Raw genomic sequence first — 545,212 nt, 5'->3', positions numbered from 1 at the left:
AAGGACTGTGTGCTTGCTTTAATTTGCATTTAAGCAGTGAACAGAGTCATCAAACAGGAAGGGAAGATGAAGTTCAAACAGGTGAAAAGACCATCAGGGAATATTTTTCCTGGTAGACTCTTTATCTCCTGGGTCTTAGCTGGAAATGTTTAAGAGAGGAACTGAAACTATAAAAAGGAGGGTCAAACACCCGAAGGCACCCCTCTGTCTCTTTCCCTGCCCTTTGCATTCACTGCACCTGAGGAAACAAAGGCAGCAGCTATTGAATACTCTAGGGCAGGTGTCCTGACCTAAAGAGTTTAGTCAATGTAAGACTCCGGAACGCATGTGGTAAGAATACATTAGATTCAAAGCAAAAAGTTTTTTGTTACATTAGGCACTAGTAAGCATTTTACATTTATTTTTCTTGTAACCATTTTTTACTTTTATGGCTCATTTCTTGTACTCACTTAAAAGCTATCTCTTTGTTGTTGTTAAACTTTTTATATATAATCAAATGTGCTCAGGTTGAAATGTCTGGGTAACTCCATTTATGGTAACAAGTTTTATGCATATTATTCCCATAAAGTAATAATGGACTCAGGATAGTCTAAGTGGGGGATGGGACTGTGCAGTACAGGACATACGTTTCTGGGGAAAAATCTGGGACAGGGATATGTGGGGGTCAACCTGCAGCATAACTAAGGCTGATAAGAGCCAAAGTGTGGGTGGCTGTCTGCAGCACACATACAGACATAGCTGGGAGCGGCTTACATGCTGGTGACTGTTTGTGAGCAGTCCAGGTTGAGGCTACAGCAGCAAGGCATTGTAAAAGGCACCCCAGGTTACAGGGAGGGGGTGATATAGCTACTCATTAGCCTGGATTGTATCCTACTATGTCACACCCTCCTACCAAATGCTGACACACCCCAGCAAGCTTCCTCCCTTGCTCCACAGACACGCACCACCATCCATGAAGGAACAAACTGCTAAATTCCTCTCTGTCCTCCCAAGCTCGCAGAACAAAATCCACACATAATCATGTGGGGAGAGGCAATAAAACACAAGAATGTCCTTTGATACAGAAAATATTACACGTGTACCAAGCCCTCCTGACCCAAAAGCGCCAGCCAGCCAGAAAAGACTGTAAACATCAGCAAAAGTAGAAGTGAGGCCACACCACACAGAGCAAAGTCTCTCCCCAGTGTGAGAAAAGCAGAGATTTTGCTCACTTTGAGTAAAGTCGTATGTACACATCAACTAAAGAAAAAATTTAGAAAGGCTCGCACAATCTGAAGTTTATTTCTTCAGGGCTGAGCTCTTTAACAGAGTTATTATTCAACCACTACTGAAAGGAACCTCGCCCCCGCCTCTAACTGTGTAGCTCAGCAGGTCTGCTCAGGTGAATTCCCATTGGTAAAGTTCTTTGGGATCCAGCTGGATAACAGGCACATTAAACAGCAAATATATCATTGTCTTTGCAATCACAACAAAAAAAGATGACTGCAAAATTTAGTAATCTTTTGATTCTAAAGCAATCATCTTATGTATTTTCAAATAATGACATTATACTACTAAAGATTGAGCAATCATCTCTATATCAGTTTACACAGTTAATTTATTATTTATTGCACTGGATTAGATGGCACAACAGAAGGAAGTTGGAAAACAATACGCTGTAGAAGCTGGTTGATGATGACCTTACTGATTCTCTTCTCCAAGTAAAATGTAACTAGGTTTTAAACAAAGCAGCTAGACTTTAAGTTTTGCCGTGTGGGTATGAGAGTTGGAAGCTGCAGTTGATACAAGGTTTTTTATTACTATTAATGCCATACTATGTTTGCTGCTGCTACCAAAAACTTTGTTAAGCAGGTTGGTGACAGTGGGAGATTAGTCCCTGTTCCTAGCCTCAGTGAAGCTGACAAATACCAACCTCTGAGTCTTGTTATTAAGAAGAGAAAATGTTTTCTTTCAAAAAAATCTAAATTTGCTTCGACACCTTTCACCCTAAAAGACATTCTTCACGGAGAGAAAGAAATTTCAACTGGTAAGTTTTTCTGTTCTTCTTTGAGGCCTGAAATATTAAGGTTTTGCAGTAAACATAGACCTGGTGTTGCATTTCATTAGTATATGCAATATGATAATTATCTTCGTTAGTCATGGAATTAATGGGAAATGAAAAAATAAATTATAAAAATAGTCAAACTTCTATTTAAAAAACTGCACAAATATGTTTACTAACTGGCTAAAATTCTGAAATAATTTTCAGGAATCCATTTTATTGACAAATCTTGATTATTTTTGTGTATTAATAAATAGCAAGTATAATTCATCCATGTGTATTTAAAAAGTATTATTGTAAAAGATTCTTGGTAAATACGTTAGCCTATATTATTTACCAGTTATTTAAAGTTCCATTGTACTATATATACGTTTTCAAGGCGCATCTCCATGAAGCGTCACTGTTGAATAGAAATAATGGCTCCAGTCCTGATTCATGTGACTGAACTCTTGTATCAGCTAAATGGGGGTCTGTTCAAGCACAAGGGTCTGCCCATGCAGATCTGATTGAAGAATTGGGCCATAGTAATTTGTTTTTATAATTTAGTGAAATATTTCAGTAGTGAAACTACCTCTAGATATGTATAATTTGAATAAATCTTAAGGAGACTCTGTCTTAAGTAGGAGGTTCAAAATTTAAACTATAGGTCCAGATCCACAAAAGTGGTGTGATGCTGAATGTCACAATGTCTAGCTTATAGGTACTTAGAAAATTGGAACTACCTGGGATCTACATAGCCTGGGTTAGGTGCCTAAACTCTCTATACAAGAATGTCACAAGATAGGCACTTTAAGAATGTGATCCACTAGATGGGGAGCTGCCTAAGTTAGCCAGTAGGAAAGACTGACGAGCTGTGTAATTTAAGCTGTTTTTAAGACAGATGGCTAATTCCGGGCTGCAGGGAAGTGTCTATCTCTATGTGTGTTCCACAACTGAGAACCCCCTCTCCTAGCGTCAGGTGGCTTAACACCTAAGCTGTTTCTTGTAAGGGGGAGTTAGGTAATTACCTCACTCCACACAGAAAGAGGTGGTGCCCACCTGATAACTTTAGCTCCCTGGTTAGAGCACTCATTTGGCATGGAGGAGATCCAGACTCAGTTCCTCCTGGTGCCTGATGGGGAGAGAAGATTTGAACAGAGACTCTCCCTTGTGTCAGGAGAGCCCTCTAACTGCTGAACCCTGGGGCTCGATCTCTCACTCTCTTCAGTTGAAGCTGTTCAACTGTGTATAAATAATGAAAGGATCATTGGAGCATGGGGACTGGACCCTGGGTCTCCTGACCCAGATGGGTGCCCTAACCACCGTGCTACTAAGTCATTCCTTCTCGCTCTGGCCCAATGATTCTTTAATGCAGTGAGTGCACTTGAAAGCAGAAAAATCCACTGAAGAAAAAAATTTCTATTTCAAGACTACGCAGAGGCTTGACACACAAATAGGGTCAAATTCTTCTAGCCTTGCACCTATGAGAAATTCAATAAGATTACTTATGTAAGTAAAAGTTGCAAAAGATTTCTTGTAAAATCTAGTTTTAAAAAGGTCAAACAAACAAAACACCTTGACAGTGTCCTTTCAGTAGGGGTTACATCTCGTGAAGACAATGTGCTTTAATTTGTAACTGAATTTCTACTTTTGAATGACAAAGGTACCTGAAAATATGACAAGCCACTTAGCATTGTGAGAGAAATATATGAAACACTTATTAAAAATAAAATCACAACAGGAGTGGCACTCAAAAGCTTTAAAATTCACTTTAGGAAAAGTCTGTAACTTCCTTTGTTAATAAAAGACTTCAGTCGTGCTATATTGTCAACCAGTATCTTCTAATTTTTTCCGCAAGTAGAACAGAAATATATTGTGAGTCACAAGGAAAATATTAACTAAAAATGCTTATTAAGTTAGAATAGAGTTCAAACAAAAATGGATTCTTTAGTTCATACCAAGATCTGCGTACATGCAAAATTTCAAGAAAGTCAGACGACTTACTATGTGTTTTGCTACTTCTCCAGAAGAAGTTATAAAAGTAAACAATGAAATCAATGGATGCTGCATCGTATCATGTGACAGGTGTATTAACCTTTTCTAACTGACTCCTTTTAGGTGATGGGGGCCAGGAAATTAAGCGAGGTATGCTACTAGTACTCGTGTGTCACACATGTATTACAGAAATGAAAAACAAATTCAGCTAAATTGCCACTATAAATATAACTAGAAACTCAGCACTTATTAAAATGATTTTTATATGGGACTCTTCAGCAATGAGGACTGTGTTTTTAAAAATAAAAAAATCAGAGGGCATAAACCACCCTTGTACCAACCAAAGGCCCAATGTACCACCACAGCCACTCCTAATATCATGAGAATGGCAATGTGGTCTAGTATAGGGCATTAGACTGGGTGTTAAGAGTTTAAATTCTGTTCCTGGATTTGCCATTGACATACTATGTGAACTGGGACAGGTCACTTCATTTGTGCTTCAGTTTCTCCACTAATAAATTGGGGATAACACTTACTCACCTGTGTAAAGAGCTCTGATATCTATAGATGAAAGGGAACTTTATAAGAATTCCAATAAGTATGATTTTTGTCTGAGACCCTTCTGCTGCTCTGAATTTCACCCCAAAAGAATAAAGTTTGTGTTTGATATTTTCAGAGTGATACCCCCATTCTTTAGTTTGTTTGGTCCTGTAAAATTAGTAACAGTTTTGCACTATGCCAGACTTGGTTTGAATCACTACTATAATTCTTAGCCATTAATGTCTGTGTATTTAGGTATTATTCTGTTTCTAACCTAATGGACTTCTATTTTATTTTCTGTATATGGGCATGAGACTTTTTTCCCCTCCAAAATACAGCAAGTATCCTCTTTTCCTCAGGTGTTTCATCCTATCAGCTGTTGAATTATGAAGACAAATCAGATGTTTCACTCTATGGTAGACGAGGAAATCAGATAATGAGTGATGTTGGGGTCAATATTGCTGGATCAGATTCTGTTGCAGTAAAAGCTTCATTTGGTATAGTGACCAAACATGAGGTTGAAGTACCAACATTACTTAAAGAACTTACTACTAGGTCAGTACTGTATTTTTTATATACTTGGTCCTAGTGATTCGATGGTTAGATTATGTGAGATTACATTGAAATCCTGTGTGATTAGTTTTTTTTTTTTTAGTTAGGGTTTGAGAACTGTAAATCAACTAATAAGATTTGCTGTATGATCATTTAATAAGAACATAAGAATGGCAATACTGGTCAGACCAGTGATCCATCCAGCCCAGTATTCTGTCTTCCGACAGTGGCCAGTGCCAGATGCTTCAGAGGTAATGAACAGAACAGGGTAATTATCGACTGATCCCTCCCCTGTCGTCCAGTCCCAGCTACTGGCAGCCAGAGGTTTAGGGATTCTCAGAACATGGGGTTGTGTCCCTGAATATCTTGGTTAATAACCATAGATGAGCCTGTCCTCCATGAACTTACCTAATTATTTTTTGAATCCAGTTATACTTTTGACCTTCACAACATTGAGTTTCACAGGTTGACTGTGTGTTGTGTGAAGAAGTACTTCCTTTTGTTTGTTTTAAACCTGCTGCCTATTAATTTTATTGGGTGACCCCTTGTTCTTGTGTTATGTGAAGGGGTAAATAACATTTCCCTATTCACTTTTTTCCATAACGTTCATGATTTTATAGACCTCTATCATATTCCTCCACTTAGCTGTCTCTTTTCCAAGCTGAACAGTCTGTCTTTTTTTAATCTCTCCTGATATGAAAACTCTTCCATACCCCTAAGCATTTTTGTTGCTCTTCTCTGTACCTTTTCAAATGCTATTTGATGGTGACCAGAACTGCATGTAGTACTGAAGGCATGGGCATACATTGGATTTATATAGTAGCATCATGATATTTTCTGTCTTATCTTTTCTTTTTCCAATGGTTCCTATCATTCTGTTAGCTTTTTTTGACTGCTGCTGCACATTGAAAGGATGTGTTTAGAGAACTATCCATGATGACTCTAAAATCACTTTCTTGAATGGTAACAGGTAATTTAGACCCAATCACTTTTATGTATCCATTGCTTTGCACTTATCAACACTGAATTTAATCTGCCATTTTGTTGTTCAGTCACCCAGTTCAGTGAGATCCCTTTGTAATGTTTTGCAGTCAGCTTTGCATTTAACTATCTTGAGTAATTTTGTTATCATCTGCAAATTTTACTACCTCACAGTTCACCACCTTTTCCAGATCACTTATGAATATATTAAATAGATTTATAAGGCCAGAAGGGACCATTGGTGATCATGTACACTGACTTCCTGCATAATACAGGCCAGAAGACTTTCATGAATTATATCCTGTTTGAACTAGAGCATATATTTTTAGAAAAACATCCAATCTTAATTTCAAAGTTTCCAGTGATATAGAATTCACCATATCCCTTGGTGTAAGTGGTTCTAATGGTTAATTACCCCCACTGTTTTTTTTAAGTGCTTTGTTTTGAGCCTTAATTTGTATCTCTTCAGCTTCCAGATATTTGCTGTCTTTGTCTGTTAGATTGAAGAGTCCTCTTGCAAATTTCTGTTCCCCCATGTAAGTCCTTATGGATGACTTGCTCACAGTGGCTCTTCTCTTAACCCTCTCTAATTTTTCAACATCCTTCTTGAAGTGTAGATGCAGAACGGGACACAGTATTCCAACAGTGGTTGCACAAATGCCAAATACAGCAGTAATATAAACTCTGCACTCATATTCAAGAGTCCCCTTTTATTCTTCTGCGGTTCACATTAGCCCTTTTGGCCACAGTGTCACACTGCCGGGAGTTCATGTTCAGCTGATTATCCACCTTGACCCCCAAATCTTTTTCAGAGTCACTGTTTCCCAGAATGAAGTCCCTGGTCCTGCAAGTATGGCCCCACATTCTTTATTCATAGATGTATGACTTTATGTTTGGCTGTATTTAAAGGCCTATTGTTTGCTTGCATCTAGCTTACCATGTGATGCAGATCACTTTCTGTCAGTGACCTATCCTATTCAGTGTTTACCATTTCCCCCAATCTCTTCTGTCCTCTGCAAATATTTATCAGTAATGATTTTATGTTTTCTTCCAAGTCATTGATAAAAATGTTAAATAGCACAGGACCAGGAACCTCACTAGAAACACACTTGCTTGATGATGACCCTGTTTACAATTATATGTTGAGACTTATCACTGAACCAGTTTTAATCCATTTAATGTATGTTGTTATGAATTTGATTTGTTTTAGTTTTCTGAACAAAATGTCCATGGTACTAAGCAGAGGTGACGTTTGGGGAGGGCATGTGGAGTTCTATGCCTCCCCTTCTAGATTTTTGCCAGGGTTTGGTGGCCCTGCTTGGTCACATGGTGTGGCTGGGTCCCCTCCCTGCACAGCAGCTGCTGGAGCATGCAAGCTGGGATCTGCTGCAATGGGTGGAGAGGCAGCAGTAAACAGCTGGGAGCTGCAGGGAGGAGCTGCTGATGGTAAGAGGAGGGGCATGCCTGGGGGGCCATGACTCAAGATGTTTGGGGTGTGAACCTTTAAATTGTGCCCTCCCCCCCACTTTCAGCAGGTACTAGTCTCTCTGGTATCAAGTCAATTGCTTTACAGAAGTCAAAGTATATTACAGCAATGCTATTACCTTATCAGCCAAACTTGTAATCTCAAAAAAGATATCCAGTTAATTTGACAAGATGTGTTTTCCATAAATCCTTGTTAATTGGCACTAATTATATTACTCTCCTTTTTTAATCCTTTTTTAATCAAGTGCCATATCAGCTGTTCCTTTTAGTGCCCAGAATCATTGTCAGACTGACAGGCCTATAAATACCCAGGTCAGTCCATCTATAATAACCCAGGTCTTCCTGTTTACCTTTTTAAAATATTGTCACATTAGCTTTTTTCCAGTCCTTTGGAACTTCCCTATCTTCCAGGACTAACTGAAAATCAATTTTAATGGTCCTGATAGCTCTTCAGCCAACTCTTTTAAACTCTTGGATGCAAGTTAGCCAAGTCTGCTGATTTTAAAAATGTCTAGGTTTATTAGCTGCTGTTTAATTTGCTAATTATCTGTGGATTTTTTTTCTCTTTTAATTTTAGAAAAATTAACTTTGATCACTGCCTAGTCCGACAATCAAGAGAAAGTAGGAAAGCGGTTCTGTGTGTGGTCATGGAAAGTATTAGAACAACACGGCAATGCTCATTATCTGTGCATGCTGGTATGCGTGGGGAAACAATGAGGGTAAATATATTTAATAGATTTCTTTAACTAATAAAATGGATAGCAGGGACGCGTATTCTTATTGTAAGGACCTGTGACCAGGTTTTAATTGTGTTTACACTGGTGTAAATCCAGAGCAATTCCAATGTAAGTCAATGGAATTGTACTGATGTAAATTAAATTAGACTCTGACCCTCTGTCTGCTTTTCAGATCTAGAGAAAACTATGCTAGTATAGGATATTGGGGTAAAATTTTGGTTCCACTGATGTCAATGGCAAAACTCTATTATTTTAATATTGGAATAGACCATATACCATAATTACGCTATGTGTGTGAAGCTCTCCATACTGAAGTTTTTATTTTAATCAACTATAATTAAAAACATTATTAGGAGAACTTGGTTGTCAGACTGGTACACTTTTTCATATTTTAAAATCACCAGTCTTATGAGCAACAAGTACTGTTGTTTTGCTCACACAGGGCCTTATTTTTTTTTAAATACATGAAAAACTATTCATGTATATAAAGCTTTTGTGGTATTTTATATAGGGGAGCATCTTACATTGGTTATTTTATATAAATACAGATTCTACAGTTAGAAAACTTGGTTGCAAGCCAGATTCTGCATGAGGCAGAAGGGGACAGATCACTTAAAAAGAATGGAGAAAGAAGGAATTAGCTAGTTCTACTTTAATTCCCCCAGTTATGCAATTTACCATTTATTAATAGCGAATGGAAGTGAATACAGTGTTATTTATAGTTATAGGGGGGCATCTGTACTTCTTTAAATTTGATTTGAAGACATTTTGATGTCAGTCTTACCTACTCACTCTCAGCTGGCACCAACTGCACCCTTCTTCACTCCCATACAAAGAAAATCATAGCCTTGGTGAAAAATATGATCAAAATTTCCTCCTGATTCCAGAAAGGGAGAACAGGGAAAAGAAGAGGTGTGAAAAGAAAAACAAGATGGAAAATAGAAAGCAAGACTAGAAAAAATACACAGAGAAGAAAAGAGATGAGAAGTGAAAAACAAAATGAACAAAGACATAGGTCAGGGTGAAGATACAGAAAACACTTGAGATAAATCAAAGGTGAAATGGGATGTGGTGTGTATGTGTGTGTTGAAATAAGATTTTATGCGCTTTATGGCATATAGTCCCAGATCATATAATATTTGATGAATGGCAACACAAGATATTGGCCCTGTCATTGCTATTTCATCCCAACATGAGAGAGGCCCACTCTGACTCCTCCAAAAAGGAGCTGCTATTGGGAGCACAGAAGCAGGTCTCTTAGATCCTTATCCAAAATCCAGTGAAGTCTGTGGGACTCTTTCCATTAACTTCAGTGGGCTTTGGATTGGACTCTTAGCTTCTCCTCAAATAGAAACTGTGACTGACTTGTCAAAGTAGGAGATATGATGATTGGACCAGGTTTCAGGAAGTCAGAAAGCTAAGGCTTGTTGGGAGTCTGGTGCTGGAAGGATAAAGCTATGATATTTTCAGTGGTACACAGAGAGAAGGGATCTCAGAAAGTTTTGATGATTAGGTTTGCATAATCCTACAAGTCCTTTGAGTTATGCTTATCACTAATTTATGTATCGGATATACTGCCTAATTTTCTGTGGCCAGTTGATACTTTCTCTCTATCAAACATTACTGAAGTACAGAAAAGAAAGGATGACATTAATATACTGATGAGAACTGAGAAAATTTCTTTGGAGGTGGAGTTTGATCTTCAACCTCAAAAGAGTCTTTTCACACTATATTTTAAAACTATTACTCTTAATTTTCATTTCTGTTCAAAACATTTTCTGTAAATATTTTTCCTCAATACAATTAAATTTTCCTTTTTTAAATCATAGTTTCATATTATTGAGGACCAAAATCACAAGGGACGAGACAAAGCTATTGTTTTTCCAGCTCACACAACTATTGCATTTAGTGTATTTGAACTTTATATTCACTTGGATGGTAATTTTGGTAAGTAATTTTTTGTGTTGTTGTTATAATTGCTAATATAGACTCATAGACTTTAAGGTCAGAAGGGACCACTATGATCATCTGGTCTGACCTCCTGCACAATGCAGGGCACACAATCTCACCCATCTACTCCTGTAGCAAACCCTTAGCCTATGTCTCAGTTATTGAAGTCCTCAAATCGTGGTTTGAAGAACTCAAGCTGCAGAGAATCCTCCAGCAAGTGACCCATGCCCCATGCTGCAGAGGAAGGTGAAAAACCTCTAGGGCCTCTGCCAGTCTGCCCCTGGAGGAAAATTCCTTCCCGACCCCAAATATGGCTATCAGCTAAACCCTGAGCATGTGGAGAAGACTCACCAGTCAGCACCCAGGAAAGAATTCTCTGTAGTAACTCAGATCCCGTCCCATCACAGACCACTGGACATACTTACGTGCTGATAATCAAATATCAATTGCCAAATGAATTGCCAAAATTAGGCTATCCCGTCATACCATCCTCTCCATAAACTTATAAAGCTTAGTCTTAAAGCCAGATATGTCTTTTGCCCTCATTACTCCTCTTGGAAGGCTGTTCCAGAACTTCACTCCTCTAATGGTTAGAAACCTTCTTCTAATTTCAAGTCTAAACTTCCTAGTGTCCAGTTTATATCCATTTGTTCTTGTGTCCACATTGGTACTAAGCTTAAATAATTCCTCTCCCTCTCTAATATTTATCCCTCTGATATATTTATAAAGAACAATCATATCCCCCCTCAGCCTTCTTTTGGTTAGACTAAACAAGCCAAGCTCTTTGAGTCTCCTTTCATAAGATAGATTTTCCATTCCTCAGATCATCCTAGTAGCCCTTCTCTGTACCTGTTCCAGTTTGAATTCATCCTTCTTAAACATGGGAGACCAGAACTGCACACAGTATTCCGGATGAGGCCTCACCAGTGCCTTGTATAATGGTACTAACACCTCGTTATCTTTGCTGGAAATACCTCACCTGATGCATCCTAAAACTGCATTAGCTTTAACAGCCATATCACATTGGCGGCTCATAGTCATCCTATGATCAGCCAATACTCCGAGGTCCTTCTCCTCCTCTGTTACTTCCAACCGATGTGTCCCCAAATTATAACTAAAATTCTTGTTGTTTAATCCCTAAATGCATGACCTTGCACTTTTCACTATTAAATTTCATCCTATTACTACTACTCCAGTTTACAAGGTCATCCAGATCTTCCTGTATGATATCCCGGTCCTTCTCTGTGTTAGCAACACCTCCCAGCTTTATGTCATCTGCAAACTTTATTAGCACAATCCCACTTTTTGTGCCAAGGTCAGTAATAAAAAAGTTAAATAAGATTGGTCCCAAAACTGATCCCTGAGGATCTCCACAAGTAACCTCCTTCCAGCCTGACAGTTCACCTTTCAGTACTACCCGTTGTAGTCTCCCCTTTAACCAGTTCCTTATCCACCTTTCAGTTTTCATATTGATCCCCATCTTTTCCAATTTAACTAATAATTCCCCCTGTGGAACCATATCAAATGCCTTACTAAAATCAAGGTAAATTAGATCCACTGAGTTTCCTTTGTCTAAAAATTCTGTTACCTTCTCAAAGAAGGAGATCAGTTTGGTTTGGCACTATCTACCTTTTGTAAAACCATGTTGTATTTTGTCCCAATTACTATTGACCTCAATGTCCTTAACTACTTTCTCCTTCAAAATTTTTTCCAAGACCTTACATACTACAGATGTCAAACTAACAGGCCTATAGTTACTTGGATCGCTTTTTTCCCCTTTCTTAAAAATAAGAACTATGTTAGCTATTCTCCAGTCTTACGGTACAACCCCTGAGTTTACTGATTCATTAAAAATTCTTGCTAATAGGCTTGCAATTTCATGTGCCAGTTCCTTTAATATTCTTGGATGAAGATTATCTGGGCCCTCCAATTTTGTCCCATTAAGCTGTTCGAGTTTGGCTTCTACCTCGGATGTGGTAATATCTACCTCCATATCCTCATTCCCATCTGTCATCCTACCGTTATCCCTAAGCACCTCATTAAAGACTGAGGCAAAGTATTTGTTTAGATATTGGGCCGTGCCTAGATTATCCTTAACCTCCATTCCATCCTCAGTGTTTAGCGGTCCTACTTCTTCTTTCTTTTTTTTCTTCTTATTTATATGGCTATAGAACCTTTTACTATTGGTTATAATTCCCTTTGCAAGTTCCAACTCTACATGGCTTTTGGCCTTCCTCACTTTATCCTTAAATGTTCTGACCTCAATAAGGTAGCTTTCTTTGCTAATCCCTCCTACCTTCCATTCTTTGTAGGCTTTCTGCTTTTTCTTAATCACCTCTCTGAGATGCTTGCTCATCCAACTTGGTCTACAACTCCTGCCTATGATTTTTTCCCCCTTTCTTGGGATGCAGGCTTCTGATAGTTTCTGCAGCTTTGACTTGAAGTAATTCCAGGCCTCCTCCGCCTTTAGATCCACGAGTTCTTCAGTCCAATCCACTTCCCTAACTAATTTCCTTAATTCTTTAAAGTTAGCCCTTTTTAAATAAAAAAAAAAACCCTAGTCCCAGATCTATTTTTGTTTATCCTTCCATTTGGTTTGAACTGAATTACCTCATGATCACTTGAACCAAGGTTTTCCCCTACAACAATTTCTTCTATGAGGTCCTCACTACTCACCAAGACCAAATCCAAAATGGCATCCCCTCTTGTTGGTTCTTCAACTACTTGGTGAAGAAATCCATCAGCTATCACATCCAGAAAAATCTGAGCCCTATTATTACTACTAGCACTTGTCCTCCAGTCTATTTCTGGGAAGTTAAAGTCTCCCATAATCACACAATTCCCATTAGAGTTTACTTCATTAAAAACATTAAAGAGGTCTCTATCCTTATCCAAATCAGAATCCGGTGGTCTGTAGCATACCCCAAGCACTATCTCAGGGGAGGCTCTAGTAGCTTTCTTTCCCAATGTGATTTTTGCCCAGACATACTTTCTGTCTTATCTATTGCATCACTTCTTATTTCTTTACAGTTAACCTCATCATACAATGCTACTCCACCACATTTTGCATTTATTTCTGTCTTTCCTAAACAGCACATAGCCTTCAATACCTGTACTCCAGTCATGACTACTATTCCACCATGTTTCTGTTATCCCTATAATATCTGGTTTCACTTCCTGCACCAGTAGCTCTAGTTCCTCCATTTTGTTACCTAGGCTCCTCGCATTAGTGTACAGACATCTTAATTTTTGCTGTTTGGCTTCATTGACATTCTTTACCTGGTTAGGCACAGAGCTTCTACCACCAGTATCACCTATTAGACTGGCATCTGCACTGCCCTTCCTCCTCATGTCCATTCTTCTGCCCACGGTTGTATCTTCTCTTACTTTGTTTTCTTTAAATTCCAGCATGGAGATTACCTGGACATTTCCCAACCATCTCCCCAAAATTCCTAGTTTAAAGCTCTTTTAATCAGTTGTGCCAGCCTCCATCCTAGAAGTCTATTTCCCTCCTTACTCAGGTGAAGTCCATCCCGAGAGAACAGTCCTCTGTCTATGAATGCTTCCCAATGGCCGTACATCCCAAAGCCCTCCTTTATAGCACCACTGCCTGAGCCATTTGTTGATCGCCATAATCTTGTCACACCTTTGTTGACCTTCTCTAGGAACAGACAGAATCCCACTGAAGATCACCTGAGGCTCGATTTCCTTAAGCATCTTCCCTAGCCTGGCATAGTCTCCCTTGATATGTTCCAGCGAGAATCTAGCCGTATCGTTCGTTCCCACATGAAAGACAATCAGCGGATTCTTTCCCACTCCCGTTAGGATCTTTTTCAGCCTCCGGTCCACATCCTGTACCTTAGCACCTGGCAGACAGCACACCTTTCTGTTCTCCGAATCAGCTCTAGTTACAGGCCTGTCTATCCTTCTCAGTAAGGAGTCCCCAATCACGTAGACCTGCCTTTTCCTGGTGACAATGTGATTTTCCAGTCTATTCCCTGCTCCCATTGGCTGCAAGTCCTCTCGATTTCTATTGTCCCTTGCAATCCTCTGCAACCCATCCTGTATCCTCCTGGGGTTCATACTTGTTGTTGTCTCCATTGACTCTTTCCGTCTTCCTATAGGACTAGCTGCTCTTCTCTTCCTCCTTGCCCTCTCACCTTCAGCGACCACCTGCTGTGCCCCTTCATCATTTTCCAACTCTGCAAACCTGTTCCTGAGCAATATTTCTCCTTCACTGGCTCATCTTTTCCTCTGAAGGAGAGTATATCTCTTTACAGTTCTTTGTAAATTAATTAAGACAATATGGCATCAATTTGTTTCAAAACCTTTTATTTATAATTTTAGAGGCTAAAAAAATTAAGAATTTTATTTATTTTTAATTTAAAAGTTTTACAGGTGATCATGTGGTGAATAACATGGTTGGGAATCACAGAAAACCATACACAATTGCAGATTTTCCGTTTTTGGTTTCAAATGGGTGTGTGACTCTGCTTTTACTCCAAACGTGAGGCAGTCTGTTAATGGAATGCTGACTGCCTTAGACATTTAACCTGGCCAGGAAACCGTAAGGAAATGCCTAATGTAAAGGTCACTATAAACCATCTAAATTAATAAATGAAGTAGTTACTACTTAATCTCGTCTTGTTCTCTCTCTTGCTTCATCTCATTTTTTGTGCTAACACTGTGTGCATGCTGTTTTACACCATCTTTCCTAGGAATTAAAGACCAGTAGAATGACTAATAGGAAAGCTGTATTTAGTTTTAAGCATTCTCTTAGCTTTATAATACATGTTATATAACAGAAAACATTTTGTACTAAGCTGTGTTTTGAAATTGTGTAGCTTTTGAATTTCATGGTTCCGAAGGTTCTACTTTTTCCTTTAATACAGAGTTCTGTGTCACTCCAGTTTCAAAAGGAGGATTTGAAAAAGAGCAATCTGGATCATTTTCACTGAACAAATTAAGGAGGAATCTGTTCCACCGAAGTATGATGTTTGATATTTATGTCCAAATACATTAATCAAATGGATTAAGTGCAGGGTTTTTTTTCTTTGACTTAGTAGGAAAGGTCAGAAGTTCAAAGCATCTAATCAAGATAGAATTTCACTTTAAAATTTGCACCAAGATAATAGCTGTTTTGGCTATGATCAGATCTATTCAAAATAATTGTAAAGATTTTAAGATATTAATGGAGAGAGTCTGGTTTTAAATAATTATATTTTTAAGTAATGTGAATATATTATTTTGTTTATCATGAAAACTTCTAATTGTTTTCTTAAAATGAATGATATTGGTGATCATAAATACTAATTGTACAACTACAACATCTGAGTATGTAAATTTGTTCTATATTTTTACAATTTAGAAAGTATTGCATAGTCGATATCGAAGGATGATACATAAAGATAAGATAAAGTTGAGGTTGTAAATGTTATATATTTATTCATTTAAAATACTTAGTAAGGCATAATCTTCAATTAACAGGGAATTGGCCTGTATCTACTTATAGATTTTCTTTCTTATCTTCAAATAACATGAAAACATTTTAACAATGTTGTGTGTTGGGTACAATTAAAAATTGGATATTTGCCATCCCTGGTAGTTAAATTTACTGTAATATGAGCCTGATCCTGGACCACTGAAGTCAAGTGGAATTTTGCTACTTACTTCAGTGAATGAAGGATAAGGCCCCATTTTCGGTATTTCTTATTCTAAGAATGGGAAAAACCACAAATACAAGAATAAAGATAAATGTGGTGGTGCAGTAAACATCTGCTTCTAATGGTGCCCTTTGTGTAAAAGCCTTTACTCCACTTTTACCCCTCCTCAGTGGTGCAGGTACGGTGGTACAGTCTGATATGCCATACCACTTAAGAGAGTGGTCCCTGCCATGGTGCCTGCTGGAGCATCTATATGTGCCCACGTACTGTCTGGCGGACAAGCATCCGCCAAAATGCCGCCAAGAAGCAGCGTCATCCAGAGGCATCGCCACCGAAATGCCGCTGATTTTCGGCAGCATTTTGGTGGTGATGCCTCTGGATGACGCTGCTTCTCGGTGGCATTTCAGCGGCAACGCCTATTGACATTGCCGCTTCTTGGCGGCATTTCGGCGAATGCTCAACCCCTGGCCACGGTCCTCGGTGGCTCGTCGTACGGCGCCCATCAGACAAAAAAGGTTGGGGACCACTGACTTAAGATATTCATAGCTGGTACGGCATACCGGAAAGACAGAAGGGGAGCTCGCCCCCCCACCCTTCCACGCAGCTGCATTGCCTAGGGTCTGTACAGGAGCCCTGCCCGTGGTCAGGGGGCGGGGCTGGGAGTGGTACAGCAACCACATCAGAGAAGCTGCCAGCTTGAGGCTGACCAGCGGCCCCACATTCTGCTCAGTTCCTGGGAACTGCAGTGGAGAATGGAGTAGAACGTGGGGCGCCAGCAGCTCCTCTGGCAGGGCTGCTGTACTTCCCACCCTGTTCTCTGGCAGGGCTGCTGTACAGACCCCAAGCAGGAGGACTCAGTAGAAGTAGCTAAATGGAAGGGCTGGGGGTCAGGCTGCGGGTAGTACAGTAGTCGCGCCGGAGAAGCTGCTGGTGTGGGGCCGGTGGCCCCACGTTATTCTTCTGCTTTCACAGCTGTGGTTTTGGAGAGCCCTGATCTCCTGGGAACCGCAGCGGCGAAAGGAGCAGAACGTGGGGCTGCTGGGCGACCCCACATCAGCAGCTTATCTGATGCGGCTGTACCATGCCCAGCCTGGCTCCCAGCCCTTCTGCGCAGCTGTGTCTCCTGAGTCTCCTGCTTGGGGTTGTACAGCAGAAGTCTCCAGTGCAGCAGGAAGAGGACAGAGCCCCTCCCCCCACTAATGTGGGATGGATGTGGCTCATGGGGAAGGGATGGGGAGAGCGCAGGGCCCCAGGGTGGGGAGGGGAGTAGTCATGTGGGGAGATCACGTGCCACTCCGCTTTGTGTTCCTCCCATGAGGGCAGCATACCGGCAAGAAATGATTTCTACTTGCACTACTGACCCTCCCTGATCCTGGGGGCTGCTGGAAGCCAAACCAACCTGTAGTGCAAGTTTAAGTAGCCTCAGTGCTGCTCTAACCTGCACCAGTGGATAACAGTCTCCAAGGAATCACTCTGCTGGTCAAGTTGTTTGGAGTGCTTCATACTCTTGGCCTGGAACATCACCTCTGCATAGGGAGCCAGGAATAGCTGTGCCCTCCTTATGATAACATAGAATTTACCTACTCTAGGGGAGTCCTTTCCTGTTGTCTTAAGAAAGCTTTCAGTCCTGTTTGCCCCACGTTGGTGCAAAGGGGATTTAAGAGAGGCTGAAGATCTGGCTCACAGTATGAAAGTCAGGAAATTAGCATGTTAAACTCATATTTCAAAAAGTATAAACATCAGTCTGGAAACACTAAGTTCAGATTTCAGTACTCTGTGTTTCTTCATTGCTTATACACTGCTTTTTGGTGTAACAACTCCATTGGTTATAAAATGGAGAGTCCCATGTTGGGTATATGTATTCAAAGAGTATAGGCCAATACTTTCAACCTTAGGTGCCTAAAATTTAAGTTCAAAAAATCTTATTTATACATCTAAATAAAAATGGCTTGATTTCCAAAGATGCTGTGTACCTGCAGCTCCCATTCATAATGGAAATTACTTCACTTCTTTTTAGATACTGATGACAAATTTAGATTTGAGAATGTGGTAATGGTCTTTTTTTGTTGTACTATAATATAATCTGCATTCATGTTTCTGGCCTGTATCAGGTACAAGAGTTATCTCAAACATGTCTTGTTAGGGTGTTTAGAGTATTCAAGATCTGAGGCATGTATGCTCATGTTGGAAGTGGAAGAAAATGATCCCTGGTCTACTGGAGTGTGCTGACTGACCACTCTTGGGAGGATAGAGTGATTGCAGTCCGATTCCTAAAGAGATTCTAAATCCTGCAGATGTACACACACACTTTTTTTGCATGCTGGAATATTTATAAAAATACAAAGGCTACTGGGGTCTGATGAGAGGTTTCTGCTCCTGCAGAGCTTATCAATAAGCCCACATATCATTGTAAATAGTGTCCTGAATTCCATAAACAGCTCAGAAATATACTCACCAAATTTTCCAAAACTAATCAGGTGCTGGCCCTCCTGAAGGTAAGGACTCCAGAATTAAACTATATTTGGAGTTTATGATGTCCATTTCTTTCTCCTGCCCTCCTTTTCCCCCTCCCCCGAAAAAAGTTAGAGAAACATTTCAAATGTGAATTATCACCAACTTTTCAAATGCTCAAAATGTTCATGAGATGTAGGGTTGTTATTTCAACAGTAACAACATTGTCCTCTGGCAGAAGATATCTGTAAGAAATTTCTGTCCCACCTTTGAAGTAAAAGTGTCAAAATTAGGGTTTCAGTGGAAAACCTAGTTACAACCATAAAATGGTTTCTCTAATATGGCTTCATAATTCAGTACTTATTTCTGTCAGTGGATTAACAGTATGATGTGTCCTGGTGTGTTCATAGTGTGATGACAAATCATTGCTATTTTGTGTGCATTCTTTTTCAGATAAAAGGGTAATGGATATCATTGCTAATTCAGATGCTTACTTGGAGGACATTTTTACAGACTATTATGAAAAAGCTGCAAGCATGACTGATATCTTTTCAAGCTATCTCAGAGAAGGGTCTCATATCCGGGTTAATTTACTTAATAACAACATCCCAAAAGGTCCTTGTGCCCTTTGTGGAATGGGAAATTCTAAAAGAGAGACAGTCTATGGATGCCTAGAGTGTTCTTTTAATGGACAAAAGTATGTACGACTGCATGCTGTGCCGTGCTTTGATGTCTGGCACAGGAGAGTGAGATAAATGATCTATGAGTGTGACTATTGTTATAGACTTCAGTGTAACTGTGCCACAAAATTTCCAAAATTGTTGAATATTGAGTTAAGTTCAACAGACATTAAAAGTGCAAAATATTTGGTTATGCTATTTCCTTTTTTATTGTAAAGTGATACTTTTATTTTACAATAAAGGTAATTATATTATCTAGTTCAGAAATGCCCCAGATACAGTCTCTTCAAAAAAAATTGCTACTTTTCTTCTTTGTGGCACTTTCTCATTTTTATCATTCATGGTAAGTAATATATACATGTTGAAATTAAATTCCAGAGTAGCAATCAGAATATAGTTTGGAATTTACTATAAAAGCTGCTTATGACAGACCAAATGTGCAGGATGTTATCTATAGCCTTAACTACACCAGAGTATGATGGCAAAATGAGAAAAATGTGTTAATAATTTAGTGCTATCATGAATGTTTAATTGAAGTGTCAGATTAAAAGCACATTTAAAAACTAGCTCAGTTTAAGGTTTCATTTACAAGAGGGAAGAGTTAAAAGGATTGCAATTGGCGATTATGGATACCATTTTAGGCTGTGAATTCCCCATATGTCTATTCTGATTATATTTGTAGGGACTACAAAGAAGTCTACAGTTTGCACTTGGTTAACTCAAATCGTTTTTTTTTTTTTCGCCTTCAGATTTGCTGCTGACTTTAGTGGCTTTCATATTTGGAAAAAAACAAACAAAATTATATTGCATTGTGAAACTAGTGTACTGAATCCCACCAATTACATCTCAGGTCTAGTAGCAGTAAAGCCCAAAATCACCAATTAAGAAGTTGTATACAGTCAAATTGTAGCCGTTGCAATCCCAGGATATTGGATAGACAAGGTGGGTAAGGAAATATCTTTTATTGAACCAACTTCTGTGATCTGGGAGTTCATTTCCGAGACTTGAAGAAGAGCTCTATGTGGCTCAAAAGCTTGTTGCTCTCTCTCATCCACAGAAGTTGGTTCAATTAAAAAAAAAATAAAAAATAAAAAAATAAAGTTTACATAGTGGAATGCATGCAGCAGAGGGCACAGCAGTGTAGCATATTGAAATTGGCAGTGCTAGGCCCGTCTGCCGGACCTGCTTGGCTCTCTTTTGATGTTGTAATTTTAAAGTAAGAATTTTAATCTAACTCCCTCTATCTTAAGGTATGTATATGTGGCAACCTTTCTGCTTCATTCTGGTGCTGCTAGTTTCAGCATGCACATACTTTAATGAAAGCTTACAATTTATGTGTAGTCTAATGATTACACATTCAAATAAAACACAATGATGCTTGTCTCTTTAGACCTTAAATGCTGTCAATTTGACATTTTTGCATTTTTTGTGTATGTCTGGCTATAGATAAGATAGTAACTTTTGCATGCCACACCTACTCAGTTCCAGAATTTCAGGAATTGGTCTAGGCAGCAATGGTTGGAATCCTACAGATTTTGAGGAAAATCAGAAACCAAAACGGGGGGGAAAGTAGGGACCCAAGGAGCTAGTGCTGTCAATTTAGGATAGTTATAAGTTTTAGCACCTCTGCAATTGTCTACAGATCAAGCAACTGGTTGATGCCATCTACTAATGCTTTCCAGCATAACAGTACCGCCCCCCCCTCCTCTAGGGTGACCAGATGTCCCGATTTTATAGGGAGTTCTGATTTTGGGTCTTTTTCTTATATAGGCTCCTATTACCCCCCACCTCCTGTCTTGATTTTTCACATTTGCTGTCTGGTCATCCTGCCTACCTCCCCTCTACATAAAGAGTTTAACATGTTGACACATTGAGTGACTTATCTCCTAGACAAATAATAATAGGGGGAATGGGGTGTGTGCACATCACAGCTGGCATGAGGGCAGGGAGACACAATCCTTGGTATAGAGGAAAATTGGGGATGCTGGTTGGAGGAAAGGGGGCACCTACAACCCCTAGCATGTGGTAAGGAGAATAGGAGCAGAAAAGAATGCTCCCAGAGCCTCTGATATGTGGCACCTGCCATAGAGGGTGCACACACAACCCCAGCAGAGGAGAAACTGGGGAAAGCTGCAGGGAGTCCCTCAATTAGAGAAGGATGAGAGGGTGGCATGCAGCGGGTAGAACAGAGGAATACAGCGAGCCTCTTGGGTGCACAAGAAGCTTGTCCTACAGGAGCTATGAAGGGTGTGACCCCATCGTAATAAATTAATGCTACAAAGCATTAAGTTACATCCATGTGCTGGCTTGTCCAGAAGTGCTTGCACAATCCTGACACAGATTCCTCTTGCCAGCAGCGTAATTAAACATGACTGGACAATTTTCATTTAAACAACATTTTGACAACAAAAAGTGACGTCATTACAAAAATCTTAGCATAAGTATTTCAAGTAAGACAGGGAGTGTAAAGAAGGCATAGATTAGTTTGGCATGACTGAACCACATGTGGTTGACATCTGTGCATCTGGCATTACAGATATTTTTTAGTAGCATTTATATAGTTACAGCAAGTACATTTCAGCTCATAATTGGTAATTCTATCACCAACCTGTTGAATCTAACAGGCTTTTGGTGGGGGAGGGGTGGCTGAAGGGGCTAAGAACCATATTAAAATCATTTATAAGACCACGTACTAGTCTTGATACTTTTGTTGCAGAAGTCTCTAAAATACCTTTCCACACTACTTGAGGAAATTGAGCTAGAAGTCTGCAGAGAATAACATGTTTAAATACCACAGTCAGTCTCATCTTAGTGCGGTCAGAGCCTAGCTTCCCCAACAAACACTAGTCAACTCCCATGTCAACAGACCTCATAATTTTGTCTAATTTTCTTTATTGTATGTTTTCATGATCTTTCTCGACCTTGATGAGGGTTCTGTGTTCCATGGAATCCTGTTTTCCACTTCCTTCTGTTGCTCTTTTGTTTCAGCTGTGACATTGAAAGCACACCTTTATTCTGAGTGCGATAATATCAGGATTTTAATTGTATCCAACACAAGAAGAATCACCTGATTAGTGCTCTGCTTTAGTCAAGCAGAGATGCTAAATTTCAGCTAAATCACATCCAACAAAATCATAAAATTTTATACCTGAAATAAGGATTGTGCAAGACAGATTATGCCTTTTTATAATTTTATTTCTTTTGTAAAATATATCACAGTCTATTACTGAAATGTGACTGGAAAGATTTTTAACACTGATCTTACAAGGTATAAAAATTTACCATTACAAAAAAAAAATGTAAAACATCATGTGACAAAATTAAAGTTCGTTTTAGAGATTCTTTAAATCTGGGGTACAGAAAGCAGCCAGGAGATTTTAGAAATAATTTGCTATAGTTCATCATGCTGATAGACATTGTACTCCTTTGCAGATATGAAGCCATCTCCGTCATGATCATTCTTCTTAAATATATCAGCTAAAATAGAAGCGTGAACTGATGTATCACGTTTTTTACCATCTCTTTCAAATTCCTGCTTCAAATAATGGCTTAGCTGAAAGAAAACAATTAAAATATTATACTAGACATAGCTCAGAGTTCATTTTTGTAAGCTCATCGTGATAAACACTAGCATATAGGCATTCATATCACAAATATAAAATGACATCAGCTAAAAGCTCCGACACTTGAAACTCCAGAGCAAAAGTACACTAAAAGGAACAAAACATTAGGAACTCTATAACAAAAATAATGTACTGAAATGGTTATCTCCCTGACTATCTTCTCAATATAAAGTAACAATGCATAGTAAAAATCGTCAATGACTAGACACCTTTGAAGATATTTTCAATAGAAAACTGAGCATGAGTGAAATGAGTTGATGTCTGACTAGTTTGTAGTGGGCAAATATCTCTATCATGAAACCATAACTGATACTCTTTCTGGCTGTTGCAGCAGACAGGACAAGAATTTAGTGGGTGTACAGTCTGAATTAACCTCTTAAATGTACTAATGGACCCTACCCATTTCAATACACTCATTCCTCAAAAGGGGAGACTTTAGACACTGAGAGTGAAACAAATGTTGCATCCTTGTAAATCTGGGATGTAGCCCTCCACATAGCAAAGTGATAAGTAAAAGATGGAATCAGAGGCAGCTCATATAGGGATAATGTATGCTTTGGTTTACTGGCAGTGGTATATATATGTGATCTATTCCAAGTCAGTTGACTCACGTTACCTCATCTCGAGAGAGTTTCCTGTCACTGTCCATGTCTATTTGAGTAAATGCTTCAACACTACGTGGTCCTTTACTCACTGCATACAGTTCAATCTCAAAGATCAATGTTGCATTAGGTGGAATCTTGCCTTGTGCTAAGAATATTAAAAAAACATTGTAGGAGTCAAAGTTCATACTTCTGGTACATACATTCATACAGCAGTATTTCTATTATCTATTAGGAATAGGTTAATAGTGTAATTTTCCAACTTGTGTGATACCTAAATAATAATCTGACTCCTGTCTTTAAATATTACACTATTAAGCCCTTCTTTCGGACTCCTTCCTACCTCATTCTTGACTCAGCGCAATCCTCTCCCTCACTGAACCCAGGACAACTCTCCTTATCTTTGTCTTCAGGGAGATATTGCCTAATGGCCTGTTCTTTGGGTTTTGCAGCTACGTGGGTCCCTCCCTATTAATCAGGTATGCCCAAACTCAATAGTAAAGACCTCATACTGCAACCACAGCAAATTATCTTGGCCACTGCTGTGCAAGCTGTAGAAAGCTGAGGGAGAGTCACCTTAGGATTTTTTTAGCTCCCAAGCTCTCTAAGCTCATCTCACTATTAGAAGGTATAGGTGTTGGATAGGAGTGCTTCCTGCTTTTCCTCTTCCTACACAATTGGAGAGGCAGCCTCCAGCCCAAGACTTTAATGGGTTTAGGAGATGGCAGCAGGCAGACCCCCATAAACACTGAAATGCATGATGAGAGAGAAGGCCAGCTAGCCCACAGTAGAGTGCAGGAGAAACAGGGGGTCTTAGCCACCAGGAAGCCCACAGAAAATATCAAAGGTAATGGATTCAGGGGTCTTTTTCAGAAAAGGAGGTTGCTGGTAAAAGGGAAATGAGATGGGGTTCCATTGGCAATCCTGATACTCAGAGGCGAATATTTTCAGGCACTATTTACAACCATTCTATTTCTCTGAAACAATATGTTGAAAGATATTATTCACATTGTTCATCTCAAGTGTCCAGACATTTAAATAAAAATTTTAAAATATACCTCAAACTCTTAAAAATCCTCCTTAGGAAGCCTTGCATTAAGAGATGTTTTGAAACACAACAGCATATACAAATGTGCCTTACAACAATTCTTTTGAAATCCTGACAATTCCACATGCCAGGCTAAAGTAATGTGTTTTTAGTTTGTAATTTAAAAGTGACAGTTGTTTTTTGAAAGGATTGTAGTAATGATGCAATGCTTACACACACTCCTTCTTTGTTTGAAATGGAGACAAGAAGGCAATAAAAGCAGCCAAGTTCTGCTAAAACATTTTTGATATAATGCATCTACTATTAAGGGATTTACAAATAATAAAATATAATTTGAAATATGCAACTAATTAGGAGAGAGACTAGCGAGACAGGCTGAAGTATTCAGAATCCAAGCCATCTGATCAACACAGGAAAAATGGGCTATAGGAATGATCTGCTCAGTTCCAGAAGACAGAATGAAGGTAGGTTCTAATATTCCTGTGTCAAAGCATCTTCTGGTATCAAAGATGTAGAGGAAATATTAAATACAAAGATGGGTTACTGTAGCATGGTAGACAAATAACAAGAGTGAATCAATAAGGTCTAAAAAGTCAGCCCAAAACATGCATTTGACAAACCATGCAACATGCAGTTAATGTTTAAACACACAGCTGGATCCTAATTATATGCTGGCTCACCTAAAGCTAGTATGTAGGCTAGTCTATCATCAGAATTTATTTTTGAGTTCCTGCATATCCTATTAGATCTGAATATTAAAATGTAAACAGTGGCAGGCAAACAAACTGGTATTTCTTATTTGAGATAATGAATAAAATGGTATTGAGAGGTTTCAATTTTGACTACAAAACATGTTTTGTTAAACTGTTTCAGCTATGTGAATGTCTGAAATAGATACCATACATTTGTAACAAGTTTATCTAACATTTATTAATATAAGCTAACTAGACAGACTTTGGGGCAAGTAATTGTAAGAATTATACATACCAGAGACAAAGACATGTCAAGACCTAAAGAGCCACATGCAGCCTGACTAAGTCAAGATTAGACAGTCATCTTCCCCAGCATGCAGGAATACGCTAAGACAGAGAACAACCATGTTGCAGGAAAAAGTCTTTCTTCAAGCACTGCCTAGAACAAACAGTTAAATCTAAAGTTAGATTTTAACAGTGCACTTTTTATTTGATATCAATGACTTTTCTTGTTGCTACAAGGCAAGATTTGTTCATTTCTTGTTATGGTTAATGATACAAATTCATTCTTGGTGTAACTCTACTGCCTTCAATAGAATTACATCAAGGAAGAAGTTGGCTCATGGAATTTTGACATGAACAAATGATCAAACTGTGATCACAGAACAGCAGCAGCATGTTTGGTCAATGCCCCATGTTCCCAGACAAAGCTGGATTACAAAGAACTAAAATGTGATATTGTCAATTCAGCAGAAATGTTTCACAATAAGATTTTAAGTCTTGAATCAGCCCATTAGTCTCATATATTGCATACCTAAATGTCATGCATTCAGATTAGGTTTCCTGTGCTCCATTTAGTGGGGTAGTGGTGACTGCAACAATTATTATGCTGAGTTATGAAACTTCTCATTAAATTAGTCCGAAGATAGTTTTCAAACAAATAATGTTTCATCAAATTAATTCAGTGGTGTGTAGTGAATCTCATATTGTTTTGATTGGGTGAAAATAAAAACAGATTTTATTAAAAGGCCAATCTGGCAGTACCCTACTCTTGGAAATTAAACATGAATGTAATGCAACAAGAATAAGGATGTACATAAATAGGAGAAATAATAATAATACTATAATATTTAATAATATTTATTATTATTAAATAATAAAAGGCCTTTCTCGTAACCTCAAAAACAGATAACTAAATACCCCAAATTCCTATAAAACAATAGTTTTCTGAAAATCTTATTTTTTTCCCTCTGGCTGTCAGTGAACCATATTTATTTTCTCCCACAAAAGAAAGTTCTTCTCGTAAAGTTGTTTCTAAAGACCACTTAAGAATAACTATCAATTTACCCCTCCTGTTTATCTGCTCCAATCCTAAATGAACTTTTGCAAAAATTCTTATATTTGGCTCTTCTGACTGCAAAAAGAGATATTAGAGGCTCTGGAAATCAAACAAGGATATAATTATAAGCACAAGTTTTGACCTCTCCTTGCTCTCCAAGCGCTCTTTGCTGTTAGCAGAGAACTCCTCATTCATGTGAAATAAGCCACCCGTGAAAGCAGCACTGCAGTTGCTTGCAGAGTTAATATAAGTGCCATCACTGCACTTGCTGGAAATTAAAGAGCTGTAAGCATGTTGTGTATGGAGTGCTGGTTAGAAGATCTGATTCCTTTTGATAGCTTTTCAGTTGTGGTTTTTGTTTTCAAAAAGTAAGTCATGTATTATTTAGACTGTAAGCAAATTTGATCAGGGACTGGCAGCACAATGGAGCCTCAATCCTGAGAGGGTATTCTGGGTGCTACAATAATACAAATACTAGCAACGAAAGGATGATCTCTCTCTCTGTCACATAGTAGGTACTGTTAGTAGTTGTGGTGCTCCTATCAGAGAAGTTCCTTTCTAGCAAAAGAGAGCGCTTGTTAGCATGGACCTATAATGACAGGTCCAATTCTGCCAATACTTGAGTTGGCCTTATTCACATGAGCAACCCAATTACATTCCTTGGAACTATGTTTGTGGGTAAGAACTCGTATGAATAAGAGTTTGCAGGATCAGGCCCTGTAACTGCAGCTATCAAATAAACCCTCAATCAAAAAAGCTTGGATGATCAATACTCAAGTAAATTATTTACAACACTGTTTTCTGTCATTTATCTGAAAACATAAAGACAGAAGAAAAAGCAGATATGAATTTTATTTTTTTTACCATAGCCTTGCTGTCCATATGCTAATGATGGTGGAATTGTCACTTTCCGTTTTTCTCCAGGACACATATTCGTCATAGCAATATCTAATCCTTTTATGACTTGGCCAACACCCAGAACAAACCACTTTGGGTGACCTTCATTTTGTGTCCGACTACAAAAACAATAAAAAGCTTTTAGCGAGCAGACAGCAACAAAGTCAGTGTTCAAATATTTTTTTTAAAAATCACTTTAACATTTAAATACAGTACTATCTTTGGAAAGTGTAACATTACTTAGATACATTTTTTAAGAAGTCACAGTAAAGTGTACATTAAAAAGTAAACAACTGCCCCTTTTTATTTATATTGAAGTATTAACAGTTTTTCTAGTATAATTTGTTAAAAATCCGAAATTGCATACAAAGAAATGCTCCCGTTGACTTGTTAAAGAACAAGGAAAAATTGAGTGCTAAAATTGCACCTTTCTGCAGAAGGTACAAGAGGGGCACTGGGCGAGGAAAACTCTAGTAATTTCCCTTAGTGGAGTTTCTCCAAATCACGCAAGTGGGGGCAGAATGTCTTCTCTCCCCTCTTCTCCTACCCCTGAAAACAAATACCGTACACAGAATGAGCTGCAAAACAGTGGCTTACAGAGGATATGCAGGATGACAGGCCATCCATCTGGTGGCTTTATTCCTCAACACCAGAGCTGACCAATCCTTCAGCTCCTAGACAATATGTCTCCATTGGAGCCACACTGCCAAATGTTCCCCTAGTATGCAATGCCTCCACTCTCACCTATTAAATCAAAAATCCGATGTGAAAAGAACATTGTTAAAGCTGAAACACCAAGTACGCAAATAAGCACTGCCAATAACTTGCAGTTTCAAGAATTACCTAGATCTACACCAAAACCTATCAACACTACCCTATTTCAACCAGTAGTGGGCTTCCACGGGCATCATATTTTGTCCTAAACTGAGCATACTCCTTCCACACTGGTCTCAGGAAAAGAAAGGCCAAGATCAGGAAAACTTTAATATCCTTTACGTTTTGATTTTTGGATGAATTAATATATCTGTTGGATCCAAAACTGTAAAAGTTAATATTTTTAACATACTTCAAACTTATCTCACAGCAATAATGGTTAAGTAAAAGATCGTTCCTTTTATTTATTGAAAAAAACAAACAAACACATTGATCCAGCAAAGACTTATGCATGTGTGTACCTTGACACGCTGTGAGCAAAGCTGCTCATATGCACTGTGCCTAGTCTACACAGGAAAACTTCACTATTTATGGCACTCTTAAATTTAAATAAGAGTGTCTACATAAGAGGGTGCCACTGATTTAATTAAATCAATTTCTAACAAAATTTAGTTAAATGAATACAATTTTGTGCAAAACCTGAGTCTTTGCAGGACTGGGGCTTAATTCGGCCTAAATATTATATAATGATATTTACAGCATTTGTGGTTTGAAAGTATAGCTCTAGATATACATTGATATAATTCTAAACATCACTGTAATTTTGGGCACTGCATACAAGTTTTCCTTTTGAATAGATTCAGTATTGTCAAATCTGCTTTAATGCAGTTTTAAAAAGAAACAACAGGCTAAATGTTTGACTATTTTTTATTTGCAGAGGAGAGGCAAATCTGGTGAAGAAGAATGGTATAAACAGCACAGTTATTTACCTGCAATAAAACTTGGATCCATCACCTGCCAGGTAGCCATCATAATGTGCATTAAGCAGATCTCCTTTCTTGCTCTTTGGCGTGCATTCTCTGGGCACATGTAAAACTTCTATTTTAACTTCCTCTGCAGTGGCATCCTCTTTCTTTTGTCCGTGCGTGTGGATCGTAAGCAGACAAAAAGCCTGTAAGAAAATAACTAATTTGACTCCGAAAGTCATGCTGGCTAAACTCACAGGCTTGTTCTGACTCTGGTTCTTAGCGCATCCACCCGCCCCGCACCCTGGCTGCGTGGCATTGTTCGACGTCAGGCTGACACTGACTGGGGCGTGTACATCGTATCCTCCAAGATGCTGCGCTGCTGCGGTCTGTGGGCTCGGCCAGGGCGCTCCGCCCCGTCTACTTGCTCCTCCCCTAGTGACAATTTTTGATTGCCTGAGGTCTGCAAAGTCACCGCTCGGTGCGGGGGATTCTGTCCAGGACTGAGTCCTTCCCTTGAGACCGCTTCCCTCCCAGACTTGTCTCAAGTGTCCCCGGGGGAGCGGGATGCATTACCACCTGCCGGGGGGCGCGGACTTTACAGGGGGGCTGGTTACCGGTTCTCTGCTGGTGTTGGGGGTTTTTCGCGGGCTGGATCACAAAAGGTCCCGCAGTCCCTTGGGGCGCGGGGGGGGGTTTGCTCTGTGTGTGTGTGTGTGCGTGCGCGCCCCCCCCCCCGGAGTTGGCGGTGTCCGCACCGTCTCTCCCGCAGGGCGGGGGGGATTTGTGGGGTGCGCGTTTCCGCATCTCCTGTCTGCGGGCCGCGTGTCTGGCCACGGCAGGGTAGGTTCGCCCGCATCACGGCTCGGGTACGCGGGCAGGCTTAGCCGGCCCCCTTCCTGCAGGAAGTAAATGAAACGTCCGGGTCAATGGCAGCAAACACGACGACGGGGGCGGGACGGGGAGCCAGAGGCAGCAGAGGAGCGGGGCGGGCAGAGCCTGCGGGGAGCTGGACACCTGCGGTCCCCGACCTCCCCGGAGTGCCATGTGCATAGGACATGAGGCGCTCTGCCGCGCCTGCTGCCCCCGTGCATAGCCCGCTGCGGGCAGCATCTGCTGGGCCGGCCGGATCCTGGGGCTGCGGCTTCTCTCGGCCCCCGAGCTGCGCGGCTCAGCCGTAAAGTCTCTGCCACAGCTGCCGCCCGTTCCCAGGAGGAGCAGGATGCTGCACGGAGCCTGGCCCTAAGCTATGGAAGGAGTCCTGTACAAGTGGACCAATTACCTGACAGGTGTGGGCAGGGCGGGGCTGCTCCTGGCGCGCAGCATCGCTCTTCCGGGCGGGGCCTGGGAGTTAGCGGGCAGCGGGCCTTTGGCACAGCCGGGGGGATGGAGGTGCTGGTGTAGGGGTGAGGGTGCGGACTAGAGTCCGCTGAGTTTACGAAACCAGCTGGCGTGTGGCGCTGGTCGCCGCTGTTTGAATCTAGCCTGCTTGGGAAGAAAGGGGCAGGTTTAGCCTCTGATGGCTGTTGGGTGGCCTACCGGAGAGCAGCGAATTGCTGGTCTCCTTTCAGTAGCCTGTTGCTCCTAGGCTCGGAGAACCCAGTTGTGGTGCAGGCTGCAATGGGCGATGTCCGATTCTGTGAGTGAGTGGAAGACTTTACCCTCCAGAGCTGCTGATCTGCACCTTTCACAAGAACTAAATTCACCCCGCACCCACGTTTTAAACTCCTTCCTGGAGATTACCCAAGGTCTGGGAGGTGTTGGGGGTCTTTTTAAAATATAGTTATTACTAAATCACATGCTATTTTAATTGAAGATATGTTGCATTCATACTCAGTATTTTGGAATGTACTTATATGGCTCCCCTTGCTCAATATAGCCCACTGGTCAGCATATGTGCTACAGTTATCACCCTGTGTCTAATCTACAGAGGATATGGTTCTGTTACAGCTGTTAGCTTGAAAGCCTGGCTCTTAAATTGTAGAGCAGGGGTTGGCAACTTTCAGAAGTGGTGTGCGGAGTCTTCATTTATACACTCTAGTTTAAGATTTCGCGTACCAGTAATACATCCTAATGTTTTTAGAAGGTCTCTTTCTATAAATCTATAATATATAACTAAACTGTTGTTGTATGTAAAGTAAATAAGGTTTTAGAAATGTTTAAGAAGCTTCATTTAGAATTAAATTAAAATGCAGAGCCCCCCAAACTGGTGGCCAGGAACCAGGCAGTGTGAGTGCCATGCCTACCCCTGCTGTAGAGGCTCATGCTTAAAGCTCTGGGGGCCCCTGCTGGTTCAGTCAGTGGAGGATGATGGCCATCATATGACCACTTCACAATTCTGAAAGTATATATCCTCACAAGACCTCTGTTAGGTGAGAAGGTAATGTTATCCTCAGCTTACAGAGAGCCCAAGGTCATAAAGGAAATCTGGCAGAGTAGGGAATTGAAGTTCTAGTCTATCACCTTAACCACTAGAGCATCCTTCCTCCCATAAGAAATAGCTATGATAAATCATTAATGGCATGCAAACATATTGTAAAATATAGTCATTGCACTGCGTGCCCTTTCCTGGACACATCTTGTTCAACACAGGAGTCTCTGGGTAGCTAGTACAGCCCTCTTACCCCTCGAGCTTTCTCTTGGCACTTGCCTGTGAATATCGGCACATCTTAGGTAATTTTCTTGCCTCTATCTCAAGGGTCCTGCAGATCTCTTGAAAACCCTATAACTAACTAATACCTCTGAATTTTGGACTTGAAAAACCACGAAACATTTATTTAACCTGAATAAATGTAACATAAACATAACAATACTTCTAAGAGCCTGGCAGCGCTTCCCTTGATTGCAGTTTGGCCGACCCTCTTTGTCCTCAGGAGCCAGCGCTACCCTTCAAATTCAGCCTCCCCTCCCCAGTTCCAAACATGCAGTCTGGTGGAGCTTCTGTCCAGGAGTCCTAGCCTCTGTGTCCCCAGCTGCATCTGTTCTTCCAAAAGCATACCCTATCATACAGTTGTGCTTATCAGCAATTATCCTATAATGTCTCATATCATATAATTTCAAGTTAACAACATAGTCCTTTCTCTGTGACAGTTGAGAAGGAAGGGGCTTGGTATTGCCTCTTGAAAATTGTCCGTCTTCCTGTAGTGAATGGCTCTAACAGAAAGTAGGATTATCAATCTGTTCAAAAAGTGATTGAAAAGACACTAACTACAAAGGTGTCTATAATGGAATGGGTTCTGCAAATAACAATATTTCCTAACCTCCTCGTTATTACAAGCATTATTTTTGTGCCCATCACTGTGTTGTGTGGTATTTTTGGGAAATGGTGCTTTCGTGTTTAGCAGGTAAGACCCTTGCTGTATTGGCTAATTCTTCTTGCCTTGTAAGACTGAAGTTTGGAATAGTCTGGCCTCTGTGGCATAGCAGAGAAGAATTGAATGTGGACAGTGACCCAGAATGGAGACAATTAATGTGGTACATTATTTCAATAAACTGCAGAGTTGCTGGACACTCTCAGTTCTTGCTGATGTCAATGGAAGATGTGACTGCTCAGGCTCTCTGATCTCAGGCTGGATCTGGCCCTGTGGTAGGAAAGAGAATGTGAAGAAATACCGTAGAAAAGATCTTGCGGTGTCAGTATTGAAACAAGTACTGATGACTGGGAACCACTAATTTAGAGTACCAGAGGAAAGTACTTAATAGATGACTACAAGTTCCTGACCCAGAATGAAATATGACTGTTCTCTTAACTTAGGAATTTCTATTTTGTATGTCCAGTCACAATTAATAAATTGGATGATTGAGCACAGGATGAATTGTAACTGTATAAATGTCTTAGCTCTGTTAAGACCAGTCTAATTAGGGAATTCAGAATAGGACAAATGATAAGAAATTTGTTAAAAATCTTAAAAACTTGTTATGAAGTTAGATTTCACCTCTGGATATATTTAGATATATAAATTTTGAGCCAGATGTATCAGTAGCATACAATGAAAATGAGTAAGTGGTAATATATTTCTGATGGCTTTTCTAGGCACATAACAATTCTGTAAAAGCCATTTAATAAACAATAACTTTTATGTTATTCACATCATACAGGCTTGTTAGTTTAAAAAAAAAACCAACGAACGTCTTGTAGCATAGGTTGTGAAGATACACCTTTGGCTGTGGTCATTCTTCTACAGAATTAAAGAAAAGGCATTCTTAGTCCTGGTCTACCCTGGGAATGTACATCCTCATAGCTGCGTCTCTCAGGGGTGTGAAAAATCCACACCCCTGAAAGACATAACTATGCCAACCTATTCCCTGACGTAGACAGTATTAGGTTGATGGAAGCTTTCTTCTGTCAACCTAGCTACTGCCTCTTGGCGAGGTGGATTAACTATAGTGGTGGAAGAAGCTCCTCCCGCACCATTGCTGTAATGAGCGCCTATCCTGAAGTGCTACAGTGGTGCAGCTGTAGCATTTTAAGTGTAGACATACCCTCATTAACTAAAGAAGGCAATCTTTAGTCTGGCATTTCCTAACTTTTGTGGGCTTCACTTTACAGTGTTAATGTAGTGTTTTGGAGGTAATTATTTATTATTTGTATTGCAATAATGTCTAGCTGCCCCAACAGTGATTAGGACCTCAGCTTACAGTGGGTAGAATTTTCAGAAGTACTCATGGGACTTATAAGTACAAGTCCTTTCTAGTCTCTTTCAATGAGACTTTTCCCCCTAAGTTTCTTAGGCTCTATTCAAAATCCTTCCCTGAATTTACACCAGGGCCTCCCGGGGGTGGGGTGGAGGTGGAGATGGGAGCAAGTGGCCCTGATTTACACATAGGAAGAGACAGTCTCTCCTTAGAAGAACTTCCAGTGTAAGGCACTGATCCAGCTAGATCTGTGTTGGCCATCCACACAGATTAAGTTGCAGGACCTGGCTGTAAATAGACACAAGATGGACAAAAGGCAAGAGAAAGGAAATATTACCCCCATTTTACAGCTGGGGAACCAAGGCACAGAAGATTACGTGACTTGTTCAAAGTCAGAGGGGCTGAGTCAGAAATTGAGTTCAGTAGAAGTGTTACAGCAGGCACAGTGGCTATGCTGCTGTAGCACTGTGGTGTAGACACTTATTAGAAGGGGTTCTTCTGTCACTGTAGTAAATTCACCTCTCTGAGAGGCAGTAGCTAGTTTGACGGAAGAATTCTTTCATCAGCCAAGTGATGTCTGGAGCTTAGGTTGGTTTAATTACATCACACAAGGTGTGAAATTTTTCACAGCCCTGAGTGATGTAGTAAAGCTGACCTATCTTTGTAGTGTAGACCAGCCCTAAGATAGGGCGCATACTGTAATATCTTATTATAACACAGAGATCTATTCAGAAAGCTTCTGACATATCATTCCGAATGACTCGCAGTAGGCCTGTCTGTGTACACTTGCTTGCACCAAGCCTCAAGACTGCATTCTTCAATAGTCCAGTGCCAGCTCTCAGAGTTTTATCACAAATCTCTTGATATTTAGTATGTATCTTAAATCTCCGTCTCCTGGAGTAAAGTGTTTGCATGAGAATCTCAGCGCTTCCCCCTCCCCCCCAGCTTTTTTTTTAAAAGCATCTAATCCTCATGGTTGTAGAGAAAAGCTTGAAAGTGTGAAACCTAGATGCTCAAAAGTTTCATGATATTTTGGGACCTGACTTTTTGAACCCTTCAGGCTGGCAATACCATAGTTCTGAAAACAGTTCTGTCTCTGGCACTAGTGAGTTAATTGGTTTTTAATTAGCAGTGCAGGAAGATCTGTGGCTGACAGCTTTTTGTCAGCAGTGGGTCCATCCATGTGTGCAGTTGCGTTTTGTAGACCTCATCCTGTGGCCCTCACTTGTGTGAGTAGTTCCAGTGAAGTCAGTGGAACTAAGTAGCAGTTGGAGTACTGGTGAGTAACGCCCTGTATAAAATCACGGCAGTGTCCTGGTTAAATGTTTTAATTTCACGGGATGTGCATGACCACCAAGTCCCACCCGCAACCCCGAGCTGCTGCAACTTTCCCAACAGTGGGGACATAGAAGCGGGTATCCCTTCTTCCAGCTCCCTGCTGACCGAGGCCATGCCTGCTCCTAGGGGGCATTAGTGTACCAGTCCCATATGGGAGTGGAGTAGGGAGATGGTGGACCAATTCCATGTTGGGGAGTGGAGGCAAGGTGATGTGGGTCTTGCGATGTCTCCCTATTGATGACAGCCAGTCCAGCCTAGGCCATTGCCTCTGCTTTCTGCCCGTCTGGTAGGGTGAGGGGGCAACGCTGACAACATGCAGCAATTAGGAGCCCTGGCCTGCCCCAGTGGCCTCTGGCAGGCCTAGCAGAGATGCTGCTGGAGCTGTGACCAATATCTGTTGCTTGAAGCCCAAGCAGCTGTGTGAAGCCCAACAGATATTTGGCTAATTTCACAATTTGCCCACAGGCTGTGACACTGTAATTTATACAGGGTCTTACTGATGAGAGTAAAGGTTGTAGGTGTCAGGCCGTATCAGAGAGAGAGAGTCAGTCAGTCTGTGTGCCTGTCCCCAGGTAAAAAAAAAGATTAGTTTCCAGTGGAGACAGTTTTTGACTTCCAGGACCACAAGTATTTCCCAGCTCAAAAAAAAGCCTTAGCTTTGGCCAGAACTGGGTGTAAGGATTGAATGAGTGGGATAAAACTATATAAATGAAAATGCTGAACAGTACAGATTTTTTTAAAAAGCCTTTGATGTGCTGCAAAGCACTCACTAATGTTAGTGAAAACTTGTAACATAGCAAGAATGTCCGCACTGAATTATTTTCCCAAAAATATATTGCAGCTGTCAGTTTATTTCTAGGGAGAAATGGAATGAACCTCTGCATTCACCATTAGCAAACTCACAAAGTTTCTTTAATTTTGTTTCCTCTCTTCCTTTTCCCTTTGTAGGATTCCCCTTGGAGACAGTCATTAGTACTGCATCCTTTCATCATGAAAAAGATTTCTACCAATTCAGTGGAACTAATTGGCCCCCTAGAGTGAATCAGTATAGGATCATATAAAATGCTTATTCAGGCCTCTTGTTTAATTGTAGTGCCACTGGCTTTTTTCTGCTCTCTTGTTATTCTGTTCCTTTTCTGTGCTGCTCTGCTTCAGTGAGTTCAGATGTGTTTGGACAGCAAAGTTAAGCTATCAGAATCTGTGAAATGTTAGTGGGCTGGTTGCCTGGCTGCCTGCATACACGCTAATAGAGCATGATGGCAGAGTGCAAAGGAAAGAAAACACGGAACTAGTTCTTCAGATGTAGGAGGCTATCAGGATTGTCTAACCATTTTCTTTTAAAACAATCACACCCCAGATTACCTCTGTTTGCTGAATTGAACTGTCGTGTAAATTTGCGCCCTTCCCAAACCAAGTATCATTCTATTCTATTTTTATCTTTAAAGATATGTCAAGCGTGACCTCAGTGTTCAGCATGACTTGAATTTATCATGCTAACGTAAGCCTCTTTTGCATTCCCAGTACCATTAGTCCAGGAGTGGAGTTCTAAGATAGAGCCTGAATTTGAATCCTGTGCATAGTAGCAAACTATGCTACGCTGAGCTGGCACCACAAGCATGTTTTGCTTGGTTTTCTTTCAGACGTTTGTTAGTCTTTTTATGCTGTGTGCTTGACATCCTTCTCAAATATATGGGGGGGTGTACTTTGCTACATTGCTGGGGACCTTATGTGCACCTCTTCCTGTGAAAGACTAGTTAGGTTATTATCAAATGTTAGATAACTATTTACAAACTTTATTCTCCATGATTAATGTATTTGATAGAGATACTTTGTATTTTTAGTGAAATGTCAATGAATATAGTATGTGTGTTCTGTGGCCACTTTCTTTTTGAAGTAGTATTAGTCAGATTGTAGTTCTAACCCCTTTTTCATGCACAAAAATGAAAAATTACTCGGCAGGTTTCCTTAAGATGTAGTTCTTGTTTAATGGATACTGCCAACTTGAAATCTATTCTATTTTTTAAATATTACTTAATTGCAGACAGTACATAGAGTCATAGATCATTAGGTGAGAAGGGACCTCAGGAGATCATCTAGTCCAAACCCCTGCTCAAAGCAGGACCAATCCCCATCTGTCCACAGAGTCCCACTGTTAAATTTGGGGCCTCACAATTTTTTTATGGTTCTTTCTTCTTTTATTGCTATCTGAAAGATTGACATAAACAGAGGACAATTACTATTTCTCCTCTATTGTTTGTTAGTAAAACAGATTATACACAGTGCTGTCAAATGCACAAATTAAATCTTTCAGTTGCACTGTAGCTATCTTCGAGCCAGTACCTGCAAGCATTTATGCAAGCTCAACAAACTACATATGGAACATTCACTTTACTCCACATGATGTCTGCCTATGGCAGAGTCTCGGATAGGTTTTGAAAAACCTAGAACTCCAGGAATTCACAGTATTCTGAATGTAAAAGGGAAACAAATCTCTGTGAAAGCCTATGGAAAAATCAGTCATAGAGCTTTTTTGTGCCCATTTTTTGTTAGTAACCTGAATATTTTTGTAGTCCAAAAATATCAGCTTGTATATCTTGTTCTAAAGCTATTGAATTTCACTTTCTTATTTATAAGAGATACCAAAAATATTTTTATTGCATTATGCAACCATGAAAGAGCGTGTTTACCTGGCTCTTATAACATGAGCATTAGCACTTTGAGACAAAAGTGTATAAGCTGATTTAACTATCAGAAGTACAACACAGAATGAGAAAACAAATGTTTTTAAAATAAGTGAAAATATTTTCTTTACAAACATTAAGTGAACATTTTAATGTACACAAGTTATGCACATATGTTAATGTTCTATTTCGAGAAACTTTTGTATGCCATGGCATATTGAATCAACGTCTTGTGAGGTCCCTTATTAGAACACATATGCTGATTTGATAATACTGTCCTTAAGCACTAAGTGTCAGTACATTGACACAAACTTGTTCCGGTTCTCTACATTTGCATGCTCCTATACCAGGAGTAGGCAACCTATGGCACGGGTGCCGAAGGCGGCACGTGAGCTGATTATCAGTGGCACTCACACTGCCCGGGTCCTGGCCACAGGTCCGAGGGGCTCTGCATTTTAATTTAATTGTAAATGAAACTTCTTAAACATTTTAAAAACCTTATTTACTGTACATACAACAATAGTTAGTTATATATTATAGACTTCTAGAAAGAGACCTTCTAAAGACGTTAACATTTGTGACTGGCACGCGAAACCTTAAATCAGAGTGAATAAATGAAGACTCGGCACAGCACTTCTGAAAGGTTGCCGACCCCTGTCCTATACAAACAATTCATGCTATTCTGCATCTGCATCATGGACTTCTGCACCCTGTTGTGCAGCTACAGAATATTGCCTCCAGGCAGTCTCCTGGTATTGGTGGCAATGACATGAGCTCTGGCACCAGAATTCCATCCTCCTGTTTCCAACCCATTGTATTTGAAGGAGAAAGAATTGGATTTGGGCAATGGGCCTGTGTCCAAACTAGTGCCTGGTAATGAGCTCTCTGTATGTTATGTGAAAGAAAAGAGTATTGCTTGTTGAGTTAAGCTTTTGATCACCACAATCATGTGAACAAATTGGCATGTGCTTTTTGTCAGTGCTGTGAACTTCTGGCAATCCACACATCTTAAAACTAAATTTTTTTGCACTTTTCACCTTCTCTGAGTCCAGGTAACCCTGTTCTGGGTGTGTTGGAAGCTAATGGTGTTGCTGAAAAATTTTCCATGCGGTCTTCTTGCTGTGATCCAGCAATAACGCACAACCAGTCAGGGCATGAAATGAGAGTAGAGTTTTCAGAACATTGGATCCATAGTGTATTTTCTCACAAGTGGCATGAATAGGAAAGTACTTTGGTTCCTTTAATGTGCGAGCTTTCATCCAAAGGTGTCCACATGTCATTTAGCTATAGTGAGCCAGTGAAAGAATAAGCACACCAGAGTTCTTGGTTGCAACAACCACACTGATGGCATCACTGTGTATACACAGTAAAATTATTCTTGTGTCGGCTTCTTTCTGATGAGCTCATAGGTGTCAAGTGGTGTTGTTGAGCACCATTCATCAGCCTTATCATGAAACCTACCAGCCAGAATGATAATTTTATCATGTGGTGCTTGTGTTGCTCAGATAAAAATATTGCAAGAATCTCCTTATTTTCTGAAAGTGCAGTGAGATTCATCCAGTAACTTGGAAGAGACACAGATCTGCCTTCTGCCATTCTTCAGATGGGTCTTGTATCTCTTGAACATTTTTGCCTTGTACCACCTTAACAGATTCCTTACAGAAGTGGTTCTCAACCTTTCCAAACTACCATACCCCTTTCAGGAGTCTGATTTGTCTTGTATGCCCCAAGTTTCTCCTCACTTAAAAACTATTTGTTTACAAAATGAGACATAAAAATACAAAAGTGTCGCAGCACACTATTACTGAAATAGCGCTTATTTTCTTATGTTCACAATATAACTATACAATAAATCAATTGAAATATTAATATTGTACTTACATTTCAGTGTATAGTATATAGAGCAGTATAAATAAGTCATTGTATGAAATTGTAGTTTGTACTGACTTTGCTAGTGCTTTTTATGTAGCCTGTTGTAAAACTAGGCAAATAACTAGATGAGCTGATGTACCCCCTGAGAGACCTCTCTGTACCTCCAGGGGTCTGCATACCCCTGGTTGAGACCACTGTCTTACAGTACTTATCAACACAATGTTTATTCTGTGGAAGACGTAAATACTGTTTTTACAAATGTATCTGCAAGATCTCCAAATGTTTTGGCTCCAAATGGCTTCCCTGTGGTTTGTACCAGAGCTTGTGCACCTGGCACAAGACAGCTTGTCCCAACAAGGGTAACTGTTGGTGAATAGTGTATATGAGCTGTCAGCATATCATCCAGTATTGCTTTTGTCCCTGTTCTTAGACTGCCATTTGTCTATGCTAGTGCCAAAGGGATGGGCATTAACTTATGTATAAAAATCTATTGCAAATTCACAGTCCTGCTAACTTCATAAGATGTGACTAGTTGCTGAAGAATATTTCTGTCTGCCTTCATGGTTGAGGCCTTTTCTTTTACTTTTTTCCCCATCTCATATAGCATGGAAAAAGTATGCGTCGAGGCTCCCACTCTCGTGTCATAAGCCACTTCTTCACAAAACTGTCCAGTTGCACTTGTCCTAGGATCTTTGCATTCAGCAGTGCATCTTATGTGGCTTCAGTAGCCAGATCGTTTGTTGCAATATTTTGCAAGGAAGTGGGTGTTCCTCCCAGGAGAAAATCTTTAATCTTTGAATTGTTTGTAAGAGTGCATCCTCATCTTCATTGTCACATTGCTTCCTTGCCTTTCTTGGCTCATGGTGAATAAATTGGTATCCAAGCCAACATGGAACATGGCTCTAGTGTTCATTGTGTTATGGGCTTTCACGCTGTAAGACAAGGCCCATCTGCCGAGGTCTGAGCAAGTCTTGGTGAAGCCTACAGTTCCACCTTCTTTCTTTCCTACGCTATTGAACCACTCTTGGCTCTGATCAGGGTCCATGTGATTGAACTTCTGACATGATCACTTGACAATTATGATCCCTCACAGAAACCCCTTAAACATGCAGTATCTCCAGTCCATAGGTTTCGTAGAACTGGACTGTCTTGTATTATGGATGTTGCTTTCTTTATTGAGATCATTACAGTTTGCCACTCACGATACATTAGTTGCAGACGTTCTTGCTTTCTGTGACCTCTGGATTTTGGTTTGCCACATGACTGATACTGTCTATCCTGACTGAAAGAGGAACTCAGTTCTGTCAGTGGCCTCTCTGTTATGATATCTTGCCGTTTCTTTCTAATGGCTGTTGCCTCCCTTATTCTATGCAATCCTTGTTCACCTGCCTCACACATTTCTTTACTTAATTGTTGGCAAATAATATAGAAACTGTAGAAAACTGGTGTGAATTTTTGAAGACTTACTACCAGTTCCATGGTTTGCTCACAACCATAATCAAACCACCACCTCAGCTAACTACTGTTACTCTCTCTATTTGTAAAAAATACCATCATCTATGTTAATTCTAGTCTAACTATAAAGCATTATGCACTATTAAACAAATACAAAGCATACAAAAAACGATTTCACATATGACAGGAAAATACATTCTGTGTTATTAACATATTTCTAATTTTAAGATCTATGGATGACTAAATGCTATAAAAGGTTGATTATTCAAGTATAGTAGGTGTTAAAATAATGATTGTGTCTTCTCATTTCTGTTCTTAATAGACTGAAAAGAAATTATGCCTAAGTTTAATTTTGCTGATAAGTTCATGCACACACTACTGGTATGTCAAACATTTCTGGTGAATTTTTGTTGCCATATTTATTTGCAAGTTTGAGAGTCTAAACATCAGAATTTAACTTGGTAACAACCATTTTTGAAATCAGCAGGTTCAAATTATGTTAGAAAAAGTTGTTACCAATTTTAAACAAAAAATTGCATCTAGATCCCCCATGGAGGATTGATTCAGAGATTTCTGTCTAGTCTGTAATATTGCCAAACCATTGCAAACTATCTTTCAGTCTACTATGTATTATTATCCAATCCTCCTTTTTAAACCAAACCAAAAACAAAAACAGCTTGTTTTTCTAGTTTAAACATTGTATGTGCATCCAGCAATATATAAGGTGCTATCTGTCACATATTTTTTCACACACAGGGTACTCTCTATATCACCCAGTTTACTGTAAGATAAAACATTTTCTTGTTTTGCTTGTTACTGTCATAAACTTCTCTTGTTTACTTATATGCATTGCCAATGACATCAAGGATCAAATATAGCCAGAATTATCTTCTGTTAAAAGGTCCCTTCTTATCAACACAAGTCCATGCAGCAGATCATGGATTCGTCAGCTCTTCACATAGTTCAAAGATAAATACAATGTAGTCTCAAAAGCAGTTGCAGAAAATGTGTTATGGGGATAAACTAGAAAGAGATTTTTTTTAAACTGCATATTTCGATGTAAACTAAACTGAAAACTGTTGAATTGCAACTGATCTAGATAATCACGACTGTCATTTATTTATTTATTTATTTATTTATTATCTTTATTGTTTGACACAGGTAATTACTTAGTTCTTTTTGGATATTCTTACAGATTAAAAGGACCAATCAAACATTCACTAGAGTCAAATACTGTTATAATATGAAGAGACCATAGGAGTATGTGTTACCTGCTGCCTTTTCTCCTGTTTAAACATTTGAAGTTCAGGGGTGACAGGTTTCATTTGTGAATCATAAAATCATAATTCCTATTCTCTCTTTTATCTTATTTTACATAGAAGGAGTAGTGTGACTGAATATACCACTGCATTTGCACCTACGCATTATTGTAATAATCTTTGTACCAAATATGCCTTGTGAGGTATCATCTGAAAACTAATAATATCAATATCAATTGGTCAGTAATATCATGGTGAAATGTATGTAGTAACATTTTATGTAAAGTTATGAATTCCCCTTGTATGATGATGTTGGCACGTGTTCAAACCCACATAGCCCTGTCTAGGCAGAAGCTGTTAAACATGTCTATCCTAAACAAAGATTTATTTTTACCTCAATTTACATATATATAGTAAACAGGGTCCTTGGGACAGGAAGAGGGGGTAACCTCGTTTCTCAAAGACAAAGGACAAGCTGACACCTCTAACTAAATGTCATCAACAGAGCCGTCCCTTGGGTACAGCGAATTGGGGCCACCGTCCCGGGCCCTGTGCTTTGGGGGGCCCCACGGGCAGGGAGGTGAGATGGGATGTGGGAGGGCGAGTGGGGTGAGGTGGCAAACGGGGAGGTGAGCGGCAGGCAGGTGGGGGGTGAGTGGGGAGGTATTATTGCTAATGAAATATTGCAAAAAGTGGTAGTGTAAAATATCTTTATAATACATCACAGTAGTATTTGCATCTGTGTAAATTCTGTTTCTCTTAATGGTTTAACAAACAGCTTTACTTTTGATTGAACTTGGATTTGCAATTAAACAGTTAGTATAACACTTTTCTCTCATATTTATGGTCTTCCTAGGTTGGCAGCCTCGCTGGTTTGTTTTAGACAATGGAATATTGTCCTACTATGATTCACAGGATGATGTTTGCAAAGGCAGTAAAGGAAGTATAAAGATGGCAGTATGTGAAATTAAAGGTAAGATTTAAATAAAATTTTATTAGAGGAAATTTTAATTGGCAGGGGGATGAATAAGGTGACCTAATGCTTTTGCATCACTAATTTCTGTGATGCTTAAAAAAAGTAAGGGGAAAAATCACATCGAGACATGTTTAGTCAGATGCGCTTGCTACATCAACCCCAATTAGTTACTGAACATGAACTCTGAAGAAAAATAATAATGAAAAAGGTTATGATATTTACTGCTCCTTTATGAGGTTTAAAAACAGCCATATAAACCTTAGGGTATTAAGAACTTTTCTGTTTATGTCTTACATTGGAAATATCATAAATGAAGGCATCTGAAGCTGTCACCATAGCTACAGCTGTTCTCCCTCGCAAACTCAGAGGGAGGTAATGCTGAATGTTAGGAATTGGGGGAGGGATAGCTTAGTAGTTTAAGCATTGGCCTGCTAAACACAGGGTTGTGAGTTCAGTCCATGAGGGGGCCACTTAGGGATCTGGGGCACAAAATCAGTACTTGGTCCTGCTAGTGAAGGCAAGGGGCTGGACTCAGTGACATTCCAAGGTCCCTTCCAGTTCTAGGAGATAGGTATATCTCCAATTATAAAAAAATGGAATTGTTTGCTGGGAGAGCCACCACAGGAGTGATCTGGTGGGTGCCATTACTTTCTGCCTTTTGGCCTTTTTTTCTGATGTACCTTTGTGGAGGTATTTGTGATGTGGATACCTGACCACTAGAAAATGGACTGAGTCCATCTACTTCTCTTACGTAGGCCAGCAAGCAGTTATCATATGGCAACAACTTCTGGTTACTACTGCCAGTGCCTAGATTGAAACCAGTGACCTAGGAGCGAAAGGCTTATGTCTCCTTACTAATCTCTTGAAATATTCAGTCCCTCTTTCTTGTCTGCTTGTTCATTTTCTATAGTATGGAGGAACAGTAGATGCCAGTAATTTGGGATTAATTCCATCTGTCATGTACCCAGGGCTGTCCAGTCCTAGACCTGGGAGTACTGTGGTTGAGAAATATGCCTGGTACCTGTGACATCTGTGGCTGATTAAAGTTGTAGTATTGAATATGATGGCTGTAAGTGGAGTACTGTTCTGTCCTCATGCTTAGGAGGATGGTGACTTTTGACACAGAGCCCAGAAGGTTGCATCAGAAAGGAAAGTGAGACTGATTTTAGTCTAGTCCTTCATAGATATTTGCCCACATCACAGAAATCTTCAGGTTGGCATGATTGAATCAGGACTAGACTAACTGGTGTTTCAGGCGAGGAATGTTTTGGCAGTGTTTTGAGGGAATTTTGCACAGTATCTGTCTGGCTGTAGCCATTACTTAGTCAATTACGTTCATGAATATCAAATTCATACAATGTTTAAAATTGTTTTGAATAGCTTCCGTTTCTTACCAAATGCAATCTGTAATTTGTAAATAACTTGAAATAATATGGTCTGTATTTGATAACTAAACCAGTAAGGATACTAATTATCTTTTGCAAAATTAGTCTTTTTTCTCTTTTTATCATTAGTTCATCCAACAGACAACACAAGAATGGAGTTAATCATCCCAGGGGAACAGCATTTTTATATGAAAGCAGTTAATGCAGCTGAGAGGCAAAGATGGCTGGTAGCACTGGGTAGTTCTAAAGCCTGTTTGACAGACACCAGAACAAAAAAAGAAAAAGGTATTTATACCATTAAAGTGTATGAAATCTAATAAAATTGTTTTTGATTAAGATGGTTCTTAATTTGTCCCATTCTAGTGGTTGAATTTAATATTATTTATGTAAGATATAAATCTAATTTATATATTGATAAATATATTGATGCATCTTAATTGTGGATGTAATCCCTGTTGTGTGCATATCATAACTTCCGGCTTATATTTAAATTGCAATTTCCAAGGGGAACAAGAAAAGAACTGATCAGCCTTTGCTAAAATTAGCAGAAAGGAAGAATTATTGTTACTGTATTTCTCTGAGTAGTCCAATTCTCTTTACGTACGTGTGTGTGTGTGTGTGTGTGTGTGTGTATAAATATGAGCTAATTTTAATTAAATATAGTACTTTGATCGAAAGGTATCACTAGACTTGGTAAAATGGATGAGTTTAAAAATCTCCCAGCTGGCACTGATCCTCAGAATTATGAATGTTGCCAGTCTAATTAGCCCAGTGAGTGTCTCTGAAGTACACTGGCAGCTTCTGACTGAAAGATGTCTGACTGGCTATGCAAAGATATACCTGAGCAAGGAAAAATATTTAAAATATTGTTAATGTATGGCATCAGGTAGGTCATATCACTTCTTATATTGCTCATGTGCAACTTGCTTCTGACTTCACTTTACTGCTCCTGAGTTTTATTACACTGCTGGTTGTCAGAGTTTCTCCCTATTTTGGGTTTCTATGTTATGTTCAGATTTGTCTTGTTCCAGATATTGGCCCTACCAGAATCATAGAACTGTTGCTAGTAAAAACTAAGAGTCAGAGAACTGTCACAGCATTTATTAACACTATTTACAGTGCTAGGTTATACAGCATAGGAAATATGAAATTAACACAAAACCTGCAGCAAACATGATGGGAAAATAGTATTTTGTTCCTGCTTCTGGAGAGCTCTTATTTACATAAAAAGCTAAAACTTAAACAATCTAGAGCTGTCATTCTCAAAACACTTGTTGTAGCTGTTAGGGAGTCATTTGGTTGCCATTGTTCTGATTTCTCTCCATAATCCCCATTTCTGCCTCCCTAGTTTTTCTCGGTAAAGACTGGTAATCCTCTGTAGCCAGTCTGAAGGTTTATCATTTGCAAGGTTCCCTGAGTGAGTAACCGCTCTCCTCAGGTGCTTGTGGATATAGGGGAACAGACCTCCTTCACCTGTTGAGGCCACAGACTTTGTCCATTGTGTGCTCCCTGGGATGACATGGTAAATGCGAAAATATTTTACCTCTTGTTTCCTGGTTATATACCTTTCTCCATGGTCCCTTCCAAATTTACATATACTTTGTGAAACTATTCCCAACTCAGTTAAGAATCCCTTCCTAGTCTTGAAAGGAATTTCAATTTTTGTTTGTAAAAACTGTGCAGATAAGTCATGCTGTGATTGGTGGGTTTTTTAATTATTTTATTTTTCTTGTAGAAATTAGTGAAACCAATGAATCTCTAAAGACCAAAATGTCCGAACTTCGCCTCTACTGTGATCTCTTAATGCAGCAAGTTCATACAATACAAGAATTTGTTCACCATGATGAGAGTCGCTCATCTCCCAGCATTGAGGTATCAGATTTCTAAAATTATACTGGAGAACCTGATTATTTAAATCATGTTAAATTCTTGTTGTCACCTTATGCACCTTATTAGCAACCTAATGTTGGAAAATATTTATGTAATGTCAGTTTATTAGATGTTTAAAATTGCCTATATTCAGATGCTCATACACTGGGTTCAGGAGTATGGTAGTACAGTCCACACTAGAAGATATTATATTGTTGTTTTTTCAGTAAGGTTGATTCTAGCTGCCATTAAAAAGTATAGTCACCAAACTTGTTTTTTTTGAGAATTTTGGGCAGTTAACTGGGAAATCAGTTGATTGTAAGGTAACATTTTCAGTCTCTTTTTACATTCTTGCTGATGTTTGTGCTATCATTTGTTTTCAGAACATGAATGAAGCCTCCTCCTTGCTCAGTGCCACATGTAACACATTTATTACAACACTTGAAGAATGTGTGAAGATAGCTAATGCCAAGTTTAAGCCAGAGATGTTTCAGCTGCCTCATCCAGATCCCTTAGTTTCTCCTGTGTCACCTTCACCTATTCAAATGGTCTGGATGTTTTATAAGAGTAACATTTTAAAGTGTTATGCTATTGATTGGGAGGGTAGAAGAATATACGCTATATAGTCACGTGTAATCCTGACTCCACTGAAGTCAACCGTTTTAGCCTTAAGTGTAAATCACTACTGACATGTTCCTGAGTCTGTTTGCTTGCCAGCCTTCCCATAAACTGTTCATCATAGGAGTAATTCTCCCATGGATGATGACAATGCTAATCGGACCCCAGTACTGGATCAACGCTCAGTACTTTGCAGCATTCATACGAAAATTGAATTATCCTGTTACCTATACTGCAGGGTTATTTTTTAAAAACATTAAATATTAATTGTTCTCTTTTAATACTGTAACCTGGCTGCTCATCGAAACAGATAACTTTTTTGTGGCTTAACTCTCAGGAAGTGCCTTTCAGATTCCCAGTCTTAATATGTCTCTTTTTAAACAATATCCTGGTTGATCAAATATGTGTTAGCTGATAAGTTTGTTTGTTTTTGTTAAATAATGTACAAGATTAAAATACTTTATAGTATTCTTATTTATTTACTTATTTATTTTTCCTGTTGAGGGGTTGGAATAAGTGAGACTCTGTCAAACTGTATTTCATATATGTGGATTCTCAGATCTACTCTGTTCTAGGGTCCCCCCCCCCAAATCTTTCTCTTTAATTTATCTGTATCTGATGATCTTCTCTCTTTCCTCCCATCCACCCAAGCAACTCTTATTGATCAATCTTTAGATCAAATTATTCTCTTGGGCACATTTAGAGAGTTCCCATTGAAATCAGAGGGCTCCCTGTGTGCACACCAAATGGCAAAATTTAGCTCTTGGATTAATCCTTTTGTATAATGTAGACTTCAACCTGGCATTAATTTAAAATGTTTTGAGGTATCCGTGCATTCTGCCAATGATCCAGTAGAAATCTGAGTAATTTTTGAGGCAAGAGAGAATGAGATGTAATATTTTTGGACAGTAAACTAGTTCTCTTTTATTAGTGCTTTAAAAATTCCTGCGTTACTAGCAATCTAGCCTCTTTCAAATAGCTAAATAAGATTCCTTAACTGGTTCATTTTTGTTTTAAATAATAAGTATATGGCTGTGTATAAGCATTTGCTAAATCGTGATAAAGAGTTTTAAACTTATTTCTTTCATTTTCTAGATGAAACGCTCCATTAGCCATCCTGGTACATACAGTTCAGGGAGGTAAGATTAAAAATTGCTGTTAAGTAGGCTAATTTACTTTCTGAAAGCACCTCATTGGACCAATCCAGCAAGCCCCCCAGTAGGGAAATATCAGCTGAAGTCACTATGCAGAGGATTTGCAGGGTCAGAAAATGGTTTAAAATTTAGAAAGTAACAATCTATTATCAGTAGTTTTGCAAATCTAAAATTAAGACACAGATGTTGCAACTTGCATACAAGTAAAAAATATGCTAGTAAAGTTTTGTTTCCATTTTTATTCTGAGTAATATTCCAAATCTGATATATTTTTAGTTTAGTTTTAAAAATAAATATAAAAATATCATCAAGGAGAGACGTCAACACTGGCAAAATAAATAAGTAAATCCAACTGTTGTTTGTTATAAACATTATAATAAAAATTCGTACAAAGTCTTTCTATGGTTTTTGGTAGAATTGTATAATTTAAAATGACCATTTATCAGAGAGAATTGCTATTATAACTTATCCAAGTTGTTTAATCCAGTGGTTTCCCAAACGGAGAACCCCTGGCGGGCCAGGCTGGTTTGTTTACCTGGCCCGTCTGCAAGTCTGGCCGATCACGGCTCCCACTGACCGTGGTTCGCTACTCCAGGCCAATGGGAGCTGCTGGAAGCGGCATGGGCCGAGGGACTTACTGGCTGCCGCTTCCAGCAGCCCCCATTGGCCTGCAGCAGCGAACTGCGGCCAGTGGGAGCTGCGATCGGCTGGACCTGCGGATGGGCCAGGTAAACAAACTGGCCCGGCCTGCCAGGGACTTTCCCTACACAAGCAGTGATCCCAGTTTGAGAAACACTGGTTTAATCAAATCTTATGGCAAATAATGGAAGTATTCTCTAAGGCCTTCATCCTGCAAATACTTATTCTTGTGAGTACCTTTATGCAAATAAGTAGCTTCAGTGGGATAACTGTGCTTGCGTAAAATTACTCATACACATTAGAGTTTGCAGGATTGAGGCCTGAAACACTAAGATTTTTGATGATTCATTCTTGCACATTTTGAATTTGTTTCTTTTTGCAAGAATTATATTCTGATCACATTTTTCAGATTTCAAAATCTGTGCAGGCTACCCGTGTTCTGTTCACATGGAGTTCCCTTCAGCTTACTCCTCAGTATTGCTCTTTACTATCTTTAAGATAGATCTAATAAGAGCACTATAAATACCAAAAGATATATCTTAAATTAAAAGCTAATAGACTGGCTAGTTGTTTGTTATAAGTTTGTAAAACTAATAAATCCTATTTAATTTGCAGTAGTAATGCCACAAAAGAACCAATTTCTTCATTCCACCGGTTATCCCAACGACGCAGAAGAACATACTCTGATACAGAATCCTGTAATGATATTCCTCTTGAAGATACAGAGAGTAAGTTGGAAGAGAGAGAGTTTTACTGTGTGTACTTCTGTTGAATTTGTTACTGTACTTAGCACAATTGTTGTACTGCTAACACCAGTGCAAGGAGAATACCTAAAATTACAATCTTTGTATGTAATCGGAGCCATTGCATTAAACAATAAAGTTGCTTGTAGGATTCCTATGTAGTGAATTAAAACTGCTGATGTATTCACTACAGGACTGACTTTGCCACCCTTTACTCACCTCGACTGGTATCTCAGATCTTGTGTAGTCCCACTGAAATCCGTGGTGCTATTTGTAAAGTAAGGTACTACCTAAGGGGAGTAAATCTGGCAGAACTGGGCTCTACATAAGGACTACATGAACAACAAACATTTAAATTATACATTTTCATATATAAACTAACATTTTGGAATCCTGTGCAGAATGTTGATCAGTTCTTTCCAGTCTAACCATTATAGTGAGTCAGATTCTTGTTTTAGTTACATCAGGGCAGTCCCATCGAGTGGAGCTAATTTCCATTGAATGGAGTTACACTGTAGAACTGAGAGGAGAATGTGACAACCCAGTGTATTAGTAAAGAACAGTTTATACCCCTGCCTACCCGCCCCATACACAGAGCAACACTCTTCTGAAACAACTCAGCATGGTCAATAAATCAAAACAACAATCTAGGACTATTATACTCTATGTCAATGATCCCATGATAACTAGATCCTGTTGCATAAATATGCCAAGGTAAGGTCTCTTTATGGTATTCCCATGAAACTCCCAATTGTTTTTACCCCATTCTAACTTTATCAGGAAGGCTGTGGCCTGTCACTTTCAAGAGTGACCCAGTTTTGGGCCAGCCTCTCCTCTCTCAGAGGGTAACTTATCCTTTGTACAGAAGGTCAACACAAGGCCTATGCACTGCTCAAGTCCCACTTAAGCCCTAATTGGTGCTTATACCTTGTGTTGTCCTTTTGAACAAAGTTGAATTCAACCCTATGTGACCATGGTCTGGTTCCTCTTCCCATGGATGATCCAGTCTGTCTTCTCTCATAACAGCTGTGGTCAGATCAGTCATGTTATTTTGTGTAATCCCAGTCTGTTCTTGTTCCTTGTAGAATTGCTCCAATTTCTAGCTTTTTCACGAATGTAGTTTTTGTCTTTTGCCATGTTACAGAGAAGAGTCTCTTTTCTGTCTTCCACTTTAAGGGCTCCATCTTCCTAGAGTTGATTCAGTTCCTTCTTTTCCTCAGTAGGTGGCGCTGAAAATAACAAACTTTCAGTAGAGGATTCTGTATCCCTTCCATTTTATTAATGAAAAACTGTTTACACACTTTCAAGAGCAGTTCTTGTTTGAAAAATAACTGGAAAAGGGCATTGTTGAGTTCCATGTTTATTCCGGCTCACTGATTCTGTATCAAATTTGCGCAGTTTCAAAGATAAAATGTACTTTCTTACTGCTAACTACTGGGTAAGATTTAAGCATGGGGCCGGGGAAGACCAAGCAAAGAGTGCTCCTGACTTGCTTTCCAGTGCATTTATATACAGAAATAAAAAGACCTGTTAGCAGCCCACTTCTCTGTGATAGACCACCTCTGACACCTCTCCAGGTGCTAGATAAATGCCAAAGTGGAATAGCTGTTTCATTTGAAATGGAGAACTTACCAGAGGCTCTATGATGTCTTCCAGTAACGTTAATATGCATTAGTCACCTGGCATAATCTTGTTAAGAAGAGTGACATTTGAATAGTGTACCATTATTACCCTGTATTCTGACTGACATGGAGAACAGCACTCTTTTTGCTCATCAGCTGCTTAAATATCTGATGAAAAAGTATCATTTTTCAAATGCAGAAACTAGTCTCTGGTTGATTTACCATGTGTTTAAATCTATCATTAATGAGCCATCTACTGATCAAGTAGACAAACATCCTTTCTGGTATAATGTGCAGTAGGCTGGGTTCTTTTAACAAAGCAAACACCTTTTTTTAATGGCTGAAGTGTCCCAGTGGAGTTTTTCAGTGAAAGGATTATTGCTGCACTAATTCTTAACACACACTCTTTGTTGTGCCCCTTTAACTGAATTTCCCTGTGCACCCCAGAGATTCTTCTCTTACAGTATTTGTGTATTGCATAGTATGATTATTTGTAGTTTTCAGTAGCTTTTAACATTACTCATCCATTACCCCAGGCATTGATATAGACTAGAATAATTCAATGCAGACCATAGAGAGCATGTAAATATTGCATCCAATATTTTTAAAAAATGTTGTCTATGTGAAATATTTGCAAGCAGAATGATTAACAGATTGAATTGGCGCACAGTTTAAATACTAATCAATATCGTAACAGGACCTGCTCACTGTTCCAGAAGTGCTCTCAATGGACACTTGGCACCATCAACCATTCCTGAAGAAAACAGATCAGTTTCAAAGAAAAGACCTGAATTGGAAGAGACTCTTCCATCCTCTTCTTCCTGAAGAAACTGCAGTATTTCTATAAGTAATGCTATGCAAAAGCTGCTGTAATTATATTATTGTTATAGGGAGTAGTTATTTCCCTTTTAGAAGGATTTTTCTGCACTTTATAGAATAATGTAAAAACTAACTTTGAAGTGTATTTTATCTTTATATAGTTTTATTTGCAAGAGTATTTTCCTAATGACTTCACAGTTTGAATGTGCATTTTTTTGGAACAAATGATGGCTTAACAGATAGGCATCTGCATTTGTAAGTGTAGCTCTTTTCTAAACAGTGTGTTAGTCTGAGAGTTTAACAAACCTGCAGATTTTAAATCTTGAAGAAGGTTTCCGATGGGGTGGGGGGGTATGATGTCACTTGTGCCATGGACCAGCTGGTCATTTGTACAAAGTTAGGATCTGGTCTTGCAGTCCTTGTGCACTCACTGTTCTCCTTGAATGGGAATTTTGCTTGTGTAAGAAGTAGGGGATTGAGTCCCTAATAGGTTACTGTAGCAGCTTGATGGTAATTTTAATATTGCCTTCCTTTAAAAACACAAGGATATACATAATCTGGTCCTTATTTTTAGCCAGTTGAAAGTAGAAATATCTCATGTATTTTTCTAAAGAAATGTATAAAAAGTAACTTATCTGCATATGAAGCATTTGTACCAAACATTGGGTATTTAACAATTTTTATTTATTTATTTTTTTGCATAAACAATTTCTACTTACTTCATTACTAAAGGTCTACAGGCTTCAAGATGTACACAAATTGTTGCTGAGGTGTGTAGCATCACTGAATAGCTAATGCAGTACTGTTTACATTTACTCTGCTCATTTCAAGTAAGACACATTTTTAACAAAGTATTATTTTAGTGTTTGCTTCTAAAATAGACTGTTAAACTACTGTTGTAAGTATAAATATTTGTATCTCTACATACTTTATTTATAATGTATTTATACAAAAGGGGACTTCTGTTTATTATGACTCCTATATATCACTTCACTATGGCATAAATGTAGAGCTAGAATCTGATCTCAGTTATACTTGTGAAAACTATCAGAGGGTTAGCAGTGGTAGTCTGGATCTGTAAAAAGCAACAGAGAGTCCTGTGGCACCTTATAGACTAACAGACGTATTGGAACATAAGCTTTTGTAGATGAATACTCACTTCATCAGATGAATGTAGTGGAAATTTCCAGAGGCGGGTATAAATATGCAGGCAAGAATCAGTCTAGAAATAACGCGGTTGGTTCAATCAGGGAGGATGAGGCCCTCTTCTAGCAGTTGAAGTGCGAACACCAAGGGAGGAGAAACTGCTTTTGTAGTTGGCTAGCCATTCACAGTCTTTGTTTAATCAAATTTGGTGTCAATTTGGTGTCAACACCTCAAGTGCTAGAAGAGGGCCTCATCCTCCCTGATTGAACCAACCGTGTTATCTCTAGACTGATTCTTTCCTGCATATTTATACCTGCCTCTGGAAATTTCCACTACATTCATCTGATGAAGTGGGTATTCACCCACGAAAGCTTATGCTCCAATGCGTCTGTTAGTCTATAAGGTGCCACAGGACTCTTTGTCACTTTTTACTTGTGTAAATGTGCATTAGCTGTAAATTAGATCAGAATCTGGCCCTCTAATTACTGAATTAATAATATAGGATAGCAGTGCCTGCTATTACCTCTCTCTCATATAAGGTTGTTAGTGTTTGCTTTGTAAACTCTTGTTTTTTGTGTTCACTTTGAGACAAACTTGGTCTATAAGTCTTAGCCATAGAGTACTTTTAAAAAAAGTTGCTGTTTTTAATTTACACAATTGGTTAATAAATGTACAGTTTTTTGCATTCAATCATACATCAAATTGTCGTATAATTGAACCTCCTTTTAATTTGACATATATTGGCTAACTAATCTGGTACATGTTAATAACATCTTGAACTTGTATAGGCACAAGAAGGTGAATTAACAATGAAATGGAAGCTCTCCTTTTAAATTTCCTTGATTTTTGTTTGTTTAAATGTTCACAGATATGATGAGTAATTACATACTTAGGTCCTCAATCTTGTGAATGCTTAGGCACAACCCATTGAATTAAACTACCCACATGTGTAAAGTTATGTGTGGGTATAAGGGTTTGCAGGATTAGAGCCTTATTTTGTGCTCAAATTACCAATTAAATGTAACTAGTCATTTGCACACACAAATTAGGTACATAAATGATAGTGCATTTTTCTGAAAATTTGGGCTTTAATGGATGCTGTTACACCTCCACACTCTTGTAAATTGTGAAAATAAATATTAAAAAATATGAATGAAGTTACTCAGTAATCCGCGTATTGTTGCCACAGTCTATCATGTTGATGAGAGCTAATATATTTAACTTCAAATGCAGAGTTTTTTTAAACATTCATGCAAATCCACTGTTTCCTTATCCTTAATATTTGAGCATTTTTCTTCTATTTTGTTGTTTTTTTTTTAAATTGTACCCCAAATTGTCCACATTATAGGCCTAAAAATGAAATCTGAAGTCCAAATTGTCTTTGAGTTAAGATTGCAATAGAGAAAAAAAGTCTGATACTACACTACTTCTATAGCTCTGTCATTTCTTAAACTTTTAAATGAGTGCCAAAAATTAAAGTAGAGTTTGCTGTAATTTATGTTGCTCTGAATCTGAGACCATGCAGTATTTTGGTTGTTATCTTCTCCCATTAATACTTTGGTGTTGGTTTAGTGTGTTTTTGTTTCCAAGAGTGGATGTCAAATCAGGGTAATCACGTTTCTGGGATTATATATTTTTTAAATGCCTATTCTCAAACCTCATTGAATTATTAGCCTAGCTTTCATTTTACCAGTACATGTGGACACATTAAACACATAATCTGTTCGTTTCTGACCATCACGTAGTGCATAAAAACAAAAACAATGATTTGGATTCCAGCATTGTACAAGCGGTGCAGCAAACATAGGCTGACCTACAAGACCTATAACATTAACTGACTCCACTGGGACTTCTGCCACAGATGAGAGGGCACTTTAATTGTAGAACTCCATAGCTCCTAAATGACTGGACATGTACCTAAATTTAATCACGCTGGTACTGACCATCCTATGGGACTTCTCAAGTCATTAAAACTGGAGGGACAGTTCAGTATAGATCCAATCCAACTCCCATTAAAAGTGAGAGTTTTTTATCATTAAGTATGTGAACAGGTCTCTCGACATTACTGAAAATGCCCATGTACTTAAACTTAAGTACAGGTTTATGTGCTTTGCTGGATTGGGTTTAACATATATTAGGTGCATAATGTTTTGGAGTATTGCATGTGGATGTCTCGGAATTGCATTAAAAACCCTGCTGTAGGCCTCCATAGCTGCCAAACCTTAGGTACTTGAGCCAGGATTGTTAGAAGTTTTTAGGCATTGCTCCACTCAGCCCTAAACTCTGCAAAGGTTTTCGGAAACACCAACCAGCGGATAATCACAGAAAGTGCTTTTTTAATGGGAAAAATGATGGTCTGTACCCGCATTGTAACGTGAAAGTAACATTTCTAATTTTGGGCTCTCTGGTTTCTGAACCCTGAGGGAATTGGTCTCCAGAACTAAACTGCATTGTTGTGGTAATATCCATCCTTAAAACATTTTGTAAGTAAAGCTCCAATTATGTCACAGAATCCGTGACATCCAGAGACCTCAGTGACATTGGGGCACTGTAGCAGCCCAGCTGGTGGTGGCAGCGGAGGACCCTCCCACAGCAGACCAGCCTCTGCAGGTGGCGGGGTGGGGCTTTCATGCTCCAGCGCCTGGAGCTCTCCAGCCACCATGGGAGGGAGAGTGTAGCGCCCGCCCCCCCCGGCCATCCTTCCTGAGGCGAAGATAGCCGAGCCCCTCTCCCTTCCCTCCCACCCCACTGGTAGGCAGTTTTCTGTGCCTGCCCCTCCACATGCACCTCCCCCCGCCCGACCACACCACATAGAGCTGTCCCAAAGCTCACAAATCCCTTCCAACTGCGCTGAGCTGGCCTAAGCCCTTCCCACTCCAACTCCCATGCAGAGCTGTCCGGAGCACCCCCCAGGCCCTGTCTGCCAAATCCGAGCATATGTCCCATTTGCTCTTGCCACCTGGACAACAAATGCCCAGTTTTGTCAAAAAATAGGACGGCTGGGGCCAAAATAGGGTGGTCAGCCTAGGCAAGGGATCCCAAGTCATGCCCCCCCCATGCCTGGCTGCCCAGTCTGTGCCCCCCTGGGGCCAAGGCTAGGCATGGGGGGGCCAAAGATGGGAGTAGAAGGTGGGGCCAGTGGTCAGGGTGAGTGGTGCAGCTGGGGTTATGGCCAGGAGCACAGCTGCAGCCCAGTGCAGAGCCAAGGCTATGGTGGGGCCAGAGCAGAGCTGGGGGCATAGCAGAGCGGGGTGGCGCTCCCTGACCACCCTCATGGAGGCCAACCCTGGCTCCACTGCATTCCCCCAGGCCGTCACTAGGGTGGTATGCACTACAGTTTGGGGACCACTGCCCTCGCCTGTGGTTGATAAGAGCTTCCCGGGGCCCTTCAGCTGCTCTGTGTGTGGGGGGGGAGGAGAGTGCCCAAATACAGCTCCAGGCCCCCATGTCTCCCCTCCCCCGGTGAACTACCTGGGGCAGGTGGAGGGTCCCGGGCACCCCAAAGCAGCCCCAGCACCCTGGGCAGATCTTACCACTGCCTGGCTTCTGACCAGGCCAAGGGCCATGGGCCTTGGGGGTGGGGAGGGCTTGTGGGGGGGATGTTCTTTGTGCCCAGGGTCCCAACAAATCTTAAGACACTTCTGTTTGCCTCTCCCCCAAATGTAGACATCAAACTATGCCTAGACAGCATCTCCTGAGTCTTCTGCCGCTCTAGGCCTAAACAGGGCAGGATTAACTTTTTTTGTAGGCCCGGTGCCAAACATATTTGTGGTCCCCCATTGGGGAAATAGGGCATGTTATTGGGGGGGGGTGGTAGTCCACAGAGTGAAGGGCTGATTGGGGGGCAATGAGACGCAGAGCAGCAGGAGTGGCCCCACTCAGCTCAGCACAAGGGCACTATTTACAAACCCCAAACTGGTAGACGCACACTGGCCCGCTCAGCCCTGCACTGCCAGTGTGCCCCTTCCACACTGCCTCCCTGCCCATATGCCAGCACCCCTTCAGACAGAGACTTCCCCCACAGATCCCTATGCCCAGCACCCCCCTGCCTAGAGACCCTCTCCGGCTGCCATTCCCACCACAATTGCACAGCACCTGGCTCACCATACCACCCTGCCCATCTCCTCCACCCAGAGATCCCCTACTGTCCAGCACCCCCTTCACAGGCCCACCATCATAGCTGTACAGCTCCCCCATATTCCTGAGGGAATTCTGCAGCAAATTCTGTGTATAGTTTAAAATTCTGATTTTTTTTTTTATAATAAATAAATGTGGAAGCTCTACCATGGCAGCGGGGAGCACAGGCCACTGGCTGCATGGAGGTGGGAGAATACCCTGCAGCCTTTCCCCTCCCCTGGGACAGGGACGTGGCAGTGAGACTGAACAGGACCTTGACACAGCACAAGGGCCAGGCCTGCCCCAGAAACACCCTGGGGTCCTGCCCCTTTTGTGCCACGCACACCAGATATGGACAGGGAGGCTAAGCCCGGCAGCAGGCTCCAAGTGCAACGGGACTTGGAGGTAGCCAGATGGCGGTAAGAGAGGGTTCTGTAGGGCAGGGTAAGAGCATTCTATGGGGGGGCAGTCTGGGTGCAGGCAGCTCAGTGGGGGATCTGGCTGCACAGGGAGGTGCCAGATGCAGGGGCAATGTGAGTCTGCATTGGGGGTGGGGAGAGACCATCTGAAAGTGGTTGGAGCTCAGCAGCAGGGTGAGGAGGGGAAGAGTTGGTGCAGGGGAGGTGGGGTGGTTGTACTTAAAGTACTGCACAGGATCTTTTCATTTTTTATTTTTTTTTGGAGTCGGGCGGGGGGAATACAGCAAATGCCACATTCATTGGTAATAAGTGTATTAATCAAGACTGTAGCATATGATCTATAGTACACTTATGTACGTGTACGTACACACACACACACACACACACACACTCCGTGTTGTTGTTACCAACTAGTTGCACCCCTTAACTTCACTGGCCAGGTGAGTTAGATGGTGGAGCCGGGTTTCTGCCGATCTGGATCAATGCTCCGATGTTGACAAGCCCCAGGGTCCTCTGCAAGACATCTCACCTTTATAGCCGCTTCCCTATCATGCAATGCTATACCAGATTCAAAATCTGTGTCCGTTGGTCCTTTGTGCTGCTTCCTTCTGGGTGTTGTCCCAATACTGTTCAAAGAGTGTTTCCAAAAGAAGGTGCTTGATTCTAAACCACTTCCCAAGGCCATCAATATGTCTGCTCTTCTTTAGCGAGCCCACTTGATTGTCCTTGGGGCTGGCTTCCATCCCCTCTTCAACTAGCTGGCTGGAGGTGCTTGTCTTCCATGGCTTGCTCATTCACACCTCATTCATTCGACATGATTAAGGGAGTGTGGGGAGGGGATCTTAGCCTACTCCTAGGCCATGGCTACACTCACACTTTTACAGCGCTGCAACTTTCGCGCTCAGGGGTGTGAAAAAACACCCCCCTGAGCACTGCAAGATACAGCACTGTAAAGCGTGAGTGTAATCAGGGCGGCATCGCTGGGAGCGCGGCTCCCAGCGCTGCACGCTACACCCGTAATGGATGTGGTTTACGTGCAGCGCTGGGAGAGCTCTCTCCCAGCGCTGCCGCTCTGACTACACTCAGACTTCAAAGCGCTGCCGCGGCAGCGCTGCCGGGGCAGTGCTTTGAAATTCCAAATGTAGCCATACCCCTAGCAAAAAATTTTTTTTCTTCTACTTTAACTAGCCTTAGGGGCTATAACATTATACCAAGGCTTAACACAATGTTTTCTATAAGTTTTCCTACATAGGGCTCTGATACAACATTCCTATATCAAAGGACTTGATACACAGTCATATGAAAGTTAGAGGTTATATATGGCTAGGCGCAATACAAGGTTATGCAGCAAGGCATAATATAAAGTTATATGAAAGTTATGTGAAGATGCTTAATACAGAGAGTTATCTACACTTATCATTGGGGGGGGGTCTAGGTTAGGTGACGGGGGGGATCAGTGGGGAGGGTGTCTGGGGTGGGGCTTATTAGAGTGAGGGTTTGATGGGCTTGCTTAACAGGGGAGCCCCAGCTGCTGCCAAGGGAAGCCGCATGCTGGGCCCCCATAATTTCCCCTATCCCATGGATCAGTAACCTTCAGCACGTTTGTTTACATGCCTCATCTTTAGGTTTGGCCAATTGCGGCTCCCACTGGCCATGGTTTGCCGCTCCCCTGGTGGGCCGGGCCAGTTTGTTTACTTGCCTCATCCTTAGGTTTGGCTGATTGCGGCTTCCACTGGCCAATGGGGGCGGAGGGGGGGGGACGACTGCGAGAAGCTGCAGCCAGCACATCCCTCGTCCTGCAGTTCCTGCCCCCCCCCCCGCCATTTGCCTCGCGTCGCGATCGGCCGAACCTGTGGACATGGCCGGTAAACAACTGGCCCGGCCCACCAGGGGGGGCTTACCCTGGCAGCTGCATGCCAAAAGTTGCCAATACCTCCCATATCCCCGTCTCTTTATGCCCCTTCCTTCCCCACTGCCTCTGTCCCCCTGCCCCACCATGGGCACTCACTGTTGTACAAGATGGCTCCCAGCACACAGAAGGGAGCTCAACCAGCGCTGGGACCCAGAAGGTGGTGTCTAGCTGCAAAGTGCGCAGGGAGCTGAGCCGCACCTTCTTTTTTCAGCCTGGCTGTAGAGCACTGCAGTCAGAGTAGGTGTGGTCGTTCCACACCCTGCGCGCCCCCCCCCCCCCCAAGGCCTGATGCCCACCTCTTCTCCCCAGGTGAGCATGCTGCAGCTGTGCTCAGCCCCCACCCTCCTGCTGGCAAACAGCGGGAGCTTGGCTGCCCTACTGCAGGAGGAGCCTCAGTGCCAGGAGCACCAAGCTTCTGCCTCCCGCAGGAGAAAGTAGGAGGTGGAGAACAGTGGGCCTGATTGGGGCCCCCTCGGAGTGTGGGCCCGGCTCCATGGAAAATCCATCACTGGGCCTAAAGGGTGAGTGCTAGGCCTGCTGACAGTGAGTAGCAAATACCCAGGACAAATTTGGTGCCTAGCGCTGGGTTTTCTGAGTTAGGTTTAAGCGGTGGGAGAAGAACCAGCCCTACAGAGGGTGGGCCTGAGCTGTGGCGTGGTTAGGGAGACAAAATAGTGGTGTATAAAAGGCTTTACCTGGAAGACACTGAGGTGGTCAGGGAAGCTGTGACCTGTGATGTGGCAGAGTTGTGTGCCGGGAGGCTGGCCTGTGATTGGATGAGTGAAACCAGTAGGGCAAACCAAGACGCTAAAAAAAACCACAACTTCTGTAATGCTCCTTGTCCCATCATTAAAGTTTCTCCCACCCTTAGGTTTACTGTATTGTTTTTCAGTTTGACAGTTTCTCACCTCACCCAGCAAAACACTTCCTTGTGACCTCCTTCTGTCCAAGTCTTGCCACCCTGCAAAATCGCGTGGGAGGTGGCCATAGTATGTCAGCACATCCCCGATGTGATGGAAGCTCTCTAAGAGGCCTAATTTTCAATTGATGCCAGGTCTTTAACAAGCAGTGGGCTCGGCTAAACTAATGGCCCCAGAGCCAACTGGCACAGTGATTCAGTGCACCTCCTGGAAAGCAAGGTGGGGTTCCTATGGAGCCCTAGCTGTAACATGAGTGGCTATCCACGAGGGGGATGCAGGGGACATGTGAGGGCTTTTACCCGCATGGTAGCAATCTGTCTGGTAGCACCCATGAAGCGCTTTAAATGTCAAGACAGAGATCTGGCAACCTAGCACTGTGGGGGTTAGGGTGGCCTTAACTGTGTCAACCAGTGATGTGGCTTTTTCACACCCTAGCTGGGTTGCCTTAGTATGGGCAGCTTATAATTAGGGATGACAGTGTAAACGAACATGCTAGATTATGCTGCGAGCCACCAGGTGGCATTGTTGCCCAGTTTTTACTTAGTTTGTGAGCAATGTACAGTCTTTCTTTGACAGCATGTGGCATTGTGACACACTTTGGGAGCATATTGCAAACAAAAGAAGCATTTGCTCTTATGTGGCTAACTAGAGTCAATTCTTAAGGCTCAGGTGTTCCCCACGAACCAGGCATTGGTGTTGTGGCTAAGAGTCCTGAAAGATGGGAATGCATGTGTGCTACTTGTGAGTACCGCTGTTCAAGACTATTGTACATGAACCAAGGTACATTAAGGAATCCCTCCATCCCCATACCTGCATCCGTAGTCTTTTTCCTCCCCAAAATAAGGCAGCTGCAAGGCCCTGAAATCTGCTACTGTACAGCAAAAGGGTGACAGTATAAAATGGTAAGATGCGGCTTCTTCACTGTCACCGATAGTATAATAATCATATAATTGGCTAAATAAATTTGGAGACCAAACTCACTGAAGAAAGCCTTTCCCAGCTCCCACCTATGGTGGTTTATCTCCTCCTACCTTAGCAGATATATTGACCAAACAAGGTGTGTTTTAATATAGCTAACTGTAAAGCTATATAGGGTGGAACACAGCAGGCCGGCCACACTTACAACATGGGGGACTCTATCTTGGGAAGCAATGACTGAAAAAGATTTGGGGGGCATGGTGGATAATCAGCTGAACATGAGCGCCCACTGCGGCCAAAAGCACTAATGCGATCCTGGAGATGCATAAACAGAGGAATCTGGACTAAAAGGAGAGCAGTTATTTTACCTCTGAGTGTCGTAAGGGCCTATAAAGCATGTTTTCTAATCCTGTAATTATTCCCTAGATCTTCTCTGAACCACATTTATCAACATCCCTCTTGAATTGTGGACACCAGCAGAGGACACATTAGTCCAGCAGTTGTACCAGTAGCAAATATCTATTTATCTTAATAAAAAGAAGGGTGATTTGAGCATCTGCAGAAGGAAAAAATATTGAATAAGGGTCTCTTCAATTTAGCAGAGAAACGTATAACATGATCCAGTGGTTGGAAGCTGAAGCTGGACAAATTCAGTCTGGAAATAAGGTGTAAATTTCTAGCAGTGAGAGTAATTAACCACTGGAATAATATACCAAAGGTCATGGTGGATTTTTTTTATGAAGATATGCTCTAGGAATTATAATCTGTGGAAATATACTTATCTCATAGAACTGGAAGGGACTGTGAAGGTCATTGAGTTGAGTCCAGTCCCCTGCCTTCACTAGCAGGACCAAGTACTGATTTTGGCCCAGATCCCTAAATGGCCCCCTCAAGGACTGAACTCACAACCCTGGGTTTAGCAGGCCAATGCTCAAACCACTGAGCTATCCCTCTCCCGAATTATTTTGGGGAAGCTCTATGGCCTGTGTAATACAGGAGGTCAGATTAGTTGATCACAGCAGTCCCTTCTGACCTTGGAATCTATGATCTTGCAGCCTTGATCCAACCAATCTTCCCTACTCCATCTTTGTTGAAAGCTTTGTATGTGTTGGGAGGGGATAGGTATGACTAATGAAGGAAAGGGGCTCTGATCAGAAAAAGAGAAGAATCTGAATTATTTGTTTCCTCTCCTTTAAATCTATTTCTGGAGTTTAAATCGAAGTGTCAGAAAAATATAATGTAAAGACCAAATGACAAGAAATCACACATTGTAAAGTGCAGGTAGCATGCTTTATTTCAAATGAACAATACTATCTCAAGGAGGTTCAACAAATACAGCTAACAATAAAATTGACTACTATGTTAAGAGAACTAAATCAAATTGAAGGTGAGGGCACTATTGTGGTCTTAGCACAGTTTTTTGGATTTTTTTTAAAAACTGTGGTTCATTGCTTAGTTGCTTGGAAATTACAATACTTAATAGATTTCTAATACTACCACTCAAACTCATAATCACTGCACCCTGGGAACCTCCGAGAGTCAGTACTGCTGCTGCACTTGAGTACCTAAACAACTTTGTTGAATGAGGGAATGGCCAGGTGACGTTACTTCTTAAAAGCTATTCAGGTAGTCAATATGTCAGAAACAGTACTCAAACAGTGAGCGAACAAAGTGCTGGCCGCTTGCACTTTGCTCAAAATATTGTAAGTCAGTCCGGAAATAAAAATTAGTGTGACAATCAGAGTCAATGTAAAACATTAAAGTGCTGATTACAGGAGGGTAAATGCAAACATCACCAATGCCTTACACTTCTGATTCAACAGATATATTCGTGCACGTATAAGTACGATGCACAGTATCATTTCTTAGGTGTATGCAGTCTTCAACAGGGAGCCTCTCTACCTGTTGAGGCATTCTTAGACATCAACACTGTGTTGAGGCACAACAATTAGTTAAATGTTGAGCAGGGTATTCGTTTCCTTAGAAACTTTCTCCTATCAATCGTTAGTTCCAAAAATTACATTTTAAAAGTCATAAAATTAATGGTACAAAACTCCATAACCGTTAACTTCGGCTATATACAGTATGTACATGTCATTGAAAAATGTTTAAAATTCATAGGTCAAATAATAACTCTAAGTCATAATGTATATCTTTGAACTGTGTCTCATTCAGGTAGGTACAAAAATATTTTTTTCCTATTTACAGATTTGATATTTCAGTCTATATGACACTTGTAAAAAGTCAAGTGTGAATAAAACAGATCAAGCCCTCTAAATTGATCGAATATTAATATTCACAGTGGCAGAGTCAGTACCGAATTCATTTCCTAAATTCAGTGTATAAAGCCCGCCATCATTCTTCTGGACATCCATGATGATAAGAGTGGTTAGATCTTCACTAGTTTCAATATGGAATCTGCCTTGCTGTTCCTGACTAGTAATTTTTTTCCCTTTGCAGTACCATGTTACTTCAGGAGCAGGTTCACCCGAAAAGGCACAGGATACTGTGAGAACCTTTCCTTCATCAATGCTGATATCAGATGGAAGAGCTTCAATTTTGGGTGGTACTCCTTTGCAAAATGGGAAAGTAAGTTTCAAGTTAGTTATTTTCATTAAGAACTGTCTCCCTGCAGCAGAGATATTCTAAGTACTACTCCCGGGTATTTGATATTCTAATTCTACCAGTAATTTTATTGCTCACCTCTCAAACCGGATGTAATCATTCTGCTAGTTGAACTCTCCAGTTGTTTCAGACTAGATTTTTCCATAATACTGCTGGAGCTCATCTCTACAAAGGATTCTTTCATGGAAGAGGCCATGCTTTGGGCAGACATGCTTGCAAATTTCATTTCAGTCATGCCACTACTGCTGAATGAAGTCTCTTGTTTAGAAGCAGACATCTGAAATGACTTAGAAGAGAAACTTTCCTGCATGCTTGCATCACCGCTTGTCCTCAATACTACCTCTTTTGGAGGTTCTTCAATTAGAGCTGTGGAGCATAGCAAACATAAAAGGAAAAAGCTATGTCATATCATTAACTGGTGAAGTAATGTCATCCTATGTTGACTTCATAGAAGGGAGAAAAGAGTATGCTTACTTTTTAAAGGAAAACTTCAATGGATCATAAAATGCTTCCACTTACTTGATCCAACATGGCTAAATCGCTAATAATAATTTATATATGAAATAATGAAGCAGGAAGCAGACATTTTATTAGCCTATGACATGTATGAACAAAGGAAAATTACAGCTGCAGCCAGAGATATAATTCTGCTGCTTTTTAACGAAGTTTAGCATTTTTTTCTGGCAATGGGTATTTTGATTTGGTTTTTTATTCCTTTTCAGACTAATCAGAAAATACCACCCAAAATATACCTAAAAAGAGCCATGGGAACTCCTTGCTATTCCTTCAATCTCTAGCTGCATCTCTTATTTGCCAATTTTAAGACATATCATCAGATAGCATTTCCTGTCAGATTTATCACTAGAATCATAGAGCAAAAGATTATGCATTTGCCTAGTTCATATCAGTAGAAATTCTAAAACATTTTCAGGTACTTTTAAATACTGTTTTATAATTTCTCTTTGTTTGACCTACATATTCTGGTTAAGTGAATTGTTCTGTAGTCATCTAACAAGTAGTAAATGTCACAGCTGCTTTCTCTTTAAGGTAGGTACAAACATACAGCAACATCAAAAATACGGTAACTCCTTGATTCCAGGAATCAAGATATTCTTGAACTGCTAGCAAAACAATGTAATTCAGTGGTAGAGTAGTACACTTTTTTTTTTAATGAACTACTTTGGTGTTTGATGAAACAGTGATCACCAGCACCCAGGGGTTAATGGTAAGGTCACAGTTAAGAATGTTCAATGCTTGCTATTAACACTCATCTGGTAGGAAACTGAACACTCTTAAATAGGTGTTAAAATAACATAAAAGATCCCCCATATTTGTAAAATATAAATTATTTTGTACTTTGTATAACAAAAATGGAAATGTGTTAAAACACTTAAGTCAACACCACTCTACAGATTTTTTTGCATCTAATTCTACCAGGTGAGAGTTCTAGTCATTCAAAACAAGAATTAAACAACAAACTTACGGAGTACAGTCAGGGATGCTGTAGCAGAGCATTGTCCATGGTAATTTTTGGCTTTGACTGTGTATTTTCCACTGTCACTCACTGCAGCATTTAGAATATTAAGAGAATATATAGTATTGGAGCGATTTACATTGATTTTGGATGACATAGCAATCTGAGGGGGAAAAATATTTTTGATTATGATCAATTTTAAGAAGAATTTTGAATGCAATTTTTAAAGCTAATATGTAAGTGATTACTTACTGGTTGGTTATTCTTAAACCACTCAATTTCAGGAGAAGGATCCCCAGAGATTTCGCAAGTCAACAACACATCTTGTCCTTCATCAATGTTTTGAGATTTGGGTTGCGTGATGAAGGCTGGTGCATTTGAGCGCTCAGTAGAAAAGGTTATATCAAACTGGCATCTGACAATGCCTTGGTCAGTTTTACCTTCACAGGTAAGTATTCCTTCATCTTTATGGCTAGCTTTTTTGATGGTTAGAGTGTGATCATTTCCAGATACACCATATCTGTAATCTTCTGAGTTAGGTAGCTCCACTCCATTCAGCACCCACTTCACTTCAGATGCATCATCAATGTTAGCTTTCACAGTAACTTTCTGACCATCAGACACAGTCATTTTAGTGGAAGAAGCTTTAATTTCTGCATGTGATCTTTTGGCTTCTTCAGAAACTACTGACTTTTTAACAATTTCTTCTTGGACCACTTCTTTTTCTTGAGTTGTCACTGCTGATTTCTTCTGGGTAGAAATTTTAAGTGCCTCAGCCTCTTTCTCAACTGATTTAGACTTTTCAATCAAGCTTGACACTTGGGAATGGATACTTTTAAAAACTTGGCCAACAAATTGGAAGTTAGTTTTAGATACACCACCTTCCCCAGTGATTTCACAGGTATATTCACCTTGATCAGACTCTGTAAGGTTATGGACTTTGAGTTCATAGGTGCCATCTGCTGAATAATGAAACATGAAATGGCTGTCTTCTTTCAGTTTGTTGCCATCTTTATACCAGGATACTTCTCTGACACTTAAGATACTGCTTTCAGCTGCACAGAAAAACCTTATCTTATCTCCACAAGCTTCCACTTTCAGCTGCTGAGTGATCTTGGGAGGAGCAGCCGTTGGTAATTGCACTTTCTCCGCTGGAGTTGTCCTGCCTTCTGCTGCTGATTTAGCTTTTGCATGAGCAGTAGGTGGTTCAGGGGATTTTACACGTTTAGGTGATTTAACTAGCTCTGGAGACTTCATACGAGGCTCAGGAGATTTGACTTTTGGGGGTGATGTAACTGCTTTTTCAGGAACCCTTGCTCTTTGTACAGTCAAAGTAAAGTGTGCTTCCTGTCTTCCTTCAGAGTTTTCTACCACCAAAGTGTAACTTCCATCATCTGATGTCTGGACAGAAGAAATCTCAAAAGTAGATTTGTATTGTGTTCGTGTGACTTGGAAGCGCCTGGAAGAAACAATGGCTTGACCTGCACGTAACCACGTTACTGTTGGTGTTGGTTCACCATCAATGTCACAAGAAAATCTTGCAGTCTCCCCTTCAGAGACAGTGATTGATCGTGGTTTTGTTAATATTGTTGCTGGAAGAGTGGTCTTAAACTTCTTAAGTGAAGCCCTTTCCTCCAATGATTTTTCTTCGGCTGCAGTAATTTTCTTTTCAGCAGAAGCATAGTGTTCGTATGACGAGAGTGATTCTCTTGTCTCTGTCATTTCTGATTTGACCTCTCTTACTGAAGAACTAGCCTCTATTGCAGATGTTTTCTTAAAAGAGGAAACAGCATAAGCCTCTGTCTTTGTCAAGTCAGGAAAAATGGATCTTGGTACTTCCTCATCTTTGCGCTGGGAAGAGTAGGTAGTATAATCTCCTCCCGTAACATCTAATGTCGCATAATCAGAACATTCTCCTTTGTAGTTTGTGCATACAACACGATATGTTCCACTGTCATCAATATGGCAGTCAAGAATCTCCAAGGTTAACACACCACTGGTATTAGTGAAATGTATCTTACTGCTCTCTTGGATTTCAATACCATTATGGTACCATTTCACTTCAGCTGTTGGTTTTGACTGGACGTTCAGAATGAACCTGGTATTATGATTGCACGGCACACGATGAGAGCGCATTCTCAGAGTGATGCGAGGGGCGTGATCCAAGGTGAAAGGCTGCTGAGTCAGAACTTCGTATTTCCTTTCCATTGTTTTCTGAGTTTTCAAAGCAGCTTTCATGGAGTCATACCTGGAGAAGATATCAAATCTGGCCATCCTTTCAAATCGAGAGAGTGACCTTTCACTAGTTACCGGGCTTGGTGAACGTGGCCGAGTTCTCTCTGGCGTAGGGGATCTCCTTTCAGGTTCTTCTGCAGGCCGTGAACGGGGCCGAATTAATTCAGATACTGGGCGCATTAATTCAATGTAAGTTGGAGAAAGAGATCTCCTCCTCCTTAATAGCCTTGAGGGTGGTGAAAATTCCCTGTGAACATGTTCCACCATTTTTATTTCTTCTTCTTCTTCTGATGTAATCTCAGTTATTTCTCTCTGTCTCCTCCTCACTCTGCTCTCTTCCTCCTGTGCCATACGCTCAAGCTCGCTCTTGTATTCAGAGAGTCGCTGAGTTGTGATAACTGGACGAAGCAATTCTTCATCCTCTCTCTCATCCATTATTCTCTGTCTTTGCTTTGGTGGTCTATAGACAGCCCTGTCATGGCGTTGACGAAGTTCTGCATAACTTGCTCCAGTTTCAGCTTTAGATGGGATGTGATAGGTTGAGTACCTCAGCTCTCTTCTTCTGGCTTCCTCTGTACTGACCTGCTCCCCTGCTGAAGAATAACGAAGGGCAGACAGCTCAAAACGTGGAGGACTTCTGCTTGGTGGTGAAGCAGAAAAGCCCAACTCAAGTTCTTCTTCAAGACGCAGTCTTTCCTCTTCAATTCTCTTCATGGCTAAATAGTCATCAGTAGGTAGGAGTAATTCCTCATCTGACAGGTCACTAAGTGATCGCCTTCTTGGTCTGTAATAAAGTTCATAATCAGGAGATGGTGTTCGGCGGCGTGCTGGTCTCACAGTTTCAAGGTCATCTTGTGACAGCTTTGGTATGCGCCATTTAGGTTTATACTGATCAGAAATGCGTGGGAGTGGCATCACATAGAACTGTTCCCATCTAGAAAGGCGAATGCGCTTTGGCCTTTTCTGAACAATTCTGTCCAGTTTTCCTGGCATTTCATACTGGTCTCTCAGCTTCTTGTACCACTTCATATCTGACATAGGCACAAACTGTTTAATGGTCTGATCTTCCTCAAGAGCAGTGCGTACATGCCTGCGAGGCTCTGGTATCTCATATGGCATGCGAAGTCTCCTTTCTTCCTTTATTTCTTCCTTCTGAATTTCATATACACCTTTAACTGTCTTAGTACTCACCGCTGGCTTATACAGGATGGCAGCTTCTCTTAGAGCGTCCTGTGCAGCTTGTGTTAGTGGAACAGTTTCAGTCCCAGAAAGGATTTCTGCCATTCTTAGTGTCTTGTCAATTTGTTTTTGTACATGCTTTTCCCGCTCTTCTTCTGTCTTGTATTCATGCTTGACATACGTCAAGCGTTCTACTTTCAGATAAGCCTGACAACTTGAAGATCCAGCACTGTTTGTAGCAGTAACTCTGTAATAACCACTGTCTTCTGGTAAAGTATCTCTGATGTGCAAAGCATAATAGTCCAAGCCTTCATAAACAATTTCAATGTTGGGACCACATGACAGAGGTTGACCATCTTTCTCCCATTTCAATGTTGGTTTTGGTACACCAGATACCCTTATCTCAAAGCACACACTTTGGCCTTCTTGGCACTCTGCATTTGCTAATAGTCTTTTGAACATTGGTCTTAATGTGGTGTCTGCTGGAGGTGGGTGTGGAATTACAGTGAGCTTAGCTTTGCAACTGTCTTCACCATATTTGTTGCGTGCCAAAACACTATATTCAGCATCATCATCCTCAGTAAGATTATGGATGGTAAGTTGATAAAGACCTTTGTCAGATTCAAAAGCATACTTCCTATCATCATCACCTGGTTTAATTTTCTGACCTGATTTGAACCATGTTACTCGAGGTTCTGGGTGGACGGTTATAGTTACTCCAAACCTGACATGTTCACCAACATAGGCAGTGTGGTTATACAGGGGCAAAGTAAATTCTGGTGGCCTCTCTAGAAGTCTCATAGTGTCCACTCGACGTTTCACTTTCTTAACTGTTCTGTATCTATAATACTCAGAAACTTCTCTAACACCTTTAACAAATAGCTCTGCATAGGAACTATCTTCACCATAGTCATTTACTACCTTGCACCTGTAGGTACCATCATCTGATTTAGTAATGTCTTTAACATACATGGTTGCCACTCCTTCCTGGTAGCTGATTTCATACTTCCCATTGTTCTCCAGTTGCCTGATACCAAAGTACCAAGTCACTTGTGTGGACTGATCGTAATTTTCAATCTTACATGTGTATTTCGCATGCCCTCCTTCTTCTACAACCGCATGCATTATCTGCCCAGAAATGGGGCCAATGTCAATTGATGCAACTTTCACTTTGGCAACTGTAACCCCTTTCTGAGATCTAATTGCACCACCACAGGAAATGCGAGCTACCGACACAACCGTATTCCATTCTTTTTTCACCAGAGTCTGGTAGTACCGCCTATGTCTTAATGTTTTGATTACTTTAGTGCTGATCTTTTCCATCCTCTGTTTCAGCCATGGATGACTAAGTGCTTCTGCAGCAGTCATGCGACCCTTCCTTTCTTTTACTAGTAGGCGATCAATGAAGTCCATGGCCTCAATACTTATATCTTTGAATGCTTCATCATCAAAGTTGTATTCAGCACTGATGATATTTTCAATAGTCTGTTGGTTTGTTTCAGCAATGAAAGGATTAATACCACTTAGAAGTATATACACTAGGGCACCAAGTGACCACATGTCAGTAGCTGTGCTGACCACATCATGTTGCTGTACTTCAGGTCCATAATATTCAGGAGAAGTAAACTGAAGTCTAAAGTTGTCACCAGGCTTCAACTGTCTAGCCTGACCAAACTCAATAATTTTAATTATGGAGCTTCTTCTTGTTAAGTAAATGATATTCTCTGGCCTGATATCAAAATGTCCAATGTTATGACTGTGCAAGAATTCAAGTGCTTCACAGACCTGGTGTACGTAGTTTACTATTTCTCTTTCACTCAGTTCAAATGAGGTTGTACTAATTCGTTCAAAGATGTCAACTCCAGATATGAACTCAAAGATCATGACTAATTCTTCTAGGCTTTCAAATGATTCATGAAGATACAAGATATTTCTATGCCTAGCAATGTTTAGGATGGAAATCTCTTTCTTTACTAAAACTTGGTCAGCTCCCTTTACTTTAACAAATTTAGCTAGGAAGGTCTTCTTGGAAACTGTTTCAACACAGCGGTGGACAATTCCAAAATGCCCACGCCCAAGCTCTTCAGCAATCATATATTTGTCATAGAGTTCCTTTGTGGAAGAGTGAGATGCTTTAACTGTGGTGACTTCTCTGGTCTCATCAACTTCTTCATCATAGTTCAGCATTCTTGTCTTATCTTCCTGTGTTATAATTGGCTCTGTAGGTTCAGAAGGTTGACTTTGCCCAAATTTATTTTCTGCAATTACACGGAACTGGTAGCTTGTCTTGCCAAATAGGTTTACCACAGTGTATCGGGTATCACGAGCTTGTGCAACACGAATCCATCTCTCTGCTGTAGTAGCACGTTTCTCAATGATGTAGTTTGTGACTCTGCTTCCACCATCAGTTGCTGGAGCAATCCAGATCAAGTTGACTGAATCCCTTGAAATGTCACTTACTTTCAAACCCCTTGGTGGATCAGGTACATCAGCCACATCTAATTCAACTGTTTTTTGATCAATGCCAAATCTATTTTTAGCACAAACAATGTAGAAACCTGCATCTTTTCTGTCCACACCATTTGGAAAAACTAGAGAGGTGAATGATCTTGTAACAATAACTTGATAGTGTCCATTGTTATCAATGAGATCTTGTCCTTTCTGCCATGTAATCACTGGATCCGGCTTGCCACTGAATGGAATCTTGATGCTGACCACTTCACCTCGGAGAGCATGAACAGCTCCCATGCCTTCAAGATTTTTGGGCAAGTGAATCTTAGCAGGAACTGTAGCAGAAAGAAAGAAAGATCCCATCAGTACAAACAATATTTTAACTAAAACACAGCAGGAGTATTCTAAACTTTGGAAAGTTAAATAAGAATTTGACTAAAGCATCAAAACACTTTATTCACCTTCAACATCCAAAGAGGCAGTGCCAGACACAGATCCTCCCTGATTGGTAGCTCTAACTTGGTAGACAGTGGCATCATCGTCTGTTGCATTTGTAATGACCAGCTGGTGATATCCACCTTTAAATTCTTGTATCTTAACCTTTTCACCATCTGGCAAGATCTCTTTACCCTGTCTAAACCATTTAACAATAGGCTTAGGATGACCAGTGACTTTGCAAACAAATGTGGCAGTGGCTCTGAATTTCACATTCAAGTTTCTTAGTTCTTCCTTGAAATGTGGTGCTTGAATTAGTACATCAGATTTTGGAATGACTGATTGTGATACTTCACTCCATTCACTTTCACCACCTAGATTTTCACATTTTACACGGAATTCATATTCAAGGCCTTCAACTAGACTTTTCACAGAGTAGACTGTTTCATGAATTTCTTCTGTTGTTACTGCAATCCATTTGTTTTGTTTCTTTTCACGTTTCTCGAGGTAGTAATTTCTGATCTTTGCACCTCCATCACTGGCCGGTGGTTTCCAGGACACAACACAAGAGTCCTTTGTAACAGCAGTTACTACGGGTTGACTAGGTTGCCCTGGTTTTTCTGTAAAGAATAAAAAGTTTCAAAACATTAAATGAAGTTAGCTTAGTAATTTGCAGGTATATGTAAACTCATGTTTTGGTGCACGCTTACCAAATGGGCTTTTGATAACAACAATTGATGAAACCTCTAGTGCTTTGCTAATGCCATACGTATTCTGAGCAGACACACGGAAATAATAGCCTGCATTTTCAGTTAGGTTAACAATTCTGCATGTTGTGCCTGAAATGCTTGAAGATACCAGTTGCCACTCTGTGCCTTCCTTAGCTTCACGTTTCTCTACCACATAGTTTGTTATCAAAGCACCTCCATCATCCTCAGGTGGCTTCCAGCTGATTACCACAGAATTTTTCAGTAGGGCTTCCACAACAATTGGCCCTGTTGGTTTATCTGGTTTATCTATAAAAGGAAAACATAGTATTTTAGTTATCTGCCAGTAAATATTTTAGATAATATTATTCAACAGAATTATTGGAAATAGATTTAATACCTTGTATTTCCACATTAAGTACAGTGTCAACTGTTCCAAATATGTTGCTTAGTTGCACTTTATACTTCCCAGCATGGGTCTTATGCTGGACATTCTTAATGACAAGATGAGTATAATGCTCAGTGTTCTCAATAGTAACGTTTTCTGAGTCTCTCAAAGGTTTCTTGTCATGGAACCAAGTGATAGCTGGTACTGGGCGACCAATGTACATAATATGGAGGCGAAGGGTGCCACCCACACCTGCATAATATTTCTCTTTCAGTGGGAAGCCAGAGTGGAACTGAGGGGGAGCCTGCAAGAGTAGCTTGCCACTAGTTTCAATCTCCCCAACATCATTAGTAGCCATGCAAGTGTAGACACCTTCATCTTCTTGTTCTTCTGTTATTACAGTTAGTGTATGGGTGCGTCCATCTGATGACATTCTGTATTTTCGGCTTTGTACCAGTTCTTTGCCAAAACGATACCATTTAATGTCAGGAAGAGGTCTCCCAACAATCTGGCATGTCATCTGAGCTGCTTCACCCAGTTTAGTTGTAACATCCTTCATTGCTTGTCTTATGCCTGGTGCTTCTCCAGCTGTAACATTGAAAGGTTAAAGATAAGAAAATTATTAAATGGTCCTCCACTATTACTTTATCTATACACATCCTTCACTTATACCTGTCACCAGTTTACATTTAAACTTGCAGGCTTATTCTTTAAGACCATATAGCCAATATATAATGTTCATGAGCACATCATTATAGTTTACCAGGACATAAAATATCTTTTAATCTGTCACATAAATCATAGTGACTAGGATAGTACATTTAAACTTACATGTTAGTTTAGTCTTTACTGTCGTAGCTGTTCTTCGAGGTCTGCTGACTCCAGTCTCATTTTCTGCAAAAACCTTGAATTCATATTCTGTAGCCTCCAGTAAACCTCCCACTGTGAATTGTCTGTCTTTAATACGCTCTTTATTGCACTTTTTCCATGCGCTCTCTCCAGACTGACGATATTCAATCCAGTATCCCAGGATATCTTTTCCACCATCACATTCAGGCCGTTCCCATTCTAAAGTAACGCTATCCTTAGATATAGAAGTGATCTCAATTTCTCCAGGTTGACTTGGTTTGTCTATAAATTACAGAATTAACAAAAGTTAAATTTCACTTCTCTAAGAACTTCACTAAATTGCGCTCCAAAATGTCAACTAATTTGAACAGTTTCTTACCAAATGGATCTTTGCACACCACTGGTTCAGAAGCAGGGCTTGGTTCACTTTCACCAATGTCATTTTGGGCAATGATGCGGAACTGATATTCAGCATCTGGAACAAGTCCTGTGACTGTGAACATTGTAGTTGTGATTTGAGTCTTGTTATGTCTGACCCATTTCTCTGTAGATATCTCTTTACGCTCAACGTAGTAGCCAGTGACACGAGAGCCACCATCATCTTTAGGTCTGGACCAGAATAAGCTAACAGAGCTCTTTGTGACATCAAGTACTTCTGGTGGATTGTTTGGAGGCTCTGGAGGATCTGTTAAAAATAACCATGTATTTTTAAAGCTCTTTTGTGTGTGTGTGTGAGATTGTACTTTTACAAACATAAGACATGATAATTAAAACAGGAATTTTATTGTACAAAAATCTACTCACTCAAAGGTGTCTTTGGTACAACTGGTTCTTCAGATTTCAGGGATTTGCTAATACCAAACTGGTTTTCTGCAGAAACACGGAAGTGATACTCCACATTTTCTTTGAGCCCTTTCACGACTAATGATGTTCCCCTCACTCTGGAATCAACTGTGTACCAAGCAGTCTTAGGTACTTCTCGCCTCTCAATGATGTATCCAATAATATCTGCACCACCATCGTCGGTAGGAGGTCTCCAGCTTACTCTGACTGAGCGAGTCTGTATGTCATCATACTCAAGTGGCCCTTCAGGTGGATTTGGAATGCCAATCACTCTGACCTGTATATAAACAGCCTTCTTTGCACATTTGTTTTCAAGTGCCAAATCATAGGTACCAGAATCTTCTCTTTCTGCATCTTTGATCACAAGTTCAGTGTGTGTCTCAGAAGTTGCTATCATTGCTCTCTTGCTGATGTCATGGCCTTCTTTAGTCCATTTGCATATCGGTATAGGCTTGCCCTTAATTGGTACTGTAAGCCTGATAACTCCACCTTGTCTCACAAACAGGCCTTCCTGGTATTTTTCAAGTTCACAATCAGGATATTCTGAAAATAAACCCAACATGTTATGTTATATCTATTTTACAGATATTCTGCTATGTCTGTTTACGCAAAACAATTGCTTATGTCTATTTTCAGCAAAAACTAAGACCTAAAACATCTTACCAAGCATTTCTGTTACTTTGACTGTTCCTGGCACATCAGCCGGTTCTCCAGGCCCACCAGCATTACAGGCCATCACACGGAATCTATACTCTGCACCTTGTGGTAGATGTGTCAAGGTGTACTCATGTATTTTGGTTGGAGTGGTATTACATTTGGTCCATTCAAACTGATCAACCTTTTGCATTTCAATCAAGTAGCCAGTAACTTTAGACCCGCCTTCCTCTTCTGGTGGACTCCAGGCCAGGGACACTGATGTTCGTGTAGTATCAGTAACTCTTGGGTTCTGAGGTTTACCTGGGGGTGCTGCAATAGAAGATCAGATAGCAGATAAATATATTTTAAGATAGTTCTATGTTTAGTTTGAATATTTAAAAGGCAAAACAAAATGTTATCATACACCATTTGATAAGTATTCAGTAATGGCGATGTTTAAACAGGAAAGTAATGAATAAAACAGATTTTTAAAAGATTCTTTGTGTATTTAATTAAAATATCTGCTGCAGTACGTTAAGCTGTCCAGATGAAAAAATTTATTTTGTTTAAACATTACAGCAGGTCTTATCAGTGACATTCCCCTCTGCCTCAAATGTTCTCTTCTCCATGTAGGAAATTATTTACCAATTGGGTCCATAGCAACAGCAGGTTTGGATGGACGGCTTGGTTTGCCCGTGCCTCTGGCATTGATGGCTGTGACACGGTGTTCATATTCTAATCCTTCAATCAGCCCAGTGGAGCGATAACGTGTCATAGTCACTGGAATTTTATTTACACGGACCCATCTATCTGCTCTGACTTCTTTGCGTTCCACAATATAACCAGAGATCTGTGAGCCACCATCATCTTCTGGTGGATGCCAAATAAGTGTCATGCCTTCACGAGAAACATCAGACACTTGTAGAGTGTCAGGAGGACCAGGAAGACCTGTAACAAAAAGACACATAGTTAAGAAAGAAAATATGAGAATGCATTTACAAATGTAGCTTTCTGGGGACAAATCCATAATACATACTACCTATCTCCTGAAGTGCTTTTCATCACCAGATCACAAATCACTTCACAAAGGAGAAAGCTGAGGCTGAGAGAGATGAAGCGATTTCCCTAAGCTGACCCAGCAGGCCAGTGCGTTGACCTGGGAGTAGAACCTAGATCTCCAGAATCATAGTCCAATACTCTATCCAGAGCATGTATATTATGCATATACAGGGCAACATATTAGTTTTAGATGTGGCACTTTTTCTTCACAAGTATAACATCATTAGTACACGTGAAAGTATAGCGTGTTGTTTGGGCAAAGGAAATAATAGGATTTATTCTAGGGGATCTAGCCCTGTTTGTATTAATACATAGGCCCATGTAAATTGTTCTCCATTTTTAAATGTAGAGAACTGGAGAAAATGTAGACTTACTGATTCTACTCTTGCATTCTATGATGTCAGACTGAAGGTATGATCCAATTCCAAAGCGGTTTGTAGCAGCCACACGGAACACATATTCAGAACTTTCAATGAGTCTAGTGAACTTAAAGGTTGTCCTTGTTACAGATTCGGAAACTGGTAGCCATCCAGGACGGTGTGCATCACGCTGCTCCACCACATAACCACTCAGTGCAGCTCCACCATCCAGCTCAGGTTGTTCCCAAGAGATGGTAACAGAAGTTGAATCAATGTCATCAATTCTGATAGGTCCAGTGGGTGGTCCAGGTTTATCTAGGAAAAATGTAAAAGAACATAAGTTACTGTTTAAAAAAGAAGCTAGGTTGCCATTGTGACAAATTTCATGATGAAGGAAGGGGGATTGTGGACAATCATATCTTAATAATAAATCCTTACCAAGAATGATAACTTTTATAGTATCAACAGCAGTTCCAGTCGTGTTCTTCAGTTCAAGTGTGTACTCCCCAGTGTCATGTATTGTGGTCTCACGTACACTTAATTTAGCTACTTTGGCTTCAGTTTCAATCTTGGTGCGTTCTGATTCTCTTAGCTTAGAACCAGCGAAGAACCAAGATACAGCTGGAGGTGGTCGGCCACCAATTGGAATAGCTAACTCTATGGGTCTGCCAGCCGGCACATGAACTGTCTTTTGAGTTATTCCAGCAAGGTCAATTGTGGGTAACACTATTAAAAAACAAAACAAAACCTTTTTAATATCCATTTTGTAAATAAAATCACACATTTTGAGTAGTCCTCAACCTGTTCTTTTAACTATTATACCTACCTTTTTGGTCTTGTACAGTTACTGCTGTGACAATCTCTCTTGGTTCCGACACACCCTTCTGATTTTGTGCTCTGACTCTGAACAAATACTGTTCACCTTCATTTAGTGAGATGATTGTGTGCTCAAAGACTGTAGGCTTCAGTGTCACAACCTTCATCCACTTTTCTGTTCCAGCTTTGCTGGCCTCAATAACATAGCCAGTCAGTCTGCTGCCACCATCATGCTGTGGTTTTTCCCATGCAAGAGTTACAGTTGATTTACTGATGTCAACTACCTCCAGTTTCTGAGGCACCATAGGAACATCCGACACCAGTACTGCATCAGATGTTTCACAAGGTTCACCAATACCATAAATATTTTCTGGAAGCACTCTGAAATAGTACATAGCTCCTTCTATAAGTCCAGTAAGTCTATAAAATGTTTTGCTGCATTTGGTAGCTACTGTCTTGTATGCTCTCATGGTAGCCTCGCGTTTCTCAATTATATAATTGTTAACTGGTGCTCCACCATCAATAGTAGGAATTTCCCAAGTAATTGTCACGGAATCTTTCGACACTTCCTTAACTCTCACTGTGGCAGATGGGCCAGGTGTATCTAAATGCAAAATCAAAAGGGATTATTTCCTATTAGCTCTTTTCCTGATTTGGGTAATTACTGAATTTTGGCTAAGTAAAGACATCAGGATTTGGACTTCATAGATAAACTGATCCTTTAGAAACACATTTCCCTTAATTTCTACTGTATCTTTTCTTTCCCTCTCCTCCTCTCCCACCTCACCCCCCATGGTCTTTTATCATTATTTTCTGGGTTCTACTTAAATTGCAAACTCCTTTCAGCAAACACCTTTTTCCTTCTGTCTAAAACAACATGTGTAAGCACAGAGCAATATCAATATGTAATAGTAACAATACTCACCATATACTTTAACAACAATTGTTGCTGATTTCTTGCCTGATTGATTTTCAGCCTCAACCACATATTTGCCAGCATCATACCGATTAACTTTATCCACAGTAAGCAGGGTGTAGCTCTCTGTAGTGTCTATAATAGACCGATTTGCAAGGTCAACACCCTCTTTGCTCCATGTAATTACCGGAGGTGGTCTGCCAGATACAAACACCATTAGGCGCAAAGAACCACCAGCTCTGACAGTGACAGTCTTCTTTAGGTCATCAGCAAGTTCAAGGTCTGGTACTTCTGATGGGGAAAGGGAAGAAATACAAAATGAATTAATCTTTGAATAGTTTTAAAGAAAAATATAATCTTTCCATAAAAAAACTTGGGTTTTCAAATTACCTATTCTTTCCACAGGTTCGATTTCAGCTGATGATTCACTGAATTCACTCATACCATTCACGTTTGTGGCAGCAACTCTGAAACGGTATTTCTGGCTTGTTTTAAGAGCAGTCACTGTGAATTCAGCATTCCTTAGGGTGGCGGTAGTGTGTGGTCTGTACCACTGTTCAGTACCTTCTTCTTTCATTTCAAGAACGTAGCCTAAGAGGTCAGCACCACCATCATACATGGGCTTTGTCCATGCCAAGCTTATGCTGTGCCTAGTAGTATCCACAACTCTTGGAGCTGAAGGAGGTGCGGGAGTGTCTTTGGAATAGAGGAACACACATTTCACATTATTGCAGGGAAAATTTTACAATTTAAAAGACTTTATTTAGTAACAATATTCTAAACAATTAGTGGTTAGAAATTTATCTGAAATTAACTATAATAACTTTTATTTTAAAGTCATTGCAATGCTAGTGATCATAATGAATTCACATATTCTTTTGGATCTCTTATTTGGAATGTCATTGTAGTTAATTATCAGGCAATATGTTTAATAAATATTAAAAATATATTTTGAATTTGACTACTTACATGATGGCTCCTTGCACAAGATAGATTGAGAAGCGTCACTAGGCTCACTGTTCCCAGCAGCATTCACTGCAGTGACACGGAATTGATATTCACTATGTTCCATTAGACCTGTAACTTTCAGTCTGGTATCATACACAGTGTAATCTCTGTTGATTCGTGTCCAGCGTAGACTTCTCTTTTCACGTTTGTCTACAAGATAGTTGCTAATCTCACTGCCACCATCTGATTCTGGTTGCAGCCAATGAATAATGATATGTTCCTTGCCAATACCCACTGCTTCAGGTGCACCAGGTTGTGATGGAATAGCTGTTGGTGTTCAAAAATATGAAAAAAAATCAGATTTTTTTTCCAAATATTTCACCAATGAAGAAAACTCTATAAATGCTGGAGCTAAAAGATGAAAGCACTTACTGAAAGAGTTTCTAGCAACAATGGCTTCTGTTTCAAGTGGAACACCTGACCCATACTTATTGACAGCTCTCACACGGAAGATGTATTCATTATTTTTAATAAGTCTTGTCACCACGCATGATAATGTTTGGCATTCAGCCTCAACAATAACCCAGTTGAGCCTGCTGGTTTCACGTCTTTCTACAATGTAGTGCGTGATTTCTGCACCTCCATCTTCATGTGGAACATTCCATGCCAGAGTGCACTTCTCTTCGGTTACTCTGCTAATAGTGATTTTGCCAGCACATGGACCAGGTGAATCTGAATAGGAGTGAACAAAGGTGTAATTATGGTAGTCAATGAAAAGCTTCTCTCTCTTTTTTTGTAACTATAATTGTGAATTCCAATGAATGTTCACAACAAACCATTATCTATGAAATACATACCAAGCACTTTGACAAGGACTGAAACTTGCTTTGTTCCACTTGCATTTTTAACTGTGAGTGTGTATTTTCCACTATCACTTCTGTCACAATACTTGATAACTGCAATGGCCCGTTTGCTGGTGTACTGCAGAGAGATCTTTTCACACAGGTCCAATTCTTTGTCACCTTTGGACCAGAAGACCTTTGGTTCTGGTTTCCCACCAATGGCTGCGTCAAGAACAAGATCAGATCCAGCCCTTATGGTCACAATTTCTCCTTGCAATCTGGCATCCAGCTCAGCCTTTGGTGGTGCTATCATAAAGAGATAAAAACATTAACATTATAGTATTAAAACAGCAAGCTACACAATATTTTAAATGACCCGAGGGAATGTTTCTTACAATATTCATCTTTGCAAGTGACAGCACCAGTAGATTCAGATCCTTTGCTGATTACACCAGCTGCATTCTTAGCTAATATACGGAATTCATATTCTTCTCCTTCACTAAGAGCTGTCACAGTAAAGCAGTTTTCTGAGACAATGGTATAGTTGCATTTCAACCAGCGTCCATCTCCAGCTTCATTGTATGGTTTGCGTTCTATAATATACCCAATAATTTTGCTGCCGCCATCATAAAGTGGAGGAGACCAGGTCAATGACACTGTAGATCTTGTGACATCTGTTACCTCTGGTCTGCCTGGTGGATCTGAAAGAGGACAATGTAAAATGAAAAATCTAATTCCGTTGCTTAAATAATAAAGAACAAATATACTCTTAAAAGATACACTTACCAACTGGGTTTTGAGCCACTATAGGTCTGGAGGCTTCACTAGCTTTGCTCACACCAGCAGCATTTAGGGCATAAACTCTGAATTGATATTCCAGACCTTCCACTAGTCCTGTGACTTTGTAGTTGCATTCAAAGGATGGCACGTTGTTTTCCTTCACCCAAAGAATGGTATTGCGCTCTTTCTTTTCAATCCAGTATCCAGTGATTTTGCTGCCACCATCATGATATGGTTCTTCCCAGCGAATGGCCATGGCATTGGCAGACACAGAATAGACCTCTGGCCTGGTAGGTGGACTTGGTGGGACTGATTGTAAAAAGTAAGAGAGAAAAAAAGTTAGAATTGCCACTAATTACATAAACCAGAAAAAACAATTTCTTAAAATATATGTGTGTGTGTGTATGTTTGTTTTTACCAAATGGATGCTCAGCAACTATTGGTGCTGATTCCACGGGCTTGCTGACACCAAATCTGTTTTCTGAGCTGACCCGGAAAGCATACTCCATGTATTTGGTGAGATGAGTGACTTTGATCTGTGTACGTTTGACACTGGAATTTATCAGCTGCCATGCTGTTGTACCAGATTCTCGTTTCTCAACTATGTAGTTTGTAATATCAGTGCCACCATCATCTTCAGGTTCTTTCCATGACAACACACAGGATTCAGCAGAAATGGATGATATTTCAATAGGTCCAGTAACTGCACCTGGTCTTCCGATGACAACCACTGTGACAGCAAATGTTTTCACACCGGCTGTGTTCTCAAGTGTCAAATAATATTTGCCAGAGTCACCTCTCATGCTGTCCTTCACAATCAATGTAGTTCTATCCTTTGTTGTCTTGATGGTCACTCTATCAGTTTCCTTGAGTCTCATTTCTTCAAGTTTCCATGTTACTTTTGGAGCTGGTCGCCCACTAATTGGTATATCAATAGTAAAGGTGCTTCCAGCTTTGCAAGTTATAAGTTGTCTAGTTATTCCACTAAGATCTGCTGTTGGTTCAATCTGTGGCTCTTTAATAATAACAGAAGAGAAAGCTTCTCTTGGCTCACTGTAGCCTGCATCATTCTTTGCCTTGACCCGGAATTCATATTCATTGTTCTCTAGAAGACCTTCAACTGTGAAAGTAAGTTGTTTAGTTTGACCAGCTTCAGCCCAATAGTCAGATCCCTTTTGTTTCATCTCAAGAAGATATCCAGTGACACGGCTTCCACCGTCATGGTCAGGTTTCAGCCAAGCTAATACTGCAGAAGATTTGGTAGTATCAATAATATCTAGTCTCTTAGGTGGAGCAGGCTCCTCGGTGGCTACAACTGGCTCTGTTAATTCACATGGTTCACCTACACCATATTCATTTTCTGCTGAAACACGGTAGTAGAATGGCACACCTTCTGCAAGATCAGTGACCTTAAAGATTTGACGAGTACATTTTGAACTCACAACCTGCCAGCTACGACGGCTTGCTTCCCGCTTTTCCACAATGTAGTGATGGATGCGGGCACCTCCATCCAAAACAGGAGCATCCCACATTAAAGTAATAGAACCTCTGGTCACATCCTTAAAGGTAATAGGACCTGGTGGGCCAGGAGTGTCCAGTACCTTGACAGTAAATGTAATAGATTTGCTACCACTGACATTTTCTACAGTAAAGACGTATTTGCCAGCGTCATTTCTATTGCAGTTCTCCACAGTCAACGTACTGAATGAGTCAGTTATGTGAATGTCAGCACGCAGGCTAAGGTCTGAGTCTGCTTTAGACCATGTAGCAGTAGGAACCGGTTTGCCTAAAAAGGCAATAAACAGCCGAATAGTTGCACCTGCTCTGACAATGTGAGTCTGCTTGAAGTTTGCATCAATATCAATTTCAGGTGAAGACAGTCTGTCAGTTGCTTGGATTGTAGCAGGAACTTCACAGCTTTCTCCCTTGCCTGCACCATTGACAGCACTCACTCGGAATTTATAATGTTCACCTGCCTCTAAGTCGGTGACAGTATATTTGGTAGCTATACAAGTCTCTGCATTGACTTTATGCCACTCTCCTAAGTCAGCTTTGCACATTTCAATGATGTAGCCAATTATTTCCATGCCTCCGTCAAAAACTGGCTTGGTCCATTCCAAGCTTACACTTGTCTTTGATGTATCTGTCACTTTTACAACAGTAGGCGCACTTGGTGGGTTTACTGGCTCTCGACATTTAATCAGCCTGGAGACAGCACTTGGAGGTCCTACTCCTGCAGCATTTTCAGCCATAACTTGGAATTCATATTCATTGCCTTCAGTCAGGCCCGTTACTCTGTATCTTGTCTCAGCAATGGCTCTCTTACTGGATACTTTGACCCAGCGGACACTCTTTTTTTCTCTTCTTTCCAGGATATATTGGTTGATTTCATTTCCGCCATCAGATTTTGGCCTAGTCCATGTGAGTGTGATACTGTCTCCTGTTATATGGGTAGGCTCTGGTATACCCGGTGCATCAGGAACAGCTGCAAAATGGAAAACAGTTTAGAAAACATTCAACAAAAGTTGGTAACTGTGTAGTTATTTGTTCAAGACATAAAGGAAACTTACTGTATGGTATTTGTGCTATAATTGGATCAGATTCTAGTGGCCTGCCAACACCAAACTTGTTAACTGCAGAGACACGGAACTGGTATTCATTGCCCTTAATTAATTTAAGAGCGGTGTAACTGCAGGCTTCACAGTTATCTTCAACTAATGCCCAGGCAATCCTACTGGTTTCACGTTTTTCAATCACATAGTGTGTGATAGCAGCACAGCCATCATTAGCTGGAGGCTCCCACCATAATGTCATCTTCTCTCCAGTAACATTTGTGAATCGTATTGGTCCACCAACTTTTCCTGGAGTATCTGTGATAATAAAGCATCAGAGTTATAATTTACTTGTGCTGCCACTTACAATGTAAATACTATTTAAGAATAGCTTACTAAAAATATCGACAAAGTACCTTGTACTCTGACTGTAATGTCTTCTTCTTTGGTGCCTGATGCATTCTTGGCTTCTACCGTGTATATACCACGATGGTCCCGAGTGGCATCTCTAACAAAGATAGTGCTAGATCCAATAACATTCATTATTTCAATATTCATCTTCTTTTCAATCTCCTTTCCATCCTTAAACCAAGTCACTTGAGGTACTGGACGGCCTTTGATAAGAACTTTAAGTCTAATGCTCTCTCCAGCCTTAACAGTAAGGCCTTCAAAGTGCTCAGCACCGAATTCGATTGTTGGAGGAACTAAGAAGAAAGATAAAATAAAGTATATATATTCACTCATATTTATCAGGCTATTCATTCCCAATAAGCAAACAAGTAATAAAGGCATATACAGACTCTCTCTTCTGACTAGAAAATTCATATTTTTTAAAATATAGGGATTGATATTATATTGTAAACTGTCCTATCTGAAATTTTATATCTTAAGAATTATTTTTTCTATGTTAATCCACTCTCCATCATATTAAACTATAGGTTAAAATATTAATTGAAATGTGTTGGTGTAATGTGCTGAGTGAGCTATTCTAGCAATTTGCATTTCTAAATTCTGCATAGCAACAAAACCATTATCTAACCTAAGACAGACCTATCTTTGCAGCTGCCACTTGTAAACCACAGAACCACAAATTAAGGCCTTTGGCTTGGTTTTAAAGTTATCTGTACTCTTTAGTTCCTGTAGTCAGGCTTAATTATTGTGAACACTTTTAAGGCACCACAGCTGTTAGAAGCTCCTGCCTTACTCAAAAGGGAAGGGGAACTGCAAGCCCCTATCCACAGTAAAAGCAGCAGAGTCCTGTGGCACCTTATAGACTAACAGACATTTTGGAGTACGAGCTTTCGTGGGTGAATACCCACTTCGTCAGATGCACGCAGTGGAAATTTCCAGGGGCAGGTATATATATATGCAAGAAAGCTAGAGATAACGAGGTTAGTTCAATCAGAGAGGATGAGGCCCTGTTCTAGCAGTTGAGGTGTGAAAACCAAGGGAGGAGAAACTGGTTTTGTAGTTGGCAAGCCATTCACAGTTTTTGTTTAATCCTATCCACAGTGACACAGCCAAACCTCTCAGGTTGCTCAAGTTCACCTTGTGATGTGATCTAAATCCTAAGACTCAAGCCCCAACCCAGGGGTCAGCAACCTTTCAGAAGTGCTGTGCCGAGTCTTCATTTATTCACTCTAATTTAAAGTTTCGCATGCCAGTAATACATTTTAACATTTTTAGAAGGTCTCTTTCTACAAGTCTATAATATATAACCAAACTATTGTTGTATGTAAAGTAAATAAGGTTTTTAAAATGTTTAAGAAGCTTCATTTAAAATTAAATTAAAATGCAGAGCCCCCCAGACTGCCAGAACCCGGGCAGTGAGAGTGCCACTGAAAATCAGCTCATGTGCCACCTTTGGCACCCGTGCCATAGGTTGCCTACCCCTGCCCCAGCTTATTCCCATTTTCAAATGTGTCAAAATGTTTTGGAGCAATGGCTAAAACAACACAATGTCTCTACAATAGACTACTGCCAAAGTTGCAACAAAGAAAAGTAGCGAAACCATAACTAAATGTTAATACAGTAGCAACGACAGAGCAGAACCCCACTGCGAATTCCAAGATGCATTCAGTAGCAGATGAAGGCAAAAAACTCTTCATGATATGCTGAATTAAAAACTCCCTGTGTGGCCCCAAATGTAGCAACTGGTTAAATCCTATGGATCCCTGCTGGATGCTGGTCTTGCATCTAACTCTGCATGGAGTGGGGGAGGGAGAAGTGGCGAAAGCCTTCTGTTCCTGGAAGGAGTGGTATACACTCCCTCTCCAGTCAGCAGCTCATATACCCTATATAAGCTAAAAGGTGCCAGACAGGAGCTTAGCTGGATTTAGAATTTACCATATAAAAATGCAAGTGTAACATACTGAAGTATTAATAAATAATGCTTACCACATTCATCTCTGGTCATGATATAGCCTGAAGATTGTGATGGTGGGCTGACTGTTCCGACAGCATTTCTTGCAATCACTCTGAACTCATATCGTTCACCTGGGCTAAGTCCTGTAACCGTATATTGGCATTCACTGATATCAGTGAAATTGCATCTGAGCCAGCGGTCATCACTTCCTTGCCGTTTCTCAATGCTGTAGGCCACAATCTTACTTCCTCCATCATGCAGTGGTGCAGTCCATTTAAGGGTGACAGTTTCCCTGGTGAGATCAATATAATCAGGAGTGCCAGGTGGATCTGAAAGAAAATAATTGCATACAGGATTATTATTATTATTATTAATCTGCATGATGGCTAACACTATATTACAATATATACATTTTCTTAGTGAAATGCTTGTTTACTCACCTACTGGAGACACAGCCAAGGTAAATTTGCTTGGCTCGCTAACTGGGCTTACACCAGCAGAATTTTCAGCATATGCACGGTATTGGTAATCCAGGCCCTCAATCAATCCAGTAATTCTGTATTCTTTACCAGATATTGGTGAAACATTAACTTTCTGCCACAAGATGCTGTTTCTTTCTTTCTTTTCAACATGGTATCCAGTAATTTCTGAACCTCCATCATAAACTGGAGCATCCCAAGATATTGTCATTCCATCAGCCGTTACATTGTACACAATAGGTTTGCCAGGTGGGCCTGGTGGTCTGAACTGGTGTTTTGCTACAACATCTGCTGAGACAAGTGGTGGGCTTACGCCATATCTGTTTTCTGCACTAATTCTAAACTGATATTCGGTGTCTTTAACTAGGTTAGGAACTTTGAAAGTTGTCCTAGCAACACTAGAACACACCATTTTCCAATTGGTTTGTGAAGTTTCTCTCTTCTCAATGCTGTAGCAAGTGATTTCTCCTCCTCCGTTGTCTTCAGGAGCATCCCATGACATCACAACGCTGTCTGCTTTGATTTCATCTAGTCTTATGGGTCCTTTTGGTTTTGATGGAGGACCAAGAGTTATGACTGTGATTGTAAATGACTTTCTGCAAACTGAATTATCAAGAATTAAGGTGTATTTGCCACCATTCTCTTTTTTCACATTCTTGATGCTTAAACTTATTTTGTTTTCAGTTTTCTTGAAGCGAACTTGTTCACTTTCTTTAAGAGGAATGCTGTCCTTGAGCCAGCTCATAGTTGGTCTGGGTTTACCTTTATATGGCAATTCGATGTGCATATTATGGCCAATTCTTACAGTAATTTGTCCTCCAGAGATATCAGAAAGGTCAGCTTCAGGTGTTATTATAAAGTCTTTTACTGTAATGGGTCCAACAGTAACAGCATCACTCAATCCTTTTTCGTTTTTAGCAGATACTCTGAATTCCATGACAGAAAGCTCCTTAAGTTTTTCAACTTCAAATTCACATGTCTTACTTATGCCTGCATGTGACCATTCTTTTTCTTCAATCATTTTCTTTTCAATAACATAGTCTGATATAATGCTACCACCATCAAAGTCAGGTTTGCTCCACTGTAAGGTAACAGAAGTCTTTGTAGAATCTTTCATGGCCAGATCCTTTACAGGTCCAGGTACTTCCGCAGGTTTCACTGGTTCTGAAGTCTCACAAGGTTCTCCCAATCCATGTTCATTTTCTGCAAGAACTCGGAAGAAGAATGCAGTCTTCTCTGACAGGTTAGTTACCTTAAATGTTGTATGAGAACACTTTGTTGTAACAGTAGACCAGGCTCTTTTGGTGGCATCTCTTTTTTCAATGACATAGTTTGTTATTTCAGAACCACCATTAATGAGCGGTGGCTCCCATATAAGTGTAACAGTGCCACGAGAAACATGTTTAAGCTGCAGTTTCTGGCAGGCTGATGGTGTATCAAGTACTTTAACATTCACAAATGAAGATTTTGGTTCACCAACTCCATTCTCGATTGTGAGAATGTATTTTCCTGTGTCATTCCGAGTAACTTGAGGAATAGTAAGTAATGTGGATGATTCTGTGTTCTGAATGTTGTATCTTTCATCAATTCCAAGATTCTTTTCGCCCTTTCTCCATGTGACAGTTGGAGGAGGTCTCCCTTTGAATGGAATCATTATCTGTACATCTTCACCTGCTTTAGCTACAATGGAGGTTCTGAGAGCAACATCCAGGTCAATCTCTGGCTCCTCTGCAGAAATAAATAATAATAATAATATGAATAATTTGGGAAACAAAATATAAAATTATTTAAAATACAAAAACCCTAAAAAAGATAATTAAATCGATTTAAGGTACATACCAAGTATATCTTTAGCTTGTACATATTCTGTCATTTCAATAGGCTCTCCTTGCCCAGCACAATTTATAGCAGATACACGGAAATAATAATTGACTGCAGGTTGAAGATGGGACACAACATACTCAGTTGTTCTCACTTCTCCTCTAGCACTGACTACAGACCATTCTTCTTGTTCTCCTTCTCTCTTTTCCACTGCATAGCTGGTAATTGCACTTCCTCCATCATAGGCAGGCTTAGTCCAGCCAAGAGTGACAGATGTCTTAGTGGTATCCACAACCTTTAGCTTAACTGGTGGCCCTGGTTTGTCTGTAAAAGATATTAAAATTCAATCATAAAATTTGTCCTCAGTTATTCCCAGACACTTCCATGAAAGTCTGCCCATTATAACTTGGCCCTTAAACAGTGAGATGTGTGTGTGTAAATTATTTCTTACCAATAGGATCTGCAGCTTTGTAGAAGTCAGATGCTTCAGAGAATGGACCTTGTCCAGCTGCATTGACAGCACAAACTCGGAAATGATATTCACTGTTTTCAGTGAGTCCTGTTACTTTCTGTCTGGTGTCACGGATAGTTTCTTTAACAACCTTGAACCAACTTAGACTCTTCTTGTCACGTTTCTCAAGGTAATATCCACTTATTTCACTACCTCCATCTACAGTTGGCCTGTTCCAGACAACTGTCATTGAATGCTTGGTTATCATAGTGACTTCTGGTACACTAGGTGGTCCAGGTGTAACTGGAATAAAAAAGAAAGAAAAAAATGACAGTAGTTTAATACCACTTAAAACTAAAACATTCAGTACTATTCAGTTGTATTAGTTAATATACATTTCTCACCAAATGCATTTTTAGCTATAACTGGTTCAGATTCCAGTGGATCACCGACTCCAAACTTATTCACACCTCGGACACGGAACACATACTCATTTCCTTTGATGAGTTTTGTGATAGTGATGACACATTCCTCTAGTTTTTCAGAAATTAAAGACCACACTACCCGACTTGTCTCACGTTTTTCAACAATGTAGTGTGTTACAGTTGCACCACCATCATCTGCTGGAGGTTCCCACATTATGGTAATCTTTTCAGCAGTGACTGTCTTGAACTGTATAGGCCCACCTGGAGGTCCTGGCTTGTCTGTTGAGGACAGGAGAAATGAGACATATATATGTGTGTTATGGAACTACATTTTAGTTTAATACAATAATACTACTATTCTAATTCAATACATACCAAGTATTTGCACTCTAATGTGAGCTGATGCTGAACCCATGGCATTCTTTAATTTTAATTCATAGTTTCCACTGTTAAAACGAGTTGCATCTTTGATGAGTATAGATGCAAAGTCTGTTGTGTTTTCAATAGACACTTGTGCACTGGTTTGTATCTCTTTGCCATTTTTGAACCATTCAATTGTAGGTATAGGCTTTCCTGAGATGCCAAGTTTCAGCTTAACTGCAGTACCTGCTTTGTATTTCACCACATCTCTGTATTCTGGTTGTACATCAATTTCAGGTGCACCTTAAAAGAGGAACAAAAAAAAATGGTACAAAGATTTCAAACCACTCAGAGGATTCAAAACCATACCAATATTTTTATTAAGCAATAATAATAGTGGTAATTAATATAAGGCATTGCATAATATACACGATGCAATATTTGGCAGTGCCTCGATACTATGGTCATAGGTGTTTTAAATATGCAGATAGGGAAAAAAAAGATAAGTCTTAGCTATATGTCACATTTCAGTCCAAAAGTTCTCAAACTCTTTGCAAATTAAATAATACATTAATTACATCACTACTAAAAAGCATCCACATCTCTGGGGAAGGACTGCATATAGGAGGACAAATGGTGCAGTGCACACTGCACAACATTTTGGGGAAAGGACATTTTTAGCCAAGGACACTGGGGCAAACCTCTGCTCCTATGAAAAGTGTCACAAGAGCTTTAATGTCTACACACAGCAAAAATAATCTCAATTTCTCAGGTCTTGTCCAAGTGGCCCAAACACAGTCAACTGTATGGAACTCAAGTTATCTACATTGGGAAGATGAAGGGAAGCTTCATTGGGAAGCTCAATCAGCTCTGTTCAGATTGAATCTTTGTCCAGAGAGGCTAGATAATGCAAACCCAGTGTTACAACATTATGCTAGCCCTCCAGTTTTTAAACTCAGCTTCTTAGAATTGTTTTCTAAAGACTAGGATTCAAGCACTGGTTATATGAAACAATTCTGACTTTAAGCCCTGAAGAATCAGAAAATATTATGTAATTGCAAAACTCTTACCATATGTATCAACACACGTGATAGGACCTAAAACATCTGATGGATTGCTAATGGAACCAACAGCATTCTTAGAACAGACACGGAATTCATACTGAGAATTTTGCGTTAATCCAGATACAGTAAACTGAGTCTCAATGACATTGGTGAAACTGCCCTTTGTCCATCTGCCGTTTGGAAGATCACGTTTCTCCACAATATAACCAGTGATCTTGCTACCGCCATCATAGGATGGTTTTGTCCAAGAAAGACTGACAGACGTCTTGGAAATATCTGTGACATGAACATTTCTTGGGGGTTCTACAGTAAGAAAAAACAATAGCATTTATAATTAATAGCAGTACTAGCATTATCTGTTGGCTTACTGTATAGGAAAGAACATTACAGTGAAAACTGTGATTTTTTTTCCCTACAAAGTACACACCACAAGCATCAATTGCAAGAACTGGATCAGAAGGATGGCTTGCTTTTCCAATGCCAGCTGCATTTTCTGCATAAACCCTGAATTCATAGATAAGTCCAGCGCTGATGGTGGTGACTTTGAAGTGAGTTGTCCGAATAAGGGTCTTGTTAGCCTTTTGCCATAAAATACTGTTCCTATCTTTCATTTCCAAATGGTATCCAATGACTGCACTGCCTCCATTAGTGACTGGTTCATGCCATCCAACAGTGATGCTCTCTCGGGTGACATTAGTGACCCATGGTGTGGAAGGTTGTCCGGGTGTTGCTAGAGACATTAAAAGAAGCAGTTAATATATCATTTAAAAAAAAATTAAAAGCAACAACAAAATGTTATGTGAGAAACTGATGACTTACTGTATGGGAGCTTAACAGTTACACATTGTGAATCAATGTGATCACTGATTCCAAAGCGGTTTTCAGCTTTGATACGGAATTGGTATTCTTCTCCTGTTGTTAGCTTCATGACTTTAATAATGCTTCTAGCAACTGTTGCAGACACCTCAGACCAAACAGCAGTACTTGTTTCTCTTTTCAGTACAATATAGTTGGTAACTTGACTTCCACCATCATTATGCGGTGGCTGCCATTTGAGAGTTACACTGTCTTCAGTGATATCACTGACAACAACAGGACCAACTGGAGGACCTGGCCTGTCTAGCACTACAATGTTAATGAATGATTTAGTGGTTCCACTGGAGTTGGCAGCAGTGATGTCATATCTACCAGCATCACCAGCCATACTTTCTTTAAGGTTAATGATGACACTTTCTGCTGTGGTTTCTGTATTAAACCGCATGGTTGCTTTCAATGGAACACTGTCTCTGGATAATGTAATCTTTGGCAATGGTTTTCCAGAAATTGGAATTTCAACCTTTAGGTTTGATCCCACTCTAATGTACACAGTATTATGTGGGAAGCCCTTCATATCAATCTCAGGAGATTCTGAAAAACAAAATGTTTCCAAAACATTAAAAATGTGCGTTTTAAAAATTGGATATTTTTTTTTAATGTATGCAAACATTTCATCTTGTGTTTCAGTGTCAGCAAACATACCCAGTTGTTCTCTCACTGTAATAGGGAGCAGGAGTTCTTTAGGATCACTTAGACCAGCTTGATTTTCTGCACACACTCTGAAGAAATAGTCAACATTCTCTTTGAGACCGTGGACAACATGATGAGTTGTCTTTACAACTGCACATTTAACCCATTTTTGCTGTCCTTTCTCAAGAGCTTCAATGAGGTAGCTCACAATTCTGCTTCCACCATCATGTTCTGGTTTCAACCATGACAGAGAAATGCTGTCTTTCGTGACGCCAGTTATTCCAAGCTTTTCTGGTGGGCTTGGTTTTTCTAAGATAAAAAAGATTCAGCATGACAGGATAATCAATACAACATACATTTTCTTCTTACTTTGGCAAGAATGTCATTTGAATTGAGAAAAGTATATATTTTAATTGGCATCTATATGAATAGATTTTTTATACCTAGATAACTGCAATATTTAAAGTATCAATTCTTAATGGTTTTCTCTTATATTTGTAAAACCTTTATGCACATCTTTGGTGCTATATAAAAATTAACAATTTCTAAGTAATAATAATTATTACAACTAATAATTATTTTATGTTAAATATTTTAAGCATATATATAATTTATGCTCTAAGTATTTTTATTGTTGAAACAAACCTGTTATTTTAACTCCTTCTTTGGTCTCAGTGGGTACTCCAACACCAAATTCATTTTCTCCAGAGACTCTGAAGTAGTAAACAGCACCTTCCTGAAGGCTGGTAACTTTGTAGGAAAGGCGATGGCAATTGTTGGTTATAGTGACCCAAGCCTTCTTGCTAGCCTCTCGTTTTTCAATGTAATAGTTCTTCACAGGAGCACCGCCATCATTCTCAGGAACATCCCAGGATAACACTGCAGATTCTTTTGTTACATCTTTTACAGCAATATTAGATGGAGGTCCAGGGGAATCAAGAACTTTGACAACTAAGGTCAAGGTAGCTGTGTTCAGGACATTTTGTAATGTTAATGCATATTTTCCAGAATCATTTCTTGTTGCTTTCTCAATGGTAAGTGAGGTACAATAATCTGAAGAATCAATAGATGCTCGTGTACGGAGATCTGTCTCTGGTTTATTCCACATTACATTTGGGACTGGTTTTCCCCTGAAAGGTATGGTCATTGTAAAGGAGTCACCAGCCTTTACAATTAAAGTCTTTCGCATTTCACTATCAATATCAAAGGCAGGTTCTTCTTCTCTTTCCTTTGCTACCTGAGGTTCTGAGACATCACTTGGATCACTAGCACCAACTTTGTTGATAGATCTTACTCTGAAGACATATTCAGACCCTGATGTTAGCCCAATTACACTGTACTCTGTGCCCCTTAAATTTTGAATAGCTATTGACCAGTCAGTTTCATCAGTTTTCTTGTATTCAACTGTGTATCCAGTAACTGGGGCACCTCCATCAAATAATGGCTTTGTCCATCCAATTGTTATATTTGATCTTGTTGAGTCCAGAATCTTAGGTTTAGATGGAGGAGATGGTATGAAAACTGGATCTTCTGCCCGAATCAATGGTGAAGTGTCACTTGGAAGACTGAGACCAGCAGCATTTTCTGCATAAACCCGATATTCATATTCACATCCTTCTCGAAGACCTAATGACTTAACTCTTAGATCATAAACTGGTTTTTTGTTTACACGGATCCATCGTAGGCTATTTTTCTCACGTCTTTCAATTATGTATCCAGAGATCTCATTTCCTCCATCACTGTCGGGCCTTGCCCAGCACAGGGTCATGGAATCCTTTGTCACACTGGTTATCTCTAAAGATTTAGGTGGATTTGGAACTGTAAATGGATCTAGGGCCTTGACTGCATAACTCTCCAAAGCTTCACCAACACCATATTTGTTAACTCCCATCACTCTGAAGATGTATTCATTTCCTCTAAGTAGTTTTGTCACTTTACAGGATGTTGTTCTAAGCTCTCCTTCACAAAGTGTCCATGCAATTCTACTGGTCTCACGTTTTTCTACAATATAATAATCAATATCTGCACCTCCATTTTCTTGGGGTGGTCCCCATGACAGGTGACACTTTTCAGCATTAAGGCCAGTTATTTCTAATGGGCCTGCAGGTGGGCCGGGTCTATCAAGTACTTTGCAGTTAATAGCCAAAGATCTTGTTCCTGCAACATTCTGCAGTGTTAATACATACTGACCCGAATCCCGTCGAATGCAATCCTTAACAGTTATCGCAGTAGTGTGATCTGTTGAGACTATTTCAACTCTTGCTTTTTCCTCAATCTCTTTGCCATCCTTTGTCCATGAAATCACAGGTGAAGGTCGTCCTGCAATATCAGCATTGATTTTAAGGACCTCACCAGCTTTAACAACAACAATGTCCCTAAATTTGACATCCATCATGATTCTTGGAGCATCAACATCATCTTTTACAGTCACAGGTCCAGTTGTTTCAGATGGCGCACTAAAGAGTCCAGCAGCATTCTTTGCAATAACATGGAATTCATATCGCTGATCTTCTGTAAGTCCAGCCACATCAAAGAAAGTTTCTTGTATGTTAGTGAAATTGCACTTTAGCCAACGGCCATCCGGTAGCTCTCTGCACTCAATAATATATCCTGTAATCTTAGCTCCACCATCATATTCTGGTTTGGACCATGACAATGAGACACATGTTCTTGTAATATTAGTAACTTCTGGCTGACCAGGAGGATCACATGGGTCTCTTGCAGCAGCTGGTTCACATGATTTACTGCATTTGCCTATTCCTGCAATATTTTCAGCATACACACGATATTCATACATTAGTCCTTCTTCAAGGCCAGTGACCTTCATTTGTGTATCGTTTATGAGGCTTTTGTTTACTTTTGTCCAAAGAATGCTGCTTCTTTCTTTCCTTTCAAGATGATATCCAATTACTTTGCTACCTCCATCATTGACTGGTTCCTGCCAACTTACAGTCATGAAAGTTTTAGTTGCATGTACTACTTGAGGAGTTCCAGGTGGACCAGGTGGCTTAAATGGATACTCTGCAACAACAGAGGGAGACTCAATATAGGTGCTCCTACCATAGCGGTTTTCTGCATACACACGGAATTGATATTCAGATCCTGTGGTTAGACGTGCTACTTTAATTGATGTTCTTGCAACTGCTGCAGACACTACATCCCATATTGTTGTGGTAGTTTCTCGCTTCTCCACAATGTAATTGCTAATATGGCAGCCACCATCATACACTGGAGGTTTCCAAGATAAAGTTACATTATCTGCGCTAACACTGTCAATATGTACATCACATGGAGGTCCTGGTCTGTCAAGAACAATTATAGTGATAGAAAATGTTGTAGATCCAGCACTGTTGGAAATACATAATTCATAATTTCCAACATCTTCCTTTGAAGCTTCCTTGATGGTCAGCAATGTTGAAGTCTTTGATGTTTGAACATTTACCCTAGTTGTCTCTTTTAAGGTCTGTCCATCTTTCCTCCAGCTAGCTGTTGGTGGAGGCCTGCCTCTGATCGGCACATCAATCTTAAGATCATCTCCAGCTTTAACACTGAAAGTGTTGAAAAGAAGTTCAGCAGAAGGCTGGATTTCAATATCTTTTGCAACTACTGGAACTCCAAGTTGTCTTGGATCACTCTTCCCTTTTTCATTAATAGCAATCACTCTGAAAGTGTATTCTTCTCCCTTACTTAAGCCTGTTATTGTTGCTTCTAGTGTCTTAACTTGGGTACAAGTGCTCCATTTTTCACTTCCTTTAGTTTGCATTTCCACTATATAACCGGTAATTTTACTGCCACCGTCACTCTCTGGTTTCTCCCATGTAATCGTAGCAGTGTTGCGAGTCACATCAACAAGAGTTACTTTTCCAGGTGGATACGGTGGTTCAGAAACCTTAACTGGTTCAGCTGTTTCTGCTGGCAAACCAACCCCATATTCATTTGCTGCCAAGACACGGAAGTAGTAAATGCATCCTTCCTGTAGCTGATCAATTTTGAAGGTATTTTTAGTGCAGTTATTTGTAACAGTGGCATATGCCTTTCTAGTAGATTCTCGCTTTTCAATGATGTAGTTCGTAATTTTAGCTCCACCATCAATAAGTGGTGGTTCCCAGGCTAATGCTACTGAATCTCTCTTAACTTCTCTGATTGTCAAGTTAACCGGTGCACTGGGGGAATCAAGCACTCTGACATTAACAAAAGCTGATTTTTTGCCACTATTATTTTCTAAAGTCAGGTTGTATCTACCACTGTCAAATCTGTTTACATTATCAATGACGAGCATTGTATATGAACTGGTAACCTCAATCTGAGCTCGGTCACTAATGGTGCCTTCTGCTTTTTCCCATTTGACTTCAGGTTCTGGTCTTCCTTTGATAGTAACAAACAAACGTAATGTGCCACTTGCACGTACAGTGACTACTTTTCTGAGATCTGCATCTAGTTCAATTTCAGGAGGTTCTATTTTGTCAGCTGCAATGACTGTACCAGGTATAGTTGCAGATTCCCCAACTCCTTCAGAGTTAATGGCACAGATGCGGAAATTGTATTCATTGTTTTCTTTAAGTTTTGTTACAGTGAACTGTTTCCCTTGTAGTCCTGTTGGTGGTGTGCAAGTAATCCATTCATCAGCAGTAGCTTCTTTTACTTCCACAACATATCCTTTAATGGGCGCGCCACCATCATAAATAGGCTTGCTCCATGCAAGGGACACTGATGATCTGGAAGTGTCTGTCACCTTTGGATTACTTGGTGGGCCTGGTGGATACAGTGCATCACATGCACGATAGAAAATGGATGGCTCGCTAGACTCACCTATACCAGCTGCATTTTCAGCAGAAACTCTGAATTCATAGAAATGTCCATCTGTAAGTCCAGTTACTCTGAACCGCAAGTCTGTTAGCCTTTTCTTATGGCACTTGGTCCATCGAATACCATCTTTGTCGCGCTTTTCAAGTATGTAACCTTCAATTTCAGCTCCACCATTGTCTACTGGACGACCCCACGTTACAATCATAGAATCTTTTGTGATTGCTGAAACTTCTGGCACTGAAGGAGGACCTGGAGGTTTGTATGGATTACAAGCCACAACAGGCTCAGATTCCAGTGGTTCTCCAATTCCAAATTTGTTCACAGCCATTACACGGAAAATATATTCATTGCCTGGAAGGAGTTTGGTTACTTTGTGGTTAAGAGCTTGCACATCAGATGCCACTAGTGTCCAGGAAAGTCTGCTTGTCTCTCTCTTCTCAATGATGTAATGTGAGATACTAGAACCACCATCATGTAAAGGCGGGGCCCATGCCAAGTAACATTTTTCTGCAGTGACACCGGTAATCTTCAAAGGACCCTCTGGAGGTCCTGGCCTGTCAAGCACTTTTACTGTGATTGGTATAGATTTTGTACCCCCTACATTGCTGAGTTTAAGTGAGTAGTGACCTCCATCAATTCTTACGCAGTCTTTGACAGTCAGAGTTGTTCTCTGAAGTGTAGATTTAATTTCCATTCTTGCAGTTGTTTCTTCAAGCTCTTTTCCATCTTTTGACCATGTAATGTCAGGAATAGGTTTACCATGGATGTCAGCCTCAAGAACAAAGGTTTCTCCAGCATGAACAACAATGACATCTTTGTATTTTGGATCCAATGAAGCTCTTGGTGCTTCAATTTCGTCTCTAGCAGTAATTGGCCCTGTGCTTTCAGATGGTTCACTCAAGCTACCAGCTGCATTTCTTGCAATTACTCTAAATTCATATATTTGGTTTTCAGCAAGACCAGTTACTGTAAATTCTGTTTCTAGTACATTTGTAAAGCTGGCTTTCATCCAACGACCTTCAGGTAGTTCTTTCTTTTCTACAATATATCCAGTTATTTTGCTACCACCATCGTACTCGGGTTTTTTCCAGTTTATTGTAACATAATTTCTTGTAATAACAATGGGATCTGGGCGGCCAGGTGGATCACATGGATCACGGGCAACATACAGTTCAGATACTTTGCTAACTTTACCAATGCCAACAATGTTTTCAGCAGAAACTCTGAACTCATATTCAAGACCTTCTTCAAGGCCATCTGTTTTATATTTGGTGTCTGGAATGAGGGCCTTGTTCAATTTTGTCCAAAGAATGCTGTTTTTGTCTTTACGCTCAAGATGGTAGCCAAGAACCTTGCTTCCTCCATCATTAACTGGTTCATTCCACTGTACAATCATATGATCCTTGGAAGCTGATGTAACAAATGGAGTTCCTGGTGCCCCAGGTTCCTTATATGGGTATTGTACAACAACTGCTTTAGAATCCAGTGGAGGGCTCTTTCCATATCTGTTTTCAGCACAAATTCTAAATTGGTATTCAGAATTTGTTTTAAGATTTGCCACTTTGATTGCTGTTCTTGCAACTGTTGCTGATACCATCTGCCACGTGGTGGTGGTTGTGTCACGTTTCTCTACTATGTAGTTGGTTATCTGGCAGCCTCCAGTATAATCTGGTGTGTCCCATGATAAGACAACAAAGTTTGCGCTAACTTCATCAAAGCGGACAGGTCCTCGTGGAGGGCCTGGCTTTTCAAGTACAATTATGCTCAGGTGCTCTGTAGCTATGCCTGCTGTGTTTGATGCTGTTACTGTATACTTGCCAAAGTCATCCTTATTGCTTTCTTTAATATGTAAGATAGTGGATGTTGGTGTGTCATGAACATTTAACCTGGTTGTCTGTTTAAGTGGCTGCTCATCTTTTGTCCAAGTAATCTTAGGGGTGGGTCGGCCAATAAATGGTACTTCTATCTTAAGATCTTCTCCAGCCTGGACACTGTAAGTATTAAACATCAGCTTGAAACTTGGCTCAATTGTCAAATCTTTAGCTATCACAGGAATTGCAAGTGCTCTGGGATCACTTTTGCCTTTTTCATTGTAGGCTTTCACACGGAACTGATATTCTTGATTTGAACTCAAACCGGATACAACTGCCCAACACACTTTAGTCTCAGTGACAACACTCCATTTTTCTATTCCTTTAGGCTGCATTTCAACTATGTACCCCAAAATTCTGCTACCTCCATCATGTTCAGGTTTCTCCCATGTAAGTGATGCACTTGTGTGAGTCACATCAGTGAGACTGACTTTCCCAGGAGGCAAAGGTGGCTCTGAGGCTTTCACAGCATCTATAGTTTCAGCTGGAATACCAATTCCAAATTCATTTTCAGCCATAACTCTGAAATAATAAGTTGCTCCTTCTGTAAGGTTTTCAACTTTAAAGCTTGTTTTGCCACATTTAGCACTCACATTTGCATATGCCTTTCTGGTTGACTCACGTTTGTCAATCACATAATTCTTTACTTTTGCTCCACCATCATTAGCGGGTAGTTCCCAGGATAGTACTGCATAATTTTTCTTAACATCTTTTACTACTAAATTTTGTGGTGGTCCTGGTGTGTCAAGGACTTTTACTGTAACAAATGCAGACTTAGAGCCACTGCTGTTCTCTAACTTAAGAATGTACTTGCCAGTATCATTTCTATCACAGTTATCGATGGATAGTTGTGTGTAGTTTATGCCTTTTTCAACTTGAACCTTATCTGTAAATTCACCTTCTTCCCGAGACCATGTGATTTCAGGTGTTGGTCGTCCTCTGAATGGTATGTGAATCCTAGCAGATCCACCTGCTCTAACCAATATTCCTTTCCTTAGTTCTGAATCAATATCAAGTTCAGGAGCTTCAAGCTTGTCTTCTGGTTTAACAGTTCCAGGAACTGATGCAGCCTCTCCTACACCAATTTTATTGAGGGCACACACTCGTACTTTATATTCCTGATGTTCAATAAGTTTTCTAATCTCAAATCGAGTGACACACAGCCCAGTCTGTGGAGTAGCTACTGCCCATTCTTCTTCCTCTGCTTTACAGAGTTCCACAATATATCCTTGGATTTCACTACCACCATCATAAATAGGTTTACCCCAAGCAAGTGTAATTGAATTTTTGGTGGTATCTACAACATGAGCATTAGTGGGTGGACCAGGTTTAAACACAGGGTCACAAGCTTTAAAATAAGGAGAAGCTTGGCTTGGTTCACCAATTCCAGCAGCATTTTCAGCAGATACTCTGAATTCATACTCATGGTCTTCTGTTAGTCCAGTGACTCTTAATCGCAAATCTGTAATTCTGCGTTTATTACATTTTGTCCATCTGATACCAGCTCTGTCTCTCTTTTCTACAATGTAACCAATAATTTCACTGCCTCCATCACTATCTGGCCTGCTCCAGCAGACAGTCATGGAATCCTTTGTGATGTTGGTAATTTCTACTGCCTTTGGTGGACCAGGAACCACAAATGGATTTTTCATAAGTACTGGAACAGACTCCAGAGGCTCACCAACACCATATTTGTTAACTGCCATTATACGGAAAATATACTCATTACCTTCCAAAAGTTTTGTTACTTTCAGCATTGTTGCTACAACATCTGAAGCAACAACAGTCCAAGCAAGGCGGCTAGTTTCTCTCTTCTCAACAATGTAGTGAGAAATGTCACTACCACCGTCATATAGTGGTGGATTCCATGACAATGAACATTTTTCAGAAGTAATTCCAGTAACTTGAATTGGGCCTTCTGGTGGACCTGGTCTGTCCAATACTTTTACATTTACAGGTACTGATTTTGTTCCTGCAATGTTAGAGGCTTGTAAAATGTACTGTCCACCATCAACTCTAATGGCATCTTTTACAATAACTAATGCCTTGAAATCAGTGTTCTTTATCTCACATCTAGCAGTTTCTTCAAGTTCCTTATCTCCTTTGAACCACTTAATGGTAGGTAGTGGCTTTCCATGGACATCAGCCTCAAGTTTGAACATTTCTCCAGCATTTACAACAATGGTATCTTTGTATTTTGGATCCATTGAGATTCTTGGAAGCTCAACTTCATCCTTTGCTGTTATTGGTCCTGTACTATCAGAGGGTTTGCTTATTGCACCTGCAGCATTCTTTGCTATGACTCTAAATTCATATCTTTCATCTTCAGTAAGCCCTGTTACAGTGAACTGAGTTTCGATGACATTGGTAAAGCTAGCTTTCATCCAGCGGCCATCAGGTAAGTCACGTTTTTCTACAATATAACCAGTAATCTTGCTACCTCCATCATATTCTGGTTTGGTCCACTGTAGAGTAATAGAGCTTCTTTTCACAATTACGGCTTCTGGGCATCCTGGAGGATCACAGGGGTCTCGGGCTACATAGCACTCTGAAACTTTGCTTGCTTTTCCTACACCAACAATATTTTCTGCAGAAACCCTAAATTCATATTCAATGCTCTCTTCAAGGTTAGTTGTTTTATAATGCGTGTCTTGAATAATGGTCTTGTTTATTTTTGTCCATAAAATGCTGTTTCTTTCCTTTCTCTCAAGATGGTAACCTAAAACTTTACTTCCACCATCATTAATTGGTTCATGCCACTGTACAACCATAGAGTCTTTTGTTACTGTTGTTACAAATGGTGTGCCAGGAGGACCTGGTTCTCTATAGGGGTACTGAGCTACAACTGGTTCAGATTCCAAGGCAAAGCTCTGTCCATATCTGTTTTCAGCAAATATTCTAAACTGATATTCTGAGCCAGTTTTCAGTTTAGTCACCTTTAGGGTAGTTCTTGCAACAGCAGCTGAAACAGTTTCCCATACAGTGGTTGTTGTATCTCTCTTATGAACAATGTAGTTGGTGATTTGGCAGCCACCTGTATACAGTGGAGGATTCCATGATACTGCAATGCTTTCAGCACTAATATCGTCAAACTTTACAGGCCCTCTTGGAGGATCAGGCTTGTCTAGTGTTATAATTTCAACACATGCAGACTTTTGTCCAATAACATTAGCAACTGTGATTCCATACATGCCACTGTCCTCTTTGTGTGTTTCTTTAATGTTCAGTACAGTGAGATTAGGCAAATCATTAACATTAACTCTTGTTGTCTGCTTTAACGGTTGGCCATCTTTTGTCCAAGTAACAGTCGGCTTAGGTCGACCAGAAATTGGTATTTCTACTTTTAGATCTTGACCCACCTGGATACTGTAACTGTGGAATGCAGGTCTTACATCTGGTTCAATAACAAGGTCTTTGGCGACCACTGGAACTGCAAGAGATCGTGGATCACTCTTGCCCTTTTCATTTACAGCTATTACTCTAAATAGATATTCTTCTCCTTGAGTTAAGTTAGTAATCAGTGCTTCAAGTGCTTTTACACATGCACATTCTGACCATTTGTCACTGCCCTTAACTTGCATCTCAACAATATATTGTAAGATTTTGCTACCACCATCATGTTCTGGCTTTGACCAGTTTAGCAATACACTGTTTCTTGTGACATCATCCACTGTTATTTTCCCTGGAGGTTGAGGAACTTCAGAAACCTTAATTGGGTCAATGGTTTCTGCAGGAAGGCCAATTCCAAATTCATTCTCAGCAGTGACTCTGAAGTAGTAATTGCTGCCCTCCTGAAGTTGGTCTACTTTCCATGAGGTCTTGTGGCAATTTGTTGCAACAGCTGCATAGGCCTTTCTTGTTGCTTCACGTTTTTCAACAATATAATTTTTAATTTTAGCTCCACCATCCAGTAAAGGAGGTTCCCATGAAAGTGAAACAGAGTCTTTGGTGACCTCCTTAATTTTTAGGTTAACAGGTGGACTTGGGGTGTCCAGAACCCGTACACTGACAAAGGCAGACTTTATTCCACTACTGTTTTCTAAAGTAAGCGTGTATTTCCCAGTATCAAATCTGTTAACATTGTCAAGAACAAGGGAAGTGAAGCTGCTAGTAATGTCAATAATAGCCGCCTCTCTGATCTCACCATCCATTTTACCCCATTTTACTTCAGGGGTTGGACGCCCTCTAATAGGAACAAATAATCTTAAGGAACCACCTGCCCTTACATTTACAATTTTCCTTAAGTCTAGGTCAAGATCAAGGTCTGGAGCTTCCAATTTTTCTTCAACAATAACAGTACCAGGAACATCAGCATGCTCTCCAACTCCAGCTTTATTAACAGCACAGATACGGAATTTATATTCATGTTTTTCTAATAAATTTTCTACTTCCATATTTGTTTTCTTGATTCCAGTTGGTGGGGTACAAATTGTCCAGTCACCAACACTTACATCACATTTTTCAACAATGTATCCCTGAATTTCACTGCCACCATCATAGATTGGCTTGCCCCATGAAAGGAAAACTGAAGATCTTGTCACATCTATTGCTTTGGGATTATTAGGTGGACCTGGCTTGTAAATAGGATCACAAGCCTTATAGTAAGTGGAAGGTAGGCTTGGTTCACTAAGACCAGCAGCATTTTCAGCTGAGACTCTGTACTCATAGTCATGGTTTTCTATAAGTCCAGTCACCCTGTATCTCAGTTCACTAACCAAACGCTTGTTGCATCTTGTCCAGCGAATGCCTTCTTTATCTCGTTTTTCAAGAACATAGCCCAGAATTTCACTACCGCCATCTGAGGCTGGTCTTTCCCATACAACAATCATTGAATCTTTGGTAATGGCTGAGACTTCTGGGGCATTTGGTGGAAGAGGTACAACAAATGGGTTCTTTGCAATTACTGGTTCAGATTCAAGAGGTTCACCAACACCATATTTGTTTACAGCCATGATACGGAAGACATATTCATTTCCTTCCAAAAGTTTTGTAACTTTGCAACTAAGGGTTTGCACATTGGAGTCCACTACAGTCCAAACTAAGCGGCTAGTTTCTCTTCTTTCTACAATGTAGTGTGAAATATTACAGCCACCATCCTGTAGTGGGGGTTTCCAAGCCAACACACATTTTTCAGCAGTAACTCCTGTTATATCAACAGGCCCTTCAGGTGGCCCAGGTCTATCAAGAACTTTGACATGAACAGAAGTGGTTTTTTCACCTGCAACATTCTTTGCCAGCAGTACATAATGACCACTATCAACACGAATGGCTTCTTTTACACTGAGGCTTGTTGCAAAATCTGTGCTTTTTATTTCCAAACGAGCTGTGTTTGCTAATTCGTGATCACCTTTTAGCCAGTGAATGGAAGGTAATGGTTTGCCATAAACATCAGCATCAATCTTGAATGACTCACCAGCATTTACTATAATTGTTTCTTTATATTTTGGATCCATACTTATACGAGGTGGCTCTACTTCATCTTTGACTGTGATTGCCCCTGAGCTTTCAGATGGTTCACTGAAAACACCTGCAGCATTTCTTGCTATGACACGGAACTCATACCTCTGATTTTCCACTAGGCCAGTTACTGCAAACTGAGTCTCAATGACATTTGTAAAGCTTGCTTTCATCCAGCGACCATCTGGTAACTCCTTCTTTTCAACAACATAGCCTGTGATTTTGCTTCCACCGTCGTATTCTGGTTTCTTCCACTGAAGGGTTACTGAGTTCCTTGTGACAATTATAGGTTCTGGACGACCTGGAGGATCACATGGGTCATGTGCTATATAACATTCAGATACTTTACTTGCCTTTCCAATACCCACTATATTTTCTGCATAAACTCTGAACTCATATTCAAGTCCCTCTTCAAGGCCAGTTGTCTTAAATTTAGTATCAGGAATAGATGTTTTGTTTAGTTTAACCCAGAGGATGCTATTTCTTTCTTTGCGTTCCAAATGGTACCCAACGATCTTGCTACCTCCATCATTAACTGGTTCATGCCACTGTACCACCATGCTATCTTTTGAGCGAGCCGATACAAAAGGTGTTCCAGGTGGACCAGGAACTTTGAATGGATACTGGGCTACAACAGACTCTGATGTGAGATATGTACTCTTTCCATATCTGTTCTCAGCTGCAATTCTGAACTGATATTCACTTCCAGTCTTTAATCTGCATGCTTTTATTGTTGTTCTGGCAACAGTAGCTGACACAATGTGCCAGACAGTAGTAGAAGTGTCCCGTTTTTCGACAATATAATTGTTGATAGAGCTGCCACCATCATATTTTGGTGGTTCCCAGGAAATGGTGATACTATCTGCTGTTACTTCATCTATCTTTACTGGTCCAGTTGGAGGCCCTGGTTTATCAAGGACAACAATATTAAGAGTTTCAGTAGCTTCACCTGCAGAATTTGTAAGTTTGACTATATATGGTCCAACATCATCTTTGCAGGCTTCTTTTATTGTTAGCAATGTGCTGTTTTCTGAACTTTCTGCATTTACTCTAGTAGTCTGTTTCAGTGGCACATTGTCTTTATGCCATAATACAGCTGGTTTGGGTCGACCAACAAATGGGATGTCAACCTTTAAGTCCTCTCCTGCTAGGACACTGAAAGTGGTGAACAACAATTTGAAAGCTGGTGGAATCACAAGATCTTTTGCAACAACAGGTATGCCCAGTTGTCGAGGATCGCTGATACCTTTTTCATTCTGAGCTGAAACACGGAAGGAATATTCCTCCCCTTGTATCAGTCCAGTTATAGTGGCTTCAGTAACTTTTACTGTAGTACAAGTTGCCCATTTTTCACTGCCTTTGCTTTGCATTTCTACAATATAACCCAGAATTCTGCTACCTCCATCATGTTCAGGTTTTTCCCATGACAAGGATACACTATTTCTTGTCACATCCAACACAGTTATCTTTCCTGGGGGTAGTGGTCTTTCTGACACTTTCACCGATTCTGGAGTTTCAGCTGGAAGGCCTATTCCATACTCATTTTCAGCTAGGACTCTGAAATAATAGTTGCAACCTTCCTGCAGGTTGTCTACTTTCCAGCTGGTCTTGTGGCAATTGGCAATAACAGTTGAATAAGCTTTTCTTGTTGACTCACGCTTTTCAACAATATAATTTTTTATTTTTGAACCTCCATCTATGAGAGGAGGCTCCCATGTGAGTGTTACAGATGATTTTGTGACTTCTTTTATTTTCAAATCTTGTGGTGCTCCGGGTGTATCAAGAACCCTGACATTTACAAATGCTGATTTACTGCCTGAACTATTTTCTATTGTCAATATATACTTGCCACTGTCAAATCTATTTACATTTCCAACAGTAAGTAGAGTATAAGAGCTTGTTGATTCAATAGTAGCTTTATCTAAAGACTCTCCATGTTCTCTTGTCCATTTCACTTCAGGTGCTGGTCTTCCTTTGATTGGGACAAAGAGTCTTAAAGTACAGCAGGCTCTGATATTGACAACTTTACGTAGTTCTGCATCCAGTTCAATCTCTGGAGGTAGCATTCTTTCTTCAGCCTTTGGTGATCCGGGAACAAGGGCAGGTTCTCCAATGCCTTCAGAGTTCATGGCATATATTCGGATCTTATACTCCTGGTTTTCTTTGAGATCTATGATGGTAAAGGAAGTAGCCTTCAGTCCTGCTGATGGAGTTACAATTTTCCATTCATCTTCTTCAGGTAGTGCTATCTCAACCATATAACCTGTGATTTCTGAGCCACCATCATAAATTGGTTTATTCCAAGCTATTGTAATTGAGGACTTGCTAGTGTCCAAGACACGAGGATTACCTGGTGGACCAGGCTTAAACACAGTATCACAGGCTTTATAGAATTGACTGGTTGGACTTGGTTCACTAATTCCAGCAGCGTTTTCAGCCATTATTCTGTATTCATACTCATGACCTTCTGTTAATCCAGATACTTTATAACGTAAGTCCGTAACAACCCGTTTGTTACATTTCACCCAGCGTAGTCCAGCTCTGTCACGGCGTTCTACAATGTAATTGGTTATTGGGCTTCCACCATCAGAATCAGGACGTCCCCAACAGACAATCATAGAATCTTTTGTAATTGCTGTAACTTCTGGTGTTTTGGGTGGATCAGGTGGCACATATGGATTTACTGCAAGAATAGGCTCTGATTCCAGGACCTCGCCAACCCCATATTTGTTAACAGCCATAACACGGAACACATATTCATTGCCTTTTAATAGGTTAGTGACCTTCTGTTTAGTTACTGGAACTTCTGAGGCCACGTTTGTCCATGCTAGTCTGCTAGTTTCTCGTTTTTCAACTACATAGTGGTCAATCTTTGCTCCTCCATCATCCAGAGGTGGTAACCATGACAGTACGCATTTTTCACTTGTAACCTCAGACACAGCCAAAGGCCCTTCAGGTGGACCAGGTCTATCAAGAACTTTAACATTGAAGATATGCTTTGCAAAGCCACCAGGATTAGAAGCAGTAAGCGTATATGCACCGCCATCCCTTCTGGCAGAATCTTTGTTGATCACAACAGTAGAAAAATCTGCCTTCTTTATTTCTAATTTTCCTGTGTCTTCTAGCTCTTTTTCATCTTTTGTCCATGTCAGGGTTGGTGGAGGTCGACCTGCAACATCTGCCTCAAGTCTGAAAACTTCACCTCCTTTCAGTACTAAAGTGTCCTTGTATTTGGCATCCACCATTATCCTTGGTGCTTCAATGTCATCTCTGCATGTTACTGCATCTGATGGCTCAGATGGCTGGCTAACTGCCCCAGCAGCATTTCTGGCAATCACACGGAATTCATAGGCAGCATCTTCTGTCAGACCACTTACAGTGAAATCTGTCTCTAGTATATTGCTAAAGTTAGCCTTTAGCCAACGACCATTAGGAAGGTCTCTCTTTTCAACAGTGTAACCAGTTATCTTAAAACCTCCATTATATTCTGGTTTAGTCCACTTTAGTGTTACTGCGTGTCTTGTAATGTTGAGAGGTATTGGTTTACCAGGAGGATCTATAGGGTCCAGAGCAAACACTGGATCAGACGGTTTGCTTGGTTTACTTTTGCCAGCCATATTTTCTGCTATAACACGGAATTCATATGCAATGCCATCAGTAAGTCCACTTGATTTAAAGAGATTGCCTACCACCAATGCTTTACTTACAGTCTGCCAAAGAATGCTATTTCGTTCTTTTCTTTCAACATGATATCCCAAAATTGGACTTCCACCATCAGTAACAGGCTCATTCCAGCTAATGGTCATTGACTCTTTTGTGACTGCAATCACCTGAGGAGTACCTGGAGGCCCAGGAACCTTAAATGGATAGTTGGCAATTACAGGTTCTGAAGAAATGGCTGGACCTGTTCCATATCTGTTTTGAGCTTTAACACGGAACTGATACTCAACTCCAGTAGTAAGATGAGTAGCTTTAAACATGGTACGTATAACAGTGGTTGCTAACTCAGTCCATGTGGTACTGTCAGTCTGACGCATTTCTACAACATAATTACTTATTGGTACCCCTCCATCATTCTGAGGAGGTTCCCATGAGAAAATTACAAAGTCAGATGAAACTTCATCAAATTTGATGGGTCCCATAGGAGGGCCAGGAATATCATGAACCAGGACAGTAATCACATCACTAACTTCTCCGACAATATTTTTAGCTGACAGGGGATATCGGCCACTATCATTTCTTGTGCATTCGTTGATGGTTAGTATGGTCGCGGTTGCAGTGTTTTCAAAGTTTACCCTGTGTGTCTGTTTAAGCAGCTGGTCTTCTTTCTTCCATGTCACAGTTGGTCTTGGACGACCAAGCACAGGGATCTCAATTTTGATGTTGTCACCAGCTCTGGCAATGACCGATTTCTGGTAGATTTCACGGAGGTCAAATTCAGGAAGCATCATCTGCTCTTTAACAACAACTGGTCTGCTCTCTCTTGGATCACTTCTTCCAGCACTATTAACTGCCATAACCTGGAAAGTATATTCCTCATTTTCAGTTAGATTCTTCACTACGCAGTCTAATGTTTTCACAGTTGTGATGTGTGTCCATTGAGTGGAACCTTTTTTCTGTGCCTCAATTATATAACCAGTGATCTTGCTGCCACCATCATGTTCTGGCTTTGGCCAAGCAAGGCTAACTGTGCTCTTTGTTATATCCATAATATTGAGGCTCTCAGGTGGTGATGGTGCTTCAGAGGCTCTTACAGGTTCTGTAGTTTCACCTGGTTCACCAATACCGAACTCATTTTCAGCCAGCACTCTGAAGTAATATTCACATCCTTCAACCAAATTAGGAATCCTAAGGGAACATTTCTGGCAGTTGGTGGTGATTGTTGAATATGCCTTTCGTGTTGCTTCACGTTTTTCAACAATATAATTTGTTATACGTGAGCCACCATCTAATAGAGGCATATCCCAGTGCAGGACGATGCTGTCTTTAGTTATTTCCCTAGGCTTAAGATTTATTGGTGGTCCTGGTGTATCCAAGACTTTTACATTTACGAAGCCAGTTTTCTTACCAGCAGCATTTTCAAGGGTCATTATATATTTTCCGGCATCGTATCTATTACACTCTGTTATAATTAGAAGAGTAAAAGAGTCTGTATTTTCAATGTTGGCACGTGCTTTAAGTGGGATATCATCTTTCGTCCATGTAACTTCAGGAGTTGGGCGACCTTTAATTGGCACAAATATCCGAATACTCAGCCCAGCTCTAACAACAAGTGTTCTTCTCAGCTCAGCATCTAATTCAAAATCAGGAATCATTTCCCGATCTTTGATTTCAACACTTGGAATCTGTGCTGGTTCACCAGCACCCACAGCATTGATAGCAATGATTCTAAAATTGTATTTGGCTCTTGGCTGGAGATTAGCAACAACAAATTCAGTGATTCTTAAAGCAGTTCCTGTTGTGTCTTTTACCCATTCTTCTTCCCCTTCCTTTTGATGCTCTACTATGTAGCCAATGATGTCAAGTCCACCATCATAATGAGGCTTGCCCCATGTTAAAGAAGCACTGGTCTTTGTAGTATCAATCACTCGTGGGTTTGAAGGTGGACCTGGTGGATCTGCAGAAGTGAAAAAAAGACAAAATTCCCACATTATATTAGGCCTGAGTTTTTATAGGCAACCAAAATATTAATACTGTATGGTGAATTCTGCGGTAAAGACATGATACTAACATGCTGCGTCTTTAATTAGTACTGGGTTTGAAGCATCACTTGGTGGTCCAACCCCTGCTCTATTTTCTGCACTGACGCGGAATTCATATTCATTTCCTTCTAGGAGTCCAGTCACTTTGCATCTAAGGTCTGAAACCGGTTTTTTCGTTACTCTGACCCATCTCAAACCTTTCTTTTCTTTCCTTTCCACATAGTAGCCTGTGATCTCACTACCACCGTCATCAATTGGCCTTTTCCAGGTAACAGTTGCACTATTTTTAGTCACATTTGTTACTTCTGGTTTTCCAGGAGGACCTGGGGGACCTAATAGGAAAAAAATACAGAGTTTTTGAAACATATATGAGCTTTTAAATACTCTAATGAACACTTGGTTAAAGTGTTAACCTTTTCTACTTACCAAATCTATCCACCATTTTAACTGGTTCTGACTGTACCGGTTCACCCTTGCCATACTGGTTCACAGCTGAGACACGGAAGATGTATTCATTTCCTTGAATGAGCTTGCTAACAACATGCCTGCAAGTTTCAATATTTTCAGCAATTAAAGTCCATAGGAGTCGGCTAGTTTCTCTCTTTTCTAGTACATAAGATTTGATGGGTGATCCACCATCTTCTGCAGGAGGTGACCATGTAAGAGTAGCTTTTTCAGCTGAAACGTTGCTGACCTCAATAGGCCCAGGGGGTCCAGGTACATCTAAAACTTTCACATGCACATGCTCCTGCTTAGTTCCAAAAGGATTGCTTGCAGTGATTGTGTATTCACCAGAATCTTTCCTGGCTGCATATTTGACATTAAGCGTGGAGGAAGTTGGAGTTGTTTCAATGTGTACAATATCTGAAGGCTTAAAGTCTTTTCCTGCTTTGGACCATGCTGAAGTTGGAAGTGGTTTGCCACGGATGCTAATAGCAGACATTGTAATGGTATCTCCTGCTTTAACGGTCAAGCCTTCTTTCAATGTAGGATCAATAACAATAGTCGGTGCCTCTGTAAAAGAAAAGCACATGTTTGTCAGAAAAGAGAGCAAGAGAGTGTGTTTTAAACAATAATTTAACAAACCAACCACCTCCTCTATATTTTTGATACGGTCTACGCACCATACTCATCCTTGCATATTATGGTTCCTGTAGGTTCTGATGGTGGACTGATAGCACCAGCAGTGTTCTTTGCTCTAATTCTGAACTCATACTTCCCACCTTCAACAAGGTCAGTTACAGTAAATGCACAGTCTGGAACATTCACATGATTAGCTTTTGTCCAAGATTTTGAAGGCAAATCACGTTTTTCAACTATGTAGCCAATTAACTTATGTCCACCATCATACTTCGGTTCTGTCCAAATGAGAGTTACTGAGTTCCTAGTTATATTGATAACTTCAGGTTTCCCAGGAGGATCTTAAAAAAAATTAAAATAAAACAATAGTAAAACAAATGCCAATATTTTTCAACCCACAGAATTTTCTCTTTTTTCTTCTGATGACTTACCAATGGGATCAAGTGCCACGATTGGTTCAGATGGCAGGCTTGGTTTACCTACTCCTGCCAGGTTGATTGCCATCACTCTGAATTCATATTCCAGACCTTCAGTTAACCCTGTTACTCTGAAGTCTTTCATCCTTAATGGAGTCTTGTTAGCTCTCTTCCACAGAAGGCTATTTCTTTCTTTAAATTCAAGGTGATAACCTACAAAGATGAATAGTAAAATAGCAGTTGATATTATAAAAATTTTCATTTGCACAGTTAACTGCCCAGCATACTACTGCTGTATCTGTATCAGACTAAGGAATAGATATGAATGTAAATTACAGATATATGCAGTTACATGATTTGTGAATACAAATACTAACGTATGCTTGCAAATATTAATTTATATAGGTGCACCTATTGTCCCTTCCTTACAAGATTTGGCCATATGTGCATGCAACAGCTATAATATCACAATTCCTCTTTTTTTCTAACTTTGAATTTTAAATTTTTTATTATTATTTTAAAAACAGAATATATATTAAATGAATGAAAACGAAGTATAATTTTAAAGATATTTAAATAAAGAATACATTAAAACAAAAAATAATAGTTTTATTATACTTTTCATTAAGAAGAAAGAAGAACTAGAGGGAAAAATGGTGAGAAGGTTTTAAAGCAAATACCTGTGATTGGCGAGCCACCAGTTTTCTTTGGGTCAGTCCAAGTTAGAGAGGCAGAATCATGCCTAACATCGACAATTTTGGGCGGTGGAGGAGCATCTGGCACATCTAGAAAATATGTTAAAAATAAATTCGCATTAAAAGGAAATACCAAGATTACATCATTTTTAATGAAAAAGATTATTATTTATGATTACCAAATGGATGTCTTGCGACCACAGGGTCAGATTTAAGGCCTTCTCCTACTCCATATTTATTTTCAGCACTGATCCTGAAAGTATATTCATTTCCCTCATGAAGTCTTGAAACTCTAAATGTAGTTTTCTGGACAGCAGAAGCACATATCACCCATTTATTGTTTATATTATCTCTCTTTTCTATTATATAATTAGTGATTTCTGAACCACCATCGTCTTTTGGAGGTCCCCATTTTAAGGTTATAGCATCAGCTGTGACTTCTTCAAATTTCACAGGTCCTGTTGGGATGCCAGGTTTGCCAACAACTTTTATGGAAATAGTGCCTTCCTTACTGCCAGCACTGTTCTTCAGAGTGATTGTGTATTTTCCAGCATCATCTTTCTGGCAGTCTCGTACCAAAAGAGTGGTGTTAACTGCTGTAGACTCAAAGGCAACTCTTCCAGTCTCAGTGAGTACTTGGTCTTCACCTTTCTTCCATGTGACAGTTGGGGCAGGTTTTCCTTTAATTGGGATTTTAAGATGGAAACTACTACCTTCTTTGGCTAAATAGCACAAATCAGGTAGAGCTCTTAAATCAAGATCAGGTGCCACTGCAAAATAAAAAGGTATCAATTATTCATTTGAGCATAAAAACCTTTGTTTTAAAATATTAATTCAGTTCTAAACTAAACTGATATGTATCCGTGCATGATGGACACTATGTATAAAGCACCATATAATTTGGATAAATGAAAGAGAGTATTAACGAGTTTGGAGAAATACTTACCAACATCATCTCTTGCCACAACTGTAATCTCACTTGGAGTTCCATATCCAGCATCATTCTGTGCTCTTACTCTGAAAGTATACTCCTTCCCTTCCGTCAAATCTTTAGTTGAAAACTGGAGGTTCTTTGACCTCATAACTTCTTGCCATGAATCATCAGCAGTCATAATCTCAACAGTATATGCAATGATACGGCTTCCACCATCACTTATAGGCTTTTTCCAGGCTAGATTGCAGGATGATTTTGTTACAGCCAAAGCTTTTAGGTCGACAACTGGGCCGGGTGTTTCTAGAAGGAATAAAAACATTGGTAAGTCGCAATTACAAATTATAAACAAGGTCATTTTAAAAGTAAAGTAGGAAAACAATATTCAGTTTTCTCACCAGAAGCTTTAATAGCATCCCGAGTTTCACAGGGGTCACCAATGCCGTATTCATTTTCAGCGAGCACCCTGAAAAAATATGATTTCCCTTCCTCTAAATTAGTTATCCTGAAACTTGTCTTTGGGCATTCAGTTGAAACTGTGGACCATGATTTTCTCTCTGCATCCCGTTTTTCAACAATATAGTTTGTGACTGGACTGCCACCATCAATTAGAGGAGGCTCCCAGGAAATAAAGGCAGAATCCTTGGATGCTTCTTTTACAATCAGATTAATAGGAGGTCCAGGAGTATCTATATGAATGCAAAATAAATATTTGATTTAATCATCAAAATACAGAAAATATTAACTAGTATTACATTAATTTTAAAAATAACTAATACTTAAGATTAGTAGTAATTCTGGCACTTACCAAGTACTTTCACAACCATGGTGTATGATTTTTTACCACTGCTGTTCTCCAGAGTCAAGACATATTTTCCAGCATCATATTTGTTTACATTTTCACAGCGTAAGAAAGTGTCAAAATCAGTTGACTTGATATCTAGCCCTTTCCTGTCTCTTATGTTGGCATTCACTTTAGACCAACTAATCTTTGGAGGTGGACGTCCTCTTACTGGCACATAAATCCTCATTGTGACTCCAGCACGTAATACAAGTACTTTCCTCAGTTCTGCATCGAGATCTCCCTCAGGTGGAACTGTATTGGTAATAAAATATGTATACATTAGAAATTCAGTACTTGAATGTAGCATTAAAATTGCTGTAAGCGAAAGTCCCAGTTTACTGGCATTGTACTGGATAGGAAGGCTTGTTCCTGTGTCTCAGCTGGTGTTATTTAAACTGTGGTTTTGACCTAGTTTCAGGAAAATTGATAGGCTGAACTTCTTCCACAGTGCTTCCTCCTCCTCTCATCAACTACATCTCTTTTCCCCCCATACCCATCATATGAATGAGTCCGTCTTCCTCCTTATCTTAAAAGGAACTTGTAACTCATCTGCCTGTCCTGTACTTTTTTACCCTGCACAAGTGTAACTATTACTGGGTGGTGCTACACTTTTGCTCCATTTAGTTGCATATGATGAAGTAACCTGAATGTCAGCTGGGGACAAGAGCCCCATACAATTAAATCAGGCAGGATGCCCCAGAAAATCACAAGGGCTTAGTATAGGCAGCTGGGCTTCAAATTCCTTGACAGGTAGGAGAGAGACTGAAGGCCTGAGGAAGAGGAGAGAGAGCTCTGGATAGTCTGAATGAGGGCTGGGAGGAAAAGGGAAACATCTTGAAGACCCAAGAAGGTGGGAGAATTACTGCTGGGGAGACAGAAAGAGCAGGCACTATCTGCCCCAAAAATGACTCCAATCTCATTCCTCTTCAGTTGCCAGTTCTCCCACACTCTGTAAAACAAGCTCTCTCAGGCTCCCAGGTACTAGATCCTCCTGTGTTCTCCTGCTACAAGCTGTGACAAGCCCCTCCTTTAAGCTTCTAAATCTACCTCATAAATCTTTACTGAAAGCAGCAAGTTCATTTGTTTTCCAGAATACTTACTTAAAATGTCTTTGGCAAGGTGTTTGTCAGGTACATCACTTGGGTCACTGTATCCAATCTTATTGACAGCATAAATACGGAACTGATATTCTGTATTTTCTGACAGTCCAGTTACCACATAATGGGTATCCTGTAGGTTTTTTGGCAGATTGCATCTGACCCAGTTATCTGTGTCAGCTCTTTTTACTTCAACTAGATAACCAATAATGGGGCTTCCGCCATCATATGCTGGTTTGCTCCAAGACAGGCTTATAGAATTACGGGTTGTGTCAACTACTTTTGGGAAGGCAGGAGGGCCAGGAGGATCTGAGAAGGAAAGCAATAGGGAGTTACACAGAATATATTAAATAATGATACTGAGCAAAAGCATGTGGACATTTCAGAAGAAAATCAAAATAAATGCTTTTAACTTACACTGAGGATCATGAGCATATGCTGCCTTAGATGGTCCACTAGGTTTTCCTGGTCCAGCCTTATTCAGTGCTGTCACTCTGTACTCATATTCCGTTCCTTCTTGGAGTCCAGTGGCCTTTACGGTTCTTTCTATGACAGGCTTCCTGTTTACCTTTGTCCAGTTAGCAGTCTTAGTTTCACGTTTTTCAAGTATATATCCAGTCACAGGGGACCCACCATCATCAGCTGGTGGCTTCCAGCTAACAGTCATAAAATCCTTTGTTATATTACTAATTACAGGTGGATCGCAAGGCCCTGGTACATCTGTAAAGATTTATTGAAAATTATTTTCATATTCTTAAATGTGCATAAAAACAATCACAAAACCATGCTGAGCAACAAGCTTACCGTATGGATTTTTAGCAACTGTTGGCTCAGTGAAGATGGGATCTCCCACACCGTATTTGTTTTCAGCACAAATGCGGAACTGATATTCATGTCCTTCTATCAGTTTTTCTACACTGCAGCTCGTAATTGGTACATTGGCAGTGACTTGGGCCCAATTTGGTCTGCTTGTTTCACGTTTGTCAACAATATAGTTAGTAATTTCTGAACCTCCATCTTCAAGAGGAGGCTCCCAAGAAAGCATTGCACGATCTGCACACATATTGGTGATTTTAACTGAGGCCGGAGGACCAGGCTTATCTGAAAAGAATAATGATTAATAGTTATGTCTCTAGCTTTTGCAATATTATCCAAGTTACAAATATGGACTAATAAATTATCTTTAACCTACCAAGTACTTTAAGCTTAATGGTTGCTGATCTGGAACCACTTGCATTTTCAGCAGTAATAGTATAGTCTCCTGTCTGCTTCCTGTTAACACTGAACAACTCCACAGTGGACAGGTTTCTCTTTGTGGTGATCTTAATGCCTTCAGCTGGTTTTAAAACATCTCCTTCTTTCTTCCAAGTAATTGTTGGCATAGGTTTGCCATACACATTAGCTTCCAGACAAACATTAGTTCCAGCTTTTACTGTAAGCAGTGATTTCATAGATACATCTAGCTCTATTCTGGGAGGAACTGAAAAGAAACAAAAAGAAGAGTGCTAACCAACCTAAAAGAATGAAACATATCATATAAATACCAGGTACAAAAGCATGATTGAATGTTATCAGAGTTTGCAAATACTTCTCAAGTATACAATCTTACCATTTTCTGCCTGAATGGTCACTGGGTCAGAAGGTTCAGAAGGCCAGCTAATGTTAATTGCTGTCTTGGCAATTGCTCTAAATTGATACTGAGCATTTTCTTCCAAACCAGTAGCAGTGTATTCTTCTTGAGGAATTTGATGCGGAGTAGAATTGCATCGTACCCACTTATCACCAGGCAGTTTGCAAGCTTCAACAAAGTAGCCAATAATTTTGCTTCCACCATCATGCTTTGGTCTTGTCCATATAAGTGACACAGTACTCTTAGTGACATCAATAACTTCAGGTTTACCAGGAGGATCTAAAAACAAACAAGACCATCATAAGTTTATCTTCATCAAAACATTTGTACATTCTAGAAAAATCTTTTACAGTGGTGGATGGTCCTCTTAGCACAACTCTCTAAAAAACCCACAAAAATGCTAGATCGCACAATATATAGATACAGTGTATTCATTACATATAAAACATCTAAAGAAATAGGAAAAGTGATGGTTATAAAGTTACAAATATTAAGTATTAAGTACATTTATTACTACTAGAAGTAAGTAAAAGTAAATAACATAAATTGACCAAAAATATTAATGACATGTTACAAATCATTTAAATGTTTTGCTTACCAACTGGGGCTCTTGCCGTAACAAAATCAGTTGGCTTGCTAGGTTTGCTTGCTCCAGCTTTGTTCAGGGCATAAATTCTGAAAGTATACTCGAGACCTTCAATTAGACCTGCACAAGGATACTCTGTAGAACGCACAAGTGTATCGTTAGCCTTCACCCACAGCAGACTATTTCTTTCTTTACGCTCTATGAGGTAACCAGTAATTGGACTGCCTCCATCACTGTCTGGTTTGTCCCAAGCCACAAAAATACAGTCCTTGTTGACCTTGGTAACACGCGCATTTTTTGGTTCACTTGGAACATCTGTGGAAAAACAAAACGGATAAGATTATCTGTTCTTCTACTGTTAGAAGAATTAAAGTCAGAGAAATGCCATAATTTAAAACTGACATACCAAATGGGAACCTTGCAACCATCTTGTCAGATGTGAGTGGCTCAGAAATGCCAAAACGATTTTCAGCACGAACACGGAACATATACTCTTGTCCAGGGGTCAGTTTTCCAACTCTGCAGCTTGTCTTTGTAACAGAAGCTACAGCTGTTATCCAGTCTCCCCGGCTTACATCACACTTTTCAACCACATAGTTTGTAATGTTACTGCCACCATCTTCAAGAGGCATATGCCATGCAAGTGTGCAAGCATCAGCATCTATATCAGAAATGTCAAATGGAGGCTGTGGTGGACCTGGGGCATCTGCAAAAAGATGTAGGGAGAAAAATTTAAGAAAATAGTAGAGCATGAACTATCTTAAATCTAGCTGTGTAGAAAGTTATGGTTGAAAATGAAAGTTACCCATGACTACCACTCTGATTCTCTGAGTGGCAATACCCGAGCTGTTTTCTGCTGCAAGAGTGTAGTAATCACTGTCTTTCCTAGTCACATCCTTAATTATGAGAACAGAAGAGTTTTCTGCTTTATGCACAGCCAGACGACTGGATGTAAATACATCTTGTTCTCCTTTCATCCATTTACAGATTGGCTGAGGTTTCCCATAGACATATGCTTCAATTCTGAGTTTCTGCCCAGCTTTAATATTAACATGATCTGGCATCAGGATCTTAGGTGGCACTAAAAAGGACAAACGAATAAGCACAAATATTTGTAACTCCTGTGAGAAATTATTTTATTTTGTCATGCAAGTGTCCTCTGCATCTCTGCTGGAGCCCTGAGGATTTTATAGGTAGTATCCTTAGTCTCAATTCAGTGGGGATGTTTTAATAGTTTGAACCTCAGGTCTGAATTATGTAAACACCCTTGAAACCAGATGGTCCACAGCTGTCAGTGTAAACTCTGACTTCTATCTTTATGTTCTGATTTAGATTGTAAGTGAATGTTTCTGTGTTCAGATTGTCTTCTCATCTATTTGAACAGTGCCGAAGACACTAGCAGCACTTAAAAACCATTATCATCCTTTTAGCCAAGGGTAACTGGATGGTACTTAATCAAGAAGGGTTACTGTGAAGTGACATGACACAAACTCTCTGCCAGGGGGTTGAGGACACTGCTTTTCTGATGTCATCTTCAAATCATAGAAATGTAGAGCTGGAACAGACCTCATGAGAACACCTAGTCTATCCCTCCACGCTGAGGCAGGACCAAGTATTCCTAGTCCACCCCAACAGATGTTTGTGTAACTTGTTTTGAAAAACAGGTTAGACTTCCTGGGATGCAGGAGACTGGTGACTTAAAGTGTGATCTACAGAAGTGCAGAAGAGATAATTTAAAAACTGACTTCCTAGGACTCCATCAACCAAAAACCTTGTTCATTCCATCATTAAAATAGATTTAAAACAATATATATAGTAATAATTAGATACTCACTGAGTTGTTCTTTAATTTCAAATATTCCTTCAGTTTCTCTTGGCAAACTTACTCCTACAGCATTTCTAGCTGCCACTCTAAATTGGTATTTCTTTCCTTCTTTCAGGCCAACTACAACAATGTTCAGATCTTTGACAATGGAATATTGTGTCCAGCGATCCTCAGGTTGTTCTTCTTCTCTGTAGCTAATAATGTATCCATCAATTTTAGAGCCTCCATCACGCAGTGGTGGCAACCACCCTAAAGTTGCACTGTTCTTTGTAATTTCAGTAACTTCAAGTTTTCTTGGTGGATCAGGTTCACCTTTAGAAAAAACAAAGCAGATGTATTAAAAGATAACCACATTAAGTGGGCATACTTTGGTAGAATTACTAAGAATTCTGACTGGTTTCTACATTAATTCAAAAAGGACTTTGTTTAGCAAAGAAATTAATTTGATTTGAAAAACATGTCACATTAGAAACTATCAGAGTGATTAAATTAATATAGAGTTACGATAAGTATTCAGGGTTTTTAATTTTTTATTTAAGCAAACATATCTGCATAGGAATATTTATTCCACTGTCACTGAGTGGTTAGCAGCCATACAGAATTTAGACATGTCCACATTCATGAAAAATAAGAAGCTTACTGGAGATTAAAGCAAATAAAGATGCAGGAATAAAAGATGGACATTAAGAAATACTTACTCAGTGGATCTGATGCCAAGATTGGTTTTGGTGCTTCAGTTGGAACACCTGGACCATATTCATTGACAGCAGTTACTCTAAAGAAGTATTCATTTCCAGGTACAAGATTAACTACTTTGAAACTAGTTTTCTTTACATCTGCAATGACTGTTGACCAGGTCTTTCTGTCAGCCTCACGTTTCTCCAGGATGTAGTGAGTTACTGGACTACCACCATCATTCTCAGGAGGTACCCATGAAAGTTGACATGACATTTTTGTGACATCTGACACACTGAACTCGGCCACAGGTCCAGGAGTATCTATAAAGAAACATTAATTCATATATCAGTCCATTTACAATGAAAATTTGGTAATGACTTCCTATACATGGGGAATTAATATTAGCCATGTACAGGGATACTCAAATGATATTGTGATAGGAGCCATAAAAATCCCTGTAATAAATAAAGAATTATAAAATTAATGTGTTTACAAGTTGTTTATGGTGACTTACCAAGGACTCTGACATTCACAAATACAGCCTTTTCTCCAGCTGGGTTAACAACTGTCAAAGAATATTTTCCTGAATCATCACGTGTAGAATTGGGGATGACAAGGAAGGCCATAGTGTCAACCAGATCAACCTGTCCTTTTCTGACCACATTATCAATGCCCACTCTCCTCCAGGTGACTTTAGGTGCTGGTCGCCCCCTAACAATGCCAAAAAGTCTAATGGGGCATCCTGCTCTGACTGTGACTAATTTTCTTAGGCTTGCATCCAAATCAATCTCAGGAGGTTCTGAAACAAACATTAAAGAAAAACAACAAAAAACGTTCAGAATGTGAAATAAAATCTAAATATAGCAAATAAATAATGCATAAATTCATAGATAAGAGAGAAAAAAAATCACCAAGTATTTCTTTAGGAGACACAGCTTCCTTCAATTCAGCTGGTCGGCCAATGCCAACCTGGTTTTGGGCACAAACCCGGAACTCATATAGTTGTTTCTCATCCAGGCTGGTAACTGTAAATTCTGTATGAATAACTTGTGTAGCAACATTACATCGTTTCCATCCTACATCAGGAGCTACACTTTCACCTTTTGGTCTCATTTCCACAACATATCCAATAATTGGTGCACCACCATCATAGACTGGTTTTCCCCAGCCAAGAGTGATGGAACTTTTTGTGCTGTCAACCACCTTCAGATTAGTTGGAGGACCAGGAGGTTCTGAAAGACACGATAAAGGGCAGGAATAAGAATACACCTGAGCCCCCAAGCAACCTGTTAATTTAATGTTTTATTTTAATAACAGTAAAATATATCACTACAGTACCTATTGGGTCTTTTGCCACTACCGGTCTCGATGGCAAGCTTGGTTCTCCAAGACCAATTTCATTTTCAGCCTTGACACGGAATTGGTATTCATGTCCTGGAATGAGATCTGTAACCTTCTTGCGTCTCTCTGGGATTGCACTCTTAGTAACAGGAACCCATCTTAATGCTCGTTTCTCTTTCTTCTCTAATATATATCCTGTAATTGATTTGCCACCATCATATTCTGGTGGGTTCCAGACTACAGTCATCTCATTTTTACTGACTTTAGTGACTTCGGGGGGATCAGGACGGCCGGGTCTGTCATATTTTGTTTTTGCAATAATTGGTTTCGTTTCTGTTGGAGGGCCAGTGCCCATCTTATTCTCTGCACGAACCCTGAAGATATACTCATTGCCTTCTATGAGGCGTGTCACATTTGCATGCGTTGTTAGAACAGCAGCAGAGTATGTAGACCAAACCATACGCTTGCTCTCACATTTTTCTAAGATGTAATTTTGTATTTCACAACCACCATCATCTTCAGGTGGGTCCCAGTTGACAGTACACCTATCACTTGAAATGTCAGAGATCTTCAAATTTCTTACAGGACCAGGTTTATCCAAAACATTAACGGTAGCATAAGCTACAAAACTACCAGCTGCATTAGTTGCAGTAATCACATATTTACCACCATCACTACGCTTAGATTTTGTGAGAACAAATTTAGATGAATTAGAAGTTGTTTCAATTGTGACTCTTGGAGATTTGGTTAAATCTGTGGCATCTCTGTCCTTTGTCCATACCACTTCTGGTTGAGGCTTGCCTTTAAGTACTGCCTCAAGTCTAATAGAGTCACCTGCTTTTACAGTTAGCACACCACTTAACTTCAGATCAAGGACTGGTTTCTGCAGTTCTTCCTTCACAACAACTTCACTTGTATTCACCCAGTCACTTTCACCTCCCTCATTCTTGGTCTGAACTCTGAATTGATATATTTTATTTTCAATGCATTTATCAACCATGTAGTGTGTTTCCTTAATACTGCCCTTGTGCACCCTTTCCCATTCATCTGAATCCTTCAGTTTTCTTTCAACGTGGTAAGATAAATTGGGGCTTCCACCATCATAATCTGGTCTTCTCCATTTCAGATACACAAATGTCTTCCCTGTTTCTGCAATGTGAAGGTTTTCTGGTGGACCAGGCCTATCAACAGGATTAATGGCAAGGATAGGAGTCTTGGTCTCAATGACAGGGCCTGGTCCTACTTTGTTCTCCGCACAAACTCTGAAGAAGTATTCATGGTTTTCCATGAGATTTGCCTTTATTAATCGTTTGGTAACATCAGAAGAGACAATTGACCATCCTTTCTGGTTTGGCTGTCGATACTCTACTATGTAATTTGTAATTTCTGACCCGCCGTTATCTACTGGGTTTTCCCAAGTGATTATACAAGAATCTTTTGTAACATAACTTATCTTCAAGTTCTGGCATGGTCCGGGTCTGTCAAGTACATTAACAAGTGCAAATGCTTGAGCATGTCCACTGCTGTTCTTTGCTGAAATGATGTATTTGCCATGATCTTCTCTTGTGGATTCTTTCACCTGCAGTTCAATACGAGGGAATTCTTGAACCATCTCAACACGCTTGTCTTGGACTAATACTTTGCCATCCTTAGACCATGTTATGTCAGGGTCTGGTCTTCCCTTTACTCTACCAGTAATATGGATTGTTTGGCCTACTCTGACAGTGATTAAGTCACGACAGGTCACATCTAGATCAATTTCTGGAGGAGAAAGAATATCCTTTACAAGAACAGTTTCTGGCAGTTCTCTGGGCTCTCCTTCTCCAACGATGTTAGCAGCTTTTATACGGAATCTATATTCATTTCCTTCAATTAGCCCAGGTACCCTGAAGGCACACTGTGGAATGAGTTCATCTTTATTAATCCTATTCCACTGAGTAGTTCCAGTTTTCTGACATTCCACAACATATCCCAAAATAGGGCTGCCACCATCTTTGAGAGGCTTTGTCCACACCAGATCAGCTGTTTCTCTGGTCTTGTCTTTTAGTTTTGGATTAATGGGAGGTCCAGGTGGTCTGATAGGGCGTGAAACTTTTATTGGGTCAGAAACTGGGGATGGTGGGCTTATGCCTACCATGTTTTCTGCAAAAACTCGGAATTCATATGTGTTGCCCTCAAAGAGACCAGTGGCTCTGAACTTCAGTTGAAGCACTGGTGTCTTGTTGACACGTACCCATTTCCCAGATATTTCCCTACGTTCCAGAATGTATCCAGTTATTGGACTTCCACCATCAGATTTTGGTAGGGTCCAAGACACTGTTGCAGCATTTTCTGTAATATCTGAAACCACTGGTTTACCAGGTGGGGATGGTGGATCAAACATATGTTTAGCAACTGTTGGCGTTGAATCGAGAGGTGCACCAATGCCTATCTTATTCTCTGCACGGACACGGAAAATATATTCACAACCTTTCTGTAGACGTGGAACCTTAAGTTTTGTTTGACTGATTCCTGAACAGACCACTCCCCAAGATTCTTTCTTAGATTCTCGCTTCTCAACAATGTAGTTCAGCACAGGGCTTCCACCATCATCTTTAGGAGGACGCCAGGAAATAATCATGTGTTCTGGTGTGACTTCAAGAATATTAATGGGACCAGTGGGTGGACCAGGAACATCCAAAACAGTAAGATGAAGACCAACAGTTTTGCTGCCAGCTGCATTAGACACTGTGAGAAAATATTCTCCAGTATCTTTTCTTACACAGTCTTTAATGGTAAGTACTGTTGAATAACTGTCAGTATCAATTTTGTAGTTGCCTTCTGTTTTAATTTCATTTCCATCAGTTACCCATTTTGCAGTGGGCACAGGTACACCTCTCATGATTGCAGGAAGTCTGACTGTGCTACCAGCTTTAACAACAAGACCTTCAATTAACTTCACATCTAGTTCCACGTATGGAGGTACTGGAATTAGAAAAAATATAGAAATTACAATATGATTTTTTTCATGGGGAACACTAAAAGTAAGAAATGAAAAAAAATCATACAAATTAAAAAGGTACCTAGTTTTTCTTGACACTCTATTGGTATAGTTGTATCTGGAAGACTAAGACCCACGATATTCTGTGCTTTCACACGGAATTTGTAAGTCTTTCCTTGCTGTAGACCAGTAACAACACACTCTAGCATGGGTACAGTCTTGAACTTAATCCATTCCTCTGCACCTTCTTCTTGATACTCCACCAAATATCCACTGATTTCAGCACCACCATCACGATCTGGTCTATTCCAAACAAGGGAAACTTCTGTTTTGTCAACATCTACATGGTGCAGATTCTTTGGTGGCCCTGGAGGATCTTTTAAAAGCAAAAAACAAGAAGTTTAATAGGGTGAACAACCTACGCCCCACCAACACACATACTCTATATTGTATTTGTACTAACAAGATCAGTTAATCAAAGTTCAAAAAAGATTCAAAACAAAACAAAATTCATTAATGAAAAATACTTACATAGTGGGTCCATAGCCTTGATTGGTTTGAGACAGTCAACATATGGACCTCGCCCATACTGATTCTCAGCAGCAACACGGAAAAGATACTGAGTGCCTTCCATAAGATGTTTAGCCAGATGGCTCTGTTTCTTGGAGGATGATGAGATGGGTACCCACTGGGGAGCAGCTACATCTTTCTTTTCCACCACATAGTTGGTAATGACAGAACCACCATTGTCCTCTGGTTCCTTCCAAGTGAGATAGCAAGAATCTTTTCTAACTTCACTTACTTGCAGATTTCTAGGTGGGCCAGGTTTATCTATTTTTTTAAAAAGTACAGAATATTTATTTAATAAACAAAACTAATTTTACAAAATTTAGCACGTTTCAGTAGAATGAAGTTTTTACTAAAAGTACTGCTTGTCATTTACAGTCCTTTTCTCATACAGCTCTTATATTATGTTGCTTTATTACTCATAGACTCATAGACTCATAGGTCAGAAGGGACCAATATGATCATTTAGTCTGACCTCCTGCACAAGGCAGGCCACAGAACCCTACCCATCCACTTTTATAACAACCCCTAACCCAGGACTGAGTTATTGAAATCCTCAAAATTGGTTTGAAGACCTCAAGCTGCAGAGAATCCACCAGCAAGCGACCCATGCCCCACGCTGCAGGGGAAGGCGAAAAACCTCCAGGGTCCCTGCCAATCCGCCCTGGAGGAAAATTCCTTCCCGACCCCAAATATGGCGATCAGCTAAACCCTGAGCATGTGGGCAAGACTCACCAGCCAGCACCCAAGAAGGAATTCTCTGCAGTAACTCAGTTCCCACCCCATCCAACATCTCCCCACAGACCATTGAGCAGACCTATCTGGTGATAATCCAAGATCAATTGCCCAAATTAACTATCCTATCATAACATCCCCTCCATATATTTATCAAGCTTAGTCTTAAAGCCAGAAAAGTCTTTTGCCCCCACTACTTCCCTCGGAAGGCTGTTCCAGAACTTCACTCCCCTAATGGTAAGAAACCTTCGTCTAATTTCAAGTCTAAACTTCCTAATATCCAGTTTGTACCCATTCATCCTCGTGCCTACATTAGTACTAAACTTAAATAATTCCTCTCCCTCCCTAACGTTAACCCCCCTGATATATTTATATAGAGCAAGCATATCCCCCCGCAGCCTTCTTTTGGCCAGGCTAAACAAGCCAAGCTCTTTGAGTCTCCTTTCATAAGGCAGGTTTTCCATTCCTCGGATCATCCTAGTAGCCCGTCTCTGGACCTGTTCCAGTTTGAATTCATCCTTCTTGAACATGGGACACCAGAACTGCACACAATATTCCAGCTGGGGTCTCACCAGCGCCTTATATAACGGTACTAACACCTCCTTATCCTTGCTGGAAATACCTCGCCTGATGCATCCTAAAATCACATTTGCTTTTTTAACAGCCATATCACATTGGCGGCTCATAGTCATCCTGCTATCAACCAATACCCCAAGGTCCTTCTCCTCCTCTGTCGCTTCCAACTGATGCGTCCCCAACGTATCTCTAAAATTCTTATTATTAATCCCATGACCTTGCACTTTTCACTATTGTATTTCATCCTATTACTATTACTCCAGTTTACAAGGTGATCCAGATCTTCCTGAATAGTATCCCTGTCCTTCTCCATGTTAGCAATACCCCCCAGCTTTGTGTCATCCGCAAACTTTATTAGCACATTTCCGCTCTTTGTGCCAAGGTCAGTAATAAAAAGGTTAAATAAGATCGGTCCCAAAACCGATCCTTGAGGGACTCCACTAGTGACCTCCTTCCAGCCTGACAGTTCACCCTTCAATACGACCCGCTGGAGTCTCCCCTTTAACCAGTTCCTTATCCACCTTACAACTTTCATATTCATCCCCATCTTTTCCAATTTAACTAACAGTTCCCCATGTGGAACCGTGTCAAACGCCTTACTGAAATCTAGGTAAATTATATCTACCACATTTCCTTTATCTAAGTAATCCGTCACCTTCTCAAAGAAGGAGATCAGATTGGTTTGGCACGATCTACCTTTAGTAAATCCATGTTGCAATTCGTCCCAATTACCATTGACCTCTATGTCCTTAACTACTTTCTCCCTTAAAATTTTTTCCAAGACCTTACATACTACAGACGTCAAGCTAACAGGCTTATAATTACCCGGATCACTTTTATTCCCTTTCTTAAAAATAGGAACTACATTAGCAATCCTCCAGTCGTACGGCACAACCCCCGAGTTTATCGATTGCTTAAAAATTCTCGCTAACAGGCTCGCAATTTCACGCGCCAGTTCCTTTAATATCCTCGGATGGAGATTGTCTGGGCCCTCCGATTTTGTCCCATTAAGCTGTTCAAGTTTGGCCTCTACCTCAGTTGCGATAATATCCACTTCCATATCCACATTCCCGGTTATCATCCTTCCATCATCGCTAAACTCCTCACTAGTCTTATTAAAAACTGAGGCAAAGTACTTATTTAGATATTGGGCCATGCCTAGGTTATCCTTAACCTCCATTCCATCCTCAGTGTATAGCGGCCCCACTTCTTCTTTCTTTGTTTTCTTCTTATTTATGTGGCTGTAGAACCTTTTACTATTGGTTTTGATTCCCTTTGCAAGGTCCAGTTCAATGCGGCTTTTAGCCTCCCTCACTTTATCCCTACATGTTCTGACCTCACCAAGGTAGCTTCCCTTGCTAATCCTGCCTTTCTTCCACTCCCTGTAAGCTTTCTGCTTTTTTCTAATCCCCTCTCTGAGTTGCTTGCTCATCCAGCTTGGCCTACAACTCCTGCCCATGGTTTTTTCCCCCTTCCTTGGGATGCAGGCTTCCGACAATTTCCGCAGCTGCGACTTAAAGTAATTCCAGGCCTCCTCCGCATTTAAATCCACAAGTTCCTCCGTCCAATCCACTTCCCTAACTAATTTCCTTAACTCTTTAAAATTAGCCCTCGAGAAGTCGAAAACCCTAATCCCAGATCTACATTTGTTTATCCTTCCATCTAGTTTGAACTGAATCAGCTCATGATCACTCGAACCAAGGTTGTCCCCTACCACCATTTCTTCTACGAGATCCTCACTGCTCACCAAAACCAAATCTAAAATGGCATCCCCTCTCGTAGGTACTTCAACTACTTGATGAAGAAACCCATCCGCTATCACATCCAGAAAAATCTGACCCTATTATTCTTGCAAGCACTCGTCCTCCAGTCTATATCCGGGAAGTTGAAGTCTCCCATAATCACACATTTCCCCTTTGTGTTTACTTCATTAAAGACATTAAAGAGGTCTCTATCCATATCCATATCAGATCCCGGTGGTCTATAGCACACCCCAAGCACTATCTCAGGGGAAGCTCTAGTTGCTTTTTTACCCAGTGTGATTTTTGCCCAGACAGACTCTGTCTTATCCATTCCATCGCTTCTTATTTCATTACAGTTAATCTCATCATTGATGTACAAGGCTACTCCACCACCTTTGCCTTTCTTCCTGTCTTTTCTAAACAGCACATAGCCTTCAATACCTGTGCACCAGTCATGAGTACTATTCCACCAGGTTTCAGTTATCCCTATAATATCCGGTTTCACTTCCTGCACCAGTAGCTCCAGTTCCTCCATCTTGTTACCTAGGCTCCTCGCATTAGTGTACAGACATTTTAATTTTTGGTGTTTGGCATCAGTGACATTCTTTCCCCCCCTTGTGCACAGACCTTCTACCACCAGCATCACCCATTACTCTGGTTTCTACTCCACTATTCCTCCTTGGATCAATTCTTTGGTCCGCAAGGGTATCCCCTCTCACTTTGTTTACTTCCCTCTCCAGGTTATATTCCGGCGTGGAGATCTCCTGAACATCTCCCAACCATCTCCCTCAACTTCCTAGTTTAAAGCTCTCTTGATGAGGTCGGCGAGCCTCCATCCTAGAATTCTATTTCCCTCCTTACTTAGATGAAGTCCATCCTGAGCGAACAGTTGTCTATCCGTAAACGCTTCCCAATGACCGTACATCCCAAAGCCCTCCTTATAACACCAATGCCTGAGCCATCTGTTGATCGCCATAATCTTGTCACTCCTTCGTCGCCCTGCTCTAGGAACCGGCAGAATCCCACTGAAGATCACCTGAGCCTCGATTTCTTTGAGCGTCTTCCCCAGTCTGGCATAGTCCTCCTTGATACAGTCCAGCGAGTAACTAGCCGTATCATTCGTTCCCACAAGAAGGACAATCAACGGATTCTTTCCCGCTCCTGCTAGGATCCTATTCAGCCTCAGATCCACATCCTGTATCTTAGCCCCTGGCAGACAGCACACCCTTCTGTTCTCCCGATCAGGTCTAGTTACAGGCCTGTCTATTCTTCTCAGTAAAGAGTCTCCAATCACATAGACTTGCCTTTTCCTGGCGACAGTGTGATTCTCTGGTCTATCCCCCACACCAGCTGGCCGCAATTCCCCTCAATTTGTATTCGCCCTTACAGTCCTCCTAGGGCTCATACTTGGTGTCGCCTCCATTGACTCCTCCCCTCCTTCTGCAGGACTAGCTGCTCGTCTCTTTTTCCTTGCCCTCTCTCCTTCAGCAGCCTGTTGTGCTCCATCTTCATTTTCCAACTCAGCAAACCTGTTCCTGAGTTCTATTTCTCCATCGCTGGCCCGTCTTTTCCTCTGCCCTCTCTCCTTCAGCAGCCTGCTGTGCTCCATCTTCATTTTCCAACTCAGCAAACCTGTTCCTGAGTTCTATTTCTCCATCGCTGGCCCGTCTTTTCCTCTGCCTGGTTCTCCTAGTCACATGCTTCCACCGTCCACTTTCCTCACCCGGCAGCCCCTCCTCAGAGTTCTTTGGTCCTGCTTCTATCCGCTCGTCTGAGCTTATCCCCTGTGCCTCATCATGTCTGTGTTCCATCATCTGCTCAAACCCCCTTCTAAACTCAGCCAGAGTTTCCACCTGCATCTCCAGTCCCCTTACCTTTTCCTCCAGCAGCTCTATCAGGCGGCACTTCATGCAGATGAAACTCCTTTCAGGTGCCCCCTCCAGGACCATGTACATGCCACAGCTACCGCATCCGGTCATCCTCAGTGTGTCTGTACCTGCTGCCTCTGCCTCCATCATACCCTTCCAACTCTGTTCCTGGCAATCCACGCCTCACACCGCACCGCAGGCCACCAACAAGCGCTGGGCTGCTGGCAGACCCCTGCCCCTTCCCTTGTCTGACTTCCTGGTTACTCTGCCTTGGTCTCCCCTGTAACCTCCCCCTGGAAACTCCCACTGAAACTCCCCTGTTAGCAGCTCTGTTGGCTGGCTCCTGTGCCGCTGCCTGAGTGCCTGGCTCCTTATATAGGACCCCTAATCAGGTAAGCCCCACCCCCAACTCAGGGCTCAGCCTCGCTCCCAGCACACAGCCCCTAGCAGCCTGCACACACACTCACTCACACACAAACTCCACAATACAATCCACAAACTACAAAAACCTGCTCCTCCAACAGCACTCCCACTAAAACTCCCCTGTTAGCAGCTCTGTTGGCTGGCTCCTGTGCCGCTGCAGCTGTCTGTGATTTTACTGATTTTTCTGCACTGAAATTATTCATTTATTCTCTGCATATCCAATTTCTTTGATTTCCAATAAAATAATAAAAAGCATACAGTATAAACAAAGACCAAAAATAATTACCTAGTACAATGACTTTTACTGAAACTGTCTTTGAACCAACTGGATTCTCAACAGTCAAAGAGTAGATTCCACCATCTTCATGGACAGTGTTACGAATTTCCAGCTTACTGCCAACTCCTGTAACCTCAATATCTGCTTTGGGTGAAACCTCTTGTCCTTCTTTCTTCCATGACACTTTTGGGAATGGAATTCCTTTAATTACAGCACTAAGTCTTAGTGTATTTCCAGCTTTTACGTGTTGCTCCCGTGCCATATTAGCATCAAGTATCAGCTCTGGAGGTTCTGGGAGAAAGATTCCAGTTTTAGTAAATAAGCACATTTTGACAATATCTTTTATTCATAAACTTATCTGAGTTTATTTCACTTACCAAGCCTGTCCTTTACTTCTATTGGATCAGGAACATAAGCTGGTTCTGATTCACCTGCTGCATTGACTGCCATGACTCTGAACTTATAGGTCAAACCCTCAGTAAGACCAGTGACCTTGTATTTTGTTTCAGGGCAGGAGTCTGCTGTAAGATTGGCCTTCTTCCAATCTTCATCTCCAACTTTCTGATACTCAACAAGATAGCCAATGATCTTGCCTTTGCCATCATGACGTGGTGGTTGCCAAGACAAATCAACTGAGTTTTTAGTTTTATCCACTGCTTCAGGGTTAATAGGTGGACTTGGTTTGACTATTAAAAAAATTCAGAAACCATTAAAACCTATCTGAAAAAGATTTTCAGGAACACACAGAATATGAATGGATTTTGTTTGATACTTTACCAATTGGATCTTTAGCGAAGACTGGCTTTGATGGTGGGCTAGGATCACCAACACCAATTTCATTTGCTGCTGATACACGGAATTCATATTCACAGCCTTCAAGGAGATCAGGTACCCTGAACTGAGTTTCTGGGAAAATTGGATCTTTGGTGACTCTGGCCCATCGATTAGACATTGTTTCCTTCTTTTCCAAAATATAAGTAGTTATTGGCTTGCCTCCATCATGTGGTCTGTTCCAAATTACTAAGGCAGAATTTTTGGTAACATCTTTAATGATGGGTTGCTCTGGCGCAGCAGGAACACCTGAAGAAATAATATTTTTAAATGAATTTATAGTATAACAAGCATTTTGATGGTTAAATTATTAAAATAAAGTAGCAAATAAATAACATACTGAAACGATCCTTGGCCTTCATTTCATCAGATACTAGAGGATCACTTATGCCATAAAGATTTTCAGCATAAATTCGTACAACATACTCTTTTCCCTCAAGTAGTTTAGGAATTTTGCACGTTGTCTTGACATTGGCAGATGTTACTGGCATCCAGAGATCCCTGTGTGCATCTTTCTTCTCAATAATATAATTTGTAATTTCACTGCCACCATCATCTAGTGGAGGTTTCCAGGAGATGATCATATGATCTTTATGAACTTCATCAAAAATAACTGGGCCTACTGGAGGCTGAGGGCGATCTGTTAAAAGAAACAATGAACAGAAAAATCCAACAATACACAGATTGAACAGTGTCATTACTCTACTGTAAATATAACTTGGAATGAAAGGTATGGCCTAATGGTTATAACAAAGAACTGGGAATCAGGACACCAATGTTCTATTCTTGGCTCTGCTGTTCTCTCACTATGTGATATTGAGCAAATCACTTTCCTTTAGTTTACCCATCTGTAAAAGGAGACTAATACCTAACTTATTGGGCTTAATTAATTAATGCTTACAAAGTGCTTTATCATCTTGCATTGAAATTTGCTAAAATAGTGCAAAATATTATTATTAGAGCCTGTCAAATTATTCATGGTAAATAAACTTACGCTAGCAATTAACTGAATACTAAAAATCAACGAATAACATCACAAATAATAAAGGAGTGAATTCACAATATTCTATAAGACACTCAGTTTAATATTCAATCTTTCTTCTATTTGATCAGTTCTAATTATTATTAAAAGCACGACATTATTATAGCTCAGTTACACTTACCAACAACAGTGACTTGACAAAGGCCTTTTCTTGATCCGGAGCTGTTCTCTATGATCACACAATATTTGCCTGAATCTTCTCGGATGGATTTTAATATCCCCAAGCAAAGGGTTGTTGGAGTGGTCTGAATCTTTGTACGCTTATCTTCTTTAACTGTAATTTCATCCTTTAACCAAGTCACCTTTGGCACAGGCTTCCCTGAGTAACGTCCAGTCAGGCTGAAAGCTTCACCAACCCGAACAATTAGCTTGTCTCTACAGTCAAGTTCCAGTGTTGGAGGAGCTAAAAGATATCATTGGGAAAAAAAGGTAAGTAGCAATATTAATAAAAAAATTATATACCCCAAAACGTACTTGTTTGTTTTCAAACTGAATTATGGAAAATAGACCCATACCAATTTCATCCTTGCATGTGATTGGTTTTGTGCAGAAAGATGGTTTTCCTTGTCCCACAATATTGCAAGCACTCACACGATATTCATAAGTGTCACCTTCTTTCAGTCCTTCAACAGTGTATTTCCGATCAAGCATTTTCTCCTTTGTAACTCTGTGGAATTTCTCTTTTCCAATGAGACGGCTTTCCAGGACATACATGGTTATGTCGGAACCTCCATTATATTTAGGTGGGTTCCAAGTCAATGTAACAGAATCCTTGGTAACTGCTTTTACCTCCAGATCTTCTGGACGCTCAGGTACAGCTGTAAATAAATATAAACAATGTGGTGAATACATTTTTTTGCCGATCTCTCTTCTATTTCAATCATTCATAAAACAAAAATGTACTTACATATTGGTTCTCTGATGACAAGCTCTTTTGTTGTCTCAACGAATGGGCCCATGCCAATAATATTCTCAGCTGCAATTCGGAAAAAGTATGCCTTGCCTTCAATCAGTCCTTGAACAGTAGCATTCTGTCTCGTGACTGTATAGGTTACTGGGGTCCAAGCTTTACGGTCAGCTTCACGCTTTTCAATAATATAGTTGGTGATAGGAGAACCACCATCATCCTCTGGAGAAAACCATGTCAGTTTGCAAGAGTCATTGGTTAGGTTCTCAGTAAGGAATGGAACGCCAACTGGCCCTGGTACATCTAAGACGGAAAGAAAAAGTATATATTTAGTTTTATGTACTGGACTTTATGAAATCATATTTTTAGAACAAAATTGTATGCAAATTCTGAACTTCCGATTTACCTAACACATCAACAATAATAGTCTTCTTCCGTTCTCCACCTGCATTTTTGGCAAAAAGAGTGTAGAGGCCTTGGTGACTTCTCTTGCAGTTCTTAATAACCATAGAAGAGCTGATGGCTGTTTCTTCAATTTTAGCTTCTTCTGGTAAAGCTCTTTCATCCCTGCTCCAGGTGACTGTTGGAGGTGGCTTTCCTGAGACATAAGCTATGATCCGGATCACTCCCCCAGCATGAACAACAATTCTGTCCCTGACACTAGCATCCAAGTGAAGATCAGGGGGGACTGTAAGAAATAAACGAAATGATTCAATATATTTTCTGTTCGTTCACTTTGATTGATAAAAATGTTTAAAATAAAAATTATAAATACCAATTCTATCTTTCATTTCAATAACTTCTGTAACTTCTCCAGGCTCTCCGATGCCAGCAGCATTTATTGCTCTAACTCTAAATCTGTAGAAACTTCCTTCTTTTAATCCTGTCACAACAAACTTGGTTCCCCTTATTTCTCTATCTTTTACCTGGAAAAAGATTATAACATCAGTCAATATCAGAAAATCACAAAAATCACAAAGGAATTGGCTATTGGTGGCACTCATGTATATGAAACAACTATTATGGTATAACTGTCCGACATCCACAAGTACAGCAGGCTCTAAATGCAGCGACACCAGCACTATTCAAATACAGGGAATGGGCATTCCACAGAGAAGTCATTCATGACATCCCCGGTGCGTATGAGTGATATGCGGATTGAAGGGAACATTGTGAGAGGAATATAGGGAAATGGAAATGCAGGAGAGTGACTTGGAGATCTACTATTATGCAGATTCATCAGTTTGAACAATTCCTCCAAGTAGGGAGTCATAAAGGAGCCATAGCAGTTACAACAGAGTCCATGATCTGAGGCAGACAAATGGCTGCATAGGGTTGCTGTACATCAAAATGCCAGTTTGGAGGTGAAAGGAGGAAAGGTGGGAAAAATCCCTTTCTCTTGCTCCTTTCTGGATCTCTTGTGCATAGCCTGTTTTTATGGATTTTATGTGTAGGTTGGGGCAGCATTTGGCTTATATCAAATGTGTGAAGAGGTGCAAAAGTAGACAAACTGGACAAGTGTCATATATTTATGGCCAAATTACTGGTTTGGAAACATTAACTTCTGTTCTGTATGCACCAGTGAGATTTTCAGTAATGTATTATTGAAAAGCAGTAGAAAAATGTGGAGGCATTGTTTGCAAAATAATTAGGAAGAATTTGTCCTTCTATTGGCTACTTTACTTTTGTACCTAATATCCACTTTCACATGAACCTTCTGCTCCTTTATTGATAACTATAAACATACCTGTGTAGTTTAGAGAACCTGAGTTTAGGAAAAGACTGAGGTATCTTAGACACCACAGTGTGGCAAATATTAACTTTTATATTTGGCCATATATTTTAAAACTATGAAGATAATTATTGTACAAAGAAGACATGATAATGTATACCATATAGTTGGTGTAATGAGAATGTGTACAAATATACATTAGCAACAAATATTGTTTAAAGATAGAGGAAACTTAGATCCTATAATAGTATTTCACCTACCTTTTCCCATTCTTCCTTTCCTTCCTCTTTATATTCAACTATGTAACCAGTGATCTTAGAACCACCATCCTTTAATGGTGGAGCCCATTCCAGATCAACAGATGACTTTGTCCAGTCAGTAACTTTTGGAATAGGTGGACCAGGGGGGCCTGGAAAATAATATCATATCATTACATATATCTATATATCTATATATCTATATCTATATATCTATCTATATATATATATCTATATATATATAGATATATATAGATATATATTTTTTCTTCTCAATGGAACATTTTCAATTTGAAAAATATAAATTTAACATATTTACCAATAGGGTCTCTAGCAATTGCTGGGTCAGATGGCATGCTTGGTGGACCAACACCAGCTGCATTAATAGCCGATACACGGAACTGATATTCTGAATTTTCAATAAGACCAGTTACTTTGTAAGAAACACCTAGTGGCATAGGTTTGATGGGATCACGGTTAACCCTTGTCCATCTCTTTCCAGTGGTCTCTTTGCGCTCCAGCCAGTAACCTGTTACAGGAGAGCCTCCATCATATTCAGGTTCCTCCCAGTTGACAATCATTGAGTCATGTGTTATGCTGCTAACTGTTGGCTTGTCGCATGGTCCAGGAACACCTGGAAAAAAAGTTACACACATTTTGTAACCAAATGTTAAAATATAAAATGTCTGTGCCTCATTTAATTGTCAAGGTTAACATTCACTTGCCTTCTGTGTACTTTTCTGTGGCCAGTGTGTGTAGGAAAATGTTCGTAATATAGTCTTCTTTTCTCAGACCTAGCATTCCCTCTCTGTTAGACCAGCAACTAAGAAGCTAACTCCCTTATTCTTTATTGTCTTTTTCCATAACTCAAGTTAGGAAAATAACTCTTCCATAATGGTAAGGTCAATATTACCCCAAATATAACTGTATGAGCCAGTCCAGTTTCAATAAAACCAAAGCTAGTTGTATTTTAAGATACAGCAAAGAAAAGAGACAAAATATTAAAATTTTAACCATTAACTATCTAACAGGATATCTATGGTAAAAATCTTTCAGACTATTCTAGAAATTTCAGATATGCGGGAAAGATAAAAGCAATTGGAATTTACAGCTTTGCATAATAGATCAGTTGATTCTTTAGGCTCTGCTTTGTCAAAGTCACTATAAAGCATGAGAACAACTAATATTTGAACACAATATCATACTTACTGAAAAGGTTTCTTGCTGTTTGTGGTTCACTATCAAGAGGCTCCCCAACGCCAAATTTATTTTGTGCCATGATGCGGAACACATATTCATGGCCTTCCAGCAATTTGGGCACAGTGAAGATGCATTCTTTCGGTTCCTTGGTAACAGGTACCCATGTTCTTCTATTAGCTTCCCTTTTTTCAATAACATAGTTTGTAATCTTAGAACCACCATCATCTTTAGGAGGAAGCCAAGACAAGGTCATCTGATCAGATGAAATGGATTCAAACTTAATGGGTCCCTCTGGTGGTCCAGGACGTCCTGAAAGTTAAATTTTAAGAATTATGAATGCATTATTAAAATACATTTAAAATAAAGTATCACATTCACAGAATCAACACATGCAATTGTACAAAAGCCCTTGATATTTACCAAGAACATTCAGCCTCATCTCCTTTGAAGCAGTTCCCAGATTATTTACAGCAGTTAAAGTGTATAAGCCTGTATCTCTTCTGCGAGACTGTTGGATTAATAAGGTGCAAGTATCTTCGCTCACAACCTTATTGACATGTTGATCATATAGTACTGGTGTTTTGTCATCAGGTTTCTTTGGAGTAGCTTTAAACCATGTTAATTTGGGGAATGGTACACCCTTTATCTTGGCTACAATGTTAATATCTGTTCCCTCCTCAACCTCCATAAATTCTTTGAGTTCAATTGATGGTGGACCTAGTATGAAACACGAAAAACATAAATTACCATTAAAAGGGATATAAAAGCAGATATACTTTTAAAATTGTATAATGAAATGTTCTGTTTTCCAGCATTGTTCAGTACTTACATGTTTGGTCTTTGACAACAATTGGGCCAACTGTAGCAGATGGTCTGCTGGGACCGGCTTCATTTACAGCTTTGACTCTGAATTCATAATCTTCACCTTCTTTCAGGTCCTCAACAGTAAACTTTGTTTCCTCTACATCACGTCTATTGCACTGTTTCCAAGACTCTTTTCCTTCCCCAGTACGATCCCAGCGAAGACACTCAATATTATAATGTGTAACAGGGGCACCACCATCATTCTTTGGAGGTTTCCATGTCAAGCTAACAGTGTTTTTAGTTACAAGACCGATCTTGAGTTTGATAGGTGGATCAGGAGGATCTTTAAATATCAAATAAAAATTGGAATCAACCAACATTACAGTAGCATTTGGTTATCAAAGGAGATGTTCCACTTTGATTTAACTTACGGATTGGATCCCTGGCTGTGGTCCGTTGGATTGTGTCTGCAGGCGGCCCAATACCAAAACGGTTTTCTGCACGTACACGGAAGAAATATTGTTGCCCAGCTATGAGATCAGGTACAATGAAGGAAGTGCTTCCACAATCTGGATTAACTTTTGTCCAAGCCTTCCCTTCAACAGTCTTCTTCTCTATAACATAGCCTTTGATTCTGTCTCCACCATCATTGTCTGGCATCTTCCATGAAAGTTTGCAACTACATCTTGTTATATCACTCACTTTCAGGTCTTTTGGTGGCCCTGGCACATCTATTAGTATAAAAGCACAACAGAAGCAGTTTTAGATAAATACCTAGAAAACATGAAAAATGCTATATGAATACTCCAACATGTATACGACGTACCAAGCACGTTAACTCTAACATTTACAGTTTTCTGTCCTGCTTTATTCTTTGCTGTAATACTGTATCTTCCAGAATGGCCTCTGTTACATTCTGGGATAGTAATTACTGAAGTAGTATCAGTTACTTCCAGCTGCAAATAAAAAGAGATATATATTGATTATAAATAATTACAACATGAAGAATTTAGCAATATAGAAACAATTCATTTTTTTTACATTACCTGAGCATCTTCAGGTATATTATTGACTCCTTCCTATAAATAAAGAAGAAAAAGTAAACATAACAGAGATTTCTTTAAATAGTTAGCAACAGATTTAGAAAGTAATCAGATCTTTTATTAACCTTTATTGCCTTCTTGGCTTCTCCTTCAAATTCCCAAGATGTTTTTGGAACTGGACGCCCCTTTATAATGGCTGGTATTTTAATTGTTGTACCAGAACGAACAGAGAGAAAATCTTGTGCTCCAATATCAATAAAAACTTCTGGTTCCTCTGCAAAAAGATTTACAAACATAATTGTTAGATGAGTTATTGAAATTAAAATTCAGCCAGCTATGGACTAAAACCTCATGATACATTCCAAAGCATGCACAGTATACATCAGAAGGCCCCCAATACTCTGTGTGGCATTTGTTGCTGTTACTTCTTCATTAGGCACAACGTGCCCTTTATGTCTGGTTGTAACACTTCTCAGATTTCTGCTTGATCATATCCTGTTCATAGTCACCAGATCACTTTCTTAAATTTACAGCATCTTTGCTGATGTTCTTATATAATTCTGTGTACTGGGCTAGGTCTACCATGGTGGGTCCTGTTTGAACTTAGTCTTTACCCCTCTTTGTCTCCGAATGCACATGCACAGCAAAGTGTAGGATTTATCTCTAAATATCTAAATTAATTCCAAGACTCTTACCTAGAATTTCCTTGACAGGTATTTCTGATGTTGGAAGACTTGGTTCAGATTCCCCAGCAGCATTTACAGCTTTCACTCTAAATCTGTACTTTCTAAGTTCTCTCAAGCTGGGTACAACACATTTGCAAGTAGGAAATAGTTTGTCTGGTTCATTCACCTTCTTCCAGTCAGTACTACCTTCTTCTTGCATTTCAACAATGTATCCTTTTATAGGACTGCCACCATCTTTTTGTGGAGGTTTCCATTTAAGAGATATAGTGGATTTGGTTCTATCTGTGACCTCTGGGCATGATGGCGCACCAGGTACAACTTGTAAGAAAATGCAAAAAGTGTTGGCTGGGAGTTAGTGTCTATGTATTTTCAGATTTATATTTTAAAATGCTGTAATGTCAGCAAAAGTATTTTTCTATACATTTGTCAAAAAGAATGGCAGTAAAAATTGAGAATACTGCAAATATGTATATTTACAAACAGGTTATGTATATGACATATACCATATGTGAAATTGTTATGCATGTTTTGTAAATTTACAACACATATAACAATTCTACATACACAAAGAATATAAACATCATTCTATTGTAATAATATTTAACAACAAAGAAAAAGAAATAATTGATTCTGAACTCGCTTACACCAGCTTAAACAGGAGTATACCATTAAAGTCATTGGAGTTAAACTGATGTAAAAGTATGGCAAGTGAGATCAAAATTAATTATCTGAACTAAAATAAAAATAATTAATAGTTAATCAGAAAATCATTACACTGACAACAGAATAGCATTACAAATATTTCATCAGTCTAGTCTCATTGAATTCATCATCAAAAAGGGTTGCAGAATGTAGTTTTTATGTATTATAACTTTTAAAGCAACTCATAAAAACTGTATGCTTACATATAGGATCTGCTGCTAAAGCGGGATCTGATGGTTCACTGGGAGGGCCAATTCCAGCAATATTTACAGCCATGGCTCTAAACTGGTATTCAACGCCTTCAGTTAACCGCAAGACATTAAATTCTAGCCCTTTCATTACTGGCTTGGTTACCGGAGCTCTGTTAACACGTGACCAATAGACGCCTCCGACGTCTCTCTTCTCCAACCAATACCCAGTGATTGGGGCTCCACCATTGTCCAAAGGAGGCTCCCAAGTCACCAGCATTGATGACCTAGTGCGATCTAAAACTTTTGGTTTTCCAGGAGGTCCAGGAAGGCCATACGGATCCTTAATGACCACTTTCTCTGAGAGGCATTCATCACTTGTCCCATATTTGTTTACTGCCCTGACTCTAAACTGGTATTCACCATTTGTTGCAAGTTTCCACACCTGAAAAACAAGATTTAAATTAATAAATGACTGTTTCCAAAATAAGCATATGTTAAATTTTCCCGCTTTTGACGCTGTTTAATTAAACTCTTCCTTAGTTATCCCAATGAATGGCTACATGTAGCTCTATATGCTGCAACATAGAGACTCATATATCATGCACATAGAGCCAAGAGTGAATGAGAATGTCATAATGCCCTTGGTCTTTGGGGTAGGTGCAGACATCAACACACTTATTTGTTCCTACCATTTGGGCTGTTTGCCCTTTCAGCAAGACGGCAATATGCTGGTGGGAAGCTGGAGGGTAGTGCTACTAAGAGGTACAGCGGCAGGTCAGAACAGCAGGGTAAGCAAAAAACCTAACAAAATTGACCAAAATACCAAGTGGTCACATACTTTTGTCAGTGTCTTAAGTTAGTGAGAATTACTGTGACATGTGACTTATGATTAAGTTTTAATAGAGGGTGAGAATGAATCCTCACTAAGATGCCTATAACAATCCAAAAGCAAAACTGGAAAAACAATTAATAAAAAAACCACTGGACTTAAAATGTCTGTATAGTGATTTTTTTCAAAATGACGTAACTTGTCAGCTACTGTATCTTTACTGGGTGGTATAAAATTGTGATCACCTTTACTCTCTAAATACAAAATTATATTTCAGATATAAATTAACCTAAAAGACACAAAAGGGATATGTCATCTTAACTCATATATTAATTTCTTTATAAAATAAATGACATAACTGAATATATTATTTTCTTTTTGGGATTTAAGGAAAATACAGATATACACAATGTCAATAGTGATTATCTAGAAATTCTGGTCATGGGCAGTGTACCACCAGCTCAGATAACTATGTGTTCTGTAATTCGTTTTATTTTGGTATTGTACACATGTTGTTTTTATTATTTAAGCATGCTGAATTACATAATAAAGACACTTTGTAAAGTACAGAAAAGTTTTGAGATAACTTTACCCCAAATCGTCTGTCAACCACCGTGCTGGAAACCTCCTCCCATTCAGATTTCTTCCTACTGGCATCACGTTTTTCAATAATGTAATGAGTAATTTCACTGCCACCATTATCAAGGGGGGCATCCCAGGTCAAATAGCATGATTCTGCTTTAATGTCAGAAACTGCAAGGTTTCTTGGTGGAGAAGGACGATCTAAATAAAAGCAATACAATATCATATTATGTTATGGAAAAGGCAAAAACATATTTGCTTTTGTCATTTCATTAAAATAAATCAGATACTTACCATACACTTCAACATAAGCATTGCGATATGCTGTGCCGAGACGATTGGTAGCTGTGACTGTGTAAGTGCCTTTATCGTCCCTAAGTGCAGCAGGTATACTAAGTTCAGTTTTTGCTTCAGATCTAGATATTTCTTGTTTGGTTATCTTAAGTGCATCTGATGGTTTGTCAATTACAACTTCATTTTTGGCCCATTCAATCTTTGGCATTGGTAGACCTGTCACATCAGCGGGAATATTAACTGCCTCTCCTGCCCTCACTTTGATAGTATCTCCTCTGACGGCCAGACGTAATGTGACAGTTGGAGGTACTGTAAAACAAAACAAAAATAAAAGAATGAAAGCAGTAACAAAAAGCAAATAAACTAGTTAATAGAGTTTTGAAGGCAGTTGTACATGTTTCTAATAAACAGGTGTACCTTCATCATCTTGTATAACTACATTAAGTGGTAGTGATGGTTCACTTTCACCAATAGCATTGACTGCTTTGACACGGAATTCATACATATGAAGCTCATCAAGATTTTCTACAAGAAGAGATGTAGTTGGACAGAGTTGCTGGTTAACTCTTTCGAACACGTTTGAGTCATGTCTTCTCTTATCAACGATGTATCCTATGACAGGACTGCCACCATCATTACGGGGAGGCTTCCAGTCAAGTGTAATGGTTGATTTTGTCCTCTCTGTGTACATGAACCTTTCAGGTGCTGTTGGAGGACCTATTATCACAAGTAATTCACAATGAAGAATATAAGTCATATACTTAAAGTTTTGTTTCATTTCTTATCTCATTAAATAAAATAGAGTTCACATTTTTAAAGCAGCATCTTTCATATGCAAGGTATCCAAATTATTATAATGTAGTGTGAAGTTTCTCTGATAGTGAAGTGACTATGTAGGCAACAGGGCAACAATTAATGTCTCAACAATAGTTTAAACACAATCTTTGACAATGAAAGCTGCCTGATTGAAAGAAGGAGGGACAAAGTGATTATCTCCTACTCCTTTTCAGAAATGGTCATGATAATTATACATAAGTGAGAGGTCTAATTTCAACAATTACTCTGCCGAAGGTCTGAAGCCTTAGCTCTGTAGCAGAGAAGTATGGACATTAAAATAAAAACCCATTAATATGTCTATGTACATTGAACATACAGTGTGTCATCTTCTCAGCATTAATGAAATAACTGTGCAGTGATCTAGATCTCCCCATATTTAATAATTTACATAAGCACACAAATAGTTATTTTACCTAATGGGTCAACTGCAAGAATTGGTCCTATGTCAACAGGTGGACCACAGCCAAACTTATTCTTGGCAATAACACGAAACATATATTCCTGTCCTTCAACAAGACCTGTAATATCACACTTAGATCTCTCAGTGTCTATACACTGTCTCCAAGTATGCATTTTGGCATCTTTGCGTTCAATAAGAAAGCCAGTGATATCACTTCCTCCATCATCTTCAGGATCGGACCAGTTAAGCAGACACATCTTTCTGTTCACAACCACAGGTTTTAGGTCAAGCACTGGCCCAGGAACATCTGAAAAAGAAAACATGTTGCATAAGAAAAAAACAAAGATTTCTTGTATCTAGGTACACTTAACAATTGGTTTCATAGCATGTAATATTTCTTACCAAAAACTTCTACTCTGGTTGCTGCAAATTTGGAACCACACTCATTGGTTGCAGTAATCACATATCTTCCATGGTCTTTTCTCAATGCATTCTGAATAGTTAGCTCAGACTTGGTGCCAACATTTTCAATAACAACTCTTTCTTTGTCTAATTCACCTTCCTCCACAGTCCACACAATTGTAGGTGTAGGGCGCCCAGTTACAGTAGCAGGAATTTTAAGAGTTTTCCCCGCCATTATCTGAATGCCTGCTTTGACAGAAACATCCAATTCAACATGAGGTGGCTCTGCAGAAAAATAGGAATAGTGCATTAGTTTAAGGGAGATAAAAGAATCTAACATGCCATACTGGCTACTATATGTTAAATGACATTTGCACAACAGTACCTTGAGGTTCTGAAACTGTTATAGGTTCAGTTTCACCAGGTGGTCCTTCCCCAGCTGCATTAACAGCGGTAACCCGGAGTTTATAGTCAGCACCTTCCCTAATTTCTTTAACAGTGTATTTTCTAATCTTAATGGATTTCTCTGTGCAGCGTGACCATTCATTTATGCCCACCAATTGTTTGTAAATGAAATAACCAATGATATCACCACCACCGTTGAATGCTGGAGGTTCCCATTCTAGTTCAATAGCAGTTGAGCTTGTATCAACAACTCTTGGAATTGGTGGACCAGGTGGCACTAAAGACATAAAAAAAGTGTAAATCAAAATTCATGAATACTTAGCCTACTCTTGTCAGCCTCCAAGTATTATCTTGTATAAAAATGCTTACATATTGGGTCCTGAGCAGTTTTTGGATCTGATGGTGGACTAAATTTGCCAGGGCCAGCTGCATTTTCAGCACACACTCTAAAGATATAGGTAAGTCCTTCCAAAAGCCCATCAGCTCTTATTTCTAGGGTGTTCAGGAGGTTTCTGTTGACACGAGCCCAGTGAGTACTATTGATTTCACGTTTTTCAATCCAGTAACCCAAGATGGGACTACCGTTGTCTTTTGGTTCATTCCATTTAACCAACATACTATTACTGGTAACATCCTCCACTTCAGGCTTATCAGGTGCATCTGGTGGACCTAAAAAAATTAAAAAGAAAGAGAAAAATGCAATTTTGGCACCTATGATATCTTATCCAGACCTCAAATTTAATTTTATTTATGTAGTGAGGCATTATGGCCTAGTGGACTAAGCATGGAGACAAGAGTAAAGAAATGACCTGTTCTAAGTGCAGGTCTATCATTTTCTTACTGTGTGATTTTGGACAAGTCAGTTAAACTTACTGCGGTTTAGTTTACCAATCTGTAAAAGAGAGATAATAATGTAGATCTCCTTCACATGGGCCATGATTAATTTGTTAATATTTTACAATGAAAAGTACTATATAAAAGAGTGTATTGTAATACATTTGGCCTTTGTAATTATCTTCAAGGTACTCAATGGGTTGGGCGCAGGATATCTAAACACTGGGATAAAGACTATGGTCAACAACTCCTCTGGCACAATGGGACTTTCCAACATAAGGATAAAGCTTGTCTGTGCTGGAGACAGAGTCCTCTGAGGGACTCATTCCAGACTGTAGTATGAACCCCAACAGGAACTAAGGACCAATACAAGCCTCATGGAATCTGCTCCAAGCAAAAGGTGCAATTCTTAAATATTGTATTTTCTTACATAATCATACAGTAGCATGTACATTTAAATAAAGAACCCAAAACAACACCCTGCCAAAACAAAACACTATATTGCACATACAATTTCTCCCCTAACAGGGGGACAAGATAAAAAAATGAATCACGTGACAAATGCTAGTTACACTTCTGGAATACATTCAGATACTAGTGATACAGATGGTATAAAAAACTTATATAGAATAGAATTTCTTCAAAAGTATTGTGTTTAAATATCAACATACAACTTACTGAATGGATCTTTGGCTACTAGTGGTTTGGAAACACATGGTGGTCCAGGTCCTAACCTATTTTCAGCTGTTACACGGAAGAGGTATTCCTTTCCTTCAATCAGTTTTAGCACATGGTATTTGCAATGCCTGAGTGTTGAAGTGACAGTAACCCAGCCTATTTCAGCTTTTGAGTTGTCTTTCTTTTCCAGGACATAGTTCAGGATTTCACTTCCACCATCATCAAGAGGAGGCTCCCACTTGCAGACAACAGAATGTTTTCTAACATCTTCAAATGTAAAGTTGATAGGAGGTCCAGGTGTATCTATTTTTTAAAACATCAGCAAAAAATTATTCATATTCTCTGGTGAGCATCTGCTCTGACATTTTAAACAATGAGGTGTTTAAGCACATACCTAATACGTTTACTTCACATGAGGCTTTTGCAACACCATGATCATTTTCAACTCTAATAGTAAATGTGCCATGGTCAGTTCTCAGTGAGTCACGAACAGCTAACAAGGACTCTCCAGGTTTGTGGTTGTCAATATTCAAACGTTCTGGCAGTGAAAGATAGAATGGCTCCTCTTCTTCAACTTCACCCTTCCTTCTCCTAGTAAACTTTGTTACTCTCTTTTTTATTTCCTGTGGCCTAATAGTTTCATCATTCCTTAACCATGTAATAGATGGGTACGGTGCTCCGGAAATATGTGCTTCCAGTGCAATTTCATCACCTCGCCTCACCTCAAGGCCAGCCTGCAGATTAGCACTAAGGAAGACTTTTGGAGCCTCTGTAATAATAAGAAATGTATTTTAAGTTACACTTAGAAATGAAGTTAAAAGTAGTATTTTTCAGTAGGTTTAAGAATTCATGGTAGTAAGAAAAATAAGCAAATCATACCAATGGGATCAACAGCTTTCACTAATGGAGTGATACGAGAAGGTTCACTGACACCTGCAGCATTTTCTGCACGAGCACGGAACTGGTATTCCTTGCCTTCCTCAAGATCTTTTACTGTGTAGGTCAAAACCGGTACCAAAAATTCATTGCACCTTTCCCACTTGTCTTGACCCTTAGCAAGCTTTTCTAAGATATAGCCCATAATCTTGCATCCTCCATCATACAAAGGTGGCTTCCATGTAAGTGTTACTGACTTTGATGTTGGATTATAAGTCTCAAGATCAACAGGTGGATCTGGACGCTCTGTAGAATTATAATAAAAATAGAATTTAAACAAATAGAAGATATAGAGAAATTACTTTAAAATCAATCTAGTATATTATCCATTGATATAAAAGCTTACGCTTTGGATCTTCAGCAATGACTGGGTTCCTTAATTCAATGTATTCACCTCCTCCAATTTTATTGACAGCCTTAACACGGAAGTAATATTCACCATTTGGTATAAGATCCTTGACAATCCATGAGAGTTTGTTCTCACCAGACATCACTGGAATATATGTTCTCCGACCAGCTTCTCTACGTTCCAGGACATAATGTAAGATGGGAGTGCCACCATCATACTCTGGAGGTTCCCAGGCTATCTTGCATGAATTTTTAGTCACTTCACTTGCTTTAATGTTTTTGCACTGCCCAGGCAGACCTGTTTCAAATAATAATTTTTATATAATTACCCTAACAACAACAACAAGAAGAAACTAGGAAACTGCTTTAGTACAAATGTGAAATTACATTGTATGTTTTACTTCTGTTTTTCACAAAGCAGACCAAAAGAACAAATATTGGTTGCACAACATAGACATGAATTTACCTTATGGCAGTAGACATGAAAGATTCATTCATTCTCCATACTAATTGACTTATTAAGGGATTACAGATCTATTGAAGTGTCAAAATTGACCTTTCTTTGGGATTTTATGCCTAATTAATATTTTAAATATAAATAGCTGGCAATACTGTACAGTTATAGTACATAATTATATTATTTTAGAATGGATATAAAGGGTGAGTTTCTGTGCTAGGCCTCTGACAGACACAGCATGCAGCTTGTAGCCCAGGGGAATGGGGGCTATGATGGCTTTAAGTCACCTTTGTATCCTCCAGCTCCAGGGCTATTCTGAGGAGTGGAAGGCCACTGGTGCAAGTCAACAGCCTTGGGGGCATGATTAAGTTTTGGCAATGTCAGTGAGCTTCTTTAGGGGCCAAAGTGCCACCTAGAGTCTCTGTAGTGTTGTGTGCTAGGGGCCCCAACATACACTTCCCTTCACCAAATCCTTCCCCTGGGTTGCCTCTTATACCAGGACTCACGATGGGTTCTTGAGATGTAACCTCATATCTGTCTCCTGAGTGCCTGCACCAGGGGAATCCTCCTTGGCCAGATATGGGACTTTCATTGTGATTTTATGTCATCAATGGCCCAAAATGGGTGAGCAGCTCACCCAAAGAGTTTATCGTCAAAAAAAGTTTAGTTACCTATGACTTTGACGTTGACTGAGCCAGTTGTTGAGCCCAGTTTGTTCTCCAGGGTGATAGTGTAAACACCTGCATCAGCATGAACACTGTTTGTGATTTCAAGCAATGCAGATGTGTAATTGCTCTTCATTGTTGTTCTGTCCCCTGCTTTAACCTCCTTGCCACCTTTATGCCATGTAATGGTTGGTGATGGAACAGCTCGAAAGGGTACAGGGATACTTAATTTTTCTCCTTCAATAACAACAATGTCTTGAGTCTTTAGGTCAATAGTGGGATTGCCTGTAAAAGGAAGAGTATATTATTAAAAAGCTTCAAAATGCCCAAATCCTTTTGCATTTACAAATTACAATCCTTTTAAAAAGAAATATATTCTTACAGTCTGGATCTTTAACAACAACATTTTCTGAGATGTCTGATGGATCACTAGCTCCAATAGCATTGACAGCTCTGACTCTCAGCACATACTCCTTGTCAGGAACAATGCCCTCTTCCACTTTGTATTTCAAGTCTTTTACTGGACGAGAATTGATTCGCATCCATTTTTCTGTTCCTGCTTCACACAGCTCAACATTGTATCCAATAATAGGACTACCACCATTTTTCTCTGGTGGTTTCCATGCAATGGAAATGTGCTTTCTGCTTGCATCTGTCACATGTAAATCGAGAGGAGGTGATGGAGGGCCTGCAAAAGTGCAAAAGAATTACAGTACTTTTTGCAATATCAGTCCATCAATATAGTATTTTGACCCCATATTTCATACTTTAATTATTACATTATGACTTACTTGTTGGGTCTTCAATAGCAAGCAGGTCAGTTGGTTCACTTGGATGACCACAACCAGCTTCATTTTCTGCACGAACCTGGAACTGTACCTCTGTACCTTCAATAACATCAGTCACTCTGAAATGACAGTCAGGTCCAGCTGTCTTGCCAGCTTTCACCCAGCGTGTGCCTAATTTTTCTTTCTTTTCAATAACATATCTATGTAAATAAGAAAAGATACCGTTAGAAGTATGGAATCATAGGACAAGCACAATTTCATACTAATTGAAAATAGGTAAAGAGATATTAAAACAAAAACAAATAAAAAAAGCATATCTGTATATCTACACATCACCAAGCATACAGCTAGTGCTATACAAATCTGTAATCATCTTACCTTTGAATTGGTCTGCCACCGTCATTCTTAGGTGGTTCCCATTTTAGATCAACATGTCTCTTTGTCACTTCAACTACTGCAAGAGCATATGGTGGTCCAGGAGTAGCTAAAACCAAAATATCTGTATTAGGAGAAAAGGAGTCCAAAAACGATGTCTTTGTATATACTAACTTCTAAACATGCAAATGTGAAAACTTACTGAAGGTGTCTTTAGCAAGAACTGAATCTTCAATTTCACAATAGTCACTCTGTCCAACGGCATTTTCGGCAGCCACGCGGAACACATAGAGAGAGCCTTCAGTGAGTGGGGTCACTGTGTATTTGGTGTCTTTTACTGTCGTATCTACTGTTTGCCAGCCTTTCCGTCTCACATCTCTCTTTTCAACAATGTAGTTGGTAATTGGGGAGCCCCCATCTTTTTCTGGTACCGTCCATTTAAGATCCGCGGTGTTCTTAGTAATGTTAATAACCTCAAGCCATCGAGGTGGTGAAGGAGGGTCTGTAAAAATAGTAAAACAAAGGAAAATGGTTTTATCTGTTTATCCTATCAGATGCATAGAAGACAGAGAATAATGTGGGGCTTATTAAAAGATTACATTTTTACAGTGGATGCAGGATAGAGTTCAATATTTTATAAGTTTACAAAAGTTTACTTGTTGGCTAAACAAACAGGCACGGTTTAGACTGTTTTAGTGTATATTTTACAACTGTAAAATATGTATTTTTCATAATATATTTTAAATACTACTCACGCAGTCTCTCTTTGCATAGCACAGGGTCACTGGGCTCACTAGGTTCACTCTCCCCAGCCTTGTTCACAGCTCTTACACGGAATGAGTATTCTTGTTTCTCCATAAGCCCCTTGAGGAAATGTTCAGTCAAAGGAACGCCCTCAGCCACTCTTACCCACTCATCTGTTCCGGTTTTTAGTAACTCAATGACATAAGACTCAATCTTTGCACCTCCATCATGTTCTGGCTTTGTCCACTGCAGGAATAATGACGTTTTGGCAACATCTTTCACAGTTGGCTTGCCAGGGGGCCATGGAGGATCTAGACACAAATTAAATAATAATTTAGACTTTAGAACAAATTATTTCCTTGGTTTTATGTTAAATTAAATTGTGAAAGAAATGTATTCATAATACCAATAGGATCCTTCACTAGGATTGGCTCTGTCTCCTTGCTTGGTTTTCCAGGTCCTGCAAGATTCTCTGCCAAGACACGGAACTTGTACTTCTTCTTGTTGGTAAGACCTTTAACTCTGTTAATTGGGAATAAAATGTATATTTAGTAATAAAGCCAAACCCACACATTTATGCACGCTTAGCATTGTGTTTAAGTCATTATACTGCTACCTATGTTAAAAAACCTCAAATTCCCATCTACTGCTAAATATGTTATATTAAATGGTATTGATTAAAGATACTAAATGGTATACTGACAATAGAATCATAGACATGTAGGACTGAAAGGGACCTTGAGAGGCATCAAGTCTAGTCCCCTGTGCTGAGGCAGGACCAATAATGGGGATTCCACAACCTCCCTTGGAAGCCTATTCCAGAGTTTAACTATCCTTATAGTTAGAAAGTTTTTCCTAATATCTAACCTAAATCTCCCATGCTGCAGATTAAATTCATTACTACTTGTCTTACCTTCAATGGACACAGAGAAAAATTGATCCTGGTCATATTTATAATATCCCTGAACATATTTGAAGACTGTCTGTTTTCCCCCACCCTCCCAGTCTTCTTTTCTCAGGACTAAACATGCCCAGTTTTTTTAACCTTTCCTTACAGGTCAGGTTTTCTAAATCTTTTATCATTTTTGTTGCTCTCCTCTGGACTCTTTTCAATTCGTCTACATCTTTCCTAAAATGTGGCACCCAGAACTGGTCACAGTACTCTGGCTGAGGCCTCATTAGGGCCAAGTAGAGTGGGACAATTCCCTCCTGTGTCTTAGATATGACATTCCTTTTAATATCCCTGGAATTATATTAGCCTCTTTCGCAGCTGCATCACACTGCTGAGTCATATTCAATTTGTGATCCACTATAATCCCCAGATCCTTTTCAGCAGTGCTATCACCTAGCCAGTTATTCCCCAATTTGTAGTTGTGCATTTGATTTTTCCTTCCTAAGTGTGGTACTGTACACCGTCTTTATTAAACTTCATCTTGTTGAATTCAGATCAATTCTCCAATTTGTCAAGGTCATTTTGAATTCTAATCCTGTCCTTCAAAGTACTTGCAAGCCTCCCAGCTTTGTGTCATCTGTGAATTTTATAAGCATTCTTTCCCCTCCATTATACAAGTCACTAATGAACATATTGAATAATACCAGACCCAGGACTGACCCCTGCAGAACCCCACTAATTTTGTCCTTACATGCTTGTGCTATTCTTCTGTACTCCTCCTTAGCAACAGCAGAATGTTATACTGCCATACAGAAGACTAATGTTGGAGATCTGCCAAATGTTTTTTGGAACATTGGATTGGAAGAGTGTTAGCTACATACAAGTGTTGACAAAATGCCTGTGTGACTTAATGCATGGAACGGCAACGGCACCAACTTTGAGAATACTCTTTGGTGTCCGGGGATGCAGCAGAAAAAGTTGCTATTCCATTCAGGGGGAAAGAAAAAAGAATATAAGACTCTTAGTCTTCCATAAAGAAATTGTTGATTAAAATTAGGTATTGAAAGAGAAGGCATGCCATCTGCCATTAGCTTGTTCTACATTTAGAACAGCAATAAAGAGAATAAGAAAATGATATGATATATGTTGAAAAGGTCAGTGCTACATTTATCTGTATTTATAGCCCCATTTACAAGCTAAGTTGATAGTAGTCATACTTGAATGCTGTATCTGTCACTGGTATCTTATTGCATCTTATCCATTTATCGTGATCAGGATCATATCTCTCAACCCAATAACCAGTGATTGGACTGCCACCATCTTCATCTGGTTCAGACCATGTTAATGTCACAGAATCTTTAGTGACTTCAGAAGGTGTGACACCTGTCGGAGGCCCTGGTGGATCTGTACAAATTCATAAATATAAATGTAAATATACACACACATTTGTATATTTATACCTTTTTTGTAAAAGTACACAGTAAACTGAGCATCAAATTAATTAGCTTACCAAAGGAATATTTAGCAATGATGGGGCTGTGTTGAACTGGCTCCCCAACACCATACATGTTTTCAGCACTGACTCGGAAGATATATTCTTTATGAGGGATTAAGTTCATCGCTTTGAAGTTTGTTCCCTTAATAGTCGATGACATCTTGTGCCATACTTCACTGTCTGTGGCTCTTCTCTCAACAACATAGTTTGTGATTTTAGATCCACCATCATCTCGAGGAGGATTCCATGTCAGGAAGCAGGATTCATTTGTAATATCTGATATATCAAATGCAGCTGGGGGACCTGGCTTATCTATAGATGAGATAAATGAATATTAATTTCTGATGCTTATATGGTTGGTTACATTTATGTTGATTCAAAATAAATATAATATACCTAAAACATTAACTTCAACAACGGCAGTAGCACGCCCACTGGAATTTACAGCTTCAATAATATAGGTACCACTGTCACTTCTCTTGCTGTCTGTTATAGTGACGCTGGAATGGTTAGGTTTGGTTTCAATCGTAATTCTGTCGTCGGGTTTCAGGATTTTATCAGCCTTGGTCCAAGTAATCCGAGGTTCAGGCCTTCCTTTTATTGTAGCTGGTAGCTCAATTTTAGTTCCAGCTTTTACAGTCAGTCCAGCTAGAAGTTTCACATCTAGGAAAATTTCTGGGGCCTCTGATTTACGAGAAAATTAAAACACTGTTATGAAGAATGTTAGAAAGAATATAATGGATTTAATTCATTCATTTAAATAATTACCCTTTGTATCCACGGCCTGGATCTCATCTGTTGGCTTGCTTGGTTTGCTTGCTCCATGTTTATTCAAAGCCTTAACCCGGTATGAGTACCATTCGCCTTCTTTAAGTTTTGGTACTTCCATTCTGTTAATTATAACACAATTCAGATATTTAAAATGGCAAGAATCAAGTATTTTATTTAATTAAAATGACATTCCTTCTGATTTTAGTGCTTAAAATGCTTACTTTGTTTCAGCAACAGGTTCGCCACAGGGCTCCCACTTATCAGTACCACGTTGGCATTTTTCTACCAGATAACCCTTGATGCGTGAACCACCATCATACTTGGGTGGATCCCATGTTAAGAAGATGCTTTTAGATGTTGGATCTCTCCATTTAACATTCTCTGGTGGATCAGGCACCGCTATAAAAATGAGAGATATACAGGATCTTAGAAACCAACCTGAGACACAGATTTTTTCCAAAAGTTATATAAATGCAAAAGCAGTAACATAATAGAACCATAAAGATGAATACTTACTTGTTGGTGCTGACATATTTACAGGTTCATCAATATATGCAGGCTCTCCTGGTCCACATTTGTTGCGTGCTGAAACTCTAAACAAATATTCTTTTCCTTGGATGAGGTCAGGTACAGTGAACTCTTGGTCAACAACATAATCCAGAACCTGAGAAAAAGAAATGTTCTAATTTATTTCTAGAATTCCTTCCGAAAGCAGCAAATAACCAAACTTCTGTGGTACGAACGGAAACAATATAGGAAGTGACAACTAACTGTAATCACAAAAACAAAACAAAAAACTTACTTTGGTCCATGTTTTCCGGCTTATATCACGTTTTTCAATAAGATAGCCAGTCACCGGACTTCCTCCATCATTTTCTGGTGCTTCCCACGTCAATTGCACTGTGTTCCTGCTCATGTCTATCACTTTTAGTTCTCTTGGTGCACTTGGTCGAGCTGGAAGTGACACATATTGCATTAATTTGTCTTTCCATCAATAGTTTACCATATTTTCTATTCCACCTGTTTATTAAAAGACTTGGACTACTTAGACGCTCTCCCCTATATTATGAACTGTAGGATATTGAAAACTGAAAGACCACTGCAAATGGACTTCAGGGAAGTTATTTCTGTTAGAATTATTGTTAAATGTACCTCATTTGCTGAACGTTATATGGTTTCTCATAGTATAATGATCTGAAGATTTTTTGCAAGATATTGGTTAGAAGTTATTGCTATAATTTAAATACCTGAAAGGAGGTTTTTGCCTGCTTACCAATGACATTAACATCAATTTCTCCTGAAACAGATGACACAGGGTTTTCCAATTTCAAGGTATAAATGCCCTTGTCTGGACGTTCACTTGGAGTAATAACAAGTTCTGCAAAGGCTGCAGTAGTCGCTATTTTCACACGATCGCCCTTTTCTAAGATTTTGTCACCAACAGACCACGTTGCAGTTGGCACAGGGTAGCCCGTGATAGGAACACGGATCTTGAGCGGCTCTGGGACAATAACTTCCAGTCCATCTTTAAATGCACTTAAGTCCATTGTTGGTCCAACTGAAAAAGGGGAAAAATTGATTCCATAAAATACTTTCAGACTTTTGATTTTTATATTGTCGTTAATGATACTGCAGTTGGCAGGCTGCTACTTAACTCCACTTCCACCAGCAGCAACCAGTTGGGAGCCACCTGGGCCAGACTGCAGCAGCTCACTCCTGACCTCTCTCTAACAGTGTGCTCTTTAGAAACCCTTAAGATAGCTAGAGAGCTAAACGATAGCAGGTGGGAAGTTTAACTTCCATTGGTAGTAAATCTTTACATGTATTTTTAAATGTTTTGGGCCCCATTCTGTAGGTGATTAATGAAAAGACCATCCTCCTTCTTCAACATAGCTGCTTATGCTGTTGTTCAATGGGTCTCCCAACAGTAGAGCTAGCCCACCTGCAGAGATGGTTGTAGTAAAGAATTTCTCTGAGTCAGAGGCCCTTGCTGTTGGCATTCAGTGCTGGTATAATAGGTCTGATGAAGACCATGCACAATAGCATCCTGATTTTAGCACCAATAGCTAGTACTGTCATGATACCCTGAACAGACGCAGCGTTATGTCTTACCGATTAACTAAACTAAAAAGAAAACTGCTTACCATACGTGTCATCTGCAGTCAGTGGCCCAATAGCCTCAGCTGGATCTGATACACCAGCTGCATTTTCTGCATACACTCTGTAGTAGTAACTGGCTCCTGGTTTCAATCCAGTTACCTAAAGAGGAACAAATAATCATTTGCAAATTAAAAATCATGTTAAATATTGTGAATACTGTGACATTGCACTCCATATGTTTTATGGAAATATGCTAATGAGTGTGAATATAATGTAACTGGAATATGCTTCATGCAAAAGGTCTCTTGTAAGGTATCATTACAAAAGTTATAATCTACTGTATGTATGTATGTATCATTCTTATATTTAAAACTAGAAATATGAAGTATTATCCTGAAGTTCTATTGTAATTATGCAAAGTGTGGGCCATTAATGGTGGTTTAGAATCTTGATGGCTCCCGCTGAATAGGACAATTGGTTGTAAATGGCTCCATTTACTTGCAAGCCTTACTGCATTCCTGTGAGTCAGGCCAGGAAGAATGTGGAGGCTTGAGGTCTCACAGGACATGTGACCATGTCACCTGGTCCTGGAATCCATTTAAAACCTGGTGTTTTTCCATTTAGGAGGAGGAGTGGGGACCCAGAGAGACAAAAGATTCCCACCTTGCGCCAAAGCTATAACAGGGGGTGGAACAGAACAAAGCTGCCAGGCATGAGAAATCCCCTAGTTACCACCTGAGCTGGAACCAACAAGGACTGTACCAGGGGAAAGGATTGGGACCACACTAAGAAGGAGTCTAGTCTGTGAAAGAAGCTTATTGGAACATCTTTGAGGGTGAAATTTACTTGTATTCAATTTTTTAATGTATTAGGCTTAGACTTGTGTGTTTTGTTTTATTTTGCTTGGTAACTTACTTTGTTCTGTCTGTTATTACTTGAAACCACTTAAATCCTACTTTTTATACTTAACAAAATCACTTTTGTTTATTAATTAACCCAGAGTAAGTGATTAATACCTGTGGGAGCAAACAGCTGTGCATATCTCTCTATCAGTGTTGCAGAGGGCAGACAATTTATGAATTTACCCTGTATAAGCTTTATACAGAGTAAAACAGATGTATTTGGGGTTTGGATCCCATTGGGAGCTGGGTATCTGGGTTCTGGAGATAGGAGTACTTGCTGAGCTGTTTTCATTTAAGTCTGCAGCTTTGTGGAAGTGGGGGAGAGGAGAGGTGGTTCAGACCCTGGGTCTGTGTTGCAGCAAGCTAGCATGTTTGGCTCAACAAGACAGGGTTCTGGAGTCCCAGGCTGGCAAAGAAAACAGGCTCAGAGGTAGTTTCAGCACATCAAGTGGCAGTGCCAAGGGGGTCTCTGTGACTGGACCCGTCACAAACACATACTGAATATTTCATTTAAGAATGAACCACTTTACCTTATAAGTAAGATTAGGGACAAGTCTTGGATTACAACGGATCCAGTTGTCTGTTCCCTCTTCACGTCTTTCAATAATATAACCCATTATTGGACTTCCTCCATCTTTCAGAGGAGGCTCCCATGTAAGCTGCACAGATGACTTAGTTTGGTCTGAATGACTGAGGTTAATGGGAGGACTTGGTTTTTCTGAAAAGAATTTGAAGAAATTAGACATGAACTGGAAAAGGAGTTTTGGAATTATCAACTGGAAAAAGAGAGCAGAATTACTTGGAAGAAGATCTGTCATTGTTATTCTTAAGAGTGGCTAATTTACCAAATGATCGCAAAATATTTCTGATGAATTCAAAGAAGAAAAGTAGGACGAGCTAACTTGGCTTACACTACTTTTTCCCCACACATCTCACCCTCTCTGCTCCACTCCTGGCCTTTTCTGTACATATGCTGTACAAATGATCACAATTTTCTTGTATTATAAAACAATCAACACTGCTAAAACTTTCATACTCACCAATTGGGTCCATAATTTTAACAGCTCGAGTAGCAGCACTTGGTTTGCCAACTCCAATCTGGTTTTGTGCTCTGACTCTGAAGTAGTATTCTTTGTTTTCCACAACATCAGTCATGGTAGCAGCTAATTCATGTGCTGCGGTGGTCATGGCTGGCTCCCACCTGATTGAACCTTTGTCACGCAATTCAACAATGTAGCCAGTAATTGGAGAGCCTCCATCATACTCTGGTGGCTCCCAGGTAAGTGAAGCACCAAATCTGTTCACATCAATAACTTCTACGTTCAGAGGAGGACCAGGAACATCTGCAATTTATTTTTTGTGGGAGGAAGGGGAAAGAACAATAATGCATGTTGGGAGAAAAAATGCAAAAACATATCTCAAAATAATGTTTTTAGTTATTTTCAAAATTGTGGCTCACCAAATTTGCTCTTTGCTTCAACAGGTGTGTCTGTTTCCACTGGTTCCCCAGTGCCCACTCTGTTTTTAGCACTCACTCGGAAGAGGTACTCAACTCCTCCTCTCTGAAGTCCAGTAACAGTATATTCACAACTGTCAGCACGGTCAGTGGCCAAAATCCAGGTCTTACGTTTGATATCACGTCTTTCAACAACATAGCCAATGATTTTACTCCCACCATCACTTTCTGGTTCCTCCCAGGCAAGGCTAACTTCACCATCATAAGTTTCAGTGACTTCTAAGTTTCTAACTGGACCTGGAACATCTGAAATGTACGTGAAAAGCATTTTTAGTATAGCTCATCTTTGTTTTTACTTTGACCAACAAGCAAAGAGTAAGCTGCTATTGGTTACGAAGTGCACGGAGGTAGCTTATTCCTGCTTGAAATGAGGGTAAAACCCCACCATTGCAAATGATGGCATTTTCTTTCTACATGTCCCATAGAGCTAAACTACTATATTATGGCAACAGCTGTAAACAGAGCAAAACCCAGTGCAGACAAGACCTTAATAAATGAAGAGCTTACCAATGACATTTACATTGATGTGTGCTTCAGCTTTGCCATGTTTGTTTTGGAGTATAATCTTGTATCTTCCTTTATCGGATTTCTTTGCTTCTAAAATTTTGAAGGTGGTGCTGTCGGCTGTTGTATCAACTGTGTGTGTTGGCAGGCTTTCATCTTCTTTTAACCACTCGGCTTCTGCTTTTGGGTAGGCATCATATGGAACAACCATGGTCAAAGGCTTCCCAACATCAACCACAAGGTTTTGGTCAGCAGTCTTGATTCTTGGGGCAGCTAAAGAAGACCAGTGAGGCAAATGAGTGTTTAATGTTTTCAAAACTATTAAATATACTTCTTGCATATTCAACACAGATTCTAACTCAGAAAAAGTAATGGGAGTTGTATATGAATCTGAAACTATTAATGTATTCATGGGGTTGCCCCAAATGGCGAATTCATGCTAGCCAGTGTCCATTGAGCACCTGATCCTGCACTGAAGTCAATGGGAGATTTACCACTGATTTCACTGGGCCTGGGACCAAGACCTGGCTGAGTATAAGGGAGAAACTGTCCTGCATATATCTGGCTCACCCAAAACACAAAGAGGTCACTGCAGAGGCCTCCCCAGTAATAACCACAGAGGAATATTACAGAAGAGGCATAAAGGCCACAAGGCAAAATCCATGTATTTTTGCATGGTACCCTGAAATGCACGAAGTAATAATAATAGCTAGTTCTAATATAGACGTTTTCTTTAGTAGATCTCAGAACACTTTACAAAGGAGGTCAGTATTATTATTCCCATTTTATAGCTGGGGAAATTGAATTACAGCTGTCAAATGACTTGCTCAAAGTCACCCAGCAGGCCAGTAACAGAGCCTCAAATAGAACCAGGGCTCCTGAGTCCCAGTACAGTTCTCTATCCGTCTGGCCATACTGGTGTGTGTGTGTAGGGAGAAGAGGGCTGCTGTTGGGCATTAACTCAATGCACTTTCATGGTCTGAAGCTGCAAACTGGCACATGAGCAACTTTACTCAAGTGAGTAACCCCACTGAAATGACTTTAAAAAAAAAAAAGAGAGAACTGCAGTGGCACACTATGTATGTTCCAGATGGTCTTTACAGCATAATTCTTTCTTTTGGAAAAAAATATATATACATTTTCCATATACAAACAGAAACTTCAGTTTGGCAATTTTCTTTTTTGACTGAATTATAATGCCAGTGGTGATGGAAAAGTAGTTTAATGAGATTCCAGATTGTCTCCACTTTACTACACATTCTAATCCAACCTTCTGAAAAGGTATACGAAATGTTACATAACTAGTGACAATATCTTTATTAACTAATCTCAGATTTTATAAGATAAATACAATGAAGTAGATGACTTACCAGCCAATTCAAGTTTAGCTCTAGCTTCTTTATCTTTGGCAATAAATCTGTATTCACCTTGGTCACGAGGCTTTATCTCACACACCTGCAGCCTATGGACTTTTCCTTCACTCATCATCTGATGTTTGTCACCCTGGACTATAATCATGTTATTTCTTAACCACTTGACTTCCACTCCATCTTTATTTAACTCAGCCATGAAGATTACATCAGAGCCTGGAGCTTCATAAATATCTTGTGGCGGTCGGATGATCTCAACAGGGATTTCTGAAATAAACACCCATTAATTTGAAAAGTGTTTAATCTTTCTTCTGATTACTAAGAACTGGCAGAAACTCCATTTTAATTTTACATTTACCTTCAACAAAAAGTCTTGCCCTTGATTTCCTGTCATCAACTCCACAGGAATATTCACATTCATCTTCTAGTCTACAGTCTTTTATAATTAATCTGTGCAAATTTCCATCCTTCTCAAACAGATACCTTGATGGGGATAAGGGATGATGAGAGAAATAAGTGAATTAAAAGACAGAACAAACACCAAAATTCGACAACCACATTTTGAAGTTTAACAAGAGAAGTGTGATAAAATGCGCATACTTTTTGTCTTCTCTGATTTCTCGTCCATTTTTGTACCATTTTACACTTGCTTTCTCTTTGGAAAGCTGGCAGGTAAAGACAGCGTCATCAAATTCAGTGACAGTCTGGTCCCGTAGGTGCTCAATGAAGTCTGCAGGTGCCTCTGTGATAAGGAGCTCTGCAACAGATTTGTCTTGTCCAGCAGTGACAGTGTATTCGCCTTCATCTATAAACCCGCAGTCTTTAATGATAAGCGAGTGTTTGTATTTGTCAACTTTGTACAAAATGCGTCTGTCAAATGTAACTTCCTCGCCATTCTTTGTCCACTGAAGGGTTACATTGAGGCGATTGACTTTGCACCAGAATGTGACCGATTTCTTCTCCATTGTCTCAATATCTTCAAGAGGGACAACAATTCTGAGATCCTCCTCTGTTGAAATGAAAAATAAAATATGGCTCATTTACATCCTTATTTAAATCAGCATTTGACATATTTAAATGTCTGTAACTTTTAAAATGCAAGTTACTTACCCAGTACTGTTAAGGCAGCAGAGCTCTTGACGTGTTCCCCTCTGGCGTTTGATAGTGAGACAGTATAGGTGGCTTGATCTGCAAAGTGTGCATCTCTGATTCTGAGAGTGTAAACTAAATCCTTGTGGACCATGATGGATTTTGCACTATCGAATATTGGCTGCTCATTTTTGTACCATTTAGCTTTGGCACCTTCTGTATTGACCTCACAGTTAAAGACAAGTTCTTCTCCCTCTTTAACTACTTGATCTTTAAGTGGAGTTATAATCCTGAGTTTTTCTGAAATTGAGAAAAAATATTGCATCTTTCATATTATAAAAGAATAAAATAAAATGTGTGCACACAATTTACCAGAATAAACAAAAGCTTACCAATCACTTTTAAGTGTGCTGTTGCTTTGATTCCACCAACCATGATGGAATACTTTCCTTCGTCTCCCAAAATAGAGTCCTTAATGACGAGTAATCTCTTTTTGCCATCTGAAATGATGTCATACTTATCACCAGCCTCAAGTACTTTATTACCCCTCAGCCACTGTACTTCAAAGCCATCTTTGGATATTGAGCAGACAAATTCAGCTTTTTCTCCTTCTAGTACTTCAACATTTTGTGGTCTGGTAATAAATTCTGCTGCAAGTTCTGTAAAAATAAATGTTGAACATATGCTATTTTTTTCTGTATAAACAGAGCAAAAGAAAATTGCATACCCTTGTCTACCTGATTTTTCTATGAAAAAATATACCAAAGTAATTTTCTTACCATGTACTTTGAGTTTGCCGGTTGTGCGAGTACTTGGAAGCCTACAGCTGTATTCGCCAGCATCATCAAGGTGAGCATTATGAATGACAAGAATTCTCTTTCGGCCATCAGCAATTTGTTCATATCTACCACCTTCAGGTAATTCCTTATCTCCTTTAAACCAAGTAACTTCAGCACCAGGCTTAGAGACTTCACAAATGAATTTCACAGTGTCAGTTTCATTTACTTCAATATTGGGAAGATTTTTGGTGAAAACAGCTTCCTCCTCTATAATAAGAAATTTAGAAGCATTTGATTAAAACAAAATGATCAAGCTATTGTTCTTCTTTCACATGAAGTATATTTAAGAGTAGATTTAGTTTTACCTATAACTGTTAGGATGCCCGAGGTTCTAGCTGTTTTTGCTTCACATGCATATTCTGCTTCATCTTCAAATAGACATTTGTTGACCACAAGAATATGCTGGGCACCTTTGGAAATTATGTCATACTTTTTGCCCTTTCTGATTTCAACGCCATCCTTAAACCACCGTACCTGTTTTTAAAGCAAATTGAGATTGTAATACTGTTATTAATGTTAATGCATTGCATCATCAATTTTAGCGTTGTGTTACTTTGCAATAACATAAGATTGAGATTTAAAAAAAAAACAACAACTTCACACTGAAGTATTATTCAGGTAATAAGAACATTATATTACAGACCTTGACATTTGGGCGGGAAATTTCACATTCAAACCGAGCAATCTCTTTTTCTTTCACTTCCAGGTCAGTAAGGGGCTTTGTAAAGTCAACACGAAGAGCTATAAGAAAAAAAATTATATATATATATATATATATATCTCAAAGTTGAGAATAATCAGAGTTATGCAAGAATAAATAATTACAGATGATAGCATTATTAATAATCATATTACTAACAACAAAGAGGTTAAATTACGTGACTTACGTTCCACATTCAAGAAGCAAGAGGTCTTGAAATCCTTAGCATCACAGGTATATGTTCTAGCATCATCTAATGTGCAGCCGTGAATAATGAGTTTTCTGACCCTGCCCTCAGCAATGATATCGTGCTTCTTTGTTTTGTGAATTTCATGTCCATTCTTGAACCATTTCACCTCTGCATTTTCTCTGGATACTTCACACTCCAGTACTGCAGTGGCTTCCTCCTCTACTGTCTGGTCCTCAAGTGGTTTAGTAAATTCAACTGGGGGTTCTAAAAGAAGGATAGAAATTAGAGATGAAGAACACCATAATTTTAGCCATCCAGCAATTAATACAGGATTAGTCCCTACAATACATTCCTGAGAGCTATGTCTAATCTAGTTTTAAATTACTCTCAAGTGATGGGGCTCCTATAATTTCTACTGGGACAATAATCCACAAGACTAAAAGATTATACTGTTAGAAAATTCTTCACTATATTCAGTTTATTTTTTTTCATTTTTTCATTTTTAGCCCATTACAGTTGTAAAAACACAGATGAGGATAAACAATTTCCTTGTCTCCTTGGTGCTTACAGGTTTAGGTACTTGTAAATCATTATCACAAGCCCCTGTACCTTAATTTGTTTAGCCAAACTGTATACATGTATTGTAGTTTTCCCCATTTCTTATAAGTAATTCCCTGCAACCATTGCAATTGTTTTTGTGTCTCTTCTCTGAATTTGCTCCAGTTTATCAACTCCTTTCCAGTACTGAGATAACTAGAAGGGTATGTAGTGTTTTAGGTCTGATCTAACCAGTTTAATATAAAGAGTACCAATAGACTTCCTAATCCATGATGGATTAATAATCACCAGACAGATATAATTATGCTAAGCAGTTTACCTTTTACAAAAAGATTTGCTTGTGTTCTGAAATCCTTTGCAGTCAGTGAGACTTCTCCAGCATCTGTTAACTTGACATCTCTGAGAATAAGCGAGTGTACTCTTCCTTCAGCACGCGTGACAACCTAATTAAACAAAAAAGCTTTTTGTAAGTATCTACATTAACCATATGAGGACCCTTCAATTCAATGTCATTTACTCTTTATTATTTTTATTGTGTACATATTTTGGACAATTTCCTCCTACATATGCATGGTGGATGTAGGACACTTTCAAGATTTTTGATATATATATTCCTCAATGAGAGGAAGTATGTGTCAAAATCTAAAGAAATTACATGATATATATAATAATAACTTAAAAATATATGTTCATATTCGCAGTGTGTGTGTTTAAAATAGATTAATGACCTCATTGTGAATAAAACAAATAAATATATTTATTCCCCTTTGTAGGAATGCATTAATTGCAATCTTAGGTGCTTAATTGAGACCAAGTTTATTTTGAATTGGTGCCTATAAACACCAAAGTAAATGTGGGCAGTGACAATAGCTTTATGGTGAAAAGTGGGTATTCCTTGTGACTATGTCTGAAGTAAAAGCGATAGGAAAAATGTGCAAGAACTGAAACTCTCCTTATACACACAGTTTACTCACTGTGATAACATTATACCAATATATTTTAGTAGCTGAGGACCCCTAGTGAAGGGACTGCTCCATGATGGTCCAATGCTGCATCTACTCTTGAATCATCTGCTGTAGCTGCACAACTCTTAGCTCTACATGTACTCTAGGAGTGGACCCACCAGCATTACAATCACATAGAAGGCTCCCACTACCAAGAGAATGAGATTCATAAAGTATCTCCTAAAGAATTATTTTTAATTATTTGTAGGAAAGTATAAAATCAAGCAATAGAAGTAGTTCTGGTAAGGTGAAGGCAAATGGGAAGTCTAAATTGAGAAGGAAAACTGAGGAGATGGAGTTGTTGCTGAGAATACTCATTATGCCCAAAAGAAATATTTATATCTTTGAAACATTTAGCTGACAGAAGTCCAGATGAAGTAATAAATTTGCTTGACCAAGATAGTTTAATGTAAAGAACAGTCAAACCTCAAATCCATTTTCTTGTAGAGTCAGTTTGACTCTCGGAAACAATGGTGACAGTGTTTAAAGAGGTTAGAGGAAGTGATGCATCAAATAAACATGGAGTGCCTGAACTTGTATTCCTGTACAACCAAATCTTTTGCTGAAGCCACTATGAGCTGTGAATGTGTAGCGGAAATCAGAATTAAGGTATAAAATCTCATTAAGTAGTTGAAAGGAGTCAGAAAGTGGCCCAAATGGACAAGAATAAGATGATATCCCTTAATGTTTAACTGAAGTTTCAGTATCTCTTACTATACTTTGCAAGTCCGTAGTAATGATAAATCCACTTCATTGACTCAAATCCTTGCACCTTTTTATTTCAAAATATGAAAGTGAATTTTACCTTGGTTTATTAAACCTCTAATCGGCAGAGTTTCAATTCTGTTTACAGATCTTTAAGTATAGCAATATGGATGACAGTTCTGAGATTGGTTAAACTGAGTAAAACTCAGAAAGATCTCACTGAAAACAAGAGTCCCCTTATTAATATATGAAAAATCTACAGTAGAAATTAAACTACACTTCAATTTGCATTAAAGAAACACCTACCAGCATTATTACAAATTCTGAAATTTCATTAATTTGTGTAATTCCTTAGACATTTACTTGTGTTTCCCTACAAGTATTTAACTAGAGATCTGAAGGCATTACACCTAAAATGAGTACCTAATAAAGAATGCATCCGAATAACTGCATCTTAAAAATTGTAACATATATTTTATATTTTCATAATATATTCCCTACTGTTGGCAAACTTAAAATATTCAATTAACTACATTCCAGGCAGCTCAAATCTCAGAGCTAAGAGCCAGCACTTGAAGAAGGGTTAAAAATAGCTAGTGAGAAATGCTTGGCAAGCAAACCTGTCTAGAAAGTTATCTGGAAAGCCTGATCAAATGCCTGAAATGGAATTTCAATCTTCTTAATCCCCATATATGCAGAACTGGACTGCAGCTCTGCTTTCAGTGGAAAGAATCAGGAACTGTATTTATTCATAAAACTCACTCAAACTGCAACACACCTTAGCAGGAACCATTTCATACCCCTTGTTGCTGCGGTTGCCAACAATTCAGGCACAAAAAGCTTTTTATTCTTGTGCCAGTGTTTTGAGACCTTTTAACTTTTCTTTATCAGAGGGGTAGCCGTGTTAGTCTGGATCTGTAAAAGCAGCAAAGAATCCTGTGGCACCTTATAGACTACACATGCTATTTCAGCCCCATTTTATTTACAGAAAAATACAAATGTATGTTTAAGTGAGAACACTGTACATCTGAAAATAGAAGCAGCACATTCCTCTGTCTTAGAGTTCTGCTGCTGGAAGGAGTGAGGTAAGACATAAAGGAGAGTGGGGAGGAAAGGAAGAAAGGGGGAAATTAGGAGTGGAAGAAAGCAAGTGGCAGGAAGTCTCTTTACCTTGTCACTGGGTTCCAGTTTCTGTCCATGCAAGAACCACTCCACCACGATTCCCTCATAGGAGAGCTCACAGTCAAAGGTGGCTGATTCACCAGCTGTCACTGTTACATCCTTGAGCGGTCTGAGCAGGCCAATTACTCGTGCTTGGCGAGGGGGAGAAATCATCTTCACATTAGTCACTTGCTGCTGTCCTACCCACTAATCTGTATGGTGGCTTCTCCCAAGAGAGAGAGACATGGTAATGCAAAACTATTTAAATTCCCTAACTAGAAGGGGGCCACTTGAGGTTCTTAGGGGGAGGATTGGGCACTGGAGATTCCTTATTTGCAGAGCCTGTTTCTTTAAAATGAACAAGGTCAGCAGGAAAGTTGCATCTGTCTCCCTGCCAAGCCCTGCATGCCTCTTGCTAGATAAGGCATGTGCCTTTCAAAATAGTGAGAGCTAGGATTGGAGGGAGAGACAAGTGGTCTCCAACCATGTGATCTGTCCCGGTCCATCAAGCGCTTAGTTCTTTCCCCCAAATGTGGCAGCATCCCAGCACTTGAAACCAGAAATGTCAGCACAATAAAGCTTTTGGTTGTAATACTTCAGTTGCATAACAACTGATGATGCAAGACCACTCAGAAGCCTTAAAGTCAATGCCTTTTAAATCTTGCTCTAATAAAAAGAAACTATAAAAATTATATTTAAAAAAATTCTTAAACTAACAGGGATCAAGGTAATCAGTGACCGATACTTTAGAATCACTGTCCCTTCAAGGAGTGACCTGGGGCTCGGTGCAGTTTAGTGAGTTAGCCACCCATTCCCAACAACCAGCTGTGTGATGTAATGATTCGATTAGTTTCATTTTAATTGATTTCTTCTAGTTTTAAAGACCCAGCATTCACTGTATCTATTCATTCATATACTAATAAGACACTTACGTTTCACTCGAAGATGAGCACTGGATTTGGCATTTGCTGCTTGGAAGTCCACTCCACCAGCTTGGTCCAAATGTACATTGTACAATACGAGGAAGTGCTTTTTGCCTTCCTCCTTAATTTCACACTCCTTCAAGAAGGAAAACAACAAAATATAGAAGTAGTGAGTTGCATTTATAGAATTTCCGCAGACACACAAAGTATATACTGTATGTAAAACAATACTCCTATGCAGAATATTTTTTAGAGATACATGTAGCCTTGCTAACACCTTTCTCTCTCTATTATTTCTAAAATATCCATAATGTCTAGGCAATAGATACTTTTGAAATCTGAACTGCTACTAAATGCCTAGTACAGCCCACAATTCAAATGATGTGCTTGCTCATAATCCACTGAAGGGCTATTTCCATAAGTTCCACTGAAGATATAAACTTATTTATGAACAACGCACTGACAAAGTGGGATGTTGGGAAGAACTTAGATATATTGAAGACATTGGCTTGTAAGCACTAGCAGTAGCAGGTTTCTGGCAATGCTAATGAAGATATCAGAGGTCTCTCATTACAAAAGATAACCCTCATTTTAGAGCCACATTTCACTCTCTCTCTCACAGACACACAAAGTTACAACTATCTCACTTTTCCTATTGTTTATTTATATCAGGACTGCTGAATTCAGTGTTGCCAACTCCTAGGTTTTTATAGTTAGTCTCTCAATATTTGGTGTTTTTTTTTAAATCACCAAAAGTCATGCAAATATGTAAGACTTTCAGCCTCAGTTTTGTTTTTAAAAAGTAAGTTTCTTCCTGGTTGTGGAGAAAAACGAAAAAATCTGAATCAAGTGCACCTAAAATCTCAAAAGTTAGAAGGTAAATTAAAATAATCTAAAATGTATTTTTTTTATCTCATAGTTCTTATGAATCTCTATCCACACAGATGTCTGGGCTTGATCAGCATTATGCTTACAGGTGACTGGTTCAGGGTTTCTCCTTTTAGTTTCCAACTGGCGTGGACATCTTCCTCAGAGATTTCAGTATCAAAGCGGGCAGTCTCTGTCTCAATTACCTCCACACTGTTCAGGTGGCGCACAATCTTAATATCCCGCTCTGAGGAGTGAGAAAAACAAAGGAACATTTGATGCCATCAGCCTTCAACAGAAACTCACGAGAATAGCTTTACAACAGAGAGACACTGACAAAACCACCCCACCTTCAATGTTGAGTTTAGCAGAGGTTTGGTCAGTGCCACAATCACAGGTGTATGTTCCAATGTCTTTCTTCAAAGCTTTCTTGAGGATTAGGATTCTCTTTTTGCCATCAGCCTTGATAACAACATTTTTTGATGGAGTTATTTCTTTGCCATCTTTCATCCATTTCACAGGAGCATCTGCTTTGCTAATTTCACATTGTAAAATCACTTCATCTCTCTCTACAGCAGTATAATCTTGAAGCTTTGCAGTAAAGTAAGGATCTCCCTCTGCAAGTACAAGTTGAGATAAGCATATGACAATTTTAATTGTTTTAAAAGCACAATTAGTCCTTTTTATAAAGTTTGTAAGAATATAAAGTGCTTAATAGCTCCAAAGCACTGTACATATATTAATCAAATAATCCTCACAAAAGTTCTGAGAAGGTTTGAAATAATTAGTATTATCTTTGTAAACACAGAAATGGAGACACAAAGAGATTCAGGTGACTTGTCAAGAGCACACAGTGAGTTTGTGACAGAGCAGGGATTTGTAAACAAGACTTTTTGATTCCCAATAGTGTGTTCTTTTTTTAGGAATACATATAATATCCAACATGTGAATTCATACTGAATAAAAGTAGGATACACTTACCAATAACAGTGAGTTTAGCTTCAGAAGATTTGCTCATAGCTTCCACTCTAATCTGAGAAGTGTCATCAATAGAGAGATCTTTAAATGTGAGTGTATGGAATTTGCCATCATCTTTCATTGAAACCACCTTACTGGTATGCAGTCGTTGGTCATTCTTGAACCAGGCAACAGGGATATTGTCATGAGATAGTTCTACAGTAAATTCTGCAGTCTCACGCTCCTTTGCTGTTACATCTTTGAGAGGAGTAATGAATTCCAGACGAATGCCTAAACAAACAATGTGTCTCATTAATTATGATATTTATGTAAAAAACAATTGAAAGACAACTATGAAGTGTATTATCCACTGAAGCATTAAGTCAAACAAACCTTCTATGATCAGCTTGGCACTTGTTCTTTTATCTTCAGCTTCAAACATATATTTAGCTTCATCCTCAAATGCAACTGTCTTAATTACCAGGGCATGTCTTGTGCCCTCTGAGATAATTTCAAACTTCTCATCACCCGTGATCTCTTGTGTTCCTTTCAACCAACGGAAAGTCTTGGGTTCCCTAGACACCTCACATTCAAACTTGGCCTCATCCTTCTCAAAGACCTTGACATCACTGAGTGGAGTGATAAAGATGAGAGGTAGTTCTGAAATCAGAGAAGATCATTACAGATTCAGAGATGTATTTATGCTGGCTTTTTTATTGGTAGACTTAATAAGAAAGTTTTGTATGCACTGAGAATGTGACCACTATACCTTTCACTTTCAGATTAGCTGCACTTTTAGCATTTGCAGCCTGGAAGGACACTTCTCCAGTCATATCCAGTTTGCAATTATAAAGGATAAGAACATGCTTCTTCCCATCTTCGATTATTTCACAGTTCTGGTTTGAAGGAGAAAATAAATATAACTTTTCTAAGCCATCATCCATCACATGTTACTATGGGTAATTTTTATTTTTAAAACATACATTGTGATTTTTAAAATAATGTAAGAGCCTTACAGGTGAAGGTATTAAAGTTTCTCCCTTTAACTTCCATATAGGGTGGACATCAGGCTCAGAGATTTCAACTTCAAAACGAGCTGTTTCACCAACAAATACCTCCACTCCATACAGGGGGCGCTCCACTTTTATTATACGAGCTGGAAGCACAAAAACACAGGTCAACTTTACTGTATTAAGCTATATGTTACAAGGTTTTCTGCTGGGGTCCAGTCGGGAAGGCATCGGCACTTACGCTCAACGTTAACATTAGCTTTTGTCTTGTCAGTTCCACAGTCACACTCGTAGTTGCCCTTATCACCATCTTCAATCTTCTTGATTTTTAGGATACGGCGTGTGCCCTCAGTCTTTATGGAGATTCTCTTGGAAGCTGTAAGCTCTTGGCCATCTTTGTACCATTTCACCGGTACATCTTTGCTAAGTTCGCACTCCAGAACGACATCATCTTTCTCTACAGCAGAATAGTCTTGTAATTTCACGGTGAAATATGGATCGGCCTCTACAAATGGCACGTTGATTGTGAAACAGTTAGCAAACTCACAATCAATATATAATTGAAGGCATTTTGAAACATAAAAAGTTATTAAAACAAATGTTTTGTCACTATTCCTTTAAGAAATTGTTTATATTAAATGGTGGTAATACATTACCTAAGACTTGGAGCTTTGCACGAGTGTGCAAGCCCTTGACTTCAGCCTTTATCTCAGAGATATCATCAAGTGTCACTTCTCTCATTTCTAATTTGTGAGTCTTGCCTTCTGCATGAATCAGAACCATTCTGCTTGTGTGGAGTTTTTTGTCATTTTTGAACCAGGTCACTACCATATCTTCATGAGAAAGCTCGAACTCAAAGTGAGCCGTTTCCCCTTCTTTCACTGTTTGGTCTTTTAGAGGTGTGATGAACTTCAACCTGATACCTATAATTAAACATTGCTAGTTAGTATCTTAACATTAGGCTAGTGAAGTTCTAGAAGATGTGCTCTTTAATAATCTTCACATAGCCTCTGCTCATAATGAGATACTTGCCTTTCACAAACAATCTTGCTGTACTCTTCTTCCCTTCCACTTCAGCAGTGTATTCTCCTTCATCATCAAACTGTGAATCATTGATTACAAGGATATGTTTCTTTCCATCTGCAATGATATCGAATTTGTCTCCGACTTTGATGATATCAGTGCCCTTAGACCATATAACATTGGCTTCCCGGGTGAGGACACATTCAAATCGAGCCTGACGCTTCTCAGGAACAGTGACATCTTTCAGAGGCACAGCAAAGTCAAGTTCGATTTCTAGAAACAAAACAGAATTAATTTTTTTCAAGCCCTCAGTGTGAACTTGGACTAAGTGATACTATACTCTATTTGATAGTACAGTGTACCTTTCACTGTCAGGATGGCTGTAGTGAGCGCATTGAGTGCCTGGTAGAGGATTTCACCAGCCTGTTCCAACTTGACTTTGTGTAAGGTGAGGAAGCGTTTTCCTCCTTCAGCTTTGATTTCACAAGTCTGGAGAAATTACATGTTTTTAGTAAGGAAACTGGTATTCTAAATACACAATATTAGACTGTGTTCATAAAAAAGAAACACTCCAAATCTTGTTTTACACACAGGGAATAGTTGCCTGCTAGAGAACAGTATTGTTACCAAATAAAAATGACTTTACTCAAAAGGAAATCTTAAAAAGTAAAATAAAATACGTTTCTTTAAAGCTCAACTCCTATGTTTAACTTAGGCGCCCTCTAGCAATTTACATGGGCCTGGATATTTTTGTTGTGATGTGAAGCCTTGCAACTTATTTTATGTTATTTGTTGTGAAATGTAGTTCCTTGAGGAGGACCACATTTTCAGTCATCATAAAACTTAACCTCTCTAATTTCTATGCTGGAGCACTGGATGACTGCAGAGACACAACAGACTAGCAAAAATTTTACAATGTGACTAACAAAAGTTTGTGGAACTTGCTCATAGTATTCTCATTTTAAATGAACTGCTTTTTTAAATGAGAGGATGCTTACAGGTGAGGGCCTCAGGATTTCTCCTTTCAGTTTCCATTCTCCAGGAATATCTTCCTCAGAAATTTCTGTGTCGAAGTTTGCTGTTTCTTTCTCATAAACGGTCACATCCTCCAGTGGTTTAAGCAGCTCAACCTCACGCTCTGAGATGTACAAGCAAATGTGTGTAACATAGTCAATGAAAGTTTTGATACAACTTTACAGCAGTTCAAGTTTTGAATATTCTTGTTTTGAAAGGGTTGAAATACTGGCATATACAATAATTACACATAATATTCAGAAAAACTTCCTTACCACCAAGGGTCAGTTTAGCAGCATATCTGCGACCTTCAACTTCCACTGCATATTCACCAATATCTTCAGGTGTTGCAGCCTTAATTTTGAGGTAAATGAGATTTCCTTCTTTCAAGATTTCTGTCTTTTCTGTTGGTTCAGCTGGAATTTCCTCATCTCCCTTGTACCATTTAAAATTTGGTGTATCCTTGACAAGATTGCAAACAAAAGTAGCTGTACCCTTTGGTTTCACATGCTGGTCTCTTATAGGTTTCACCAACCAGTCTCTTATCATTTCTGCATGAGAAAAAGTTAATTAAAAATTAGAGTTCATAGGCTATTAATACATATAAGTGGGTTCATAAATGAGAGAAATAAGGGCTTCTGGAATTTATGTTATTCCAATAATAGAAGTTGTCATATGCAACCAGAATAGAACATTTCCCAAAAACTTGTTTGCAGTTTATGGAGGGCAGATGGCTAGGAGTGTCTATATCAGGACTGCCAAAAAACCAAAGACCCTCCAATAAATCATAGCAATTTCTCGGGGAGCTGAGAGCAATCCATATATATGCCAAAATTATCTACTAATATTCAGCAGATAAAACCACCAAATAGGAAGTCTGCTTCCAACAATATTGATGAAATCTGGTTAATTCTGGCACAGAATTCTGAGCACTACTTGTCACTGGTCCTGACTGGGAGTTCCACATGAGGATCAATATGACCCTAATCCTATAAGATGGTAATTCTGATTCATCTCTCTTTGAGTAGCAGTTTTTCTTATTGCTTCAGTGTGAGTTAGGCCCTAAAATACCAAGAGTGAATATTTCAAAATGTGTTAAACAAAGGTGAAGAATAATGAACCCATTACCTACGGAATAAAATACGGTGACCACCCTTTTGTGCTCCTTTTCAGGTACCAATCAAGTCAAACTTTCCTAATTTTAAAGCACCCCAAACATGAACATAAATTCAAAGGAGAGAAATTAAGAGTTTGACTCTGATTGCTTACCTATTACTTGAACAACAGAGTCACATTTGAGGTCAGTATCTTCCACTGTCACAGTATAAGTGCCAGCATCAGTGTCATCTGCATCCATGATGGTGAGGGCACGTTGCAAACCAATAATACTCAGAGCGTACTTTCCAGGCTTGTCTTTTATGATCTTTCCATCCTTCCTCCACACCACATCTCTCTCTCTGTTCAGCTCACAGCTCAGATAAAATGGCTGCCCTTTGACCACTGTGACTTGTTCCTCAAGAGTTTTCACAAAACGTACCGGTATTTCTGGGGGAAGAGGGAAACATATTTTGTTGCATTTTATTTTTTATACAGCATAGAGACGCACTGCATATAGGATGAAAATATGAAATGATCAATGGAAATGACGACAATTACTGAAAACTCACAATATACAAACATATTTAAAGCTGTAAATTATAGCTATCCTTTAAGTTGTTGAAGAATCTAAAGCATATTCAGGGTACAAGGAAATACCTTCAACAATGAGTTTAGCTGTGGAGGTCTTTTCTTTGTTTCCCAGACGTAGCACACAAGTGTACTCGCCAGAATCTGAAAGCTGGACATCAATAATATGCAGCTTCCTGTCTTTGCCATCTGCAATAAACCGGTGCTTTGGGCTCTCTCGGATGTTATTTCCGTCTTTCATCCAACTGGTAATTGCAGTAGAGGGAGAGATAAGAACCTCAAAGATTGCAGAAGAGCCAATAGATTCAGCTTCTTTCAGCACTATGTCCTTCATTTCTGTGACAAACTTGAGTGGCACAGCTTTAAGTTGGTAGGTGAATGGTGGCTCTTCAGGAGGCTTTTCACCTCCACTGCCTGGCCTTAGTTTCCTCCTCTCCAGTTCTGCAGGGGATGGTGTCTTCTTGGCTATAAGTCAGATGTAGAGATGAATAAACTTGTCCCAATTTAGAGTTTTGCTTGTATGCATGCTGTAGAAGCTGGGCTGAATGAGTTTCATGAGCGAGATGCTTAGTTGCCAGTTTGACAAAACTGACAGTGATGCAATTAGAGCACAAAAACTGCAAAATCAAGCCTAGAGTAAGCAATCCACAATTCTACTTGGACCATGTTAAAAGTTGGGGTGCCGTGCAGTTCTTCATGCTTAAAGTTTCAACTGGGTTAAAGCATCCATTCACTTTTGTTATGTCTAAAACACCCATACTGAGATTTGATATGCCCTCCTTTACAGTTTTCCTCTTTGATTACAGTGTAGTCCTAGTAAAGCTTAATTTGCTTTGAACAGAATGAGACAGAACATAATCAGAATCATAAGTCTATTTAATCTGAATGGCAACATTTTAGAGAGATTTTATTTAAAGTTTAATATTAATCTCTATTCTAAATTTCTCCATTGTTTGAGTCAAATATGACAATATAAGCAAGGTTAAGTTTCATATCCCGTGTTAGTGGCTGAATTACATGGATTTTTAAAGATGATTTCATTAAAAATGTAACTTCAGAAATAGGAACAAATATTGTCTTGGGAAAAAAAAAAGAGACACACAGTTTAGACAGGGCCGCCCAGAGGATTCCGGGGGCCAGGGGTCTTTGGCGGGGGGAAGCCCCCGTTTTGGTGGTAATTCGGCGGCAGGGGGTCATTCTGTTCCGGGACCCACTGCCGAAGGGCCCTGAAGACCCGCGGCGGGGACCCCCGCTGCCAAATTACCGCCGAAGTGCAGCCCAGTCTTCAGTGGTAATTTGGCAGCGGGCGGTCCCAGCCGCGGTCTTCGGCGCCCTTCAACGGTGGGTCCCAGAACGGAATGACCCCCCGCCGCCAAACTACTGCCGAAGACTGGGCTGCACTTCGGCGGTGGGTCCTGCTTCGGCAGTAATTCAGCGGCAGGGGGTCCTTCTGCCCCGGAGCGGAAGGACCCTCCACCGCCGAAGACCCGGAGCGGAAGAAGCTCTGGGGACCCAGGCCCCGTGAGAGTTTTCTGGGGCCTCTGGAGTGAAGGACCCCGCCCCAGGGGCCCAGAAAAACTGCCCCACCCCCGGGTGGCCCTGAGTTTAGATGAAACTTTATCAAATCCTTGTCATTCTAAGTCATATTTGGGAAGTCTGCTGTCCAATCATTTACACCACAGAAAGCTGAAAGCATTCATTATCATTAGGATTTTATACATGCAAACTTTGCACTGTTTGTACTTTATGATCATTTTTCTTACCTTTAATAGGAGTTTTAACCTTGCCAGGTTCCTCTTTTGGTGCTTTGGGTTCTGCAGTAAAATAGCAATAGTATTAGCAGCGTATTAAGTCTGGTTAAGTAGATGTATGCATTAACATTAAGATAAAAATCTTTTAAAAAGTGACATTTTCTCTTTCTTCTGTCTCCATACATACATATATTCATACAGCGAGGAGAAGGGTGTAAACATATACATTTTTATACAACATGTACTGTCAATAGTTAGACTGACATTGAATATTTTGAAGTATAGCATCTAAAACTGCATATCCTGTGATAGATATTAAAAATGGAGCTTAGGAACCCTCCTTATAACAATATTTTGTTCTGTCAAAAAACTCGGTCATTTTTTAAGACTCTGTGTGAAGCGGCTATTCACTAACCCTCAGCTCTCAGTTAGGGGCTTTTAAATCAAATGTAAACAAAAAAGCTGCAAACGATAAATAAAATGGTAATCATCAGTTATGGGCAAAACAATGAAACTTTGTAAAATAGATGGTTTCTCAAAGGACAGTAGTGGAAGAAACTGCCACTTAGCATGCTAGAACCTGTCTTTCCTGCTCTAGTGAGGTATTAAACAGAAGTACAAATCTAAATACCCTTAACAAGAGACATTCATAAGCTATTGCATGACTACCCAACCACCAATTGAAATGAAGGCCATTTCAAAAAATTGCTGCCCACATAAATGTCACTGCCTCCAAAGAACACCAATACCTTGACTATTGAGTACCAATAATAAAAAGCCATGTATGATCCACCCACCAGTAAATTGAGGTAGCTCAGATCTCTTTTTCAACCTGTTTTGACAGCTTTTAAAAGGTAAAATTGTAAAATTGTAAAATATTCTAAAACCAAGCCAAGAAATATACTCATCTATTCATGAAATACGTGTTCAAAGGCAGAGGGCTATGCTCAAGATATGGGATGATTTATCATAATTCATGTGTGTTTCTGCTTCACTCTGCCATTCATGAACTATTGTTTGCAGTGTTGTTGTCTCCATGCTGGTCCCAGCATATGAAAGAGACAAGGCTGCTGAGGTAATATCTTTTCTTAGACAGAAGTTGGTCTCCCCCATCTTGTCTCATTCATAAATTATGACAGGTCGCCCCTCACTTTTTAAAATATTTTCCACATCACACTTCCTATTATCCCGCATTCTGTATATGCATATACAATGATTGTTTTAAATGTTTGAGCGATATGAAATGCAGGACACAGAATGCAAGAAATGATAAAAAAAGAGGTGTGAATGTGAAAAAATTGTGTGAACCGCTCTGCAATTTTAGAGTAACAATATATAGATGATTTAAACTAACATTTAAAATAATGTACAAATAATACAACGAACACAAAAGATACAGATGTATGTTCAGATGATACACACTAGAAGACAAGCTAGTGACAGATGTTTGAATGCCTGTTCAGAGAACTGATGCATTAGATGGAGATACAAAAGGTACTGAAGGATACAAGCAGACTGACAAATAAACACAAGCAGATAATGATGAGAAATGGTATCTTCTTCCAAAGCTTATATGATGAGCTCTCTGTGGAGGAGTCTGGTAGCAGCCTTCTCACCTAGCTTTCCACAGCTTCTTTCAGCTCCTCAGAATAATCCAATTGCCAGTCATCTTCTGAAACTCTACCATGCTCGGTGAGATCCAGTCCCCAGTATTCTCTCTCTTCTTTAATGGAGTGATAACTTTATCTAGGCTTTTGAAGACTGGGACATCTTCTTTGTTGGGCATTCTATTACAAGACAGCTTTTGGTCCAAAGGCTTTGTTTTCTTCGCTGTTTTCTTGGTGACAGGAGACAGGACATTTTTTACTGCCACGTTATGCTGCTATTTTATCTGACATGACTTCTGCAACAGAGAATTCTCTTCCAGAAAGCTTGAGTTCCTCTATATTTAAAGGAGATTTGTGTCTTTCAGTTTAAGATTTGTTCACTGTTTTTAAGAGCTGGGGTCAGGGCTGCCCAGAGGATTCAGGGGGCCTGAGGCAAAGCAATTGTGGGGGCTCCTTCCATAAAAAAAAGTTGCAATACCATATTTTTTACATTTCCAAATACATGATACTAACCAGTGAAATACATTCAAAAATTATTTTTAATAATTTGAAAATACACGAAATACGTTATTTAAAAACGTTAAATGCTTTAATGATATGTATGCACTTGCAATTGCATAATGGACTGTCGCTGGGTGATGGTGATGGTTGGTGCCAATGGGCTGTCGCTGCCTGGGGGTGGCGCTGCTGTTTCCCAGGGCTGGGTGAGGAGCTGGGCTCTGGGTCGGGGGGTGCCTGGTTCACAGGGGCTGGGCTGAGAGCTGGAGATCAGGACTGGGGAAGGTTGGGGGCGGGGGTCCGGCTCAGAGGGGCTGGGCTTGGAGCTGGGGGTCAGGGCTGGGAGGGGTCAGGGGGGTGTCCATCTCAGAGGGGCTTACCATGCTGCTTACTCCCGCCTCCCCCCTCTCCCAGAGTCTCAGCGTGCCGTGTCCAGAAGCGGCCCTTGACAGAGCTAAAGTGGCATGGCTCCACAGGACTTGAGCTCCCACCACTTGGCCACAGCTCACAGCCCCGCCCCCTTACCACGTGGCTCTCAGAGGGAGGAGCTTAGGCCCCAGCGGAGCCATGCTGCTTTAGCTCTGTCCAGGGCTGCTCCTGGATGCGGTGCGCTGAGGCACCGGGGGATGGTGGAAGCAGAAGCGGAGGCAGGGGGGAGCCTCCGACATTCTTGTGGGAGCCCCTGGGGAGTTTGGGGCAAATTGCCCCACTTTCTCCCCCCCGGGTGGCCCTGGCTGGGGTTTCTCTTTTGGGAGATACTTTTTTAATATTGTTTTTTGCCCTCATCCTTTGACATCTAATAGGACTTTCCTTTACTGATTCAGTTCCATCACTTTTTTCAAATTGGTCTATTTTGTCAAGGTGGACGTCTACACTACTTGCCAGATCGGCGGGTAGTGATCAATCTATCGAGGATCGAGTTATCGCATGTAATGTAGATGCGATAAATCGATCCCCGATTGCTTTACCGTTGACTGCTGAACTCCAGCTCGGTGGGAGGCAGAAGCAAAGTCAATGGGGGAGCGGCAGCCGTCAATCCCGTGCTGCGAGGACACAAAGTAAGTGATTCTAAGTCGATCTAAGATACATCGACTTCAGCTACACTATTCTCGTAGCTGAAGTTGCGTATCTTAGATGGATCACCCCACCCCCCCAGTGTACACCAAGCCAAGGTCTCCTAAGGAAATCTCAATGTCTCTGCAATCTCCCAGAATCACCGTTTCAAATTCTTCTTTCCCTACAGACAGCTTTTCCAGGGTTTTAGACTGTGTATCTTTGTCCTTATCTAAAAAGGTCCTAGAAGGAGTTTTAACTTTCTTAACTGGCATAAACCTTTTTCCTGCTTGCCATGTAAAGCTACCTGTTCAGTTATTGATGCTTCTGAATCTCTCTCCTCATGTGGGTTTCAGTGGACTCTCTTTGCTCTGTGAACATTTTTCCTTCTGTTTTCATTTCTGCATCCTGTGGCTTGAGAACTGAATCTGTAAAGATTCTGCCAGCCTTTTTGCTGGGAATCACCTCATCTTCAATGAATTTCCCAATGCCCCCATCATTTCTCAGTACTACCCCAATATCCTCAGAGGATTCCAGGGAACTTTATTCTGCCATTTGATAGTCAAGATTTTTGTCAATCTCTTCCTTTTGAAAGGTATCTATTTTCTTTACTTGTTTGGTGGGAACCATGATTTCTTCAGCTGTAAAAACATCAGCGTTCTTGAAAATAAATTTCCCCACTTTCTGAGTTTTCTTGTTTATCTAATGCTCCTTCATGAATTTATCCAAAGGGACTTTTTTAAACCTCTTCAGAGTGACATCTTTCTTCTCTCTCTCACTTGTTACCAGAGGTATTTCAGGTACTACTTCTTCAGTGGCTTCTGTAGTATCCGTCACATAATCTTTTATGGCAATTTCTTCAGGTTGCAAACTTTTTATCTTTTTTCTCTCTTTTTGGAACATCTCTCTTCTTCTGAATCAAGATATCAGATATTCTGGGGGCATCTTCAGGGAAGGAAATTAATGCATTTCCCTTTTCTTTTTCATATGTAGGAATCTTTCCCCTTTCTTTGAATGGAATGCTAGACTCTTCAGGGAATCTCTCATTTTCATCCTTCCTATGAACCTGTAATTTAATTTTATTCCGCTTTTCTTCTCTGGCACTTCTTTCAATGTGTTCAGATGCTATATAAATGGGCTTTGATTCCTCATGGGGTGTTCTTATTTTAACCTTTTCAAAGGCAACCTGACCTATTGCAGGCTCTCTCGCCTCATCTTTAACCATAGGATTCTTCCTTGAAACTACAGTTATTACTGTATTACTTTTGATTCAGTTTCTTGGGCAACCATTACAAATTGATTAAGAACCTCTGTCTCGTGTTTATCTTCCTCTGGTTTTAATATTCTATCAGCTGTTTCATTTGAGATGTTCAGTTCAAATGCTTCTTCTGCTCAAATATCCCTGCAGCTGCCTTGTGGCTCATGCTATCTTTTATGTGAATATGTTTCTCATCAGTAGCAGACACTTTCAACACAGGGGATTTAATCTTGCCTTTTTCCAAAAGTGACATTTTACCTTTACAACACAGAAGCCTAGTTATCTCAAGAGTTGGTGATGAGCTATGGAGTCTTTCACCTTTAGGTTGCCAGTTCAAATCCAGATCACACTAGCAGTAGCTGAAAATTGTTATTCTGTGATGATGCCTGGCAACCTACATAGAGTTTTTGAATAGCTATCCACATCACCAAACCAATATCAAAATGGACACTAACTGCATACTTCACAAGTGGTTAAGGACCGAATAAAGAGAATTAACTGCACTCTCATTTTCGAATGGGTCCCCTCTGGTTCATGGTTGGGCCACATAGTGATGGGGAAGATTGTGCTGTTGTTGCTTGTGCTATAGCAGTTCCATGGATGAAGCTCCTAAACTGTCAGCATGTCAGAGAGGGACGGACTATTCAGATGTGGTTGTACACAATGGGTCCCTGACTCTGGCTGAAGCCGCTGGATGCCACCCTATATGAATACTAAACAACAATAGTAGTGCTAGAGAGCTTCAGTGCTGTTGGCACCTTTGCCAGCACTCAGGATATAGAAAACACCCCCCCAAAACAGCAAACAAGACAACACAGTCATCATTGCCCAATATGTACAACATAAAAGTATTTTTACAGTACACATAGGGTCGGCTCCAGGCCCCAGCGCGCCAAGCGCGTGCTTGGGGCGGCATGCCTTGGGGGGCGCTCTGCAGCAGGTTCACCGGAGCCGCGGGACCAGCTGACCGTCTGCAGAAATGCCTGTGGGAGGTCCACTGGAGCCTCGGGACAGGCAAGCGGCAGAGCGCCCTCTGCAGTGTACCGCCGTGCTTGGGGCGGCGAAATGGCTAGAGCCGGCCCTGAGTACACATAATATAACAGGCATTGAACACATACAGATGAATGCCTGAACATACAGAACAATTATCAAGAAATTAACAGAATAGATACATTTCATTAGACAAATTAAGTACATCTCATCACCCACACTGAAAAGCACAGACTAAACCCCAACTGTACAGCTTTGGGGCAAGAACTATCTTTGTTATTATGTGTGTGCATCAGTGCCTAGTACAATGGGAGCCTGATCCCCCACACGAGTGGGGGGGAGGCTTTAAGTATATTGGAAATAATAAATGATCAGATCCCACAGCCCTTAGGTGTCATGTTGTCTTCAGTGTGTATAGTCACATGAGAAATGGCTGCAGGATGGTACTGCAAATTAGCAAACACTCTACAAAATCCATGTTAATACCTGCTTTCTTTCCAACCACAGGAGTTGTCACTGGAGCAGCAACAGGGACTGGCTCAGCTGGTGGTTTGGGAGATTTTAGAGCTGTAGAAAGAATTAAAATGAATTAATTAATTGATTTTAATGTATATGTTTGTTAAAACGTATTATGCTGCACTTTCTCAAGTACCTATAAAGCATGCATTTACTAGATCCTCGCTCACAACAAATACTCCGGAAATATCCTTCACTCCTGGTAGCACGAACAGTTAGCTAAGATATTTGCTTAACACACTTTTAACTGGAACCAACTCAATGGTAAAAGGCAAGATGTACAGGGAAATGTGTGTACAATTATTCATGTTGAAAGGACTCTTACCTACTGCGGGTTTTGGTTCAGGAAGTGGGATAGCTGCTGGCTTAGGTTCTGGCACTTTAAACATACAATAACCAATAGGTTAGTATAAATATTTTATAACCTTATTTCAAAATACAGAAAAATCATAACAGAGAAGTGCAAAATGTTAGTGAAACTTTAAAACACAATTAATAGAAGACAGACTTTTTTATTTTATTTTTTTAACTTGCAAAAATCCACTGATGAAAGACAGAAGGACAAATACATATACAGCAAGATGCAGAGATCTCAATGGAAGATAATTGAATTCTTTCAGCACTGAAGAACTAAAGAGGAAATAAGACCCAGAAGAATGCAAAGAGGCTAAAAAGGACAATTTTAATGGCTGAATGATATTAATGATTAGTTTAGCTTATATAAAATGGTGTTCACTGATGGATGCAGTTTAGTTGCAGGAATAAGGAAAAGAGAACCACACATTTGCTACCTTTCTCTGGTTCAGGAGGTTTCTCCTCTTTTTTTGTGACAGGTGGCATCTCAATTTTCTTCTTGGGAACTTCTGGCTCTTTAAAATATTATTTTTATTTTGAAAGATATGTTTAAATTCCTTGACTACCCAGATACATTAACTGAAGTAATTTTAATATAACTAGAGTGGTTTAATATGACATTAGAAATTTAGTCAAGTTCTAAATATGAGATTAAGATGTACAGTTGACCTCAGGTTTAAGGTACGTATATATTAACAATCAGACTTAGATAAAACTAGAAACAGAAAACAGACAGTAGGACATGCAGTTAAAAGACCATAACTGAAAGGATAATTGGATCAACTGTGGTTTATGCTTTCTTATGTTTTAGTTTACATTATAAAACATATTTAAAGTTTTCTTTTACATAAAATGAAGACTCAGGAAGAGAAATAGCCACCAAGGTTCACAATTCCAATCCGGACCTAGGTTTTCTCAAAGTTTGGGTATATTTTTAGTAAAAACTTAAACTCAGCATATTACAGGCGTGGAGGACATTTGCACAATTCTGATCTGAATACAGGTTTAGACACTAAGCCCAATAAATTGCTAATCAGAAATAGGATTTTGGTTTGGGTCTCTCCATAATCAGAAGCATATGAATGTGATCTTGACTTGTACCTTCGGGTTTCTTTATCTTTTCTACTGGTTTAGGTTCTGGTTTAGTTTCTACTTTGGGTTCTTTCTCTGGTTTCGGTTTTTCCTCTTCAGGTGTTTTTCTAGGAACTTTGAAAGAGAAAGAATTTCAGTTTTTAAAGACCTATATGGATGAAGAAGGTGGTAATTAAGATAAAGATTTAAAAATTATCTGAACAGAGAAGAAATATGAAACAATCAGCATAGTGTCAGGAATACAGTTTTTATGTAATTATTATGGTTATTATCATAATGGCAATTTTACATTCAGTCACCTGGAGCAAGAAAATGTTTTAATTTAGAGTGGTCCATCTGCTGGAAAATGTATATTTTAACATTCAGACTTAAAATAAAGTTAGTTATTAGATCATCTGAATGAAACAGCCACTGAATTTACACAGAATTATAATCCCAGGATATTTTAGAACTCAATATAATATTGAAGACTTGTAAGATCTTCAATTTGAATATATCTATACATCAAGTAAAACATCTGTTAATAATGAAAGTACATATCAAGTTAATTTTAGTCTTGCCCATAACAATGACATATTTGATCACAAATGTTTTATCAGTAACAGATGAAACCAATAATACTGCTTAAAATTTGTTGAATTTATTTTTGGAGACATAAGAGAGAAGCTTTTAGGAATCCTTCATGACATTTCTGGTATTTTGAATAAATAATGGATTCACCAACCAAAAGGCACACTACCAGTTAATTTTCCAAATTTTTTGATGAAGTACCTAAATTACCCATAAATGCTTGTACTTGATCATTTGAATTACTGTATTAATGCCAACATTTCTCGAGAGCAAAAAAATAATGTATTATGAGTTATTTTTAAATGATGAATTAGAGTGGATAATTCTGCACTAACATCTGAAATTACAAATGAATTTCAGGGCCAAAATCATCGATTCTGGATTAAACTCCAATTAACTTCAAAAAGAGCAGGTTTAAGCCCTCTATTTTGTTGTTACCTTTTGCAAGGTAAATTGTATATCTTATAAATCTTTTTTTAGTCTACCATAAGTAAAAATATCTCTTATAATCATTATCTAAAGAACTAGAGACTTTTAAAAAAGAATTACACATCTGAAATTCACTTTGATTTCAGTTAATATGAAACAGCAGGAAAGATAATTCAGTGCAAAGAATGGAACTATTGGTTCCCCTCTGTATAGCATGCCAAAAAGCAAATGAGGATGAGTGCATTGGGAAAGCCCCAGTCTTTGCAGGAAAGGAGTGGCCAGTGCTATCTGCCCTACTGAGCCCATGGAATGACCCCAATATGAACTCTGCATGGTCAAATCTTCACAGGACTGGAGAAGAGTGCCGGATTAGAATAATCGATCAGGCCAGCTTCCCTCTAACACAGTGGATATCCAAGTAGAAGCCCCTTAGATAGGGTGACCAGACAGCAAGTGTGAAAAATTGGGACGGGGGATGGGGGGTAATAGAAGCCTATATAAGAAAAAGACCCCAGAATCAGGACTGTCCCTATAAAAGTGGGACATCTGGGCACTTACCCATAGGGGAAGAGGCAATCAATCATTGGTTGCGAGGTAGTCACTGATAACTTGGCTCCTGAATTAGTGCTACTGCCAGGGTAGAGGGAATGGTGTCTAGAGAACAGCATGAAAAGGAAGACTCTCCCAGGGGATGTCCTGATATTCTCAGTGTTCTGCTCTGCTTTCTTTTTAGATCCTTTGGATCTACTGGATTTTCAACCTTTTCCTCCTGCATGCAGCCACAAACTCCTTCAACAGGAAATGAGCTTCAGGCAGCATTTAGCTCATGTAATTTCCCACATAACTTTCTCTGGAAGGGCATAATGCAGTCCTAGCACAGTGTTACTTTGGAATACTTAGGGAACGGATTTCTGTGCTTTCACCTTTATATCATTGGCCAAATCACTATACCTCTTTTAAGAACAACTTCTTCTTTTGGTGGAGGGGTAACTTCAGGAAGTATTCTGCGGCCTTTCTTTTCAACTCCAGCCACTTAAAAGAACATCATTTCAAATTTCAAAATCAGTTCATAGCAGTAATAGCAGCCATCCAAATACACAAACCAAATGCTGATTTACAATAGAACATTGAAAACAGAAAATAAAACAACTGAAATGGATGCAGATTGTTTCACTTAATCTTTTCCCCCCTATAGTATCTGTATATGCTTGTTTTATGGATCTAGGACTAGTAAGAGATTTTCACAAAGATAACTAAATAAATATATGAGTTTGAGGAACCCACAAAAGCTAAAAAATTCAAAATTAAGGGTTAAAGATAAAATTCTTCTCTCTGTCAATATAATGGATCTCATCCCTGATGTTCTACTCTACCTACAGTTGCAGGCCCTACTTACCTTTCTACCTGGATTGTTGGTCTATAGTATTTATAAGATGCCTGCCACCTTAATTTCTAAGCTCTAAATAAACTTAGGAAGAAGAAAAAGATCCCAGAATTTTTTTTCTCTCACTCTCTTGCAGGGATTTCACTTTTGGCACTGTACCTTTTCATTTCTGTTTCACTAACTTCCTCATTTTTGTGTAGTCTCACTTCCTGAAATTAAATGCTACAGTGTTGGGCAGCTGTAGTGTTTTCCCTGCCATAAGGATGTTAAATTTAATTATATTATAGTCATTATTAACAAGTGGTCCAGCTATAGTCACATCGTGGACCAGATCCTGTGCTCCTCTTAGGACTAAGTCAAGAATTGCCTCTCCTCTTGTGGTTTCCAGGACTAGCTGCTCCAAGAAGCAGTCATTTAAGGTGTCAAGAAGCTTTATCTCTGCATCCCGTCCTGAGGTGACATGTATCCAGTCAATATGGGGATAGCTGAAATCCCACATTATTACTGAGTTTTTTATTTTTATAGCCTCTCTAATCTCCTTGAGCATTTCACAGTCATTATCACCATCTTGGTCAGGTGGTCAGTAATATATCACTACTGCTATATTCTTATTACTAGAGCATGGAATTACTATCCATAGAGATTCTAGGTACATTTTGGTTCATTTAAGATTTGTACTTCATTTGATTCTTTCTTTCCCATATAGTGCCACTCCCCCAACAGCACAATATGTTTGGTACTTCCGATATATTTGCATCCTGGTATTACTGTGTCCCATTGATTATCCTCATTTCACCAAGTTTGTGTGATGCCTGTTATATCAATATCCTCATTTAGTATGAGGCACTCTAGTTCACCCATCTTATTATTTAGACTTCTAGCATTTGTATATAAGCACTTTAAAAACTTGTCACTTTTTAGCTGTCTGCCATTACGTGATGTAATTGAATGAGACACTTTTTCATTTGACTGTTTCTCACCAGAGCCTATCGGTATTTTATCATCTGCCATCCTCTCCTCCTTACTAGGACATAGAGAATCTTTATTAACAGATCCTCCCCTAAGGGATGTGTCTGTCCAAAACACCAGCAATCTGGTTCCATTTTGGTTTAGGTGGAACCCATCCTTCCTATATAGACTCCCCCTTTCCCATAAGTTTCCGCAGTTCCTAATAAATCCAGACCCCTGCTCCCTACCTTTGTCTCATCTATGCATTGAGACTCTGCAGTTCTGCCTGTCTAACTGATCCTGCATGTGGAACTGGAAGTATTTCAGAGAATGCTACCATGGGGGTCCTGGACTTCAATCTCTTACATAGCAGCCTAAATTTGGCCTCCAGGACCTCTTTCCTACCTTTCCCTATGTTATTGTACCACGACCACCAGCTCCTCCCCAGAACTACACATAAGTCTTTCTAGAAATCTCGAGAGGTCTGCAATCTTCACACGAGGCAGGCAAGTCACCATGCAGTTCTCCTGGTCATCGCAAACCCAGCTATCTATGTTTCTTATTTATTTGAACTGCAGTAGGACTTTATACCCCAAATAGAGTAGTGTAGATCCCCATAATTGATCCCACTTTAATGTCCTTCCCTAACACAGCTCTCTAGCACATCCACCAGCTCCTGAATTACACAGTGAGAAAGGAAGGTGCGATTAAATCTAGAAAAATGAAAGATGTTAAACACAGAACAACAATGACAGATGACATCTGGACAACATCTTCCAAACATTTAAAAGAGAAGTACTTAAGAGCATACTGCAGAAGATGAATTTCAAGAACTACAATCTAGTGCCTATCAGAGACAGGAATGAGAAAATGTGATTCCCCTCCCCCTCTGACCCATATACTAGATACCTTTAGTAGGGGTAAGCTCCACTTTCTCTGGAACCTCAACAGGTTTTTCAGGCAGAACTTTCTTCCTTGGTGCAGGAGCTTTAAAGAAGACAATTTGATTTTTACTACCTACATCCTTAGAATGAAACTATTTTAAAATGAGAAAAAGAAAAAATCCTTGTGCTAAAACCCACCAAACACCCCATCAACAAATAACTGATTACACTAGCAACATAACAAAAGAAAACAATGGACACAAACTACAGAGTTCTTTCTAAGTAGCTGTTCCAAAGGTGTAATGGGATCTTTAATGACCACATTTGTGCAACAGCTCCAGCAACATTCTACCCTCGAGAATCATGCTGGGCATCAGAACATAAGAATGGCCATACTAGGTCAGACCAAAGATCCATCTAGCCCAGAATCCTGTCTTTTGACAGTGGCCAATGCCAGGTGCCCCAGAGGGAATGAACAGAACAGGGAATTATCAAGTGATCCATTCCCTTGTCACCCATTCCCAACTTCTGGCAAACAGAGACTAGGGACACCATCCCTGCCCATCCTGGATAATAGCCATGGATGGACCTATCCTCCGTGGATTTATCTAGTTCTTTTTTGAACCCTTAGCCTTCAGAACATCCTCTGGCAAAGAGTTCCATAGATTGACTGTGCGTTGTGTGAAGAAATATTTCCTTTTGTTTGTTTTAAACCTGCTGCCTATTAATTTCACTTGGTCACTCTTTTTTCAGTGTGAAAGTATGTACAAATATGTTATCATATTATGCTAAGATCTTTTTCAAAGATTAAAACAATTTAAAATATATCAACTTCTTCATAAATTTCTTCATTTTAATTGAAAACCACACAAACTGACTTCTCAGATATTTCTGAAAGCTCATAACAGATAAACAATTAGTAAGGAGCATCATTAGACTGAAAAAACCAGAAACAAGCTCTGAGTTAGGCTAAAAGTAGTATATTAAAAAGCCCACTTTTCAAGAGGAGCAAATTATAATTAAAATGTGTTATATTGAATTGTTCAGTAAAGCTGTTAATACTGATTTCAGTAGCTTCTTATACCTTTCAGCTGAACTTTTTCCATCTTAAATTCCTCTTTTGGTGGAATAGGTACCCGTGGCTTTGGTTTTTCAGGAATCTTCTTTTCAGGTTCTGGCTCTTTAAATAATATTGTGGCAGATTTAGAATATATCTACTATCAGAAAGTCAGATGAAGAACATCTAATGTACCAAAACCTTCATTCTGCTTCCAGTGAAGTCAATGGCAAAATTCTCATTGATTTAAATGGAAGCATAAAAAGCTCTAAATAAATGTTTTGTTGCTTGCACATAACATGAATGTCCAGTATGAGTTATGAAAGCACACTACTAACAGAAGAACAAAAATACATGAGGAAAACTGAATATTGGGAAGACTATTATAATTAAATTACAATGAATTGAGAATTTAGAACATATTTACACATACAATAACACAAGGAGAAAAAATGGGACTTAATACAAATACAGCACAGTTGTGGAGAACTACGAAGCAAGATGTGCACAATTTTGAAATGAAGGTGTGCATGTGACTATGGTTATTGTATATACCTTCTACTGGTAAAACCTCTTTTACTACAGAGATCTCTTCTGCTGCTGGAGAGATCTCTTCTTCTGATGGAGAAAGCTCTTCTTCTGATGGAGAGAGCTCTTCTTCTGATGGAGAGAGCTCTTCTATTTCTGAAGTAGGAGCAGGTTCTGGTTCTTCAGGCTCAATCTTCATGGTGACTTCAGGGACTTTAGAGAATATTGACAACTAGTATAAGACTGCTGTTTAAGACTGGGTCACATGAAGAATTATACAAATATCACATGAAGATACATATGGCAGGAAAACTACATCAACAAACACATTCACAGAGACACAGACAAACACACTTCAAGCTAAGTAAATGTAAAATATTTGTTTCCTGGTTATTTTGGCTGTTTACACATTTTTTAAAAAATTACTGGTGCATTCAGTTCTTAGTGAGTGATTTGTGTGGGAGGGTAGATTTTTTGATCTCTAAATAATCTTGAATTAGTTACAGCTCTCAGGAGAATTTTGGTGCACATTTCTGCTTCTGTATAGTGACAGTTTTATATAACATTACATTGGCAGGTGATTTGTTGTTGTCGTCATTAAAAAAATGAAGAATATTGAACTAGATAGGACTCTAGTGCAAGAAATAATTTAATGTTTGCAAGACAAAGCAATAACAAAAATGAGAATTGGAATGCTGCCAGCATACAATGTTGTTGTTAATAGCTTTTATGAATGGATAGATTGCACCTTTATTGGGGGACCTTCTTTTTTAGCCATCATTAAGAATGCTTTTTCTTCAATAACAACTTCCTTAGATATATTTGCCCCTTGAAAAATATTATGTAATTTTTAGTATGACTGATTTTCCACTGTGACAAATGCAACTATCACAGCTGATACAGAAAATTCACAGGACATGTTTCCTTCAAATTGCACAGAGTACAATTTACAAATCTCATAACATATTTTGTTCTATCCTTTTTCTGTTAAATGCAGTGCTCTAGAGAACAAGACAGATTCCTCTTTATGATGATGTCAATAATATCTGTAGATGGTGGAGGTTCTGGCATTTTAGGTACAGCAACAGATATTTTCTCTTCTGGGGCAGATTCCTTTAGCACCTCCGGCACTTTAAACTTATTAGTATCTTTTACTTGCATGAATATTAAGGATTTGAACAAAACATTAAAAAGAACAGTGAAACATAGGACACTGGGATAGCAAACATTCAGATATTATATAGTCTCTCTCTCTCTGTAACTAACAAACACACACACGAGTATAAGTTACATGACAAAGATTCTTCTTTATGATTATATCAGTGATGACATGTACCTTTAGCAGGTGCAAGTTCTGGTTTTTTAGGCACTTTCTCTTCTGGGACAACTTTCTTGGGCACTTCAGGCACGTTAAAGATATTAGTTCCATTTACTTTTATGATTGTTAAAGATGTGTGTGAAATATTAAGGAGAAACATTACACAAAAGTCATAGATATCAAAATGCATTTACGATGCAACATTCAAACACCGATTAGCCACTTACACAACAAACTGTTATACACAATACAGTTCACATGTTGAAGATACTTTACATAACAGACTGGAAAAAGTATGTTAAAATACTGTTCAAGAAGAAGAAGAAAAAGAAAAGGTTCTATTACTGATCTGTACCTTTTCCTGGTAGAGGTTCTGGTTTCTTAGGCACAGCAGTAGGTTCTGGTTTTTTAGGCACAGGTACTTTTTCTTCTGGGACAGTTTTCTTGGGCACCTCAGGCACTTTAAAGATATTGGTTCTATTTACTTACATGAATGTCAAGAATATGTACAAAACATTAAAGAGAATGATGAAACAGAGGACATTGAGACATTAATGATGGTTTCAATATTAAGATTTGTAGAACCCTTCTCTCTCTTTCCCCTCCCGTATCAATTAAACAATGATTACTAATTCCATAACTGAAAAAAGGACAGGACACAATATATTAAAGAATGTTCAAGAAAAGAGGACAAAGATTCTTCCTCATGATGTTGTAGATGACGACATATACCTTTAGCTGGTGGAGGTTCTGGTTTCTTAGGCACAGCAGTAGGTTCTGGTTTTTTAGGCATAGGCACTTTTTCTTCTGGGACAGTTTTCTTGGGCACTTCAGGCACTTTAAAGATATTGGTTCTATTTACTTACATGAATGTCAAGAATATGTACAAAACATTAAAGAGAATGATGAAACAGAGGACATTGAGACATTAATGATGGCTTCAATATTAAGATTTGTAGAACCCTTCTCTCTCTCTCCCCTTCCGTATCAATTACACAATGAGTACTAATTCCATAACTGAAAAAAGGACAGGACACAATATATTAAAGAATGTTCAAGAAAAGAGGACAAAGATTCTTCCTCATGATGTTGTAGATGACGACATATACCTTTAGCTGGTGGAGGTTCTGGTTTCTTAGGCACAGCAGTAGGTTCTGGTTTTTTAGGCATAGGCACTTTTTCTTCTGGGACAGTTTTCTTGGGCACTTCAGGCACTTTAAAGATATTGGTTCTATTTACTTACATGAATGTCAAGAATATGTACAAAACATTAAAGAGAATGATGAAACAGAGGACATTGAGACATTAATGATGGCTTCAATATTAAGATTTGTAGAACCCTTCTCTCTCTTTCCCCTCCCGTATCAATTACACAATGAGTACTAATTCCATAACTGAAAAAAGGACAGGACACAATATATTAAAGAATGTTCAAGAAAAGAGGACAAAGATTCTTCCTCATGATGTTGTAGATGACGACATATACCTTTAGCTGATGGAGGTTCTGGTTTCTTAGGCACAGCAGTAGGTTCTGGTTTTTTAGGCATAGGCACTTTTTCTTCTGGGACAGTTTTCTTGGGCACCTCAGGCACTTTAAAGATATTGGTTCTATTTACTTACATGAATATCAAGAATTGCACAAAACATTAAAGAGAATGATGAAACAGAAGATACTGGGATATTAAAACCATTAAAGATGCCATCCCTATTCAGGTATTATAGAGCCTCTCTCTCTCTCTCTCTCTCTCTCTCTCTCTCTCTCACACACACACACACACAGAGTATCAGTTACACAACAAGTACAAATTCCATAACTGAAAAAAGGATAGGACACGATATATTAAAGAATGTTCCAAAAAAGAGGATAAAGATTCTTCCTCATGATAATGTTCTTAATGACATATACCTTTAGCTGGTGGAGGTTTTGGTTTCTTAGCCACAGGAGTAGGTTCTGTTATTTTAGGCACAGGCACTTTTTCTTCTGGGACAGTTTTCCTGGGCACCTCAGGCACTTTAAAGACAATATTTCTGTTTACTTTTATGATTGTTTAAGATATGTACAAAACAGTAAGAACAAATAAACAAAAGTAATGAATATTAAAATGTATTTACGAAGCAACATTCAAATACTGATTAGTCACTTAACATAACATACACTCACACAGTCCAGTTCACATGATTAATAAACTTTACATATCTTAGATAGCTGATAACAGACAGGAAAAAGTATGTTAAAATACTGTTCAGGAAGAAAAAAGTAGTAATACTGATCTATCTGAATTTTTAGCTGGTGGACGTTCTGTTTTATTAGGCATAGTAATTTGTTCTCTCTCTTCTGACACAGCTCTTTCAGGTATCTCAGGTACTTTAAAGATATTAGTTTGTTTTATATTATAGTACTTAACAGATGTACAAAACATTAAGAACAATGAAACACAGAAGATGAAATATCAAAAACATTAGAGATTCAATATTCAAATTTTGATTAGTCACTCACACTGACAGTACAATCAACTCAATGAGTACAATTTACAAATCTGAGATAGGAAAAAATGGACAACAATAAAGATGTTAACATAATGCTCAAGAAAATAAGACAAAGATTTTCTTCATGATGACACTGAGGATGACATATACCTTTAGCTGGGGGAGGTTCTGGTTTTTTAGGCACAGCAATAGATATTTTCTCTTCTGGGAGAGCTTTCTTGGGCACCTCAGGCACTTTAACGATATTAGGATCTTTTACTTTTATGAATGTCAAAGTTGTGTATTTTGCAGAGAAGACAAACAATGAAACATAAAGCATGGACATATCCAAGACATTAATGAGGTCATGTTCAAACAAAGAGTCTCTCTGTCTCACACATGGAGTACAACAAGGGTGTCAAACGCATTTTGTGAAAAAGATGAACTGTACTTTTAATTATGATGCCTCTGTCTGGGTATGAATTAAGGTACATCTACCCAGTCTATGCACAGCAGTACTCACAATGGAAGGAACTGCTCAAATATTAATAGTGAAATCTGACCTTTATGTTGTAAATAAACTTTTAGTTGTTATCAGCATTCACTGTTTGCTCAGTAATCTGTCTACACATTCCATATGGGAGTGGGGGAGTAGAGGGGAACATTCAGCACTCCCTTATTTCTGTCCTTTCTTTCTATTCCTTCTATATCTACCTCTGTCTCACTCTTTTCTTGTCTTTGTGTCTCCTTTTTTCTTCCCACTGCATTTCCTTCCCTGTATAAACTTCCAGTTTCACTGCTATCCGCTAGGCTTCACTACCACCCTTTCCTCATTACATCCATTAAAATGAAAAATGCTACATTAATATGTCATCATTATGCTTTGGAAATAATGCCCAATGAATTGAAATGTGTAAGTGTGTGTGTAGAGGGAGCAGGAAAAGAGACGGAATTAATACCTCTCACATACATTGTTTCAGGCTACCAGCAGACTCAGGAAGAGGGAACTGCAGAAGTTAAGGGCATGTCTACATTTCCCTGCAGTTTGGACTAGGAGTGGGTAGCAATGACGACCAAAGTGCTGCACTGTAACTCCCCCATGTGGACACTGCGGACGTGAATTTAAAAGTCTTGACGGGTTTCAGAGTGGTAGCTGTGTTAGTCTGTATCAGCAAAAATAACGAGAAGTCCTTGTGGCATTTTAGAAACTTGAGTCTTGAGTTCACATAGTGCAAACTCAGGACCTTTAAGTTTGTGCCCACAGCTTCAATACAGGGGAGTTACAGCTCAGAACTTCGGTACATACTTCTACTCTCATCCCCTCGTTTGAACTGTGGGGCAGTGTAGACACATGCTTAAATTGAGTTCAGATTTGGCAAGTTTTTCTCATAATAGTTTCACTTTTTAAAAACAAAAAATCTTAGATTCTGAGCAATCTGAATACATGAAGCAGACCAGGAAAATACTTGTTGTGACCAGATACAATAAATGAATCAAGTATTTGACACCCCGGAAGTACAATTCAAACAACAAGTGGAATTTTTAAATTGCAGGTGACAGAAAATGGACAGGACAAAGTATGTGAAAAGTGATGATGGTCAAGAAAATGAGACAAAGATTTTTCAAGACATGCACCTTTTGCTGGTGGAAGTTCTGTTTTTTTAGGCACAGCCAGAGGGACTTCCTCTTCTGGGACAGTTGTCTCAGGTATCTCAGGTACTTTAAAGATATGAGTTTGTTTCATTTTACAGTTATCAAAATGTGTGCAAAGCATTAAGAAGAATAAAACATAGAAGACAGAGATATTAAAAACATTGATGATGCCATAGTTAGGCTTTGATTACTCATTCACACTCTTTTACTCAGCACTGTTTGCTCAGTGAATACACCTTACAGATCTCAGATAGGAAAAAGTGAAGTAGACAAAAATGTTAAGATGTTAAAAATGTTAAGATGACAAAAATGTTAAAAAAATAGGACAAAGATTCTTCTTTAAGATGATATCCATGATAACATGTACCTCTAACTGGTGGAGGTTCTGATATTTTTGGTACAGCAACAGGTTCTTTCTCTTCTGGGACAGCTTTCTTGGGCACCTCAGGCACTTTAAAGATATTAGTATCTTTTACTTTTATGAATGTCAAAGTTGTTTATAAAACAATAAGATGAACAATGAAACAAAATAAGGACATATTCTAGACATTAATGAGCTCATAGTTAAACAACAGTTAGTCTCTCTCTCTCTGTCTCTCTCGCATACACACACACGCACATAGAGTATAGCGAGGGTGTCAAACACATTGTGTGAGAAAGCTGAATTCCATTTTTATTTCTAATCCCTATGTCAGGATATAAATGTAAGAATTTATGTCTCTCTCTACACAATGGGTAACTCCCAAAGGGAGAATGCACACAGATCAGTCATGGAATCTGACCTTTATGTAGTAACTAAAATCTTAATTATAATTATTCAGATTTTTTTCACTACTCTGTATTTACATTCAGCATCACATGGGAGGAAATAAACTCCCTGTTAGGATTATCACTATTTCTACCCTTTGTTTCTATTCTGTTCATCTTCCAGCTCTAATTCCTTTTCTGCATTGCCTTCTCTACTCATTGGGCTTCCCTCTCACCCCATTCCTCATTTCATCGGCTACAATGACCCCGGATTAAATAATTAATTATTTTATTAAATAGCTACCATTGGGTTTTGGAGTTAATGCTCAAGTAAATGGGGGATGGGGAGGACAGAGTTGTTTACACCTCTCTGATCCATTACTTTAGACTGTGTGCAGACTCAGAAAGACAGCACTACATTCGCTTACACTGGGTTCACTTTGAGAAAGTTTTCTGCACAATCATAAGCTCCTTTAAAAATATCAGGCGTTGAGTGTTTTGAATATGTTAAACAACCACGACAAAAAATAACGAATGGCTAGATATATTCAGTGGACCAGATGTTTGACACCCCGGGATTACATCTCACACACTGAGTAGAATCAACAAATCTCAGATATCAGAAAACGGACTGGACAAATTCAGCTAAAAATTAGGTTTAAGAGGACAAGACTAAGGCTCTTCCTTATGATGATATCGCTGAGCACTTGTACCTTTAGCTGGTGGCGGTTCTGGTTTTTTAGGTACGTCAACTGGTACTTTCTTTTCTGGGACCACTTTCTTGGGCACCTCAGGCACTTCAAAGATATTAGTGTCTATTATTTGTATGAATTTTAAAGATATGTTTGAAATTTTAAGAACATTAAGGAAACATAAAACTTAGGGACATCAAAAACATTGATGATGTCAGATATAAACATCAATTCCTCTTTCATTCTCTCTCCATGAAATTTCCCCTGTGCATTGGTCTTCTTCTGGAGCTCTGTGTATGGCTGAATTTCATCATCTCTTTCTATTCCCACCCCCATACATGTACCACAGCGTACACAACAAAAACAATTTACAAATCTCACAGCAGAAAAAGAAGTGTATGTTCAAACAGTACTCCAGAAAATAAGACAAAGATTATTTATGATTTCATCAGTGATGACATGTACCTTTAGCTGGTGGAGGTTCTGGTTTCTCAGGCTCTTCAACTGGTACTTTTTCTTCAATAACAACCTTCTTTGGCACCTCAGGCACTTTAAAAATATTAATATTAATACCTTTCACTATGAGAAATTTCACAAATACGTTCAAAGTACTAAGAACAGAAAAATCAGCATAAAACACAGAGAGATCAACAATGTTAAAGAGCCTACCATATTCCACCATCAGTTTGTCTCACTTAATGTAATAAGTAGGTTTTACAAATCTCAGCCAACAGCAAGAGATCAGAGAAAGGTTTTTGCTGTTGTCTCTAAATAATGTTAAAAAAAAAAAGACTATGATTTCCTGCCATTGCTTTTTTTCCCCACAATAATGACATGTACCTTTAGCTGGCGGAGGTTCTGTTTTTTTAGGCACAGCAACTGGTATTTTCTCTTCTGGGACCACTTTCTTTGGCACCTCAGGCACTTTAAAAATATTAATTTATTTTTATGTTAAGAAGTATACATACAAAGAGTTAAGAACAGAAAAGCTGCAATAAGAACATGAAACAGCATCATTGATGTCTGGCTTAAAAGTCTGATCTTACACAGAGTACATATTACACTATTTTACTCCACCTGTTGAATGAGAATGATTTAAGTATAAAGAGGAGAAGAGAATCCCCCAAAACAAAATGTATAAAATTGCAGATTACAGTGGGGAAAAAGATAGCTCAAAATTAATATTAAAAAAGTTACAACAGAAGAAATAAGATAAATTACTGCCATGATTTTATCAATGGTAATGTGTACCTTTAGCTGGTGGAGCTTCTGGCTTTTTAGGCACAGCAGCTGGTACTTTTTTCTCTTCTGGGGCAGCTTTCTTGGGCACCTCAGGTACTTTAAAGAAAGAATATTTGTTTTGGTTATTATAAGGAATTTTACAGATTCGTATAAAATGTGAAGAATAAGAAGAAAACACAGATTATGGAGATCATCAATGAAGCCATCAGTTAGACACACATATATTGGTCTTATCCTCCCTTCCACTAATGTAAGCATATTTCACTGTTATACCCTGTACTCTTCAGTACTTGCTGGATTTTTTTCTCTTTCGTGGTTAAATTATTCTGTCATTTTAGATTGCCATTTGGCTATGGCTGACATTGTCCATTCCACATATCTGCCCTTTCCCCCTAACATTTCTCATCTCTACAACTTCTTTCCATCCACCTCGACTGAAGCCACTTGGGTCATTCAGTATGTGCCTTAAGACTCTTTAATTCTCTTTTGATCTGACCTTCTAATGTTTGCCTCAAGGACCACCCTCTTGCCTATTTTGTTAGGCAAATATCCTTAACAACCATTAACACTGATGAGAGTTATGGTTAAACAACAAAGAGATTAGAGCCATCAAATGAATAGATTTCTCACAATAAAAAATAAATAAGGCAGGGTGATGCTTACTTAACATACAACATTTGCAAGAACATGGCAAATATCATTTCTTCCCCATCCCCTGTTGTTTTAGCTGTGGTGAGATGTACCTTTGGCTGGTGGCACTTCTGGTTTTTTTGGCACAGCAATGGGTATTTTCTCCTCTGGGACTTCCTTGGGCACCTCAGGCACTTTAAAGAAACAGCATTACTTTCTGTTACATTTCAGAATTTCCAGGGTATGCAAAATATTAAGAATAAAAAGAACAATCATAAAAGCATATCAGGAACATTAGTAATGTCAAAGAGTACTTTGTTATACACATAACTCAGTGTGTTACTTCTATTTAAGAAATCTTTAAATGAGAATAAAAAACAAAACAAAACACAACCATTAATTTCCAAGAGGAAAAGATATTTTTTTCTTTATAATATCCTCACTGTTAGTATGTACCTTTAGCTGGTGGAGGTTCTGGCTTTTTAGCAACTGGTATTTTCTCTTCTGGGACAGCTTTCTTGGGCATCTCAGGCACTTAAAGATATTAGTGTCTTTTACTTTTATGAATTCCAAAGATACATATAAAATATTATGAACAGAAAAGTAACATAAAACAAGTGGACATGAAAAAACATTAAAGACTCTAAATATAAATACCAGTTGTTAACACAAACATTCTGTACAAATTACAAAGAGATGTTTTCATCACAAAATTTCCATTGGCCCATCATTCTTCTAGCCACGGCATGGTTGCCAGAGCTAGTCACAGGAACTTAAGTTGTTCTTATTTAGTCAATTGGTGGCACACCATCCAAATTGGCAACTCTAGAGACTCTCAATTGACTGAAGGAATCATAGCAACTGGCCCAAGGGTCTTCTGTTGCTCCCATGCAAATCAATAACCAAATATCCACTAATATCAAAGTGAGCTTTATCAAATGGGAACTTTGCAATATTATAATCTGCTGGTTGTGGATGGATTTGATGGCTCTTGTGAAGGTATTTACAATGACTGTTATTGGGGTACCATTTGAGGCACCCCTCGAAATACAACACAGGAAAATTTCTAATGAAGTTTTTTTTGTTATGAGTCACAAATAAAACTGGATTCTAAATGAAAAAGACTTTTGAAAACATGTTTAAAAAAGGATAAGAAATGCTAACATTAAAGAATCATTGTGTTTTCCATAACTCCCTCGACTTAATAGATTAAGTAGGGAATGGTAACATACATATTCTGATTTATGATATTGAAATATAAAAATGAAGAATTGTTAAATGGTAAGATTAAGATCTTTATTTGCTATATTTGAATGACTTGTAATTAAGGATAGTGAATGAGTATAGATAAGATGACGAACATTTAGCACAACACGTTGCTTGGCATAAATGTGGTTTTGCAAATTACTGTTTTGCATAGAATTTCTGATTTGTTTTAAATGATATTTTTGATGGCACACAATACGTAATATGTTTTGTTGGAAGATGTAAATCAGAGGTACATAAACATGTAATGATAAATAAAAACATCCTTTTTCTGGGAATGCTAGGAACAGGATGACACAGAACAATGTGACCTAGAAACTGCTAAACCAGCAGAAAAATGCAGAAGTTGGGTTATTGAAGCTTGGTCATGCATAATGTATGCACATAAAATGTACATTAAAAATAAAGGGTTTATGTGGTAAAAGCCAATTGGATAAAGGTTAAATAATCTGGAATATGGAAATGTATAAAAAAAACTCAAGGGAACAAGCCTCAAATAGGAGAAACACTGGACCAGAAACTGAAGAACAGGAATGCATGATGAGACCAGGAGATCAGAGGAGGTGACAACCATCGCGGAAGATGGAAGGACTTCCTAGTGCTCTGGAATGTGGTAACTTGGGCCCCTACTAATTCCATCTTGTCTGTTATTGTCTGTCATAAACATATGTTCAGACATTATAAGTGAAAATAATTCTGTCTAAAATTGTATAAATAAAGGAAAAAATTGATTAAGCCTAAATTGGGTTGACTTGTGACTCAGTTTCCCTATTTAAGCCCAGCAGCTGTGATATTCATATGGTGTGAGTAACGATTGCCTGTATGTGGGCTTAGAGATATTATTTTTATTGATTATAATACTTAATACAATTTCATTCCTTTCTCTTTCAGCCAGTTGTCTGACATCCTTTTACATGCCTTGAGAATGGGAGTTACGCTTGCATATCTCGGGGAGAAGAAACTGGCAAATGAAAAGACTTTACTAACTATTTGATGATGACTCTCCCCCCCAAAAAAAACAGAAAAGAAAGAAAAGAACAAGACAGGATAAACCTCAGAAATATAATGATTACCGGAGAAAAAGAAAGACTATTTTTCATCATGATTTCATTTATGATGCTTTATACCTTTAGCTGGTGGAGCTTCTGGCTTTTTAGGTACAGCAACAGGTACTTTCTCTTCTGGGACAGCTTTCTTGGGCACCTCAGGCACTTTAAAGATATTCATTTATGTTAATATAGGAATTTGGAAATTCCAAAGGCATATGCAAACAATTAAGAATAGTAAAGAAACATAAAGGACATACATAACATGAATGACGCCAAATCCTGATGACAGTTTGCACACAGAATTTACAAATTACCAAATGATTACAATTTATGAATAAAGTCCTAGACAAAGAAGATTTTTTTCTCTCAGCACCAGACTCTATTTTATCTGCAATTTTATCAATTAACATATACCTTTGGCTGGTGGAAGTTCCGTTTTTTTAGGCACAGCAAGGGGTTCTGGTTTTTTAGGTACAGCAGCAGGTTCTGGTTTTTTAGGCACAGCAATTTGCACTTTTTCTTCTGGGACAGCTTTCTTGGACACCTCAGGCACTTTAAAGATATTAGTTGGTTTTAAGAATTTATAACATATAAGAAACAGAGATGTAACATAAAACAAAGATAGACAAATTGGTAAAACAGGCAAGGAGCAATTAGAACCAACACACTGACAGAACATATTAAACATGAATTAAACCATGCATATGAATAACTGTATTTTTCTGGAATTCATTGCTTTGTAAATTCCTTGAAAAGGTTATGTACCTTTAGCTGGTGGAGATTCCTCTTTTCTAGGAATAGAAGCAGAAACTTTTTCTTCTGGGGGAATTTCCTCATAAACCTCAGGTACTTTAAAGATATTAGTTTTCTTTTAGAAATTTCATAATTACTTACAACGTCTTAGAACAAAAAGACAGCATGACAAACAACAAATGTAGGGCCCTATCTTGCAGTGGGATACACAAAGCTGCTCTTTACTACTTCTCAGAAGTAGGCCAATTGCCAGTAAACATGAAACAAACCCCAGGAAAACAAAGTCTATTGTCTGGCTATACCAAAAGAAGGACAGGAGACACTTGATATGAATTTAATCAGGCTGCAACTTTACTATACAGATTTCTGGGACTACCTGGCATATAAAGTGAACAGTGCAGGCAAATCCCTGTTTATTCAAATAACTATCTGGGCTTCCACCAGCCCCCCTTCATTTTCCATCCAGGTCCCCCAACCAACTCATGGCTTGCACCTTAGCATCTACCCTCCCTTGTAGGAGGGTTAAGGTGGGCTATAAGAAAGAGGGGTTGTCTCCCTACCGTACCAATCATAACAGTCTCCAACTTCCCTCCTCCGTTCTGTTCCTTTATCCAGCACCTCATTTTAAGTCCTTTACTAGGCCATTTATTTGGTTACTGGATGCCTTCTTTATGGAGTACCTGCACTGGACATCTGCCCCACACTTACAAAATAAGTGGCAACATATAGCTACCATCTTTTCTCCTCACCAGAAAATGTCCTCATTGACACTCACTGTGCGAAAGGTAAAAAAAACCTCCTTCCACCACAAGCAACATGGTGAGGGAAAAATTCCTTCCCCCATCCCCTAAAAAGGAGTGACTAACACAATGGCTCCATCAGGGTTTATATCAGACAGAACATTAATTACACATTAAAAGAGGTTAGAAAACAATAAATGAAGAGATTTTTCTGCCCTTGAAATTCCGGTCAAAGGTTCATGTACCTTTAAAAGGTGGAGCTTCTTCTTTGAGTGCATCAATAGGTACTTTCATTTTGGGGACAGTTTTCTTTGGCATCTCAGGCACTTTAAAGATATTAGTTTGTTTAGGAATTTTAAAAATATCAACACAGAGAATTAAGAAACAAAATACAAAGCTTTTATAAAATAACAAAACCCTAAATTAATGATATTAAACTATGAAGACTAGTGACTCAAATTTTCTGGAATTCACTGCTTTGTAATTTGAGTGAAGAGTTGATGTACCCTTAAGCTGGCAGAGCTTCCTCTTTCCTAGGGACAACTGTAGGTACTTTTTCTTGGGGGATAATTCTCTCAGGAACCTCAGGCACTTAAAGATATTAGTTTTTCTTTAGACAATTCAAAATTCTTACAAAAGCCTAAGATAAAAGCCAAACACAAACTATGGACAGAAACAAAGGATACTAACAACACACAATATTACCCAAGGTCCCTAGCATTCTGCAATACTGGATTTTTATTGTTGCAGAATTATAGAACAATAGGACAGGAGGGGACCTCAAGAGGTCATCTAGTCCAGTTCTCTGCACTCATGGCAGGACTAAGTATTACCTAGACCCAGGGCCGGCGCTACCATTTAGGCAGCCTAGGCAATTGCCTAGGGTGCCAGACTAATTGGTGGGCGCCGTTTTGCCAGAGGGGGTGGCAGGCGGCTCCAGTGGAGCTGCTGCAGTGGTGCCTGCGGAGGGTCTGCTCCTCGCGCGGTTCCAGTCAACCGCCCGCAGGCACGACTGCGGCAGCTCCACCGGAGCCGCGGAGCGCTGGACCCTCCGCAGGCACCACTGTGGCAGCTCCACCAGAGCCGCGGAGCGCCGGACCCTCCGCAGGCACCACTGTGGCAGCTCCACCAGAGCCGCGGAGCGCCGGACCCTCCGCAGGCACCACTGTGGCAGCTCCACCGGAGCCGCGGGACCAGCGCACGGGGCGGTGAAATTGCCATCTGCCTATGGTGCTCAAACCCCTAGCACCTGTCCTGCCTAGACCATCCCTGACAGATGTTTCTCTAACCTGATCTTAAAAATCTCCAATGATGGAGATTCCACAATCTCCCTAGGCAATTTATTCCAGTGCTTAATCACCATGACAGTTAGGAAGTTTTCCCTAATGTCCAACCTAAACCATCCTCGCTGCAATTTAAGCCCATTGCTTCTTGTCCCATCCTCTGACATTAAGTACAATTTTTCTCCCTCCTCCTTGTTACAACCTTTTCTGTACTTGAAAACTGTTACCATATCCCCTCTCAGTCTTCTCTTCTCCAGACTAAACAAACCCAATTTTTTCAATGTTTCCTCATAGGTCATGTTTTCTAGACCTTTAATCATTTTTATTGCTCTTCTCTGGACTTTCTCCAATTTGTCCACATCTTTCCTGAAATGTGGCACCCAGAACTGGACACAGTACTCTCACTGAGGTCTAATCAGCATAGCGTAGAGTGGAAGAATTACTTCTTGTGTTTTGCTTAGAACACTCCTATTAATACATTCCAGTATGATGTTCAGTTTTCTTTTTTTGCAGCAGTGTTACACTGTCGACTCATCTATGACCCCCAGATCCCTTTCTGCAGTACTCCTTCCTAGGCAGTCATTTCCTATTTTGTATGTGTGCAACTGATTGTTCCTTCCTAAGTGGAGTACTTTGCATTTGTCCTTATTGAATTTCATCTTTTTTTTTTCCAGACCATTTCTCCAGTTTGTCCATATCATTTTGAATTATCATAGAATCATTGAATATCAGGGTTGGAAGGGACCTCAGGAGGTCATCTAGTCCAACCCCCTGCTCAAAGCAGGACCAATTCCTAGAAAATTATAATCCTATTCTCCAAAGCACTTGCAACCCCACCCAGCTTGGTATCATCCGCAAACTTTAAAAGTGTACTTACACTCTCTGCCATTATTCAAGTCATTGATGAAGGTATTGAATAGAGTCAGACTCAGCACAGATCCCAGGATCCCACTTGTTATGCCCTTCCAGTTTGACTGTGACCTACTGATAATTACTTCTAGGAACAGTTTTCCAGCCAGTTATGCACCCATCTTAAAATATGTTTTTTAGGTCTGATCCTGTGTTAATTATTCATACAAAGTTAAGGATTTGTGGCAAAAATCAATTATACCACAGAATGAACTTGTTGCAGCAGCTTGTGCCTCAGAATTGTATTACTGTAGAGTCTACCTCTAAGCCAATGCAGTAAATTGAGGGCCTTGGATATCTCACACAGAACATTAAATCAACTTTAAAAGAGGCTAAAACAGAATATGGTGAAGATATCTTTTCTTTCATTAAAATTCCAGTCTGAGCTCATGTACCTGTAATTGGTGGAGCTTCTTTTTTAGGTATGGCAGCAGGTATTTTCTTTGGCTGAACAGCTTTCTTGGGCACTGCAGGCACTTTAAAGATATTAGTTTCTTTTAAGAATTTATAAAATACAAAATGTAAAGAACAGAAGGGCAATGGAAGACATAGATGGACAAGACTATCAAAGAGTAGTTAGAATGAACACATGAATTATTTGCATGGAACCGGATATGGATCATGAGGATGAATAACTGTAAGGTAGTGGAGCTCTTTGCTTTATGAATTGCTTGAACATGTGATATACCTTTAGTTGGTGGAACGTCCTGTTTTGTAGGAGCAACAGGAACTTTTTCTTCAGGGAGAATGTCTTCATAAACTTCAGGCTCTTTAAAGATATTAGCTCATTTTAGAGATTTCAAAAATATTTGCAAAACAAAGATTAGAAAGACAATGTATAATGCAAACATGCAGACACATAAAGCAACATAACTACCTGAACACATGCATAAATTAAGGAGACATCATCAATTTAAATACCACTTTTGCTTCTATCTGATTTTTTTTTACCTACTGTTGCTGCAATACCAATTAAGATTACTAAAAAAGATTGTGTGTGTGTGTGTGTATAGGGTTATAGGATATATATTTTTCCTCTGTTTTTCCAGTTAGTTTAATGTTTATATTGGACTGCACTTTTTTTATAGTAAATTTCACAGTTTCTCCTGAGTAGTCAGTTATGCCCAGGAAAGCACAAAGCTTAACTCAAGACAGCATTTAAGCTGCACCTACTCAAGTCCCATCAAAGTTAAACATTGCATAAATGCTTTCCTGAATCAGAACCCGAGCCTATTTATTTGTGAGTCTTTCCCAGAAAGTAACATAGGAAAGAAAAATATTTTAAAAATAGAAAAATATGATTGGAAACAAAAAGGCATAGAGACTCAAGAGTGGTGATGGGGATGTATCTGAAACTAACTGTAAATCATTTTTTTTTAAATTTAAATTTGACGGTGTCCCTCTAATTATGTTGAAAACAGACGGCACCATGAAGCTGATTGACTAATTCTCTGCAGTTTGTTGCTTTGTAACTCCAGTGAAGAGCTGATGTACCTTCATATGGAGGAGCTTCCTCTTTTCTAGGAATAATAGTAGATACTTTTTCTTCAGGGACAACTCTTTCAGGAACCTCAGGCACTTTAAAGATATTATTTATTTATTATTATTTATTAAAGATAAACACAACAAAGAATAACTAATAAAAAAGTACTGCCAAAGTCTCCAGTACTCTGCAGTTCTGTAGGAGCTGATATTATTCAATTACAGAGTTAATACCACAGATTTGAATGATTTGAAGTGTGGTCCCACATGGAATAGATTCCATTCACTCTTTTCCATTTGTATTTGCGCTCCTTTCTTTCCAAGATACAAGAGACTACCTTGAGTTATTTCAAGTTGATATCTGTGGCACAACCAGTTTTAAATACATATTTAAAAGCCTTCTTTACAAATAATGTGTATAAGTTATTCTCTAACATTTTCAATTTAAACAAATGTAAACAAAATTCACTTATATACTTCTAGCACTAAAAAGTTTGGGGCCTAATATACTTCTAGAACTAAAAAGTTGGGGACCCCTTTCCCCCAATTTCAAGAGAGTAAAGTGCAGTTACTTTCCAGTTCACTTGCATGATGCAAGTGAAGTGTTTGACTCAGAATTTCTTACTCCTCATTACAGAATTGAAGGTGCTGCAGGATACTAGGGACCTTGGCTATATCACAAAGAACATCAATTACACTTTAAGGGCTGTTAGTTAGGAGTGAGATAAAGATGAAGTCTTTCCATAAAATTCCAGTCAAAGGTTCCTCTACCTTTCAATGGTGGAACCTGTATTTCAGGAGTAGGAGTGGGTGGTTTTTCTTCAAGGACAGCTCTCTTGGGTATGGCAGGCACTTTAAAGACATTTTTTAACTTTTAGAACTTTTAAAGTTACTTAGAGGAAGTCAGAAAAAAGAAGAGCAAAGCCCAGAAAGACACACTTGTCAAACAAGTGAGAATTAAATGCTTCTTGCAGGACATTCATGCTGATGAAGATATGAGAGAAGAATAGGTCTAATTATAGTTTTCATGTACCTTTAGCTGGTGGAGGCTCCTTCCTTTTAAGGACAGCCAAAGTTACTTTCTCTTCCTGTACAGCTCTCTTATGTACTTCAGGCACTTTAAAGATATAGTATTTTTTTAGGAATCTTACATATACTACTTCATAAGTCATTACGAACAGAAAGGCAACGTGAGACATAGGATCATACTTAATTAGGACAAACAAAGAATCACTGAGACAGAGTATATTCCTGTTTTACGCAACAAACAATGAAGATCAAAGACTTAAGTAAGAGTTCATTGTTTCATAATGACAACAAAGAATAAAGGTACCTTTAGCTGGGGGAGCCACTTCTTTTTTAGGAACAGCGACAGGTACTTTTTCTTCTGGGACTGGTTTCTTACGCAGTGCAGGAACTTTAAAGACATTGCTTTCTTTTAGGAATTTTGCAATATTTATATTATTTAAGAATAAAAATGACACAAGAAACCAAACATAAAATTTTAATTCAACAGAAAATGTCACAGAAATTAAAAGAACATGAGCACACAGTGTCCTACGTCAACTTTATTAACTTGTTAGCTGGTGGCCATGCCTGTGCTTCCTGATTCTTGGTGTGTTCAATCTCCTTTCAATACACATGACTAACTCCTTATTGGATTAATTTCAGATTGGGATGGACTTTTAAATAGTCCTTTTATACAGATTATGAAATATTGCATGAACTAAAAAGTTGTATCCTGCTATTGATATGCAAGCAAAACTCCCATTCAACTTTAGGAGGTAAATCCTACACTCTAGTTTTGGCCTCAATTTGGCCCCATTAAAGTTAATTGATAGTTTCTCAGTGACTTCAATAAAAGCTGGATCAAGGCCTAAATCCTTATCCAAAAATGCCTCTCACTGACTTTCAGTAGGATAATTTGTATGAGTAAGGACTAGCAAATTTGGCACAAAGGGTGTTTTGTGCAAATATGGCCCTATAGTGAGAACAATATAGAGCTCTGGCCTACATCAGAAAGTATGCTACCTTGCCAATAGCAGTACTATCCATGGCCTTCTACTGTATTAGTAGAGCATGATATAGGGAACAGACCAGGAGTGAAATCCTGTTCCCATTGACTTCAGTGGGGCCAGGCTTCCCCCCTAGAATTATAGCTATAAGTGAGAAAGATCCTCACTGTTTTTGAAGATATGGGTAGAAACTGTTCATTCATTTGACATGAAGAGGGGAGGGTGAAAAAAAGGCTCAACAGATTTGAGGTTATTCATCAGCAAGGAATAGAGGGGAGGGCCCTTGTTTGAATAAATTTCCTACCTTTCCATTCCTTATATGTCATGCAAGGATCTAGAAGAAAATTACCTTCTGAGAAAGGATCTGCAGGGCTTTGTGTTTTAAAAGAAATATTGTTGATTTTGTATCTTAATCCTAATTTTGACTCAATTGGCAAATAAAAACTCCAGTCTTAATGGTCAAATAATAGGAGGGACCTTCATTATTGGAAGTTGGGATTCTGGGGAGACAGAGGGTTCAGTTTTAAATTTATCCAGTAGCTGATGTACCTTTAGCTGGCGGAGCTTCTTTTTTAGGAACAGCAACAGGTACTTTTTCTTCTGGCACAGCTTTCTTAGGCACTTCAGGCACTTTAAAGACATTTTATTAGGGATTTTTTAAAGTTACTTGCAAAGATATAGGATCAATGTAAGACATGAAGAGCAAAGATCACATATTTGTAGAACCACGTCCTTATCACACACACAAATATAGATGAGAACAATTACTGTGCTCAAAGTTATGTGAGCAACTGAAAGCTGAGGAAGATCCTTTTTCAGCAGGGTGGGGAATGATCATTGTCAAAGCACTATCTGGTTGGTATGGGGAATTTCAAATTATAATGATGGGAAGAAAGGTTCTAACTAAGTTTTAGCTGCTCTATGGTTGAAAATTATTGCGGGGCAAAATGTTTCTTAAAAGGAAATAGCGCTGCCACTCATAATTATACTGGACGTAGACCATAGTTGAATTGCATCATAAGACAGCCATTTATGCAATGTGTAAATTGCTCTAGTCACCGTGAAGCAAAATTGTCTTTGCTTTTGAAGGCTCAGTGGGAGTCTTCTCATTCTACCCCCAAATAGGTTTTCTGAAGTGCAGGAGGGGAAATGGCCCTCAAGTTGAATATCACCACTGACTACAGACACAGAAAGGAGGACTGAAGACAAAAATCACAGACTTGAGTACTGAAAGGAGGACTGAGCATGAGGGGGAAACTTGACATACAGAGTTAACAATGAAAAATCATGATTTGGTGTACCTATAGCTGGTGTGACCTCATACGCCTCTTCAGCCTTCTTAACCTCCTCATGCTTCTCATAGACTTCTTCAATCACCTGAACCTCTTCGTATTTCTCATAGACCTCTTCAGGTTCAGGAACCTCCTCATACTCCTCAATCTCTTCTGGCTCCAGAACCTCCTCATAGATCTCTTCAGGCTCTGGTATCTCCTCATACTCAATCTCCTCATGCTCTGGAACCTCAAACTCTTCTATAGCCTCATAGGTCTCATATTTCTCATACTCCTCATACTCATATTTGTACTCCTTCCCTGCAGGAACAGGGGGAGCAGCAGGAACAGGCACTCTCTCTTCCTGGGTGGGTTTCTTAGGTATCGCAGGAACTTTGGAGATAGTATTATTACTGTTACTACTTTTAAAGTATTGGAAATGACTTATACAGAGTAAAACAAAAAGAGTCAACAGAAAACCACATCTTATAAATACAACAACAAGAAGTTTTTGTAAAAAGGAAGAGAGATTCTATGAAAAGTGATTACATTCCAAAATATTTTAGGAACAAGTAAAAGCAATAGATCTTTTGAAGAAATTCAGTAAGGTGTGTCTCTACCTTTAGCTGGAGGAACTTCCTTTGGTTTAGGAACAGCAGCTGGAACTTTTTCTTCAGGAACAGATCTCTTACGTACCTCAGGGACTTTAAAGATATGGGTTTTTTTTAGAAATTTTAAATGGTTTAACAAAGCAATACAAATAAGAAAGTAACACAAAACAGTTTCACGATTTTGTAGCACAACAATTAATCTTCTAGACAAGAATACACAGAAATTTGACAGAACATTCAGAAAACGCTGGTGTTAAAATAAGTTCAACAATTTTAACAAATATGATAGCTGTCAAGGGTGCATGTATCTTTCACAGCTGGAGGCTCCACTTTTTTAGGAGGAGCAACAGGTATCTTCTCTTCAGGAATAACTTTCTTAGACACCTTAGGCACTTTAAAGACATTATCTGGTTTTAGTATTCTTGTTACACAATATCAAAAACAATGTCCAAGCACAAAAATTTACAAACAATAGAAATATAAATCTACAAACAAATATCAAAACACAGAAGTAACACAAGGCACATATATTAAAATGCTTTGTATAAGAAGTTGAATAATTCATATTATTAGTGTCATGTTCATATTTTCATTTTTAAGCTACTGTACCTTTAACTGTTGGAGCCTCAACCTTTTTAGGAACAGGTACTTTCTCTTCAGGGACAGGTTTCTTAGGCACCTCTGGCACTTTAAAAGACATTTAATTTTTAAAATTTCATTCTCAAGCAACACCAGAAAAAGAAAGAGGACATAAAATTCCAGGACACAATGAAAGCAAGAACTGAGCTAAAGAACATACTGTAAGTGTTTTTAAGGTGGAATCAGGTTACAAACAACAGACCCTTTCTCTACAGGGACAGATTTTTCACCCAACTCAGACGCTTTGCAGATGTTTTCTTATGTTAGCAATCTGAGAAATTGTATACATCAGAAACAGAAGAACAACACAGACACAAGAATACAAATGCATGGGACAAAATTACAACTGTATCTTGTAAGGCCTAATCCCAGTGAAGTCAATTTCAAAACTTCAGTGGATGCAGGCTCAGCCTCAGATTGGATGTTAGTGCGGTTATGGAAAATGTAAGGGAATAATAATACTGCTTATTTGCCTTGCAATTAATTCATGTACCTTCTGCAGGTGGCGGCTCCATTTTTTTAGGAATGGCTACAGATATTTTTTCTTCTGGGACAGGTTTCTTTGGCACCTCGGGCACTTAAAGATATTATTTCATTTTAAGAATTTCATTTTTAAGTAACATCAGAAAGAAAAGCAACATAAAACACAAGGATACAAATTTGCACGATAATAATCACTGATACAAAGAATATTCTGTATGTGTTTTTCATAATAATGTTACAGTGGAATTGGGTTGTAAGGATCAGCTTGGGTAAGTTTCCTGCTGATGGTTATCTACGACACATCATTACCAATCAAACACTATTAGCAACACATATTCACATATTACAAAAAGGGAGGACATAGAAACCCTTTTGGCATCTTATTTTGCATACTAAGAGCTACCAGTGTGTTTGCTTTCTAGTTTAGCTGTAAACCACTCTGCTGAACGGGCATAAATTGTTCAACATCATTGGATGCTGTCTATATTCAGTTGTCTTCATTTCTGCTTTTGCACAGTTAGGATTTGAGTTCTTGTTACCCAGTCAGATGTGTTTATACCCTTTTTCTGGAGTAGATTTGGCTGTGCATGCTGTGAGATTTTAGAATGTACTGCAGATCTCTCAGGCTAACTATGGGAGATTCTTCAGGACACAGGGATCATATCACATCCTTGCCCAAGGGAAAATCAAAGAGAATTCTACCAGATATTTTGTTTAACAGACACATTATGCCACACAGACACTATGTGCAGGGCACTGCTGCTTTAATTAGCATACAACAAGGCTCTTAGTTTTGTTCTTGGCAGATCATTATCATTTGAAACCAGCTGATCATTAAAGGTCTGATTCTGAGCCAACTGAAGTCAGTGCCAAAGCTCCCATTGATTTCAATGCTGCAGGATCAAGCCCTGTGTGAGCCCTACTATTCCTTAACAATTAACACTGGGGTATGGAAATAAGGATCTAAATTGTGATCACAAAAACCAAATCCACTGAAATGTCAATGTTCAAATGACAGAACACTCACTTCCATATACCCCAAAATTATGTACCTTTAGCTGGTGGAGCTTTCTTTACTTTAGGAACAGCAACAGGTACTTTTTCTTCTGAGACATCTTTCTTGGGCACCTCAGACACTTTAAAGATATTTTGTTTTAACAAATGTAATTGTTAGTACAACATCAGAAACAGAAAACAGAAGACAGCAAACACTTAAAACAACATATAAGTAGGGAATTACACAAAGGTGCCTTAAATTTATTTGGATGTGAAAGATTCAATGGAACAAAAAATTTTATATTATACAAACACACAGATATATACACACATATACAGTAAGTGTATACACACACAAACTTTGAATATATATAAATAGTCTCCGTTAGAAGATGATTACCTTTAGGTGGCGGAGGTTCTGGTTTTTTAGGCTCAGGGATGGGTTCTGGTTTTTTCAGTGCAGGGATGGGTTCTGGTTTTTTAGGCACAGCAACAGGAACTTTCTCTTCGGGAACAGCTTTTTTTGGGACAGCAGGCACTTTAAGAAATATTATTTTGATTTATGAATCATTGTTATCCTTTCCACCACTCCGAAATAGAAAGACAACATAAAACACAGGGTACAAATGTGTAAAGAAAAAATCAGTTTTTTAAACGCTCCATTATAGAAACATTCACAGTGCGGACTTGATCCTGAACCCACTGAAATCAATGAGCAGTTTTGCTATTGAGTTCTTTTGGAACAGGATCAGACCCCTTACTTGTAATGTTCCATATGTGAGCAATCAATGGCAGAATTGCTTGGATGCATCACAAACTGATGTACCTTTCGCTGGTGGAGCCTCCACTTTTTTAGACACTGGAACAGGCACTTTCTCTTCTGGAACAGCTTTCTTTGGCACCTCAGGCACTTTAAAGATATTATTGTACTTTGAGAATTTCATTTTTGAGCCATAAGATACAGAACAGTGACATGAAACATAAGACCACAGAATAACAATTCTCAAGAACAGAAATATCTTTCTCATCATGATACATTGAATGATGAAAAGGTGAGTAAAGAATGAAAGATTGTGATGTACATTGAATCACACACTGTTGTACCTTTGGCTGGTGGAGCTTCCTTTCTTTTCGGCACAGGAACAGGCATTTTTTCTTCTGGCACAGGTTTCTGTGGCATCTCTGGCACTTTAAAACATTATTTTGATTGAGAACACCTCACACATGCCATTCCAAACAGAAAAGCAAAAAGACATGTTCACAAAGATTTCAAATGAAGATATGCCTCCCGAAGAACAAGGTAATAAATGTTTATATCAAACATACAACAAAAAAAAACTCTATCACCCTGGGTAAACACTTTTCAAATCACTTCATATCTGACTTCTCAGTCCTCATCCTCAAAGTAAACCTGTGCGACATCTTCAAGACATGAGCTTGGGAGATTAAATTCATAACTTTACTAGACACTAAAAATCATGGACTCAATAAAGACACTTGATTTATGGCTCATTACAACAATTTGTAACCTGCTAACCCTCCTTTGTCCTATGACTGCAGAGATGCTAACTGCCCATATCACTTTGAATGGTGTCTTGCAACATGTGTTAACTCCTTATGCTCAACTCCTTATGTTCTACCTTATATTTAGCTGTGACACACTGAGTACCTTTCCCAGACTTGAAGAAGAGCTCTGTGTAAGCAAAAAAGCTCGTCTCTTTCACCAACAGAAGTTGGTCGAATAAAAGATATTACCTCACCCACCTCATCTCTCTAATATCTTAGAACCAACATGGCTACAATTATGCAGCAAACATTCAAATAATAGTAAAGTTAATTAAACACTAAACAAAGTTTGATAACTTCAGAGAAGAGGTGATGTACCTTTCACTGGAGGAGCTTCTTTTCTCTTGGGAACAGGTACTTTTTCCTCTGGGATAGGTCTCTTGGGCACCTCAGGCACTTTAAAAATACCATTTTTGTTTTAGGAGTTTACTTACAAAACAACAGGAACATAAAGTACAAGAACTCAATTGCAGTGCAAGAAAGTTACTCCAGCACAAACAGGTACTACTCAACATCAATTTAATATTAAAAAGACAGGAAACAGTACAATAAAGAGATGTGTTTATTTGTAACGAGCCAAATCCTGCAGTTCTTACTTGGCCATTGATCTGGCAAGGCAAATTTATCTTAATGTCCCATTGGCCTGGAGCAATGATCCCCGGCCAGTGGAAGTCGCGATCGGCTGCGGATGGGGCAGGTAAACACACTGGCCCGGCCCACCAGAGGCTTTCCCTACACAAGTGGCGAACCCTGTTTGAGAAACCCTGTATTAGCTGATCAAAGTAAATCCTAAATTCACCTCTAGGATGGAGCCACTATGGGGAAAATATAAAACAAAAATTTTGATAAGTCCTTAACTTCCTTTTGAAATTTGGACTTCTCCTAAATCACACTGGCAGTTCTGGATTTTACTCTTTGACTTTGTGTTATGATGTGAGGTGTTGGACACAGAGCTGAATGGGGAAAGGTTTTTCTGTCCTATGAGGAACTTTGAGATTTTGAAAAATATCCCATCCACAAATTAGGGCAAAAAGTTGAAATCTCAAAAATGTTGATGAACCAACAATTTTAAATAGATGGATTAGGTTGATTACAATGCTTAGTGTCAATTTCAACATTTTTAAAACAAAGTGTTTAGTATAAATTAACTAACATCTTTTAAAAATTTGTTTCAAACCAAACATTGAATTTTTTTTGTTTTGAAAGCGTCAAAACAGGACAGTGAGAAACTTTTTTTTTTAATATTAGGATTGGGAGATTAGTTGAAGCCTAACATTTCCTGAGAACTGTTTCAGAATCAACAAATAGACATATTCTTACAATACAATGTTTTGTTGAAAAGTTCCCTCTCCTTTGAAGGTTGACCTGATTACCCTGTCAGTGGAGATTAATATGCAAGGGTGATGGAGACTTCCAAGCATACTCACCAACTGTTCTCCCTATGAAAATATTTAAAAACTCTGAGAGGTGGACTGGATAATCTAATCAGCCCTTTCTATTTCTGGCTTCTGCGATGTTAAAAAAAAATCCCACTGATGATTTAGGATTTTCCAAAGCACCAAAGTGAAAGTGAATGGGATTTGTGTTCCTAAATCACTTAGGCACTTTTGTCCACTTAGGCCACCCATCATTGGGATACAAATGTCTTTTCTTGTGATTATGGAACTTGAACTTAGTCAATGGGAATTTAAAATATGGACTGATAACAAGATAAGGTCTCAAACCAGCATGAGATAAAACTGACTGTAACATTCATTGCCTTATCTGATTGCACAGACTCCCTTATGCTACCAATTGCTTATTTACAACATGAAACGCTGATTATAGTTACAAAAATTGTAATGAACAGTAAGTATTCAAACATGCAACATACTTTGTAACACACACCAATAATTAATTATCATAACAAAGTTAAAATAATGTACTGGAGTAATTAAAAGAAAATCATATTTGCAAAACAGAAGAGTTCTGTATGATTATATCCCAAAATTTCATTATACCTTTCACTGGTGGAGGAGCCTCTTCTTCATACTGGGGAACTTCCTCTTCCTCCTCCTCCTCCTCCTCATATTGAGGAACTTCCTCTTCATATTGGGTAACATCCTCCTCCTCATAGTGGGTGACTTCCTCTTCATAGTGGGTAACTTCCACTTCCTCTTCATAGTGGGTAACTTCCTCTTCTTCCTCATAGTGGGTGACTTCTTCTTCATAGTGGGTGACCTCTTCTTCCTCTTCATACTGGGGAACTTCAACATATACTTTTTCTTTTTGGACAACTGTCTTACGTTCTTCAGACACTTTAAAAAGATATCAGATTAAAGAATTTTAAAAGTCATCACAAAAATGAACAGTATTATAAAGCTATGAAGCATTGTAATGTAAGATCTAAATCAAATCAAGAATGTTCAGTAAAAACAAGGCAGAATACACAGCACATTTACAGCACTGACATACAAAGAACATATGTTCTAATACTTTAGAACTATATTATAGAATCTAATGCTATATCCAATGTACCTTTAGCTGGTGGCTTCTTCACTTTTTTAGTAATAGAAATCGGTAATTTTTCTTCTATGACTACTTTCTCAGGAACGTCAGGCACTTTAAAGATACAGAATATTTACTTTTAAGAACTTTAAAAAACAACATACAGAAGCACAAACACTAGAGGCAGAAGAAAGATATATAAAGAAGGGTATCTAACATATATGTGCCTCACATATTGTCAAGGCAACTGTGCAGACTGACAAGGTACTATGGAAACATTAAACAATAGTTTTATACAACAACAAAAAGACATAACATATCTCAACATATACATATTAGCAGATGCTCTTTGCTGTACCAATTTCTGCCAACAGCGCATTTCTACACATTCCAATCAAATTCTGAGAAAATTCAGCCCCTCTGTGACCTCAATGGCTGCCCCTTTCCATATGAGGAGAGCAGAGTCCTTCACACAAATGTGGCTCTGTGGCTCTCTTTGAGATTCTCCAGTAAACACAGCAAGAGCCCTCTGACAGTCACTTGAGACAAGAATTTGTACAGAACAGATGAACATTCCAACCTCATCGCCCTAGCATAAGATGGGAGAGGGAGTACAAAGAAGCCACTTGCACAGATGGAAGTAGGCAGTGATCCTGTGCTTGAGTAAATTAGAAGCAACCCATGTCCACATCTGGAAAATGACATGATTTTAACTGTAAAGACTCCAAAAAGCTTATTATGTAGATTATGTTCAGTTTTGCAGATTCATCCAGGAGAGAGTAAACACTTTGTTGGTGGACCTTCTTCTCTTTTTGAAACAGTACTGGGTATTTTTTCTTCTGTCACTGAAATTGCTGGTTATTAGCATGTGAAGGTACCCTGGATAAACTACAGTGTGCCCTGGCATCTGGATGACCTTTTAGGATCTCTGCAATAGCCATTAAATTGGGGATTTTCTTCTTGGTAGATGGAATCTACTTGGCAGTAATACGTGTAAGTATTTCTACCTACATTCTGTAAGGAACAACCTAATCTTGGCTTGCAGCAGCAAGCTGCTGTCAGGGTCTAGTTCAAATAAGTGGCTGCTTTTTTAAGATGCCTGAAGCCACAAGCTGCAAATCTCCCACTTCTGGTAACAAGTGTTCTTTTTAGGGCTGTGTGAAATATGCCCAGTTTCTTCATAACTTTCTGGCAGGGCTGGTGCATAAATTTTCAGAGCCCCAAAGTTTAATCTTAAGTGTCATGTAAGTCTGAACTCATAAACTCAAGATGAAATTGATTGAGCCTGGCAACTTTCATGGTTTGGTTACAAAAGAAGACACATTCAGACCAAAATGTCCTGGCCAGGAGACTCTGCTGCCCAAGAAAGCTTAAGCCACTCGCTGCACTTCAACTTGCCTTCTGGGGGAGGCCTGCAGACCTTGACCTCCTCTCTCTCTGGGGACAGCTGGCTCACTCTCCCTTCACAGGCTCTTCTCCAGGCCGCTGGCTGGTCTTCTCCCCCATCCTGTTATTTGGGAGGCCAGCAAAGTGCCTTCTCCTGCAATTCTCCTCTTCTCGCAACTCCCAGTGCAGGTGTCCTGCCCATCCTACCACTTATACTGCTGCAGTGAGACCAAGTCTTACTGCTGTGGCTCTACAAACCTTTTAAATCACCCCAGGGCTGAAACATCCAGACTGCTCAACAATGGGGTTTCTCAATAGCTTGGAGCACTCTGGGTTGTCTCAGCCCCAGAGTGAGTTGAAGTGCTGACAGGGCAGCAGTGGAAGGGTCAAAGGAGCCTTTCTTTTATCACTACTTCAGGATGTGCTGCCTTTCCTTAGGAGAGAGGGAAGGGAGGACAGACTAGCCAGAAGAGGAGAGCGCCTGCATATTTAGTAGGGACTTGGCCAGGCAGCTTCCCCTCACAGGGCAGAGAGAGACAGGCAGCACGCTGGTTGCATCCAAGACAGGACCTAATTAAATTCTTAAGCTTCCCCCAGGAAAACAAAAAGAAGTCATGATGGAAGATTTAAGGCTCTTGAGAGCAGAGAAATTCAAAGAACTTCACTGTTAGGAAAAATATTGGCCTGCCCCAGGTATAATAAAAAACTTTAATCTACACTCAGCTTTAAATTCTGAGTTTTGCTTGCAAAACAAAATAGATTAAAAAAAAAGATGGCGGCAAAACTAAAAGATTCCATTTAGGCCTAAAACTCTTTTAGTTTAGTTCATACCTGTGTATGAAACCTCCTCCTCTGTGTGAAGAGAGATAGACGTTTCCTCTGACAAATCCCAACGCTTTTCCACTGTTGGTACATTAAAGATAAAGCTTAGTTTTAGTATTGTTTCTCTGAAACAATATTTGGGGTAGAGGATATATATTCCCTATCCACTCAATGTGGTTGTTACAGAAATATGACATTTTAATTGCTTTTCTGCCGCCTCTGACACCAGATAAATTGGAGGGAAATGCACCCTTATTGCTGCCCCTGTACCCCTGAAGGTTCCTGGGGTTTTGGTGGAATGTCAGAATTCAAGAGAATTTACTGTGGCAATGTGGCAGTCAGATTGGAGGACCATAGCCAGGCAGTGAGAATAGTTCTTTTATCATTTAATCCATGGATGTGGGTACCTTTTGCTCGTGGAGCTGCTTTTCTTTTTGGAACAGCAATGGAGACTCTTTCTTCTGTGACAACTGTCTCTGGAACTTCCGGTACTTTAAAAACAGCAATTGTAAGAATACTAAATTGCAAAATTCAGACGTTCTCTATTAATTTGATGCTCATGTTAAAGAATTATGGATGAACAAGTACAAAACAAATGCATATTTACAAAGTAAGCTTTTGTGTTTAAAAATAGACATGGACTTCAAACCAAACAACAAGGAAACATGAATTTACGTTAACAAAGACAACAAGGTAACTCAAATTTTAGTGCACAAATAGCTGGATGTGCATTTGGCTTGTGGAATTTATACTTTCTGAATCAGAGGGGTAGCCATGTTAGTCTGGATCTGTAAAAGCAGCAAAGAGTCCTGTGGCACCTTGTAGACTACCAGACGTATTGGAGCATGAGCTTTTGTGGGTGAATACCCAACGAAGTGGGTATTCACCCACGAAAGCTCATGCTCAAAAACTTCTGTTAGTCTATAAGGTGCCACAGGACTCTTTGCTGCTCATACTTTCTGAAGAATAATACCAGGTTTTTTTCTTCAGGGTAAGCTCCCTATGAATTTCAGACATTTTAAATTATTGTGCTGTTTGAGTAACAGCAATAATATTAATGAAAGCATGAAAAGAAAAACAGAAAAAGAGACATATGCACATAAAAAAGAATGACTAAAAGATATTATATGACACATTAAGGGCTCTAGAATTTAATTGAAAGATTTTTCAGTGTTGCTAGCACCTTCCAGCACATGTAATTTAACTACAAAACTTCACACACAGAAAAAAGATAAAAGAGAGGTTTTTAAGCCCATAAGAAAATGACAGAAGTTAAGGACACAAAGATATCTTTTAAATAAAAATGCTGGTGATGTGAAAAGTCATTGACACATTTTTTAAGAGAAGAGACAGTGAGCTTCTGCATGTGAATGGTGCTCAGTTTATCAAAATTAGCGTGTCCCCAAAACAACTACTACAATTAATAACAGTTTTGAATACACAAGAAATGCAGGGGAGAAACTGTTTTACATAATTTTCTACATTTTTTGAGGAGCAAAAACTAAAATTCCTTTTAATTTATAACCAAATCAGTATAAACTGCTTATTTTATTTTAATCAGACCATTCACCGCTGGTTCTCACTGATTTCTGATATGTAGAAGCCTCCTGTATCACCAGAAAAGAGCTGATTTACCTTTAGCAGGTGGAGCCACCACTTTTTTGTGGACTGGAACGGGTACTTTCTCTTCTGGCACAGCTTTCTTGGGAACTTCTGGCACTTTAAAGAGATTTTTTACTTTTTGGAGATTTGAATTACACACAAACAGTAAAAACAACCAGGCAACAAAAATACAAGTACGGAGACCTGACATTTTTGTAAGTTAAATAAGGAAACATGCACCAAAATCTACATTTTATGCAATGTAATTAAATGATTACAGATACAAGACATTAGTAATAGACAAACATCTGTTGCATAGTTTCAAAAGGCAATATACCTCTTTTTGGTGGAGCTTCCTCCTTTTCAGAGATAGCTACTTTTTCTTGGGTGATAATTTTCCGTTGCACTTCAGTCACTTTAAAAATATTAAATGTAGGAATTTTTAATTGTAATATTTGGAATGAACTTTAATAATAAGCAACTAGAAATAAATCTTTTTGATCTTAATCGATTTTTGTTGAAAGAAAATGTACATGAAATTTCACTGAATACAAAAATGAGAGAGTAAAAGAAGAAGGAACAATTTACAAAAACAGTACAAAGGACACAAGTGATAGTCTATACATAGTGAAGATCCAGACAGATGTTATTGTCACTAAAACACAAAATATCTACATGAAAAACATTTGAAATGAGCAAACAAAGAAACATAACATGTAAGATAAAGCAACAGATAAAGACATTTAGAGAATATTATTTTCATTAATTTACCTTTGGTGAATTGAGGTTCTTCTATTTCAATAGCAACAGGAGGTATCCATTCTTCTGGTGGTTTTTTCTTAAGTACTTTAAAAATATTGTGTAATTTTAGAAAATTGGAATGATTTCAGAATGAAACAGACTAAGAGAAAAAAGCAACATAGAAATCTCACTATGAATACAACTGGCAATGGACACAAACAGGCACATGTCCATGTGTAATGCTAAAAAATTTAAAGCATATAAACTACATTTTATTCAACAAGATAAGAAGTTAAAGACTGAAATTGAAAGAAAGACATTTTTCCAAGTTATAGAAAGCAAATAACTGATGTACCTCTGGGTGGTGGGGCCTCTGCCTTTTTAGGAACAGGGACAGGTACTTTCTCCTCAGGAACAGCTTTCTTATGAACTTCAGGCACTTTTGAAAGAAGAGTTTTAAAAATATTGGTCTCTAGTATTCTGAATATATTTTGTACGTAACACCACAGTATTTCCTTTGTTTAATAATAACCAAAGTGTTTACGTAAGGAAAAACAAATAATAGTATACAGAATACACAGTTGTAATGCAAACAATCAGACTATGATTTATAAGAAACTCATATCTTTATTAACAGACACTAAAACCAAGAACTTGAGAAAAGAAGACCCGTGTCATGTGTTTCAAGGTAAGGAAGTATCATTTTAATTAGTACGTGTTTTATACCTTTTGCTGGTGGAGCTTCCTCAGTTTTAGGAGCAGCAGGAACTTTTGGTGGTGGGACAACTTTCTTAGGCTTCTCAGGCACTTAAAAATATTACAGTGTGTAGTTTAAGAAATAGGAAAGGTATCAAAACAGTAAGAAAACACTTGGTTAATCAAAAGAGACGTGTGTAACACACATGTAATAGGGACACACATCAAAAACAATAAAATCAGAAACACTGAGGTGCAGAATAATTGACATTTGATATTTAAGAGTTGATGTACCTTTAGCAGGTGGGACTTCCACTTTTTTGGGAACAGGGACAGGCTCTTCTTCAGTCACTTTAAAGATATTAATAGAAAAGATACAGAACTGATGTATTTGGCACATTTGAACGTCCTTGGTTAGTGTATCTATGGAATGCTTGATTCAGGAAATCTAATTCACTCAGTTTCACCTGCACTAGGAGTACTGCCTATCCCCAAAAGAGTAGCAAGATCCAAACTGTGTAGCAATTTACTGATATCTGAGAACCAGGGCATACAATAAAGATGGGGGTGGGGGGGTGGCTGCTTGAGTGTCAAGTAGAGTCTTAGATGGAGAGACCGGTTGGTAGATTTGGGTTTGGGATATAGACATTTATGTCAAGCAGCAATCTTTGGTGGTGAGCCAAGTCCATTCTTATATTATAGTCTCTGTTGAATTTGTTTTAGAGAAACATTAGGTGGATGAAGGAAAAGTGGCTAATTTACTGGAAGGTTTGGTTCAGATTTAAAAACATGGTTTTCACTTGTCATATATTTTAAAATCAGTGCTGTCATTTTCTAGGAACTCTGAACAAAAAGATTGGGAAGAAAATCACATCAGGCTAACATTAGCTTCTTCTTTATGATGCCTCCTCCTTTTGGACACAATCCTGCAAAGTGCTGAGCTACTGTAGGTATGAAGTGCCCTCAAAGACTGATCCAACTCCCCCTGAAGTCAGTGGAGTCACTGTGAGTGACTGAAGTGGGAGATGGCTCAGGCCTGAACATGCAATACCGCTAGGAGATGCTCAGTGCTTTGCAGGGCTAGATTTAATGCTCACTCAAGCTAGTTGAAAGTCTCCCATTGAACTCAGTGAGACACTAGGAACACATAAACCTCACTGGAATTTGTCATCTTGAGAATTCACCTGGATACAGGCAGATTCAACATGTCATGTGCAGAGGGAATTCAGGCAATGGCTTTGTGCTCGCTGCTCTTTGCAGTGTTAAGTTACCTGTGTTACACATCCACTAGTATATTTTTAAAGGTTACAGGTGTCTCTGTAAGTTTGCTCATTCTCACAAAACAACAAGCAAACAAGAATTTAAGTTAACACAGACAACAGAGCAACTTAAACTGTAATGCACCAATAATAGGATGTATATTTGGCTTGCCGAATTTATGCTTTTGGAAAATAGTAGCATATTTTCTTTTCTTTTGGGTAAGCTCCCTAGGCTCTTCACTTTATATTATATTATATTAGTTTTAGTAACAGCAAAGATATGTATAAAAGCATGAAAAGAAAAACAGAAAGAGACATATGCCCACAAAAAAGAATGTCTAAAGCATATATACATGACACAGTAAGGACTCTAGAATTTGAATGTAAGATTTTCAGCATTGCTGGCATTTTCCATTACATGTAATTTAATTACAAAATTTCACACACAGAGATAACATAAAAGATAGCATTTTAAACACACAAGAAAATGACAAACGTTAAGGACACAAGGCCATCTTTGAAAAAAATGCTGATGATCTGAAAAGACATTGATACTTTTTTTAAAAGAAGAGACAATGAGCTTCTGCATATGATTGATGTTCAGTTTATGAAAATTGGTGTGCATCCAAACAACTATGCATTCATAGCAGTTTTGAAGACACAAGAAATGCCGGAGTCTGACCATTTTACATGATTTTCTGCATTTTTTCAGAGGGCAGAAACCAAAATTCTATTTAATTTAAGAAAGTCTAAGCTTTTTTTTTTAAATCAAACAATTCACACATTCAAGGCCTGCTGCTTCCCACTGATTTTTGATATGTAGAAGCCTCTTGTTTCACCAAAAAGAGCTGATGTACCTTTAGCTGGTGGAGCCACCACTTTTTTGTGGACTGGAACAGGCACTTTCTCTTCTGGCACAGTTTTCTTAGGAACTTCTGGCACTTTAAAGATATTGTTTATTTTTAGGAGTTTTGAATTGCTCACAAGTGGCAAAAATAACCAGGCAACAAAAATACAAGTATAGAAGCCTGACATGTGTAAGTCAAATAAGGAAATGAAAGCACACACCAGAATCTATATTTTATGCAACATAATTAGATAGTTCAGGACACAAGACATTAGTAACAGACAAACATCTGTTGCATGGCTTCAAAAGGCAATGTACCTCTTTTTGGTGGAGCTTCCTCCTTTTCAGTGAGAGCCACTTTTTCTTCGGTGATAATTTTCCGTTGCACTTCAGTTACTTTAAAAGTATTAAATGTAGGAATAGTTAATTGTAATATGTGGAATGAACTTGAATAATAAGCAGCTAGAAATAAATCTTTTTAATCTTAATCGAGTTTTGTTGAAAGAAAATATACATGAAATTTCATTGAATACAAAAATGAGAGAGTAAAAGAAGAAGGAACAATTTACAAAAACAGTACAAAGGACACAAGTGATAGTCTATACATAGTGAAGATCCAGATGGATGCTTCTGTCACTAAAACACAAAATATCTACAGGAAACAAATAAACAAACACAATGTGTAAGATAAAGAAAAAGATAAAGCTGTCTAGAGAATTTTATTTTCATTAGTTTACCTTTGGTGAATTGAAGTTCTTCTATTTCAATAGCAACCGGGGGTATCCATTCTTCTGGTGGTTTTTTCTTAAGCACTTTAAAAATATTGTGTAGTTTTAGAAAATTGGAATGATTTCAATACCAAAGAAACCAAAACAAAAAGCAACACACAAATCTCACTATAAATATACCGGCAATTGACACAAACAGGCACATGTACTTGTTTAATGCTAAAAAAATTAAAAGTATCTAGCTATATTTTACTGATCAAGATAAGAAGTTAAAGACTGAAATTGAAAGAAAGACATTTTCCATGTTATAGGAAGCAAACAAATGATATACCTTTAGCTGGTGGGGCTTCCACTTTTTTAGGAGCGGGGACAGGTACTTCCTCCTCTACGTAGAAAGGCTCTTCTTCACCCACTTTAAAGATATTAATGTTAAGAATACAGAACTGACCAATTTGGTATATTTGGTCTATTATTGCATATACTATCTTCACAAGTAATGAAATGATTAAAAAAGAATAACCAAACAATACTGACAACCACAACACATATATTTGCTGCTTCATTTCCAAATTGTTTCTTTGAGAACACTTGTAAAGTTTCAGAAAAACTATGACATGAAAAAGATAAATGGAGCCCTTGGTTAGTGTATCTATGGAATTCTTGATTTAGGAAACCTAATTCACCCAGTATTCACCTGCACTAGGAGTACTGCCTATCCCCAAAAGAGTACCAAGATCCAAACTGTATAGTAATTTACTGATATCTGAGAACCAGGACATACAATAAACTCTAAGGGTGTGGCTGCTTAAGTGTGAAATGGCATTTTAAGGTATATTTACAGTGCAAAACCCAAACAAACAAAACTCATAGGAAGGCGTTTCAGAGTCAGGGTCAATGTACGTGGGTTCTCACTACAGGGCTTTAAAATAGCAGTGTAGATGTTCCTGCTTGGGAGGGAGCCCAGGCTCAGAAACCAGCGATGGAAGTGAGTCTCAAAGCCTGGGTTCCAACCTGAGCAGAATGTCTACATTGGTATTTTTAGTGCTGTAACCTGACCCTCACAAATCTTAGTCAGTTGATCCAGACTTTGAAACTTACTGCTGCGGGGTATTGGGTTTTTTTGCAGTGTTGATGTATGGTGAGATAGTTTCTAGTTGCAACAGGGAAATGGGCAGACCACCTGGTAGAGTTAGGTTGGGGATGTATGCATTTACTTCAAGCAGAAACATTTGTGCTCAGCCAAGTCATTTCTTTGATTACAGCCTCTGCTGAATTTGTTTTAAGAGAAATAGTGGCCGGACAAAGAAAAGGTGGCTAATTTACTGGAATGTTTTAGTTCAGATTTCAAAATATAATTTTCATTTGCCATATAATTTAAAAATTAGTGCTACTACTTTCTGCGAACTCTTAACAAAAAGATTGGGAAGGAAATTACATCACAATAATGTTGGATACTTTTTTTAAGGTGTATCCTGCCTCTGGACATGATCTTGCAAGGTGCTGAGCTACTGTAGGTATGAAGGGCCCTCAGAAACGGATTTAACTTCCCCAATGTCAATCTCAATGACTTATTAGGGAGCTGGGTCAGTCCAGAACACTCAGCACATCCAGGAGTTGATCAGCACTTTGCAGGACTAGATCTAATGCCCACCCAAGTCAACTGAAAGTCTCCCATTGACCTCAGTGAGACCCTAGGAACATATAAATCTCACTGGAATTTGTCATCTTGAGAATTCATGTGGATACAGGCAGATTCAATATGTCACATTCAGAGGGAATTCAAGCAATGGCTTTGTGCTCACTGCCCTCTGCAGTGTTACGTTACATGTGTTATAGATCCACCAGTATATTTTTAAAGATTACAGGTGTCTCCGTAAGTTTGCTCATTCTCACAAAACAACAAGCAAACATGAATTTAAGTTAACAAAGACAACAGAGCAACTTAAACTTTAATGCACCAATAGCTGGTGCATATTTGTTTTGCAGAATTTATACTTTTGAAGAGTAGTAGCTCTTTTCTTTTCTTTTGGTAGTAGTAGTTTTCTTTTCTTTTGGGTAAGCTCCCAGGCACTTCAGACATTTTAAATTATTGTGTAGGTTTAGTAACAGCAACATGAAATCAAGAATGTTCAGTAAAAGCACAAGGCAGAATTCATGGCACATTTACAGCACATACATACAAAGAACATTATATGTTGTATCTGATGCTATATCCAATGTACCTTTAGCTGGTGGCTTCTTCACTTTTTTAGTAATAGAAACTGGTAATATTTCTTCTATGACTACTCTCTCGGGAACATCAGGCACTTTAAAGATACAGAATATTTACATTTAAGAACTTTAAAAAACTATGTACAGAAGTTTAAATACTAGAAGCAAGAAGTAGAACACGAATACACAATGGCATAATTCAACAATACAGAAGAGAGATATATTAAAAAGACTATCTAACTTATATGTGGCTCACAGATCACCAAGTCAACTGAAGATTGATGAGGTATTATGGAAGCATTAAATCATAATTTAATAACAACAACAAAAAGACATAACATATCTCAGCATATACATTTGATCAGAGGCTCTTTGCTATACCCACTTCTGCCAACAGTGCATTTCTACACATTCCAATCAAATTCTGAGAAAATTCAGCCCCTCTGTGACTTCAATGACTGCCCCTTTCCATATGAGGAGAGCAGAGTCCTTCACACAAATGTGGCTCTGTGGCTCTCTTTGAGATTCTCCAGTAAATACAGCAAGAACCCTCTGACAGCCACTTGAGACAAGAATTTGTACAGAACAGATGAACATTCCAACCTCATCGCCCTAGCATAAGATGGGAGAGGGAGTACAAAGAAGCCATTTGCACAGATGGAAGTAGGCAGTGATCCTGTGCTTGAGTAAATTAGAAGCAACCCATGTCCACATCTGGAAAATGACATGATTTTAACTGTAAAGACTCCAAAAAGCTTATTATGTAGATTATGTTCAGTTTTGCAGATTCATCCAGGAGAGAGTAGACACTTTGTTGGTGGACCTTCTTCTCTTTTTGAAACAGTACTGGGTATTTTTTCTTCTGTCACTGAAATTGCTGGTTATTAGCATGTGAAGGTACCCTGGATAAACTACAGTGTGCCCTGGCATCTGGATGACCTTTTAGGATCTCTGCAATAGCCATTAAATTGGGGATTTTCTTCTTGGTAGATGGAATCTACTTGGCAGTAATACGTGTAAGTATTTCTACCTACATTCTGTAAGGAACAACCTAATCTTGGCTTGCAGCAGCAAGCTGCTGTCAGGGTCTAGTTCAAATAAGTGGCTGCTTTTTTAAGATGCCTGAAGCCACAAGCTGCAAATCTCCCACTTCTGGTAACAAGTGTTCTTTTTAGGGCTGTGTGAAATATGCCCAGTTTCTTCATAACTTTCTGGCAGGGCTGGTGCATAAATTTTCAGAGCCCCAAAGTTTAATCTTAAGTGTCATGTAAGTCTGAACTCATAAACTCAAGATGAAATTGATTGAGCCTGGCAACTTTCATGGTTTGGTTACAAAAGAAGACACATTCAGACCAAAATGTCCTGGCCAGGAGACTCTGCTGCCCAAGAAAGCTTAAGCCACTCGCTGCACTTCAACTTGCCTTCTGGGGGAGGCCTGCAGACCTTGACCTCCTTTCTCTCTGGGGACAGCTGGCTCACTCTCCCTTCACAGGCTCTTCTCCAGGCCGCTGGCTGGTCTTCTCCCCCATCCTGTTATTTGGGAGGCCAGCAAAGTGCCTTCTCCTGCAATTCTCCTCTTCTCGCAACTCCCAGTGCAGGTGTCCTGCCCATCCTACCACTTATACTGCTGCAGTGAGACCAAGTCTTACTGCTGTGGCTCTACAAACCTTTTAAATCACCCCAGGGCTGAAACATCCAGACTGCTCAACAATGGGGTTTCTCAATAGCTTGGAGCACTCTGGGTTGTCTCAGCCCCAGAGTGAGTTGAAGTGCTGACAGGGCAGCAGTGGAAGGGTCAAAGGAGCCTTTCTTTTATCACTACTTCAGGATGTGCTGCCTTTCCTTAGGAGAGAGGGAAGGGAGGACAGACTAGCCAGAAGAGGAGAGCGCCTGCATATTTAGTAGGGACTTGGCCAGGCAGCTTCCCCTCACAGGGCAGAGAGAGACAGGCAGCACGCTGGTTGCATCCAAGACAGGACCTAATTAAATTCTTAAGCTTCCCCCAGGAAAACAAAAAGAAGTCATGATGGAAGATTTAAGGCTCTTGAGAGCAGAGAAATTCAAAGAACTTCACTGTTAGGAAAAATATTGGCCTGCCCCAGGTATAATAAAAAACTTTAATCTACACTCAGCTTTAAATCCTGAGTTTTGCTTGCAAAACAAAATAGATTAAAAAAAAAGATGGCGGCAAAACTAAAAGATTCCATTTAGGCCTAAAACTCTTTTAGTTTAGTTCATACCTGTGTATGAAACCTCCTCCTCTGTGTGAAGAGAGATAGACGTTTCCTCTGACAAATCCCAACGCTTTTCCACTGTTGGTACATTAAAGATAAAGCCTAGTTTTAGTATTGTTTCTCTGAAACAATATTTGGGGTAGAGGATATATATTCCCTATCCACTCAATGTGGTTGTTACAGAAATATGACATTTTAATTGCTTTTCTGCCGCCTCTGACACCAGATAAATTGGAGGGAAATGCACCCTTATTGCTGCCCCTGTACCCCTGAAGGTTCCTGGGGTTTTGGTGGAATGTCAGAATTCAAGAGAATTTACTGTGGCAATGTGGCAGTCAGATTGGAGGACCATAGCCAGGCAGTGAGAATAGTTCTTTTATCATTTAATCCATGGATGTGGGTACCTTTTGCTCGTGGAGCTGCTTTTCTTTTTGGAACAGCAATGGAGACTCTTTCTTCTGTGACAACTGTCTCTGGAACTTCCGGTACTTTAAAAATAGCAATTGTAAGAATAGAAAGAGACATATGTACATTAAAAAGAATGACTAAAGCATATATACATGACACAGTGCTAGAATTTGAACGTAAGATTCTTCAGCACTGCTGGCACTTTGCATTACATGCAATTTAACTACAAAACTTCACACAGAGAAATACATAAGAGATAGCATATTAAACACACAAGAAAATGACAGATGTTAAGGACAGAAAGGCATCTTTGAAAAAAATGCTTATGATCTGAAAAGACATTGATCCTTTTCATTTTTAAGAAGAGACAGTGAGCTTCTGCATATGACTGATACTCAGTTTATGAAAATTAGTGTGCACCCATAACTACTATGCAATTCATAGCAGTTTTCAAGGCACAAGAAATTCAGGAGTATGACAGTTTTACAAGATTTTCTGCATTTTTTACAGGACAGAAATAAAAATTCCTTTTAATTCATGACCAACTGAGTATAAACTGTTTTTTTTTAAATCATATAATTCACAGGTTCAAGGCCTGCTGTGTTCCACTGATTTCTCATATGCAGAAGCCTCCTGTATCCCAGAAAGAGCTGAAGTAATTTTAGCTGGTGGAATCACCACTTTTTTGTGGACTGGAACGGGGAATTTCTCTTCCGGCACAGCTTTTTGGGGCACTTCTGGCATTTTAAATATATTGTTTATTTTTAGGAATTTTGAATTACTCACAAACGGCAAAAATAACAGGCAACAAAAATACAAGTACAGAAGCCTGACATTTGTGTAAGTCAAATAAGACAATGAAAGCACACACCAGAATCTATATTTTATGGAACATAATTAGACAGTTAGAGATACAAGACAAAATTAAGAGATAAATATCTGTTGCATGGCTTCAAAAGGCAATGTACCTCTTTTTGGTGGAGCTTCCTCCTTTTCAGAGATAGCTACTTTTTCTTGGGTGATAATTTTCCGTTGCACTTCAGTCACTTTAAAAGTATTAAATGTAGGAATAGTTAATTGTAATATGTGAAATGAATTTTAATAATAAGCAGCTAGAAATAAATCTTTTTAATCTTAATCGAGTTTTGTTGAAAGAAAATATACATGAAATTTCACTGAATACAAAAATGAAAGAGTAAAAGAAGAAGGAACAATTTACAAAAACAGTACAAAGGACACAAGTGATAGTCTATACATAGTGAAGATCCAGACAGAGGTTACTGTCACTAAAACACAAAATATCTACATGAAAAACATTTGAAACAAACACAACAAACAAACAAAATGTGTGAGATAAAGGAACAGATAAAGACATCTAGAGAATATCATGTTCATTAGTTTACCTTTGGTGAATTGAGGTTCTTCTATTTCAAGAGCAACAGGAGGTATCCATTCTTCTGGTGGTTTTTTCTTAAGTACTTTAAAAATATTGTGTAATTTTAGAAAACTGGAAGGATTTCAATACCAGAGAAACCAAAAGAAAAAGCAACACACAAATCTCACTATGAATTCACTGACAATAGATAAGTGTTTCTGTGGGTTTGCTCATTCTCATACGTAATGGAATTGTCTAAGGAAGTCCACAGAATGTCATTATATATCTCTGAGTTGGTCAGTCAAACAAGAACAAGAAAGGAGGAATAATTCTCTCAGAGATAAAATCTTCATAAAGACTGAGGACAGAGGATTCTCTTGATATTTAAGATTAGATTGATGTTTTTCACCTATTTTCTGTGAGCAACCAACTATACTGTTTTGTAGTGGGTTGGGCTGAAGTCTGATCATAAGAAGTGGCAGAGCTGTTTAGTAGTGGCAAAATGTCATAATATATGAAACTTTACCAGCATTTAAACACATGGTGTAATGAAAAATGTTCACCTACAGCAGGGGTCATCAACCTTTCAGAAGTGGTGTACTGAGTCTTCATTTATTCATGCTAATTTAAAGTTTTGCATGCCAGTAATACATTTTAACTTTTGTAGAAGGTCTCTTTCTATAAGTCTATAATATATAACTAAACTATTGTTGTATGTAAAGTAAATAAGGTTTTAAAAATGTTTAAAAAGCTTCCTTTAAAATTGAATGAAAATGCAGAGCCCCCCCGGACTGGTGGCCAGGACCCAGGCAGTGTGAGTGCCACTGAAAATCAGCTCATGTGCCGCCTTCGGCACTTGTGCCATAGGTTGCCTACCCCTGACCTACACAGTGAGGGAAAATTTGTTTTTTTTTGTAAAAAACAAAAAAATATTTAAAAAATAGCAAGATTCTGAGATCGTTTTCATTTTAGCCTATACTCCTTGAATTGTGTTTGTACCTGTAACTGATGAAATCTCCTCTTCTCTGTGAAAAGAAATGATTGCTTCCTCTTCCTCTTCTTCTATCCATTCTTCCAATGTTGGTTCTTTAAAGACAGGTTCAGTTTTAATATTTTTTTGTGGATCAATGGTTGTGGCAGCGGTATAACAATTCTGATAAAATCAATGCGACAACTACAGCCATAGACAGGAAACATGAAATGCTTTGCTTTGCACTAAATTCTGTTCCTTGTCCATATGCTAGGACATACTACATCTCCAGTAACTCTCAGCATTCAACTGTGTTTTCAGTGGAGTGCCACAGCTTCCCAAACGTCCCATCACAGCAGCTACAATGAAGGACCAGCAGTAAAGTAGTTAAACAATTCTTCTTACTCTTTTTGTGGTGGTAAAGAAAGACGAGTACAAAATAAGAGGGCAAGTGATGTGCTGGACAAATAAATTGAGAAACCAGCATATTCTTTAGAACTGTATCAGGGAAAAACTCAACTTATGATGGGACAAGAAGCCAATTTGCCTAGATGCAAGCAGAAAGGAACATGTTTACATGAACAAATACCTTTCTGCATATTCATATTTCATAGGGGTATCTTGGGTGTTGACTTAAGGAATTTTGGCCCTTTTCTTGTTTTCTTAATAAAAATGTGTTAACTATCCCAATCTTAATTACTATTAATTAATGGATTATACAATTGGAGAATCTTGGCTTGGGACACTATGGGGGAGATCCTTAACTGGCGTAAATTGTCATAACTCCATTGAAGTCAGTCTCCATTCAAGCTGAGAATCTGTCCCAGAATGGTAATGAGTTACAGTGCAAAAACAGTCGGTATTTCTCATATGTAGCACAGTGAGTAGTGCTTCTGTATGGGGGCAAGGAAATGATGAATACAATCCTCATGTGTGTACCTATGTCTCATGGCCGGATCCCGCAAGGTGCCTACTATCCAATTATCCTTAACTTCCATTGTGTCTTCATTGAGTCTGATCCAAAGCCCACTGCAATCAATGAGAATCTTTCCATCCAATTCAATGGGTTTTGTATCAGGGACTAAAAGTATAAGGGCTGGACACCCCACAGGAAGCTCTGAGCAACTGGGAAGTTATGGGCTCCACATGTAAAACGTAGTGACAAAAACTCACATATAACAACCAAGTCATGTTTCTGTATTAGGAATCATGCCTTTAAATAACAAATCTGCACTCTAAGACAACAAGAACAATCTACAGAATTGATGTTTCTCACATGGATCACAGCTTGCAATATACCTTCAGGTGTTGGGACATCACTCCTTTAGAGATTATAACAGATACTCTTTCTTCTGTAATACATACTTTTTCTTCTAAAACTGTTTTCTGATGTACCTCAGGCACTTTGTAAGGTACTAATATTAAATTTATGAATTTCTAATTCTAATGACTAAATAATATCCCAGATTGCTATGACTAGGTTTTTGAAGATTTAAGAACACTGATACTACATAACAAGAACACAAATAGTATATGGCACAGTACTACACAATATACACAAAATAAACTCATGATCCTCTGTCAATAACACAGTACGCTAACGTATAACTTCCAACAGTATCGCAAATATAGTAAGAAGTCAATAACAAAACAGAAGATAAGAACAGATGCTATTTAAGAATCAACATGTTCTGTGACTCTATCGGGAAGCATACCTTTAGCTGCGGGAGCCTCCACTCTTTTAGGAACAGCAACAGGTAATTTTTCTTCAGGGACAACTCTCTTCGGCACTGCAGGCACTTTGAAGATATTATTTAGTTTTAGGACTTACAAAATGGAAAAAGCAACACACAACACAAATGAAGACTTTAAAGAGGAGATTACATCCAGACACACATTGCCACAACACTACCAAAACACTAAAGAACAGTCTTTAACACAGTAAACTACAAAGTAATGTACCTTTCACTGGCGGAGCCTCTTCTCTTTTAGGAACAGCAACTTTTTCTTCTGGGACAGGTCTCTTAGGCACCTCAGGCACTTCAAAAATATCAAATTTAGAATACTGAATGCTCATTTTAAAAAGGATTAAAGGGGGTACATTACTATAGAAGTGCATTCATCCATTCGTCTGAGGAAGATAAGCCATTTAACACACAAACTGTACACTGCAATGTACAGAGATGGGTTACCAAAAGAAAACATGTCTTTGAAGAAATCAGATCCAAACTCTGATATTTGGAATATGCACACAAGTATTTTAAGACTGCATTCTTTAAGTCAAGAAACTAGAATTGTTGATAGTTAGCCTTAAGTGGTGTTATATAAAACATACAGTTATGATGCACAATAATCATTGTCATTGAAACAAATCCATTTACTTATACACTGTATGAAAGACATTTAAAACAGCAACATTAAAGTGGTGCATATAGAATGCAATCTACTATTTGGTATACTTCTAGCAAGTGGAGTACCATTTTATTGGGAATGGGAACTTGAATAGGTTTTCTAGGCACTTTAAAGATATTAAAAACAGATTTAAATAATCTTTCTAAAAAGATTTTGAGAACTACATAGACAAAGAACAGACAAGCAATAGACTGCACATAAAAGTATATATAACATATGGTTAGATTTAGAAGTATTCAATAATTATTAAGACAAACATATTGCTAATGCTCACACTCAAAAGGTGACGTACCTTTAGCTGGAGGAGCTACTTCTTTCTTGGGAACAGCATCGGGTACTTTCTTCTCCGGCACAGGTTTCTTAGGCACTTCAGGCACTTTAAAGACATCATTGTCAAAATGGTGGTGTTTTAGTTTTTGGAACACTTATTAAGAGTACAGTGCTCAAAGAGTCCTTTATAGAACACATACAGTTATCCAGCTAAGGATGTGAGCACTGCAGCACGTGTCACAACATGTAGCTATATAATATTAAGATATGTAGACAGCTATTTATAAATTACTGAAAGATAGGCACAGTGCATTGTTATATTATTAATATAGCACTATACATTTCCATGGTGCTTCACAGAAGTTAAAAAAAAAAAAAAAAGGCCAGCCCCTTGGCCAAAGAGCATACAATTTAAATACAGATAACAGACAAAGGAAAGGCTGAGAAAAGGAAGGACAAAGTTTAAAACAAATGAAGTGATTATGGGCTGTGTTACAGCACAAATGATCCTTGAATAAACCAACATAGTATATAGCAGATAAAGATAACACAAAAACAAAGCTGTATAGTTAATCCACAAATGTATTTAAGACAACAACAAAAATAAGGTAACAAAAAAAAAAGATTTTGCTTTTCTCATGAGAGCTGGAGTACCTTTAGCTGGTGGAGCTTCTACTTTTTTAGGGACAGGAACAGGTTCCTTCTTTTCTGGGACAGTTTTCTTTGGCACCTCAGGCACTTTAAAGATACAGAGTTGTGAACATTTAGGAATTTACTAAATTATTTAGTAAAATACTGAAGATGACTTTCAACATGTATATATACAAATACTAAGAAATCAAAAAAGTTTACCTATGTTATTAAACATACATTATGTATTTTGTGCATACCAAAGAACATACTAACTGCTGATCATTTAAATAGTTAAGAATGTGGCTTAGCTTGAGAGATACTCATGTTTGTGTACTTGTATAAGAGCAGGTAACTTCTGAAGATGTAGCCATTAGTGGGAGAAATCTGAGCAAGTCTGACATTCTAACCTGTGGTTAGAGGATAGACACTTGAACGCAGATGCACAGATTTTATTTACCTTTAACTGGAGGAGCCTCCACCTTTTTGGGAACAGCAACAGGTATTTTCTCTTCTTTTTTCTTACGTGCCTCAGGAACTTTGAAGATATTAAATGTAAGGATATTAAAAGGTAATGTCCATAGTAGTTCTGAAGTTCTTTTAAGAATACTGTATGTGTATGCAAACTGTCTAAAATACATATGTAAGCACATTTAGAAATTTGGAGCATAATCTGAAGAGGTGAAGAGTACTTACAATTAATAGGATTATATTTTTAATAATTAAGAATTAAAGGTTAATAAATATATAAGATTTTAAAAATCTACCTTTAGCAGGGGGAGCCTCAGGAATTTCAACATGTACTTTTTCTTCTGTGACAGTTCTTTCATGTACTTTTGGCTCTTTAAATAAAATCATTTTAATAATGTTGAGATGTATTCAAAGTTTTTCTCTCAAAGAATATCAAAGCAATGGAACACAACAATGACAAAGAAGCGATGTAATATGAAACATAAATGTACAATGTGTTTAAAATATATAATTTGTCACAAAAAAAGTCTATAAAAAGAAACTAGTAAGATTGAAATGTTTTCATTTGGGTTTACAACTTTTTCATTTCGTACATACCTGAAACATAAGAATATTCTTCTTCTGCATGAACAGAAACAGACATCTTTTCTTCTGAAATAGTCCACATTTCTACTGTCGGTACTTTAAAAATAGGATTTCATTTTAGTAGTGTTTTTCTGAACCCACATTTATGGAAGACAATGTATCAGTCTTTATCAAATCAGTAAGTCTATTGTACATTTAAGTCTTAAAGCGCAGAATTAGAGACTTAGTATGTATGCGCTAAAATAGTAAACATGAAAGTAATAAACATGAATTTAGTATCTGTTTAGAGGTCAACGAGACTGATAGTACAAAAAGCTTCTTAAAAGAGCATGTAGCCTTTTGTAAATATTATACAAAACGAGCACATAGAAGTTGCTTTTCCAAAGAAATTGCAGGATGCTAAGATCATTCATCTTTAGATATAAGCCAGCAAGCAGAATACATGAAGGAAGAGCCACATCACACTGCAATACCATGTACAGAATTTAAACACTTGAAAGCTACCCACAGAAACCATTCAACACAAAAACAAATTCTATGCTACTATGTAACAGAACAAATTAAACATGAAAGTGTGCATGTTACATACTACTAATTAAACAATGAGAGTGGTCACTGCAGGGCAATGTGAAATTGACACAAATACTAATAGACACATATATAGCCACATGCAGCACAATGATACATATAATGCTGGAAAAAATGGAATAGGTAATTGAGAGGTCAAGATCTGTACCTTTCTTTCTCATAACTTCCTCCTCCTGGACTGGCACCCGGGTAGGTTTTGGTGGCGGAACCTTCTTGGGAACTGCTGGCACTTTAGAAATATGAATTGTTAGTCCCGTATGTAGTGAAGATACCAAATTAATATTACACTTAGTTAATGTTTGCAGCACACTTTGAAAATGTAACAAACAAGAAAAATGTAATCTGATCCAGCCCTGCAGCTATGCTAGGCTTGCATGGGACAGCACAAAATGATATAAGGATAGTGGTTGTTTCTTTTGATCCCCTACCATATCTTATTAGGGGGTTATAAAATTTGTGACCACTGCTGCATAGATGTTCATGACATCCTCATTCTGTTGAGTTTTGGGGGCCCAATCAGCAATGAGCTGGGATGCATATGTATCCATATGCCCAAACAATTGGTGAAGATACCCTGGTTGATTAACCAGGATGGAGAATTGGATGTCAGACATGGGTGGGTAAGGGTGAAGAAGATACTCCCTTCCAAATGTAGTTTATCAGCACTCCCTGCCCTCAAGTATTAGGAGTTTGCTCTACAGGCTCATATGTTTCTCATAAACTGCTGCATTTATCTTCCTTTCACTACAACTGGGCAAGGGTTGTTACCATCATTGTCTCAAAGATTGAAAATCGGTCAGATCTATGTTAAATGAAGAACATTTTTTTCTGCAAACACATAAAGTGGCAATATTCCAACTACTTTCATGTCACAGTGGCGTTAAAATCATGCAGTAGGTACCAGTACCTTTAGGCAGTCTGAGTTCTTCCTCCTCAAGCCTTTGAGTGGTTACCTCAACTTCTTCAGCTACAGGTTTCCTAACAACTGCAGGCGATTTAAAGACATATCACACAACATTTAGACAACCTGGCAAATGATCACTCAGATAAAAATCAGTCAGAGCTGGGATCTGAAGCATTTAATGCGACGTTGATATGTTTTAATCTTTGCCAGTATTCCCTCTTGCACATCCACTCACATGGTTCACTGGTGATGGTGACCTCTGTGCAATGGGCCATACAGCTTTCCCACAAACCTGGTGGATCTCCAGGGACCCAGTGAGGGCCAGGGGGATCCTTAGGAAGGACCTGGTGACTACCACTTCCTAGTAGTGCAGCTCCATTGCTCTGCCAAGGACTCCACCTGACCACAGCTACTTGAGGACTGGTGCATGGTGGGAAAGGAAGATAACAAAACCTTTGCCTGAATGATGTTTGCCCAAGAATCTCTACAGCATCCAGCAACCCTCCCAGTCTCTATTTTATTGCACAGGGAAGACCCAAGTCTTCCTGAGCACCGTGCCCTTACGCATTCTGCCAGAGGGGGGAGATAGGCATGCAGGGATCTGGGGGAGGATCCCACTGCCTAGATTTACATCAGCATAAGAAAGATCTGAAACTTGCTCAGAGTGACTATAACCCTAGTTAAACAGATATATCTCAATCCTGTACCTTTATGTATGGTCACTTCTTTCTTTTCTTTCTTTTCAGCTGTAATTGCTGGTGTTATATGCTCAGGCATGGGCTTCTGAGGAACTCCAATCACTTTAATAAAAACAGCATCACAGTTAATGAAGAGGAAGTACACACCCTGAAAAAGGTCACCTTACCTCAGGGTGGGACAGCCAACATTAGGTGCTGATATAATATTTTACAAATAAAACACACAGTCGTGAACATCCAACAGTTGTCATGGGGGATTCTGTTCATTTCTGGCTTTGTTGCTAACCCATTGACTTTAGGACCCAATTCTGTCTTAGCTAAATACACACTTCTCCCACTGGGATAATTGGGAGGCATGCTGTTGACATATATGGCTCTTAATGCTCCAGAAAAGATTTGTGGAACATTCCACCCAAATTGGCCTTGTCTGGGGGAAAATCTTCTCAAATAATTAAAAACATGGAAGTGTCAAAACTATGGTTAATTCATAGTGCATTTGAAAAGCTCCCAAACTTCAAAGTCCACAAATTAATATCACACTATAATGTGTCACCTTGAGCGGTGTTCATATCATCCTAGCCCTGCTCGACGATGGGCCATGATTTACCACTGATTTGCAATCATAACTCCCCTGTACTTTGGGAAGTTCTACATACAGATTGATAGCACAATATACCCCAAAGTACAGCAACAGAAAATCTCAAAATTTACCAATTGGGGAGAAAATACAGAGAGATCAGGGCTTACTTCTGAATACAGGGGAAAACTACATAAAGAAACAATATAGATTAAATAAGGAATAACTGCTACTGTCAAACTCAAAATCCTGGAAAACCACTCTAAACCTTACCCTACAAGACTGGGTGGGGTAGGCTTCACAGACTGCAGCTGTAATGCACCTGGATAAATGGAAATACATTACAGCTGGCTTTAGATCCCTGACAGAGATAAATGTGGATGTATAGTAGGTGGGCTTGAGCCTTCCTTCTCTATATGCTCATTTCTCCTTTTATACAGGCAGCCACAAGCTGCTTGGTGCTTGATCTTGTTTTCATTGAAGTTAATGGCAAAACTTCCATTAAATCAACCGTTCAGGTTCAGTTCCATGGAGAGTAGAGGAGGGGGTGAAGAAGACCTGCACCACCCCACTGCAGCATGTGAAGCTGTATACACTATATACACATGTATACACACTGGAAACCCCATGTATCCTTGTTATGAAAAGGTCCCAAAATGGAAAAAAAAAGTTCTGTTTGTCCTTTAAAAATCCTGGTAGCTGCTGAAATATTAGGTCTTGTAGGTCTCGGCCTCTTTAATAGGTAATTAGAAGATAACAGGTCAAGAAAATGGCACAAAATACTAATAGTAATTTCAATATTTATGTTCCATTGTATTCAGCAGTAACATTTTATACATCCCAAAACAAATGAATTATAGTGAGCAGGGCCAAGAGAATAGAGGGATGGGGAAAGTGAAGGGAAAAAAGATTAATAAAATTAAGAAATTCGAATATACCTTCTTCATGATAAACTTGTTTTTCTTCATAAGTTTCCCATTCCTCTTCCCCTTCTTCATAACCTTCTTCCCTTTCATAATATTCCTGTTCTCCATAATCTTCTTCCCATTCTTCATAAGGTTCTTTTTGTTCTTCATAAATTTCTTCTTTTTGTTCATAAACCTCTTCTCTTTCTTCATATATTTCCTCCTTTTCATGAACTTCTTCCCTTCTAGCTACAGAAGTCACTTCGATCTCTTGTGGCTTTCTTGGCACTTCGGGAACTTTAAAAGATTGCTCATATTAAAATATGGAGTTTGCAAGGCATAATGTGTGTATTTAATTTAAGAAATATACCTATTTATGGAATTCAAGTAGCATATTAAACATTTTTACGCAGTAGTCTAAGTATTATATTGCTGTTTTATTGTCTTTTGCTACTTCTGATATTGTCCAGACTTGCTTTGCCTCATGCAGACACAGTTGATCAATTTACTAATAGGTTGGCTAAGTTAGAGTTATCGCCTCAATACATAACTATGTTATCATTATTTGGGGTTATAGGACCCATATTTCAACGGCAATTTTCTCCTATTTGTTCACTGGAAGACTACCACACTGAGTTCATTATATATCAACTGCAAGAGAAAGTTGGAATAGGAATTTTTTTTTCAAATTAATATAATCAGCACATGCTAGTAGCAGGGTGAAATCTGTCTAAGGAAGTTAAGATGAATGAAAGAAAAATTCAAGAAAGAATCTGCATACTTCTGATGCAGATTATCACACGGTAGGAAAACTGAGTGGCCTATTTCTACACAATGGATTATTTTCTTAGTATACATGTTTTAAATACACTGCTTTTGTTGAAATAATAACCTGTTACTTTTGGGGTTGGGGCCAGGATGCTGGCTTCTTTACAACCTCTGAAACTGTAGAAACATGTTATGTTTAGTGGTCCAATCTCTCCTTAATATGCATACATAGCTCCCATTCACACTATAAAGGCAGATATAGATGCATATTGAGGTGGTATATATCCTTTAGCAACCTCTAGGTGACAGACACACTGTCCCAGATTTTCTCACCCATTGAAGTCAACTGTAAAACTCCCATTAATTTAAAACGTCAAAGGATCAGTTCTAATATTACTCACAGAAAAAATAGAAATGGAGCATGAAGAAATTAGCACCTTTCCTAAATTCTGCATTTATGGCCCAATCCAATCTCCACTGAAGTTGATGGAAAGGCTCCCATTGATTTTAATGGCACTGAATCAAGTCTCTAGGGCATTGTTGTAAGCCCACTGAAGCCAAAGGATGGAATCCCATTGGGAGTTTTTTTACAGGTTGTATACTGTCTACATACTCACTTTTTCTAGATAGAAATAAATAACTAGCATCTTGAGAATACATTATTTCACCCAAAATGTTTTTATTCCTGACAAAATTTAACTAAATAAAATAAAATAAAACAAAGTAATAATAATATTCACATAAATAAAAAAAATTTGGAGAGGTTTTTACATATGCCTAATCAAAGCTGCTGATAGCAATGTTTTGTAGATTTATGCTGGTATGATAAGAAAAACACTGAAAAGACTATTGATTCTAACTGATATAATCTACAAGATAGGGTACGTCTACACTACAGGATTAATTCGAATTAGCTTAAACCGATTTTATAAAACAGATATTATAAAGTCGATTGTGCGTGTCCATACTAGGCACATTAATTCGGTGGTGTGCATCCGTGGTCCGAGGCTAGCGTCGATTTCTGGAGCGGTGCACTGTGGGTAGCTACTGTAAAATAATGAGGCCAATAACGTCGATTTGCATCTACACTAACCCTAAATCAATATAGTAATATTGATTTTAGCGTTACTCCTCTTGTTTTGTAGGAGTACAGAAATCTATTTAAAGAGCCCTTTAAATCGATATAAAGAGCAGTGTAGTGTGGACGGGTGCAACGTTAAATCGATTTAACGCTGTTAAAATTGGTTTAACAGCGTAGTGTGGACCAGGCCATCAAGGCCTTTGGATTGACTAAGTGAGAAGCTACAGTTTTCTCTACATCTTTTTAAATAGGCAGCTGCATCCCTCAATTTCATAAAATGACACTATAAGAGAACAGTCACATATTTACAGAGTAGCTTTTGTCTTTGTTTTGCTAGTCTTTTTACTGAGTTTTTATTATTTTTATCTTCAGAGCTTAGGTTCTTGTATGCTAATTCATGCTCATTTTTTCAGTCTTTATCTTGTATCACCAGGTTACAACCTTTAACTAGGATCACGTGAGAAATTACTTCATAGATTCTAGGGTCAGAAGGGACCAATGTGATCATCTAGTCCGACCCCCTGCACAAAGCAGGCCACAGTACCCTACCCATCCACTTCTATAACAAACCCCTAACCTATGCCTGAGTTATTGAAGTCTTCAAATTGTGGTTTGAAGACCTCAAGTTGCAGAGAATCCACCAGCAAGTGACCAATGCCCCACACTGCAGGGTAAGGCAAAAAACCTCCAGGGCCTCTGCCAATCTGCCCTGGAGGAAAATTCCCTCCCGACCCCAAATATGGTGATCAGCTAAACCCTGAGCATGTGGGCAAGACTCACCAGCCAGCACTCAGAAAAGAATTCTCTGCAGTAACTCAGATCCCATTCCATCCAACATCCCATCACCAACCACTGGGCATACTTATCTGGCGATAATCAAAGATCAGTTGCCAAAATTAGGCTCTCCCATCATACCATCCCTTCCATAAACTTATCAAGCTTAATCTTAAAGCCAGATATGTCTTTTGCCCCCACTACTCCCCTTGGAAGGCTGTTCTACCTTGATAATCACTGTTCCAGAACATATTTTGAAATATTCTAATGAATGAGAATTTGGGTTTTAAAAATGCATCTTTATAACTTAAAAATAAAAAAGTCAAACACAAAAACCTTTCATTATTCCACATTAAATACAATTACTGTCTTTAAAATACCTTTTAAAAAAATAATGTAAAAATCCATTTTACCTTTAGGTGGAGCAATTTCTTCAGGAGCTTTTGAAACCACTTTTTTGGAGACTTTCTTTACAAGAACTTTCTTGGTTTCTAAAAGACAAATATATATATATATATATATATATTTGCATTTAACAGCTACAGGAAAAAGTTGGATTTAACATAGTACATTCTGTTTGACATTTCCAGTTTTAAATCTATAAGCTTTTACCTTTCTTCTCTTCTGGTGGTGGAACAGCAAAAGGCAGCAAAACAGGAATAGGGATATCTTAGGAAAATAAAGAAGATATTTTATATCAATGCTACATTCTTAATAATATGTGAAAAAAATCCCTAATATGCTTTGCATACAGACATACAGGATAACTGTATTACAATTAAAAAATCAAAAGTAACTTGTGGTGTGGGTTGGAACAGTCAAAGTACTTTCCATGGGTGGGACCCAGAGTGGCCCAGTGGGGGAGCAAGTGGGGCAATTTGTCCCAGGCCCCGGGCCCCATAGGGGCCCCATTAGCCCTGGCCTGGCGGCAGTCCAGGTCTTCAGCGGCATTTCAGCAGTGGGGGGCCCTTCAGTGCTGCCGAAGACACAGAGCGACTGAAGGGCCCCCTGCCGCCGAAATGCTGCCGAAGACCCGGACCACTGCCAGGTGAGTACAAGTGACGCAGCTCCCCCGCTTTTCCCCAGACCCCCTGAATCGTCTGGGTGGCCCTGGTGGGAACTGAAAATCTATCCTAATGAAAGGGGGCTGTTGGCCTCCTACTGAAACTTAATACAGGGTTTTTTGTTGGCCCTCTCCCCATACCAGGAAAAGGGGGAAGGGTCAAAGAGAAATCAGGATCCTGAGAGTGACAGTCCCCAGGGCCAGTGCTCCAAGTCTGTGGATTGACAGGGTAGGCAGATCAATGTGGGAGTCTAGAGCCTGGGGCCCATCTTCCATGTGAGCTGGAGCTGCCTGAGTGAAAGTAGGGCAATGGCAGAGCTAAGAGGAAAGCAGCAGCCAGAGTGGAGCTGGGGAAAGAGCAGGAGTACAGAGACAGAGAAGGCAGAGCTAAGTTGGAAGAGGAGCAGCAGCAGCCAGAGCTGGTCTGGGAGGTAGGCAGCAGCAGCACTGAGCCAGAGTAGGGGAACTGGAGCAGCCCAGAGCCAGGGAGCTGGAGCAGTGGAGACCAGCCACGCCGACGGTGAGCCAGGGCTGAGCTACTTCAGGGAGCTGCAGGGCCAGGGCCGGGCAGTGGATGCCTTCTGTGCCACAAGTAATACTGGAGCCAAGAGTGGTGAGCAGCCAGGGAGAGGAAGGTGGAGGCCCTAGGCAGCGAGGGCCCAGTGGAGGGAGACATCACCAGGCAAGAGGGCCTTGAAGGCTGGACTCAAGAGGGGTGGAAAACGGGGCCCTGAATCACAGCAGGGCTAATGCTGGGGAAAAGGGTCCTGCCACCTAGAGTCAGAAAGCGTGTAGCTTCCATCTGAGTAGGTGTTTTACCCACTGTATCACCATAGCACAGCCAGATCCTGGGAAGGAGGCCTGGGGCATGTGAAGAATAGGCTGTGAACTTTTATTCAGTAGCTGAAACTGTTTTTGTGTTATTCCCCATCCCCAGCCCCTTGTTCCTTTAACCTTTTCCATTTTCCCCTTATTTTATTTACAGTTGCTATTTAATAAGTTGTATTTGGTTTAAACTTATTGTAATGATCAGTGGGTCAGGAAAGTGGCCAGTGTAAGAGAGTACCCTGGAGAGGGGACACCATGACCCCTGTCCTAAGTGACCCTGCCTTATTGGGGTTACGAGGGTTGCCACACGGGAGAGTGGAAGAGGAGTCCTCAAGGTCAGGCAGGCATCTGGGCAAAGGGAGTTGGAGCAAGGACACATCTTTTTGCTGTATGGTTCCCCCAGGGTAGTACAGAAGCCAGGAAAGTTCCCCATGATAGTGGGACCATTCCCATGCTCATACTTACTTGACCAGTCTACTCTGACAATTATTTAAGTCAGTGGGTACTATTGCACACCCAGCACCAGAAGTAACAGTGCCACTGCCTCCCCCAGCAAACCCTGATCATTCAAGCTTTGTTCAGAGAGGGGTGAATTTGAACACTGCTCAATCCTAGATTTTCTCTGAGGTTCCTGAATCTCCAAACTGCGCACTGCACTTTTGCCTAGATTCTAAAGAGAAATCCCATTATAAAAATCTGGTTATTCATTTTACCTTCAGCTGGTGCTTCAATTGGAACTGCAACTCTGGCATCAGGAACATCTGGAAAGTCAAAATATATAGAAATGTATAAAGTAGAGATTCAGATGAACTTGTCCAATCCCGAGGACTGGGTTACAGTATTTTCTAAGGATTAATTTTAAACAACTCAAGAGATGGGACCTCCACCTCTTCCCATAGGAAACTGTTCTACAGGCTGTTACTCCTCCGCATTAGGAAACATTCAGACTATATCTCCTCTCTTCAGTTTCATCCATTAAACCTGTTTATATCCTCTTGGAGCACCTTGTGCAATTTTTCCTTCTCTTTTGATTTAACATCATAGAAATGCATATGGATCATTATCATGTCCTCTTCCTCAGTCATAGTTTAGCCAAGTTACACACTCCTAAATTTTATTATCATTTTAATTACATCACACCCTAAATCCTTATATTCTGGTTTGTTTGTTTTTAAATTAGATTCTAATATTTTAGACGGTTTTCTCTCTTTCTCATACACCCCCCCACACACACAGAAAGGAAGATTATTAAGTACAATTAGAATGATCACTTTCCTTGTCTATGATATATTGTTCGTCTATTTGGTTGCTTTTTTATTCCTTCCCTAACCTTCACTATATTGCATTGTAAGTCCACGCTCAATTAACTGTCCACTCTCAGCCTCAAGGAAAGGGGGGAAGTTGGCTTCCCATAATATGCAAGAGGACCCCAGGCCCATAAATTCCTCAATAATTGCGGAGTCATCACAACATTCACAATTGCTACCTATGGGAAAAATCCTCCTTTATAGATCTGGAAATTCCTTCTCAGTATATTAGCCTTGGTGAACTAAAACCAAATCCAGAAATAAGGGTTCCAAAAACAAAAATAAAGGAGGACACAAAATTAAATCAGTGCCAGATGATTCATAGACATGTTCTCAATTTTTTCTTTACCTGGTGGCTTCACTTCCAGTTTCATTTCTGCAAAAGAACAACAGATTTGTATTTAGAATGTTTTCGCTCTCCAGCACACAATTTCAGATCTTGTATGTAGCTACACTCTCAAACCTGTTTACTACATGCACTAACCTTTGGTTGTCAGATAGAGCTCTGCAGTGCTTCTTGCTTCACCCCTTGGTTCAAGACGAGCAATTACAGAATACACACCTGGAAAATGAAAGCATTTTGATATATACCTCACGTTGATTGTTAAAAAACACAAACAATGAGAAAAAACAGTGACAATGGAAACATCCCATTAAGGTTACCTTCATCTTGCGCAGTGACATTGTGGATAGTCATATAATGACAGCGACCTTCACTTCTAAAGCTGTATTTATGACTCTCCCGCAGTTCAATGGAGCCTTTGTACCATGTCACAACTGCATCATCAAAAGAGACCTCACACTCAAAGGTTGCAGACTGGTGTTCACTCACCACTATATTCTGTATGCTCTTTGTGAACTGAATGGGCTCAGCTGGTTTGGAAACAAAACAAAAATATATTTGTTATCCTTGTTGCAATAGACCTTTGTTGGTTTGTACAGTAACTCCTCACTTAACGTTGTAGTTACGTTCCTGAAAAACTAGACTTTAAGTGAAACAATGTTAAGCGAATCCAATTTCCCCATAAGAATTAATGTAAATAGGAGGGTTAGGTTCCAGGGAAATTTTTTTCACCAGAAAAAAAAATATATCTATATCTATACACACACACACACACACACACACACACACACACACACACACACACACACACACACACACACACACACACACACACACACACACACACACACACACACACACAGAGAGTATAAGTTTTAAACAAACAATTTAATACTGTACACAGCTATGATGATTGTGAAGCTTGGTTGAGGTGGTGAAGTCAGAGGGTGGAAGAGGGTGGGATATTTTCCAGGGAATGCCTTGCTGCTAAATGATGAACAAACTCTCAGCTAAGCCCTTAAGGGTTAAACATTGCTGTTAATGTAGCCTCACACTCTGCAAGGCAGCACAAATGGAGGGAGAGGAGACAGCATGGCAGACAGAGACAGAGACACACACCCTGTGTGTGAGAGAGAGTACACTGACCGCACTCTAAGTACACTGCCTTTTTGAGTAGATCAGCAAGTTGAGACAGCAGCTGCTGCTAGCAAGCTCCCTCTGTCCCGAGCCCTTTGTGTCTGTCCCCCCCACACCCTGCTCTGTGGAGATGGGGTAAACGAAGGACAGGAGCAGGTGGGAAGGAGACACTCTGATATTAATCCTCCCTTCTCTGCCCCCCCTGCACAGCAAGCAGGTGGCTCCTGGGAGCAGCTCCAAGGCAGAGGGCAGGAGCAGCACATGGCAGTGGGGGGAGGGACCGCTGAACTGCCCGGAAATTGATAGCCTGCTGGGTGGCTGCTGTACAGGTAACTTAGGGGAGCAGGGAGCTGATGGGGGGATACCAGTCCACCCTGGTTCCAAGCCCCCACCCGCTAGCTCCAATGGGTTGCTCTTTCTGTAAGCAGTGGACAAAGGAGGTAGCTGCCAAACAACCTTATAAGGGAGCACTGCACAACTTCAAATGAGCATGTTCTCTAATTGATGAGCAACGTAACAACGAAACAACATTAACCGGGATGACTTTAAGTGAGGATTTACTGTATATAATTTATTGTAATTCCATAAACGAACAACAGACATCTACTAGGATATTGAAAAAGGAAATTAAGAAAAAAGAAATACAAAGAAATCTGTATTCATCATTCTATTTCCTGTGAAGTGCTTCATTTAGGAGTGAAGTTAAGAAGACACAAGAGTATTGCCACAACAAGATTATTATAAGAAGTATTCAAGAGAAGTCATTAAAGCAATTAAGAAAAGATAAAGAATGCTTGGTGTATAGGCACTTCGGAAGTTTGAAACCTCAGGAAAATATAAACATCTCAGAAAGAGGAGACTAAACAGGATAAACATAACACAGATCAAAGTTTCAGAGTGGTATGGCAACACCCATTTTTTCATGTTCTCTGTGTATTTTTATATACATATATATATATATCTTCCTACTATATTTTTCCCCTGCATGCATCTGAAATTTGTTAGTCTCTAAGGTGCCACAAGTACTCCTCATTCTTTTTTCAGATCAAAGTGTTTCAGAGTAATGGGTCATATTAATTACACAAATAAAATATTATTAGGTTATTCTGGCAGTGGTATCTCCTTCAAAGGAATGGATCAGTAGAATTTCCCATCAGGTCCATCTTCTGTTAACTAAGCATCAAGAAACTCAAGAAACCATAACAAAGAGATTTCCATCTGTTTACAAACCTTCAATGGTTAGATCTGCAGTTGTTTCTAGATTCTGAAGCTTGCAGGTATACTGTCCCTGGTCTTCTGTTCTAACATCTTTGATGATTAGTTTGTGTATTTTCTCTGAGACTTGTGTTGAGTATCTTCCTCCTATCTTAATGGCTTTTCCATTTCTGTACCACTGAGATTTGGCATTTGGGATAGAGAACTGACAAATCAGGGTACAAGTGCGTCCTTCCTTGAAAGCAGTATCATGAAGATTCCGTTCAACTGCAGGTGCTGTTAGCATGTTAAAATACATATTTTAGTAGATATCTGAGTGTTAAATTAAAGAGTATAAAATACTTTCAAATAGAAACTTTAAACGTACACTTACCAATCACAGTTAGCTTTGCATTAGCAATATGTGGACCACAGACAACTCTGAAATTCCCCTGATCTGCAGGTTGGCAGTTCCTGATTCTGAGTATGTGCCGATCACCTTTAATTTTTATTTCATACTTGTTACTAGAATTCAATTTTTGAGTTCCTTTGTACCAGGAGAGTTTGATTTCTGGATAATTAATTTTAATTTCACATTCAAATATAGCGTCCTCATCTGCTAAAACAGTCTGGTTTTCAATATCGCTGATGAGAGTAATAGGCTGAAAAATATGATTTTAAAAGGTTCAGTCTTCATTCCAAGATCACACTTCCTATTATGTGATTAAATATTTTACTATCAAGTCAAAGCCATCATTTCACCTCTGTCTCTGTGACTCTTCGATGAATAAATGATACAAGTTCCTCAAATCCTTGTTCTCCTTTGCGAACTCTCTCTGTGATTTCAGTTTCCTGGAGAAATACATGACGTGGTTTAACATGAAGTAACACTACTGGGAAATAGCTAGGATCCATGTGTTTATATCTGCCCAAGAAGTCTGGAGAGTCGTGTATCTCTTTAAATGAACTTTCTGCAAACCCATAGCTCACTTTAACCTCCTTCCCAGCCCATCTTACTGGTTCCGTGTCACCAAGATCCTCTGGACAAAGACATGGAGACAGGACTTACTGGGACAGAAAGGTCACTGTTGGTAGTGGCACTGCCTCACCCAGTGCTTGAGCATGCCGGGAGTTCGCAGAGTGAGATAAGGATTGGAATCTGAATCTCTTATGCATACAGCGATGTCACAGCTAGGACATCAAGCCTGGTGCCAGAAACCATGTTACTCTTAACATTCCCAATGCTACAGTCTGACTAGGTCTTACCAATCTATGACTTTCTTCTTCTTGGCTTTGCTTTAGCAGCTCAAAGGCTTGGAGGAGGCCACGGAAATCTGTAATTCCATACATGCGAGCATACTTCTCATATTCTTTAGGATCAACATTTTTTAGAAGTTCCATGATATCAGTGGGCTTCTCTTCCTCTTCTTCCTTCTTTTTGGTTGGAGTACTGTTTAAGCAAGGGGATTAATTAGAAGACATGCACAATATTTCTCCTTTCTAAGAGAATCCTTTGGGAAACCAAGTCTGCTTAAAATTGTTTGGTATAGAGCAAGCCTACAGGTTAGTGCTAGAGGGGCCTTCTGTGCCTAATAGTTTGTAGGATAAGTGCTCGCTACTCATGACTTCAAGGGGATTCTTAGCTAATTGAAAGACTGTTGATATGAGTACGTCTTGATGGGATCAAGGCCAATATATAATTGGTGTCAACCTGTTCAATACAGTGTGAATACTAATAATTACATCTGGATCAGAGATACAATTAAAGTATCCCCCACTGTAGAGATTATAGACAAATCTAGACAAGATTCTTATGCCTACCTCTTCAGTTTTGCTCTCAGATCTCCTTCAATTACTTCTTCCTTTCTTCGTTCTTCAACTTGAAGTTCGACACTGGTCTCAATTTCACCATGTTCATTAAAAGCTACACATCTGTACGTTCCAGAATCAGTTTTTGTTGCATCCTTTATTTCTAGTTTGGCTTCGTCTCCTCTCTGCTGGATGAAAATGCGACCTCCCTGGTTGAGTTGTCTCCACTTTCCCTTAGTCCATTTAACATTTGGGATTGGATCACCTCCAACTTTAGCAAGAAATGTTGCAACACTCTCTATAGAAAAATACAAAATCAAGAAGCTTATCTTTCACACATCTAAGACAGCAGGAGATAATATCATATTGCAATACAACAAATAGAGAAAATGACATTTTTGGAGAATGAACTTACTTTCCACAATTTTGATACTCTGAGGCTCTGAGATAAAGTACAGCTTTCCATCCACTGGTGCTTTCTTAGCTGCTGGTGCAGCTGCTGGTTTTTCTGGAAAATAGGTTTAAGGAATTAAGATGGAGGGTTTAATAGAACAGCTCAGGCATAACAACTTTTTTTACTCCGCTGAATGGGAAGGGATGTACTATCGGGATATTTTTATTGTAGCTGAATCCATCTACTAAATCAGTATATGCAGTCCATGTGTGAAAGAAAAAAATGCCAATTACTTTCCAATGACTTTCAATAAGTTGTCATTTCATTCCTAAAATGGAAGCAGACACTCTGGCCTGATTCTGATCTCTGTTACAGCATGTAAATTTTAATTTACATTAATGTAAATGACATCAGACTTGGGTTCTGATTTTTTTAAAATGGATTACTTTAATTTAGACTCTTAAATGCATAGCTGGTCACTTAAATAAGTGGCCTGATTTTCAAAAGTGCTGATTAGTTGGTTACCCAGCAACTCCCAGGTCAGGACAGTAACAAAGGGCTTCTCTTTAGCACTCCTTTCTTAAAAGCCTGGCCCACAAGGTTTCTTAGAGTTATGATCAACCTACAGCTAGAAGTTTAAAGTGACTAAACTGCTGTAGGCCACTGCTGCCTCCATGCTTGGGTGGTGCTACCTTAATATGTTCATGACTGAAGAGCTCAGATGCTATAGAATGGGTAAAAAATAAAGTATCTTTGACAGAGAGAGAGAGAGACTCATCCCCAAACTGTATTAATTTCAATTGAGTGAGAGGGCCATGTGGGTTGAAGCTGAGATAGCCCAGCCCAATTAATTCCACTGCTGCCTCTGAGCTGGGCAAAGAATTCTTTCTTAATGTGCTCCTCAGCCTTCTTCCTTACTCTATATTTTTTTGGCTGGCTCACTCCAGACTGTGCTGTGTCTCATGGTGCCACATGGGCATGGAGCACTCTCCCTGACAATATACCAAATGCCCTTAGTAATGTCCTACAAGACATGCCTAAAACCCCATCTTCCCCCTGGAGCATGCATGCTCTGGAGACTGAAGCCCACTCTCTCGGCTTGGTCTTGCCTCAAACCCTTTGTTTTGTCTGCAAGGTTAAATTCTAAACCCTCAGGGTGAGGATCTAATGTTCATTTGACACAGACTTCTAATGTATACATTGTATATTTATGGTGTTATATTAATTATCATTAAATATAATGCTACAATAAGGCCAGTATTTCCGATTACATAATATTTTATGATCTAACAAAGACACTGGTTATTTTCTATTTGATTATGAACTACTTAATTCGCAGAAAACAAAGATGTGAGCATTGTCGTTTTGGTATAAACTGTCATCACAAGACATGGTTTTTCTCTTTTACTATACCTTTCACTGTCACTTTTGACTTGCAAGAGTCACTTCCAGCCACATTTATAGCTTTGCACACATATTCGCCTGCATCAGTTTTACTAACTGTGGTGAGTTCCAAAAGAGCTGTTCCATTAGCAAAGCTAAAGTTGCATTTATCTGAAGCTTTTATTTCTCTCCCAGCCTTCAGCCACTGAATCCTGATTGGCTGTGATCCCTGGACGTGGCAGCTGAGCTGCAAAATATCTCCTTCTGCTATTGTCACTGGTCTAAGAGGTTGGTCAAACACTGGTGGCTTTTTTGGTTCTGGAATTGGAAAATATTTTAGTAAATAATCAAGAAAGAAATGTGTGTTATGAACATGAGAGAGAAACACAGGAAATAAATGAAATCTTGACTCTAACAAGTCAGTTGTATCTACAAGTAAGAGAATGATAAGCAATGTGTGTTGATACATACAAGTCTGGTTTCTGAGAATACTAATGCTACATAGTATTAGAAAAAATAGTATGGAAAATGTACTTTTTCACAAGCATGCAAGAAGAGAGCTTTATGTATTCCATCTTCTTTCAGTGCAGTAGTATAAATTTGCACTCTTTCTTAAAGAATATTAAAACAACTAAAGCACCACTGCTATTCTTCATATATTGCTTAAGCACTTTTTATAAGACCAAACAATGCAATATATTACAAAAGCAATTATTGCTGAAGTCCATTTTACCACAGCAAACTGCCCTGGCTGTACAAATTTAGACATATATGCATTTGTTCTGAACCTTCCAACAATGAAAGAAAAGCTGCACATCTTGCATAGCAAAACTGCCATTACATGAAAAGAAAATGAGTAGAGATTTGATGCATATTATGGGACCTCAAGTTTTTAGATCACTAAACGTTCAAGCTGATCTGTTTTTACAATCTTAATTCATAGTTCACACCTGATATAATTGGTTACCTCATCATCATTGACATAAATTTTAAAGCAACATTAATCTGACTTTAAGCTAGAAAGTCAAATTAATTGCTTGCTTTTGTGGTTTAACTCAATCCCATCCTGGATGCCCTCAACAGCAAGAGTGAGGAACAGTGACAATGCAATTGGTGGGAAAGATACGCGAGCAAATTTACTGACATTAATGTAGGCAAAAAGAAACCAGTATTACAGGTTTCTAATTTCTACTGTGTTAAATGTATGTCTTTTGGGTGACATCACATAATGTCTCTCAATATTATTTGACATAATATAAAAGGCAATGTAATGGGAAGAGCAGAGGATCAATCCATCCTGATCTTATGCATTAGCAGATGAGTTTGGAAAAATCACGATTGCAAATAGAGGAAGATAAAATGGCCTGATGTATTTTTGGCACCACGTGAAGATCAGCCACATGTAACTTGGCTACTCCTCAGTTTGGTAGTCCTATTTGGCAGGGATAAAAGTTTTATCTTATGACTCTTGATGTGTGGAGGAGCTGAGCACTACTATTCCATATGAAATCACCTGGCAATGCAGGTGTTTGAAAACCAGTCCAGGGTGTTGGACCCACTAAAATATTTCTTTGCTTGGGGTAGGCAATCATGCATTTGCAGAGCAGGTATGTCACAACTCTACCGTCAGGTATGCATGACCAAACTAGTTAGTTTATGCGAGAGTTGCACAGGTGTAAATATAGGCCAAAATAAAACCATCTCATGCACATTTTACTTTGCTCATTCCATACAGTTCCCCTGCAAAACACTAATGGAGGTTCAAATGAAGTGTCAGCATAGGCTCATTTTTATGAGTAATCTTGACGTTACTGTTTAAAGTATGACATACATCATATTGCAGTAGGGAAAAGAGGAAAAAAACAAATGTACAAGAAAAAGACATGCAATGGAGTAGACAGTGTGTTTGCACTACACTTGTTAAGAGCTAGATAAATAATTCACAAAATACTTTCTAAACACATTATGTACTATGCTCAGAATGCATATTAAGGGTATGGACTTCCAAAGATATATGATAAATTGGGATTATGTATGCATGATAGGTCCCAAAGGACAGTATGCAAAAAGTAAAAAACAAAACCAAAAATAACAACAAAAAAACCCCAAAGACTCTGACTCTTGCATTAATAATTAGATGTTAAATGAGCTATTTTTGAGAAATGTTGACATTGTCCCACAAAAATCCATCACACTTTAGTGAACAAATATTCCAGGTGTGGTCTGGAATTTGTTTCATTACCAGGAATAATTATGGCATATTGCAAACCTCTAGCCATTCATAGCATGCACAGTGTTGGGTTATTATTTGCTACTAATATGTATTGATAGCAGCAAGATTTGTGTAATACCATTCTCTAAATAAAATATAGAAAGCTACAGGAACGCAGTCACTATTTTGTCGTATACTATTTCTATCATATTCTAAGGTGAAAGGAATAGAATTACTGTGCCCAAAGTCTATCCTGAAATACAGAGCTTGCATTGAAGTTCATGAGAGTTGTGCCTGTGTATCTAAAGCAGGAATTGGGGCCATTATTTCACTGTGTAAACTGTATTGAATTTCATATTGTTCGAACACTATTATATATGGCCCAAAGATAAGACTCCTAGAGAGAATTATTTGATTAGCTATGGAAGGCGTATATTGACAGCTAACATGTTGATAAAGAAAACTAACACCACAGTGAGGCAAAATATGAAATTAACTAACCTTTAATAACAACGGAAGAAGTACACAATACACTTCCTGCTTCATTGGACACTTTGCAGGTATATAAACCAGCATCAGCCTGCGCTGCACTCTTAATTTGCAGAAGTATGGTGTTTTTTAGGAATGATATTTCACAATTAGGACTCTGATAGATCTCTTGGTTGTTTTTATACCAAGCAACGGTCAGAGGCTGAGAACCAGAAACACGGCCCTCAAGTTTAAGGATGTTCCCTTCTGTTTCTTCTACTATTTCAGATAGTTTCTGTGTAAAACTAGGCGGAATTTTTCGTTCTGCAAGAAATGAACATAGTCCTTAAATTCTAAAAATAAATTTTAAGATCAAATATTCAGTAGAAGACTTTTCAAGAAATACCTCTAATTACTATATGTTAAAAAACAGTTTGTATACACATTTTTTTTAAACAAAAAGGTATGCAGAGAACACCATTCTTGGAACAGGAAAATACCACACTGTATAAATGGATGTGGAGTTTTGCTATTTAAAAAGTAATTAAAAAAATTACTTATACTGCTTTTAAGAAAAATGCCTTCTTTGAACAAAATCAAGACCCTATGTATAAGCTACAAGGAACAAACCAGATTTTGTACAAAGCACTTAAAATGAAAAAGCCTGTAAACTTTCAAAGAAAGTAGACTAAAGAAAACATTATCTCTTCCTCACAATTCTCCCCACACTTTCCTTCAAAGACCTTTCAGTTCCTCCTAATACATACTTCAATACACATTTTCTAATCCATATATTGAAAAGATGGTCTCAAACTTATCTAGCAACAAGATGACTTATTTATTTTAGCTATAAAGGAATTCATACACATGGATCAGTCAATACCTTTAATACTAAGTTGAGCTGCGCAAGAGTCCTTTCCAACTTCATTGCTAGCATGGCATGTATAGGTTCCAGAGTCTGCATTGTCAATATTCAGAACTGTCAAATAAGCAATGTTGTCTACATAACTAATCCGGTACTTTCGTCCAGTCCGTATCTCTTGGTTATTTTTTGCCCAAGTGACCTTAATTGGTTGTGTTCCTGATATGTGACATTCAAAGTCTGCACTATCCCCAGCAAAACCATCTACAGGTGCAATTGGGATGTCAAACAATGGAGGATTCTTCCCCTCTACAGGATGAAAGAAACAAAAAAGTGTATAGCTTTTAAAAGATCAATTTGCTTAAACCATATTGTTACACAAATGTTGCACTTATTGTTTTAAGTTAAGATGGAAATTTTAAAATGATCTGTTGATGTTGAAGGGAAATTATTTAATAACCAACCAACCTGTAAGCACGAGCCTGGCACTGGAAGAAACAGTTCCAATAGCATTGGAAGCTGTACAAGTGTACTGCCCAACAAGGCTCTTGTCAGTCTGCAAAAACTGGAGAGTTGCTACGTTATTCAAGAAGGAGGTTTGCACATTGTAGCTATCTCGGATATGTACGCCGTCTTTAGACCAGGATACTTCAATAGGTTCTGAGCCAGTTATGCCACAATCAAACGTAACTGGTAAGCCAATAGTTTCATGAATGTCTCTCAATGTTCGTGTGAATGAAGGAGGAAATTTACGCTCTGCAAGGAAAGAAGTATTGCACAATGAAACCTTTAGGAAGTTATCCAGCTTTGGTGAACTCTCCAGTAAGCACTGCCTACAAAGATACTCTATTGTGATCTAGATTGGGTAGATTTACAAGAAGATACTGGACGATCCAGTTATCGTTTTTAACCAACTTGCCTAATATAAAACAGTAAGAGGCCCACAAAAGATCAAAGAGATTATATGTTAGACCATTTAGTCTGGGGATTGATGTGAAGAGAGGGATCTGCCAGGGATGCTAGGAAGAGTACAACCAGTTGCATCCTTCCTGTCTCATTGAAGTCCATGTTCCAAAGTTGTAAATAAAGGCAGAACTTAGCCTTAACGTTTGATCAATGGTCTCATATTTTCTACAGTGGAAAGAGCAAGAAGAATAACTGGGGACATGCCCTAAACTGAAGGGGAAGACACAGAAGCCTCTATGTCTTAGAAAGAGCACAGGACAATTTCATGGGAATTTCTTCCCAGACAGTTCTTTGCTATTAAAAGGTAATGAATGCTGCAGGGCCTCTTGACATGGGTAGTTTCTAACTGGTCATGTAAAGACACTGGGTGTTTCTGAAAAAAGACTTTTCTTTCCTGAAACACCACACCCGAAGAAAGTAAATTTTTATTCCTGGTAACATGAAATATTCACCTTGAACAGAAAGCAAAGCTGATGAAGAAGCCTCTCCAACACTGTTTTCTGCTCTGCAGATATACTTCCCACTATCACCACTATCCACCTGGCTGAAAACCAAAGTGGCAACATTGTTCTTAAAGTACATCTTACAGGTAGGAGTTGCTCTTAGCTTTGTATCTCCTTTGTACCATGATACAATAATTTCTGGTGTGCCAGCAACTTGACATTGTAATGATGCAGAATCTCCAACTGTCACCTGAACAGGTTCCAAGCGTGTAACAAAATAAGGTGGTTCTAAAGAACAAAGACACATGATTAATTCCACAATTTAAATACCACAATGACCATTAGTATAAAAAAGATTCTTTGTGGAATGAGGACACACCTAATACTGAGACTGCAGAGTGACAATTATCTTGTCCAGAATCATTCTCAATGTGGCAAGTGTATTGTCCCTGATCTTCTATTTTACTGCTGGGAACTTCCAGTATGGCAGATGTTTCTGTGGTGGTGATGCTGCATTTGGCAGAATGAACTACTCTGTATCCATTTTTCTTCCATAAGACTGCAATAGGAGGGGTACCAGAGTATGTGCATTCCAGAATTAATGGTTTTCCTTTCTCCACATTGAGATTATTCATTTTTTTCACAAATTTGGCTGGTTCTATAGTGAACATTATGAAGATAAAAGTTAAAAGTTGACACCAAGAGATTTTTTTAAAGAAATGTGTGAAATGTCAAGCCTGACAAACCTTTTACAAAGAGCTGAGTTGTGCAAGAAATTTTGCCAGCCTCATTAGTGACCAAACAGGTGTAGTCTCCACTTTGAAGTGGCTGTACATCAAACAGCTCCAGTTCTGCAACCGAATTTTCCAAGGAGATGTTGCATCTGTGTCCTGGTACTAGTTCAATGCTACCTTTGAACCATTTAACATCCAGTGGAGGGGTGCCTTTTAGGATACTGGTAAAAGTTATATTTGCCCCAGATAAAACTTGCAGGGGATCTGGTTTCTTCACAAAAGAAGGAGGTTCTAAAGACACATAGAAAAGAGAAGTGCACTTTGATGAAGAGTAAAATATTCCCTTACAAAATACTGGTGGTTAGAATCATGTGACAGGGCCAAAAAGGTAAATTGCCAGCAAAAAAAAGTATTTTATATCTTAAAGCTCCACCTTGTCCTGGATACTAACCTCTAACAGTCAAATATGCACTGCATTCATCAGATCCAGCTACGTTAGTAGCTGTGCATGAGTAAGTTCCCATATCAGATTCCTTTAGTGTGTTCACTTTCAAAGAGCAAGTATTGTCTGTGAGAGTTATCTGATACTTGTCTCCACTAGTGATCTCATGTCCATCATGGAACCAGGAAACAGAAATAGGTGGTGACCCAGACACTTTGCAATCCAGCACAACAGAAGAACCAGAGAGACCATTAACTTCTTTCAGTTTTCTTGTGAAAGAAGGAGGTATAATGCGATCTGTGTAGGATAAAACACAGCTATAAATATTACAACAGTATAAATTAAAAGGGAGATGGTTTCCAGTCATCTAGCAGAAATATCACACTTTCCTTTGGCACATCTGAACTGGTGTCAGGGAATACTAAGAAGCATAATGTCCACCCCACGAGGCCTGAGGTAGTGAGGGAAGATGAGAAAGAGTTGTAGGATACTCTTGAAATCTGTCAACTCATCCCTTCTGAGGGTCACCTTTTTCCTTTTATTTTTTCAATAATTCCTTATAAGCAGAAGAACAGTATTGCATCATTTGGGACATGCAGACTCAATTGATGAGACTGACCCCAAGCAACACTCTCATCTTTGTGACAGGTGATGAAGGCTTCAACCTACTCCCTCCCTCCATGATCTCCACAACACTAGTGGACCAACATAGGGTGCCTTAAGTCACATTAGCAGTGAGTCTTCCCAAAGTGGCAGAAGCCTGATGTGACACTGAAGAAAGCAGCGTGTTGTGTAACGCCTTTTAAAGAAATTGTAAGAATCAAAGATAATTCACAAGTTAATCAACTAACCTGAAACACGCACTGAAGCTGTGCACCTGCTTTGGCCAACACTGTTTTTCACCTCAAAAGTATACTCCCCACTGTCTTCTACTTTTGCATTGAGGATCTTAAGTCCAGACACTTTGTTGAAGAAGCTAATTTTGTATTTCTGATTAGTAGACAGCTCTTTCCCATTCTTAAACCACCTAGTAGTGAGCTCCGGTGTGCCGTCCACTGTGCATTCTAGAGTACAAGAGTCTCCAGAGGTGACTTTCATTGGGCTGGGCTTCTCCACAATGACTGCAGGTTCTGAAATGAGATGCAAATCACAGCCATATTTGATAACAGGATGAGAGATGCAATCAGTTTGTTAAGTGAGGTTAAAATATCATTCCATATTTTTTTTATTTCCCTGTCACCAACCTAGAACTGACAGAGTGGCAAAGCACTCCTGAACTCCAGCATCATTTTTGATCTGACAGATGTATTTTCCAGCACTGGCTGGTTCTGCTTTTCCAATCCGTAGAGTTGCAACGTTTTCTGAATAGGAAATCCAAAGATTTTCGCTTTCTCTAACGATTTCCCCTTTGTCTTTCAGCCACAGAACAGAAATGGGCTCGGATCCTTCTATTGTGGCCTGCAGCTCAACTGTGTCCCCTACTACAGCAGTGAAATCACTGAGCTTCTTCACAAAAATTGGTGGTGCTGGTGAAGAGAAGATATGTCATGTTAAAACCTCAAGGAAAGTGCAGGAAGAGAGTGACGAGAATGACATGATGCTAGGAATATAACTGATGTGTAAATCATTATACAAACCTTTTAGAGTTATAAAGTCAGTGCAAGTGTCACTTCCTACATCATTTACGGCCTTACAATGATATTCGCCTACATCTGTGGCATCCACGCTAAGGATGTGAATACTAGCAAGGTAGTTCTCGGACATGATTTTGTACTTCTTGCTACTTTTAATTTCTCTTTTGTCCTTATACCATGAAATCTGGAAAGGAGGAGTGCCCTGAAGCTCACACTCAAGATGGACATCTGAACCTTTCAAAGTCTCAACCGGATGGGGTTTCTTGCTGAAAACAGGGGGTGCTATGAAAACAGACAGAAATTTGGTTTTCTGTTAATTCTGTTCAGGACATAACAGAGAAAAGAACATTTAAAGAGTAAATTGTATTGCTATGTTGGACTGATATGGAAGAGTAAAGATATGAGTCACAATAAGAGATGGCTTTCATGCCATGGCACACTGGTAAGATATGTATCCTGCATTCTGAGAAGTTTCTATTCACCTATCTGACTAAAGATAATATTTTTACTCTTTTACTGCAAGTAAAGTGGAGAAATCATAGACAGAGAGACACACAGACAGAAGTTCTGACCTTTCACTTTTAATGAGGTACTGGTGCTTGCACTACCCGCTGCATTGCGAGCTTCACAAATGTAGTCTCCACTGTCTTCCACACGGAGATTGTGCATTTCAATGACTGCCATGGAATCAATGAAGGACATTCTGTATTTTTCACTATCATGGATTTCAGTTTCATCTTTGTACCAGGTGACTTTGATTTCTGGAGAGCCGCCTATTTTGCATTCATATCTAGTAAAATCATGCTCTTTTACAACTCTAGAAGAGTCTAGCTTTGTTATAATCGTTGGCGGTTCTATAAAATCAAAGAAAAGGGGAAACGTGATGTTACACTAAATTGCACTGATCCATTAAATGCTTAAATTAATGAACTATCTAATCAAAAGCACAGACTTTCGAGTGTGGTGAGTGGTTGAAATATCTACAAAATGTGAATTTACACTAGCCAGTGATATACGTGGTGGCAGCATGACAAGAATGAACACATAGCTTGAAAAGAAGAGTATTTTAGAAAACAAGAAAGAAAATTGTGCTGTAAATGCAAACAAAGAAGACAAGAAATCTGAGACTTGTATTGAATATCTCCCTCCTGTATTATTGGCTTTTCCATTTCTATACCACTGAGATTTGGCATTTGGGATAGAGAACTGACAAATCAGGGCACAAGTGCGTCCTTCCTTGAAAGCAGAATCACAAAGATTCTGTTCAACTGCAGGGTCTATTAGCAGGTTAATATATATATGTATATATAATATATATGTATTAGTAGAAATCAGATAGTATTAAATTAAGAGTGTAAATTACCTTCAAATAGAAACTTTAAATGTACACTTACCAATCACAGTTAGCTTTGCACTAGCAATATGTGGACCACAGACAACTCTGAAATTCCCCTGATCTGCAGGTTGGCAGTTCCTGATTCTGAGTATGTGCCGATCACCTTTAATTTTTATTTCATACTTGTTACTAGAATTCAATTTTTGAGTTCCTTTGTACCAGGAGAGTTTGATTTCTGGATAATTAATCTTAATTTCACATTCAAATATAGCATCTTCATCTGCTAAAACGGTCTGGTTTTCAATATCCCTGATGAGAGTAATAGGCTGAAAAATATGATTTTAAAAGGTTCAGTCTTCATTCCAAGATCACACTTCCTATTATGTGGTTAAATATTTTACTATCAAGTCAAAACCATCATTTCACCTCTGTCTGTGTGAGTCTTTGCTGGATAAATGATACAAGTTCGTCAAATTCCTGTTCTTCTTTGCGAGCTCTCTCTGTTACCTCAATTTCCTGGAGAAATACATGACATGGTTTAACATGAAGTAACACTATTGGGAAATAGCTAGGATCCATATATTTACATCTGCTCCCCCCATAAGAAGTCTGGAGAGTTGTGTATCTCTCTAATTGAACTTTCTGCAAACCCATAGCTCACTTTAAGCTCCTTACCAGCCCATCTTACACGTTCCATGTCACCAAGATCCTCTGGACAAAGACATGGGGACAGGACTTACTTGGATAGAAGGGTCACTGTTGGTAGCAGCACTGCCTCACCCAGTGCTTGAGCATGCCAGGAGTTCGCAGAGTGAGACATGATAGGATTGGAATCTGAATCTCTTATGCATACAGCGATGTCACAGCTAGGACATCAAGCCTGATGCCAGAAACCATGTTACTTTTAACATTCCCAATGCCACAGTCTGACTCGGTCTTACCAATCTATGACTTTCTTCTTCTTGGCTTTGCTTTAGCAGCTCAAAGGCTTGGAGGAGGCCACGGAAATCTGTAATTCCATACATGCGAGCATACTTCTCATATTCTTTAGGATCAACATTTTTTAGAAGTTCCATGATATCAATGGGCTTCTCTTCCTCTTCTTCCTTCTTTTTGGTTGGAGTACTATTTAAGCAAGGGGATTAATTAGAAAACATGCACAATATTTCTCCTTTCTAAGAGAATCCTTTGGGAAACCAAGTCTGCTTAAAATTGTTTGGTATAGAGCAAGCCTACAGGTTAGTGCTGGAGAGGCCTTCTGTGCCTAATAGTTTGTAGGATAAGTGCTCGCTACTCATGACTTCAAGGGGATTCTTAGCTAACTGAAAGACTATTGATATGAGTACGTCTTGATGGGATCAAGGCCAATATATAATTGGTGTCAATCCGTTCAATACAGTGTGAATACTAATAATTACATCTGGATCAGAGATAAAATTAAAGTATCCCCCACTGTAGAGATTATAGACAAATCTAGACAAAATTCTTATGCCTACCTCTTCAGTTTTGCTCTCAGATCTCCTTCAATTACTTCTTGCCTTCGTTCTTCAACTTGTAGGTTGGCACTGCTCTCAATTTCACCATGTTCATTAAAAGCTACACATCTGTACATTCCAGAATCAGTTTTTGTTGCATCCTTTATTTCTAGTTTGGCTTCATCTTCTCTCTGCTGGATGATAATACGACCTCCCTGGTTGAGTTGTCTCCACTTTCCCTTAGTCCATTTAACATTTGGGATTGGATCACCTCCAACTTTAGCAATAAACGTTGCAACACTCTCTATAGAAAAATACAAAATCAAGAAGCTCATCTTTCACATGTCTAAGACAGCAGGAGATATCATTATACACCTAATACAACAAATAGAGAAGATGACATATTTTTGGAAAAACAAGCTTACTTTCCATAACTTTGAGATTCTGAGGCTCTGAGATAAAGTACAGCTTTCCATCCACTGGTGCTTTCTTAGCTGCTGGTGCTGCGGCTGGTTTTTCTAGAAAATAGGTTTTAGGAATTAAGATGGAGGGTTTTATAGAACAGCTCACTTTCAGGTGTAACAACTTTTTTCAATCCCCTGAATAGGAATATTTTTTATTGTAGCTGAATCCACTTACTAAAGCAGCATATGCAGTGCGTGTATGAAAGAAAAAATGCCAAATACTTTCCGATGACTTTCAATAAGTTGTCATCTGATTTCCTAAGATGCAAGCAGACACTGTAGGGCTTATTCTTATCTCTGTCACACCGTGTAAAATGTACATAGAAATAAACATCATCAGAATCAGATTTTAAGATTTTCAAAAATGGATGACTTTAATTTAGGCTCTTAAATCAACAGCTTGGCACATAAATAAATGGCCTGATTTTCAAAAGTTCTCATCAGCTATTACCCAGCAGCTTCCACACAGGACAGTACCAAGGGGCTTCTCCTTGCTGCTCATTTCTTAAAGACCTGGCCTACAAGGTGTCTTAGTTTTATCATCAGCCTACAGCTAGAAGATTAAAGTGTCTGAGCAACTTTTAGGCCCACTGCTGCCTCTGTTCTAGGGGTGGTGCTACCTTAATATGTTAATGACTGTGAAGAGCTCAGATGCAATAGTGACGGTGGGATAAATATTTGAGAGAGAGAGAGTCTCATCCCCAAACTGTATTAACTTCAATTTAGTGAGGGTGCTGTCTGGGTTGAAGCTGAGATAGCTCAGCCCAATTAATTGCACTACTGCCTCTGAGCTGGGCAAAGAATTCTTTCTTAATGTGCTCCCCAGCCTTCTTCCTTACTCTATATTTTTTTGGCTGGCTCACTCCAGACTGTGCTGTGTCTCATGGTGCCACATAGCCATGGAGCACTCTCCCTGACAATATACCAAATGCCCTTAGTAATGTCCTACAAGACATGCCTAAACCCCCATCTTCCCCCTGGAGTATGCATGCTCTGGAGACTGAAGCCCACTCTCTCGGCTTGGTCTTGCCTCAAACCCTTTGTTTTGTCTGCAAGGTTAAATTCTAAACCCTCAGGGTGGGGATCTAATGTTCATTTGACACAGACCTTCTAATTTATACACTGTATATTTATGGTGTTATATTAATTATCATTAAATATAATGCTACAATAAGGCCAGTATTTCCGATTACATAATATTTTATGATCTAACAAAGACACTGGTTATTTTCTATTTGATTATGAACCACTTAATTCGCAGAAAACAAAGATGTGAGCATTGTCGTTTTGGTATAAACTGTCATCACAAGACATGGTTTTTCTCTTTTACTATACCTTTCACTGTCACTTTTGACTTGCAAGAGTCACTTCCAGCCACATTTATAGCTTTGCACACATATTCGCCTGCATCAGTTTTACTAACTGTGGTGAGTTCCAAAAGAGCTGTTCCATTAGCAAAGCTAAAGTTGCATTTATCTGAAGCTTTTATTTCTCTCCCAGCCTTCAGCCACTGAATCCTGATTGGCTGTGATCCCTGGACGTGGCAGCTGAGCTGCAAAATATCTCCTTCTGCTATTGTCACTGGTCTAAGAGGTTGGTCAAACACTGGTGGCTTTTTTGGTTCTGGAATTGGAAAATATTTTAGTAAATAATCAAGAAAGAAATGTGTGTTATGAACATGAGAGAGAAACATAGGAAATAAATGAAATCTTGGCTCTAACAAGTCAGTCGTACCTACAAGTAAGAGAATGATAAGCAATGTCTGTTGATACATACAGGTCTGGTTTTCACAAGCATGCAAGAAGAGAGCTTTATGTAGTCCATCTTCTATCAATGCAGTAATTATTTGGCACTCATTCTTAAAGACTATTAAAATAACTAAAGCACAGGAGCTAAGACTTCAAAAAAAGCAGATTTCAATAAAACTTAAGAGTACTGGTCGGTATTGTCCTATGGGAAGAATAGCCAAGCGAAAAAAGAGTTGAGGAGAAATGGCAGTTTCTCAGGGAGACAACATTAAAGGCACCACTGCAAAGTATCCTGATGCGAAGGAAATATAGGAAGAATAGTAAGAGGCCAATATGGCTCCATTCTGAGCTGTTTAATGATCTAAAAATCAAAAAGGAATCATATAAAAAGTGGAAACCCAGACAAATTGCTAAAAGAATAGTACAAACGTGGAAACAAAATCAGAAATGTTAAGTCACAAAATGAGTTACAGCTAGGAAGAGATATCAGTTCAATAAGAGGAGGATCGTAAATAAATTAGGATTAAGAGAAAGATGAAGGAAAGTGTCAGTCTTTGTGAACTCCTGGGAGGACTAGTGAGGTCCTAGAAGACTAGAGAAAGGCAAACATACTACTTATCTTTAAAAAGGGAACAATGAGAACTTGGAGTATTATAGACCTGTCAGAGTAACTTTGATATGTGGAAAGATAATCGAACAATTATTAATCAATCAATTTGTAAGCACCTGGAAAATAATAGGGTTATAAGGAACAGCTGGCATCGACTTTTTCAAGAACAAATCATGCCAATACCAGTCTAATTTCCTTCTTTGACAGAGTTACTGGGCTAGAGGATAGGGAGAAGCAGTAGATGTGATACATCTTGATTTTAATAAGTCTTTTGATACAGTCACAGATGATTTTCTCTTAAGCAAACCAGGGAAATGTGGTCTAGATGCACTTAGTATAAGGTAGGAGCACACTTTACTCAAGACCACACTCAAGAAGTAGTTATGAATGGTTCACTGTCAAATGGGGAAGATGTATCTAGTGAGGCCGGCAGGGGTCAGTCTTGAGTCCAGTGCTATTAAATGTTTTCATTAATGACTTGGATAAAGGAGTGGACAGTATGTTTAGAAAATTTGCAGATGACACCAAGCTGGGGAGAAGTTGCAAACACTTTGAAGGACAGGATAAGAATACAAAACAACCTTGACAATTTGGAGAAATGGTCTGAATTCAACAAGATGACATTCAATAAAGACAAGTGCAACTACAAAATGAGAATTAACTGGATAGGTGATACTACTGCTAAAAGGGATCTGAGGATTATTGGGGAATCACAAATTAAATATGAGTCAACAATCTGATACAGCTGCAAAAAAGACTAATATTCTGGGGTTTATTAACAGGAGTGTCCTATGTAAAACCTGGGACCTAATAGTCCCATTCAATGGGGCACTAGTAAGGCCACAGCTAGAGTATTGGGTCCAGTTCTGGGCATCACACTTTATGAAAGATGTGGGCAAATTGGAGAGAGTGGGATGAGAGCAACAAAAATAAATAAATAAAAGGTTTAGAAAACTTGACCTATGAGGAAAAATTTTTCTTAAAATAGGCAAGTTTAGACTTGAAAAAAAAGATTGAGGAAGAATCTGATAGTAATCTTCAAATATGCTCAGAGCTGTTATAAAGAGGACAGTTCTCCATGTCCACTGAGGGTCCCTAGAACAAGAAGTAATGGGCTTAATCTGCAGCAATTAATATTTAGGGTAGATATTAGGAGAAACTTTCTAACTATAAGGGTAGGTAAGCTCTGGAATAGGCTTCTAAGGGAGGTTGTGGAATCTCCATCATTGGAGATTTTTAAGAACAGATTGAACAAATACCTGTCAGGGATGGTCAAGATTTACCTGTCCCTGCGACAGCACAGGGTGCTAGAATTGATGACTTCTCAAGGTCCCTTCCAGCCCTAAATTTCTATGATTCTATACTGCAACAATTACTGCTCAATCCCAAACTGCCACAGCAAACTTCTCTCACTGTACAAATTTAGATATAGATAGATTTGTTCTGATCCTTCCAACAATAAAAGGAAAAGCTGCACTCCTTGCATAGCAAAACTGACACTACATGAAAAGACGAGTAGATATTTGATGGATATAATGGACATTATATATTTATACCACTAAAGATTTGGCCAGAACTCTTTTTTGTTGTTAAAAACTTTAATTCTCATTTTCATGAGTAATCTAGTCATTATTATTACTTTAACATAGGACACACATCAAATTAAGTATGGAAAAGAGAAAAGAAAAACAAATGCTCAACACAGAGAAAGACGTGCAGTGGAGTAAGGGATGTATTTGCACTAGGTTAGCTAAAAGCTAAATAAATTATTAAAAAAAATACAGTCTAAGCATATGAAGTAAAATGCTAGGAATGCATATTAAGGATATGGACTTCCACAGACATATAATTTATCAGAATTAGGCATACAAGATAAGCAAGATTAGATCCCAAAGGACAGTATAGAGAAAAAAAAAGACTAACTCTTGCATAAATGTTTTCAGCTATTTTTTTAAAATGCTGACTTTGTCCTGGAAAAATCTGTCACACTTTAGTAAATAAATATTCTGAGTATAGTCTTGAATTTATATAATTGCCAGAAATATTATTGGCTTACTGTAAAGATCTAGCCATTCATAACATGCACAGCCTCAGGTTATTATTTGCTGTTAATATGTATTGATAGCAGCAAGTTTTGTGTAATACTGTTCAATAACGGAAATGAAGACGTCTGCAGGAAATCATCACTATTTTGTATTATATTATTAGTACCACATTTTAAGTCAAAAGAAATAGACAGACTGTGCTCAATTCTATCCTGAGATACAGAACTCACATTGAAGCTCATGAGAGTTCTGCCTGAGTATCTAAAGGAGAAGTAGCTGTCATTATCTCACTGTTACGCTGTACTGAATTTAATAGTGTTTAAAAACAATTACACATGGCCTAAATAGAAGACTCCTAGAAAGAATTATTCAATTAGCTCTGGAAGACATATCTTGACAGCTAACACATTGATAAAGAAAACTAACACCACAGAGAGGCAAAACATTAAATCAGCTAACCTTTAATAACAACGGAAGAAGTACACAATACACTTCCTGCTTCATTGGACACTTTGCAGGTATATAAGCCAGCATCAGCCTGCCCTGCTCTCTTAATTTGCAGAAGTATGTTGTTGTTTAGGAATGATATTTCACAATTAGGACTCTGATAGATCTCTTGATTGTTTTTATACCAAGCAATGGTCAGAGGCTGAGAACCAGAAACACGGCCTTCAAGTTTAAGGATGTTCCCTTCTGTTTCTTCTACCATTTCAGATAGTTTCTTTGTAAAACTAGGTGGAATTTTTCGTTCTGAAAGAAAAGAACATAGTCCTTAAATTCTAAAATTAAATTTTAAGATCATATATTCAGTGGAAGACTTTTCAAGAAATACCTTTTATGACTATATGTTGTTATAAAACTGCTTGCGTACCGTTAAACAAAATTCTATTTTTTACAGAAAGTACACAGAGAGTAGCACTCTTAGAACAGCAAAACATGACACTGTTTAAATGGATGTAGAGTTCTACTAGTTACGAAGTAATTAAAATATCACTTATTTTATACTGCTTTTAAGAAAAATTCCTTTAATAAATGAACAATTTATGTATAAACAAGGAACAAACTAGAATTTTCTATAAACTATTTAAGATGACAAAGTCTGTAAATATTTAAAGAAAAGAAGATTGAAGAAAACATTATCTCCACTCCTCAATTCAACACTCACATTCCTTCTAATACCTCTAGATCTCTTCTGACAGCAATTTCAATACACATTTTCTAATCCATAGATTGAAAAAATGGTCTCCAAATTATATAGCAACAAGACTTGTTTCTTTCAGATATAAAGGAATTCAACGTGGACATCATACAAGTGAATCAGGCAATACCTTTAATACTAAGCTGAGCTACGCAAGAGTCCTTTCCAACTTCATTGCTAGCATGGCATGCATACATTCCAGAGTCTGCATTGCCAGCATTCAGAATTGTCAAATGGGCTATGTTTTCTATATAACTGATCTGGTATTTTCCTCCAGTCCGTATCTCTTGGTTATTTTTTGCCCAAGTGACCTTAATTGGTTGAGTTCCTGATATGTGACATTCAAAGTCAGCACTATCACCAGCAAAAGCATCCACGGGTGCAATTGGGATGTCAAACAATGGAGGATTCTTCCCTTCTACAAGATGAAAGAAACAAAAAAACATGTATAGCTTTTAAAAGCTCAATTTCTTAAAACCATATTGTTAAACAAATGTTGCACTTATTGCTTTAATTTCAGATGGAAATTTTAAAATGACCTGGTGACATTAAAGGGAAATTATTTAATAATCAACCAACCTGTAAGCACGAGCCTGGCACTGGAAGAAGTAGTTCCAATAGCATTGGAAGCTGTACAAGTGTACTGCCCAGCAAGGCTCTTGTCAGTCTGCAAAAACTGGAGAGTTGCTACATTATTTAAGAAGGAAGTTTGCACTCTGTAGCTATCTCGGATATGTACGCCATCTTTAGACCAGGATACTTCAATAGGTTCTGAGCCAGTTATGCCGCAATCAAATGTAACTGGTAAGCCAACAGTTTCATGAATGTCTCTCAAAGTTCGTGTGAATGAAGGAGGAAGTTTACGCTCTGCAAAGAAAGTATCGAACAACAAAAATTTTGGGAAGCTATCTATCGTTGGTGGAATTCTCCAATAAACACTGCCTGAGAGGACATGTATTGTGGTATAGATTGGGCAGATTTACAAAAAGATACACTGGAAGATCCAATCATTATTTTCAACCAACTTACATAATAAAAAAACAGTAAGAAACCCACAAAGAATCAAGGAGATTATTTGTTATATCACATCTAGCTTGGGGGCTGGTGTAAAGGGAGAGCTTTGCCAGGATGTGGACTATCAGTCAATGTGGTTACAAAATTATACAAAAGGATAGAAATTGGCCATAACATTTCATTTATAATCTCACACTTTCTGCATTGGGAAGAGCTGGAAGAATAACTACATTCATGAATGCCCTATTCTGAAGGGGAAGAATCAGAAATCTGTATCCCTTAAAGAGAGCACTGGTTAACTAAAGATTAGCATTAGGAATGAATTTCCAGCCAGACTTTCACTGGTGAAAGGTAATCAATGCAGAGGGGAGTCTAAACGGGGTGGTCTCTAACAGGTCAGTTAGAGGAAGAGAATGTTCCTAAGAAGAGACTTTTCATTACTGAAAAAAACAAACCCTTTAGTTATGCAACTTTTTAAATGTGTTAACATGAAATATTCACCTTGAGCAGAAAGCAAAGCTGATGAAGAAGCCTCTCCAACACTGTTTTCCGCTTTGCAGATATACTCCCCACTATCACCACTATCCACCTGGCTGAAAACCAAAGTGGCAACACTGTTCTTAAAGTACATCTTACAGGTAGGAGTTGCTCTTAGTTTTGTATCTCCTTTGTACCATGATACAATAATTTCTGGTGTGCCAGCAACTTGGCATTGTAATGATGCAGAATCCCCAACTGTCACCTGAACAGGTTCCAAGCGTGTAACAAAATAAGGTGGTTCTAAAGAACAAAGACACATGATTAATTCCACAATTTAAATACCACAACGACCATTAGTATAAAAAAGATTCTTTGTAGAATGAGGACACACCTAATACTGAGACTGCAGAGTGACAATTATCTTGTCCAGAATCATTCTCAATGTGGCAAGTGTATTGTCCCTGATCTTCTATTTTACTACTGGGAACTTCCAGTATGGCAGAGGTTTCTGTGGTGGTGATGCTGCATTTGGCAGAATGAGCTACTTCAACTCCATTTTTCTTCCACAAGACTGCAATAGGAGGGGTACCAGAGTATGTGCATTCCAGAATTAATGGTTTTCCTTTCTCCACATTGAGATTATTCATTTTTTTCACAAATTTAGCTGGTTCTATAGTGAACAATACAAAGACAAAAGTTAAAAGTTGATACCAAGAGATTTTTTTTAGAAGAAGATGTGAAATTTCAAGCCTGACAAACCTTTTACAAAGAGCTGTGTTGTGCAAGAAACTTTGCCAGCCTCATTAGTGACCAAACAGGTGTAGTCTCCACTTTGGAGTGGCTGTACATCAAACAACTCCAGTTCTGCAACTGAATTTTCCAAGGAGATGTTGCATCTATGTCCTGGTACTAGTTCAACGCTACCTCTAAACCATTTAACATCCAGTGGAGGGGTGCCTTTTAGTATACTGGTAAAGGTTATGTTTTCCCCAGATAAAACTTGCAGGGGGTCAGGTTTCTTCATGAAAGAAGGAGATTCTAAAGACACACACAAAAGAGAAGAGCACTTTGATGAAGAGTAAAATATTCCCATACGAAACACAGGCAATTAGACTCATGTAAACAGACCCAAAAAAGTAATCAACCCACAAAGAAAATAGTTTATATCTGAAAGCTCTGCCTTATTCTAGATACTAACCTCTGACAGTCAAATATGCACTGCATTCATCAGATCCAGCTATATTAGTAGCTGTGCATGAGTAAGTTCCCATATCAGATTCCTTTAGTGCGTTCACTTTCAAAGAGCAAGTATTGTCTGTGAGAGTCATCTGATACTTGTCTCCACTAGTGATCTCATGTCCATCATGGAACCAGGAAACAGAAATAGGTGGTGACCCAGACACTTTGCAATCCAGCACAACATGCAAACCCAAGAGACCACTAGCTTCTTTCAGTTTTCTTGTGAAAGAAGGAGGCAAAATGCGATCTGTATAGGATAAAATACAGCTATAAATATTACAACAGTATAACTTAAAAGGTTGATGGTTTCCAGTCGTCTAGCGGAAATATCACACTTTCCCTTGGCACATCTGAATTGGTGTCAGGGAATACTAAGAAGCATAATGTCCACCCCACGAGGCCTGAGGGAAGATGAGAAAGAGTTGTAGGATACTCTTGAAATCTGTCAACTCATCCCTTCTGAGGGTCACCTTTCTCCTTTTATTTTTTCAATAATTCCTTATAAGCAGAAGAACAGTATTGCATCATTTGGGACATGCAGACTCAATTGATGAGACTGACCCCAAGCAACACTCTCATCTTTGTGACAGGTGAAAAATGTGATGAAGGCTTCAACCTACTCCCTCCCTCCATGATCTCCACAACACTAGTGGACCCACATAGGGTGCCTTATGTCACATTAGCAGTGGGTCCTCCCAAAGTGGCAGAAGCCTGACGTGACACTGAAGAAAGCAGCGTGTTGTGTAACGCCTTTTAAAGAAATTGTAAGAATCAAAGATAATTCACAAGTTAATCAACTAACCTGAAACACGCACTGAAGCTGTGCACCTGCTTTGGCCAACACTGTTTTTCACCTCAAAAGTATACTCCCCACTGTCCTCTACTTTTGCATTGAGGATCTTAAGTCCAGACACTTTGTTGAAGAAGCTAATTTTGTATTTCTGATTAGTAGACAGCTCTTTCCCATTCTTAAACCACCTAGTAGTGAGCTCCGGTGTGCCGTCCACTGTGCATTCTAGAGTACAAGAGTCTCCAGAGGTGACTTTCATTGGGCTGGGCTTCTCCACAATGACTGCAGGTTCTGAAATGAGATGCAAATCACAGCCATATTTGATAACAGGACGAGAGATGCAATCAGTTTGTTAAATGAGGTTAAAATATCATTCTATATTTTTTTGTTTCCTTGTTACCAACCTAGAACTGACAGAGTGGCAAAGCACTCCTGAACTCCTGCGTCATTTTTGATCTGACAGATGTATTTTCCAGCACTGACTGGTTCCGCATTTCCAATCTGTAGAGTTGCAACGTTTTCTGAATAGGAAATCCAAAGATTTTCGCTTTCTCTAACGATTTCCCCTTTGTCTTTCAGCCACAGAACAGAAATGGGCTGGGACCCGTCTATTGTGGCCTGCAGCTCAACTGGGTCCCCTACTACAGCAGTGAAATCACTGAGCTTCTTCACAAAAATTGGTGGTGCTGGTGAAGAGAAGATACTTCATGTTAAAACCACAAGGAGAGTTCAGGAAGAGAGTGACGAGAATGACACGATGCTAGGAATATAACTGATGTGTAAATCATTAAACAAACCTCTTAGCGTTATAGAGGAAATGCAAGTGTCACTTCCTACATCATTTACAGCCTTACAGTGATATTCACCGACGTCTGCGTCACCCAGGCTAAGGATGTGAATACTAGCAAGGCAGTTCTCGGACATGATTTTGTACTTCTTGCTACTTTTAATTTCTCTTTTGTCCTTATACCATGAAATTTGGAAAGGAGGAGTGCCCCAAAGCTCACACTCAAGATGGACATCTGAACCTTTCAAAGTCTCAACCGGATGGGGTTTCTTGCTGAAAACAGGGGGTTCTATGGAAAGAAGAAGTTTGAGTTTCTGTTAATTCAGTTGGGGACATAACAGAGAAAAGAACATTTAAACAGTAAATTGTATCACTATGTTGGACTGATATGGAAGAGGAAAGACACGAGTCACAATAAGAGATGGCTCCAATGTCATAGAACCCTGGTAAAATCCACACCCTGCATTCTCAGAAGGCAGCACTCACCTATCTGACTGAAGAGAAGATTTATTAACCTTTCACAGCAGATTAAAAGAAGGAACTGACAAAAAAGGGAGGAGTGGGGTTCTGACCTTTCACTTTCAATGAAGTACTGGTGTTTGCAGTGCCTGCTGCATTGCGAGCTTCACAAGTGTAGTCTCCACTGTCTTCCACACTGAGATTGTGCATTTCAATGACTGCCACGGTGTCAATGAAGGACATTCTGTATTTTTCGCTGTCATGGATTTCAGCTTCGTCTTTGTACCAGGTGACTTTGATTTCTGGAGAACCGCCTATTTTGCATTCATATGTAGTGGAATCATGCTGTTTCACAACTCTAGAGGAGTCTAGCTTCTTAATAAACCTTGGTGGTTCTATGAAACCAAAGGACAAGAGTAAACAAGATGATTCACTAAACTGCACTGATGCATTAAAATATTCCCTCAGTGAAATATCTAACCAAAAGCGCAAACTTATTTGGGTTGTGGGGGAAGAGTAGAAATAGCTACAAAATGTGAATTTACATTTGCCGGTGATATATCTGGTGGCAGCATGACAGAAACGAACACACAGCATACATAACAAACAAAAGCAGGGGAGTTTCTTTGTGCATATTTTCCAATGGTTTGTATATGTAGAATGATTTCCCAAGTTCCTTGCAAATATTTGGACATATCTATTTTGCAGAAAGGTTATTGTTAACTAAATTGCCACATATATAACTTACAAGAGCATTTAGATATAAGAATTACCCTCAGCTACAATTCAATAGTTTATATATCACGTGCCCAGATTTTCATATAGCTACTACACACAAAACTATATATATATATATTGACATGATTCACTGACATATTCAACTCTTACTGTGGGTGACAGCATCATAAAATGCCAAACTTACAGCTGAAATTTGCTCTTTGGATGTTCCATACTAGATTTCAGCTGATTTGTGACCTTGACCATGACAGAAATGTATATTGAATTCTGTCCATGTTATATGTATGGAAGAGAATTTTAGATATATATATTATTTAATATACTATTATTATTTAGTGTATAGATACCTGGTGCGTATGTGTATGCTGTGTAGCTTAGTCCTAGAGTATATGTATATGGCTAAAGTCTGTTTCCTGATCGACCTTTTGGGCAAAAGTACGTTTGTTATGTACAAAGTCTGTGTTTAAGCTTTTTACATTTCCCAATGTTTAGCACATGCAGCATGTAAATACCTTGCAACGCCGGCTACAACAGGGCCATGTGTACACCTGTTCTCACTTTCATGTGACAGGCAGCATTCTCTCTCTTAACTGTAAACAAACTTGTTTGTCTTAGTGACTGGCCAAATAAAACGTAGGACTGAGTGGACTTGTAGGCTCTGAAGTTTTACATTGTTTTGTTTTTGAGTGCAGTTATGTGAAAAAAATAATTCTACATTTGTAGAGGTGGACTTTCACAATAAAGAGATAGCACTACATCACTTCTAAGACAGCATTTCTCAAACTTTTGTATTGGTGACCCCTTTCACACAGCAAACCTATGAGTGTGACCCCCCCCCTTATAAATTAAAAACACTTTTTTTGTATTTAACAGTTATAAACGCTGGAGGCATTGGGGGGTTTAAGGGTGGAGGCTCACAAGTCGCGATCCCCCATGTAATAATCTCATGCCCCCTGAGGGGTCACAACCCCCAGTTTAGAACCCCTGTTCTAAGAGGTGAATTGAAAAATACAATTTCTTTTATCTTTTTTACAGTGCAAATATTTGTAATAAAATAATATAAAGTGAGCACTGCACACTTTGCATTCTGTGTTGTAATTGAACTCAATACATTTGAAAATGTAGAAAAACATCCAAAATATTTATAAAAATTTAAATTGGTATTTTATTATTGTTTAACAGTGCAGCTAAAACTGTGATTAATCAGGGCTATTTTTTAAAAACTGAGTTAATTTTTTATGTGTTATTCACTTAATTTAACTGCAATTAATTAACAACCCTACAAATAAGTACATGTTAATGCTATCTACAATTAACTTTCAGTAAAAAATGGCACACTTTTTTAAGAGACTTCGCCTACACTCATCCTGTTTAAGGATTAATGGGAATTACAGAGCCAGAACAACTGTTATAAACCCAAAGGCCCTGCCCACATGAAGGAAATTACAATGGTGAAAATCCCTAATATACCGGTGTAGTTTACACCACGGTAGATTAGTCCGATCATAATGGAGAGATACGTAGGTTGAAGAATCCACATACTATACTATGAGCAGCGTGCTGGTGGGAAAAAAATGTTTTTCCTGCAGACTACTGTCAGCTTCTTAAATGTTCATATTCTAATAGACCCTTGGTATGGGTGAGGAGAATTTGCATTTAGGAGGTTAAAGGGTTTTGCTCAACAATCGCATCAGCAATCAAGGTGCATTATGATTCAATCCTGAAATAACCAACAAGGTGAAAATTACTGCTGTCAAAATCCTGGCCAATGTGTTTGCTCTACCTCAGCACAATTGGAAAACAAAGGGTCTCGTTTTAAGTTGATTGAACGCTTTCGGATTTGCGTCATTTCAAAGATAAAAGAAGCTCAGCATTGTTTTGTCTCTCTAATAAGGTAAAACACTTTGCAAGAAGACGACAAAGCATTGCGTTCCTAAATACCTTTCACACTTAGCTGAGCAGTGCAAGAATCCTTTCCAGCATTGTTGCTCGCAGAACAAGTGTATAGTCCGGAGTCTCCTTTGCCTACTTTTATAACTGTCAGACTGGCTGTGTTTTCCACCAGGGTGATCTTGTAGTTGCCCCCAGGACGGATATCTCTGTTATCTTTTGCCCAAGTGACTTTTAGTGGTGCCGATCCAGTGATGTGGCATTTAAAGGAACCACTTGCTCCAAGAGCCACCTCAATGGGTTCTGGTTTCACATCAAAGACAGGAGGTCTCAGACGCTCTAAAATGGAAGAAATAACATAACTTTCACAACTGCTGCTTCACCGCCACACAAGTGGATCATTTGGCATTCCACAACAACACAGTGCCTTCTGTTTGTTTAAAGCCAATGGCCAGGACAAGATTTAGCAGCTACCAACCTGTGAGAAGGAGCTTGGCACTGGAAGAAGCAGTCCCAAGAGCATTGTGAGCTGAGCACGAGTATTGGCCACAGTGAGCCATGTCGGTCTGCAAGATCTGAAGAGTTGCTACGTTATTTAAGAATGTTGTTTGCATGTTATCATCATCATGTAATAGCACCCCATCCTTATGCCATGAGACCTGAATAGGTTCCGAGCCATTTATGCGACAATCAAAGGTAACGGGGGAACCAACAGTCTCCTGAATGTCTTTTAGTTTTCTTGCAAAGGTCGGTGGAAACTTACGGTCTGCAAGAAAATAAGTAGGAAATAAGGCATCCTGCCAACCTGCAGACAATTTGCATTTACGATAAGCCTGTTACTGAAATATTTGAAATGAAATGATCACCTTTAACAGTGAGCAGAGCTGTGGAAGAAGCAAAGCCAACACTGTTTTCTGCTTTGCAGATGTATTCTCCAAGGTCACTGTTCTCCACCCGGCTGAAAGTTAGCGTGGCCACATTATTTTTGAAGTACATTTTATAAGTAGGAGTCGATTTTAGTTTTGTATCTTCTTTGTACCAGGAGACTTTGATTTCCGGCGTCCCAGCAATTTGGCACTGAAAAGATGCAGACTTCCCAACTGTCACCTCTACACGTTCCAAGTGTGTCACAAAATAAGGCGGTTCTAAAGCACAAATGATCGCAATCAGTGTCACAGAAGAAAGAGCAAATCTTATACTGACCTTTATTAATACAAGAGCGGTTAAGGAATCTGAGATAGCAACACACCTAGGATTGATATTTGGCCTTGGCAAATATCTGCTCCGGCATCATTGGCAACCTCGCAAGTGTATTCCCCTTCATCATCTTTTGTACTGTTAAGAATTTCCAGTATGCCCGATTTTTCGGTAGTTGTTATTCTACATCTTGGGGACTGTGTTATGTGGAAGCCATTCTTCTTCCATGTTACTGAAATAGGAGGAGTTCCTTTGTATGTGCTTTCCAGAAGGATGGATTTCCCTTGCTCTACACTGGAATCACTTAATTTCTTCACAAATGTTGCTGGCTCTATAGCAACAAATAGGAAGGCCAAAAGTGAAATAGAAGAAGGAGGAAGTAACATGATGTTCACGAATGTGTGTGTGTACACACAAACACACAGACAAATAAATAAACACTGCTATCAACAACAACAAAAGTCAAAACACACCTTTTACAAAAAGATGAGTGGTACAAGACACACTGCCAGCGTCATTAGTGACTTGACAGGTGTAATCTCCACTGTGGAGTGGTTCTACTTCATACAATTCCAGTTCTGCAACTGTATCCTCCAAAGAAATGTTGCAGGTACTATCTGACACAAGTTCCCTGATGCCTCTAAACCAGTTAACTTTGAACGGAGCCGTTCCTCTTATGAGACTCGTGAATGTTACATTCATCCCAGGGAGAACTTCCACGGGATCGGGTGTCTTCGCAAATGAGGGTGGTTCTAGACATACATAAAGAAGTTAAGACACATACACAAATTAGTGTGATCGTTATGTTTGAAGATGAAAACCAAATCAGAGTTTGGCTGAAGATTTATAGGCACCCTGAAAATTGCCAAGGAAGAAATAGCAGCAAATCGAGGAAGCATTTTGCCTAGGGCACCTTGGTCCTCTTTTACTGACCTTGCACAATCAAAAAGGCACTGCATTCATCAGATCCAGCGGCATTTGTGGCGGCACAGGTGTAAGGTCCGGCATCTGATGAGTCCAGTGCATTCAGTTTCAAACCACACATGTTGTCTGAAAATGAGACTTCATATTTGTCTCCACTAACAATCTCATTTCCATCTTGGAACCAGGCAACTGAAATGGGTGGTGATCCAGAAACTCTGCACTCCAGCAGTGCTGAGGAACCCAGCACCCCACATGTTTCCTTTAACTTCCTTGTGAAAAAAGGAGGGACAATGCGATCTGCATAGAAAAAGGTGACAAAACCACATTTAAAAAAATAAAAAAGGAAAGATCTGTTAAAAGAAAAGACAACATTAAATGACAAAGGCAGTAGCCGGCTAACCTGAAACATCAACCGAGGATGTACAGCTACTTTCACCAACTTCGTTTTTCACTTCAAATGTATACAGTCCCCTGTCTCCTGTCTCCGCAGAAAGAACTTTCAGCGTAGCTACTTTGTTAGAAAAGGTGATTTGATATTTGCGACCACTCTGTAGTTCTCTCCCATCCTTAAACCACTTTGTAATAAGTTCTGGTGTTCCACCCACTGTGCACTCTAATGTAAAAGAATCCCCAGCCGTAACTGACATCGGTTCTGGCTTCTCTAAAATGACTGCTGGTTCTGAAAGAAAAGAAAAACCGTCTAATCGGTTAAATCTAATTGTAAAGTCGAGAGAACAGAACAGGCAAATATTTAGTAAAGAAACATGTATCATGATTATAAGGGAGAAAGGCAATAGATTAATGAATTCTTAACTCTAACAGTAATGTTAAATCTATAAGCAAACTGATCAGCAATGTATGTTGATACGTACAAGTTTGGTTTCCAGGAATACTAATTGTACGCAGTTTGGGAAAATAAAAATAGTACTAAAAGAGTACTTTTTCGCAAGCATGCACAAAGAAATCTATAAGTATACTATCTTCTTTCAATGCAGTAGTTATATTTGCACTCCTTCTTAAAGAGACTTAAAATTAAAAATTGTTTAAACAGCTTTTAAAAGATCTAATACGCAATATACTACCAAAGCAATTACCGCTAAACCCTATGTTACCACAGTACACTGCCCCAGCTGTGCAAATTTAGATAGAGATGGTTTTGTTCTGATCCTTCCAACAGTGAAGGAAAAGCTGCTCATCTTGCACAGCAAGACTGAGATTCATGAAAAGAAATTGAGTAGAGATTTGATGGATATTATAGGATGTCACATTTTTATATCTCTAAAGATTCAATCAGTTTTGTTTTTACAATCTTAATTCATAGTTTACACCAGATGCCACTGTTTACATCATCGGTCATCATCATCACAAATCTTAAAGCAACATTTAGTCTGACTTGAACCCACAATATTAAATTAATTTCTTGCTTTTGGGTTTCAACTCGAGTCTTGATTCCATCCTGGTTGCCAACGACAGCAAGAGTGAGGGACAGAGACAATGTGATTGGCAGAAAAGGCAAAAGAGCAAATGTATTGACATTAACGTAGGTAAAAAGAAACAAGTGTTAAATGCTAAATGTTAAATGCTTCAAATCTCTGCTGCATGTTAAATGCAAGTCTTGGGTCAAGAGGAGAACACTATAGGCATAATATAAAAGATAAAATAACGGGGAGCATAATGGCTCAATCCATTTTTACAAATAATGTAGTCTTTACTATTACTTTAACTTATGACACACCTCATATTACAGTAGGCGAAAGAAAGGAGAAAAACAAATGCTAAAGAAAGAGAAAGCTATGCAATGAAGTAGACAAATGTGTTTGCACTAGGCTTGCTAAGAGCTAGATTATGATAAATAATTAACAAAATACGTTCTAAGCATATTATGTAATATGCTAGGAATGCCTATGAAGGGTATCGATTTCCACAGACATATGGTTAATCAGAATAATGTATGCAATATAAGCAAGAATAGATCCCAAAGGATAGTATGCAAAAAGTAATAAAATAAAATAACATAAAATAAAAAATAGATTATGTGACTCTTGCATTAGTAGCTAAAGAGTTTTGAGCTGTTTTTGAAAAATGCTGACATTGTCCTGGAAAAATCTGTCACACTTTAGTGAGCAAATATTACTGGTACGGTCCTGAACTTGTGAAATTGCCAGGAAAATTAATGGCTTATTGTTGAGATCTAGCCACTTATAACATTCACCGCATCGGGTTATTTGCTATGAATACGTATTGAAAGCAGCAAGCTTTGTATAAAACCATTCGATAAACTAAATGTAGAAATCTGCAGGAAATATTAGTATGGCATTCTAATTAGTAGAAAGTAATAGACATATTGTGCTCAATTCTCTCCTGAGATACAGAGCTCACATTGAAGTTCATGAGTTCTTCCTCAGTATCTAAAGGAGAAATATCTGCCGTTATCTCATTGTGTATGCTGTACTGAATTTAATATTGTTCAGACACAATTATATATGGCCTAAAAATAAGACTCAGTAAGAAATATTTGATTAACTATGGAAGGTGTATGTTGACAGCTAACATGCTGATAAAAAAAAGAGAAGCAAAACGTGAAATTAACTAACCTTTAATAACAACGGAAGAAGTACACAATACACTTCCTGCCTCATTGGACACTTTGCAGGTATATAAGCCAGAATCAGCCTGCCTTGCACCTTTAATTTGCAGAAGTATGGTGTTGTTCAGGAAAGATATTTCACAGTTGGGACTCTGATAGATCTCTTGATTGTTTTTATACCAAGAAACGGTCAGAGGCTGAGAACCGGAAACACGGCCCTCAAGTTTAAGGGTGTTCCCTTCCGTTTCTTCTACCATTTCAGATAGTTTCTTTGTAAAACTAGGTGGAATTTTTCGTTCTGCAAGAATAAACATACTCTTTAAATTCTAAAAATAAATGTTAATATAAAAAAAAGAGTTTTCAAGAAATACATTTATGACACTATGTTGTTTAAAAAACTGCTTACATTTTAAAAGGGGATCTATTATTTACAAAAAGTACACAGAGGAAACCACTCTTAGAACAGCAAAACACCACATTGTGTAAATGGATGTGGAGTTTTATTAGTTATGAAAAAAATCTTTTTTTTAAAGAAATCTGGACTGTAGGTATAAGCAACAAGAAACAAACCAGAATTTTGTATTAATCATTTAGGATGGCAAAGTCTTCAACATTGCAAAGAAAATAAGATTGAAGGAAACATCATTTCCGCTGCTGAATTCTCCCTAAACCTTCCTTCAAAAATCTTTCGGTCCCTCCTGATAAATCCTTTAAAATACACATTCCTAATTCACAGATTGAGAAGAGGGTCTCCAAATTATATCATAGCAAGATGACTTCTTTCTTTCAGATATAAGAAATTCAATGTGCACATCATACACATGAATCGGGCAATACCTTTAATATTAAGCTGAGCTGCACAAGAGTCCTTTCCAACTTCATTGCTAGCATAGCATGTATACATTCCAGAGTCTGCATTGTCAGCATTCAGAATTGTCAAATGGACTATGTTTTCTACATAACTGATCTGGTATTTTCCTCCAGTCCGTATCTCTTGGTTATTTTTTGCCCAAGTGACCTTAATTGGTTGAGTTCCTGATATGTGACATTCAAAGTCTGCACTATCCCCAGCAAAAGCATCCATGGATGCAATTGGGATGTCAAACAATGGAGGATTCTTCCCTTCTACAGGGTGAAAGAAACAGAAAAACACATAAAAGCTCAATTAGTTTAAAGCATATTGTTAAATAAATGTTGCACTTATTGTTTTAAGTTGAGAATGGAAATTTTAAAATGACCTGTTGATGTTGAAAGGAAATTATTTAATAACCAACCAACCTGTAAGCACAAGGCTGGCACTGGAAGAAGCAGTTCCAATAGCATTGGAAGCTGTACAAGTGTATTGCCCAGTAAGGCTCTTGTCAGTCTGCAAAAACTGGAGAGTTGCTACGTTATTTAAGAAGGAGGTTTGTACGTTGTAGCCATCTTGGATATGTACGCCATCTTTAGACCAGAATACTTCAATAGGTTCTGAGCCGGTTATGCCACAATCAAATGTAACTGGTAAGCCAACAGTTTCATGAATGTCTCTCAAAGTTCGTGTGAATGAAGGAGGAAGTTTACGTTCTGCAAGCAAAGAAGCATAGCACAATAAAAGTTTTGGGAAGTTATCCAGCTTTGGTGAATTCTCCAGTAAACACTGTCTAAGAAGACTCTGAAATGTAGTATAGATTGGGCAGATTTACAGGAAGATAATGGAAGATCCAATCATTGTGTTCAACCAACTTGCCAATTATCAAACAGTAAAAGGCCCCAAAGAATCAAGGAGATTATTTGTTAGATCATTTAGCTTGTGGGTTGGTGTCAAGAGAGCGCTCTGGACAACCGGTCAATGTGGTTTTTAAGTTTTGATTAATAGTCTCACATTTTCTACATTGGAAAGAGCTGGAAGAATGCCCTATTCTGAAGGAGCAGAATCAGAAGTCAGTATCCATTAGTGAGAGCGCTGGTTAAAGCTGGTTAACTAAAGATTGACATTGAGAATGACTTTCCAGCCAGACTTTCACTAGTAAAAGGTAATCAATGCTCAGGGAGTTCTAGACAGGGGTGGTCTCTAGCTGGTCAGGTAGAGTTCACAGAGTGTTCCTATGAAACTTTTAAATGTGTTAACATGAATTATTCACCTTGAACAGAAAGCAAAGCTGATGAAGAAGCTTCTCCAACACTGTTTTCTGCTTTGCAGATATACTCCCCACTATCCCCACTATCCACCTGGCCGAAAACCAAAGTGGCAACGTTGTTCTTAAAGTGCATTTTAGAGGTAGGAGTTGCTCTTAGTTTCGTATCTCCTTTGTACCATGATACAACAATTTCTGGTGTGCCAGCAACTTGGCATTGTAATGACGCAGAATCCCCAACTGTCACCTGAGCAGGTTCCAAGCGTGTGACAAAGTAAGGTGGTTCTAAAAAACAAAGACACGTGATTAATTCCAAAATTTAAATATCACAATAACTATTACTATAAAAAAGATCCCTTGTGGAATGAGGACACACCTAATACTGAGATGTCAGCTTGACAAAGATCTCGTCCAGAATCATTCTCAATGTGGCAAGTGTATTGTCCCTGATCTTCTATTTTACTACTTGGAACTTCCAGTATGGCAGAGGTTTCTGTGGTAGTGATGCTGCATTTTTCAGAATGAGCTACTTCGAATCCATTTTTCTTCCACAAGACTGCAATCGGAGGAGTACCAGAGTATGTGCATTCCAGAATTAATGGTTTTCCTTTCTCTACACTGAGATTATTCAGTCTTTTCACAAATTTAGCTGGTTCTACAGTGAACATTATGAAGATAAAAGTTAAAAGTTGACACCAAGAGATGTTTTTTTAAAGAAATATATGTAATTGCAAGCCTGACAAACCTTTTACAAAGAGCTGTGTTGTGCAAGAAACTTTGCCAGCCTCATTAGTGACCAGACAGGTGTAGTCTCCACTTTGGAGTGGCTGTACGTCAAACAGCTCCAGTTGTGCAACTGAATTTTCCAAGGAGATGTTGCATCGATGTCCTGGTACTAGCTCGACACTTCCTTTGAACCATTTAACATTCAGTGGAGGGGTGCCTTTTAGGATACTAGTAAAAGTTATATTTGCCCCAGATAAAACTTGCAGGGGATCAGGTTTCTTCACAAAAGAAGGAGATTCTAAAGACACACAGATAAGAGAAATGAACTTTGATGAAGAGTAAAATATTCCCATATGAAACACAGGTGAATAGACTCATATAAACACACCCAAAAAAGTAAGCAACTCACAAAGAAAGGAGTTTATATCTGGAAGCTCTGCCTTGTTCTAGATACTAACCTCTAACAGTCAAATATGCACTGCATTCATCAGATCCAGCTACATTAGTAGCTGTGCATGAGTAAGTTCCCATATCAGATTCCTTTAGTGAGTTCACTTTCAAAGAGCAAGCATTGTCTGTAAGGGTCGTCTGATACTTGTCTCCACTAGTGACCTCATATCCTTCGTGGAACCAGGAAACAGAAATAGGTGGTGACCCATACACTTTGCACTCCAGAACAACAGAGGAACCCAACAGACCATTGGTTTCTTTCAGTTTTCTTGTGAAAGAAGGAGGTATAATGCGATCTGTATAGGATAAAACACAGCTATATTACAACAGTATAACTTAAAAGGTTGATGGTTTCCAGTCATCCAGCAGAAACACCACACTTTCCTTTGGCACACCTATGTTGGCTTGGGAGAATCCAAAGCAGGCCTACAATTCAACCCATTGAAGTCTGAGGTACTGAGAGAAGACAAGAACAGGTTGCAGTATACTCTCTTATGCTGTCACTCACCCCTTCTGAGGGTCACCTTTCTCCTTTTATTTTTCAATACTTTCTCATAAGGAGAAGAACAGTATTGCACCATTTGGGACATTCAGACTCAGTTGATGAGACTGACCCCAAGCAACAGCCTCATCTTTGTGTTGGGTGAAAAATGCTTCAACCTACTCCCTCCCTCCGTGATCTCCATAACACTAGGGGGCGCACATAGGGTGCCTAAGATCACATTAGTAGTGAGTCTTCCCAGAATGGCAGCAGCCTGACATGACACCAAAGGAAGCAGCATGTTGTGTAACGTTTTGTGATAAATGAAAGGGGGGGGAGTTCCCTTTTATGAACACCCACCCAGCCACTTAGCTATAAAATCCCTGTTAGTAGCTATTCGCTACTTGCTTTACCTGTAAAGGGTTAACAAGTCCACAAGTAAAAGGAAGAGAGTGGACACCATGACCAAAAGAGCGAATGAGAGAGCTAGACCTTTTTATAAAAAGAATCCCTTTGTCTATCTGTAGTTGTTCTCCAGAGAGAGGAGACACATAGATGCAATGCTATAAAAAACTTTAAGCCAGCTATGAAAAATCATCAGATCATACCTAGAACTACTTATTTGAAACCTCAGATATGTAAGTAGATCAGGAAATTTTAGGAAAACATGATTAGGCTTGTGGGCTCCTCTGTGCTAACCCCAGGTGCTTTTGTTTTGCTTGTATCCTTTAAGTTGGACCTCAATAAAGTTATTTTGATGGGTAATCTTTATAAGTGGTTCTTTTTAAATCTAGAAAAGAGTCTAAGTTCCAAATGCATTTTCTTCTTTTTTGTTTTTAACAAAATTTAACTTTTTAAAAACAGAATTGACTGTTTGTGTCCTAAGAGGTGTGCATAGATTGTTTAATTAGCTCATGGCAACAGCTGATTTCCTTTGCTTTCTTTCTCAGCTCTTCCTGGAGGAGGAGAGAAAGGGCTTGAGGATACCCACAGGGAGGAATTCCCAAGTGCGCCTTCCTGGGTCCCAAAGGGTTTTTTTGCACTTGGGTGGTGGCAGCATCTACCCATCCAAGGTCAGAGAGAAGCTGTAACCTTGGGAATTTAATACAAGCCTGGAGTGGCCGGTATTAATTTTCAAAATCCTTGCGGCCCCCCACCTTTCGCACTCAAAGTGCCAGAGTGGGGAATCAGCCTTGACACACCTTTTAAAGAAATTGTAAGAATCAAAGATAATTCACAAGTTAATCAACTAACCTGAAACACGCACTGAAGCTGTGCATCTGCTTTGACCAACACTGTTTTTCACCTCAAAAGTATACTCCCCACTATCTTCTACTACTGCATCGTGGATCTTAAGCCCAGACACTTTGTTGAAGAAGCTAATTTTGTATTTGTGATCAGTAGACAACTCATTCCCATCCTTAAACCACCTAGTAGTGAGCTCCGGTGTGCCGTCCACTGTGCATTCTAAAGTACAAGAGTCTCCAGAGGTGACTTTCATTGGGCTGGGCTTCTCTACAATGACTGCAGGTTCTGAAATGAGATACAAATCACAGCCATATTTGATGACAGGATGGGAGGTGCAATAAGTTTGTTAAGTGAGGTTAAAATATCATTCTATATTTTTTTGTTTCCTTGTTACCAACCTAGAACTGACAGAGTGGCAAAGCACTCCTGAACTCCTGCGTCATTTTTGATCTGACAGATGTATTTTCCAGCACTGGCTGGTTCCGCATTTCCAATCTGTAGAGTTGCAACGTTTTCTGAATAGGAAATCCAAAGATTTTCGCTTTCTCTAACGATTTCCCCTTTGTCTTTCAGCCACAGAACAGAAATGGGCTGGGACCCGTCTATTGTGGCCTGCAGCTCAACTGGGTCCCCTACTACAGCAGTGAAATCACTGAGCTTCTTCACAAAAATTGGTGGTGCTGGTGAAGAGAAGATACTTCATGTTAAAACCACAAGGAGAGTTCAGGAAGAGAGTGACGAGAATGACACGATGCTAGGAATATAACTGATGTGTAAATCATTAAACAAACCTCTTAGCGTTATAGAGGAAATGCAAGTGTCACTTCCTACATCATTTACGGCCTTACAGTGATATTCACCGACGTCTGCGTCACCCAGGCTAAGGATGTGAATACTAGCAAGGCAGTTCTCGGACATGATTTTGTACTTCTTGCTACTTTTAATTTCTCTTTTGTCCTTATACCATGAAATTTGGAAAGGAGGAGTGCCCCGAAGCTCACACTCAAGATGGACATCTGAACCTTTCAAAGTCTCAACCGGATGGGGTTTCTTGCTGAAAACAGGGGGTTCTATGGAAAGAAGAAGTTTGAGTTTCTGTTAATTCAGTTGGGGACATAACAGAGAAAAGAACATTTAAACAGTAAATTGTATCACTATGTTGGACTGATATGGAAGAGGAAAGACACGAGTCACAATAAGAGATGGCTCCAATGTCATAGAACCCTGGTAAAATCCATACCCTGCATTCTCAGAAGGCAGCACTCACTTATCTGACTGAAGAGAAGATTTATTAACCTTTCACAGCAGATTAAAAGAAGGAACTGACAAAAAAGGGAGGAGTGGGGTTCTGACCTTTCACTTTCAATGAAGTACTGGTGTTTGCAGTGCCTGCTGCATTGCGAGCTTCACAAGTGTAGTCTCCACTGTCTTCCACACTGAGATTGTGCATTTCAATGACTGCCATGGTGTTAACGAAGGACATTCTGTATTTTTTGCTGTCGTGGATTTCAGCTTCGTCTTTGTACCAGGTGACTTTGATTTCTGGAGAACCGCCTATTTTGCATTCATATGTAGTGGAATCATGCTGTTTCACAACTCTAGAGGAGTCTAGCTTCTTAATAAACCTTGGTGGTTCTATGAAACCAAAGGACAAGAGTAAACAAGATGATTCACTAAACTGCACTGATGCATTAAAATATTCCCTCAGTGAAATATCTAACCAAAAGCGCAAACTTATTTGGGTTGTGGGGGAAGAGTAGAAATAGCTACAAAATGTGAATTTACATTTGCCGGTGATATATCTGGTGGCAGCATGACAGAAATGAACACACAGCATACATAACAAACAAAAGCAGGGGAGTTTCTTTGTGCATATTTTCCAATGGTTTGTATATGTAGAATGATTTCCCAAGTTCCTTGCAAAGATTTGGACATATTTATTATACACAAAAATATTGTTTAATGAATTGCCATATATGTAACTTACAATAGGTTATATATCATATAACCAGACGTTCAAACAGCTACTGCATGAAAACTAGATATATGTTGACGTGATTCACTGAAATATTCAATTCTTACTGTGGGTGACAGCATCTTAAAATGCCAAATTTTCAGCTGACGTCTGCTCATTAGAAGTTCCATATTAGATTTCAGCTGATGGGTGATTTTGACCATTACAGAAATTTATATTGAATTCTGTCCATGTTATATGTATGGAAGGGAACTCTATATCAGTTTCTGCTATATCATTTAGTGTATAGATACCTGGTGTGTATGCATATGTACATGGCTAAAGTCTGTTTCTTGATCTGCCTTTTGGGCAAAAGTACATTAATTACGTATAAAGCCCTTATTTAAGCTTTTACATTTAGTTTATCTTATTTTACTTTTCTGCTATAGGTCTCTTTCTGCCGCTTTTGTACAGAACTGATTTTTAAGTAATGATTAGTGCTAGGAGGGTAAGAAAAAAAACGTGCAACAGAAGCAACATGTTCAAAAGAACTAAGCTAACACATATTATTAAGACAAGTGTTTGCACTAAATGGCAATTGACCAAGATATTTATATTTTATTAATTTTGATGCCATCACTATTTTGTGTAGGGAATTCAGTATATATATCAAAGACGTGTCTAATAATATAAATACACTTAAATAATACATGTATTTAACCAGTCTTTATTGCAAAAGTTAGAGGGTGGCAATGCTTCTGTTCATGGTAGCTGTCTCAGCGAATGGAAATAAATAATGTGTTTTATCTGCAGAGTATTTAACACTTGATGTAAAAGAAGAACATTATCAATATTAAGGCCTTGAGTCAACAAGGTAATTACACTCTAGCAAAGACCAAGAATGTGAGTGTCATTGAATGCACGTGTTTAAATTTAGACATTTCCTTGAGCCCATGGCTGAACTGGGGCCATATTTGCCACATAATAATACATTTTCCAGTATGATTGTTATTCATTCCTTGAAAATTATAAATAAAAATGATGTCATTTTGTACTAGTTTTGATCGCAGAGGAGTTTCGGTTACTCTTTTGGCAACCAGATGTAAATTCATTTAAGTGCCTTTCAGATGCACATTTTTAAGGCAGCAGATTAGAAATAAATACTTGTTAATAGTATTTAAAATTATCTTTAAGGAAAAAAATACAACATCGTTATGGAGACACACCTTTTAAAGAGTCCTACACTCATCCTGTCTAAGGATCAATGGGAATTACAGATCCAGAACATAAACTCACAGGCCCTGCCCACATGAAGGAAATCACAATGGTGAAAATCCCTAATATACTCTATTTCCCCACATTAAGTATCCTCACACCTTCTTGTCAACTGTCTAAAATGGGCCATCTTGATTATCACTACAAAAGTTTTTTTTTCTCCTGCTGATAATAGCTCATCTTAATTAATTAGCCACTTACAGTTGGTATGGCTACTTCCACTTTTTCATGTTCTGTGTGTGTGTGTGTGTGTGTGTGTGTGTGTGTGTGTGTATATTCTTACTATATGTTCCATTCTATGCATCTGATGAAGTGGGCTGTAGCCCATGAAAGCTTATGCTCAAATAAATGTGTTAGTTTCTAAGGTGCCACAACTATTCCTGTTCTTTTTCTTAACATACCAGTGTAGTTTACACCAGAGTAGATTAGTCGGAGCCCAAATGTAGAGATAAGTAGGTTTAAGAATCCATATACTATACAGGTGAGCAGAGTACTGGTGGAGAAAAAAATGTTTCTACCCCAGGATACTGTCAGCTGCTCAAATATTCATACTGAGACGCTTAGTGTGGGAGAGGAGAATTTGCCTTTAGGAGGTTAAAGTGTTTTGCTCAGCAATTGCGTCAACGATCAAGGTGCATTATGATTCAATCCTAAAATAACCAACAAGATGAAAATTACTGCTGTCAAAATCCTGGCCAATGTGATTGTTCTACCTCACCACAATGGGAAAACAAAGGGTCTCGTTTTAAGCTGACTGAACGCTTTCGGTTTTGCACCGTTTCAATATAAAGGAAGAAGCTCGGCATTGTTTTGTGTTTCTTAACAAGGTAAAACGCTTGGCAAGAAGACGAGAAAGCATTGCGTTCCTAAATACCTTTCACGCTTAGCTGAGCAGCGCAAGAATCCTTTCCAGCATTGTTGCTCGCAGAACAAGTGTATAGCCCGGAGTCTCCTTTGCCTACTTTTAGAACTGTCAAGCTGGCTGTGTTTTCCACCAGGGTGATCTTGTAGTTGCCCCCAGGACGGATATCTCTGTTATCTTTTGCCCAAGTGACTTTTAGTGGTGCCGATCCGGTGACGTGGCATTTAAAGGAACCACTTGCTCCAAGAGCCACCTCAATGGGTTCTGGTTTCACATCAAAGACAGGAGGTCTCAGATGCTCTAAAAATGGAAAGAAACAACAAAACTTTCAGAGCTGCTGCTTCACCATTTGGCATTCCACAACAACGCAGTGCCTTCTGTTTGTTTAAAGCCAATGGCCAGGACAAGATTTAGCAGCTACCAACCTGTGAGAAGGAGCTTGGCACTGGAAGAAGCAGTCCCAAGAGCATTGTGAGCTGAGCACGAGTATTGGCCACAGTGAGCCATGTCGGTCTGCAAGATCTGAAGAGTTGCTACGTTATTTAAGAATGTTGTTTGCATGTTATCATCATCGTGTAATAGCACCCCATTCTTATGCCATGAGACCTGAATAGGTTCCGAGCCATTTATGCGACAATCAAAGGTAACGGGGGAACCAACAGTCTCCTGAATGTCTTTTAGTTTTCTTGCAAAGGTCGGTGGAAACTTACGGTCTGCAAGAAAATAAGTAGGAAATAAGGCATCCTGCCAACCTGCAGACAATTTGCATTTACAATAAGCCTGTTATTATAAAGAGTCATTACTGGAATATTTGAAATGAAACTATCACCTTTAACAGTGAGCAGAGCCGTGGAAGAAGCAAAGCCAACACTGTTTTCAGCTTTGCAGATGTATTCTCCAAGGTCACTGCTCTCCACCTGGGTGAAAACTAGCGCGGCCACATTATTTTTGAAGTACATTTTATAAGCAGGTGTCGATCTTAATTTTGTATCTTCTTTGTACCAGGAGACTTTGATTTCCGGCGTCCCAGCAATTTGGCACTGAAAAGATGCGGACTCCCCGACTGTCACCTCTACACGTTCCAAGTGTGTCACAAAATAAGGCGGTTCTAAAGCACAAATGATCGCAATCAGCGTCACAGAAAAAAGAGCAAATCTTATACTGACCATTATTAATACAAGAGTGGTTAAGGAATCTGAGATAGCAACACACCTAGGATTGATATTTGGCCTTGGCAAATATCTGCTCCGGCATCATTGGCAACCTCGCAAGTGTATTCCCCTTCATCATCTTTTGTACTGATAGGAATTTCCAGTATGCCAGATTTTTCGGTAGTTGTAATACTACATCTCGGGGACTGTGTTATGTGGAAGCCATTCTTCTTCCATGTTACTGAAATAGGAGGAGTTCCTTTGTATGTGCTTTCCAGAAGGATGGATTTCCCTTGCTCTACACTGGAATCACTTAATTTCTTCACAAATGTTGCTGGCTCTATAGTAACAAAATGGAAGACAAAAAGTCAAACAGAAGAGGAGGGAGGGAAGACCAAGATATTCACAAAGCTTTACGGGAGCCTGCACACACATTAATAAATAATAAATAAGAATAAGAACAATAGCAGCAATCGAGACAAACCTTTTACAAAAAGATGAGTGGTACAAGACACACTGCCAGCGTCATTAGTGACTCGACAGGTGTAATCTCCACTGTGGAGTGGTTCTACTTCATACAATTCCAGTTCTGCAACTGTATCCTCCAAAGAAATGTTGCAGGTACTATCTGACACAAGTTCCCTGATGCCTCTAAACCAGTTAACTTTGAACGGAGCCGTTCCTCTTATGAGACCCGTGAATGTTACACTCATCCCAGGGAGAACTTCCACGGGATCGGGTGTCTTCGCAAATGAGGGTGGTTCTAGACATACATAAAGAAGTTAAGACACATACACAAATTAGTGTGATCGTAATATTTGAAGATGAAAACCAAATCAGAGTTTGGCTGAAGATTTGTAGGCGCCCTGAAAATTGCCAAGGAAGAAATAGCAGCAAATCGAGGAAGCATTTTGCCTAAGACACCTTGGTCCTCTTTTACTGACCTTGCACAATCAAAAAGGCACTGCATTCATCAGATCCAGCGGCATTTGTGGCGGCACAGGTGTAAGGTCCGGTATCTGATGAGTCCAGTGCATTCAGTTTCAAACCACACATGTTGTCTGAAAATGAGACTTCATATTTGTCTCCACTAACAATTTCATTTCCATCCTGGAACCAGGCAACTGAAATGGGTGGTGATCCAGAAACTTTGCACTCCAGCAGTGCTGAAGAACCCAGTACCCCGCATGTTTCCTTTAACTTCCTTGTGAAAAAAGGAGGGACAATGCGATCTGCATAGAAAAAGGAGACAAAACTACGTTTAAAAAAATAAAAAGGGAAAGATCTGTTAAAAGAAAAGACAACATTAAATGACAAAGGCAGTAGCCGGCTAACCTGAAACATCAACCGAGGACGTACAGCTACTTTCACCAACTTCGTTTTGCACTTCAAATGTATACAGTCCCCTGTCTCCGGCCTCCGCAGAGAGAACTTTCAGCGTAGCTACTTTGTTGAAAAAGGTGATTTGATATTTGCGGCCACTCTGTAGTTCTCTTCCATCCTTAAACCACTTTGTAATAAGTTCTGGTGTTCCACTCACTGTGCACTCTAATGTAAAAGAATTCCCGGCCGTAACTGACATCGGTTCTGGCTTCTCTAAAATGACTGCTGGTTCTGAAAGAAGAAAAACCGTCTAATCGGTAAAATCTTATTGTAAAGCCGAAAATTCATAACGAAATAGCAAATTATTGAAAGCTGCTTTTGTGCCTCGGAAGGATGATTACACGGAGCACACGATTTTATTTTTTATTGTGAGCTAGAAGCATTTACCAACCTAATACTTGTAAAAATGCCGAGCACTCCCTCATCCCCGCGTCATTTTTGATCTGGCAGATGTACTTTCCAACATCGGCTCCCTCTGCGGTTGCGAGCTCGAGAGTAGCAATATTATCCATAAAGGAAATCTGGACATTTTCGCTTTCTCTGATGATTTCGCCTTTATCCTTTAGCCACAGAACCGAAATAGGTTGAGAGCCTTCCACCACAGCCTGCAGAGCGGTGGGTTCCCCCACAAAGGCTACAGTGTCACTTAACTTCTGAACAAATCTCGGAGGTTCTAATGATGGGAAGAGTCATAGTAAAAATGTCAGTCAGCTTTAGAGAAATAGCCATAATGCCAAGAAAAGAAAACGTGAATGCTGCGTCTGCTCCTTTATACAAACCTTTGAATTTCACAGCACAAACACAAGTGTCACTTCCCACTTCATTCATGGCTTTGCATTGGTACTCCCCAGTGTCTGAAGCTTCAAGGTTAAGAATGTGAACGCTGGCTGTGAAGTCCTTAGATGTAACTTTGAACTTCTTACTGCTTCTGACTTGCCTCCTGTCTTTGAACCAGGCTACTTCAAATGGTGGGGTTCCCGAAATTTCACACTGAATGACAACATCCGAACCTTTAAGTGTGTCTACCGGAGTAGGTTTCTTGCTAAAAACGGGAGGTTCTATAAACAAGAATAACATCAGAGTCTATAAATGTGTTTGGATAGGTTTCTCGTTAACAACAGGGGCCAAGATACTCAGAAATAGAAGCCTAAAAAGCTATGCTCGTAAAGTCATATTTAGATTTCCAAATGTGACCTGGTTTTCGAAAGCGCTGAGCAGCTAACAGTTCACACTGAGGTCATACTTATTTCTACATCTATAAATTCCTAGTATAGAAATTTGATATCTCTGTAAATACTTTGAATTCAGAAATCCTATTCAGTTTCCCAAACAGAGGATGTTAATAAGGATGGGCTTCTCTTGGCTTGACCTTCAAGACACTTCACTTTAGCCCGCCCTACAATCGGATCTATTAACTTTGTCCACTGCAACTTCCTCTCTTCTAAAATTTCTAGGCTGTACTGCCAGTCCGCCTCTCCCAGCCACGCCTACGTTCTTTCCCATGCTGCCCTTGTGCATGACACAGCTCCCCAAAATTGATAAATCCGCTAGCTGTGAATGCCTTCTCACATTCCCCTTCTGCAACGATATGCACAGAGCTCTGACCTCTGATAGAGAGTGGTAGAGAGCTGGCTACAAGGAATACCCAACTACCTGACACCAAAACAAAGTGATGGTCCTACTCCTGTTTCTTTCTCCTCCCTTGTCCTAGCATCGATTCACCTGTTGCATCTTGTCATTAGCCAAGGATCGAAGGTCTTTATGGAAGGGACTGCCTCCTTACTGCGTGTTCATACAGCGCTTTGCACTATGGGTCCCCCGACTGGGTTCTCTAAATACTGCAGCTACTAATGCCACTAATGTGTGGGTTAGGATGGGATCTTGCTCCAAGTGTTTTGCTATTTACGTCGATGGAAGCAGGATGGCGCAATCTTTTGAAGCAGCTCTTTAGATTGATTTGGCTATTTTAAGAGTGCGCAGTCGCTTAGATAAAGACACTGCGTAAGAATGGAAGAAATGGAAGGAAAATAAATGTGACATTAAGGCTTCTGACCTTTTACTGTGACAACAGTGCTGCAGCTTGCAGTACCAGCAGAATTGTGGGCTTCACAAATGTAATCTCCACTGTCTTCAATGTTAGCATCAGTAACGGTGAGGACTGCCACAGAGTCACTGAATAAGAGCCTGTATTTTTCACTAGCATGGATCTCAGTGTCGTTCCTGTACCACACAACTTTGATTTCGGGGGAGCCACTTATTTTACATTCAAGTTGAACTGAATCTCCCTGTTTCACGAATCTTGACGCTTCTAGTTTCTTAACAAACTTTGGCGCTTCTATAAAGGAAATAAATAAATATAAAGAAACAACAACATTCAATTTTTCTTATTTGTCAAAATGATTGTGCAGAATAAGCGCCCTCGAGAGGATAAGAATTTTGTAACTTGCTAGAATACCACAGGGACAAAAGTAAATTAGGCTTGCCTTTGAATTACGATTAGAAGAGAGAAGAAGATGAAAACAATATCTGAAGCTAAATTATGTTCCTAGCTACACAGGTGGAAATGCAGAAACACTCCACTGAGCCCAAAGGAGTTGCTCCAAAGCATGAACGACATCTATGGTGAAAATTCAGGCCCCAATGAAGTCAATGGGAATTTTGTCATTGGCTTCATCGGGGCCAAAATTTTTGTACATATAAGCGGGCAGGTTCTCCCTCTGTATACACATCTACACAATTTTAAACCTAAAAAAAATTCCAGGCAGGTTTTGGGGTGAAGACCATGGATGGTTCATACTCCAGTGTAGTTCACCCATCCATAAAAGGTAAGTGAAATATGCATTAAAGCTGAAGGCTTAATTGACGACCGTTTACTACCCTAAAATATAGCATAAAAATACACTACCTTTTTTTCCAATTTCTAAGTGTTATCAGTTTGCCATTTTATCTACAAAAATCTTCCAAACCTCTCTACATAAAAGTGTCACCATATTCTAGCTTAAAACTTAAATCAATACTCAAAGAAGTCCATCAAACTTAGAAAAAGACATGGAAGATAATAGATAAAACTACATAAAACATGTATAATGCCAAGAGGAATTAAGGGAGCAATTAACGCGTTCGCATATACAGTACAGAAAATTTACGCTCTCAGACATTACAGCTTGAAAAACAAGATGAAGACTTAAAATCTATGATTGCCACAGTTTAACGTTTGTAGTTTGAAAAGGTCTTCTCAGTTTACCTCCAACATTTGAAGACACCGAGGTCATAAAAATAAAAAACCCTACTTTTCTCCCAAGAAAACCACACTAATAAGGCCTACTTAATACCAGTACCTTTAACATTAAGTTGGGCCGAGCAAAAGTTTTTTCCAACTTCGTTGCTAGCTTGGCAGGTATACTGGCCAGAGTCTCCTTTGCCTGCTCTCAGAATTCTCAGGTGAGCTGTGTTTGCTATAAAGGTAATATTATAGTTTCCTCCAGTTCGGATCTCTCTGCCATCTTTTGCCCAGGTGACATGTATTGGTTGGGCTCCAGTAACATGACATTCAAAATCAGCACTTTCTCCAGTAGGAACTTCCATGGATGCAGGTGTTATATCAAAGAAGGGAGGTTGCTTGGGTTCTAGAAATTAAAAGTAACAGCAGAATACTGATTGCTTTGTATTCTCATTGAAAGAGTCATCAAACATCGTGGAGAGCAGTTCACGTATACAGAACAAAACATTAGACCGTGCTTTCAATATAAAAAGATTCAAGAGCAAACGAACCTGAGACTGTGAGCCTAGCGCTAGAGGTAGCAGTTCCAACAGCGTTGGTAGCTGTGCAAGAGTATTGTGCAGTGTGACTCATCTCAGTTTGAGACAGCTGGAGAATCGCTACATTATCTAAGAATGAGGTTTGCACATTATGGTCATCTCTTAAAGGTACACCATTTTTATACCAAGTCACTCTAATAGGCTCTGAGCCATTTAGACGACAGGTAAATTTAACTGGTAAGCCAACAGTTTGTTCAACGTCCTTTAATTTTCTTGCAAATGAAGGCGGAAGTTTGCGCGCTGTAAAAAAAAACAATCAAGTATGTAATAAATGTTTTGTGTGGAATTTTTCTATACTGAAAGTTTTGCAAGAAAGAGCTAAAAAGAGTAGCTTTGAACAAGCAAACATAATAATCATCACCTTGCACTGTTAAGAGAGCCTTTGTAGTTGCAGTTCCTACACTGTTTTCTGCTTTGCAGATATATTCTCCGCTGTCATTGTTATCCACTTTGTTAAAAACTAGAGTAGCAACATTGTCTCTAAAGAACATTTTATACTCAGGACTAGATCTTAGTTTTGTATCTCCTTTGTACCAAGACACTGTAATTTCTGGTGTTCCAGCAACTTGGCAATGTAAAGTTGTATAATCTCCAACTGACACTTCCAGAGGTCCCAAGTGTGTAACAAAATAAGGAGGTTCTAAAAAAAACCAAATAGTCAGAATGAGTAAGGAATATTTATACATTAGGAGCGACGCTCTGATAAGAATGATGAAGAAAAATTAAACAACATGGTAACACACCTAATGTAGACACTAGTGCTTCACAAACATCCCCTCCCGCCTCGTTCTCAACATGGCAAGTGTATTCTCCTTCATCATCTTTTGTACTATTGAGAATTTCCAGAATGCAAGATTTTTCTGTTGTGATGATGCTGCATTTTTCAGACTGAGTTATAGTTTTGCCATTCTTCTTCCATACAACCGAGATTGGGAGGCTACCAGTGTATGTGCTTTCCAGAACTATGGATTTTCCTGGCTCAACACAGTGATCACTCAATTTCTTCACAAACACCGCTGGTTCTAATGAGCAATAAGAAGTCGAAGATATTGAGTGCAACTGTATGGAGATGTATATATTTTACAGAAAAAAAGAGAAATTTCAATCTGTACAAACCTTTTACAGAAAGATGTGCAGTACAGGATGCTTTTCCAGCATCATTAGTCACTAGGCAAGTATAATCTCCGCTCTGAAGCGGACCAACATCAAACAACTCCAGTTCTGCAACCGAATCCTCCACATAGACGTTACATTTATCCCCTGGCACCAGTTCATTGACCCCTCTAAACCAGTTCACCTTGAATGGAGGGGTTCCTCTGATAACGCTTGTGAAAGTTACACTTGTGCCTGGTAAAACATCTGAAGGTTCGGGCTTCTTCACAAACGAGGGTGGTTCTAAACAATTTTTTTTTAAAAGTAAAGTCAATATCAATGTCAATATCAATATCATGTACAATTTGAAGATGAAGAGCAAAACATTTTATGTTCGAATGAATAGTTACCCCCAAATATGCCCAGAAAATAAGAGACACTTCCAAGAAGACAGACTGTTATATACGGCAAAGAGCTAATTGGCCGTCAGATACTGACCTTGTACGTTTAATACAGCTCTGCATTCGTCAGACCCGGCTACATTAGTAGCTTTACAGGTGTAACTTCCCGTGTCTGCTGAGGTCAGTGAATTCAGTTGCAAAACACAGAGGTTATCTGAAAACGTGGTTTGATGTTTTACTCCACTAATTATCTTTTTTCCATCTTGAAACCAAGCGATTGAAATAGGTGGCGACCCAGATACTTTACACTCCAGAAGCGCCGAAGAACCCAGCACACCATTTGTTTCTTTTAATTTTCTTGTGAAAGAAGGCGGAATGATTCGATCTGTGTAAGAAAACGTAACAAATCCACAACGGTTTAAAAGGCAGGAACATTTCCCAAAGAAAAGCTTGGCGAAACGCGGAAGAAAAACTATCGAACCAACCTAAAACATCAACTGAGGCCGTGCAGCTGCTCTTTCCAACGTCGTTCTGCACGGCAAAGGTGTACAATCCGCTGTCTCCCTTTTCCGACTCGAGAATTTTAAGCGTAGATACTTTGTTGTGGAAGGTAATTTTGTACTTGTGGCTGCTTGTCAGTTCTTTCCCATCCTTAAACCAGCCAACTGAAAGTTCGGGTGTGCCCGCCACTTTGCACTCTAAAGTGCAAACATCTCCCACCGTCACTCTCATTGGTTCTGCCTTCTCTACAATGATTGCCGGCTCTGGAAGGAGATGTGAGCAAAGTCATTGTAATCAACTCATCTTACTCGCTAGCTTTCTATACTTTGTACCACGCATTAGTACAAATAACTGTTTTGACTGTATTTAATACAAACTGCATTGCAATCTGTCGAGTCAGGGAAGTTTATGAAACTTCCTTTTGCCCACCGTTTGTCTGTTTATCTTACACTGTAAGCAGTTTGGGGCCAAGGACTATTTCTTACTATGTATTTGTGCAGCGCCCAGCACAATGAGGATCTTAGTTGGGGACTTTAGGCACTGTCCTAATATAAATAAAATAAATAAATAAATACAGAGGAAAAGAATAATACGGACTCCACATCTGACCATGTGTGTAAGACAAAGAGGTGACATTTTCTCCACTCGGTTTCATCAGGCTCTTTCTCTCGGACCTCGACTGCGCAGAGGATAAAAGTTATGAATGGTGCCAAATTATGAATTGGTTTCCTGACCAATAATAGTTGGGGAGAAAGAGGCGGTCAGTTTCATTTCAGTTTTAAAATCACACTCAAAATGGTGTGTTGACCCCATGTGTGACCTAGCCTCCTGAACTTTATAAAGATGTGTAGGGAATGCATAACTTGGTGCTTACTTTACCTGATCATTCCCTCTGAAGCGTTTGGCATTGGCCATTATCTGGAGACAGGATACTGGGCTAGATGGACCTTCGGTCTGACCCAGTATGGCCATTCTTATGGTCTTTTGGATGCAGGTATTCCCCCAATCCTCCCGCGCCCCACCGTCACCTTTGTTACCAACCTAGAACTGTTAAGGTAGCCATACACTCCCGGGTTCCAGCATCATTGCTGATCTGACAGATATACTTTCCCGCGCTGCCTGGTTCTGTATTTGCCAGCTGTAGAGTTGCAACGTTGTCCACAAATGCAATCCTAGTGTTTTCACTTTCTCTAACGACATCTTCCTTGTCTTTAAGCCACTGGACAGAAATTGGCTGAGAGCCTTCCACTGTTGCTTGTAATTCTACTGGTTCACCAACCACAACTGAGATACTGTTTATTTTCGTCACGAATTTTGGTGGTTCTGAACAAGAAACATGTGATTGTAGTAAAGATCCCCAGCATTCGCGTAAGAAACTATCAATAAGCGTCTTCTGTGCGGGACCTGACACAGATTCTGTGCAAATAAACTCACCTTTCAGTAGTACTGCGCAAATGCAAGAGTCACTCCCGACCTCGTTCTGTGCTTTACATTGGTATTCGCCAATGTCTGAGGCGTCGACATTAAGAATGTGAATACTCGCATGGTAATTTTTGGATGTAACCTTGTACTTTTTACTGCTGCGGATTTGTCTCTTATCTTTATACCACATGACTTCGAATGGGGGCGTTCCAGAAATTTCACATTCAAGACTCACATCAGTACCTTTGAGCATGTCTACCGGGGAAGGCTTCCTGCTGAAAACAGGAGGTTCTACAAAAAGAAAAGCAGTTGCATTGTTATAACGTTATTTGGCTACACGTAACGAACGTTAAAAGGAGTCTTACAAAGTTACCACAGTAGCAGTAAGATTATGTTTTATGGGGAAAATCCGTGGAATGGATTTGTATTCTCCGGATTATCTGGGCATATACTGTAATAAGCTCTGTCTATTTTGGAGGCTGACAAGCAGACAGATACGTGCTTTTGTAGCAACTCTTTTAGCGAATGTATACAAAGAAAACAACAGTGTTACAGAATAGGAGCTACTCCCATATGGCTGAACGCAGTAATACCCAATACCGTTGTGTACAATTAAAATTAATTAGGTTCCTGTTTCTGATTCTGAAAATTTCAGCGCCATGAGGCAGCCAATTTTAGGATTCTGAGAGTCATGGCGCAACTGAAGGAGTAATTTCGGAATAGCCTCCACATCCGTGAAGGACGGAGTAAGGGTAACATCTTTAAAAAGTCTTGCCCATGCCCCGATGAAATATAGTAGAACGTGGCGAAAACTGGACAGGAAGAAAAAGGTCTCCCCAGAAAAAGAAATAAGCAACGTTCACTTGGGAATGTCTGAGTGGAGAATCACCGAAAATTAAGTACGAACTAATATGGGGAAGAATGATTTCTAACCTTTCACTATAACCTTAGTACTGCAGCTCGCCCTGCCAGCAGGATTGTGAGCTTCACATATGTAATCCCCACTGTCTTCAGTACTGAGATGGTTCATTTCAATCACTGCCACAGAATCACTGAAAGACATCCTGAATTTTTCACTGGCAATGATCTCATTGTCATTTCTGTACCATACCACTCGAATTTCCGGAGATCCACTTATTTTGCATTCAAATCGTGCGGAGTCACCGCGTTTTACTACTTTTGATGCTTCTAGCTTCTTAACGAACTTTGGAGGCTCTATGAAACCAAAAAAAAAAAAAAAAAAAAAAAAAAGAAAGTGGAATAAATAGGGGAGAAAAAAGAGTGATTTCAGAATTAATATTAAAAATAAAGAGAGAGAGAGAAAAGAATAAAAGAAATAAATCTGATACTAAACCTGAGTTAAGAGTTTCTAAATTCAAGAATGCACAAAAAGAATTAGCTTGGAACTATTTATAAGAACGATACAGGGTTCGACAAAAGACAGACAAGATGAGAGCAACACAAAACAAGTAAATGGGCACACCTGTTACCAGCAAGGTTGCAGTACAAGAATCGCTACCAACGTCATTGGAAACTTGGCAAGTGTAGTGTCCACTCTTTGAAACATCCACCGAATAGAGAGTTAAGAAACCTGTTGACCCTTCTATCCCAATAAAACAATTAGCTCCAGATACGAGTTCCAAATCTTCTTTAAACCACTTTATTGCAAACGGAGGCGTTCCTTTCAACACAGTCTTAAACTCCACCATAGAATTAGGGACGGCTTGTTGGTTTTCAGGTTTTACTAGGAAGCTTGCTGGCTCTACAGTTTTCAAGGGAAAGAAATGTTTGTTTAAATCCTCGGCAGAAGGAATGTTTGAAAACCAAACCAAGTGAACAATCAAGGATATTAAGAATTCTAAGTACTCCTTAAAGAAAATGAAGCATCACATAAAGATCAAAAATTATACGGTAACTTTTCGCAATATTATTCAAAGATGTAAGATAGCAATTATTTTTAAAAGGTGTATTTATCAGTATCTACTATAGTTAAGAGAAGACGTAAAGAGTTCCAAACCTTTCACTGTTAAGACGGCGCTGCAAGAGTCACTCCCAGCAATATTAGTCACGCTACACGTGTAATTTGCAGTATCTGCCAACTCTAGTTTAGAAACCTCCATTGATACGGTATTCTCATGGCATAGGCTCCTGTATTTTGCACTATCATGTATTTCTTTTCCATCCTTATACCATTTAGCAGTAATGGGGAGTGAGCCAGAAACCTTACACTCCATATGAATAGACGATCCCAGAACTTGATCTATTTTAGTTAACTTTTTGGTAAATGATGGAGGGATTGTTTGATCTGCCCAAGAAAATGGCAAAAACAACAGTTAACGTCCTGCACCTCAAATTACCTTCCGGTATTTGCGAAGCTATTATATTTTTTCCACATAGAAAGGAAAATGCAATGGAGCAAAATACAAACCTAAAACTGTCAAAACAGCTTCACAGGTGCTGCTTCCAAAATCATTTTCAACCTTAAAAGCGTATGTACCACTGTCCTCCTTCATTACCGATTCAATCCTGAAACTGGCCACGTTACTGTCATAGCTCATGGTATAATATCTACTGGGCAGAAGCTGTTTGCCATCTTTATACCATTTCAGTCTGAGTTCTGGTGTTCCAGCCACAGTACACTCCAAGGTCACTGGGTCTTTTTCAGTGACTTTAACTGATTTAGTCTTTTCTATGATCTGAGCGGGTTCTGCAGTAAGAATTAAAGTGTAGATTCGTTATAGTTCTATCTACTGGTGAGTACGTGTATTTTAAATTACTTCTACGGAATAGGTCTGAAAGTACATAGCTCACAAACCTTGTACTAAGAGCAAGGCAAAGCATTTTTCAACTCCTGACTCATTCTTTGCCTGGCAGGTGTATCTCCCCCTGTGACCAATATCAATATGTTTTATTTTCAGTGTAGCCACATTGTCCTCGAACGTAATATGGAAGTTCTCATCTTCCTCGATAATTTTTTCATCTTTTATCCATGACACTGATAAAGGATGAGCCCCCGCTACCGTGCATTGAAAAACAGCGGAACCCTTCAAGACTGTAGCGACGTTTTCTATCTTCTTTATGAAGGAAGGTGGTTCTGTGTTTTACAAAAAGAAGCCACGATAAAAGATATTGTTTAATCCTTGTTAAGATACTAAAAAGTAGGTAAGAAACTGAATGTTGGAGTTTTGCCCCTACCGTGGTAACTGAACTGACCTTTCAAACTGACTCTTGTGCTGCAAGAACAACTACCCCCATCATTGGATATAATGCACTGGTATTCCCCAGCATCTGAAAAATCGCAGTTGGTTACGGCAAGGGTGAATACCGATTCCTTGTCGCTCATGGCGTATTTTTTGCTGCTGCGAATCTCCTTGTTATTCTTCAGCCATGTCACTTCAAATGGAGGAGTACCGGAGACTTCACATTCCAGCATGGCATCAAAACCCTTCACTACCTCAGCAGGTTTCAACTCCCTTATGAATGTGGGAGGTTCTATTAAAAAAAATCAGGAGGAAAACACATAGCAGCTTAGGAAAACACGAAAAGAAAAAAACACGCGTGACTGACAAAAAAAGAGGTGGGTGGAAAGGCTAATAACTAACCTTTCACTTTCAGTTCAATGCTGCAGCTCTCACTACCCGCGTCGTTGTGAGCTTCACAAACATAAATCCCACTATCCTCTATTTTCGCACTGGCTACTTTGAAAGTGGCAAAACCGTCTACGAATGCAATGCAATACTTAGCAGGGTCTGTTACTTCATTCCCATCCATATACCAAGTAACGTGGATTGCGGGCGTGCCTGCTACTTGGCATTCGAAACTGGTGGATTGTCCTTTTCTCAAAACTACTACGGGACTAGGTTTCTGAATAAATCTGGGTGGTTCTAAATATGAACAAAAAGGCAAGACTTTATTTACTCAATTTGCATTCGAGAAATATTTCTTTTCTAATAAAAAAGAAACAGAACCCATGAGATTAAAAGGGCATAAAAATGCACACCTTTCACAAACAGGGCTGCTTTGCAAGTTGCTGTCCCAACATCATTGCTTATTTGACAGGTATAGTTCCCTGAATCAGAAGTCTTTGCTGAAAAGAGCTCTAGCACACTTGACGTGTCATCCTTCCAGACAGAGCGAGTGGCTCCTGAGAGAAGTTCTTTGCTATCTTTAAACCACTTTATCTGCATAGGAGTGGTACCTTTCACAAGAGCTTTGAACAGAACTCTAGCATTGGGTATAACATCTTGTGACTGTGGTTTTTCAACGAAATACGGGGGTTCTACAACAAATAAAAGAGAGGAGGATAGAGAAGAGTAGAAGAATCATTTTATGATCAAAAAGTCCAAAATAATAAATTGAAGGTCTTGTGCTTGCGAAAGAATAAGAAGCTCAAACCTTTGACTGTTAAATATCCACTGCATTGGTTACTTCCTGCTTTATTTGTTGCCTCACAAGTATAAGATCCACTGTCTGAACCTTCCAGCTGGTTGATTTCCAGGAATGCAGTGTTATCATGGAAAGAATATTTGTATTTTTCACTAGCCGTTATCTCTTGGTCATCCTTGTACCACTGGATACTTATAGGATGTGAACCAGACACTATACACTCTAAGTGAATGAAAGAACCCTTAATGCTGTCCATTTTCTTTAGCTTTTTTGTGAACTTGGGCGGTATGATAAGATCTATCGAACACAGTAAAAGCAAAGTGTTAGCTCATTTGGTCATAATGCTAGTTCTGTATCAAAAAAGTAAAGCACAATAATATATTTTACATCCCTCCTCCCCCCCGGAAGAGACACACGATACAAACCTAGCACATTAATGCTTGCGGTACAGCTGCTGCTTCCAACATCATTTTGAACCTCAAAAGTGTATTCTCCACTATCTTTCTTTTCCGTATGAACTATCTTTAAGGCGGACACTTGATCTGTAACACTGATTTTATATTTCGGGCCCAAAGTCAACTCTTTTCCATCTTTGAACCATTTGGCTGCAATGTCTTTAGTGCCTGAAAATCTACACTGCAAAGTTGCGGGGTCTCCCTCAGTGACGTCAATTGACACGGCCTTGTCAGTTATTGTTGCGGGTTCTATGATAAATAAAGGGATATATACGTATATGTTAATAGGATTTTTTAATATTCACCGTACACATTAATGTGCGATAGTTTTAATTCTTTGAAAACATTCAGTGCTGAACCAACCTTTCACTGTTAGTAAAGCAGAGCATCTTTGAATTCCCGCATCATTTTTAGCCTGACAGAAATATTTCCCGTCATGCTTCACTTCAATAGACCTGACAAGGAGAGTGGCCATGTTGTTCACAAACGTCATTTTGATATTGTTATCTTCAATGACGTCATCGTTATCTTTCAGCCACGACACTGTGATGGGCAAAGAGCCCTTCAAGGCGGCCTGAAACACAGCAGAGCCTCCTCTCAGAGAGCTGATGTTTTCAATCTTCTTCACGAATTGCGGGGGTTCTAGCGGGAGAAGAAACAGACTCTTGGTCAATGTCAGCTGGAGGGCAGAACGGTGTAAGGCAGACGAACATACTTCAGCTCTATTTCCCCGACTGATACCAACCTTTTAGGGTCACCCCAGCGCTGCAGACGCAGCTTCCTACCGCGTTAGTTACTCTGCACTGGTATTCACCAACAGCGGAGGCATCAAACCTGAAAACGTGGAGGCTAATCAATGAATCCTCAATGCTTATTCTGTGCCTCCTACTGCTTCTGACAGGCTTGTTGTCCTTCAACCAAAATACTTCAAAGGGAGGCGTACCCGACACCTCGCACTCCAAAGCAACATCAGAATCCTTCAATACTTCCATGGGCTCAAACTCCTTGCTAAAATAAGGTGACTCTATAGCGCAAGAGAGAGATTGTGGTTTGTATTAATTAAGCATTGGAACCTCTTAATGATGCAACGAACTTGGAGCGGGAATTGGGGCCGGGGAAATTTGACACAAACCTTGGACTGTGACAACACTACTGCAAATATCTTTGCCGGCATCATTTTTGGCCTCACAGACATATTCCCCACTGTCTTCAATCGCCACACCTATAAGTTTGAGAGTCGCCTTGGAGCCCACGAAGGACATCTTGTATTTGGCACTTTCCTGAATTTCTCGGTCACCTTTGAACCAGGTGATTTTTATCTGAGGGGTGCCAGTTACTTGACAATCTAATTGCGCGTAATCGCCTGTCTTTAACAGTTGTGATGGCTCTGGCTTCTCGACGAAGGTAGCAGGTTCTATGGATTTAAGATAGGCATTAAGAATACAGAAAGAGGTGAAGAGTGTAAAAGGCGACAATGGGCTAACTTCTCAGTTCACCGGCCCCTTGACGGCTGCGCCGGTGTGACTGAGAGCAGCCCAACAACTCAATAAGAAAGGGAATGCAAACCTTTCACAAACAAGTTTGCACTGCACGCAACTGAACCAGCGACGTTGCTGACTTTGCAGGTGTAGTCCCCTGAGTCAGACGGCTTTACAGCGTAGAGTTCCAAGTAACTCGCTAAAGCTTCAGTCATAATATAGCAGGCTCCGCCGGTTTCCAGCTCACGGGCACCCTTAAACCATTGTATTGTGAGTGGCGGTGTTCCTTTTAAGGAACTCTTCAAACGCACCGTCGATCCGGGTGCTACTTCTTGGGACTCTGGTTCTACAACGAAGCTGGGTAGCTCTAAACGGGCGTTTAAAAGAAATAATTGCAAAGAGTAAGAAGTGTAACCTGCATGGTGGGGAAGAATGAATCATTAAATGACACATCAAGAAGAAAATACAAAACGATCTGCCAAACCTTTTACAACCAAAGTGCTACTGCTGTCTTTACTGCCCGCGGAGTTTGTGGCCCTGCAAGTGTAAACGCCAGAATCGTTCGTGTCTAGATGTTTTATTTCCAAAGACGCAGAACCTTCCGCAAACACTACTGTGTATTTGGCGCTGGTAGTTAGCTCGTCGTCATGCTTAAACCACGAAACACTCATTGGAAGGGAGCCAGAGATTTTGCAGTCCATGCGGCAGGAGGCGCTGACTACGCTGTCAACATTCCTCAATGGTTTAACAAAGAACGGAGCAATGGCTCGGTCTGTTCAGTACACAACAAAGAAAAAACAATACGTACAATGAGCATTTCAAGATGTAACCTGATTTCTGCCCCATCTGGGCTTTAAATCTGAAAGGTGTTGTCCTTTGCAAAGAGCAAGATACCAACCTAACACAGTGAACGTGGTGGTGCACCAGCTGCGTCCAACATCGTTCGCAATCTCGAATGTGTACTCGCCACTGTCCTGCATTTCGGCGGTATAAAACTTAAGCTGGGCAACGTTATTTTTAAAACTGATTCTATACTTTTTGCTGGAAGCCAGCGGTTTGCCATCTTTGAACCATTTCGTTTTTAACTCTGGAGTGCCTGCCACAGTATATTCCAAAATTGCTGGGTCTCCTGCAGTCACCTCAATCAACTCAGGTTTCTCAGTAATTTGGGCAGGTTCTATAACAGAATTAAACAGTTGTTATTAGGGTCAAAATGGAATCGCTTTCCATTATATGTAGAATGCTGCGAAGTTAAAGTGTTCCTACACGGACCTTTCACTGCTAATTCTCCAAAACACGTTTGACTTCCTGCATCATTCTCCGCCACACATGTATACTTGCCACCAGAACTAATCTGGACACCCGTGATCTGCAGCGTTGCAAGACCATTTTCAAAGGTCACTTTGACTTTGTTATCTTCTTTAATAATGTCTTTCCCCTTCATCCACGTTATAGAAATAGGAGCGGACCCCTTCACAACGGACTGTAAAGTAACTGTGTCTCCAACAAGTGCAGTAACATTTTCGACTTTCTTAATAAAAGATGGTGGTTCTATTTCGAAAGAAAAAAAAACTTACTTATTACTACATCTTTCCCAAGCCCTAGATGCAGCATATTAATGGTTATTTTAAAAAAAATCAACTTGCTCATTATATAGCATCAATACACTGGTTAATTAGCTAGATCAGGAGGGAAATTTTGGGATGGGGGGGAATTGCATTTCCAAGCTGGATAAGCGAAGGGTTGAACACATCACTTGACATAACGTGTTCAGTCACCACGTGGGTGGGGGTGAATGGTAACTGCATTGCTGTCACTTCTTGCAGCCTAGCATAAGATTTTGCACTGATAGCAATTCTAGTAAAATTTGCCTTCTGCTTTCCCTTCCAAATTCAGAAGCATGATGGCAGATACACACAAGATATAATAGTATATTAAAAATAATAAGAAAATAGGGGGAAAACAATTAAGAAACAAGTTTTTAAGAGAGAAGTTTTTTTTCTACCTCTACAGTATGTTAAAAGAGCTTTCTTTTGCTCACTGACCTTTCAGTATGAACGTTGCACCGCAGAAGCATTTACCAACTTCGTTAGCTACAACGCACTCATATTCACCAACATCTGCACTATTAAAGGAAGAGATCTCCAGAAAAACAAGAGATTTCTGAGAAATCAATCTGTATTTTTTACTACTGCGAATCTGCTTCTTGTCTTTAAACCAGCTAATTTCGAATGGTCCAGTACCAGCAATCTCACACTGAAGTGTAGCGTTTGTTCCTTTCACTATCTCTGCCGGTTCAAGCGTTTTGATGAAAGAAGGGGGTTCTATAAAAGTATTAAAGCATCAATAAAGAATTAGTTACTGACACCAAAACAGAAAGTCATTTCTCAAACAAAATTGCCAGTGATTGTAAGAACAAACCTTTGACAACTATTTCAGTGCTGCAGCTATCACTGCCAGCATCATTAACTGCTTCACAAGAGTAACTTCCACTATCTTCAACTTTCACGTCGGAAATATCTAGGACAGCTACAGAGTTGACAAACGACATTCTGAACGTGTTACTCTCTCTAATTTCTTTGTTATTCTTGAACCACGTGACTTGGATTTCAAGAGACCCTTTGATTTTGCACTGAAGGTGTGCTGACTCGCCCGGTGTCAATAAATAAGATGGATCCACCTTCTTCAAAAATGATGGTGGCTCTAAAAGAAGATTTCAGAAAGAAAGAAACCTGAAATGTGAAGCTCTGAAAGACTGATTAAACACATTAACATTTAGAGGTGCTAACAGGAATCTCAACCAAGCCACAGTTCTAGTGATTCCTGTAAAAAAACAACACCGTAAACAAAGAGAGACCACATCCTCCTCACCCCGGAATAAACTAAATAACTTCTTGATGAAAATACATGTTTATTTAAACAAAGAAAGAAAGATTAAAAACCCAAGAATAAATTAACGAATTTCTTGGTAAAAAGAAATATTAGGCGACACGGAATACACTGAGAGCTTAAAAAGGAACATTCATTAATAACAGACAAAAGAGGTTCAATAAAGACAGGAACACGGAGTACATACAGTATCCTCTAAACACAGAATCCTGAGAGCAAGACTGACTAAGAACAGTTTACCTCTCAGTGGAATTAGACACTATCCTATGCATTCTATCGCCTGAATTTCTAGCCCGCTGATTTAATAGCTATTTCAAGAAATATAATGTTCAAAGTAGAGGAACAACTTTCTTACCTCTGATTGTGACAGTTGCAGAAGAGGAACTACTTCCAGCCTCATTCCAAGCCGTGCATACATAATTCCCTGAATCTTTAAGTTTAGCCAGGGGGATTTCAAGTGATGCTATTTTGTCTTCAAAATAAATTTTATAATCTTTGCCTGGGGGTATTTTGTTCCCATCTTTATTCCACGCTACTGTTACTTTCCTATCTTCATCTACTTGGCACTCCAGGCGTATCTTCTTATTGACAGCAGACTGCACCGACTGTAACTCCTTAATGAAATGTGGCTTATCAATAATTATCATTTCCCCCTGGCAGATGTCAGCTCCAAACTTGTTTGAGGCTTTGCAAGTGTAAACTCCTCTGTCGTTTACTGTAACATGTTTAATCTCTAAAATATGCTTATTATCAACGGTTGAAATCTTGTGATGTTCTGAAGAAGAGATGGCAGCGCCATCTCTCTGCCACACCGTGTCGATCACTGGAGTACCTGACACGGTACACAGGAACCTGGCATTTTTACCCACAAAAGTAGTGATAGATTCGGGTCTGGTAAGAAAGGTTGGAGGCAACGCTTCTGCAAAAAGAAATGGTTTCATGGTTATACCGGGCTGGCACCAAAGCCACTATTGTCTTTATGTACGTCAAGGGCAGAGAAAAGGAGGAGAATAGTTTGTCTTCGGACACACGTTTCAAATTAGTTTAAACTAAGGGTTGAACAATAAAGAAACTGATAAGAATGTAAAACATTTTGATCGTCTGGACCGATATATAGCAATGAGGAGTGTAGATCCAAAAGCCAATGTTTCATTTAGCAAAACTGGCCAAAATGCCAAATGCTTGTGATTCTGTTAATAATTTATGCTGCTTTCATAATTTAGCAAGTAATGACTGATCCAATAAGGAAAGGAAAGTGAAAACCAAACCCCCCGTACATTTAGATCGCATCAAAATATAGGGGGAAACCTAGAAGATATTATAAATGTGTGTTTTTGAGATGTTCATAAAATCCCGTAAATTGAGAATGCCCGTAAATATCTTTTATTCATTGCAAGATCACTCTACCCAACCATTCATAATTACTGCCCGAGCACGGCGCCGGAATATTAAATAAAGCAGAGTACAACTAGAAAAAGAATTAACGTAAGTATATACTGAGCACTACATCGAAGAAACTGGATTCGATACAAATCTTCAAGACGACTGATGTCAGATATTAAAAATAATTTGAAATTATTCTCCCAGAGCTGAAGACATTGAATTCTTGCTCGATAGCTCAGAGACCACAGTGACTAAACACATTAATTGGCACTTTTAAAAATGTATCTCCAGCTATATTTATCATCTGGAGGTTAAATTATGTCTTTATAAATAATCATATTCTCAGTTTAAAGTGGATTTTTCCCCCTTTCCCCACCACATGACGTCTCTAAATCCTTTGAATCGATTATCAACTGCGAGATGGTTTTTCCTTCTCTGGATGCAGAAAACAAGAAAAGAAAAAACAAAGAAACAAAAATCCCTGACACTTGGTGTTGACAAAATTCAATTCTTTTCTGTCTTCACGCCTACCAAATAAAAGGACAATATCTGGGCCTGTGTGCAATATAATAACTCATAATCCTAAACTAAGGGTTTTAAAATGATAAAGCAATGAAACAATCGGAGGATGTTAATGCAAAAATAAAATTAGCATTAAGATGCCGTACTTACCAGTCACCGTTAAAATAGCTGTAGAGCTTACACTGCCATACTGATTGGAAGCTTTGCAGCTGTATTCTCCACAGTCAACTACTTGAGGTCTTGGGATTTCCAGCGTGGACACGTATTTCGCGGTACGTATGGAATACTTGTCGCCGTCATATATTTCTCGGCCAGCTCTATACCACTGGAATCGGACATTAGGAGCAGTCTCAACCTCACAGCTAAACTTGGCCAGGTGGTTCACGGCTACTTCCTGCGACTCGAGTCTCCTCCTCAGTATGGGTGCAACTAAGAATTGGAAGTACAAATTAATTCGAATACCCGCTCATGGGTATTTGTACCCCAAATAACTGTTAATGAAGTGACCAGCTGAAATTAGATGGGTGATTTACTAGCAATCCAAGGAAAGTGACTGTAAAGAAAACAAAATGACTGTCAACGACGAAAGCAGACTATAAGCAGTGCTAAACCTAGTGAATGGGCTACATTGCAGTGCGTAATGAAATCAGAAAAAGGACTAAGAGGTGATACTACCAGACACATGCGTAACAATGTGATATAGAAATATACCACGTTGTACTGGAACAGTGGAAAACGAAGAAGTGTATGAAACTTTGCTAAAAATGGTGCAACGATTTAAGGACCTGTTGCAATGATGAGAAGGATAAAAACAAGAAAACCGATCGCCGCTTTGTGGATAATGGGATGAAAGAGTTGCTGCATGCGCTGTGGATAAATTCTGATGCTAGCAGAAGTATAGACGATACTATTACACGGGGTCGGGTTTTTATCATTTATGGGACGAAAGTGAAAAGGCAACTAACTGTATTACAGAAAAGTGAAAAAGTGCGAATTACTTTAGGAAAAAAAGTGGGAAGGAAAAACGAATAATTGACAGAATGTCAAAAAGGACACGGGAAGTGGAGAAAGAACAGGGAGAAACTATGGTTAGTTCTGTGATTACATTAATGAAGTCTAATTACTTTTCATATCCATATCGATATGGAGATACAGATATATATCTTCTATTTTATTAGAAAATTAGTGAATATTAGGAGGCAATATTTTATCCCCATAATCCAACCTCTTTTTACAACTGTGAGTTTCGCTGATGTTGTTGTTTTTCCGCCTTCATTCAGTGCCTCACAGGCATACTCTCCTTGATGCACTTCCGTGTGTACTTTGTTGATTACTAGTGTGTATGTATCATGATCTTGTAAACACTTGAACTGTTTGCCTGAAGACACTAGTTTACCCTCAAAATACCAATTTACCTTTTTGACGTTTGTTATAATTGATATAAGACTTAAGGTATCACCTTCCTCTACAACAGTGTCTACAAGATTTCGGTGAATGACGGGATAATCTTCTCTAAATAGCTTGTCCTCTGGCTTCCCTGCCTGAGTTATGAGAACCTCTCCACCATCTTCCTCGGATATTTCTTCTTTTTTCTGTTTCACTGCCAGTATCTGCACTGGTTTCTCCAATGGCACAGCTGCTAAAGCAACGTCGGCAGTGACTGCGGTTGAACCGATATCTCTGATCTGACTTTTGACAGCAACGGTGCTGACTGCTCGAGCAGACAAAAGCTGTTGCAGCTGCGCTTCAGATTCCGTGGTTATTTCAGCCTGCTGGGGCTCCAGCGCACCAGAAATAGGGCTCGCGGATTCCTGCTGCACTGGCTTATCAGCAACAGTAGCAGATGAGATTTCTGAGAAAGGTGCATGCGTGATAAACAACTTCTGAGGCCCAATCACTGACATAGCTCTGGGCTGTTCTGCGATCAAAATATGTTTTTCTTCGTAAATAATCGAATACAAAGCAGCCTTTAGTTCAGTTTTCAAGCCAACTATCTGAGGGTATGTTTCTTCTAGACAGACTGTTACTTCTATGGGACTGGAACTCTCTGTGGTTATAAGATAGGTGCACATTGTATATTTAGGTTCCTTGTTGACTTTCACTGTCTTTACCTCAATATTTTGTATATCACTCAACCATTCGGAAAACAAGAGATGTTGTTCACTAGTCATTGCAGCTTTCAGGGCACTTCTGATCTGAGTCTTTATGTCTAAGCTACAACCCTTGGGAACTTGAACAACAAAGTGGTTTTCTTTGGAAAGGACTTCTCTTTCTTGTATTTCATGTACGCTCAGTGTCTCCTTTGGTTGCTTCTCTACCTTTACAGTTCCAGTTTCTGACCTCGTTAGTTCGACTGCATGTTCTTCCTTGAGAGGCTGCTTTTCTTCTAGTATTAATGGTAGCCTCACTGACTGGCCTTCTTGAATTCTTGCAGCAAAATCGTGTTCTGCGGCTTCTAGCATATTTGCACTCTCTAGCGGAACACTTCCTTCCTCGGTGCAGGCAGATTCTGAAAGGAATCCGGGTTCAGATTTCACCTCACCGCTCACGGTCTGAATCTCCTCAAGTGTCTCAACATGACCCAGGTCCAAGGCCCTGCTCTCAGTCACGCTCGATAGCTGCATAACTGTTTGAAAGTCTTCTTTTCTCAGGGCAGCTTTCTGCTCCTTTTCTGCCGCGCTGATGATTTGTTCTTTTGGCAGAGGTATATCCTCAGCCACTGTGGTAAGGCAGGTCGGTAGCTGAGGTTCAACTGTAGCTGTGGGGTGTAATCCTCCGGCACTGCTCTGAAAAGCTTCCAGTTGTTCCGCAGATAACCCGCTCTTCTCTTCGGTTGTTGCTGCCCGATTAAACATTTTTTCTTCTCTCTGGAAAGCCACGTGGGATACAGGTTTTTGAAAAGCCAGCATGTCTTCCTTGGGCAACACGTGCTCTGACTGGGTTGTCTGGAGACGGAAGGCGGAAGGGGGCTCTTTGACAGGCTGAATGCTAACCGCCCGATCCGGGGCAGAAAACTGACTAGAGCTTTCATAAGGGAGCGGGTTTTGTTCTTCTGAGACTAACGCGTGCAGCAACATTGGGGTTTTCCTAGAGACTGCTCGATCCTCGGGCAGCGCCACAAAACTAAAATGCCCTTCTCTAGGGAGTGTTGTTTGCCCATGTACCACCGGCAAAGTCAATAGTTTTGCGCCTTCCTTTCGGGTTTCTACAGTTACTGTCCTGTCAAGTCCGGGGACTTGCTGCGCTTGCTCACCCGCGAGCTGCTGCTTCTCTTCTGTAACGAGAGCAGCTTTTACAACCCTCTCCTGGACCAATGCCCCCTTTTGCTGAGCTGCTGACGGGACAGCAAAGGCGCCCTCTTTTAGAAACATCCTTTGGGAATCAGTCATAGGCACGTGTAACTTCGCTGGCGACTCCTGTACTGGTTTCGCTTCCGCAGGTAAATCCAGGCCGCCGAGCTCCTGGGCGTGAGCTTCGCCTATTCGCTGCTGTTCCGCAGCTAAGGCCAGTTGAAATTCCTTCTTCTCGCCTTCTAGCACCAGGAGACCCTTCTGGCGCGTAGGCGTTTCTAGCGCGAAGGAAGTTTCTTTAGGCAGCTCCTGGATGTCTTCAACTCTGGCGGTGTGTAACAGCTGCTGGAGTTCGCGGGCGGACGTCCCGGCCTGCGCCCCTGGGCTCGGGAGAGGCACCGCGGTGCTCGCTGTCACTGCACGCTGCTCTTCAGCTACGGCAGAGAGAACGGTCGATTTTTCTTCTCGGGCTGCCTGCAGCGCAACCCTCTCCAGGGGGTGACTCTGCAGTTCCTTTTCTTTGTCCTGCTGGCCGCTTTCCTCTACTACTGGCAAACAAATAGCGGGGCCCACGTGGAGTTCAGAACCAGGCAACTCAGTTACTGGGGGGCTTTTAATTGGCTCCAGACATGGCTCCAGCACGCTCGGGTGCTCCAGAACCTCATTCGTAGTGAAAGCTGCTGGAGGAAGCTGCTTTGCTGTTGAAACCCCCGTTTCTGCCACTTGAGGCCATACATCGAGGCTCTCGGCAGTCTCAGGAGACTCCAGCACTGCAGCTTGCTGAGCAAGAACCGTCTCCTGCTGCATGCTAGCGGCGGAGTGAGAAACCTCAAGCAACGAGTCCACCTCTTCGCTATGTACCGAGGTCCTGCCCTCTGTCCCGATTGTATACAACACTTGCTGGTCCCGCTGCCCGCCCTCACCTGGCAATTTAACAGCATATAAACGAGACTCGGTAGTCAGCTCACTTACGGTTTCTTTGTACGATTTCGTAAGATGTTTCTGAACTACTTTCTGTTCCTTATACTGAAACTCAGCAGCGGTGTCCAGTACAAGCAGTTCTGCAGAGCAAGTGGCTTCCCCAAGGGGATTTATGGCTTTACAGGTGTATAACCCACCATCATCTCTCTGACACTGATGGACCGTTAATGAACCTGAGCCGTCAGGATTGTGAACCACAGTGTAGTATACATTAGAGAAAATCTGGTGGTTTCCCTTAAACCATTGCACCTCGGGTACAGGTTCTCCAAGCACTGTATACTCAAATACAACAGGGAGACTTTGAACACACTGAACAGGTTCCACTTCCTTCACAAAGCAAGGGGGGCAGGGATTTGGTTTCTTTTCTAAGGGTTTCTTCACCTCTAGTTCTACCACCGATTTTTTGTAGACTTCTCCAATCTCTTTTGGTTTCACCTTTAGATAGGCACTGCATGCAGTCTCTCCATACTTATTACTGGCAATGCAAGTGTACTCACCCTCATCTTCAGATTTTGTATAGAGAATGATAAGACTATAATCACTACCATCAAATACAAATTTGTGATCCGTGGAAGAGGTTAACTTCACTCCATTAAAGAACCATTGGATTTTAGGTTTTGGACTGCCAGTAACAGTAACTGAGAGTCTAGCTACATCTCCTAGACTTGTTTCAACATTAGAAACATGTTTGAGGAAAACCGGGACGCTGCCCTCTTCCGTTTTCATCTCTAATTTACTGGAGTAAACTGAATTTTCAGGCATAAATTCAAGTGTTTTATCTCTATCAGACAAGTGAAGGCCGCTGCTGTAACTTTCGATTCTTTCTTCCTCAGCAGACACAAGAACAGAACTAGAAAAGTCTGTATGGGAAAAAATTATTTAGTTTTACTAAAACGTTTTGCTGAAAACTTCTATTTAGTAATCACTAGAGAACATGAATGAAACAGGTCTGTTAGTGTAGTTATTTTTTTTGTTTACCTTGTAGCATTCTCAGTACCATGAAACAGCTTAACAATGAACCTGAACTCCTTTTTCTGTCATAACTCAAACTATAGGATTCCACTAAACTGAGAGCCATATCATTCTATCATTTTTTATAAACAACTCTCCGTTTGGATCAATGGGGAGAATTGTTAAAAAGCTGATTGAACCATATGGCCCAAATATTTTTGTACAATTCATTTAATTTAGAAAATATTAATATTTCAGTTATTTATTCATTTTAACAAGTACAATATTTTATATGTACAGATTAATAAACAATGATGTAAAATTTATGAAAAGGGTTTAATTAATCCACCACACTAAGAAACCTTCTACTCTGGTCTCAATTGCATTGGCTTAACTGGGAGCCATACGGGACACTGTCTTTGATTGTTTCCTGTTATATCTAGATACTTCCGGGGATATAATAAAGCTATGATGCTAAGTGTCACAATTCCTTCAATATCCAGAGAGAAGGCTAACTGTTTCCTGGGTTTTGTGGATTAAAGAAGATCCCTCGTTTTAATTTAATGTCTATGTTATGTTGTTGTACTTTGTTTTAGTGGTAGTTTAAAAGAGGAGAAGAAGAAGATCTTGAGAGACACCCCTGTTGCTCTTTGTAGATACAAAAGGCAGTAATGGAACCTTTGTTACAGCCACTTTGTTTGTCTGGAATATTCCCTTTTTTTTCCCTAGCAGAATTTTAAAGCTATTCAGAAGCAGTGCAACACCTATAGAGTTTGGAAACCAAATCCTGCAGTCCTTACCAGGCAAAACTTCCACTGAATTCCGAGTAAGATCTGCAGTATTTGGCCCTAGAAAAACTTGGGACGTTTCAACAAAATCAAAAGCAGTTAGCAGAAAAATATCTCCTGGTTGTCTAATAATTAATTACATGTTCACAGTTATATGAGTTAAGTAAAAAATCTGAGAAAATACTGCATTCCAACCACAAAGCAAAAAAGCAGCAATAAAATGCTCCTTCAGATTCATTCATGTCTCTAGAAGTTACTAATCTTCTCCCAAATCAAAAATGAAATAACATTTAGAAAATCGCAGAAATGGGTAGACTAAAAAAGTATTACAAGCATTAGAAAAACATTCATGCAGTTATTTAAATATTTTCATCTTTTAAAAAGGAGCTTATACCTACAATTTATGAGTTTTTCTGTAAGAAGGGTGCTATATTTCTGATGTACCGTAAACTGCTATGGCCAGTAACGTGAAGGGGGCCAATGTCGCCACCTTTACTGTTATTGAAAATTACCTTAAATCCCATAGAAATCAAAGGGACTGCTCCCCTAGTAAGGTACTAGTCAATGTGAGTAAAGGTGGCCCTTAGACTCTGTGAAGACTGTACAGCAGAATTTCAATCCACAGGATCAGCTACAGGGATAATGACAGGAAAGCTACAAACATATTTTGTCTGCTTACTTCCAAAGTGTATTCCTTTGGGAAAAAGGAAAAGTTACATTATAAATATCTGAAAAGGCTTTGCACCATGGCGTTCACATAATTTGTATATGTATGTGCGCTGAAAACCACTGAACAAAACAGTAAACCCTGTATATGATGGAAACGTCAAGCCAGGGGGTGCTGCCACACCCTTAGCACTCCTTGTTCCGGCACTCGTGGCTTTGCATAAAGGAAAACAGTAGAATTCATGAGGTTTTGTGTGTTTCAGGATGGTAAATTCACAAAAAGCGTGTTTTGACTACTTTACCAACACACAAATAAATTACTAGAAACAACAAATGTAAATATTTACATATTTATTTCACAAATATCATCTACATTAATATTTAAAACATAATATTGATTACAAATAAACATCAGCTACTCTCTTTTTAAAATACCCTGTCTTTAAGAATGAAAAAAGGCATTTCACTTGACAATGAAATTACTCTTTTTCTTAAATTTCTACTTAAGCACTACTTTTAAAAGATATAGGGTCAAATATTGATCATAGTTACACCAGTAATTCCTGAATAACTGTACTGAAATCAAGAATAGCTCTGGATTTATGTTAGTGTAACTTAAGTCAGACCCTGACACATCATATTTTTATTTTAGTGTCCCTGGCCAAAGTCATACAGTGCATGAAACTGACATTTTAAATAACACCTTTTATTTATTTATTTTACTGCTTATATATACAGTATAAGCAGTAAAAGTAGAGAGAGAGTCTGAGCTATTAAGTTCAGATCTGGATTTGAACTTTCCCAGATTTTGGATGTTTGGATCTAAGGTTTCAATTTGAGCCAATTTCTATCAAAAACATATGCCCGATTCACATATTTAACATTTAGGATAATTGTTTAGGTTCCTATACAAAGTTTATTAAAGTCAACGGGGCCCATTCCTTTCAATGGGCTTTGGATCAGGCCTTTAATATCCTATTTAATCAATACATTTCATGCAAACTCCTCTAGGGATCTCTGCTGTCAAATAAATCAGTAAATGCTATGCATCTGTACAGGGAATGAATATGGGCACAACACAAAACCATTCTTACCCAGCTCAGTGTTGGAACAAACACACTCATTTCTCTTATCCTCCAGCATTTTCAACATGAACTGGTTTAGTGATAATGACAATTGTAATAACCTTAGCTACTTAAGTACGTATGTACGTTAATGTGTACTAATATTTATTTTGTGGTCATCAGTGGTATTAAAATAATCTGTCTTCCATAGTATTTAGCAGGGTTTAGCTAAGAAGAGTGACACCGCAATGGACTTCACTCGGTTTCATTTCTGAAGGTGCCAGCTCATCACTACTTGGCACCTGCACTGTGTAATGGTAAGTAAGGCTTTCCAAACATTACAGCACAGTTAGGCAATATAATTTTTCAATAATAATGCCATATATTTTACTGAATATATTCCGAATTTATAATGTGTGACTCTCAAAAGGCTTGTACATTAGGTTCAGCCGAGCACCGAAAGGTTTGATTCCCTTATGGACACCATCTAAACAAACTGAGTCTACAAAATGAGTTTGGAAACATCACAAAAATAGTTTGACTTGTGAGATTTCCAATACTTCCGGTTTTGTGTTGGATAGGAAATACCACGAGAACAAGGAATCTCACTCTTCAAGTATTTTGGCACTTCTATTCCTGGTCTAAACAGAATAAGGAAGAGCAGTGGTTGATGCAATGGGGAATTAAAAAAAAAAAGTGAACCAAAATTTTCCAAACCGCAAAAAACATTGATTTTTTTCTTTAAATCCAAGTCCTTTGTCTTATCCCCATTTAAAATCTGCATTAATGGCAGTGCTCATGGGAGAACTTTCCAAGGATAATTTTCCTTGTCTCTCTGTGAGAGAAGAGCCACACAGAACCACTGCCACAAACAGGCAAGCTTTCAAAAAGGAAATATTTTATAAACACTTCAATAAATCCTCATGTGTGGCACTCTGTAGATTTTATTTATCATCTCTGAGGGCAACAACAAAATATTGAAGGATTTCAGTTGAAGCATCACCACCTATTAGGAGATGTGTCTACTGAAACATCCCTGTGTCTTCAATAACATTTGCAGAGCAAATACTGCTGACTGATTTAACGGAGATTTAATAAAAAATGATTTTTAAGTTCTCACATGTGTGCTATGGCTTTTTAAGACGAGTACCACTGGACCCAATTTTCTCGGGTACTTTAGGATTCTATGAGAATGCTGAGTTCAGAATGAATCCCTACTAATGCAGAATAACTTCTGCGGTGCCTACAACAACATTTTGAGACATACAGAACCCATATATGAATACATGTCAAACACAGAAATAAGAACATGCTTGAAAACAATTGACTACACAAAAGCATTATTTCTTTTAAGTTTAAAATCATCATGCCTCTTAAAACATTTTGAAAGTTGACTGACAAAAATTAATAAGTAGCCTTAGCATTGTGTAAAGTCGAAGAAAAATAATAATTACTCATATTTAAAGCAACAGTCCAGGGCTGCTGAATTTAGGGTTTCATCTAAATTCACATGTATATGTTTGTGTAACCAGAAAGCAGTCATATACATTGTAGGTTTTTCCCTCTTTTTCTATAAATGAATTATTAAATATTTTAAAATTTAAAAATAATTGTTTTATCAGTGTATACATTTCTGTGTAAGCTAGATAAGCTTAGGTCTGAACTGATTACTTCACCCTGAATTGACTCTTCCATCTCATTTTTTAAAATCTTTCTTAGTTCATACCCTAAAATATTTGATTGCATAAGAAACAATTAATCTAAAGGACAATAGCTGTGCTTATACTGAAAAAAAGAAAACCTTCATATAGAGTGTGAATCCATTTGGTTTCTGTCAGTCCAGTATTTAACATTATATGTTGCTGGTAGAACAATGACTGACAGAAGAAAAACAAATCCCTGGAGACTTAGTTCTAATCTTAAAATGAAAATGTTCAGTGAAAGTCTCCTGCTTTCTTACTGCTGTGTACTTTTTTATTCACAGCGCAGGAGTACAGGGAAAGAGAGATTTTATTCTTATCGTTTTATAATTACATTCTGTCTGTTGATTTATTAAATGCCTCATCTTTGCTTCTAACTCTTAAAGGTACAGTACACAATATATTTATATCCATGCTTATTACAAATCCTGAAGTCCCTACTCAGTCTTTACTGCAGGAAAACTTCAACTGGGTTTGATTCTGATCTCACTTGCATTGCTTTTGCAACAGAGTAACCCCATCGACATCAGTGAAGTTATTAGTTTACAATCAAGATCAGAATCAGGCACATTGTCTTCAATGGCCATATTGCCAGAATAAGGCCTGTATAAAATAGAGATAAGGTGAGTGAGGTAATAATCTTACTGGACCAACTTCTGTTGGTGAAAGAAACAAGCTTTCCATCTACACAGATCTCTTCTTCAGGTCTAGGAAAGGTGGAAAGGTTAAACATTTGTAAGCACTTCAGGATTTGACTGAAAGGTGTACTGTGTTTAGACTGAAACGTATGTCTAAAGTAGTACTCTATACACTTAAGTTACAAGAACACAGCGGATTTCATATTTCAAGTTGTTTGCTAGGCCCTTTTGACACAGAGATGATTGCACTTTTAAATAACACAAGTATATATACACGTATAGGAAACAGACAAAGAAGTTCTACATACGTGAATAACAATGATAAAAAGGGTACCTTTAGCAGAATGTGCAAGGAATTAAATTAATTCCTGTGCAGAATGCCTGCACAAGCCTTCTGCACCACTTAACTCTCTCACGTTCCTAAAATAGGGCATGTGGGACTTGAGGGGTGCCTATCAGTTGTGAATTTCACTTCTCAATGAGCATTAAAATATAGGAAGCACCTAAAGTGAATGCTACACATTTACAAACAGAATTTAGGGACAATGCAAACCTGTTGTGTGCTTAATCCAAACACATATTTTGAAATCAAACTTGGAAATTCAGCATATGTTTAACACAGCACTTGTATCAGCAGTTCCTGCCCTGTTTGCAGCTACACATCTGTATTCCCCTTCATCGTTTTGGATTACATTTCCAATAATTAGATTATGATAGCCCATCTGCCTTTCCTCCATACAGTACCTATTCCCTTCAAGCAGTATCCCATCTTTGTACCAACTGATACTTGGGTTTGGAGCACCAACTACAAGGCACTGGAAACACGCAGAGGATCCTACTGACGAAGTGCAGTCAACAATATGTTTGATAAACTTTGGAGGGGCTTCTGTGACTTGGAATTCAAAGGAACAACTACCTGAGCTCTCCGCTTTAAATTCTATCTTCTCTTCTTTGGATGGCTCAGCAAATACATCAAAATTAATATTGACACATTTCTCCCCTTCCTCTTCACACTCTTGTTCTGTGACAGCTACCAACTTGACAGCTTTCTGAGAATCATCAGTGTTGCGCTCAAATTCGAACTCCAGCTGTATTTCGGTCTGGTTGCTATTTGGAAGAGTACTGTCTACAAGCAAATCAAACGTCTGTGGCCTACCCATAGCGTTGCCTAAAACTATATCAGTCATTCCATCTCCACTCCGGCTAGCAAGGGCTCTCTGTGAATCTAGCACAACTAGAGAGCTTTTGCATATAGTTTCTCCTACACTATTCACTGCTTTGCACCGATATGTGCCACTATCAGAATGACCTACATTCTGTATTTTAAGACAATGACTTCCTTTCTCAGCAGTCACAAGGTAGCTCCCGCCGTCTGCGGTAATGCAGGTATTTTCTTTAAACCACTGTACTTGGGGAGTAGGGGAACCTGTCACTGTACATTCAAACACTGCCTCTGAATTTTCTAGAATTTCCAAATCAAAAAGGGGAGTGGTAAAGCACGGGGGCATTTCACTGACTTCAAAGTCAATTTTCACGTCTTCATCTCCTTTTGCAATCATGCCAGTGGTTTGCTTCACCAGAGCAAAAGGGAGGACATCAAGAAAAACAATCATACTTTTGTTGTCAGATGTAAATTCAGGAATTGTGACTATTTTGACCTGCTTCTCGAATTCCATAACCTCATTTTCGTCCAACTCTACTTCCAGAAGTATTTCCTGAGGAGAAGGTGACCTTGAAGTTTTATTTTGTTCCAAGTCAAACTCTATAACATGCTGATGTGTTACTGGAGGAGGTAAGGCCAAGGACCTTCCATCTTGAGGCAAAACTTCTACTTGGGTGATACTTTTAGCTTCTCCTATGATGTTTACTGCATGGCATATATATTCTCCTTCTTCCGATTTCTGAACATTATGGATTTCCAAAATACACGTATCACCCTCCTTTTCTATTCTGACTCTTTGATCTGGTTCAAGCAACGACTTATTTCGATACCATTTCACATCAGGAACGGGAAAGCCTATAACTTCAGCAATAAAACCCAATAAACTGTTTTCATAGACCTTCCTCTTGGGCAAGGGTTTGATAAATGCTGGAGGCATTTCATTTCCCTTTGGTTCCACTGCTTCACAAGGTGTGCCAAACATCTCTGAGTGCTGCTCTTCATAAGGCAACCTCCTTTCTTGGAAAGGAGAACGTAATGCTCTGTGTTCAGGATATTCACTGGTGGGGGTTGTGTAGCACTCTCGTGGTGTGCCATTCCTTACCAAATCTGAAGGGGACTTTCTGTTGAAGGATGGTTCCTCAGAAGGTGTTGAGTACCGTTCAGGTGTGCCAGCTGGAGTGTGGTAAGATTCAAAAGACATGGGAGATTCAAAATTCTCAACTGACGATGGTGGTGTATAGAATCGCTCAGATTCTGTCAGTTCATCCCCGCTTGTGCTAGCAATTTCTATTGACATTTCTGATTCAGGAGAGAGTGGACGGGTCAGCTCCTGCTGCTGATTATAATAGTTGTAAACGGTGCTGAAAGTGACGTCTTCAACTTCCAAAGAAGTGATACACTCCTTCTGGTCAAAGGCCTGGAAAATGGTATCTTTGAAATCTGGACTCTCCTGCTGTCCGGCTGAAAGTAAATAATTTGAGAGAGACACACGTGGCTCAGGTTCTGAAACCTGAGCAGCGTTCAGCTCTTGACATTGCAAAACATTTTGTGATAGGCCCCTTTCATCCAGATTTCCTTCAGCAGCATTTACAACGTCTTTAGTCTGAAATGAAATTTCATTTTCAAGCTGATCTTCTAAATTACACTCTTCTTTCTCTGAGGCAATTAATTCTTCTCTTGATTGCCTTTCCTGGACTATGGATTCTTCATTTCTTAACGAACGAAGGAACTGTGCAAAAGAAATGTCCCTGTCCTGTATATCTGATTCCTGCTGAATACCATGATGGTCTTCGGGAATAACTTTGGTATAACACCCAGTTTCAGTTTTACTTCCATTAAAAGTAGAGCTGCTTATTTCTTTCATTGTGGCTTGCTCTACCAGAAGAACATGTGTTTGTTCTTGCTCCACTTTACATGCAGTGGGTTCTTTCTCCTTTGCAGCTTTTTTCATGTCGGTTATGAAGTTGTCTGCTTTGGGGTCTATTCTCTCTAGTGATTCCACACTCTCAGAAACATCTGTTTCTTGCACTAAATTTTGGAAATATTGATTTACCGACATTTTGGATTCTGCTGAAGGCCTAGGCTCAGTCTGCTCCAATATCAAGTCTTTAATTTGTTCCTTAAATGATTCTTCCACACAAACATTTTCCTCAGATTCATCGATTCCTTTTGCAGGCGATCCCTGTTCAGTAGAAAGAGGAATGTCAGCTAGGTCACTTTTAAATATTTGCATTTCAGACAGTCCAGTTTCTGTTGAGAGAGTCCGTTCTTGGATGTAAACTCCCTCCAGTTGCATCTTGTAATTATGACGAAGTTGTTCAGTTAAAGACATTTCTTCTACAAGTGTGTCATTTATTTGTAGATGGTTTATGAAACTTTCGGTTTCTCTTTCCACAACCTCGGGAGATGACACTTGGTTTAAGGAACACATTTCTTCCGGTGATATGCTGCCAGTCTCTTTGGAAACGAATTCTTCTGAGAAAATCACTGCATGCTGTTTTAGATTAAATGCTAATCCCTGGATTTGGGGTTCTACTTTTTCTAGAGATAAGGAGTCTTCTTGAGAATTATCTTTTTTGCTTATAGCTTCGCTCTCTTTGGAAAACTCTTGACAGGAATCAATTCCTTGTCCTGTAGGTGATGTGGTTTTCTCTACATTTTCTTCCATGTGGTGTGTATCGGGTTCCATTTGTTCAGAAGCAGAATGTTGATCTTTGAAATATATTTCATTCTGCAGCAGCCTCTTTTGTTCTTGACCAAGATTTTCTATAGCAGAATAAACTTGTTTCAAATCAAATACAATATTGACTGTATCAGGTTGAGAGGCTGGGTACTGACCTTTTAAATGTGTTTCTTCTTGTTGCCTCCTAATTTGTTCTTGAAAATTCTGATCTATATTTTCTATAACTGAAGGAGCTTGTTTTAAATCAAATACAATGTTGCATGTTTCAGGTTCTATTTTTTCTAATGTTTGTTCCTTGTGATAGGTTTCCTTCTGTTCTGTCTCTCCAATGTCAGATAATTTTTTATCATGAAGACAGACATTTTCCTCTATGCCATGTGCAAAGCTTCTGTAATCTTGTTCTTTTCCTTCCACGGTTCTTTCTTCTTGCCTCATGTGTTCTTCGTGCTGAATTACTTTATTTGGGTCATAAAAACCAAGTTGTTCTAATTCGGGTGTACCTTTGAGTTCATCACTTATCGCATGCAAATAGGGCGCATCTTTCTCTTCTATGGTAGTTGAATCTTGAAATGTCCTATTTAAGTTGCTGTCACATGTGTCCTTTTCATACAGATCTCTATCTTCTTGTACCATCTTGGATATAGGACTGAAAAAACTATGATCCTCAAATTCATTCCTCTTTGCACTCAGCTCCTGCTCAAAGACATGGATTTGATCATTTGTAAATTGTGCATCTAAATTGTCACTGAAAGAACGTGCCACAAGAGGTGTACCAAGAGTTTGCTTATGAGCAGAACTCTCTTGCTCGGGCTCTAATTTCTCTGAAAAATGCCCTGCACCCTTGACTTCCATTTCATTACCGTTACTAAAAGATTCACTTGGCGTGTTTCCATTATAAAGATGGCGCAGATCAGTAACTCTATTGCTAAAGTTATGTTCTTCAGGAACTGTTTTTTTCAAGCACTGCTTCTTCTCAAAAGCAGCATCTTTACCCTTCACACTCTTTACTTCACCATCTGTATCCTGACTTGCAGGAATTTCTATATTATTATATGTAGCTTTCTCTGTATGGCTTTCAATGATCTTTTGAAGTTTGTTCTTAGATGTAAATTCTGTGGTTGTAATTTCCATTTTTATTTCGTCTGTTTTATCAGGCTGATCTCTTAGCTCTTCAGAGAGTGGAACCCGGTTGAGATATCCAAGAGAAGCGACTACTTCAGCTTCTTTTATCTTTGACTTCACTTGTTCACCCACGTTTATTTTCTCTTCTAGTTCACTCGGGAGCTGGAAATCTGGGCTTTCAATTATTGGCTCATCCTCAGTGTGTGGAACCTGGTTTAAACTGCCAACAAAAGCAAATATTTTGGCTTCTATATTTGACTCTACTTGTTCATTCACTTTTATCATCTCTTCTATCTCAATCTGGTGCTGAAAATCTGGGCTTTCTGATACTAACGGTTCTTCAGGTAGTGGAACCTGGCTTAAATCATCAGCAGAAGCAGGTACATTAGCTTCTTCTATCTTTGACTTCACTTGTTCACTCACATTTATTTTCTCTTCTTTTAGAATTGAGAGCTGGAAATCTGGGTTTTCAGATATTGATGGTTCTTCAGGGTGTGAAACCTGGCTTAAATCGCCAACAAAAGTGAATGTCTTGGCTTCTTCTATCTTCAACTCTACTTGTTCACTAACGTTTACTGTCTCTTCTTTTTCAATCTGCTGCTGGAAGTCTGGGGTTTCAGTTATTGGCTGATCCTCAGTAAGTATAGACTTTCTAATGTCACACACAAATCTTGGGAGTTCGGATTCTGTTTCTTTGGAGGATGTATTTTGTTCCTTTTCCATGAGCTCTACCTGCCTCGGTGTGCTGAGGTTATGAAAATATTGACTTATGGAATACTCTCTATCATTAAACTTGTCAGCAATATATCCAACTGAGGATTCATAAAGATTGTGCAAAAGTTCCTTTGCAACCTCTTCCTGGATTTGCACACTCTGATCTGGAACAGTTTCTTCTTCAACATCACTAATTTGTTCTACATGGCTATAAAAGCTCTGCACACCAGACTCTACTGTAAGATTGGAAACAGTTTCTATTACTCCTGCTGTGTTCTCAGCAACACATTTGTATGTGCCAGCATCTGACACAGAAACTTCACCAATACGTAACCTGTAATTACCATCCTCTTCCTCCTCAAACTGAAACTTCTCAGTAGGAGTTAATATTTTGCCATTTCGAAACCAAGTTACAATCGGTTGAGGTTCACCAGATACTGAGCACTCCAGTACGACAGAATTCCCTTCTCTACAATTAATATATTTTTGTGTTTCTTTCACAATTTTTGGTGGTTCATTTACAACATCAAAGGAAAATTTAAATTTATGTTTTATTATCTGAGAAACTTGGTCCTGAGGTGATGGTTCAGGTACAAATTCAACAGGATGAACTATTTCCTTCAGTTCTTCATCTTGTTCTGGAGTCGGAGTAGGAGCAATTATTTTGATTTCCACAGGAAATGAAAGCAAGTCTGAGTCAGAAACACAAGGTATGGGCAGGTTACCCTGAGGAACGTAAAGGGTGGCTTTACTTTCACTACTGAAAGCTCGTTGATTTTCTTTCATTTTGTTGAACAGAAAACTAAGTTCTTCTTCCTCTTCTGCGTAATCCTTTAATAGTTCATCTTCATTGGTGGTGAATGGTTCAGCCTCAATCCTCTCTTTAATCTTCACTTTGAGCATGCCTGATGTTGTGGCAGTTCCGTATTCATTAAATATCACGCAGGTGATGGATCCTTCATGCTGAGGGAGAACAGACTGGAAAGTCAAGGTAGACCGGCTCTCTGTCGTGTGAATGGCATAGTCCTGGTTACATGATATCGGTTTGTCATTGTTATACCAAGTAACAATAGGTTGCGGATGGCCACAGAAATGACAGCCAAATATGCAACTCTCTCCTTCTTTTGCTTCCTGAGATTCAATTTCATGAACAAAAAAAGGGGGGCCAGGTTTCAGAAGCTTTAGAATAGGGCTCTCTGACCTGGCAGACTTTTCTTTTATTTCACAGACTTCTACCAATGCAGACTCTCTGATTTCTGCTGAGTCTTCCAGTACTAACATTGCATTTTCTTCATTCTTTTCTGTTTGGATGCTTTCAAAAGTATCAACAGGCTCATTGATGTTTATTGTGATTGTCTCAGACATCACATTCTCCAGTTCCGTAGTTTCGCTTAGTCCATCACAGAGAAGCACATAGATTATGGATTCAGGGCTTTTCTTCTTGGCTGTCATTGCTTGGAACTCCTTCAGATGTTCTTTTGGCTTGGTATCTATTCTTGAGTCCTGTGGCTCCTTGTGTGTATAACTATAGTCGATGGAGGTAACTTGGGCAATTGGCTCTGGTTGCTCTAATGGTGGGTCTCCCCGAAATTGCTCTCTCTTTGGTTCTTTCAGTGTAATTAGTGATTTTGTTTGGAATGTTTCTGCCTTGATGCTTCCTTCAGGAAAGTCCCGAGGACTCTGGGAGGGTTTGGAAAGCCCCAGTATTTGTTCCATTCGCAGGTGAAAGTCCTCTGGCATCTTAGCAGAGTCTGGTTTAGGATGGTGCACGGCACCCTCCTCACCACTTGGCATTTTGGGTGAAGAGGTGCATGTATGGATTGGTTTTATTGTCTGGAAGTCAGAGCGTATCGCCTCACTCTCAATGGTCCAATGGACTGGAGGGGTCCCTCGGTCTTTACCATCTCTAAAGTCTGTGGTTCGCACTGATTCAAGGCGTGACTCTGTCTCGGTTTCTCTCTCTGACAGGCGCAGTTTCTTCTTTTCCAGCATGGTTCTTTTGGCCTCCCGCAGTTGTTGCAACTTACTTTTTATTTCGTCATCAAGCAGAGCATCACTTCCATGATCCCTGTGCCTTGCGGTGCGTTTGCTACTTACCTGTTCTTTATCGTACACAAACTCCTGTCCCCTTAACACGGGGAGTTTTGGAAAGCTTATGGTTCGCACCATTCCCTTTGCAGGAGGCAAGTCGCTTAATATCTTTTCAGTCTCCTGCCTTTTATCGAAAGGAGAGCCAATGCATCGCAGGTAAACCTTCAGTCTACCCTCTTTCTTCTTCTGAACCAGACATTCAATACTCTCATGGGTTCGTTTGGACTTTCTCAGGAAATCTAAATATTTTGCATTTTGCTCCTCTCTCTGTGCAACTAGCAGCGAAGCGGTTGACTCAGCTGAACCCTCACTGTTAATGGCAAACACTTTGTAGCTCCCAGAATCCCTCTCTCGAACTTCTCTAACCTCTAGGCTGGAGCTGTGAATATGCATATCACTCTCCATTGTTATTATTCTACGCAGATCTTTAGGGATAGGCCTATTATTATGAAACCATGTAATTGCGGGGGTTGGACAGGCAATGAGTTTACATTGGAAAACTGCGGGATCCCCCTCTAAAACAGATCTAAACTTCAGCTTTTGAGTGAAAGAAGGTTTAAAAGTCTCAGACCAAGAACTTATAGAAGAGGTTCTACTTGCACATCTCTGCACAGACATAAATCCATGGTCTAAGTAGTCTTCAGAATTGGAGAAAGCGTCTCGCATCTCACTTCGCTTTTCAGGACATCCAGGCTCTTCCCCGAAGAACAGTTCTGTAAGAGAACAACGTTACATTACAGCGTACTCTGTTGCTTCTCTCTTACATTTGAAAAATGAAAAGAAATGAAATGGCAAGATATTAAATTAAATTGGGGGCATGCTACAGATTTCATCACAAATCCAGAAAAAAAATTCACTCACCATATTTGTTCGAATAAACGCAATGGCTTGCTCTGTTTTAAAGATTCTGACACGAAAATCGTTCGTTGTCTGTTCTTTCTTCAAACTGTGGACATTTCTTCTTGAACAAGCAAAAATGAATTTCAAAATAACATGTTCCTAGGGGTGTATGGTTTTGCTGCCCGAAAAGCTTTGTGTCTTTTGTTGGCAAAGAAGAAAATCTTACCTGACTTGCAGACAGTAGAATAAACGCCCTTTCTGATCCCTTTGATTATGGTAAAATGTTCAAACAATTGAAAAAAAATATTTTGAAAGATATATAAAAATGTAGCTGTAAGTAATTAGCTAAAATGAATGAGAAGGCGTTTATTCGAACTAATACAGCCACTAACTTCACAACGTTATGCAAAAAAAGCAAGCAACATGGACCACATATGCTATCTGCAAGCCAGTGTAAGAAATGTATAGTGATGAATTAATGTATGTACATGAAGTGCGAGGATACAATGAGAATGTGTAGCTTTCACATGTCCTAAGTAACATTCATTTTCTATTATACTCTATCCTTTGAATGTTAGGTTGCTTACTTGTTTAAAAATCATTTCATTAAGATTTTTATACCTTTGTTTTGATTTAAACTGTCTCATGCACTAACAAGAGAGTTTAACAAATAAAAGCTTAAGCAGTAAACAGCTGCACAGCATGAAGTAGAAGTTAAAAGTACAGCTGCATAATTATAAATGTAAAGTTTTAAACTTATTTTAAAACTTAATCTTTTAATGTGGGTAACCCTTAAAACAAAAACATGCAGCATATTCAAATATGCTCCAAAGTGTATTTTACTTTTCCTGTCATACGCTGTATGTAAGCAAATAAAAGTTTCTAACGATTTACTAATTTTTTCACGCTAAATCAGTGCTTTAGCGTGACATCCATTTGTGACTGTACCTTTCACTTCCATTTCAATCTGTTTTTCTATCTTCTCTTGAAGAACTTTTTCTGGAGCTAGAATAAAATAGAGATCATTGTGATCAATTAACGCACCCATTAATGGGCTGTGAGGTTGAAACTATGAATATCTGTTGCAATGATACAAAAAATCCACACACACATACATGAGTACATGCCAAAACATCTCAAACACCTGATAAATTTGACAGAACAGTGATCAGATGCTTCAAAACATATTTGTATTGTATACTTGTCTACAACATTTTATGATTTTTGCCTGTAATTTACCATGCCTTTAACATGCCTTAAACACCAGGAGGCAAACATTCAACATCCACACATGTGTCATATTTTTCTTTCTTTACTGTTTCCCATGGGCTGAATGTACTTGAATGCAATGATGGTATGCAAGAGGAATTTATGTTTGGAAAGAACATGCAGTTGCCAACCTGTCACTCTCAGATGAGTGCTGCACTCAGCTTGTCCTGCAGAGTTAACTATTCTGCACTTGTATATACCCCTCTGATTCTGAACAACTTTCAGTAATTTTAAACTGCACAGTGGCCCATCGTGTTTTAAGGAACATAATGCAGACTCCTCAACTATTAGCTGATTGTACAGCCAAGTCACACAAGGAGTAGGCACACCCTTTATTACACAAAAGAGTGACATATCGTCTCCTTCTTTTACAACAGTTTCTGGGAGCAGAGTTTCAAGAAATACTGGTGCTTTGGCACCAGTTTCTATGATCTCTTCGCATGGTACGACATCAGGGTAGTAGTCTCCGTTCCTTTGTTTTTCAGTTCCTTGTGATCTTTGAGCTGAAGTGATTAACATGCTTGATGTTTCCTTTGAAGACTCTTCCTTAACTTCGGAGGTTGTTTGAATCTGAGACTCTTTGACTGTTTTAGTGCTTTTAGTATCTGAGTCAAGCGTAATTTTTGTTACTGCTTTGGCGTGTGCTTCTTTAGCTAGGTAAGAATAAAGTTAGGAAAAGCATTAGATTAGGTGGTTGGCAGGAATAAAACACCCTTATACTTAGAGAAATAAAAATAAAGGGTTTAGTATGGAAAAGAAATGTTCAGCATGTTAGTGCTCAAACTAAAAATAAACTATGAAATATATGAGTTAAGACACATGTAAGGGCTCTATTCATGCGAGGCTAAAAGAAGGTCCCAATTAAGTCAGTAGGATGTCTACCATTGACTTAAGAGGGACTACGACTTGGTCTGTAATGACTAACACAAGCAAGCACATCTTTAATTTTAACTAGGGCTGTCGAACTAATAAAATAATCACAATTAATCGCAAGATTAAAAAGTAGTTGTGATTAATCACAGTTTTAATTGCACTGCTAAACAATAGAATACCCATTTAAATTTATTGTAAATATTTTGGATGTTTTTCTACGTTTTCAAATATATTGATTTCAATTGCAACATAGAATACAAAGAGTACAGTGCTCACTTTATATTATGTTTGATTACAAATATTTGCCTTGTAAAAAGATAATCTACAAATCTAAGCATAAAAGGGTATATGAATGTTTAGCATATCTGGTACAAATACCTAGCAACATCATCTATAAATGTTGCCATGAAAACACCTATTCTCACTTTCAGGTGACATTGTAAATAAGAAGTGGGCAGCATTATCTCTCATAAATGTTAACCTTCTGTCTTAGCAATTGGCTGAACAAGAAGTAGGACTGAGTGGACTTGTAGACTCTAAAGTTTTACATTGTTTTGTTTTTGAGTGCGGTTATATGAAAAAATAATTCTACATTTGTAAGTTGCACTTTCACGATAAAGAGATTGCGCTACACTACTTGTATGAGGTGAATTGAAAAATACTATTAATTTTGTTTCTTTTTTACAGTGCAAATATTGGTAATAAAATAATAATATAAAGTGAACACTGTACACTTTGTATTCTGTGTTGTAATTGAAATCAATATATTTGAAAATGTAGAAAAACATCAAAAATATTTATAATAAATATAAATTGGTATTCTATTATTTAGCAGTGCCATTGAAACTGCGATTAATCGTGCCTTTTTTAATCTAGTTAATTTATTTTTGCATTAATTGCTTGTGATTGACAGCCCTAATTTAAATCAAAGGTATTTCCTTTGAATATTGAAGGTAACTACAAGTATCAGAGGGGTAGCCGTGTTAGTCTGGATCTGTAAAAGCAGCAAAAATCCTGTGGCACCTTATAGACTAACAGAAGATCATGTAGAGACAACACTTTATGTAGATTGACAGGAAAGAAAGGACTTAACTGGTGCGTAAGAGCCAGATGAATGGTGCATGGCAAATGACTTAATGGAAGAGCATGAGACAGTTTTATTCTCATGTTCATGCTGCAGTTGCTCCTGCAGCATCTGATTTCATAAAAGCAGCTATCACATTATCTATGGTGAGCAGTGCCACATTATCTAAGGGGAACAGTGCCAAAGGAACAAAAGGCCCATTTTGGGTCTACAGGAGTCAAGGAAATCAATGTCTATTCTCCAAAGATGTTATTACATGTGCAGAAACTGCTGATATTTTAATGCCCTGGAGTACAGGCAAGGGGGAAAGGAATCCTACAAATAAAAAACCCACAGGTGTGAGGGAAGACTGTGTAGGTCATTAATATAGTCTTGGGAAAGAGAGACTCCTAAATCCAGTAGACAAGCAAGGATTTTATAGCACTGAACACAATGAATAGTCACGTTCAGGAGGAAAAAACAGACCTGTATTTAGGGTGTTTGAAGAAAACATGCAAATAAACTGCTTTAAATATTAACCCTTGCAAATATGTAGCACCTTCTGTGCCACTCAAGATGTGCAAGTTGGAATGGCCTACAGTCTGGGTTAATTTGTTCATCTAATGTTCCCCCCTTTCCTTTATTTAAAAAGGAATTTCTCTCTCAAATTCCAACTTCAGAAATCTACATAAGTTGCAAAATTAAATTGGTTCCTTCTGTCCTGTTCTTCCAGGTGAACACTTCCCACCAAGTCAATGTCTCATTGCATATCAGTGGCTTAAATTGATAAATTGATGAGTAGAAATTCCATTTGGCTGTAATTTGCTGGGAACAGCCATGATGCACTTCTCAAGCAAGTTGTAAAACTCTCTGCCTGGTGCTGCAAAAGACATTTACAAATAGAGTCCTAAATGTGAAAAAGAACATAAAATATACCTTTCTAAATTAAATACTAGTGTTAGGAAATGTGAGTGAGCTATACGCAGAAATGATTAGGTAGAAATGAGGCAAGTCATAATGTTAAAAATCAAATATCCACCTTCTACTGTTAGTGCAGCAGTTGTTGTTGTCTCTCCATGATCATTATGCACAGTACATCTGTACAGTCCTTGATCTAACAGTTGGACACTTATAATTGTGAGTAATAGGACAGTTCCATTTTGTGATAGCTTCACTCGTTCGGACTCTTTTATCCTTTCACCTTCATGGGTCCACAGAACCTCTAAAAAGTGTTCGCTTTCTAAGGCACAAATGAACTGCGCGGTATCGCCAAATTTCACAGTTTGGTCATAGAGTTTCAGAAGAATATTTGGGGAAGCCTCTCTCATTTCCTGAACAGCAGCAGCAGATCCTTTCATTGTAGTTTGCGATGTTTGTGAAAGGACTGTTGTATGGAAGGTTTCTGTTTCTTTCACTGATGTAGCTTTCATGGTTAAACTTTCTGATAGAGTTTCCAAAACCTGCACACCCAGTTGGTACGATGGTTCTTGTATTGTTTTAATTTCTTTTTTATAAGCCTGGGTCTCCTTCTTTGTGAAAGGGGAAGCAACATGAACTTCTGATATTGCCTGTGACTGGACAGACTCTTTTACATCTTTCCCAGAACTTTGCCTATCTATGGCTTGCACTGTGTAATCAAGTAACAAAAAAATTACAATATTAACAACTAATGTACTTTAATGGGCCAACTTAAGAACAAAATAAAATGGTATGGATAATGAGAATGAAAGATATCTTCATGGGAAAAACTCAGCATGCCAGATGCATTATGCTCTTGACACAAAAGAAAATTCATTCACGTAGATGAATGGAAAATAACTTGTATTCATGCAGTTGATACACAGCTGATGTTCGTCTCTTCTTTTCACTGAAGCTGTCCATTCCAATATCAAATAATCTGTTATGATACTCTTTAAGGATGTATTTTCTGTTAGTTTTTACAGCCCAGTGTAGAGCATATGAGACAATGGTGTGACTATCACCAGCTCTCTGGTTTAAAGTGTGTACTTGCGTAGTTTAGTAAAAGATCTATATTTTCTATATATAGGACACAGTTTTGTGAGATTTTAAATTATATGACATTTTAAAGTTGAGGAAATGACAGTGGTTTATTGGTTACAGCTAATACTACCAACATTAGTGAACTAGCTGCTAACTAAAAGGTGTGAAAAGAGGAAAGGAGGTAATTAGTAACAGTGGTATACAACAAACTGAATCCCTTTGAACAAAAATGGGGCTTTACCTTCGGCAGTCACTGTAAGTGTAGCTGTGCAAGTTGCTTCTCCAGCACTATTTCCTGCTTTGCAAGAGTATTGGCCAGCGTGCTCTAAAAAAGCATCTACTATTATCAGCATAGCTGTGCCTGTAGACTCATCAAAATGGAAAACTATATCTTTTGTTGGCAACATTAGCTGTTGGTTATGAAACCATTGGATTTCTGGTTTTGGCATGCCAGAAACCCTGGCTTGAAATCTGACTGATTCCCCGCTGCATACCCTGCAGCTTGAAATAGGCTGGATAAAGGTGGGCTCCTTCTTAAGTGAAACTGATGAAGAAACATGCCATTGGGACTTTGATGTAACTTCTTCAACCTTTTTAAATCCTGAAAAGAAGCATGCCAACTTTTAATTTCTTACCCTACGCTACAATCAAAGTTCTCTCTCTCGTAATTTTTTTTTCTTTTTGGCCTGGCAATTTTACAATATGAATCACTAATTCCATAGTTTATAAATTATATTGCAAAAATAAAAATAAATATATTTCTGGTTAAATAACACTAAGAACCACAAGCTTAAAATAACAAACCCTCTAGATCATTTTCTGTTCTGAAATTTGCGATCAATATTTTCAGAATGCATAATAGTGCAAATTTATTTTCTCATTTGCACAAATCTGGTGCATGCCCTTGTTTAAGATTTTCTAACGTTTCTTACATGAAAACATTTTATCAATACCAAAACTCTTTAGAGATCTTCACAAGGCAAAGGCTTGTTAACGGAATAAAAATCTGTTTAACAGACTTAGGTTAGGGACAAGGATTCTACCTTGTTTGAGGCATGCTGGATGCTGCTAATGAAAAGAATTGAAAGGTGAAGTGCATGGAATGTTGCAAAACTGTGAAACAAACTACACTGTGCATGACCTATGTCTTGGAGATGCAAGTGAATGTTGTGGACATTGTAAGATGATATTGATTAATTGAATTAAAAGACATGACATGACATGACAATGACTCACATATATTTATTAATGAATATTAGTATAGGCACACAACTGATTTTAAAACATTATTTCTTTTTCAATTGCACATTGTACCTTCCAACTTCAAGTTAGCAGTACTTGTCACTTGGCCTATAGAATTACTAGCAACAAAGGTATAAATTCCTTCATCTTCTGGATAGGCTTCTGAAATCTCCAGCTGGCAAGTGTCTTCAAAATGAGTGATTCTAAAGAAGCGAGATGGCTTGATCTCCTTATCTTTGCAATACCAAGAGATTTTCAGATCTGATCAAGTAAAATAAAAAAAGAAATGCAAGATTAAGATACAGTGTCTGTAGGTAAATGCTTTAAAAATACACAAAGTAGAAATCACTTATATCACAGCTTTTTGAAGTTGAATATATAATGTACAATACGACTTGTTTAAAGACATGTAGCTTATTGGTTATTTTATATTTCCGGCTTGGTAGTATGTGGAAGGGAAAACTTATTTTGTTACTGCTACATTCAGTGATTAACTGGAAATCTGGCTCTCTCTTTCTTCTTCTGGATATCTTTGAAATAGCAGAGGCAGAGTAGGCTTTAAATGTTGCCAGTGAGCATGAAAAATGAAAGATCTCAGCGACTATATCTTGGCATCATATTTTAAGTAGAACTCTCCATTGAGAATTCATCTGTGAGGGTAGGTGAAGAAATATGGAAGGATCAGCTCAGATGCAGGAGCTCAGCTGATGGCTGTAGGAGCATAAGGGAGAGCAGAGGTTTGTACATGGGAAAAGGGTAGCATGGAGTCTGTGCCTTTGAGCCAGGCAAAGAGGTCTGGTGGCTGCTGGAAGTGACTGAGAAGGGGAGGAGTTGGATACTGGCATAGGAAAGGAGCAGAGGAAGTTGTAGGGAGTCCATTTTCCTTTCATTTCCAATCATGCTCCATTTTGCAGAATCTGATGCATGCTAAGACACATGAATATAGGTGGCTCTTTAGAGCTGCATCCACAGTATCTCGGACAATTTCCCTGTATTTTGTTTTTTTTTTTTTTAAGTGCTGCAGCTATTTATTATTATTATTACTGGAGAACTGATTTTATTTTATATTTATCTTAAATCTCAAATTCTCATTTAAAACTGATCATCTAGTAGGCTACAAAATGACTGAGCTGATCCAAACAATTCAAACAAATGACAATAGTCATCTGTTCTCTGAGGAGGGGAGTGCATGGCTTATTTTTCTATCTGAGTTCTGAGAAATCTCCAGTTTTTTATATCCCTAACCCTCTAGACCTTAGGGCCAGATCTTCAGCTGGTAGTAATCATTGTAGCTGAGGATCTGTTTTAGTTGTACTGGCCTGTGTGAAGCTTTTTAATGCCAGTCCATAACTGACAAGAAAGGTCACCATTGAGTCCAGTGAGATACCTTCTTGTCTCATGCATGAAGCCTGTTGTTTTTCCCAGATCTTATAGACCTTGCCAGCTTGGGGAAGAAGAGGATAGCACCAGTCATCAAACCTGGCAGTGAACTACATCACTAACCACACTGATCTGGCATATACAAAGTATTTTAATTCTTTTTACTGCTGTCATTGTAATAAAGATACAATGTTTGCAGGGAACAGTACTGTAGCGTACACAATTTGAAAATATGTTTTCATGCTAATATATTAGTTAAGCTAATATAAAATATTTTCAGGCTGTATTTGAGAAATATCCAAATTCATTCATATACAATACAAAAAGAGCAGGAACAACTCCCCATGTGCTGTGCTGCAAAGGTATCTCTCAGTCATCAACATGCACATAAAGATACACACACAATTGTGGCGTGCTTTACATAGCTGTAATTAAGATGTCAGTTCCAGTATAAACTCTCATGTGTATTTTCTGAGTCTTACCACAATTTTTATCATGGAAGCAGATTTGTTTTCTAATCTTTTTCCAACTCAAGAATTGCACTTTTAAGTGACAGGAATGCAAAAAGAGTAGATGCTACTCATTTCATGCACATTTTTATAACTAAAAAAATGATTTAAATCTGGGCTTTGGTCCAGGGGTTCTCAACCTTTTTCTTTCTGAGCCCCCAACATGCTATAAAAACTCCACGGCCCACCAGTGCTACAATAACTGGTGTTCTGCATATAAAAGCCAGGGCCGGCATTTGGGGGTAGCAAGCAGGGCAGTTGTATGGGGGCCTATGCCACAGGGATCCCTGCAAAGCTAAGTTGCTCAGGCTTCGGCTTCAGCCACAGGTGGCAGGGCTGGAAGCCCCGTGCTTGACCCCTACCCAATGGGGCTTCAGCTTTGTGCCCTGGGCCCCAGCAAGTCAAACACTTCCATGCTTGGAGGCTCCCCTGAAACCTGCTTATGGTCCCCTAAAAGGCCCTGGACCTCTGGTTGAGAACTCCTGCTATAATCTACTTTAAACTCTTTGGGACAGGGACTGAATCTTATACTGTTTTATGCTAGGCACCAGGTATCTCTACAGTAACATGTGAATGTTTTATTATTATTATTAATAGTTTCCAAGACTGTGTGGAGTAATAATAATAATAATAATAGTACTGCAGATTAATTTATCAAACTAGCTACTATGGCATCATGGGCAAAAATGTTAGTTATCAGATGCTATTTATTTAATTAAAACATGGTAAATTTATATAAGGAAAGTCTATTTTGAATAAGTGTAAATTAAAAAAAACAAATTCTGATGCTGGGATAAAACAAAAATGCTAATTTTCATATATTTTTAGTTTAATGTTTCCATGAATGGTACTGAAAATGGTACATCCAGGGGATATTAAGGGTTTCGGGGTGAAAGTCAAGGCAGATTTTTGACCTGTTTCTTTTTAAAATGTCAGTAGGTGGCACCAGAAGCTTTGCTCACTGTTCATGCTCATTTATAGGACAATGCTTTCCTTAGCATTGCAGTTAGGGCTTTAAAGCTCTGCCATATCACTGCACTGACCGTTTTAAATGTCATGTAGCAGACAGTACTCTGAAAAGCATTATGAAGGTTCACATCTGATTAAAAATGTCAGAACTACTGAGCCCATGACCACCTATTAAAACACTGCTTAGCTTCAGGGGACTCTTAAATTTCATGTCTGTTGGCAGCTAGTTGCCAGTCAATTATACAGCCAACACTACTTCGTACGTATATCTGATAGTTACACAATTCTCATAAAGGTTGATTTCAGCTCGTATGCTATTAGATTTGCTTTGAGATAAGCTGAACAATTCTGATATAACAAAAATTGTATACGATTTCATTAAACTAACCTGTCCCTGTAACTCTGCACTGAAAACAAGCAGATTGTCCCTCAGAAGTAACAACATCTTGAAGTGGTGTTAGAAGAGTAGGTGGATAAACTGGCACTTCTAGATCAGGAGAAACAACTTCTGGGACTAAAGGAAGAGACCAAAAGTTTAGACCGTATGGAAGAGCATACATCACAAAATATTGACAATACCATTTCAAATACACTCTAAGGAATATGGGAAACCTACCTTCCACTGAAAGTGAAGCTGAAGTAGTGGCAACTCCATAGTCATTCTTTGCTTCACACGTATAAACTGCTGCATCTTCAGGGAAAGTCTCAATCAACAATAGAGTGTATTCTTGTGCGTCATGAAGAAACTTGCATTTAAAGCCTGCAGATAGCTGCTGCTCATCTTTATACCAGGAAATTTTGGGCTGTGGTCTGCCTGATATTATAGCACAAAAGCGGGCAGGTTTACCAGATTCCACGGTGGTGGGCTGAAGCTCCTGAATAATATGGGGTGGCTCTGGAGCTGCAGATTAAAAAAAAGGGGGATCTAAACATGTGTTGCTTATTGAAATTATTAAAAATTTAGTAAGATCTTTTACTCTGCCAAACAAAAATACTATTGTCAAGTGGTCAGAATCCACAGTCCTTATTCATGCAAAGTTCCCAGTGACTGAGGATCCAGTTTAGTATTTCTCACACAACAAAGTCTTCCCTTCACTTGACTGGGGGATTTTCTTGGTCAAGGGATACTGAACTGGGGCTGGAATAAAGATGACTCAAGAAAAAATGTTTTAAAACAAATAGCTGTTTTAGTGTATAAGATTTTTTGAAAGATGAAATTGTAAAAAAAAAATCTCTGAAAACTTAGGTTGATCCCTCAAATACTACATATTTGAGATATCAAAGTTAAGGGACTACTGCTTTATTTACTTTACTTGGAAGTAAGAGGATTGACTGGCTTAGGTAGATGCAGAGATAAGAAGTGCTATAACATTTTAATCAGTTATCCATTTCAATGGAAAGAGTGGACAGGAAGCGGTGACGTAGCACAAGCAGCCCCAACTGTCCGGGGTTCTCTCTCTGAAGTTATCCCAATTTTACAGTATTATAACACCAACAAGTTTTCACAGAGATACAGAAAACACAGGATAGGAAATGCAATGATGAGCAAAATGAATGTCCATGCATACTATTAGAGACATAAAGTCGGTGAAGTAATATTTTTGTTTGTCTCACCAACAGAATTTAGTCCTACTGTCTCTCTCTAATATCTTGGGACCAAACATGGCTACAACAATATTGCAAACATACATACCATTAACATAAAGAATAATAGAGCTTCTGTTTCTTCCTGCTACAAAGGTGTATTCCCCAGCATCGCTGTATCTTGTTTCAGTGATGCTCATCTGGTGGATTCGTCTTTCCACAACATATCGATATCTTTCCTCAATCTGGAAATTGATCTCAATGCCATCCTTATACCAGCGAGCATCAACATCATCTTCATTGACTTCAAATTCAACTACAGCTCGTTGTCGTTCAGTGACCTTTTATCAAGTAGAATAAATATTACAAATAGCACCTGCTTTTACAGCTGCCCTCCTGCTTCACTAAACCTTATGGGGGAAAACTCAGGAGGCTCTGAATTCTGTCTCTGCAGCAGGACACAGGATGTCTACTACTTGGTGCACCAACTCAAAGTAGCTATATAGGCCTGAGAGCTGCAGATGTGCTCTCCTCCACCCACTTATTAATGTCCTATTTGGATCAATGAGAAGAAAGTTACCTGTCTGATGAGAAGTAGGTGTCTTTAGAATCCCTAAGGCCTTTATCGTGGTGATGAGGGTGGCCCATCAGAATATAGTGGGAGGCCCCGACTGCACGACTATTGCTGTTTTTTTTTGCCGGGGGGGGAGTGATTATCTCATATAGTTTAGGTACACTCTTACCCCTGGCTCAATATATCCCATTCATTAGTTGTTGCTCTTTCAATGGTAAAACAACAGAACTATCAAGATTGTATTCCCTTTGTATATACTGTACCTGAACATCTTTATGGATACTTCTGATACGAATATCACGACCTTCCACAACTAAGTTAGCACTGGACATGTTTCCTCCTGCTACTACAGTGTACTGTCCAGCATCAGACATCTTTGTGGAAGAAATGAGGAGGCGATGGACAAATCTCTCCCTCTGAACTTTCACTCTAAAGACAACAGAAAGACAAAGAACAGAGCTATTTTTCTGAAAAAAATATAAGGAATACTAGGGTCTTGTTCAGAAGAAAAAGATTACCTGTCACCAAGCTGGAGTTCCTGGCCATCCTTCATCCACTGCACTGAAATGTCAGGTTCTGATATTTCACATTCAAAAATGGCTCGTTTCTTCTCTACAACCTTAATGTCTTTAATGTGCTTCCTAAATTCAATGTGTCGAGCTAGGGAAATACCATGGATATACGATCAGCGCTGTAAACATATATCAGGAGGGCTATTACATTCCTTAAATATACAGACTATGAAAACAAATACCTTCCACATATAAAGTGGCTGATGAAACAGCTTTCCCAGCAACAAAACTGTATTCTGCAGCATCACCAAAGTGGACATTCCTTATGGCAAGAGAATGTGTAAGCTTTTTAGTTCTTATCTGGCATCTATCAGTTGATTTTATCTCCACCCCATTCTTTAACCACTTGTATGTGATGCCTTCATAGTTGACAGTTACTTCAAATGTTATTGTATCTTTCTCTTCAGCATTGATGTCTTTCAGCATGGATGTAATCAATATAGCTAAAATAAAAGAAATAGCCATATGGTTTAAGAATGTGTCTTAACAGGAACCTGAATTGCTTCATAATCCTTTAATCAGATTGTATTAAGACTAAGGTCCTTCCTTCATTGGTTTTGCAAAATATTATAAAATAAGCCATTAATTGAAAACTTGGCTTCTTGCATTTAGCACAAAAATTACCAAAAAGAGAGTGCATTTTATTTGGAAGTTACTAATTTTTAATAGGTGTATTTGTTTTTTTTATCACATATTGTTGTAAAATCAATAAGGAAAAATATAAAACCAATGGAAAGCTCATAGTGACTTGAATAATCTTATTTTCTGGAAAAAAAAAAGTTTTAAGCTCAAAACCCAAACAAATGCCAAAAACAAACCATATCACTCTGTAGTTGTATAGCGCCTTTCATTCAAGGACCTCAAAATAATTTAGAAAAGGGAATATTCTCATTTTATAGATGGTGAAACTGAGGCACAGTGCAGCTAAATGACTTGTGCAATATCAAAGAGACATTCTGTGTCAGAGTCAAGATTTGAGAATTGAATCTAGGAATAACATTTTCAAAAGTTTCTGAATGATTTAGGAGCCTAAGTCTCATTTTTAAAATGTGATCTAGCCACTTAGAAGCCTAATCCTTAATAAAAGTCAAAGGGACTTTGAGCTCATAAGTGCCTAAATCTCTTTTGAAAATGGGATTTAGGCTCCTTAGGTACTTCTTTTGAGAATTTTACCCCCGTCTCCTGATTCCCATATTCCCGCTTCAACCACTAGATGGAGTGTGTTTCAGTTTATATTGAACACAAAGAAGCTTTAATCATATATTAATATCATAACTATTTTGGTAATAGAAAACACTCTGGTTAATTTTTATTTTCACTTACGGTTCACTGTCAGAGTTGCACTGACTCTGTCATTCCCACAGACAAATGTATATTCTGCAGAATCTTCACTGCTTGTGTTAATGATATTGAGCTGGTGGAGTTTCCCCTGAACCACTATTTTAAACTTTTGACTCATTTCAATTTCCACACCGTTTTTTAGCCATACAGCAGGTACATTGAAATGAGATACTTCACACTGAAAGGAGGCAGTTTTGGTCTCAGGAACCTCAATACTTTTCATGGTCTTTGTAATATGTACAGCTATGAAAAAACAAGAGAATGAAAAAAAAACCAGATAGTATTGTCTTTTAAAATCTGTTTATAAAATTGGAAATGCAAGGAGTAACAGATTATCCTGTATAAGGACTAGTTATAATACATGAGCTAGTGTGGTGTGAAATACTTACTTTCCACAAACAGCTTTGCTTTGCACTCCAATTGCCCTACTACAGCTGTGTATTCTCCAGCATCAGAGGGAGATATATTCTGCAACATCAGCTTGTGAACTTTCCTTTGAGAGAGCATTCTGTACTTGTCACTTGACTTAATCTCAACATTTTTGTGGAACCATTTGATCGGTATGGTATCATGGGAAACACTCAATTCAAAGGAAACAGTGGCATTTTCCAAAGCAGTCACATCCTTTGGCTTTTTGATTATCTTAACAGCTTAAGGAAAAGAATCACAACAGTTTATTCATACTTGTGATTTCAATTTTAAATCAGTCATTAGATTAATTGCTGAAATGCTCACAAATTGACTTACTTTCAACGTGGAGTCTGGCACTGGCACCTAACCTTCCAAGCTTAAAATTGTAAATGGACTCATCAGTGATAACACAATTTTTCACTTGCAGTGTGTAAACAGTTCCTTTTACTGTAATCTCATATTTATCATCTGATTTAAGTTCAATGCCATTTTTGATCCACTGAACTCCTTTAACATCAGGATGGGTAAGTTCCACAGAAAAAACTGCATCTTGTGTTTCTGTTACAGTTAGGTTCTTTAGTGTCTTCTTTATTTTAACAGCTAGAAAAACAATTACCAATAAAGCTGAAAAAGCAAACTGAAACTCAAAGACAGTTAAATATTGTCATTTTACAAAACATGTTCTGATCCACTTTTATTTTAAGATCCAAAGACATACACTTCACACGCCTATCATGGTCACCAGCCCCCGCCATCCCCCCAAACCCCCTCCCAAAACAAAACAGCATTTCCCAGCAGCTATAGGCATCTAAGATTAACATAGCTTTTCTGTATTTAAAATGCTACTACATAATTGGCAAATGTTGACGTTTTAATGCCTTACAGCATACATTGAATATGTTTTTATCAAAATATTATGTTAAATTCTAATATGGAACATCCAAAAATTGTATCCGTTTATTGCCTCAAACATCATGCATTTTAAATACAGACAGTTTGTAATAATGATGATATATATCCAGGAGCACCAACAGCTTTTTTGGTGCCCTGGGCAGCGGAAGGTCCCGCCCCCGAAATACCGCTGATGACCGGGCAGCTGAAGATGCGGCCGTTGGGGTCACCGCCCCCCAAATATCAGTGGCCTAGGCAACTGCCTAGGTCACCTAATGGATTGTGCTGGCCCTGTGTATATCATACTTAGCTTTATTTTGTATTTTAGGTCCTGAGCCAAAGGACATTGACCTCAATGATTTTTGAATTAAGCCCTTAAAAGTATCAAATCAGGATAGAATTACTGACCTTCAACCTTCAATTTGGCAGATGTTTTTGAGGATGCCACTTTGTAGGTATATTCACCCATATCATCTAGCTTGGTAACTGGAATATTAAGTCTCCTCTTTAAGCCATCCGATTCGCTTCGGAGTTGATCGGTCATAGATAATGGTTTACCATCCTTCAACCACTGGCCATCAGAATCAGGATTTGCCACCTCACATTCAAAAACAGCTTCTTGGGATTCAGCCACTGTTAGATCGGTGAGAGGCTTTGCAATGGCACCACCTGTTGGGAAGCAGAAGCATGAGTTATTTGTTCAGTGTTTCAGCTGTCTCATTAGATTATTTCCCCCCCATACTGAAATGCAGCTTTGCTGAAATCCACTGGCTACATGGATTCTGAGGACAACATACTGCCTTCATTTGTGCATCATTCTACATTATGGTCCCGATTTAACAAAGCATTTAAACACCCCCTAAGAGCTGCTGAATCAAAGCTGAAAAGAGAATAGAAAAAATAAGAAAGAGAAAGAGAGACAAACCTCAGGAAAAAGAAGAGAAAAGAAAAAAGAGTAGAGAAAGGTATAGCAAGAGCAAAATTGCCAGGTGTTGTTTCAAAATATGTAAATTGCTTATTACATTGGGCACATTTTTTTAAAATCAAAGTATAACACTTTTTGCGATTTAAGCCTACTAACCTGCTACTATAAGCTTCCCAGACGTTTTCTTTGCTCCAGCGTAAAATGTGTATTCACCTTCATCGTCTTTCATCATGTTGATGACTGTCAATTTATATATTTTGCCACGTGCTTCAATTTTGTATTTAGGACTAGGCTTGAGCTCTTGGTCTTTGAAGTGCCATAAAACATCAATACTTGCATGAGATAGCTCAACCTCAAAGGATACATTCTGAGTTTCAGTGCATGTGATGTCATGAAGGCCTCTAATAATCTGAATTTCTGTAAAACAAGTTCATTAGAAATGTTAGTCACCACCACTTTGTTATATTAGCAAGCAATATTTTAAGAACTACTGTGCATCTTAACGAATACCTACTTTCTACTGTAAGATTGCAACTGGTTTCAACTTTGCCAACCATTAGTTTGTATTGTCCTTCATCTGATGCATAGGTCCTGGTAAGCACTAGCCTTTGTTTAGTGCCTTTGCAGACAGCTTGTAGACGGTCATCAGGCTTTATCTGTTGATCGTTTAGGTACCATTTGGATGAAGACACATCAGGAACTGAAACTTTGCATTCAAAGACAGCTTTTGTTCCTTCAATAGTGTGAACATCTTTTAGTGGCACCACTATGTCCACACCTGGCAAGTCACAAAAATATTAATGTAACCCCCCCTTAAATTAACAAGAAATAAAGCAAACAAATTACCACCCATGCCTTTGAAAAAACATTGGACTGGCTAACAATAATCACTTACTATAAACAGAGACTCGTCCAGTGGTTGAAAGAAGAAGACTGGGAATATTAAAGGAGTAATTTCCACTATCTTCCTTTGTTACATCTTCAACTAACAACATATGTGACTGCTTGTCCAGCACAACGTGCACACGGTCATTTGGCTGAATTTCAATACCGTCCTTCATCCAGACACCTTCAACATTTTCTAGGGAGACTTTAACTTCAAGTTGAACAATATCACCCTCACAGACTTTCTGATCAGTAAGTCCTTGAAAAATAGTTACAGGACGAGCTATGAAATATGAAAGAAAAAGAAATTAATCCTCACAACAGATAAGCAAAATAATTACTCTTAAATCTGTAGGAAAGAAGGGGTATGTGATTAGAAAGGCTTACGCTTCATTTTCAGTTTGCAACTGGTCTTTTTGCCATCTACAACAAAGCTGTACTCTCCTTGGTCTTCCTTACCAACATCTTTAACAGTGAGAATTTGGCGACCACGCCGGGATGTAATAACGTATTTACTATTGGATGTGAGCTCCACATCGCCACAATACCATTTCCCCTCCACATCTTCAGGGGAAATCTCGCATTCAAGCTCGCCTGAGAAGGACTCTGGGACTTCAATATCCTCAAGTTCTTTAACAAACTCAACAACGGCACCTGCATTAGAACATAAACATTCACAAATGATTTTTAAAGAGTTTTATGAAACATTTCTTATAAAAACATTTGGTTTTAAAGATGTAAACTTGGATTTAAATCAAATATTATTTTTAAACCCTGAACATAAAATAATATTCAGGCTTTCATGTTGCATTAAAAATATAAACATAGTGTAAATATTTCTTCAATGTTCTATGCAGTAAAATGCATGCTGCTATGTTCATTAGTGATAGCTAATTTCTTCCTGGAAGATTTCACTATAAAAACATTGAGTGATAATAAAACTTTCATTCCTACCTTCAACAATAAGTTTAGCAGTTGTTTTTACAGTTTCATCTTCTACCAATGCACAGCTGTAGTCCTCAGCATCTAACATGTCAATCATTAGTACAGAAAGAAAGTGACCTTTTCTGTCAGAGTGCATCCTGTATTTGTCTCCAGAAAAAATTTCTATTCCATTTTTATACCACTTCACTTTGATAAAGGGTTCTGAGGTTTCACATTCAAAGGTTGCCATGGAATCTCTCTCTTTAGCAACAACATCTTGTAAATTTTGTGTGAAACTTATCAACTGTTTGGCTGCAAAATAAAAAAATATTGAGAGTTGATAACCTGTGGACTACAAAGATAAACACATTTTGTTAATGAACAGAGTACATTAAAGGGATTTATATATTACCTTGTACTAGCAAGAAAGCATGGCTTGAAGTTTCACCAGCTATATTGATTGCTTTCACCATGATGCTGGCAGAGTCCTCAGCTGTTACATCTCTGATGACCAATTCACAAACATTATCTTCAGGCCAGTACCAATATATCCGATCAGACCGCTCAATCTGTACACCATTTCTGAACCACTGGCATTCAGGGTCTGGTTTCCCTACTACTCTAACACGGAAATGTGCATCACTACCTTGGGCTACTGTCTGACTCTGAATTCGTTCAAGTATCTTAGGAGCCTCCATACTTGGACTAAGCTCAAGCCTCTCTGGTTTGATAGCTGGAATGGTGAGTTCGCCTTCAGCAAGAAGTACCTTCTTCTCTTCCTCGGTTAAGTCTTTAGTCCAGTGAAGAAGTTCCTCTTTTGTCTTTTTAAGCATTTCTTCATATGATTCATCTTTTTTGCGAGACTTAAGCTCCACAGCAGTAATGGCTTCATAATAGCCCTCCTCTGTCCTACGCTTGAATTTACTGCGCAGCTCTTCAGTCTCTTCCGTTAGCTTCTCGTGAGTGATTCTCTCAGCCCTTTTTAGCTTCACCACCTCTTTGGTAGTTGCCTCAGCAGGCTTGTCTACCTTTTGCACTTCAAAGAGAAGTTTGCCAGGCTCTGTTGCTGCTGGCTCATGCCTGGGTTCAGGGGCCCGGCGAAGGACAGATCTGAAATCTTCCTTCTGTTGGATTTCAAGTTTCACTTTATGTTCCGTTACCCCCTCTGGATTTTCTGCTGTAATCTTCACTTCACCTGTATCGTATGATTTGCAGTCCACAATATCCAGGTAATAGATACCATCATAGCGGAGTCTAAACCTTTTGCTTTTACGAATGAGCTGCCCATTGAGATACCAATTGACTTTGGGTTGTGGATAGCCTGTGACACGGCAGCGAAATCGCGCAGTTTCACCCTCCAGAACTCTTGCAGGCTCAGGGACCAAAACTATTTCTGGCATTTGCTTCTCTTTTTGGTCCTCTGTCACTCCAGCAAGGGCCCCTTCATGGGCCATTCTTTCCATCTCTTCAATTCGCTGCAGTCCCTTCCTGCCTTCCGGCAACTGAGTTTCTTCCACAAGGCTTTTCTCATCTTTAACGATAAGAGTAGCCGATGTGTGGTCAGTACCATATTTGTTACTTGCCCTGCAAGTGATCACTCCACTGTCTCTAGGATAGGCTACTCCATAATCCAGACTGCAGTATCCAAATTCATTAATCATGCGGAGTCTGTTGGCTGCCTCCAGGGGCTTGCCATCATGTAGCCAATCGACCACCATAGTGGGGTCACCAATTGGTGTCAGTCTGCAGTCAAAATGAGCTGGTCCAAAGTGCTTGAGCCTCAGTGAAGTGAGTTTCTTCTTAAAGAACGGCTTTTGTTGTTTCTCTTTGTCATAAAGGTCTCCCTCCTCCCATTGTTCTTGACCATAACGCAAATGGAGAGGCTCAAGCTCAGGTGCTGCAATCTCCTTTGCTCTGTATGTTCCCCTTGGAATGATTAATTTCCTTTCTGGTTCAGGTTCTGCAAATTCCACTTCGACATTTACCTTGCACCGTGTAGTGTCGCGCCCCGCTTTATTGATAGCAGTTGCGGTATACCATGCAGCATCATGCTTGATAGTGGACTCAATTTTAAGTGCAGCTTCTCCTTTAGTTCCCTCAATTCTGAAATATTAAAAATATATACATGATTTTCTCACATATCTCCTTCACAATTAGGTTCCATCCCAAAACCCTTAAGCAGGCAAAATTCTAGTGGAAACAAAAATAATACTTAATCATGGTAGTGCCTAATGACCAGCCAAGAACGTGGCCTCATTATGCTAGGCACTGTATTAACATAAAGTAGTAATCTTTAGTGATTTTGAAATCAGTACAAGTTTCATCTATTAGAGGACTGTAGATAAAGAAAGCTAGTGGAGGGTCTTTTACTATTCGGTTTTAAGTTTTATTGAAACTTACATAATATAAATGTACAGAAACATGCAAAAGGCAGGCCTCAGCCTGTAAGTTATTGCACACATTTAGGCCAGATTCAATCTTCATTGCAGTCAATGGAAAGACTCCCATAGTCTTCAAAGGGATCAGGCCCTTAGTACTCACAATGGGAACTCTCAATTCCCATCTACTACATTCTTTGGGAGTTGGAGACACTCAGCCAAAGCTAGGAGGCACTTAGTACCTTGCAGGACCAGGCTTATTGATATCTTAACATGTCATCTTTTTAGGAAGCACTTACTTGATCTTTGGGTATTTATGAGGTACAATGATATCGCTGTTCTTCAACCATACAATGTCAGGATTAGGGTTACCAGTAGCTTTCACTGACATTTTCAGTTTAGTACCTTCTTTGACACTAACATTCTTCAGCCTTTCTACAAAATGTGGTTTCACAAGATGTTCTTGAGCTGAAAGAGCAATAAAGAAGTGATCCGACACAGAAATTGAAATAGAGGTTTCTATACATAATAATTATAGAGTTCTTTCCAAAATGTGCAGAGTAAATACCTTCCACTGTCAAGGTCATAGAGATCGTAGCTTTGCCTGCCCTGTTCTGAGCAATAACAGTCCATTCACCAGAATCATCAGGACTAGTATGGACAATGATCATTGACTGTGTGCCATCTTCTTTAACTACTATTTTATGAGTATAGTCATTAACAACTTGTTGACCTGCAGAAATAGACAATTTTTTTTTAAACCCAGTACTGTTTCCCAACATGGAAAATACTATATTTTTTCTAGATAATTATACTATGAAAATAAATTGAGATACCATTATGAAACCAGTATGTTTCTGGCATGGGTCTGCCAACTACTTTTAGGTCAAATCTCGCCGTCTGCCCCTCTGCACATTTAAAGGAACTAGGTTTCAACACAAAAACTGGCTTATACAATCTCTCCAGTTGTCCTTCATCAGTTTCATCTAGTCTGCGGGCGGGAGAACGAGATGGAGAACTACGGGCTGGAGAACGGCTCGGGGAACGGGGAGAAAGAGACCTGAGGAAGGAACAAAAAAGCTGTGCTATAGCAATGATGCCTAGAACCAAGCTAAAGCAATATATAATTCATCTCCTATGCCTAGCATTTTAAAACATGTTAAAATCAATTTACCTAGGGCAAAAGGTGAGGTAAAATGATTATTTGTAGTTTGTTTCCTTTTGTCTAATCAATATGAAGAATCTGTGCAATGTCAAATAATATTACAATTCTATACTTACAGCAATATTTATTTTTCACATACACAAACACACACACTGTGTGCAGTATACAGATACACAGAGTATTTATCTATAACTGGATGAGTTCTCTGACCACTGAAATGTAGCAATCTCTGTGGTGGAAAGCAAGAGCTGTTTAACAGTGTAGTGCACAATAAGTAAAATCCCAAGTGAGGAGCAATATATTATTTAAATTGAGAGGATTTAAGTAGACAGGGTGTGGTTACTAAGGTTATAAAACCAATACCTTGCTTAGACCTATTATCTAGAAGATGGTACCTCCAGAATCACATTGCCCTATAGCAATGGGGATTTGGTTCATATTGACCCACAGAACAAAGTACCACTTACTGAATCAACATCAGTACTTCCAACAGCATGGAGGGCTGACAGTCTAAACTTGTTTAGCTTGGACTACATGATGGGATCACTAGACACTGTTTATTTGTAGTGGGCTGGAATGAACATGAGACTTGTGTATTACCCTGTACTTACCGATATCTTTTCATAACATCTGGTGCTGGCATATAACCTGGAGCTCCAACTGGTGCAACAGGTTCAATGTACAGCTTTGCAGAGCAAATGGCATTTCCTTTAACATTGCTAGCAAAGACTGTATAAATGCCTTCATCTTCAGGCAACACAACAGGTAAATGTAGACTAGCGCTGCCATCTTGCAGAACTTCCATGTAGTAGCGCTCTCCATGCTTAATGCGTTTACCATCCTTGTACCACGCAATCTGCACAAATAGTAAAAATTGGAGTGAACCCTCATGGAGATTAGAATACAGTAATGTGTACCCATGTAGGTTACTTAAGACTCTGCTAGGTCTTTCCCACTACTTTTCAACTATTGCACAACCGTAATCAACATATAGTTGGCAAAAAATTTTACTTGAAATAAGTAAGAGTAAAGAACAGCTTGTTGCAGTGACCCATGATATGAAAATCAGTATCCAATATAAAATACAGCATTGTGATACAGAAACAGAAACAAGCCAGACTGACTACTAAGTGACCACTTCTCTGTGACACTCTGTGATGCCTGAGTAGCGCAATATGCCATAGCATACTGGTGAATCTAGCACATTTCCTTATCCAGAACCATTGCACAAATCTACAAAAGGGAAACTCAGCTTGATGGGAGAACAAAGGACTGAAAAATGTACATTGTTTTTGGAATTTGTGGTTTTCTAGCTGAGTAGGATAAAAGAGGGGTTCTCTGACAGTGAGCTACCACATTCAGTAAGTTTCTACATATAGAAGCAGGCCTGTTTCATAGGTAGATATAATTAAAAACAATGTCTGTGTGATTTATATTATACATTAATACACATTGGTATACCTTGGGTAATGGATATCCAGTCATCTTACAATGGAAAGTAACAGCCATTCCCTCAAATATTCTATAATTCTTTAATCTTAAATCAAATCCTGCTTCAACTGTTTCAGATTCAGGAATATCAACCACCATCTCTTCTCTGTCTTCCTCCAGGAGTTCTTCTAAGGTGGTCTTAATAATTCTGTATTCAATTTCTTTGATAAGTCTTTCTTCAAAGGAAGAAATGTGGAATTCCTATGCAAAAAGAAAACAGTTTTGTGATAGATTTTGTAGAACAAACTTTACAGAGTTTGTACAATAATTGACTTCTGACATTTGTGAAACTAAATAAAAAGACTTGAACTGCTCCAATCAGTCCAAATGACTGAAATACTTACCTGTTCATCTACAAAAGTCCGGATCTGCACAGTGTCCTTTGCCATTTTCTTCCTAATTAGAGCTTGTTCTTTTTCATATTCTTTTTCATAGTCAGCATACAAAATAGCTGGGGCTATCTCAGCCACTTTAGGTTCTTGTACATACGCAGTCACTTGAGTTTGGTACATCATTTCTTGTTGCGATTTTATGTAGACCTCATAATCAGCTAGGAGTTAATTACACATTAATTCTGGTAAGCCACTGTCCATTTTTACTGGCATAAATGTAGAAACAAGCTGCAGAAGTTATCAATTAGTATGTATTATTTTAAACAGTTTCAGGTGATGGTGGAACAAGTGCACATCCTGATGCTCTGTGAGAATCATTACAACAGATAGACGCTCTACCCAGTCTTGATTAAAACTTCATAATTTATATGTTTTAGGACAGGTGTTCTTAATTACGGACCACTTCTAAAGAGAGAGCTCATCAGCTCTCAGCCTCCTAACCATACCTTACACCTTCCCTCTGGGAACTACGGTACTTGATGAATATCTATGCAGATATCTAAATAGTCTAAATTAGTTTCTTTTTCTAAAGCACATCTCCCAGCTCCTTAGTTAGTTTCCTTTCCTCAGAACCCCAGTGCCAACCTTCAAAGCCCCATATACTGTGCAGAATATTAAGAGCTCTGCAAGAGGAGAGGCTCCTGTAGCTATGCTGAATAGGAGAGTTTAAAACTCTGCATGAGCCTAAGGTTAAATATTCTCTCCCTCCTGCAGAAATCCTCAGTGCCACAGAAAAGTAGCTGTAGGCACTCTTCCTCCTGCAGAGCTCCCAGTACCTTCTCTTTCTCTGGGGTAAGGAGAGGAGCGTGCAAGGGAGCTAGGCCCATGTGCCATTCCTTACCATCTGCTTCTACAGAAATGAACACTTTGGGTGAAATCCTGGCCCCACTGGAATCAAAGGGAAGCCAAGATTTCACCCTGTGCCCTGCAAGTGGTTCTGTACATCATTGTGGTTTGAAAACTGCTATGAAAGTGCCCATAGATTCAGGACCTCCTTTAGAAGACTCACTTAAAAGAAGAATGCCTCCATTTTGAAACTATTTAATGGCTCAGAAAGAAAAAGAAGCTACTGCAATACCTCAACGACCATTGTGACCAGTCTGTTTTTATTATATCAAACTGAATGGCACCAACTTGCTAATCTTAAAGCAAGCTTAAGAAAGTCCAGTCTTATTCTTCCATATTTTATCACTAATTTTTTTGTTAATCCTTCCTCCCCCACTATCCATGCACATACATATACCTTCTTCCAGTAAAGAGGCTGATGCAGAAGCTTCTCCATGCTTATTGCGAATAACAATAGTGTATTCTCCGGCATCATCAGCAAAGGTCATCGAAATTTCAAGTCTGCATTCCCCAGTCTCTTTTTTGTAACTCACTTTGTGTCTTCAGGAACATAGAAAACACAAATTCTCCATAATTCTGATTAGCAGAACTCTTAGCACATTTACTTTTTGAAAGATCTATGACTATCTACTCCTCGAAAAAGCCAATGTTTTAATAAATTTTTAGGCCAATATCAACTCAGTGGAATAGTAGAACAACATAAAAGAAATAACAATACTGTAACCAGAGCTCAATTATACCCTATACCTATAATAATAATTGAACTCAGAGACAAAAGGCAGTACTGAAGTCTTGAGGATTCCATTATCATATACAATATAGCCTTCCCAATATCAGAATTTTTATATACAGGGAGCTTTATTTTTGGCAACATCATTCCCTATAGGTGATTATATCATGATACATTTCAAGAGTGCCAGAAAATGTACTCAAATGGCTCCTTTACTAAATATTTCCTCAATTCTATAGAATACTGCAGAGAAAATTCAAACCAAAGTGTCTCTCTGTTTTCTATAAATTAATGTGCATGTTGATTTTTAGCTCAACCTTGTATTTATAATTGTTTTTCTAGCCTTTTAAAATATATGTTTTATAACCCACCAGAGGAAACATTGCATCCATAACAGAGAAGAATGGCCTGATGGGTTTCAAATACTTATATGTTCAGAAACTTAGGGCCATATTAATTCCTGATGACACCACATTGAAATCAGTGGGGTTACACTAGGGATAGAATTAGTCCACAGCGGATCACTGAATTCTAATATGTGTCAAATCTATGGAAGTATCTTTTGCATATCAGAGAAAGAACAATGTTTAAGTAGCTTATATACCTGTAACCAGTAGTAAGAGGTATCCCAGCTTTTTTCCAGTAGATGTGTGGCTTTGGGTTGCCGCCAATTTGGCACTCAAAAATGACACTTCCACCTTCAACTAATTTCTGAATTACAGGTTTGGTTATAAAATAAGGAGCCGCAGCTTCTCCAAACACTTCTTGTTCTGCAATAGTGACATCTTCCATTACCACATCTTTTGATTCCATATAGCTGGAAGAAGATTTCAAAGAAGGCAAATGAGCTGATGCAGAAGGAAATCATAAATAAATAAAATGGAAGTAACTAATAATTACAGTAGGAGCAGTCTGCTTAGAAAAGTAACTTTACCGTTTCTCTTCTGTGACAGCCTTCACAGAAACTGCTTCTCGGCTCTCAATATCCTCAGAAACTGTAAGAAAAATATGATAATGCTGATGCCAAAATATTTTAAAAGTGGACAAAACAGCTAGGAAGGAGGGTAGTTTTGCTGGCTGACTTTAAGGCTCAGGTACTTGCACTGGGACAGTGAATCAGGAATCTTAGCTTGCTCATAACTGGCACCCAGGTGACATGGGAAGCTTCCCTCCTGGCCTCTTCAACCCAGCCTGGCTGTAACAGTCATAATCAACATTCCTGAGCTATTTAGTACCCTTCACCCTTAATGTTTTTCTCTCTTGCATATTATTGGGCTGTGCCATTGTTGTTTCTGTGGTATTTTCCAATCTGATATGACCTATATGGCCAATATAGTGGGGCATGGGACGTGGGTGTGCCGTAATGTTCCTTTGGTATGTGGGTTTTGGATTGTCTTGAATATAGCTCAGTAACAAAGCAAACTCTCTCTCCTCCTCTCATATACTTGTGATGATCCTTGAGTATGCTTACAGGGGCCCTTACCATTTATTCCTTCCATGTAGGATTGCATTTTTAGGAACCTTACTAGTGCGAGATGGTCTTGACACTAGAGGCTGAAATATTTGTCACTGATGGTAGGGAGTAGGAGGACCCCAGAACAGCTGGGAGATGGGGAATATGTCTATCTCTTCCTCAAAATAGGTATCAACCCATCCATTATCTGTAGTGATGGGACTAATGTGAAGGGTGGCAGGCCCACGTATCTCTGAGTGAAAACAGGGATGGGGATGCTGCAGGTAGTGTACAATACTAATGGATAGTCCTTGATTTTTGCCCTAGGCAACACAAAATCTTTTATTAGGTGAAGAGACTAGGTGGGAGTTGCTGGCAGGTTTAGCAGCCCTGGATGCTGCCATGGGCAAATCAAGACATCTGCAGCTGCCAGAAATACTAGCTCCTGGGTATAGAGAAGTTGTAATGAAGCCATTTTGACTGAGCAAACTGTTTGTATTCTTGATGTGAGAAATCTACTTGCCCTGCACATGTAAGTGGCATGAACTGCTGACAGTTCCAGCTGCATTTGTAGCAGTGCAAGTAAATCTTCCACTGTCTTCTGCAAAGGCTTCACGAATCACAAGGCGAGCAACTCCTGCTTTGAAGGTAATCTGGAAGTCTATGGAACTCTCAATCTGATAGTCTTCTCTGTACCATGACACAGTCGGGGCTGGATGGCCAGAGATGTAGCACTCCAAAGTGACAGATTCGCCTTCAATAACAGTAATGTTTTTCAGACCCTGTATCACACAAAAGTATTTATATAATGAATATGACTCTTCACTAGTAAATAAATCATTTCAACTGTATCATAAAACAGTCCTGAAACTTACAATTCAGCATCTATATCAAAATGAGGCACTGATGTGCAGTGCCCCAAATAAATCAGAGAGAAGAGAGATTTTCAAACTACAGCTTTTGAAGCTGGAGTTGGGCTGTCTGAATATGTTACTCTTCACAGGGAAAATCTAAAGGGAACTTGATCTTTGTGAGATACTTGTGAGAATTTATTGTTCAGCAAAGATCATTCTGATAGGTCACATGGCTACAGAGACTGGCAACCGACTACAGACATGAGAGATAGTGTCAGAGCTCCACAGAGCAACTGAATATAATGAATAAATGACAAAAGGGAGGTGAAACAAAGTATATCTAAAAAGGAATGAAAGGCAAAACAAAGTAATTCTTATCTAAATTTCCACTACTTACTGAGACTAAGGTTGGTGGGGTAGCAGGGACTTCTGCTGGCTCAGGAACTCTAGCTATTTCAGTTACCTAGGACATTTAAAGCAGAGTTACTAAACATCCCACAAAGAGACGGAAATAAATGGTAGACACACCAGCATTGATGTAGGAAAAGGTTTCCTTGCAGAGGGTGTCTGCTGCTTGCTGTGACAAAGTGATGGTAGGATCTTAGAAATGCTTGTGCAAAACAAGTATCACAACTTACGATAGACAAAGCTCAGTAGGGATATTTTAAAAGAATAAGCTTGTAATGAGGGAAGCTCTAAACACACTGGATTACTCTATTGTTTCTAAGATGCAAGTCAGTCAAGATGATTTTGGAATTCACTTAATGACAAACCTTTGCTTCACCTTCTTGCATTAATTCAATGTGTTCTTCCCGTACCACACCACCTGCAATGCTCAAACTTATGTCTCTTTTGGTCTCAACATCATAACGACTCTTATAGGCGTCAGCTTCCTCTCCAAAGGGAAATTGTGGAGAGACAACCTTCTCTGCCATCATTCTGGTTTCAGGTGGTTTTACTTGTGGTGATTTCACAGGTCTGGTGATCTTTTGAACAGAAGTTGCTGATAACTCTTTTTCCAGAGTAGCCATAGCAGATCCTGCTATTGAAACCTAACCAGTCCAAGAGAAAGAAAGTTACAGTTGTGTTACTCTTATTTTCAAAAGATGCACTATGTATTTCCCAAGCAAGTCAGTATGAAAGATTACATGCAACTGTTACTTTCTTATTCACATATTTATTGACATTAGATAACCTACATAAAGACACTTTCAACCTTCCTATGCTGTAAAATAACATAACTTTAAAAATATATACGCTTGTATGCAGACTTAAAGTTGTATAGCATTTGAAAGTATTCTATTATATTGTGTTAGAGTTTTGTTCTTTAAACAGCAACATAGCTCTTAAATGGAATGCACTCTATTGCTTTCTAGGCTTGAACTCAGATTTTCACTAAGGCATCACAGTACTAATTATATGCCAGGAAGTGATTAAAATACCTCAAGAGATTTCAAAGTGCAACCTTTATGCATAACTAAGTTGGACTGTGTCCCTAAATTTTAAAAAAAGATGAAAAAACTCCTCAAACAGTAGAAAGGAAAAAGTAACATGAAATTAATGCAAAAGCACATGGTTCTTTATGGGGCCATAAAATATAGTTTGGATTAGGGATGTAGAGCATGTTAATTCCTAAACTGGTTTAGTATGCAGTAAAACAACTGCAAAATAAAAAAAAGTACTGCTATTTAAGTATTATTTCTTTAATGTGAGAAGTTGAGCATGAATCAGGATTTTTTACCTACCCTTTAAAAAGGGTGAAGGTTTATGCCAGGCATGTAGCATTTTATTGTAAATACCACATGTTCTAGCTGCATTCCGAATATATGAAATGGTTGGGGTTTTAATAAAATACTCAATAAAAACACTTTTTGGCAGGATTTCATTTATATGCACTATTATATTTTACTTACTAGGGAATAGGGCAACACAAATAAAAGATTGCACAACCTCTTCCCTCGCTTGGGAGTAACACAGTATTGTATGGGGAATATGGGGGAAATGAGGTATCAGTTATTTTAACTGAGCTTGCTGTTTGCCCAGCACCCTTCCTCCACTTCTTACCTCGTAAGTATGATCTGGTTTAGGAACAGTAATTTTTGAAACTCTAAAATGAGGACTTGCTGTCCGGGGACGTGTGTGTTCCACAAGGACTGCTTTTTCAGTTCTGGTTTCTTCTGTTCTTTTAATCTACATTAACCAATAAAATGTTTGGTCAGTATGTTGTGCTAGTCACCAAATTGCAAAATAAAAAGTTTCATTAAAAAAAAACAACGGCCAGCCATAGAAAGAGTGCAATATAAACCGACTCTAACCTGTGTTGATATAGGCATTCCCAGTTTTTCAGTGGTGGAAACTTTTGTTTCAGCAGGAACGTGTACTGGTTTGGTGACAACATGACGTTCGGTTGGCACCTCAACAACGTGACCTGTCATAGTACGCTCTTTATATCCATATTCCAAAGCTGTCTGCTCAGCATAGCCTTCTTCAGCACGCTCTAGCTCCCAGGGCTCTCTAACACGTGCATGATCAACTGCAGCAACAACTGTAGCTACAGCTTCAGCCTTTTTGTAAGCTCCAATCTAAAGGTAACATTTACAGAATTCATACAAGTACGCATGGTGATGACAAAGATTTGTCTATCTGGCAAATACACAGTACATACATGTTATAGACAGACAGAAAATGCACATATGTTATATAGTATTGAAAATATATAAGACTGTATTTATCCACATGTGCATTTCATAGTCACTAGTTGTAAACATATATTTATACTGAATAGAAATACATCCATACTGTGCACATGCATATTTCTATATACTGTACACAATATATATTAAATACTTTGCTGACACATTTATGACTATGTTACGGTATGTATTATATTTAAAAAGCTATAATTTCTGACAGCTGCACATAATTCTATATCAGACATTACTAAGAGAAATAGTCAAAGTATGTATATGATATTTGATGTGCAAACACTGCATGGTCCATTCATGCACAATGAGCCTTAGCAAATGTACAGCTGTAACTTCAATGCACGGAAAAGTTGTGCTAATGTATTTTACAAGTTCCTAATAGGGAAGGATAACTTTGAGTATTTTGGTAAAAGGGAAGTGGTGCTTTTGTGCCAGGATATAACTTGTTTTTAACTTCCTGATCCATAATTGGTTTCACACTTGATGTCAGTGTAATATCTCCATTATCAAGTTTTGGTCAGCAGCAGATATTTGAGTAGCAACTGCTGCTGTTTTTTCAGTATTATAATTAACCCGGATACAGTATATAGTAAATGAGCATGTGAAAAAATTAACTTTTAAATAATAAATTGCCTTCATTCACCCATTTTACATACAGCTTTAAAAACAGTTCACCAGGTGAAGTAATATCTCTAAGCTAGGTCAGACAGATTGCAAAATTTATTTTACTATTGATAAGGCTTTCTACTCTAAGGGCTGTAATATTCAACGTTAGTGCTAACTTCAAAGGACGTGCTTATGGCATTGTTGAATCTGGACATAAATTCACACACCAAAGAACAGTGAACTCTGTGTACACTGAACCCTTGGTGTGTATTTTATCTGATTTTCATTGAAAATTAATCAAAACATTTTGTAAACATACCAGTGATGTTTTCAATTAGTTAATTACATTAAGAAAAAAGTGGGCCATATCCTGTAGTTCACAATCATGCTACTCTCTCACTGATGACAGGACTCAGCCCTATTGCATTAGAATCCTCTTAACCGGCATAAACCCTCGTGGAAACAGAAACGAACAATGGTCCTCTTTATCAGAGGCTTATAAGAATACATTGGGTGGAACTGAATTGTTTTAAACATATGCACTGTACAAAGAACAAAAACAATACAAATCTCGATAAAGTGAGATCAAATGGTCGATTAACCATAAAATTAAAGGGGAATAGGCTATATACTAAAGGACTTCAGAGACAGAAAGTTACATAAGCAAACACCAGTTCAAAGTTATCTACTGAGACCAGGCTTTCAGAGACGATCATAGGTGGTGCTATTTAAAGTGATTTTTTAATAAATGGATAGGCAATTAGTTAATTTTCTAGAATTACTGAGATTCATTACACTGAATCTGTTCCCTGTCAAATTACCCCAATCAAGCAGGCACATTAAAGGGAATGCAATTGAATGGATTCTAGTGTACACAAGTAGCTCTTAATTGATGGTGAAGCATAAGGAGGCTTGCAGAGAAAATAAACTGGAACGGTGTATTTCACATCTGTAACAGCCGTATTCACCTGATCACGAATTAGATGCATTTGTTCTTGTTTGGTAGTAATTCCTTCTCTGGCTCTTGGTATTGTTACTGGTTCTTTGGATTTATCAGTGGCAATTACTGTTGGAACTACAGTAATTTTTTCAGCTTCCTTTTTTATCTGATTATTATGGTAGAAACAAAAAAGTTTCAATTACATATGGTCTCATAAAAAAAAAAGCATTGGAATCGGGAAAGGGTTAAGGTTTTAGATCCCTGTACACTGCAGCCTCCGAGTGACTCTATGTTAGCTAGATGTTGATGAGTATTGTTACATCCTAATGCCTATTTAAATAAAATATAGTATTTTAAAAAAGTTAAAATGGTCTTTAATGTAAAGAAATCAGTGTCAGTCAAAAGAGAGTTATGGATATCTTATTAATGCCAACTATTAGGAGTGAAGGACAAAGCGGGAAGAACTAGATTCTAATTCATAGTTGACATAAGTTTCTAGTTGGAGTAAGTTTTAGAAAAAAAACTGGAAATATTTAGTTAGTATTTGTAGGGGAAGTATTATGTGCAAAGGGAGTATCACGGGAGAATGAATATCACATTTATAACAGTTCTATTTACCTTTTCATCAGTTACTCGTACTTCTTCTTGTTTGGTAGCAACTTCATCTCTAGTTCTCGATACTCTGACTGGTGCTTTAGGTTTATCAGTGGTAATTACTACCTTAGGCACAGAAGGTTTCACAGCATCCTTTCTTATCTGGTTTTTATGATAAAAAAAGTTTCAGTTATATATACTCTCAAACAAAATTACATGGCTTTTCAGGAAAGTGGGACAAGCTGATGGAATATTATGTAGAAAAGGCAGTGGCACAGCTAGGAGTATAAGTTTGGGTGGGTCTCAACTTTCGGGTGGATGGGCAATGACAGACTATGCTTGCTCAGCTTCTCCCCTGACACCATGACCTCTTCCTAGACCTGGTGCCCCCGGACACAGAGCTTCCCCTGCTAAGCTGAGCATGTACATGGGGTGGCTCAGAAAATGGCGAGGTAGAGCTGCCGGAGCGTAGCTTTCTGAAGGGTGGTCACATAGCTCTGTGCTGGATTTCAGGTGTCCGAGTGATGGCCGGGCTGCTGTGGCAGCACTACACCCCTGCTTAGATTTGGGTGGGCCTGGATGCTAAGTGGGTGGGCCAAGGCCCACCCAGACCCACCCAGGGCTACACCTCTAAGACATGAGGAAAGGAAAGAAGATGAAATACCACTTGTAGAGTGGAATGACTATTGTGTGTAAGCCAACTTCCGTCCCATCTTACACACTTTGCAACCCAGTTAAATTCAGTAGAGTTACACTGTGTGAGAAAGAATCAGGGAAGAATTTGGCCCCCTACTGGTTACATTTAAGTGACCATCATTGTATCCTCCTGATATAAACTCCTTTTAGCAGCTGCATAGAAATGAGTATTACTATGACCTAACATTTACTCTCATTAGTCAGTGGGGCTACTCAGATACATAAGGGTTACTCAATGTGAGTAAGGGGTCCAAAATCATCTGGTATTAGCTGTGAGACTGATCAGACAGTTTGTGGTCAGGCAAAACTCCTAGCAAACTTCACTGGCTCAAACCTTTATGTAAGTGAATATTATTCTGTTCTGATGGCTAACTGAATAAAAACTCTTTAAAAGATTCTCTTAAAATCTACCTTCATACAAGTAAAGGTCACTAATAATCAAATGAGAATTATGAGCATGTTAGTAATGACAACCACAATACTTAAATAACTGATGTTAAGAGCTCCGTCTTGCAGCTCCTGGCTAGTCAGAACTCCTAAGTCAGTGGGAGTTTTGCCTGGAACTGTAATACTGGCCTCTTTATGGAACAGTTACTTTATAAATGTTTCTACAGTTGGAGCCTTCAGCTCATAAAAAAACAAAGGCAAAATACATAAGGAGCATTTGATAGAGATTGTTAATGAAAAAGGGTGTTTCGGCAAGTTACATCTGTAACAGCTGTATTCACCTTTTCATGAGTGATATGAATTTGCTCTCGTTTTGTAGAAATTTCTTCTCTAGCTCTTGATACTTTTTCTTGTTCTTTGGCTTTATCAGCAACAATTATTACCTTGGGTACAGGAGCTTTTTCTGGTTCCTTTCTTACCTGATTTTTACAGTAAAAAAGTCTCAATTATATATAATCTCAAATGCAAATTATATGACTTTTATATAACATTGAAGAAGAGGCTGGACTAGTGAAGGCAAAGGTTAAATTTCACTGGAGGTCCTTGTAGAAGGAAGTGATTATGAGTCACTCTGTTTGCACCCTGGAGTAACTGTATACAAGTGAATATCATTGTTACATGATGCCAACTCTTAGGAAAACTCAAGTGTTTTATATAGATTTTAAAAATTGATTAGACTGGCAACGATAACTGAACTTCTTTTATGAAATGTACAGTGAGAAGAAAAATAAAATAAAATAACTTGCTCTATACACTGCCATTTTCCTACTAAAAGGCAGTAAGTAAAAGAAATTGGGACAGGAAGAAACTTATCTGCATTACAATCAATGAGGGCAAAACCATGATTTTGAATGCATATTTTTTTGGTAAATTTCACTTTATCCAGGAGGTTTAGATGAAAATACAGAATACTCTCCTCCCTGTATAATGGTGGTTTTCTGATTTCCATCCCTCAGTACGTAAAGGTAAATTACTTCTCCTCCTGCCCAGAGTATTTCTCACCTTGAACCTTGATATTTCACTCTAGATTCCATCGTCAGGACTAGACTCAACCTTAACTCAGATTTAGACCCACCCACCCTCACAACTAGATTCCTTTTTACCCTTTCAATTTGAAGCCTGACCTCAGCACTTGACTGATCCCACCTACTTTCTGGAGGCGTAGTGTGGTCTGGAGAAGATGTAAAGGGTGGTGGACTTTAGAAATATACCATTTCTATGGGAGGGGGGCATAAGTTACTCTATCTTTGTACGAAACTCCTGGGGACTATCGAGAAATAGAATGAAGAAATACCGACAGGCCCTGATCCTGCAAACACTTGCACATTTGGTTAACTTTGCTCATTTGAATAACTCCACTGACTGTAATAGGGCTACTTTTGAGTAAGGTTAAGCATATGCATACTTGGTTGCAGAATCAGGGGCTTAAATTAAAATAAATGTATCTGAAAATTAAAAACAAAACATATACTGAAAGTCATCTGAAATTCAGTCACCAGTATTTTCTTTCACATTGTTTTCAGTGCAGAATGATTTTCTTCTTAATGTATCTTGCCTCCTATTTGCTAACAGGAGAATGCCATGTATGGAATAAACTCCGAAACAGCCACAGAAAAATGGAAAATCCAAGGTGTGTGGGCTTTTTATTTATTTATTTATTTTTTTAAAACACATATGTTTGGCGTATTATCTAGCTACACAACAAATGGTAGAAAAACAATGGCATTTTTCCTGGAAGTCATTTTTTCAAAAATTTCTATTTGAACCATCTATCTATAATATTCATAGAGTACTAAACACAGTAGTATATAAGTATCTTATACAAACAGTCAGTCATCAAGAGAGAATTATGAGAATGCTAGTACTGAAAACCCTAGTGAGCGAGTTATGTTAGTAATGAAAACTAAGGGAGAAGAGTTATATAGTGACACTTTGTATTGTTGAGCTTCTCAGTTCATAAGTTACAAAAAGAAAAGGAAAAAAAATACATAGTTTGTCTGTAAAGTAGGGTTTAACTATGAATATTACATCTGTAACAACTGTATTCACCTTTTCATGAGTGATCTGTACTTCTTGTTTGGTAGCAATTCCTTCTCTAGTTCTTGATATTATTTCCTGTTCTTTGGATTTATCAGTAGTAACTACTACCATAGCTTCCTTTCTTATCTGATTTTTACAGAAGGGGAAAAAAACAACCTTAAAATACATCTCAACACATAGTAAAGATCACTTATCAAAATAAAGTGATATAAATTAAGGGGAAAATGCTTGGGAATAGTTATTTTAAGATCAGCTGGAAAAATTCAAGTTAAATATTAGGAATTTTTTTTGTCAGTATAAGAACATTAGGTAATGGAATAAGCTGCCAAGGGACATTATGGGATCACTTTCACTGGAGTTATTAAAAACAAGACACGATACCCATTTATCAGGAATGGTGTAAGAATAATTAAGTCAATTCAGTCATGATTTGAGGTGATAGATGAGATGACCACTAGCAGTCCCTTACAGTCCAGATGCTTCTGCACCAATAATGCATGCTTACATGAAGCATTTAGTATCATGTTAATTTTGCACTATGAAATACATGCTTTGTTTGCATGTAGGATCGGGTGTAAGGAGAAAATTATATAAAAGCTGTGCTTTACTTTTACCTGTTCCTGAACAGGTTGAACGTGTACCGCAGTCATTGCTGTCCATTTAGAAACCTGCTCTACAGGGCTTGGAACTGGTTCTCTCACTCTAGCCAGGTCAACTGCAGCAACTACAGTAGCAACAGCTGCTGTTTTATCAGTGTCCTGTAGGACCAAAATTAGTCACATCAGAAGATATTATTTTATAGATTGCTTACATAGAATAAGCATATGACAATTACATGCACAGAATATTGCTGTCAAAGGTCTATTTAAACATTTCCAGGGGAAGTCCCTAAATAGTTGTTGTAAGCAAGTGTTTACATGCAGTCTCTCAAATTACATTTACCAGTTCTCTCAACATAGGCAATGTTCTTTCCAAATTTAAAGACTCTTTACCTCTTTAGCACCAGCAGCTATACCAGCAACAGAGACACCAGCAGCAGCACCACTAATGGTCATCTGGTCTTGGACACCATATCTCCCTTCCCATCTTTCTTCTGTCCTTATCTGGGTAGCGCTTGTAGTTACTCTAGTTTCCTGCATCCGTGCCTCAGCTGCAGAGGCATAACCTTCCAGCTTCCAAGGAGGAACAACCTCAGCAGCAGTGGCTACTGTTGCCTGTGCTTTACGGATCAGTGATGGAGATTTCACAGGCCTAATAGGTGAAGTGGAGAGTCTTCCAGCAGGAGATACTGACCTAATGAATAAACATAACATTACTGGTATTAAATTTAGCATCACATAATAAAATAAAATAAAATAAAATAACCACATAAGTAACACAGAATTGACATTCATTTCCCGTTTAGGATATCATCAGTACCTGGACACTGAGCTAAATGAAAAATCAACAAAAACCGAAACAAACCCAATGTCCCCTTTCATCTCCCTCTCCCCTCAGGTGGAAAATGTTTAAATTTGATTTTTTTGACCAAACTTTACTTATAAACTCCAGGGCTACAAGAAACCAACCTACTAATAGTGATAGGCTGCATACCAGTTGGGAACATTGGATTTATTTATTTAGAAAAAGAAAGCAAAACTTCCAGTTGATTTGTTACCTTCAAACTGTGTAAATTGTTAGATTGTGTGAGCTGCTTACCATTCCCCTACTCTCTTCCTTCCTTCCTTCCTTCCTATTCTTTGTTACACTCACTTGTTTGCTTATTTGAAATTATGCTCCTCAAACAGTCTTCCTATGCATTTGTACAGCTCCCAATACAGTGGGGCCCTGATCCTGACTGGGTCTTTTGGATGCTATCACAACGTAAATAATAAATAGGAGAGGAGATCTCATTGTTTTATTATTTATTTATGGAACGCCATCAATGTGCTTGACACTGCAAGAAGGAAAGGACACGAGGAGCTTTCTTGATCTTGTACGTTTGTCAGATCCTTAAATTACTGAAGGATTTTCAATAACTTAATTAGCTTTACAGTGAAGACATAAGAGAGAATACCACAATGTATTTCACTCAAGAATATGCATTTAATATAAAAGCATCAGAAACAATAAGTTCACATTGGGTCAGAGACTATATTTTTTACTCAGATAATGGGAGTTTTGAGAAAGGATATGGGGCATTATGGGGAATAGGATATGGGGCATTATGTACTAAATTAGGCCCCAATTCTGCAACGAGCCCCACTGAATTCAGTGAAGCATCATGTGGGGGCACAGAAGTCTGCCTTTGATCAGTGGATTTCAGGAGTGGGGCCTATCTTAATTGCAACATTTTCTTTCACCAATTACAGCAGCACTAATTGGTATCTGCTGTTACAGCGATAAACAGAGCTTTCAGAAAGACTGACACTTTAAAAATTAATTGTGAGTATTAATATGTAGTTATAAAGCACTTTCCAATTTGCTATAACATCACTACTACATACTGTACATCTTTTACCCAAGATGAGGTCCTGTATATCAAATTTCTAGCACCATGCAAATGTTTTAACACTGCCACACTCTGAACCATTGCAGTATTAGTGGTGGTCTCCAGCATTATACTTTAAATTTTTTATGTTTATTTTCACATATAATTTAGATGTAAATGTTATTTTTGAGTTAATAATGTATTTCACACAGGTCTACCTAGAGTATAAAAACAACAAGGAGTCCAGTGGCACCTTAAAGATTAACAGATTTATTTGGACATAAGCTTTCATGGGTAAAAAACTCATCGAAAGCTTATGCCCAAATAAATCTGTTAGTCTTTAAGGTGCCACAGGACTCCTTGTTGTTTTTGTGGATACAGACTATCACGGCTACCCCCTGGTACTTGATACCTAGAGTATAACATTTTTAGTGCATTATGCCCTCTAGATGGCACTATTGTATTATCCTTGTATTTAGACGGGTGCTCATGGATTAATTATGCTTGTAAATTATTAGGTTAGTACCAATCCATTGCTACTTCTTGTATATACAGCAATAACTGTTCTCACTGTGGTGAAATTCACCACAAAGCAGAGCTGGCGCAAAGGTTTAAATGGGTTCTTATTCAGCTCAGAGACATTACACTTTTCTGGCCCAGTGCTTGGTGCAATGGGGAACTGAGGCAGTGGAGCCAGTAGAGCCTAAGAGCTCTTCATCAGTGCCTCAGTGCAAATGAATTGGGCTCTGCCACACCACAGCTGTGGACCCTGCACTTCAGATCACTCCTTTTCCCTCCTGAGGCCCTCTACACATATCAGAGCTAAACCCTCATTTCCCTGTAACCATGTTAATTTTTCTTGCCTCCACAGCCTTAACTCGGGAATCATTTCCCACATGTCCATAATATACCTGTGTCCACAGATGTTTACAGTTATTTTTCTATTGATTCTTCCATTCTGCATGAAACTCACCAAATGCCTATGCGCTTTTCTTTTTCCATAAAGTAATTACCAAAGACCAGATTATGATTGAACTAACTTACCTACAGCTGGAGCAAAAAAAGTGTGGTGGAACACGGTGCAGAATCTGACCCTACACATTTTCTAAAGGATTTCCTAAACCTAACTCAGAGGATGGAATATTTGCAGACACCTGCCAAAACCCTCTTCCTGAAGCTTTGACAACTGTACAAAACCAGCAGTCAGAAGAAGCCCACATTCTTCCATTCTATGCCGTGCTTTCCGTTCGCATCATTGCCATTTCATTTTCTCATTTGACTGGAGGGGATGACTGAAAATTCAATCTTTCCTTGATGGTTAACATGATTTACCTGACTGGTGATGGTGTTGGAGCTCTAACATGTCTTACGGGTGACAGTGATTGTCTAATGGGAGATGGTGACTGCTGTCGTGCCATTTGTACTTTTGCTGCACTTATTTGTGGAGTTGGTGATTTTGATGTAGGTTTAGGAGGCATTCTTGGAGGTGCCTTGTGTGGGAGCTGTTGTCCTGTGGCACTCTCTATGGACATTTCAACAGTTGTAAGTGATCTAGCATCAAAGTGGGCTTCTATTTTCTATAATGAAAGAAAGAACAATGGTGAGACACTGCAAAATGCCAAGAATCAATTTCTAAAGCTTTTAACACCTTTAACTTTGAAAAAAACGTACCTTTTCAATTCTGGCTTGTCTTGTTTGCGAAATCTGAGCAGTCGAAACAATTGTCTTTGTCTTTTTAGCGGGTACTACTTCTTCCTCGCCTATTGGAAGGTAAAACATGAACAGTCAAGAGAATTATATGTGGTAATAAACAAGAATAGCTTTTTAGAAGGAACTAAACATGCAATGTCAATTGTATATCAGCATGTGTAAACACCAGAGAAAGAATTAATCAGCCATCTGTTTTTCTTGCAGTATCTATAGGCAAATAATTGTGGAACCAGCTGAAATAAGATTAGCCTTTTTGTGTAACTATGTAACTAGGCCAAAAAAATTAGAAGCATATTAATTATACTTCAGAATCATTCCAGTCTCCCAAATACATACATAGTTAGTCTAAAAGTGTATTTTAACTGGTGAGTCAAGAAAGGTTGGCATTATGAGTACGATTGAAAGGGCTCCATTCAACCCGAAACTTCCTCCATAGCTACTGGGCTCATTCTCAACTGCACTCTCACCATGAAGTCTACTCTCTTTTCTGAGGGGGGATATTGCTTCCAAGAAATGGCTGCATAATGCCAATTACAAACTTATACAGATGACCAAACTTCTATTAGCCCTTTCCCCATGATTAAAGTCTGTGACCTTACTTCAGCCATGTATGGCTTGCACACACTAGAAGGGCTCATATATTTTAGTCTGGTCAGAGCCCTGAGTATATAATGTTGTTGTAGCAGCAATAGTAAAAGCCCTTGTGTCTTTATTAGGTGAATTTTAAACTTTAATGTCTGGGTAGTTTTCAGTTTAAAAATATACAGTAGATGAAGTCCAGACTCCTCTACATATGTGTATGTGAGGAATGAGCTGATCAAAAACGGCAATTCTGCTGTGCCCATTCTGGGCTGCTCCCATATTCTTGGAGTTCACACTCTGCAGATGCATTGTGAGACCAGAGGCCTGAAGTTGTGAGCACTGACTTGCCAATATCAGCATGAACATTCTACCATTCATTTGCTATGTGTGTCTCACAAATTCCTCTAGTGAAAGAAAGTTCTGATGGGGCACAGGAATGGGGCCACATCAGTGTTGCTCTTGCAGCATTAGCATATACCCATCTTACCGCAAAGATCAAATTGTGCCTTAATCTGGTTTTGCAATAACAAATAATCATTTAGCAAATTAAAAACAGTCCTGTTCCTACTAATGTCAATAAGAGTTTTGCTCACTTAAGAACTGCAGAATGTGGCCCAACGGCAGCAGATAAAAGACGTTGGTTTTAAAATCTAATTTTTAAAAATTCTGCAAGAGCAAAACAAAACAAGCTCTTACAACCCCCCCTCAAACCCTTCTGTGAGGCCTATACTGTACTTATATAATTCAAAGAAATCCAGCTGAGGGAACTGTTTTATGTTGAAAATGTACTTTTTGTTACCAGCCTGGAGCCTTTTATGACATGTTTCAACTTGGAAATAATTTTTACACCCAAGTTACAAACTCTTGAGAAATGGGTTATTAATGAAATTGCTGATCAACATTAATTGCAGCAGTGCCCTTTATACCACAACAAGAATGTACATGTTCTTATTTTCATGGCTTACAACCTCAACTCCATTACCTTGAACCAGCAATTCGGCTGTTGAAGTAGCTCGTCCCACGCTATTTGTGGCATTTACTGAATAAGTTCCGGAGTCTTCAGGATAAGCTTCTGCAATTATTAAACTGTATAGGTCTCCTTCTTGTGAAATTTGAAAATCGAGGGAGCTTTGAATTTCTGCTCCATCCCGATAGAACTTCACCACAGGTGTAGGGATTCCAGTCACTCTAACATCAAGTCGAACTTGCTTTCCTTGCCTTATTGTCATGCTCTGTAGACGTTGTGTAAAGTTTGGTGGTGCTGTTTCAGCTATAATTTGATTAGAAAAATTAAAGTTCACTCTGTAAAGAACTTCATAAGGCCTAAACATTTCCAATTCTAGAAGCATTCACAGCCTTTAAATTCTTTACAAATAACCTTCATATATAAACTACAGTCTCCTTATCTATCTCCCAGTTGCTATTGATATAGAAGAGGGCCACCTTGTCTAACACTAAAATAAATTAAGGCCTCCTTCCTGCAAACACATATGCATGTCCTTAACTTTACTTACATGAGTAAAGCCCTGATCCAGCAAACACTTACACACGTACTTAACTTCATGTGAATATTTCCATTGCTGTCAATGGGACTACTCACATGAGCAAAGTTGAACATGTGCATAAGAGTTTGCAGAATCAGGGCCTATATTGGTACGAAAGTGCCAGATCCATTCTATATTCATGTGACTACAGCCCCACAGAAATTAAAAAGGGCCCTATCCTTCAAACCCTTATTCCTAGGAATAATCTTTACTTACATGACTAATTCCATTGAAGTTGGTGCTGCTACTTGTGTGAGTAAAGATTACTCTTGAATAAAGGCTTTTAGTGTTAGGACAGGCATTTCAAATGACTATACTCGTAAGTGTTTGTACAGTCTGGTTCATACTTTATACTGCTGAAGACTGTTGTAATAGTAATACTTGAAAATTGACCATGAAGTGATGAAGAATCCTATCTACATCTATAAGGAATCTAAGCATATACTGAAGTTTTTTTGGGGAAAAAAAATCTAGCTTGCTTTAGAGTAAGGAATTTGATTTGTTGTTACTATCTTGTATGGTCTTTCCTTCTCATATTTTTGTGTTATTTTTATCCAAGTTTCGAATATATACATAATTTTTATTTTAGCTCCCTCCTCTCTGGTGACAAGGGGAAGTGCCAATAGTTTGCTTTCCCTCCTTAACCATACTGTACCTGTGACAAGTAGCTCAACGGTACTAGTTGCTTGCCCAGCTCTATTGGTGGCTTGTATGCTGTATCTTCCACTGTTGTCTGCTGTCACGGCGGGGATCACGAGTTTAGCGCGGCCATCGCTAAAGGAGATCTGCACGCCGGGCAGAGTTGCAGCGGAGATAACCTGGCCATCCCGAAACCAGCTCACCTCAGGAACTGGGGAACCTACAGAAAGCAGTAGATAAAGAAAGCAATTTCAGCACCACTATAGACCAGGAGCCCCAAAATACCTCTGCTAATTACAAATATGTATGGCAGCTTTCAACCATCTGAGGGAATTGCTGCGTGTGCACAGATTTGCAATTACATCAGTAGCATAAAATCACAACATTCAAGGCATTTCCCTGATGTCTTGACAATACATAGGGTTTTAGTGTAATTCACAGGCTGATAGATTAAGAAATTCTTCATGTCCTGCACCATTTGAAAGCCCTGTTAAGGGAGTTGGCATTAGTCTCATTTAAGAATTATATGAAAGATTGAGAAATTCATGCCTTTGATTTGTTCACCAGTATAAAAAAAATAAAATACAGGTTCCTTGTAATGAAATTATATAATCCAAGCCTTAGGCAACAAGAAGTAAATTGAAAATGCAGGCTGAATTACAGTATTCCCCCTAATAATGAATTTATTAAATAAGCTACCACTGAAAGTGACTGTAGCAAAAGTAAAATTAAGAGTTATCTTTATATCTTTCTGGAGAGGATGATGGCAAAGCCTCATGGAAGTGAACGAATGAGGGATTCATAGAAACTAGCAGAGAGCAGCCACTTTGGGTCAGATATTTTACCATTCAAATATATTATTCTTAGGGGAAATCCCTCAGGCAAGACTCCCACTTTCAGTATAGACTCCATGTACAGTCATAATTGGCTTCCAGCTTCAAATGGTAACTTAAACATGACAGGGAATATCCTCTTCCAGCACTCAGATGGCCATGAGGAATCCTTGTGAAGGGAGAAGAATCCTACTACCCATGTCACACAGCAGGAGACAAGCAGCTCTGTGGGGGCTATTCCAGCTGAAAGGACTCTTTGTGGTCTCAGGAAACGCCTTTTCTAAGATGGAGGGACCCAAATATCAGTTAAGTGATGGAGCTCTATCCTCACTCATGTCTCTCCATCCACGCCTCCACTTCCCCAAAACCTTTTATGCACAGCCATGAAGAAATCCCCATAATGTTGGGTTCTGCGCACGGCAAGGTTGTGCAGTTATGCATGACCTCTTCCAATAATGCCCAACTGCAGAAGTGGACCAGTTCCATTGCAAAAAGGCCCTTTATAGCCTCAGGAGGCGGCCCTGAGGCTGCACTAGTTGAGTTGCCCTACAGCTGCTACTACAGTCTCAAGCGTCTCTACCTCTGTATGCTCCAAAGGCTCACAGGCTTCAGAATTCTGCCCCCTAGCACTTGCAAAGAACCCCTCTAAAGAACCCAGTTATTTATTTGAACTCTATATGAGGCCAAGAATATGACTGTATGAGAATACGGGCTGTGAGGGAGAAAGTTTTTGTTGGGAGTCTGCAATCATTCTAGACTTGTTTAGAAAATGTGCAGACTTTGCAGTTTCTCATGGCCAAAAAAATAAACCGGAGTTATTTTGTTTTATATTTATATATAAAAATCAAATAATTCAGACATTATATATAAAAGTATGTGACCAGTCTGGGAAAGAGAGAGACTTTTCAAACCAAAAATAGAAACACTACATTTAGGTGTTTATCGTTTCATAGCTGTAGCTAAGCAAAAACCAAGGATTAGGGGGTGGCTCAGTTTTCAAGGGACCAGTTTGAGACACTTTGGGACTGAGTTTCACAAGCATAGAGCATACCAAGAGTGAAGCTTGTAAATGCAGGCTCATTGTTGCTCAGTATTTGGAAGGGAATAACCCAAATAAACTAACAGAAGTCCAAATTAACTCTTAATTAATGCAAAATCCAAACAATACTGTGGAAACAGACACACACACAAGCAATTCACAGTATGGTTCACATGTATAATTTAGTTTATTTACTCCAGTGTTATAGGCTGCATCCTGTAGTGTTTATTAAGCACACTTTTAGTGCTCTCAGATTAATTGTGCTCTTCCTTTTAATCTAGAATTATACATAATATTTGACTTATATATAAAATAGCTTTATTCAAAGGTAAAGATAAGGATTTAATTTAATATTCACAATGATTGATAAAAGAGACCACAATCCAGGTGACAGAAATAAAGTTACAATGTCGATGATTTAGAAAGTCAGATTCCAGGAAATAAAATGTTCATAAGTTTTTGTACATTAGAAAAACGAAATACTGAATCACTGCCAGAACTGTCAGACCTGATGAGTGGCTTTGGGGAGGAAGGGATGTTCCAGTATCCCACAACATGAATAAGAGCTAAGAAAAGATTGGTTCACATAAGGTTTGGGCCTAAAATAAAAGAATGGTACATGCAGTTATAAAACTGATGTGTCTCTTATCAGTATTAAATTAAGTTTCACTCACAAATATTACAGGATATTATAAATGAAAAGAAAATAGCTGAAATCATTCATTCATCAAGAACTTCAGCATCATAACTGGTTTTAATGGTACATCTATCTATTTTACTTTTATGGTTAACGGATTTATTACAAGGGTGATTTTCCTCAGCATATCTATACAATTTCATATGAAACCTACGTCAAACAAAATGTCTGCCCTGTTACAGAAGGCTGGGATGGCTAACACTGGAGTAGTGGATCAAACCTCGAAAAGTGGGTACAAAATAATCCACAGATGTAAACGGGCATATGGTGGTGTTCAAATGTCCCATATGATCCTATGTTAATCAAGGGATCCAAAATGTTGGTATAGGTCTGGGTGCAAAAGCATGACTGGCAGCCACACTTTGGAGTAAGTACATCTTAGACACCCATAGGGCAATGATTATCAGCCACAGCACATGTCAAAGATGGCTATGGTGTTGGACAGACAATACATCTGCCAGGGGGTAATTGTACAACTGCAGATCTTGGATGCTTTGTTTTATAATATATGGTAGTCACAGTGCTAATACCAACACTCGAATACACTTCCTTAACCATGCCATTCTGTGTCCCTTCTCCTTAGTACTGAGCATGTGTCAAAGCCACACCTGGAACAAGGCATTGACTGCTCTGGCACTTATTTTGATTGGCTAATAGGATTTGAGTGGGGCTTTATACATTCTCTGTGTTCATGCTGACTCAACATATGATAAAAATAGTGAATAAGATTTGATAAAATGGAACTTCATTTAAAAATGAAGGTGCTTCTTTAAGTTGCTCCATGATCTTAGTTATGTTTGGACAATCTTACACTACCTCTAAACAGACTTTCCTACCATTTTGAGTGGGCACACATACCCAAATTCTGTGCTTATAACCCATACGACTCCACCAAAATCATAAAGTCAAGGGGGTTGAATGAGGCGTAAGTCAACAGAAAATGAGCCAGTGTGCCCAGCACAAAAAAATGGTCCCCTTTTGCTTTGGACCAGCAGTGAACCTTCTGCTGCTTGGTCCCTCACTCTGTCATGTCCCCATAGACTCTGTGCATACATCCCTAGATCTCTCACTAGCACACTTCTCACTTTTATCCCTATTTCTTCCTTTGCTTTGTTAACTGGGGCCCAAGTCTGCTCCTATTGAAGTCAGTGAGAATTTGGCCACAGACTTCAGTGGTAGCAGAATCGGGCCTTTCCTTTGATCCTTCATAATTCTGCACAGTGTGTCTGCTGGACTCTGATAGCATTCTCTGAAGTAGGCTAATCCATTGAATTACTTGACCTTTTCAGGACAGTCAGATTTGGATATATTTATGTACCAACAATCTTTACTCCATCACATTACATGACTATCTAAAGCATCAGCAATTGTATGTTTGCCTTACATTTCCACAACATAAATAATTCAGGACCAAGAAATGAAGGTAATCAGAAAGGAGTAAGTCTTACCACTAATATGAGCCTCAAAGGTTGCGGCACTACCCTCCAGTGCCACAACACTTTGTAACGGCTGCGTAAATGTTGGTGCTTTTGTAGTCATCTTTATAGGCACTCTGAAAGAAAGAAAACATAATTAGGTGTCAAATGCCAAGCTCTTTGAAGTTCTTACTGTACACATTTCCTCTCCTTTCTTACTGTACAGGCACTTTTTACTTGTACATGGCATAGAATGATTTATCCTTCTCAGCCTTAAACCATAATGGCCTGGCTGTGCTCTAATATTGGAATTTTTGGAATATAATAATGTCACTTGTAGGGCCTGCTCCTGCTCCCACTGAAGACAATAATACAACTCCTATTGACTTCACTGGAGCGAGCTGTGGTCTAGTGGATTAAGCATGGCACCAGGAGACTGGATCATACTGTTGATTCTGCCCATGACTCATTGTATGACCTTGTGTAGGTCACTTAGCCTCTGCACCTCAATTACCTCATCTGTCATAAAGGGAAAATAATCCTTATTCTTATAGGTCCAAAGTGTTTTGGGATGAATTGAAAGTGTTCTGTAAGTGCAAAACATCATTAGATTCACTGGGAACAGAATTAAGCCTTAAATAGCAGCTTAAAAGGAATGTGGATGTCTGCAATCTATTTGGCCTTTAATAATTAAAGGGGGGCTGGGAGGCTTCCCTTTTTTAAGGTATACTGTAAGTAGTGAATAATTTAATCTTATGCAGAAGCATATTGGCTTTAAAGATGCAGACAAAATTCAACTATTTCTCAGAAAGTAGCTCAGTGCAATCTGGAATACTGAGAAACAGCTACCTTTGAAACATGAGCTAGGGTATAAGGTAGCCACTGACATGGATGACTTGAACAACTGCAGGCAGGTGTGAAATCTGAAGGAAAAATAGTGTGTCCTGTCTTCCTACGCATAATAATTCTTTGTATAAAAGAAACACACTGAAAGCCATGGAAAAGAGTACATATTAGTGATATTTTGTACTTTATTTTAAAAGGGATTATTTTAATTGTATGTTGAATTTAAAGGAATTAAGTTTGAATATTTCTAATGCTTACATACCCGTCTCCTTAAAAATAAGGTCACACTGTTTTAAACTGAAGTTATAATTTCTTTCATTAAAAAACACTATGTGAATATAATGTTATCATCATGATTTACCAGATAAGAGATATCTTGATAATCTTGTTATAGGTGTCTGAACTTTGTAGTGATACATTTCTATATACTGTGAATTGTGCATTTACTTTTGATTCTATGTCTGACATTGCCACAGTATCAGACATAATTATAGATAAAGGAACAATAAACCTTTATTTAAGTCTCTCTAAGCATGGGACAGCTCCTTAACTGGGTTGAAAAATACCTTACAGTGAGAGCAGACCCATTGAAATCAGTGCCTGGCTCTTCAAAGGAGACCAGACTTGTTAGGAGCAAGCTCCATTCACTTTCAATGAGATAAGGGCACCTGACTCCTGTAGGCTCCTTTGAAAATCCCAAACAGTGTGACTACATATGCAGTAATGTACTAATCAAGGTGAATAAAAGGGGAAGCACCTGATGATCTATTGGGTTGTGTGAAACTTCACATAAAAGGTACTATGTGTATTGTCTTCATGGGTTGTACTGATACTTTTTGTAACTTGGTGTATGGGGTGATTTTTTTGTTTCCGAAGTTTTTCAGTGTGTGAAATAGTTTAAACAAATTAGGTATAACTGACATTTAATCTCCAGATGACACCAATTTCCAAAAATGTTCAAGAGCAAGACTGTACAAATTATTTTAACATATGCTCATTTTTCTCATATCTACTTCAATTATGAATTAATGATTTGACAGTCATTTGAGATAGAAATAATTTAGTATTTTAAATAAACAGTATAAAAATGATATAGATTATTTCCAAACTCCAGAATATGTTGGAAATTATTTAATTAAGTATAACTGATGATTCATTGAAAGTTTAAATCTCTCATTGGATAGGCAAATTTCAATTATAAAGATTTTGAGCTTATAAGGCTTTTTTATAATTATGATTAAAAAGGTATGCATCTGAAATATCAGGCTCCAAAAATAACTTCCCCAGCTATGACTGACAGCAGACAAGTGTTCCAGAGCTGCTGTGTAATTGATATCTTCGCAGCTGATTCCCTTAAAAAGTCATCAGTGCTTAGCTGATACCATATGCATTTTATCAGAGCTATTCTTAGAGCTTCTCGGTTTATCTGTGAGTAATATAACCTTGAACACTCCCAGCATACATAAAAAAGTTTGTAAGTTAACCAGACATTTCCATATACATTTCAAATCCTAATTTAAAATGTTCTTTAAGATCAAATGCACTTAAAGAACTATTAATTGAATTTTATCAAAACTCACATTCAGAAACATAAGACATCATTCTTAATAAAGAACTTTAATGTTCAATGTTTATAGACTACATTCTTATTACATACACGTACACTATATGCCCATAAATATACATTTATATTGATGTTTTCTATCAAAATGATTAAATGACTGACAAAGAAATGTAGTTATACTATAAAAAAAATGCTACTAACCTGCTTCCTCAAGAGTGCCTAAAAGGAGTGGGCTAAGCCCAACGAAAGTTTCGTAAACGACGTCCTTATCCAGAGTAAGATTTTAGACAATCCCAATATGAGAATCGTTGAGCCTCTAATCAGTAAAAACAAAACTACACAGTCTTGACAGTGTAGTTTTGCTTTTCTTTGCAATCCCTACACCCGAGGCGAGGCTGGGAATGCACGACTGCTCAGAAGTGCTCACATAGTTGTTTTACTTTATATACCCCGATATGCTGACAGTTCTGCATCATCATGTCAGTGCCACTTCTGATTGGTTTTCTAAAAAAAAGCATCATGGGAGATGCAATCATACACCACCTGTTGGTTTGATTGACAGTGCTAATTTTGGCAGCACAAAAGGGATTCACTGAAGAAATGAACCAGTATATTCAGAGTTTATTCTAATTTAAAGTCCAATTATTTTATTTGCAATTGCTAATTAGGTGCATCACAAACTTAAGAAAAAATTATGAGGAAGGATTTTTATTAAATAGCACAGAAAGCAGCCAAATCAATAGTGGTCCTGTCAGTCAGATCCAACCTTACAGTCTCTTCCCCTATAATGACTAAGTAGCTACCAAATGCATCTGTCAATCATCAAGTCACATAAGTAATCTGATCTCTTGCATGAGCCTTATTTTGGTAATATATATATCTGTATATTTTTAAGTATGAGTTGAAAGTTTGTGTTTGATACAACGTAGATACGACTTTTTTACTACTGTTAAAAATCTTTTTACTGCTAACTAGATATTTCTTTCAGTAGGACTTGTCAAAAGCAATATCTGAAATGCAGAAACATGAATGTTAAGAAGGCGCATACACAGCAGCAACTTTTGCAATGGTTTAAAACCCAGTCTTTAGCCCTCCCTTCTGACTGCCCTTATTAGGGGCTGATGTAGGACTCATGCAGCCCTTGCGCCAATGAGCTATGCCTTTCCCATATTGCTTGCTGAGAGGTCTTTGGCTGAGCTGGGCCCAGCTTTATCAGGCTGTGGGGCTAGCTGTATCACCAGCTGCATTTACCTCAAAACCAGAAGGCACCTTTGTGCTTTCTTCTGCAGCTGGGATAGTTTATCCTCCTAACCCCAGCCACTGTTCTAAGATAGCTGTGTGCACCTGTCTGTCAGGGTGTTAGTACCTCCTTATGCAACCTTCATTTTCCTTTCTGACAATATGGTGCCTAACTAAGACCCTATCCAGCAAACCACTTAAGCACATGCTTAACTGGCTCTCTCAGACTTCTCAGTCTTAAAGTTACATCTGCGTAAGTGTTTTGTTAGACAGGGGATGCAGGGCTGGCTTATGCCCCAAGGTACACAGTGAAAAGCGGTCATCTGTGCATAGATGCCTTTGCAAAAGGGCTGGGGAAAGGGGGCAGGCGGGAACCTCTTCTATGGTACCATCCCCACATCCTTAGACTATGCAGAAGAATTTCTGCAGGCACAGAAACTCAAATGTGAGGAAGAGAGGCCACGGGGGGGAGGGGGCGTGCAGAAAGAGAAGGTGAACAAAGTTCCCCATGAACCTCACAGGGAATACTTAGGAGAGCAAATACAAACTGAAGTTTTTCTATGCCAGCCCACTTTATGCTCAAGAACCCCTCCTCCTCCCATGGCAGCCCCATAACTGGGAGTGCATGGTCATATTGCTAGGGTGCTGAAGGAAAGGAAGCTCCTGAGGCACAAAGTCTCTCCATGGATGGAGCATGCTGCAATGTGCTGTTTTGAAAGGAGTGGGGGAGGGTACGTCACTTCCCCTTCATAGACTGACCTGAGGAAAACTCTGTGAGGGGAATCTCAGCGTTTTACACCCTCTCACCCATTCCTGGGTGGTTTCCATAGAAGGGATTGATCTAGCCTTTAATTTACCTGTAATTTAATTTAATTTGCCAGGTCATCTGTAAGGGCATTTTTTCTGCACAAGGGTAAGGGGAAAGGAGCAGCAGCAATTATTGTAATCTCTCATATTGATGCAGTGTCCACCTGAAGCGTTGGAAGAGCGGTATCATACCCTGTTCATTAGTTTATGGTCTGGATGGGGTTAGTCTGAGGGAAAGCTAGTCTATCCACATTGATTTACTGTCACAGCCTGAGGCAGGCCTTGACTGCAGCTAGGACTTACATGAAGGGAGACCCATTTGGCCTCCACTAAAACATGTATGGTATCCAAAAGAAACCTATGGGATTATGAGGGGCATAAATGAGTGCCAAATTTTTCGTAGTGGAAGGAATTTACTCTACAACAGCCACATTAGGAGGCAGTAAAATATTCTCCAAAGTTGTGCAAGTGGTAAAACTGGTGAAAAATTATGTCCGTGATAGCATATTGACTTCAAATTTCTCTCTTTTTAAAAAAAAAAAAAGTAAAAGTCACTGGTGTTATGGAGACATAAGTAAAATGAAGAGTGTAGCATGAAAATCATAGGGTAAAATTAATCATTTTTAAAATCTCAGAAAAGCTGACATTTTGCCTTTTCAATATGTGTATTTTGGTTAGGAGGTCAAATGTTACTATTTTTGCTGGGAAAGGGGGATTAAAATCCCACAAGTAACAACATTCCTTTAAACCAAGTCATGAAGTATCACAGAAAACTATGGTTTTGTATACAAACATGAAGCAAAAATGGAAAATGTTATGTAAGTGCAAAACATCATTACATGTTTAAAGGTGCATTCACCAACTCCAACCTTTTTTGCATATACACTGTAGTTTGTAACAGGCACGGGATTCCACCTGCACGAAGCTCATTGCAGGGTAAGGGGGTTGGGGCAGATCCTCAGCTAGTACAAATTGGCCTAGCTCCATTGTCCTTAGAGTTATGAGAATTTACATTTGCTGAAGAGGCCCACTGCCTCTTTAAAAAAAAAAACAACCCAAACCAAAACATGTTCATGTGCAGTTTCTTAGATAATGATCGATAGCTCTTATCTAGTGCTTTTCATCTTTAGATCACAAAGCGCTTTACAGAAGGTCAGTCTCTTCATCCTCATTTTCCCGATGAGGAAACTGAAGCACAGGGAGGGAAGTGACTTGTCCAAGATCACCCAGCAGGCCAGTGACAAAGCTGGGACTTGAACCCACGTTTCCCAAGTCCCAGTGCCTTGTCCACTAAGCTACATTGGCTCATAATATATCATACCATATATATACAAGTTTCCCCTCCCACAAAATCCTTAGACACACATTAGCCCTTGGAGAAATGCGTACTACAATGCACAACTATTTCTCAAAATATACAGTATGTCAGAAATAGAATGTGATCTTTAGTGTAATAAAATACTATGGGCCTGATACTGCAAATACTTTGGTATGTGAGTAACAAGTAGTCCTTTTGACTACAATGAGTGAAGGTGCATAAGGGAAACAATTACTTCAAGGGCCTGCATGTGGAAGTGTTACAGGATGAAACCTTTAGTCATAAGAGCGTGGAACCATAACTTCACTGTTTCCTGACTTTTGAATGCTTCACCATACATCATTAACAGGCTCTTAATGTACTTTTTAAATGGGGTTTCCCTAGTTTATTTAAAAAAATAAAAATTAATAATATGCAGCTATTTGCTTAATAGTGGTAGAGTTCACTGTACTGCAAAATATATGCAGTCGATAGGACAGGAGCACTGTGGTCTTTCCTTCTCCCCTTCCCATTCCTCTACACATCCATTCACTAAGGCTTTGTCTACAATATGGAGACTATACAGGCATATCTATGCCAGCAGAGCCATGGGGCATGGACACAGCTTACACTCGGCAGAGGGGCTTTTCTGTTGGTGTAGGACCACCACCTCCTTGAATCACATTAGTTACATCAATGGAAGGTGAATCTACACTCGGGTTTTTGTTGACATAGCTATGTCAGTTGGGGTATGTTTTTTTCATACCTCTGACAGATGTAGTTATCCCAGTATAACTTTTCAGTGTAGGTCAGCCTAAGTGTATGGAGAAAGGTAGAGCCCCACCTCCTCCCCATGTGCCTTTGTTTTCCTTACACATCTTCTATCAATGTGAAAGAGAAGGCTGCGTACACATCACTTGCAGAGCCAACAGAACCTTGACAAGCAAGCAGTTACTGGATCACATTAAACAAATCAAGGCACACGTACAAAGTGTTTTTTCTAAACTCTTATAAAACTGACAAGCCAAAAATCAGATTTCACCCACATGACCTAGAGAATAAATTCCTGTTGAGTTGCTAGTTTTCTAATCTCTACTACTGATCACTAGAGCTCTTCAAACCAAAACATTTTTGTAATTCCCCAGCTTCAGCCTTGAAAATGGCTGAACTGCTCCCTCCCCCCTCAAAAACTTTCCAAAAATATTTTATCCTGGACTGAAAACAAACATGCCAAATTTCAGCCTGAAAGACAAAAATTTTATAAGCAACAGAAAACATTTGCAATGACATCTGTATCCACATTAGACCTCTAATGAAACAGCAAGTATCTTTGGCCAGACTGATGGCTTGGGATGCTTGCACTACATTACACAACCATGTGAGAACTCCAGGTTCCACACTAACCAACCTCAGGGCCCTTAATGGAGCCTGGAAATATGACAAAGATGATAATAGGAACATGGACAGAACACACAGACTACGCTGATCTTCTCCACTCATAGCACTTCCTAGAGGTCAGCTATTCAGTGATAGGGTCTGTAGGAGGATGCCTACATTTATGGCTGAAAAGTTGATGCTGCTGTCAAGTGCTGATGCTATCTAAGATGGTGGGATAAGATAAACAAGAACTGAGGCTTTGAATGAAGACGATACCAACTAGGAATGAACCTCCCCATCTCTCCTCAACACAGTCCGAGTTGTAGTGCTCTCTCTGTATGTGTGTGCGTGTGAGAGATAAAATTGCAGGGAGATGGTCTCCATAATGTATTACGTCTTTTCCATTTTTTATTTCTAGGATTCTATGAATGATTTAGGTGTGCTTATTGTCAGAAAAGTGATTATGTAAACAAAAGACACCTTAACAGATTGATTCCCTGTATACATTCATGGTCATAGCTATTTGTCTTGCTGACAACAAATCTTAGCAGTGTCACAAAATTATGGGAGTATGTTGGATTCTGTTTCATATATTACCTATCACATTGTTAATAAAAAATCCACAGCTGGAACTTAATCAACAGTCATGATGTGTAAGCCAGATAAGGATTAGCAGGGAAAAAACAAAAAACAAAAACAAAACAAAACAAAACACCCCCTCACGCAAAAATGGATTCCCCCCACCACCAAAAAGGAAAAAAAAAGGGCAGCAAAAACAGAGCTTGACTTTCAAATTCCAAGCTGCGTCTGCAGGGCTGGGAGTTAAAAAACCAAAACCCCTCTGTTTTTTCAATGAGCAAATTGGCTATGGAATCAGGGACAATAGACATGAAATGCCACGTCATGTTCACAGAATCACTTTTTCAGAGATTTCATTATCCTGCAATTTCTAAAACCACTTCTATAAACAGTCCAGCTGATAAGAGATATTACAGAACTAAAGTGTTTTATCAATTTTAATTTTACAGTCTTTGTGTGAGACAATTAAATAGCCCATACTCCAATTCTCTGGGTTTGAAGGCTATTAAAAATGGAATATTTAACACTGGCCTTTACTCAATGTCAATACCTGTGTGAATAAGATGTACAAGTGAAGTATTTATTGACTGAAGATGATTATAGGGGACTCAGAGCATATAGGTTTTGTCTTTGTTGATTTTTATGTTCATGGTTTTAGATAGAGAGACAGCTGCTAATGTGTTATTTGGGTCCCTATTCTGCCAGGGTGAAGTTCACCCCCATGTGTAGAGGGCCAGAACAAAGTCTTAAGCTTCCAAAACAGGACTACAGTGGGATTTAAGTGGTGCATAATCCTAGTACTCACCTGGGTGCACAGGACATTCACTTAAAAGTATCAATTTTCCAAACCTTTGCACCACAGATGTGCTTTACAAAATGCACACGGAACCAGCTATGTTGGCCAAAGAACACACAGTAGTATAGGAATAGGAGGCTGTTTTGCACAAACTGTCTGCTGCATGGGGCTTTGAAAATTTGGATCAGAATGACCACTGAGGAACAGCTATTTTAGAGTCTGAAAGTTCTCCTGGTTCAACTGCTTCTCAAATTGCCAACCAAATTTTACTTTTGGCTTTTACTGGTCCTCTTCCTCCAATACTTCCGCTGCAGGTGTGAAGTGGCTTCCAGAACATCTGCTGCTGATTTGGTGGTAGTCTTGGAACTCTTTAAGGACAACTGTAGGAGTGTCTGCAACCCAGAGGAAACCCAGTTTTCCAATATAAGTGAAAGTGACTGTTGGCCTGTCTATCACCAGGCACTGTAATCCAAGTCTTGCAAACAATATGAATATATAAATAAAGTTCTTATTAAGCTGCCTTAAAAAGTTTCATCTGCCCCGAGACCATCATAGTAGCAATCCTGACTAGGTCCAGCCTTTCAGTTGCCAGAAATGATTGCTTGTCCATGCACAGCCTCCCTAGGAGCATTGCCAGAGACTTTGGGAACTATTCAACCCCCCACCTCAGGTTTTAAATACACAGGATTAGCCAGCCATAAGAGACAAAAATTATTTCGATCATTCCCTGATTAACCCTTGCCTGTGTAAATGAAAATTGAAGAGCTGAAGTCCTCCATTAGCTACTTAAGAGGAAAAATGGGGAAATCTGCTCTTCTCTCATTCAGTTGCTTGTATACCACACTTGATATTTGTTCTCAGTCTTGCTGACAGAATGGGTATAAGAAAACTGACCTACCAACAAGGACAACTGTGGTCTTCAAAGGCCTATGAATAGGTACTTAAAAAAGTAGAGGGGAATTTACTAATATCATGTAAAAATACACCTCAAAAGAAAGTGTGTTTTCTAATTTGTTTTATAAGCCAGGATAAAACAAGTAGTCGAAACCACAACATTTACATCAAGTAGATTCTGCTATGCACGTGACTTTATTAATGAAATATAGAGAAACAAATTACAAATTCTATTTACTAGCATGTTCTTAGGTATTAATTAAGCAATACTCAGAGAGTTCCTTCCCCATCTAACAATGTCAAACCTCCATGAAGATTCACAGCAAGCAATTAGTCCACTCATAAATTGGGCATCCTGAAGTTCAACCCATCTTCTTAATTAGATTTCCCCTATAATATCCTCTGGAGTAGCCAAGAGAAGTATGGGATCATGCTTCAAACTGATGTTAACCTCTTGCGACTCCACATGTGAAAAATAGGCACTCTGCAGCCAGTGTTTATGTTTTAACCTGTGCAAGCAAACACATTTAAATTAATATCAGCTACATTTTAATCTGGTGTAAATTACAGCACTCTTCATTCACCATTCTGTGGTGGTTGACAAAACTGCTCCTAAAATATCCAAGATCATGGACAGAAGTATGGAGTAATCCCATCCCTAACAGATTAGATCACTGGACTAAAACTTATTATATTACCGGAGAAGAGTAAGAAGTAGCAGTGTTACGTACAAGCAGAGGAGTCACAACAATGAAACAAAAGCCTTCAGGTTTTTGTTTTTTCTTTGGAACAGATGACATTTCACTATGGTACACAAACCATGGACCTTTGCCTACTCAGCTGGATTTGAATAGGAGCACCAACGGAGAAAGGATTTTTGAAGAAACAGAAGAGCAGTTTTTGCAAGCAATATGCTGCCCATGACATATGTTCTAGTTCTCTTTCCTGTGTTATGAGCTTTAATTCAGATCAACACATATCCTCACAGGAGATGGGAAGAGACTGAAGAACCAGCATTCTTGCACTCTCATCAACATAGCACAGCAGAACTTTTAGACGATGTGAAGATTACAGAGAAAACTCAGATATTTATTCCTGCAAGAGAGATCATCAGTCCAAATGAAGAAGCATGAATACAACAATAATGAAAATTCTGGCGGTAAATACACAATGACCTGACCAATATAAAGGTTAGATCTTCGGTAGAGTGTTGAAGGCTAATTAGTAGCATGTTGGCTGTCCTACAGACTCTCAACCACTTTCACAGGAAACAGGAACAGTCATTTGCTTCTTGCTAGCAAGATTCATGGAGATGTTTTTCTATTGAATAATCCTAAATGGAAATAATCCTAAATCCCTTAACCTCTCACTTTAGTTTCTCAGTGCATTTTAAGACAAAAAGATGGACAATCTACCTTTCACAGAGTTGTAAGGTGCTCCATTAGAAGAACTGTTCAGGAATTTTCAATTGTTTTTGGTTTTGACAGAAAATGTGGTTTGAGGAAAAAATAAAGATTTTCCACAGGTAAATTTTTATTTTGGAAAATTTAATAAAAACTTTTTGGCACCAGGAAATAAAATCAAAACAAAATATTTAATTTCAGGTCAAGTTGATCCAAATCAAATAATTTTGGTTTGCTGAACTGAGCCAAAATGTTGTTTTCTTTTGCATCATTTCATCAATCATCAGCGTCCACTTTAGCTTCCATTGTGCCTCATGTTTTTATTTTCCACTGTGGGCTTGATTCTACAGCCAAGTGATATCTCTCATAATGCACCATAATCTCACCTGAGACTGAACCCCAATGTTGCATTAAGAGAGTCCCACAGACCTCCAAAATGTTTCATTCTGATAAATTTCAAAAAATATTTTAATGTCATATTTTTTAGAATATGTTCCATTAAAGTTTTGATATTTTGACTTTTCATTCTAATTTGGGCTGAAACCAAACATCAAACTACCAAAGTTTCCCACTGGATGGAAATTCCAAGTTTCTCTCAGCTCTCCTTTTTAGATACATCATCTTGAAATCATAATATTCATTAGCATGAATGCTGCCTTCTAATTAGTGTAGTCATCCTTCAGCAGCCTATTCTACCCCTGCCTCCACCAGCTTCTAGGTTCAGTTTCCTGTGTCAAACCAGTCCCAGCCCTCTTCCAACCCCCATCTCCTTGTCTGATCTGTCATCGCGACTTCACCCCCAGGTTTTTCATCCAGTCTCAGTCCCCTCCCCTTGTTTATGTTTCTGAACAAAGTAACAATGAACTGATACTAGGGAGAAGTCAATTAACATAGACCTAGAATATAAAATGATTAGGGAGAAAAATACTTACCCAATAGCACTTTGCACAAGAAAGTAGAATGTAAATCAGAGGGTGAAATTTAGCCTTATGTAGGAAGACATTACAAGGATTATACACCACTTATGTCTCATGTACTTAAGCTCTCAAAATTGATCCTAAGTAGGAAAAAAGCTGTGCATAGGCCCTGCACTGGGCCATTGAACAGCTGTGAATTTAACCCAAATCAAACTGACTTCAGTGTCTGCAGAAGTTGATGACACCTCTTTTTCAATGTGCGTTAGTTCAATTAAAAAGTAGCGACTCTGCTACAGTTCGACTATGACGGATAGAGAGATGCTTTCCTAAGAAAAGGTGTAATCAAAGTTCTCTTATTGCAACAAGCTTCTCCTTCTAGTTGTGCTTTTCTTCACTCTCAAGTGAAGTTCACTCTCTTATTATGAGAATATTCCATTTGTTTTATGCAGCATTCAAAATACTGTAAAATACCTGCCAAATTCTCCTTGATGTGAGCCGTCAAGTAGCTCCTGTGCCTTGGAAACCTCTGTACCTTCCCTTGAAGATCCAAGTGTCGTTTCAGTTACTGATCTGTTTTAATGATGTTACTTTTGCTTTTTTGAGGATTGTAAAAAGAGGGTCAATGGAGCAAATTTACTGATGTAGCCACTATCAACTTTGGCTTAATGCTGCCTTCAGAAACACAACACAGACAAATAGCATTGACTTCACTGGGGATGGTGCACATATCCAAAAGTATGGTCTGATTCCCAACTGCAGCAGAAAATGCTATACAGCCAGTGAAAACGCATTGGATCACTATAATGTGGCATGAAGTCTTTTGTGAGAGCTTTCAGTTTTTTTTTACAGAACTTTTGGGATGAATTTGCTAAGCATTTCTTAAAGCCCACGTTCCAAACCCTGTAACTTGAACACGTTCATACTCCTAGCAGCAGTCACTGTGAACACAACATTATTTTTCAGGATAGCACTAAACTGATCTTGTGTGTCAGCCAGATATGATTAGGAAAGATTTCAACATATGCAGGTAATAGTCATCACTTATGGATCAAATATTTTGATAAAATACTAACCTTTCTGGGATAAGACATAGGCTTTTAAGTAGGAAATTATTTTTATCCATTTTAGTGTCAAAGTACTAATGCCACAGTGAGAATATGACCATTGTCTCCTGGGAATCTGGTGACATCATTGATGACTCTGGAGAATTCTATCACTCCTCTCTCCTGTCTTCATTTCACAGTTTCATTCTGGTGAAAACTTGGTAACCTAATGTATAGGCATAGGACTTAAAGAAGCTGAACAATGTACCAGGATGGTAAACGAGACCTCACATGGGGGCATCCTCTGCTATGCTAAAAAAATCCTTGTGCTCCTGCTAAATTAACTTGGAACTTTTTTCAGGACACACCACTGATTTTATTTTTCAGCTGTTGAGTAAAGAGATTATATATAGATAGTGCCTTCTCTCTCTTCAAATGAGAGTGTACTTCAAATGAATGTACTATTCACGTAACATGCCCAATTCATGAATGCAAGAATTTCCTCGGGAGACACTTTTAGAATGAGCAATGATAAAATGTATATAACAAATTGTCAAGCCTGTGGCCATTTCACTCACAAAATCCTATACCTGCTTGGCACCGATTAGTAGTGCATCCTTTTGCAGCAATAGTGTTGATATCTTGCTTCAGCTATACCAGCATGTAATAGAAGCTTTGTTCCAAAGTGCCTTTGAGTAATTCAGTCTTAGAGGTTGTTATACACAACATAAGAAGAGCCATACTGGGTGAGACCAATAGGTGTTCTAGTTCAGTATCCTGTCTTCCAACAGAGGCCAGTGCTAGATGCTTCAGAGGGAGCAATTTATCAAGTGATCCATACCCTATCACCCAGCCCCAGCTTCTAACAGTCAGAGGTTTAAGGACATCCAGAACATGGGGATGTGTGTGTGTTCCTGACCATCCTGGCTAATAGCTGTTGAAGGACCTACCCTCCATGAACTTATCTAAATCTTTTTTAAACCCATTTATACTTTTGGCCTTCACAACATCCCCTGGAAATGAGTTCCACAGGCTACATGTGCATTGTATTAAGAAGTATTTCTTTTTGTTTTAAACATGCTGCCTATTAATTTCATCGGGTGACCCCAAGTTCTTCTGTTATGTGAAGGGATAAATAACACTTCCTTATTTACTTTATCCACACCATTCACGATTTTATAGACCTCTATCAGATCCTTTCTCAGTCATCTCCTTTCTAAGATGAAATGTCCCAATCTTTCTAAGCTCTCCTCATATGGAAGCTGTTACAAACCTGTAATCATTTTTGTTGCCTTTCTCTGTCCCTTTCCCAATTCTAATATCTCTTTTTTGAGGTGGAATGACCAGAACTGCATGCAGAATTCAAGGTGTGGGCATACCAATGGATTCGTATAGTGGCATTACGTTTTTTTCTGTCATATTATTTATCCATTTCTTAATGGTTCATCGGCACCTTACAGACTAACAGACGTTTTGGAGCATGAGCTTTCGTGGGTGAATACCCACTTTGTCAGATGCATGTAGTGGAAATTTCCAGGAGCAGGTGTGTGTGTGTGTGTATATATATATATATATATATATATATATATATATATATATATATATATATATATATATATATATATATATATATATATATATATATGCAAGCAAGATAGAGATAACGAGGTTAGTTCAATCAGGGAGGATGAGGCCCTCTTCTAGCAGTTGAGGTGTGAAAACCAAGGGAGGAGAAACTGGTTTTGTAGTTGGCAAGCCATTCACGTCTTTGTTTAATCCTGAGCTGATGGTGTCAAATTTCCAGATGAACTAAGCTCAGCGGTTTATCTTTGAAGTCTGGTCCTGAAGTTTTTTTGCTGCAGGATGGCCACCTTAAGATCTGCTATAGTGTGGCCAGGGAGGTTGAAGTGTTGAATATCAGATATTAGGAATGGCAATATACAAAAACCTGTAGGAGAACACTTCAACCTCCCTGGCCACACTATAGCAGATCTTAATATTACATATTCATAAATGATAAGTTACCCACCTAGTCTCTGTAAACGTGAGGTAATAACCTTTACGGGATCAAGTGAGACATGCTTTCGAGCCACACAGACCTGAAAAAAAACTCTGTGTAGCTCAAAAGCTTGTTTATCTCACCAATAGAACTAAGTCCAATAAAAGATATCACCTCACCCACTTTGTCTCTCTAATGTCCTGGAACTGACAAGGCTAGAGTGACACTACATACAAGTTACATTTATGTAAATTACACTTAGTTCTACCGTATAGTTAGTTATAAGATTTTATAAATTGTATATGGATCTATGGTACCTTCTGATAGAAATCTAAATGCAGATGAGAGTCACGTTATGATTCACTTATTCACTTTTGTATAATGTAAGATAACAGGGTCTTGCGCATGAATGAAGCTCAGTACAGCCACTACAGTATATTACAAGATATAGTACTCAGAGTAAATCTGAAGTTACCTCACTGACAGATGGTTAGCCATTGGCCTTTGACCTTTCATACAATATGCATCCTGATCTTGTCCCACTTCAGTTGTAGGGACAGTCATTTTTTCTAAAAAATATCCTTGTTCCTGTTTTGATTTTATCTCAGCTTCAGTGGGAATTTCTGGTTTTTCATTTTTCTCTGAAACAAAACATGTCAGTGAGAGTGGTAACAACATTCTCTTTAATTATACTAATGTGCATTGGAGGAGGGGCATTCACCTGTAACTCTTATGAAAGCTGAACAGTATGCTTCCCCAACTTCATTGCTGGCAACACAAATATATTTCCCAGTATCAGCAAGGACTACATTTCTTTTTAAAAGGTAATAGGAGTCACCTAATTTTTCAGTCTGTAAAGCAACAAGATATGTGCAGACAACAATTAGTAGCACACAGCAAGATATACTATCTCCCTCCTCAAGGAACACTTTAAAAAAGCTTAAGACATACACTGATGTTTCCAGCTACCAGTCTGATATCATCTTTAGTCCAAACAACATTTGGTCTGGGTATTCCATGTATAGTGCAATGCAGGATTAAATCTTCTCCTTCTTGTAGAGTTGTATGTCCAAATTTCTGTATGAAGTTTGGTTGTTTTCCTTGTACTGAAAAAAAAAAGTGTATACTGTACTTGAAATGGCACAACTAAAGCAAAAAACAACAAAAAACAAACCCTTCTGCTTTCATATTTTTTTGATTATTGCATGGAGAAAAGAATCTATGATTAGGGTTGAGTTTCAAGAGTACTAGTTTACATAGCAGTAGAGGACATACATCTTTGAAATTATATTCCTTTCATTTAGCTTCTTGCCTGTGTGATATGGAGTGGAAATAGTGAAACTCTCCTTGGCACAAAGGGTGGTGAGCATCAAGACCTCCATGCATCAGGAGAGTGATATTAATTTCAAGGTAACATTAGATAATCACATTCTTTTCATGAGTAATAGATAAATATATGGTGCATTACCTTATTGCAGTGAATAGTAAAACACATTTCCTACAGAAGTTTAAGGAACAATGTCAAGACTGGCAAACTTTTGGGCTAGGCTTACTGTTGCACATCATGCTTTTCTTGGCTTTGCTTCTAGGTTAGCAATTTAGTGAAGCACACAAGAATCCTATTCTACAAAAGAGTCAAATTCACACTAATGCTGAAGGACAGAACAGGATTTATGCACTCTTAAATTACCACTTAAGCCCCACATGAAAAACTAAGGTAGATTGCTACAAAGTAAAGGATTTTTAGAGCAGTCCAGACACTTAAATCACATCTTGCGTCCCCTCCACAGAAGAAATATATATTCTCTTTTTCTCCTCCATTATTTCATAATATACCATATCATACAGATTTATTAAGAACAATACAAGGCAAACCCCATTGTATGCATTCTAGCTACCTTATTGTGAAGGTAAATTCTTTAGGCACATACAAGACTCTCAAATAAGTGTTTAGTAACCTTATTCAAAATATTCACTGATTCAAATTTAACCAACTCTAGGGCGTGATTCTGCTGTCACTTATACTGGGGTAATTCTGTTCAGCAGAATCATTTCTGCAACACACAAAAGTGAAAGCAAAATCAGTATGTCCCTCAAGAGTGTGCAACACCAACAGCAAATGATCATTAGTCCCCAATACAAAAGTCTCTGGCATAGGGGCATGTCAGGGGCCAGCAGGGAGTGAGAGCAAGCATGGCCGGGATAGTCCTGAGCCCTTGCTATCTCCCAGCTACCACGAAGTCTATAATTAAACAGTGCAAGAGGCCAAAACTATGTCAACAACTCAGGCCACCCACATCCCCGTCATAAACCGTGGGCCTGTGAGAGGCATATCTTTAGGTGCTCCCATTGAAGTGAAGCAACACCATACACACCCCTTATTGCAGGCCATGGCTTTAAGCTACAAATAAGAGGTATTTGATGTGGCTGGCATAGAAGCAGCAGCAGATCTGGGGAGAGGCAATTTATATCCTCAGATAGCGCTCTTATGTTAATGACTATGAAGTTAGATCCCATCCAATGTTGCTGTGTAGCTGGAAGCAGAGGTAGTTTTGGAATGAAAAGCTCTTTACAGTCCCCTACTAAATATATTCAGTGAGAATGCTATGTAGAGAGGGTTATTGGAAACTATTTAGACCCCAAACTGACATCCACCAGCAAAAAGGGCCAGTTAAACTATAGGCGACACAGGCAGCACAATTTATCTGGGATTAAATGAGCACTGGGGAAAAGGTAGGATTGGTCCAGGGAAAACGTTAAATATACTGAAGGTTTTGATTTCCAAATCAGGTCAGAGTCAATCTCCCTGGAAATGTAAAGAAAACTTATGCAAACTGGAAATATTTTAACTGAGAAAAAGACATTTTAAGTTTCAAAATATTCCATGTGGGCAACACCCCCAGATTTGTTTTTGTTTTTTAATGGAAACTTTTTGCTAATGCTTTTAGTTTCAGTAAGAAAGTTTTGAATGAAAAATTTCAGCCTGCTCCAGTACCAAATAAATTTAACTCTCCTCATTTATTCTCCATTTGTCTTTTAGTTTCATATTTCCTACTTTTCAGAAATCAACCCTGTGGCAGCAGCTCCTCTCCATGAAGCACAAGCAAGGTTTTTGGTAAAATAAATGAGTCACATTTCCCCTGCTCCCCATTTTCTTCTGTCTCTAAAATTTCTCTTTTCCACCTATTTGTCTCCCATTCCCTTTTTTGCCCATTGTCTCTCCCCAACTCCTATTTCCTCCCCTTTTGTTTTCCTCTTGAATTTACCTATTTGTTCTACATCCCCTCTCCTCTTGGAGCATCCATATTTACTTTTTTGTGACCAGTAGGTGATCCTGCAAGGTACCATGCCCCACAGAAAAAAAAAAAAGAATTAAAGGGTGTTCAGATTGGGCCATTAGTCCTTGAAGCTATGCTATTTCCTGATACTAATACATGGGGAAACCACTCGTGTTGCAAATAAGCTGATATACCAAAATATCAGAATGAATTTCTGATGCATTCATTGCAATACAGTTTCACAGACCCCCACAAATGACTATGAATTCCTAAGGAGCTGTTCATTTTCTCCATTTTTTCAGTGCTATTGTTTTTTCAATAAGGCAGAGCCAATGGCTGTGTTGAGGTGGAATGATTTATGTGGTACCAGTGTTGGAACAAAAAGTTTTCTGATGAAAACCTAGCATTCAAAGAAGCTGTTCATCTTTGCCACCATTGTGTATCTAAGTAATGGGAAGGGCCCACACCCTGTAGATGGGCACCTTTTAAATTATTTTAAATATAAAATTCAAAATATGGTTTAGGGCAAATTTCCAGTCAACCTGCTGTGAGCAGACATTGTGCCATCCTACAGACTGACATGACCGTAAGCAGCCAAGAGACCATATATGATATATGATTCAAGTGTATGAGTCAAAAGGCTTGCATCCCAGCTGAGAATACTAAAATTCGGTGTCAGCCTCTGGTTTCTGTGACTGTTGCTAAAAAGATGAATTTGCCCCATTAAGAACAAAACCCAGTCCCTTTCCTGGCTGTAGTAGAAGTGTTTGTGTAGCACTATGGAATTATGTTGGACAAAGATGGCGTATCACATGAAATTTCCTACATCTTTTTGACTCAAAGGGATACTGTGAAGCAGAGTCAATCTTTTGCCACCATAGAGACTTCTGTTCCGTACATCAGGAGAGTGTAGAATCAAATGCTACTTAGGGCTCGTCCAGACAAAGGGGGGGAAATCGATCTTAGATACGCAACTTCAGCTACGTGAATAACATAGCTGAAGTCAAATATCTAAGATCGAATAACTCACCCGTCCAGACGGCGCGGGATCGATGTCCGCGGCTCTCCGTGTCGATTCCGGAACTCCGTTGGGGTTGATGGAGTTCCTGAATCGATATAAGCGCGCTCGGGGATCGATATATCGTGTCTAGATTAGACGCGATAGATCGATCCCCGAGCAATCGATTTTAACCTGCCGATACGGCAGGGTAGTCTGGACGTACCCTTATTTTGGACAGAAAAGGTTCAAACATCTGTTCAAATACAGCCATAAGGTGGCAAGGATTCCAGCTTTGATCTGGCTTCTTGTTGAATGTTAGTATATACTACAAAATTTGTAGTGAAAATGGAGTTCATCTTCTAACAACAACAACAGTTTTAATGGACGTAGACTGCTATAGGCAATCAAGGCTTTCTGCCCCTCCTCCCCATTATATCATCTTGAAACTGCAAATGGATTTAAGATGGTTTTCTAATTTTATATTAATATTTCATCCCATGAGCCACCAAGGCTAAAAGTAAGTTTAGAACCCCTTTGAAAAGTGCTCTCCACCTCAGGTCTTCAGTTGTGAAACACTCCCATTTCTATGTCTAAAGGTCTAGAGGATAGTGGACCTGAAATCTGTCTCTGGTTCCAGGTTGTCTTTTGCCCATCTATCACCCCAGATTAATGTAATTCTTGGACTTGAAAGGGATTTCACATTTGGAGAAACAAGGTAATTATTTTGACAACAGGTTGCTTAAAGAAAAAAACAAAAACAGCACAGCAGCTCTTTCGGGGAAAAAAAGCATCAAGGTTTAGAATGTTTAGATATAGGCTCAGCAGAGAGGATCCATCACATGGCTCATCAGATACCCATCTTTCCCTACCACATTTATAGTGCTGAAAAAGTATATGAACTTGCATTTCACAATCCCTTTTGTCCATCCCACCTGGTACATCACTAATCTCTCCTGCCTGGGACTAATATTTCAGATCTGTGAACAGCAGCTCCAACTGCTATTTGAGAAACAAAAAGTTTCCTCAGTGCCCCACCCCATGGAAATTCCCTAAGAGATTATGTTGGGCTGAGATACTGCTCAGCCAATAGTCAGTCATGGGGGAGATTGCAACTCAGGATGCCTTTTTGGCTAGTAACTAGAGTGACCAGATGTCCTAATTTTATAGGGACAGTCCTGATTTTGGAGTCTTTTTCCTATATAGGCTCCTATTACCCCCCCAACCCCATCTTGATTTTTCACATTTGCTGTCTGCTCACCCTGCTAGTAACAGAAGCTTTATCCCAGGACCTATACAAGGGACTGCTAAAGCTGCTATGACCACCTGTTCTGGGACACTCTGAAAATCCAGACAGGGCTCTGGCTCTCAGGATAACAAGGGACAGCCCTGCAGGGCGGAACTTTTTAGTGCTAAACGACATATGACTAGACCTCCTGCCCCTGTAAAAGCAACCCGCCTTTCTTCAGCCAAACGCCAGAGTCAGGTTACAAGCAGAGCCCCGCAGATAAGCGCGGGATGAGCCATACCTCAGCCGCTTCCCCCACGAGAGGAAAACCACCGAGCTGCAGCCCTCTCTGTCTCTGCCCCCGCCCGAAAGAGACTCCCAAGCCTTCCCCAGCGCCTCGTCCATCGCTTACACCTGGGCCTTCTTCCGGAGACTTTAACCCCTTCCCGCCCTCCGAGCACGGGCTAACCGACCCGTTTCAGCCCACACCATGCCCCGCAGCCGGGCAGTCTCTCGCTCGCGCTTCTCACGAGCAGAGGGGTGGGGAGATCGCTCCCTTTCTATCACCTTGCTGGCTCAAACCCCCGTTTCCACTGCTGAGGGGGCAGGCCGGGAGCAGGTCTCGCGGGCACTGAATGGAGGCCAGCTTTCAAACAGTCACTCCCACAGTCAGGGCCGCTCAGAGGATTCAGGGGGCCTGGGACCTCGCTTCGGCGGTAATTCGAAAGCGAGGGGGGGTCCTTCCGCCCAGGGACCCGCCGCCGAAGTGCCTCCAAGACCCGCAGCGGGTACCCCGCTGCCGAATTACCGCCAAACGCCGGGCACTTCGGCTGTGGGGCCCGCTTCCGCGGTAATTCGGTAGCGGGGGGTCCCTCGGCCCCGACCTCCCCGCTGCCGAAGACGCTCCGGGGGTCCCGTAGCGAGTGAAGGACCCCGCTCCAGGGGCCCCGAAAAACTCTCGTGGGGACCTCTGCGGGGCCCGGGGCAAATTGCCCCACTTGTCCTCCCCTCTGGGCGGCCCTGCCCACCGTGTCTGATCCTTCTGCAGCCTTGTCAGTGGTCCCGGGGGCAGGGGACCATGCGGCCTGCACAAAGCCTAGTTCTCTAGGGAAAGGGCTGAAAGCAAAATGGTGGGTGTAAAATACCGGTGACTGGCCTGTTTGAAGCGCAAAGAGTAAATCCTTCTGCGGCTAGGAGAGGTAACGAGCAATCAGAGCATGGCGCTCTCACGCTGCTTGTGCTGGACAGACGCTAGCTGCAGTTCCGCGCAGGAAGTTTTGAGCGCTCATTAGGCTCAGTGACCAGAGAGCTTCCACGTGGGCCGTTTGGCATCAGGACATCTGGCAACAATCAGCGCGTATTATACTTTTGCTTGTGAATCCCGGTATTAACAGTGGGAAAAGGCCCTTCACTGTCCCGCAGTTTGGCAAAATAGCTCTGTTGTCTCTGTTTATTGCAAACAGCCACAGAGTGCCTGAGCACCAGGCAGCGATTAAAAGAATCCTATCTGTAAAATTGTGATTTAAATATTAAACTAAATACAATATTTGATTAAGGCAAGTGAAAAGCAAGTGCATACTAACCTAACAACACTCTCTGAAATGTAGTACTCAGAGATATTAGTATTACTGACCAATGGAACTGTATGCTTCTGCATTTGCTTTACTAACATCTACAAAAAGGGACTTAGCCTTACTCTCCTGTTTTATCTTTCATTTAATATCTCTATCCTCTCACTTTGCTAAGATAAAAGTATTTTCAAAATATTTCTTCATCTAAGTTACACTTTAGTCTGCCCCTCATGTAGCAATACTGTAAATACCATATCTCCCAGCCCATCTATTGTGTACTCCCAAAAATAATCATGTATTTCAGTTAGGAAAGCTGGCTTGTTTTCTCTCTGACTTTTCTTTTTCTGGGCCAAAGTTTGAAGTATTTATTTAGGCAAAAATCTCCTGGAAAGCAGTGTGAATTTTGGGTGAGAGATGACTAAATAAGGACTGCAAGATTTAGTTCCATATCTAGAATTATTTTTATTAAGGCTGTCAAGCTATTAAAAAAATTGCAATTAATCACATGCTTAATCACTTTTTAAATTGTGCTATTAAACAAGAATAAAATACTTAAATATTTTTGGATGTGTTCTACATTTTCAAATATATTGATTTCAATTACAACATAGAATACAAAGTGTACAGTGCTCACTATATTTTTGATTACAAATATTTGCACTCTAAAAACAAGGGAGATAATATTTTTCAATTCACCTAATGAAAGTACTGTAGTGCAATCTTTTTATCACAAAAGTTGAACTTGCAAATGTAGAATTATGTACAAAAAATAACCGCATTCAAAAATAAAAAAATGTAAAACTTTAGAGCCTACAAATCCACTCAGTCCTACTCCAGCCAATCACTCAGATAAACAAGTTAGGGTTACAATTTGCTGCAGATAATGCTGCCCGCTTCTTGTTTACAATGTCACCTGAAAGTGAGAACAGGTGTTTGCATGGCACTGCTGTAGCCAGCATCACAAGATATTTACTTGCCAGATTCGCTAAATATTCATATGTCCCTTCATGCTTCAACCACCATTCCAGAGGACATGCGTCCATGCTGATGACGGGTTCTGCTTGATAACCATCCAAAGCAGAGCGGACCGATGCATGTTCATTTTTATTATCTGAGTCAGATGCCATCAGCAAAAGGTTGATTTTCTTTTTCGGTGGTTCAAGTTCTGTAGTTTCTGCATTGGAGTGTTGCTCTTTTAAGACTTCTGAAAGCATGCTCCACACCCCATCCCTTTCAGATTTTGGATGACACTTCAGATTCTTAAACCTTGGGTCCAGTGCTGTAGCTATCTTTAGAAATCTCACATTGGTACCTTCTTTGCCTTTTGTCAAATCTGCTTTGAAAGTGTTCTTAAAATGAACATGTGCTGGGTCATCCACCAAGACTGCTATAACATGAAATATATGGCAGCACATGGGTAAAACAAAACAGGAGACATAGAATTCTCCCCCATGGAGTTCACTCACAAATTTAACTAACACATTTTTTTTTAACAAGCATCATCAGCATGGAAGCATGTCCTCTGGAATGGTGGCCAAAGCATGAAGGGGCATATGAAGGTTTAGTATATCTGGCATGTAAATACCTTGCAATGCTTGCTACAAAAGTGCCATGTGAGTGCCTGTTCTCACTTTCAGGTGACATTGTAAATAAGAAGCAGGCAGCAGTATCTCCCATAAATGTAAACAAACTTATTTGTCTTAGGTATTGGCTGAACAAGAAGTTGTACTGAATGGACTCGTAGACTCTAAAGTTTTAAATTGTTTTGGTTTTGAGCGCAGTCATGTAACAAAAAGAAATCTACATTTGTAAGTTACACTTTCATGATAAAGAGATTACACTACAGTACTTGTATGAGTTGAATAGAGAAATACTATTTCTTTTATAATTTTTACAGTGCAAATATTTGTAATCAAAAGTAATATAAAATGAGCACTGTACACTTTGTATTCTGTGTTGTAATAGAAATCAATATATTTAAAAATGTAGAAAAACATCCAAAATACTTAATAAATTTCAATTGGTATTCTATTAATAGTGTATTTAATCATGATTAATTTTTAATTGTGATTTTTTGAGTTAATCACATGAGTTAAATGCAATTAATCAACAACCCCAATTTTTACTTTATTTTTTGGTAGAAAGAAACATAAGGGCCATATTGGGTCAGACCAATGGTCCATCAAGCCCAGTATCCTGTCTTTGGACAGTGGCCAATGCCAGGTGCTTTAGAGGGAATGAACAGAACTGAGCAATTATAGAGTAATCCATCCCGTGTCATCAAGTCCCAGTTTCCAGCAGGTGGATGTTCAGGGACACACACAGCATGATATTGCATCATAGAAGATTAGGGTTGGAAGGGACCTCAGAAGGTCATCTAGTCCAACCCCCTGCTCAAAGCAGGACCAGTCCCCAGACAGATTTTTACCCCAGTTCCCTAAATGGCCCCTTCAAGGATTGAACTCTCAACCCTGGGTTTAGCAGGCCAATGCTCAAACCACTGAGCTATCCTTCCCCCCCCAATTTGCATGTGCTTGATTAAAAATGGAAAGATGATCGTTTGACAAGGAAAGCAAGCATCCTGGGCCCAATCTTGCTGCCTTTAAAGCCAACAGCAAGACTCCTGATGGCTTTACTTGGAACAGAGTTGGCTTCTCTGACTGCAATTTAGCTTAGTGCAAAGGGTCCTGATGAGGCCACTTAACCTCCATTTAAATCTTTAAGAGTGCCTAGTGCAAAGGGCACCGGGGTGAATTTTACTTTCTCATGTCTACATCTAAAATTTTGCAGCGCTGGTTGTTACAGCTGTATTAGTACAGCTGTATAGGGCCAGCGCTGCAGAGTGGCCACACTTACAGCAACCAGCGCTGCAAGTGGTGTTAGATGTGGCCACACTGCAGCGCTGTTGGGCGGCTTCAAGGGGGGTTCGGGGAACGCGAGAGCAAACCGGGAAAGGAGACCAGCTTCGCCGCGGTTTGCTCTCGCGTTCCCCGAACCACCCTGCAAACCGCAGGGAAGGAGACCTGCTTGCTCGGGGGTTCGGGGAACGAGAGAGCAAACCGGGAAAGGAGACCAGCTTCGCCGCGGTTTGCTCTCGCATTCCCCGAACCACCCTGCAAACCGCAGGGAAGGAGACCTGCTTGCTCGGGGGGTCGGGGAACGAGAGAGCAAATCGGGAAAGGAGACCAGCTTCACCGCGGTTTGCTCTCGCGTTCCCCGAACCACCCTGCAAACCGCAGGGAAGGAGACCTGCTTGCTCGGGGGTTCGGGGAACGAGAGAGCAAACCGGGAAAGGAGACCAGCTTCGCCGCGGTTTGCTCTCGCGTTCCCCGAACCACCCTGCAAACCGCAGGGAAGGAGACCTGCTTGCTCGGGGGTTCGGGGAACGAGAGAGCAAACCGGGAAAGGAGACCAGCTTCGCCGCGGTTTGCTCTCGCGTTCCCCAAACCACCCTGCAAACCGCAGGGAAGGAGACCTGCTTGCTCGGGGGTTCGGGGAACGAGAGAGCAAGCCGGGGAAGGAGACCAGCTGGATTACCAGAGGCTTCCTCAGGTATGCTGGGATACCTGCTTATTCCACGGAGGTCAAGAAAAGCGCTGGTAAGTGTCTATACTTGATTACCAGCGCTGGATCACCAGCGCTGGATCCTCTACACCCGAGACAAAACGGGAGTACGGCCAGCGCTGCAAACGGGGAGTTGCAGCGCTGGTGGTGCCCTGCAGATGTGTACACCTCCTAAGTTGCAGCGCTGTAACTCCCTCACCAGCGCTGCAACTTTCTGATGTAGACAAGCCCTGTGCTCACTTTAATTCATTTTGCTTTGGCACAGCACTTGATCACCTCTTAATCCTTCTCCAGTAAGGATCTGATAAGATATGAGCTACTTTATCATTTACAAGACAGCATTTATGAAGGGGAAGCTATTCTGGGCTCCATTCAGCCTGATTGGTGAATGGGGCATTAAACCATGGAATGCAGCTTTCCTGGTACAAGCAGCGTGGGGGCTGCCCCTTCTCCAGCCAGCAATACCCGGTTTTGTAATTGCATTGGCTAGGTGAATAGCTCAGCACAGCAGCACTTATGGGAGAGCTTTGTGCCACTGCAACCTCCCCGTCTGGAATAACTTCTCACAACCCATCACCTTGAATCAAGACTTGTACACCAGTCTTCAAAGCTCACACTCGGATAAACCATGTTCACAGGCTGTACAGTTCAACAGCACACATATGATAACGAGCAGAAAAATGAACATGCAATGTTTAGCAATAATATGCATTTCAGTTTAACCATTTAAGTTACAATTTAGCAAAGAAAAAAGTGCACTATTGATTTAAAATAGATTTATCCAGGAAAGGGTGGAAAATATGATCAGAGTGAGTAAATTCAGGTGGCTTGGGAGCTTGATGAGAGCTTAAACATGAGGGTCATGAGATGCCTATTCTGCTGTTTGTTTTATGAAACATTTTCATAGTTTTGGACACTGTAGGGTTTGCAAGTCAGTCCTTGCTATTTCTGAGTACAAGTATCCCCAAAGGAAAGATGATAGTTTTTCGTACTATGCTAGGAATTGAGAGTATAAACTAGAATCTAATGTAGGCTACATAGCCTACAAGAGCATGATCATCATCAGTAAAAGGATGGAAGTGATATTTCTCTGAGATAGACCTGAGTGTCACACACTTGGAGAGACTTGCAATCAATTTTCCCAACTGGCCCCCGATTGTGGTGCTGAGACTTGGCACACAAATCATTTGAACCTTCCTCACTCACACTGAGACCTGTGAAAGAAAAATCTGGAGATTTTATTTAAAAATAGTAAATTTGCATAGTTGACAAATATGTATCACTTTATTTAAATAAATGAGAGCAAGTGTCTAGATCCAAGTGCCTAAACATAAATCTACCTCCAATTCCTTTTCTATCTCATAGTAGTGACAGAAGAACTTAACTGCAAGCCCAGGTCTCCCATCTGCATGCACCTTCCTTTCCTCAAGGGTCTTGCACTTTGGTTGGGATCCCATCCCATCCAGGGCTGTTCTCCTAAAGCAGTGTTTCTCAACCTTTTTAATACCAGGGACCAGCTTGCTGCCTTCCTAAACTGTGTCAGGGAGATCTCAAGGACCGGTGCCGAACATACTTGGGCAGTTAACCTGCCTCCCTCCTCCCCCGCAGCCCATTGCAGGTATGCTGCTATTTTTAGCATGCTAGTTAGATCAAAACTAGCATGGGTACATCCACCTGAGCGGGAAATTACAGTTCCAGCTGCAGTGTAGACATGCTCTAGGAGACTCAACATGTTTGCCCATATCTGTACAGAAAATGGGGTGGTACAAAAAGAAACCCATGGGTTTCAGTCTGTGGGGAAAAGTCATGGTGAAAGGCAAATTACCCTCTTGGTGCGGGGGTTGACTTTGAATTCTTGCATTGCTGAGTGGATTCTAATCTAATCCAGTATTATGAAAAGTGCTAAAAGAACTGGCACTGAATTAGACACAGCACCTTTTCATGTAATGATTGCAAATCTGCTGGCTTTCTGATGGCCTCCATCGTTCTGTTTATTGTAAATGGAGATCAGGCAGTCAGGCACTGACATTTCAACAACAGGCAAAATACGAAACGCATTACATCACATTGGAGGGATACTTTGGTTTGTTTTATCTCAGTGCTTATTATAATACATATGCAAGTAGGATTCTCAACACAGTTGTTTTGTTGGTTGTTTTGTAGCAATGAACGTGGATATAATCACCTGGAAACAAATATAAAACTGATTTTTTCTTCTGTAAAAATTCAAACATTCAAGATGTTAGTAATTATTAAATTAGTTTATTGTAAAATGAGAACTACTTTTCCTGAAAAGTACTAAAGGTTATGGCTGGCTTACTTAGAAGAATCCTTATGAAACAACATTTACATGAGATGGCTGGATTTAGGGGTAATATAAATTCTATTCATAGTATGTTGTCTTTCCCCTCCTGCCAGCTCCCCCTTTCCCTAATGCTAGGCTATGTTGCCTTGAGGACATCTCCTGTTTCAAAGTTACAAGATTTTAATAGAATTGCAGCCACTGGGCCAAAAATCCAAATGTTTGTCTCCAGCCTCATTGGCCTCCTGGTATTTGAAATATAGATTCTGTTCAGATCATGTTGTGCAGTTAAGAATTCATTTTCTTGTTGTAAATTTTGCAAGAGATTGTAAGTCTCTCCCTGCCCCTTATAGATTTCCCACACAAGCAAATTCATTATGTGAAAGCAGTAAATTGAGAATAAAAGAAAAACATTATACAAATGTTCACTGACTGCTTTTAGTGTATGGATAGATGTTCCTAAGTTTCATAAGAAATAGTAGGAATTAATAAATTGAATCTCTCACCCATTAAGAAGGCTGATAATTTATGGGCAAAGTCTTCCAGTGGCATAATTATTTTTCTTGCCTTTGTCAAAAACCTTAAATAAATTATTCTTTGAATCAAAGATATTACACTGATACAACTATGTTTATAATAAAACAATATTTTGCTTGTCCTCGTCAGAAGTGAAATGTAACTAACATGTAAGCAAATTCCTCTTTTGAATGTTACAACTTTAAAGTTGCAGCTCATTTCTCATTGCAGTAGTTTAAGCGAAAACTCAGAAAAAAAATCCTTCCTTTTCATTTTATCATTTATCCTAATTCATCCACTAGCCAACTCTTTGAGTATATCCCTTGATCTCTTTGAAAACAATTTATTAAAAAGGAATTAAAAATGGGCTCAAGGTCCAATGCATAGAAGATTATCTGTCCCTTTTCATGTTAGCAGCTGGGAGTATAAAACATCTATATCTTTCATTTAACATTTTATAAGAAGAGAAAAAAAGGATCATAAAGAATTATGGCATATATAGAGGCAGTGGGTATATAGGGCAGCTAAGTATATTGAAAAAGTCTTACTTTGAAACGAACTGGTTGTCATGGGAATATTGTAAAACAGGGGCTACTTCTCTCACTTCACCACCACTGACAACAAGGGGGCAGAGCCTCAGCTGGGGAAGGTTAGCAAAGCTTCACTGACTGCAGTGGAACTATGAGAATTTACAGTAGCTGAGGCTCCATCCCTTGCTTTAAAGTCACTCAAACAAGATATTTTATTAAGCAGAGCCCTAGTATTTAAAACAGAAAGTAGTGATCTGGTATATGCCAGTGCACTATGAATATTACTATAATGTACTGTATGAGTTTGAGTAGCTACACCATACCAAGAGACATTTAAAGCGTACATGAGAAAAATGTCACCAGAAACAACACATTTGATGTAATAAGCATCATGCTATATACATTGATTTGAGCACCCTGTTCCCGGATGCACTTTGACATATTATGGTCTCTACAAACAGCACAATTTGTAAGATTTTTTATTAAGTCTAGGACATCTTGTTTTAGAGTGCAATACTGTGTCCATCATCCCAACGAAAATTTAAACTAAACATTAATATGCTAAAGGAAAATGAACATTTGATGTAGCAGTGGCATTAACAAAACATCCAGTGTGACACATAAGCAGATTGGTACACAGTTTGTGAAGGTGCAGTGGAATATAACTGATTTATTGTTGCATCAGTCTGTGAGAATTAAGTCCCGGTGCAGCCAGTATCACACTTACTACGTGAATAGCGAGTACATTAGTGATACGCTAATATAGATAACACACAGCATTATCCAGTCTATTCTTGTGATAGGTGGCCTGTTACCTTTCACATGGAGGATGGCACTTGATGAGATAGTGCCACTAGAATTTTTAGCCCGAACAACATAGAGGCCAGCATCTGCATCACACACCTTCTGAATGAACAAAGCATGCTTTGTCTCCTTTTGTAAAAGCTTTAAGTGCTCATCTGCGGTCAATTTCTGGCCCTTCTTGTACCTGAAGCAGAGAGTCAGTTTTCAAGTCAGGTTTACATCAGTGTTTGCTGAAGCAGAATTTGCTGATTTCACACAACCTCTACAATAATGTTAGCAGTAACAGTAATTGCCAGCAACCACTCCCCAGTTCCCTCCATTTAGGCCAGTTATATTTAAACAAGATATACAAAATAGCTACCATGTTGTGTAATGTTAGAAAAGATACAAATGGGAGCCCTGATCCTGTGACCTGCGCTTTACAGGCTCACACTCTGTGCCACCTCATTGGCAGCAATGGGGTTCTGCTGAGACCAGCTTTCAAGATTGGGTGCTAAGTTTCCTCTCTGAAAATTTTTGGTTTTATTTTTAAATAAAATCTTGCTAACAAAGGGTTAAATTCACATATGTCTAAGGGGCCTGCAGAAGACCCTATGCATCATGTAAGCCCTGTAGTAAAGGCTTAAGTGAATCTTAAATGATGCACAAACCATCATCCAAGACAAGTCCTTCAAGGAAGGTGGCTAAGGCACAGGCCAAGAACTTCGGACACCCAGGTTCAATTCCCTGCTCAGATTCCTGCGTGAACTTGGGCAAGTCACTTAGGCCCACATCCTCAGAAGTATTTAAGTACCTAGTCCAAAGAAACCACTGGAAGTCAGGCACCTTTGAGGATCTGGGCTTTAGTCTCTGTGTGTGTCAGTTCCCCTCCTGTAAAATGGGGATAAGAACATTAAAGACTGGGAGGCAGCCAGATAACTATGGTGAGGATGTGGCCATGTAAGTACCTTAGATAGATTAGACAGAGACACATACACAGGGATTTCAGCCAGAGAAAACAGAAAGAGAGCACATGAGCCTGGTGTTCCCCTCACTTATACCAATGTAAAGCTGGTGTAATTCAATTGGACCAGGTTCTGAGCTAATAACAACTAATGTAGCTTCACTGACTTCAGGGGACCTATGCCAATTGACCCACTGATTTCAATGGTGGTACTGCTGATTTACTTTCTGTTTGGTTCTGTAGTTTCTATATATAATACATTTAACATTGCTCACATGCAAAACTGCCATTCCTATTATATGATATGTCTGTTAAAATATATAACTCCGTGCAATCAAAATTAGATACAATGATTCTGGACTATTGTAAAAAAATCCACTTTCACTATTTTCATAAAACTGTGGCTTGAGAAATGTTCAACTTAAAGTTTATTTTGAAAAACAAGTACAAATCCCAGCAACATATTCTTTTGTGCTGAATCAATGTTTAATAGCACTTAAAAACAGAATTCTAAAGACCTCTTAATTCATCAGCAATATCTTCTCAAAGTGTAGGAGACAGGAATTAAAAACTGACGACTGTATTACTGATATAGACAGAAGGTACTGAGTGTTTCAGTATTTGATGTGTTTTGCAATTCTTCAGGGAAAAATTCAGATGATTAAAAGACTACCAAAAATAAATTGTACACTGTGTGATAGTTTATGGTATGTGGTAAACTCTCTCTCTCTCTCTCTGTAAATGGAGAGATGTTTCTCTGTCGGTCTCTGCTTTCCATTGTAGTACTAGGTATTGCAAAAACTTGGACTAAAATAGCTCCAGGGGCATGGACCTCCGTTAGCAAATTAAAGCAGAGGTTCTCTATGGGAATTTTGAGAAAATAAGTGGATGATATGGCTATGGGAAATTAGAGTTGGGTTTTATTAAAATAAACCAGCACATAAAGTTCTAAAGATGACTTTATTGTGAAATCTTCTGGACCCTCCATCACGCTCTTAAAATCTTTAGTAAAGGATTTATCAAAAGATTTTACTCTGAAGAGATATTTATATTTCTCACTGATAAAAGTTCCTACAAATGTAATAAAAACAACATACTTTTGATTGTTAAAAACTGTGCATGGGAAATGTGAAGCAGACAGAGTGAATATTCAGTGAAAAACTGGAGTTTCTCGTGTATATACTTATTTTCTTTGGGTTCAGTCTCTCCATTCTTTGGGAAGAGGGAATGCTTGCAAGTAGCAGGCACACTGATAAGGAATTCACCTACAGTAAGTTGGCTCTGAAGGGGGAATTTTCTTTCACAATCATTTTAAAAAGTGGAATGTTATACTGAAAAATAGTGTAACAGAAAAAAGTGTTTGATGTGTTTGCATTTGAAAATAAATGTTTGCTGCTCTGATTATTCATAAAGTTGGCAGCAGTGACATTATTTCAAGTGGGTTAATTAAAAAAAATGTTTTCTTTGTAAATGGAACCATGCAGAAGTGTGGAGTGATATGGATAACAAGCAATTCTCTCTAATTTTCAGATTAGTACACATAGTTATAAGTAGTGCAATGTGTATTTCTATAGGTATATTTAGTTTTTCTCATTGTAAGCTACCCACCATGTCAGTGAAGGCTCTGGAAATCCTGCTACTTCTACTTCCAAAGTCACCGGAGAACCTTCCATGACGGTTACATTGGACAGCAGTTTGGAGAACTTAGGTGCCTGTCCAGATAGGCTGGCCATGCTGTTCTTTTCTGATGCACTCTTAATCTCTTCTTGGGTGACCATCTGCCTCTGACAGCTTCTGGTGGCATCTGATTGAAACATGAGACCTGAGACTGCATCAGGCAAAGCATGCAGCCTATCCTGGGTTTTAGTAAAGTTATTAATGTCATGCAATTGTTCTTGTGTTTCTTTCATGCTTTGGTTAGCTTCATTGTGTTGTGTATGTGTCTCACACACTTCACTCATCATGCTATATGCAGGCTTTGCATGTATTGTGCAGGTAGCAGTGATGTTTTCAGGTACTTCTGGTGAACTACAAGTCAAAGGAGATTCCATTCTAAATTTTGGATAGTGATCTATGGTAGATGGGAAAAATCTCTCTAACACATCTGATGTGGTTTCCCTTCTATGATTTGAAGTGTCAGCATAAGCACCAGGTGTTAAGAGATCAGACTCATCAGTCATTCTTTTACTGCCAGAGTTTGTCTGCATTTGCAAGCTATAGGAGCTGACATGCAGACTATGAGAACTACAGCAGGGCTGCTCTTCCAGCTCAGCTTCAGAATGCAGGATGTCAGATTCAGGCATCTCGGAAAGCAAGGGCAAAGAGATATCATCAGGTAATATACATTTATATTCCTTCCTAGAGGACATTTCTTTTGCCAGCAGCTCAGCCTGTAAACTATCCTCTTTGGCAGAAGGAGACAGCGCCATATCCTGTGAAACGAAATCCTCACCAGCTGGGCAGACAACTGAAATATCAGCTAGTCTCGTCTCTTCCTTAAAAATAGAACAAAAAGAGAGAACAAGTAACTGTAGCGCACATCCATATTTTCATGCACAAGTTAGCAATAATATTTGGAATATTACTTCTGATTAAACTCAATCCACTCTGGGAAGCAGGAAGAAATTTGTGTGGCAGAGAATCACTAGCAGAAAATTTGCAGTTAGGTAACAGGAGCTTCAAACAGCTTGTATACAGCCTGAAAGGAAATACAATCTGAACACTTTATATTTTTATTGATATAGCACCTAATATCAATGTACAGGCTTTCATATGAACAGGTGTCAGCCAGTAGATTCCCCGTGCCCTGTGTTTACATGGGTGTTTGTTAATCTGCTACTGCTTTGTGAATGGTCACCATAGTAACATGGTATAGTATCTATTTCCTGCATGAGTTTGACTATACCATTCCTTCTTTATTATAGTAAAGTTACTGGGGTCTATGAGTCTCTTGGGAAGAAAGTGACTGGTTGCAGTTTGTGGGTTTAGGAGCTAGTCCAGCAGGTTTAAGGAATTTTTAGAACATTTTAAATCTTTTTGATGTGTTTGCATTTGAAAATAAATGTTTGCTGCTCTGATTATTCATAAAGCTGACAGCAGTGATATTATTTCAAGTGGGTTAATTGAAAAAAAAAGTTTTCTTTGTAAATGGAACCATGCAGAAGTGTGGACTTAGGGTTGACCTAGACCTTGCCTGAATCATTACTGGGAGCAAAAACATTACTATTATTTTATTATTATAAGATCAGGTCCTAATACACATTAATTTTCTCTAATCATATTCACAATAATTAGTTGCACGTGGCACGATTGCACAGTTGCAGCTTCAAAACAGCATGGATGTAGGCCAGGTCTACACTAGAAAATTAGGTCAGATTAGAAAATTCACACACTTGAGTGACATAGTTAAGCTAACCTTAGTCCCTGTGTAGACAGCACTAGGTTGACAGAAGAACTCTTCTGTTGACCAAGCTACTGCCTCTTGGGTAGGTGGATTACCTATGACAATGGGAGAACAGGTCCTGTTGGTGTAGGTAGGTGTTTACAATGAAGCACTACAGCACTGCAGCTGTGCCACTGTAGCGTTTCAAGTGTAGGCAAGCCCCTAGTCTGGTTTATTTAATTGCTTCTGTGCCTAGACTTTGGCCAGGGTTTTGTACAATGGTAATTGTGAAAGGTGCAATCACATACCCATCATCCCATTAAACTACATTTGAACCAAAGCTTCGGGAAGGTATTTTGAGAGCACAGTCCCTTTTTTGTGGTCCAGTGCTCCTGTTAAGCTCTGTATAAAATATTTCCTCAATCAGCCAAGTGCATTAATTGACTGTATAGGTCTCCAGTTTTCTGTCACTATCTCTATCCACCACACATATTGTCACTAACAAAGCAGCACATGAAGTGTGTGTACACATGCGCAGTCCTAGCTGGCAAGGGTGCAGCTGAATCTTCTTAGTGGCCTTCAAGATAAGTGTTCGGTGACCATTTCAACAGATCTTTCCTTCTGCATTGTTAGTCAAGTGTTGCTCTGCTTGTAACTACTTTTACCGGTCTTCGGCACACACAGTAAACAAGACATTCAGCAGTAAAAGAAAAAAATCTGTCAAAGATATATCCAGGCCCCTGGGCAGATATCAGTCCTAACATGGCACCAACAACATAGCTTCGTTGTTCAACCCTGGCACTTTGGCCACTTCAGTTGTGGTGATTCCTTACACATACACATCAGTCTCTTTTATTCTGCCTGAAATGATTAATTTGGTCATGAAATGAAGTGGGCTTGGAATTCATTTGCTATAAATATCCACCATTTGATGAACTCTGACCTCATAAATATTGAAAAGAGATCAGAAAATGGGTGTGAACATGGCAAATAAAAATTTCAGTTCTTAATTGACTGAAAAGCGTGTGAATGGATTTCCCCTGCTATTCACTCAGATCTAGTCAAGACTACTGCATCAAGCCAAGATGTTAGGGTTGGTGATATTGTCAATTGTTTATTAGAGTTGTGATTAATTGCTAACCAGACATATCAAACTCATTTGACCTTCCGATATTGTCACAGATATCTGCTTCAGCTTCAGTCCTGCCCAGACTTGCACATCATTGAGCTCTGAAGCTGTATCTGGAGTTCCAGAGACCAAGATCAGACTCTATGTAGTACTCTATGAAGTACTTCAATAATAAAGTTAGACTAAGGCTATTTATTAAAATATTACCAGAGTGAGAACCTCCTGGAAGAATATTAAAGCCTGAGCCCGCATATTTTGAAATGATAGAACTAAGTAATTTCTAAACAGCTAGTCTCTATGCTCTGAATGAAATCAATGGCCCAGGTCCTTCCCCTTAGTAACGCTGCTTTGTTCCACTCCATCTATATGAAGTGACCCCGAAGTAGATATAGCCTCCCATGGAAAGGCCACACCAACTAAGAGAATCTTTCAGTGTCATACAGCAGCTAGCCTAGAAGCCTGTGTAGCATGAGAAAAGAAGGTGTATATTGGGCTTTCCTACACCCCAGCAACCTTCAGCTGCTGTAATAGGTTGACTGGCAACCGGAATAAATTTGAGCATCCTTGAGACTGCTCTAATTTATAGCGGGGATTTGGGCCTGGTGTGCAACAGACCCAGGACTGAGGAAGTACGAAGGAGTGTATACCACAGCTAAGGACCAAGAGCATTATTTGGAAGGCTGAATACTAATACTGAAACAACTGAATGGAACTGAGTCCCAAAACTTTAGGTGAAATCCTGGCTCTATTGAAGTCTATAGCAAAACTCCCACTGATTTCAATCGAGTCCATATTTCACTCTGTAATTAAAAAAGGGAGCCCAGGCAAGACTTGGTATTGGAATGGGAGTAACACACAGTATGTTAATTAAGCTTACTTCCAGTTCATCAGCAGAAAGGAAGCCTTTTGTTTTTAAACAAACAGCTTATTGTTAGCTGTGTTGCACCAAGACTTCACACAAGTTAGCTTGTAGCATTCTTCATCCATATGGTCAGATTGTCAAATATTATCTTAAATATTATCCATCATCAGCTATCCCAGTTTTCTTTTTTTTTAAATTTTACTTGAATTTACCACCTCTCACCCTGAGGGATATTTCACATTTATTATGGTGCTTTATTTACATGTACTTAGATGAATCAGGATCCTGAGGTTCCAATCTGTTATTTATAATAAAGAAATTAATCCCAGTACTTTAAATATTTCTCTTGTATTGCTTGTCCCATAAGTCCCATATTTAGGCACTGACAATTTGGGAGTTTTTGTATGCATTTTTTCTGTATATCTGCTGAATAAAAACAATTTAGCCCATTAAGATTTTCATTCCTTTAAATACATGCGTGATCATGTATTGTAATTCTTTGAGTCAGCCTTACTTGGTTCCATCATGCATCATCATCAGCATGCACAGTATTATTTGGTTATTTATTTCTGATCTCTACTGCATGTAACTCAGGCAATAAGAAAGGTGACTGAACTGTTTTCAGGTGAGCATGAAGAAGATCATTTGCTGCTGATTTAGTGTTGCTGCCTATAGAGCCTGGAACCAATTGCACCACAGATTATATATGACATGTCACCACGCTAAACTGCTGACAGCTGTAATTGTGTTCCATCACGTTTTCATTAGAAGCCTGCTCTGCTATCATTTACACTGACACAAATTTGGAGTAACTCTACTGACTTACTGGAATTACTTTGGACTTACATCAGTGTAACAGAGCAGAAACTGATCCTAAAAATCAGTTTGTCAGAGTTTCAGCATTCTCTGTTAATTACTCAATTGTAGGGCAAAAGTTCCTTTGAGACTAGGGGAGAATTTGCTTAAGTTTTGATTTTTAAAAATTAAATGTCAGAATGAACCGTAGATACCTTTTTAAGATGGGTGGTGAAAAGCATATTATTGTTTTCCATTTTAATTCTGATTTCTGGCCTTTCAATGAGTGTATCTGACTCCACCTACAAGGAAAAAAAATTAAAGCAACATAAATCATTTAAGTCTCAAGTACCCAAACATTTTGATAGATAAAAGCACTAGTCTTTCAACTTTCAGTCTGGTTCAAATCCAGCCTGATCTGCAATAATTGATTACATTGTCTGTTAGGAGAAATAAGAATGTGAGGGTATTGGGGAATATTAAGAGTAAGGAACTAAAAGAGTACCTTAAGTATCATAATAAGAGTAACCCCCCAATAATATTCCCATGATCCTTACTGTATTGTAAATGGACAGGGCAGAGTTAGACTCTACTCATGAGAAGGTAGAATCCTGTGGATAGAATCCCACATTAAATAGGGAGAGGAGTAAGAAGCAGCTGCAGACAGAGATGGGAGTGGCAAGGAATAGAAATGGAGAAAAAGGATCAGCTGACTAAAACTGGATATTACAATTCCACTGAGGATGTGACAATCTCACCACTACACAGTGGTTGAGAAGAGAAGAGGAATAAAGGAAAGGAGGAAGGGAGCAGAGCAAGTTGGATAGGAGATAAGGGGAGGAAGAGGACAAAATGGAAAGTGAAGGGATGGGGAAGAACTACACTGGTCATGCCCATGTTGAGGGAGGCTTCCAGCCAGTTGAAGCGATAGAGTACAGCCCTTTTAGCAATGCACCAAAAATTTTAGTTTACACAAAGTTCCAGTGCAGAAAAATTTACTAACCTCTCGCTTTGCTTTGGTAACTTTCTTATATGTCTCCTGCCTGTTTCTTTCTTGTTCTCTTGGTATAGTGGCTGACTCCTCAACAAAACCACCTGTATCAGGTGTTTTTTCTTTTAACACATCTTCCTGTTATATAAAGAGAAACTTCAGGGACTGAGCACTACAAAGTAATAGTTGACTGTTTTTTACACTAACATCCTGTACATGGTGGCAAAGTAAAAATTTGAAATATATACTACAATCTGTTACCAATACAGTGTAAATTGGTTATGGCAGACCTATTAGGCAAAACCTGATTTGTCCATCTTATGCAATATCTAGGATATGCATGGACCAAAGGTGACAGAAGCTTTTCTAGGGTAGGGAAACAGAAGACAATACATGGAAATGTGTGGAGAGCTGACCTGTTTGGCAAGGAAGCTGGGAAACTTCAAGGAGACTGTTCCCAGAAACAGGGGCAGCAAAGGGAACGGAAAATATTATGGAATTGGAACCTTTAGAAAGAGCAGATAACTAAAATGTGGGTATAGATTTTGTGGAACTTGTTCTGGAAAGGGAAGGAGCCATTAGAGAATCTCCAAGAAATGCAATATGATTCTAAATGTCTAGAGGATGGAGAGGAGAAAGTGCTCTCTCTCTAAAGCAACAGCCACATAGATGATCTGTTTGGCTTGGGAAACAAACTCTTTCCCCACTGTTTGGGCCCAGATTACACAGAAATTTTACATCAATGATGTATCATTTTCTTTTGGCTGACTGACATGCATTTCTATAATATTTTGTCATCTGAATACCTCTCAAAAGACTGCACAATCTCTTATAAATAGGCATATGCATAGCATAAATTCAACCTACCATACTGTATTTTATTAAGGCAGCATAAATTCTTTAAGAACTGGTAAGACAGAAATCTAGATTTTAGCTGCAAAGGACACCAATGGGCTGCAAACCAAGGAAAGCCAGACACACTGTAGTTATAGTTTTATACTTATCACTTCAGCTGAGTGGAGTACAGTTACAGTCCTGAATGTGTGTCTGACGAACTGGGTATTGACCCACGAAAGCTTATGCTCCAATACATCTGTTAGTCTATAAGGTGTCACAGGACTCTTTGTTGCTAGTCCTGAATAAGTCTCTCTAGCAAAAATGCTACCTCACCATTTTTCCATTCAACTATGAGAATACCATTGCATGTAGAAAACTGCTCTAGAGCGCACTGCAGTGCTCTTCCTAGAAGCCAGTTTATTTTTCTGGAAATAAACTTTTGTATTTCCCTTGAAAGTAACCCAAAGTAATTTTACTTTTGATATTTGACAGCCATGTCAGATTAAGTATGACAGTGTAAGGTCACCTTGTTGAATGTGTGCGTGTGCGTAATTTTATTGCTTTTTAAAAAAAGATAAAAAAGGAATCAATCCTCTTGGCTGAGAACACTGTGTATATATTCAGACACTTTACTGAATGACTTATTCATTAAAAGATGCAGGTGAAAGCCAGTCAGACATATTGTGAATGGACTATACGAGTATTAGTTTAATCTCTGAGAACACAACACATCTCAGGAAAGGAATATCTTCCATTTGGTGAAGAGTACAGGTTGAGGAATAATCCTCTCTCCCCCACCCCCACTTCAAGCAAATTTCACCTGTGATACTATTCCTTTTGACTAGTTAGAACTTATTTCTCTGAACATTCTAAGAGTGTTATTGAAATAAAAGGTTACAATGATCAGTTAAGAGTGTTTGATGGTCCGGAGCTGAGCATCTGACTTGATTTGCACTTATTATTTCATTAATGTATTCGTTTTTAGAAAACAAAGTGTCTACAGGTAATGGGCTCTCGTTCTATGCACTGGGTACCTAATTTTTACATGAAAACACAAAAAACAAAAGGACTGCCCATCAAATAATCCCTCCAACTCTCAGTCCATGTCCTCCATAACAGTGTGAGAAAAGAGAAAATATAAATAATTTATAAATGCATAAAAAAGTTAGGACTGTATTTAAAAGCAATAGGCTAAGTTCACAAAGCAGTCAAAGAAACAAAGAAATTTCATGTGGTGAAGACACTATTATCATCTAATGAGTTTCATTCTAAAATGGATGTTTGCTCAAACATCTCCAAGGCACGTTTTGAAAGATATTCAGCTATGAAGAAGGAATACCTAGGAGGAATTAAATGTCTTTTGAAATATATACAGAGAAGGCAAGTTACTTGTGTATTTCACTTCTCCATATCCATGATCAAAATAGTTATTTGAAATAGCCCAACTCACTTTGAAATGCCCACATGCAAATTAGGAGGACAACTAAAAAAAGACTTCCTTGTCAAGAGACAAGGGATAACGAACTGAAGCAAATATGCTTTAACTTGGAAAATTATTAACTCACCAATAATACACAATCACAACAATGTCCAAACATCGTAATTAAAAAGTTTAGACATCTGAACACAAAGCCTCAGAGGGAATATTGAGTTATGGGAGAAGTAGAGGGGACAGGCAGCTATCTGGCCCACTGCCCTTGCTCTGGGAAAAAACCCAAACAAGGGAACAAGCTGTCAGCATGGGAGGTAAGTGAATTACTGAGATATAAAATGTATTTGCCAAAGAAGTCTTTGTTAAAAAGAGCTATGCTAGAAGCTGCATGTCACTTGGGTCAAGCTAACACTAAAACAATATTATACTTTCCTTTCAAAAGCACAACTTTCAGAACATCTGGAAAGGAACGGTTACAGGATCCAGATGGTTTCCCACTGCCACATAATCCTTTCACTATTCAGGGTCACCCCCACAACCTCAATATTGTCCCCTAAAATTTGCAAAAATAGCTGCAACAAATCAAAAAAAATTGCTAGGATTTCAAAATCCCATTTCTCATTCAAAGGATCCAATTTAAATTGAGCTGACACATACAATCTTCAGGAATGGAGAACTGCTCTGACGGATCCTATGAGGCCCATTAAAGTGGGTTCCTGTCCTGAAGACTTGAGCAAGGCCATGGCAGAAGGCTATAGGAGGTGAACACTTACATACACAGGACTGGCGCTAGAGGTTTTAGCGCCCTAGGCGCACGGCAATTTCGCTGCCCCATGCCCTAGTCCCGAGGCTCCGGTGGAGCTGCCGCAGTCATGCCTGCGGGAGGTCCACTGGAGCCGCGGGAGCAGCCGACCGTCCGCAGGCATGACTGCGGCAGCTCCACTGGAGCTGCCTGCCGCCCACCAATAATTCTGGCGCCCTAGGCGATTGCTTAGGCCGCCTAAATGGTAGCGCCGGCCCTGTATATACATTGACAGATCTAATTCTCATGTACATTCCTTTATACTGCTTTGACAGGTCAAAAAGGTGTTAGTGTGAATGAGAATTAGGCTCTTAAATCTCTAAGAACTTAAAGTCCTAGATCAATAGCTTAGCGTTTACATGGATAAAAGCTTCTGCCTTTCTACGTCCCCAGTCAGTCCATGCCTCTAATTCCTGCACCTCTTTCCATTACCCTCATTTTCCCCCTTCATCCTCTATGCCCTGACAGTTTCCTGCCTATGCACATTTGAACAGAACAGAGCATTTTACCACCTAACAACATTTATAAGGAATCAGAGCTGGGGCTTTCTTCAGCCTGATTAAAAAAAGACAAAATATCAGTTTTTCATTTGTTCTTAATTTGTGGTCTGGGGAAGGAAAATGCTGTTTCTTTCCCTCAGGGCCCCTGCTCATACTTTGTATGCCTCTTTTTTATACATCTGCTCTAACAAATTTCTAGTTAATCCCCTCTCAGTGTGCTTGTCTTCACTACTGGGTAAGTCAACCTAATTTACTCTACTCCAGCTACGTGAATAAAGTAGCTTAGGTTGACTTACTGCAGTGTCTTCACTGCGCTGCATCTCCCGTTGACTTACCTTAATCTTCTTGGAGAGCTGGAGTACTACGATTGACGGAGAACTCTCTGCCATCGATTTAGGTCTTCACTAGACCTGCTAAATCGACTTCTGCTGCATTGATTTCAGCAGTGTCAATCTCTATGTAGTGATGACCAGCCCGAGGTGATACCCCATCATAAACACATTTATATGATGTATTTTTTTAATTCAGGGGGCCAGGATCATTTGGGGAATTAAGGGGGAATTAAAAAGACACTTCAGCAAGGCCAACAAAGCAAAACAAATCTGGAAGCAAAGGTATGAGATTAAAAAAGTTAAGAAATTGTTCAAAAAGTCAACAACAGGGAAATGTTTTAAGCACCTTAGCTTCAAACATCTCCAGACTTCCAAGGAAATTTTTATCATGAGATATAATTTAGTATGTGCAATTTTTGAGGGTTTAGTTTCTTTGGGGTGGGGGAGGAATTGAGCTTATAATAGGAATCCAGCTTCATTCTTAACTGTGGATTGGCTACTGCAATTCCATAATTCCTGTTTCATCAATATATTGTAACTAAATGGTTATGCATAAATAAGTATGTTTATCAGAGTGTTAGGTTAGAAATACTATTATTCTGCTTTAGCATTTATTTTATGATTCTGTTTTCTAAACTGAAATTACTCCTTTTAACACAATTTGACAGTAATTTTTGGTGAGGGATGGGGGCTGGTGGTGGAGAGAAGTCAAGACTGGCTGTTTGACATTCCCAGAAGTAAGGCACCTAAGTCTTGTGACATCAAAGGAAGTGGAAACAGGAGAAGAAGTACTTGAACTGTGAATTTCCTCCTCAACAGGTTGCTTGAGGGCTCTAATGGCAGTGAGAAGGGAGTACAAGGAGAGTTTAAAAGGTCAGGAAGACTGTAGTTATTAGACACAGCATTATGTCTGTGCTGTAATGGAAGAATAACCGGTAAGAAAGCCCGTTTTGCTGTAAAAATCTGTGTCATTAAGAAGTACACAGTCTCCCTCAAATTGTCTCACTATAGTTTCTTAACACAAAACACTTATCAAAATACTGCCATTATATAAGCTATTTTAAAAGTGTCATGATATATTCGCTAAATAAAATGAAATTACCACAATCTGTTCTTCAAGTTCTCTTAAAGAGATACATAATTCATCAATAGAATCAAGAACTTCTTTATGTCTTTTTATTGTTCTCTCAATATATTTCTTTCCTTCTTCAAAACCTACAGTCAGAAAGAAACGGCACAACAATGAAACCAATACAATATTATATCAGACAAATAATTGCACTTTTCTGTAGGCTCTGTTTTGTTCCATTAGTTTTACAGTACAGGGTGAAATCCCTCCTAACTTGGAGCTTTATGGTTACGGGCCCTCACAATCTATCCAAGTCTTTTGGGTCAGTTCCTCCCTGACTAAACAATGTCACTGACCAACTGACAAATGATTTTAAAGGGAAAGTGGACCATATAAATCTCTCTAGGGCTAACAGCTCTTTTATTCAGCCAGGGAAAACTTAAAAGGGAGTTTTCAGTCCAAAAATTATGGTGACCTCCCTGTAAAGGGGGAAAAAAACAGTTAAGGGGATGAGGAGGCCTTTCCCAATGTAAGGGTGTACAGAATGTGAAGGAACCCCCAGCAGCATTTCTAGTTGATTGGTGTCAAGAAGAATCTGTCTTCCACACCCTATTCTACAGTAGTTAGTGTTAAAATGGTGAGCATGGCAGATAGACAGTGGCTGCTGGCCCCCTCCACACATAATTTTCAACTCTGAAATATGTTTAAGTTACTGGGTACCTAAGTACATATTAAAATTGTAATCTTACCATTTGGCTTATCAGTTTTCACTAAGCAGCCCAGGACTGAGGATGCCTCTTTTCCCAGCAGCGAGTGACATGGCATGAGCTCCTCTAGTCATAGGGCTTTAACACTAACCCACAGGCTACATGGCAGATGATTAGGTGGCTTAACTAAGCAAGGACTGGCTAAATGAATGACATCATCAGACCCCTTTTTCCTGCCCCAGTGTTTATTTTGTTGGGTTCAGGGCTTGTACCTTGGGCTGTCCTTTTCTTCTGGATATGTTGGCCAATTGTGCAGTTAGGTTCCACAGCCTTCTAGGAGCTACTACACTAAAGATATTTTCTGACAAATTGGGGTGTAGTTAATGCATTGAATTTATAAGGAACTCAGGACCTAATTTTCAAGGACCTCCTGATTGTGTGCACTCAGTTCTTGTGTGTGCAGCCATTTGCACAACCTGCACTTCTACATGCCGCCAAGCAAATACAGGTTTTATTTGCATAAAGTGGTATGTATACCCAATCTGTATACTGAAAAATGTGGCCCTCAGTTCTGTGACTACCAAAAATGGTTATAAATTTCTTGAGCTTTCATGGACTTTTCATGGGCACTTAATCAAGTGCCATCAATTATGCAAATAACTGAGCACAGGTGTGGTATGTTCTATCTAGCCCACCACATTAAGCAGAGGGCAGCTGCATTCTGTATTAGCCAGATTTTCTGAGGGGCATCTACAGTTCTCTCCAGTTGAAGCCTGATAGATCAAGTAACTAGAAAGTCATTGGGAGATAACAGGAAGAGAATCCAGATCTTCTGACTTCCAGGCCTGTGCTTAAAACACAATCTTCCCTTCTGTCACTGTAACATCTACAGAGCAATCAGCCAGCTACTACATTAGAGAGACAAGGTGGGTGAGGTAATATCTTTTACTGGACCAACTTCTGTTAGTGAAAGTCAAGCCTATATCTCCAATATTGTGGAATGGACATGACTATACCAACACTGCGTACAGCTATGTACATGACATACATAATGCAATAATCAAATACGCCTAGTTATAAAGAGTGTTAATGTAAAATATTCATTCAGCTCCAAGATCTATAGCTATAAAATACTTCAACTTCATAGATTTTCCAGTTACAAAACACAGTTAACCATAAAGTCTTAATTCTAATCTCATAAAAACTTGGAGATTTAATTAAGATTTCAGGGTAACTCAGAGTGCAGATGGAAAAGCAAATGGCCAATGAACTTTCCAGAACTTAAATTCTGATTTATGTTTTTTAACCCTTAGTTCTGCAACATCTCATATTCCTCAGCCTCAGAACATTGTGCTCCCCACAACCTTAATGGTGGAGGGCTTTCTCTAGCCAGTGTGAAGAACAGCAGTTATGGCTACTTTAAGGCTCCCCCTCTCCTTTGGGTTAAGTAGGGAAGGAAAAGAAGGGCAATTGCTTGAGTAAAGGGCTGAATGGAAGGGGCTCATGTGGGCCACTGGCCCATGCACACCTGAGAGAGAGAGAGAGAGAGAGTATTTATACTTCGTTCCTTTCAGAACAGCAGCAGTAGTGGCTTCTAGATAATTGGATACTTCTAGAAACAGCTGCCCAGTCAATACCTTAAAACAGCATTTGATTTTAACCTCATGGGATTTTTTTTTAAAGAAATAAATGTAGGAATTAAACAAGCCCTTGCTTTCTCCTGTCCCAAACTGTTCAATTTGCATTTGGTCAACAGCACATCACTAGGCAGCTTAAGGGAGTCATTACCATATAAGTGTTTAGCGAGGTCAGTAATCTGCTGAATTCTTTCCTCTTGTTGAGGCACCATAGGTTTGATAAACTTATTGAATTGCTTGTAGAGAATTGCCACTGCTTCTCTGGTTTTACACTCTGCAGAATACTTCCCAACTCTAACGACTGTAGCACTTGCTTCTTCATACCAAAACTGACACTGGCATGTATTGGAGAGGAAAAAACCATAGCATTTAAGAAATTGATACAACAAGGCTTTATAAAAATGAAACAAATATTGACAACAAGAGCTTTTGGTGCAGCAGGTTTGTCCTAATCTTATGTGTCTTTGAATAACATCAGGAAAGATGAGAAGCGACACAAATAATGTTCAGAAAATCTGTGGTGACAGCATATCATTCATCAAGTTAACTCATTTGCAATATTATTCCTACAATCAAGAGTTGATGAATTTTCTGTTAAGTTGCATTGGTCTCCATACAAATGCACTCTCTTTACAAGCAAAATTATTTCCTTGTTACTACTAGTTATAGTTACTACCTTTTGAACCTCAGTTTGGGCTGGGAATCAAGTCTGTACTCTTATGCATCAGTAGAAATTCTGCAGGATAAATCAAACCCTCAGTTACACCTGTTATAACTCAATGGACTTCAGACTATGACTTCAGTTACATCTGTGAAACCCAATGTCTTCTATGAGGTTGCACAGATTTAACTCACTGGAAATTACAACTTGATCTAATGCCCTCAGAAATCATTGAAGGTCTTTCTATTGAGCTCAGTGGGCTTTAGAGCACATCCTCAGTGAACAATTTAGAGTGATAATGCACAAAGTGGAACAGGATCTTAGCTATGTTAGCTCTGCAAGGCTAGCAGGCATAACATTCACGAACTTTTTTGGTCATTAAGATCAGAACTGATGACTCCGCATACATGAGTCAAAAATCTGTTCAGTGAGGTGGTGCTATTTTTACAGTTCAGTAAAACAGAATAATTACAAAACACTTTTTCAGAATGAAATCATTCTTTAAAGCCTAGCATTGGGAAATCCCAGCTCTTTCCAAGGAGTGGGGAACTAAACAAATATAATTGCACAATTGCTGCCAAATTGTTCACCTCCTCAGGAATGAACTAGATTGTGGGAATGTTTATTGACAGTGAGGAAATTGTTTTGCAAAGGATTAACATTTTGATCTGTCATGAAGGAAAGTTATCAGTCATGCATTTAGATTAGAATGAAGAACTGAAACAGCTTTATTGCAAAAAATAAATGACCATGATGATAGGAATGTGCTTGATGAACAGAAGAGTAAAATGCTGCTAGAAATTTGTCTTTAAAAAATGTTCAGCACTACATTATGGAGCCTATTTTAGCTATATTAGAGTGCAATTTTAAAATTCTCCAGAAGGGTGGTAAATGAAATGCTGTTGTGGATTTGAGCTTTCCAGGGGCAAGTGGAGGGGAGGAAATCATATATTTAGCTGATTTAGCAATTTAAAGAAGTCTGTTTTAACCACTACAGATTTGAATTTTTAAACTTGATTTCATTTTGCAGCTTTACAAATCACACAGACAGTTCACAGTGACTGGCAGGCAAAAGTAATGTATTGATTTGTGGAACATGCGTCACTTTTTGTTGTGCACTGGAATACACTGTGGAAAACATAATCAAATGTATGTTCCAGAATAGTCCGAGTCACTGTGATTATAACTTATTGATGGAAACTTTGTTCTTACATGGAGGGAGTGGACAAATAGCATTAATGAAACTAAGATATGTAGGACGCTCTGACAATTTACTATTTTCCATCAGAACAAGACAAGTCAATTTATTAAGTGACAGATATAATACTACTGGAAGTCATTGGACAGTGCTACTGGAGATGGTTTTACTAATTCTGTTTATCTGAATGTTCAGGAGTTAGATCTTGGGAAAATTCTGATTTTCAGCTGTGGTGCAGCTCTTTTTAGATGCTAAACATATCACCAGTGAAGTCTGTTTTGCTCTAACTAAAATATTTTTCTTAGGTTGCAGTTGCTGCTCAAAGGCTATACACATGAAACAAACCAACCAATACATTAATGGCCAAACTAAATCAATCCAGGGCCCAAAGCACAATCCACAGGGACTCCTCAATGGCCCCACACCTGTGTCGTGGCCCTGTACAGGAAGCACGGCCCCTTCTCTTCTTGTCAGCAAGTTTCAGAGTTAAGACAAATGAAGCAGTTCAGAGCTTTGGAACTAATGTTTCAGGCTCTCTGCAAACTTAGACAGGCATCAGTTACAAACAGGTCACAATTTCAAGTTTTTCTTTGCATCCATAATGCCTACAAGCAGTTTTTTTTTTTTTAAATGAAGGCTGAGTTCTGATTTTGTGACTCCAGGAGCTGGTTCTAGGAATGGACTTATAGTGCTCATGCAGAGGCCACTCAAGGCACTCTGCCGCCCTACACAACACTTAAATTTGGCTTGACTGCCCCTCTGTCATGATGGATGGATGATGGGGTGAAATTTGAGCACATGGCATTACAACTTGGCACATGGGATTGCAGCTGCCCAGAAATCTGCTGTCGTTGCTGCTGCCTACCTTGCCTATAGCTAGAGCAGTCTCTGTGCCTATGCTTTAAATGCATCCTGATTCTGTGGCTGTCAAACAGATAGTTAAGGGTTAATGCCTCTTTTACCTGTAAAGGGTTAAGAAGTTCACCTAGCCTAGCTGACACCTGACCAGAGGAACCAATGAGGGAACAAGATGTTTCAAAAGGAAGAAGGGTTTTTTCCTTTGTTTAGTTTTCAGTTTCAGCCAGAGTGAAAAAGATGAAGGAACCAGCCTCTTATCAGAGTAGTAAGTTTTAGACAGGAATAAATAGGTTTATGTTTATTTTCTTTTGTACTTGTCTTGGTGCAAATTAAGGGAATTATCAAATTGGGTATTCTTGTGTGTATTAGATTTTTGCCCAGGGGAACATCCTCTGTGTTTGGAATCTGTTGTCTGTGAGAGTAGCTGGTATGCTAATCTCTCCCAGAGGGTTTTCTTTTACCTTGCTTTTCTTTAATTAAAAGGCTTTTTCTTAATACCTGATTGATTTTTCCTTGTTTTTAGATCCAAGGGGGTTGGATCTGAATCCACCAGGAGTTGGTGGGAGAAAGGGGGGGGATGGTTAATTCCTCCTTGTTTTAAGATCCAAGGGGTTTGGATCTGTGTTCACCAGGAAATTGGTGAAGTTTCTCAAGGCTACTCAAGGAAGGGAGTGCTTGTGAATGGTGGCAGCCAGACCAGATCTAAGCTGGTAATTGAGCTTAGAGCTTCTCATGCAGGTCCCCCACATCTGTACCCTAAAGTTCAGAGTGGGGAAGGAACCTTGACAGTGGCATCGACATATTACAAAAGGGACAATTGCATATGAGCAATATCACAACCTTGAGTAACCTCTCCATGCTCTCTCTGATTAGGATACAGAGAGATCTGTCCCTCCGAGCTGGGGAGAATCAATCAGAACAGTGCTACATCTCCAATTACCTGGAGATGGTGGGAAATAGTATCACAAAGAAATAACCCTACTGTATGCAGATCAAATGTTCAAGGAGCTCAGGGTAGGATGTATGGAACTGAAGCTGTAAATCCAGTTTGTTGGTTGGAACAGCAGCTACAAAAGTCTGTGTTGCGGCCCCAGAAGTGAAGGTGGGTTAATTAAACATATCCCCCCCAAAAATTCCAAGGTGTCTTCACAACAGCAGTGCAGGGACTTATGGATCCAAGAGGATTAATGGCCACAAAGTCTAACTACAGAGGAATACGCTTTTCCCTCCCCTTGCAGGCCCCATACTGGCCCCTTATCAGAGCTACAGAGTGGATTTCAGGTTTTATTAATACCTCTTCCATCATCTGCTGCAGATGCTCAATACGATCCAAATTTTGCTTGTAATCCTCCACAACTCTGCCAAATTCGCTCAGCTGTTTCTGTAACTCGTTGACTGACTCCAAGAGGACACCAGCTTTACCATCAGAATGATTTATTACACAGCCAGTAACTTTCCTCTCTAAATTATCCATCTTCTTTCTCAGAATCTATTTTGAAAGGTGAACTCTTGTTAACAATTATGACAGAAAGGTCACAGATGTTTTTAGAAATTGAACAGTAGGGAAAATTTGTAAACCTCCCTTCATAGCCTGTTGTCTAAAAACTACAGTTAAGAACACTATACATTTTCAATAGCAAAGACAGAAGACTCTACCCTTAGATAGGCATGGACAACTCCTATTGCAGTCAATGGAAAAAGCACACATCTCTCTAAAGATAAATTGAGTTAAACATTTCCAACTTTTTAACTTTAAAAGAAATAGATCTTCCTAGCCATAAAAGATAGGCTCTTATTATTTACCCTTGAATAGAAAGATCTACATGGTATCTAGAAAAAGGACAAAGGAAGAATTTTAGCTTCTCATTTTGACTAAAAACAAGTTATATTTTTAAAAGCATATTCTGTTAACTTCTACAGTATTAATTTCAACATACAGGTCAAGAATCTGATGTCAGTAACATCAGTGCAAATCTGGAGTGATTCCACTGATTTGAAGAAATAGGAGTAACTCTCTATTTACACCAGTATAAATGTCAGAAACTGGTGTTGTTATTCATAAATTGGAAGGCCAAAATCACATAGTCCAACCTCCTTCTTAACAGTAGACAAACCATTTCACCCAGTAACATCTACATCAAGCCCATAACTTCTAATGTTATTACCTGCATTTTTTCAGCATACATTTCAACTTGCTGAATCTGTATCTTAAGAACTTTCAGATTTCGAGCTTTTTCTGTTTTCTTGGTATAGTTAAATTTCAGGTTGTTGAATTTCTTTTTCAGATCTTTAAATGACTCTCTGAGCTGTAAGAAAATTAGCATATTTTTCAATAAGAAACACCAGAGCACATTTTAAGATTGTTGAATGGCTGCTAAGACAAACAAACTACAACAGGAACATTCAGAGCTTCTCCTGGGGATTAAAAACACTATAGACCATAAAGGAATTTTTGTGCCCTCCATTGCTCAGCACGTAAAACTGTAAGTCAATGTTTCTTTTCGGTAATGGAAAAATCTTGCTGAATGAACATTTAATAATATTACATATAAATCCTTGAAAATATACCTGTAATATAAGCATTCTTCTAATGAGAAAAATTTGCTTAACTGCCTAAGGCCAGCATAAAGCTCTACTTACCACTTAAGCCCTGTGGGCATGGAAGGCATGAGGAGAACGATTGCATAAGGGATACTTTGCACCTTCTAAATGTTGAAGGAGTCTATGAGTCAGCTAGCAGAGCAAGGGATGGTTTGGTCAGGGTAGGAGCCAGTGGATACTTGCTTAGGGTTAAATCCTGGCCCTAAAACTTCCATTGACTTCAACAAGGCCAGAATTTCACCCATATGAGGTATGCAGAGGAATTTTGTCTGATATTCCAATTCATAGGCTGAAGTGGTGGCCATGGAGGTGCTGTAAATCCCATGACCTGCCCATGTGTTGAGGGACATCAGTTTCATACTGTACAATTCTTCTTAGTTCCTGGATAAATAGTCTACTGAGGCTTGGATGAATTTCACCCATTGTGACTTTTCCCTAAAAAAATTTGATTTCGTTTGTATCACGTTAGTGTTTTAAAGATATGACATGATCATTATACTATGAACTAGTCTTCAGCAACCACTCATGGGAGAGACAAAAATTAGTTAACAGGAAAGGTACTTTAATAAATGTGGAACAACCACTTAATCCATTTGTTTGGGGATACTTTGGAAGACTTTCTCCAGGCAGCAGGTTCCCTAATAAGAATAAATTTTTGTATAAAGTTCATTCTAGAAAAACAAGTTACATAATCAGAATATTACTGCAGTTGTAGGCAGTGTATTAGCTGTATAATAAGAAAGGTAACATTTAAGGCCTTGATCCTACGAAGATCTACACGTGCTTAATTTCATACACAGTGAGTAGTTTGATTGTCTTCAATGGGACTAACAGTGTGTAAAGATGTTCATAACTCTTTGCAGGATTGAGGCTTAATGTTGTGTCAGCGCTGGAGCTTTGGTGAAATTTTTCAGACCCATAGTTTATTTGCCAAAAAAATGCAGTTTTGAGGTGACCAAAACAATCTGAGAATTCAGCAAATAGTTTTAGCCAAATACAAAATGAGGGATGGGGGAATTGAAATAGTTGAAAGGGTTCATTTCAACATTTTCTAAATGACACATTTTGACTTTGTTTTAAAGCAGTGTTTCATTTTGAAACTTAGCTAGATTTGTTTATTTTTTAATGGATAAAACACACCTGAAAGACAAAACAAAATGAAAAAAAAATTCATTTAAACCCAAACAAAAGGCTTTGTTCTATGCAAAACATTTTTGTTTAAGTGAGGAAAAACAAAAAATATTCAGTTTTGGTTCAACCAGAAACAATTATTTTTTGTTAATATGATTTACATATGCACAAAAATCATGCATATCAATTGTTTATTTGTAAACAGTGCTCATTACCATGGCATATAGTTGTATAGGCCTGTTATGGTTTTTATTCATATATTTATTTTTACTTTGTTATCAGTATTGCTTTGGGTTCATTTTAAAATGCTTTGTTATAAAACATATTTGGGGCTTTGTACAATCCTGTTTGTTTCCCTATATAGCAACTTGCCCTATATATTCAGTGAGATTAGCACATTGAATATTTTGTTGAATTCCACTAATATTTTTTATTGGTTCAGAGTTATTTTTCCTTGAATCTTATATAGTTCTCCAATTTATTTATAACTACTAAAAGGTCTTTTTTGCATATTTACTAAACAAACAACTTTAAAAAAAAGTTTTTAAGAGATAGACCACAAGAGACATGAGTGAACCATTTCTATTTATGATGGCTATTATAATTCTAATAAGACTGCTTGAAATATATTTATGGTACCTTATAAAAGACATTATTAGAATTAAAATTTAATTTTGAAATAAAAAATTCTAACAATGTATAATTAATACAAAAAATCTAAAATGGAAGAACATAAAAGAATTTAAATGCTTTTTTAAAATAGGGGATCCTCCCACCCCAAACTTTATATACCCTCACAGATGAAAGACTTTTGCTTTTATAAGATCTTGTACGCTATGGCTGTATGAAATAAACTGTTCTAAAGTGATTTGTATCTTAACCAAGTGATACAAAGTAGATTGGTAAATGAATTTGATACGTCTTAATGATCTAGGGCCTGATCTGTTCCTACAAACACTTATACTGGAGAGTAACTTTATTCACTTGTGTAGTACTTTATTCACAGTGGGCTCAGGATCAGTCCACAATTTAGTATTTAACATGTGTGAGTTTGTGTGTATTTAAGAGTCAGTCAGACATATATTCAAAATCCAAAGAGTAATGAATGCCTGTTTTGTAGTTACTGTAAGCACAGTGGCTACTCATACATTATTATTATTACTTACTAATGTTAATCCACCAAGGGACATATTTTTCATTTGCATTTAATCTAGGAGGATAAAATTCTCAGCTAGCACATGATATCAGCAATGCACAGACAGATGGCATTGACTCAGTCTGAGAGAAAGGAAGGGAATTCTATCAGTGTGTGATCTCCAATTAGTTAAGCTGTTTATCCCTCCCAATGGTAAAGCACCATGTTAATAAATACAAAATCTTCATTTGAAATCTAATTTGGAGGAAAATCCCAGGACTGACATATAGATGACTAGAAGTTTATTTGGTTTACTTTCAGAGATTATACCCATACACTACTAATCATTTATAAGGACAGAGGCTTTCTTCATAGCACTATGGGTATGTGAAATGAGATCATGTTTCACATAAGATGGTTCATGTGTCAAAGGTCTGCAGCTGCTGTCACTCTTCTCTCAGGCTTGGTGGAAAACCAGCTCAAACTCAGGACCATACACTGCTCCCCATCGATGCATGCAAACAACTACTACTGACATCAGCAACTGCATGCTTTCATTGAGGGCAGTATACGGCTCTGAATATTCAGAAGCAGAGAAATCTAACCTTATCTCAGTTCTTCACCCATTTACTGCACAATGCAATGTGAAATTGCTGAAAGAACTTTTCCTCCAAATGCCTACATGATTTCAGCCTCCTGGTTTAATGGAACTTTATCACATAGTGATCTGATCATAGTCTCATAGTCTTTATTCATGCAGCTGTTCCTAACTATAGTCTCCTGTGTCATAGGTGAAGAATGATGGTGGAGGAGGGGGATGGCTGCTACCACTTGCTAAGACTTATCACACAAGAAGCACAAAACAAACACTAAAAGCAAGGCATAAAACTGCTTTTAAAATGTTTTTGTTAACTGTAAAGTTTAAGAAAAACATTTTTCATTCATATCTAAGATTCTTCCAGAGGCACTTCAATGAGGCATTCCCCTCTCTTTTTCACTCCCACATAACCTCCTGGAGTCTGGGTATGAAAATAGGCAAGATGGGAACAGGTGGCTGAAAAGAGATTTTCAAAGGGCTAGAGACAAAGGAACAAATAGACGCAAAGCTGGCTGGAAGGTGGGGAGAGGAAAAAGATGCCCTTCAATTTACCACTGGTTATGACATTAGCACTGGGATCTTGTCAAGTAGGCAAGGTGCTGAGAACCCTCAACTTCCACGGACTTCACGAGGAATTGAGGGTGCTCAGTACACCTCAGGAGTGCTCAGCACCTTGTAGGATTGAGCCCCAAGCACCAAAGTATACCTCCCTGTATATCTGAGGAATATAACAAGAGGGGGGCTTGGGGAGGGCTGAGGCTCAGTTCAAGATACATTATGGTAATGATTATCTGCAAGGTGGTTTGCAAAATTAGGCCTGGTCTACACTACGCATTTAAACCAATTTTAGCAGCGTTAAACCGATTTAACGCTGTACCCGTCCACACTACGAGGCCCTTTATATCGATATAAAGGGCTCTTTAAATCGGTTTCTGTACTTCTCCCCGATGAGTGGAGTAGCGCTAAAATCGGTATTATCATATCTGATTAGGGTTAGTGTGGCCGCAAATCAACGGTATTGGCCTCCGGGCGGTATCCCACAGTGCACCACTGTGACCGCTCTGGACAGCAATCTCAGCTCAGATGCAGTGGCCAGGTAAACAGGAAAAGCCCCGCAAAATTTTGATTTTCATTTCCTGTTTGCCCAGCATGGAACTCTGATCAGCACGGGTGGCAATGCAGTCCCAAATCCAAAAAGAGCTCCAGTATGGACCGTACGGGAGATACTGAATCTGATTGCTGTATGGGGAGACAAATCTGTTCTATCAAAGCTCCGTTACAGAAGACGAAATGCCAAAGCGTTTGAAAAAAAAATCTACAGGCTAAACAGTGCTGCGTGACAAGCGTAATGGGAAGCCAGAGACTCAAATGGACGCTCATGGAGGGAGAGAGGGGGTACTGAGGACTCCAGCTATCCCACAGTCCCCAGCAGTCTCCGAAAAGTATTTGCATTCTTGGCTGAGCTCCCAATGCCTGTAAGTTCAAACACATTGTCCAGCATGGTTCAGGGAATAGCTCGTCAATTTACTCCCCCTCCCCTCACGTGAAAGAAAAGGGAAGAAATCATTTCTTGACTTCTTTCAATGTCACCCTATGTCTACTGAATGCTGCTGGTAGACGCGATGCTGCAGCAGTGAAGAAAAGTATCCGCTCCTCTCCCCTCCCCGGTGGCAGATGGTGCAGTAGGACTGGTAACCGTCCTTCTTATCAACCCGTGAGTGCTCCTGGCTGGCTTCAGGTGAGGCTAGCCAGGGGCGCCGGGGTGAAAATAGGAATGACTCCCGATCATTCCCAGTAGATGGTAGAGAACGGCTGGTAACCGTCTTCATCATAGCAACTGGGGGCTGAGCTTCAATCAGCCCCCTCCCTTTCATGTGAAAAGAAAAGATTCTGTACTGCCTGGACTATCATAGTAGTGGGATGCTGGGCTCCTCTCCCCCACACTGCTTAATGTCCTGCCTGGACTATCATAGCACCGGGAGGCTGCCTCCCCCTCATTTTATGTCACTAAAAACTCAGTGTTTCTTATTCCTGCATTCTTTATTACTTCATGACACAAATGGGGGGGACACTGCCACGGTAGCCCAGGAAGGTTGGGGGAGGAGGGAAGCAACGGGTAGGATTGTTGCAGGGGCACCCCCCATGAATGGCATGTAGCTCATCATTTCTGCGGGATCTGACACAGAGCAGCTGTACTCTCTGATACACTGCTTCTCTAGTACATTTGCCCCATATTCTAGGCAGGACTGACTCTATTTTTAGAAACCATAAAGGAGGGATTGACTTGGGGAGTCATTCCCAGTTTTGCTTTTGCGCCCCCTGCCGATCTCAGCCAGGGGCACCCATGATAGCAGCAGACAGCACAGAAGGACAGATAACCGTCATCTCATTGTCAATTACACTGGCAGCAGACAGTACAGAACGACTGGTAACCATCTCTGCTATCATGCAAAAGCAAATGAATGCTGCTGTGTAGTGCTGGAGTATCGCCTCTGTCCGCGGCATCCAGTACACATACGATGACTGTAAAAAAAAAAAAGCTGAACGGGCTCCATGGTTGTCGTGCTATGGCGTCTGCCAGGGCAATCCAGGAAAAAAGGGCATGAAATGATTGTCTGCCGTTGCTTTCCCAGAGGAAGGAATGATTGACGACATTTACCCAGAACCACCCGCGACAATGATTTTTGCCCCATCAGGCACTGGGCTCTCAACCCAGAATTCTAAGGGGCGAGGGAGACTGCGGGAACTTTGGGATAGCTATGGAATAGCTATCCACAGTGCAACGCTCCGGAAATCGATGCTAGCCTCGGACCATGGACGCACACTGCTGAATTAATATGCTTAGTGTGGCTGCGCGCACTCGACTTTATACAATCTGTTTTATAAAACCGGTTTATGTAAAATCGGAATAATCCCATAGTGTAGACATACCCCTAGTCTCAGCTGCAAAAGGTCATTTTCTTGCAAAGGTCAATTTGCAGAAAAGAATTAAGTCATTTTTTATTTCATGTGCATTAGCTAAACACAGGGCTAGATCCTGGACTTATCACAAGGCCTGAGTAAGGGCAGCACATAGTTGCACTATCGTAGAAGCATATCAGTGAGTCACAATACAGACCCTGGCCCTCTTTTGTTCAGGGTAGCCCCATACCTAGCACAACTTACCCCCTTGTCTGGACTGGCTCAACTATACTGGCTGATGCACTTGGGAAGTGTGGAGGAGTGGGGATGGGAGACAAGGCAAAGCTCCACCTGTATCTTTTCGCTGCCCACCAATGTAGAAAGAGGAGCAGTAGCCCTGTAGGGACTGTGTCCCCTTCTTGTGCACAGACCAGTGATGCAGGTAGCCCACGTAGGCAGATAAGGGGGATAAATGACCTTGACACCTGCTTCAGACACAGGGCCGGCTCTGGCTTTTTTGCCACTCCAAGCAAACAAAAAAACCCCAAAAAACAACCAGGGTGCAGAGAGGCAAGAGTGGCAAACCAAAACCAAACCAAACCAAAACCAACCCCCAGGGTGCAAACTTTCAGTGCCACTTACTTGGCGGCTTGCGGCTAGCGAGCCTCTGGGTGGTCGGCAGCTGCACTCTGGCTAGCGGGACTCCCTGCGCTGCAGACATGCCCCGGGCAGCGGCGTATGTGCCCCGGCTAGCAGCGGCAAGAGAATGAAGAGGGGAGGCCAGGGCTTCCTTCAGCCTGGATGCTCGCCACTCGGCCCCTCCCGCCGCAATGCCTGCCGGGAGGGCTCCGCGCCACTCCCGCCTGCAGGCGAATTGAAAGTCGTCAGTTGGAGGGGAGGGAAGGACGCGGGCTGCCAGGCTTGCTGCAGACCTGGCAATGGCTGCGGCAGATGGAGCGCGCAGCCTGCTCCCAGCACGGAGCTCCCCTCCTCCGCGCCGCTGCCCCCTACAGTGGCACACTGGAAGTCATTGGCGAAATAAACAAGCAAACAAAAAAAAACACTAGGGTGCAGGGCGGCCGGAGCGGCAAACCAAAAAAAAAAAAAAAGGGAGTCCGTGCCGCCCTAGAATTGGGCGGAAAGCCGCCACTTAGAATCTGCCGCCCCAAGCACGAGCTTGCTCAGCTGGTGCCTGGAGCCGGCCCTGTTCAGACATTACAAAGGCTAACAGGGCATGAGCTCTTGTTTTTGTCTTTGCAAGCGCTCTTTTAAAAATAACAAAAAAAGACACAAATTTCTTTGTTTTGTCTGCAAGACTGTTGCACATCTGGTTTTACACATCTGAACATAAAATTGTTTCCCTGCTTTTTAAAGGAACATTGATCCTTTACTAGTAGACCAGAGTCTTAACATCCCCAGCCCCAAGAAAACACCAACCGAAACAAAACCAAAACCAAACATTGCATCTGATCTGAATACAGCACTTTCAGATACCCATAAGTCCCTGGTCCTGGAAACACTTACGGCATGTGCTTTACATACATGGCTAAACTTGTCACATTAAAGCATGTGCATAAGTGTTTACAGTAGGGTCTAAAATTGCTGATCACAAACTGTTTTGAATTTACATTTGAAATTTGGTGTTGCTGATTGGTAAACTGCAAATAATTAGGTTAGCTGGTTGCTGTTAGTGTACTGTTTGACAGGCACTAACAACTGCTTCCTGCTATCGACAGATGAAGTGAAATGTTTACTGACTTACATGTGGTAGGTGGCAAAGGAACTATTATTTGATACGTGTGCTTGCCGTTAAGAATAATATCAGCCTTATTACTAATGTTTAATAAATACATTTTAAAATAATTAATTGCACTATTTTAAAACTCTTAAGAACAAACTCATAAGTTTTACCTTCCTGAACTAATTCAGTGTCATCGATTTCCTTGGTATCTATGTAGTTTTAGTTTTAAATGTTTAATGAAGAAAAGTGGCAATGGATTACCATGTATTCAGGTACAATTATCTAAGCATTTGCACAGGAAACATCCTCTGTGCTAATAACGGAAATGGAAACTAATTAAAGACAAAGGGCATCAAAAGGGCTATTTAGCATTATTTCAGTTATATTAAACACAACATTCAGTTAGGCTATTGGGTGATAGGGATTAACCCAGTCAGCCAATCTACTTTTCCAGCTACTTTTATGCCTTAATTGAAAATATACCATGTAATTGTTTTTACAGGGGGTTTCCATTAGGTTTGAGAACCTAATGGGTTGACTGTATTTTGCAAAGCAGCTGCTCAAGAGTATTGGTGAGTAACAAGTGCACTGACATTTATTTCATTTAGGTTTTGGGGACAGAGGAGCATGAAAGTAATTTCTCACTTGCTCATGCTCTCTCTGGGTAATCCAAAGAGTAAATAAATAGAAATATCATTTTACTTAGTAGGGAATCACATCCCCTCTGCCATTACTGTGATTACTGCAGAATCCTAGGAATATAGGAATGGATCCAGAAGTCCATCTAGTCCAATAACCTGTCTCTGGCTGGTCTTAGATGCAGAACTGGTTGGGAAAAGTTCCCCCCCCCCCCCCCCGCAGATAATCTTTAGTTTTCACAGAAAAGTGAAATCAGAAATATTTTGACTGAAACCTGGAATATTTTGCTTGTGAAATGCTGCTGCGACGCTTTATGCTGCCATTCTCCTCTCTAGGATGGGCTCCCTGGTCAGACTACATCTCCCATGATGTACCCCAGTCTCCCCTGCCCCATTATGAACAGAGGTGGTTCATACTGGCAGCTGGCTGCAGTGTATCATGGGGGATTAAGTCCAGAGGGGGGACCTGACCCACAGAAGAGACTGGGAGCATGAGGCACCCGAACTACAACTATTATGAGGCGCCACAGTGTTACTTCAGAATCAAAATATTTCAGTTTGGGGGCATTCAGTTTTTCAATAACACCACCAAAATTCTCCCTGAAAAGTGGGCATTTTAAAAAAACAAAACAAAAAACAAACAAAAAAACCCTGTTTAATCAAAAACCCAATTTTCTGCTGAAAAACAGTTCAAAGGAAAATTTTCAACAGACCTTCTGAGAAATGTACAAGATTCCCTTTAATAGACAATTACGGATTAACCTATTTCAACCTATGTCAATTTCTTTCTAATTTTGATTTTTGCTCTGACTGCTACCCAACGAACTGTGGATGTTCTCATTATCTACATTAAGTCACTAACTCATTTTTAAAACCCTAACCTTCTTGACCTCTGTAATGTGTTGTGTCAGAGAGATTTTTCATTCATTGGTTTTAAATGTTACCACGTTCCTGTTTGATGAGAACAGGGTAAATATGAGTGCCCCATTTATCTTCTCTATACCATTCATTAGTAGGTGTATTCTTGTCCCTTCTTATTCATTCTCAGTTTAAACTAAACAGTCCTTTCAATCTGTCAAACCTCTATTCATTTCTGTTGTTTATAACTGAACCGCTATTTCTGCTAAATATGCAAGGATATTTTATTGTTATTATTTATTAGTAGTATTTGTATTACTATAGTGTCTAGGAGCCCTAACCATGGAATAGGATCCTATTGTGCTAAGTGTTGTACAAACATAAAGAGCTGGGCCCCTGCCACAAGGAGCTTACAATCTAAGTAGGGTGCCCAGAACTGAACACAGCATAAAAAAGTTTTCAAAGCAGCATGTATGTTATTTTAAGAGAGCTAACTGTAATATAGCACATTGGAAATGTGAACCTTAAATTTGTTTGTTGACTCAGTTAAAGATGACCTGCCAGGGGAAAATACATGAATCTTATGTCCCTTTCTTTGTGGAGTATAAAGAAAGCCTGAAAGGTTTTTGTTAAAAATTAAAATAAAATAAAGTAATGAAAATTTGTTTTTTACATTCAAAACAAGGCTTTGGAGCTGTGCTCCAGCTCTGCTCCAGCTGCAGGCAAAAACCTGCAGCTCCACTGCTCCGGAGCTGCTCTGCGCTCTAGCTCCAGGCTGTGCTCCAAAGTCCTGAAAAGCCAAGATATTTCTACCCTGGACGATGCTATAGTGACTAGCAAAATAGTGACATTCTGCTATCACAAGAGATAAAGATTGCAAATGGATCAACTGATAGGCTAAGTGACTTTTAGTCAGACTGGTTAATGTTTTTTTTTTTCTTTCTATGTTTTGGTTTAACTTCAGTGCCTAATGAATGCTTGGCTGAAAGGATGTCCTGTTAAAGTGTCCACACTGCTGCAATTTAAGGTGTTGAACCACATAGCTAAGGCCCTCAAAATTCCTCAGGGAAGATCAGATTTGACATTCTGATATTTCTAAAGTAAAAAATGACTAAGTGTTTTGTTTTGTCTTTTTTAATGAATGCCTTCTGGTCTTGTTTATACATAATTAAAAAAGGAGGGGTTGGTAAAAATCATTTAAAAAATCCTTTGCAAGTCACATTTAAACCTCTAATTATAATACCAATAATTCTTTTTAACATGAGGAACAGCAGTACAGCTACATGATACATAAAATACTTCATTTGTTTGAGACTTTTCTTTAAAGACAGTTATAAACCCAAGCACTGAACTGAACCAGATTTAGATAAGAGCTATGCTGCACATCTGAACCTGAGAAAGTGCAGCTGCTATATTTGTTTTTGTGTGAAAGCCATCAATGTCAGCATGGTAATTTCATGTAGATTTGAATACAGGCTTGGATTTTAAACATAGGCCATACATTTTACTGCTTGTATGTGGATCAAGAGCTGCTGGTAAGATGAAAATCAACTTTACTGTATGTGTATGTGGTATCTGTGGGAATACCTAAGCCATAACACACATTATAGGACACAACAGCATTTAGTAATTTAATCTGTTCTTTTCACCAGACCTCATTTATCTCTTCTCTACTTGTGCAGTACTGGAAGTTGTGTGACAGTTCCTCCTCATACTTATCTGCTTTGGTTCTCCAGTTAATGCTGTCACACTCCAGTGTAGCAAGCTCCTGTTGTAGAGTCTTTACAGAAATATTAAAGCAGTTCTAAAAAAAGAGAGAGTACAAGATGAAATAATTATGAGCTGGATCTGCTGCCTACACAACATAGCCAACACCTAACTCTTATGACATTGCTTATGGTTTAAAATACAGAAAACGTTTCTGCTTTATCTTAGACTTAGTCAATTAAAAATAAAATTATTTCAGAGAAAGAATATCTATCCCAGTGTGGGTACCATTAACCATTAAGGGCTAGATTAAGGCATTGATCCTAGCCTATAGAAAGGGGAAACATGGCTGCACCATCCCAGAAACAGTCTAGGACAGGAACTGTGGTTCAGAGTTGTCCTGCTATGAGCAGGGAGTTGGACTAGATGACCTCCTGAGGTCTCTTCCAACCATGATATTCTATGATTCTCTCACCACAGTGAGAGATTATGCCATACTCTATCAAAGAAACTGAGGAACCACCTGATCAGCATCCTATACAGCAAACAGGAAAGCATCAAAGAAGAGCTCTCCAACCTGGAGACTCTCATTAATAACCAAACTTCCATACAAATGGACTTCACTAAAATAAGACAAGAGATCTACATTACTCACTTTACCTCTCTACAAAGGAAAAAGGACTGTAAGCTGTCTAAACTCCTACCTGCCACATGGGGCCACAACCGTGGTACCCCTAACCCACCCAGCAATATCGTCAATCTATCCAACCACACACTCAGCCCAGAAGAAAAATCTGTCCTATCTCATAGACTCATAGACTCTAGGACTGGAAGGGACCTCGAGAGGTCATCGAGTCCAGTCCCCTGCCCTCATGGCAGGACCAAATACTGTCTAGACCATCCTGGATAGACATTTATCTAACCTACTCTTAAATATCTCCAGAGATGGAGATTCCACAACTTCTCTAGGCAATCTATTCCAGTGTTTAACTACCCTGACAGTTAGGAACTTTTTCCTAATGTCCAACCTAAATCTCCCTTGCTGCAGTTTAAGCCCATTGCTTCTTGTTCTATCATTGGAGGCTAAGGTAAACAAGTTTTCTCCCTCCTCCTGATGACACCCTTTTAGATACCTGAAAACTGCTATCATGTCCCCTCTCAGTCTTCTCTTTTCCAAACTAAACAAACCCAATTCCTTCAGCCTTCCTTCATAGGTCATGTTCTCAAGACCTTTAATCATTCTTGTTGCTCTTCTCTGGACCCTCTCCAATTTCTCCACATCTTTCTTGAAATGCGGTGCCCAGAACTGGACACAATACTCCAGTTGAGGCCTAACCAGCGCAGAGTAAAGTGGAAGAATGACTTCTCGTGTCTTGTTTACAACACACCTGTTCTCGGGGACTCTCTTTCTGCCCTGCCACCCCCACCAACATGATACAGTTCTGCAGCGATCTGGAAGCCTACTTTTGCCATCTCTGACTCAAAGAATACTTTCAGGACAACACTGAGCAGCGCACTGATACACAGGGACCCTCCCACAACAGCACAAGAAGAACTCCACATGGACTCCTTCTGAGGGTCAAAATGACAGTCTGGACCTATACATTGAATGCTTCTGCCGACGTGCACAGGCAGAAATTGTGGAAAAACAACATCGTTTGCCTCATAACCTATGTCATGCAAAATGCAATGCCATCCACAGCCTCAGAAACCACCCTGACATTATAATCAAAGAGGCTGATAAAGGAGGTGCTGTTGTCATCATGAACAGGGCCGACTACCAAAAGGAGGCCGCCATACAACTCTCCAATACCAAATTCTACAGGCCACTTCCCTCAGATCCCATTGAGGAATACACTAAGAAACTGCACCATCCACTCAGGACACTCCCTACACTAACACCGGAACAAATCAACATACCCTTAGAGCCCCGACCAGGGTTATTCTATCTACTACCCAAGATCCACAAACTCGGAAATCCTGGACACCCCATCATTTCGGGCATTAGCACTCTCACTGAAGGACTGTCTGGATATGTGGACTCACTACTCAGACCCTATGCCTCTAGCACTCCCAGCTATCTCCGTGACACCACTGATTTCCTGAGGAAACTACAATGCATTGGTGACCTTCCAGAAAACACCATTCTAGCCACCATGGATGCAGAGGCTCTCTACACAAACATCCCACACACAGATGGAATACAAGCTGTCAGGAACAGTATCCCTGATGATGCCACAGCACAACTGGTTGCTGAGCTCTGTGCCTTTATCCTCACACACAACTATTTCAAATTTGATGACAATATATATCTCCAGATCAGTGGCACCGCTATGGGCACCCACATGGCTCACAATATGCCAATATTTTTATGGCCGACCTGGAACAACGCTTCCTCAGCTCTCGTCCACTCACGGCCCTTCTCTACCTACGCTACATTGATGACAGCATCTTCATCATCTGGACCCATGGGAAGGAGACTCTGGAAAAATTCCACCACGATTTCAACAGCTTCCACCCCACCATCAACCTCAGCCTGGACCAATCTACATGGGAGGTCCACTTCCTAGACACCACGGTGCAAATAAGTGATGGTCACATTAACACCACCCTATACCGAAAACCTACCAACCGCTATGCCTACCTTCATGCCTCCAGCTTCCATCCCGGGCACACCACATGATCCATTGTCCACAGCCAAGCACTGAGGTACAACCGCATCTGCTCTAACCCCTCAGACAGAGACCAACACCTACAAAATCTCCACCAAGCATTCTCAAAACTACAATACCCGCACTAGGAAATAAGGAAACAGATCAATAGAACCAGACGTGTACCCAGAAGCCTCCTACTGCAAGACAAACCTAAGAAAGAAACCACAGGACTCCACTGGTCATCACATACAGTCCCCAGCTAAAACCCCTCCAACGCATCATCAGGGATCTACAACCCATCCTGGACAATGATCCCACACTTTCACAGGCCTTGGGTGGCAGGCCAGTCCTCGCCCACAGACAACCTGCCAACCTGAAGCATATTCTCACCAGTAACTGCACACCGCACCATAGTAACTCTAGCTCAGGAACCAATCCATGCAACAAACCTCGATGCCAACTCTGCCCACATATCTACACCAGCGACACCATCACAGGACCTAACCAGATCAGCCACACCATCACCGGTTCATTCACCTGCATGTCCACCAATGTAATATACACCATCATATGCCAGCAATGCCTCTCTGCTATGTACATCGGCCAAACTGGACAGTCTCTACGGAAAAGGATAAATGGACACAAATCAGATATTAGGAATGGCAATATACAAAAACCTGTAGGAGAACACTTCAACCTCCCTGGCCACACTATAGCAGATCTTAAGGTGGCCATCCTGCAGCAAAAAAACTTCAGGACCAGACTTCAAAGAGAAACTGCTGAGCTTCAGTTCATCTGCAAATTTGACACCATCAGCTCAAGATTAAACAAAGACTGTGAATGGCTTGCCAACTACAAAACCAGTTTCTCCTCCCTTGGTTTTCACACCTCAACTGCTAGAAGAGGGCCTCATCCTCCCTGATTGAACTAACCTCGTTATCTCTAGCTTGCTTGCATATATATACCTGCCCCTGGAAATTTCCACTACATGCATCCAATGAAGTGGGTATTCACTCATGAAAGCTCATGCTCCAAAATGTCTGTTAGTCTATAAGGTGCCACAGGATTCTTTGCTGCTTTCACAGACTAACACGGCTACCCCTCTGATATATGATTCTATGGTGTCCCCCAGGTTCTGGCCAGTCCCCTCTCCCCTATTTATGTGGAGTAGTGGCTCCTCAGATCCTGCTCCCTCCCTCTCATGTGCAGACTGGTAACATGGATAACATGTGGAGGGGGAGAATGGGAGTGCTTTGTGTCCCCTTTTCTCCCTTGCACAAATATATAGGGCAAGTGACAATCTTGCCAGGAAGGAATAATGCTTTCCTAGAACAATACCCATTTCACTAGGAAAATTAGTCTCTGGAAGAAGGCTAGAATCTACTAGTAAGATGACATTTTTATTGTATTTCCCTTTTTGTTCTTTCACCATAATTTGTTAATAAAAGAATACTGATGCAAAACCACCTTTCCAAAGTAGCAGGATCTAAAACTTGCATACTTTAGTAGCTGTCAAGAAATCAGCTATTAGGACCTGACCTGCACAAAGAATATCAGGGAGCAGGAAAGCAGATTTTCCCTCCCCTCCGTCCAACATTGACTGTATTCACAGAACTCATAATTAAAAAACAAACAAACACACACACACAAAATAGTGAGATTTCTGAAAAAACAAAACATGTTTTCTCTGCACCACAATGATTCATAAAGTTAGTGAGACTGCAAACAGTAAGCTCCACTTCTCCACAAGACTTCTTTTGGTTTGATGCAAAAGAACAATCTGCAGACAAAATCAGATCCACTACATTAAAAGTATATTTTAAAAACCTAAGTGTGAAAATTCTTAACCATTTTGCTTCCTATTTTTTCTGCCCTCTTTTAGAAGAGTTAATGCTATGTATTAGTTTTTCCCCAGGGCATTAATGCGTTGTATGCACATCTAGAAGTCAGTCAGATAGCTCTAATGCTTCAGGCTATTATATGCAATGCTAGATTTACTGATCTTTCAGATATTACTTACAGGATGCTGCACTGCAGAAAGGCTGTCCACTCCTCGGGTAAGAGCCAGTTTATATAGATGTCCAATATGCGCATGTTTTTCCTGAGTATTAGCAAGGTGGACTCTAGCTTGGTGTGCATCATCAGGGATCTCACTTGTTTCAGGAATCTCCAGTTCTCCTGATTTTTTGAGACATTCCAGCTGGAATATGTTTGAAATAATTTGTTAGAGGAAGTTACACTATTCTCTTCCTCACAATCATATGTTAACATAATAAAATGTGTAGGGGTAGGAGGCACAGAATTTGTGATTTAGATCCAGAGTTTGAGCTCACCAGATTTCAGAGGATTTCAGACCCAGAGTTTCAGTTCAGTACCACAGGTGGGTACATGTTTTTAGTTTGGGGCAAAACAATGACGACAGGTAGTACCAGAAACAAAAAGAAATTAGTTGCAACAGGAGAAAAGGTATATATTTTTAAGAATAAAGATTATTATACTTACTTGTTCTTTGACATGATGGAATTTGACTGACTTGTTGAAGATTTCATCATATTCTGTCATCCTTTCTTTTATCCTCTGATGAAGATGAGCAAGCTCACTTACTTTCTCAGAATTTTCTTTAACAGGAACTCCTTTTAGGGTCAGCAATTCTGATAATTTTATTGTGTATTCAACCTCAGCAGTTAGTTGCTAGCAAATAAACACAATAAATTACTCAGATCTGCAGGAATTACTTTTCATGTATTATTTCATCAATGTAAATTAGTGATAGGGAAACTGTCTTAGAAAAAAATGCTATTCTCTTCTTAGTGTTCTTCTGATTCTAGAAATGAACCTGAACTTTTTAGAAATGGATCTGAACCAAATCCTCAGACCCATAAACTCCTACAGTTAGGAGAGTCTGGACCAGTCTGCATTTTGAGCTATGGACAATCTAGTTTTTTGTTCCCAACTTTTTCAATTTCCCTTGTACTTCAGGATTCTAGCAAGATCAAGAAGTGCAGGGAACAAAATACAATGAAAAGGGATCTTCCTGTAGTATTGACACTCCTTTCTCATTTTCAGATTGATATTAACTCGTTGGATACTAGAGAATTCACAGATGAATGTCACCCTAGGATCTGGAGTTTAGAGATGGCAAATAGGGGTGCTTTGCTAGGAAGCAAGGAGGTCTTCTGGAGGCTGGAAGGCATGAGAGGTGGGACTCAAGCCTGCAGAGCACGAATGAGAGGAATGAGAGACAGAGAGATTTTCCTGGAATCAGGAGTTGTAATGTGGAGGAGGTAAGAAGCTCATGTACAGAAACACCCCAGCCCCCAAGCAGTTCTGCAGCTCCCAAGCATGGAGCTGGGATGTCCTTTTTTTTGGCCTTTGTGCACTGGACTAGTCTTTCTTCTGTATATCCAGCCTTTCCTTGTGCATCATTCCTAATGTGCAGCTAATATTGTAGGTGACATTCTGAGGAGTTTACACACCACAAAAAACAGTTTGCATACACAACTCTATATAGAGTATAAAATGTAAAGCCTAATCCTGCAAAGACTTTTTCCTGTGCACAGCCCCCTGAACTCAATGTAAATGTAAAAGCAGCAAAGAATCCTGTGGCACCTTATAGACTAACAGACGTTTTGGAGCATGAGCTTTCGTGGGTGAATACCCACTTTGTCGGATGCATGCAATGTAAATGTAACTCTTTGCAGAATCAGGGATTTGCAAAGAACTTTCTTTTACTTTGGATCTCACCAATCCAATCTGTTTTCTCACCTGAAACTGTTGTTTCATTTGGTTAAATTTTTGTTGCAGTTCTAAAAAAATCTGAAGATTACTCCCAAGGTCAACTGCTGCAGCAGGTCTGAGAGCCTCCTCAAGAATCATTAAGTTATGAGCAGTCTAAAAAAAATAGTGACACAACACACAAGTACATTTTTATCTGCATTAAATAATTTATATTTCATTTAAAAGTTCATTTTTGTAAGTAAAGTAAAAAAAAATCATCTAAGTTCCGTCAGTAGAATTCCATAGAGTGATATTCCACCTGTAAAAATGGTAGATCCTAAAGGTAATGTAAAGGAAGCTGCAGGGCCGGTGCAAGGATGTTTCGTGCCCTAGGCGAAACTTCAAGCTTGCGCCCTCCCTGTCCCTGAGCCCCCTCCCCTGTGGCAGCTCACCCCTGCCCCGCCTCCTCCCCTAGCACGCCGTGGCTGCTTCACTTCTCCCGCCTCCCAGGCTTGCGGCGGGAGAAGTGAAGCAGCCACAGCGCACTCGGGGAGAAGGCGGGGCAGGGGTGACCTGGGGCGGAGAGTTCCCCTGCGTGCTGCCCCCCCCTTACTTGCTGCAGGCAGCCCTCCCCACACTTCCCTGCCCCGGCTCCCTCCGCCTAAATGCCAGCGGCGACCGGGGCAGCCGAAGATCTGGCTGCTGCGGTCGCTGCCGAAGAAAATGGCGCCCCCAAATCCCAGTGCCCTAGGCGACCGCCTAGGTTGCCTAAATGATTGCACCAGCCCTCGGAAGCTGTCATCTGTCCTAAATTTGTTTTAAAATTATAAATCTCTCTCTCTCTATGGTGCAAATCCTCTGATGTTCTAAAGGGCTACTGAAGACCCTAAGCACAGTGTAGCTGGAGAGATTCACATGCACTAGGGTGAGGGGAAGCTGGAAAAGCAACACACAATGGAACCCATAGAGCTTTCTCTGCAAGAGCTTAGAGAGTGGTTTAGCAATAACTAAGTTGGTAGTATCAGTGGATAAACAGTTAGTCAGATTAACTGGCTAAAACGTGAAATACTGACCACATAGTGGGCTGCAGCCATCACTATAGCTGCTGAAGTAATCTGCAATTTGCCCCTGGGCTAGAGAAAATCCTTTTCTCATTAACCACTGCATAGCCCATTAACTCTGGCTTTGTTCACAGAACTAGGATTTGGTTTACTGGAAGCAATTAATACAGATGAAGTAACCGTTCAGCCACAGTCATGCCAGAGAAATAAATGTGTGATGTCTGGCAAAGTAAATTTAAATGCTTTTCTTTTCAATACAAATACATGATTAGAAAACTGTAATGTGCTTGTAAAAAAACTAAGAAGAAACTCATAACATTTATGAACATTCTATTTTTTTTTCCTAACAATATCTCTTTCAACAAAATATTTGTAAGCTTAAAATTCAGTAGTGGTATCAGATTCCTTTCCCACACCCAAAGTTAATGCTGTGTACTATATAAAGCAGTGGTTCTCAAAATGTTGTCTTAAGGAGAATTTTATGTGTGCACGAAATAAAAATGTTTGAAAAATCAAGCAGTTTACTGCAGCAAACAGAGCTGGCTGAAACTGTTTCAAAATTTCAAATTACGACCAATTAAATATTGAAAAACAATTAAAACACAGGAAGAATTTTCGGAATGTTTCATTCAACAGTAGCAGAAAATAAAGTTGGGGATGTTAAAGGATGTAGTCCATAGCGTGATCTCTGTTGCATAATCTGCAGAATTAAGTGATGAGAGAAACACTGAAAACTGACAGGTGATAATTTCAGACTATTAATGATGCAGAAATGTTTACTAAAACAGTCCTTTTCAAATATGTTTCACTTACTTTTTTAAATTGCTCTTTAAATTTCCAACATTGTTGTTTGATGGACTTTTCTTGATTGATATGGAGCTTCCAGGTTGTCCACAGGTCTGTCAGCTCTTCCTTTTCTTTGTTTAGTTTGTCAATAGTATCTTCAGTTACTTGAAAAACATTTTCCAACTTTAATAGAAGATTCTTATTCACCTGGTAAATAAATGATAAATGCATTTTCATTTTCCCCAAAGAGAATAACACTTTTACAAAAATACAAAAAAAATTTAGAGTTTTTCCCTCAACAAAATTTAAAAGAGAGCAGAAAACAATCAGTCTAATCCAGCCTAATCATTTTGAAAATTCCTGGTTGTTTGTGTGTGTATAAATGCAGTGGTTATAGAGGACTGGGTGGCTGAAGGGAGTGGATACTGGACATGGGAGACATGGGAGGCTGGTTCTTTGGTTCAGCAGTGACCAAGAATTATCGCCTTCTAATGACTGCTTGATTGCCAATTCTTAATGGACAGTATTCAACATCAGAAAAACCACCAACATTGGCATTAATTCACACAGTTATTGGAATGTTCAGCAAAGGATTGAATGGGACTGAAGTAGGAACTATTTACTTATCCTTAGATGATGTTCCCTTTGCACAGGCTGAAACCCTTGTGGGATAACATGAGGCAAATGTATTCAGTACTTGTGGTTTTTTGTCTTTGGTTTTTTTTGGAGGACTCACCTCAGTGACATCATAGAAAACTTGGTAATTCTCTTTACTCTTTTCACAACTCTAGCCCAGAATTTTTCCTCTGTGGAAGGCTGTGTGTGTAAATTATATCAGACATTGATAAAGATTTATAATATACTCCCCAAGAATATACTAGGACCACATTAGCAGAAGACATGTTGGCAGAAATATCTAAGTCTTGGAAGAGGCAATATCAGAGAGTACATCAGCAAGGATAAACTGTGTGGAGACAGTTCTATCATCCATTTTTCTAAAAAGTATTTTCATATTTTCCACTAGTACAGACTGCCTCTTAGTGGATGCAGAGTAAATTGTATATTGCACAAATAGAAATATGAGAGGCTAATGTGAGTAAAATGTGTCTGTGAAAAAAACAGTTCTATAAGGTTATTTTATTTTAATCACAAAACATTTTTGTGCTTGCTTGGCCTTGTCCTGTTAGCCGGAGTCAGCAGTGCAGACTTGTAGAGCATATATGATTGGCACAGCTTTTACAGACTGGCTGGCCAGGCTGAATGTTCTTGATTTAAAATGAGAATTTTCCCTCTCTTAGGTGGACTGTCTGCCATTGCTGGCAAGTCTCACTTGATTGGATAAGAGACACAAAGAAGTAAAGTGACTTTCTCAAGGTCACCCAGCAGAGTAAGGACTAGAACCCAAGTCTCCTGAGTCCCAGCCTCAGACCCACACCACTGTACCACACTGCCTACATTCTCAAAAGATTTTAGAGTTGAATTGATCATAATACCACCTAACACTCATCTAGTGCTTTCTTAGTTTGAACATACTGCACAAATACTCATCCTTGCTGGCCCCCTGTGATGTAGGGAAGTGTTAATTTCTGCCTGGAGACAAACACAAAAAGGCTAACAAGGCCTGCTCAGACCACACAGCATATCAGTGACAGAACTAAGCATTGCCTGCCTCCAATCTGGAGGTCACCACTTCACTTAAAGACCAATGGCCTGAAACTTTTCCTCCTCTGGAGAAACCCATAAGAAGGGGGTTTGGGAAAAAATGTCCATGACGATCTCTTTACACAATTCCTCCCCTATTGTTCCTTTCATGGGGTGGGGTTTCCTGTATCCCAAGTGGAAAAGGAGTTAGGGCCAGCCCACAAAGGATCAGGGATCTGCAAAAGGCCAGGGTTATCTGCATGGAGACCCTGTGCTTCCACAACCCCAGATGGCACAGCTCCATGAAAATCATGCTAACAGAGATCCTGTGGTGGCCCCTGGGACTCTCAGAAGGCACCTCAGTAGGAGAAATAATACCGTCCCTAGCTATATAATCTTTTCTGCTTAAACTCCATAGGGCTGACCTACTTGCTCCTGCTCCTGGCTTCTACGTGTCCAGCCTACTCATGCAGATCCCAGATATGCCAACTGCCCTCCACAAGGTGCAGAAGAGGGTTGAGAGGTGCAGACCTAGCTCTCCTCATTCACATTCTGCATGGGATGGGAGTGATCCATGAATGGAGACTATGGGAGGGATGATCTCAACTTTACATTGTCTACAAATGCATTTTATCCTTATACACAGCTGGATCAGCTGGTCACTCGCTAGCAATTCCTGCATGGCCTGAAGAGGGTTACACATATCCAGGCATGCCCTAATGCACTGTAATGGAAGGTTTTCAAATTCTGAAAGATCAATCTACAAGAATTAGGTGATAATAAAATGTTTAAGCTGCCTTAACTTCCTTTGAAATTTCAAGGTAAAAATAATTCTCACCTAAGAATTTCCTCCCAATTTAACCACATTGCTGTTATTAGGGTTGGAGCCATCAATATTGTGTTTGCTTTACAGCCATGACATCATTATTAGAGCTGGTCAGGAATTTTCCATGGGAATGATTTTTTGATAGCAAATGCAGGTTCTGCAGAACCAAAATTTTCAAATTTGCTAAAAACATTAGTTTTTCTGATGAGAAAATCAACATGAAATATTTTGTTTTGGGTCAATTCAGCCTGAATCAAGATATTTTGTTATATTGAGTTGACCCAAAAAATTTGGTTTCAAATCAGTTAAAAAAATTAAAGGCTATTTTACTAGCATTGTTTTATGGAAAGTGTAGTTTGGGCCTCTTATTGTCTCCTTTGAGTAAGTCTCCCTGGAGGACTTCATCCTCCACAATGCAGCATGGACACATAGGTAGTCCTCCAAGGAGACTGGCTCATAGGAGACAATGGGGGACCCAAACTATGCCTCTCATAAGGCCATCTGCTCGGGAAATGCTGTGTAATGTTGATCTCACTTGAAAAGGAGCCTTTGGAGTGAATTCAGCAAAACAAATGGAAACATTTCAATTTCAGAAATGTCTAAATGTTTTTTTTCTATTGCAAATGTCAAAATGAAATGTTTTGCCATTTCCAAATCAATTTTTTTTAGAATTTCTGTGCTGCCAAGATAAAAAAAACAAAAAACCATTTTGAAAAAAAAAAGTGTCAAAATTTCCCACAGGTAGAAATTCCAAATTTTACTCAGTTCTAATTATGATTCCGCCCTCCGCCCCTGTGACACGCAGTAGAAATACTGTGCCCTGGGCAAGCTCCTCAGGGCATGGGAGTAGGATCCAAGATCTACTCTTAATCTGTCAACGGTTATTGTAGTTTAGTGCATATTTGAAGTTATGATTGTGAATTTAACAATTAATCCTTGCTACGGTGATAACTCAGTGAACTACAGTCTCACCAAATTTAATGAATTAATAAAATCATGCCCCATATCTTGAGTGGAAAGAATCTTCTTTAAAACAATCGGCCACTGAGTATCAGCTGACTCAATCACAGTCTTGTTTTCAGCTTCACTCTTTGTTTGCACAGGCTCAGATTTATAGAATTCCTTCAGACTTTGAGCTTGGTCATTTACCTGCAGAAAAATGCAAGAATAAAAGTACAGGCCTCAACCTCTAAAATCAGACTTGGTGGTAGATTTGAGTAATACATTAATGAATGCTTTCCATGTTTTAAACCACATCTTCCTCTACAGAAAATTGGACTATCATAAAACAAGCAGAAGTGTGTTAAGTAACCCAGAAACCTATTTTAATAGCTGGCAAGTAGGCTAGGAACCAAAGTGAAAAGTTTATTATTCAATGAGAGCTTCTAAGCACACAGCAATATGTTTTTAAGTTGTTAGCAATTTGTTCAATGTCTGTCATCTATTTTGTAAATATAAGTTGCTTAGCTCTATATAATGTGAGGTAACAAAAATTAAGATTAGATAAATACAACACGTGACAAACAAAAAAATATTGAAAGTCAAACATTAGGATATGAACAAGTAAACGTGATCTTGTTCTTAATTAGTGTCACTAGAATTGAGAGCTTAATTGCTATGGCCAAATTTATTTAAAAGATCCTGTTCCACCTCTGTTCTCATTTTAGTTTAAAGCACACAAGGAAAATATTAGTGAATAGTATCAAAGTATTTAAAAACAAGGATCCAAAAAAAACCTAGTTCTATCACTAGCCCAGGTTTATCAGTTACCAAAAGCATATTAGAAATGAAGGGACTGATTATTGTCTCAGCTGGAGTGGTTTACACCTGCATAATTTTAACTCATTTTTTGTACCAATTTAACTACATTTTGTTTTTTCTACCAATTTAATTACATTGGTAGAAAAACCGGACCCTAATGTGGACATAATTATACTAATACAAAGAAATTATATTAGTATGGCTTGGTTTTGGTTAATTTACTGAGGCAAGCTGTACCAATGTTAGCACTTTTATATAGATACCTACCTGACGGGTTGCACTGGTTTAACTACATAGGTGTCTTAAACCAATGTAGTTAAATCCGTGCAAAAACTGCATGCATGCAAATCCTTATGCTTGGGTAAATTTACTGACCAGGGCTGAACTACACACAGTTCTTGCACTGATTTAACTGAGGCCCTTTCTGAGGAAAATTACCTCATTTGGAATAGACTGCAGCCTATAGGCTGTGTAGCTACTGGAGGCCTGCACAGTTTCCCTGCCATAGCAGCCCTAGACAAAGGCTAGACAAAATCCTTGTTCTCTCTCCTTCTTGTAAAATTACAGAATAAAGTCCAGTAATTCAGTAGGGAATCTATACCTCCTTCGCTGACTTTAAAAATGCCACATAAGCTTTTAGAACATCTAGTTTTGAACTAATATTTTTGTTAAGTGTTGTCAGTTCTTCATTTAGAAGGTCAGCTTTGCTAGAGAAAGCTGCCACCTCTGCAGGTTCAAATTCTTCCACTTCATTAATAAGTCTCACAGCTGCTTCCAGTTCATGTGATGTTTCCTATGAGGGCATAAGCATAGAACACAGTACACGGTGATTGGAAAGGGTTTGTGAAAATTCACATCCTAAATGTTTATTTCTGGCACTATTGGTTCTTTCTGTTTAGCCCACCCACCTATATAGCAAAGGAACAACTCAAAATGTACATTAAATGCCAAAGCTAAACATCCCCCTCCAGTGACAGTTTTGAAACCAAACACAAAGCTTGAACATAATAAAATATGCTAATTTTAAATGGAAAAAATGTGTGTCTGAATATTTAAAATCAGTGTAGCCACTTGACAAAAAAGCAATGGAAATTCTGCACCTGGGAACACTGACAGAGGACAAGGGATGTGCCACCCACAACCAAGGTTATGGTCAGTAAGGTCCCATGCAGTGCAAATCTGCAAGCCTCCAAAGTCAGAATAGGAACCAAACAGCACGTCATGTCTCCACTCCCCAAACCCAGTAGTATTTTATAGAATCACAGAATATCAGGGTTGGAAAGAACCTCAGAAGGACCAACCCCCAGACAGATTTTTGCCACAGATCCCTAAATGGCTCCCTCAAGGATTGAGCTCCCAACTCTGGATTTAGTAGGCCGGTGCTCAAACCACTGAGCTATCCCTCCCACCTATGGGTGGGTTGTGCAGATTTCCTGAATATTACCACCGCACTGATAGAATCAGCCAGTTCTGTTTTTCAGCTCTACTGTGTAGGCTCACAACTCTGGGCAAGCACAGATGTTTTACTCAAGCATTACACCTACTTTTTCTAGTGGGCCCCACAAAATCTGAAACACCTCTTCCTCAAGTTAAATATTGGTTTGATATTATATGGAACCTAGTGAATAAATTGCCAGAAAGGACTTTGACAGCAACACTTCATTCTCAAGAACCCATAACAATGGGCACGAATAAAATCCAACCCTAGTGAAAAGCCTAGCTAGCAGTTACAGCCTTAGCACTGAAAGGATCCAGGGTTTCACTTAAATGTGAAAACTTGCAAACATGATGGTTAATCATTTCAGGAAACAAATCAGAGGTTTTTGCTTATGTGTTTTTCAAATGACTTCTGGATCCCAATTTTTCTCAAAAAATACATAAATACTTTAAAATGTGAATTTATGGAATTATTGTCCTGAATGCACAATGTTATCATCCAAAACTGCACCTGTGAGGATGGCATCAGAACTATGAACTATTGTAGGAAAAGTGGTGTTTGATGCATATATTTCTATATCTAGAGGCCTAAGATAGTTTTGGATACTTTAGTCCATCTTTTGGATTCATAGCACATGGTATATTTATCTCTGAAACTCAGCCAGAATGCAAGCCATATACCCTGTGAAATTCCATAGAAGGAATGTGTAAGTGGTGAGGATACTGTAGTCAAAAGCACATTATACAATTTCTAGAGAAAGATCACAACGGGCAAAGGAAATATCCGCGTCAGAATAGTGTTACACAAATTGAGCAGAAATGTTGGCAAAAATTATTGCATGCTCATTTGCCACAAAGAATGGCTCTTATAAAGCTTCGGTTACTTTTATATTCTTGCTGAGTGCTCTTCAGAATTGCTTCTCCTTGAATTTTGGTTTCAGTGCTACTGCACAAATCAGATTATTGGATTATATAAACTGGTACAAGACAACAAGGAAAAAGAACAAAGATATTGAGCTTTCAGAAATATACTCAAACTGGGACTAGTTCCAAAGAGAATATGTACAGCTGCATTTTTAAAGAGCTCCCAGCTTAGTCTTGAAATATGAAGCTGGAGTGAGATTCCAACAGATTACTAATAAGTGGGCTGGTGGAGGAGGCGGGAGCGCTAAAGTAGCTTTAAGCCCCTTTTGTATGTTGTGGGGCTTGTCTGGTTATAACAGCCTCCCTGCAATGATTCATGCTGCAAGAGGTCTCAGAAGGCAGCCTTATGGCTGTCTCTACAACACCTGCGCATGGACCTGGGCTTTTACATCGTTCCAGCTCTTTTACGCAGCATGAAGGAACCTGAGTGGGAGAGAGAATCTCACAATTGGAATTTTTGATGACCACATTCTTGAACATGTAACTTTTGACATCCCAAGAGTTGGTGGATCAGTGATATACATCAAGAACATGACATTTCCAAGAGTAATAAAGTCTGACTGTGTTTGGGTCTTGAGATACTAACAGAGGATAGGTTGATACTAAAAAAGATAGGGCTGAGATGAGAATGGAGAGTACCTGTAAAAATTATCTACTTGCAGTTTTAGTTATATTATTGTTGATGGACTATCAGATTTAATAAAAATGAAGACCTATTTTCCTTCTAAGGAAACGTGCCCATCCCAAGCTAAGCATCTCAGCAATTTTGGAATTTTTAAAGTATACATTTGTGTCTAAAAATACTTAGGGTAATAGCATATTAAAAGTTTTTTTTTTTTTACCTTAGCTTGATTAGACAGTTCTAGGTATTCGTTCAAAACTTTCTCTGACTCAGTCAAACAAGAACCAGGATCCATACTGATTGCAAGTATCGGACTGACTTTTTTAATTGACAATGATACCTTTAGTTAAAAATATAATATATACATCATTATATTAATTTACATCACTAGGCATTATAAAAACAAACTTGAATAGAACAAAGTGAGGGAACAGACTTAGCTCTTGGCATTTCACCACTTTGATTTCAGGAAATACAGAGGATGCCAAAAACAAAAAATCCAACCAACCAAATTCTTCTAACTATTTCAAATCTAACTAAAAGGTCTGGTTTGCACTTGAGACAAAGATTCATGCCTGCTCTCTCATATTTTATCTAAATTGTTTTTCTCTATCCCTAATTAATCCAGCATTGTTATTTTAGTAAATTTGAAGCTTCACAATGTTATAATCTAGAATTTACTACTTTTAACTTAATACTTTCAAGATACTTCATGTTTTAAAAAAGTTTTGTTTTATAGATTAGGCCATTTAAAAAAAAATCTTTAAAACTTTTCTAGCAATCTAAAAGGTCTATTTTATGTAGATATGTGCACATAACTTCCCTTAATGACAACAAGAGTTATGCATGCATGCTGGCAACAGGATAGGTCATGAAGAGCAGCTGCAGATGACTCTATATGTGGTATACATAGCCACTGCTAGGAATGTGAATTCACGTCTACCATCCATTTTAAAACGGGACTTCTGAATTTGGTCCAGGAATTGTATGTGTCAAAGGGAGCCTAATTTAGCACCAGATCCTTCAGAATGCTCGGCTTTAGTGAGAGCTTACAATGGGAAGTGTTTTACTTGGGAGGATGAGACACTGGGTAGCATTCTGTGAGAAAAGCTGAGACCTTTTGGCTCAAATGCTCAAAATGTCCTCCAATTCTGGGCGTCTGAGGCAGGGTGCCCAAAACTGAGGCACTCAGAATCAGAGACCACATGAAAATGTGGGTCTAAAAATGATAAAGTAAAAAATAGTTACATTTAGCGAATTCATTTGATTTAGATTCACATTTTTCTAGTGAGGCCTTTTGTGCAGGACCAACAGCAGATACCAGTGAGTCTTTTCTTCTAGACTACTTAAACTATGCAGTATGTTCATCACGCTCCAATATCCCAAAACCTCACTTATAGAAAATGTGTGTAAAGGAATCCATGGATAGCAAATTGACTTCTTACCATTTGATTCAGAATAGTTCACTATAAGCATCATGTGTACATTATAAAATGTCAAATTGCATATTGAATAATTATTGAATCATTAAATATGATTTAATTGTTTTGGTCTGCACTTTGGGATGTCTTTGCTATGCACCTTGCTACAAATATTATATTGCATTAGAGGTAGAACAGGCACATAGGCTCGAAGGGAAGCCCTATGTGCCTATTCTAGCTCTAATGTAACTTAACAGAGGCCAGAGGGAGCTGAAGACACTCAGCAGGCTTTCAGTACCTTTCAGGATCAGTTCCTTAGTGAGTAAAAGGAGCTGTTATTGTGAATGTGATACACTTTCCTTTGGCAGCACAGAGAAATCACATCACCTGTGCAGTGGTTCACAATCCCCATTCCTACTGTCCCCCAAGTTTGCTTTGCCTCCTTTCTCATTGTCCACAAAACAAAATTGGGAAAAAAATATAAAGAATGCAGGAAACTTGCATGCAAGTCACAGTCTTGGATTGCTTGCTCATCTTTGCCAAAACAAAGGGCTGATGATCCAAATTCATGATTTATTTAATAGGTATAATGTGTTTGTAGAATCAGCATCATTTTCAGAGCAAGGCATTTAAGTTTACTGGTGCCTACAGCTGCACTAAGCATTTCATAGGTACAATTTACCTAAGTACATTATTTGGTATTATTCAGTCAGAAGCGAACTCTAATGTTCTAACAGCTATAGTACAGAAATTCAATGCAGTCTGCATGAATACATTAATGAGGATGCCTTTTATAATGTACCTTCTTTAGATAGTCTTCTAGTGAGGCAGTGAGCCCTTGTTTCTTTAAAGCAAGTTCTTTGTAAGCAGGACACTGTCTGATTAGTTGATCCACTCTTTTCTGAACATATTCTATCATTTCCTGAATTCCAGTCATCCAAGAGCTAAATTGGAACAATACAGCTGTTAAAACTTCTCCTGGCTTGTGCACCAGCAAGATGACAGTAGGTGAATAAAAATAGCTCTTCTGTTTCATATCAGAAATGATTTAGCAAGATTTTAAAAACTCAAGTCTTAAAAAACCATAACCGTAATAATGCAGGTAAAATTCTTAAGGAGCAGAGCAGAGAAATTCCAGTCATCCAAGAGCTAAATTGGAACAATACAGCTGTTAAAACTTCTCCTGGCTTGTGCACCAGCAAGATGACAGTAGGTGAATAAAAATAGCTCTTCTGTTTCATATCAGAAATGATTTAGCAAGATTTTAAAAACTCAAGTCTTAAAAAACCATAACCGTAATAATGCAGGTAAAATTCTTAAGGAGCAGAGCAGAGAAATGACATTTCCTAACAAATTATTTCACATTCAATGCATAAGTAAGGCTGAGATGGAGATACTTTTACTTGCACTGTTAATCCCAATGACCTCAGTTGCACTACCTATGAAGTAAGGTACTACTCAGTGCAAGTAAGGGTATTAGATTCTGGCCCTAAAGGAACTGAGCAGAAGGGAGAGAAATGAAACATGAACAATTGAAAATATCTGACATACCAAGTGGCTTAGATTTCTATTTTTAAAAGGATATTTCACTTTGCCTTCAAATGTTTCAATTTTCTTACAGTAAGTGCACAAAACTTGTCATCTCATTCCCTCCGCTCTCTAAGCTAACATTTGTTTAAAGATGCTGTTTGAATAGAAGTGTAGAATAAATCAATTGAGAAAGCACTGATTGTTTTATAATCTGAAACATTTAAGCACCAGGGTGCCAATTCGCAATAATATGAATGCTTGAGGCAGTTCTCTCCAAATTGTAAACAAACCATCACATAGAATTAGGATTTGAAGATGGTGCATAAAAAAGAATTAATACTCATATTAATTAATTTATTATTGAAGTCGTCTCTGACAAAGATAAATAAATAAATCCAAAATTTAGAAGACGAATACTTCTAAAGTGTGAACTTTGTCAATTTAATCTCTGCTGACTTCCTAATGTACTTATCTTGATTCAACTATTTATATACGGTCAGTGCCAGTGATTCAGAAGACCAAGTTCAGCCATCTTGACTGAAGCTGAGGAATACTCGATCAACCATGCCTATCTAGATTCATAGATTCTAGGACTGGGAGGGGCCTCGGGAGGTCATCAAGTTCAGTCCCTTGCCCTCATGGCAGGACCAAATACTGTCTAGACCATCCTGGATAGACATTTATCTAACATACTCTTAAATATCTCCAGAGATGGAGATTCCACAACCTCCCTATGCAATTTATTCCAGTGTTTAACCACCCTGACAGTTAGGAACTGTTTCCTAATGTCCAGCCTAAACCTCCCTTGCTGCAATTTAAGCCCATTGCTTCTTTTTCTATCCTTAGAGGCTAAAGTGAACAAGTTTTCTCCCTCCCCCTTATGACACCCTTTTAGATACCTGAAAACTGCTATCATGTCCCCTCTCAGTCTCCTCTTTTTCAAACTAAACAAACCCAATTCTTTCAGCCTTCCTTCATAGATCATGTTCTCAAGACCTTTAATCATTCTTGTTGCTCTTCTCTGGACCCTCTCCAATTTCTCCACATCTTTCTTGAAATGTGGTGCCCAGAACTGGACACAATACTCCAGCTGAGGCCTAACCAGTGCAGAGTAGAGCGGAAGAATGACTTCTTGTGTCTTGCTCACAATACACCTGTTAATGCACACCAGAATCACGTTTGCTTTTTTTGCAACAGCATACACTGTTGACTCATATTTAGTTTGTGGTCCACTATAACCCCGAGATCCCTTTCTGCCATACTCCTTCCTAGACAGTCTCTCCCCATTCTGTATGTGTGAAACTGATTGTTCCTTCCTAATTGGAGCACTTTGCATTTGTCTTTGTTAGCTTCATCCTGTTTACCTCAGACCATTTCTCTAATTTGTCCAGATCATTTTGAATTATGATCCTACCCTCCAAAGCAGTTGCAATCCCTCCCAGTTTAGTATCATCTGAAAACTTAATAAGCGTACTTTCTATGCCAATATCTAAGTCGCTGATGAAAATATTGAACAGAGCCAATCCCAAAACAGACCCCTGCAGAACCCCACTTATTATACCTTTCAGGCAGGATTGGGAACCATTAATAACTACTCTCTGAGTACAGTTGTCCAGCCAGTTATGCATCTACTTTATATTAGCCCCATATAAGTTGTATTTGCCTAGTTTATTGATAAGAATATCATGCGAGATCGTATCAAATGCCTTACTAAAGTCTAGGTATACCACATCCACCGCTTCTCCGTTATCCACAAGACTCGTTATCCTATCAAAGAAAGCTATCAGATTTGTTTGACATGATTTGTTCTTTACAAATCCATGCTGGCTATTCCCTATCACCTTACCACCTTCCAAGTGTTTGTAGATGATTTCCTTAATTGCTTGCTCCATTATCTTCCTTGACACAGAAGTTAAACTAACTGGCCTGTAGTTTCCTGGGTTGTTTTTATTTCCCTTTTTATAGATGGGCACTATATTTGCCCTTTTCCAGTCTTCTGGAATCTCTCCCGTCTCCCATGATTTTCCAAAGATAATAGCTAGAGGCTCAGATACCTCCTCTGTTAGCTCCTTGAGTATTCTAGGATGCATTTGATCAGGCCCTGGTGACTTGCAGGCATCTAAATTTTCTAAGTGATTTTTAACTTTTTTTTTTTTATTTTATCTTCTAAACCTATCCCTTCCCATTAGCATTCACTATGTTAGGCATTCCTTCAGACTTCTCTGTGAAAACCGAAACAAAGAAGTCATCAAGCATCTTTGTCATTTCCAAGTTTCCTGTTACTGTTTCTCCCTCCTCACTGAGCAGTGGGCCTACCCTGTCCTTGGTCTTCCTCTTGCTTCTAATGTATTGATAAAAATCTTCTTGTTTCCCTTTATTCCTGTAGCTAGTTTGAGCTCATTTTGTGCCTTTGCCTTTCAAATCTTGCCCCTGCATTCCTGAGTTGTTTGCCTATATTCATCCTTTGTAATCTGTCCTAGTATTCATTTTTTATATGAGTCCTTCTTATTTTTTAGATCATGGTTAAGCCAAGGTGGTTTTTTGCCACTTTTTCTATCTTTCCTACCCAACGGAACAGCTTGCTTTTGGGCCCTTAATAGTGTCCCTTTGAAAAACTGCCAACTCTCCTCAGTTGCTTTTCCCCTCAGTTTTGATTCCCATGGGACCTTACCTATCAGCTCTCTGAGCTCACCAAAATCTGCCTTCCTGAAATCCATTGTCTCTATTTTGCTGTACTCCCTTCTACTCTTCCTCAGAAGGGGAGAATGCATGGAGTATGGCATTAGACTGAATTTGGTGAGAAAATGTGGACTGTAGGAAATCCAAGATCGAAAAAAGGACATTATTTATGGAATAAGTTTTTAGAATTTTGCAAATTAATTTCTCGTCATACTTGTAACCTCTTATTTTTCAGTGTAACCTTAAATTTATAAAAAGTTGTCCCTCTATTTCAACATTTCTTAAAGAAGAGATATTCCTTTTAATTTATCAGTGTAGCTCCTTCAAACACTAATAGAGATGAAGGTTATGCCTCCTGTAGATGATTATTTAGAGCTTAATAAAATCTTGGAAAGTACTACTGATTCTGCATACCTTTAATACAAATAATTAATTTATGACATGGCAAAAATGAGTTTAATCGGCAATGAAATGAGGGAAAATCTTAAACTACTGATAGATAAGCAGACTGGCCAGGATGATAACAACGGTTTTCTTAATATACAAAAATCAACTGATTGAAGACATTCCGAGTTAATATAAAATGCATTTTCTACAGCGCAACTGTATCTTCAACAGGCTTTAATTTAAAAAATAGAAACTCACATGAAATCAGTAACTATGTTCTACCAATAGTCTCATTTGAAACAAAAATCTGAATTGGATTTTTTTAATCTATTTGATTCAGAGAGGTAGCCATGTTAGTCTGTATCAGCAAAACCAATGAGGAGTCCTTGTAGCACCTTAGAGACTAACACGTTCATTTGGGCATAAGCTTTTGTGGGCTAGAACCCACTTCATCACACGCATGGAGTGGAAAATACAATAGCAGGTACATATATCTACAGTACATGAAAAGATGGGCATTGCCTTACCAAGTAGGGGGTTTGGCCAATGTACATGGCAGAGGGGCATTGCTGGCACAGTCTCTACTATTCTGTTCCAATTACTCTTTCAGGGAGCTGCAACCTGCATTCAAATTCCACATAAATTTCTATTGGCTGCTTCTCTGGTGGTAAGCACTTGACAGCTAACTATCTATTACATCAGCAGAATACACCTTTCTTTTCCTTTGTGTAACAAAGCAGCCACTTAAACATACGACTAAACTTCTTCAATACCCTCATGCTGGACTAAGCCCTAACAGAGATTCCCATGTATGTTTCTGTAAAAACACTATCTCTTTGTTTCTCCTCTTGCATTGGTCATTCTTTTATATTTCCTTTCCTAACTGGACCTTTATTTTTACTGTCTTTCTGATGGGAAATTAAAATTTCCTTCCCCTTCTACTCTCTGTCCTTGACTCCCAATATTTTATTTTAGAAAACCTGGTTTCTTAGTATATTGTATTAAGTTTGGCTCTATCCAGGACTCTAGAAGTAAAATCCAGGCCCCATTGACTCTAATGGCAAAATTCCCATGGACTTCCCTGGGGCTAGGATTTCACCCTAGGACTCTCATACTGAAGAATTCAAAAACACTTTGAAAATGATATGCCCTATACAGGGATCATTTCACTCACCACAGTAAAGCAGCCATCTCTGGACTGAAATGTAGTAACTGCTATTTAACACAGGACAGAGACATTCAACAACAGCCCGAGAGAGGAAACTAGGAAGAATACTTTATATCCAGTTGAAGGAATAGAGTGAATTTAGGAAGGAATATAATTACACAAGCTGAAATTTGGGACTATCACCCTGAACACTTGTTGAAAGTTCCATAGAACCTTTAAAGTCCATACCATAAAGACAAGAGTACAAGTCTTTGAGATTCTAGGTAAATGATGGAACCCAGGTGAGCTCAGCTGCTGTCTCTCTCTTGTTCCCTGCAGTATCCTTACCTCAGCTCCCTCTAAATCTTCTCACTCACCTGTCACAACAAAGAATCCTTCCATCTCCAAATCCTTTTCTCTTCTGAACACCAAGTAACTAAAGGATCTTACGTCAAGTGGGTGGGGAGAAGCACTCATTACTTACTTTCGGCAAACATAATCCCACCAAAAATCTCTCCCTTTTCCTGACACAGCACTCCTATAGGCCCTTAGCTACTCATAGAAATTGTCCTGTCCTGGGTAATCTAAGTACTAGCCAGTCTCCCAAGATGAGTAGTCAGAACTCAGGTTTATTTCTCATTTGAAAGATGACACCTCCAATAGCACACTGGTTTCATAATGACCAAGAGGGAAGACTTCCCTGCTCTCCTTTCAGAAGCATCATGTTAGTTAGAGCTCAAAATATTTCTGGAGGCAGTGACTTATCTTGAAGATGACATGTCAGGACTGGCTGCCAGGAGCACCATAAAGGTAGTACCTTCTGTGCACCGCTCTGATGTCATCAGTTCCTGACTCTGAGAGCTGCTCTTCGGAGTGTATGGTGGGGAAGAAGAAAGCTAGTGTATTAGACCAACATTTCCAAACCTGGATGCCTAAAAAATTAAATTCCCAAACCCATACTTAGGCATCTATATAAAAGTTGCTCTCTTTTAAGAGGCGTTAAGCACCTGCAGCATGGATGCTTTAGGTACTCAGCCCTTTGAAAACCAAGCTACTTTGATTTAGGTGCCCAAATGCAGATTTAGAAATCTAACTCTGGCACCTGCATTTGATCACTTTGGTCTCAGATAATGAATGATGATAGAACATAAATAAAGGCTGATTCAGTGTAGGGGAAGGTTAAAACTAGGTAATAAGTGAACTTGTCAGGTTTGGAGGGAAATGAGCAGGGGAAGGAGGAAAAACAGAAGATGTGTTTTTTGTTTTCTTTCTTGAGAAAGTGGGAGGTGTCTGTTTTTGTTTAAAAGCTAGGATAAGGAAAATTTCAATATTCAAAATATACATATTTTGATAAACTATTAAGATGTGTATAATTAACTTGAGTGACCTCTTGTGACTCTGTTGCTTAAACCTTCACTACACATATTGTTTGTTGCTCTCACTTGTTGCGTTTTATCATATTTAAATCGTAAGGTCTTCTAGGTAGAAACCACATCTTTCTTATTTGTTTGTAAAATGTCGAGCACAACTTTGGATGCTCAAAAACTAAAATATTAATACCATAAAGGATGGTTAACTTGGATATGAAGTTTTAACTTAAGGTCCCTGGAAAAGAGTTTGTTTTCTTTCAGCAAGGAAACATGCCTACAGCAAATAGTAGGACATATTGGCACTGCTGCTATCAGTATTGCCTATACAGGGGGATTTTTATTTAATTTCACAGCAAACCTCTAACGTAATTACTTCATGTCAATTTGTCACTTTCCTTCTCGACCTGCCCTGAGGTTTCAATATCCCAGCACTGCGACATGGGCTTCTAGTCTGAAGCAGAGTACTCAAACACAGTGAATATGTTTAAAAAGGAGAGAGAAAGTTAATGGCTGCAGTGATTTTATGGATCCATTCTCACAAGGTCTGCAGACTCCATACCATCAATCAATGCTGTGTTAGAAAGCCATGCAATGTGGAATACTGTTTGCATTGTATCTGCTGCCACTGGGGTCTGTGATTGCTGCTGGCTTCAGAAAACCACTGAAATGAAAGCAAGTCGAGGAAAACCGTTTCTTCTATTCTGCTTATCTGTTTAAATACCAGTAGGTGTTAAAGCAGCAGCAAGAACAATAAAACCAGCTGTGTGTGTTATGGGTAAAGTCATTGAACTTATTATAGGCTCTCTTTGCCTGGCTCAAAGCTTTAAATAACTCCAGTGGGAGCTACTCACAGAATGCAGTAGGACTAGAGAGCCCCCTTTGGATGAAAGTCAGTGCAACGTTGCTAGGGTTTTGTTTGTTTGTAAGTGATAGCACAGGATCTCGAAGCGATTAGAGTTCCTACATAGATTTTGAAGTTCCTCCACTGAAACAAAACTTTCTACAGCCCTGGAATGGCTAATTACCATTACATCAATCTCCTACCAAGTTGTGAAGAATAGGAAACAATCAACTTGGATTTTGATCCAAGTTACACTGGTGTAAACCAGGAGTAACTCCACTCAGGTCCATAGAGTTACACCATTCTTGCTATTAACAATAGATGGGGGAAAAGAAAGGTTATTTTATTAATAAATGAAGGTCACTAAGAAGCAGAGAAACTGTACATATTCTTACAGTTAGCTGAATATGTATTATGTTCATCGGTTATAGTAAGTTATTAATTATTGAATGTAATATACAGGTAGGCTTTAAACGGTCTTACAATGTGCATTTGGGGTTATAAAATGACCACCTGTTGACATTTTATTTTATTTTATCTTGACCAGACTGTCTTTTCCTAAATATTTCGCTGACATAATTGCAGCCACGTGCACTAATATAGCCTTTGATGTACATAATTTATGTTATAGTGCATACAGTTGTAAAAATCTTGTGACAAGAGACAAAGCAATCTGTTCAAATTATATCAGTGAAGAAAAACAATGACAAATTTTGCGGACTCAGTCATGCCACTCAGACCTAGCCCCATGCACAAAGAGTTACTGGGCACAGACTGGCCCTAAATGAGTTTTTATCCTTGATCAGGTTAGTGGAAGATCTGAAACAGTTGAAAAATATGGAGCAATAGACCACTTTTTACTCACCTGTGGGAATCTCCTTTACTAACTAAGGCTTTTCCCTTCTGCAAAGCATCAGCTGTGCAGTCTTTAATTTCTCCCTGTAATTCCTCATGCTTCATTGCCAAGATAGGCAAACTTAAACCCTCCGAGTTAAGGAGCTTAAGGTAAGCTTCAATACCTCCAAGAACATCAAATGCCTGTCAAATGAAACACACTTTTTCAGTATTTCTATTTATAATATACATTTATTTTGTACAAAGCAAATGTATTAGATGGACACTCCATGTTTTTCCAAAAATGATCACTACTAACTTAATTTAGGACCTGATTCTGATCTCATTTAGAGTGCACAAAGGAATAAACAGGTGTAACCCCGCTGAAGTCTACAGAGTTATGTGGGAGTACATGAGACCAGGATCAGATTTTGAGTTTAAAAGCAGAATCTGTTTTCTAGAAATAATCAGAGCAGTGTGATTCTGAGTCTCAGCCAAAGTGGCTTGAGCAATATAGATGAAAATATTTTAGAACCCCATGTATTACTGGACCTTTGGCACACTCATCAAAAAATGTATGGTACATAGACCCAAATTTATTACAAATCCTGTGTTTTTGTGTTTAAAATTCATCCAGGGTATATACAAGAGTTAAGTCCCACTGAACTCTTATTTTGAGAAGCAGGGGAAACAAATTTTCCATATCAGGTAGTTGGTATTATTCATATTCTCTATTTTCCCATTGCACAAGCAGAAGTTTCTATTTCACAAGCAAGGAGCAAATGGGGCACAGTGACTTAGAAAAGACAACAGACACAGGCAAGAAAAGATTATGTTAATGCACAAATATTATTAGATAAATAGAAATGTGCCTAGTCCAAAATGCCCATAATTGGCTTTACCGTACCAGGGAAATATTCTCTGCTAGTAGATATTTTATAGTTATGCAACCTCAGAAGAAACTCAGTTAACAAAGCAGAAAAAAAGTGTAATTGCTCTAACACTAGGACCTAGGACATGATCCCAGGATTAGGCTGTAGTGACAATTATGAAGAAAATGCTTAGTGCAGTACTACAGAAAGTGATCCAAGTGATCTTTTCTAGCAAATTCATTACCAACAGAATCATTAACTAAGTTCCACATGTAAGATCAAATCTAAAGCTGGGCAGGAAATTTTTTTCCCCATCCTGTGAAAATATTGGAGATTTCAAACATTTTCCTGTTCCACACTGGGATAAAAGCAAGACGTTTCTTCTTCTTTTTATTGTTAAAAATGAGAGAACTCACCCAACCCTAGAATAACCAATAGCTTAGATGCCAATAGCTGAGATGTCAGACACGCAGGTTCCAGTCCCTCGTCTGAACCAGGCCTAGACTCCTACATGAGTGCCTGACCACTGGGCTTTTGACTCAGTCTCTTTCTCTGGCATGAGGAATGTTTAATAATTTATATAAAGTGGAAGAGCTCCAACAACAGACAGTGAGACACAAAAGCCTGGTGTTTAGGACATTCAGGGTTCAAATCTCTACTCTGTCATCCTCCCACATACCAGTTCAGTGCCCTAACCACCAGGTTTTAGTCAGTCTCAGTCTGTCTCCTCTGTTGGCGCTCTTTGCATAAATAAAAATGAAATATGCATTGGGCTAGTGAGAAAGAGACTTACGCTATAGCCCAGTGGTTAGGGCAATCACTAACGGGATCTGGGTGATGCAGCTTCAAGTCCATGTTCCAGTGAACATTGAATTAGCTATCCAAAGCAGAGGAGCTTCAAAAGGAGAGATTGAGAGAGACCCACTTCCTGATTCAGGTTATGGGCTAAAACCTCTATCTCCCAGATGAGGGCCCTAACCACTGGGCTATTGGTTATTCTTAGCAGAGTCTCTCTCTTTTTGGCTGTGATCAGAAATTCTATCCTCAACCTGAGAAAACTTTCCTGATGGAAGTTTTGTTGAAACTGGTATATTCCCCACAAATACCATTTTGCCAGAAAATTCCCAACCAGCTCTAACCAAATCCTGCCCCTTATTATCTGAAATAATGATTTTGAAAACTGATTACAAATAGTGTTGCAGCATTCCATGCTGCTTTCCTTTTTATAGGCTTTTATATCTAATACGGCAAGCAGAGAGATCCAATTTTTTCTCTAAGTCCTGTAAATTTAGACTGGGATCTTAAAGTTTCAGTTCACTCATTATAATTAATAATACAGACAACACAGGCCAAATTATGTTCTCAGTTACAACATTATGCTCCCAGACTAATACAATGAGTATTCCCACTCTACTCAATTTTTGCTCACAAATTTTGTTTGCTGTGCAACGCCATTATGTTCAAAATATTCAAAAACAGTGTGTTAGTTCTATTATGATCTCTTCTATTGTGTTTCTCATGTGGAGAACTTCCAACAGAATTAATTTCCCATTTAACATATTTAACTTACGCACAAAAGAAAAAAATTAATATAATGGGAATGGAGAGGTGTATATTTATTAAATGGAAAACTAACTAACTAAATTGCATGTTTATACAATGTTCACCACATTTAGGCCCTGATCCTGCAAACACACACATACTTAGCTTTACACAGGGGAACAGTCCTATTGGCTTTAACTGGCTGAAGAATGCTGTTGATTCAAGGTTTTAGAAAGAAGCAAGATGACTCCTGAAGGATTGTTTAATAAAAGAAGCTACTTTTGAAAACATTCTTTTAAAATATGTGTACTTTACAGAGCAATATCGTAAAGGAAATGGACTTTGATACAGACTAATGTTTTACTTGTTTGAAAGAGCACTGCAAAGATTCTTAAAACATTTATGGAAGTGGAAGGACATAAAACAAATGTACCAAATAAAATTTTTAGAAGTAAAATTTCACAGAGATTTCTAAGAGCTTTCTCAGCCAGACTGCTACAGCATATTATGCCTGAACTAAAGAAGCAACTGAGACCAGTCCATCAGGTGCTGAGTCAATGGAGAAGTGACAAGCCCTGATACTTGAATTTACCTAAACACCTAAGAGATAAGCTCTTCATCACCACTGAAGCTGAGGAAAAAAGTGGACAAAAAACCTTGAAACTGAGGCAGTCATGGAAAGACAGATGAGAGGGAACAAAAAAAAAAAAAAGCAGCTCATTCCATAATGAAGAATGGAAAACACTAAATGCATAACAGAAGAGGAATTCACAGCATTGGAAGAAACTCACAGTAATAGAAGCAGCTTAGGCACAAAGCAAGCACCAATAAGAAGGTCAGAAAGAATCCTTCATCCTCAGCACTGCTGTGCAAGGAGATGCCATAATCAATCCTTAAGCTTCAGTTGGTGAGATAAAGTTTTGTACAGGTACTGCCACAAACTGAGTTAATTTTCTTACTGAAAATTATTTTAATTCAGTATTGAGATAATATAGTAAACTTTAAGAGATTTATTAACAGTTTCTCTTGTTTAACTCTGATTAGCAGGACAATGTATACCTGGAGATGACATGCAAACTGACTCAAGTGAAGGAATACAGAGCTACAGTAACTGGGACTCACTCTTATAGAAGGTGTAAATCTTTTGTTGGAATATTCATCAAGAGGAGCGCAACAGAGAAGACTGCAATTGAACAAATACTGTTTTACTGCCTCTTTTAGACCATTTTCTTTGCAGAATGAACAATTCAACACTAATAACTTGAAGTTACCATGATTTAATTAAGAACATTTTTTATGAACAAACAATTCAATAACCTCTTGTCCCATCTGAAGGAAGTGATGATAGGTACTCAGGAGGACCCTTGTCCAAAAATGTGAAATCCGTTTCACCTGTGCTTAACATAAAGAAATTCAATTGCCACTAGCTCAAAGCAATAATGAAGACATATTCAAGATTCTTCTGCAGAACTGAGCACCTGGCATGAGCCCAGGAATCAACAGGATTTGCTTATCGTGTGTAACATTCATTACATAAGGAATTTTATTCTTGAAGACCGTATTGAAGAGATTAAATTTAGAAACCAAAAGAAAGGTATACAGCACTCCAGAACAAACATAGGTAGTTAAAAAGGCAGAAGGAAAAGGCCTCTGACTGTCAGATTTTATGTAAGTATTGAGAGCCTGTATAACTAATCAGCTGATATATTTGTTTCTTGGTAAAGATCAATGGGGGAAATGTAAAGTAAAGAATACAGATTATCACTGTCATGTTATATTTCTCAAGGAGGAATTTGAACAGAATGGCAGCTGGGTGGGTGACTTTTTTGAAAAAGGACCAGCTGAAAAATCAGGTGGTCTCTGCAGCTCCCTTACTAGCCAGATTTAAGTGCTGTCAAAGTCCCTCAATCTGACTCATCCAGGCTGTCAGATAATCCCATTGGGTTGCGCTGTCTGCATTCCCAACTCCATCTTGCTAACTAGATCAAGTTATGGCTGCTATACAGAGATTCATATTTATCCCATGTTCAGTGTCAGTCACAAATGGGAAGCCATGGTTCACTCACATTATCTGGGTTGAGTGTTCCATGGCAGATGCAGTGCTGGTTGGCAGCCTATACCCTTTCTACTTCGCTGTGGTTTCAAGAGCTTTGCAAATTCTTTAAATTAACTGTGCAAAAGCAACCTCGTGTCCACTGCAGTCTTTTTTCAAACATCAGCATTAACGTTAAACAGTTAGATTGATAATAATTCACATATTCCTCTAGTTCCTTTAATCAAAGGACTTCATAGAGTTTAACAAACATTAATTAACCCTTGCAAACCCCTAGGAGATGGACATTTTTAACCCTATTGTAGAGATAGGGAGAATGAAGCACAGACTGTTTAAGTGACTCCCATAAAGGTCAGTGGAAAAGCTCAGAACAAAAAAATAGGGGTCCAATAATGCCTTGCGCTCAAGAGAAGATGAAGAAGCTGTTTTGGTTACTGAGAGCTGCTGTATTACTTTTTATCCTCTTCCCACCTTAGCTAGTTAAGTGGATGCAAATGTATTGTGCTATACAGGCCTGGAAAAGTGAGGAGGAAAAATACAGACATGAAATATCCATAGTCCAAATGCACATGACAAACTTCAGGTAATTTGCAGTGTTGTTGTAGCCATGTTGGTCCCGGGATATTAGAGAGACATGGTGGTGAGGTAATATCTTTTATTGGACCAACTTCTGTTGGTGAAACAGACAAACTTTCAAGGTACACAGAGCTCTTCTTCAGGTCCATGTGGACATTTTAAATGTGGACCCGTTTATGATTCCCTAGAGTAAGCTCAGATCGGTTGTGTAATAGAAATCCGTCTACCCAACAGTTTTGTTCTGAATATTGTCAGAGATTTACAGAAATATTTTACGCTTGGGGAACTGAGACACAGTGAGATTAAAGCCAAAATGTTTCCACTAATTTGGAGGGCCCAATATGAGACATGTAAGGCCTGATTTCTCAGAGTACTTATGTTTGTAGCACTTCAAGAAATGCAGCTGTTATAATCTAAAATCTTTCCACTGAACATGGGTAAAGTGTGATTTTTCAATAGCTTATAAATTGTCAAACTTTGGGTAGATTTTCACAGACAAAAAGGTAAATCCTTGACACAAAGACCACACCCCTGCCCGAACTGAAATCCTTGTTCTAATGCATGGGGGCACTAGAACCTTTCAAAGAGTTTTTTAACATGGGCAAAATAACTTATTCTTCCCTAGCATTTTTATTTTTGGAAACGGTGGAACTGTTTGGATGAAATTAAAAAAGAAAAAAAAGCAGATAGCTGGCACATAAAATTTCAGCCCAAACAGGTATTATAAGCAACTGAAAACAGAATCTTATGGGAAGTGTCCGGTAACCTTAATAATAGGTGACACTACCAGCCCTGCCTATAATACACATTCACACACAAACAGAAAAAGAAAAGAGGGAGAAAAACTAAATATTGTCTATTATCTCCGTCACACAGTAAAAATTGAGATTCTCCAAAACTAGAGTTTGTAGAAACAGAGACAATCATCAAAAGGACAAATGCTTCACTTTACCGTATTTTAACTAAAAGATACAGAGTTAATAGCCTGCTGTAAGCAGGACCGGCTCTACAGTTTTTGCTGCCCCAAGCAGTGCACCGAATTAGCTGAAGCTGTGGCGGACAGCTAAATATAGAAGCTGCTGCCGAATTGCCACCACCGCAGAAACGCATGTGCCACCCTAAGGGCACATGGACTGCCCCCCCCCCCGTCCACGGCGGCAATTCGGCACGCTGCTAGGGGCAAAACAACAGGGACGTGCCGCCCCTTGAAGATTGCCGCCCCAAGCACCGGCTTGGAATGCTGGTGCCTGGAGCTGGCCCTGGCTGTAAGGCAGAATCAGAGACAATGTCAGCCGTGAAAATTTATAACCACATAGGAAAACCATTCAAGAACTGTTTATACTGCCCTTTGTTACTGGAGTAATTCCAGTGCTTATTTTATCTGCAAGCAACATAGATGGAGAGAAAATAATCAGCTTACACCACTGTAGATACAATGACAGCATTGACTATGATGACTAAAATAAATTAACGGGAGCTGTCATACAGTAGTCTATCATCAAACAAACCAACCATCAGTGCACTTGAGGTAACTAGTAGAAAGACATGCATGTAAAAAAATCCAAAATAAATTCCCAGTCTTGCTTCAGGACCCACTACTACAGGCCACTGTGCCTGGGAAAATTCCAAGTGAAGTAAGTGGGACTTTACAGGAATCCTTATTAACAGATCTCATACAAGGTCGAGTACTAAATTGCTAACTGGATATAATCCTCTCAATATACCCAAAATGGAATAATCCAATCTATGAACAACCTTTGCTTAGTTTTAGAAGTTCTTGAGTATCAAATAGTGTCACAGGTTGCTAGTGATAGAGGTTTCTGAAAGAGGTGGGGTTTTCGGGGTGGACAGTTCTCGTTTGTGGAACTTGTTCATTCTGACAGGTTTATGCATAGCACAAGATTTTTCAGCAAAGCTCTGCTATACCTTGGTCCAAGCCTTTGGAGGTTTTTATCCTGTCTGGTAAGCAGCAATTATTGACAAGGTTATGACTAAAGCAGATGGTGTTTCCACTCTGCCTTTGAAGAGGGTGTGCACACAGTATACATAGTCCAAATTTAATGCCTTCCTAAGGTTAGACTTTTTTATTAACAACAAAAGCAGAGTCTCACCAGTTTACTTCAATACCTCTTATACTCTGCGTGGATCCAGCGAGATTCATCTGCTAGTGTGACTCAGCCATAATTTCACTGCTCCATCATGCAGGGTTCAAGCACCTGACATCAAGAATACCTCAGAACCGAAGAACTGTTATCTTGTGATATACTTTTCTCCCTGGAGCAATGCCCAGGATTTACTCTCCAGTTTATTTTCTTCTGAGCAACCCATTCGTGACTCAACAACCCAAGTCTCATGTTAAATGATTTGACCTCTTCATTGCCTCCAGCAATAATTTTTTCCTGACCATGGGCAAGTTCCATGCACCTCATACTTCTGTGGAGCCCATGAGGGAACAATTTTTTTTTCTATCTCACGCCAGGACAGAGGTTGGTGGGTGTCACTTAACGTCAGCCCATCTGAACCCTACTCCTCAGGGAATTAAAAACAAGCAGTCCCCATGGACGTAGGTGACCTGAATGGGTTCCACTGCCTGAAGCAGTTCAATTCTTTCTAAGCCCTCCTGCAATGAAGTCTGGAACATCCTGAGCCCCATTAGCCCGATATTGTCGCCACCTCTAGCTGCCTGGGTAAACTGCTTGGAGCCCTGGACCTCAGGCTCTCCTCAGTAGCACACATTTCACCACAATTACACTCCATTGAATGACAGAATTGTTGCATATACTCCTGTTGACCAGTGAAACAGAGAATGAGATAAGTACATATCTTTTCTTTTTAGTTAAGAATAGTTGCATGGAAAAATTGCATTACACAATGCACATTATGAATACAGCTCTATCAACATAAACTCTTGCAGCATCACTTACTTTTCACAAAGGCAGGACATTCTACCAACCACATGACAAGTTTACCGCATGACAAGCCACACATCCATCCCCAACCTTCTGTTCATTCACTATATTTGTTCATTTCAGTGTGAAAGATTAATGTGGAAAAACAATAACAAACCTAGCAAAAATGACAAGAGTTTTTACAAAATGTAATTAAAAACAATGTCTGCAAGCAACAATGTGGGCATAATACTGGTGAGCATGGATAACTCTCCTGCCTCTAGAGCCATTGTTGGCTTTTTGGAAAACAAATATGAAAAAATCCAAATGCCATACAGAAGGAAATCCAAATGTGAGGACCTGTGTATGTATTTACAACCCTTAACCTCTCCACTTTATGGTCACTGTTCATTTAAGTGTCTGATGCTTCAGATCCACTTTGAGTCACTCATATTAAAAACAGTATTTTATTTTTTAAAATTCTTTGATTCATCTTATTTCTTCCCTGATCCTGCCTCGTCTTTCCTAGCTGCCCTCCCTGCCTTGAGATCTTTTGATTGTAAAGGAAGATATTCCCTGGACACATCCTCTCCTCGTTCTACTGCCATCTGGCTCTTCCCAGCCTTTTTGCTCTCAGGAAAGCTCCAGGGCTTGTTCCAATTGTTTCTCTGTGTCTGCTTAGTCATGACTAATTAATATACTGAAATAGGAGCAGGGACTTCATTAACTATGTTTTTTTAATAAAGCAACATGTATGTCTGTTTATTTTTAATTACGTCCACTAGAGCAGAGGTGGGCAAACTAAGGTCCATGGGACCCTCCTGCCTGGCGGGCTAGCCCCAGACACCTCCCTCTTTGTTCCCCCTCCCCACAGCCTCAGCTCACTCCACTAATGGCACAATGCTCTGGGTGGTGGGGCTGTGAGCTCCTGGGCCAGGGCAGCTGCAGAACCCGGCCTGACCCGGTGCTTTGTGCTGCGCGGTGGCATGGCTGGCTCCAGCTGGGCGGCATGGCTGTAGCACCGCCAGCCACCAGTGCTCCAGGCAGCATGGTAAGGGAACGGGGGGGTTGGATAGCAGGCAAGGGGCAGGGGACTGGACAGGGGTCAGCACAGTCAAAGGGTGGGAAACAGGGGTTGAATGGGGGCAGAGGTCCCTGGGGGAGCAGTCAGGAAAAAGAGGAGGGGTTGGATGGGGGGGCATGGGGCAGTCAGGGGACAGGGAGAAGGGGTGGTTGGATTGGGCAGGGGTCCTGGAGGGCAGTCAGGAATGAGAGGAGAGGTTGGATGGGGGAGCAATCATGGATGGGGGTTCTGGGGTCTGTCAGAGGACAGGGAGTGGGGGAGGTGGATGGGGCAGGTGTCTGGGGGGGCGTCAGGGCGAGAAGCAGAGGGGGGTCTGATGGGGACAGAGCTGGGTCACAGTCTCCCCTAACCAGCCCTCCATACAATTTCCAAAACCCAGTGCGGCCCTCAGGCCCAGAAGTTTGCCCGCCTCTGCATTAGAGTCTCTGTGAGCGTGTACAATCAATACTAAATCATAACTTACAACACTCACAAACCTGACAAAAAAGTCAACTAAAATGCAAAAATAAAATTCCTCTCATTCAAGCCGCTATCCTCAAGTAAAAAGCTGAACAGCTAAGTTTTGCAATACATCCTGAAGGCTAACAAAACTGGGCTTCATTGGACCATAAGGAGGGGTCAATTCCAGAACCCAGCCTCCATAACTAAGAGAACCTTGCCTCTAATCCTCTCCCAGATGTCAAATCAGGAGACTCATAGCTAGAATGACCTAGATGATTTTAAATGTTGGGATGATACATAAGAAAAGAGATGTTCTACCCAGTATCTGGAACCATACTATGTATGGCTTTATATATAATGATATATATGATTTGCACTAGACAACAAACCAGTAGCCCAAAGTCTATAAAGCATTACAGCTAAAGAAGAGTATGATCCTGCAAACATTTAGCTATTTAACTCAATAGGACTACGATGGTTTGTAAAGCTACTCATGTAAGTAAATGTTTGTAGGGTCTCCTCCTAGGTGAGCAGCCTCATTGTGCCTTACTTGTCCTCCCCTGGGGTCTTCAGAGGGTAGCTCAACATAAAGACCACTGCAGAAATTCAAACTGGAGGTGACCAAAGAACAAATAACTGGGGAAAGGCAGACATGTATGAGAAAAGGCAGCAAGACACACACATGCAGCTGTGTCTTTGCTTGTGTTTGTGAAGAACCTAGCACAGTCAAAAAATACAATAATAATAATAATAATAATAATAATAATAGTCCAAGCCAATCCAGGTTCAGATTTGATCTCACAAAGACCAAGCGTTGCGATGCATGTGAATGTTTTCTGAGCTAGGGTCTGGTCCTACAATCACTTGTGCAAGTAGCCTTTACTCGTGTGAATAATCTCACTGGTTTCAATGAGACTATGCATGAGCAAGGATTACTTACATGAGTAAAGGTTTGCAGGGTCAGCTCCTCTACATACTGGGTCCCAGTCCTCCTTCCACTGAAGCCAATTGGACATTTAACTTTTACTTCAGTGGGAGCAGGAACAGACCCATTGTGTGCAGGAAGAGATAGCAGTTTTAGAGGTTTTTAAAAATTTTAATTCAATGCATTATATATATATATATATATATATATATATATATATATATATATATATATATATATATATATATATATGAAAACCAAGAGAATGGGTTATAGGTTAAAATATAGATGTGATAATAGCCGCTCCTCTGTGCTCAAAATATAAATAACCATGGACAAAAGTCTTTTTTTAGTTCACTGTGCATTTATACAGATTTTTTTTTAACAGAGTGGCTATAAATGTTATTGGAAATAGTCAACTCCTAAGACTTCTGTAAAAAATTTGTGAAAAAAATACAAAAATATGTTATCAAAAGATTGTGTCTATGGGCACCTTTTAACAAAGGTTTTGCAAGAACACTACAAGTATGTATGGATGAAGACTCAGTGACACTGTGAAGAAGGTACTCATTTCTCCATCTGTGAAATGGGGGCACAGAGAGAGATTATACATTTTCAAATCCATCACAGCACTTGCTAAGTTGTTCCAGTGGTTAATGAACTCTGTTACAAAATTGCACCTCATTTCCAGCTTACATCTCATGTCTAGCTTCAGCTTCCAGTGACTGGATCTTATTATATGTTTGTCTGTGAGAGTGAAGAGCTCTCTATTATTAAATTTCAGTTCCCCATACAGATACCAATAGACTGTGATCAAGTGACCCCTTAATCTTCTCTTTGTTAAAATAAACAAACTGAGTTCCTTAAGTCCAGGGCCAGCCAAAGGGTAGGTGATCAGGGCAGTCCCCATGGATGCCAAATCAGCCTCTGAGAGGGTGCCACATTGCTAAACTAGTTATTTATGTACTTGCTTATCTATTTTATTTATGTGCTTGGCCAATCTGCAGTCCAGCCTTCTTTTTATCCTCAGCTGGTCAATGTGCATGCATGTGTGTGAGTCTAACGTGGCTGGCAGAACAGCAAGGGCTGGCCATGCTTAAGCCTTTTGCTAGAGGGCATGCTTTCCAATTCATTAATCATTATCATAACTCTTCTCTGAACCCTCTCCAATTTATCAACACCCTTCTTGAACTATGGACACCAGTAGTAGACACAGTGTCCAGCAGTGGTCGCACTGGTGCCAAACACAGAGTAATGTAACCTCCCTACTTTTCTCGATATTTCCCTGTTTATTTATCCAAAGATCACATTAGCCTTTCTGGCCAAAGAATTACATTGTGAGCTTATGTTCAGCTGATTACACACCATGTCCCCCCAAGTTTTTTTCAGAGTCAAGGTCTTGTGATTAGGGCACGAGCAGGGCCTCTAGACATTTGAGTGCCCTACACAGCCCCCCCGCAGGGGGGCTATGTGGGGCCCCAGGCTTCCCCCCCCAGGTTGTGGGAGGCAGGAGCTGCGGGAATCCACTTTTGGGGACCCCACAGCCCAGAGGATTAGCAGAGGGCTGGAAGCAGTCCGCTCCGCTTCCCTTGCCCCAGCCCTAGCCATGTCGCTCGAGGGAGGAGGCTTGGGGGCAGGGATCCCCTACTCACCAGCAACAGCGGAGCAGCCTGGCCCCAGCCCACTCTACTCAGCCAGCTCCCAGTTGCAGTGCTCTGCTTCCATCCGCCAGTGAGAGCCGGGGGCGGTCTTTTCCCCAACCTGAGCGACATGGGTGGGGCCGGGGCAAGGGAAGTGGAGTGGGCTGGGGCCGCGTCTCTCTGCTTCCCACCACCGGTGAGTGCAGGGGGCGATCTTTTCCCCGTACTCACCATTGGGAAGTGGAGTGCTGTGGCTGGGAGCTGGTGGAGTAGAGCAGGCTGGGGCTGGGTTGCTCTGCTTCCCACCACTGCTGGTGAGTGCTGGGTCCCTGGGGGAAGAGGTGGAATGGGGGCGGAGCAGGGGGAAAGGGTAAGAGGCATGGTGGAGGGAGTTGTCCAAGGCCCCACAGCCCCTAGGAACGGCTGAGGGATAGGGCTGGTCACCAGGGCTGATGCTTCCACGTATGCAGCATGCAGCTGCCTAGGGAACCATGAAATTTGAAGCAAATTGGTGCCCCAAAGGACAGCCCTGGGTACGAGTCTAGGAATTAGTGAGACATGGATGCCCTTCACTTCCTCAGACTTCTTGTGTGACTGACCTTGGCAAGACACTTAGCCTCTCTTTGTTTTAGTTCCCCTCTGTAAAATGGAGACTAATTACTTCCCTATCTCACAGCATGTTGTGCAGATATACAGTCAAGACTGTGAAGTGCTTTGAGCTCTACTGATGCAGTGAGCTATATAAGAACCTGATGGTCCTGGTTCCCAGGATGGATTCCCACATCCTGTAAATATGGCCCATATTCTTTGTTCCTAAATGTGTGGCTTTACATTTGGCCATAATAAAACATATTTGTCTGCTTGCACCCAGCTTACCAAGAAACCCAAATCAGTCGGTATTCATCACCTGTCCTTTTCAGTATTTACCACTCTCCCAATCTTTGTGTCATCTGCAAACTTTATCAGTAGTAATTTAATTTTTTCTCTCCAGTTATTAATAAAAATATTAAATAGAGCAGGGCCAAAAACTGATCCCTGTGGAACATACCTTTTCAAAGACGATTCCCCGCTTACATTTTGAGACTTATCAGTTAGCCAGTCTTTAATCAATTCAATCTGATTTTCTATCATTCTAGTTTCTTAATCAAAATGTCTTGTGGTACCAAGTCAAATACCCTACAGATATCTATGTATATTAAATCAATAATGTTACCTTCCATCAACCAAATATCATTAAAAAGTCAGTTTGTCAAGATCTATTCTCTATAAACCCATGAGGATCGGCACTAATTATATTTTCTTCTTTTAATTCTTTATTAATTGAGTCCCATATCAGCTATTCCATTATCTTGTCCATTAATTTGCACAATCCCTTGCATATCAGACTTCAAGAGCAAAGTAGCAGTCATACAATCAGATTATAATTATAGACTTGGCCTCTAACTAACCTTGTTAGCAGCACTAAAGAAGTCATTGGCCTCTTGTAACAAGGTTTTCCTTTCCTCCATACGATGGCACAACTCTTCTTGCAACAGATTTATTTTCTGATTTGAAAGCTTCAGATGTTCCTTTTCTGCGTAGTCCTCTGAAAACAGAATTGTGAGTGCTTCTGCTTTTAATTTTTCCACAGTGGAATTCCATTCCTAGAAGGAAGAGTGCTGATTTAATTAACTCCATGTATATAAAATGATCCAAAGGAAAATGTTGCGTAGTAACATACTACAGTTATTGGCAAATACAATCATTTAATTTTATATGAGTGAAGGTTATAGCCAGCTAAAACAGAATTTCTCTCCAATGATTTCTCAGCAAAATGACAGCTTTAATGAATGAGTCTAGTGACAAAATTGTCAGAGGACAGTCCCACAAGCTAAAGAAGACTACAGCATGCCCCCTGGGAAAATTGTTCTGGATAAAATAAAAAGCAGCCCCAACCACACAGAAATCTGACTTTTTCCCCCCAGGTTTTGATAATTAATCCTTCTAATCACCACTCAGGGCCAGTTCAGATCACACTGGCATTGCAGGCTCTTTGGGGGCCTTATCCCGCCAAGACAAACTGAAATATTGCCACAATGCTCGCTGTTTGTGCTTCAGTGCCATATGGTAGGAGGCATATTAACTATTTTTGCTGAGAACTCTGTGATGAATGATCATTTGAGTCAGGATGCTGCCCCATTTATCATGGCCTGGAAGGGACACATCACAGGTTTCTCTCCAATGGCCTCCATCAACTATTGGCCCATTCCAACACCACAAACACACATGCCAGTTTTATTCTTTAAACATAAAACTTAGGCAAAACATCAAAACAAAGAAGCTCCTCCACCCCTCATGGGTTACAGATGTCACTGCACAACCTTCCTTTCAATTCCCCTGTTGCAGGGCCTGCTGCCAGAGCCTATCTGTCTCCTGTCACTCCTCTATGAACTGGGCCACTTGCTGAGTTTTATAATCACTTTGAGCCAGTGGTGAGCTGGAGCTGGTTCCTACAGGTTCCCAAGAACCGGTTGCGAAGATTAGACCTCTGTGGAGAACCGGTTGTTAAAGGGCTAGGGAGTGGGCAAAGAACTCCGGTTCGTGGGCCGGACCATCCTGTTGCTCCCAGGATTCTCAGATGGGGAGGCTGAGGCTCCCCGGGCCCTTCCCCTGCCTCCCCCCAGCTGCAGCGTGGCCAGCCACCAGCATCAGCTGGGCAGCTCAGCTGAGCTTTGGAGTCGTCCTGCTGCTTTGAGCTGCCGGCAAGGTAAAGGGAAGGGGACTGCAAGCTCTAGGGCTGCCAGGGAGGCAAGTGGGGCAATTTGCCCCAGGCCCTGCAGGGGCCCCCGGCCCCACAAGTATGTCTCCCCCTGCCCCGGCCCCTCCTCCGCTCCCCCCCTTAAATCAGAACTTTTTATAGGGAACCAGTTGTTAAGATTTTGACAGCTCATCACTGCTTTGAGCCCTTCTCCAGGTCTGCCTGAGAAGTAAACAGGGCTGGCAGGCCTCAGGCCATCCAAAGGGCAGGACATCCTGTTACAAGCCCTGTTCATCCACAGAGTTCAAAGCACTTTGCAAAGTGAAGTAAGCACTATCCCCATTTCACAGACAGGAAATCTTATTCTGAGGCACAGAGATGTTAAGTGCCTTTCCCAAAGGTGTCCAGCAAGTCCATAGCAGAGCCAGGAATAGATGTTTGTTTATAGACATTTCCATAGCACTCATTACTGTAGTATCAGAGCACTAGAATTGGGTTCTGACTAAACATTTTTCATTGGTGAATGCAGATGTATCAAAACCAAAACTGCTGAACCAATGTAAGTTTGTGTGTGGACACTGCCTATATGCAGAAGTTCCACTGATTTATTTACACTGGGCTGCCAGATCTACTACAGTTTAGAGCTAAACCAGCTTTCTATTTAAAGCTTGACTCTACTAAGTGCTATGACATCTGTGCAGTTACTTGGATTGCCTTGAAATGTAAATCAGTTTAAAAAACAATGTAGTTAAACCAGTGCAAACACATATCGACATCTTACATCTATTTAAAACTGGTTATTTTGGCCTACCTTGTGTTGTGAGATTACTGATGCACAATATACACCAGATTTAAAGCATTATAGGAATGCTCCCACAAGGTTTAAACTGATGCAACTTTCTTATATAAACAAGTCCTTCACTTACATTTTTCTACCTATGGTAAATTCCCTCATTTCCATCTGAATCCTAACTGACATTTTTAATTTTAAAAGGGGAATTTTGGTTTTCATATTCTTTGTAAATTGAAAGTAATATTTTATTTTAAAATGGGAAAAGGAAAAAAATGTCCCACCATTCTTGATTTCAAAGTACTTCCTGTTTCAGTACTACTGTTTTGTGGGTTTTTTGTTTGTTTTTGAATGGGCAATCGATAAAACAAACAAACAAACATTTATTTCATCTACTGTTATTCCTGTCAACATTTGACATTAGAAACCTGTTGTGTTATTCAAAACAAAATCAATATCTATTATTATGCTACAAACCCTCCTGCCTTAAATGGCATCTTTCCGCTACTTTTTCTGCAAATGAATTAAATACATTTTGAAACAAGCAAAGAGTTTTTCTGTTGCAGTTCCTCCTACTACAAGATGAAAGAAAGAAAGAAAGAAAGAAAGAAAGAAAGAAAGAAAGCAGTTTGTGTAGACTGACAGATATTTTAAAGTGAGATGTGAGAAAGGAAAATGGGATTTTCAGAAAATGCCATGATGCATACACATGGCACAATAATGGCATTTGGCTCTGTTTTTTTCAAGACGTGCTAAAAAATACTGGGAATTTGGCTCTCTTTCTAATGTGTCTTTTATTTTTTCGTGAAATAAGTGTTAGTGAAAGATGCTGTGTTGATAGGCTGGCAGAAATAATCTGATAATTTACAGAACAGTTATAATATAAGCAGCCTTAGCATAAGCTTCTTCACATTATCCCATTCCATTGCCTTAAACCTGTCCTTAAGGTACCATCAGTAGGGATGGGAAGATTAGCCTACATACTTCCATTCATTCCTTGATCTCTTTTCTGAGGATGTCCATTTTTGTGGCAATGGTTTTGTGATAGAAACTTGTTTAAAGAGAGATCAGCAGCTAATTTCACACAGGCCGTTGAATGGTGATGAAGGTAGTAACTTTCATTCACTACTGATCTGGGCTGGATTTGGACCAGCAACCAAGTGAAAGACTTCCTTCAATTCCCTGAAGTATCCAGTCACCTTGTTACTTGTTTATAGAATGTCAAGCCTACTTAAAATAGATCGGTGTTGATAAATGCAAGGTAATTCACACTGAAAGGAGTAATCTGAATTGCTCGTACACCTTACTGGATTCTAAATTAACTGGAACAACTTGGGAAACAGACCTGGGGATCATTGTGGACAGCTCAATAATGCTCAGTATGCAGCTGCAGCCAAAGCAGCAAACAAAATGTTCAGAGGCATAAAGAACAGGATGGAAAATATGAATGAAATTTTATCATGTCACTGAATGCACTCTCTTCAAATACTATATTTTGTTCTGCTCACTCTATATCAATAAAAGCAAAGGGGGTTCAGAGATGGGTAACAAAAATAATTAGAAAAATATGAGGGGAAAATCCAGATGAAGAGAGAATGAAAAGATTGGGACAGTTTCGTTTACAGAAGAGACTAATACGACGGGACACAACAAGTATATATAAAATAATCAATGGTAGAGAGGAAGCAAATTGGGTTCTCCTATTTACACTCTCTCAAGAACAAGGTGACATTCAATGATAAATGAAATAATTTTACTTGGACAATTAGCTTGTGGTTCGCACTGCCACAATTGAGACCAAGAGTTTAGTGGGATTCAAAAAAAGACCACACATTTATATGGATACAGAGTTACAAGGGATTGGGGGGAAAACACATTTGTAAGAGATATGCGCTCTCATGCTTCACCAGCCTCTAATTTAGGGGATTAGGAAGAATCTCCTCTCTGGATAGGTTATCCCATTTCTACCCACGTTAGGGTTTCTTGCAAATTCCTCTGAAGCCACAGTAATGGCCTCAGAGACAGGACTGGACTTGCTTGAGCCAATATGTCAATTCCCATGTTCTTATATAACCGAAGTCCAGACGATACCTCTACGCGGAAGAACCCATGTGGGGGACAGGAGAATTTGTAAAAAGAAACTTGCAGTGTGTGCAACAACCTCTGCAAGTGGGGTGAGTGTTGTCTTCCCTTCCTCTACATAAGAATCAGAAAGCTCAGCCTTAAGAAACTCAGGAAATCTGCTGAAGACATGGGGTCATCTGCAGAGTGACCATGTATCTCTGCATAGAAGCTGGGGACCAATGTCACCTAGTCATAGTACACTCCTCCACAGCCTGGAGTTGACCCACTGAAAAGTTCATATAACCAAAGGTTGGATTAGTTTTACAGCACAATGGCTGCTATTTTCTGAAGTGGGGAGGAAGACAAGGCATGTACATTACAACTGGTTGAAAATTTTCCAACAGAACATCTTGCTGTTGGAAAATGCAAGTTTGCTGACAGAAACATGTTGATTTTTGACATTTTATTTAGAACAAAATTCCCCCTCCCCTCACCCCCAGCATTAGATAATGTCAAAACCTTCTGTTCAGACATTTCCAGAACAGAGCATTTTTATTTTCTGTTTCCAAAATTGGAATTAAATATTTTGATCAATTCCAAATACATTTTTTCCTCAGAATTTCATTTTGCAGGAAATTTTGAAATGTTTACTTTCATTTTGTTCTGGAACAGAAAAAAATTTCAAACTCAGGAATGTCTCACTTAACAGAAAATCTGATTCCTGCTTTGCTGAAACATACATGCACCCTCTCCACAGGTCTCCGCAGTCCTGTAAACTTGGCCCCACAGCACGAGCTATAAGGGACAGTATGCCCAAAGGGCTGTCCTCCTATCCATACAAGAACCCTCAGAGCACAGTCTGGTCCTAGGTTGTGAGGGTCCAGTTTGCCCTACAGGAGGACCGCACACAAGCAGCCCTGGTCCATTCTGAGCATATTATTTTTAAAAATATCCATTCTGTACCCTAGAAAATATGGCTGTTTTCTGAATATTCATGTCCCTTTTCCATTTACATGTGCCATCAGGGAATTGCTTAAAATTGTACATTCCCCCCACCTTCCCAGAAATAGTGAGACATACCATGCAAATGGTGAAAATCTTTGGACCCTAGAATTGGATCTTTCCAAGTCCCCAGAGAAAAAGAAAAGAGACTAATATCTGGGGACAAAATACAACAATCCATTCAGTTTGCCTGTGATTGATATAAAATTGTATTGAAAAATCTATTACTTGCTTTTTTTTAAAAAAGCTCTGTACAGGAAGCAATAACCTTTAGTATGTATATTTTACCAGTTAAGGGACCACTGAAATATATTCTCTAAAGTAAGACTTTTCTTTTATAAAATCCTGTCTTTGTCCCTCTAACTTCTGCTTGGCAAAAATGAGGATTTCAAGACTGACTACATTCTACTGTTCTGTATACATTTCCTTTTTTATTTAAAGGAATTGTTTTTGTTTTACAAAACAGAAGGCACAGTCCCCGTGCAGATAGAGGGCACAGACCCTTACATACATTGCACTCTAATGGGTCTACTTGTATGAATAAATGCTGCAGGATTGGCTCTATAGAGCCACTCCTGTGAGATACTTAATTCCATCAGCTCCCATCAGCTGCACTGGAATTTGCAGGTACTGGCTGCATTTTATGATGAGATCCAACATGAGCTTTCATTTATATTTCAACATTTTAATACCGGAATAGACAGTGCGAATTAATTTAGAAAAAAAACAATGAAATACATTCCTATGAAACTAGGGTCCATTAACAGGGCCTACCCTAGTGGCATTAGTACAGATAAAGTGACAAGAAAGTTCAGCAGCAGATGTTTTTGCTGACTTTGTAATGGAAGAAATAGTTAGGTCTCAAAATAAAAACAAAATATTACCTTTGCAAGAACTTATATGTTCCTAATGCAACAGCATGGACTCTGCTTATGATTAGCTCAGATATGATAAACTCTACTTACAGAGAGGTGCAATGAATGTTCTAAATTGTTTCAGTGCATTGTGATGAGTAAGTTACAACTCCAGCTAGTGAGGCTCTGATTATAAGGAAATGACTCCACTTACAGGGAAATGACTGCCCTGTAGCAGGCTTCCACTATAATAAAATTCATAAATTTGCCTTCATTGTAGGTTGCCCAATATTCACCTTCTAGATGATTTTTAGGCAAAAGGTTGGTTTATTTGAAGAATCACATTAAATGTGTGCCTCTTTTGCACCTAAAACGGTTTATACTTAAATCTTTCCAATCAACCTGAAAATGGCAATTTATTGCAATAATTAAATATTTTAAAAGAATTTCATGGATTTTACATCCCTGGATACTTTCTAAAGACATTAAATGTAGCTATATCCATTTGATATTCTATATGATTTTGTGATGACCAGGTGCCAGCTCATGCCAAGGTCCCCATCTCTCAGTTGAACACTGACAAATACATGGCTGGAATCAGTCTAGCTCATCTCTGTGTTAGTATTGTTAAAATACGTATTAGAATTATAAAAATGTGTTTAGTGCTTAGACGTCACTAAATCGTTGTGAGTTGCTGCATGCATTAATCTCACTTATAACAACATATGTATCCCATATTGTAAGGTAATATTTGAGCAGTTGTATTGTGAGCCTCTGTGAGTGTGTAAATCACCAGACAGAAGAGAGACATTATTTAATGTGAAGGGAGGATCTTCAATAGAGCAACATAAGAACAGCCATACTGGATCAGACCAATGATCCATTTAGCTCAGTATCCTGTCTTCCGACAGTGGCCAATGCCCGGTTCCCCAGAGGGAATGAACAGAACAGGTAATCATCAAGTGATCCATGTGTTATGCCTGTCCCAAAAGGGAAGGTCCACTGATACTAGATAGATTACAACTGACCTGGGGTAACTGCCTCGTCATTTGGGACTTGGAGTAACCAGAAGACTGCTGTGATTCTCGGTGTAAGGGATTATCTATCACAAAGACTCACTCACCTGGGTGGTGAGATAGATCAGAGTACTCAAGGGGACTGTCTGTGACTCCAGGTTAAGGCTGTTACAGTGTCTGAGGAGTTCACACTTGATATTTGGTTGATGAAATAGAACTCACAATCCATTTGGGGTTTGTACCCTGGTTCCTACCAGTCTGCCCTGAGGTTGTTACTTATGGTTTTGAGTCACTATAGGCAGCATTACAGATCTCTATAAAAAATTCACTCCGTTTTCTTTACAGTCCCTACAGTGAGTTTCTGAAGCATTTATATACTACTTTTAGTATACAATTCTATAATTTTCTTTTTTATAAGGAAAGGTTTATCAAGGGCATGGAAACTCAATGGAGAAAATCCTTGTCAGTTCTGGCTGTTCTTCAGCCTTCTAAGCGTTAATGCTATAACAGTCTGTCACTTGGCAATAAAATATTTCTGTTACTTGTCTCCACCAGAAAGAACACAAAGCCTGCCATTATCTTGACTTTTCAGTTTGACAGAGATATGTGAATATCTCTGACCCAATAAAGACACATGGCACTGTATGTACCTGTGCTCAGTGTGTCTCCACAGGTCATGCCATTATTCTCATTTTTCCTCTCACAGTAGTAGCCTTTTAAACTGTAGCTTTCACTCTTCCATTTGGAAAGGAAAGTGCACTCCTTCTGGATCCCTTGATTGATTTTGTTCTTTTAAGAGGATTAGAGCTGATAGACAAGAAAGTGAAATTATTTTCTTATTTTTAAAATAAAAGCCTCAAACTTTTTCTTCACAAAATGCTGTGGGTTTTCAAAAACTTCTCACGTAATTGCCTGAAGTAAGTAGATACACCTACTGCTTCAGCTGAAGGAAAACATAAAAATTCCTGTTACTCCTAAGGCCATGTCTACCCGTACAGCACTGCAGCTGTACCAACGCAGCTGCGCCACTGCCGTGTGTCTGGCGAAGACGCTGTACGCTGGAGTGGGCAAACTACGGCCTGTGGGCTGCATCTGGTCCCTCAGACCTTTTAACCAGCTCCCCAGGAGTGGGGTCAGCAGCTTGTCCCACTCTGGCGATCCAGCCGGGGAACAGGGTTGGGGGCTTGCCCTGCTGTGGCTGGGGAGCAGAGTCAGGGGCTTGCCCTGCTGCGGTGCTCCTGCCGGGGATCGGGCCTGGAGGCTTGCCCCGTTCTGCCCACCTGATGCTCCCACATGTTCAGATGGGACCTGCGTGAGGGCACACATGTTATTGCGGCTGCACAATCCAAATACCAAATGTGCCTCACACGCCATCAGAGCTTGGAACGTGCAAGCCCACATGCCTGCTACTTGTTCTCTTAGGGGACTCTGCTGTTTTACTAGTGTTAATTTTCCATTGTTGAGGATAAAACAAAGACTAGCTGGCCAGGAAGTGCCAGTTACATTGTTCACATTAATCAAAGAGAGCATGGAAAGGAGGTAACTTTGGTTTAATTATTGTAATACTTTGTTATGACGGTATATTTATAATAGTAAGTAAGGTTTAATGTTTATTTCCACTAAAATGTATCTTTATTAAATAAAGTTTATTTGAATATCTCTGAATTGTTAATTTCATGAGCATTCCTGGCCCGCCATACGATTTCCATACCCAGATGTGGCCCTCAGGCCAAAAAGTTTGCCCGCCCCTGCTCTACGCCAACGGGAGAGAATTCTCCTGTCAGTATAATAAACCCACCTCTGTGAATGGCAGAAGCTATGTCGGCTGGAGAAGCTCTCGCACCTACATAGTGCTGTGTACACTACTGCTTGTATTGGTAATTTATGTTGCTCAAAGGAGGTGGTTTATTCACACCTCTGAATGACAAATTTTGCTAACATAAGCTGTAGTGTACTACTGAGAGGCAAATTAACTGTTTTGTTTTAAACCTTGGCTTCTTACAACCCTAAAACCCCAAACAAACATGGATCCTGGAACAATCTGACATGAGAATAAGAAATCTTTGCAAAAAATGAATGAGACATAGGTTTGTGACATTACAGGTAATAACTAAAGTTCAAACTGATTAAATATGTATTTGTCAGGCTACGTGGTGAAGTAATCCCTTCTACAGTACCCTGTAGTACACGTAAGGCCAAATTTTCAAATCAGTGAGTGCCTTTCTAATGCCCAGTTTGTGCCTGTAAAATTTCTTCCTGTAACATTGCACCTGTAATTAAATTCTAGGCACCAACCTAAATAACTGAATCTGCCACTGCCAGGTTACAGGTGCAAGTCAGACAGGGGCACAGATACTTTCAATGGTGCCCACAACAGACTTTTGGGATGAAAAATTTCATGCCCAGATTACACGGGTGCAAACTGCTTGATAGACACTACGAGACCAAAAGTCAGTGAACCAAAACTGATATATCAGAAACTAGGTGTAATTGGTGGACAAAATAATCAGGGAATTAGCTATTCCACCCATTACTCCCTTTTGGGGTCCTTAAAGAAAGAGTTTTGGGGGAAAATTGGCTACTGAAACAAGAGTCACCATAATGGCTGTTACCCACACCATCTCCTGGGATCATGGGCCTTCATCGTTCTGATCCTGCGAGATGTCCTGACCAGACTGGGCTAGAGAAAGGGATCTAGATGACATCACCACCTCTATGAGCTTTGGCTGAATTCCAAACACAACCAAGGTTTTAGATTTTTCTCTCTTTCCTCTCGCTTTCCCCCACCGTATGTGGCCTTTTCCTTCCCCACCTTATTTCTGCTGTTTCCCATCCCTCTCCTTTTGTCTAATAAGAGTCTGGGTTAGCCAGAAAAAATTGTGTATTTTGCTCTTATCAACCTGCCATTAGAAAGAGGCAACAAAATGCAATGCCCTAAAGAAGCTCAGTGCTGATACTAGTGTTACAACTGTCAGGGCTTGTCTACACTTACTGGGGATCAACGAGCAGCGATTGATGCATTGGCAGTCAATTTAGCAGGTTTAGTGAAGAACCACTAACTCAACAGCAGATCGTTCTCCTGTCGACTCCTGTATTCCACCATATCGAGAAGAGCCGGGGGAGTCAATGGGAGAGTGTCTCTTGTCGACATTGTTTAGTGTGGACCCCATGGTAAGGAGATCTAAGCTAGTCGCTATTCATGTAACTCAAATTGTGTAGCTTAGATCAAATTTCCCCTGTAGTGTAGACAAGGCCTCAGAGTGGCTGATAAGACCATATGCTATGTCTGTTTTTCCAGCAGAGAGGTTGCAAGTGAGCGCCAGAGTCCAAAGCTTCATTTTCTCTCTTTGCTGTTCTTTTCTCTCCCAGTCAGTGTATGTGGCTGGGTTTTTTTGTCTTCTAGAAAATGGGAACAGACTTCAACAACAACAGTAACAATGACAGCTCCAACTCAACTAACTTCTCTTTTCCCCAAAAGGACAGTTAGTACCATCTTTAATATCCTCTAAGAGACTGTCAAATTGTCCTTCTAAAAACCCTCTCCAGCTAAAGAGAATGGGAACCAGGGAGGTTGTAAAAATGAAAACCTTACTTAACTGTTTTTCCTCCTCCTCTGTATCTTTAATAAAAGACTAATATGATGTTTAATGGTGTGTTTGCCATGGCACTAATCAGGCTGAGGTCTATGTATATCGAGTCCTGAACCTTGTTTAACACTGTTTAATGTTGGACAGTGAGACAGAATACATCCCTGTATTCACACCCTACACACTAGTGTAATAATCTTTGTACAAAGTACATTTTGTAAGGTACCATCTGAAAACTCTGATCTGCAGCTCAGTATTATCATGGCAAAATGTGTGTGGCAACACTGTATGTGAAGTTATGTTTCCCCTCTGTGGCATTAACAACGCATGTTCCAACCCCACAGTCCTGCCCAGCTGTGCAAATAGGCCGGTACGCTCAGGTACACTGTACCAGCAAGCTATTTATAGCTGGTACAGTGTCCCAGAAAGACACAGGAGCAGCCCCACTGGAGGAGAGGGTTGGGGGGCAGGGTTGGAGGTTCTGATCTTTCCCTGCTAGGAGGGACAGTAGGGAAAGGATCACAATGCCAGCAGTTCTTCCGATGGTTATACTGCCCCCAGCTTCACCCCCCAAGTCCTGTCTCCAACGAGGCTACTGCTGTAGTACGAGGAAGGACAGAGATGTAGCTCCATGCCTGGAGGGGCAGTGCTGGGAGTTCTGCTCCTTTTCCCACTGCTGCCCCTCCAAGCAGGGAAAGGAGCAGAACACTGGCAGCTCCTCCGGTGGCTGTACCGCCTGCCCCCAGCCTCGCCCCACCAGCTGTGTCTCCAGTGCAGCAGCAGGAGGACAGAGCCCCCATCCTCTGGGGAATATGGGATGGATGTGGGGTGGGGATTGGGAGAGCTTGGGGGTCCCGGGTTGGGTGTTGAGGAGTCATGTGGGAAGGTCACGTGCCCGCCCTTAGCTGGTGGCTATCCCACCTACCAGTAAGACATGGATTTTACTTGCACCATTGGCCCTGCCCAAACAGAAGTTGGCAAATAGGTCTGTCCTAATCAAAGGACTCTGTGCTTCCCTTAATTTGCATTTAAGCAATGAACAGAGTCACCAAGCAGGAAGGGAAGACAAAAAGTTCAAACAGGTGAAAAAATTCAGCCGGGAATATCCTTCCACATAGACTCTTGATCCCCTGGATCTTAGCTGGAAATGTTTTTCAAGAGGGAGGACAAACTAGAAAGGAGAGAGAAATACTCCAAGGCACCCCTCTCTCTCCCTTTCCCTGCCCATTGCATTTACTGCACCTGAGGAAACTAAGGCAGCAGCCACTGGATGCTCTGGGGGAGGTGCCCCGACCTAAAGAGTTTGGTCAGTGTAAGACTCCTGAACACATATGGTTAGAAAACTTTTTGCTTTGAATCGAATGTTTGTTACGTTAGGCACTAGTAAGCATTTTACTTTTATTTTCTTGTAACCATTTTTTACTTTTATGGCTCATTACTTGTACTCACTTAAAAGCTCCCTCTTTGTTGTTAATAAACTTCATTTATTGCTTTATCTAATCCAGTGTGTTCATCCTGAAGTGTCAGAGTAATTCCATCTGGGGTAACGAGTTATGTGCATGTTATTCTCTTAAAGGAATAATGGCCTCAGTATATTTGTACTGTGTAAGAGAGGGCTGGGCAGTACAGGACATATGTTTCTGGGCTGTGTTGGTTACACTGGTGATCATCTTGCAGTATAACCAAAGCTGGTAAGAGCCAAAGCATGGCTGACAGGCTGCAACACAGAGAGAGACATAGCTGGGAGTGACTTGCATGCTGGTGGCTACTTGTGAGCAGCCCAGACTGGTGGCTACAGCAGCAAGGCATTCTAAAGGGCACCCCGGGTTACAGGGGAGGGGTGACACAGCTACTCATTAGTCTGGATTGTACCCTGGTATGTCATAGACAGTGACACAGTCTTGTCAACACCTTTGACTCTTTGGGCCTGTAAATATCTTCTAAATACAACTATGCTAGAGGTTGGTAAGAGTGTTTTTTTAGGAGCGAATGAACTCTACATCACTCTTGCAGTGCTCCAGGATGGGACTACACATGGTACTACTATATATAAATCATACTTGCATAGCTGGGGAGCTGAAAACTCTTCCAAGAAGTAAGATGTCTACCACTAGAGCCAAAGGAGAAGTACTGATGTGCTTATTTTCAATACGTACCGTTATCTTCTCTGTAGGCCCACACAACACCACATGTATAAAGACCCCAACTCTGCAAATACTTACTAGATAGCCCATGAGTAACTCTCTCTTCCCCACTCATTGTAGGGGACACTTTAAAGGGGCAATGCTCCTTTTCTTCCAGCTAGCTGGACAAAGATCCGCTGTATGGAAGGATGCAGCGAGCACATTTTATTATCAAGTTGATGGAATGCTATGATTTTTTCCAGGAAGGTAACTAAGACAGTTATTGTTATTGGTGCCTTTCAAGGGCTATTCAGACATTCTCCAGTTAACTGCAAGGCTACAGAAAGTACACTTATCTGGGTCTGATGTAACATCTCCCTTACAGTATTTCTCAAACATTAACTGAAAGGATCTTCTCACACTTTCCTCATATTATCTGACAGGAACTGGCATTTATGACAGTTCATATACCGAATTCAGAATGTCGTTTCTATCACTTCAGAAGTTAATGCAGAACACTGACCATTTTTTTATTAGAACACAGTTGGACACTAAAGAGAGTTCCAGAGGGGGAAGTAATTCTAACTATAGTTATAATGATTCCAGAGAAATTCAATTTTCCCCCCTATTACTAATGAGACTGCTTCCAATTTACATGCTGCAAAAACTGATGCTGGCTTTTAATTGGTTAGAACATTAAAGAATCAGACACATAAAACAAACCGTTCATTAAAAGAAAGTAGAAGAATTTTGAAAAATTAATATAGTTGTTTTACTATTTGGAAACAGACAACAACTGCTTTGAGATTTTTCAGCTTCAGATATCATCTTTTTGTTTAAATCCGATGATATGCAAAGGTGCCTTCATCTTATATAGTATTTTATAGTTTCTTGGTTCATCTAGTAATCATCCCAGACAATGTGAGCTTGATTTACTAAAGCAATACTTTATATGGGTGTTTTTCAATTTCATTACATATCACTGGTAAAGCAGTCATGATATATAATGAATGTTCAGTTCAAGCAACAGACAGGTCAGAGACTAGGAAAAGAATGGCATGTAGCAATAATTTTATCAGTTTGAAAACAACCCAGGTAAATCCAAAATACAAAGTGCTCAGCAAAGACCTGAATGTGGGGTAGGCACATTTTTTACATTGTTTCTAAGCATGTGCTCCCAGCTGGAATTTACAACAATACAAGGTTCAATTCTGCCATTCAAAAAAGCAAACTAATCTCCGTTTGAGCATCTTGTAGCAGGCTGTGCTGCAAAATAATGCTCCTCGGGGACACTGCCATCCTCTCAAAAAGTGCCTTAGGCTGGATAGTTGTAGCACTTGAAAGCGTTGATATACATTAATAGTCTCTCAATGTGACTGTAGACTTAGTTCTTTTAGAGAAAAATGTTTGTTCTACAGAAAGCAGTGTGAAATGTTAGTGTTCTGTTTTTCCACTACTCTGTTTCTTGGCTCAATGCTATTCAATATCTATATCAATGATTTGGAAGGAAATACAAAAAAAATTGTTTGATAAAGTTCACAGATGATACAAAAATTAGTGGAATGGTAAATGATGACAGGTCAATTAGAGACTGATCTGGATCCCTACGCAAGCTGGACTCATTTGAGTAACATGTATTTCAATACAGCCAACTGCAAGTTTATACAGCTAGGAACAAAGAATGTAGATCACATTTAGAAGCTGGAGGACGGCATCCAGCGAAGCAGTGACTCTGGACATAATGGATATTATTTATGTCTATAGCACTGGTGAGACTGTTAATGGAATAATGTGTCCAGTTCTGGCATTCACACTTCAAAAAGGATGTTGAAAAATTGGAAAGGATTCCAAAAAGAGAGGCAAGAATTATTTGAGATAGGGAAAAGCTGCCTTAAAGTGAATGAGTTTCCTAAGTCTATATAGCTTATCAGACATCAGGGGATCTTGATCAAGTACACACACTGGGAGATTTCTGACAGTAGAGGGCTCCTCAGTCTACCAGACAAAGGCATTAACAAGATCTAATGGGCTGAAAGATGGAGCTGAACAAACTCAGACAATAAATAGGGCACAAAAATGTAAGAGTAATGCTGATGGTAATTAACCATTATAACAACTCACTACAGATATGATGGACTCTCCATTGCTTGAAGTTTTAACATCAAGATTGAATATGTTGTTGAGAAGTAAACTGTAGCTCAACCACAAGATAAAGGATTGATGCAGGAATTACTTGGTGAGATTCTTTAGTCTAGTCAGCAGACTAGAGGATCAGAATGATCCTTTCTGGTCTAAAAATCTATGAATATATGTAATTTTGCTTCTAGCTCAGTTCCGGGAAGTAGGACACGTTTTTCTGCGGAGATTTGAGCTTTCTGTAACACTTTCATAGTGAGGTTTTATAAACATACATATTTTAAACTGGTAAAAGTACTAAAAAAGGATACTTGATTAGGCAATACCCTGAATCTGCAAATGTAACAGCTGGCAAACCAGTCAAGAGAGACTGAACTGTAATGATGATCGAACCTAGTACAGCATTTGCTGTAAACTATATCAGAAATGATGATCACACGTACATCTGGAGCTGCTACAATGTAACGACAACCAAAACATGATTTAGCATGAAGGAAGCTTTCTACAGTAACAAACAATCAGAACAGGATTGCATGTACAGTGCAGAAATTTAAAATGCAGTGATCTCATCCAGGAAGAGCATCAGATTTTGGAGGCTGTCCTAAGAGCTGCAAAATATTTCAGATTCAAAATCCTGCAATTCAAGGTTGAGGCCATAGCTCTTCAGGGACATTTAAATAAGGGATTAAAAGATGGTAAAAGGGATCATATTTAGGGTGACCATATTTCCCAAAGGGAAAATGGGACACTGCGTGGGGCTGGCCCCAGCTAGTCACCCGAGGTGCCCCTCCCCGAATGTTACTGGTCACTTGAACCCTGCCAGCTCCCCATTCGAGGCTGTTTCTGGTCGCTGGAACCCTGTCTGTCCCCTCCTTCAGCCCAGCCTCCCCCCTGCACAGGGCTGGCATCTCTGCTCGCCCCCATGCATGTTCCTCTGCACCACACCCCACTTTTTGACAAAAGTGGGCATTTGTTCCATTTGCTTTTGCCAACTTGATCAGTTGGCAAGAGCAAATGGGACAAATGCCCTCTGTAGCCAAAAATATTGGAAGACCTGGGACAGGGCTTAAAAAAGGGACTGTTCTGGCCAGAATGGGCTGCATGGACACCTATACATAGTCATATATATCTGGGAAAGATAGATGAAAGGGGAGGTCAGGAGCACATTTCTGATGCTTTCCTGACTCTGTGTGTGTGTGTGTGTGTGTGTGTGTAAAAATTGTTTTTGAGAAGTCCATCAGAGCTGGCCTTCATCAAACTGAGTTATGGTGTGACTAGTGGATCCCAAGATACAGAAATGAGCCTGCTACATCGTTAAAGGGACATCCCTGCAGTTTGGAGATAAGAGATGATAACCTTTTATCAGATGGAAGGTTTCACAAAAGACTAGGGACTGGGGACTTACAGATACAAGGACATGTTCCACTGTGGAGTCACCAACAGGGAGGTGCTGTAGAAGAAATTGTGCTGATATTACTTAGCCTGAACTGGGAGCACCTCTGAACTTGGTATCAGCTTATGTCTTGGTGTGTTTCTGCCATCAAGGCAAAACATCAGTGCGTCTAGTGATGGCATTTACTAAAAGCTTCTACCATTCCAACAAATTTTACAGAAACACTCATTTGAATATTCAGGCTGGAAATAAAATATAGGAGAGTGTCAAATTTCTCTTTCCCACTGCTTGTAATATCGTCAGTTTAGTACAATGAAAAGGTAACAGATACACAGACCTGTAGCTCATCTTTCTGCAATACATTTGCTGTGTGCAGCTTAAGCTAGCTTGTGTGTCCACATTTCACATCAGAAGCATGGCATATATTCCACAAAATCTACTCAGTGCACTTTATTTCCCTGAGCTAGAACATGCTGCTAAGAACAACAACAGAAGGATAAAAGTAAGCTGCCCTAAGTTATGACTCTGTACGGAAAGCTTCCAATGCTAATCAACCCTCTAAAACAACATTAGATGAAGAATGGGATACTTTGGGATGATTCAAACAACCTGATTAGCTAATATATAGGGGAAGAGTTATTTAGATAAGCAATAAATAAATAAAATTATTTTATTGTGATAGTTCCTTGAGGTGCCAGCCATGGATCAGGGTCCACTGCTGTACAGACTGAAAATGCATATTTTACTATTTTTTAAAACATGGGTTGTGACATTTCTTCAACTGATATAGTAAACTGCAACAACAACTTCAGTGCAGTGAATTTCCTGGGGATTAATGACTAGCTGGATTCAGTGAGCCTTGATGGCACTCCAGACCATCAACTTCTACCAGCGGGTCATAATATTCCTTTGGAAATGCCTTGTAACTCAATCATTAGTGTTTAACCCCATCACTACTAGTATTCACAGCAGTGTGCATCCTGCAGCAGAATGTGGTGATATGCTGTTAAGAACAAATGTTTTCTAGACAAAAAACCTGTGACTTCAAATAGGATGTATGAGATGCTTGGGATGGCATTAGAAGTGCATTTTCACCCGCTTACCTGGTAGCACTGAAGCAGTTAACTATAAATTATGGAAACAAACTGATGGTCTATTAACCTTAAAGCTTAGAGAAGATATAACTCCAGCCATTCAGAAACCTGGTCAGTCTGGTAAGTTCAGTCACCTTTCAAAAACTTACATTTTTATATGAACAAAGTTTTTTAGCGCAAAACAGGCCTGTTCTGTGAGCCAAGTTCTCTGAACACGTCCAGTCCAAAATGGCACACCAAGCTATTTTCACTGTATTGTACCAGCACTTTAGAGAACTATTACACTCACATCAAAATCAAGTAACTGCAAGAGAGTTCTAATATTTATGCTCTCTGTTTTGTAAATATATTTCTTTTTCATATCAACATAATCTTTAACCCACCCTCATCATTTATGCAGCAGAGGAATAAAATTGTCCCATCATGTTATTTCAGACATACTGCTAAAAATTCCTCTTGAAACCTACATTATACCCACTTTGTTGCCACATGATCTGCAGATTTCAGTGACAAAGCATTACAGTAATAGTGACTGGACACCTATTTTTACCATTATCAAAACTATCTCAAATTGTTTAACTACTTCCCTTAAGCCCTTGCAATGTTGTTTTTATTTCTAAATGACATATCTAGTTATTTGGCCACTATACTGAAAGGTGGTAGTTAAACAAAATGTACAATTACTTTGTCATTGCTTTACATTATCATGAATATAGGAAAAGCTAGGGTGAGAAAAACCGTACCAAGAACATTGTGTGTGTAATACTAGTTATATTTAAAATAAAACTTTTCTCTCATATACACAAACATATAGACTGTACACATCTTCTCTGTGTGTGTGTGTGTGTGTGTGTGTGTGTGTGTGTGTGTGTGTGTGTATATATATATATATATAAATATAATGTATGTTAGTTTTTTCCTTTAATATTTTCATATTTCTTACCTTAGCCTTGAATTCCATTTCCATGTGCTCATGAAGTAGCTCTTCATTTTCTGTTAACGATGAGCCTAGATTTTGCTTATGTAGATAATCACTCATATTTTTCCTGTACCAAGATGTTACCTAGATAAAACACAAAAATGAGATTTTTGAGTTGAGAAGAGTTTCAAAAGCTGAGAAATAATTGTCCAACCTTTCAGGGGTATTAAGTGAACCAACTTAGTATACAAATTAAGCCCCAATTTTAGATACATAGCACTGTGTCTTCATGTTTTAATTCAAAAGTTCATATACCTATATGAAATAGATCATGTGTCAAAGTGCACATATATAGGAATATATGTAACAAAACAAGACTTGTTTTTCATAAAGTATGTCAAATGATTTATCAATCAGTATGGTGGGTGATACTGAAGGAATAGAAAAATCAGGAAGCAGTAACGTGGAAGAAGACATACATAGTTTAAAATGGTAAAAAAATCATACATTTTTCCTAGGAAAAATGCTCATTCATGTACAGTAGGTGACTATAAATCTGAGCATATTTACAATGATGCATATAAAGCAATGACTAGATGACCTGATAGGTCTTTTCTAACTATAACTTCAATAATTCAATGAAGCTACTGTAATCTTTTTGTATTCCAAAAAACAGTTACAGCTTGCTAGACTGACTGTAACAAGAATATTCAGCAAACAAATGCAGTAGTTAATGTATCTCATAAATTGCCCAGAATGACTTGCATCTACTTCTAGTTGATGCACAGTAGGTACCTTATACATTCCTTGTAAACAACACATGCCAAAGATCCCTGAGTGAAGCTTTGCATTTTAAAATAGTATTGGGAATCAGTTAGTACCTACGAGACCTGCTCCAATCTTTTTCAAGTCTTGCAAAGCCACTACCATATTCTATATATCACATTTAAAACTCCTTTGTACAGTATGAGGAATATAGACTTGAAAGCATGTTTCTAAGAGTTTCCTGAGATCTGCTTCTGTGGAGGCCTTTTTTAAATTTTATTTTATTCTATATTTTTCTAAAAACCAAAAGAACCTTTATAACAAAAAAATGCTTTCAACACATCTGAAATAATATAGTGGGCAAATTACCTAAGGAGTTCAACGGAGCTAGGAAAGTAAACAGATAATTAATGTAATTAAATTTTAATTTGATGGCAGAGTCTCAAAACTACTTTCTAAAGTGCTTCCAAGTTATTTATTTATTTATTGACACACAGGGGACCTCGTTTTTCTGCACAGTATCCTGGTGATACATGTTACAAACAAAAGCATATGGGAGTTTTGTATGTGCCCTGCTTAAAAAAATACAATTCAAAAAATAATTCTTTTTTAATTATTTGAACAAAAACCAAGGTAGTGTGAAGTGAGACGTGAGTGACCAGATGTCCCAATTTTATAGGGACAGTCCCTATTTTGGGGTCTTTTTCTGATATAGGTTCCTATTACCTCCCACCCTTGTCCTGATTTTTCACATTTGCTGTCTGGTCATCCTAAGTGAGAACTATTGTCATAAAAGCCATTCACATTTGGTAAGGCACATGATATTTTCATTTTCAAGGGAGGATGAGCTCTCACAAGCACTCATTCTCAGTGGAAGGTTTGTGGTAGAAGTGGACCCAAGTCACGAAGTTCAGATTGACACTTTGATCAGCATTAGAGGCATTTGGACCTGGCCCATCTCTGGAATACAGCATGACACTGGTTATTTTGTGCTCTCAAAAATGGGATTAGAGTTGTACAAGTCACCCTTTGATGAAGACAGACCTATAAGGAGGAAAGTTGATTATGCAGAATGAAGAGATGAGTGGAAGCCCAAGGGAGTCTTGGAGTAATGTTTACATACCTGACTCAATCAAATCAAATTTAAAACGTAGGAATCAGACCAAAATTCTGAACCATGAAACCTTTCCTTTCCTCTTTCCTCATCCTCTCAAACATACTCTTAGCAATGCAAAATTATGAAAACATTTATACTGGAAGAAGACATACAAAACATGTACTTCGCATCCATCAAAATAAAATTGAATGCGTATGCTACAGGGGAAAGAAGAATTTCCCTGTAAATTGAGGCAATTTTCTTTTCTATGGAAAACACTGGCTGTTTGCCAAAACAAACTCATGCTTCTATAGACTTGAGCAGAGGAGTATAAAATCTTTAACTCTGTTACTGTAAGAAGCTCACCCCTTAGCCACTTGCAATGTCTATTTTAACTATCAAGAGTGTAAGCAGTTGGGGTTTAAGTACTGCAGATGTCAATGAGTGATATTAGCAGTGTAAGATTATGCAAGAGCTATCTTTGGTGTTTAAGACCGAAGCCCACAGAATTCTATTTTTTCAGAAATTTCTTTTTGGTCGGCTTTTATTTTTTGTGCACAAGCTACAGGGCATGTTGATTGCCTGATAAACAAAACTACTAATTTTTTAAAACCCTGAGTGCATGACAGCCTTACAGCATGCTGTTGACCACAATATTTGCTATAAATTACCCAAGGAAATAGGAGTGAAAGGATCCCTATCTGTTCCTGGAAACTGTTGTAAGTTAAAATATGGTAATTGCAGAGTTATCTTAAGCACTTCCGTGCGCGTTACCCCTAACCTTCACCCATCCACACACAAAAACATCTCATCCAAGTTCAGTGGTGCTTTAAACCCAGGATAGCTGACTTGGCTGGGGCCTTAGCCTAAAATCAGAATGAGGCTTGAGACAGAAAACCTAGGGATCTTAGTTAAGAAGTTCTGAGTTTCACTCCTGGTTCTGATACTGATTTATGTCATCCCAAGTCTGCCTCTATTTCCCCTTCTCTAACAGGAAGACAATCTTCTCTTTCTGTCTCTCACAGAAGTGTTGGGAGAGTTTATTAGTTAATGTTTGAAGATGGAAAGTCCTGTGTATTATTACTGTTGATCCCAGTCTGATGATGATATGCACAAAATAAAATTTGGTCCAGAATACAAGCTTCATTTTTGTCAGTGATGGATCTGTGAAAGGTGTGTTCTTGCATGAAACGTGTGTATGCATGAGTATACCAGTAGTAGAATAAATGATATTGCAGGAGATGAGACAACTATAAATACACCAGGGGCGGGAGTTGGGAGGGGTCTTCAGAAAACTCCCATTAACTTCAATTGGGCCAAGATTTCACCCCAGGTAGCTAGCAAAGAATCATTTTAAACAAATCTGACTAAACAGATTTTAATAATTTAATTACTGGTATGTTCCAGTCTAAATATTCCTGCACTTAGGGTAAAATGTAATCAATTTTTCATTTTTATGAAAACCATTTACAGAAAGCGCTCGGAGCACATCTGAAGACATATGAAGGTCTACTCAGAAATTTTATGCACATTTTAATTGCTTATGAATTAGGTGAAAATGTCTAGGTTTGTCTCCAACCTGCCAGTGTTTTTCCTTCACTCTAGCGGGTGGCAGCAGCAGCAGAGACCATAGGGGACACAGCTTTTGGAAAACCCGAAAAGAGCATATGTAGATTATTTAGACAGTTCTTCCATAAATCCAAGCAGTTCTGGTGCATTAGTCACTGTTGGAGCTTCCCAGTTATACTTGTGCATGCTGACATTCAGGGTTTGCTCAGCTCATACTGTGCTTGGTACTAAAAATGGAAACCTGGGCCTATATTTGAAAGCAGCTTCCAAATACAGCTATGGCCCCAAACTGTATCATGAAGGCAATAATGGTTAAATCAGTTCCCCAGTCTTGCATGCTGAACATCTTTCAGTAAAAAAGAACATACAGCTATTAACCCAGCCCACTGTGTAAAGATCAGCAGGAGAAAAGAGTGGGTCACATTCATTCAGGTAAAGATCCCATAACAGAACCTTTAAATGACTGCACTACCATCGTTATTTTTACATCGATTAAATTGCTAGTAAATGAAATCCAGCACCAAGGGGTGACAGGGCTGTTAGTTCTACCTTCTTAACGACACAAGAACTGATAACTACCAGTAGTTAATATTTTTCCTTTAAAAAGAAGGATCATTTCCCTTCTGTGTGTCTGCATGGACTGCAGATGAGGGTGTGCTATGCTGTCCCACAAATCTGACTTAGCCCTTATCTCTGCCCTTGACACAACCTTTTACCCAGGGACCATGAATAGCTTAAGTTTAATTTATTTGTTTGTCTCATATATGCATGATTGGCACAATTGAGAAAAATTACATTCATAAATCATCTTGCCGAGAAAATTAATTATGCACAGAATAGCCCAATCTGCCTCTGATTTTCATTAATGAAGAAGATTATCAGCAAAATAAGATGCTGCTGTATCTGAAAAGGAAGGTCAGCTCTTTAAATGTAAAACAAGGTACATTTTTACATATTGAAAATACTGATAAAGAAAAACGTTATGATTATGCTTATCAGACCGTTACATTCTAATTCAAGGCAGAACGAAGGTGTTGCATTTTTAGTTCTTCGGGGCAAGGAAATATATATTGTGATCTTTACGTTTGCTTAGTTTCTCTTTCAAAACCAGATCAGGGAGACATCTGTGTTTTATACTTATCCTTTGAAAAACACAGGTATTAAGGGTAAAAATCTACTCTCACATGTTCACAGCAGGCTTGACTCCAATATGCGGCTCTCCCTATGTCTCCCAAACTTCCATTAGCATCAATCAGAGTTCAATAGGCTGCTCTCCTTATATGTGTAGAACTCCACTTGACATTAATGGAAGTTCAGCACACACAGGGAGAGCAAAATATTAGACTTCAGATTTGCCGTGAGGCTATGAGAACCAGTACTTAAAAATGCATATGCATAAGTCTAAAAAGATACTTTGTCATAAGTTCTACCAGTTAATTTTCCAGAGTATTTATTGTTCCATAATTGTGCATGAATGTTGCGTAAGGTGCCAGACTGACACCTTACAGGTCCATAGTTAGAACAGTGTTGCAAGGACCTGTCTCTGCCTGCTAGTCTGCATCAACCTTGGACCACAGCTGGGCATGACAAGGCAGGTGGTTGAATAAGCATTCTATCTGAGCTACAGCCCATCTCCTCAAGCTATCACCAGTAGATTATCAGCTGTAATGGTGGTGTTTGTGATGTCAACACCCATTCTGCAGAAAATGGACACACACACACACACACACACACACACACACACCAAACAGCAACCAGATTAAAGCGATCCAACGTCCTGATATCATTGGGATCATTCTATTATCAGGATAGTACAAATATTAGGGGCTTTGTCTTATATAGACAACTCTTACAGTCTATTACCCGCTATCCTGTACCAATTTTCCACACTTGTTATCTGGTCACCCTAAACCAGATAGTAAAGATTTTCTGGATGTTCCCAAACTAGGCTGGATTCAACTTGGCACTCTGTAAGTGAAAGATAATTGTCCATTAATGTTTAGGTCAACTAGAAATCTGTGGTAAGTTTGACCAAATTTGCACGTCACTCCACCCCACCCTACGTCTTGGGGAGATTCTGTAGTATGGTTTTAAAGCAAATTCATTCAAAATATTTTCCCCTCTTTACCCAATGTAAGATAGCAAAGTATTTTGCAGAGAGTCTTCTGTTTTGCTCCCCTCTCTCTGCCTGTAAGTTATTGATATACTTGGATAAAGCTGCAATGACCATGTAGTTGATGAAAGCATCACAGCTAGGAGTACTAACTCCTGGTACTTCCAAGCTTTGAAGAAGGATTTAGAGAAGGACCCTTTTTCTTGGAAAGTGTACTTTGCAATATGATACATTTCCAACCGACTTGGCTAAATTTGTTTTGAAACATCAGTTGTAGCCACTGAGAATTGAAAGAACATTACTTTTTAAGGTGTGTTCTTTTGCTGGACAGTTTCCTGGTGATATAGACAAAGCAGCAGCCAGGGCAGAATTGAGCAGCATCGTGCCTCTCAAGTGTTAGACGATATTTCATGATTTTCATAGTAAAAGCTCTGGCCTCTTATTTAGCAGTTTCTCTTTTACAGTATCTTGGTTGAAAAAGGGGATTTGTTCAAGCTATCATTCTATAGCCACAGGCTGGAAAGATAACACTTTCATAGGAACACAGGATTTTTCATACAGGATAGTAATCCATCTAGCCATGATGATACCAAGAAATCCAGTTTTGCCTCTGGCAATTATAATACTTGATGTTTCAGAATAAGATTAGCAGCAACCTACAGTACCTCACCAGTGGCCCACGGACCACCAGTGGCCCACGAGCTCCATTCAGGTGGTCCGCGGATAGCTCCCTCTAAGGTGTGAGTCTAGGCAGCCACACGAGACAATGAAGGGCCACCCACCTAATTAGTGGAGCCGCACAGGTGTGGCTCAACTAATTAGGTGCCTGGACCCTAGAGAAGATGCACATGTAAGGTGAGGTGTTAGCTTTGGGGGTGATAGGAGGTAGGTGGGAGGGGGCAGTGGGGTGAGAAGATGGGGTGGTGGGAATTTGGGATGTGCAGAGCTATGGCAGCCAGAGAAAGAGGTGACTTTCCCCAGTCCCAGGGCTGCCGCTGCCAGGGAGAGAAGGCCCTCCTTCCCAGCCTCAGCTCTGTGGCTGCTGTGGCAGGAGAGAGAAGGAGAGACCCCCCCCCCTTCCCAGTCCCAGCTTGGGGCTGCCGTAGAGGAGGAGAGAGGGTGCATCCATCGCATTAGAAAGGTAAGACTACTGATATTAAAATATGAGCTGTGTGCTTTTATTTGTAGAACAAAAAACATTAATTTTAAAGTTTTTTTTATATAGCACTTTTATCCAAAGCGCTTTACAATAGGTAGCTAACAGTACAAACAACATTTGGAAAGATCAATAAGTGGTCCACCAAGATCCTCAGCAATTTTCAAGTGGTCCATGAAAGAAAAAGTTTGAGAACCACTGGCCTAGAAGAGTCATCAGTGTTAAAGCGGTCTTGAAAAGGTCCAAATTGCTAGGATCTTTTGAAACTCGCATCCGTTGTCTTTAATGAAATATGGAAAATTTGCTCCCATGGCTACTATGGATATAAATGGTACTGTCATTCCTCCTGTCATTCTGTGAGACACAGCTTACTCTCTGCTTCCCTGGCTTCTGAAGCCATTTACTGGACACTTGGACAAGAGGAAGGACCTGTTCAACTACAAACTCTGAGCAGCTGTAGAATGACAGAGGAGTATGCATTTGTAAGGGAGATGGAGTTGTCTCATGATGAGTCTGGAGGCTGCTGAGAAATATCTACCTGATGGGATAAATTCTTGCTGTATTTTGATCAACTTCTGTGAGAGCAAGGGCGAGAGCCTCATCAGTGGGTAGAGGGCAGAAGTGCAGAGACTTGCTGAATGCTGTGATCAGCCGGAAAGGCTTCTTCTGAAATCTGCAGCAAATCATCAGGGCGATAGGATCAAGATCCCCCATGCTCCTACTTTGACGCTAAAAGCTGAAATGTGGCAATGTAATTTAATTACACATTGTACCTGGATTTCTTTACTCTATGTGTATGAATTTAGTGAACCAGAAGTGTATTTTGCTTTTTAAAAATGCTTTGTCCAATTATTTTTGGAGAGAACATTTTATTTGGTCTCTGGGACATGTATGTTATGAAACTCTGGTGAGTCTTGTCAAAAATAACCTGTATCGATCAAATCATGCCATGGTTACATAAACTAGTGCAACTGTTAGACAGGATTACAGTGAAGATGTGGGCCCATGCCATACAGTGTGGAGTACACACATGTGCTGTACTGGTCACAAGCATGTGTACATGCAGGATTTCTGACTTTTGCGCCTCTGTACAGAGATGTAGAATGGTGCCAGAAGAAACTATAATTTGTTATTGTGGGGATGAAAGAGGGATTCCAGAATTCACTGTCTTCAAAGAACTACCTGTAGCAGGAGCATTAAAAATGTAGTGCTGCTCCCAGTATCCATTGTTCTCCATGGGCTACAGGACATGGCTTGACTGGACATACTATGTCAAAACAATGATCTAGCTAGCCCAGTATCCTATATTCTGACAGTGGCCGGTGCCAGATGCTTCAGGGGGAATGAACGGAACAGGGCACATGGGGTTGTGGTGCTGTGGCAGAACATTGTCCCAAAATGTTCTCCATCAAGACAGTCTGGTTTTGCATCATCTTCAGGAGCTGTTTCTGCACGTCCATGTCATGCTTGATGGGGTCTCTTGCCAATTCTCTGTTCTTCTGTCTCTCCACAAGGAGAACTTTCCTCCACTTCTCTCTCTTTATCCCTCTTCTGGGATGCTGTCTCAAGGTCCCCAAATATTTCATCTTTGGTCTTCCTTTTCCTGCCCTGGAGATTAGTCAGGCACTCTGCAGTTAATAAGGGTTCTGTTCTTGGTGGCTGCAGGATGTCACATACAGAAGCTGGGGTAGATGACAAACAGAAAAAGCAGTTACTGAAGTAAATCAATGCTCCAGGGCAGCAATGATGAAATGACTCTTTCCTCAGTTTTGGAATGCCATTCCCATAATCTCTTCCCAGTCTGGGGGCAACTTGCAAATGTTAAGACATTTCCACATTACTTCCTCTTTGCCTAGGAACCCTGTTCTAATCCAAAGCTGCTGGTATGGTGCATGGCTGGTGACTGGCAGCAGAGTTTGGAGGTTTGGGCTTGGGCTTTACCTGAGTTAGGGGTAGACAGAAGGATTGGGGGGTTGGATGGGCTGGAGGCTTTGGGAGATAGGTGAGGGGAGTGTGAGGGTTTGCAAGGGGGGCAGGTTAGTAATTGCATTGGCAACTCTGCAGGCAGTCCTTACATTGGAAGATGTTCCTCTGATCTGAGTCACCAAGAGGCAGTGAAGTGGCTTATTCAAAAGGGCAGTGGGCAGATAGAGGATATACAGTGATGTTATTCACCAGAATGGTCCCTCCAGAAGTGCTGCAGGACGGGAAGGGCCCCTCTACCTATAAAGGTAGCCCTGAGAAGGCTGCTGTGTCTTGCAGTGTTTGTGCCAAAATAGCGCATTATCTTTGCCTTAAATTCTGTTTTCTGTTACCTGCACTCGATATACAAAATGCACTGCTAAATAAGTACCGCTCTGCTGTATGTGTTCTGAACCTGAGGGCTTAATGATGTTGAGAGTCTGATTAGAACTAGCTGAGTCCCTTACAATCTCTGTGATTTAGTGTCTCTATCTTTGGGAAATATGCCTCATAAAGTGCTAAGATACCAGAAAGCTCAGGGCATTGTGAAAAATAGTATTTTTATATCATATTTTTCCTGAAACTGATGTTTCAGTAAACATGGCTACATTACAATGTTGTTTTACAAAACCACTGTGGCACCACTGGTTTAATCAAGGCAATGGGGGCAAAATGTCCCCCCCAATTGTGGTGTTTGATGGGGAATGGAAGGGAGGTTGGGGGGTAGATACCAGCATGGCAGTGGGAAATGAAAATATCAGGGAACCAATCCCTGCAGAGCTGGAATTCCCCATGTGGCCACTGTCTTGAGCATGCCGGGAGCCGGGGTAAAGCTGAGCTGGTTCGGAAAGGATCACATTTGCCCAAAATGGCCATGTCCATCAGGCATTGGGCCAAGCATTTGCTAAAATCACTCATACAGTTTTATAGTAATGTAGCACACAATACTTACTGGCAGAGGTCCCCTTCTCAGCACTATCATGCTGGGAGTCCAGATGCTGTCTGTTTCTCTGAGCCTGGCTCCGGCTCTTATATTTCTCCTGGCCTTCAGGGGAAATCTCCTCCTCAGAGTCCTAGTTCGGGTCCTCCTTGGTGCTTTCAGCACTTTCCACAACGTACTGGGGCTCAGTGGTGGCCGTCCTGGCAAAAATCCAATCCAGCTCCTCAAAGTAGTAGAGCACTGCCAGAAGTCCTGTTTCTGCCCTTGGTCTTTTATAAGCCTGCCAAAGGTCCTTTCCTTTGCAATGGCATTGAGCTGTGTCCTGAGAGTATATGACCTCTCTTGGTCATATACCTTGCTATATGTTCATGTACTTTTGCATTATGGCAGCTGCTGTTAAAACAGAAGTGGACCATCTCCTCACCCCAGATAGCAAGGAAATCCATGACTTCTGCACTGCAGCACCACCAGGCATGGCTGCTACAATGCTGATTACACTGAAAAGGATATACAGCTCCAGTGCCGTGTAATTGCAAATTGGGACCTCCTACTTATGTGCCAGCATTTAAACAGGGCGGTGACATCTGGCCAACATGACCCAGACAAGAGCGGCGCGAGGGTTTTTGGCGCCCTAGGAGCAGGGTCAGCTCACCGGTCCCATGGCTCTGGTGGACCTGCCGCAGGCGTGCCTGAGGATGGTCCGCTGGTCCCGCGGCTCCGGTGGACCTGCCGCAGGCGTTCCTGCAGATGCTCCACCGGAGCCGCGGGACCAGTGGACCGTCCGCAGGCACGACTGCGAGAGGTCCATCAGAGCAGTCTGCCGCCCTCCCAAATCCTGGTGCCCTAGGCGACCGCCTAGGTCGCCTAAATGGAAGCGCGAACCCTGACCCCAGAGCACTAGAGAGGACACAGGTAAACAGACAGGGCAGTCCTAATGTGAAGCAATGCAGTGTGGGATACAAGTGGGAGGACTGAAAAGTTAATCCGAAATACAGATGCTTTCTTTTTCTGCACAAACTCATTCTGAAATTAACCGAATCCATTTTCAAAGTGGATTATCCAATTCATATTAACTGGCCATTTGATTCAGAAAAAGAGTTGCACTGGGTGAATGTGAGCCCATTTTAACTGGAAAAAACTGCAGTTAGTGTGAAATAAACCCCACTGTGTAGACAAGCCCAGGGAACATGATTCAGGAAAAACACTTTTTTTGCCCATGTTTAAAAAAATGTCTTATAACTGTTTTACTGAGAAGCTCTATCAACTCAGTGCTTTGGAGCAAGGATTTGCAATTTGGCAAGGAGCTTGCTCTGGTATCAGGATGTGTTGTTTGCATTTCCTATGGAAATTCATCCAAATTTGACCAAGTTCCAAGCCTTTAAAAAACTCTACTTGCACATACTCAGTAGAGACTTGCTAGAGTTTGGCAGCCACATTGCCCAAAGATTCCATCCTTATTGAGCGAACTCCACTCCAGGGATGCAGGAGTTGAGCAGGACTTGCCCCTGCCTCATTTGAATGCAGAGGGGTGGGAAGATAGAAAGAAAAGGGAGGAGGAAGCCGAGGAGGCAGGGTGAGCAGAAAGGGTCGGGCTTGGGTGTATATAGCCACAGAGGGGAAGGAGGGCAAGAACTGGAGTGTGTGTGTACGGGGGAGGGGGGGAAGTTGGATAGGAGCAGAGGGGGATGGAAATAGAAGCTGGGGGTGGGTTGACTGCAAGAGAAGGGAAAGGGGCAGGCAGTGTCCACAGAGACAGAAGAGTACCACTAGAACACATGCCCCTCCAGAAACTGGCACTGAACTGAGGAGTCTCTATATTTCTCTGCTTTTAGCAAATAGCTGTGAAACCACTTGCAAAGTATCTCTCTCTCTCTTCTATTGACTGGTCCACAAAGAAGACGACAGTCTATTGCAGTCACCAGTTGCTCCATTAACTCCTGTGATAGAGGTAAGTGCAGTGAAGCTAATGGTCTGAACTCTGCTGATAACCCATGTGTGTAGGGGTCAATATGATTACACATTTCTGTGGGAGAGTTCAGTTTTTTTTAACTTAGAAAATTAAATTTAAAAAAAGCTACATTAAAAGAACATTTCGGTTGCAAAATCAAGCAGCCAAAAGTTAGGAAAGACCAGAAATAAAGTTGTGTCGGGAGACATGCTTAAAATATAAATCAAAGTAAACAAATCAGTGAGACAAACTATCATCCTAATACACAGGAACCCCTTCTCCTGTAACTCTCCCCATCACATGTAACAGTGTCCTGATTTTACTGTGTCTGGCCTAAGTGTTGTATATCATACCTGGTTTTCTTGGTGATGCCAATGACAAATTTGCAGAACCTGCTCTAGTCCTTGGCGTTGTTGCTTCAGATAAATATCCAGTTGCCTTCTCCTGTCTTGTAGCAGCTCAAGGAGACTGCCAATTTTCAAGCAGCTGCTGTGGGCTCCTTGAATCAACTCAGGGTTTACATTAGGCCCATCAGATTTGAATTCTTCTATGAAATCAGTCAGCTCATGGCTTTTGTTTAAAAGGGCCAGTGACTTTTCCAAGAGCTCTGTAAGAATAAGATTACACACAAAAAAAACATGCTAATGTTTATCAACACAATCTATAAAGCATTATTTTAGCATATTTAAATATATATATTTAAATACTGGAAAAATGTTATGAGATCAATGTGGCTTCATCAAGAGCTCTTTAACAGAAAATAAAAAAGGAATCTGTAGATGTGCAGACTCACCCCTGCGGCGCCTCCTGCTGGTGACTCCAGGGAATTAGCTCTTTTCCAGCCAGGAGTGCCCTCTGCAGGCCCGTGATCTGCCTGTCCTCTTGGCCCCTGTGTCCCTCCCTCGACCCCAGGGCCCTTTTAATTGGGGTGCTGCTCCCTGGCAGTCCCCCACCAATCTGGGTCTCCCCTCCCTGGGGAACCCCCAACCCACTATCCCCACATCACCTCAGAATATGGTTACTGCCAGTCACCATCTAGCCCGTTCACTGGAGCAGACTGCAGTATCAGCCACTCATCACAGGCAAAGGGGTTTGGACCTGCTGCCTTTGCCTACCCCTTCTTGCCCCAGCCACAGCCCTCTCCTGGGCTGTTTTAAGCCCCAAAGGGCAGGAGGGGGTAACCATCCTGCTACAGAATCCTACAAAAAGTGGAATCATGGACAAATTGCTGACAATAAGTACAAAAGAATAGCATAAGCATGTACAGACAAAATCAGAAAGGTGAAGGCAAAAATGAGTTACACCTAGCTAGACATAAAAGGCAATAATAGGAGGTTCTATAAATACTTCAAGAACTAGCGAAAGATGGACAGTGTCCTCTACTTAACAGGGAAGGAGAGCTAACAACATATGATATCTAAAAGAGTGAGGCATTTAATGCCTGTTTTGCTTCAGTCTTCACTAAAAAGGTAAACAGGGACCAGATGATCAGTACAATTAATATTAATAATAAGGGGGGAAAGAATAAAAGCCAAAATAGAGAAAGGATGTTTAGATAAGTTAGATGTATTCAAGTCAGCAGGGCCTGATAAAACTCACTGCAGGGTTCCTAAGAAACTAGCTGAAGCAACCATGGAACCACCGGCGATTATCTTTGATAACTCACGAAGGTGAGTCTCTGGGGACCAGAGAATGGCCAATATTTAAAAAGGAGGAAAAGGAAGACCCAGCGAATATTAGACCAGTTAGCATAACTTTAATTGTGGGAAGATACTGAAACAAGCAATTTGTAAGCACCTTTTCATAAACAGATAGTTAAGGGTTAATGTCTTTTTTACCTGTAAAGGGTTACAAGCAGTGAACCTGGACCACCTGACCAGAGGACCAATCAGAAAACAAGATACTTTCAAATCCAGGTGGAGGGAAGTCTTTGTTTGTGTGTTTTCTTTGTCTGTTGTTCTCTCTGGGTTCTGAGAGGGTAACCAGACATACCTACAGGCTCTCTAATTTTCTATTCAAATAGTAAGTAACAATAGAAGGCGGTTTAGTCTTTTTGATTGTTTTCTTTATTTGCAAATGTGTATTTTGCTGGAATGATTTTAATGTGTATTTGTGCTGGGGGGAAAGACTCCTCTCTAGTGTCTATAAGCTGAAAGACCCTGCAACATTTACCATCTAAATTACAGAGACAACTTTTACTTTTTTTCTTTCTTTTATTAAAAAAGTTTTTTTCTTTTTGAGACCTGATTGATTTTTTGAGACCTGATTGAGGCTCAAGGGAATTGAGTCTGTACTCACCAGGGAATTGGTGGGAGACAGGGAGAGAGAAGGGAGGGGGGAAAAGGTAGAATCCCTTTGTTTTAGATTCATGGAGCTTGAATCTGTATTACCTCTTGGGGAGGGGGAAAGCGGAGGGGGAAAGGTGCACTCCTCTCTGTTTTTAGATTCAAGGAGTTTGAATCACAGTGATCTTCCAGGGTAACCCAGGGAGGGAAAGCTTGGGAGAGGCAATGGTGGGAGGAAAGAGTTTACTTTCCTTGTGTAAGATCCAGGGGTTCTGGGTCTTGGGGTCCTCTGAGAAGGTTTTGGGGGGACCAGAGTATACCAGGCACTGCAAGTCCTGGTTGGTGGCAGCACTACAAGATCTAAGCTGGTAATTAAGCTTAGGGGGATTCATACTGGTACCCCATCTTTTGGACCCTAAGGTTCAGAGTGGGGATTTATGCCATGACACACCTAGAGGATAGTAGGCTGGTAAGTAACAGTCAACATGGATTTGTCAAGAACAAATCATGCCAAACCAAGCTAATTTCCTCTTTGATAGGGTTACTGACCTAATGACTAGCAGCAGGCAGGATATATCTTGATTTTAGTAAAGCTTTCGATATAGTCCTGCATGACATTCTAATAAACAAACTAAGGAAATGTGATCTAGAATAAATTAGATTGAAAAACCATACATTAAGAGTATTTATCAAGGGTTCGCTGTCAAACGGGGGTGTGTGTATCTGTCCTCGGTCTGGAACTACTAAACATTTTCAGTAATGACTTGGATAATGGAGTGAAGAATATTCTTATAAATTTTGCAGACGACATAGGGCTGGGAGGGGTTGCTATCAATTTGGAAGATAGGATTAAAATGCAAAGTGACCTTGGTAAATTGGAGAATTGGTCTGAAATGAATAAGATGAAATTAAATAAAGACAAGCACAAAATACTACACTCAGGAAGGGAAAAACAAATGCACGACTACAAAATGGGGAATAACTAGTTAGGCTGGAAAGGATTTGGGGGTTAACAATGTGATGCAATTGCAAAAAAGGCTAATATTCTGGGATAAAGGTATTTCCAGTAGGGATTTGAAGAAGAGAGTGATGTGGTGACTGAGGAAGGGAGTCTCAAGTATGCAATAAGGTGTGTAGATGAGCATTGGAAAAGTACCTGCAGCAGGTAGTTACGCATACAACTTGTGAAAAGCAGAAAGTGAGAGAGTTCAGAGCATGAACGGAGACAAAAGCAGAGAGATGGACAGAAGTCAGACTATGCAGGGCCTCATAGTCAAGGACAGGAAACTTTAATTTGATGTTGTGCATATGGGGAAGCCAGCACAGGAGTTTGGAATGTGTCTGAACAAGGCCAAAGTGACAGGCTAAGTGTTATGGAAATGATTTTCTTGTCACTAATATGGGTGCATTTGAGGGGGACTCGGTGAGAGTCCTGTTCCTCAGAGTAGAGATGGTGAAAGAAATACTCAGGCATTTCTAAGGCCAATCATAGGTAGCTATGAAGAAGCTCCACTCTCTAGCTAAGCCCGAAGAACCTTCAGTATAAGCACTAGAATCGCCTGGAAACAAATTCCCATTCCATGGAAAAATCCAAAAATTTAAAAAAAATCAGAATTCTCCACTGAATGTAAATTCCAACATTTTATTTTGAAAGCAGGTGAAATGACAATGTATTTTGACCTTTTCAAAATCTTTCTGAGACTCCCTGAGCTGTCTGGAGCCCCAGCAGTCCACTACAAGGATTGCCCCAGTGTCTGGGAGTCTGGACATTCTGGCAGGCCACCTGAGAGGCTACCAAGGATCTGTGAGCCTGTAAATTTGGGTTGCCAAGCCATCAGGAAACCTGCCTTGTTTCCATCTGTATTGCACTGAAATCATCACATATCTGTGGAATGTTTTGATTTAGGCCAATCAGCATTTTCCAACAGAAAGATGTTCCATCAGAAAATTTCCAACCAGCTCTAATAAGCATCTGAACAAGTCTGAAACAATCCATCTAGCAAAGGACAGTAGTACACAAAATATTATTACAAGATGACATCCTGCACAAGCTGTCCTGGGTCTGCTATCACTATTAGGTGAAGTGACTAACCCTTTGTTTCTTAGGAAGTTTCTCCATAAATGTTAGAATAAAACTTGGAATTTAACAGGGATAATTCCAAAGTAAGGTCACTCATTTCGCCACCCCCAATCAGGTGCACTCCCGGCATACACCTAAGTTTACTTTTTAAACTTAAGAGACTCGTCACCATAACCTAGTAGCTCCAACACTTTGTAAAGGCCATTCTTTCCAGCAACTTTACTGCTAAGTAGGCTGTGTCTTTCTTATAGAGACAAATACAAACACGATTTTTATTAATTATATGATTATCCATCCTCCAAATTCTTAGCACTTTGGAAAGATATAAACAAAGAAGAAAGGGAGCATTTGCTCCTTCTTTTATCCCTATAGGTAAGAGTCCATCCTTCTCAAGCCTATCTTCCCTCTGGAAAACAATTTCATTTGATTGCTTCAATTATAGACCCTCTTTTCAACAATGACAATCAGTCACTGACAGGTACTCCAAGCTAAAATTGCTGTGTGATGAGCACTTCAGTTCAATAAAGATTGAATTGGGACCGCCAAGCCCATATTAAAGTTACCCAAGCTCAACTCACTACAGTCTCCTGAGTAGAATTGCATTTGATTCGGAGTGCCAGCATTTGAAGCAGCTAGATTTCTTATACAATGCAAAAATGTTCAAGTTGCTATTCTACTACTGAACAATCAACTGCAGTTTATATTTTCAGCCAGGTGTTAGGTTTCCTGTAACAGGTTTCCATTAACATTTAGTTAAAATTACATGGCTGGAGTGTATGAATTTGTGAAAAAAAACAGATCTAAATGGGATTACAGTCTTTTAAAATAGATTGCAATTGTATTTAGTTGTGCAAAAAGATTGATTCTGAGATGGTGGGAAGGCATCTGCCCCCCACTTTTAAAAGATTAGTATGGTGGCATGGCAGAAAATGCTTCACACAAAGATCTTGATTTTAAGATTAATAACCCATCTGCTGCATTTCTTGTAGAAATTTGTCTACTATTGAGAAGAAAACAGATGTGCAAGTGAGAGGTACATGAGGTGTTTTGGGAGGTGAAGTGGGGTAGAGGACTGTATTTCCTGGTTTCCATTTGACTACTTGTAACTTCACTTTAGGCTGTTAATGGAACTTCACTGCACACAGGGACAAGACAATTCAGCAGGGGCGTTATATAGAGTGCAGCTCTACAAAGCCAGAAGCACATGTCAGGGAAGCCAATACAGACAGCTGGAGTCTGAGTTTGTCTAGAGGCCAGCAGTAACTCATTCTCCAGCCCACTCCACTCCTCATGCCCCATACACTTCCAAAAGCTCAACTGTTATGTAGGAGGCTGCATATGTCAGACAGTACTCCCCCATGGGCACACCCAAGAGGCTGTGGGATTGCTACGAGATATCGGCACCAATGCATCATTCCCCACTCCAAGCTTCTAGAAGAGCCCAACCCTGGGGCACAGGATTATAGCAGGCCGGCTGGTAGCCACCCAGAATGCTCCCCCACCTCCACTTTCACCCCACAGGAAAGGGCAGCTGAATGAAGAAGCAGTGTGGGGAAGCCAGGAGGGGGAAGAGTTAGAGGAGCCAGAGGAAGTAAGGGAAACAATAGGGAGGCAGCAGAGGGGAGGAGAGAGAGAGCAGGAACAGTTGTTTAGGGAACCATTATTAATTAACAGCGCTTGTCAGATCTGTATTTAACAGGTGTGACGTTGCCGAGCACTGAACAATACTCACTCTCTGAGTTCGCTTTGCAGTTAAAGAAACTACCATAGCAAATGTGATTTTATAAAAGAAGAATTTATTTGGGAAAACTAAAAATATCTTTCAAAGCCTAGAAATTCAGTCGAATATGTGACTGTGAGCTATTGGCCAAAGAAAGGAATCCATTCCTTACCTTTTGTGTGATGCTCATGCTGATGAAGGAGCTTTTTCAAAGATTCGGTGTTCTCAAACTCCTGGGCATTCTGAAGGAAATCCTCCACTTGGTCAATTTTAATAGCAAACTACATTAGGAATACAAAGAGAGAAAAAGCATAATACAACAATCCTTAGAGTACTGAATGTCACAGTACATCTAACCTGTGCCTTCGGGGGCAAATTCTCAGACTAGCAAAGAAGGGTATTAAATATTTCTGGTGACTATCAACTCCAGCTTCCCAGTATACATTTTTGGGAGCAGCTGTTTGTCCTCTGTTTTCATGAGGTTCTGATTTGAATTGATCCCTTGTCTTACTGGATGTTTTCTGATGGGATTGTGATTACAGTTTGTCCTTTTATGAGGCTTTGCTTCTCTCCTACGGTTTCTCTGCCTCCAAGTGCATTGATGAAGTGCTCTTAAAGCCCCCCTGTGAACATTAAAGTTTTTTTTTAAATCCCCCATATCAGATAGTGAATGAAGCTTCCCCTCTCCCAATCAGATTTTATTCAAGGCTCCCCTCTATATCCTCCCTGGCATACTAAAATCCAAATTTGAGCCATCTTTGGGGAAAACTTTGGAGGCAGATACAATTGTCAATCTGATTTTTTGAAGATAAAAATTGGTGGTAAATTTAAACCCACTAATGTTATGGTAAAACATTAATAAGCAAATTACAGTGAGGTCATAGCCCCTTGATCATTAAGGTTGAAGCTAGCTTACTGCTTAACAGCTGGTTTTTCTAAGCACTCTAAAATCCAACTACTTTCTCAGATTGTCCTGAAAATAGCTGGGTCTCCTGGGGCTGCAGGGGAGAGTTAATGGTCCAAAATTGAGATTATTTGATCTAAGGGTTCTGGAGATAGAGCCACCTATTGTGATGTCAACATTTTACAGTTCTTACAACTTTTTGTACACAGTTGGGACTCAAACTATGACTCTGAACTTCTCTAAACTGAAATCACCTGCTTAGAACTGATCTCAGCTACAGAAGCCATATCTAAAAAGTTATTTTAGGTAAAAGTTGGAATGACGATATTGCTCAAGCCAAGCTGACAAGCCATAGACAGTGCTGATGTGTGCTTTGAGTTGGTATTTTGGGGGTTTTGTATGGGTGAGTTTGCTGTTCTGGAAGGGTACAAGGCATTGCTGGTCAACCTCAACTGCAATAGCAAAGATTTGTGACAGTGAATTAACATTACAGCTTACATCAGGTTATTCTTTTGGTTAATTGTATGCTCTATTCCTGGTGTCGTACTGCTCCTTCAATGGGATAAATGCTTAGTTGTATTTATTAGAGCCCTTACTATGCCCTGACTCCAAACACCCCTGAACTTTGGATCAGCATCCAAACCCAGACCAGAATCTGAATTCTGCAGATGACTTCTATCCTTATAAGTGTGACCAGCACCCAGACCTCACCACATCAAACACTGGGTTGTTCAAAATCTAGACTTGAATTTTGCAGCTTTGTGCCATCTCTAGAACTGGATTGCTAAATTAAGGGAGACCAAATCATTAAAGTTCACACTTGGACTTCAGTGTCATCAAGGATATTGAAACCTATGATAAAATTAAAAAAGAAGATGAAAATTAAGCTATCTGCTTTGCTTGCCTATTCTCACATTCCACCCTTTTACTCATGATCTTTATCCTATACAACAAATCTATTATGCTTCAACATTTGGGATCGGAATTTGATTTTTATTAAAGAATATCCATGAGATAATGTCTATGCTCTATCACAATAAAGTAAATATTTCACAGAATTGCATGTTGTCATTAAAAGAAAAACATTTCAAAAATAAAATCCTAGTATTGTCATTTAAGTCTATGGGACAATTGACATTTGTGTCTAACGTAGGCATGACTAAACATAATGGGCCAGACCATGGCACAGAGCAGCCTAAAAGGCAGCTCAACCAGTCTGTTAAGGATTTCCCCTGCACTGGGGGACACTATGGAGGTGGTGAGTTACCATAGTGGCTCCTATGCTACTCTCTTCCTGGCTCCTTGATGTTAGGACTTGGCCTGGGCATCTGGCTGATCCCTGGCTGCTGGAATAGCTTGTGGATACTATTGGGAATCAGCAGAATGTGTCTCAGTCCTGCTGCTATTCTAATTTCTACCAGGCATCAGGACAGTACAGAATCAGCCCCAGGATCTGGGGTCCAAGAAGGTGGATTAAAACAACTCTTGTTCTCCCACTCTTGCTCTTGTGTCATGTGTAAACTCTTTGAAACAAAGACTTGAGAGCCCCATGTAATTGTGCACTCAACTTTTGGGGCAAATCCAGCCTACTTCTCTGCAATTGCAAAGGCAAGGGATAGTTGAATTCAGTGGGCTGTGCAGGGAGTGTACATACCCCTGGGTTTGGAGTCCCACCCTGCATGAGTTGCCTGTGCAGAAGCAAGTAGGGGTGGGACATACAGGGACATGGGCAGGCTGGGAGAGGGATAGGATTGAGAGAATGGTTGCTAATCTCTTATCTTTCAGGAGTTGGACTCTGGTTTTGTGCTGCTGTGCATGCTTTTTGCATGCTTGTGCATGTGGTTCTTATATTTGTGCTCAGATGGCTAGACAGACAACTGTCTTATTTACAAGCACAACTATGATAACTATACAAACATATTTTAATGCACAGCCTTGAGTCATGGGTTTAAGAATTTGGCCATCAAAGAGTCAAATAATTTGAATTTTAGACAATAAAAGATCTATTGGGTCACGTCCCTGCCTAGTGCAGTATATAGGCACAGACTAATTTTTATTATTTTTCATTACTATTACTACTTTTTAAAGTAAAACATTAGTAAGAGACATCACATTTTTACAGATATTTATTCTAAATGTTCTGCTCATTTTCATCCTGGAATACCCCCAAAACAGGAATGCAGCTGATTTTTTTTTTAATTAATTGGCCTTTGCATCAGTAGAAATAGAATGCAACAAACTCTTCGAGGAATTGGGATTTGTTTCAAATGAAGCAGCATTTCATTTTAAATACAAACCTCCAGAGCATTTTCAAAAAACACTGCAGTAAGTTTCAGAAGTTCTCTTCGCTTCTCTAGCATAAGGACGAGGGAATCCCAGGCATCCCCCAGAGTTTGTGCCATGGCATCATACACTTGGCTTTGCTCTTGGTTTTCCTCTGCAGTCTTGTCTGCTTCACGTAACAGGTCCCATACTTGATCTTCCAATGACTATACACAGGGAAGGTGGGGAGATATAAACAAATTTGTTTTTTCTAAGCAGAATTCCAAAGAGCACAATGATATTACCTTGGGATACATTTTCAGTATGGCATCTTTTCAGTTATCCACAACTCTCCTATTATTGGCAGATTTTCAACATAAAATATTAATAATAATGGAAGTGCGGCTGTTCCTAGATAGGGTATCAAAAACTTACCCTTTGAATTCAGTTCTGTACTTTGACAATCTCTCATGCAACTTCATAAAATTTTGGTGAGAAACAGTTCTAGGGGGATCCATCATTCCACATTTAAAATTTACATTCAAATATGCTCAGCTACTTGAATGCTCAGCAAATCTCTACTGAAGCTAGTACATGCTCATGTATTTTGGCTGTTCATTTGTTAGAACATTATACAGGCAATCAATGCATTCTCCTGCAATGCTGGAGGCCAGTAAAACAAATAAACCCAAATTAAAGCCTTAAAGATATAGCATACATCTCAAATGTAATTAATTCACAACACACCTAAAATGCAGGGGCTAATTAGATTAAATCTAAGTATGTATTGTTTTAGGAGGGCTGTAGATTACATGCAGTATTTCCAGTTTTGCCTGCTGCAGTGTTCAAGATGAACCACAAAATTACAATGTTCGAGTTATCACAAGAAGAAGTCTAGAGAGTTTCATGCCCTTTACCATAAGAAAGGATAACTACTATGCCATTTCTTGTTCATGTTAAAATCTTCAGTGTTTCTAGAGAGTTGATTGTTTGTGTTATATATGTTTTTCATCTCAGGTCTTTATCATGAGAATAGATTAATGAAGTGTCAATTTTTGCTGTTATTACAGGTATTATCACAAGAATGTATAATGAGAAGAGGAATCTATATAAGGCAAATTAAAATCTATAGTAACTCATTCTCATGACACAGACTAATAAGAACAGAAGATAGGAGAACTTAAAATTCTCATGACAGAGATTGAACTGAGAATCGGAAATACTTGCAAACTAATTCATTATTGTGCTAAACACAGGATCATAATCTCAGAAACCTCCCTCGATGCTACCCACATACTCTCTGTGAATGTGATAGTCTGAATCTGAATCAGGTGTTAATCTATCCTCACTGAAAGCAGGGCTTTGGGAAACACTTTAATACACAATGGAACCATTATTCCCGACTCAAAAATTTTTAAACAAAAACCAATATTTTAATCTCTCTCAGTACAAGACAGACTAAAGAAAAGATTAGTAATTTTTACTCAGTATTCAAAATAGGAACTATGTATAATCTGATATTGCAAAAATAAAATTATTAGGTATAGGATCCAAGAAACTCATTATTTGAAACAAATATTGTGCAATACATAGACGAGTGTGGTAATTAGCTGTATTTTCTCAGTAGTATCTGTGCTAGCCTTATGGTAACAAACTCATCTCAAAGGGCACACTAAAAGTCAATCTTTTAAAGAACTATTTACATTCCCCATTTTATCTCCTGAACGATAGCACAGTACTGGGAACTGCATTCTAATCTTGACTCTGAAAATGATTCCTGTGCCATTGTGCAAATCCCCATCTTTTTCTCCTTAGTTTCCCCTTCTAAATGATGATAAAAGACCAGACTCTGAAGCTCACACTTACACTTTATTTAAGCAGAAGCCCCACTGACTTCAACAGAGTTTTGCCTGAGTAAGAACAGAGATCCTGATTCTGATGTCAGTTACACCAGTTTTACACAAGTAACACTGCTGATATCAAAGGAGTGGTTCCTTAATGACACAGGTATGAGATCAGAATCAGGCCTGGAGTGAAAACTGAGTGAGGCTTTGAGGATTTAACTTAATCATAATACTACTTCCTTTCTCTTCATTTCATTAATGCTTAGTTACTTACCTCACTGGGGTGCTGTGGGGACTAATCAGTTAACATTTGTTAAGTTCTATATTCAGTAAGTATTAAGTACCATTATTATTAGTCGTAAAAAGAGAAGTACTGGCTCATGATAACTTTTACACCACAGAGAGTTTAAGGCTGGATGATAAAATGAAATTTAAAAATCAGCTTCATCAAACTAATGTTAATGGTCAGGCTTAATGAGCCATTACCAAGCTCATGCAAATTTTAAAAGGAAATTCATCTTGCAAGACAATCTTCAGTGTGTGTTTTTTAAAACTGCTTCTTCTGTTTTCCTTTTATGGGCTTGCATCATGATTTCCTACATTATCTTTTTATAGTGGTGTAGCTATATAAATAATATTGTCTATGTATTCAATTTGCATAGGCATATGCATAATCTGTACAAAGTCAAAGAGCTACTCTAATGCCTAAGTGTTCTATTCAGTCTAAAATATTAGCTATCTTCTGAGTGTTAACTCCAGAATGCCACAGATGCTGGACAAGTGCCAGGCCAAAGAAGTTAACTTGGTTCTTCAAGTCAAAAGGAAGAAGAATAATTCCATATCAGAAACTTGTGGAACTGAAAGGCCAGAATAGGGGAGAAGATGACAACATATGTGAATGGTGGCAGTTACAACTCCATATTCTTATTTCATGGCAGAGGCTACTCAACCCTCAAGCTTGTGGTGTGACTGCTTTAATTATCTGGGAACAAAGTGATTAGTTTCTTCCTTCCCACTGGAGTTTGGGTGCTGTGGAGAGTATCCTCCCAACAGGTCTGATGCTATGCAGGGAACCATCCCATCTGCTCCTACTGATGGGACTTCGAGAGTTCTCATGACTGAGGTCTGGAGAGAAACACCCTGCTCTCATCCTCCACCCCATGACACCAGCATTTGGAAGGGCAGAGTCAGAGGAGAGATTTACATCAAGGTATATGTAGGGTAGGTTGAACATTTTCTGTCAAAACATTTTGATGGAAAACTGGGTTTTTGACAAAATGAAATTTTTCATGAGAAGCGTCAGCTTGCTACAGAACGTTTTGATTTTTTGTTGAAAAATTGAACACCCAAAATCAAAAATATTTTGATCTGAAAACGCTGTCATGGTGCCTCCTGAGACCTGTAGCTTAGGAACCTCTTGAATTCTCTCCCCTCTATTGATAAGCCCCTTTGTTTTCAGTTTAAACTGATTTTTAATGAAAAAAATCCCATGTTTACAAAAAGTATTATTCCTCTCCTCCCCGATAATCATCCTACTTTTCTCCAAAAAGTCAAAATTTTCTGCAGGAAAAATAACTATTTTCTAACCAACTATAATACATGGCCTTTCCACATCTCCCCAGTGACAGCTGCAAAGTGTCATTGGGACTCATGACCACTTTAAAATTCCCTCACTCTCAAGTAGAGAAATGTGTCAGGCAATTCATTGAACAGGTCTGTAAGTCAAGAAGGGGTAGTTTGAGAGGTCAGTTACCCCATTCAGGGTGTCCAGAATAATCCAAATGGACACTGGGTGAGAGAAAGATGGTCCCTGGGAACAGTTCATGTCTGGGAGGGGAAAGATATAGGAAGAAGCCAAGCTATTGTTCCTTTAAGGGCCTGGAGCCAGGAGCCTGGGAGAGTGGGAGGGGCAAGGCTCCTCTCTCTCCCCCAGCTGGCCCCAACAGGTGTTTGTTTATTAGCCTCACCTGGGAAGAGGACTGGGTGTGTGAATCAAAAAGGAGGCTCCAAGCCCACTGAGGGAGAGCTTGCTAAGAGGAGGACTCTGCCAGGACACACACACACACAGATGAAGGGCTGTGGAAACCCTGAACTAATGGGGCAGGCCTGCAGGTTGTGGAGGCCAGGCCTTGAACCAAGCAATCCCAGAAAGGAGGGCTGTGGAAACCCTAGACCTGGGGGTGAACAAAAAGGAAGCTCTTTTGGGAGCTGGACCATGCTGAATAAATTGGATCCCAAGAGAGGCGGAGTCTTGTTTTCAAGACTTGTGGCTGTGAGTAGATTATTTCCAGCAAGCTGCAGGGACACTGAAGACGGCATGGCAGTGGCGCACCATGCTGCAGGGGGGCACGCTCAGAGACTGAACCCCTCTAAAAGGCCACATTTGACAGCTGGGCTGGAAACAGTTATGACTTTACTATGCTTCCAAGTGGTGGTGAGGGAGTCCCTTGGAATAAGTAGGTAGCAGGCAGCACAACCCTGTCCCACATGTAATTAAGCTGGTCCCTACAGGGCACCTCATGCAGCCATCCATGGCACTGCTGGCTGGTCCCACCTCACTCTCCGGCTTTAAAGCTCCTGAACAGAGACTCCATAACTCTCTCATGACAATAACACCCTTCTGGGCTTGTTTCATTGGCACAATAGTATCCTGAAAGTCCAAATCAATAGTATCCAACAAATTAAGAGTAATGAACACAAAATCTTCTGCCCCACCTGGGCTCCTCTTCAAACTTGGACTCCAAAATCTAAAGTAACCCTCTGCAAAAGATTCACCCTTATTTGGGCCCTGTGGTGTCTCTTTCCCACCCTTACAGAGTGGTGCCTTACAGGGCTTTCTCCTCTGGAGACCTCCCCAAGCTGTTAATCCAGAGGGTTTTTTTCCCCTCCCTTTTGGCTGCCCGCCTGCTCTGCCTCTTCAGGGCTAGCCACAGGAGACACTGTACCCCTCCCCCAGCTCTTTTCCTCTGCCAGATTAGTCTGCCTCCCCATCTCCAGAGATTCTGCAAATCTTTCCCAGGAACTCCCTCCCTGCTTTCTCTTCTTCCTGTCTCTTTATTGGGCCCTGGTGTCCTCTATCCAACCCCACTGGGAAGCACTTAGCCCAGTGATCAGTTGAGTCCCCCTTACAGACCATGTTCAGTTCTATATGGAGCACTGCAGTGGATCACAGAAAAATTTCCACTGGTCGGTCTCTCTCTCACACACACACACACACACACACACACACACCCCACCCCCCACCAGCTCTAATCCAGCCCCTCGCATACCAGCCAAGTTACCAATGTGGGTCCTTGGTTAGGTTAATTTCAGGCATCCCTAGCATTCATGGTAAAAGATTAAGCATACTGAGGGCAAGCCTGCATTATTAATGTAGTCACTTTGCCAGTGTTGTTATATAATGCTGGTAAAATCAGTGGTTAAATTCATTTTGTGTTTATTTCTTTCTAATGATGCTAATTATTCTAATACATTTGTTTCTCAGCTTTTGCATGCTGAATACTAATGGACAATTTTTTTTAATTGAAACCATTTGCCAATAGGTAAATGGGCACACTTGACTATTATACGCTTCTCTCTTTATGTTTATACATTCAATAAATATATTTTAGTCTGCCAATTTGTTTCTAATGCCAGCTGTTCCAGTTATCATTCATTACATTTCACAGACAAAGTAAGGATAGAATCTGGCATTTATGTTCCTTCAAAAACAGACCTAGATATTGAGTCTCAAAAACTATCTTGAAACCACAGCTCGTCTGTTCGCACAGTGATTTTACAAGGCCATCCCAGTAAAAGTATAATATAAAAATTTGGAGCCTTTTGTTACCCCGAATACACATGCCGGGACAATTCATTCCTGTTTCAGACTAGCACAAATTAAAGAGAAAGTTACAAGTATTTATACATGTCGTGCTGCTGTTCTGTGTAGTGCTAAATTTCACCTAAATAATAGACACTTAGTCCCAGAGCCCCAAAAGTATTTAAGTTCCTAATTTCCTAATAGGGCAAAAATATCTGAGAGGATCTAGGCCTAAACTAACTGTACAGGGTAACGTAACATTAAATGCCCAGAAATTGATGTGCCTATGGCCACACAGTTTAAATACTGCCCTCCTCTTTCAGCTAACTCAACAAATTCAGAGCAATAACAGACTATGGTTTAACACTCAAGCTTTTTTATTCTTGCGGGGGGAAATGGTTCTAGGGTCATGAGCCAAAAAGACACAAATAAGAAAACAATGAAACTGGGGGGGAAATGGTTTATGGTTTTTACTCATCCTTGCCATGGGCTCAGTTACTGCTAAGTGATGGAATGTGAAGAGAACATGGGAGGGGAAAACCAGCCAAAAGAGACATTTCATTTAAAGATTGGATTGGTGTCCAGCCCTCCCTTCTTATCATCTCAAACCCAGCCACCAGAGAATAACTGACGCATCCTACAAATAGATTATTCAGGTACCGTAATTGGATTGTCCATGTGCAGCACCTCCGTTTTAACAATAATTAAGTAAAAGTCTCTCTGCTAATATCACTGTGCACTTTCCCTTGTAAAATGTTTAAATGTATAATCAGAGTGCTACAGAATTTGAATCTAGTAAATTGTGTGTTCCCCCTGCCCCCAAAGATGCCTGCTTCTTTAAGCAGTAACAGAGCCATGTGCAGTACAGCTCCTTAAGCAGTCAGTAAATCAATCGCAGGACCGTAATATTTAGGATTTGATGCCAAGGGTGAGATCTTCACACTCCTCCCTTTACACAGGAAAAAGGGCTGGAACTACATAAAGGGTCCCTGAGAGCCCCGTATCCAACCAAGGGAGCATTCCCCCAGTGCAGGAATGAAGCCAAAAAGCCTTAAGGCTGCTTCCTGAGGATGCCCTTGCAAGCCCTGGCCTATGGGGCATGCTGAGGGTGAGTGGGGGTAACAAGGTCAGGGCCATCACATGAAGCACTGTGGAGGTTCTGGGCAGGTCTGTAGCTCGTAGAGCAACCCTGGAAGACAGCTGTAACTGGGTCCCAGGGCTGTCCAAGTTACTCAGAGGGAGGGTGTCCCTCCAGCCCCCAGCTTGACCTGGGATCAGGAAGGTGCAAAAATGGCTTAAATCCACCATAGCTCTCCTCCCTCTTGGCCAAGAGTTCTGGGCTGCATCTTAAAGATGCACAGACACCTCCAAAAATTTTTACTACGCCAAATATTGCATGAAAGGTTGTATGATTCCTTGCTACTTCTGTAAATTAGATTTCATATTGCAAAATAGCTTCTCCCCTATTTCTAAGCAGGCATTAAGTGATGGGGCCTGTAGTCTCCAAAGGATACATCTCTCTATTAAAGATGCCATTAAGCTTGCTGAGATTTTTACATAAGGTTTTTTTCAGGCATAAAACGATCTGATTTCAGCAAAATTGCACATAAAATGCAGTCATATTTTTGTAGCAAACAGTGGCTTTAGTGACATGTTCTATTCTCCTTTCTCCTGCATTTAAAGAATGCATATACACAGACCAGTACATTTGTGGTAAAATTAAGGAGGAGACAGGGTTACAGTATCACAGTTCAGGAAACTATTAAAAAATTAAAGAAAAATGTGTATCGTAAGTACCAAGCTACCTATGTAGAAAAAGATCTCTGAAAGTTCCCTCATGACTACATGTTGTACCTCATGACCTCTTGGATAGTCAAAAACTACTCCTCTACCCCATTCATGCTGATTGTCCTGTAGTTTCAGGCTCCTTCCAGCTTTGTTTTTTCTATCCATATCTTACAGCTTGGGCGAGAACAGGGTTTGGTGCTTCCTATTTCTCTTCGTCTCATTGAACTACATTAAACAAGTGTTCTGGAGACCTCCCACTGCAAGATTATCTGTCTGAACCTGTGTTTCCCTGAAGTTGTGTCACGGGTCTCCTCTTTTTACCAGTCTCCTATAACCTCCATCTACTGTCAGATCACAGAAGGCCTGGTCTTGCAAACACTGGACTCGATTGGAGATTTTTCATTAATTTCAGTTTGCAAAAGTGTTCATCTGGGTCCCTTCACTTGCATGCACACAGCCAAGAATATCACAAGTCATTTATATAATTTTAAAAAATCAACAATATAATTAGGATCCACAACTGGCATGATTAATGTACTCATTATGGCCCAATCCTGCTCTAGTCAAAGTCAATAGGACTTTTTGTTGCTTAATTCAATGGGAGTAGGATTGGGCTGTTATTTTTCTACTATTAAAGAAGCACACTGTCCGGCTAGGTGAAAGGGCCTCACGCTGTAGCTGACAACAGCTCTGCTTCTTTCCACAGATGATGAGATATTTGTCTGATAATATATACTACTAATAGAAGTGAAGACAAGTTCCTTCCTGGCTCCACAGCCAAGCGAGCTGCTTTTGCTTTAACCTTTCTACAGCATATTTGAGAAATCATTCCAATATAGCAAAGCAGCACTGGAATGAAAAGTTAATTTTAAATGCATTTTTAAATGTACATTTGTATTGCTTTAGAACCAGGAGGTTGTTTAGATCCAAGATGAACTGAATTACTTTTACTATGTCAGAATAGCTGGTTCGAGCTGCCTAAACAACCTATCCACAAGACCAAGAGTTCTCAATTCTCATTTGTTTGCATGTCTGTGTTAGAGCTACACAAGTCAGGAATATTTTGCAATTTCACCCAAACCTAGAAAGCTGCAGTAAAAAAAAAAAAAGGGGGGGGTGTTTAATACATTGCATTTCATTCATCTTGCATAATGAAAATAGCCTAGTAAGTTTTGCTTTCCTTCTGGTGGCAAAACTTCACTCTGGAGCTAAGTAGTAGTAGTATGGTTTTCTCCCTTCCAGTCACGTAAATCGGGTCACGCAGTGGGATTAGAATCAATAGGTAGGACTACAAATAATTGGCTTAATCAGCAGCAAGGGAGATTTAGGTTAGATATTAGGAAACACTTTCTATCTATGAGGATAATTAAGCATCAGAATAGGTTTCCAAGTAGATGGAATCCCCATCAGCAGAGGTTTTAAAGAACAGGTTAGACAAACACCTGTCAGGGATGGTCTAAACATACTTTGTCCTGCCTCCATGCAGGGGGTTGGACTAGATGACCTCTTGAGGTCCCTTCTAGCCCTACATTTCTGTGATTCTTTATCTAGTCATCTTGATTTTATGTCAGCCTCAGCATGTTAAAGGGAAGCTTCAAATATTAACAACTTTTCCGATAACTTTAGACAGACAAGATGAATATTTAGTGTAGGCCCCTTTTTTCTAAAAAGACTTTTCATAAATCTAATTGGTTCAGTAGTTTAAAATATGTAATTAATAAGCAAGAGGTGACTGCATGCCAAATTTGTTTCATTGTCCAAGTAAAATATAAAAATGTTTGAAAGGGAGAGTATAAATGATTAAAAGTAAATGAAAAAATAAAAAAACCCCACCTCTCCAATGTTGAAATAGCCCAAGGTGGTGTTAGTAACATAGAAAAGTTTTGAAATATATGGTATTGTAATACTCACTTATAGAATCACAGAGATTTATTGGGACACTGCAAGTACCAACTCCAGCACATACAGGCAGGACTGAACTTTCTGCTAACCTCCCTCTTCCCTGCTCCCAGGTCAGAACAACAGCATACAAAACAACAAATTAACACTAAGATATAGCATAACAGCTGGTAGAGGTGCTGTCTATATTAAACATTATAGCCTCCCCCAGTTACATAAGAATCTAAACAATAACTCCTAGGAAGCCAAGTAGTCCGCATCCACACAGGTTTCCGTATTGATTTCCTCACTTGAGTCCTATATTCAGTCATAGACACTTCACTTGTAGTTGGATATAGATTATCAGCGAGTGCAGCGTTTATGTCCTCTTTGTCAGCCTATCTGTTGTGGACAGTCAGTCTGTTGAAGATGGCAGCATGTTGAGGTCCTGAAAATACCATGGCAATTCCTCCTCCACAGGCAATCTCCCTTTACAATCCACAGAAACCTCTTGTGGTACTTCCAAATCCTCTTCTGCATCCCTCTGGGATACTTGTTGAGCTTCCTCAGTGTTTGCTTATATAACCCAGAAGATATCTGTGAATAGTTTACACCCATGCCTTGAAATTTTTTAGCCACTTCCCTAACAATAATTGCTTGAAGTGCTACATCTGATATAAAGGAATCACTCTGAGGCTGGGAATTAATAGCTGACACCTTTAAGGAAACCCCAATTTCTGCTTCCACATTTTGAATTCTGTGTATAATGTGGTCCATAGGTTTATCCAGTATGTTATCTTCTTTCACCAGAAAGTTATGATGTTCCCTTGCTAAACCATTTATAAACTGACTTTGCACATAGGATTCTCCCATAATTTGACATTGGCCATAGGCCCCTCCCTGTGCTGCTAGTTCCCAATTTGCCACCACAAATTCTGTTTCACTTGAGCCACCCCCTGACATGGTGGCTCAGGGAAAGACCGACTGAACAGTCTCCTTAGTGTACACAAATAATTCAGCCCTGCCTACTCCTGGATTAACATTCCTTCTAGTATTTCCAAAGGGCCAATCCCCCTTCCTAATGGTCATGTAACTATTAGCACAACTGTCTAGATGATTCATGATCTGCACAGGGAATCAGCTGGTAACATGCTTTGGCATTACCATCCAAAAACACTGCTCAGTACAGTGCTGCTTATTCATCAGTCAACTCGTTCACAGACAGCAACAGCTCAAAGTCTGTCAAGTACTCTCAGATTTCAATCTCATCTGCTTGACCAGCAAATTTCTTCTCAGGCAAAATGCCTTTGTCATCTTGAAGCTGCCGCCACCAGTTGTAATACGAATTTATAGAATCACAGAAATTTACTGGAACGCTACAAGTACCAACTCCAATACACACAGGCAGGACTGAACTTCCTGCTAGCCTTCCAAGTCAGATCAACAATCTAACAACATACTAGACAACAACTTATACTGGTCAAGGTGCTGTCTGTACTAAACATTACAGAATTTATCTTGATAGTTTCTTTTCCAACTTTCTCCTTTAAATATGTACCACTTCTACGAAGCAGCTATAGATTAGCTCATTTCTACCTTCATTTTTTGGAATTGTGTTTTCTGTACAATTACAGACACTTAATATAGCTCCAAAATATGTTTGATATTGTTCATTTCCCTAGGAACAGAGTACAGTAGTATTTTCACAGGCTAAAGTAGATATAGTACTTAAAGGAACCATTTGCAGGAGATTTTACCCAGAGAGAAAGAGTGGGAATACATGATAGTTTTGTGTGTGTTATGGTTTTATTGACATAAGTTTAAGATGACGCAGTTACTCATTATTGGCAAAGATATGGGATGACTAATTCATATCACATCACTGTACTCTGTATTCTGTATATGCCAAAATTATTCAACAGAAAACATTTTAGGAATAGTTTCACTGGTGGGCCACTATTGTTATATCTGATTCTATTTTTCATACCTTTCCAACTGTGAATCCAGGCTCCCCTTTGTGCCATGAGTCCAACTGTTCAGGCCTCATAGGAAGAGAAAAAATTATAATACATTTTGGAAACTGCTAAAATTATCTAAAATCATTTCATATACATCACATCATCTGATTTTAAGGTCTGAAACCTTGTGATTCACCTAGGCTAGAAAAAAATCCCTTTGGAAAGGAGATACTGTATAAAACAGCCATTTCTAATCCTGACAATTCATGAGATACCAGACCTTCAATTTGTCATTAATCCAAGACCAGATGCTACCAATCTTGGGCCCCAGGCCAATGTAATTTGGGGGAGGAAGTGGGGCAAAGTGTGAAATTCTATTTTGAAGGAAAAAAGAAAAATATTTTATGGCATCTTGTTTTATTCCTTTGCCATCTAGCGAATAGCTATGAAACCCATGGGCAAAGTCTATGGCTCCATCCTTTTTGAGTGGCATTGTCCACATAAAAGATAAGCACCTTCTGCTACCAGTTACTCCATTAGCTCATGTGGCTAATGACGGTGCTGCAGCTCTAAAGTTCCCAACCCTGCTGATGATCCATACAGGGGACACAATGCTTCCACATAATGAAAAATTTATTTTTTCAATTTTGGAAAATTACATATAAAAATCTCTACATTAAAAGAACATTAATGTTGCAAAGTCCAGCACTCAGAAGTCAGGAAATCCCAGAATTAAGGTTGTCTCTCCAACTTTATTTCGACCCCTTTGGGTGCCTACATTATGGGACAGTCTTTAATTACATACTTTTCCCCCCACAGGACTCCTGCCTCATTCAGTGCACAGGGTGGACATGCTCTGGAGAAGAATCGGGATGAGTAGTGAATGGGACCCCAACTTCATTTATTGCAGAATTTGGAAGGTGTGTAGTGAATGAGGCAGGGGTTTGCAGGAAGAGAAAGGATGGTCTCATAGATGAGGCACCTGGTTTCCATTCTGAAGAACTGGACTGAGTCTCTGCCTCTGCCACAGAGCTCCTGTGTGATGGTGGTCAAGTTACATAAACCAAAACTTCCACAGGTGGACATGGGTGTTTCAAGTTCTGGGTGCCCAACCTCAGACACTTGAAGTTGGATTTGCAGAAGTGCTGAGAACTCAGAACTGCAGTTGAGATAAGTAGGAGCTCTGTTCCGAGCATATAAAGTACTATAAGATAGAGGTGCTCTGAAACATCAGGTGTTAGGCTTTGCAAATTGAGAACACAAAATTAATTGATGCTATTGACAATTTTGGTTTTTAACTCAGTACCTCAGTTCCCCAGATGTAATCCTGGGATAATACATGCTACCTCATATCACAGGGGTCTTATGAAGATAAATTGATTGGTGTTTGAACAGCACTAAGATACTATGAACAGAGCACTATAGAAAAGCCAATGAGCAAATTAATAGTGCTGTTAATGTATAGTAAATAATGACTGGGTCACACATTATATTATTAAGATAAAAAGATATATTAAATAGTTACTCATTCAGTGAGCACCATCAATCTGTGCACCAAATAAGGCAGGGGTCCTGTGGAAAAAAATAGTATGTGATCATGTAATTAAAGACTCTATCATAATGCACAAGGGGGCAAATTAAGGTTACATGGGTATCCTTACTTCTGACATTTCCTAATTTTGTAACTGACTTTGCGTCCTTAACATTCTTTTTAACGTAGTAAAAGACATACTATGGATGTAATATGCATATCAGCTGATGCACAGATTACACTCTTACTTAATAACTGTTAAGATAACACATACTGAGACAACCATATCCGGGTACATAGTTTAATACATGCTGTGCTCTAGCCATAACTAAAATTAGGTCCTTCAGATGTAGCGCACTGTGTACTTGTATACATTGATTATATAATAGAATAGGAACAAGAAAGATTGTGTGTTCTATGGGCCAGATTCTGCCACTTATTCTTGATGAGTAGTAGCTACACACGGAAGTCTGTGATACCACCTACGTCCCTGCTAAAGGGGCATATCCTGGTCCATGCGCCCAGCCTGAGTAAATGTGTTGTACATTAGTACTGGGAGCAAAATTCTGCCTCCAGCTCCAGAGTATCAGCAGAACCACTCGACAGGGGCTACTGTAATCTCAGAACTACAGAGACTTAGGACTGCTGCATCGCAACACACACAGAAAACTTATGTTGATGTATATAGTCACTGCTCACTCTGCTTTGATCTTGCCCCTTACTTCTGCTTTCCCCAATGCCCAAACCTGTCCTGTTTGCTACACAAATGAAGACCCTTTAGAAAGCCTTACTTTATCAGAAAATTTAGCCCAAAGGAACCTGTATTCCATTTATCTGCATAAGAGCTGTTAGGGACAGGGCCCCCTGACAGATATTATAACACTATGCAGTATATTTGGGGACCATTGTGTTACATTTATGAATGGTTTCTGTATGATTGTGTTCTGCTCCACGAAAGATGCTTACCACAGCTCCTCCAGGAGCTAAAAAAGTGTGTGTGTCTGTGCCAGGGGCGGCTCTAGGTATTTTGCCGCCCCAAGCATGGCAGGCAGGCTGCCTTCGATGGCTTGCCTGCGGGAAGTCCCCGGTCCTGCGGATTCGGCGGCACACCTGCGGGAGGTCCGCCAAAGCTGCGGGACCAGCGGACCCTCCGCAGGCATGCCGCTGAAGGCAACCTGCCTGCCGCCCTCGCAGTGACCGGCAGAGTACTCCCCGTGGCTTGCCAGCCCAGGCACGTGCTTGGCGTGCTGGTGCCTGGAGCCACCCCTGGTCTGTGTGTGATTATCCCTGGGATTATAACACCTCCAGAGAGGTTCAACGCTCTGGGGGTGGTTTGCATATATTGGTTCAGGCTGGGTTTTCCAGAGACAGAGAGCTAGTCTACACTAGAATCACTACAGCAGTCCAGCTGTACCAATGTAGCTGCGCCACTGTAGAGCTGCTACTACAGATGTTCTGTGCCAATGGGATAGAGCTCTCCCCTCGGCACAATTACTCCACCTCCCCAAGCACAGCATCTCCCTCCAACATAGCACTGTCCACACTGGCGCTTAGATTGGTGTAACTTATGTCTCTCAGGGAGGGGTAGCTTTTCCACACCCCTAAGCAACATAAATTATACCAAAGCAAGCACTAGTGTGTACAAGCCCTAAGAGGCAAAGAAAGGTCTTCTGGGTGAGCTTGAACTCACACAGGGCCTCCATTTTGATTCTGCAGACAGGATTTTTTTGTCTGGGCAGGGGGAACAATCTTGAGGAAGGGTTGGACGAGATGTTGGCCTATGAGGGCCCCATAAGGAAGGTTCGCAATTCCTGGTATGTTTGTTAGTAAGCTTGTAGGAACTATTATTGGTTTATATATGTTTTTTCCGTGATGCTTTACCCTAAGAATAAATGTATTCTGCTGAGAAAGAGCTGTGTGGTAACTTGTAACTGCTGTTCTTAGCCCTCAGAGGGATGGCAACACACAGAGGCTGGAATTTGCTGGGACATCACAATGTATGGCAGAAGGGCTGTGAAGCCTTAAAACCCCCAATCAGAAGGGAGTGGGACAAGGGCCCTGCCCACAGACACATGACAACTGGAATCCTGAGACCTGACTGGGCTCTCCTGGAGTGCACCACAGAGGAAGGATGCAAGTGTAGTTACCCTGAAACCCAGAACAGTTCAAAGGAGCTTTTGTTGCATTTATCAGTGTAAGAGCTATTCGGGTTAGGGACCACCACTTACTATGTGCTTCCACAGCACCTAGCACAATGGGGTCCTGTCATAACCTATTCCCAGATTTGGACCTTAGCGTCCAAAATATGGGGGTTAGCATGAAAACCTCCACGCTTAGTTACCAGCTTGGACCTGGTAAAGCTGCCACCACCCAAAAAATTAGAGTGTTTTGGGGCACTCTGGTCCCCCCAAAAACCTTCCCTGGGGACCCCAAGACCCAAATTCCTTGAGTCTCACAACAAAGGGGAATAAACCATTTCCCTTCCCTTCTCCCTTCCAGGTGTTCCCTCCCTGGGTTCCTGGAGAGATACACAGAAGCAAGCTCCGTGAATCTAAACAGAGGGACGCCACTCTCCCTGTTTCCAGTCCTGGAAACACAAGTACTTCCCTCTTCACCCAGAGGGAATGCAAAGTCAGGCTAGTAAATCTAACACACACAGATTTCCCCCTGACTTCTTCCTCCCACCAATTCCCTGGTGAGCTACAGACTCAATTCCCTGGAGTTCCCCACCAAAGAAAAACTCCAACAGGTCTTAAAAGAAAGCTTTATGTAAAAAGAAAGAAAAATACATAAAAATGGTCTCTCTGTATTAAGGTGACAAATACAGGGTCAATTGCTTAAAAGAAATATGAATAAACAGCCTTATTCAAAAGAATACAATTTAACACATTTCAGCAAGTACACACATGTAAATACAAAATAAAAACCCTATAAATCACTATTTTATCTTTTGTACTTACAACTGGGAAACAGAAGATTAGAAAAGCAGGAGGCAGAAAAAAATCCTCTTATAGCCGAGAGAGTACAGGCAGAAGACAAAAAACAAAGAACTCAGACACAAACTTCCCTCCACCCAGATTTGAAAAAGTCTTGTTTCCTGATTGGGCCTTTGGTCAGGTGTTTCAGGTTACTCCTTTCCAGGTGTAAGAGACATTAACCCTTAGCTATCTGTTTATGACAGGTCCTGATCTGACTGGGGCTCTCTAGGCACTACTACAAATTATAAAATAATAATGAGAAACATCTAGCAGAAATGGGCGTAGCACAGCTCCTCAGATCCTTGCCAAAAGGGAGCCTCCTTTCAGCTACCCTGGGGAGACTGGTGTTGACATCAAAGGTAACCAAATTTGAGCCTCTGCTCTTGTAGTGCACAGAACATGTATTCTGAGTTCAGGCACTGAATAGGGGACATGAGTTAATTAGATTGTTTGCTCTAGGGTCCCATAAGTATTTTGCAGCCCCCACAGCCGACATTCTCTGTGCTTCCTCACAGATTTCCGTCTCTAAGTCTGCAATATCATATATCTAAAAAAACTAGAGAACATTACTATTGATGTCCTTTTCGCTAGCTTCCTCTATTCTGCTTGCTGAATTACCAAATGATGCAACAGGGAGATCATAAACCACCTTCACTCCTCTGACCCCACTCCTGACTCTTAATTCTATATAATATACTACACAGAAAAATAAATGAAACAATACAAGTCTAATTTAAGCCTGTCAGAAACAAAAGATACAGAATTAAATTATTGAACATTATTGTTGAGCCCTCAGAACAGTGGGTGACCTTGTATAGAATATATATCCTTTAATTTTTATTCTCAGTTAAGGTAAGAATGAAAACTCTGAATTTCCTCAATTTTATCAATAATAAAAAATAAGCACGTGCACACACACACACACACACACACACACGCAGTCCACAACACAACATGCTGACAAACCTAAATGTTCTGAAGTGTTTGTGCCAAAGGGCACTTACCCTGCTTGCACATATGCAAACTCTTTTGTTACACTCAAACTTCAATACATGGAAACCCATACATGCTGATCACAGTTTGCACATGGCATATATGCCCAAAAGTGTGCCTGCAATCTAACATGTAGTTCAGGGATCAGCAAGCTTTGGCACATGGCCCACCAGGGTAAGCACCCTGGCAGGCCGGGCCGGTTTGTTTACCTGCCGCGTTCGCAGGTTCAGCTGATCGTGGCTCCCACTGGCCGTGGTTCACCTCTCCAGGCCAATGGAGATGGCGGGAAGGGCAGCCAGGACATCCCTCATCCCACACCACTTCCTGCAGCCCCCATTGACCTGGATCAGCGAACTGCAGGCAGTGGAGCCGCGATCAGCCGAACCTGCAGATGTGGCCAGTAAACAAACTGGCCTGGCCCGCCAGGGGCTTTCCCTGGCGAGCCATGTGCCCAAGGTTGCTGATCCCTGATCTAGTTGAAAGTATAGTCCAAAACTCCTTCCCCTGGAAGCTCTATTCACTGGAAAAAACTATAGTCAACCCTTTAGGTCAACAGATCAGGAGATCAGCAAAATGATTTTGTCAAGGCAGGTGGGCTGTCTGGACTGGCAGGAAAAAAAGATAGTGGCTCCCTTAAGGGTCCCCCCCCTCAGGATTTGGAAGGAAAGAAAGCATCACCTAAGCTGGTGGCAGCCCAGTGGGGCTCGAGTGAGCCTTTGGCCCCTGCACACCTGGGGCAGAGCATATAAACCTGTCCCTCTGGCCTGAGTCACCTCTCTTGCCTGATAAGCTGCTGTAAGGAGGCAGCAAAGGGGCCTGCCATGGTTACACATGGCCAGGGACAACCCCCCAGCACACATGGGGCTAGGGATCTCTAGGAGCCTCAGGATGACCAGCAACGTCCCAGTGAGAACAGACTGGAATCACCCCAAGATCACAACAGAGGCAGCAAGAGAAACAGCAAGGTCCAAAGCAAACCATGAGTGTAGGTGTTTTCCCTCAGTGGGAGGCAGTCAAGCTTATTGCTGGTGCCTCCTTGTGGCAAGTATCCAGTGCAGGTGCTTGGTCCATAGGGGAGTCTGGTTCTGTGATAAACCAGAACTGGAAATAGACTTAGGGAAAGGCATCCCCTGAAGAAGCTGGAGAATGGGCTTGGGCATGCAAATGTCTGGTAAAATGAGGATATCAGCCCCTTTATCCAGCCCCTTAACCATCATATGAGGAAAGGGCAGAGGGGTCTCACCAACAAGCTAGCACTAACTGTGTAGAGCTGGGATGGTGGGGGGCTGCTGGCAGCACTTCACCAGGTAGAAACAATTAAGGAAGGAATCTTGACCTGCACTGTATGATTTATTGCCAGACAGATGAAAGATGAGTTAAATAATAAAGCTGAGGCCTAATTAAACCACATCCCTTGCACCATTATGGTTCTTTTTCCTCACTTCTCAGTTCCCCCAGATTCTTCACAGGCAAATGAACCATGAATACATAATATATTGCCTTCTTCAAAGATGGCTGCCAAATAATTCAAATAATTCAACAGTCTCGTATTTCACATAATACCTCAACAGTCTCAGATTTCACCAGGTTTAGATGCTGTGTCTTAGAAGCCTACAGTGGAGACTTGTAGCCCAACATTTTTGAGCAATTATCTACACTCTTCACTGGGGTACTTTTAAGATTAATCAATCTTTACACATCAGTTTTGAAATTGTCAAGTGCTAATAAAGCTGTTATCTTGAAGCCCAAAATATAGTAATACCACCATTATTTGGGGGCTCAAATATTATTTCAGTGGGAATTTGGGGTATGCAAGTGTGAGGGCTCGTTGGTGAACTGAGCTAATGTTATCTGAGGAAACCACTGAAAGTGAATATAGAACCTCACAATGTCACTTTTACATTCGCTTTTCTGACTACAACTGCACTTTTAAACCCGTGAGAAAACAATTTTATAATGGAAAATGCAACTGATCTTTTCCATTATTCTTTTAATGGAATTGCTGAGCATCTCTGTAATTAAATGTAAATAACTCAGAAAACAGAGATTAACAGATAATTTGTCCCATATCTAATTTACTGAAAAATAAGCATTATATGAAAATATTTATATCTGTATGAAACAAATAAAAGGCTCATTTTAAAAAATTTCAAATGCAAAAGATGAACATATTATTACTTTTTGAGAAATATATTTTTCTAATTTGCTCCTCTTGGATATTTGCATATAAATGATTGCTTTGCACTTTATGCTCTGTGAATTGGAGTAAATAGAGTAATTAGGAGCAATGTACAGGTACGTGGGCCAAATTATTAATGGTGTTTTTGTTTTAATGAAAGTTAAATTTGCAGAAAGGATTTATTTATATTTTTCAGTCTCTTCTCTAGCTCACTGTGGCCTTTAGCATGACGAAGAACAGAGCTTTGGAGACAAACCAAGAATGCCAGTGTTTGTCTTACTGGAGGCTGTAACACTGTCATAATCCAAAGATTGGCAACAGACTCTAAACCAAAGCACTAGTGTTATGAAATATAAGATCAAAGGCAATATTTTCTACAGAAAGGATTGCTGATGAAGTGATCGAATTAAGAACCTGTGGCGGAGGGCAAATGGCAGAGCTGCATTGCAATAAGTGCAATTTTGTCCCTTGGAAGCCTTTGCTGAACTTCCCCACCCCCATTTTAGAAACTAGAGTGTGAGTAAAGCTTGAAACAATTTTCATCCCAGAAAACAAACAAACAAACAAACAAAAAACCCTTGCGGAAGCAGGTTGGCCCAAAGCTGAGGTGTAGCAGACCATGAGGAGGAGAGGTCTATGACATCACAAAAGAAGGGATGGAGTTTTCAGCAAGACTTTCTGACCATTGCTGGTTCTGGCTAGTTTAATGAATAAGCAGCCGGCCTGTAATTCTTGACTATTGACAAGTCATATCCCAGAAAGAGAGAGTTAAGGCCCCGATCTGGAAAACACTTATGCATGTGCTTAACTCTGCTCAGAAGAGAAGTTCTGTCAAAGTTAATGGAACTATTCATGTGCTTGGGGTCAAGTATTTGCATGAGTGTTTGCAGGATCAGGACCAAGTGTTTTAAAATGAATCTACCAATAAAAAATGTGCAATGGATTTGCATTTCCAGACACTGAATACATGTCTTACTGAAGGCAAAACAGATCCATGCCCTGGTATATATATTCATAACACAAGTGACAAATATATATAAGCTTTAATGTCATTAAACGAAATTAAGTAACCACACTATATCCTAATCTCTTTAATCACTGTTTCCCCACAAATCACATTAATCTTTTCATGTTATTATTAGATTCTATGACCATGCTAGAAATACAAAATCCAGGGAGTAAATATTTCTTCTATAAACAAGAACTATAGATTCATAGACTCTAGGACTGGAAGGGACCTCGAGAGGTCATCGAGTCCAGTCCCCTGCCCTCATGGCAGGACCAAATACAGTCTAGACCATCCCTGATAGACATTTATCTAACCTACTCTTAAATATCTCCAGAGATGGAGATTCCACAACCTACCTAGGCAATTTATTCCAGTGTTTAACTACCCTGACAGTTAGGAACTATGTTACAGTACAGTAATATTAGAATGAAGTTTAACTAGATTTAATATCGTACACATGTTCATATTTTCTGTTTAGTCTAATATTTATCATTTCCTGTTTAGTCTTCCAGCCTGGTTAACAAAATGTTCCTCTTCATAGTCCATTAATCTTTAAAATGGGGGTCTTTTAAAAATGACTGTACTCAAGTTTTTCAGTGTAACATAATACTGGGCCACATTCTTAGCTTCAGTGGAGCTGTGCCAATTTATGCCAGCAGCGAATATGGCCCAATATGGTCTATCAAAGGAAACATGTTTGGATAATTTTTGTCTAATATGTTTTAAAATATACAAATGATTATTTTTACTGTATGATTTATGATTAGAAAAATGACTCTGCTGGTTATAGTTAGAAAAGTTGATAGATTATATATATATATATATATATATATATAAAGATCCAAACCTTCGTGCTCAAGACATCTGCTTCCTCAGTGTCTTGAGTCTTATCTGTTTACATTCGTGACAAATAGGTTGGCGTTATTTTTTTTAACTCCTGTTAGCACTGCAGAGCCAGTAGCTCTCTGGAACAGTAAACTGGATTGTATAACTGTTCATGCATCATCAAAAATATTGTAAACTGAGTTTCAGTGGTAATGCCTAATTCTGTTCATAGTTACACCTATGAAACCCCACCATACATGTAACTGAGGGAAGATTATGGCTTGCAGTATCTTTGTTAAGACTAACAATGCACAAATCATGGGAAGGAGAAAGAGACTAAAATCAAACAGCTTGATGTTCAAATCTCAGGCTGAGGTTTCAGCACAGTTAGAAATAAAAACACACCAGCTATTTATTTGCCAGCGTGGTCACATACATATTAAAAAATCTATCTGCAAATACTGCATAGATCGTTAGATCCCAATCCTGCAAAGACTTAAGCAGGTGGGACAACTCAGGTGCTTAACATTAAGCAGGTGCTTAAATCTTTGCCAGATTGGGGCATTGGGCCCCATCCTGCACTCAGTTACACATGCACTTAACTTTCATTTCAATGGGACTACTCATGAAGAACCCGTTTAAGTGTTTGTAGGATCAAGTCCTTTAGCTTAGTGTGTGGAAGTGCAATCATTATTGTAAAGTTTTAAAATATCCAATTTAATAGAACAGCAGTAATAACTGAGAAAATGGCAAATTAAACCACATTTATAATTAACAAGAACAAAGACCTATTAGAACCTTAAATCTAGTGAAACAAAAATTCTTTAAGAATGTAATGCAAAGACAATTCAAAACAATCTCACAATGTTACATAAAAATGTAAGTAGATTTGGTCGAAAACAGGAAAAAACTTTGCAAAAAATTCAAAATGTCAAAGTTATTTTCATTTCATGGAGTATGAAAGGATTTTTTTATTTTTTTCATAAAATGTTTTCAAAAAAGTCAAAGTCAAAATTTTGACTATTCATTTTTCCCTTTTTTATCTTTTTTCTTGTTTACAGTGTGCAGGAAAATATTGTTTGGTTTGTTTTCCTGCTTTTTCCTTTTGCTATTCTGTAACTTTCAAAAACTTCTACAAGTTGACTGTTTGAACAACAGTTCATCTGTAGAACCTGATATAACCTCACATAACCTCAACATAATATATGATAAACGCAGAGTGTTTTGAATTATGAGAACTTGTGCTATGTATCCTTCAAGTGCCTGTGTTTTCATGGATTTTAGGGATATTATTGATTTACTATAAATGTACTTTTATTAGATTATTTTCTATGTTATTTCTACTGTTACGTACAAAATAAAATTAAGTTTTAAAAAATAAAAATCTGAGATACAATGGCAGAATGCTGCTACGATTTAAACAAGGTTCGGGCTCAAATGGTTTGAACTGTAGGGCACATCAGGCCTTAGCTTTGCCATTATCTTGTTCAGTGTATTTATAGTACATTCCAGACTACAAGGTCTATCAAACTTCAAAAATATATGTGAGTATGGGCTATAGTGAACTTTCTTTATATCAACAAATTGGAGTCAGTAGGAAGTACACAACCAAAGGGTTTGTCTGCTTTATACTTCATGAGAGAACAGCTAAAACACTATACTGGAAGAAGAAGAAAACGAGCAGGGGTATAGTATTGTGTTAATGTGTTTGCATAGCTCTCCATTACCAAAACTGATGGTGTTAACTGTGATCATTGAGAGGAAAAAGAACAAGGAACTGCCTAAGAACTGTGCATACAAGATTTTACAAAGACAAGTGCAATCTAACAATTGGATTTCTGTCCTGATAGTTCCACATTTCTAATTTTCTTTTTTTTATCTTCATGTAAATACGTTACATTTTTGGAATTAAATGTTAAAGTCTGTGGAACATTACTGGTTCTTTGACCTTATCTTCATGGAGTAAAGGTATAATTCATGAACAAACAATAAGTTCCAAAGATTATTGTAATCAATACTTCAAAGGTTGAGAATCATTGTCTTATGACAGGGTCTGGTAGTTTATACATAAATATCTACCCATGATAAGTATTACCAGCTCACTACAAGCAGAAAGTTTCACATCTGTTAAGGAATGAAGGGTCATTCAGAATTATGACACTTGTGGTTATGTATTAGAGCTGGCTAAATTATTCCTGGGGAAAAATATCTATTTTGAGTTTACACTTTTCCTGTGGATGGTTCACTATTCAATGTTGATTTCTGCAACAATATTTGTTACTCAAAATATTCATGAAGAGTTTACACAAAAAGAGTCACTATGTGTGGATCAATTGACTGTTCACTATTCATTATTAGTGGAATATGATTGGTCACTTAAGTCGTATGATACTGTTTCTGCCTCCTGACTGGATGACAGACTTTTTAAACAGGAGACTATAATGCATATGGAATGACAAACAACAAATTGCTCACTTACAATATGAATTTTCAGATGTATAAGCATTTGTGAACTTTTGGGATCTGCAAACATTTCCGCTACAAATAGGAGATGAGTAATCTCACTCTGTTTACAATGTGAAAATAGGACTGAATCACTTTTTCTATTATTTGACTATTTATTATGAGCATTAAGCAAGCTGAGCGAAGCTGGTGAAGTACAAATCAAAGGGTCCAGGAGCAAAAATATACCCAGAGTAGGAGGGATGAAACATTAGTTAATACTAGCCAAATACTTTGGCTAACATCACAGAATATCTGATGCTCTTGGATTATTATTCGATTTTGCTTACCATGCCTAAATAAATTGAGGTATCTGTGGAGATTTTATAGTCAAAAGCCCATAAAATTAAAAAAAATCCATTTTGGGTTGGAAAATCCACTGAGACTGCACCAAGTGATTTTTTTTTTTAGTTACTGTTACTGTACACAGGGACTGACCATGCTGGGATTAATGGAGGAACAAGATCTGGAGGACAATGTGTGGTGACACTGTGCTGCTGATCCTGTCTGCAAAGATGCTCCAGGATATAAGAGAGAGAGACTGTTGCACTTGGTTTGGTTTAGTACAGAGCTGGCATGCTGCTGCCTGCAAAGAGACCATTTTCATTGTTTACATTTATCGCTGTAAATATCAGGTAAAATCCATAAGATCTCTTGTGGATGGACATTCCAAGCAATGAAGATATTTAATATATGATATATGTAATATCGGGTCGGTTTATGTTGGCAGAATGGGTTTAAAATCTTCAACTTTATCTCACTTGCTAGTGTTTTGGATTCTGATGTTTTCTGCTTCTCAGATTTAATATTATTTCTTATTATTGGAGAGCGAAATTCAGTTTATCATGCCAGTATATTAGCTCCTAATTACTTCTAAATATTTGGGTTGGATAACTGGACTAAAACTACATTTTCCTGAATGCTCAAAACTCCCATTGAAGTCAATGGTGATATGACATCTGGATGGTCAAGAAAAGCAGGATTAATCCCTTGATGTGTTTTTGTTTAAATGTTACCATTTGTGCTATCCAAATTCCACTTCATACACCATATTAGATTACTCTCTGCATATGCCTTATTTTATTATTTCACATATGGTTGAGACATACCTTAATATGAACGGTGAAGTACCTGAAAACTAATATTAAAAGGAGGAAACATCTTTTCCAGTTCATATTTGCTCTGTCTTAAAATATGAACAAAATCTGAATTTAATAAAATACATAACATTAAGAAACTTGAATGGACCCTGACAAAGTACAATGTCACAATGGTCTTGGGCACGCACAAGAATCTAGAGAAATTTATTCACTTAAGCCTATATGCAAGATGCATCCATCCCTTCAGATCAGGAAAATGAATGCTCATCTCAGTTTATTTTAGGCTGTCTCATGTCAGCAAAATAGGAATAATTTAATGTGATAATATGTTAATGTGCTACCTTCTTGTCTCTAAAATGTCCCTGAATAATATTCTGCTCCTAAGAATGTCTTACTTCTTAACACTGGTTATAGCTCTATGATTTAACTATTTTCTTCCCACCTCAAGCCAATCACTTGCTGAATGTTATCACCTTATTCCTACCTTAACGTACATCAGTCATAACAGTAAAAAAGTGACTGGAATGTTAATTTCACATTTACAAAACACTTGATTGTTTTTGTAGTTGTTACCATAGTTATGAACCTAATGTCTCTCAACCCAGCAAAACAAATGAAAACCTTGAAATTCCTCTGTCTCTAGCTAGTTTTTCCTTTATTTGGCAATAATGCATAAAGTTGGAAACTATGATATTTTTACTGGTTCTGCCAGAAAAACAATTACTAGTGAACTTAGTTTTCCATTGCAGAACTATTAGGGGTGGTGGGTGTGTGTCTTATTTTCATTCATTACGTCAGCAAAGGTTGGCCATGTTTTTTCACTCTGGCCTTTTGCTGACAAACAGATCACAACAAAAGGCCTGTGAACCTAGAGGCTGATTGTCTATATTGGAGCTGTAAGGAGATCAGAAAAATCTGCATGTGTCCATATCACACACCTTACCTTAAGTTTCGCCAGGAGGAGTTCATGATCTTGTAGCAGTTTTTTGGTCTCATCTTGATTGCTGCCAATTTCCAATACATTTGGAATTGACTCAGTCAGGTGAAACTGCACCCATTTCCCACACTAAAATGCAAACACAGGCAAACACCCAGTGTGTGTCATCCAGAAAACACAAGGGCTCTTTATATCTCTACCCCAAAACTTACCAGTTCAGGCCCAAATAGATCTTTGCAGGCAGACCCCTATATCCAATAGGCACAGGGATCCACTTACATGTATCCAATTGCACAATCAGGCCCCAAAGTATACAAAATCCAGTGAATACAAACTTCAATAATGGGATGCCTTAAAAAATAGTAAATCAAGTGTCATTAGAGGCAACATACCCAGGCCTCAAATTCTTGCTTTATCCAATCTCTACCCATACAGTTGTTGAGATGGTATTTAAAAAGGAAAGAATATCATACCAATGACTAAAAATAACATTTTCTCCTTCTCTGTCCTGGGAATTGATAACATATTTTTAGCTGCAGTTTGCATAGATCTCTCTCGGCTCAGGGGCATGGTGAACTAATTTCCTATTCTTCTCACAGCAGAAACAAATTAAGGCAGACATGAGGGCTGTCATTTTTACATAACCCAGCTGTCCTCAGCACCCAGAGTTCTGCAGTGCCAAGTCATCCATCACAGCATTTTCTCTAACAAGTGGTTGGTTTTTTTTTTAAATAAAGAAACAACCAAAAGGCCTTTACATAGCTGGGGGAGAAAAGGAGGAAAGGAACATAAACATTAGAAAGTGATGGGCCCAATCCTGCAAATCCTTACTCCTGAAAGTACGGCTCATTTTGTTTCTTACTGAATTGATAGATTTCCAACCCTATATGAAGATACTAGCAACATTCATTTGTTCAAGATTTGTTTAATGCATCTGATGTAAATATATAATTGTACTAAGCACCTAACCCACAGTCATGTCTGCAGCAGATAGCTCATAAGCCAGGGTGTGTGTTGGAGTGAGCCTCCACAACGAGGAGCCAGGAATCTTGCACAACAGGCTGGGCTGCCACTGTATAACAGCTACTTCAGCCTCAGGGTTTGAGTAGACTCCAAGGCACCTGTGCCTTCATCTTTATGCTGGGAGAAATGCCATGTGGATTAGCATAGTAGCAAACCCACTAGCTTATTCCCACCAGCATTTCCAAATCCCCACTAAACTGCAGAGCCACTCATGAATAGATGTTCCATGGTGCACAGGGGAGCAGTATGTGGCCTCTCCAAAGTCCTGCTTTTCCTTGCAACATTTCTGCTGCAGATGGGTCTTCCTGCATCAGCTAAGGAGGAGGGAAAATTTTCCCCTAGAAGGAAAAATCCCTCTACTGTTCTAAATGCAAAATCTGACCCCCCACTGTTGTCAGTGCACACATAGTCACTATCTTTAATCTGCTTTACAGTTATCAAATGCTAAAAAAATCCCAGCCTGAGAGATTAGAGGTATCTAAGGGAGTGAGGTGCCCAACTTCCATTGCATTCCAATTGGTGGCTGGTGTCTAACTCCCTTAGGCAGCTTTGAAAACCCCAGCCTTATTTAGCATCCCAAACTGCATGCAGGTTGCCTGAGCTGGAACTAGTTGCTGAAATGGTCCTTCAGGTCTTTAAAAACACCAGGACATACACAAGAGCTACTACTAAAAATATATGACAAAGGCAACTATCTTTTGGTTTTTAAATTATGACTATAATTTTAACTGGAATTTTTTTTCAGCTAACACTCTGAACAAGATGTGGTTAACTGAAATGGTTCTTTGTGCATTTGTCACGACTGAAAATGGTACAGTGAACAGAGTTGATAAATACATTTAAAAAAAAAAAAACTAAACTCCCCAAAGAGATGTTCACATGTATTGTGATCAACATTTTTACACTGCCATGTTTTAGAATCAGAAATATTCTTTGCCCCTAAGAACTTACATAGTTTAGTCAAATAGTTTTGGTTCATGTAAAAAAAGAAAAAAGTGATATACTGTAAGAAGCATAACTTCTTAGAAGGTTTTCTATATACTAACTTAAGATATAAAATAAATGTGCTTGCCTGGTTGACATTATATGCTGAATAGATTTTAATATGAGTAGAATTTGGAATAGACTGTTATTGAATACTATGCAGACCAAGCCACAGAGCTATGAGCATAACTGTTAGCAAATGTTGTCTTACCTTAAGTATAGCGATAACAATCCTGGAATCTCCAGCCTGAACAGCAACTGAACTGACTGTTGTTGTAGAAAGGTGCTCACCAGAGCTGTCTTCATTTGACATGGTGTTTCAGAATTGGACTTCATACATTACTGCAGCCTCAATACACTTATATGCGCTGGTCATTTCAGAAGGCAACAAACAGGGTTACTTGGATTCATTCAGCAAAAGAGCTCAGCTAACACCGATTACTCTGCCAAAAGGAAAGAACAGGAGTTAAAAATAGACAACCCCATTGAGTTTATCATTCTTGAGAGAGCGCGAGAAAGAGATTTGACACACCCCTAGTTTGGTAGCATTAAGCTGCCTGTTCTTTTTTGTCATTATCTGAAGTGTAAAGGGCTGCCTCTGTGAACATCATCCGACTCTGGATAAGCAAATGGAAAAAAGACAAAACAAAATAGCTGGAATCAGTTTCAAAACTAATGCTGTACAGATAGATCCAAATATTATAAGGCTTTAAAACAAGCAGATAGCTGATCTAAATATTCAGCTTGTACAACTTCTTGTTATTCTCCCCATTTATTAGTGATTAATGAGCTGCATACATTTAATATAATTTTTTCTCTAAGTCAGTGTACATTTTAAAGCACTATTATATATATATATATATATATATATATATATATATATATATATATATATATATATATATACACACACACACATATATATGAACAGTCTGACATATATAACAAAACTCTGTGAATGGAACCAGACAATGGATTTCTTACCAAAAACATTAAAATGTATAGCGACCCTATTAACTAAGAAAGGAATCCACATATCCTATGTAGGCTTTTGAAAAGCATTTTATCACTTAGTTTTGTTAGAAGTTTTTTATTCAGTACTCCACTTCATAGCAAATTGTTCCCATATTCTGTTTAATCTTGAGTAATCCTTCTTTAGTAATATGCTTGTAAGAGGCACATTTCCCAACTCATTAAAATACTGCACTGCACATTAGCTTTTATTCAGTGCAGGGAAATCACAGACAGTTTTAAATTGTGGCACAGGTCAGTACATTAATTCAACTGCTAGAAACTCAGAGCATGCACAGAGAGACTGTGGTATTAGACAGCTGCTATTGGATTCCCTGTGACAGAACAGCTGAGAAAGTGACACTGGACTGTACACAGGTTGCGCAGATGCCACAAGAACATTGGAGAAACCTCAGACTTAATAGGCTTATAAGCATCTGCTTGCTTTATGTCTTTAAAACTGTGTAACAGTTTAGATCAATTTAGAAGACAATCCAGGCTCAAAACATGATAGCATTAGAGAACTATGAGTATTAGGTTACCCATGTAGTCAAGTATTCAAAGATAAAAATCAAAAGAAAATTACAATTACTTTTGTATTCAGCAAAAATTCTGGCTACTCAAGTACCCTGCAAAAAAGCTCTGCAATTCTCTGGCCAGGCAGTGTCTCTCTCAGTTTCTTCTCATATGGAAGCTTCCTGTTGATATGTAATATGATGCCAATGGACATCGTGAAACATGTGTCAGAAATTCGAGCAGTACACACAGATAGGAGCAGAGTGCAATGCTGGCTCTACTATAGACTGGCTGAATTTTATTTATGAGATTATTAATTATTATAACAAACAATTCAGACAGCAGTGAAGCTAAAATCTGAAAGAAAGTGATAAAAAATTTTGTATTGAAGGAAGAGGAGGGCAGAGCTACAGTGAAAGAGCTGATGTGGTGACCCCGGCCCTCTGTGCTAAAGCACTTGAAACGCTGTGCCCGCTTGAAACTATGGATAGCAAGCAGCCTTGAGCTAACTGGTCTGAGGAAGGCATAGATGACAATTCTTTTAAAAGAATACCCAGGCCCAAAGCCAAAAACAAATCACGAAGCAGTAACTCTTCAGCTATGTGATTCAGAGAGCCAAAAAGAGCACGTATCACACCCTTCCACTCATTCCCAACGCCCCTTGACATACCTTGCAGTGACTCTCCTCAGTAAAACAAACACTTTATATAGAAACTCATGAGGCACATAGAAAAGGAAGTCTACAAGGCTTTAGATGAAATGGGTACTTGTGTAACAGGTGTGGCCAAGCGAAATGTTTGGAATTGGGAGACTGAAATGGAACAATGAACTGTACAAATAAAACTTTATTCATAAACAAAGTTGGACCAACTAGAGAATTTAAATATTGTCTATCTGGCAGAATTAATATGTTTGCTTTCTAGGATATCCCAGAAGATAGGGACTTAGTGCAGCTTCCTGAGCCTGGGCAGGTCCAAGTGCAGGGTACAGCTTGTATGGGACTCTGTCTTTTAGAAAATGTGATTTCTGAATTACTGAAAGGGGCATGATCAACTTGACTTCTAGTCAGTCTCCTCAAATGGAGTTTCAAGTAGTTTCAGCTACTCTGCCTGCTCTGTCTCCTTGCCAATATTAATTGTTTCACCGTCACATTTTTCTATTTTTAAAAATATGGTTATGCTAGGGTTGGACAATCACACTAATTAGTTGAAGCTGTTGCAGACACTTTGACAGAAACTTTCCATTTAGGCTAATCAAGGGAAAAGTTAAATGTCCCTTTGTTTTGTGATAGCTGAAACAATGAAAAACCAGCACTCGAGAACTAGATCACATTCAAACCTGGACAGTGGGTGGGCCATGCAATTGAAGAGGTTACTGGGGGTCTGATAACAAATGCAGAAGTGGGAGAATTATTTGATTGCAGCTGTGTGTGAGAGAGAAGTAGAAGACACACCACAGAAAAAACATCAAGGAAACCTCAGACACAGCCAGTGAAGACCTTGTAGCATGGTCTGGAGAAAATGCGCGCGCACACACACACACACACACACACACACACACACACACAAGAGTGTGCGCTAGCTAGCTAGCTTTTGGGTAGAGTCATGGCTGGAAGGAGGCTTGGAATTGTGAGCTAGGACACTTTCTTCTGCTATTTGAGTCTTGCTTATTTGGGAAATAAGATTTATATACATTTACTGTAAATAAATAGGATTGTATCAAACATATACCTGACTCCATCATCAATTTCTCCTCCTAACAGAAGCAACCTACAAGATCCAGAATATTTGCTAACTGCTTGCATCAAAAAGAGTAGTAGTATTTTCCTTGCCTGTTGCTGTGTGAAAGAACCCACCACAAATAGGGGAAACGAGGTACTCACTGACTATCCAAGGGAAACAGTGCTCTTTGTTTAGTTTCACTATCAAATCCATAAGGTAATCAAACTGAATGAAACAGAGCAAATGAGTATAAAATATTATCAGTTTCAGTAATCTCAGGTATTAATAACTACAGTAGGCAATAAGTTTTCAGAGAGAAGTATGATTAGGTCCTTTTATATTTAAAACAAAATTTATTTTTATTTATTTCACTTTCAACACGTAAACATAAAAATGACCACATAGCCCAGACAGATCATTAAAAGTGCAGTACACGACAAAAACTGCAGTAACAAATCAGAGGCATTTCTGCACAAAACCTTCATCCTCCCTCAGAAAAATTCACACTTCAGCCTGAGCCTCCAAAATCTAAACCTTCCCTCAAGACCTGCCCAAATAGATAGACTATCATCGCTTTTTTTCCCTATGACAGTGGCACCAAGGAACCCCTGTTAAAGATCAAGGTCCCATTGTGCTGGGTGTTCAGAGGTCCTCCTGGAGGATGTCCTACTAGCTGCTCCTTCTCTTATATACCAAGGGACTTCCAAATTCTACTGCCTCCAATGAGTTCAGCTTTGACCATATCACATGGTGTAAGAAAGTGTCTTTCAGGGACACAGGTTCCACACCATACAGGGTTTTAGAGGTCAAAACTATCTATGCCCCGGTTGCTACTAAGCACTGTGACTTATGCTCAATTACATTCTATGGCTTGGACAAAAGGATAGAGATGTGCGTTATCAGCATATTGGAAACACCAACACATGCCCCTTCACTAACCCTCCATTTACACATTGAGCAGGAGGAGCAATGTGAATGCCCACTGGGCAGAAAAATAATTACTTAGAACTTCCCTCTGAGATTGCATCAAAAGGCAGGTCCTTTCACATTGCTTGAGACCTTTACCAGAGAGCAAAGATAGGAGTCTAAAGCACCAGTTGTGGAACTAAATTCTTCCCCTACATCCAGAACCTCAGTGAAGACCTCTAGCGTGTGGAAAGCAGCTGTACAATCCAAGAGAGAAAGCAAAATCAAAGAAAAATAAATCTGCTAACTGCTAATACCACTATTCTGATAGCACCCAGCATATGATATAGGAAATGCATATGAAATTCAGCAAAAGCCTTTCAGTGGATCACTTCCAAAGATCAGAAAACTGATCTGGCAAGTAGCCCCTATATTTTCAAGTATTCAGTGTACTAGCACAAATGGAGTCTACTGTTTGTTTGCTTTCAAGGACAACCACAACATAAAACCCACATATACAGTAGTAAACATACCTGGATCTCAAAACAAAGGCAGCTGATGCTTTTTCAGTCCAACGGCCATCATTTCTTCTGTTCTGTGCCTTCTCCCTCCACCCCTTCCTTTGATCCTGAAGAACTGCAGGGACCAAATGTAATTTTCGTATCTGGCTTGTGCCTGGGTCTCTAAAATTTCCAAAATTATGGAAGAGGTCCAACCAACCAACAGCTTCTAATCCGAGACTCATAATTAGACTTATTTTATATCACTGCAGGGTCTGACTCTGATTTTAAGGAGGCTTTTCTAGCCTCCTTTTAAATGCAGAGCTTCAGTTTCTCTTCTTGATATCTCATAAGAAAAAGGCTGTTATTTATGTGGCTCCAAGTTTTGTGCCTGACGTTACCTGGAAGAGGAAATTTCCCTTCCCAGCCTTTGCCTGGTTCCTAAGTCAGGGGAAGAGAAATGTTGGCACTCAGACTGGTGCACAGAGAGTGCTTACATCTGTATTTACGAGTCACTATCATAATGATATTTCAACTCCGGCAGATTTTGTGGTCAGTCCTACTGCTTATTTCTTACCTTAACATTATTCTGCTGTCAAGAACTCATTACTCCAAACTGGTGGCAAGGGAAATTTCAGCTTCTGGGATTCAGATCCATCAGTCCAAAACCTCTGCAGGAAGGCACGTTTCTTTCTTCTAATCGTGCAATAAAATTATGAGTGCTCTGAAGTTGCAACCTTTATTTTTGGTGGTTGTTGCACTGTTACGCTACAATGTTATTTTCTTGAGTTCTTTATCCCTGGATAAGCTAAGGAAGCACCATACTGTGAAGAAAAAAGTGTCTGGGGTGTCTTAGAAAGGAAGAAGTATAAGTTCACACCATAATTCCCAAGCAGCTCTGCCTGATTAACGGATTTATCACTAAACTAACTAGTCTGAACAGATGTCACCAAATCCAAACACATGAATTACCCTGTAACATTCTTTGCAAGTTTAATTTTATTTTGTTCTCAGATGATAGAAAACAAGTCAGATTTATGCTACTCCTTAAAAATGATAAAGTGAAAATCAAATTACAACTTCTCCTGGGCCACGAGGTGAATTTTCACGTGTTGCCACTATGAGAGAAGCATGAGCAACGCAATGAATTAGAATAGTTACAGAGAGTGAACAGATAAAAATCACTAAAAGAAGTTGAACTCTGCACTGCTTATGTCTTTTCCCATACAACCAAAACAAACAGAGAAGGACTGTGTGTCCTTTTAATTTGATTTAGGAAATGGCAAAGAGGCCTTCTCTGCTTTTGTTTTCCTAAAAAAAAAATAATAATAAAACAATCCACCATGGTGGAGTGCCACAATGAAATGTTGCAAGGTTTCACTCACAGTTAAAAACTCATAGTACAAAAGCATGCATAGTCAACTTATAAGCTTGGATTGCAAACCTATCAATATAGGGCAGATCATGGCCTATTCTGCTCACTCTTGAACAAGAGTATGGAGGTGTAAGTGACCTTTTAATCCTCTACATCAGGGTAGGCAAACTATGGCCCACAGGCTGGATCCAGCCCCTCAGGGCTTTGGATTCCACCTGTGGGATTTCCACCACTGTGGCTCTGCGGGCCCTGCACCACTCCCAGAAGCGGCCAGCGCCACGTTCCTGCAGACACTGGGGAAGGGGAAGCGAGGTAGAGAGCTCTGCATGCTGCCTTTGCCTGTGGGTACCTCCCCTGAAGCTCCCATTGGCCAGGAACGGGGAACCGCAGCCAATGGGAGCTTTGGGTGTGGAACCCACAGGCAAGTGCAGCGCGTGGAGCCCTCCTTTCCCCCTTCCCCAGGATTCACAGGGACATGGTCCTGGCTGCTTCCCGGAGTGGCACGGGGCTGGAGCTGGCAGGCAGGGAGCCTGCTCTGGCCCTGGTGCATGCCACTGCCGTTCCAGAGCCACTCCAGGTAAGTGGCTCTGGGCCAAAGTCCACATCCTGAACCCCTCCTGCACCCCACACCCCAACTCCCTGCTCTGAGCCT

At 39.4% G+C, this 545,212-nt stretch overlaps 7 protein-coding genes across 62 annotated transcripts; 2 read left to right on the top strand and 5 right to left on the bottom strand.

The window, feature by feature from the left end:
• Positions 1-1,815: 1,815 nt before the first annotated feature.
• PJVK (pejvakin) lies at positions 1,816-19,689 on the top strand. Its single transcript, XM_050916840.1, has 6 exons — positions 1,816-2,026; positions 4,915-5,110; positions 8,151-8,292; positions 10,140-10,257; positions 15,153-15,248; positions 18,828-19,689. The coding sequence occupies exons 1-6, from the start codon at positions 1,816-1,818 to the stop codon at positions 19,127-19,129; spliced, it is 1,065 nt and encodes a 354-aa protein (XP_050772797.1). The 3' UTR covers positions 19,130-19,689.
• Positions 19,690-22,228: 2,539 nt separating this feature from the next.
• FKBP7 (FKBP prolyl isomerase 7) lies at positions 22,229-29,733 on the bottom strand. The gene is made up of 6 exons (XM_050916245.1): positions 29,728-29,733; positions 29,178-29,294; positions 28,899-29,080; positions 27,223-27,374; positions 23,294-23,427; positions 22,229-22,607 (listed from the first exon to the last, which is right to left on the bottom strand). The coding sequence occupies exons 1-6, from the start codon at positions 29,731-29,733 to the stop codon at positions 22,446-22,448; spliced, it is 753 nt and encodes a 250-aa protein (XP_050772202.1). The 3' UTR covers positions 22,229-22,445.
• A 3-nt stretch (positions 29,734-29,736) lies between these two features.
• On the top strand, positions 29,737-53,775 carry PLEKHA3 (pleckstrin homology domain containing A3). 2 transcript variants are annotated; one of them, XM_050916838.1, is made up of 8 exons: positions 29,741-30,163; positions 42,971-43,087; positions 44,605-44,760; positions 46,211-46,347; positions 46,728-46,892; positions 48,058-48,101; positions 49,371-49,483; positions 51,818-53,775. In XM_050916838.1, the coding sequence occupies exons 1-8, from the start codon at positions 30,124-30,126 to the stop codon at positions 51,943-51,945; spliced, it is 900 nt and encodes a 299-aa protein (XP_050772795.1). In that variant the 5' UTR covers positions 29,741-30,123; the 3' UTR covers positions 51,946-53,775. The 2 variants fall into 2 exon arrangements, with proteins under 2 accessions (XP_050772796.1, XP_050772795.1); XM_050916839.1 differs by lacking the exon at positions 46,728-46,892 and having other exon boundaries at positions 29,737-30,163.
• Positions 53,776-62,638: 8,863 nt separating this feature from the next.
• TTN (titin) lies at positions 62,639-374,838 on the bottom strand. Of its 50 annotated transcripts, none has more exons than XM_050916742.1 (355): positions 374,642-374,838; positions 372,064-372,167; positions 368,063-368,266; positions 366,846-367,133; positions 365,243-365,331; positions 364,904-365,148; positions 362,094-362,394; positions 361,716-361,859; positions 361,111-361,227; positions 359,343-359,480; positions 357,943-358,080; positions 355,389-355,655; positions 355,138-355,263; positions 353,847-354,125; positions 353,471-353,536; positions 352,743-353,001; positions 351,701-351,761; positions 351,371-351,583; positions 350,434-350,576; positions 349,143-349,348; positions 348,769-348,999; positions 347,919-348,163; positions 346,979-347,202; positions 346,711-346,875; positions 346,442-346,610; positions 344,177-345,867; positions 343,795-344,076; positions 343,228-343,494; positions 342,851-343,123; positions 342,470-342,733; positions 342,112-342,372; positions 341,439-341,699; positions 340,476-340,739; positions 340,118-340,378; positions 339,711-339,971; positions 338,570-338,830; positions 338,334-338,475; positions 338,079-338,244; positions 337,351-337,582; positions 336,274-336,558; positions 336,046-336,171; positions 332,872-333,060; positions 327,300-327,356; positions 307,812-308,090; positions 306,112-306,675; positions 305,289-305,570; positions 304,913-305,191; positions 304,140-304,418; positions 303,766-304,044; positions 303,352-303,639; positions 302,956-303,234; positions 302,522-302,803; positions 302,135-302,413; positions 301,753-302,031; positions 301,360-301,638; positions 300,944-301,231; positions 300,549-300,827; positions 300,151-300,432; positions 299,762-300,040; positions 299,364-299,642; positions 298,977-299,255; positions 298,566-298,853; positions 298,032-298,310; positions 297,482-297,763; positions 296,561-296,839; positions 296,168-296,449; positions 295,111-295,389; positions 294,723-295,010; positions 294,249-294,527; positions 293,876-294,154; positions 293,494-293,772; positions 293,085-293,372; positions 292,652-292,939; positions 291,367-291,648; positions 290,093-290,371; positions 289,705-289,986; positions 289,266-289,544; positions 288,875-289,162; positions 288,415-288,693; positions 287,992-288,270; positions 287,609-287,887; positions 287,205-287,492; positions 286,792-287,079; positions 284,042-284,323; positions 283,480-283,758; positions 283,087-283,368; positions 282,695-282,973; positions 280,968-281,255; positions 280,529-280,807; positions 280,160-280,438; positions 279,790-280,068; positions 278,945-279,232; positions 278,504-278,791; positions 277,674-277,964; positions 275,480-275,758; positions 275,089-275,376; positions 274,629-274,907; positions 274,208-274,486; positions 273,825-274,103; positions 273,437-273,724; positions 273,010-273,297; positions 270,444-270,725; positions 269,882-270,160; positions 269,489-269,770; positions 269,097-269,375; positions 268,254-268,541; positions 267,815-268,093; positions 267,447-267,725; positions 267,077-267,355; positions 266,141-266,428; positions 265,692-265,979; positions 264,823-265,113; positions 261,296-261,583; positions 259,922-260,014; positions 259,518-259,800; positions 258,963-259,146; positions 258,448-258,537; positions 258,080-258,347; positions 257,258-257,539; positions 256,689-256,967; positions 256,296-256,577; positions 255,903-256,181; positions 255,061-255,348; positions 254,622-254,900; positions 254,255-254,533; positions 253,885-254,163; positions 252,935-253,222; positions 252,488-252,775; positions 251,638-251,928; positions 248,955-249,242; positions 247,563-247,655; positions 247,160-247,445; positions 246,605-246,788; positions 246,101-246,190; positions 245,733-246,000; positions 245,375-245,635; positions 243,328-243,537; positions 243,149-243,226; positions 243,014-243,040; positions 242,071-242,118; positions 240,079-240,135; positions 239,880-239,957; positions 236,877-237,140; positions 235,371-235,463; positions 234,667-234,744; positions 233,908-233,988; positions 233,184-233,267; positions 232,883-232,957; positions 232,576-232,653; positions 232,140-232,223; positions 231,508-231,591; positions 230,766-230,843; positions 230,519-230,602; positions 228,833-228,919; positions 227,862-227,936; positions 227,427-227,504; positions 226,455-226,538; positions 226,057-226,128; positions 223,828-223,911; positions 221,937-222,017; positions 221,615-221,689; positions 221,196-221,273; positions 220,888-220,971; positions 219,066-219,122; positions 218,802-218,882; positions 218,431-218,514; positions 218,106-218,180; positions 217,672-217,749; positions 217,368-217,451; positions 216,140-216,223; positions 215,742-215,813; positions 213,555-213,638; positions 213,038-213,334; positions 211,356-211,433; positions 210,576-210,659; positions 210,298-210,381; positions 209,872-210,009; positions 209,528-209,611; positions 208,486-208,569; positions 207,963-208,040; positions 207,666-207,745; positions 207,363-207,450; positions 206,773-207,135; positions 206,021-206,101; positions 204,790-204,873; positions 204,490-204,573; positions 204,228-204,308; positions 203,469-203,552; positions 202,663-202,743; positions 202,370-202,450; positions 200,028-200,108; positions 199,055-199,138; positions 198,704-198,841; positions 198,368-198,451; positions 196,431-196,508; positions 196,088-196,168; positions 195,354-195,440; positions 194,943-195,026; positions 194,568-194,651; positions 194,124-194,207; positions 193,031-193,114; positions 192,646-192,729; positions 191,182-191,265; positions 190,451-190,555; positions 190,031-190,135; positions 189,654-189,758; positions 189,277-189,381; positions 188,901-189,004; positions 188,563-188,635; positions 187,254-187,439; positions 186,726-186,821; positions 185,667-185,744; positions 183,377-183,457; positions 181,436-181,540; positions 180,772-180,849; positions 180,306-180,359; positions 179,951-180,031; positions 174,071-174,121; positions 172,377-172,772; positions 171,891-172,166; positions 170,897-171,172; positions 170,606-170,745; positions 169,970-170,096; positions 169,617-169,880; positions 169,241-169,507; positions 168,826-169,089; positions 168,591-168,730; positions 168,344-168,470; positions 167,968-168,234; positions 167,599-167,865; positions 166,968-167,234; positions 166,725-166,864; positions 165,760-165,886; positions 164,837-164,979; positions 162,277-162,400; positions 161,397-161,663; positions 161,153-161,250; positions 160,815-160,983; positions 160,450-160,716; positions 160,063-160,329; positions 159,692-159,970; positions 159,182-159,590; positions 158,940-159,064; positions 158,582-158,848; positions 157,215-157,484; positions 156,651-156,953; positions 156,232-156,534; positions 155,722-155,909; positions 154,334-154,448; positions 153,463-153,747; positions 152,992-153,143; positions 152,706-152,853; positions 152,411-152,588; positions 152,187-152,308; positions 151,815-152,102; positions 151,434-151,730; positions 151,141-151,327; positions 149,438-149,553; positions 149,043-149,342; positions 148,490-148,789; positions 148,291-148,396; positions 147,916-148,112; positions 147,507-147,812; positions 147,131-147,409; positions 146,001-146,300; positions 145,598-145,900; positions 145,113-145,487; positions 144,719-145,021; positions 143,576-143,875; positions 143,187-143,483; positions 142,802-143,086; positions 142,413-142,706; positions 141,580-141,879; positions 141,163-141,471; positions 140,879-141,069; positions 139,470-139,899; positions 138,574-138,882; positions 138,004-138,152; positions 137,882-137,914; positions 137,662-137,791; positions 137,267-137,566; positions 136,861-137,178; positions 136,452-136,748; positions 136,041-136,340; positions 135,151-135,465; positions 134,835-134,983; positions 133,618-133,768; positions 133,249-133,530; positions 132,843-133,145; positions 132,451-132,753; positions 132,057-132,338; positions 131,234-131,533; positions 130,840-131,142; positions 130,440-130,748; positions 130,072-130,353; positions 124,406-124,705; positions 123,957-124,250; positions 120,892-123,858; positions 120,465-120,785; positions 120,068-120,352; positions 119,574-119,873; positions 118,885-119,187; positions 117,856-118,131; positions 117,457-117,756; positions 117,063-117,365; positions 116,444-116,743; positions 116,027-116,314; positions 115,639-115,935; positions 115,252-115,554; positions 114,838-115,143; positions 113,702-113,989; positions 113,292-113,582; positions 112,909-113,196; positions 112,142-112,732; positions 111,948-112,052; positions 111,283-111,480; positions 110,896-111,192; positions 110,198-110,785; positions 109,801-110,103; positions 92,581-109,686; positions 91,948-92,244; positions 91,249-91,836; positions 90,857-91,159; positions 90,436-90,732; positions 89,381-89,668; positions 88,985-89,284; positions 88,581-88,883; positions 88,148-88,453; positions 86,270-88,036; positions 85,862-86,158; positions 83,881-84,168; positions 83,483-83,782; positions 81,331-83,397; positions 80,919-81,221; positions 80,528-80,833; positions 80,148-80,438; positions 79,723-80,022; positions 79,312-79,617; positions 78,733-79,038; positions 78,352-78,633; positions 77,437-78,030; positions 77,049-77,336; positions 76,626-76,925; positions 75,838-76,140; positions 75,220-75,522; positions 74,518-75,099; positions 74,093-74,398; positions 73,696-73,995; positions 72,877-73,452; positions 72,480-72,785; positions 71,796-72,389; positions 65,722-71,669; positions 65,479-65,632; positions 64,074-64,361; positions 62,639-63,942 (listed from the first exon to the last, which is right to left on the bottom strand). In XM_050916742.1, exons 2-355 carry the CDS (start codon positions 372,152-372,154, stop codon positions 63,644-63,646), a joined length of 109,689 nt encoding a protein of 36,562 aa, XP_050772699.1. In that variant the 5' UTR covers positions 372,155-372,167; positions 374,642-374,838; the 3' UTR covers positions 62,639-63,643. The 50 variants fall into 50 exon arrangements, with proteins under 50 accessions (XP_050772699.1, XP_050772712.1, XP_050772700.1 ...); XM_050916755.1 differs by having other exon boundaries at positions 188,901-188,996; positions 189,374-189,381; XM_050916743.1 differs by lacking the exon at positions 188,563-188,635 and having other exon boundaries at positions 188,900-189,004.
• Positions 314,683-326,458, bottom strand: LOC127030393 (titin-like). Its single transcript, XM_050916797.1, has 2 exons — positions 326,373-326,458; positions 314,683-326,224 (listed from the first exon to the last, which is right to left on the bottom strand). The coding sequence occupies exon 2, from the start codon at positions 326,175-326,177 to the stop codon at positions 318,342-318,344; it is 7,836 nt and encodes a 2,611-aa protein (XP_050772754.1). The 5' UTR covers positions 326,178-326,224; positions 326,373-326,458; the 3' UTR covers positions 314,683-318,341.
• Positions 374,839-381,564: 6,726 nt separating the features above from the next.
• LOC127030190 (roundabout homolog 2-like) lies at positions 381,565-398,059 on the bottom strand. The gene is made up of 6 exons (XM_050916244.1): positions 398,007-398,059; positions 393,440-393,534; positions 387,743-387,897; positions 387,513-387,642; positions 387,267-387,432; positions 381,565-381,938 (listed from the first exon to the last, which is right to left on the bottom strand). Exons 1-6 carry the CDS (start codon positions 398,057-398,059, stop codon positions 381,809-381,811), a joined length of 729 nt encoding a protein of 242 aa, XP_050772201.1. The 3' UTR covers positions 381,565-381,808.
• Positions 398,060-399,308: 1,249 nt separating this feature from the next.
• CCDC141 (coiled-coil domain containing 141) lies at positions 399,309-543,316 on the bottom strand. 6 transcript variants are annotated; one of them, XM_050968972.1, is made up of 27 exons: positions 539,516-539,612; positions 538,743-538,974; positions 536,531-536,653; positions 511,236-511,427; positions 508,207-508,315; positions 502,303-502,556; positions 490,425-490,544; positions 472,134-472,328; positions 458,696-458,868; positions 450,679-450,820; positions 448,676-448,795; positions 446,074-446,265; positions 444,684-444,860; positions 441,272-441,451; positions 439,446-439,571; positions 438,183-438,371; positions 437,701-437,880; positions 432,974-433,123; positions 421,882-422,022; positions 421,011-421,205; positions 417,151-417,334; positions 414,689-414,801; positions 409,696-409,821; positions 408,908-408,994; positions 404,869-405,019; positions 404,133-404,328; positions 399,310-401,765 (listed from the first exon to the last, which is right to left on the bottom strand). In XM_050968972.1, exons 2-27 carry the CDS (start codon positions 538,842-538,844, stop codon positions 401,504-401,506), a joined length of 4,179 nt encoding a protein of 1,392 aa, XP_050824929.1. In that variant the 5' UTR covers positions 538,845-538,974; positions 539,516-539,612; the 3' UTR covers positions 399,310-401,503. The 6 variants fall into 6 exon arrangements, with proteins under 6 accessions (XP_050824928.1, XP_050824929.1, XP_050824925.1 ...); XM_050968973.1 differs by having other exon boundaries at positions 399,316-399,614; positions 401,593-401,765; positions 404,133-405,019; XM_050968968.1 differs by lacking the exon at positions 539,516-539,612 and adding an exon at positions 543,219-543,316 and having other exon boundaries at positions 404,133-405,019.
• Positions 543,317-545,212: the final 1,896 nt, after the last annotated feature.

The sequence above is a fragment of the Gopherus flavomarginatus genome, chromosome 10 (assembly GCF_025201925.1).
Source record: "Gopherus flavomarginatus isolate rGopFla2 chromosome 10, rGopFla2.mat.asm, whole genome shotgun sequence".
In the NCBI taxonomy this organism is placed as follows: domain Eukaryota; kingdom Metazoa; phylum Chordata; order Testudines; family Testudinidae; genus Gopherus; species Gopherus flavomarginatus.
Note: the sequence above shows the minus strand (reverse complement) of the source record. Positions and strands in the feature narration are given on the sequence as shown.

What these genes read in the sequence shown, in the direction of transcription:
- TTN (XM_050916742.1), bottom strand. Translation starts at nt 372,154, where the DNA reads ATGACTACAAAAGCACCAACATTTACGCAGCCGTTACAAAGTGTTGTG. An exon ending in GGGCATCCTAACAGTTATAG is followed by an intron (nt 160,717 to 160,814) that starts GTAAAACTAAAT and finishes TTCTTATTATAG; the next exon opens with AGGAGGAAGCTGTTTTCACC. An exon ending in GAACCTGTTGCTGAAACAAA is followed by an intron (nt 152,309 to 152,410) that starts GTAAGCATTTTA and finishes TATAATTAACAG; the next exon opens with AATGGAAGTACCAAAACTTA.
- PJVK (XM_050916840.1), top strand. Translation starts at nt 1,816, where the DNA reads ATGTTTGCTGCTGCTACCAAAAACTTTGTTAAGCAGGTTGGTGACAGT. An exon ending in AGAGAAAGAAATTTCAACTG is followed by an intron (nt 2,027 to 4,914) that starts GTAAGTTTTTCT and finishes TCTTTTCCTCAG; the next exon opens with GTGTTTCATCCTATCAGCTG. An exon ending in CTTAAAGAACTTACTACTAG is followed by an intron (nt 5,111 to 8,150) that starts GTCAGTACTGTA and finishes TTTTAATTTTAG; the next exon opens with AAAAATTAACTTTGATCACT.
- LOC127030393 (XM_050916797.1), bottom strand. Translation starts at nt 326,177, where the DNA reads ATGCGAGACGCTTTCTCCAATTCTGAAGACTACTTAGACCATGGATTT.
- CCDC141 (XM_050968968.1), bottom strand. Translation starts at nt 538,844, where the DNA reads ATGTCAAATGAAGACAGCTCTGGTGAGCACCTTTCTACAACAACAGTC. An exon ending in TTTTTGAAAATGCTCTGGAG is followed by an intron (nt 508,316 to 511,235) that starts GTTTGTATTTAA and finishes TTCCTAATGTAG; the next exon opens with TTTGCTATTAAAATTGACCA. An exon ending in TCACCACCCATCTTAAAAAG is followed by an intron (nt 405,020 to 408,907) that starts GTATCTACGGTT and finishes TCTATTTTTAAG; the next exon opens with GAAGAGACGAGACTAGCTGA.
- LOC127030190 (XM_050916244.1), bottom strand. Translation starts at nt 398,059, where the DNA reads ATGGTTTATCCGAGTGTGAGCTTTGAAGACTGGTGTACAAGTCTTGAT. An exon ending in TGTACAAGTCTTGATTCAAG is followed by an intron (nt 393,535 to 398,006) that starts GTGATGGGTTGT and finishes GCGTCTGTCCAG; the next exon opens with CACAAGCAGCGTGAGAGCGC. An exon ending in AGCTTTCATAAGAGTTACAG is followed by an intron (nt 387,433 to 387,512) that starts GTGAATGCCCCT and finishes GTTTTGTTTCAG; the next exon opens with AGAAAAATGAAAAACCAGAA.
- FKBP7 (XM_050916245.1), bottom strand. An exon ending in GGATCCAAGTTTTATTGCAG is followed by an intron (nt 27,375 to 28,898) that starts GTAAATAACTGT and finishes TTGTTTTTGTAG; the next exon opens with TCGGACACAAAATGAAGGTC. An exon ending in GGAAACTCTCTCGAGATGAG is followed by an intron (nt 22,608 to 23,293) that starts GTAACGTGAGTC and finishes GTTTTCTTTCAG; the next exon opens with CTAAGCCATTATTTGAAGCA.
- PLEKHA3 (XM_050916838.1), top strand. Translation starts at nt 30,124, where the DNA reads ATGGAAGGAGTCCTGTACAAGTGGACCAATTACCTGACAG. An exon ending in CAGAACAAAAAAAGAAAAAG is followed by an intron (nt 44,761 to 46,210) that starts GTATTTATACCA and finishes TTTTTCTTGTAG; the next exon opens with AAATTAGTGAAACCAATGAA. An exon ending in TCCTCTTGAAGATACAGAGA is followed by an intron (nt 49,484 to 51,817) that starts GTAAGTTGGAAG and finishes ATATCGTAACAG; the next exon opens with GACCTGCTCACTGTTCCAGA.